The following is a 423,348-nucleotide window of genomic DNA, read 5'->3' as shown; positions in this document are numbered from 1 at the left end:
TTTTAATTAACCATCCCTTTTAAGTGTAAAATAATGGCATGTGCTAATGTGGCGAAAATGTGCTTTTGGATTTAAAATCATTCGTGGCCGGAGGTCTCAGAGCGGCGGCTTCCTGTGGAGGCAGCTTTCCGCAGGCAGCGCCGTGGGCCTCACGCGGGACGCCTTGGGACGCCCGCCGGTGACGGACAAGGAGACAAGACGACCTACAGGGGCTGCGGGGCCTCCTGGCGTTCCTGCCTGCGGGGACGGGGACGGGGACGCGGTCGGTGCCTTCAGGCCCGGGGCTCCGGTTCCGCCGGCGGAGCTCGCCCGCCCTCCCGGCGCCGCCCCGCCCGCCTGCGCCCCCTCAGCCTCCCGCCCGCTCCGGGTCTGAGGTGTGTCCGAGCCGCGCCTCGCCTCGCGTCGCCTCGCGCCTCGCCTCTCGCCTCTCGCCTCCCCTCGCGTCGCCTTCCCTCTTGTCGCCTCCCCTCGCGTCACCTCGCGTCGCCTCGCGCCTCGCGTCGCCTCTCGCCTCTCGCCTCGCCTCTCGCCTCTCGCCTCCCCTCGCGTCACCTTCCCTCTTGTCGCCTCCCCTCGCGTCACCTCGCGTCGCCTCGCGCCTCGCGTCGCCTCTCGCCTCTCGCCTCGCCTCTCGCCTCCCTCGCGTCGCCTCCCTCGCGTCGCCTCTCGCCTCTCGCCTCCCTCGCGTCACCTCGCGCCTCCCCTCGCCTCGCGTCACCTCGCGTCGCCTCGCGCCTCGCGTCGCCTCTCGCCTCTCGCCTCGCCTCTCGCCTCTCGCCTCCCCTCGCGTCGCCTCGCGCCTCCCCTCGCCTCGCGTCACCTCGCGTCGCCTCTCGCCTCGCGTCGCCTCTCGCCTCGCGTCGCCTCTCGCCTCTCGCCTCCCCTCGCGTCGCCTCCCTCGCGTCGCCTCCCTCGCGCGCCTCTCGCCTCTCGCCTCCCCTCGCGGCGCCCTCCGGCCTGTGCGCGCCTCGTGTTCTCACGCGCACCTGGGCCGCGGAGGCCGTCCCGGTCCCTCCCGCCCCGCGCCGGCCCTTCCTCCTGCCCCAGCCCAGGACTCCAGGAGGCCTCCCTGGCGCAAGGGCTTCGTTTTCGGGTGGTGAAGACACACTGGTCCTGAGTTGGCTCCCTGTCGCGGAAAGTCCGGCAGGTGTCGGTGCGGATCCAGCCTAGCTCACTGGCCAGCTGTGTGGAACCTTTTTTATTTTTTTTTTAAGAGTTTCTGTTCATTTGAGAGACACACACACACAGAGAGCGCGAGCGAGCGAGCGAGCACAAGCAGGGAGGCGGGTCACAGGGAGGGGGAGAAGCAGACCCCCGGGCTGAGCAGGGGGAGGCAGGATTGCTGGGTTCTTGCCTCACGGAGCGAAGAGGGAGTCTCTCAGACAAAGGAGACTGGGTGAAGCCACGGGGGCTTATTGATCGAGGATGCAGAGAGAGCTCAGGAGTGAGGGGGGTCCCCTCGGGGTTGTCCCTGGGGGCCTGGAGGGCTTGGCCTTTCAAATCCTCTTAACGTCTCCACTGACATCACCACGAGGGCGGACTAGTGAGAACACCTTCAAGGGCTCACTTCCTCTTCAGGGCCCGGTAACTCTTTGTTGGTCACAAGTAGCTCTTATAACAAGGCTCCACCTCGGGCATCTGGACAGGATGGTCTGGTTTGCTTATCTACCGTGGCCTTTCACCTCCACATTTTTGGGATTTCTGGGAGTCTGATTCCAGGCTCCCCTCCCTACCTCTCCCTACCTAGCCCTGCCTGTCCCTTACTTACTGATGCAGGACTTGATCCCGGGACCCTTGGATCATGACTTGAGCCAAAGACAGATGCTTAACTGATTGAGCCACCAAGGTGCCCTATCACTGTGTGGAATCTTAAACGAAAAGAAAAAAAAAATACTAAGCCTATCTGAGCTTCAGCTCTCCAACAGGAGTTACTTAAGAAACCCACTGGGTTCTGGGGCTTAGAAAAGAAGTGGGCAAAGCGTCTGGCATATATAAAGTTCTCCCGAAATAGTAGTTATTCTTTGTGAATCAGAGGTCCAACTAAGGCAGGATTCATGCCCTCCCTGCTCTTCTGTTATGAACTCGGTTTCTATGACCAATGGGCTGTGTATACCAATGGCCCATCTGCTGGAGTTTGTGGGATGAGTTGTCAGGGAGAAAGGGCAGCTTTTAGAGTAAGGGGTATAACGGGGAGTCCCACGACGAATCAGCCAGTTGAAGTAGCATGCAGAGAGATGGCTACCTTTGTCTGAATGACGAACGGTAGGTTTATGGGTGGCATCCTCATAATGGTGGATTTTGACAACCCCCAAGTCTGCAGGGACCAGTCCTTACCCCAAATTGGTCATTGACAAATTGAGTTTGCTCAGGAATTCCTGATCACAAATCCCCTAAGTATTTGCCTGCCTTTTTGACCGAAGCCTTGCAACCGCAAATCCCTTTGGGATTAACTTTGTTTTGTCACCCAAAAAGGCCGGGCAGAGCCTGTGCTAACCCAGACTGCCAGGAAGGGGGCGAGCCCCCACCACCGTCATCAGTCTTAGCTTTTGTGTTCCTTCAGCCAAAAGGATGTTCCTTCACGTCTTCCTGCCAGCTGAGCCCAGCTCTGGTGACCCTCCACCGCACTGCACTTCAACAGCCGGACCACATGGCTCCGAGCGACCCTAGCCCCCTGCCGTGCTCTCAGTGGTGGTGGCGGTGGCGGTGGGGGAACTCGGAAGGTGCTTCCCAAACACAGCTCCCACTGCCCCTCCTGACAGCCCCACACCCTACAGGTGGGATGTTTGAGGCTAACGACCAGAGAAGGAACCAGTAGTTAATACGTTTTTCCTTCAGCCTCTCTGAATGTAATGTGAGGGTTTTGCTGTTTGTTCTCCCCTTGTATTTATTTTTCCTGTTTCTTTTTTTTTGAATATTTATTTATTTTTTTATTGGTGTTTAATTTGCCAACATATAGCATAACACCCAGTGCTCATCCCATCAAGTGCCCCCCTCAGTGCCTGTCACCCAGTCACCCCCACCCCCGCCCACCTCCCTTTCTACCACCCCTTGTTCGTTTCCCAGAGTTAGGAGTCTCTCATGTTCTGTCTCCCTTTCTGATATTTCCCACTTATTTTTTCTCCTTTCACTATTTTTTATATTCCCCAAATGAATGCGATCATATAATGTTTGTCCTTCTCCGATTGACTTATTTCACTCAGCTGTTTCAAAAGGGGTTTCACATCCTAGCAGGCTGGGTGATGATTATTGTCGTTCTTCAGACACTGGCGGGGGGTGGGGGGGAGTCAGAAATGGGGAGTTAACAGCCAAGCAGGAGGGAACAGCGAGCTGAAGTCCTGCCCCCCAGGTTGATGAAGAGGAAATCCAGTTCACCGGGTATAGCCTGTAGCTGGAGGCCGTCTGTACAGTCGACCACCAGACATTTGGGGAGTTTTGGGCAGAGGTTGCTGAAGGGGCCTGGCCCTGCCTGAGCCTCTGGGTGATGGGGTGACAGGCAGAGAGCGCCCAGGGGCTGTGCCTGCTTCTCTCCCCAGGTCATGATCTGTGCTCTCCCCTGGAAGAGCAGACAAGGTCGAAAAGGCCGAGACCCTGGGGAGGAACCTCCAAAGGGCGAGCTCAAAGGATCAGTGTCACAGAGACATTGAGAAAGGCACCTCTGCTGAGAGAACATGTTCTGTGTGTAGAAGGAACCACCGCCCAGCGTCCCCACCCTGGGCTGGCAGGCTCCCCACAGCTTTTGGCAGCAAGAGCAAAGCCCTGGTGGGGTCATGCCAGGAGAAACAGCTTTGAATTGAAATATAAAGCCAATCAGAATATGGATCACACAAAGCTGCCAGTTATTTGATGGGTGTTGGGAGTAAAACACACCCACCCTTGAAGGGATCCCCCTGAGGACAGGACCCCTGATGAGCAAGTCTCAGATCCAGGTCAGGCCTTTTTTCAGAAGGCAAGGATTTAACCTGTGCTCCCCTCCCATTCACGGAAGCCTTTATGTCCACAGAGTGGACATGTTGGGGGCATGCAGGGGGCAAAAAGGGCATACAGAGGGCATGTGGGGGCATGCAGGGTGGTATATGGAGGGCATACAGAGGGCATATGGGGGGCATATGGCGGGTATGGGAGGAATACAGGGGTATACAGAGGGCATGCGGGGGGCATACGGGGGACATATGGAGGGCATATGAGGGGCATATGGAAGGCATACAGAAGGCATATGGGGGCATGAGGGGGGCATACAGGGTCATACAGGGGCATGTGGGGGGCAATGCTGGGGGGCATATGGGGTCATACAGAAGGCTACTTCCAAGGCTTCAGAGCCCCCACCCTCACAGAAGGACTGCAGCCAGGACGGGGAAGCTCTGTGAATTCCGTGTGTTCCTGGGCCTCTGTGTTGTTCTCACTCATTGTCAGGGGATTCTGAGGTGTGCTGAAGAGCAGAACATGGTGGGAAACTGAGGCAGCAGAGAACAGACTCTGGACTTGCTGGAGGCCGAAGCTCCCTCCTCCCCCCACCCCCACCCTGACCTTGTAGCCCTCTGCAGCTGGAGGCAGGATGTGGTGTGAAGGTGTGAGCCCGAGCAAGCTCCTCACGGTTCCCGCACCTGGAAAATGGTACTGCCTGCTTTAGGAGGTGGTCTTCTGTGAGGGAGGTGCCTGGCTCTACAACCAACCTCAAAAACCTCTAATGCTCTTCGACTGCCTGGGGCTCATCGATGCAGTCGTGATGACCAGTTGCAATGGGGAGGGGGTGGTGGGGCAGGAGTGCAGGGGAGTCCTGCTAGGTAGCCTCGGCCAACTGTTTCCACAGTGTAAATACTCCCACCTTGGTCCACTTCAAGCTACTGACCTGCCATTACTGAGTGAGATGGGGGAAGAGGTGGGTCAGCTCACCACGGCTCAGAGGGGACCCAGGTCTGCATGGAGGCCCCCGCACCAGGGAGATGGCTGGGCTAGTTCTTGGGTGACCCAGATACCACGAGAACAGAGGGAAGATGCGGACAGCACATCACACAGGCCCAAGACTCAGCGCTTCCTTCCTCTAGAAGTTCTCATGGGACTGGGTCCTCTAAGCCAGAGGTCCTCACTCCTTTCCTTTGCTGTCTGGGGTTAAATTCCTAGCCCCCTAACTGTAATGTCGCAGCAGGGCCTTCACCAACCCTTCTGTATACAGGACAGGGTAGGTCCTGCTAAGGCCTGGATGTTTGCAACCCCCCCCACCCCAAATTCAGATGTTGAAGCCCTACTGTGATGATATTTGGAAGTGAGGCCCTTAGGAGGTACTTAGCCCTCTGCCGGGTCTCTGTCCTGCGCGGATCCAGTGAGATGGGTCCTCACCAGACAACGGATCTGCCCGCCCCTCGATCCCGGAATTCTCGGCGTTTTTGACCTGAATCATCCCCTTGCTGGTTAGGCCACCTCATCCAGGGACGTTTGTACAGCAGCCCAAACTAAAACAGACCCCCTCTTATAGGTGCTTTAAGAGGACTCCTACTTGTTAATAAAACTGCTATACCTAAGTTCTAAAAAGAGAGAAATAGGTCAATATTATGCTGTTTCCTTTCTTCTTCATCTACCTCAGCAATTCTTAACCAACTGTTGAAACTCAATTCCTAATCACTGCCTCAGGCATCAGTGATATGCAACTGACAGCAGCACAAAAATGGCTGGTTGGCCCCCAGAGTGCAGCCTGGGATTACACAGTCCGCAGGACACCCAGACCTGCCTAATCACAAGGTCGCAGCATTGCTGCCGGCCTGCTGGAAGTGCATCCTCCTGACACCTGGAGAATATGGGCAGGACTGTGCAGGGCAGTCCCGTGGAGCCCCCAGAACTGCTAGAGAGAGGCCAGAGATGCCCTGAATCTCCAGTATCCCAACTGTATGTGAAAATATGAAACCCAGTCAGAAAAGGACCTTAGAAATCATTTCTCAATTTCTTCTAAAAAAAGACAAGTGAAATAATATTAACAGCCAGGTTTTCCCTTGTGGTTCTCTCCTTCTAGACCAGTGGTCCTCAAAGGGGGCGGGTAGGGGGGTGCTTTTGTGCCCTCCAGGAGACATGTGGCAATGACTGCAGACATAATGATTGTCAATGTAGGTGAGAGATGCTCCTTGGATCTAGCAGGTGGAGGCCAGGGATGCTGCTAAATACCCTACGGTACACAGGGCAGCCCTGGCAACTATGAGGGATCTAGCCCATGGGGTCTGTTGCACCAGGGTTCAGAAACCCTGGTCTCTCCACATTAAAAAAGTTTTCCCAAAACTAAAGACATGGCATTCTTATTCCAAGAAGAAATTATATCCACAAATCATATTTTATTAGCTGTCCAATGTTACCTTCCATTCATGTCCTGTGTTTTAATTAAATCTTATGAACTACCAGTACAAATCAATACAATGCATTTTTTTTTTTTTTTTACACACCAACAGCTTGAATGTTCTGGAAGCTTTTAAACAATGAGTTGACTGTGGGCAAACAGAAGGCAAGGAATCACAGATAATTAGCTCATGCATCTGGTGCTGGCTAATAAATAAATAATTTTCACATGAATGTAGAAATCACTCAATGTTAACTGTATTTTTAAAAAATAGTTGGAAACTGTAATAAAATGCCATTTTCAGAAGCATCTTGGCGGCTAAGTATAACTGTTTAATTTAAAAAATATTTACTTTCCCCTAGATTGGGGTGGGTGAACATGTAGCAAAATCTTCCATCCCACTTGACTCTGGCAGATGGAGTGATCTTTCACAAAATACATTTTTCTGCATTTCTTTTCATAAAAGCCAGCAGCCAGGAAGAGCACCCTGCTTTGAAAAAAGATAGTTTGGTTCACACAGTATACTTTGGTTTATTTAAACAGGTAAGAACGTGGTCCCCAGTTCTCCTGAGGAGAAAATGTGTTTTCTGACTTTTGAATAAATCAAGATATTACCAGTCTGAATGAGGCTTTCTGTTAAAGGAAAACGTATATCTTTCTTTCCCTCCAATGTTCAGTTGCTCCTCTTGGGAAATACTCTTCAGATAAAGTATCTCTAAGTCTCGATGTATCAGTAGTCCCATGCCACGACTTCCACCTGACATTCAGGGTCTGACGGGATTAGCATTTGGCATGTCCTTGGATATGGGGCTCAATCTGAACAAAAGTTTCTCACAATACAAGTATTTTCTTAAAATGTATAAAAATGTATGCTAACTTGTGCTATCTTAGTAAGGCTTGCAAATTGGTAATTAAATAAGCAGAATATAACTCATAAGCAAAAAAAAAGCATTTTTAAATAAAATTAAGAAACGGGGATGGTTAAAACTATAATAAAAAAAAGATGAGCAGATTATTTTTGGTTAATCTTGGATGGAAATGACACAAGTTTCTTTTTTTCTCTTTTTGAGTCCATTTGGTTTTGCTTAATATACTCACAAGGATCACCATGAGTGTATCTCCGAAGCTCACAAGGTCTCCTGATATGTTAGCATTTCCAGGCACGACAGCCCTACCCACGCAGTCATCACTCATAGGGGAGACATGTGCTTGCCTTTCATTTGAAAGAACTCCTTATAAAACAAACTTTTTATAATTTGTGAATATTTCAACGGGCACAAAAGATAATAGCTCTCACTCTGCTGTAAACACAAACCCTCCACGCAGTTAGGCTTGTAACCTCACAATCATCCTGCCTTTGTCAGACTCTGCACGGGATGCATTTGGGCTGCTCCTGCAGGCCAAGTGAGAGATTTTAATTCCTGTTGCGTTGAGCCAAATAGGCAGAGAGAAATCAGAGGCTCTCTCCCATCTCTTTTACTAATCAGTTGAGCTTTTTTTTTTTTTTCTTGCCCTTGAGGAAAGTCTTTTCTTTGTCACAGCCACATGTTCAGTGATCACAAAGGGAAAAAAGTACAAAACCTCCCTGGATCTATCCCTGGGAGTTCAGGTTTTTTTGCTACTCGTCTTCTGTTTGCGAAGGTGGGCCTCTATCTCATGCCTGAAGACCAGCATCCCCAGCTGCCCGTGGGACGCCTCGTTCATGGCCTTGGACTGCATGCACATCTTGTACTGCTCGGGGGCCAGCTCGTCCACGCAGTGCTTCTCGTGCCACAGGTGGAAGAGCCCCCGCACAGGTGTACGCACCACAATCAGATTGCTGTGGAGATACTTGCGGTACAGGTGCACGTCCTCCCCGCCCCAGCCTCTGATGTCCAAGTCAAAGCCACCTGTGGGAGAGAGGACATCGCTGAGTCATGCTGCTCGGCCGCCTCTGACCTCTGTGCCCTTCCTGCCCCACACAGGCATGGCCCTCAGTGCGTGGTGCGGCAGTGTTTTAGGGGGCGTGTGTCACTGCCCCTCTGAAATCTGTGGGTGTCCCTCTGCAAGGGAGAATTCAGACACCCCAAAGGGAAGGTTTTGCGGCGGCGGCCAGCACCCGCTTCCGGAGGCCACAAGGTCACAGACAGGCCTCCTGGCGCCGCCTACCTCCTAGGGCTGCCGGAACTGCCATGCAGTGGCCCTGAGCCCCACAGTGGGCCCTGCTGCCGCCTTGCCAGCTTGAACCCTCCAAGACGTAAATGTAACTTTGACGAAAAGTGGTGAAGTCCCCCCAAATGCCTGTCATCACTGGTCCCACATGGCCCCCAGGCCACTCTCCTCTGCTCCAGGCCGCCCATCACCACCAGGCCGGGAGGGGGACCCATGCACAGGCCACCTGCGCCTGCCCATGGTTGGGCTCTGCACACAAGTGGCTGGTGGCCCCCGATGGCTGACGGGCAGACATACAGAGTCAGGGGTCAGGAACGTGAGTCTCAGTTCACCCAGGTCACCTCTCTTGAGCCACGGTTCCTTATCCTGGTGTGAACTAGACGTCATGCCCGAGCGAGCAGTCACGGAAGGGGAAGTGCTTGCTTCATTGTAATGGGTTTCTTATCGGTATCATTACAGCTTATTAAAGAGACGGTGCAAAAGTTAGATGCTTACAGATAAATACAAGATGCTAAGGGATGACTGGGGTCCAGAAGTGACCCAGAGACTTTGAGGTGACGGCAATGGCTCATGGAGGGAGCCCACCGTTCCCACATGTGTCAGCTGCCGTGATGCCCCATCCTTAGGAAAATCCAGTTTATTCTAAATTCAAGTCTGATAAACATACATCATCACAAATGGATCTGTCTGTGTACACAGAGCACGGGAACACAGGGTTTCTCGAAACGGAAACCTGCTTTAGAAAGGAAGATAAGGCGGGGTGGTGGCAGTGTCCATGATCTGGGAGCTGGAGCTTCTTGACCCCATGCCAGCAGCCACCCTGAGCCTGAGCCCAAGACCAAAGCCTCTGGTGTGCAGAGTCACAATGTCACTCTGTCTCAAGGCACATGAGCAGGTGCCACTCTGAGGGACAGGAAGTGCTCTCGTCCCACAGCCCCCACCTGCTGTGCTGTCCCTGTGCCCTTTGGCCTCAACTGTGACCTAAGGGCCTTTCCTCTGGGCATTCTGGGAACGTGTGTGCACGGACAGTGACTATACGCTCAGCTGGAGCCTGAAGTAGCATCTGGAATTTTCGAAGGTTCAGCAGAGAGAAATTTGGATCTTTTCTGGTATGTGATTTTCCCAAATCTCCCACGTTGCCCTTATGTTTCTCAGTGGATCCTGCTACTGTGGAGGCCCAGAATGTTCTGCCTGGGAGGGACCAGAGCCAGAACTAGGTCAGAAGGAGGCTTGGGAGTGGGGTGGTGGCGGCCGGGGGAGCGGTTTGAAGTCATCTGTCTGTAGCAACTGCCTTGCCCTCAGTCTGTGTGCCACATTTGGGGTGACTGGAAGGGTCTAGGGGAGATTAGAGGGGCTCAAGGTCACACACACCCCAGCCTCCTCCTGGTCCAGCCCCCAAGTCCACGACAAGAGCAACAGCCCTCTCTTGGGAAGTGGGTACACGCAGCATCCCAGGAACCCGCCCAGGCCCTCCCGCCTGCTCTGGGCCTCGGGCCTTGGCCTCCAGGTGGCAGCAGAGGCGCAGACGTGCTGCTCGTCTTACCTATATTGATGAAGTCTGAACGGTACTGACAGGTCATCCCAAAGCCAAAGTCTCGCCAAAATCCAGTTTCCTTCTTTATGACCTGCGGGGAGAACATGGTCATTCGGTCATTCAGGAGGGGTGGACAGAGGGGACCGTGATGGAGAGACGTCACAGAGCAGTGCCAGCGGTGCGAAGTGGGGAGCTCAGCGACAGCCCTGCGCGGGAAACGCTGGGCCCCAGGCCTTTCCGACAGCCAGGAACACCCTGAATGCAGCAGCTCCGAGATGGGCCCTGTGGTCCTTGGCTCCTCTGCTTGGAAGGTTCCTAGGGTGTCGGCATGAACACACACACACTCATGCTCACACTCACACTCAAAAACAAACCAGGAGAGCAAGCTTTTGAGCAGCACCATGGAAAAGCCACCTACGTGTCTGGCACAGCAGCAGTACCAGAGAGAACAGGAGGCCTCGGCCCCTCACACAGGCCGGGTGGGGAGCCAGCCAGGGCTTGGGAGGGAGGAAAGGCAAAGAGAACAGCCGGGGAGTCAGCTGCCCTGGCACAGGGGCACACATAGGACTCCCTCGGGAAATGCAAAGAAAACCTGAGAAGGCAGTGTGTTACTTGGGCTCTGCAACCTCTTGCTCACTGAGGTAAAGGGCATCAGGAGTCCAGGTTCTGAAGAAAGGCTCTGTCCATTCATCTCTAAACTATTTTAAAACCAAACTGCTCCCAAGAGCATCTGTGGTGGTGCCAAGCTGCAGGGCTGCCAGGAGGCCATCCAAGCAGGGACGGTCTTCAGAGAGCAAGGCCGGGGCCTGCACAGCCTGTTACTCTGCAAAGAAATTTCCAATGCATTTGCTAAAGCAGCAAGACCTTTCCAAACTTTCCTTTAGTTTTTTGGCGGAGCTAATTCTGGGACTCATTCTGAGAGTGTAATAGTTCTTTTTCACGATTCATTCTTGGGGTTAACATCGGTGCTTAGTGCAGAAAATCACTCTCCTGAGGGACGGGGAAGTGGGAGGGGGCCACAGCAGGTCCCCACCCACCAGGACTTCTCCATTTTCTGTGAGGTTTGGCTCCCTTTGCTCACTGCTCATCACAGACTGTGTAGCAGGGGAGGAGCACCAGCGTCTCCTCCCAGCTTGCCCATGGGCTGACTTTTCTGCTTCCGTCAGATCCCGCAATTCTTTGAGCCTCTACTTCCTTTCCTTTAAATGAGGTGGTTGAGGGGCACCTGGGTGCCTCAGTCTGTTAAGCATTTGACTCCTGATTTTGGCTCAGGTCACGATCTTGGGGTTGTGGGATTGAGCCCCCTGCGTGGGGCTCTGTGCTGGGCATAGAGCCTGCTTGAGATTCTTCTCCTTCTCCCCCTGCCCCTCCCCCCAAATAAAAATAAAAAATTAAGGGGTGCCTTGATGGCCCAGTTGGTTAAGCATTTGCCTCAGTTCAGGTCATGATCCCAGGGGCCAGGGATGGAGCCCAACAAGCAATCAGCTCCCTGCTCAGGAGGGAGTCTGCTTCTCCCTCTCCCTCTGCCCTTCCCCCACTCATGCTCTCTGTCACTCTCTTTCTCAAATAAAAGCAATCAGTCAATCAACCAATCAATCAGGAGGTTGAACTAACCCTCCGCTAAGGTCTCTCCCAGCTCCCAAACATCTTCCACCTTCCCGAAGCTTCTTGTCTCTACCACAGCCTCAACTGTCTTCCATAAATGGCTCGTGGCAGAGCTGTGAAATTAAAAATTCTTTTGCTTTGTAATCCATGAAACCATCTCCTCTTCACGACCACCCGCACCGAGTGAATACATACGCGTCAGGGTTTGGGGAAGGAAAATGAGGACCAAGAGAGATTTTGTCAGTGAGTCCCAGCAGATGTGTTCCAATTCCTCCTCAGAACAAAGGCCTGTTATACAATATCTCCCAAGTGACAAGGTAATTTCATTAGTATCAACTGGAAAAATTTTGCAGGGAAGGAAAGTTTGGGAAAATCTCCATTGAGTCATTTTTTAAAAAGAGTTTCTGTTTCATAGCAGGTACACACGGTTTCTGTTGCAGCTAATGGCTTAATATCCTTTCTGCTGGTCAGGATGAAGACCAGTCCTCTAAGCTTCTGGATAAACATGGAGTTAAGAGAAGTGCCAGTATCCCAACTTCAAGCATCTGGCTGAGGTCTGTATGGAATCTAAAAGAGGAAGGCCAGGGCTTGGGAAGAAGGACAAGGGGGGTGGCAAGAGGTGGTCGCCCCACACCCAGGCTGTGGATGCAGCACCCAGCAAGGCTGGACAAGGTCAAGAGTGACCCTCACCTGGGACCAGTGGGACAGACACAAACTGATTTACCAGCTGGGGAATGCACTATATAAAAACTTCCTAACTGGTTGGCAAGCCTAAGAAAACCACTATCTTGAAATGCTCCTTGAAATTTAGCCATTGGTGGAAACCAATCTGATGGCACCCACAGCATATAACATCAGGGCAAGCCCGAGTTCACTCCTGACAGGTTTTACCCCCCACAGCTGTGCCACGTCACTGACATCGTGCCCTCAACGAGTAGCCGAGCTGGGAGTGAGCGCTCTCAAATGTTTATCAGATCACAGCATGTTCCAATTTAAAACCCTGAAGGGGCTTTTATCGCATTCTCACTAATACAATTAGAATAAAACCCAGAGAAAACCTCTGTCCTGTGAAGGTCCTACGTGACCAAAGCCCCGCCTGCCTCGTCCAGCTCACATCCCCTCACACAGTCTCCTTCTGTCCTGCCCCTTGGACACACCAGGCTGGCAGGTCTCTGAGGCTAGACACTTGCAGACCCGTTTCCTGGGTCACCTTTTCTTTGCTCACCAGTGGGCTCTGGTCCAACATCACTTGTTTAGAGCAGTCATCCCGGCCTCGTCAGCCAGGGTCGGCAGCCTGTACCTCTGTCACCACCGTGTCACTCTCTATACTGTCACCTGCTTTATTCTCTCCATAACACAGCTTTCTGAAATTATCTGTTTGATGCATTTGTTTCCTCTCTTTTCTGTGTTCACCAACCACCACTGGTGAACATAAGCCTAGGGCCTTGGTCTGGTTGATTGCCTCCAGATCACTGTCAAGTACACATCAGGTACTCAATAAATGCTTCTCCAAGAGAGGATGAGGAGCAGTCTTAGGGCAGAGAGGGCTTCATGCCAGTGGAAACAGACATGGATCACATAAGGAGTTCTTGGGTGAGTCATGAGGGCCCAGGGATTCTGGTGGGAAAATTCAGAATCATGTGGCTTTGGACAAACGGACAAAAATGTTTTCGCCTTCCTGGGCTCTAAGCAGAGGGCTCTGCTGCTTAGAGCCTCCGCCCCAGGCACGAGAAGCTCCACTGCTCTATTCAAGCTTTGAAAAGATAGATATACACCAACAATGTTTACTACCACAGAGGAGGAAGAAACTCTCAGATAAAGATCATAAGTCAAAAGAAAAACATCTCCTTCTGTCCTGAATTTTGCCGATCTGTTTTCAAGTGCTATCCTGACTCAACACAAGGTCTTTTGAGGACTAGCCTCCTCTCAAGTCTCCGCAGCCCCCTTCCCTCTCCACCTTAGATCTCAGCAGAGCACTGCAGGGCAGGAGCATAGCACAGCACAGAAGGACGGCTGTCAAGCCTGCTCTCCCACAGGAAGTTTCCAGACCCACACCTCTGTGGGTGATGCATGTGACAGGGCTGATTATTTTCTATTGGGACCAAAACACAAAGCACAGACCAGAATCTCTCCCCAGAGATGTGGGAAGACGGCCACCCTGCAGCTGCAGGGGGACCCAGGAAGGCGGTCAGTGCCTGTCAGTTTAATGGTGCCGATGGTTTAATGGTGCAATCTGGGCCCTGAAATAAAATAAATAACAAATACACAAGCAGAGTATTACCTCTCTTTGATTTAGAGGAGTGGCTCTCTCCCAAGAGCCAAGGCTGTGTTTGCCCAGGCTCACACTCACGAGAAACACCTGTGGTATGTGGCCCTGCAGTCGGCAGGCCCCACGCTCAGAGGCTTTCCTCCTGGATTTGATGCTCTTAAAATGCTTAATAATTCCTGCACTGGGGCCCTGCACTTCCACTCTGTACTGGGCCACACGAATTACGCAGCCAGTCCTGCCTGCAAGCAGCAGCAACCCCGAGCTTCAGGCCTTCAGTGGCTGGGGTGGGTGCCCCCGACCCTGCATGATACTTCCCTTACCTGGGCACTGGGGGAGTCTGGATGGGGGTGCAGAGGTGGAATGACTGAGCCCGGACCAACACCAGGATTGCTGTAACCGTTTCTATGTCTTGAGAAATAAAATACTGTGGAGGCACAGCTTTCATAGAATTGGTCTAAGAATGGACTTGAATGCCACCTCCTCCAAGATCCCTGTTAACCCACATTTTCCCACAAGGCTTCTTTTACTGGTATCTGCTTAAAAGAATAAGGTATCTTCTGGAGGGTATCATGCTGGGGGAGAACTGTCCAGGCTCCCTCATCTAGGACTCTATACCCACGGCTGGATTCCACTCTCCTGGAAGCACTCCAAGGCCTAAGAACACGTGGCTGCCACGCAGCATTGACCTTGGCCCTGTCTTCATCACACAGGGCCACCTTCGCTTCCCAGTGTCTCACTCAGCAATCCCAGCAAGTGACCTATGCCTCAGTGCAGCAAGTTTTGTCTGCGGAACGAGCAGTCGTGCCCCTGCATGTCACTGGTGGGTCCACACAATAAGGCGGGCGCAGTGCTGGCTTCTGACAGGCTGCGGATGGCAGGCATGACCACTTGTGGTACCCAGTGCTATCTGTGTAAGAGCAGACCAAAGGATGGACTCTGCTCAGTCAGCAAGTTTTAGAAATGTAAACCGAAATGCAGATTAGTGGTAACATACTTCCTGGAAGGGGCAGACAGGGAAGGTACCTAGGCTCAAAGAGGGTGAGGACAGGACTCAGTGTGCCGTGTGCACCCTGGACAGACAGGCACAAAGTCGCTGCACAGAAATGCTGGGTGGGGTGCACAGCAGGCTGAGAGGTCACACCCCCCAAGCCTCGGAGGGGGGGTGGTGGCGACAGGGCCTCGCAGGGCAAGGCCAGGGCACAGACACAGGCCGGGCACGCACCAGGCAGAGAGGCCAGGGGTCTACTGAGCTGGCGCCATGCACCAGGTGCTGGGGTTTGCAGACACATGCTCTGTCACCGGTCCATGTGGGGGGGCACTTAATACCAAAGAGCCATCAAGGCTGGCAGTGCTATGCTGGGGCTGGCAAGGCCAGCTCCCAGACCTCACCCCACCTTGGTGTGCAGTGACATCGTTCTGGGCCTCCACCAGGCCACGGGGGGATGGGGGGTTGGAATCACTGGCAGCATGGAAACTGGCGAACACCGTGCATCAGGGCTTTGCCTTCCCTCTTTCCAGAGGGTGGGTGGTTAAACATTTACTAGCTGGCTTTAAGCCAGACAAGATGATTTAAAATGGGATTAATCTATGTTTTGGAAATGTATCTCTGGCAGAGGGGGAAGGAAAGGCCGGGTGTCCGGGGAGGGAGAGGCTCTGCAGACAGAAGAGCTGGGTGGGTACCAGCACGAACCAGGTTGGAACCAGGAAAGTGGAATGTCTAAAGTTAATAATCATTTAAGCCAGAGTCAGTCCTATCTCTCTGAGTCTTTCTACATAAAAATATCAGCAAGTTTTATCTCAGGTTTACAACTCAAAAAATTAAATGTTAGCATAAAATCCCATGATTTCACATACTTATTATTAATGGTCTATACTCAAAAGTAAAGAAACAACTAGTCTGAATGCCCTCCCCCCCCCCCCCCCCCCGGCCCCCGAATGTGACTTCTGGCTTTAGTCTGAAGACAAAGTGTCACAGCAGAGCCATTGACAGGCAGTGACCAGCACAGGGACTACTAAGGTCACACTCGCTGGGCTGCGCACACTTGTCTCGTGTTTGCATCAGTGAGTGCTCTTCGTTATGGCTCCATTCTGGATCTGTGTTCTCCCTCCACCTCGACACTGATATTCTAGGGTGGCTCTCAAGAATATCTATAGATCTGGGCGCCTGGGTGGCTCTGTTGGTGAAGTGTCTGCCTTTGGCTCAGATCATGTTCCCAAGGTCCTGGGATCAAGTCCTGCTTCAGGCTCCCTGCTCCACGGAGGGCCTGCTTCTCCCTCTCCCTCTGCCTGCTGCTCCTCCTGCTTATGCTCTCTGTCAGATAAAATAAAATCTTAAAAAAAAAAAAAAGAATATCTGTAGATCTCAGATCTTTCATGACTGAGTCAAAATGAACCCTTGGTAGGAAGTCTTTCCTAACTTACCATGTCTAACCATCTTGTTTCAATGTATACCTTCTTAGCACATACACATTGTTTCCATTAAATTAATTTCTGTAGCTTGATGTTCTCCTTTGGAATTTTTGTCAGATCATTTCCTTTATATTTCAGCCCTCATCTCGATCCTAAGCAAATCTGCTTCCACTGCAGTAGAGTAAGGAAATCTTGCTTTCAACCTGAGTTCTGCTACTAGCTGGTTGTATGATCTTGGGCGAGTCCATAAAAACAAGACAGTAAAGTGACCTCCCCAATCACTTCATACAAAACTGTTTCAGTTCCTCTGATTCGTCCAGAACTTCCAATCTAGATCTCTGCAGGCAGCAAGTGCTCAAGAAATGGCTCGTCCAATAAGGAACATAATCAACACTTTCCTTGTAGATGGAGAACCCCCTGTGTCTCAGAGACAGCTACTGTGTTTCTCTGGACTAAGCCATCATGAACACTGAACCCTAACATACCAGATTTATGTGCTCTAGGAAAGCTCTAAGGTGTATTTGGAAGTAACTGTCAAAGGCTGCAGGATAATTCAGAGGCTCTAGCTGTGGACATAGAGACCTCAGTTCTGTTTTGTTTTTAAAACTTATTTATTCATGAGAGAGGCAGAGACACAGGCAGAGGGAGAAGCAGGCTCCCTGCAGGAGCCCGATGTGGGACTCGATCCTAGGACCCTGGGATCACTCCCTAAGCCAAAGGCAGATGCTCTCAATCGCTGAGACATCCAGGCGTTCCTCAGTTGTTTCTGCTTGACTACTAATTCTAGGGATCTCAGAAACTGGCTTAACCACATCACACGTCTAGCTTCCCTTTGCACCTAATTCTCTGCAGGAATGGTAATAAAAGGATAAAACTTTTAAAGTGTGAAATGAAAAGAATTCCTTGCAAGCAAATAAGATCTTTATGAGTTTGAAGTCGAAACATTAATCATATTTGATGTCAAATGTAAAGAAGTACTTTATTTAAAACCAAAGGAACTTACATTCTGATTGGCTGAAAGAAAATAAATCCTGTATTCTTTTTCCCCCTCCAGCCCTAATAGAAACTTAGAACTCATGGAAAGGAAACAAGGTGGTCTGTGTCTTAACAGAAGTGATATCATCCTAAGGTAGACAAAAACTGATTCTTGGGGAATGAAAAACTCTGATGGTGCTGAGATATCCAGCACACATATACATATGGTTACGTGAACAGGTCCTCGGTCTATCTGTGGTAGTGGAGTTTCACTGGAGGACGAGAGAGCTATATGATCACGGTACTGGGCAGCACAGGCCAAAGGGAAACCACGCTGGGATGGGCGAGGACTCAACCTCATTCAACCTCAGGGAACCCAAGCTAAACCTTCTAGAAAAGATCCCTATATCAGACAGAGGTTAACTGGAAGACGGGGCTACAGAGAACAGGTTTTGCTACTTCTGGAACCTTAAGGACCGAATCAGTCTGCCAAAAGAGTCTCAAAGAACACATGTTTTCAATGAAGTCAATTTACTCTCCCGTTGCACAGAAGCCTGAGAGACGGGGTTCCCTCACAGCTTCACGTTCGCACAGCGGATTTCCCTTCTGTACCCGAAGAGGTACTCAGTGGGAAGAAACATGGCTTTGCCTCAAGAGGAGACACAGACACTCAAGGTGATGAAGAGCAGACAACCCAAGGTCAGATGCCTCCTGACAGTCATCCTGAGCTGGAACGCAGCTTTAGACAAACCTAGTTGATACCTCTGCCGGGAAAGGTCAGAGTTCAAGTTGGGGATGACAACAATAATGGGGAATTTTGTCTCAGAAGGGCATTGCCTACCTGTGTTACAGAGACCTTCTTCTGGCTTTACCACACCTTCCCGTGGCCCACACTGCTTTCTCTGGACTCAGGGCCACCACCACCGCCACCACCAAGACCACTCAGCATACAGAGATCCTGGGGGGCTGTGTGGTCCCACTATCCACCACCTGTGCAGCCAAGATCTTTTTTTTTTTTTAAGATTTTATTTATTACAGACAGGCAGAGACATAGGCAGAGGGAGAAGCAGGCTCCCTGAAGGAGCCCAATGTGGAACTTGATCCCAGAACCCTAGGATCATGATCTGAGCCGAAGGCAGATGCTCAACCACTGGGCCATGCAGGCGCCCCCCAAGATTTCAGCACAGAAGCCCCTCCAACGTTCCTCTAGGGCCCACCTTGCTGGTGACCGTGCTCCAGAGTGGCTGCCATGTGTGGGGATGATGGGAAGGGTCCTGGGTCTGGTCCTCACTCCCCCATTGATGTGCTCACTGGGTGACCTGCAGTGAGCCACCCCCTTCTGACTTCTGCTTCCTAGCTGTCACCTTTCTTACCTGGGAGGGTCTGTAATAACAAAGAAAAAATGTGCTGCATCCATAATGTGATAATACTAGTTTCTAAAAGCCATAGAAGAAAACTATGAAGGTGTGAAATTACCTTTCTGTAAGGTACTGTTCCTACTTATTTTCCACTTTTAAATATTACAAGCACTTTTAATCAACAAGACCCTGGGACCAAAGGCCAGAACGTCTGCCAAATTTAAAAATTACTGTGGGAATCAATCCACAGATTTCCACTCACCTTTACTCGTGGTCAGGTGCCCCTGGTAATGAAAGACAGGGAAGAGAGCTGCACAAAGGCACCTGCGGGATAATTACTCACCAGCTGCTGCTCCAGGGGAGGCACTGCATCGTGATGGCCGTATATTATGCCAGGATTGTACTGACTGAAAAGGACCGGATAAAATACCTTCTTCCCTGCAAACCAGAAAACAAACATTCACTTAAAGCAAAGCTAGTAGGCTTGTTCACTCATATTCAGCCCTCTGATAATCCCAGATATTCACATCCACTTTTTCTTTTCTTTTCACTCAGCCATAAAACAGATCTCAGCAGTCCTACACACCTCGACCACATGGGCAGACTCTCCTCTATCTGTAGCACAGAAGTGGCATGCAAAGTCCTGACAGATGGGGGCTCTGGGGAGCAACTGAGCTGCCCTGCCAGATATTAACCCATTAACTGCTGCCTTGTGGAATTCTGAAGGGTGGCCAGAAGGGCCAGGGTGACTTCAGGCAGCAGTAGATTTAGGGACCCCAGGGCATTTGCTCTTTACCAGTTTACACCCAAGAGCATCAATGATTTAACAGTGGTTATCAGCTGAATACTAGCCTGCTTACAAGTTAAACTCCAGGAGAATGGTTTTCTCCATGTGGATTCTTTCTGCTCAGATCCCTGCCTCCCTTAGTGTCTGCCCATGGCCACTCCTTTCCCTTCAATCTCAGACAGCTTTCCAGCCCTCATCATCCCCACCACGCCCTGTCCTGTGGATGTTCACTAGAGCCCACCTCCCAGCTGAACACGGAACAGGGGTCCTAGACTTAGGACAAAGCATCTCAGGATTATGGGGGCCAACAGTCCCACCCTGACATCAAAGGAGAAATCAAACCAGATGATTTTCCTTTTCTTGGGGTAAATTAGGCCTGTTCAGAAGCAGGATGTCAGAGGGAACCATGAAGGAGTGAGAGGAAGGGAAGCGTCGAGGCCAGAGACCCATACCTGGCTGCGTGTTCAGCCTGCACGTGTTGAGGAATTCAGAGGTGAAGTAGATATCGACATCACAGAAAAAGAGAAGGACGTTGCTTCCTTTCCAGAAGCGGGCTCCGACATCAAGTCCCTTTCCCCGAGAAAACTCTCCATTCAGTTGGATGAATGTGAAGTTCCTGAAGTTGGCAGCTCTATGAGGGAAGAACATTGTCATCATGTGCTCACGCACCCAGGCGGACAGAATGCCTTAGAAAACACACGGCCAGGGCCCATCCACATTGTCAGATATCTTGTAACTGTGAGGGTACAGAGACTAACAGAGAAGATATAGAATGAGCCAGACTCACTGGAAACTCACTGAAATTAAAGGTACCAAGAACACTTAGTGAAGCTTGCTTTATTTATTTATTTATTTATTTATTTATTTATTTATTTATTTATTATTTCTTAGTGAAGCTTTAATACCAGTTAACTTCTTTCTCTAGCAATTTCCCCACAGTGAAAACTGTATCATTACAGCTAATGGATATTTTGTGTGATAGAGAAATTTGAACCAGTGGAGGCGAGGTCAATAGGACCCAGGACAACCTCCGTGCCTCCTGAGCCACCTGAATGATACCACTGGGCCAAAGACATAAAATCACACTGGAATAGCCCCTCCTAGTATCTTCTCATCTGTATGCAACTCAAGATCAGGCATGGTAGTCTTGATGAATGTCTATCTCCAAAGAGATTCAAGCCTGGACTCCTTCCCCACCTTCAGAAAAAGCAAGAGAGCTTGGTGGGAAAAATGACAGACTTGGATATAGATTGATAGGGCCATCCCAGACCTGGCTCTCCTATAGATCAACTCTGTTATCTATGCAATTCCATGAATCTCCTGGAAGCTCAGTTGCCTCATCTGCAAAATGGGAATAATGACACCTTCCTTAACTACCTCACAGAGTTATTGGATAAACGCTGCCAAGAGCACACGTAAGCATCAGCTCTCGCTATCATCAGCACAGGAGAGGATTCCCAGGCCTCTGGTGGTAAAGCCAAGCAAGACATTTCTTCATTTGGCTCTTCTTTTCCTGAGACACCAGAACCTTCTGAAATGGGTGAGCAGAAATTCCAGGAATTCGCGTAGTACCTAGAGGGACAGGAACTGTCTTCGGCCAGACACAATCAGAGAACTCCTTTGAGTCCTATTCCAGCTCCTACCCCTGCTCATGAGCAGGGGGCCTGGCCTGTGGCAAATTCCTTCACCTCTCACTTATGCCATTCTTCTCTTCATAATGGCTCCCCTGCTCATCTTTTTCTAATGGCTAGTAGTAGGCTCCCTTCTGGATGTATCTCAAGGCTCATACTCTCTGCCCCCCCCCCCCCCCCCCGTCCCCAGTCTGCAGGGATATCTGTTAGCTAATTGGCAGGCGAACAGGACGGGCATGCCCATGAGCAAGGACCTCCTCACTCAGGTTGTGACTCCTAATTCAGGTGCCTCCTCCAAGATGCTTTCCAGGATCTACCATCAGAGAGTTCAGAAATACAAATGCTTTACACGTGAACAACAGCAAGCAAGTTTCACCAAAGGAAGAGGAGTGCAGTTCCTTAACAGGCTGTGTGAAAGGAACTGCCCAGTTTCCTTCCTTGAACGGTGTATGGTTCTTTGTGTCTACATATCAAGTTTTTACCAAAGTTCAGTCACGTTGAATCCCAAGAACACAAGGCAGAATTAGAAACTGAGGTAATGGTGTCATAGATATAACAAGGCTGTCAGGGACTGACTACTGAGTGATGGTTAGACTCACTGAGAACTACAAATTTAGAGGGCAGAGTGGTAATTTCATGTATACATTCACCCATTGTGCAAATTAATCTGGGTGATTCCATCCCCAGATTCCCAATTCCTGGCTCAAGCTGCTGTGCTGGTGGAGGGCGGGGAGGGAGAGGATGGGGGCTGGGCCTGTCTGCCCTTTAGGGCCACCAGAAAGAAGGGCGGGGGGAACACCGTGCCTAGGACTTGAGATGGCCTTCATCTGGAAGAACTTTTTGGAAAAGTCTTCTAATAACCATCTCTAGGATGTTTCCTAGGCTTCAGTGTGTTACTTCTAGAGAAAGAGAATTCGGGACACTAAGGGACCCTCTGTGTGGCCCCAACGTAAAGGCAGTCGGCCTCCTTTCTCTTCATTCAGCCTCTCCACAAGGATGAGGCCATCCACGTCACCTCACATCCACTGCACTACTGTCAGCGTGGCCCAGCCTGCACGGGGCACTGTGGGTGCATGGCACCCGGCTCTGCCCCTTGGGGCCAACACAACCCCCACCCCCCACAAAAAACCTGCCCCACCAGCTCTGCAGGCCTCCCCTTCCTCCAGGAGAGGGCGGGCTCGCGGCCGCCAGGAGAGAGTGTGCCCACGGCCCGCCTCTGCGCTGAAGGACTTGCTGACATGAGTGCACAGAGGCCGGGTGGGGACAGAGGCACCGCTGGCCCGGGAGGCACCATGCGCCAGTTGTAGGTGTTGGAGAGGGCCGACTCTTTTATCTGTCTGTTGTTCCCAGGGTGGCAGCCAGGTCGCTGTGCTCAGCTAGGATCTATAGATGGACCACAGCACTGTCCTCCCCTGAGCAGCCCACCCAAGGCACTTCCTATAACTGCGCAGCATCTGGAGGCGGCCCGTGCTCTCCTCGTTGCTGTCAGGAAGGTCCTCTGATAGTTACCAAGCATTCTCTAGCAAGAAAGGGGGCAGAGCTGGAAACACCAGAAAAAGAATCGGAACCACTTTACTTCCTCTCTTTTCCAGAACAGAGAGACTAATCCACTGGTGAACATCTGGGCCTGGCCTTGTATACCTCCCTCTCATCTCAAACTCATCAGCACCAGCTCCTGAGCACAGGACGCCAACAAGATGAAGAGAAAGCGGCTTCTGCATGAGAGCCAGGTCCCTCCCTCACCACGTCCCATAGCCATTCAGAAAGGTGGCTCACTGGGCAGGGGGATTGGCTCTCTAGGCCAGAGCACCCCTGCTCCACAGCATCGTCGGAAATGTGTCTGAAGAGGCTGTGAGGCCGATGTAAGAGCAAGGACACATTTCAACACAAAACCCTGATTCACCCCAATGGGGTCTGGTGGTGGGTCTGGGAATGTGCCCAACATGGCCACGAGGCTGTACATCCCACAGACGCAGGCCACCAAAGTGCACAGGCAAGGACCCTGTTCTGTCCTTTGCCAGAAGATGATCACTGATGGTGTGCCATGGCTGGGGCCTCCTGCCTCTGCTCAGGGTCCCTTCCTGCTATGTACTTTCTGAATCCACTCCAGTGAAGATCCAGCTTGGTCTTGACAACCCAAGTCAAGTGTCACACCTCCCCCACCATGCTGCAAACTGAAGTGCTCTCTCTGCCCTCCTAGGCACGGTGCCTCATTCTCCCTCGTCTCCTCTGTGCCCGTGCCTTCCTTGCCTTTGTCTTACAGACATGTACCTGGTGACCTAGCGGGCTGTAAAACCTTGGTGGGCAGGATCTTCAGAGATTCTCAGGCACTCTGCAGTAACTGGCCCACATGGGGACGCCATGGATGATCAATAAGCCTCAGATGAATCACGGGGTAAATCCTTGGGGAAGGCTGGGGTGTATCTCAGGCCTTCGCTATTTGGGGGGGCACTGCTCAGGGCTCCTCCTTCCCTCAGGTACAAGCAGGGGAGGCCCCCATATATCAGCAAAAAGTCGCTAGCCAATAGATTGCAAAGACAGAAACCCATGCTTTTAGAAGGATGGCAAATATGTAAATCACAGAAAAAAAGAGAGCTGAGAAAAATGAGATACAATTTGGTTTGAGACACTTAATGTATCCATACAAAGAAATGGGACACTTGGTGGCACACCTAAAGTAACAGCCTGGGGAGGGGAAACTGGCCTTTTTCATTACAGAGTGAGGACACCACGTCCTATACTATGTCATTTCCCACTGACTCAGAATACATAGCTCTAAAAAAGGCCCCCATGATTACTCACTGTTCTTCTTCTTCTCTTCTTGAATTGTATTCTTGACTGATGACACTCTCAAGTTTCTCATTCAATTACCCTCCTTTCTATAGTAAGTCTGGCGCACAGGGACTCCTCCAAGTTATATACAATCATGCTGCTAGCAGTTATAATGACCTCAGAAAGCCAATGTTTCTCCTGGAGATTTAATTTCTCTAATTGACTTGCATTTCCCAGAATTGCTGAATTGAAAATGATAAAAGATCTTGTTGTCTAATATGATCTATTCTCCTACAGACTTCTTCCCCACCATTATAAGGAAATTCCCTGGATGTGGCACTTCCCACAATAACCCTTCACTTAAAAAAAAAAAAAAAAACTTTAAAAATTTACATAAAAACCTATATTACATTCAATGTATAATTTAAGATTTTAAATCTAACAGCTTTAAAAATCGAAATCACTTGAGTTCTTACTGAAAACACTTGAATACTATCAAGAATTTAAAAATAAACAGATTCTCAGGCAGCTTGTCTTAGTAGGCACTTTAAACAATTTAGAACTTTCTAGATTCTGACCTTATACAAGCCAGCTTATACAACTCCATTTAAGCAAGTTTCTTTCAAAAAGATAAACAAAATGGATAAACCTTTGACTGGACTATATAAAAGAGATTTGAGGGCTATTACTCAAATTAATAAAATTATAAACAAAAGAGGAGACATTACAATTAATGCCACAGAAGTACAAAATATCATCAAACTACTATGAACAGTTATATGCCAGCAAATTAGGTGACTTAGAAGAAATGGATAAATTCCTAGAAACATACAACTTACGAAGACTGGATCATAAAGTAATAGAAAATCTGAATAGACCAATAAGGAGCAAAGAGATTGAATCGATAATCAAACATTTCCCACAAATAAAAGCCCCAGGACCAGATGGCTTCATGGCTAAATTCTACTAAACATCTGAAGATGAATTAATGCCAATCCTTCTCAAACTCCTCCAAACCATTCAAGAGGAAGGAACAGTTCCAAACTCATTTTACAAGGCCAGCATTACTCTGATACTGAAGCCAGATAAGGACATGACAAGAAAATTATAGGCCAATCTCCCTGATGAACACAGATGCAAAAACCCTCAACAAAATACTAGCAAACCAAATCAATACATTAAAAGGAGCAGACACCATGAGCAAGTGGGTTTCATCCCTGGGATGCAAGGATGGTTCAATACCAGCAAATTAATAAACCTGATACACCACATTCACAGAATGAAGGATAAAAATCATACAATTTTTCAATAAAAATCATCTGATATTTCAAAAGATGCAGAAAAATCTTTTGACAAAATTCAACATCCTTTCATGATAAAGACTGAACAAATTAGGTATAGAAGGAATGTCCCTCAACCTAATGAAGGCCATATATGATTAACCCACAGCTAACACTGTACTCAACAGTGAAAAGTCAAAAGCCTTTCCTCGAAGATAAGGACCAAGACAAAGAGCCCCACTCTCACCACTCTTATTCAACACAGCACTGGAAGTGCGAGCCAGTGCAACTTGGCAAGAGAAAGAAACTAAAGGCATCCACATCAGAAGAAGGAAGCAAAATGATCTCTGTCTGTAGATGGCATGATCTCATATATAGAAAACCCTAAAGACCAAAAATCTGTTAAAACTGATAAAGTTCTAGTTTCAGATTTCAGAATACAAAATTACATATAAAATCAGTTGTCTCCATACACAATGAAAGAAAACCTAAGAAAGTAATACCATTTACATCAAGAACTATACAATAAAAAGTAGTGAATTATGGATACATGCTACAGTGTGAACGAATCTTGAAATCATCCCTGGAAGTTAAGAAGCCAAACACAAGAGGTCATGTAGGATATGATTCCATCTATCTGAAATATCCAAAATAAAGTGAATCCCTGTTTTTTCAAATGCCTTTTATGTGTCGATAGAGATGGTCACAGTTTTGTGTATTATACTGAAGGAGTCTTGTATGTTGAGTCAATCCTGCATTCATTCCTAGGTTAAGTTTCACTTCATTATGATGTACAATCCTTTTGTATGTTGCTGGATACAGTTTGCCAGGATTTTCTTGAGGATTTTGGCATCTATATTTATAAGAGACACTGGTCTGTAGTTTTCTTAGTATTTATCTGGTTATAGTATCAGGGTAATATGCTCTCATAGAATGAATTGGGAAATTCAAATTTTGAAAGTTTGTGAAGCATTGGTATTAATTTGTCTTTAATGACTGGAAGAAATCAGCAGTGAGGCCATTTGTGCCTGGCCTTATTCTTTAGGGGAAGTTTTCTTATTACTATTTCAATCCATTTACCTATTATAGGTCTACTGAGAGTTTCTATATCTTTTTGAAGAAATACTTAATTTCTACCATGTACAAAATTGTACATGTACAGGATCACCTCCATTCCCTCTCCTCTCCTTTGTATTGTTATCGTATTAAAATGATATCCTTATGCACTGTCTGTCAATACAGTGTTGATTTATGATCCTTGTTTTATGCAGTTATCTTTAAAATAAGAGAAAAAAAGAGTTATAAACAAAAAACACATTTATACAGTATTTTATATTTCCCTACAAATAGGGAAATGCTTACTTTTACTGCAACTGTTGATTGCTTTGCAAGGATTTGCATTTGTCTAGTGTCCTTTCATTTCAGTCTTCAAGGATCCTTTTCATATTTCTTATAGGGCAGGTTTGCTAGTGATGGAGTCTCTCAGTTCTTTTTTATCTGGGGATGTCTTAATTTCCTCTTCATTTCTGATAGATGGTTTTGCTGAATATAGAATTCTTGGTTAAGTGTTTTTCCTCCAGCACTCTGAATACACCATCCCACTTTCTGGCCTCTGTTGTTTCTGTTGAGAAATCAGCTGTCAATCTTATTAAGAATTCTTGGTCCCAATGAGTGCTTTGCTCTTACCACATACAAGATTCTTTCTTGTCTTCTCTCTTTGTGTTTTAACTATTTAATTATGATATGTTTACTGTGGATTTCTATGGATTTTTCTATTTGGAGTTTGTTGGGCTTTTTAGATGTGTAGATTCAGATTTTTCATTAAGTTTGGGAATCTGGGGCCATTATTTCTTCAAATATTGTTTTCTGCCCCTTTCTCTTGTCTCCTCTGGAACTCCTACTATGCCTATACTGGCATGTTTGACAGTATACTACATGTCTCTGAAGTTTCTTCATCTTCTTCATTCTTTTTTTTTAAGATTTATTTATTTATTTATTTATTTATTTATTTATTTATTTATTTATTTATGATAGACATAGATGGAGAGAGAGAGAGAGAGGCAGAGACACAGGCAGAGGGAGAAGCAGGCTTCATGCCAGGAGCCCGACTTGGGACTCGATCCCGGGACTCCAGGATCGCGCCCTGGGCCAAAGGCAGGCGCTAAACTGCTGAGCCACCCAGGGATCCCCTTCTTTTTTGTTTCTTAAACCTCATCATATCAATTGACCTATTTTAAAGTTCACAGATTCCCTCCTCTGCCTGTTCAAACCAGATGTTCAGCACCCCCCTAGTGAATTTTTAACTTTAGTTACTGTACTTTTCAACCCTAGAATTTCTATTTGGTTCTTTTCTTATAACTTCTGTCTCTATTTGGTAAGACAAGGTTCTATTTGGCAAGACTTGATTCTCATGCTTTTCATTAGTTCTTTAATATGTTTTCTTTTAATTCTTTAAACATATTTAATATAGCTGACTTAAAGTTTTTGCCTAGTAAGTCCAACACCTGGGCTTCTTCAGGGACAATTTCTTTTCTTTTTTTTTTTTAAGATTTTATTTATATGAGAGAGAGAGAGAGAAAGAGAGAGCATGAGCAGGGGGAGGAACAGAGGGAGAGGGAGAAGCAGACTCCCCTCAGAGCAGGGAGCTTGATGTGGTGTTCAATCAAGTGACTCCAGGATCATGGCCCAAGCCAAAGGCAGACACTTAACTGACTGAGCCACCCAGATGCCCCGTTAGGGACAATTTCTAATGATTGTTTCTTTCCTGTGCATGAGCCATACTTTTTCTTTGCATATCTCATAACTTTTTGTTTAAAACTTAACCTTTTCAGCAATGTAATGTGGCAATCCTGGAAATGAGAATCAACTCATTGTTTATTGTTGTTGTTCTTTGTTGTTGTTATTTGTTTAGTGTCTTTCTTGAACTAAATCTGTAAAGTCTGTATTCTCTGTTGTGTGTGACAAAATGACATTCTTGAAATGTCTAGAACAAGTAAGTTTCCAAATCTTTGCCAAGGGATTTTGTGTATCTTTCCCAAGGCCCCTCAAGGGCCTGCCATAAACATTCAACCAGGCAGCTGACCACTTTCCTTAGCCTTTACTTCCTTCTTGCATAAAGCCTCAAGGTCAGCCAGAGGTGAAAAGCTAAGGCCTGCTCGTGTCTCTCCCAAGTTTGAGCACAGCCCTAGCCCTGAACATGGCCTTCTAGATCCCCAGGAATGTATTCGAGCTTTTGAAAGGCCCAGAGGAGATCTTGCTCCTCAGCCTCCCCCTTTAATTTAAGCTTTTTGGTTAGTCTTTTGTTTGGTCCAACTCTTATCTATCATCTCAGGCAGCCACAAAGTGACAAACTTCCTATAATTGTTTTTTTTGGAGGAAAGGCTATTTCCACTGAGAGAGCTCTGAGTTAGGTCAAATAAAGACAACCTTGTGAGAGGAGTCTTCCAGAAAACCCCACACAGGTCAAATCATGCCATTTTTCTGGGAATGACACTTTATAAGAGCTCCGGCCTCTCGGTGGCCCCTGGTGGCTGCCAGGCCATGGCTCTTGCTGTGCTTGTGCACTACGAGATTCCAAAGCTACTGAAGGAAGAGCTAAGGAGAAGGTGGGAATAAGGCAGGTGAAAGCTGCACAAAAACTCAGTCATTTTTCTTGGATAAATACTTCCCAGATTACTGCAAGCTTTGTTTAATTTTCAGGGTTCTTAAACAGTTGATTTGGACCGTGTTTAGCAATTTTCTCATTGCTTTATTATAGAGTATTTGCAGAGGTCTTTATTTTACCATTTTTGCTGGTATCACCCTTCTTTAACCGTTGAATTATATTCCAATATATAAACAATATCAGTTAATTTTTCTCATAATCTATTTTCCCAATATTTTCATCTGGAAACATTTCAAACCTTCAGAAATGTAAGACACAATAAATATCCACATTATCTTTCACCTAAATTTACCAAGTGTCAACATTCTGCCTGACTGCCTGCCTGGAACCATTTCAAAGTTAGTTGCAGACAGCATGACAGCTCTACCCTTGAAGAGAAGTATCTCCCAAGAATCAGGGCACTCTCCCTTATAACATTAAATAATATAATCATCACACTCCGGAAAGTTAACATTATTATAATACTATATATGCTATGTTCAAATTGCCCAAGGCACAATTTAGAATACCTAATACAGGTATATCTCCACAAAGAGCAGAATCTCCACCAAGCAGAACCATACTTGACCCCTCTGGCAAATGCCAGGTGGCAGGGCCTTAAGCCTGAGATGCTGCCTTAATCCACAAGATGCCTCCCAGGGTCCAAGATTCCTTATCTTCTTGGGAGGGATTTGCTGTACTGCTTTTTTTATTTTAGCGAATGAAAGAGTATCTAAAAATTACGTAAGAAAAAAATTAAAACAAAACAAGAATACTGCTCAAGTTTAAGAAACAAATTGAAGGAAAACAAACTAGAATAAAACCTTTCCCCCAAATATTCTTCTGGAGGTCCTGATAAAATCTTCCTGAGGGTACATGTCAAACAAATCCTTTCAAAGAGGCAATGAAATGATGACACACACCAGAGCAAAACAGGTCCCCAACAATACATCTAGAAAAAAGCCCTCTTATGTCACATACTTGCAAAGACAGGGCAGTGTCTCATCTCTGGATCTCAGAGATAATACCTCTGAAAGATGCCCTGTGTCCTTATGATTCGGCAAAGATGAAGTTGCAATGTGGTAAATGCTAACTCATGCCGATCTGCCTACCTGTTATAATTTTTTAAAATTTCCTGATACATAGCTCCAAGCAAATGTCCTACCTAGGCCAGTGTTTCTCTGTGTAGGCCATGGGCCATCTCCAACAGCATCACTCAGGGAACTCATACAAAGCTTCTCCATCTCAGGGCTACTGACTCAGAATTTCTGGAGCTGGATCCCAGGAATCTGCATTTTAAAAAGCACCCTGGCTATTCCAAGGCACATTTATATTTGAGAATCATTAAGCTAGGCTTTAATCTGAGATTAACTGCAGCTTAATACAGAAAACTTTATGGAATAAGAATCAGATGCTGAAAACTGATTTGTACTGTTATCCATGGCAGTGGTTTTTAAATATTTTTACTGCAACCCTTACAAAGGAATATATTATACATCATGACACAGTAGATACACACACACACACACACACTCACTCTCTCTCTCTCTCTCTAAAGTCTTACCAAACAATATTTAATCCTTACTACTTCTGATGCATGCACCCTGATATCTTCTATCCTATTTTATTTCAATCTTTTGAAAACACTGGACATAACCCACTAAAGCTATTACACAACCCCCTAATGAATCACAAATTGCAGTTTCCAAAACACTAATCTACAGCCATCAATTGAAATGTAAAGCTCAACTGAGTAAACATAAATTTAGAGACAGAATGAAACATTGCACATAAGCCAAACTAGATTTTTAGAAGATATTCTTAACATATATACATTTGTCTAGATTTAGAACAGTTTAATCACAATGCTGGTATCCTGATGAAATAAATTATCATTGAGGCTGATTTTAAATCTTATGACTTTCAACTGACAATTATGAGTTTCAGGAGGGATTACACTGGAGTGAAAATGTGGTGTCATGTTAAGACCTGGAGTATTGGCAGTTAACAGCTGAGGCTCAGATCCTGGCTCTCTGATGTGGTAGGGATGGCAGCCTGAGTAACCACTTCTCCAGCCTCAGTTTCTTTCTTTTTTTTTTTTTTTTTAATTTATGATAGTCACAGAGAGAGAGAGAGAGAGAGAGAGAGAGAGAGAGAGAGAGAGAGAGAGGCAGAGACATAGGCAGAGGGAGAAGCAGGCTCCATGCACCGGGAGCCCGACGTGGGACTCAATCCTGGGTCTCCAAGATTGCGCCCTGGGCCAAAGGCAGGCGCCAAACCGCTGCACCACCCAGGGATCCCCAGCCTCAGTTTCTTTGTCTATGAAATGGGATTAATAACAACACCTATCTCATGAGGCTGCTGTATTAACCAAGATAATTCATGTAAATAATGGTTATTATTATTGTTCAAAGATAAGATGCATTTGCACAAAAGTTTAGCTACCCTAAAAGAATGATAAAAATGACATTTAAATAGGGCTTATAAGTTTTCATATAGATTACTATGAGTATAAATATACTGTGTATGTGGCATTATCTTTCTCTTTTTTTAAAGATTTTATTTATTTTAGGGAGAAAGAGAGACAGCAAGAGCAGAAGGGGCAGAGGGAGAGGGAGAAAGAGAATCTCAAGCAGACTCCACGCTGAGCACAGAGCCCAATTCGCAGCTTAATCTCGGGACCCTGAGGTCATGACCTAAGCTGAAACCAAGAGTCAGATGCATAACTGGCTCTGCCACCCAGGTGCCCCTATCCTTCTCTTGATGAACAAACACTGGATGTGTTCTGAGTAAGGCACTAAACTAGATTTACAAAGAGCCATGTAATTTGGTAGTACTTACTACGCAGTTTATAACCTAGTTAGGAATAGACAAATTATATGCCAAGTGACAAACAGAAGAGATGCTGACAGCAAGTACCGTCTGAGTCCAGAGAGAAGCCTGAAGGTTAGGAAGAGCTCCAGAGTGGGCAATCGGGTGGGCACGGAAGGGTGATGGTCTGAGTATGTAGAAAGGAGGATGGAGAGAACACCAAGTGGAAGACCATGATGGGAGTGAGGATGAAGGGGCAAATACCACACACTCCGACCCCCCGGCCCAGTTTGGCTGTGAACTGGAAGCCATCAATATGAGGTTACAAAAAAAAAAAAAAAAGATGAGGTTACAAGTTAAAGCAAGTCTTGCTAGGAGGTGAGGGCAGTAAGTGATTAGGAAGACTGATGTGGAAGGTGGAATGGTAGGGCTGCAGGGTTAAGTCAGGCCTGGCTGCAGAGGGTGGGCCATCCCTGCTCTGGTCAGAGCAACACCATGGAGGGGGTAGGACACCCCCAAGGCATCAGAGATATCCTGCACGTATCCCCAGTTACCAAATGAGAACATGGACACAGAAGAATGGGGTTCCAGTTCATTTTGCCAGAGTTAAAGCACTGACTGGCCCACCGCAGCACAAAGTTCTCAGTTATGGGTAGATTAATCTCTGGAAATTTTCCAAAACTAAGTAAACGATCCCTACCACTGAAATGATTTCTACTTTTTTTGTTCAGATTCTCTTCATTCTTTGCTCAGCAAGCAACCTTCTGATCGAGAATTGACACAGAGAAGAATGCCTTAATAATAAGAGTCCTAAGTCTTCCAGTCACTAAAAAGGATATTTCTCATAACCACACTAAACTGGCCTTCCACTTGGCCTTCAGACTCATGTCAAGCTGGTTATATATATCAGCAAATATCTTTTAAAGTGCTCAGACTCAGGAGGACTGAATTTCTCAGTTCTGATTGCAGTTTAGAATCACCTGGATAACTGCCTCGGGATGGGGCAGCCCCCAGGGTGGACCACTACTTTCTCAGACAATGACTCTTAATCCTGGTTGCATGTTAGAATCATCTAGGAAACTTATGAAAAAAAAGATCCATGTCCAGGAATGGATACTTTGAGAGATGCTGGAACCTATCCACTGGGCAGAGGACATGAATTCTAATAATTCCTCATTCCTAAGCAGAGATGAAAAGGATATTTGCAATGTGCTGGATTTGAGAGTCTCTATTTCACTTACATTTAGGATTTTCAATTATTCTATTCTCTTTGATCTCCCTTTGATAGGGGTCTAGATTTTAAGCAGTTGCTAGTTTTAAGTTCTGAATTCCATATTGCTTTAGCACAGAGAGGTCAACCTTTTCCAAAGGACTGGACAGTAGAGTTGAGGCTTTACAAGTCATATAGTTTCTGTCACAACTACTCAATTCTGTTGCAGCACAAAAGCAGACATAAATAATATATTAACAAATGAGCATGCCTACACTCCAAAAAAACTTTGGGTTTTGTTTTGTTTTGTTTTAGAGAAATAAGACCAGCAGACTGCTTTAGAACATTTAGGTAATTCTAATAAGCATTCTGATCTCGTGCCCATAGATACCAAATTAGTAACAAAGTATGAAAACAAATACAAAAGTGCACTCAATCTTATATTCTTAACCTTTGACTATCATCCTATTTCCATTTATCAGAAACTCAGAACAGGAGGCCCTGTTTATATTCAGGCCATATGGATCTCTTCAGGCTTTTTCTGCCACTGAGTACTACTGACACCCCTCCAGGTTTCACTTACAGAGAAACTACCCACCTAATTGCTCAAGTGAAGCCCTGCAAAGCTCCCTTGCAGAGTGGTGGTACCATTCGGGCTTCCTCACTAGCAGAAAATGCCACAGATATTTATCAAATAAATACTTTTTAATTTATTTGGATAGCGAAGAAAATCCATCTGTGCTTTCATTTACTCCCCCATGCAACTGATCAATGGCATATAAATATACAATCCTGAGTCTAATGTTTTTGGTTAAATAATTTCTATTCAACTGAGTAGGTTTAATCAAGGATTCCATTCCAGCCATCACTTCTGGCTTCCCCCTAATCTTTCAAAATGCATCATGAATGCAAGTCAAAAGAGTGAGACTATTTGCTAAGTGGAGGAAACCCAAGCATGGATATCACTCAGCCGAGCTCATTGCACAGATACACTGTCCCTAATTCCCATTCTGTGACATAAAGTCTCCAGATCAGCAGCACTGAGACAACACCCAGTCACACAGAAGCCCAAAGCAGCCTGTGCCCCAACCCTTGCACCTCAGGGCAGTTCATCTCAACTGTCAAAGTCAACACGGCAAGGACCAGTGTCAGGTGGGTGATCCCCAAGGAATGGGGGACACACAATTCCTCCTAGCACAGCAAGTGACCAGCTGACCGCCCATCTGACCCACAGAAGCAGAAGTGTCAGCCTTGGACATGTACTCCTGAGGTCGGTTACTATGACTCCTCATTATAGCTCCACATTGTACTTACTTGGAAGTGTTTTCAAGTATTCCTTTGACCTCATTCATTTCTTCCTTCCCAAAGTAAACAACGGTGAGATGAATTCTCCCATCCTGTTGGATGCACATCTCCCTAGAAAACAAAACACACATGTGTCTGGTCCTGTTTTCACAACAACATAAAAGGTCTAATAATACCTATTTTGTAAAGTGCAGAAGGTTCTTGAAGCAAACTGAGTGAACTGCCAGAAAAGCAGAGATGGACACCAAGATGCTTCTGGCTGGTCATCACAACCGCCTGCATTTGTATTGGTCTTACCAAGAAGACAATGAAATGGAAATGTGCCAGCCTAGGACATTAAAACACAGGTGCAAGAGGACATGGGTCCAATCTGCCACAGGTTTAGCCCATGGGGCCACCTAGTGTCATGGAAAGGGCACTGGGTCCTTACCTTTCTTTGCCAGAAGTCTGTTTAGGACAGAAATTCCATTTTCCAGATAAGAAAGCTAAAGTCCAGATAGGGTGAGGCTAGCATCTCTATCTATGACCTTTCTTGTATCTGCCCAACATAAACTGTCTTAAAAGCTGAATGAACAAAGGTAAGAAGACATTGTTTCACGTAGGACTCCAAGAGCCCTTCCTTACACCTGAGGGGATGGTGAGGCAGGAGCCAGGTTAGGGCAGCTCGCCTTTCCCAAGCAGACACAATCACCTTCACTGCCCCCCATTCCTCCTCTGTGACTCAGTATCCAGGTGCCTGGCACTCATGCTGTGGGGCCCTGAAGGCCCTTCAGGGGTCCGACCTCTGGCTCTGGACTGGTCCAGACCTACTTTCTCCACCACAGCTGATTTATGTATCCACGTCCTGTTCTCTGAACAGTTAACACATACACTAATCTGGTAAAATACTCTGCTGAGGGTTTACCACATAGACATATGTAATATGTGCAAAAATCATGTATAGATATGCCTATATGAATGTATATGTGAATATACACATGTGTTTATGTGAACATGTGTGTGCACATATGTGTGTGTGCATAGTTTAAACAGGAGTTTTCTGAAAGCAAGTTAATGAGAGAGTCTACTGGTGGAATAATATTTTGTGATATTTTGACAGTTTACACATTTTTCCTTTTTCATTCCTTTTGTCTCTATATATTCACTACTTTCCTTAACCTCCCAAACCACAGTCCACATCACAGCTTTCCAGAAGTCCCTGAGTTCTCACTGTAGACCAATTTATTTAGTGCTTTTTATAACAGCATCAGAGAGGAGTGACTGCCTACCTGGGTTGCTGGGGAAAATCCAAAGATGTAGGAGATATGGTTCCTGTGCTCCAAAAACTTGGGAAATAAAATGAGCTCAAATAAAATAATGACACCTTGTGGCACAGTTAGCAAATACACGAACTCCGAAAGCACGGTAAATCCTATCAGCTGGAATGGCCAGGGCCTGAAGGATGGATAGGGTAGAGGAAGAGAGGAGGAAGAAGAGAAGTCCAGAGGGAAGAGCTTTCAGGGAAGATGATACTGACCCAAGGCTGGAGTTAGCAGGGCTCATCCTCGTCACAAGCTTGGTTCTGAGAATCTATTTGTTTCCCGTGGAAGAAAGGTAACAGCTGCCTCTGAAACCTGATGGCAAAGCTCTTAGACACAGACAAGGGATCAGGAACAGAGGCCCAGCGTGTGACAGCGTGCTTCAAACTGAGAGCTCCCTCACGGACCCTGTCCCTGCAGATCGATTCATCACCTACTGACAACAAAATCTTCTGTCCATAAAGGATCTCTTTTGCAAACCTGCCAGATGATGCTTTAATTTTTTGCCAGGGGAGAATGAAAGCACACACACAGCACCAAGCACCCCCAAAACAGTGTTTAAAATGGCATGTGTAGTTGGAAAAAAAAATGTATCCCAGAATCAGCAGAGGGTTACCTGCTGAGCCTGAAAAAAAGGCATTCTTGTTTTTCTAGTAACATCTTTGCTGGCATTTTAAAATCATTTGAAACAGTTTCTGTTTTTGCTCTTTCTTCAGCTGAGGCTTCCCAGAAAGGCAAAGCAGACTTGGTTCTGGGGTGCTCCTCCACAGTTCCATTTCTTGTACTCATTTCTTCCTTCCTTCCTTCAACGGACAATAACCAAGCAAGCAACACACTGTGTGCCAGATGGTCTACCAGGGGTCTTAAACAATGGATAAGACATTTCTGCCCTTGGTAAGTTCTCTATCCACCATACACAGTTAAAACTACCTATAATACAACAACAACAAAAAAAATGCTCTACTAGAGAACAAGCACAAGTATTATGGAAACACCATCACCAACCTGTCTGAATGATATTGTCATATTTATATTTTTCAAAGAAGCTTTACTAGAACCCATTCCCTGGAATGAAGTGTGCGAGGAAAGAGTGTGTATGTGGGTGACTATGCACATGAAGATGTGTGTGTTTTGGTGTGATTATTTGTGCCTGGTTCCTTCGAGCCAACTTAGGTGCCCTTGGTAGCATGTCTCTGTAACAACCATGGTAGGGCTGTAACAAAGAGTATGGAGTGAATCTCAGGGAAACCCAACTTCCTAAGAACTCTTCAGGAAAGCTCTTCATTTCACATGGATGCTTTGTATTAGCTCCACAATCCTTCGTGGTCATTCTACCATCTCAATCTAGAAGCCTAAAAATTCTGTTTCTTCTTCACAAAGACCTTCTTTTTTCTTCTTCTTCTTTTTCAATTGAAGTTAATTAACATAGTTATATAGTTTCAAATGATCCAGCAATTCTGTACATTATTCAGTACCCATCATGATGAGTGTTTTCCTAATCTCCTTCACCTACTTCATCCTCTTCCTCGACCTCCCCTCTGGCAACCACCAGTTTGTTTTCTATATTTAAGAGTCTGCTGGGGCTTTTTTGCTTGTCTCGATTTTCTTTGTTCATTTGTTTTGTTACTTCCACATACGAGTGAAGCCATGTGGTATTTATTTTTCTCTGACTTATTTCACTCAGCATACCATTCTCTAGGTCCATCCATGTTGCTCCAAATGGCAAGATCTCATTCTTTTTTAATGGCTGAGTGATAGTCCATATACACACACACACACACACACACACATATATACAGATATATATCACATCTTTATCCACTCATCTATGGATGGACATTTGGTCGTTTCCATAATTTGGCTATAAATAATGCTGCAATAACCATACGGGTGCACATATCTTTTTGAATTACTATCTTTGTTTCCTTTGGGTAAATATCCAGAAGTAGAATTACTGTGCCATATGGTAATTCTATTTTTAAGTTTTGGAGGAACCTCCATATTGTTTTCCAAAGTGGCTGCACCAATTTGCATTCCCACCAACAGTGCACGAGGGTTCCTTTTTCTCCACACCCTTACCAATACTTGTTGTTTCTTATGTATTTTATTTTAGCCATTCTAAAGGTGTAAGGTGATATCTCATTGTGCTGATTTCCATTTCCTTGATGATTAGCGATGCTGAGCATCTTTTCATGTGTCTATTGGCCATCTGTATGTTTTCTTTAGAAAAATGTCTATGCAGGTCCTCTGCCCATTTTTGGGTCAAATTATTTGTTTTTCTGGAGTTGAGTTGTATAATTTCCATATGTCTTTTGGGTATTAACCCCTTATGAAATATGTCTTTGGCAAATATCTTTTTTTTAATTTTTATTTATTTATGATTGGTACACAGTGAGAGAGAGAGGCAGAAACACAGGCAGAGGGAGAAGCAGGCTCCATGCACCGGGAGCCCGACGTGGGACTCGATCCCGGGTCTCCGGGATCGCGCCCTGGGCCAAAGGCAGGCGCTAAACTGCTGCGCCACCCAGGGATCCCTGGCAAATATCTTCTAATAAATGAATTCAGTAAAATCACAGGATATAAAGCTAATATAAAGCAATCTGTCATGTTTCTATACACTATAATGAAGTAGCAGAAAGAGAAATTAACAAACCCATTCACAATTGTGCCAAAAATACATATCTAGGAATAAACTTAACCAAGATGGTGAAAAAACTATACTTCCAAAACTATAAAACATTAAAGAAAGAAATCAAAGATGACACAAACAAATGGAAAGATAGTCTATGCTCACAGATAGGAAGAAAACTAGTATTCTTAAAATGTCCATACTACCCAAAGCAATCTATATATTTAATGCAATCCCTATCAAAATACCAAGAGCATTTTTCATAAAACTAGAACAGATAATATTAAAATATGTGTGGAACCACAAATAGCCAAAGTAATCTTGAGAAAGAACAACAAAGCTGGAGGTACAATTCCAGACTTCAAGCTGTACTACAAAGCTGTGATCATCAAAGCAGTATGGTCCTGGCACAAAAGCAAACCCATAGATCAATGAAACAGAATAGAGGCCAGAAATAAACCCATGATTATATGGTCAATTCATCTTTGACAAAGCAAGAAAGAATATCTAATGGAAAAAAGACAGTCTTTTCAACAAATGGTATTGAGAAAACTGGACCAGCCACATGCAGAAGAATTAAACTGGACCACTTTTTTACACCACACACAAAAGTACACTCAAAATGGATGAAAGACCTAAACGTGACATCTGAAACCATAAAATTCCTAGAAGAAAACACAGGTGGCAATTTCTTTGGTACTGCCCATAGAAACATTTTTCTAGATATGTCTCCTGAGACCACAGAAACAAAAGCAAAATTAAACCATTGGGACTTCAACAAAATAAAAAGCTTTTGCACAGCAAAAGGAACCATCAACAAAACAAAATGGCAACCCACAAGGACTTTGTCTTTTTAAGATTTTTTTTTTTTTCTGGGAAAACAAACAGTTCCTTCCCCCTGAGGATACTGTGCCACAGAATACAGGGACTAATTAAGATATATTTCCAGTCAGAAAACATGTATAGCAGTCACTTTTACAGTTGTATTTTTATTTCTCAAGAGACAGAAAGCATATCATGGTCTTTGAGTTCTGTTGCTAGGCCGGACAAATGCACTGTGGAAAGAGCTACTTGACCATTGTTCACACACTCCGTCCAGAGATACAGAAAGAAGCTCCCGTGATCTGCCCGAGCTGTGGAGGCAGCCAGGCACGTGATCCAGGCTTCCAAAGGACCAGCCTAGTACTTGTATACCTCAGGTTACCTTAGCAGGGTGAAGGACGTACTTATGAAATCTCACAGCTTTGGGTCTTGCCTGTCTAGGACTCTAGAGCTGGATGGGTTTGTGTGACCTGGAGGAGGATGGAAGAAACCTCAACAACACTCCAAATGTAAACGGGCCATGAGGAAGGACTGCTTAACTTGCATTCTTGATGGGACCAGTCAGATGAGACTGAGCCATCTGGTGGACTTGGGGCTGGGGGAACCCAAGGCCTATTTGGAGGAAGCGCTGGATTCCCAGGGAGAAAACACATCCTAAAGTAGGGTTTCTCAACCTCATACCACTGACATTTTGGACCAGAGAATTCCCTACTGTGGGAGGAGCTGTCCTGCGCATTGCAGGATGTCTTGCAGTATCTCTGGCCTCTACCTGCTGGATGTCAGTAACACTCCCAAGGCCCCACTCAGTTGTGACAAGCAAAAAGGTCTCCAGACCTTACCAAATGTGCCAGGGCAGAGGGTACAAAATACCCACCCTGGCCAGAACTACTATCTTACGAAGAATCAGGTTCAGTAAAACACCAGAGTTGTCAGAGGGGAGCTAGACTCTGAAAACACACATCCCCAGGATTTGTCCTGCTCTATAGTTGGCTCCTATGGACTCACGGGGAAGTTCTAGAGAGAAATGGGGCTGCAGAAAACACAGAAAGGCTCTCTTTACAGAAAACATGATTATAAGGGGGTATTAGGAGCTCCAGCCAGGACCTCTGGGGAGTTAATGTGGTGGTGTTGGCACCGTGCAGGCGGCACTGGCAGCCTCTGTGGCATTAGCAAGTGCCAGTGACTTTGGCTGTTGTCAGAAGCAGTGTGTGGGCATCAGGCAGCTGATGCCTGGGCTAGTCAGTGGAAGCTGAACTTGTATTTGAGCATATGTGAAACATCCTTGAGGATTCCTAGAAAGACCAGGAGGGCACAAAAGGCTGGACGTCTTGCCACAGAAGGTGACAGAGAAAGAAAATTGTGTTTTAAGATTTTATTTATTTGTTCATGAGAGACACAGAGAGAGGCAGAGACAGGCAGAGGGAGAAGCAGGCTCCGTGCAGGGAGCCCGATGCAGGACTTGATCCCAGGACCCTGGGACCATGACCTGAACGGAAGGCAGACACTCAACCACTGAGCCACCCAGGTGCCCTGGAAAATTGTATTTTTATATAATTAGCAGTAGCTGTTTTTATACCTCGGGCTAAGTGGCCTATGGAAACACAGATTCAAATATATTTACTGAGCAACTTTGTGGTACAATGCAGTACTCTTATTGGAATAAGATTTTGGGGATCCCTGGGTGGCTCAGCGGTTTGGCATCTGCCTTTGGCCCAGGGTGTGATCCTGGAGACCCAGGATCAAGTCCCACATCAGGCTCCCAGCATGGAGCCTACTTCTCCCTCTGCCTGTGTCTCTGCCTCTCTCTCTCCTCTCTCTCTCTGTATGTCTTTCATGAATAAATAAATAAAATCTTAAAAAAAAGACTTTAAAATATAATTATTTATGGTCCCTGTGAGGGGGACCAACCACCTAGGTCGGCCTGGGATTCTCCAAGTTTTAGCACTGGTATCCCAGGAAACTTTTCAGTCCCAAGCAAACTGGTACAACTGGTCACCCTACCTGCCTCAGGGACCAGTGTACTGGAAGGAATGGACAGCTAAAGAAAGTAAGGACAGATAGATTATCTGCAGCAAAGATCCAGAGGTGTATCAAGCCCAGAGACTGGGAAGATTTGAGAGGAGGGAGAGGGGTCTCAACAAAGAGGGAGTATCCAAGCTGAGCCCTAACAGGTGAGTAGGCTCCACGCAGGTGAGAGAAGCAGAGAAAGGGTTTTCTTGGCTAAAGAAGCACAGATGCCAGGAAATTATATCACCATTCTTTCCCAAGTCAACTTTCTACTCAAATATATCAGGGATGAGAAGATCTATTATTTACTTTTAATTATGTCCTGTGCAAACGAGATAATATATACAGAATGACCCATCAGCTTCCAAATGTTACCTACAGTTTACAATGACAACAGAAGGAAACTGCTTATAGCCAAAAGGCACTAGACAGGAGGAACAGGTACCAACTGAAGAGGGAAGGGAGAGCGACTGGGGCCTCCTGTCATTTGGTTTTAAAAAATAATATTCTTTTTTTGGTTTGGTGGTTCCTTTCCCCCTCCCCTAGCCCCAAGCAGAATTCCTGGACTCCATTGCTTGACTAGCCCAATCGGTGTTAAGCAATGAGACTGATTTTTGACTCTCAACCAAGCAATCAGGACTCACTTTCCTGGTTGCCCGTTTCAGAAGAGCAAACGGATTCATTTCCAATTCACCATTTCCTACTCTTGGGTATATGTTTTCACATAATCTGTGGCTCAAACAAAAGAAGAAACACCTTCTACAAGGTCCCCAAATAGAAACTTTTCTCTGAATAAGGTGAATGATGGAAATTAGTGTTTCTTAGATATATGAATCATAAAACTTTCCTGGGTGCCACATGGGTATAGAGAAAGGGCCCGCGGGAGAGGGAGAGGGGCCTGAGTGGGAGGGAGAAAGATACTGTGGAAACTACATTAGTTTTCCTTTTGAAAAACTGACAACCAGGGCCCTATCTCAACCACAATGCTCTATGTGATGATGACCTGAGGCCTTCCTGTTATGCCAGTTTAGCCCTATCCTTAGGGCTCAATTCAGTCTCTGCAATCCATAGTCATTGTTTTTAAAAAAATTCAGAAATCTTCAGAAACATCTCAACAGTTCTAGGCAGAAAAGGGATTAAAATATCACTAAAGAAACTTTAAGTAAAAGATGTCCCTGATCCTGTCTGAAAATATAAATGCGTTGGGAGGGATGAGAGAAAAGTCAGAAGAAGGAAAGAAAGAACATTAAAACAAAATTAACTACCAAAGTCTGAGGAGAATCCTAGCAACATGAGAAAGGGTTCACAGACCAGCTGGAAGTAGTCAAAATAAAAATCAAGCAAACTTGAACTGGGAAAGACTCTAGAAATCATAAAAACATCATTTGCATAAAAATCTTTTTTTTTTTTTTTCTGAGAGAGGCTCAGAGATAAGGACACAGAGGCAATCTATAGTTTTGTTATTACGGGTTTCTTCCTGCTATCACAAACTACACCAGGAAACAAATGACTAGCTTGAGACCTACAACACCGAAACCAAGGGAAACCAGACAGCCAGAAAAGCAAACGTGAGAATAGTTTCAAAGGCAAATTAGGTGATTAAAAAAAAAAAAAAGAAGAAGAAGAAGAAGAAGTAGAGCAGGAGAGGAGGGGGTAGATTTAAGTTAATATGCTGTTGGGCAAAGGGGGAGCATCAAAACAAGGCTCGATTTTAAGCAAGCTCACCCGGATGCACTCCTATTTCTGGCCACAGGTAAAGGGGTCTGAATGATGGTCCTCCAGACCCACCAGAGGTCCATGGGGCATTCACGGGAGATGACACAGCTCCTGGGGACTGAGGGTGCCCCACGGGCCAGGACCACACACAGCACAGAGATCTGGCCTGCCAGAGTTTTGAAAAAGCCATATCTTGTCCATAAACAACGACGGCACCACAAAGTACCCCCCACAGTAGTCAGACCAGAGCTCCAGGCTGCTCCTGCCAGCTGCCTTCCTGCTCCTGGAGAGGGCAATATGGAAGCTTTAGCTTTGTTATTTCCTGTAAATCTTAGGATTACATCTTATTTAATGCCCTCTACCTCTCCAATAAAGGTCTTTCAGGTCTAGTGCTGGGAGAAAGCTTTTCGCCTTCTTTTCCTTACTGAAGGCTGAAATAAACCAGCCGGAGTCTTCCCCTTGTCCCTTTGTCTGCCAGAAAGTTCAGAGCTGGCATTTTTGACAATCTGCAATGGTTACCCCTTAGTCCTGGCTTCCAGGTTTACCTGTCCTCCATTCTGCATTGTTGGTAAGTGTCTTTGTTAGTGACCTTTATAAAAATGGTTTTGTTAAATTGGTATTTTTCTATAGACACAAATAATTTTTTTAAAGAGTTTATTTATTTATTCATGAGAGACAGAGAGATAGAGAGAGAGGCAGAGACACAGGCAGAGGGAGAAGCAGGCTCCATGCAGGGAGCCCGATGTGGGACTTGATCCCAGGACCCCGGGATCACGCCCTGAGCCAAAGGCAGACGCTCAACCACTAAGCCACCCAGGCGTCCTGACACAAATAATTTTTAGGATTAGTTAAGATGACTCAAATAATAATGAGAATAAATATCTTAGTCCATATACTCCATGTACCCAGGAATCAATTCCGTCCCCAGGGCCTGGCCCTGACAGAGTTCTGGAATATAAAAATTTGGTCTTTGGTTCTCTGCAGATTGTACCCATGCCTGGCCATCACCTAAGTAAGCTGATTTCTCTGACCTAGTCTTCCCTCGGGGGCCATTCTCTCTGGGGAATTCCAGGTTCTACATCTATTTCTATTGTCTAAGAAGGCATATTTGTTATAATTCCTAGCCATTTGGCTTCTGTGTAGGTGAATAGTTAGCAAACTGATGCTGAAGTGAAAAATAAAACAAAACCCTAAATCTATCTGTAATAACCAGTGTCAGAGCTGCAAGAGGACCCATCTGGAAGGTACTTTGAATTTACAGGAAATACTAAAGCCAGCTATATAAAGCAACTTGTAAAAAATCCCTCATTCAAATGCCATCAGGACAAAGAGTGTCTACATTTTAAAGGACATGCACTGGAAGGATAATGTTTTAAATACATTAATCTCAAACTGATCATTCAAACCCTGTACCAAAAATAGTGGCAAATGGCAAATCTTGCTACTAATAAATGACCAACAAAGAGCACATAAAATCTTCACATGGAAGACAAGAAGACAGTGGAAGACACAGAAGATTGTATTTTTGCCTCATGTGGCTCCCACCTCCAGTCACTCCCTCGAGGAGACTGGGAGAAGCCACCTAGGCAGAGAGAACGTGGCCCAGGGGAACGGCTGATCTGGGGGAGACAGGGCCCAAATCCCAATTCAGGATCCTGGTGAAGGAAGAACCACAGTGGAGCATGTGGTCTCTTCACCTTATGTGGGAAGTAGAGAGGGACAGTAGGACTATCCTCATTATAGTTTATGAACGAACCCCTGCAAATAATAGGGGGTGGGCAGAAGCAAAGGAAAAAGATGATCATAATCAAGATCCTTCTTTTTTTATTTTTATTTTATTTTTTATCAAGATCCTTCTTAAGATCAGAAAGAGGAGAAGGGATGGGCGATGCTGACAATCAGTTGAAGCATCTTCTATGTACCCTTTGCAACACACACACACACACACACACACACACACACACAGAGCCAATCATTAAACAGAAGGCCAAAACCTTATCTTCTTTCCTCTTTTTGATTTGTGGGGGTGGAATGAGCTGCTGAAGACAACAGGTACAGGTAAGAGAAGTAAATTCACGAGGCTGATTGATGTTTCAGGCCTCAGTCCTTCACTGAGGGCCAGTTGTGAAAGCCAAATCATCCTCTCCTCAGGACAAAGACTCATCCACCACTAGACAGAGCGAGCCTAGCACAGCGCACATCCATGCCAGGGTGCAGAGAAGCCACGGGAATTAGGAACCTCCAATGAAGGTCACACAAAGCCTCCACTGAGTTCCTGCTCTCCTCCCTCTGTTCCTGGAGACTATAAATAAAGTGAATAGAACAATAAATCCCTTGCCCTCAGAATACAGCCAGGAGTGGGACACAGACAGTTCTCCATCAAGACAGGAAGGCAGCCAGGGAGAATCCATCCCCTACAAGGTCAGAGGGAACAGTCTGAGTAGCCCTCTGTGTGCCAGGCAGAAGGAAGATACAGAGCTACCTCACAGCAACCATGTCTCAAGAACAGTATCAAAACTAAAGGAAGAAAGAAGTAAGAAAGCAATAGCATTCAACAGTTAATGAAAAACCCAGTCTGAAAGAAAATACAATTCAAACGGAAGAAAATATCTTATACATTTTATACTTCCTTAATAAAAATGTGAATTCAATAAAAAAAAATCCAAGAAGAAATGACAAAAAAAAAAAAAGATTAAAAGGCACACTCTGTGCTGAGAAAATAAGGTGGCAGCCCAAACACACACAGAAGTACTAAACTAAACACAGCCATGGGACAGAATAGATGCATCTGAAAATCAAATTGCTCATCTCAAGGAAAGCCTTATGTGAGAGCAGCTAAAAGAGTAGGCATTAAGAAATAGAAGCTAATGCATAATTAAAACACCAAAAAATTTTCCTGACATGAAAGAATCCACAAAGCAAAATAGAAAACTCAATTAAGTATAGGAAAAATATGAGCGAGAACAACAGAAACGGTGATGAGACATATCCTGATGAAGCTACTATGATTCAACACTCGGAGGAATTCTTCAGGCACTCAGGCAAAAGCCAGTCATTCTCGAGAGAGACCAAGTAAACTTGTCCTCACATTTCTCTATGGCATCATCAGATGCCAGAAGAATGTCTCCAAACTCCCAGGAAAGAAAGTGTGCCCAAGAATGGTAAGCCCACCAAGTTATCCTTAAATCAAAATGACTGTGAGTAGACGCTCCACTCTCAAGCACTCACGACCCTTCTTGAAAAAAATTTCTCATTCATTTGGGGAATATAAATAATAGTGAAAGGGAATAGAGGGGAAAGGAGAAGAAATGGGTAGGAAATATCAGAAAGGGAGACAGAACATGGAAGACCCCTAACTCTGGGAAATGAACTAGGGGTGGTGGAAGGGGAGGAGGGCTGGGGGTGGGAGTGACTGGTTGGTGGGCACTAAGGGGGGCACTTGACGGGATGAGCACTGGGTGTTATTCTGTATGTTGGCAAATTGAACACCAATAAAAAATAAATTTATTATTAAAAAAAAATTTCTCTCCATGGACTCTAACCATGCAAGACCTCTGGGCTGCAGCCACTGTTGTCTGAGGGCTGCTGATGGAGCCATGCAATGTACATACAGACTCTGAAGCCACAGAGCAGAACACAAAGGCTGCAACCCTGACAGGGTAAAAGTAGTAGACAGCCAACACCCTGGAGGATGGTAGGCAGGAGAGGGAGAAAGAATGACCGTGCTGACTTCCTCTTCTTGGGGTGACTTTTCTCTCAATCCAGTCTAAAGTGAGAATAGGCAGCAAAAAATACACAATAATTCCAATATTTCCTGTTATGCAAAATCTTTTTTTTTTTTTTTTAATTTTAGAAGGATCTCAGAGGCACCTGGGTGGCTCATCTGGGGAAGCATCCAACTCTTGGTTTAGGCTCAGGTCATGATCTCAGGGTTGTAAGACTGAGCCCCATGCACTGGGCTCCACACTGGGCACAGAGCTGCTTAGGAGTCTCCCTCCCTCTGCATCTCCTCCTCATGCACTTTGTGCGTGCTTTCTCTCTCAAAAAAGGTAATCTTAGAGGGATCTCTTCAGAACTTATACTGTCTCTCACAGTAGAGAAATGTTTTCTTAAAGATCAGCAATTTCTTCAGATTATACTTCAGATTCACTTCTATAAATTGAGTCAGGTAAAAATGTAGTTCTTTAATTAAAAACAGTATCTAGTATAACTCATGTTGTATTAAAGAATTTCTAGCTAGCAAGTTATTCTTCTATCTGCATATATTCAAAGAAAAGTACCTATGATACAGTTCAATTAATGTTAAAAATGAGGGTATTATGCTGAGTGAAGTAAGTCAATCGGAGAAGGACAAACAGTGTATGTTCTCACTTATTTGGGGAATATGAATAATAGTGAAGGGGAATATAAGGGAAGGGAGAAGAAATGTGTGGGAGATATCAGAAAGGGACACAGAACATAAAGACTTCTAACTCTGGGAAATGAACTAGGGGTGGTGGAAGGGGAGGAGGGCGGGGGGTGGGGGTGAATGGGTGACGGGCACGGAGGGGGACACTTGACGGGATGAGCACTGGGTGTTATTCTGTATGTTGGTAAATTGAACACCAATAAAAATTAATTTATAAAAAAAAAAAAAATGTTAAAAATGGCTAATTTGGGGAGGCAGGGCAAGGAGTGGATTTTTAAATAATTCATTCCTTGTGTTCTGTATTATTTAAATATTGTATAAAGCTATACATCTCTTTCACAAATTAAAAATCCACATTTAAATTATAGTGGCCAAAAATATCTTCTGTTGAATTTTTAAACAAAACATAAAACATATGGCAACTACATAAAAATTTACAAAACAGAATTCAAAAGAAGAAAACAAAAGTCATTCATCATGCCATTTGCGGTCCCAGCCACAGTTAATATCTGCTAATCTTGTAAAAGAAGGGATTTCATAAAGACAAGGTCAAATATTTAATAATAGCCCCTTGTATTTTTTCCAATACTTTTAGGTTTGTATTAATTCTATTTAATTATTTAATGGACCAGCGTTTACTCTGAGTTTTGGTATGCAGTAAGAATTTAATATTTTCTGCTGTTTGATGAGTTGCCATACACTGAACAGTCCGTTCTCTGCTGGCTGATGTGAAATGCCACAGAATTAAATCCTCTCAGGTTTGCATACCCTTTCTTATTCCATTTTTGCAGAGACCCAACACACTCAGAAACCCCTAGCATACAGACTCCCCACCAGCTTCTGCTCCAGTGTCCTCTGTCCTGAGTAGCTTTCTTTGTGACCCATTGTCCCTTACTTTTACTTCTGCTGCAGCTCCCAGCTCTGTTCCAGGAGCTTTAAGTCCACACGAATACAGACACCACCTCTAGAACTCATCTTCTTGCCCCTATGCCTGGTCGAGTGTCGGGCACACATAGGCCTTCCAAATATCCTACCTAAGTAGTAAACCTTCCCACCCACCTTCTCCTGCCTCTGTGCCACAGCAGACATTTTACTGGTTTTTAAAACATTAACTAACATTACATTTCATTTCACCATCTGAATTTTGGAGACTGGCAAGCTAGTCATTTTACCTTTTTCTTTTCTTTCTTTCTTTTTTTTAAGATTTTATTTATTCATGAGACAGAGAGATCAGAGACATAGGCAGAGGGAGAACAGGCTCCTCACAAGGATCCCCAGGTAGGACTCAATCCCAGGACCCCAGGATCACGACCTGAGCCAAAGGCAGACACTCAACCACTGAGCCACCCAGGTACCCCCATTTTACCTTTCTCAACAATATTTCCCCTCTAGTTTTAGTCCTATTGTTAAATACATGCAATCCTCATGACACTAAGGCAATAGCCAATCATATATAACCTAGAGAATCCTGCTACCCCGGGGCCGCGGAGCCCTACAAAGGACCAGGCAGACACTGCTTCAGTGTCAGCACGACCTTGCCAAGCCCAGCAGGCTCAGTGACTGGTCTTCATGACCAGCTGATGCAAATCTCCTGGCCCTTAATCTGGGAAGCTCTAGGCAGCTTCCTAGCCAAAGAAACTTACTACAAACTAGAAATGGGCCTACCCACCGCTGGAAGCAATGCTTTGACTTAACGCCTAGTGCCGACCACAGGTTTAGTCCTTCTTGGGAAATCATGCTTGATCAACCAGCAGCACCCTGCCATCCCAAAGAGAAGGCAGGGGACACAGAGACACCAAAGGAAGGCTGCAAGAAGCCAAAGTTCCACAGACACACTTCACTACTGGAGCTAAAGGACACTGTTGACACTGGAGTGATGGTGCCCAACAGAGCATCTACAAACTGGGAACAGATGACAAGATCAGCCTGCCCTACTTTGCATGATGTCACAATATAAGGCCCAACTCCTGAACCTGGGGAAGGAAAGACAATGGGCATTGTGATGGCTGTCTTTATAGGTCTGGGACTATCATGTCCAAGAGGCAATGGATTTGTTCAGTCATTTCCTTAGAGGCTAGAACTAGACCCACTGGGTATGAATTACAGGGAGGTGGACGACAGATCCAAAGAACAGCAAGTTTTCTATCTGGAGTTGCTCAACAACAGAGCAGCCTGCCCAGTGAAGGAGGCAGTTACCTGGCACACATGCACACGTGTTGTACAGAGTACTGAACGTCAAGGATGCTCTGGAGGGATCCTGAACTAAGGGAGGAGCAGACCAGGTGACTGCCAAAGGTTTCTTCTAAGACTATTGGATTCTGGGCCTAAAATTTATTTATTTATTTTTAAAAATATTTTATTTTTTATTTTTTTAATTTTTATTTATTTATGATAGTCACAGAGAGAGAGAGAGAGAGAGAGAGGCAGAGACACAGGCAGAGGGAGAAGCAGGCTCCACGCACCGGGAGCCCGACGTGGGATTCGATCCCGGGTCTCCAGGATCGCGCCCTGGGCCAAAGGCAGGTGCCAAACCGCTGCGCCACCCAGGGATCCCCTAAAGTTTATTTAGATAAGAGTTCCCCTTCAAATGTAAAAATCTTAAAAAGACTGCATTCATCACCTAAAATTTTGAGAAGTATCAACCCACACCCTTACACAGCATTACTGGCTTTTTACAATGTGAATTTAATGATAAAAGATTAAAAGCAAATGTGAAGGGTGCCTGGGTGCCTCAGTCCATTAAGCATCCAACTTTTGATTTCAGCTCAGGTCATGATTTCAGGGCCATGATTTACAGGTCAGCGAGGAGTCTGCTTCTCTCTCTCCCACCATCTCTCCCCTCATTCATGTGCACTCACTCTAATAAATAAATAAAATCTTTAAAAAACATAAAAAACATAAAAATAAGTTATCGTTCAAGATTTATAATTAGACATATATAACTTTTATCTTTATAATAAGCTAGCTAGGTAAGTTAGCTTACCTAGCTACACCAGTGACTGGTGATATGAATGTTAGCCATGATAGCTTATAAAAGCTGATACCGCACATAAAGGGATTCAAGATACACATGTAAAAACTACATTACTGCATCTGAAAACAAACCCTCACAGGGTGCCTGGGTGGCTCAGTCAGTTAAGCGTCTGCCTTCAGTTGAGGTCATGATTCCAGGGCCCTGGGATGGAGCTCCGTGTTGGGTTCCCCGGCTCAGCAGACGGTCTGGTTCTCCCTCTCCCCATTCTCGTGCTCTCTCTTTCTCAAATGAATAAATTAAAAAATCATAAAAAAAGAAACCCCTCTTCTTGAGCAGTATAAAAGCGTGTACTTGGAAACTTCTTGGTATAATTCGAAATTTAATCTCTGAGATGTAGGTTTGAATAAAAAATGGATGCTGATTCAATCAATCCTAGCAGCTGCAGGAGCAGGACAGCCCATGCAGACCTTGGGCAGCTGAGGGCACACATCCTCCAGCCAAGTCCACGGGCGATGGGGGGCGCTGGCCTTCCAGAGTCAGGGAGAGGCCTCCCTCCACTGATGAGGCAGCGTGGCCTGTGCCGTATCTCAAACCCGACCCTAAACCCAAGCTAGCCCTGGACACAGTAGGCATCAGGCCATTTCTGCAGGTCCTGGTGAGAAGCCACTCTTCAGAATTTTTGCTTCGGAAGATAAATCTGTCTGGCAGTTTTCTAGTTGCTTTAGGGAAAGGCAAAGGATAATTTCACATGAAGGAAACAGTTGAACAAGAAGAGAAAGGGGCCTTTGTACTTGGCTGGGGAAACGAGCGCGATGACAGGAAATGATACCAGCATTTTAACACATGCCACACTGAGGAGGGTAAACATGTACCAACCGACCTGAAGTTGTGCATGAACTGCCGGAACTTGTCTACCCGCTTTGCCAGTGGCACGATAACGTTGATGAGTGTGTTGCCCATGTTGAGCTTTTCTTGTTTTACTTTCATGATAGGGCCAAAGGGTCGAAACAAGACAAGTCGCCTGAATTCATGCTTCTGCTCCCCTTTGAACGTAAGCTCATACAGAGTGCCTTTATCCTTCTCTGTGCGGTAGATCCCTGTTGATGAAAACACAAAGGTAGTTTTTAAAATTAACCTTGGCTGCTGAGTATTTTTTTTTTTTACAGCCGAGGTCTAGCCCAAAAGGCCTTTTAAAACATTAAATTAAATCTCTACGTGTAATAAGTATTTGAGAACCCAAAATGCTCCCGCATTAAAAATCCCCAAGAAATCAAAATACCATCAATTCAAAATCATAGTTATGAAGACTTTAGATAAACACTAAAGTTTGTGATGTTGAATACAAAACTATATTTATACCATACAGAGGCAGTCAGAAAATGGACAGTAGAGAAACATGCCAAAGTAACATCGGCTGTGATGTGGAGTTGGGTTGTACAGTTTTTTCTTTTCTGCTATCATCCACACTTCCTGCAATATAATTAAATACTGTAATTATTACATTTATTTAATTGTAAAAGAATGTTAAAGTTATCTGTTAGGAATTATAGCCATTTCAGATAAACTGACCAAAGCAATCTATTTAGAGCACTTCAGAGTGGACCTTTGGAAGCTTCTGGTAGCACTAAAGCTCATGATACATAAAATACCCAGCACAGTGGCAGGTGCACATCTTATTTAATTCCATATTACCCTTCCCACCTCTGAGAAGCAGCACAGCCAGTGCTCCAGAGCCAGACTACTTGGAATGCCTATTTAAGGCCCCCCCAAACTGTGTTCTATGCCACATTACTGGTACTGAAATGTCACAGTTTCACTTGTGAAGTTGAAATTGTGACCCGTCAGCTCTCAGGATGAGCCTCCCAAGGGCCTGATGTGACAGACTTTTTCCAAAGAGGCAAACGATTCCCCACCACCTAGATTCCACTGCCTTCCTGACATCGCTGGTATTGTGGGTGTCAGAAAAGACTCCCATACAAATCCAACCAATCACCAGCTAGGCTCCTTCACCTTTGACCTCTGATTCCCCATGTTTCCTAGTGCAGGTCTCTTCCCTCCTCTTTGCCCAACTCCCAGCTTTAGCTGGAACACCCCTCCTTGGTCTTGGAGGAGCTGCAAAAGTGCATCGCCAGGGCAATAACTGGCTGCACAAGGGTAGTGACAGTTCTCCAGGCCTCTGGCAAGGCACCCCTCCGTTTTCCCTCACTCCCTCTACGTTTGTGGGCACTATAGGTCTTCCTCACAAACGCTGCCAGGTTCTCTGCTCCACTCACTGCTGTGTCAGAGCTTTTCGTCCTTAAGCCTCTCTGATCCTGTTCAAAGTCTGGATCTCCTTCAGGTGCCACAGAGAAGAGTCTGGTACTGCGGGGTTTCAAGGTAGCCTCATCTCTCACGACCATCTGGAGGGCCTGCCTCTGGATTCAAAATCCGCTGGCAGCCAGCACAGTGACCTGAGGGCCCAAGCGCGGTCACCAGCGGGAGCTCTTGACTGAAGACCCCCCTTCAACTCCTTGGGTAACAGGGCATACTGCTCACAGGCCCTCAGAGGCAGGGAAGGTGAGAGAGGTTTTGCAGGGCTCATGCTGGAACAGAATTCAGAGTCCCTGCAGGGCCATTCATGGCAGAAAAGAGGGGGTTCATTTCTCAGGAAGCTCAAAGGACTTCTTTGAAAATGTGAAGTGGTTCCCTTCAAAGTCTGTTCATTCTCTCAGGCAATTAGTACTCACTGAGGAAACAGGCTCTTCCCCACCTCCAACGCTGTCTGCAGCAGCTGGGGAAACCACCAGCTTCCAGGGGTAAAAGGAGGCAGGGAGGGAGGAAGGAGCTGCTCTTGGGAACAGTGTCCACACAGCTCACACGGGCCTACCAGGGGTTGGCAGCAGGGCCTCAAGCTCCTGTTCCCGTGTCAGCCGGTGTACCTTCTCTATAAATGTGGGCAAGGCTGCTGACAGTTTAATGTGCAGATAAAAATGTACGTGGGCTGAAGAGGGTTTTTTAACTAAGTCATTTTCTTTTTCGGCACCAGGATAAGAATCACTAACTTTTAAAAATCAGAATCCACAGATTTGAAAGTGCAGGAAGAGATACATGAAACCATCTGAAGAGATTGGCATCTACTTATAAAGACCCAGAGAATATACTAATTCTTATTACAGGGCTTCTCATGAGCACGTCAGAAGAACCGCAGTGGCGGCGCCCGTGTCCTCAGCCCAGTGTGCCAGGCAGCAGCAGGATCGGTGGCCTCAGGCACAGCCCTGCAAACTGGGAAGGCCAGGGCGCATGGGCTAAGCCCACACGCCACCAGTTCAGCTGCTTTCTCACTGTCTTCCAAGTCCCATGTTTGGAAAAAGTTATTACATCAACTTTTTAACATATTTCCCCATACTCTACCTAATTAAATTAATTATGCCTTATAAATCTCATTTAGATCTCTTAATTCCATTTTAAATAAGTCATATAGAAAAATCTCTTGCAGCCTGTGTCCACTAAAGCCCACACCCAGCCTCCACCCACCACACCCCCAGGCACACCCTCCCACACCTGCACACTCTCAGTCTGCTTGTAACACAAAGGACACCTCAATGGATCGCTGTGCCTCCTGGAGATCTTCAGAGGTGGAAACACTAGGAGGTTGAGAAGGGCAGAAGCATTCTGAGGCAGAAGAAATGGCCTATCAGCTAGCCAATGAGCCGCATGCACCAGCAGGTCAAATGCAAAGCAAACTGGTTTTGCATAGGATAACATCATTTTATGCATTATGCAAATTAAAGATCAAAATAAAAACTTTGGAGCTAGTTGAGATTTGGGGCTAGATACCCTAATTGGCACCCTCTTTTCCCCTCTTTCTCCCCATAGACACTATGTTTACTTTGAGTTTGGTGTTTCCACTTCCTGAGCAAGCATCCTAGTGCTCATCTTCTGCTATTCTAGGGGACCAGGCTGTTCGTGGGATGACCCACTAGGGGGGGACCCCTCCAGGCATCCAAGACATAGCTCCACGGTCTGCTGCTGATGTCTGCTCCTTCAGCAGGTGAGGAACTAAGCAGACATAGGCCCTTCTCGGCATCTTATCATCAACATAGGATCTCAGAAATCAAGAAGCTGGAGGTTAAGGGGGTACCACTCCTTACCCTCACACTCTTACTTACCCTCACTCAGTGAGTGTACACAGGTATGGCCAATGCTGCCTGCTGATCGCAGAAGGGTCTCCACCATCACTGCCTTTCCCACCTTCTCACATGGAGCCTAGGTCAGGTCTCTCAGCAGGATAACTACAATCCTCTGCCAACCCATGTCCCACTCCCAGGGCCCAATCCATCCTGCACATATGGACCTCAGCTTTCCTACAGTACTGTTCTAACCCTGCTTTTCCCTCACTGGCTTCTTGTAGCCTAGAGAATAAAGTATCAAGACCATGGCCAGGCCTTCAAGACCCTCCATACTATGGCCTCAATCTACTGTCCTAATTATAGGTCTTGCCAGAGGCCTCATGAGAAAGATGGGCTCTAGTCGTGCATATACAACTGCTCTTCCTCCTTTGAGAAAGTGGAACCCTCCTGCAATGCTGGTGGGAATGTAAAATGGTACATCCACTATGGAAAAGAGCTTAGCAGTTCTTCAAAAAGTTAAACATAGAGTTAATCACATGATCTAGCAATGCCATTTCTGGATATGTACCCAAAAGAAATAAAAACAGAGACTCGAACAGATCCTTGTACACACGTTCATACCCCCATTGTTTACAATATCAAAAGATGGCAACAACCCAAACCTCCATCAACCGATGACTAGATAAAACATGGTAGATACACACAATGGACTATTACTCAGCCTTAAAAAGGAAGCAGATTCTGACACATGCTACAACATGAATGAATCTCAAAGACGTGCTATGTGAAATAAGCCAGACACAAAAGGACAAATACTCTATGGTTGCATTTATATGAGGTGTCTATACTGTCAAACTCCTAGAGACAGCAAGTAGACTGGTGATGCCAGAATTGGGGTTGGGGGGCAGGGGATGGGGAGTTAGTAATTAATGGGCCCCAAGTTTCAGTCTGACATGATGAAAAAGTTCTAGAAATGTGGGCTGTAATGGTTACACAACAGTGTAAATATGCTTAACGTCATTGAACTGTACACTTAAAAATAGTTAAAATGGCAAATTTTACATTATGTATACTTTACGATAATAGTGGGTCTCCCCTGAAGAGGCCTTGAATTTTCTTAAGACACACTTCCCCACCAGTCTACCTTTTGTCTCTTAAGCTGAACTCCTCCTCTGGGACCCAAAGTGGCCATTAAATCCTCCAGACACCCTGGTCTTCAGAGGCTTTTATTTAAGATTTATTTATTTATTCATGACAGACACAGAGAGAGAGGCAAAGACACAGGCAGAGGGAGAAGCGGGCTCTCTGAAGGGACTCAGTCCCAGGACCCCAGGATCATGGCCTGAGCCAAAGGCAAATGCTCAACCACTGAGCCACCCAGGTGCCCTGGTCTTCAGAGATTTTAAACTTTTCTTTGCTGACCTATTTTTTTCAGTTTCTCAGGACTCTGTAGATCATCTAGTCCAGCCTTGTCATTTGACAAGTGAACAAACAGAGTCTCAGGGCAGTTGTGATCTATCTGCCTGTGCCCACCAGACTTTTTAGTGACTGCCTGGAACATACCCCGCTCTGAGAGGTTACTCCCTAGAAGTCACTTTTCATATGCAACATTAGCAGCTCAAAGCAGGGCAAAGATGCAGAAGCATGAAAAACAGAAGTCAGAATTAACAATATAAAGTTCATTGTAAAAACCACCATTTGGCCACACAGATAATTTTCACATCCACCCTTGGGACTTTTCTTTTATGCTGACTCAACAATTTTAACAGTTATTAAATAACAATCACCTAAATTCATAGTCTACAAGACGTTCAAAGTAGTAAATCTTAAGAGGGAATCTTCATAAAATATATTTTAAACAACAAAAAAAGAGTATATGAGGAAAGAAAATCTAGAACAGGCTGAAATGCTGACAGTAGTGCACAGTGGCGTCCTGACAGGGAGGGAGAGGGAGAGGCCCAACATTATTTGTTTTGAATTTAAATCTCTGAGACACCGAATACAAAAACACTCTACCCATGTAAATTGCCTTTGAAAACGTCACTTCACTATAAGAGTGTATCCTCCTTACTCTGTACAAGGAGAAATAGAGAAATACCTGAGAAAGAGTTCGCTCCTAATAGTAATTTTTAACTATTTTGGTGCATCAATGATTTTCAGTTAGAAAATCCTGCTAAAAAAAAAGAGAGAGAGAGAGAGAGAGAGAGAGAATCCTGCTCAGAAGGAATTTCTCATTCCCAGACCATGTGAGATAAATGAGACATTATTACAGTGCCATCTGTTATCAGCTCTGTTTTCCAAGGAAAAATAGTAGACATTTGCCATTTGTGAGAGAGGTGCTCCTGAGGCTGCCATAATCTTCAAATGCTGAGGTACCACATGTAAGTAATTTTCCCCATAAAAAACAATAAAAAGTAACCACTTCAGGCTTTTCCTCAGCTGCCAGCATTGGGAAATGTCTGTACACACTCTACTCTCTGCTCATCACGGTGTGTCAGTCCATAGCAGCTTCTGGACATGGCCTGACACAAGTTTATTGTTGTTTTCAACCCTCATGCAACATTTCTTTTATTTGATGAGAAATGGTTGTACTGACTGGTGTCCTTGCTGCAACAATTCATGAATTGCCTTTTCTTAGTTCTATATACTGCACTGGGTGTGTAATTGTTCGTGTTACAGACCAATGTGGACAACCCCAGCACCTTAATCTACCAGAAATTTCTAAGAACCTCACTTTATTCAGAGCTCATCCTTGGTTCATCACTACTACTAACAGCTGACTTCCTTTTCAGAGGCATTTTCTCCCCCCACAAAACTACAACCTACCTATCACGAAGGCTCTTGGGTATTTGACAGTACGCAGGGAGCCAAGGCATGCTGTGGTTCCAGGGTAGCAGTGGGCTGGAGTCCTCCCCAGGGACCCCCAGACTGACACCTTCACATTCACATGGCATGGTGATTCTCATTCCCACTGATCTTTCTTATGTGTGTTATTTCCTGTGGACTGTGTTTTATACTAGAAATATAAAATAAACATAATAAAATCACTGTGCTCTCAAAGAGAAAGATAGATAGGGAAGCAACACAGGCATGAAGACAGGACAAGCACCTGAGTGAATCTGCCTCAAGTGGGAGGGGACAAAAAGGAGGGGAAACTCTGCCTACTGAGGGGAGGAACAGTTTGATAGAAGGCATTTCACCAGAACCGAAGACCAAGGGGGTGTTTGCCAAGATGGCAAAATCAGAGAGGGCATTCTATGCAAACATAGCAGCCTAAGCTACGACACTGAACACACTAAAAGCCATCATGTTGAGTTTGGCAATTCAGCAAAGCTGAGGTGCAGAGCGAGGCCTGGACCAGGCAGGAGGGGTAGGTGGGCGGTCATGCAGGGTGCACCAGGCTGGCCCACCAGCTCCCTCTCACCGCAGCACAGGCCAGCCTGGAGCCCAGCCTAGTGGCTGCCACCAGAGGAGCCGGGGCACCACGTAGGGACCGTCAGCCCGCGGCAGTGGAGCGTGGGGCCAAGGAGTGAGGTCATATGGCAACAGGGGAGAACCACAACAGTTCAGCGACAATGAACAAAGGCCTGAGCTATGGCAATGCCAGCAGAGAGGATGAGAAGCCAAAAAGAACTCGAGACAACGTAGTTAAGAAATGGGACAGCGGGGAGGGGAGGGGAGGAGAGGGGAGGAGAGGCATAGTGTGATTCCAGTTACAGGGGAGATAGGATTTGGGGTGTGGATTTGCAGAGCTGTGTGAGGGCAGGAGCTCAGTGGATGGGCCTCCCTGCATGGAGGCAGCTATGAGTGCGAGTGGTGTGGCTGGGGGTTCCCATTCTGAGGAACCGCAGGGGGGCTGAGGCTGGGGCGCCCCCATCCCAAGGAGCTGCAGGAAGCAGCCTTAAAAAGGAAGCAGGAGGGTCGAGGCTGGTGTGCCCCCACTCTGAGGAGCCACAGGGAGGCCGAAGCCGGGGTGCCCCCACCTCGAGGAGCCGCAGGAGGGCCAAGGCTGGGGCACCCCCACCCCAAAGAGTCTGTGTGTCAGCAGGGAGGCCGAGGCAGGAGCAGCAGGAGAGGGAGCCAGGGACTGCACCACACCCACGTTCCAGCAAGCTCCAGTATAGCAGGGACCAACCCGGCCCCTAGACGGTCACTGGTGACCTTATCATCACTTATCACCATCCTCCTTCAGAGGAGTGACAGGGCTGCAAGCCAGGTGTGAAGGGGGATGGCAGCTGAAGTGGCCACAGTGAGTGGAGGGAGTTGCGTTTTCCTTTCATTTCCTTGCAGTTGGGGAGTTACTGCTGCTGCCTCAGGACCTTTGCCTTTTCTCTCCCCTCTGCTTGAGGTGCAGTGAGGTCTCAGCCCAAAGCCAAGTCCTCAAAGAGGCCTTCTCTGGTCTCACCCCTACGAGCCCCCACCACTCTGTCCACCGCTAACCCGTTTGTCTGCCTCCCACATTATGTGAACATGTTTACTTACCCACCTACTTGTTACCGCTCCCCCGCACTAGAAGGTGAGCTCTGTGAACACCAGAAGTGTTCCCACAGCCCTAATGGACACCCCATGCCCAAAGGAAGGGCAGGAGGGTGGGAAGGAAGGTGCTTGATTAGAAGGGAATTAATGCAACAAAGCAGCAGCTAGAGGAACTCAGAGTTGATGGCATTTTCTTAAAAAAAAAAAAAAATAGGAAAGGGACACCTGGGTGGTGCAGTCAGTTAAGTGTCTGACTCTTGATTTTGGCTCAGGTCATGATCTCAGGGTCACAGGATTGGGCCTGGGTCAGGCTCAGCACTCAGCAGGGAGTCTACTTGAGATTCTCTCTTCCTCCTGCTCACGAGCACGCTCTCTCTCAAATAAATAAGTCTTTAAAAAACAGAATAAAGAAACAACCATGCATACATTGGGGAGAAAGGAACAAACAGTACGAGGCATGAGGATCCACAGATGGAATGAGAACCTGAGAGGTGGGTGGGAGCCACGACCCAGAAAGGACATGGTCTTGGACAGAGCAGCATTGTCTGTTCTCCCCAACAGGGCAGGAGTAGGAGAGCATGGGTGCAGGTCCCGCAGGCTCGGGGCAAGAGGCCAAAGGAAGGCCCAAGAACTAATGTCGGCCATTTCTCTGTAAAGTGGAAGGAAGGTCAGGCCGAGGCTGAGGGGATTCCAAGGGGAGAGGGGTGGAGGGCTGGGATGGTGGCCAGGGAATGGGAGCTGGCACAAGGCACAGCCAGGCCAGAGGTGACAAACCCACACTGACAGCAGCGTCCGAACCTCCAGCGGCTCTCCTATGGCAGCATGAAGAACTGCCCAAGGATGGGGAAGCCTGATCCGGGACCGGACTCTGCAGGACAGGTGTGCAGGGCAGGGAGGTCAAGGCGCTGGGGTTCAGGCTGGAGAGGGAGGGGTAAAGCCTAAGAAAAGGCAGGTCAAGGCCGCAGGATGGGTCAGAGTGCAAATAAACAGCCAAGACATTGGAGTCCGAAGTAATAGCAGAAGTTCTGGGGAAAATGGACTTTGATGAAGTCCAGGTTTAATGACACAGCAGGGCTCCTGCAGGAGCTGACAAGGCCTGGGTGTGGCTGCCTGGGACATGGGCCTCTGCGTGCTACGTCCCTCTGTGCCCTAGAGTTGGCCAGAGCATATGGAAGGCCGCTGAGACCTTCAGCTCGCAGCCTCCGTGTCTCCCCAAGCTGGCACTCTTCAAGGACTGCGGGCTTCTTCTCACAAGACACTGCAGATCCATCTCCCTCCCTAACTTTAAGAAACCAATGATGAAAAAACACAGTCTAGATGCCCAGCTGGAGTAAAGGGAGTGTAAGGGGCTCAACACGGCAGCAGGTGAACCAAGAGAGTGGGGAGTCCTGTGAGGACTCCAGAACAAGCATCCGGGGCAGGGAAGTCAGAGCAGCCGCTGTCGGGCACGTTTCCCAATGGCTGCAAGACTTCCTCTCAACACATGGCGGAACAGGACATCCAGGATGCTCTGGGGGAGCTGATAACCACAGATGCAGACAGCAGCAAGGAGCAGGAGTTTAAAAGGTTGAAGAGCAGGAGCACCTGGGTGGCTCAGTGGTTGAGTGTCTGCCGCCTTTGCCTCAGATCGTGATCCTGGGGTGGTGGGATCCAGTCCCACATTAGGCTCCCCACAGGGAGCCTGCTTCTCTCTCTGCCTGTGTCTCTTTGTCTCTCATGAAAAAATAAATAGGATCTTAAAAAAAATTGAATCATAATGTACGTTCAAAGCATCAACATTAACTACTTTGTGCTTCAAGGAAAATCATTAGCTGCACCTTATATAAGCATTTCTTTTATTTGACTAACTTATCTAATTAGTGATAAAAATTAATTTTAGTTTTATAAATAGGCTAGCAGAGCAAATAACTGGACATCTGGGGGAAAATATGAGTATTTCTGTGGAACTTCTGAATTACATATAAGCCACACCAAGCTGAAGAGCAAGAAAAGAATCCAAGGCCTAGAATATAGGTCACAATTTTCTCCCATAACAGACATTAGTGGACACATATTCATCTATGCCAGTAGGAACTGGTAAGCTTCAGAAAAGGCAGATTCGGGGATCCCTGGGTGGCTCAGTGGTTTGGCGCCTGCCTTCGGCTCAGGGCATGATCCTGGAGTCCTGGGATCGAATCCCGCATCGGGCTCCCTGCGTGGGGCCTGCTTCTCCTCTGCCTGTGTCTCTGCCTCTCTCTCTCTCTCAGTCTGTGTCTCTCATGAATAAATAAATAAAATATATTTAAAAAAAGAAAAGAAAGAAAAGGCAGATTCTTGAGTCCTATACCAGATCTGTTAAATTGGGTCAGAGGACTAATTTTGAGGAATACTGATTTAACCCCAAACCAGTACAAAAGATAGAGAGTAAAAATGAAGAATTAGGCAATGGAGTTTCTTATGGGAGAAGAACTACGACCAGATGCTCAGTGAACATATACTATACCAAGGCTAGATCCACCATCCCTGCTGCTTCTAGGGGGTCACAGGAGGGGAGAGGAGCCAATCCCCACAACTACCTGGTGAATCAGCATGAAAAGCACACTTTAAAACCCCAATCCTTTTTTCTTTTTGGACTTTGAACATCCACTTTGTAGCATAAAGTTTGCAGCTACGGCCCAACCTTGTCAATACTTTAAATGAAATCTGAATAATGTATCATTTCTTGCAAACATTCCAGGGCCACAAGGACAGTAAGTAAAGGTAAGGTGATAGTGAATAATGGGATATGCTTCTGTAAACCGATTAATCCAGTCACTCATTCACTCAATGATCCTTCAAAAAGCACCTTCTGTCATTGGTGACAGACATAAAGATGAATAAAACATGGATCTGCCCTGGAGAGCACAGAAATGAGCAGCTACACACAGAAATGAGCAGCTACAGCAGAAATGGTTAGGGTCAGGGGTGCCAGTGAGAGATCTCAATTTCTGCTTGGGAGACACAGGGACAGGTGCCCAGAGAGGCAAGCATCTGAATGACATTAAGGAGGCGACCTGTATAGCAAACAGACTTAGTGCAGGGAGCGTGAGGACCCTCCAGGCAGCCTGACCTGTATATACAACAGTATACAAGAGTATGGGGTGAAAGTGTGGGGCTTTCAGAAAGGCACATAACATACATTCTGTAAGGCTGAGATAGGGGCCAGGTGAAGAACAGGACAAGACATGAAGCAGGTTCCAAATCATGATGGCCTCATGAGTCATGCTAAGAAGGGCTTCCTGTGTGCCACCATATAGATTTTTGGGTTTTGTTTGGATATGGGTTTGTGGATTTTCTTATATTTTCTGGACAACCACTATAGCAAAAATATAACAATTTGAATCTTAAACAGTTAAAAAAAAAAGTATTTTCTAACCAGTATGAGGTTGGAAGAATGAATCCCATACCACACTTTTGTTCACATCCTTACAAACACAGACTCAGACACGGACACACATCTCAACTTGATCACCAAGGGAAAACACAACACTCAATGAAAGAAAAAAGGTGTTTTCCCTTTGGGGTTAAAAGTACACTAAGAAACTACTTTAATATTGACCATCGGGAGCTATGAGGTATGTCAACCCAAAAGAAACATCCTTTTTAATATAATAATCTGCTCAGAATGCCAAGCTACATTTTGGTCACGCTAGATCCCTGGGAGGCAGCAAGTCATAAAGTGACACCTGATAACAAAGCCAGGGAAAGTTCTCACAGAGAAAATCTGGCCCAGGAGAGAGACAGACCTGAATTTTAATTCCATTCAACCATTAACTTGCTCTATGACTTTGGATAAGGTCAATTCTCAAAGCTTCAGTGTCTCCAACGCTATAACACGGGCACTAAATGATACACGATTCACTGTGCCCATGAAATAATAAACTAAAAGAATCATAAATGTAATTTTAGGATTAGGAAAGTCACTGCCTCTACAAAATTCCTAGAGCAAATTTAGTAACATCATAAGACTAATGTACAATGGAATGTACATTAATGTACAATTCCATCTTGGAGGCACCTGGGTGGCTCAGTCAGTTAAGTGTCTGCCTTTGCCTCAGGTCAGGACCTCAGGGTCCTGGGATCAGGTCCTGTGTCAGGCTCCCTGCTCAGTGGGGAGTCTGCTTCTCCCTCTCCCTCTGCCCCTTCTCACCCTTACTCCCACTCACTCTCTCTCTCTCTCTCTCTAAAAAAACCAATTCCATAGGAAAGTGAAACAATATGATCTATTAGATGCAGTTTTCGGATGATAGTTAAATATTATCTATTTTTATAGATTCTCCAAGTTTAAAAAATTCCTTAAACTATCACTTGTAAGGTAGTGCTCCCCAATTTTTTTCTCAAGTCAGTCATGACCCCCCACATGATTTGGTCTCTGCTCCCCTGCCTTGACGCCCTGGACCTGAGTGCGTCTGCAACCGCTGGGCCTGAGAAGGTGTGCACTCTGCTTGCTGGAGCACCTCCTATGGGAGCCCCAACTGCTGGGTAAGAAGTGAAACTACACTGAGGCTGCCCTGCTGTGAAGAAGCCATGCAGCAGAGCCAGGCCTTGCCATCCTATGAGCCATCCTGGCCCCTGTGTGACTACAGCCCTGCTGCCAGATCAGGAGTGAAGGAGCTTTCAGATGGTGTGAACCGCTCGCTGTCGGCCCCACCTTCCAGCCTGCCCAGATGGGGCCCGGTCATGCTGGAACACAAGCCAGCCCACCAGGTCCTTTCTGAACCTCCGACTCTGTCAACATATGAATATGATGAACTTAAGCCACTAAATCTGGGACAATGCGTCCTGCAGCAATAGTAAGTGGAAGGTGAGTAACTGATTTCCGTGGGCGTGGAAATCCCTCCACGTGCTACACTGCTTATTAAGAGCTCGTGCAAACATTATCAGCGACTGTGCCTGTGGTTTTAGCAATGTCAATAATTTGATACAGCTGGATTTCTTCCTTTTTCTTCCATTGTTATTGTATTATAAAATCTGGAGACTCCCCTCTTCTCACTTTTCTCATTAATTCTCTTACTCTTCTTCACATGCTTATGATGTCTTGACTGCCTTACAAAGAAACCTGGTGTCACACAAAAGGAATACAGTTCACAGGTATAAAAAGTGCTATTATTACCATGTAAACATCCGAAATCAAAGGACGTTCACACAGACACAAATACAGGAACATGTGTGCAGCAATAACTGGATGGTGTACCACCGGTGAGGGTGTGTAAATCTGTCAATGTGCTACGCTGCTCATTAAGAGCGCGTGCAAACGTTATCAGCTGCTGAGGTCCTGGTATCAGTGACATCCGCTTATGGCTCCCGAGCCAGGTACCAGAGCAAAAGGCCACCCAACCTCGGTGTGGAGCTGGGCAGGACTTCCCCAGACAGGCTGAAAATGTTCCTCAGAAAAAAGTTCTGGGTCCGTGAAACACATGAACAAATGGGCAGCTGAGACCCCGAGACCTCACACAATTGAGCTATGATAAATCTAGTCTAGAAAACTTCTCAAGTGGATATCAATTCTTACTTTGGCTATAAAATCACGTGAATAAACAAAGACCCCCTTGGTTAAGTTCCTGCTGATAGCTATTTTGAATTTAATCTCTTTGCAGAATTCTTTACAATAAAAATGTACCTGGTTATGTAAACTGTGAACTTGAGACACATAAACTCTAACCATTAAGTTATCTAAATACACTAGTTAAAAGAAGAGACTGGCAGAGCGGTTAAGAAACGAACACAGCACAACTATAGGCTGTTTACAAAAAAACTCACTTCAAATTCAATGACTTTGGTAACTTGAGGGATGGAGAAAGATATATCATACAAACATTAATTTTAAGAAAGGAGTGGCTGGGGCAGCCCTGGGGTGGCTCAGTGGTTTAGCGCTGCCTTCAGTCCAGGGCGTGATCCTGGAGACCTGGGATAGAGTTCCATATCGGGCTCTGTGAATAGAGCCTGCTCCTCCCTTTGCCTGTGTCTCCTCTCTTTCTCCCTCTCTGTGTCTCTCATGAATAAATAAAAAATCTTAAAAAAAAAAAAGGAGTGGCTGTATAAGGTAAAGTAGACTTTAGAAAGAAAATTACCAGGGACAAAGAAGGACATCACAAAATGATAAAAAGACAGTACTTAAGACCAAGAAGACATCATGATCCTAATGTGTGTGCCCTGAACAAAGGAGCTTGAAAAGACAGAAAAGAAAAACCTGATAAAGCTGATGGGAGAAACTGATAGTTCTACAGTTACAGTTGGGAACTTCAACCCTCTTGTCAGCAAGGAACCAGCCAGCTCTACATCTGGAGGCTCTTTTAAAGCAATGGCTCCTAACTATGGAGGCACCCTGGAGTCACTCAAGTCTCATCAAAATATTGATGCCCAAGCCCCCCTCAAGAGACTCTGATTTAATTTGTATGTAGTACAGCCTGCACACCCCAGAGATCGTAATGTGCAGCCAATGTTAACAAGGCCTGCTTCAGAGACCATCACTCAGATCTTCCATAATCTAGCGATTCCCCGATGGAGGTGAAGTCACTCACAGGCAGTCATTCACAGTGACTCTAGGACCTCAGTAACGACAGCAATAACGCTTCCCCTTCCTCCTCCACTGAACGGCTTTATTCCAAACTGCATCAGTAAAGGAGCCTTAATGTTGCAGAGGTGGAATGTGACAGAGGTTTTTTTTTTTTTTAACATTTTAATCATTTTTTTTTCTTATTTATGGTAGTCACAGAGAGAGAGAGAGAGAGAGAGAGAGAGAGAGAGAGAGGCAGAGACACAGACAGAGGGAGAAGCAGGCTCCATGCACCGGGAGCCCGACGTGGGATTCGATCCCGGATCTCCAGGATCGCGCCCTGGGCCAAAGGCAGGCGCTAAACCGCTGCACCACCCAGGGATCCCCTGTGACAGAGGTTTTTATCCCTCAAAGGCTTAACAGTCAAATGACCTGGGAGCAAACAGCACTGACATGAGGGAGAGCTTCCCGCCCTCTGCATCTGTTCATTCCCCTTAAAAGGCCCTATAAGTACGGGGTGCATCTGTGCCATGCAAGTACTGCTAAGGATCCTGGTAAGCCCTGGTTTTCCCTGTTCTGTAAAGTCCATGTTAGGATGGTGGTCCTCTCTATGAGAAGAATGTGGAGAGGAAATACTGCTAGCATGAGGACCTCCCGGAGAACGGCTCACATGACAGTGTCACGGAACGGGATGCAAAGTGGAGACCAAAGGGTAACTGGTCTCAGGAATAACTGCTCTTGTAAGACGGGGGTTGTTACAATGTGGAGATAAAACTGGGAAGACATATGTGAAGATACAATTCAGGAACAGGGTCCCATCTGTAAAACTTGTGTAAAAATTGTTTTCCAGGGCCTCACCCATTCCAATAAACATGGCAGTTGTCACAGCTGTCACCAACACAGAATAAGGCACCTCCAGAGCCACAGCTATGAAAGACTCCAGGCTGTCTTCCTTTGTATGAGAATTTACTCCATGAGTGGACCGTGAGGGACAATCCAATCCATAGTGAGAACCAGGGTTCTCGAAGTGTTACCCGGGGCCACTAGTCCAGAGGCCCTGCAAACTGGCCTGTGGTTTTGTCCATGTCAATAATGTGATACATGGCTTTCTTCTTCGTTATTACTACTGTTGCAAAATCTGGGCACTTCTTCCCTCTAGTTTTTCTCATTAATTTTGTCTTAGTCTCCTTCATATGCTTACAAAATCCTGACTATAGTAAGTGAGGCTTATAAAGAGATCCAGTGCCACCCAAAAGAAATACGGCTCAAAGGTGTAAGAACTGCTGGTAAAACAAAGAAAATATCCAGAATTAAGGGACAGTCATGCACATACAGGTAAAAAAAACCTGGATAGTTACTTTTCCTCATTATGTACCCTCAGAAACTGTGAAGTTTAACAAGAACCTGAAGAGAGGCCAAAAATATTGTGAATCACACTAATGCCTGTCTTCAAGATCCTCCTTGCGCACCAGGACTCATAAAGAACAGGTGTGACATAAACAACAGGATGCGATACCTCTTTGTGACAGAGCCCTAAATGAATAATTTTCAATATAGTAGGCTTATTTTCCTAAGTTTGAATCATAAATAACTGCAGCGATGCCTATTTCAGTTGCCTCCTTAAATTCCGATCAGTAAACAAGTAGTATATTTTACACACACATGGCAAAGAGCACAGATGCCGAGGCACCATCTTTGATGCTCTGAGTCAGTGAGACATCTGGCGTCCAGCACCGAGGAGAAAAATAAGTAGAAACGAGGGCTCGTCTCTCTTCTTGTTTCATGTCCCCACCACAGGTACCCAGCACTGGGTCAGCTGGCTGATGAGGCACCCTGACCATGCTGGCAGGAGAAGGAGGAATCTTCATTCCTCCTAAATGGCTGCACCGAAATTTTCACGCAGCATTGAGTCCAGGCAAGAGCCACGCATCCCACCCTTGGTCTCGCTGGCTGGTGAGGCGTGCCAGGTCCGTGCACCTGGCAGGTCCCACCTGAGTCTGGTCACTTCCCTGCACAAGGCCCTAAAATGTTTCCCACTGCTGGGAACAACAAGGTCAACGCCCGTTTCCAAATCTTAAAGGCTGCCACTCATCAGACACGAGCCTTACAATGGGACGGATTCTCACGTGTGGCTGATAAACTCCCAGTGGCGCTCATAATCACCTCTCACTCGCATGCAGCCGTGCAGACTGCCGCTCCAGCCGCGGGGCCCCTCCATGCTCACAATCTGCCCCACACTCCCAGTCGCCACCTTACCAATCACACTGTTCTGTTTTTAGCTTCCTGTGTTTATGACGCCTCATCTTCCCACCCACAACAGGGATTTTATCTTATTTTAAAACTCATAAAGAACAGGTGTGACATAAACAACAGAATGCGATACCTAGGGTCACCTGGGTGGCTCAATCAGTGGAGTGTCTGCTTTCAGCTCAGGTCCTGGGATATAGCCCCACATCGGGCTCTCAGGAAGCCTGCTTCTCCCTCTCCCTCTGCCTGCTGCTCCCTTGGCTTGTGCCCTCTCCCTCTGTTAAACAAACAAATAAATAAAATCTTAAAAAAACAACAACATTCATTTCTATATCCTCAATACCCAGCACAGTAGGTGCAGCTTAGTAAGCACTCAGTTCACATGTGCTGTGTGATTATGGAATGCATGACATCACTAGAACATTGGTACTCCAACAGCAACTCAGAATTTGTCAGCAAACATTTATCAGCTCCATTTTATGTGCAAAGCTAAAAATTATGGCGATACAGGGACAACGCAATATTTTCTCTTCCTAAGTAAAATTTTAACACACCTAAAGTTATTCAAAATAATTCTATAAGGGTAAAAAATGCTAGTGTGTGTAGAGGGGATCATTTTTCTATATACTACAGCTACTTGATAGGACAGAGGCAAACACGCATTACATGAGCTCTTTCCACCAATTCTAAATATCTCACGTCTATCTCATTAAATAGAGATGCACGCAATGTGCACACACACACACACACCCTAACCCGCACACACACACAATGCTCAGAATAGCTACTGCTCTATTTCTTTCTCTCCTTCATGGCTCAGCGTTTAGATTAGCGCTGTCAAACAGAATTTTCTGTGACAGAAATGTTCTTAATCTGTGCTGTGCAATTGCTACTGGGCATTTGAAATATGGCTAGTGAAAATGAGGAACTGAATTTTAATTTTTATATCATTTTGATTTTAAATAGCCAAATATGGTGAGTGGCCACCCTGATGCACAGAGCAGTTCCAGATCACATTGTCTATGTCCAAGGATTCCACTTCCTCTCCTTCCTTTTCCTCAACCCACTTCCTTTCCTCTCTGATTCTGCTCTGTCAAGTCAATAACAATGGTCTCACCAGCCAAGGTCATTGACTCCATGTGGGTAATTCCAGCGGAGACTATAAGTCCTCACGTTGCTCTACCTCTGGCTGGCATTCGATGTGAACGCTCACTCTCTCCATCTAAAACTGCTTTCTTTCCTTGGCATTCAAGGTACCATATTCTTCTGGTTTCCTACCTACTTCCCTACTTCCTCTTTAGTCCTGCAGGTGTCCTTTCTCTGCCTACCACCACACAGTTGTGGGTGGGCCCCCAGAGTTCTGATTTCAGGTCTCTCTGCTCTCAAACCCCAGCACCAGAGAATCTCAACTATTTCTACAGTTTAAATTTGCATCGACCCTCTAACAAGTCCCAGCTCCAACTCTACACTTGATTTCTGTCTTGAACTCCAAACTCATATTCCAACTGTCTCAACCTTCTCCCTTTCTATGTCCCAGACTCACCTCACAATCACCTACCAAAACCCCCCAGCTTTCCAGCTCTTTCCCTCCTCAGGAGCAGTGATGGCACCAGCATTAAATGAGCCGCCAAATATGAGATTCATCCTTCACTCCTTCTCCACGCCACACCTGGGACACACTGAACTTTATGTAAATGCCAGCTAGTATTACTGTCTAACCAATCGTCTTCTCTGCATAAGTTCTCTTAACCCTACTTCTGCTACTACCAATCAGGCTAGCATCCTCTCAGCCCCAGATCACTACAATGGATCTCTGTCCCCCGGGGTGGAGGCCCTACAATTCCTTCACACAGAGCAGCCAAAGCAGTATTTCTACATCCTGATAGTATCACCCTTCTGTTCAGCCCCCTTCAGTAGCTCCCTGGTGCCATCCAGGGCAGGCAAAGCTAACACAGTTTGTCATCCGGTTTTCAGTGACATCGCCAGCCTCATATAAACACACTCAGACCCTGAACTCAAAGCCTGGCTTTGAAAGTAAACTCCAGCAGCCTGGCTTTTTGTCCGGGTGTTCACTTCCAAATCTCCAGTGCCTCAGTCCATTCTTTCAAAATGGGTTCCAGTCCCAATCTACCAGGCTCTGCTCTATCCTAGGGCTCTGTACATTGCCAATATGGGCCCCAACCTTACCTCCAGCTCCCTTTCTTCCTCAGGGACTTCAGCACAGAATACTGTCCCCTGGGAACCAATCTCCCACAATCTACAAGAGTGGGCTTGATGTCTTTCCTTCCCATGTGCCTCCTCCCATGTCATATGTGCACAATCTCTGTGATCCAAAATATCACCTTATCACTGTCACCAAACACCTGCTAACTTGGTGCCTACCTAGAGGAGGGGACTCTTTTATTCTTGTTTCAGTGCCTAACTCTTCATATGTACTTATCAATTACTGAGTGAATGAAGGGAATGTATACATATTTCAATGTATCATGTACATATTTTTTAGGAAATATATTATCAAAGTACATTTTTTATACATTTTTCTCAAAAAAAGGAAGTTTCATGCAGTTTAGACATCTGAAAGACATGTATAACTTGCAAGACAGACCCGTGTTCCCTCAGTACACACACACACACACACACACACACACACACACACACACACACGTACACACTACCCAAAGTCTTCCCATCTCCATTAGGAGCAATGCACTCTTCTAGTTGCTCAGGCTAAATTCCCAGTCATCTCTGACTCCTCTCTCTCTCACACACATCCACCCATCAGCAAACAAAACTGGTTCTACCTTCAAAATATGCCCAGAATCTGACCACTGCTAACCGCTTCTGGTCTAAGCCACAACCATCCTGGTTACTGCCACCTAAGGGCCCCCTGCTTCCACCCTGCCACCCCACAGCTTACTCTCAACACAGCATCCAAAATAACCACTTTAAAACTTAAGTCAGATCATGTTATCTTTGTGATTAAAACTAGCCAAGGTCCTCTCCTTTCATTGAGGGTAAATGGCTCACAGGCTATGCTTTCCTCGACCCTGCCTGCACCTGCCCCTGTACCCCTTCTCCACTCTGCCCTGGCACCCATGCCTCTTGTTGTGTTCCTCTGGCACATGAGCAGGCTGCTGCCCAGAGCCAGGGCACCAGCTCTCCTTCTTTCTGGAATCCTCTTCCTCCAGATGCATGAATGACTGGATGCCTCACCTTCCATATCACCATCTCAACAAGGTCAGTCTATCTTATTTAAGATGGTAGTATTCTCCCCAGACCCATGATCTCCTTAACCTCCTTTATTTTTCCCATATAGAGGGAATTATTTTTTCTTACTATATAATTTGTTTAGATTTATGTTTAGTCCCTTTCCTGGCTGGAAAGTAAACTCCAGCAGCCTGGCTTTTTGTCCGGGTGTTCACTTCCAAATCTCCAGTGCCTGGGGCATACCTGACACATGGTAGGTGCTCCGTGGTGGTGTTGAATGAATAGGAATGAAAAAGGCTACTGGTTCATGCCTGTGTGTGTGGGTATCAGGATCCAGATACGTTATCTTAGGAAGCCAAAGCAAAGAGTATATCTTTAACTATTATATCTGGGGAAGAAAGTTCACCTCATACAGATATCAACTCATACTTTCATGAGATGCTTCTCTTCTGAAGAATTACCCCAATTCTTTCTCAAGTTGACAACTCTAAAGAGCTTAAATTTTATTCCTGAAAGCTTATGTTTTAACATTTACTCATGTTCTGCCCTAGGCACTCATCTATCATGTTAATATTTGAAAAGCACTATGAAAGAACTATATCCTTAAGGCACAGTATTGCTTTAAGAAGACAAATGATTTCACTCCAACCAATACCCAAAAGAGATCGCCATTTCACCTCCCAACAGTAATCTACGGTATCTGGAAATAGAAGGATGACTTTCTTTTACTACTGCTTTTGCTTAGTCAAGCTGGTTCCAGATCCAAGAAGCAGAGCCCACAGTCAGGGAAGGAGCCATCATGTGTCAAGATCACGGTGGAGTCCCAGCACTGTGTGCAAAGGGCAAAACAAATGAATCCTGGGCCAGAGAAACTGGAATCTAATGACAATTAACACAATAAATTAAAAGTCAATAAGAATAATGGGTAAAAATCAGACAAGAAAAATGGTCAGGCTTTGAAAGACTCAGCTGCTCATGAACCCCAACAGTCAGGAAGCCACCATCCTAACACGTATGTCTGCAGCTTCGGCTCAAGGGGCTTAGTACGCACCTGCGATCACAGTTCTCAGCACAGAAGTGCCTCTTTCCACACCAACTGTGATACCCTTCCCCTGCCATCTATCTCCTAATAGGATTCTAATTAGGAAAACGTGGAGGGGGGGACCACGAAATCACTGAGCTTTCTAGCCAAAGCAGGCTTCAGGTTTTAGACTGGAACACAGCAGCTCAGAGAAAGAAAAGAGAAAGAAGGAAACTCACATTTCAAGATATGCTGAAATAAATGTGAACAAATACTGATATTCATTCTAGATCCAAAATTCTCCATATCATATACTTCCCAAGAGAACTCTCTCAATTCAACAGATTCTGTATGCACAAAAACAATGATTAACATTCTACAGAATCCTCAAATATGACCAATGATACCCAAAACAGTAACACTGGGTTAGATCAGAATTCTAATTTTGTGAGAACTTCTCAAAATGTTCTTCACTGAAAAACTTTTAATTTTGTTTAGATTAAATGATATTTCTGGGACACCTGGGTGGCTCAGCGGCTGGGTGCCTGCCTTTGGCTCAGGACAGGATCCTGGAGTCCTGGGATCGAATCCCACATCAGGCTCCCTGCATGGAGCCTGCTTCTCCCTCTGCCTATGTCTCTTCCTCTGTGTGTGTGTGTGGTGTCTCATGGATAAATAAATAAAATCTTAAAAAAAAGATTAAATGATATTTCAGAGATGAGTCAAGAAAGGGAAATGAACCCACAACTGTCTCAATGGTGTCCTAGAGAAAATCAAGTACAATTCAAAAGGGTATGAGGAGCCAGGGAAAGAATAAAAAATTTCTGGGGCTATAAAAATGTTTCCCCAGGCCTACCAAGAAATAACAAAAACAGCAGTCACAGTTATAAACATTTACTGTGCTGGGCACTGCTATAAAAGCAGTATGCTATATATGTTAATCCAAATATTCCTTGCAAAAATCCCAGGAGGTATTAATAATGTCCATTTACAGATGTGTCAACATGCCACAATTAAATCAGGCAGCCTGTCTCCAAAGACAAACTTACAAGACAAGGCAGTGTAAGGATGGGACTGTCTGATAAATGTTCCCCACTGTTAGACAGCAGAAAATACATGTATTGGTCTCTGTCCCCGGTTCCTGGCACAGAGTTCCCAAAGTCCTTATAATTCCCTAAGTAAGAACTACACTAGGAGTATCTTTTGTTTTACTAATTAGTCTTGGTCTTCGGGACACCTGCACCCCAATGTTCACAGCAGCAATATCCACAACAGCCACACTGTGGAAAGAGCCTTGATGTCCTTTGACAGATGAATGGTTAAAGAAGATGTGGTCTATATATACAATGGAATATTACTCAACTATCAGAAAGGATGAATACCCACCGTTTGCTTTGACATGGATGGAACTGGAGGGTATTATGCTGAGTGAAGTAAGTCAATTGGAGAAGGACAATCATCATATATATGGTTTCACTCATATGGGGAATACAAGAAATAGTGAAAGGGACTAGAGGGAAAGAAGGGGAACTGAGTGGGAAAAATTAGAGAGGGAGACAAAACCTGAGAGACTCCTAACTCTGGGAAACGAACAAAGGGTAATGGAAGGAGAGGTGGGCGGGGGGATGGGGTAACTGGGTGATGGGCACTGAGGAGGGCACTTGAGGGGATGAGCACTGGGTGTTATATGTTGGCAAATTGAATTTAAATAAAATATTTTTTAAAATAAAAATAATAAAAGAAAAAAGAGTGTGTGGGGTCTCTGCCATCAAGTGTCCTATCTTGTATTTTCACCGGCTCCCTTGACAACAACATCTTTCCCTAACACTATTAAACACAGTTGAGTAGCTCCAACTTCAAGTTAAAAGCAAAACATAAGAAAAACTCCTTCCATCTTTTTGTGAGGAACCTTCTACTTGGGAGGCCAAGCTGAGCTGCTATCCATCCACTTGTGGGAACTGATTTATATACACCTCTGAGTTCTAACTGAAGCCTTTGTCCACCACCTGAATGGCACAAACGGCAGTGAAATTCTGTGCCACGCTCAGAAAATGACCAGTTGCCTCCACAGACTAATCAGGACACAGCCAGCTGCCTTCACAGACCATCTGTTCCCTCGATGTCCCCAAAATATTTCTAACTTCTGGGAGTCGAGGAGAGGAGCCAACCCTGCTCAGAAGCCACGCCTGATCAATAGCCCTGCTCTTCCATCTGACTTTCCAGCTCTTCTTTAAATAGGACAGGGAGCGCTCCTGATTTAGGCATTCTAAATATACAGCCCGTGTGCAGACTGAGCCACAGATGGAAGGCCGCGAACGAGAGGGTGTAGCAGCTCACGCTGGTTTTCACAAACTGACTGCGAAACGTATTTTTGGGAAAGAAGGGAAAAGGGAGAGACAGGCATTAAAAAAAAAAAAAAAGACACCATTGATAGTAGGGTCTTTTTGGAGCAGGAGCAAGAAGAGGTATTTTGTTCTCTTTCCTCTTGCCATTTAAAACTCTCCTTCCTCTTACGGGGAACACTAAGAGAGTTTTAAGAAAATAAGTTAGAGGGACGCCTGGGTGGCTCAATGGTTGAGCCTCTGCCTTCGGCTCAGGGCATGATCCCGGGATCCGGGATCGAGTCCCACATTGGGCTCCCTGCAGGGAGCCTGCTTCTCCCTCTGCTTGTGTCTCTGCCTCTGTGTCTCTCATGAATAAAAATAAATAAATAAATAAATAATAAATAAATAAATAAATAAATAAATAAATAAAGCAGTTAGAGAGCAATGTAAGATGCCACATGGAAAGAGGCTGGGGAACAGCACCAGAGCAGCTGGCCATGGGCAGTGGGAAGCAGGGTCTGCCAAACCTGTTGGGGGCCGCTAGGACCCAGGGCCACCATCCTTTAGAGGTGAGATGACGCAGATCTCACCCACTGGGAACTTTAGGCAGAGCTGTTCTCTCCAGCGTGGATATCTAAGATCATGATGAAGGCCATACCATTTTCTTTCTTAATAATGCCAACATGATTCAATAATTGCTTTATCTTTTTGCAAAGTAAAAGACTAACAGATTTTCCAAGGAGAATGTGTGGAAAACACAGCATCACTAATGATTGTACTACTTAGGTGCAATAAATGCTTTGATATAGTATTTTTATCCTCTCAATCATTTTTATTTACATAGATATATAGATGTAACTTCGTAATTATTTTCTCAATTAAAACTAGTTTTTTTCTCAAGGCATAGGCTTTGCCCCATTTAATGGAATAAACGGTTTTTAGCTGCTGTGTGACATTCTGCTACATAGATACTGCATGATTTTACTAGTCCCTGTTGTCAGACGTTTGGCGTATTTTTAACTGTTATAAACACTTCTTTGATAAACATTCTTTTTTTAAAATTTTTATTTATTTATGATAGTCACAGAGAGAGAGAGAGAAAGAGGCAGAGGGAGAAGCAGGCTCCATGCACCGGGAGCCCAATGTGGGATTCGATCCCGGGTCTCCAGGATCGCGCCCTGGGCCAAAGACAGGCGCCAAACCGCTGCGCCACCCAGGGACCCCTTTGATAAACATTCTTAATGTAAATATCCAAGGGCATTTCTGAAAATCAGTTTTTAGAACTGATTTCTAAAATGCAAATACTAGGGAAAGGTATGAACATTTACAGGATCTGGTACAAATCACCTTACAGAACGGTTGTACCAATTTATACTTTCATTACTCAGTGTAATGTTCATTTTACCCAACCCTCCCCACTGCCGTGTACGATCATTTCTTAAATTACAGTAATTTGATATGCTACTTTTGTTTTCATTTTTATTCATATCTCACTTTTTCATGGGTATATTGGACTGTTCCTTTGTGGTCTGTTCATATCTTTTGCCCTTTTTTCTTTCATACTGCTAGTCTGGACTTAAGTTTAAGCAAGAACCTATGTCATGCTCATGTATATCTTTAATGAAATAAAGTGAGGTCTTTTTAGACTTTACTCTTAAGCATTTCATGTGTGCCTCTCTGTTGCCCAATAATCTGCAAAGGGCAGAACTGATTCTGCATAATGTACCACATCACTGAAGACATACTCTTATATCCATACACTTTAAAGAGGTCATATAGTGCTGTTTTTCATGAATTCCAGTGCAATTTAGTTTGTGGGTAGAGGTTATAGAGATTAATGATTTCATTAAACATGGAAAGAAGGCCAAAGAACACTCTGTACTATTAATAAATTCTATTTACTTATTGACCATAAACATATTCATAATTCAAAGAGGTTCAGCCATGAACTTGAAAATGAATAATGTGTTTAAACTACAGTCTTATAGGAACATTGTTAAATAGTGAGAACCCTTTAGAAGATGTCTAGAAATTTGTAGGATTTAAGTAACAAAATATTATCTACACGAGAACTATGAAGGCTCCTTTTCAGAGAAGCACAGAGCCTTCATCCTGAGATCAACCAACATACCCTTGGGCTATGTCTGACGTGCAGTAAACGTTCAATAAATGTTTGTTGAGTAGTCATCCCAGGGTGGTCAATGCACTAGCCTCTTCAGGTTCCAATACACTGCTCCTGATTTCCTGCTTCAGCCTGCATCTCCGGCCGGTTTCCTGGGGTATAGCTGGACCCCAAACTTCTATCTGCATCCAGCCTCCTGAATGCTGTGCCATGTACCCTGCTTAGGCCTGCCCACCAACTAGTGCCAAGCCTTCTCTGTGTCGGGCCCAATGCCCCATCTGACTTGGTTTTGCCCTAAAGGCTTGCACGATAATGGCATATTCCACTTCCACACCAGCTGGAGGCCCAGGCCCAGGCTGTTCCATCCTGCCAATTCGGCTCCTGGGCTCTGTGCTGACAGCCACCCACCCCACATGGCATACATCTTTTCCCTTTAGTATGCTTGAATGTTTAGCCCCAAACTAATGATAACATGTTTGGAAGGTTATTTACAAATTGGAAGTTCATTGTTAAGGCAATCCATTGACAAAGGTTTTTAATTTTTCTGTCTGCTGAATGAATATTACAGTAAAAATAAGACGTGGGCCCTCCCTCTGTTGGCCTCTGCCCCGCCTCTCCTGCCCAGTGTCTGCCCATATTTGTGTCTTATAGAAGAAGAATGTAATTTAGCATTTACCTAAGTAGGAAAGAGATTTGACATCAATAAATATTATAGTTGCCTTAAATCGTTTTTTGAAAAAGCCATGGTATAAATATGTTCATAGTGGCTTATTCATCAAACATTCTTGAGAAATGTCTGTGGAAAAGCCTAGGATTGTACAGTGAGGCCTAAAGAACTGCCTTCTCCTGGACACACTGAACACTGCTCACACCCTCTGATCCCTCTGCAGCAGCCTCAGTCCAAGAACCCTGTCCCCTTAGTTAATTTTAGAGCCTCCTCATTAGTCAACCAGCTTTCATTTTTTTTTTTTTTTGGAGCACACAGAAAGCATTATATTTATTTTTATTTACTTATAAGTGGCTTTACTGAAATATAGTTCACAGGTCAAACAATTCACCATTCACAGAGTTGTACAACCACCACCACAATCTAATCTTAGACCATTTCATCTCCCTAAAAAAGAAATCCTGTACCTCTTAGCAGCAACTTCTCATCCCCACCCACTCAGAGTCCTAGGCAACCAATAATCTACTTTCTGTCTCTACAGATTTACCTGCTCTGGACATTTCACATAAATAGAATTATACAATATAATTTTGCATCTGGATTCTTCTGCATCTGGATTATTTCACTTAACATGTTTTCAAGGAACATCGCTGTTGTAGCATGTATTGGGACTTCATTTCATTCTACGGAGAATAATTTTCTGTTGTTATGGATCGTCACATTTTGTTTATCAATCCATCCGCTGATGGACATCTGGGTTGTTTCTACCATTTGGCTACTATAAACATTCATGTACAACCTTTTGTATGAATGTAAGTTCTCATTTCTCTTGGGCCTGTGACTGGGAGTAGAATTGCTGCATTCATAGTAACTCTATGTTTAACATACCAAACTACTGAACTATTTTCCAAACCTGCCTCCATTCTTCACCCACTCAAATACATGCTCCATCCTGCTATCCCAGCCAGAAAACAAATGTACACATGATTTAAAAGTCAACATGCCATATAGCTTGTAGGGTAAACTATAAACCCTCAGTGTGTAGAAGCCTTGATAACTGTGGCTAATTCTTCAGGGTTGTCTCCTTGCCACGACTTCTCTTACCACCCAGACCCATCATGCTTCTACTTAACACTCCAGCATTATCTCATTCCCTGAATCCACCAAGCTTTACTACTTTCAAGTTTTGCCCACATCACTTGTGCTGCCTAAAATTCTTTCCTCCCTACACCCTGGCCTGAACCAATTCTTATTCATTTTTCAAAACCCTGCTTAAGGGTAGCCTTCCCCTTGATGCCTTCTGACCATGTCCACCTATGGCTAATTCCTCTCCTCTGTATCACTTGTTTTTTTTTTTTTCTTTTTTTTTAATTTTTATTTATTTATGATAGAGAGAGAGAGAGAGAGAGGCAGAGACACAGGCAGAGGGAGAAGCAGGCTCCATGCACCGGGAGCCCGACGTGGGATTCGATCCGGGGTCTCCAGGATCACGCCGTGGGCCAAAGGCAGGAGCTAAACCGCTGCGCCACCCAGGGATCCCTGTATCACTTGTTTAAAGTGTGACTCTGCTGTCATCACCTGTGTACATGGGTGTCCCTCACACCGGGCCCTGGGGCTTTGGAGGGGGCACGGACTATGTGTATCACTGTGTCTATCCACAGCGCTATGTCTGGTGCGTAGGGCATATCCAGTGAAGGAAAAGACCATTGATTAGCCAAGTCTTTAAAAACCTTCAAGCATAAATCCACTGTGTCCCATTACCCATCTGTTCCCATTTAACAAGCTATCAAGTTTTAAGTAGCGCTTAACCTAATTGCCTCCTCTTGCAACTTAATTTCCTCCTGGCTCTGTTCTCTAGTGTCAGAATCGTCCCTACAAAAAACCTTCAGATGAAGTCATCTCTCAGAACTACATTTTCCATACCAACTGATAACCCCAATGGAATCCTCCAAGGTGGGAAAGGTCTATTCCTTCCCTGGATCTGGGTCTTCAGCACAAACAGGAGGTTGAGGGCAAAAAGAGGGCCAGGTGGGACTTGGGCGAGTATTTCCAGGATAGAGCCATTTGGCTTGGTTTTCCCTCTCCCACCTCAGCTCCTGCAGGTCCTAGAGTGAAAGTCATCTTAGGCAGGAGGCTCAGCAGACCTTTCACTCCAAAGAAGAAGCCCGTATCTCTCTGCAGATACTAACTTTTTATCAGCAACCTCAATGGAAACAGATGGAGAAGACACTTCACAGACCCCATCTCTTGCTTACAGTCAAAATAGTCTCCTCACTGCCATCCATCTGCCCCCTTTCCTGGCTGAATCAGATTGAGTCTGACTTGCAGTGCAGGAAAAACACTGGCTGTCCTGACAGCAACACTCACAGTGCAAAGGCAATATGGGAGTAGTCCTCTATTTATTAATAGGTCATGTTCAAAAGTGTACTTATAACCCACCCACAAGGCACAGAAACAATATGATCTGCTGTGGTGAAGTTCTCACACCAGCCCACAAAAACCTCTTTAACCCATTATGTGCCTGTGGTAGAGTATATACCGTGCTATATATAAATCAACCCAAGCACACAACTGTGAAATCCATTCACATTTATAACCTCAAGTTGGAACAACATTTTGAATAGGACAGGTGGGGAACTGGAGATGAGGGAAATCTAAGTCACTGGTGATGGTGGGTCAGGGCACAAGCTCCAGATGAGGCGGACAGGTGCAGGGAAGATGGAAGCAGAGGTAAATGCCTGGGATTATGCCTCCAGAGAAGGATCAGGACAGGATTCAGAGGTAATGCATAGTTTCCTGGGGTCTTAAAGTCTTGGCTTTCTTTTTTTTTAAATCATTTTTTAAAGATTTTATTTGAGAGAGAGATCGAGAGCATGAGAGAGAGAGAGAGAGACAGACAGACAGCAAGCATGAGCTGTGGGGGAAGGGCAAAGGGGAGGGAGAAGCAGACTCTCCACTGAGCAGGGAGCCTGATAAGGCACTGGATCTCAGGACTCCGGGACCATGACCCCAGCAGAAGGCAGATGATCAACTGACTGAGCCACCTAGGCACCTCTTCGCTTATTTCCTAATAAGGGTTTGTGTGGGATGGTGATAAAGAGATGGGGCAGGTGGTGTCAATACCTGAGCTACCAATGTGTCACCAGGCCTGCAGGGGGAGGGGAAAAGAAGGAAAAAGGTGTGTATATTTGAGGTGGGAATAAGATATTACCTTTTCCCTTCCCTTTGCCACCCTTTTCATTCTCCCAATCCAGTTGGTAGAGGACTATAACAGAAATTCTAGGAAGGGAAAGGAAGACATAGATGGAAAATAATAACCCCAAATTCTGGCAATGGGGAAGACAGGAATGGCTCAATGCCACCAGTTTGGGAAAGTGTATTTGTAAATGATAAATTATCACAATAAGAATAATTTTACTTGTGATAATATAATATTTAAGGAAAAAATCCAAGTGTTCAACCCTTAAACATTAGGATTCAAATAAAGAATAGAGTTATGGTACAAGCTCGGTTTTTAACTAACAATGCCATTCCTTTGATTGTTGGTCACAGAAAAGAGATCATGGAATTTGAGGTTTTTACTCAAAGTAAATCTTCTAATAATGGACTTCCAGATTTTCAACATGACAACATCCTCGCTCAGTAAAATCAATATAACTAAGTTCTTTTAAACTGTTGGATTGTGTATGTTGGTTGAAACTAGATTTGAGAAAAGATTATTGATTAGTAGAGAAACAGAAGTAGAAAAAATAATCATAGGTTTTAAATTATTATTTTAAGACGTGGCTTCACATTTCTGCTTCCATTTCAGAATATAATGAGCTTGAAGGAGCATCACTTACAGGGAAAACGGGGCTGACTGATTTCAAATGCAACACTGTTTTGACTTAGTGGAGAGCAAAGTTCACAGAACAAACAGTAGCCTAAAATCTAAGGATAGACAGTAGCCCATAGACAGGGAAGAGACCTGAGCACTCATTTATTGGGGTAGATGCAACTGGACACACTGGTAAGAAGTACTTAACAAAATGATGGAGACTAAGAGGAAGCTGGCAAAAAAGGGAACCCCCTGGGATTCAAAAAAGTAGAGAACTCTGTACTCTCTTGCAGGCTCTTTCTCTAGAAACTTCATTGAATACTTTAAGAAAAATCACTTGCCAACAGGGAAATACAAATTAAAACCACAATGAGATACCACCTCACACCAGTGAGAATGGGGAAAATTAACAAGACAGGAAACCACAAATGTTGGAGAGGATGCAGAGAAAAGGGAACCCTCTTACACTGTTGGTGGGAATGTGAAATGGTGCAACCACTCTGGAAAACTGTGTGGAGGTTCCTCAAAGAGTTAAAAATAGACCTGCCCTACGACCCAGCAACTGCACTGTTGGGGATTTACCCCAAAGATACAGATGCAATGAAACGCCGGGACACCTGCACCCCGATGTTTATAGCAGCCATGGCCACAATAGCCAAACTGTGGAAGGAGCCTCGGTGTCCATCGAAAGATGAATGGATAAAGAAGATGTGGTTTATGTATACAATGGAATATTACTCAGCCATTAGAAATGACAAATACCCACCATTTGCTTCAATGTGGATGGAACTGGAGGGTATTATGCTGACTGAAATGAGTCAATTGGAGAAGGACAAACATTATATGTTCTCATTCATTTGGGCAATATAAATAATAGTGAAAGGGAATAGAAGGGAAGGGAGAAGAAATGGGTAGGAAATACCAGAAAGGTAGACAGAATATAAAGACTCCTAACTCTGGGAAACGAACTAGGGGTGGTGGAAGGGGAGGAGAGTGGGGGGTGGGGGTGAATGGGTGACGGGCACTGAGGGGGGCACTTGACGGGACGAGCACTGGGTGTTATTCTGTATGTTGGTAAATTGAACACCAATAAAAAATAAATTTATTATTTAAAAAAATCAGAGTCTTAAAGTGTTCATATGAAGAATAAACAAAGCCCAAAGTCAGTACAAGTAAGAATATAATAAATATCAGAGTGGAAAAAAGTGATATACAGGCCAAAAAGCAATAGAAAAGATCAATAAACTAAAAGCTGATTATTAGTAATGGTAAAATTAATAAACATCTAGCCAGACTCATCAAGACAAAAACATACGGGCCCAAATAAGGAAAACCAGAAATGAAAGAGGAGGTCACCACTGACAGCACAGAAATACAAAGGATCATGAGAGACTACTACCAGCAAATTGAATTATGCCAACAAATTGAAAAACCTAGAAAAAAAAAGACAAATTCCTAGAAGCACATAACCTTTCAAGACTGAATCACAAAGAAATAGAAAATCTGAACAGACACATTACAAGTAACAAAACTGAATCAGTAATTTAAAAATGGAATCCAGGACCAGTGGCTTCACAAATGAATTCCACCAAACATTTACAGAAGAATTAGTACTTATCCCCTTCTCAAATAATTCCAAAAAACTGATAAAGAAGGAATGCTTCCAAACTCATTTTGTGAAGCCAGCAATACTCTGATTCTAAAACCAGACAAGATCATAAAAAAAAAAAAGAAAGAAAAGAAAGCCATTATCCCTGAGGAACATAAATGCAAAAATCTTCAACAAAAAATGAGTAAATTCAATAATACATGAAAAGGATCATACACCATGATTAAATGGGATTTAGTTCATGGAAGATTCAATATCTGCAAATCAATCAACATGATATACTACATTGAGAAAATGAAGAATAAAAGTCATATGATCATCTCAACAGATGCAGAAAAAGCATGTAACATAATTCAACAGCCACTTAATGAAAACTAACTCTCAACAAAATGGGTATAAAAGAAACACACCTCAACATAATAAAGACCATATATGTCAAATCCAGAACTAACATCATACTCAATGGTAAAAAATGGAAAGCTTTTCCTCTAAGATCAGGAATAAGACAAGGAAACCCACTCTCGCCACTTTTCAATATCATATTGGTAGTCCTAGCCACACCAGTTAGGCAAGAAAAATAAATAAAAGGCAAAAGAAAAAAAAAACAGAAAGGAAGAAAAAAGAAATAAAAATAAAATGCATTCAAACTGGAAAGGAAGAAATAAAATTGTCACTATTGCAGACGACATGACTCTTTATATAGAAAATCATAAGGACTCCACCAAAAAACTATTAGAGCTAATAAATTAATTCAGTAAATTTGCAGGTTATAAAACTAACATACATAAACCAATTACATTTCTTTCTATACATTAATAAGGAGTTATCAGAAAGAGAAATTCAGAAGACAATCTCATTTACAATGGCATCAAAAAGAATAAAATATTTAACCAATTTAACCAAGGAGGTGAAAAACCTGTACTCTGAAAACTATAAGATATTGATGAAAGATATTAAAGATGATACAAATAAATGGAAATATAGTTCATGTTCATAGATTGGAAGAATTAATTAATATTAAGATGTCCATACCACCTATAGAAGTCCGCAGATTCAATGCAATCTCCATCAATAAATCACTGACATTTTTCACAGAACCAGAACAAATAATCCTAGTATTTGTATGGAATCATGAAAAAACCCAAATAATAGCCAAAGCGATCTTAAGAAAGAAGAACAAAAGCTGGAAGTGTCACACTTCCTGCTTATAAACCATAATACAAATCTATGGTAATCAAAACAGTGTGGTACTGGCACAAAAACAGACACATAGATCAATGGAACAGAAGAGAGAACCCAGAAATAAGCCTACACATATATGGTTAATTAATCAATGATTAAGGAGGCAAGAACATACAATGTGTAAAAGGCAGTCTCCTCGATAAATGGTGTTGGGAAAACTGAACATCTATGTGCAAAAGAATGAAACTAGACCGTTATCTTACACCTTGTACAAAAATAAATTCAAAACAGATTAAAGACTTGAATATAAAACCTGAAACCATGAAACTCCTAGAAGAAAACAAAGGCAGTAAACTCTCTGACATTAGTCTTAAACAATACCAGTATTCTCAGGTAAGGACAACAAAAGCTAAAATAAACAAACGTGATGTAATGAGCGCTGTGTGTTATATGCAACTGATGAATTACTGAACACTACATCTGAAACTGATGATGTACCATATGTTGGCTAATTGAGTTTAAAAAATAAATAAAAAACAAATGAGATGATATCAAACTAAAAAGGTTTTTCACAGTGAAGAAAAACATCAACAAAATGAAAAGGCAACCTACTATATGGGAGAGGATATTTGCAAATCATATGTCCAATAAGAAGTAATATCCAAAATATATAAAGAACTTACACAACTTAATATCAAAAAACAAAAAAGATTAAACAATAGGCAGAGAACCTGATGGATATTTTTCCAAAGGAGACATACAGATGGCCAACAAACACATGAAAGGATTTTCAGTAGCACTCATCATCAGGGAAATGAAAATCAAAACAACAATGAGATATCGCCTCACATCTGTCAGACTAACGATTATCAAAAAGACAAAAATAACAAGTGTTAGCAAGGATGAGGAAAAAAAGCAAACCCTTGTACTCTGCTGGCAGGAACATAAATGGGTACAGCCACTATGGAAAACAGTATGGAGACTCCTCAAAAAATTAAAAACAGAACTACCATACAATCTAGCAATTCTACTTCAGCAGAAAATAAAACCACCAAAGAGCTGTTCTACACCCCCACGTAAATAATGTCAGCAGCATTATTTACGAGATATGGAAGATACCTAAGTGTCTATCAATAGATGAATGGATAAAGAAATTGTGGCATACAAATATACAGATCCATAAGAAAAAAGAAATCTTACTATTCTTGACAACATGGATGGACCAAGAGGGTATTATGTTAAATGAAATGTCAGACAGAGAAAGAAAGATAAATACCATGTAATTTCACTTATATGTGGAATCTAAAAAATAAAACAAACAAAACAAAACAAATATTCATAAACATAGGAAACAACTGTTGGCTCCCAGAGTGGAGAGGGGGGTAAAACAGATGAAGGGGATTAAGAGATATAAACTTCCCTTTTTTTTTTAAGATTTTATTTACTTATTCATGAAAGACACACACACACACAGAGAGAGAGAGAGAGAGAGAGGCAGACCACAGGCAGAGGGAGAAGCAGGTTCCATGCAGGGAGCCTGACACGGGACTTGATCCTGGGATGCAGGATCACGCCCTGGGCTGAACGCAGGTGCTAAAAACTGCTGAGCCACACAGGTGTCCCTAAACTTCCTGTTATAAAATAAATCATGGGGATGTGTTAACATCCGTGTGTTAACACAGCAGAGGGAAACTGGTCAATAATACTGTGATAATTTGTATGGTGACAGATGGGGATCATTTTGTAATATATGTGCACCTGAAACTAATAAGTTATACATCAGTTTTAAAAAAGAAAAACAAAAGACAGAAAACATATATGTGGTTCAGGCCAGGAGAGGACAGTAGCCATATGGGAAGAGACAAGAAACTCCTCCTGTCCCATTCTCTCCTGCCTCCTCTTCATGGAACAAAAAGTTTATTGGTGGTGAAAGGGCAATCAACATTCTCGCCATCAGGGAGCTGTGGAACTCACTGCAGCTAGCGGAAGGGAGAAGTCAAAAAAGCCTTATTCCCGGAGGTGGATCAGGAGAGCATCCCGAGACCTAGCAACATGGTGCCTGTGTAGGATCTCGATTTAGTCAGAACACCAGGGACTGCCCCACAGTCCTGCAGGGCTAAGCCAACATGCCTGAATTAACAAGTAACAGAACTTCTGGGATGGGACAGGGGAGAAGCACCAGAAGACCTTCTCTGAGATGCGAAGGGAAGACCTAAATTGCAGGGTTGAGCAGAGGATGCTCAGGCAAAACCACCTCTGCCCCAAGCACAAGGCATCATGACAGGAATCTGAAGGCTATGGAGCTGAGGGTAACCACAGCAACAACAAATCTCAAACCCAGCCCCACTGCTGACTAGATGAACTCTATCCCCCCTACATACATACATACATACACACACACACACACACACACACACACACACACTAAAGGCCCAGGAGAAGGAGAAGTGTGCCATCTCCAGGGACAAACACCCCTGGAGCGTTGATCAGTCTCTACTAGGTACATAAAATGTCTGGCTTTCAACAAAAATTACGAGGCAGGAAAAAATCCAAGACACAAAATGAGCATCAGAACCAGAATCAGCTATGACACAGATGCTGGAATCATCTGACAAGGAATTTAAAATAGCTCTGATCAATATGTCAAAGGCTCCAGTGGGAAAAGTGGACAGCATGTGCAATCAGGGAATTTCAGCAGGGAAATGGAAGAATCAAATGGAAATGTAGAAATTAAAAAATACAGTAACAGAGATAAAGAATGCCCTGGATGGGCTCAGGAGTAACCCTCTTTCTGCTGAGGGACAGATCAGTTAACTGGAGGTGGGGCACTAAAGTTACCCAAACTGAAACACAAAGAGTAAAAATGTGCAAACAAACAAATAGAGCATCAAGAGCCAGGAGACAATGTCAAGCAGCCTGCCATACACATAACTGAAATTCCAGAAGAAGAGAGAAGGAATGCAGCAAAGGAATAAGTGAAGAAACAGCAGCTCAGAATTCCCCAAAATGAATGGCAGACACCAAACCACAGATAGAAGAAGCTCAGAGACCCCCCGCAGAGGAGAAATACTAAAAACAAAACAAAACCTAGAAATAATTTAGCTGATAGCTCTGTACCAGTGTTATCATCCTCGTTTTGATCATTGCACCATGGTCACATAAAACATTGACATCAGGGAACCAAGGTAAAGGATATACAGGAACTCTGTGCCATTCCTGCAACTCTTCATTAACTGTAAAATATTTCAAAATAAGGTCTTGGAAATGGCTTTACTATTAGGAACTACATTTAGAAGGTACTGGTGGTAACGTGTAGAACCGAAGATGAAAATAACTTTCTCAAGTACTCTCCACACTCACTTCTCTCTCATCTCTAGCATTTGTGTTCTTGAGTTTGGAGTTTAGTTGGCTTTTATTCTGCTTTTACTTATTTATTTAAAAAATCTGGGAACATGACTTCCCTTTCTTAATTGAAGTATAACAGACACACAATGTCACTTTAGTTCCAGGCATACAAGAGAGATTCAACAAGTCCACACAATCATGCTATGCTCACAAGTGTAGCCACCACTGGTCACCATACAATGCTACTAAATACCCTTGACTGTATTCCCTCTACTGCACCTTCCATCCTTGTGACCCATCCATTCCAAATGAATGAATGACAGGAAGCCTGTACCTGCCATTCCCCTTCCCCTTTTCTGCCACACCTCCAGCCTCCTCTCTGGCCAGCACCAGTCTGTTTGAATTTGGAGTTTAAATCGGATTTCTGGTCTATCCAAGGAACCCAAGTACTATTTTACAGTATTACTTCTATGGAAAATATCCTCTAATCCAAACATCTAATTTACAATGGAACTTTAAGGGCAGGGCAGATTTGTAAAGTGAGTATCATGCCGACCTTGGATTATAAACATGCTTTTATTCCCAAAGGTGTAGAGCAATTTCTTTGCTACATACTAATTGTGCCTTGTCCACAACCAGACTGGAGCTGCGAGCTGAGCAGGGTGTGACTTGGGTCGACGAGGAGTACACTGCACTCCAGGGGTGAGAAGGGTCAAGGACCTGGTTCCCCATCCCGCAGGGAGGTGGACCCTGGTGCAGTGGGACGTTTAGGCTCCTGCCACTGGCTCCCTAACAGTAAAGACTGCTGTACAGGCTGCAACTGTCACTAGAGGTCATCCCTAAAGTTGGGCCAAGTCTAGGGGAGAGCTCTAAAACCAGGTGGAGAAAGCACCACACAGTCCACCACTTTGGAAAGAGTGAGAACAGATTTCAGAGAACATCTTACAGATCGGAAGACATGGGGCAGAGAGGCTGGGAGCCCAGGTTTCCCTGGTTAAGGAGGGCTCTTGGGGAGGGAGTGTTGGGGTATGGCAGGCCCCAGGATAGGGACAAGGTGGGACGGGCAGGGCAGGCCGGAGGATGGGGCGGGACGGGTAGGGCAGGCCCGAGGACAGGGCATCAGGATGGGCAGGCCAGGCCCAAGGACAGGGATGGGGTGGGACGAGCAGAGCAGGCAGGGCAGGCCCGAGAAATGGGGATGGGGCTGGAGGGAGTGGCAGGAAGGGCAGTGGAGAACAGCAGGGGGGATGGCCGTGGCATCTGTCAGGAGCACCCAAGGAAGGTAAGTGTGTCTGGGAGACTAGGATCAAAAAGTAATTGGTGCCTGGGTGCCTGGGTCAGTGAGGGTGTCCGACTCTGACGTCAGCCCAGGTCAGGATGTTGGGGGCCTGGGAGCCTGCTGGGGTTCTCTCACCCTCCATGCACTCTCTCTCTCAAATAAATACATTTTCAAAGGAAAAGTAATCCCTGTCTTTCACACAACAGATACACGCGCCAAATGGCTCCTCAGCAGCTTTCAAGGAGCTGTTCTGGAGTCAGTATTCACTCCTCTTTTCAACCCCCTCCCACAAAGCTGTAATGGTTCTGAGAAGACTCGCACATATGGGCAGTTTAAATACCTCTGTTTGCGCTAATGGCTCCTAGACGCTGTCAGTCTGCCCTCAGCTGGGTGCACGCTTGGTCGTGTGTTTGCTGGTCGCCCCGGGAACTCATGTTTCCCCTTCTCTTCCTATTAGAACTTCTCCCCAGTCTTGTACTACTCACTAGGTGGAGGGCCCCCAAGGTTGTCTGAGCACCTTGGATGCGTCTTTAAAAGATTCCCCATCTCATCCCAGGGCCAGAGGAGCGTGTGCATTGGGTCAGAGGCCACCAGAGGGGAGACACGGTGTGCTGAGGTACCAAGGTTGAGACGTCTGGATTCTTGGCCCCAACACTCACCAAAGGAGGGACCTTGATGTGGGACAGAGATCATGAGCAGGTCTACCTGTCTGGTGGAAGAGGGGATTAAGTAAACTGGTGTGTGGGAACCGTTGGAAGTAGTATCCAGTGCACAGACATAAGAGCAGTGGGATAGACCCCACCCCTGACCACAAGGACCTCCAAGATGCTGAACTGCCTAAGCACTTGAGGACCACTGCAAGCAGGACAAGGAGGGCTACTTGGGGCCCAAAAGCTGGCCTCACTGCCTCCTGGGAAGGATCCTCCAGATCCAGATGATCCCAGTTGTGCTAAACCCCTATGCCCACAGCTCAGGGCTCTCGTGAACCCCACCCCTGGTGACCACGCTGGTCTCCATACTAACCCTAGACACCAATCCTATTCTGGAGCCTGCTTGCTTTCTGGTACTCCTCCCCTGGTCTCCTCTTCCCTTTCAGGGAATCCCTTGTCGGCTTTAGGGATGGGTTCCCATCCAGCCTCCGCTGGCATCTCCCCTGAACGTCTAGCCTGTGCTCAGCACCAATCCCGAAGAGTACCCCCTACTGACCTTCGACCCCTCAGTGCTGGGCCTCCCCGTGTACATAACCAGGTCCCTCAAGCCTGAGACCCACCGTTACCCTCCTTCTCCGGACCCCAAACGCTGAGGACATTCCGCCCCAACAGTAGGCATCCTATGCATGAATGTAGGTTCCCCTGCTGTGAGGCCCCACCATGCCCCCATGGGATAAACCAGGGGTCTGGCTAAAAAGCTACAATCCTTTCTGCAGACCCCACCCCGCCTCCTTCCTAAAGGGGCTGAGCGGGTGAAGTGTCAGCAGCAGCCCTGGCCACACATCCCAGGAAGGTGCTCCTGGCCTGTGTTCCTCCCAACCCCCCCACCCCGCCTAGGCTCACATCCTTCCTTCACATGAGGCCCCAGCTCAGGCCCTCTCTCTGCTAAGCCTTTGTTCCCTGGTCCCCCTAAAGCCACATTTGTCCATCCTGGACATCTCCCCATTTTCACAAGTGCTCTCGTTGCCTCTTAACAGGAAACACAAGGCAGGAGAGCAGTGACAACCCCAACTTCTGAAAACTCCCCTGGGAACAAAGCTGCCTGGCATGAGCACAATGACAAGACTGCACAGAGTCATACTTGCAGTTCCTGCAGTTCTGTGACAGAAAACACAGTTCCATGTGTCTCTGCACAGTGAGGGTCCATGGAGCTGACCCCTAGCAAAGGCCTGCTGCACAGCTTGCCCCTAATTCTGTCTCCCCTTTACGCCTCCCTCCTATCTTCTCAGCCTTGGAGGTGGGACTTGCTACCCAATGTGCAGGGCTCTGACAAAATGAGAACCAAAGACCCCTTGTGTTGAAATTATTAAGAATTTCTAACTATTCTACAACAGCAGAGCATTTACTGTAGCTTGGGGCTCTGGCACCTGCCCTGACAGGGGATGGACTCCTGTTTCCAGCAGAACCCAAGGATGGGCCACTTCCTCTCCCACCAGGCCTACTCAGAACTCAGAAGTGAGCCCCAGGCGGGGCGTGGTGAGGTGAGAGCCAGTCAGAAGGGCTGGCCTGACTTCTAACGGCCTCACTCCCTGGATATGCTGGAGATGCTGGCTGAGAACTGAGGCCCACCCCAGGACCTGAAGTCTTTCTGCCATCCCGCTTGCCAGCACATCTCCCCACATTCCAAACAGGTCAGACCCTCCCCACTGTGCAGACTCTCCCGCCCATCCCCACCCCAGTTCTCCCCTATTTCTGCACCAAGATCCTCAGGCGCTCTCCCAAGACGGCCAGAAATGCATCTGCATGCCTGCCTTCCCTCTCCTACCCCAAGTCCCAAAGTCGCTGACAGAGAGGCCTACAGCTGAAATGCACACGGAGCAAAGAGCCCACTTCCTCTCCTCACTGAGCACCTGCTCTCTAAGTGCCCAGGACCTGGAAATGGACTTGATTCACCCAAGTGGTCACAGGGTATCCCTTAGAGGTTACAGTGAGACACAAACAACGGAAGTCAAACACTCTAGCTTCACTCCTTGCCTTAGCTTTCTTTCCCAGGAAGCACAAGTTGCAGGTTGTGGAGCACAGGAGGTCGGGATTTACTGTACAGGAGCTACTAAGGTTTTATAGTGACTTCTGTGCCCCTCGCTTTAAATCCATGGTGCTCTCAAAACCTTCATTATCTTGTGGATCACTCGCTTGGCTCCACCTCACCCCCAAACTCTGTCAGTGTCTCAGCCACTTGAGTCACCACTAATCCACAAAAGCTGGTGGGGGTAACAGAGCGCAATCCCATGGGGACAGACAAAACAAACGTCTCATACAGACTCATGTTCTCAGCCACTTGGATTGTAAAAGAATAACTTGGAAGGCTGAATTGTTTTACAGAACCACGTCAGATTTTTGTCCAAGAGTTCGACTGAAAGTATGAAGTCAAAGCCAGAAGTTATGCCGCTCAGATTTAGAAAGGAGTCTGTACATCCCAGACTGAAGGAGTAGCTGAACCACAAACATGAAGATTTTCTGTTCACTTGAGGAGATAAATATGTAGGCATCCTAAGGCACAGAATTGGATCACACTTTTCTACTTTAATTTCTTTTACCAGATACTTGTAAAAAAAAAATGTCATGTTCTTATGTAAGAAACCAACACAAAAGTCAATGCCAACATCACATCTAGGAAAGGGAAGAGGGAGGCACATGCTGTTCCCTCTGTTTCAGAGCTAGAAAATAATTACATTAATACAGATAACAGATAGTCATTAATGTGGTTGGTGCTCTCCCTCTGCAAGCTCCATGGCACCTAGGAAGTGGCCACGATCAGTCCACACCTGATAATCTGCCCGAATTCCTCCTTTTGTACAGGAGAATCCCAAAGGGTTGGTGGCATGTCCTGGTCACCCAGCACAGTGGGTGGCAGAGGACCCTTCAGGGATGGTTGCCTGGCAAAGTTAAGAAAAAAAGTTGAAGCAGTGCTCTGCATTTTGCAGAAGGCTGGGGTGGGTAGTGCCTTGGAGGATGTTAAGTCCAGTCTCTAAGGAAAGAGGAGGAAACCAAGTGTCAATGGGGCTTAAGGGTCTTGGTCAAAGCCACACAGCTCCCCATGCTCATGTCATCATGCCACCTGCCTCACAGTCAGCTTGAAGCTTTGCAAAACCATTATCACCCTGAAGCATTCCATGCGCTTTTATAATCGTTCCTTTAAACACCAAGAATTCCCATACTTGTTCCAGCTTCAGCACATCAGTTGTCATCATAGGAAAGCAGCTGACCAGACTTTCACCAAATCTGGAAGATACGTGTGGGTTGATCTGCCTTAAAACAGAGGCTGTGTGCCACACATGAAAGCAACACTCAGTATCTAGGATCACAGCGTCTCTGACAGAAAGCAGTTGTATCTCTGAGCAAAGAAATTCTGGGACGAGATGCCTGCATCGCTGCTAAGAACAATGGGCCTTGCATATGAAGATATTGCACACAAAAAGCAGAGGTTTCAAATATGAATGCAGATGAAAAATCACAAGGGCAAACATCCCAAATTGCAGACATTGATTTGTAATCAAGTTCTTTTGAAATTGCTTTGTGAGTGGGCAGTTCCTGGGCAAGTGGCAACCAGGATTGTTTTTTAACGAATAACAATTGTTCTTTTTTTTTTTTTTAAATGGCTCTCCCTGGGTGTCAGCTAGTAAGATACTGTGTGTGGAAATGTTTCATAAACTCCAAGGCACTATAAAATGTGATGCTGCAACATCATGATATTTTGAACTCTTACCCAGTGCTAACCATGTGCTTATACTTGCTAGCTGCCAAATGTGCTAGGCATTTTTAATACCTCATATAAATGATGAACAACAGCAACAAAAATCCCAACAACCAATAGCTTGATCTTGTAAAAGATTTCTTTACCTGGCTCTACGTATAGTAAAAATAATTCTATATCAAAGTTGCACGTATTTACGGTTCATATAAAAAGTGAAAAAAATCATAAGATGGGGACGTGTCCAAAGAGAACAGGCGTAAATGGCAGTGATATGACTGATATGAACTAAAGGGAGTCTTGCCTGATGAAAGGGTGGCGATATAACCAAAGTTGGGAGTGGGGTGACATGGACACAGCTACACGTCTGGGAAGTTAAAGTTGATTCTCTCCAGAAACAAGGGGAAGAGCTGGATGCCCTCGAAAGTTATTTCTTCTCCCAAATTATTAGTAGATTTTGTCCCCGTAACAAGGGAAACGCCAATAAGAAGTCACTAATGAATTTTCCAAGAAACTAAACTTAAGGCTACTTTCTTCCAAAATTAGACACAAACAAAAACTAACAGTAGGCTGTTCTTCTGTGCCCATCATCTCATTAGTTTTCAAGTGCTGTAAGAGTCTTTTACAATATAACCTAGCGGTTATGGGTGCGGACTCTGGAACCAGATTGCCCAGGTTCAAACCCTGGCTCTATCACTTGCTAACTGAGCAATCTTAGGTAATTTATTCAATTAATCTGAACCTCAATTTCCTCATCCTCCTAATAGGGTCATTAGGCAGAAAAAGGGAATTAGTTTGTATAAAACAGCATCTGGCAAACGTCAAGCGCTACAGACTACGAGTTTGCAGTTACTGTCCTGCTTATGGGCTGGTAACAAGGCCCCTCCAGGAGAAGGGCCCAAGGGAAGAGAAAAATTAAAAGTGCCCCTCATCCTCTATTTGAGTTTCAATGTGTTTTGTTTATATCTTGCTTTATTTTATTTTTTTAATGAAAGCAGAAACGTCTCCCTTCTTCTACGAGGGAACAACGAGCCTGTCCACTCACTCCATGTGCTTTTCATGAGAAAGGAAGTCGATCAGATATGTCCAAGAAATAAAAACCCAGGCGATGTACCTTCGCTGTCACTCACCTAACGCTTCCCACCCGCCACTCCCACAGCCAGCTGCCAGCCTGTCGCAGCTGCGACCTGCCTGGGGACCCGGCCCCAGTCGCCTTTTCCTCCACCTTCCACCCAACTCACGAACTTGCCAACCTTCTATGAAATCTGTGGCCGAGAAAGGGCGCTGATTGGGGCTGCCCTCCACGGGGCTGTTCAGGGCCTCCAAGGCGGACTCGACGGCTTCCACCAACTCATCCCGCTTGTCCTTCCTCACAGGTTTCTCCTCGGGGTGGCGTGTCAGGCCCGTCTCCAGCTGGTACACCTTCTGCAGCGTGAAACTGTCAAAGGGCACTGCGGCATACTCCGTGGCCAGCTTGACGCCTGTGTGCACCTCGGCCTTGTCCACCTGGGAGCGCAGGAAGGCCAGCAGGTCCGCTGGGGGCTTCTCTGGGGGCCCCGGTTCGGAGCCCAGGCCGGCAGCGTCGCTGGGGCGATGCTGGGCACTCCGGAGCCGCTCGCTGCGCTCCTGCAGCTCCTCCTTGAGCTGTGCAATCTGCCGCTTGAGGCTGCTGATGTAGTCACGATGCTGCTCCTCCCACTCCTGCAGTGCGGCCTGATAGCCCTCCTTCCCCGTGGGGCCATTGGCCCTGGGCAGCCCCCACTGCTCCTCGTCCCCTCGCGGGGTGCAGGCCAACATGTAGAGGACAGACACAGCACAGCAGAGCAGCACGAGCAAAACTGCCACCCGCGAGATCCACGCAAGCAGCCCCCGGCGAACCATCGTCACTCAGGAATCAGCCATGCGTCCAGACCTGGTGACATTCCAGAATGCCAGGGCCCCTCGGGAGGGCTTCCCTGGACTAGACCACAGGCAGCATGTGTTCAGGGCCCCCAAAGCCACTTTCATTCATTTCTTTCTACAGTGTGTCTGGTCCCTGGAAGTCTACCACCACGTGGAGCAGTTTGCCTACTTCTAAAGGATGATCTTCCAGGCAGCAGCAAGTGCAGTGAAAACTCCAAGCTTTCCCATTCATTCCCATCATCACCTTCCAGATGCGCAGCTGACCACAACAAGGGACCTGGGGGGAGACCAAATGGCAGGAACACTTAATCAAGAGAGTAACAGCATCTGTATGTTCACCGTGGTGATCAATATTCAATAGCTGTCCCATGAGGCTTACAGAAAATGATTAGACAGGGGATTGACTACTGTTAAATGTTTCTAAATCAGAACACAAATATGCAAGTGCCAAGCAGTGCACATAAAAAAGAGAGGATGCAGTTAAAAAATTATAAGGTGGGACACCTAGGTAGTACAGTGGTTGAGCGTCTGCCTTCGACCCAGGGCGTGATCCTGGAGTCCCAGATGGAGTCCCGCATGGGGCTCCCTCTATGGAGCCTGCTTCTCCCTCTGCCTGTCTCTCTCTCTCTCTCTCTCTCTCTCTCTCTCTCTCTCTGTCTCTCATGAATAAATAAAATCTTTAAAAAAAAGATTAGAAGGAAATATAGCAAAATGTGAATTCCCTCTGGGTGGACATGTTAACAGTGATTCTCCTACTTCTCTACATTTTTCTCTATTTTATACATTTTCCACAATGGCACATGTTATTTTGATGGTTAAGAGGGAAAAAGCAAAACTTCAATGAAGTGAAATCATAAGCAGGTATTTCTCCAGCCCAGGCCTGCCCAGCACTGATGGACGGAGAAGGTGAGACCTACACGTGCTACCTGTGTGCACTCACTCAGGCCAGGACTGAAAGCAGACTCAATATGGTCTTTGAGCTTTCTGATGAAGACATGGGGAAGCACCTGATGCTTCAAATATGCAAATAAATGTGGATGATCACATATTAAGATGGAGTCCAGGGACAGTTGTTCCAGCTCACTCTCCAATTCTGCTTGCATACTGGGGATGATAATAAGTTTACCATAGAAAGGGATGGGGTTGGGAGAACAGAGACCAGAAATACTTGTCAGGACTCAAATCCCAGGCATGTCTCTGCTCCAGCCTCCAGAAGGAATTCTGTGTCCTGACTGATAATCAGGAATCCCCAGGCAGATCACAGAGCCTTTCATTCATTTTATTTGATTTTATTTTTTTTTATTTATGATAGTCACACAGAGAGAGAGAGAGAGAGGCAGAGACATAGGCAGAGGGAGAAGCAGGCTCCATGCACCAGCAGACGGAGAAGCAGGCTCCATGCACCAGGAGCCCGACGTAGGATTTGATCCCGGGTCTCCAGTATCGTGCCCTGGGCCAAAGGCAGGTGCTAAACCGCTGCGCCACCCAGGGATCCCCCAGAGCCTTTCATTCAAATACATGCTCTGCACCTCAACTCTAGACCCCTGGTAACAAGTGAGAAGCCAACCTCACTTGCCCTCTGCTGTCGCCCCAGGAACCCTGCATCCCTCCTCCGCCCCTGAGGGACACCTCAGACCATGCTTCTTCAATGTTCTCTCTTCTTCCATGATTCCCTGTCCTTGTCTCCCTTGATCCTTCTGAGCTGGAAAACAGATCAAATAAAACGTCTTTCTTAGGGAGATTTTTTAAATAAAATCTTCCTAGGTGCATCTTTTTATATAACTTCTCTTAAAAGCAAGCTCCCTGAGGGTATTATGTCCTGGCCATTTTATAGAAATTTGACATTTTAAGTAATTCCCACAATAACCAAATAATTCTATACAGAGTCTCCATCCAAACCAGAAAACCCCAGATTTGGGATCAATAATCATGTCATTTACAGAAAGTCTGTCCTGTTTATTGACTGGAAGAAAGACTCTTGGCGATTGGCAACTTCAGGACTCTGGGAGAAGAGAGAGGTGTTCATTCTAGCATTCTCTCTAATGCTGAAAAGAGAGTAAACAATAAGAGACTCACTGACTTTATCCGATACGCACCTGCTATGTCTTATGCACCAGAGAGGGCTCCTCTTCCATTACCCTGGTGATGGGCCTCTTACCAAATAGTTTATTTCTCAATTTTCCTTAAAAATCCAATTCCAATATTCCCCTTGGCTCAAGGAGTCTCTCTGCTATAATTTAGAACAATATACAGTTATTAGTGCTAAGTTTAAAGTGCATGTTTAGCCCTGGAAGCCTGTTCTGTCTGATGAAAATCTTGGGATTTGTATAATTACTATAATTCTGTGATTAAAAACATCTCAGCTTTGGTATTCAGGCACCTTGCTGTTTTTAATGAAATCTCTCAGATGAACTCATTATATCCAAGTATTAAATTACCAGTGAAAACGTGTTATCACATTATTCTAGCATTTTAAAGACTTTTACTTTAAATGGGTTGTCATTAAAGACAAAATAAGCAAATCAAAAAACAAAAATGGAACATTCAGCATTACTTATTGTGCCACAGAAACAAAGCATACGATCTTTCTAACAGATTTTTTAATGGAATAATTATTACATTTGCATAATAAATTGAAATCATGTTGCTTAACAAAGCAATATGTTAAAGCTATGGATGGCTAAAGAAATTTAAAACTGTACAGTAATTACTTTGTTCCGTGGGTAAGTCTCTTTAAAGTCTAGTCCAGCTTTTCAGTATACGTGCTGCCGAAGTGAGAACACTAGTCCAGCTTTTCAATTCACTAGTATAAATTTAAAAGTTATTTGGTGTTCCATTCTTCAGGATGTAAAAGGAGAAAAAAAACAGATCTTAGGAAGAAATGACTCTACAAGAAATAACAAAAAGCCATAAAAATCACTGCCAAAGAAGCAGTGATAGATTTCCGCTTTTAAATGTCAGGAACAAATAATAATGCATTGGAAACAAAGTTTTACATTCTTTAACTGACAAAATGTTTTCAGAGTAGTCTAGCAATCTAATCTGCAACCAAAACAGGAACAGCTGGCAGAACTGTAGAGGCTGGGGGTATCCTCTTCCTAAAGTCAGGTGGCTGTCCTTCGGCTTCTTGCTTCTATGGAGACTTTAGGGTTTCCACGTGGCAGCACAGGATGTCCTTAAGAAGACACGTTACTTGACCAGCTCTGCCACATACAAGACAGAACCCCTCAATGAGATGCAACCAGACCACATGTGGAGTTAACCCTGTAGGTAAACCAGACTTAACCCAGGGCAATCTCTTCCTATATCTACAGCAGTGTGGTGAGAATAAAGAGTTAACATTTATCATGTGTTTACAGGCGTACAGACAGAAAGCATCATGTAATTACCAAGGACTACTACAAGTTAGAGGTGACAGTGAAAATACAGCTTTATGGGATCACAGCCACATAGTGCTAGCATTTTAAGAACTCAGAAAAGGCACCCAGTTTTTAGACTAATTCAGTCTTTGGGGGTGGCTGAGAACAGGGAAGGAGTGGAGAACAAGCTGGAGCCCTGTCAATAACCAATTTTAGAACCTTTGGGAGAAGAGAGATGCATATTCCTATTTTTTAATTATAGAAAATCCTTGTGCTCATCAGATTTCTTGCCACTTAATTTTTACTTCATCTTTTTTCAAGATTTTATTTTTGTAAGTAATCTCTACACCCAACATGGTGCTTGAACTCATATCCCTAACATCAAGAATCATGTGCTCTACAAACTGAACCAGCCAGATGCCCCTCTTGCAACAGAAAGTTTTAAATGTCCATCCTTACTAACTGTTCTCCTCAATACTTTCTGTCCCTGGCCAATTCCCCCAAGGATGGTTCTGTGACACATCGTGTCTTAAACACTGGATTTATTGATTAGAATGAAGGGAATATCCAAGTGCAATGGTTCTGCTGCCATTCTTGCAATTTCTGGGCAACAAACCACACAGTAAAGACTTCTTCAGAGTCTACATTAAAGGCAAAATAATGTTGAAGAACAATGCTTTCTGGTATCCACGCAGGTCTAAGCCCACCAAAAGCAAGCTTATTCTCCAAACCCTCAGAATGGAAAAGCATTCTCAGTGCAGATTGGTGCTCCGTCATCCATGGGCCAGGATAACCCTGAGAACTTTTTCTCTGGGGTATCTAGATAGGGGGTTGTTTAAGGAATCTACAGCACTTTCTGAACATTTAAGGCAGAGAGGCTGAGCACACAGTGGGCCTATGCCAAGGGGTCCAGCGATGGATGGGTTTCTCAGACTCCCATTATTTCACCTTAGAGTGGAAGATCGTAGAGGGTAAAACCCAGATGAGCCTAAGTGTGGTTCAGAGTCCAAAGTTCACCCCAAATGGGGACAGTGGAAGTCAGAAATTCTAGGACTAGACCAAAGTACCTATTCTAAGAAGTAGAAGGATGGGTGTATGCACTTGACTCAACAGATCCTGTTGAACATTTTGGTCATGGGAGCTGTTTACTATGACAGAGAGCCTGCCAAGATGTGTCTATTAATGGCCACAAGATGCTCAAATCACCAAGGATTCCTGGACAAGCCCCACTGATGGCATTTCGTCAGGGTCAGTAGCAAGCAGAAAGGACAGTGGCTTCACGGGGAGACCAGGTCAGGCAGTACTGCACGCTACAATGACAGGCATTGTGAGTGATAAAGGAAACCATTCAAAGAGTGGCAATAAATTTTATAAGACACCTCCACCCTGTGTGCAGGGACAGCCAAGAGGGTTGATGGGGGAAAGAAACAAGCAGTGTCTACTGGGCCAGGAAGTGGTAGACCAAAGCCCCAAGGCTGCTGTACGAGTCTATTCCACTCTGGCTCATACAATCAGCTCTTTGATGGCAATAGCACAAGTTAACCTCAGTCAAAGGATTAGCTGTACTAATAAAACATAAACTGAGGTTATATCTCTTGAATAAATATATCATCATTGGACGTGTGTGGAAAAGGCATCATGCAAGGACTCTTGTTCAAGGAGCTTCCAAATGCTCTCGAGAATGTATATGTAATATAAATGTATGTAACACCATAAACTTTACTCAAACACATGGCTGGCTTCATTTATAATTCTTTCAATCTTGGACTAACTCATCTATGCGGGGTATGGTAACCAGCTTCCAATGTGACACATAACGTGGTCTCCCTCAGGGTTGTTGTTGGTTTTTTTTTTTTAAGATTTTATTCATTTATTTGAGAGAGAGAGAGAGCGTGAGAGAAAGAGAGAGAGACATTAGCAGTGGAGAAGGAGAAGCAAACTCCCATCAAGCAGGAAGCACTATGTGGGGCTCAATCCCGGGACCCTGGGATCATGACCTGAGCTGAAGGCAGACACAAGGGACTAAGCCACCCAGCTGCCCCTCCCTCTGGGTTTATTCTGCTGTGTGCTTGCCTCCCATTTTGTACTGAGAATTTGATATGAATGACCAATAACATACAGCATAAGTGGAGCACCATTCTGTAAAATTCAATAGAGAATAGATAAAAGCCATTATAAGAGCTGAAAAACCATAGAGCTCGTAGTGCCTGCTCCCAGTACATGCTATTTACAGACTTTCCTAAGTTTTTTCCATCTGCCTTCTTTTAAAGGAAATGAGTATACACAACCAAGTCCTGCAACTGCTTTGTTGAGTCCAATCATCTGCCTGTTATGCACAACTAGTTTAGGGCTGAGGTACTTGCAATGAAGTTAAAATGGCCTGAAAATTAGCCTAAGAGCGCATAATCTCTCTAAACCACATCCACTTGGAAGCATTAGAGCTGGGCTTCCCAGGTGTCACACAGCTTTCTGGAACTCAGGTTTCTTTTTCCTGCGAGTATTTAGTCAGCATCTATTCTAGTGCCAAATGCTTTATCCCCAGGTATGTTCTTGAGAGCAAATGAATAGTGGAAGCCAGGAGGGAAGCAGATCAGTATTGCTGCCTGACAATGAATGAAGAGGCACTGCAGCCGAATCTGAGATTCTCAGATGGGGATGGGGCTTCCAAGGGAAGTCAACAACTAGACACCCAGAGTGCCAGCCGAGCTGGCCATGATGAGTCTGAGGCATCCTTCCCTGACCTTGTCCAGCCCTGATATCAGCCTCCTGGACTGGGCCTTAGGCTCTGTCCCCACAGAGAGGGGTCCACGCAGGCTGCGACTTCCGTCATGCCAGCAGTCTTGCTGCTTACTTCCTCTGACTTTGGCACTCATGATCAGCCATCTCCAAACCCATCAGACATGACAACACATTCCAGGTGATAAGCAACTTTTGACATATAACATATAGAAGTATGTCGATTTACTTGTTTGTAAGTCACATATGAGTTTGGCAGTATTGTTATGTGTTCACAAAAAGGTACTCTTAAAATAATGAAATATAACATATTTTTGTTTTCTCACCCTGCTGAACCTTCCTGACACCCCTAGAGACCTTGCTTCGGGGGGTTACTTACCTCCTGACTGCACTTGTTTTCATGACCCCCAGTCAACATTGAATTTCATAGCCCATGGTGCCTGCCTCGCTGGGCCCTCCTCAGAGTGACTTTTCTGTGTCTGGACCCCACTGACACCTGTTGCCAGGCCACGTGCCCAGGCCACTACCAGGAGCACAGCCCCTCTCTTCCTAAAGGACTTCGACTCAGCCTTGACAATGGTCCTTGAGGGTCTGTTCGGTGAGGTCCTCCCTAGAGACGGGTTCTGACAGCATGTTTCCCAGGGATCAGCACAGAGTGTCCCAAAGGAGTGGGGCTGATTACCCATCAGTGGAGAATGTCTTCATTGAGAGTACCCTGCCATCTCCTCAACTCCACACTGGTCTCCTGAAAGAATCATTCTGATTCCTTTTTCCCTACTTTGACACGGGAAAAAAGAAATGTGGTAAAAGCAATTGGGGTCTGCTAGTCAGAAAATGAAGGAACACCTGCACATGCCAAAATGTCAGCAAACAGGTCTGAACTCTTTTTGCTATTCTCTCATTTTGATTTTGTTTTTAATTTGCTGGCAAAACTTCAAAGAGAAGCGTTGATAGAGACAGGCTCCCTGAATATGCACAGATTTACTCTTCTGCCCCCATCCTCACCCCACCTTGCCACCTCCAGCCTTTTTTCAAGAAGGGTCCTAGGGGTCTGCTGGCACAGGTGGCAGCTGTGGAGCCACAGGGTGAGAGGAGAGAAGGTCCTGGCACAAGAAGGCATTACTCAAGGGATTCAGAATAAGCCCAAGAAAGAAGCTTTCCCCAACAGGAAGGTGTCTCCAGCATAGATGCAGGGCGGAGTAAGCTGCCAAAACCCTGCAGACAGACCTGCCTTGCCTCTGTCTCCCACTCACTCCCACAGGGCTCTCTGTGGCTGCCAGAGCCGCCCTGCACCCAAAGATGAGAACCCTGTGAAACCAGGCTTCCAACACCCCTCATTGCTCGTAATTACAACCACTTACTGAGCATTTACTTTGGGCCAGACATCACACCAAGCACTTTATAAACATTATCTCATTTAATCCTTCTAACAATCTTATGAGCTAACTTTTATGATCCCCCATGAAAGATAAGGAAACTGAGGCTTACAGCAATGAAGTAATTTGCCCAAGGTGCAGAGCTGGCAAGTGGCCAAGCCCACTTTCACATCCAGCTTGGTTTGATGCTAAATCTCTGCTCTTACCCACTGGGCTATCCTGCTCATCACCCTTAATAATCCTGGACTGCTTGCTGAGACCTGTTCCTCATTTTGCACCCATCATGTCCAATTTTTCTTGCTTCTGAACTCTTAATGAACCTTCCTATTTATGAGCTTGTCCAGCCTCTCAGATGTGGCATGAAGCACCATTTCTCTATATATAAATTTTTGTCTCCCCATTTAGCTGTGGTTTGCATTTCCATATCCCTCACCAGCTACATAAACTCATACTATCCCTAGAAATAATGCCGGTTTGGCTATGCCCAGTGTGGGCCTTGCCCTGGCCCCACAGCTGGGGCTGGAAAAGAATATGTCTGCAACACTCCAGTGCTTCTAAGCAGATGCCAGGAACTTAGAGCCACATATCAGGTTGAAGACAGCTCAACTAAAAAGCACTCTAGCAAGTAGAATTTTTAATCAACTGAGAGATGTTCTTCCTTGAAAGGAGAAAAAGAGAACATCTCTCAGATGGTTAAGATGCTGGCTGGCATCACTATGGGATTCTTTCCTGCCAAACACTGATTTCTCACTTTTTTCCTCTAAAGCATGGTGAAAGGAGATGCCCATGCCGTGGCCATGTACCATGTGTCATGTGGAGGCCAAAGTTAGCTCTGGCATTGGCAGAGACTCAGAGAAGGGCACCTCTTGGGGGAACTACATTCCCAAGGCCACCCAGCACAGCTTCCAGAGAAATTAACGAGGAGGGCACAGATTAAAAGTGAGCAATGCTCACAGCCAAGCACCTTCTACCTAAATGATAAGCACAGGGACCTGCACAGGTGCCAGGCAGGGCTGCTGAGCAGTCCCCACCAGCTCCAAGGTGAGGTCAGCAGCATGACTCGCATCACATTCTGCCATGAAGGCTCATGTGGTTCTGGGGTGAGATGGATCCCCGTTTAGTTATAGTGAGGGCAGCACAGAGAGGGAAATTGGTTCTTTCCTTCCTGATGACATGATGCACACACCGTATACACAGACAGGAGGAAGAGGAGGACAAGAAATAAGGCTTACTGGGGCACCTGGGTGGTGTAGTCGGTTAAATGCCCAAGCCTTGGACTGGGCTCAGGTCACGGGTCATGGTATCGAGCCCTGTGTGAAGCTCCACACTGAGGGTGGAGCCTACTTAAGACTCCCTCCCTCCCTCTTCTGCTCCTCCCCTCGCTCACTTGCTTTCTCTCTCAAATAAATAAGTACATAAATAAATAAAATATTTAAAAAATGTTTACCAAATGCCTCTACCATATATCACCCAATGGCTTTAAAGCATTTCTAGGCACAGAGCTCTCAGAGCAAGATAAAAGTGCTGCCAGAGAGCTGATGTCTGCTCCGACAGCCTAGGAGGGCAGGGGTGCCACTGAGCACCCCTAGAGACTCCCTAGGCCTCATGCATCATCTGCTGTCTCACCTAAAGCCCAGGCAAGTCATCAATCCCTCCTCCGAGACAAGGAACCTGGGATTCAGGGAGGCTAGTGACTCTCCCATGCAGTGAGCATGCCTCCACGCCCCCGAACAGCACCATAGGCACCTTCTTCCATCAGGCACAGACAAGCTATAAGATGTGCAGAATGAGACAGAAGCAGTGAGAGGAGGCAATGCCCACCAGCAGGGCCACAGAGAATGAGTGGGAAGCTGAGAACACACACAGCACAGAAAGCCCCGGAACCGGGACGGAACAGGCCTCCGAAGAGAAGCAGTCCATAGGTACCTACCTGTCTCTCAAAATGCAAAATGGCCCTGGGTCCTGAAGGGAAGAGCTGGGGGCACACACATAGCATCGTCTCCCCTCTGCATCTTGGGCTCTGCCTTGGTAAGGCTCCCCGCTCAGGTGTACGGGGTGATGACCCAGGCACTGGCCAAAGCATGCCCTGTCTGCCATCTGCAGTCTTCTCTTGACCGTGTGTGCTGCCTGCCCCCGGGTGTCAGCCAGTCCCCTGCTCCCTGACCCTGGGCCCCAGGCGGCACCACACGATGCAGGAGTCTGGTCTGCTACCCGCCTACTGGGAGGAGGGCACGGGTGCCACCAGGCTCCGGCCCATCACACGCTGGGAGAAGCAACCGCTGGACTCCCCTGCACTGAGAGGGTGCCCATGGCCACTCTCAGCTGTCATCTCACACTCCACTGGCAATCTGGAGTAAGAAGACAACTGCAGGTGAAATAAATGGCCTACCAGCCCTCAGTTCTCTTACTTCCCCACCTACAAGGAAGACAGTGGCACACAAATGAGGGGCTTTCTTTTAGAAAGTGGTTATTATGTAACGGGACTGGAGAAAGCACGGATTGTGCAGAATTATTTTAGAAACTTCACGAGGCTGGATCAGCAAAGCCTTCTCTCTTTGTGCCATCTATCTCCATCTGGAAGTAGAACCAATAATATAGAAAACATTAACAGAAGGATGTCCGATATTACATAAATGCAAGATGCATTATTTTTTCAGGAAAATAAAACCTTGTGCTGATTGCAGGTAGTTTCTTAAGACTTCTCCCCATGGCGCCTATGAGCACCTGTTCTAGCCATTCCCTATGCCTTCTTCAGCACCCACTCCCCATACCTGGTGCCAAGCCTATCTTGTCGTCACACTGTCTGTGCCGGGAGATTAACTGATTATTTAGGTATTACCTAAAAATATTTCAGGACATTGCTCCTATTACGAAATTTACCCACAACAGACATGTCCTGTTTATGCATAAGATAGACGGCACAGAGTACTTCATCCTAATGCTTCTTATCGGCTAATACTATGTAACTATCCACTAACATGTTTTCTGTATCACTCTAAAATATTCCATGCTCTTTCCGTAAACTTTGGCCTTTCTATCTACAACCCCGTTCTATCTACATCTTCCCCCAACTTCTCTGATATCTCCTATGATGCAGGTTCTATTAATATCATACCCATTTGCTTCTACGTGGATGGAACTGGAGGGTATTATGCTGAGTGAAGTAAGTCAATCGGAGAAGGACAAACAGTGTATGTTCTCATTCATTTGGGGAATATGAATAATAGTGAAAGGGAATATAAGGGAAGGGAGAAGAAATGTGTGGGAGATATCAGAAAGGGAGACAGAACATGAAGACTCCTAACTCTGGGAAACGAACTAGGGGTGGTGGAGGGGGAGGAGGGCGGGGGGTGGGGGTGAATGGGTGACGGGCACTGAGGGGGGCACTTGACGGGATGAGCACTGGGTGTTATTCTGTATGTTGGTAAATTGAACACCAATAAAAATTAATTTAATAAAAAATATCATACCCATTTTGCAGATAAAGATGCTGAGGCAGAGATTAGTCACCTGCTCAAGTCATCTAGCAAGGAAAGAGCAGAACTGGGCTCCTACTCCCGGTGGTATGCCTCTGATTGTCTGTGTTCTTCATCACTGTGCTATAGGGCTTCTCTATAGCTCACCACACAGACAAGTGTTCATGGTAACGGGGAAGAGCAGAAAGGCTGAGGAATTCATGATGCACAGGGCTGGGCTGTAAGGAGGCAAGAGAGGAGCAGGCACAGGTTTTATAGCAGCAAAGAGCCCTGTGTGGAAGAGAGCCCCCCTAGAACCTGACCATGCTAACACCCTGATCTCGCACTTCTGGCTTTCAGAATGGTGTGAATCAACATTTGTTAGTTAATCCACCAGCCTACAGTATTTCATAATCACAGCCTGCACAAATGACAACCAGCACTCACATCATGATGGGAATTTAAACTTCATTCTATAGGTGATAGTTAGCCAGCTATTTAAGTTTTTAGTTATAAGAGTCACATGATCAGAACTGAATTCTAGCAAATGGGCAGTGCTGAGACGGGCTGGAGAGACAAAGAGCAGCACTGGAGGGGCCAGGCAAGAAGCCACCCCACTACCAGGGTGTTCCAACCAAGGGACGTGGAAGCAGCACCACTAAATACAAGGGGGAGGGTGGATTCAAGAAACTTTTCTTGGGTACCACCTCCAGGACTTGGACACCAATCAGATGAGGGGGAGAAAGAAAGTTCCATCAAGAATGAGGCCTAGGGTTTAGCTGGTGTGACTCACAGGCTGTGGCCACCATTGAAAAAAACCAACACATATAACAGAAGAGCAGAAAGACAAGTTCAGTTTTGGATGTGCGGACATGGCTCAGCCTGCGCAATGACAGGGAGAGGGGAGGCCTTCTCCGAACTGTCTGCACAGACAGGCGCCTGCTCTGCCCAGTACTGTGCCTTGATAAGACTTTACATTTATATTTGTTTTGACTCTCCGAAGCACTATCTCCTAGCCCTTTCCATCCTATCAGTACAGCTCAGTGGTTGAGAGGACAGGTTCTAGGGTGAGGACTATCTGAATCTTGCAGTTCTTCGGCTTCTCTCAGCCTTTGTTTCCCAAATACAGGAGCACAGAGAGGGCCTCGGGTCCTTCCGAGAGCAAACGAGATCATGCACGTCTAGTGCTCAGCATCGTGCCTGGCACAAAGTTCACATGCAAGCAGTGTGAGCCAAAATAAGGCCAGACCCCCCTAGATACAAGCCTGACACTGACATCGTCTCCCTGACCACAAAAATGAACCAGGAGAAGTAGCTGATGTTCATGCAAAGTTACAGCATTGCTGGAAAGCAGTTAGAACTAGGACCTCCAGACTCCATGTTTCTTGCCTCGGAACGACACTCCCAAAATTTCAAAGTAACTCTCTCACATTCCTATCATCCTCCAAAAGCCCAGTTTAAAAAAAAAGAAAAAAGAAAAAGAAATTTGTGATGAATCTGAAGAGTTCTCCCCAAACTGCCATTTACACCAAGCGGTACAGTTCTCAGCAAGTTGCTGGAGGAGTTCCAAACGGCAATCGTAGTGAAAGGCTTAGCTCAATTCCAGGCACAGTGGATGGGAACATGGCTGGTTTTCTTGAGCTTCTTCAACAATGTTTGAGCTTTAGGACAATATTTTAGGGCTGTGCACGTGAGACCACAAACCATAAGCAAATTTTTCTGACCAAAAGCCTGATCATATGGACCCTGGGCACAACCTAGCTGTCACACCTGCCAAGTCACTATTAAAAGGATGGCAGGTACTGCTTTGGAGAAATCTCAAAAATTCCTAGGATACTTCCAAAATGCAATTTTCCAGGTGCTCCAAATGGTATGAGTCATTATACTAGTGTTCTGATTTCACTTGCTGGTACTAGAGATATTCCTTGGGTTCAAAGGAAAACTTCAAACAACAAAAAAAGCTGCTTCCCAAAATAGGGCTTCAAGTCTCTCCTGTGAGAAGAGTTCCCAGATTCCTTCTTTTGACTATACATCATTATTCTGATACATAACAGCTCTCAGTTCAAAGCTGCCCAAGACAAGCAGAAAATGCCTCTTCCTGAAAGATAAATTGGAATATTATCCTTTTGATTACTTATGTGAATCTGGACCAATTGCTACAATTTCTACAATGGCACCACATAATGTCAAAGGAACAAAACACACACAGAGTTTCACTCCCGGCTACAGCCACCTGCAATGCAGTGGGCAACTGCACAAGATGAGCCCGGGCTCATCGTAAGAAGCTTACACTCCATAATGACATGAACACAGAAAATATTTTTTCTGAAATTCTGCAGTGATGTTCCAGTTAACGTGAATTTTATCCACCCACTCATCAAGTATGCGCAGAATATTTACTGTGTGAAAGAGACCGTGTCGACTACAGTAGGGGATAAAGAGCGTGGTCAACTGTCCTCACAAGGGTAAAGGTCCTCTGGGAGGGGCAGGTATAAAAAAAATAACTGAGATATGAGGGACTGTGATCAATCATTAAGATAGAAACAAAATGCTGCCGTAGTTCAGAGCAGGGAAAGACTGCTCCAGTTGAAGGACCAGAGAACTCTCAGATGAACTTTTCAAGGTATATTTATTGTGTAGAAATGGGGACACTGGAGAGAATCCCTAAATGATTGTGGATATAAAATAGAAAGCAGATATAATTAAGGTTGTTCTTTTCTTTTTAAATAGGCTGGGCACGGAGCCTAATATGGGGCTTGAACTCATGAGACAGATGCTTGACCAACTGAGCAACCTACTGCCTCTGATTGCGGTTTTTCCACTCCCACTCCAAGTCCACTACTAAGGATGCATACTGTCTTAATTTAAAAAAGGGAAAAATTTTTTAAAAAAAGGAAAAATTGAGAACTCAAAATATTCACCATTTTATTGTCTAATACTTTGCTAAAATTATTTTGGTATGATTGTGTTCCTTAGTGTTCAAACCTTTTTCATATGCCCAAGGGCAAGGTGAAAAGAAATGCAATGGGCTCTGTCACTGGCATTGTTTATTAATTTATTTTTTATATAGATTCTTCTATCTAGAAAGAAGAGTTGGAATTTTTTCCTGGCACAAAGCTAATGGGTCTCAAGATTGATATAAATGCAATTATTCTGTGGAATAGACAGTCTACAGAAGGGTTCAGCTTTTAATGAATCTTGCTTTCTTGCCATTAAAAGCCTATAATGAGATAAGATCTTTAAGGACTTTCTGCAACTACCGTGGGCGAACCCTGCTGCGGGCCAGTGCCTGGCTGAGGCTGGTTTCCCACTTGCAGGCCTAGTCATACAACCGGCGTAAGCACAAACACAACAAAATGAAGGCCACCTCTGTTACACATTCTACAGCCTTGGTCTAAGAATAGAACCAAAGAAGCTGAAGAGAAAACAAGGAGACCGTCTCCATGGGGGACACCCGCCCAGGCCACGCCAGCTCTGAGAAGTGACCAAGGAAACTGACAGAGTGCAGAACACACACTGCCTTCAGTGTCACACCCAAAGCCAAAAAGCAAGCATGCCCCTCAGTATGGAAACTTTGCGTTCTTTGCCCAAAGTATTTGGGAAGGCCAAACTCTTCCTCCAGGGCGCACGATCCTCCCATTGCAAAGGTGATGAAAAGTAATGTCAATTTTCGTTAAACAGATGTGAAACTGCTTTGTGGAATACAAAGGAAAATCCTCACAGTGGGTGGTATCCTGACTGCTTTCATCTTCATTTTGACTGGTGCGAAGAACTTGCAGATGTTTCAAAGGAAGACTGCTTGAGAAAACCAAATTAGGAGGTGATAATCAGAAAACCAGATCCTGGCTTACATAGGAATTGGAATTCAATCAAGTCTGTTCTCAGGTCACTGGCACCTGTCTCTCCCTTGCAGCCCCATCTTCCCCCTCAGCACTGCCCCCTCCACACAGTGCCCATCTCTCCCCGGCACCAGGTGTGTTCCAGGGCCTCCCCTGCAGAGCACTGCCTGTGACCACATTCAGCCTCCCATTCCCCCAGAGAGAGGAGGGGCAGCCAGCAGAGGCCACTCAGCATGCGGGGCCCTAGGGAAAGGACACGGGACTGTGGGGCAGGGGCCCTGGTTTCCATGCCAGACACCTGCATTCCCTTCATAGGAGGGTAGGAGAGCCATTTTGCAAAGGCCTTTAACTTCAAAATTATAGATAAATTTATCATTTACAGATAAAAATTATAAATAAAATGAAAAATGCTTTCTTGACCGATAATGATGTTACTTAACATCATTACCTATTAGGAGTTCTAACCTATGACAGCCAATCGGAAATTAAAGTAAACCACTGCTGAAAATATCATGTAATTTATAGGAAAATGTTGTGTACTTTACAAACTTCAATCTAAATACTACTTTTCTGAAATATATCCCGAGTAAAGTAAAATATAACCAGATTAAAAAATACTTGGCTTACTATTTTTATTTTTTTTCCTTTTTATTTTTTTAATTATTTATTTATGATAGTCACAGAGAGAGAGAGAGGGACAGAGACACAGGCAGAGGGAGAAGCAGGCTCCATGCACCAGGAGCCCGACGTGGGATTCGATCCCGGGTTGCCAGGATCACGCCCTGGGCCAAAGGCAGGCGCCAAACCGCTATGCCACCCAGGGATCCCGGCTTACTATTTTTAATACTACAATTACCAAAGCTCTGATCATTCTAGGACTAGATAAAATGTTAACAAAGTCTTTAGATGGCACAATTAGCTTAACAAACATTTACCGAACACTCATTAAGTGCTAAGTCTAGTTCAAGGTATTAGACATCTAGCTCTATCAATACAGATAGATAGCTATCTTACCCACTCATCTATAGATGCATAGACATAAGATCAAAGCACAGATACACAAATATAGATGTATCTCAAGATATAAAGATGAACACGGTAGAGCTCCTGGCCTCAAGGAGTTTAAGGTATAGTGAAGGAGACAGACACGTGAACAGATAAGTCAATGAGCTAATTGCTATAATAGAGGAGCTAAAGGTAAGAAGAGATGGACATAGAGCAGGAGCACTTAACCCAACCTAGAGGGTTCCAAAAAGGCCTTCTGTAGGTGATGACACCCGAGGTAGGCCTTGAAGGAAGAGGGTAGCAAGGCAGACAAAGAATGAAAGAGCATTTCTGGCAGAAATAACCAAATGGCAGAGCTCAGAGGCGTAAGGCAATATGGTGGATACAGACCATGCAGGCAGATCAGGGTGGCTGGAGTGTGGGGTGAAGCTGTAGGGTCAGGCTGTGGGGATCGGGACATAGAATCTAGGGAAGAGATTATGAATTTGGGTCATGTTAAGTTGCAGTGCTCTAAAACATCCACCTAGAGATGGGGTATAAGCTTATTAGAGAGGAAGTCTAGCCTGGAGATACTAGACTGGTGTCATCAACAAAATATGATCACTGAACCCTAAGAGTGAATGAGACAACTTAGGGAAAGTACAGAGCAAGAGGCACATCTGGTGCTGAGTCTGCAGAACCTCCAACGGCCTCCAACTCTATACCGTCATGACCTCGAGACAAAGGCCCGGGGCGGTAGGCTTGAGCATCGCCAGTGCTACTCGTGACTGAGTGGGGGAGTCCGCTATCCTTGGTCCAACATCAGGAAAGCCATTTTCACCACATGTTCTCTAAACTAACCTTATCACCAAGCTGATACTTTGGTTTCCATCTGCCTGATTACAGTTTCTCAACTTGTTCAGAAATGAGAAAGAAAAAAAAGGATGGCAATCCTCTGATGTTCAGAAGCTGCCCCAACACTCCTGGCAAGGCCATGGATTCTCCTACTAAACATAAACCATCTCAAGGAACAGCAGACTCAGACAAGGTTACTGTGAGACCATGATAAAAGAAACGAAATAAGTCCACTTCATCATTTAGTCCAATTGCAGACAAAAAACAAAGCCAAGAATATCTAACATCCCTTTCTTGGGCAAAATGACTGACAGCTACTTCTTTGCCAGTCACGTTATCTTTAGTGTCTCCACAGAGAAGATTTATTGAGATACCTAATCAGAGAATAACCTCTGCTCTTTGACAGCATCTATTTAGAGAAAATCTCTACTTCCTCAGACACTCTTGCAAATCATTCAACTAAAACCCAAATTCATAGAACAGGTTCTCTCTACCACTCTTTTACTGAGAACCGCTCCCCACACCAACAATTCTCCACAGTGTGTGTTCCCACTTGCTGCAACAAGTAATAGACCCAGCACAGCCAAATACTGCATTTCTGATGGTCATTGGCTGGAGGATACTGACAGAACTCAGATGAGGAAGATACATATATTGAGACCCTAAGACCCTACAAACACCAGAGTTAGAAGAGTAGTTACCTTGTAGGAGCAGAGAAGCCGAATGTGACTGAAGAGGAGTAGAGAACTTTCAGAAGCTCAAAATAAGTGTTAACGTTGCTTAGATTTCCTTTCTTAAACTTGGTGGGGGGTGCATGGGGTGGCCCTACTCTTAACAAAATGTGTCTGTAAAAATTTTAATGACATACTTTCAAGAAGAAAGACACAAAATCAACAATGTCAGATGTTGCTGAGAAATCAGGTAAACTGAGTACTAAAAAAAAATGCTGAATCACGCGGAGTCCACTGCAGAGAACCTATTCAGTGGACTCATGGGTATAAATGACAAAGGAGGAGGGTACCAGTGACAGAGGAGGAGGAAGGAAATTGAGATCCTGAATACAGAGAACTTTTTCAAGAAGCTCAGTAGTGGTAGGGGAGAAGAGTGAGAAGGCAAGAGATAGCTGGAAAGGTGTGGGACAGGGGAGAGCCCACGCCATCTTCACGAGTGAGGAGACTGAGTCTCAGCTCAAGACAGGCAGGAAGTGGGTGGGAGCTGAATCTCAAAAGGGGACCTTGTTTCCCTCTGCTTTATTTGACTTTAGGATTTGGGCTCTGATGAAAAGTGACCATCACCGCAAACCCCCTTCCCCATTATAGACTCTAAGTATCAAGAATAGGAGTGAATAAAAGGTGGTAAGGGAAAGTGGTGCCTTATTCACTGAACCCCCTAATATATATGTATCATTTCATGACATCTGCAGCTCTTTCATTAACATAGACTTTGCATTTTAAAAAAGATTTTATTTATTTGAGAGAAAGAGAGAGAACACAAGCCGGAGGAGGAGCAGAGAGAAAGGAAGAAGCTCTTCACTGAGGAGGGAGCCCAACACGGGACTCTATCCCAGGACCCGGGATCATGACCTGAGCCAAAGGCAGATGTTTCACCGACTGAGCTACCCAGGCACCCTAGACTTTGCATTTATTTGTTTAGTCTCTATACTTATAATGGAAATATATAAAATTTACTATAATTCAGATGCTAAATTCCTTCCAGAAAATTGTGGAACCAAGAATGACACAGGAAAATGCAACTGTCCACAAAGTTTCCAAGACTTTACATGTCACCTCAAAGATATTTTGAGAAAGGGGTCAGGGAAAGTAAGAGCCATACAAAATGAGGGTGAGGAGCAGTTTTGTTCAACACAAACACCACCCCGCAGTGCAGCCTCCTCCGTGAAGCCGCCGTGTCCAGTCTGGCCCTGGGAGGCCTCAGCCCTGATCCCCACCACCCTTCACAGCCACGCACTTCAAGCACCGAGGCCAGCGGGGCTTAAGCTCCAGCCTAGAACTTTAGCTGTGCTCTGGGTTCAAAGACCCCAAACCAGTGGTTACTCGAGTGAGCTGCCACAGCTCCTAAACAAGATGAAAACCCTTAGGCTAATTCCATGAAGCTGGAAACATATGACCAACAAGGGTATTTTTCTAAATCCACATGCCATGTGACTAAGGGATCAGAGATCTATCGTCCCTATTTTAAAGATGAAAAAACTTCCATCCCCAAAGCACAAGCTTTCTACACGAATGTAAGATAATTACTTAATCAGCCTGCCAGAAAGTTCACTCAGGTCTACACACAATTAATAAAGGGAATGGATGTCAAATGGAATAGGTATTAATTTTTCCAGGCTGATTAGGCATAGATGGGGCTAGGAATAAACTCCAGAAAGCATGGCTCAGCCCTCCCCAGTATGCAGCTGTGAGTGGATCACCCTCTGTTTAAGACCTCTCCTCTGGGGAAATTCTAGGGGGGCCTAGATGATTTCTGATGTCCCCCGGTTCTCAATCAGAAGTTAGGATTCTGCGGCACCTCCATGCTCCCATCCTCCCACCGTGCACCAACTAAACAACCCTGTCAAGTCAGTGACCATTCTCTCAATTTCTGAAGTGTGAAGTGGTGGTAAAGCCTCATCCACCCCTTGGCAGTTGGCCTGAACACCTCACCTCTTCCAAGTGTTGCCAAGGTAAAAATTTGTGTCGACTATGACTTCTTTGGAAGAAAAGAACTTTATTTTTGACAAGTGAATTTAACTTTGCTTTTGTGCCCCAAGTCTGCTGGAGCAGGCCGCCTGTCCTCTCCTGTCCTGGTGTGCTCACTGCAACCCAGCGATTCTTTTCAGTCAGATTCAAGTGTTTGTGCGCCAGGCACTGTCTGACCCTCCCAGAAGGTAGTGCCCCAATGTCTCTCTCGCCTGTGCCTCCCCTTCCCCCCGGATACACATGCTCCTGGACAGGAGAGAAAGGGCCTAACCTCCCAGAATTCCTCTACTTCCTGCCTGCTGCCTGAGTTTTTCTTCTCCATTCTCAAGAATACAGTCCTGATGCCACATCCTGCATCAACGCTATGGTTGACTGTGAATTCTTTGACTGTCAGCTTTGGCTTGTAGGAGAGCCCAGACCCTTTCTTGTTACTGTGTTGTTTCCTTCCTTCCTTCTGTCAACAAACCTCTGCTTTTGGAAATGTAAAACACTTGCTTTCAGATGGTCTCACTATGGATCTTTTTTTTTATAAATTTATTTTTTATTGGTGTCCAATTTGCCAACATACAGAATAACACCCAGTGCTCATCCCGTCAAGTGCCCCCCTCAGTGCCCGTCACCCAGTCACCCCCACCCCCGGCCCACCTCCCCTTCCACCACCCCTAGTTCGTTTCTCAGAGTTAGGAGTCTCTCATGTTCTGTCTCCCTTTCTGGTATTTCCCACTCATTTTTTCTCCTTTCTCCTTTATTCCCTTTCACTATTCTTTATATTCCCCAAATGAATGAGACCATATAATGCTTGTCCTCCGACTGACTTATATCACTCAGCATAATACCCTCCAGTTCCATCCACGTCGAAGCAAATGGTGGGTATTTGTCGTTTCTAATGGCTGAATAATATTCCATTATATACATAAACCACATCATCTTAAATTCTCGTTTTGATCCCAGAAACCCAGCCATGCCTGCTTCATCCAGGCAGTCTCTACCCCTCTCCAGAAATAATAAAGATCTCAGTCGCAATGGACAGAAAGCTGCAGGGCAATGAGGAACAATTAGGGGTTTCTGGGAACAAGAACAGGTTAGTTTAGTATTTTCAAAAACATTGTCCATGCTATAAAAGCCTTTTGTGTGTGTCCTCTCTGTTCTATTCCTTTAAAGATCCCTCTATTTTAGGTTCTTATCACTGTGAAAGAGCTTCCCACTCCCACCGCCCTGCACAGCTGCCATTACAGCTTTACTAAACTCACAACTTCAATCACGATTTTAAAAAGTAAATACCTGGACACTCTTCATCTGGACCTCCTAAGTCCCTCTCATTCAGACCCCTTTCCACCTGCCAGTCTTCCTACCAGGCCCCAATGGTAGGAATGCTCAGATGACAGGTGGGACCTCAACAGGTGATGAGCCTTCCACCTCCACGGATGCACATATTCAGCTGGTTAACCACCCAACAGAGGTGTCATAGAGGGTTGGGGATCAGCTCACACCTCACCTGGGGGAGTGTGCACACATCCCCCGCCTTCTCTCTACTGCCATGGAAGTAGGAAACAAGCTGTTTGTCAACTGGACTCGGTAGTTTCCCAGCGCCACACCTTTGCTCATGCAGGAATTTATCTAAAATGGCAGTTTTTTCTTTTTCATTCCTTACTTGTAATAAACCCCTTTCCAAATCCTACTCCTTCTTTGAAACCTACCTCAAGCACCAGATTCTTCATGAAGCTCTTCTTTACTGCTATATATTCTATCCTGCTTATTAGTCTTTGAGCACTTTGATCTCATCTTTCTCCTGGTTGCTATCATGTCTCAGGTCATATATTTTTATGTACTTCACATCTTCCTAACAGACAGTAAGCCCTTTGAGATCAAGGACTGGATCCTGCCTATTTTGTACATCAGGAGCATAGAGGCTACAGGAAAACATTTAGTTCCCATTTGTTGAGCAACTACAATATATGCGTAATGCTCCTTGCTGTGAGAATACAGAATAAATGTTTAAAGATCTTGTCTTCAAGGAATATGCAATCTAATTGGGGAGGAAAAAATTAGATATACGAAAAGCAAAGCTTAAATGGAACTTCTTAAAAAGAACAAAGATATTCAAAACCATAAAGGGGAAGAGAGAGAGAGAATCTTCAGTATTAACCAAAATACAGCCTCCAAAATTTTGAGGCAAGTCTCCCCTCCCTCTCCCCCTCCCCCTAGATCAAACTACTGGTTCTGAGCTGCTCAGATCCAGTATTTGGTTGGTCTCCTTTCCTTTTAAAGTCCTAAACTTGGAATAAGTATAATAATGAAAATGTATCCTTTTCAGTGATGTGTGAAAAACAGAAAAAATTTGGGGGGGAAAAAGTCACACTGGATATTAGTGAGTTCATGGTTGTATATAATATTCAGCTGCATGAGAGTAGTTATATAATAAAGAAGCAAATTGCAGAGGAATCAAATGCTGATCCCTCACGCTGCTGTAGATGGTGGTGTGTAAATGGAAAACACACCAATTGAGACCCTGCAGAAGCCATTAAGCCAGGGCCAAAGAGTAAATGAAATCCACCAAGAACTATTTCTTGGCAGAACTAAAGGCAGAGGAATAGAAAATTGAATCACGAATGGAAAAGCCTCAACTGACCTAAACTCACTCACACAGGTCTAAAATGCACAGAAAATGACAGTTTATAGAGGTATAAAAAATACCTGGAAGAAATCGAATAATAATAATAGGCAGTTTATTAGAACTCATCTTGACTGTGGAATAATTTTTCCTCTTCAGGTAGAGAGTTTGTAATCCAAATAGCTGTGATGATGATAACAATAGATTTTGTATGTCCACTGCACTTCACAATATTTTCCCAGAAAAGAAACTTTAAGTCCCAGAAAGCTGCCAAAATACATGTGGTGGCTGACATGGCTAACAGATGTTGCCAGGTTTAAGTAAGTGAGGGACAGAGTTCTTCAGTGAGGAGTGTTGAGAAAGAAGAATAGCAAATGTATCAAGCCATCTGTGGTAAGGAGAGGAATATGTAGAGACTGGTTTCTAATATATTTAACATTTTAAAAACTATTTTCAAGTCATCATCCCTGTACCTATTACCTACAAGTAGACTCCATCATACAATCAATAATAAAGGAAATAGTCCAGGATGCCTGGGTGGCTCAGCAGTTGAGCACCTGCCCCTAGCTCAGGGCGTGATCCGTGGTCTCAGGATCGAGTCCTACATCATGTTCCCTGCCTGGAGCCTGCTTCTCCCTCTGCCTACAACTCTGCCTTTCTCTCTGTGTGTCTTTCATGAATAAATAAAATATTTTTTTTAAATAAAGCAGATAGTCCTTCCCATGTTTAATTTCATGAAATACTTAAGTGAAGCTTTCCAGTTCTCTAAAAGCCCACAAAAAAAAATTGAGGTTATTCTCCTAGCACCTCAAAGAAGGCTGCCTCACCAAAGTTGCTCCTATTTCCAGAACCAATGGTCTGAGATAACTCAGTAATTTACAACTTTGTTCCAATGAAAGCAGCAAAAATGGGATAAAGGTTGATTACTCTTTAAAGCAGACCTCCTTTTAATGGATAATTTATCAACTGAATCTCCTGATTAGAAGGTTTAGAAAGGATATATACTCATTCTCAAAATCACTAGTTCAATTAAATGTCCATTAATAACAACAATAGCATTTTAAACATTTGTAGTCATTTAAATAAGAAGCCAACATTAACAGCTAAAAATTAAGATTTTGTATCTTATGACTGAGGTAAACGTAATGTTCCAATTCAATTTCTGAAAATTTAAAAACTAACAGGATTCCAATCGTAGGATGGCAAGTTGAATTCATGTATTTAATCTAATGTAATATACCATATTAACAGGCTATAGAAGGAAAATCACAAGATCTTATCAACTGATGAGAAAAAAACACTTGACAAAATTCAATACCCATTTATGATAAAAAAAAAAAAAAGAACAAACAACTCTCAGGAAATAAACTCAAAAAAACCTTTCAGGAAACTAAGAACACAGGGAACTTTGGGGCACCTGAGTGGCTCAGTCATCAAGTCTGGCTCCCCACTCAGCAAGGAGTCTGCTTCTCCCTCCCCCTGCTCTTGCACTCTCGCTTGCTCTTTCTCTCAAATAAATAAATACAATCTTAAAAAGTAAAAAGAATACAGTGAACTTCCTCAACTTGATAAAGAGCATCTACAAAAAACCTACAGCTAAAATTATACTGAATGATAAAACACTGAACTGGCAATAAAGCAAGAATATCCATTTTCACAACTTTTATTAGATCTAGTAATGAAACTTCTAGCTAGTTTAATAGTCAAGAAATGAAACAAAAGGCATATAGATTGGAAATGAAGAAATAAAACTGCCCATATTTGCAGATGCCAAGATTATCTATGTAGAAAATACAAAACCTAATTGTACTATCATACAAAAAGCCATACTACCAATGAACATGTGGACACTGAAATTAAAAACACAACATTTACAATCACTCAAAAAACACTTGGGCATAAATCTAACAAAACATGACCTGCATGCTGAAAACTACAAAATGCTGGTAAAAGAATTCAAAGATCTAAATACAGCTGATCCTTGAACAACACAGGTTTGAGCTGTGCACAGGTCAACTTACACACAGATTTTTTCCAATAATTATAGTACAGTATTGTAAATGTATTTTCTCTTCCTTATGATTTTTCTTAATTACCTTTTCTTTTCTCTAGCTTCCTTTATTGTAAGAACACAGAATATATACATATAATATACAAAATCTGTGTGAACTGACTATTTACATTATTAAGACTTCCAGTCAACAGTAGCCTATTAGTAAAGTTTTGAGGGGAGCCAAAAGTTACACTCAAATTTTTGACTGTGCAGGGGATCGGTGCCCCCTGACTCCTGCAGTGTGCAAGGATCAACTGTAAATGGATTCATACACTGGAAAACAAATTCATGGATTGAAAGACTCAACACACAAATTCTCCTCCAACTGATATACAGATTTAATGCAATGCCTACAAAAATGTCAATAAAATTGTTTTATACATATAGACTATTCTAAGATTTATATGAGGAGGTAAAGGAACTAGAATAGCTAAAACAATTTGAAAAAGAATAAAATGGGGGGATCAGTTTACCTATTTCAAGAATTATTATACAACTAGAGTAATCAAGACTGTGTGTTACTAGCAGAGGCACAGACACACAGAATAGTGAACCTCAAAGAGACCCAACTGATATTCCCAAATGGCTTTTCATTAAAGTACAAAAATAATTCAATGAAGAATAAGTAGCTTTTTCAACAAATTCTGCTGCAGCAATTGAACATCAGTAGCCCCTTCCCGTCCCACAAAGAATCTCAACCTAAGTCTGACACTTTATACAAAAAAATTTACTCAAAATGGATCACAGACTTAAACGTAAGATGTTAAACTAGAAAGCTTTTAGGAAAAAAATATAGGAGAAAATCTTTGGGATCTAAAACTGGGTAGAGTTCTCTGACATGACACCAAAAGTATAAAAGGAAAAATTGACAAATTGGACTTCCATCAAAATTAAAACATTTTACTCTGCAAAAGACATTGTTAAGAGAACAGAAAGATATGCTACAGACTGGGGGAAATATTTACAATCTACATTTCCAACAAAGAACTAGTATTTAGAATGTATAAAGAACTCTAAAAACTCAACAGTAAAAAACAATCTAATTAGAAAATGGGACAAATGTTGTACCGTGGTGGAGAATCAGCCAGGAAGCCAAGGCATTGATCTAGGCAAAAGATCATAGTAATTTAATGAGGATGAGGGTAATGGACATGAGCAGAAGTGAACGAACTTGAGCTTCTGTTGCATGTAGGATTGCAAGATGAGGCAATTTAGATGGGAAAGTGAGAAGGTGTTAGGGTAACATGAACCATTGGTGGTTTAATTTCCTGAGCTGAAGGAGACTTGGAAGAAGTATAGGCTAAGAGGAAAACCAACAAGTTATGCTTTGGGCAGGCAAGTTGGAGGGAACTGTGAGAAGATCAGTGGAAATGGCAGAGTCTATCTAATACTCTCTGCAGACCCTGGGGCAGGGGTTATAAAGTAGGTCTCTACCTGTCCCTTGGCTCCCATGATGCACCCACACTGACTTGAGATCTCTTCTATGGACCCACCAAGTTCATTCTTGCCCCCAGGCTTATACACATCTATCTTCTCTGCCTGGAATGCTCTTCCTGAGACCTCCTGGCTCCTTTGCACCTGTCAGGTCTCAGTGGAGACATTTTCTCTGTAAAGACCTTGTGCTGGATATACATCAGAAAGCAGTATTTGACTCCCAGGCAGTCTCTCAGACACTTGCTTCATTTTCTTCCTAGAAGAAACATCTGAAATTATCTCATTGTTAATTTTTTCTATACTCTCTGCCTTCTCCTGCAAGAAAGTTAGGTCCATTAGAATAGGGATATTCAGTATCTTATTCTCTGTGGTAATCTTAGTGCTTAAAACAGGGTCTGGCATTTAGAAGGCACTGAATAAGTACTTTTTTTAAAAATATTTTATTTATTATAAGAGACACAGAGAGAGAGAGAGGCAGAGACACAGGCAGAGGGAGAAGCAGGCTCCATGCAGGGAGCCCGATGTGGGACTCGATCCTAGGACCTCGGGATCATGACCTGAGCTGAAGGCAGATGCTCAACCACTGAGCCACCAGGCATCCCTGAATAAGTACTTTTTGACTGGAAGGGAGAGAGAAAACTTAAATCAAGGCTTCTATAAATCATGAAAATCAGGAGGGCTATCAACTAGAAAAACGTCCACTTACAAATGTCAAGGGATGTAACGGAACCAAGACTGTCCTGAGAACTATATGCTTTCCAGATTAAAGAAGGTGGTAGTCCTCCTACATACTGCACAAGCCATGCCCAAAACATGCATAGTGATGTGTAACACAGCAGTATTTTTCCTTAAGAAAAAAACTGAAACAACTGATACTGGAAATGCTATGATTCCCCCTGCCCCATTCTATGATGTGATGTCCCTCCCACATCCCCATTGAGGGCACGGTCTTGGGCTGTTGAACACGATGGCCAGTGATGGCCTTGGAGGGCAGGAGAAGAGACACTTATGACATAGCCTAGAAAGAAAGTGTGTCAAGAGTGGTGGTGAGTAGCTGGGCACATCAGCCTCCTCCCTCCTGAATGAAGAAATAGTGAATTAGTCAATAGTCTGGAATTGACACAGACATCAAGAGATACAGAAGGAGTAGCAGAGCTACAAAATACTAGATTACAGATCACAAATTCCTGATGCTAGACAATTGTCATAGATCCTGAGAAATGGACATTTCTGGCTCCCATGAGATTTGTGCTTCCCTCATGTGTTTCTTTAAACTATCCCAGCCTGGGGGCATGGGGAAGCATTCAGTCAGTTAGTGTTGGACTCTTGATCTCAGCTCTCAGATCTTGACCTCAAGGTCATGAGTTCAAGTCCCAGCCTCACATGATATTTGGGGGTTTGTTACTTGCTACCAAATAGTCTAACAACCTAAATATGCAACAAAAAAGTGTTCTATCAGTTAATTATGGTTCTTCCACCTGTTGGATTACTGTATAGATGCTTAAAATGGTTGTTGGAAGGACTGGGTGGTAAGAAGGATATTATGTCACCTGGGTGGGGATGATGATAAGGTAGTCTTCTACCCCTGCCTCTTGCTCCCCAGGTTCCCCCACACTGGCCCACTATGCAGATACAAAAATAACGAAACTTGAGTTCAAAGCTTCCGGCCTGTAGTAAATCCTTACAAATCCATAAACCCATTAGTGAATAAATATTTTGCATGGTGATTACAACTAAGGAGAGACCACTACATATAAGAGACCAAAAGGGAAAAAAACACCAAAATGAACATGTCCAAACTTTTTTATCACGGTGGGCCCAGGTTCTGTGATCTCATCTCCCTCCACTAACCTGTCCTGCCTCCACCCTCAGCCCTTACTTCTTGGATTCCGTGCCTCAGCCATACTGATTGATGTCCTAGGTTTCTCATCGTGTCACACTTTCCCCTCTCCTGTACAGCTTTGTTTGTCCTGTTCCCTTTGCCTGGGAAGTCTTTCCTCACCTCCCACCCCCTCTGCCAGAATAACCCCTCTGCATTCTTCATTGGCTTTGATGCCACATTCCAGGAAGCAATTGTGCAACCCCCCCTCACACTGTGCTGCAGGAACCCGCTCACTGAACCCCCCACCTCCCCTTTGGGGACCAGACTGTAAGTCACTAAAGAAATAATTAGGTCTCATTCATTGTTGCCCCCACCGTAAGCCATGTACATCAGCCATGCTACACGGATTTTCTCTGAGTTGTAGAATAATAAAGAATTTTTGCTGTTGTTATTGTGGCTCATCTAGAGTTTCAATATTTATTTTAATAAAAATGTGTTTTGTAATAGAAAATTAATATAATTCTTGAATGTTTTTGTATTCCTATTCCCGGATGAAAGAGTGGAGGGCCACTTTTAAATGAAGTCCCTATAGGCTCCTGTCAAATAATGCTTTTGGCAGTTCTCACTTGAATCTCATAGCATTTGACAGAAAAGGTCTTTGGTTATCAGCAAATACTGGAAGAGACACAAGATGTGCTTATACAAAAGAAGAGGAAACTGGCACAGGCAGATTTTTATTATGGAAAATATTTCCTATCCAAAGAGATTGTCTAGCTTTTGATAGGAGGAAAAGCAGTATTTACATGACAAGGAAGTGCTTTCTGAATGTTCTCTTCTGTGAGCCACTTGGTTTTGACAAGAATTTTATTCCAAGCACCCAAGAAAGAAGAAAGAGAACACAAGGATACATACACTGTCCGTGTGAATGTGCACACACACACACACACACATGTGTTAGCATTCACTGAAGCCTATTAGATAAACTCAAAGGAAAACCATTTAAATTCCCTATAAAGAAAATACCATCAAAAAGAGTGCTGTGTCACTTAAGCCAAACCAAGAAGAGAAGAATGTTCATTTCACAGAAGATTAAAATTGTATTCGTGGCAAAGGGATCACTGAATATTTCCAACAGCAGGCTCAACGGCATGGCCCTGTGACAGTCTCCCTGGCCCAGGTCTCCCAGCCTGTTGTCTCCCTTCCTTCACAAACTTGCTGCTCTCCCTCTTTTCAACCTCCCTGGCCTTGTGAAATCCTGATGGAGTTACAGAGACAAGGGATGATGAGTAATCTCTATGGGGGAGTTTTAAGAATCTGTGGAGGAGCCAAATGCACTCACGTCTCTTAGTATGGATGTAAATCGGCAGCCACTTGTGCTAGCTGCTTCTCCATCATTCTGTGATTTTTATTTATTCACCTAAAACCTCTGAATTCATTTGATTTTTAAGAATAGTTGTTATTCAATAAAACAAAACAAGAGAACCTCATTTCTAAATTGTTCTAGTTGCCTAAATGGCTCCAAACATTTGGGTTAATTTTATAAAAGTAACAACTGTAAGGACTTTATGAAGCCCCTTCCCTAGATTCCAATTCTGTTTCCTGATAAATCCAATTTCATTTTCATACTTCAACAGTGAAATACCAGACAGGTGAGAGCTACTCTAAGGTGGGACACTTCAGCAATAAGCTGACAGCAAGGTCCAGGCTTAGCTACTGGAAGGAAAACCAATTTCAACTGCATGACACCCAAATCCAAGAAATTCGGAAACAGTCACTGGAGTATGCAAAATGTAACCCAGATTATGACTGAATTGTAATTTCAAAAATACTAGGCTCTCAGGAGTTTCTAAAACTAGAAGTATATCACATAGAGAATCATCATTTCCTCATCTGTGGCTCAGATACCTTTATTAAATGCAAAGTCTGATCCTGATGACAGTTCAGAGAAACAATCTGCACTGCATTCCCTCCAAATTTAAAATTCGGGGTATTTCTGCAAACTGTTTACAAACTGAAATGCAGGTCTGGGTGGGAAAACATTAATACAGCAGGCCCAAGGCTCCAGTTTTTTGAAAGGCTACCTAATTTGCAAGGCTGACCCCTTGGCTGGTGTCTGGGAATTTGGCTCACACAAAGCTCCTGATACTGACATGCAGAGTTCCCTAACTGATAAGGTCGTTCTGCTGGGCCTAGGCTGTTTGTATGCAGCATGTGATTTATGGTGGAAGTCTGATTTCTTCTTGACAGTCTGGAGTTTTAGTAGGTGTTTCGAGGCAGAGAATGCCAACATAACCATCACCCCAATAAAAACCCTAAACTCTGAGACTCAAATGGGCATCTTTGGGCAGAAGCAGGTAATCTGCATTTTGCAATATTAGGAAAGGTGCACTCCATGTGACCCTTCAGAGAGAGAACACACAAAGACTGCACATGGATTCCTCCAGACTCCACCCTTTTACATTTGGCTGTGTTGCGGGGATCCATCTTAGCCATAGTGGGGCTCTATACTGATCCTGTGAGTCCTTCTAGTGAATCTCCACATCTGTGGATGGTTTTGGGAACAAGGTTTAAAACGAAATATTAGTTTTTACTGAGTAAATATTTTGTGTTTGTTAATTCTTTTAATGGAGAAGGTAGATTTCCATCATTAAATGCAGACTACATTATAACCTGATGTTTCCAATGTAATGGATTTTCTATTATGGAAATATGTCTATATCTTTTTACAGGTTGTTTGTGATTATTTAGTTTATAAAAAGGATATTTTGGTGACCACAAGGACATGGCTGTCAAACTATAGATTTAGAGAGAGCCCGAATAATAAATCTGCTCCTTGCCAGAGGCAACAAAATAAAGCAGACAGCTTAGATATGTGTGTGTTACCACAAGGGAGACTAAGATTTCACTTCTCTAATTCAATCTTATGAAAAGCATAATTTAATAGGATTCATCTCCACTACTTTAAAAAAATAGTTTAAAAGATATTGGGAACAATTCTCACCAAGTAACTTTTATTACTGAAATACCGAACATGATAAACACAAGAACTCAGATGTTTCAAATAATAATACAAAATTTCAAATTCTCTCCAATAGTGAAGGGAAAAAAAACCCTATAAAACCTCCTGACAACTCTGAGAGAAGAAAACTGTTTCTTTCCTATTTTTTTGAAATACATAAAACTACACCAAAGTTGACCCCAAGCAAACATGCACCTGCTTCAATGAGTTTCTTTTTCTAACCACTCTGATGTTACAGCTTCTAGATGAAACTGGCTTATCCAAATATTTCAACACATTTCTAGAGAAATATGCAATATGGCCCCAGAGCTACACTAGGAGAATACCAGGAGTAGACTGACCAAAGTTAAAAGCAACTAAAAGTTCAAACACTTCTGGCACAGAATTTTGACTGAATATATGGTGGGTCTGATCTATCCTGCTGGAACATTACTGACACATGACCTTATCACCCGAATGGAGGCTGTATATCTAAGAAATAAGAAAAGCCCACTCAAAAGACAGCAAAGAAATAGATTGTAATTTGTAGAATGGACTTCAGGTCTCTTTCAAAAAGAAGCTTTCAAAGACAAGCAGGGGGAACCATGGGAGAAACCAGCTCATTCTTCCAGATGCTTGCTATTTTCAATAACTCAGTTCCTGGGATGAGAATAGAGCCACACCTGTGTTGGGATTCCCTGGTGGTAGGAATGAAGCACAGCAAGGCCCCTCTCATATCAGTCCTGAAGCTAAAAATACATTTCTTTCTAATGAAACAGTTAAGGTCATATTTCTGGACTTGACTGACCAAAGGCCAAGTCTCCCCTGTTCAGTCATTAAATGGCCACCTATTTGCTATATCTTCTACTTTAGCAGGGATGAAACGAAATCTCAAAAAATTTTTTTCTATAGAACAATTAACATTTAACTGAAGATTTAAATTCATAGATGAGAGTTTCATAGAAAATGAGATAGTGGGGCACCTGGGTGGCTCAGTGGTTGAGCATCTGCCTTTCGTTCAGGTCGTGATCCCGGGGTCCCCTGATCGAGTCCCACATTGGGCTCCCTGCAGAGAGTCTGCTTCTGCCTCTCCCTCTCTGTGTCTCTCATGAATAAATAAATAAAATCGTTAAAAAAAAAAGAAAGAAATGAGATTGTGAGACTGTGTCACACACTTAACCTGGAAAAGCAGTGTTCTGCCTCCGACTTCTTTTCTTTGATAACAATGCGTGCTGAGAAAGTACAAAATGGCACCATTGATGGTGGGTGGCAAGTGTGCTGATAGCAAAGATTCTGCCTGTTTCTCCTCGCCAATGCCCAGTACAGGGCTTCCAACAAAACAGACATTCAATAAATGTTTCCAGATGGACGAAATGAGTCTATTAAATAGGTAAGGTAGTAAAACAATAGATAAAATATTTTGAAGAAGTGAATAAGTCAAATTATCAGACTAAACTACAATACTATACTTTTCCTCCCCAATGTCTCCAGGCAGCCAAGAATGGAAGATTCTGAGATGAGCTAGTGAGGAATAAATATAGCAACCCCATTTTTCTATAATAACATAACAAAACACAAAAAAAAACAAATAAGCAAGACATATAGTATACAAACTGAAAGTATAATTATGGAGGTGATAGTTTGAAATTTGAGTATCCCAGAAAAATTCAGGCTATATCATTGCCATAGTATTGGATCAAATCACTAGAGTACTTTTCTCTTCATTTAACACACACACACTCAAAAATGTACAAGGAAACAAAGGCTCAATAGGTTTTAAATATTCAACTCAACCACACAAATATGTGTATGTGGATAAATTCAGCAGAGTATAGTACTTACTTTTTAGTATTTTACCCAATTTCTCTATTCACTGATAACAAAATATTAAATATATTTTTAAACATATTAAAAATATTTAAGTATATTTTGATAAATGAGTTAAACCTAGCCTTAACATATGCCTGTGGGTTATGTTTCAGTATTAGGGTTTTCTTTCCCCCCTCCCCAAAATGGAAGCAAAATGCTCACATGTCCATCTTACTCCTGCTACAACAATCAATTTTTGTTGACTACACACAAATTATGATATGTTATCACGTCTAACAATAGCTCTGCCCTGACCTCTGTGGAATGTTAGAAATTTGTGAACATGAACCTCAACAGAACTGTTATAACCACAATACGACATCACTCTCCACCAAAATAGGAGAGTATCGTTAAGAATTAGGAGTTAGGGGGATGCCTGGGTGGCTCAGTGGTTGAGCGTCTGCCTTTAGCTCAGGGCATGATCCTGGGGTCCTGGGATCAAGTCCCGCATCAGGTTCCCTGTGAGGAGCCTGCTTCTCCCTCTGCCTCTGTCTCTGCCTCTCTTTCTGTGTCTCTCATGAATAAATAAATAAAATCTTAAAAAAAAAAAGAATTAGGAGTTAGTCATAAAGCCAACTAGAATTTTTTTAACCAAACGTGCCACCAAATCACCTAGAAATAAATACTGGGAATATCCTCTAGTGGTGCACAGCAACATAAATTCTCCTAGATCAGTACTTTTACAAACATTGTTCTTTCACCCTACCCAATCACTCTTCAGAACATCTGGAACAAAGAATAAGTATTCTTGTTATGGAGTTACTGGAAAGGAATGTAATAAATAAAAACTAGCCTATAGGAAACCCCTAGTCCTCTACACTTCCAAAACTGCAAGCAGTGAGTCTTCTACTGGTCCCTAAATATGTTTGTGTGATGTTCATGGGGTGTGGTTATGGGCATCAACTGTGAGCCATCCTGAAACTATGGGTCAGGGTGACATTTGTCTAAGCCTGGTTTCCTGCCCACACTTTATCCTTTTAGCACAAGAGAAAAATATGTAGTAGGTCCATTTCTCTACATGATGCTCCCTTTTCTCTGCCTGTCACTTCTTCCTACTGCATGAAATCACTTTTTCCTTTCAGGACAGTTATTTCCTCTCCATGTTCTCTCTTCTCAGTATATTCTCTAAGTATCTCTCACCATGGAGTCCTTATGCACCATTTACGTTCCTGAACAGTCTGACAAGGTACAGCAACATAAATTATTCCAGAATATAAGCGAAAAAATTTTTTAGTTTATATAATATAGTCGCCTTAAAGAATGTGTCAGAAATTGGCCTTTCAGGACATTAACAGGTAGTTACACACCAATATTAACAGCAGCATCATTCCCAAGAGCCAGAAGAGAGAAACAACCCAAATGCCTATCAACAGTTAAGTGGATAAACAAACCATGGTACATATATAGAATGGACTATTATTCAGTCTTAACAAGTCAGGAAATTCTGACATATGCTTTAGCACAGGTGACCTCTGAAGACATACTAAATGAAATAAGCCAAAAAGACAAATAGACTCTATGCTTCCACTCATCTAAGCCACCTAGAATCAAATCCACAAAAACTGAAAGCAATATGGGGTTGCCAGGGGCTGGAAGGAGGTAAGAAGGTGGATTGCTGTTTTACAGGTTATGCAAGATAAAGAGAGTTCTGCAGAGGGATGTTGTAGTGATTCCACAACAATGTGAAGGCACTCAATTACACTGAACTTAAGCGAACAACTGTATACTTTAAAATGGTTAAGATGATAAATTTTACGTTATGTATACTGATTTTTTAACTTTCAATTAAAAATTTTTAATTAAAAATTTTTCAAAAAGTTTCAATGATAGTTTGGTGTATATATTTTAGTTTGTTATATATATTTTACCACAATTTTAAAAAAATTAATACTGTTGGAGCTCCTGAGTGGTTTAGTCAGTTAAGCATCTGCCTTTGGCTCAGGTCATGATCCTAGGTTCCTGGGATGGAGCCCAGAACGAGCTCCTGCTCAGCCGGGAATTTGCTTCTCCCTCTCACTATGTCCCTCCCACGGCTCATGCATGCTCGCTTGCTCTCTCTCGCTCTCTCTCTCTCAAATAAAATCTTAAAAAAAAATTAATACCGTAATATACCAAAACCATTCAACTGTATACTTTAGACAGTTGCTTCATATGGTATGTTAACTTGTATCTTGAGAAAGCTGTTTTTTTAAAAAAGGGGGGAAAATAGCCCTTCCAATATGACAAATTCCCAATTTCATTCAATCTACAGTGAGTAGGGCCCCCCAGAGACAATGTCATACTTAATAAATTGATCCCAACTGGCTGATGCAGATAATTACACATGACCAGACACAGGCTACAGAGAGGAACTGGCCAAAAAGCTTCCACGTTTCTCTCTGCTCTCTTCTCCTTCAAAACAAAAATAATTGTTTACCACACAATTATTTATATAGTCCTATTAAACTGCTAATGAAATATTATCTTCTAAGTTGTCTCGATCTCTATCCAAATTCAGAAGAAAACTAAGATCAAACCTAGAACTGTTCCTCACAAAGAACTCGGATACAACCAAGCTGAGTTCTTGCCACCGTACCTGAGACCCCTGAATCAGTGTCATGCTAAGGTCCAACGGGCAGGGTGCTCTTGTGGTGCCATCAAGCCAATGAACTGGCAAGATGCTCTTCCCTGACAGAGCAGACAGGAGCTGAATCATCAGAGGCCTCTTCCCTAGAAATACCTGACAGTGATTTTCTAAAAACATCTTCTGAAGATGCACTAGTGAGTCTCAGAAAGTAGACTCTCCCGGTATTTTTACACCCAAGAATATAACAGATACAATAAAACATCCTGAGTCTGGCTGGCTAAAAAAAAAAATTACGTTAGCCAAAGAGGTGAAGGTTCTATGATGCCAAAGGATAAATCACAAAAATAAAAAGCACCATTTTGCTGAAAGTCTGCTTATCACTTGCTGAGGTTTTTGAGGTTTAACATAACTTGTACCCAAATGAGGGGCAGAAGTAAGATGTCTTACTCCTATTTATGGCCTAAGCCTAGTCATTTGGAATCAGAATTGCAGCTAGGTATTTAGTAGAATACAGTACAATATACTTGAGGGACTTTCACTTATATCAAGAATAACAATTCTGAAAAAAAAAGAAAAAGAAAAAGAATTTTAAAACTCCTGAGGAAGACAGATCTCTGATATACTTAACCACTAAGTAATACTGCGAAATGAAGAAAAGAGCAAGACTTACATAAAGAGGAAGCAGGATAAGATAGCAGCTGCCTGACCCCAAAGGACTGGAATGCATTCCCAGGGTGGCATGGGATGGAGGGGGAAGGAGGGAGACCAGGCACCACATTCCAAGCACTATGTTAAAGAAATTCGTATGTATGATATAACACATCCCTCACACTAACTCTGAGGCTCAGAGTTTGGAAGTGTCCACAGCTGGAAGTAGATCCTCATGGGGACTGAGTATTAAATGTTTCAAGTAAATAATCATCTGGAGTATATTTCAATCAAACCATAGTCAACAACTAATCATTTAAAATTAGAAGAGCCAACCTGCCCATTTCATTATGACTGGATTTTTTCCTCTAGGAAGGCAAATCCAAATTCCAATGATTCTGGCACTTTTTTTTTCTAATGCTTAATAAATATTAAAGAATAAATTAGACACTACATGGGTAATAAATCTATGTTTTCACAAATTCCAATGTTGAATATCAAATCTATCATGATTTTGAACTCGTGATTCATGACAAACTAAAATATATGTTACCTTTTCAATATATTCCAAAAACTTGTTATACTTTTTCTTAAATATTAATTTTTAATATTTTGTGAGATACATTAAAAATTCATACATGTGCACATAATTTTATGAACATTTATTTATTTTACTTAGATCAAAATAATACATGCACACAATTTAAAAATCAAATGGTACTACAATGCTGGCACTTAAAAATAGCAGTAATTTGGTGCATCTGAGTGGCTCAGCAGTTGAGCATCTGCCTTTGGCTCAGGGCGTGATCCCAGCATCCTGGGATCGAGTCCCACATTGGGCTCCCTGCATGGAGCCTGCTTCTCCCTGCATGGAGCCTGCTTCTCCCTCTGCCTATGTCTCTGCCTCTCTCTGTGTGTCTCTCATGAATAAATAAATAAATAAAATCTTTTTAAAAATTAAAATAAAAATAGCAGTACTTTGCTCTTACCATCCTTCCACATTTGAGTCCCAGTGATCAAAGGCAATCATTTTCAACTCTTCTGGCTTTTTTTTCTGAATTTACCTTCATATTTTAACTAATATTCTTCAGCTGCTATTTTCTTACGCATTTTTAATGTCTACTGGTTTCCTGCTGGTGTCTGCTGGTTCCTGCTGAAGATTTAGCTCTCACCTACACATAACTTCCTCTGTCCCCTCAAAATCCTCTCCATTTAACTATATCACAATTTTTGGTGACAAAAAATACTCAGTATTTGCACTACATTAGTAGAGCTGTTTAAATATTGTTCATAACTGAGCCCAATAGTATACTACATTATATTTCATTTCTTCTACAACCTTTTGTTTTTCCTGGTGTTAATAATTACCTCAATTTTTCAACTGCTTGTTTGTTTTTTAAAAAAATTTTTATCTAACTCTAGGATAAAACTAGAAAACTCATCTCATCATAGATAAACATGTTAGGTGGTCTTTCCTACTTGTTTGTTCCCATCTCTCCCGACCCCATCTTCCTGTCCAATCTAGAAAGGTTATCCTCCAGGTCTAACTAGTGATATCCAGGTGTTGCTCTTGAATTTCTCTTTACCTCCCATCAGGGAACTTCCTTCACTTTCCCCTACTTCCTGCATAATTTTTGGCATCTCCTCTCATCTCAGTAGAGCACTGCCCCTAAGAACCATCCATGAAAATATACATGAGAAACTAATTTTTGAGACTTTGCATATCTGTCTGAAAACCATCTTATTCTACCCTTGCATTTGCTTGACAATTTGGCCAGGTACAAGATTCCAGATTGGAGATTATTTTCCTTCAGATTTGGAAAGTACAGCTCTATTTATTCTAGGTTCCACTATTGCAGCGGAGAAGTTAAATACTAGCCTGCTTCCTGAGCCTCTGTATGTGACCTACTTTTTGTTCTCTGTGAAACCTGTTAGAAAAAAAACTTTTTTTAATTCACAGACTTTATCAGATGTGTCTTGGAATTGGTCTTTTCTTTGCTCATTGTGCTGGGCTTCATGTAGCCTTTCCATATGGCTATTTATGTCCTTAGATTTGGTAAAGTATTCCATAATATTCTTCTATAAATTTTTCCTTGCATTTTCTCTATTTTTTTTCTAAAATTCTTATTAGTCAGATTTTGGATTTCCTAAAAGAAACGTCTTTTTCCTCCTCTTTTCTCTCATGCTTTCCATCTCAGTCTTTTCATTCTGTTTTCTGGTCAGTGTGATCAACATTCTAACTTTTCACTGAATTTTAATTTCTACTATCATATTTTAATTTCCAAGCTCTCTTTCATGAATCTTCTCTAGTTTCTCTGAGAATATCAATTTTAATTATTTGAGGGTTCTTTCTCCCTCTCTGATTTTCTTTCTGTTCCCTCTGAGCCTCTCTTTCTGATTGTTTATTTGTTTTGGTTCCATTTGTCCATGTTACAGATGGTCCTCAAATATGTGGCAATCCTTGAATGTCCACTGTGAGACCACAAAAGCGAAACTTATGTGACATGATTAAAGGGGGACTGAGTCATCTTATGGGAGGCCTCCAAAAGTCTTTTCTCTTCAGTTAGTCAGGTTTCCAGCAAAGAATCCTCTAATCCTCTAATCCACGAATGGAGAACTATGAGCCTGGTTGTCTGTTATGGGTGCCCAGAAAGGAGATAATTCTATATGCAGAAGTTTATATTATATCCTGTGTTCTCTAAGAAGTCTTATTCATATTCTCATCTACAGCTGCCATTTCCAAGTCCAATGCTTCTCTGGTTTAAGTTCTCTAGAAAATATATCCACTGGGGTAATTTCCCAGGTGGCTGGGATAAAAGGGGTCTAACTACTCCTTATTTGGGCTTTCCACCCAACACCAGTTTTTGGCCTCACCCTTCATACCTGTCTTCTGGTATAGTTTGTGATTCCAAGTATGGCTCCAAGTTTCTGGTCCTGACCACAAATCAACCTCTTTAGGCTGGCTTCCAGCTCTGTGGGCACTTGGCTTTCAGTTTTCTCTCCTCTGTTAATTCCATTCCCATTTATCCATTTTCATCTTCCAAAAATGCATTGATATCCTTCATCCACCATGCCTCACCTCCCATTTTCTTTGTCCATAAGGATTTATACCTGTTTCATTTGTTACTGTTACCATTTTGCGTAGTCTTAGGAAACAGAGATAAACAACTATGTTCAAACTGCCATGTATAGATAAAAACACAAACACAAAAATTCAGGTTAGAAGTCTTGTTTAAGAGACCAGCATTTCTTTGGTCATATCTTGGCAAAAGTATTAGGTTCAATTTTTGAGTCTATAAATCATAACTTATAGATGACATAGAGAAAATTCAGATGGGATAAAAAGTAGTAATGAGAGGACTTGGAAACTGACTTAAAAGAAAGAGCTAAACAAACATATTTGAATATCAAGTAGATTAAGGATCATTATAGACACAAGATGGTTGGCCCAATTTCTTTCTTCCCATTTGAAACAGAGTAAGAAAATGGACTTAAGACATAACATAAGGAAAACTCACTGACAGTGAGGTATATTAAATATTACCAGGAAAAAAAAATATTACCAGGAGAGGGTGTGGAATTTTCTTTTCTGGAATTATATTAAAAGTGAGAACAGTCCACTTTTTAGATGTAAAAATCCTGCACTAGATGACATCTTAAATTCCTTCCAGCTGTATGCTTCTTTTCCTTCCAATAGACCTGTATGTAGAAAATAATCACTCCTATGCCAAGCTTCTTTCTCCCCCCCCCCATAGAAACATTCTTCTGAGACTGAGAGTGATTATTTCTAAAGCAAGTTCAGTCCAACTTCAAGCAAGCTCCAACAGATTTTAGTGAAACTAACATTGACTTTCTATACATTAAAAGTATGACTACATTCAAAATGTGTGTAGGACTTCAATATTGAGACAAACATTTAGTATTACTGAAGTTTTAGATTTTGTTTTGCAGTAAGCTGCACTTTTAAAAACCATTAGTTTCATTTTATAAAAAGACTTATGAAAATAAAGTAAAACTATAGCTAGACAGAATGCTTCTAAAATCAGAAGGCAAAGTCCTCTTCCTTCCTTATTCACCTTTGAGAATGCACTGACCAAACACAGGATGGTGGCTAGGAAGGGATCACTGGAGGAACAGAGCGGAAGAGGATGTACTTAGGATGGCTGAAAGACATATCATGAGAACACAGTGGAGGCTCCACCATATGAGGCCCTGCCTCCACTATGTGCTTCATTATGTTGCTGTTGTTGTTGTTGTTGTTGTTGTTAAAGAAACATAGGTTGGTGTCTATTTGTTTTTAGGACAGAAATATGAGCCTGACCTCACACCATATACAAGAATCAATTCCAGGTAGGTGGAAGATCTAAATATGTGAGGCAAAACAAACCATTTAGGAAAAAAGAGCAAGGTAATACCTTTTGACCACTGATTAGGAAAAGATTTCCTAAGCAAAACAGAAAAAGCACCAACCACAAATACTGATCAATTGAACTACAATAAATTTTTTTAAAACCCTGTATTAAAAGATACCCTAAAAGAAGTAAAAAGGCAAGTCACAGAGTAGTAGAAGATGTTTGTAATACATATAAATGACAGATAATTTGAATCTAAAGCACACTTTAAAGAAAAAAGATTTTATTTATTTGAGAGAGAGAGAGAGAGAGAAGGTGGGGAGAGGCAGAGGGAAAGAGAAAATCCCAAAACAGACTCCCCACAATCAGGGAGCCTGATGTGGGGCTCAATTCCCAGCACCCTGAGATCATGACCTGAGCAAAAATCAAGTGTTGGCCGCTCAACCAACAGAGCTACGCATGTACCATGAATCCAAAAAACACTTTTAAAAAACTGGTACAAATTTAAAAAAAAAAAAAAAAACAACAGCAAAAAATCCCAAGGGCCAATTAACATGTAAAAATGAGTCTGACATTCTTAGGCATTAGCAAAATATAAATAAAAACTTTAATAAGATGCCACTCTATACACACCAAAATAATGATTTTTTAATCTGACAACATGTTACATAAATTGGTGTAACTCCTTTAGAAAACTGTTTGACAGTATCTAAAGTTGGAAGATCTATGTCTCTATGACCATCAATTCCAGTCCTCGATATATATTAAGTAGAAATATAAGTACATATTTATCAGGATACCTGTATAAGAATGTTTCTAGTAGCATTCTTTATAATACTGTAAAACTGGAAACTCAAATGTCCATGAATAGTAGACTGGCCAAATAAGTTATCATATATTCATATAATGGAATATGTTGCAGCAATGAAAATGATGTACTACACTACATGTAGTCTCACAAAAATGAAGTTAAACAATAGAAGCCAGCCACAAAGGAATAACTCTATTTAAATGTGATTCTGTATTATGATTCCATTTACATTAAGTTTTAAAAAGTCACTAGGAACCCACACTTAGGAGATGAAACTATAAATAGATCCAAGTAAGTAATAACCTTACATGCAGGACAGTGGTCACTCTGGGGTGAGTGGGAGCACTGGGATCAGGAAGGGATGAAGCAGAGTTTCCGCAGGACTGGCAGTATCCTGTTTCTTGATCTGGACAGTGGTTACAATAGACATTTGCTTTAAATAATTCTTTCATCTGTACATTTACATTGTTATGTACTTCTTTTTACTAGGTTTTATTTCAAAAATTTAATAGTTTAGGAAAACAGAGAATACATAAAGCAGATACTCTGGCTTCTTATCCCACACAGATGAAGTAAATAATGTTAAACAATTTGGTGTGTATCCTTCCAGATGAGCCTGCATGCTTTTAATAACTTTAAAAAATTACAAAAAAATAGCTACTGAGAAGGAATCCAAAATGGAATAATGCAATACCAAATCCACTGCAGAAGTGTTACAGTGAGATGTCAATGTATCTCCTTCTCACCTGAGTGAAACCAAATTTCAGCAACACTCCTTGAACTCATAAGCAATTATAGCAAGATCACAGGATACATGATTAATATACAAAAGTCAATCACTTTCCTGTATACAAGCAACAAACAAGTGGAATTTGATATTAAAAACACAATACCACTTCCATTAGCATTCCAACACATGAAATACTTAGGTATAAATCTAACAAACTATGTAAAAGATCAGTGTGAGGAAACCTACAAAACTCTGATGAATGAATCAGAGAATTAAATAAATGGAGACATGTCACGTTCATGGATAGGAAGACTCAATATTGTCAAGACATCAATTCTTCCCAAGTTAACCTCTAGACTTACTGCAATTCCAATAAAATCCCTAGCAAATTATTTTGTGGATATTGACAAACTGATTCTAAAGTTTATAGAGAGAAGCAAAAGACTCGAAATAGCCATAATGATGTTGAAGGAAAAAAACAAAATTCAAGACTTAGTATAAAGCTCAAGGAATTAAGACAGTGTGGTATTGGTGAAAGAATAAACAACTAGATCAATGAAACAGAATGGAAAGCCCAGGAACAGGCTCACATAAATATAGTGAATTGATCTTTAGCAAAGGAGCAGAGGCAACACAATGAAGTAGAGTTTTTTCAACATATGGTGCCAGAATGACTGGTCATTCACGTGCATAAGATGAACCTAGACACACCCTTCACAAAAATTAACTCAAAATGGATCACGAACCTAAATGTAAAACACAAAACTATAAAATTCTTAAAAGATAACATCGGAAAAAAACTTGATGGCCTTGGGGTTGGCTATGAGTTTTTATAGATAACACCAAGGGCACAGTCCATAAAAGAAATAATTGATGAGCTGGACTTCCTTAAACTTCTGCTCTGCTAAAGACAATGTCAAGAAACAGAAGAGAAGCCATCGACTGGGGAAAACATATTTGCAAAAGACACATCTGAAAAACGACTGTGTCCAAATACAAAGAACTTTTAAAATTCAACAAGAAAAGAAAAAACCTGATTAAAAAATGGGCCAAAGACCTTAACAGACGCGTTGCCAAAAAAGATACACAGATGGCAAATAAGCATATGAAAAGATTTTCTACATATGTCATCAGAGAAATGCAAATTAAAACAAGATACTACTACACATGTGGAAGAATGGCCATAATCCCAAAGACTGACAACACCAAATGCTGGTGAGGAACAAGAACTCCCATTGAATGCTGCAGAGAAGGCAAAAGGATACAGCCACTTTGGAAGGCAGTTTGACAAGGTTTCTTACAAAACTAAACATACTCTTTCCATAGTAACTGTGCGCCTTGGTATTAACAAAAAGAGTTGAAAACTTATGTCCCCATAAAAGCCTGCCTACGCATGGATAGATACAAATGTTATATTCATAACTGCCAAAACCAGGAAGCAACCAAGATGTCCTTCAGTACGGGAATGGATAACAAAGATCCACACAAGTCTGGGAGCAAGGCTCTTGTAGGTGGACCTCTCTTGGATCTGATGGTTTGTCCCTTGGTCGTCAGGCTCTGCCTCTTCAGCTTGCATGCCACCGACCACTCCCAGCTCTCCTCCCTTAGCCGTCATAGTTGGGTCACAGTTTTTATTTCCTCTAAGTAATTTAAGAAATATAGTTAGAATTTTATATCGTGCTTCATCACCTTTCAGGAAGGGCCAGAGCGTCGCCTTGGGCCAGCACCCCTTCCTCCACCATTCCTCCCAGGGCAGGTGCTTGAAAGCCAGGTGGGGTGATCCTGTAGTCCTAAGGTGTCTGCTGGTAGCCTCTCAGAGGTCATGCCTCCTGGAATCAGGAGGACCATCTGGGATCCACTCCAAGGAGCTCCATGGCAGGGGCTCCCAGAAGCGCCGGTGGCTGAAGGTGTGAAGGCCCTCTGATAAGATAAGCTCTCCCCACCCAGGTTCCCTGGATGTGGCCCTGCTGCTGCCTGTCTTCCTGGCATACCCACTGCCAGCTGGATATGCGGGGCTGGTGCAGAACTGAGCAGCCAGCTTGAGGCAGAGGCTGAGGCTCTGCCTGGTGGGGTCCTGATTCTCCAGACACCCTGCCTCTCCCTCTGTGTGGCCCACACGAGTGGATGAAAACTGGACAGCTTGCCTTTGGATTGAGTTCCCAAATCAATCATCTCACCAGGGTGAAATTTTAATTTAAAAACTTAAAAGAGACTTTTCTAACTTCCTTTAAAAAAAAAAAAAGGAACGAATAAAGAAAAAAATACAGTCCCAATTCTAATAATAAACGCCTTTCTGATCTTTGGCAAATCAGTGGTCTCATCTCCGGGACAAGAAAATTATATTCCATAGTTGCTAATGTCTCCTCATATTCTAAAACTCTTAGCTTATCACCACCACCAGATGAAAAGCTACTATTTGATTAGCACACATCATGTTTGCTATAAGTGATATTAATAGCTGAGGTATATAACTATTAAAACATGCATACATATAATGCTTAACTATACAGAGCACTCCTGTGAGGTAGGGACCCTGTTCTTAGGCTGACTACTTGGCTCTTTCTCCCTTCTCACCACTCTCTCGGAAATTGGGGGTTTTATTTTTTTTTAAAGATTTTATTTATTTATTCATGAGAGACACAGAGAGAGAGAGCAGAGACAGGCAGAGGGAGAAGCAGGGCTCCATGCAGGGGGCCTGATGTGGGACTCGATCCTGGGACCCCAGGATCATGCCCTGGGCTGAAGGCAGGTGCTAAACTGCTAAGCCACTCAGGCGTCCCTTGTTTTGTTTTGAATAAGATTTTGTTTGAGAGAGAGAGAGCACATACATGCATGTGCAAGCATGAGTAGGGGGAGGGACACTGGCAGAGGGAGAAGCAGACTCCCCACCCAGCAGTGAGTCCAGCATGGGGCTCAATCCCAAGATCCTGGTATCATAATCTGAGCTAAAGGCAGACACCTAACTGACTGAGCCACCAAGGTGCCCCAGAAATTTGTTTGTTTGTTTGTTTTTTATAATTAGGGATCCAAAGGTCCCTATAGCTAAGCAAGTTATATCATCAGGACTTCCAGGTGGTTTCTGAACACCCTTGAGAAAAAGAAATATTAATGCAGAAAAAGGAATACATATGATTTAGAAAGTTATTACTGTCAATCAAAATTATATCTTTTATATCATGTGACTTTTATATAGATTTTATTTTTTAACTTGCAACTCTTGTCTTTAGCTTCCAAAAATAAAAACTATTTTTAGCAAATTCACTACTCAATTATTGATTCAATTCTCAAATTATTAGTGTCATACTTATCCAAGACAAGAAAAATTCTTTCCACACTGACATTTCATTTAGAGACTGAAATGGAATAATGAACAAATTTTAAATCTAATTATCTAAAAATTGTTTTATCAAGGATGAGGACATTGCATACATGTCACCAACATTCTTGTCAAGATATTTTGAAAACAACTCTTTTTTCCATGAGACAATTTACATAAAGGAATTTTCTCGTTATTCACCAAACTGGAACATTCTGAACATGATTTGAAATTTTCCAGAGGAAATCAATTTCCAAAGATTTGACAATCCTTGAACTATATGCACAGGTAAAGAGCTCTGTTTCGATGCAACTGTGCCTTTCACATCAAAAAAACTTAATTTTTATTCCTCAAGGAGCTTCAGAATGAAATTAAATATTTCAATGCCATATTTTAACAATAAAGATAGTATGAAAAAGGAAAATCACAAACTAACCTTTTTCATAAGCACAGGTATAAAAACTCCCACTCAAAACTTTAGCAAACTGAATCCAGTAATACATAAAACATCAAGTTGATTTAATAGGGACAAAGTTGGTTTAACATGCTGAAGTTAGGAACTTAATTTCTCATATTAACAGTCTAAACAGAAAAATCATATAATCATCTCAATAAATATTATAGAAAATATGTTTAATAATATTCAATCTTCAAAAAAATAATAATAATATTCAATCTTCATGATTTCAAACCCTGAGGAAAAACCAGGAATAGAAGGTGATTTCTTTCCCTTTATAAGATTATCTACTGCCCTCCCCCCATTCTATGGGAAACATCAGAGTAAATGCAGAGAATTTCCCTTTGAAATTAGAAGACAAGGGTGCTCATCTTCAGCATGTCTATTCAACAGGAAACTGGAGACCTAGCCAGCATGATAGGCATAAATAAATAAATGGTATAAGGATTGGAAAGGAAGAAACAAAGCTATCATTATTCACAAATGATGTGATTATGTTTGTAAACTATCCAAAGGTATTCACAGACAAGCTGTTAGAAGAGTTCTCTGACACAGAAAATCAATTAGCTATGTAGAAAAACCAACTGCATTTCTATATAACAGCTAAAAAGGTAATATTTGCAATAGTATAAAAAAATGAAGTGCCTAGCAATAAATCTAACAAAAGATATATAAGACTTCTGAGGATCTGAGGAAAAAATTATAAGACTTTATTAAAACATTTAAAAAGACTCAGAGAAAGACTCAGTAGTGTAAGGGTATCTGTTGTTTTCACATTAATTCATAGACTCAATGCAATCCCAAATAAAATCCCAAAACTTTATTTGGGGATATGAAACCTGACTAACTTGATTCTAAAACTTTACATGGAAACATAAGGGGCTCAGACAAGTTAATACTCTCAAAGAAGATGAATGCCCTGTCAGATATCAGAACTTAAAAAAAAAAATTAAACCAGTGTGGTATAGGCATAGAATAGATCAACAGAATAGTCAGAATGCTCAGAAACAGACTCACACTCAGAAAGATGTGTGATGCCTCACAGAGGCAGAAACAATAGTCTTTTCAATAAATAAAGCTGGTATGATTGTATATCCATACAGAAGAAATTAGTTTTGATCTTTACCTACTACCACACACATAAGTTAATTTCAGATGAATTTCAGACCTAAACATGAGACACTAGGTTTAAGGCAGAAAATTATTTCATACAGAAAATATATTAAATTGATTTATTAAATTTAACATAGAAAATACATTAAATATAGACTTTAATATAAAGAATATCCTTATCCCTTGATTTCAAACTACATTACAAAGTGCAGTCAAAACAGTATGGTATTGGCATAAAAAAACAGACACAAAGATCAATGTTACAGAATAGAGAGCTCAGAAATAAACCCACACACATACGGTCAATTAATTTATGAAAAGAAGCCAAGAACACACAATGGGGAAAAGACAGTCTATTCAGCAAACAGTGCTGGGAAAATGGACAGCCACATGTGAAAGAATGAAATTGGACCACTGCCTTACACCACACACAAACATTAACTCAAAATGGATTAAAAACTTGAATGTAAGACCTAAAGCCATAAAACTCCTAGAAGAGAACACAGGTGGTAAGCTCCCTGACATAGTTCTTGGCAATGATTTTTTAAATCCAACACTAAAATCAGTAAAAGCAAAAATAAATTAAAACTATATCATACTAAAAAGCTTCTGCATAGCAAAGAAAACCACAGATGAAATGAAAAGGCAACCTACTGCATGGCAGAAAATACCTGCAAATCATATGTCTGATATGGGGCTAATATTCAAATTACATATATGACTCTTACAACTCAGGAGCAAAAAACAAAAACAAAACCCCCAAACAATCCAATTCTACAAAGGTCAAAAGACCTGAATAGACATTTCCCAAAAAGAAGACAAAGATAGTTAACAGCACGTGAAAAAGCTCAGGATCGTTAAATATCAGGGAAGTGCAAATCAAAACCACAATAAGATATCACCTCACACCTGTCAGAATAGCTAAAATTTATAAAAAAAAAAAGAAAAAAGAAATAAAGAAGGAAAGAAAAGAAAGAAAGAAAGAAAGAAAAGAAAGAAAAGGAAAAGAAAGAAAAGAAAAGAAAAGAAAAGAAAAGAAAAGAAAAGAAAAGAAAAAAAAGAAAGAACAAGTGTTAGCATGTGGAGAAAAGAGAACTCTTGTACACTGTTGGTGGTAATGTAAATTGGTGCAGTCATTATGGAAAACAGTACTGAGGTTCCTCAAAATATTAAAAATAGAACTACCACATGATTCAGCAATTTTATTTGTGGGTATTTATCTGGGAAAAAAAAAAACAACCAAAAACACTAACTCTAAAAGATATATGGATCCTCATGTTCATGACAGCAATGTTTATAATAACCAAGATATGGAAACAACCTAAGTATTCATAAATAGATGAATGGATGAAGAAACTGTGATATAGAAACATAAAAAAAAAAAAACCAAGCTTACAGTGACAGAGAACAGAATGGTGGCTGCCAGAGGTGGGGCGGGGGGGGGGGTGGGGGGGAGGCTGAGAGTAGTGGATTAAAGGGATCAAAAGGCAAAAAGGAAAAAGAAAGAAAATATCTTCATGACCTTGGAATAGCGAAGGATACCTTACACGAGGTACAAAAAGCACAAGCCATAAAGGAAATGATTTAAAAATTTGACCATATCAACATTTAAAACTTCTGTTTATGAGGAAATACCATAGGAGAGTTAGACGAGCCACACAGTGAGAGAAGTTAGCCACATGTACAACTACCAGAAGCCTAGGATCCAGAATGTACAAGGATCTCAGCAAACAGTTCAAAGGAGGTAGACAACAGAAAACAAACACGGTCCGCTTCACAAAAGAGGAAATCCATATGGCCATGAATATATGAAAAAGTGACCAACCTCTGTTTCTAGTAAACAAAGAAAAAAGCAAAGTAAAACCACAAAGAAATAAGAACACACACCCTTGTTTAGGGGGGAAAAAGTACGACAATACTAAGTGCTGACAAGGACATGGAAAAATTCTGGAACACAGGAGAGGTAAAGAGAAGCGTATCCCATGAGCCCACGGTGCCCCTCTTAGGCTGACAGAGCAAGTCATGCCAGCAGCACCGGGAGGCAGCCGTGAGGACGGCAGGCGGGGCCCCGGTTTCCCAAACTACTACCGGGGGACACTGATCAGCAGGGGTCCCAGAAGCCGCCATGCACCACACCCTAATGTGGGGCAGAAGAGGCGACGCACAAAGGAAGATGTGCAGTGTGACTCCATTTACCCAGGATTCCAAATCAAGCAGAACCAAAGGATAATATTCAGGGAGTGCTCAGATTCCTTTTTAAGGCAAGAAAATTATCATAAAAAACGAAGAGCTGTTACCAGGTTACCTGTGGGAGGAGGAAGAGACGCAATCCCGAAGCGACCGCGGGAGGCTTCAGGTGGGCTGGCGAGGCGCCCGGTTCCACAGGTGTCTCTTTTTGAATTCTTCATTAACCTATGCATTTGTGGTCTACGAACCTTTTTTTTTTTTTTGCACACCTGTTGTATTTTATGATAAAAATGACAAAATAAATATGTAAATTTTAGAGCCTGCTTTGGGGACACAGGGGGCAAGTGTTGTGTTATGGTAAGCAAGCACAGGAAGACTGGAGAACGGTGGCAATCAGACTGCGAACGAGAGCGGGGGCTACCTGCCACAGGCCCTCCTCCAGGCCGCACAGAACCGGCCCGCGGCAAGCCTGCGCTCCCCCACAGCGGCAACAGGGCAGTGGGCATGCTCGGGGAGCACGGAACAGGCCTAGACCCCAACCGCCTTGTTAGCAGAAACCATCACAAGGTCGTGAGCAAAAAGAACCCAGCGTGAAGCTCCTTCTGCTTTCAGGGAGCCCATGGTGGAGAAAGGCGCCGCAAGCCGACAGGGCCTCAGGGAGACAGAAACCAGCAGGGGCCGCGGGGGCACGGAAGGGAAGGAGGGCCGAGCCTGGGGGCTGCTCCCCCAGCCCTGGGCCCCCTCATTCACATCTCTCACTCCGACCTCGACAGCATCTTTACCCTCCCTCCATCCTCCACCCAAGGCCTCTGCCCCCCAGTCCCTCCCGCTGCAGCAGGCCATCCTGAGCGCTAGGAGGAGCAAGGCTGTGGCCTCCCCTGAACACTGCTCCTCCCTCAGCCCAGCCAGGGCCCCCTGGAGCCTGGCCTCTAACAGGGCTCACTCCACCTGCAACTCTGAAAAGGTCACTTGCGGTCATCTAATTAGGTTGCCTTGCTCATTTCATACAAATTATTTAAGCTCACACACACACACACACACACACACACAAAATATTTTGAATTTCCCTTTTCTATAGAATAGTAATGACTTAGAAGCACAAGAAACACAATCACTGGCAGCATGCAGACGACCAGCACATCACAGACAACCTAGAGTCCCCTGTGCCCCAACTCTGTGAGAGCCCAGCCTCCACATGGCAGCACCTGGAGTGCCCAGGCCAGTCATCACCAGCCTCTCCCTTAAATCTATCTGCTCTCTGCTGCTCTTACAGACACTGCCTGACTGCAGGTCCTCATTCATGGGCTCTTCCGTGACCCAGCAGGGACGGTGCTCTTTCCACCCCCCAACTGCTCCCCTTAATCCATGCTTCAGGGTCCCTAGACCAAGCCTCCCAACACTGCTCAGACCCCTCCACACCTCACACATATTCGCTGACTCCTAGTGGCTCACAGAGACCTAAGCCATCCTGCCCAACACTCTAAGGTCTCCAGTCTGCCTTCTCAGCCTCTTCCCTGGCCACACTGCTCCCCACACCCAGGACTCCTACCCCACGATCCTCCATACCCTCCGGCCCAGCTGCACACCATGGCCACTTCTGAAGTCTGGAAGGTGTGTCTCCACAGCTCTGCTTACCAAATACCTGCTCCTTCCAATAATACTGCATCTGTTAAGAACTTCCTGTCCTGCTGTGACCCTTCTGTGCTCTGTGCACCTACAAGGCTACACTTGAACTTAACTTGAAGCATTTAATTCACTTAGCACTTCTGCCAAGCTCTAAATTTTCCTCCCCAAGCTTAGGCCTCCCCATTTCAGCATATGGAGCTGCCTACCACCCACCTGGTTGCTCAGACCCAAATGCTAGGAGTCCTGTGTGATGCTTGCCTCCTCTCCTGGACTTAGGAAGCCCTCCAGAGCCCCATTAGCACCATTTTCAGAATGCGGCCTCACTCCAGGCTTCTCCCCAGCCCCACTTTGGGGTCAGGCCACCATCTCCTGAGAACCCCCTTCCTTGGTGCCCTTCTCTTCTAATCTCTTTTCCACAAAGGAAGCAGCAAGACCCTTTCAAAACAAAGCCAATCATATTATTCCCTTTGTTAAAGGACTCCCTTGATATTCCATTGATCTGAAGATAAAAGTTCTTACCTTTTCAAAAGCCTGAATTACCATGCTGGCTGCAGAGCAGATTAGAATTCCCTTGGGAACAAAATAAAACAAAATAGCAGCAACAAAAGAGACTCCAATTTAATTTGTCTTGGGTGAGATCCAGGTAAATTTTTAAGTTCCTGCAGACACTGCTAACATGAAGCCTGGAGCTAAGAACCACAGAACCAGGGGCTGTCCCTAACTCCTCCCAATCTCATTTCTCTTCCACCCCTTCCCTACTGTGCTTTGCTTTTTTTGTTTCTCAAAGATTTCAAACTCAACTCTTCTCTTCTCTTCTCTTCTCTTCTCTTCTCTTCTCTTCTCTTCTCTTCTCTTTTCTCTTCTCCTTTCCTTTCTTTCTTTCTTTCTTTCTTTCTTTCTTTCTTTCTTTCTTTCTTTCTTTTTCTTTCCTGGAGGCTTTTGCAAAAAAATTTTCTACCCCTTGTATTTCTGCACTCTATCTAGCCCACCTCATAATGCTCACTCCTTCATCACCTATCCGAATTCATCTTAAATATCAATTTCTTAAAGAAGCCTCCTTGGATCACCCAATCATAAGAAGTCTTTATGTAGCATATCTCACTTTAATTCTCTGCTTGGCACTCACATTCTCCTACATCTCTCTTGTTTATTGTCTATTCTCCTCCCTGGAACATAAATTCCATGAAAGTAAAATCCTTATCTGTGTTGTTCATCCCACATTCCCAAGCTCCTAGAGCAGTGCCTGGCACACAACAGTCATCCAGTAAATATTTTTGGAATAAATGAGTGATAAGCAAGGGGACATATCCAGGTCACCTCCATCTATCATGCTGAGCGGCGCTTTGCATGCAGAAGGACCTCAGTGAGTCCATCCCATTTCAGAAACTGAAAACAATCATTATATCACAAATTTGGCTAAACGTGTAAGGTTATGGTCATCCTTACTGAAAAATATCCTTTCCCTATCCTATACATAGAGAATAAACCTAAAGTCACTCTAAAGACTAAAACCCAACTTTCAGAAGTTTTAAACTGATAAACATCATACAACAAGATTACCAGTCTATCTGACTCTCAGAATGACTAAATTTTAAATAAAGCATCCCTTCAATCTCCTTTGACATAAACTGTCACTCCTCTAGGTAATGGAGCATGACTGCTTACTTGCCAGAGTAGGACTATGACATTCTTCGACATTATGTAAAATTTTCAAATTCAATCTTTTAACCTATATTTATGACATTCATTCATATGATCAGGCTGTCAGAGATATTTCTTTTAAATTAAAGGTTCCCTAATAATCAGTTTCAGTGAAAATAAACAGGAAGGCCAAAGGATAAACGAGAGATACGCAAATATTATTTTCTCTAGCTGCACTTTTTGGATCCTAAAGGTAGAGGCACTTGTAGTCACACATTAGAGAAACACAGGCTGGTCTAGTCTTTAAGTGCCCATTTCTAGTTATGGGAGAAAATCATCATGAAAAAAGAACTTCCACTTTTTAATGAACTGACTGATGATCTCCAAAAAGATGCATCTACATCCTGATCCCCAGGACCTGTGAACATTATCTCACATGCCCAAAGAGTGAGTATTGCCTTCTGTGGCAAAAAATGTGGTGAAGTTAACCATCTCCAGAGGAAGAGCTTATCATGGATTATCTGGGTGGGCCCTAAATGCCATCCCATGAAGAGAGAGGCAGAGCAGATGCTGACACAGAAGAGAAGACGACAATGTGATCAGAAGAGGAGGAGGCAGAGACTAACTAGAGTGATATGGGCAAAAGCCAACCAATGCCTGGAACTTCCAGTTGCTACAGGAGGCAAGAAATGGATTCTGCTTGGAGCTTTCTCTAGGATTCTCCTTCAGAGAGAACACAGCCCTGCTGACACCTTGATTTTAAACTTCTGGCCTCCAGAACTGTGAGAGAATACTTTTCTACAGTTTGAAGTCTCCTAGTCTGTGGTCATTTGTTACAAAGCCACAGGAACCTAATATACACTTAACTGATCATTAATATGTGCTAGACATTATGAGAGAGCATGGCATGAGACATTTGACCTCTATGGAAAACAAGTTTTTGTTTCAAGGAAATACATTTCTTTAACATTTACATTTTAAACAAATATAATTAAAATATACTCAATTTCCATTTTGCAAGACATATCTACATCACAGTGTTCTATTCTCCTTAGGATTTAAAGCTATTCAACTTGATGTTTCTGTAAGGTAGTTTCCCATCTGAAAATGCAAGACGAAAATTCTTACAAGGATTCTTGTAGGAATAATGTGGAAAAGGATGATAAAAGACTACCACTCAAAGATCTATAGAGCAAAAATAGCCCTTTGGAGAATAGTTACTGCCAACCTTCCTTCTAAGAAAGGGAACACAAAGGCTTGCAAGGGTAAGGCCCTTGGCATGAGAACCAGTCAGACTTCAGGTCCATTCTGGCTCAAAGCCTTTTGCACAGCAATGCTGCCCACAAAAGGGTGAGAATGATATTTTCAATTCACCCATACTCTGTTCTTCTTGGTACAGGGGTGAGTTTTCTCTAATGACATGCAAACATTCGGTCACCTTTACGGCTATTGTGAAATATGAGGTTGGACTACAGATTGTTTCAACTGAAAAGACTCAAGCCAAGGCTTGATACAGGCAGAAAATCACAAACAAAAACCCAAAATGTGATGATAAGGAGCCAGTACTCCCTTCCTCAGAACCAGACTTCCACCAAGACACAGAGTAAAAGGATCTGCCTGGAACCCATTCCAGGTAATATCAAACAATCTAAAAGATCATGCCTTAATGAGCATGGGTCAGTACTGCCATCTTCCATTAAAGAGACTGTGTGACGAAGAGAAAAGCTGTGATAAAATTCATCATCAGCCAGATACAAGCTTTTAACAATCGGAATAGAAGGCAACTAACTTCCTTAAACTGGTATTTATCAAATTCCTACCACAGGCATCATATTTCCCTGTGAAATGTTAAAAGTGTTCCTTTTGGGATCAGGAATAAGAAAAGGATGCCCACAACCATTCCCTTCAACACTGTACTCAAGATCCAAGCTTTACAGCAGGACCAAAAAAAAAAAAAAAGGAAAATATAAGGAACAGCAAAGAAGAAATAAAATTGTCATCATTTACTGATGTGTGATTATATCTGTAAAAAGGCCAGAAGAAAACACAGATAAAATATTACAATAAACAGAGTTTAACAAGGTTACTAGATACAAAATTCAATATGGAAAAATCAATTGTATTTCAATATACCAGCACAAAGAGTTAGAAAATTAAATATTAAAAAAATGCCATTGACAATATCATCTAAAATACAAAAGTATCTCAAAATGGATTTAACAAAAGACCAAAACCAGTAACTAGAAAATTATACAACATGACTGAGTTTTCTAAAAAGTACTTAGGTATAAGGATAGTCTCGACAAATGAAAGAAAAACTGAATACATTTATCACTATATTTTCTTGTCCAAACAATGCTCTTTGGGTTTGGGGGGTTTGGTTTTTGGTTTTTTGAGAGAGAGGGAGAGCATGCACATGAGCAACGGGTGGGGTGAGGAGGACAGTGGGAGACCGAGAATCTTATGCAGGCTCTGCAGGGCTCAATCTCACAAACATGAGATCACAACCTGAGCTGAAATCAAGAGTGGGATGCTTAACTAACTGAGCCACCCAGAAACCCCCAAACAATATTTTTTGAAACCTAGAGCTATTTTGATATGTCATATAAGAATTCTGATCAGGGAGGTACAATGTAGGTTCTGGTGATAGACTAGATTCCTGTCATTATCCCATGTCTTAACCAAACATTGAAGAAACATTTGAGTTCCCACACTAAGTATTATAGTAACTGTGAAAAACAAAAAGACATTAAGTCCTATAATGTTATAATGAATATAAAGAAAAGTTGTTAGAATATAAGATCTAAAGTGGCATTTTATGGATATTTATAAAACTTCAACACATCTGAGATTTTACTTGCCCAACCGTTTAGAATAAGTGGTCGAAACCAATGGATATAAACTGGGGTCAATTCATCCTTGCATGGGAATTATTTAGAATATTTGCCTTATTTTTCAGTCATTCCCCTGTTCGAACTACCTTTAAATGTAGATGGAATGGACAGCTTCCCTTAATGTGAAATTTATAAAGTATACTTCTCAAAATTTTCCATTAGCCTCAAAACATCAAAAGTCCAAGTATCAATGGTTAGTTAGCTCCTTTGAGCTAAGACACTATGTCACCTGGAATCCATTTTCAAAAGGAAAACACTTCTTAGAGGAGGTAACAGAAATGAACACCAATCTTAATTTACCTGACTCATAAGCAAGATTTTGGTGAATCAATTCTGACAATATAGAGGAGAAAGGCAGTGCTTTTAGAGACAGATTCAGAGGACATAGCACTACCATTAGCCAGCTGGGTTGGCACAGGGAGGTATCCGGGAAAATACAAAGCTAATGACACTGCAGTGCTACAGGAAAAGTGAAAAGACACTAGAAAAAGCAAATGCATCTGAAAATCTGGCTGAGGACACCGTTCTGCTATCAAGACGTTTTGAGGAGACTATTGATTATGGCACTTTATCATAGTCTGACTTGCACTGCTGATGGCCTGTTCTCTATAGTACCCTAGTGGTATATAGTAAACCCAGAAAAACAGAGGTTGTATTTAATTCTGTTACAGACCCCATAGCACAATAAATTGGCACTTTGAACACAGTGGGCACTCAATAATATCACTTGAATTAAAAATTAATTGAAAAACAAGTAACTGAGTTCTGGAGGATATAAAAATTATATTTTTAAATTAGAGCTAGCATTTTTTTTAATGTTAAGTTGGTTGCTGACAATGCCAAGCATTGGCAAAGATGTGAAGCAACTGGGTAACTTCCATACACTGCTGGTGGGAGTCTAAATTGACACAGTCCATTTGGAAAACTGTTGATTAGTGTATTCTAAAGACAAATACAGGCCTACTCTATGACCCAGTAATCCAAAAACAGATATCCACTACATAACATATACAAAGATATTTACTCATAGAGAAGCTTTATGCGTGATAGCCCCAAATTGGAAAAAACAGTAAAATTGATAAATAAACTGTAGTACAGTCATACAATAGAATACTATACAATAACAAAAAAAGAACCAATCATCCAGCAACATATAATTGACCTCACAGACACATCTTATAATGCCATTTATGTGAAGTTCAAAAATAGGCAAAACTAATCCAAGAGGTTGGAGTAGACTAGATGTCAGAATACTGGTTATTTGGGGGGGGGGAGAGGTATTAACTGTGAAAGACAGGGTAGACAGGGAGCCTTCTGGGGGGCCAGATGTGTTCTAAATCTTGATCTGGGTAGTGATTACATGGATATATTCACATGTAAAACTTCACTGAGCTGTACACTTAAGAGACCTGTGTACTTTATATAATGTGTTTATATAAATTATACCTTATTTAAAAGGTAAACAAGAAAGAAAATGTTGGCTGTTTTCCAATACTTAATATTCGTTTTAATCATTTTAATTAAGGGAAGCCAATTTTCTTTAAACATATTATTGCTGTTGGCTATAATTTGAATGTCTGAATACTTGAAAAAACACTGGCCAATCATATAAGGAACAGTACTCTCTCCTCTATACAGATATATGAGCTGTTCTAACTGTCTCAACAGTTTGATCCTCATTAACATCTAAAGGGAGCCCTAATCAAAATCTAGACATAAACAGAAAGCAAGAGGTAATGAGGACAGGCACAGAAATGAGTAGTACTTCCAACTTCATGACTGAAGGACCTCCACAGGGTTTAAGGCAGTAACCCACACTACCCCTGAGGGCTCCAATGATTTAATAAGACATGTACAGAGATGTCTCTGATTCTTGAAGCCCTGCATTGATGTGCATAAGACACCCTCCATCTTATATGAGCCAGTCCCTAACTAAAAGTCTGTTATTCAGGGAGTCACAGAAGTCTAAAGTGAGAAGCACTTGAGAATTATTAGTGACATAAGTCAGGTGTCTGTGTACACAGGGGAAATACAAAAGGCTACTGAGAGCAGTCAGAAATCACAACCAGGGGAAGTCACTGTCAGCTGCCATCTTTCTTCACTGACTCATATGGCTAATGTGGCACTACTACGAGGACTGAACACTAGGAATGTTCTCATTTTGTAGAAGTATTGGGCTTCTTACCAAACTGTGCTTCCAACTGTTGTTTAACCCTTCTCTTTCCCAGATATAAAATATATCCAATATTCCAGTAAATTTTAATACTGGCCCTGGAAGTATAATTCAATATATATGCAAAAATATAATAAACATATTTTAAGTTAATTATTAAAACAGGAAGGTTTTTTTAAGTAACTCCAGATGAAAATTACCACTATTTGAAAAAAAATCTACTGAAAAGCCACAGAGAAAGGCATTACCTTCAGCTTTCACAGCCAAAGTCCATGGAAAATGGCTTCAGCTATTTCAGCCACTGACTTTTTATAGAGTGCTTTAAAGCAAACCTACAGTCCATCAGCAAAACAGGAATAAAAATCTTTGCTCTTTTTGCTACCAGATAACTAATAGCTGAAAAGCTAATTTATGATATATCTGAATATCTTGGATGAAAATATTCTAAGTTTTCTGTGGGGCCTGGATACATTGGATTCATTTCAAAATATTTAGATTAAAACTGCATGCCTCGGGATCCCTGGGTGGCGCAGCGGTTTGGCGCCTGCCTTTGGCCCGGGGCACGATCCTGGAGACCTGGGATCGAGTCCCGCGTCGGGCTCCCGGTGCATGGAGCCTGCTTCTCCCTCTGCCTGTTTCTCTGCCTCTCTCTGTCTCTCTCTGATGACTATCATAAATAAATAAATTTAAAAAAAAAAACTGCATGCCTCATTTTCACCAACAAACAAGCCATTACATTATTTTTTCCTTTTAGTCAACTTCCCACATGAATAGGAACACAGTTATGTCACATTGTAATTTGTATTTTAAATGGCAGATAAAATCATCCACCATCAAGTGTTTTCTTCATATTGAAATAGTAAAATCTTCCTGTCAACTGGAAAACAACAGCAACAAAAATATAAATGCTTCCCCTTAAAATAATAATCATATTTTCACATGCTTTTTTTAATTTTAGGACTCCATCACCCACCCTCATTGAATTGTAGAGTCACTTCCTAGAAGACCTAAATGTTTATCAATCTATAAAATTTCATCTTTCCTGATGAAAGAGATAAAAACTTTAAAATTCATGCCACTAATTTTCTCCTTTCTTGTTATTCTTCATAGATATGATACAGTGAAAGAAGAGTAGCATTTTAGAACTTACCACTAATTCTAAAAGAAAAATCACAGTAATCTTCAGAACAGGTTAACACAGGAAGTCAAGAAAGAAAAAAAAAAAAAGCAAAAAGGTTCAAGAGTCCCCTCTGGTAAATGGCTTTACTGATAATTAAGGCTCAAACATCATATGGACAAGGGCTTCTTTGGCCACCAAAAGAATCACTTTATTTTTTTTAAGATTTTATTTATTTATTCATGAAAGACACACACAGAGAGAGAGAGAGAGAGACAGAGAAGAGAAGCAGAGACACAGGCAGAGGCAGAGGCAGAAGCAGGCTCCATGCCCAGAGCCCAATGCGGGATTTGATCCCGGGTCTCCAGGATCAGGCCCTGGCCTGAAGGCGGCACTAAACCACTGAGCCACTTGGGCTGCCCCAAGAATCACTTTATGTGTACATATTACAAAGAACAAGTTTTAATTCAGCAAATACAGCAAATTATTTCAAGAGGTGACATTAATTGTATTTATCCAGCTACAAATAAATAATTTTATCCTTTGGATGAATAATCTCAAGTTGCAAAAGTTGAAAGGCACACTTCCTAAGCAAAGGAAGGAAACTGGGTAGCAAATGCTAAAAATGGCATTTCATAAGGACTCTTAAATGTTTACACAACTTAATGTTTTATTACTTGAGGTCACTTATGATAATTCCACACTAGAGTTTTTCATGGACATCCATAAATGACATTATTTTTCATTCTGTCCAGGTTAAGCTAAGCAACTTGAAATGAGATACAGTTGAGTACTTTCTTTAGAAAACTGCCGCAGTCCTAAAAATCATATTTAGAAAGTCAGAAGACAATTCAAGGATTTAAAGTCAAAACTGTACGTGTTACTGCCTGTGGAAATGATACTAAATGAGGGCAGAGGATGAAATGAACAAAAAGCAGGTTTGCACCCTGCACCTCCCACCAGCAGACCATTTACCAGGCTACACTCCTACGGGGGGCAGGGTTCCGAGGCTTCACTTTGATTTTAAGACATGAAAAAGATGAAGTCAGCTAGGTCCATCCTCTGCTCACCGAGTGGGCCTCAGCAAATTAGCTTTTACCCACTCCTTCATTCAAACGCTGACTCCCTGAGCCACCTGTACATTGAACAACCACAACTACAGAATGGGATCAAAGCACACTCCCTCTGTCCTTTTAAAAATCTGTCAGTGGCAGGTGTCTTTCCCTTGCTCCAGATGAAAACGTGGGCAAGCACCAGATCCTCTCTGTTCACTCTTAGGTCACTGAGAGTAGCTTCAAGGCATAAAACAATCTTAACTCAGAGATTAGACTTCCCAATTCCTCCTTAAAATAAACAAACAAACAAACAAACCGGGTAGGGGCACAGGGAGAGAGAGAATCTCCATCAGGCTCTGTGCTGGGTGTAAATGGGGCTCATTCTCAGGACCCTGAGATTGTGACCTGAGCTGAAATCAAGAGTCAGACACTCAACTGAGGCCCCCATGTGCCTGTTTCCTGATCCCTTTTAACCACCAATACTCCAAATCTTATTTAGATTCGATCCCCATTTCCAGGGTTAGGCTGGTTTCAGACCTGTAGTCTTGGGGAGCGTGCATGGATCAGGCTTTCCTCTTTACAGCTGCTGATCCCCTCAGATGCTGGAAGGAAGAAGAAAAAGGAACAAGAAAGTTCTTACTAAACTGGTTCCATGAGGAGTTGGCCTCCGTTCCAGAGCCTGGCAGATGTCTAAAGCTCGTTTTTCCTGTGTGAGCTGCTTTAGTGGGTTCTTGGGAGAGTCTCATTGCTGGAAACCTCTATCCCTTGACCTGGCCGCACTTGTGTCAGTGCCATGAGCCTCTGAAACCCCTTAGAATCGTGCGCCTGTTTCCAACCTCTTGCTCCTAGGGGCCCTCTACATGGCCCAATTTATCAGAGAGAATCCAAGAAGACATGCTGTTCTCTCGTGTGTGGCTTACCTCTGGTGCACAAATAATAAGCATTCCACCTCTCTTGGCTCAACAAATGAAGGCAGAGTGCACAGCCAAAGCCCAAAACCACCAGCCAGCCCTTCTCAGGCCACATGAGCTTCAACGGCCCCACCACCTGCCCTCCAGCTGCCCCGCCACAGAATCATTGCCCTTGGAAGCCTGGCCCCATCCCAGTGCTGGGTAAGAGAGCCGGCTGGGTCCGAAATCCCCTCCCCTCTCCTTCGTTCGATCAGTTTGGAGTTGTGGGGCCCGTTCTCAATACTGCCTTGTCTGCCAACTCCTATGTCTGCTGAAGTTGGAGCCCTAGTGGAAAAGGCAATTTTAAACTTCCATCACAATCAGAGTGGCCAACGATGCTCAGCTGACCAAGTAATAAACACAGTGGTTTTATTTTTTCCAATAACTGCTACCACCAGCTGCACCCTGTGTACCCCATTCCCCCCTGGGAAGTGAGTGACTTTTATTTCCAGTCCATCCCAAAGCACTTTATCACTGTGGGTTATTAAAGTTGTACAGCATATATAGCACCACCTAGGAAGTATTCCTGTCTAAAAATAATTAATCTGAATCTAATCAAGTTTCTAAATCTACCTACTGGCTTATAGATAATACTAGGGATAGAGAAGGAGTTACTTGTCACCAGTCAAGAGGGTGAAACTTCCTACAGGACAAATGAACCTGTTTCTCCATCAAATCAATGTCATGAGGGGGAAAAAATGAGTGAAATAGGGGGCACATAATAAAAGAGATTCACTCACAAAGCACCAAATGCCCAAATGCAAAATGCAGGCCTTGATTATATACAAATTTGAAAAACTACTGTGAAAAGACACCTAAGATACCTTTGAAACAACTGGGGAAAGTTGAATGTGGACCGGATGCAGCATGATAGTAAGGAATTAATAATATTAATTTTGTTAGAAACCAATACTGGCATAATGGTTTTGCAGGAGGAAAAAAGTCTTTATCTGTCAAAAATACACACAAAAGTATTGTCAAATGATATAATGGCTAGCATTTGCTTTAAAACTGTCTAATGAAAAAAATGTGTTTAATAAAAGTCAGGGAAGGATGGGTGAAACAAGACTGGCAAAATGTTCGTACTTGAGGTTTGGTGAATTTGTGGGAGTTTATTACATTCTACTTTTGTGTATATTTGAGTATTTTCAAAGTAAAAAGGTTTAAGTCCGTGCAACATTTCAGTCCCGTCCACTCTGGGGCCCCTTCCTCCCCGCAGAGCAGGCCAAGCTGCTGGCTCCCATTGCTCCCAAGGAAAGAGGTGAAAGGAGTGCTGTCTGGTCCTCATTTCCCCTCCCTCTTGCATGCCCTCACTCCTCTGAGGACAGAGCAGATAAGGGCAGAAAAGCTCTGCCGTCACTGTTGTTTTCTTTGCTGCTGGTAGCCTACTCTTGTAATGACTGACCCCTTTTGCAATGATACTGATGGGCAGGCGGAGACCCAACCAAGCCTTGCCAGCAGGGGTCTCCATCCGCAGCAGGAAACCAGGGGTTCAGGCCTGCTGTTAGATCTCATTGTATCTTCCAGCTGATCCCCAGCTGGCAGCATCAAGCCACCTTGCATTGCTATGAGAGCCTTTTTACCCCATCTGGTGACCCAAGCTAGTCTTCCCTATATGAGCCAGGCCTACACTTGGCCTGCTCACAAATGAGGTCCTGTTTGCGTATTTCTCAGAAACCATGAATTTGAGGAAACTGTCTTGTTTCCTCTGCGACTACTGGCTATACCACCATACCTTCTCTTGCCAAGGTTCTTCTCTGTGTTCCATTAGCACCGGGGAGGTCAGCACGTCCTACAACTCAGCAGGGATACAATAAGGGAACACACACATAGTCCTTGCTTCTCATGACCTCAAGGGTTATATGAGCAATCCTCCTGTCCCCCTCTTTCCCCTCAGCTCAGAAGCATGGTAACCTTCAACCCCCCCCTCCAGCCTCTTGGACCTCCTTTGGGAAAGAGAGAGAAGGAACATCTTTTATTCACAAAGACTGTATGCAGAAGCCCACCTCCTTCTCAATCCCGGGTTTCCTCTTAGTGGCCACTGGTGAAAGTTGGCCAAACTAGGGCCCCTTCTCACACCAGGAAATAGAATAGAGATTGTATGTACTGGAGAATTTAGACATTTTTTTTTCAAAGATTTTATTTATTTATTCATGAGAGACAGAGAGAGAGGCAAAAACACAGGCAGAAGGAGAAGCAGGCTCCCTGCAGGGAGTCCAATGTGGGACTCGTTCCCAGGACCCCGGGATCACAACCTGGGCCAAAGGCAGACGCTCAACCACTGAGCCACCCAGGTGCCCTTAGATTTTTGTTCTCAATAGGATACTAGCTCTACTGTGAGGGCAGGGGAGAAGGTCTCAATGGGCACCTTCCACCACTCTGATGCATCTGCTAGGTATCAGGTCACCACGCCAGGCAATGAAAATATAGGGCAAGTGAGACATACTTGCACTGGCTTGGGAATCACAAGGAATGACTCTGGGTACAGGCTGTGCCACCCTCCAGCTGTGTGATCTGAGTAAGAAACCGAAGCTGATGCTGATGTGAATACTCTGAGTCTATAGCTAGAAAATGAGAGAGGTGGCTCAGGTGATGCCCAACTCCTGAGGCATTCTCAGCCTATAACTGAACAAAACTACTGGCATCACAGGAGTCCAGCCCTCTGCCAGTTAACTCAAAAGTAAAATAAAGAGCTAGCTAGCATGCACAGATCCTGCAGGTGCAGCTGTGCCAAACGGAGCTGTGGAAAAAATTATGCCACAGCCCTCTTCTGCTTTCACTCAGCCATCTGGCTGGAGCAGTTCCAGAGCAGCCACAGTCCTTCCTGGTCAGGTGGGTGTTGTGCCCAGGCCATCCCTGAGGCAGGAGGCAGCATGCAGGTTGCAGACGCCGCCGTAAGATTCTAGTACCCTAGCTAGCCACCTTGCCCCTGGCATTCAGAATAGTGATACACCATAATTTCTAACACTAACTCTCTCAAAAGCCCAGTCCTATTTTGTGAGCCAGGCCAGCATGTTCCCAGCTGAGAGGACTTTAGGATAACCCAGTGCAGTGAACATCTGTCATGCTTTGGGAACTTGTGTACACCCTCCCCACGCTTAGGAATCCACCACCTCTGATCCTGCTGCCCAAACTCAGAAGATATTTATTTTGCCTTGCCTCTTTTGAATTTAAGGTAAACGATCAACATCTGCATTTTAAGTGAAAAAAATTTACTTTAAGTCACTATATTTGGGGGTAGCATTGCCTGTACTCTAATACACAAGCGAAATGAAGAGTACAGGATGCAGACCCTAATGTCTCTATGTTACCTATGGAGTCACATTTGTCTCTGGGTGTGTGTCTGTGAGGTACTAACTCAGAACTGTCAGACATCTACCCTTAGCCCTGCCAGCCAGGCTTCCCAACAGCCTCAGCCCTGACTGTGTCCACTTTCTCAGCTCTGGAACCCTCCATCTGACTCTCATCCACCTCCACCTCTGACAACTCCCAATCCATATGTGCGTTCTCTATCTATGAACTCAATTTTCCCTTTGTTGAGGGTTTTCTTAGATTTCACAAATAAGAGATACCACACAGTATTTGTCTTTCTGTCTAACCTATTCCACTTAGCCTAATACCCTCAAGGGCTATCTATTTCGCACATGGCAAGATCTCATTCTTTTCTATGGCTGAATGATATTCCACTGAGAGAGAGAATGGTAGCATGTTTCATATTTTATCTATCCATCCATCAGTGAAAACAAGTGAAGGGGTCAGAAGGTACAAACTTCCAGTTATAAAAAATAAGTCATGAGAATGGAATGTACAGTATGGTGAGTACAGTTGATAAACCTGTACTGCATATTTCAAAGTTGCTGAGAGTCCGGGCGCCTGGGTGGCTCAGTCAGTGAAGCATCTGCCTTTAGCTCAGATCATGATTCTGGGGCCCTGGGATTGAGCCCCACATCCGAGCAGGGAGCCTGCTTCTCCCCCTCCCGCTCCTTCTCCCCATGCTTGTGCTTGCTCTCTCTTTCTCTGTCAGTCAAATAAACAATAAACTCTTTTTTTCTAAAGTTGTTGAGAGTAAATCTTAAAAGTTCTCATCACGAGAAAAAAACTTTGTAAATATGTGTGCTGATGGGTGTTCACTAGACTCACTGTGGTGATCAGTTCACAATACATACAAATTCCGAATCATGATGTTGTACACTTGAAACTAATAGTGTTGTATGTCAATTACACCTCAATAAAATACAATAAACTCTTCTTCCTGAGGTTACCTCTGATTTCCTTTCCAAAGCCCTGATTGCCAAATCCCAAGGAGAGTTTTGAGCGTTCACCTTTCTTGACTCATTACAGTGTCTACGCTGCCAATCACTCCCTCCTTCCTTACACAATACTTCCCCTGGAACCTTACGGTTCCATGAGGAATTTCCTAAGACTGACTCCTCTTTTGTTTTTCTGATCCTAGGCAAGCCTATCTCCCCTCAGGGCTTTTCATATCTTCCACCTAACTCTCTTGGTTTCAGGCACATTTATCCAACTTCCTACTTAACCTCTGCACTGAGATGGATGTGTCATTGGTTTAACACAACCAAATGCCCCTGCCGAATCCCTCTTCCTGCTATGCCCTCCATATCAGTAAATGGTGCCAATGGCTATTCACAAGTTCATGTCAGAAAACGGGGTATTATCTTTAAAGCCAATTCTTGCTCACTCCCTTCTGCTCATTCTTTTTTTGAGAGTGCGCACACGTGCACATGGGCAGAAGGAGAGAGAGAACGTGAAGCAGGCTCCACACCCCGGGCAGCGCCCAACCCAGGGTTCCATCTCACCACCCTGAGGATCACGATCGGAGTGGAGATCAAGAGTCAGACACTTAACTGACGGAGCCACCCAGGTGCCTCCCTTCTGTTCATTCTAATCCCAAAATATGACTGAAGTCTGTCTGTCCACTTGCTCCACCTCTGTCCTCATCATCGCCCAACCCAATAGGGTCCTTTCCTGGACCACTGCAACAGCTTCCTGACTGGTCCCCCTGCCTTCACCCTTGCTGCTCCTAATCCACTATCCACACAGCAGCCAGCGCTATCATTTTAAACAATGAAACCCCACCTCCTCAAAACGCTGGCATGGCTTCCAACTGCATTCAGGAAAAATTCCAATTTCCTTAGCATGGTCTAAAAGACTCACTTCCAAATTCACCTCCTGTCACTGTCCTTGGCCCCCACTCCTCAAACACCCTCTACACTCTGGAAAGCCACGCTTTCTCGGTTCTCCAGTTCAGCGATTTCTTGGGTTTTCCAATGAACCATATTCTTGGTTCTCACGATATTTCCTCTAGAAAGCCCTTCCTCCTCTCTTTGGTTAATTCCTTTTCAGTAGGCAGATTCCCATATGCAGGACCCTGTCGACACTTCCAAAGGGGAACTTTCTCTAAAACCTTTCCCCTAGTCTAAATTAAGTTACTCTTTAATTCTTTTTAATGATTATGTGTTCTTTTCCTCTGTAAGACTTACAATTTATAATTATATATATAGCTGCAGGTAGAGGTAAAGAGACATAAATACCCATCTCTGCCACTAGACTATGACATCCCCGAGAGCAGGAATCATGCTCACTTAGTCCATACAATATATTCAGTTTCTAGCATATTCAATAGCAAATAAAGAAAAAGCAAATAAGTGAGCACAAATGGTGTGTATATCATGACTTTAACCTAAAAATAATTATAATATTTTTCCAGCTTTATTGAGATATAATTGGTTATAACATATAAGTTTAAGGTGTACAACATAATGGTCTGATAAATGTATATATTGTAAAATGATTAACATATTAGGTTTAGTTAACATACTCATCACCTACACAGCTACAGTTTTTGTGTGTGATGAGAATTTTTAGATCTACTTTCTCAGTAGTTTCCACGTACCCAATATAGCACTGTCACCATGCTGTACATTCTATCCCCAGAACTCATTCATCTGGTAATGGGAAGTCTGTACCTTTTGACCACATTCACCCATTTCACCCAGCCCCCACCTCTGGCAACCACCAGTCTGATCTCTGTTTCTGTGAGTTTTTTTATATTCGACATGTATGTGAGACCATACAGTGTTTGTCTTTCCCTGTGTGACTTATTTCATTTAACATAATGCCCTCCAGATTACCGAAGTTGTCACAAATGGCAACATTTCCTTCTTGCTTATGGTTGAATGATATTCCAACACACACACACACACATACAAACATTTCTTTATCCACTCATTCATGGATGCACACTTAGGTTATTTCTATGTCTTGGCCATTATAAATAATACTGCAATAAATATGAAGGTGTGCAGATATCACTTCAAGATAGTGATTTCATTTCCTTTGAATATATATCCAGAAGTGGAATTACTGGATATGGTAGTTTTATTTTTAAGTTTTCAAGAAAGCTCTATACTATTTTCCATAATGGCCGTACTGATTTACATTCTCACCAGTGGTCTACTAAGGCTTCCTTTTCTCCACATGCTCGCGCCAGCACCTCTTGTCCTTTCGATAACAGTCATTCTAATGAGTGTGGGGTGATTTTTATTTCTGTTTTGAGTTTGCATTTCCCTGATGATTAGTGATGTTGAGCATCTTTTTAAATACCTATTGGCCATTTGAATATCTTCTTCAGAAAAATATCCAAGTTCTTTGCCCATTTTTAAATTGGATTATTTAGGTTTTTTGCTGTGGAGTTATAGAAGTTCCTTATATATTTTGGATATTAACATTTTATCAGATATTTAGTTTGCAACATGTTCTCCCATTCCATAGGTTTTCATTTTGTTGATCATTTATTTTGCTGTGCAAAAGTTTTTTAGGTTGATATAATCCTACTTGTTTATTTTTGCTTTTATTATTCTTTAGGTGTCACATCTGAAAAATCACTTCCAAGACTAATATCAAGGAGATTTTCCCCTATATTTTCTTCTAGGAGCTTTAAGGTTTCAGATCCTACATTTAAGTCTTTAATCCATTTTGAGTTAATTTTTGTGAGTGGTGTAATATAGGACTCTAGTTTCATTATTTTGCATGTTAATATCCAACTTTCCTAGCACAATTTATTGAAGAGAATATCTTTTCTCCACTGAATGTTCTCGACTTCCTTGACAAATATTAGTTGCCTGTATATGTGAGGGTTTATTTTTGGGTTCTCAGTTCTGTTCCGTTCGTTTATGTGTTTTACACCAATGTGATAGTGTTTTGTTTATTCTAACTTTGTTATATAGTTTGATTTCAGGCAGTAGGATGCCTCCAGCTTTGTTTTTCTTTCTCAAGATTGCTTTGTCTATTTGATATCTTTTGTGGTTCCATTAAAATTTTTATTTCTGTAAAAAATGCCATTGGAATCTTAACAGGGATTACACTGAATCTATATATAGTTTTGGATAATACGGACATTTTAACAATATTAATTCTTTCATCAATGAGCATGAAATATCTTTCCATTTATTTGTGTATTCTTTAACTCTTCTCATCAAAGTCTTATAGTTTTTGGTATATAGATCTTTTACCTCCTTGGTTAAATTTATTCCTAAGTATTTTATTGTTTTGATACTATTATAAATGGGATTGTTTTATTTCTTATTTTTAGGTAATTAATTGTTTTGAATTTAATGAAAATTTAGCCTAAGTTTCACAGATAATACGATATTTACTGAAAATTTTTGTTAGCTACACCTTATCAGATTAGAAATGCTCCATTATTGTTAAGAAGCTTTTCATGAATGAAAGCTGAACACCTGAATTTTATCACATACTTTTCTGTGTTTGTTCCTGTATTTGTCCTTTATGTGGTTCTCAGATTTAAATTGTGAATATAAGTAAATTACAAAAAAGATTTTTTTATCCTAAACCATCCTTAAATTCCAGGAATAAGAAATTCCAGCTAAATTGTGATTTTTTTTTAAACCTTTAAAGGATTCATTTTGCTACTATTTTGTCTAGGATTTTTGTATCTATCTTCATAAGTGATTTCTTCCACTTTGTATCTACAGTTGAACTTGAACAATGTGGGGGAGGTCAGGGATGCCAACCCTTCCCCTAATACATACAATTAAAAATCCGCCTATAACTTTTGACTCTGCCTGCAGAACACAATTATCAATACCCTAAAGGTGACCAGAAACCTTACCAATAATACAGTCACTTAATACACATTTTGTATTTATTGGTATTATATACTATATTCTTTCAATAATACCTAACTTTTTCTTAATTTTTTTGGTAATTCCAGACTCCACAGTTTGTCTGCAAGTTTTTTCAAATTATTACCAATCTACAAAAAAAAAAATTCCAATGCATTTATTAACAAAAATCCACAATAAATGGACCTCCACAGTTCAAACCCATGTTTCTCAAGGGTCAATTGTACCTATTTTACTAGCAATCTGATCTCAATGACTTTGATTCAATAAATAATATGTTCTTCAGCAGATAACTTTTTGAATGCTTCTTAAAAGAAAAATATAGTAAGAAATTTGGTCTCTGAACTCTGAGAACACATTTTTAAAGGTATATTCACCAACATGTTATATATATTTTCCTCTTTTTTTTTTAAATCCTAAAGCTAGGGGATCCCTGGGTGGCGCAGCGGTTTGGCACCTGCCTTTGGCCCAGGGCGCGATCCTGGAGACCCGGGATCGAATCCCACGTCGGGCTCCCGGTGCATGGAGCCTGCTTCTCCCTCTGCCTATGTCTCTGCCCCTCTCTCTCTCTGTGACTATCATAAATAAATAAATAAATAAATAAAAATTAAAAAAAAATAATAAATCCTAAAGCTATTTTCCTTCCCACATTTTTATTGAAATATAACTGATATAATACTATATTAGTTTCAGGTGTGTAATAAAATGATTCAATATTTATATATATTATGAAATGATAACCACACTAAGTCCAGTTAACATCTGTCACCATACATAGCTACAAATTTTCCCTTGTGATGAGAACTTTTAACGTCTATTCTCCTAGTGGCTTTCAAATATTTAATATGGCATTATTATTCATAGTTACCATTCTGTAGATGATATCCCCATGACTTGTTTTATAACTGAAAATTACTCCCTTCACCCATTTCATTTTCCCCCTAGTCCCCACTTCTGGCAACCACCAGAATTTTTCTACCTCAAAACAGTTATAATATTTGCAAACTCTCTTTTCTTGAAGTAAAACTTTGTTCTGAATAAATAATGCTTTCATATATATTGCATTCATGAGATCACTGGGATTGTAAAATAACTTCAAAATGTGAGGGCAATATCACAGTAAGTCTCCCACTGAGAACAACTACAAAAACTGCACTAAAAATGAAGTAGGGGAGGGAGAGGAAAAGAAGGAGGGAAAAAAGGAGGAAGAGGAGGAGAGGAAAAGGGTGGGGGAAGGGGAGGAGAAGAAGAAGAGGCAAGCAGACAGCTGAAACCCAGAGCTTGGAGCAGTCTCCCTGGGTTGAAGAGACACTACATGGACTTCAGAGCACTGCTGCAGCCAGGACCTGAGCAACCAAAGTCCCAGAGAAAAGGGAACCTCAGGAACATGAACCAAATATGCTGCTCAGACTTTGTACTTGAGACACTTGCTGAATCCAAATACATGAGTTGTAATAGGAAAAAGCAGAAACAAGCTGCCAAGAGGGTAAAAAGCTAAGAAGTTTTTGTCAATCCCACCCTGCTTGAGACTTGAAGTTTAGGGTCTGATATGAACAAGGAGCCCTGGCTTTCAGGTAAGACCCCTAATGGGCTATACTGTAACAGTCAGATACACAGGAACAGAACAGCCTGAAACTCCACTTCATCATCACTGTTGACTATATCTAGATGAATAGCTGTATTCTGTCTACCAGAAAAAAATTAAATTTTCTCTGGAGGAAGATAACAGCATCCAGAAAGACCACAGTTTTTCACATATGCCAGCTACTTAATAAACAATTACAAAGCATGACAAGAAACAAGAACAAATGACCAAAAACTAAGAGAAAACTGGATAATATATGGATCCACAGATGATCTAGATAATACAATTATTAAAGAGGAATTTTAATAGAATTAAATTAATTAAAAACATACTATGTTTAAGAAAATAGACTGAAGATAAAGAATTTTATCAGATACCTAGAATCTAGATATAATCTATATAATAATAATTGAAATTAATAATTTAATACATGGGTTTAGCAGCAGGTTAGATACAGCACAAAGAGGGGTTTTCTAGAGTGAAAGAGAGGTCAGTAGAATATATCCAAAGAGTAGCAGAGAGGAGGAACAAATAGCTGAAAACATGGGAAAGAGCTTACATGGCACATGAAACACAGATGAAACATTCACATATGTGTGACTAGAATCCCAAGAGGAGAAAAGGAAAGAGAGAAATAGCAGCCATGAAGACAGTCACTAGGAGGCCAAAACAAATTCAAGATATAGAGCTACAGATCCAAGAAGCTGCATGAACCACAATGAGGGGACACAGCAAGCAAACATGCCAAAGCCCATCACCGTAAACCTGCTAAGAAGCAAATATAAAGAGAAAGTCTTAGAAGTATCCAGGTTTGGGGTGCAGCGGGGGTGAGGCTAGGGTACAGGTAGGCCTGACTCAGAGCTCCTATTACCATATGGAAGTGTGATTGCTGCGCTCACCCACTTTGCTATCAGGTGAAACTAAAGACAAATGTTCAGGTAATGCCTTGCTTAAGTCCCAAAGTTAAATTCGTTTTTATTAATTTGGGGTAGAATTTTGCAAGGTATCGATTGTGGCATACAAATTCTTTTATAACTTTTTTTGTTTTCAGTTTTAAAAAACTGTCAGTATATAAAGAGAAAAGCTTGTTATTGAAATCTGATGCTTTTCTAACTGATAAAGAAAGAAAATACACCAGCTACTGAGTATCAACAGTATGGTAATATATATACTCGTAATTTCACTTTCCAGGAACCCAAGGTAGAGAATAAAAATGAGTTATTGTCATGGCATGACGAGACTGATTTCTTAATAGACAGAATGCTGTTATGGTACATACTTAAGGATGGTGAGCTCATCATCATTTCAAAGGATTCAGAAATTCAGTCAGATTTTTTCACCATCTAAGAAAATTATTTGTCTTAGTTACTAACAGGAAAAGAAATCAAATGCCAAAGCTTAAAAATAATGTTATAATAATAATCTACGACCCTAGGCTCTGTGTGAGCTATCTTACCCAAATGAGTCCTGAAAATGATGGGACAGAAAAACAGACTCAAACACAAAAGTGTCCTGTTACCTAGCCCTTCCCCAAGAAGGTCATGGCTGTGACCAGGAATCACAGCTCACTATCCATCCCCATTTATTGCAGTTTTAGATATTGTCCTGGTGAATGATAGCATAACAAGAAAATAATTAAAATTTTCACAGATGGTTTAGAGAAACCAAAAGAAGAAATGTTGGGGGGAAAAATCAATACTTTTACTGAAAGACTAACTCTTAGACCTATCAAAATCTGTAATGCACAGCAGCAACACTATAGTGTGCAAGCTGAGGAAAAGAGCCCCCATTGCTCATTTCCCCTCAAAGTCCTGACATTTTCATTTAAAAAGCCTGAGAGTGTCTGCTAAAAGCAACATCTTCTCTAGTTCATGTATCAAAGAAACCATCTGTCCTCGAGAGTGATACCCATGACCAAGAACTGGCCAGCTGAGTAAATCAATACCCTGGCTACAGTGACTGATTCAGAGATAGACATGTGACTCAATCAAAGCTAATGAAAGTCAGTCTTGGGATATGCTGGAAAGATTGAGAGAGAAGGAAAAGGAGCCCTCTGTACTCCTGATGGGATTACAAACTGGTACAGCACTCTGGAAAATAGGATGGAGGTTCCTCAATAAATTAAAAATAGAAATACCATAGAACCCAGTAATTCCACTTCTGGCTATTTACCCAAAGAAAATAAAAACACTAATTCAAAAAGATATATATAATCCTATCTTTATTGCAGCATTATTTACAATAGCCAAGAAAACAGAAGCAAGCTGTCCAGCAACAGATGAATGCATAAAGAGGATGTCTCACACACACACACACACACACACACACACACACACACACACGGAATATTATTCAGCCATAAAAAAGAACGAGACCTCACCATTTACAACACTGATGCACCTAGGGGGTATAATGTCAAGTGAATTAACTCAGACAAAGACATATACCATATGATTTCAGTCATATGTAGAATCTAAAAAAACAAATGAACAAAAAAAACCAACAAAATAGAAAAAGACTCATAAATACAGAGAACAAATTGGTGATTTACAAAGGGCAGTGAAGGGACAGGTGAAATCAGTGAAGGGGATTAAGAGGCCCAAACTTCCAGTCACAAAATAAGTAAGTCACAGGGATGCAAGTACAGCATGGGAAATATCGTCCATAAGATTGTAATAATGTATGGTGACAGAGGGTAACTACAATAATCATGGTGAGCATTTTATTATGTATATAATTGTTAAATCACTGCGTTGTACCCTTGCAACTTACATCAACTGTATTTCAATTAAAAATTAGCTGTCATATTATTATAATGAGATATATATACAACAAAACATGAGTTACAACGAGAAAGAAAAAAAATTGAGAAGCACACTTATTCTTCAGCTAGACTTAAATCTAGAGATGCTGTAGCCTTTCTTCCCTACCTAAAAATAAAGCCAACACAAAGAACAGAGCCAAAAGATCTAAGTTGCTGAATCAAAGAATCCCAGAAGCCTGCTGTCCCTGTACCCTTTTTTGCTTGAGCCAATATGAGCTCAGTATTCTATCTTTCGTGGTAGGAAGAGTCTAAACCAAAAAATTCACTCTGGAGAAAGGCAGCCATTCAAACAGGCACTGTTGTGAGATGGAGATGCCTCAAAAGATTTCTCAGCTGCAAGTCCTAGTGACCAAGGTGGATCAACAGCCAGCTTAGACCACGGGGCGCTAACAAAAATGCATATACTCCAGAGAAAAAATTCTGAGCTGCACTGAACCCAGTGCAACACCATGGAGTATATATATTATCAGAGTTGCCTCTGACATTAACATAAAAGTAAGATGATTTTGTTCCATTCTAAGTGACCTTTTCCCAAAACTAATCGGGGCTACGAAATGTCTGTCCTTTCTGCTCAATAATAAGCAAGTATAATCCAGCACAATGTAACAGCAGATAATGACACTCAACTTTCACTAATGTTATCAATCACTACCAATCCAGTTACTTTGATTAAAGGCCTTGCTTGGGATTAGGCTCACTTGCAGGTGTTTAGTTTCAGTTTATTTAAACTCTCTAGTCACCTTCCTGCTACCTTGGACTCAAGGAGCCACAACAGCCTCAACATTTGGTTTGAAACTGCCAACAAAGAACCAATGATTGCTCTGCGGTAACTGAGCAACTGGAATAAAATTTCAAAGGCTTCCAAATTCTGTTGGCTACCTGCTCTGACTCTGGATTTGAGGAAGCTCAGACCAATGAGGCCGAACACTGACAACTGTCACTCTACTCAGCCCACAGCTTCTGGGGTATGTTTATGTTGCTTAGTTATGATTAAATGACGCATGAGAAGTACTAACTGGGCCAAGTCTAATAGTCTGCTACATTAACAGGCCTGGCTAAAGTGTTTCTTTAAAATATTCCAGTTAAAGGCAACACTATCTATGGTAACAAAACAAGAAGCCCTGTCTGCCACCCACCAGTGTTATGATTTTTGAAAAGATCACTCAGCTCTATACTTTTTTCATCAGTAGAATGGAAGAGTCACATTAAGTGATCACCATCCAGAACCAACATTTGAGAAATGTGTGATATCTAAACCTGGAAGCTTATGGTCATGTACCCCTCAGCAATGGTATCTGGTATTCTATTAAGTTATGGAGACAGTTAATATTATTCATGCTGTGATTTTGCAAGTCTATGGTGATTTTCACATTAGAATTTCAAACCAAGCTGAAATAAAGTATTTTTTTTTTTTACAAAGTAAGGCTTAGCTTGGATTTTGAATTAAGAAAAAGTTTAGACTAACAGTTAACCTTGGATTAATATTTATTTTACTAACATTAGCTATATATCCCATGGTGATATTCTATTTCCTCCAGGAAATTTTTATGCCGTTATAAAATTCTAGCAAATGCCACTAAATTTTAGACATAAAACACACTGTTAGTGAACACTATTAACTGCTTATTTGAAAACCAACTATTTATAAAACCAAAAGAAGTATAATCTCAATATACTCAAAAAATGAATCAATCTCTGCCACCACATTCTTTCCTGTCATCTTTTCCTATCCCAGAATGACTGCTGACAGGGAGCATGCTCGGTTCCATGGCTGTATTAATATAGAACAAGCAATGAAGTGTTAGAAGGCATCTCTTCATCTTCTTTTTCAAGAGCTTGTCATCGAGTTCATTGCAAAGAAGATATCCTAGAGCAAGTGTGATGGCCCCATTGCCACGAGTACCGGCAGTAGACAGCAGCAGAGGTTGGGGTGGGCATCAAGGTGGACTTTAGAATCCAATAGATCTGATGTCTAGCCTCCTCATTCCCTAGCCGTGAACCCTGGCACAACTCATTTAATCTCTCAGAGCCTCTGCATCTCATCTCTATTTAAAGAACTAGAAGTACTTCCAAGGGCTGGTGTGGGGATTAACTGAGGGAATTATACATGTAAAACTGACTGTATCGTGCCTGTAACACTATGCAGAAACTGGTTCCCTTTTCTCCTGGTCTATCCTCAGGCAAGTTATTCAGATCATCATAGAGAGAATGCAGACTGTTAAGAGCTCTCTCCCCAACCATAAATTAACAGGAAGGGGGCTGCTTTCCATGTGAGGATACACTACACATGGCTGAAGCAGGTAAAACACAAATGGACCTCATCAATGCACCTCATCCACCACGTGAAGAGCTTGATTCTGATGCTTATTAAACATTCATTTATGGGGCTTTCCCCACACCACCTATGCAGTTTAAGTAGATCCTGTAGACTCTGACTTGGTTTCAGTGTCCTATGTTCTCACCTGGGCCCTTTCTTCATCTTTAGTGGGAAAATCCACTAGAGACACCTGTGGCTGCACCATACCACTTGGCCATCCCTGTATTAATTCCCTGACTGGTTGCCACAAAACCCCACTAATCTCAGTGAGCTCTTTCCTGCCTTGCTTCTCATGGTATCATGGGGAGGAACAGAGAGATTCTAGAGAACGTTAGGCCTTGAGATATGAGAAGATCCATAACACAGAGAATGTTTCTCCAAGAGAACATGAGGTCAATCTCCCCATGACCCATTGATCGGCTTATTGACAAAGCAGAGTTGCAGGTCTGAGTGACACCCTCCTCAGGAGTTCCTGGAGCTCAGGAGCAGGACCCTTAAAGTGCTGATCCTCTTGATCACTTCCTCCAACTCCACCCACTGCCCTCCAGGAGCACACCTGCTCTAGAGCAGTCCCTGCAGCAGCAGGGAGATGTCCACAGGCCCAGAAACTCCATGCCACAGAATCACAGTTTTTTTTCCACAAGAAATCAATTCCCTTCAGGAAACATGCCCAACATCAGAGAGCCTCATGGAGACACCTACTGCAGCCTTAGAGAAAAGAAACAGAACTTTGAAAGCTCTTCCATGTAAAGTGACTCTCAACCTCTAGAACATCTAAGGCCACCTGCAGAGCTTCTCAACCTTCTCTAGGGGTGGTAACTGGCACCACCCCTAGAGCACGGAATCAGAAATTCTGGGGATGGGCTGGGGCATCTGTTTTTTTTTTTTTTTTTTTAACTGCAAGTCAAATGTTGAGAAATGCTGGCTTAGTTTATGACAACTAATGAGATGCAAATCCAATTTGGAATCAGATTTCCATTAAAGGCAGCACCTCTCAAAGGCTGGCTGGTGGGACAGTGTTCTTAAAAAGGTTAGAGTGGAAGGTTCTGGAAAGGGAAAAGGCTGGAAAAGGGTTCTGTGGAGAAGAAAGCTGGGAACCAGGAAGTTAAATTAAACATTTGTCAGGAACTCAGGAACTCCTAGAACCTTGAATAGGCCAATGCACATTGTTCCCTACAAGAAAGGAGTACATTTTCCAAACTTGTCTGATTGCAAAAAAAAGTAAAATTTAAAAATCTCCATTTGAAAAGCATCCTGTAGCACTAGTAAATCTGGAAAACACTTTGGGAACTGCCGGCCTAATGGAACTGTCTTCCATTGACTATTTCTAGAGCTCCTCTAAAAGGACGGTCTGACAAAAATATTCATTTCAGAAGTTGTTTGCGTTGCTACCCTCCTGCCTCAGGGCTGAAGCACAAAGAGGAGCAACCCCTGAAAAGTGACTCCACCTGGAGATGACTTCAGAACCAGGTAATAAAGGTCCTATTTCCTGCTTCTCCCCACCTAGGATGCTACTCTAAACAACTCAACACTTAGTCCTAACTTTGATCCCTTGAGTTTTGACACCTATCAGTCAATTATTTTCCCAATAATAAAAGTAACATTCCTAGATTTTTTTTTAATTATCAAGATGTTTGGCTCATGCTGAGGCTTCCATCTGATCCTTATTTTATGACGAGCCTCAGTTGGATGAAGATTGGCAGATTTAAGGCCTGAAAGGAACTGTAGTAACTGTGATGGATTTTTTAGAGAATGCTTCTATTCTGTAGCATGGTGAATTATTCCAAAGAGCCCACACTCCTAAGTTCCTCATAAAAAATGCAGACAAGGGGGATCCCTGGGTGGCAGCGGTTTGGTGCCTGCCTTTGGCCCAGGGCGCGATCCTGGAGTCCCGGGATCCAGTCCCACGTCAGGCTCCCGGCATGGAGCCTGCTTCTCCCTCCTCCTTTGTCTCTGCCTCTCTCTCTCTGTGTGTCTATCATAAATAAATAAATAAATCTTTTTTAAAAATGCAGACAATATGAAAATATATCTTTAGCTCTAGGCCATGTTCACAATACATATCCAGTCATTCTTCCTGTGTATCTGAACCCTCCAGAGACAAAGGTGGCAGTGGTCACACCCTGGTGGGGTGTAAACCATCTGCTAGTCCTGACCATCCTCCAGCTGCCACTGCAGCAATCACTGCCCCTGTGAGTGCTTGAGGAGACAGCCCAGGAGCTGACCTCTTTTTCTAAATACCTGCTCTTTGAAAATGAAACTTTCCTCTTCTCTGCCCAATTTGGAGACAGACTAAGATGTTTTAGGCCCAAGGTTTCATTTTCTCATTCAGGGTGCCACCATTTGTGTCTCATTAATTTTTCTTTTTTTTAATATTTTTTTTAATTTTTATTTATTTATGATAGTCAGAGAGAGAGAGAGAGAGAGAGAGGCAGAGACACAGGCAGAGGGAGAAGCAGGCTCCATGCACCGGGAGCCCGACGTGGGATTCGATCCCGGGTCTCCAGGATCGCGCCTTGGGCCAAAGGCAGGCGCCAAACCGCTGCGCCACCCAGGGATCCCCTCATTAATTTTTCTAACACTCCTTGACTAAAAGAAATGGCTAATGGTTTTTTCATTAATCAGTTAGGTTTGGGGATCCCTGGGTGGCGCAGCGGTTTGGCGCCTGCCTTTGGCCCAGGGCGCGATCCTGGAGACCCGGGATCGAATCCCACGTCGGGCTCCCGGTGCATGGAGCCTGCTTCTCCCTCTGCCTGTGTCTCTGCCTCTCCCTCTCTCTCTCTGTGACTATCATAAATAAATAAAAATTAAAAAAAATCAGTTAGGTTTTCTAGCTTATGAGTATTTATGTTCTAACGACTTAGTAGCTGTTTGAGAAAAAGAATATAATAAACTAAAAGATACATAATAGCTTTATCTCATTCTTAACCACAATTACTTAATAATGGGATGTGTTCATTTCTTGGGCACTGCAGAGCTGCTCAAATCTTGGAATTAGATTAGACACCACCAACAACTCATTTTGTGTAGCAGTTGCTTTTTTATCACAGTAACTGCTCAAAATGTGGTTTCCCAAAGATGTGATATCAATCTAAAGTTGAAAGTATGAGCTACCTTGAGTCAGCAGTTTGCATGATGGCCAACAGATATCTAGCACACTCTACTTGAAAATTTTTAAATAGTCCAAACCACAACTGTGTATTCCCTTTGGTGTCCTGGATTACCTTAGTACAGTTTGGATACCATTGATTTAGGTAAAAGACTCCTTCTGGAATGTTCTGGATTCCTTCTCTAGCTTTCCAGTCACCCAAATACGTGCTATAGGGGCAGGTCAAGGGTTAAATAACCATAAGGAGAAAGATTATAATTTCACCATACACAGGAGGCAGAGATGACATTTCAACCTAATTGGCAAAAGATGAACATTGCTTCTTTCATTTATGATGCCTCTCATGTAGAGAGGTCTGATTTTTACCTCTTGGACAGTATTGCATTATACCCTGCTTACCAATGAATAAACGAAGAACTATTTAATATACCATTTATTTGATAAAATTTCCTTATGTAATCTTTTTGGTTTGGTTCATATTATTTTCCCCATAAGCTGCTTATTTTCTATAGATTAACGATTTGCTTGTAAAATATTTTGGCATTATTCACTTTGGGCTTTGGATGCTATAAATCTCCTCAAAACCAATGTTGTTATAAGATTTCTATCTTTGAACAATAAGATACAATAGCTATGCAAATTAACTGTATCCTAGTAGAAATCAGATCTAGTTGACATAATAATTTTATGTATTTGAGCTTCAGTTATGAAAAGACTTTCCCAATAAAAATCAAGGGATATTTTGAAAATCAAGGTAGCTATAGAATAACTAGAAGCTCCCTGCTCCACCACCCCCCCCCCCCACTTTGGGGATTTCAGAGTAGAGGATCTTGATGGACAGCTTTCCCATCAAATGCACTTACCCACTTGCCTTACTCAGCCTATGAACAAAATCAGAGAGCATGTCACCCTACGCAATCCTGAAAAGAATGGAATGGCATAGGGTCCCCAGAAGGCCCCAAATTGAATATAGCAGATCTCTGTTCCTGTTCCCAGCTCAGTTCTCATAAGCTCTGCAGCCTAAGCTAGGCTTGTCCCATGACACAGAAGTTACTCAGCATTCCTTCGCCCATGCAGTCATTGTGTCAACTAAAATGTCCACTCAAACATTTCCAAACACCCTTCCACTACCATGCTTGGATCAGATTTGAATCCAGTCCTAATGAAACAGGTGAGAAAACAAAGGCTCAGGAATGTGAAGGGACCATCGCAGGTCATCGGGTCAAATGCAGCTAGGACCCAGGTCCCCTGGCCACCTGCCCAGAATTCACACCACGCACAAAGTGGTTGAAGCCACGTCTTTCAGCTCTACCAACCGAAGATTTTTGTGATCAAAAGGAGATAGGATTTTTAATAGTGAATAAACCTGGGGAAAAAATGGAAATGTCAAAAATCTAGTTATCTTGCTACATATTTAGACTCCTAGATCCAGAATAAAAGCTTCATCAGGGCAAGGATATTCATCTCTTGTTCATTTCTGTATTTCCAACTCTAGAATACTGCCTAATGCATAGGAAACACTCAACAAATTTGTTGGCCAAGTGCATTTCAGTAAATGGAAATGTTTGTGGGTAGAATTTATACTTAGGTAGTCAACATCTTGGAAAGAAAAAAAAAAAAAAAACATCTTGGAAAGAAGAGTTACTGGATTTTTTTTTTTTTTTTTTGCTTAGATGATCTTTATTTCATGTTACTCAAAATCAAATAATTATCTATAGAAATAATAGTAATGTTCGTGGTAAGTTCTTACTGGCCAGGATATATTGAGGGTGGTATTATGATATTAATATCTTTCTTACCACCAATGGAATTATCCAGCCTATGGCTTTTAGCTGTTGTTGCCTATTTGTACTATGCTAGTCCCATAGGAAGTACAAGTATGAAACAAATCATAGCTGGAAGTCTACTGGTTGTGGTGAGAGTTTGAAATTTTGACTCCCAAGAGGGGAGACACAGAGAAGAAAGCCATGCCCCTGGATAACTGTGGTATGATCTGACCCAAGGTTGGACAGTACCTCCCTTAGGAGGATCTCTCCTGCAATGCAGGAATATTAATGCCCTTGCCACTGGCGCCTAGGACAACAGCATACAGGCCTTCTACAGTGCCATCTTTTTGGAAGGAGGTACATGACAGTTTGCACCATTGCTGAGAACATGAATCCACCTGGCAACTGTATTCTAAGAAATTCAATGACATGTGCACTCATTTTCATCCACAATGTGGTAGTCACTTATTACTTATGCTTGTTTATTCTGGGTCCAGGACAGAAAAGTGTTGAGGTGTTTGGAATAGCATGCTAGCTGGGGAGAAGCAGGAAACAGGATCCTCATCACCTGGTTCTAACCTACAGCTCAGCTGGGACAATGAGCAGAGGGCACTGGTAGGGGATGCTGTAGACATGGCCAGGAGTCGGTGGCACAGATTAGTAGTGTGAGGTGGGGGAGCAAAGTTAGAAATAAGCAGTAAACGGATGAAAGTTTGCCTTTTAGATCAAAAGAAACCACAAAGAGGTATAGACTGAGAGACAGAGTACAGAATGCTTGGGCACATCAGTATATACATGATGGGTAAGGGACTATGCAGGAGCAGCCAGAGAAGCAGGGGGAAAGCTACAAGAGTTCACTGTCAGGTTATATAAGCCAAGGGAAATGAGAATTTAAAGGACAGTGGTCAAAGCATCAAATGATGGAGGGAAGTCAGGTCACAGTGATATCCGTAATCTGGCTTTCCAAGTACTAAAAATAATAATGAAGATGCCATGTATCAAACTGAAGTAAGATGAACAAGACTGAGGCCAAAACCCACAACAATGACTTCAGGGGAAGAAAAGTTAGGTGATTACATAACAAGAGGATAACACAACTGACCCTCATGCAGTCAGCTAATCCACACCCAGGGACTGCCCTCCTTCCAACTTTAGGGCAGGATTCCAATTAGAACAACTGTCCGAGATGACAGATTAGTGCTTTAATTCACTTGGCTGCAAAAAATTATCATAAAAGTCAAATGTCATTAATTTAATCCTTTTCTCCCCCTCTATCAAGACCTCTATTCCTTGGCAGGTATCCCACATGCTCGGGACTAAGTTGGTTATTCACATGTTTTATAAACTTAGAAAAACACATTTACTGATATAGTTAGCCCTGGCTCCAAGTTTTTATTATATATAAGATCTTGGTTCTTCTATCAATTCTGGAACATTCTTCCAATATATGACTTTCCTATTTCTTGCAACCAAGAATCTAAATAATACCTAACATTTTAATTCATCAAGAAATAGAATTTTAAATATTAATTATCATTATATTCTAAAAGAATAGATATTTTAAATATTAATACATAAGAAAAAAGACCAGAGCCTCAGAGTAAAGATTATTCCTTCAGAGTATTAGGTCTTTGAAAACATCACCTTACTGTTCTCATTTTTCTGCAGATGACAGACACCTTCACCAGACTGGATTCCAATCCAAGAATTGACACTTCATAACCAAAAAGTGTATTTAAAGTCTAAATTGTAGTAAGTCTCATGTTTCTGTTGCGTTGAAAATATGCAACTCTTTATTAAAAGATTTAAGTTAAAATATTAATATTTCTAATTACCACATATTTTTAAAGAGCTTTAGAAAAAAATTTAAAGTACTAACCTGGATTAAATGGTTTCCTAATAGTAGAGATGAATTTAGTGTTTTCTGGTAGCCCTGACCATAGAATGTCTGTCATATGAAAAACCTAACTAATGGGAGACTGGGTGGCTCAGCTGGTTAAGTGTCTGACTCTTGCTCAGCTCAGGTCATGATCCCAGGGTCATGAGATCAAGCCCCTAGTCGGGCTCTGTGCTGGGCATGGAGCCTGCTGGAGATTCTTCTCTCTCTCCCTCTGACCCTCCCCTCCCCTTCCCCCTACCTCCCCAAACTCCTGCTCCTGTGGGGTCTCTCAAAAAAACAAAAAAAGAAAGAAAGAAAAATATAAGTAACAATTGAGCTAGAAGTTTCCAGGTTATAATTCTTTCCTGTGCCCACTTCCACCTCTAATTTTCACATCTCATTTTCCCTCAAACCTTTGCACATCGCTCCATCAGACCCCTGCCTTCCCTGCTCCACAAACATGTCTTGAGGCTGATAGTATTCGAGTCTCGTTTGAGATTCTTCAGGAAAGATGTTACATACTGGATCAGAACCTTTGAGTAAAAAGGGAGCTGCTTCCTTGGTGTCAGCTGAACATTTGAAATTGTACTCTTTCAAGCACCAGAATGTTATTTACACTTTTAGAGTTATGATTTTCCACATAAAAGGTCCATTAGTGTGATGGGGTAGGGGGTAGCCAGAGGTAGCTGGCTCCTTACAAGCAATCCAGTCAAAGCCTGGAGTCTGTCATGCCCTTTGCTCATGACAGAACAAACATTTCTGGGCAGCCTCGGTGGCCCATCGGTTTGGCACTGCCCTCAGCCTGGGGTGTGATCCTGGAGACCCAGGATCAAGTCGAGTCCCGCATCGGGCTCCCTGCATGGAGAATGCTTCTCCCTCCGCCTGTGTCTCTGCCTCTCTCTCTCTCTCTCTCTCTCTCTCTCTGTGTGTGTGTGTGTGTGTCATGAATAAATAAATAAAATCTTAAAAAAAAAAGAATAAACATTTCTGCCCTTAATCATACAAGTAATTTTTTAAGTGTAATACAAATATTTCTGGATGAGCAATAAGATCCTATGACCTTTATTGAAGAAAAACAGGTGAGAAAGTGGGTTGTTTTGAATCATATTTTAACTGCAAATGTAGGCAAAAATAAGAAAAGGAGTAATATGGTTTGAAAGTAAATCCCAAAGATCTTATGAATGTAAATCCAGTTGCTTTTTATTACCTAATACATTTTTAAATAAAAAGTGATTTAAAGATCTGAACAAATGAAGAATAAAGCTGAAGTTAGGAAAAGTCCCCAAATCAAAGAAATTCACTTTTTTTTTAACCTTTAAAGGATTAATTATCTTTTTTAAAAGCAAGGTCTTTGACTTACTTTTTGTTATTTTTAAGTTATTTTTAATTTTGGTAAAATACATATAAAATACACCATCTTGATTTTTTAAAAGATTTTTTTAAGTTACCTATTTAAGAGACAAAACGAGCACAGGGAGTTACAGAGGGAGAAGAAGCAGGTTCTGCACAGAGCACAGATCCTACCATAGGGCCTGATCCCAGGACCCTGAGATCAGGACCTGAGCTGAAATGAGGAGTCTGACACTTTACCACCTGAGCCACCCAGGTGCCTCTGCCATCTCAGTGATTTTTAAGTATACAGTTCAGTAGTGTTCAATACACTCATGGTGCTGTTCAACAATCCCCAGAAGCTTCCATCTTCCAAAACAGAAAGTCTGCTGATTAGATAACACTGCATTCTCCCCTCCCCATCTCTGGCAAGCACCATGCCGCTTGCTATCTTAACAACGTGAAGACTCCAGGTAACCTCGTGTGAGTTGAGTTATACAACATTTTGTCTTATTTCGGAGCTGACTCATTTCACTTCACATCCTGTCCTCAAGGCTCACCCATGTCATCACAGATGTCAGAACCAAGTTCCTTTTTAAGGCTGTTCCACTGTCCGTATACTCCACGTTTTGTTTATCCACTTACCTGTGCACGGACGCAGGGGTTGCAGACACCCTTCTCTAACTGGCTTTCTAAACAAGTGAAACCAAGTGGGTACTGGTGCTGCAGTCAGAACACCAGAGTTCAAATCCCTCCCTTCCAACCTCCACGGCAGCCCCGAAAATACAAACATTGAAACGAAAGGAGATAAAGGAGAGACCGGTAGACCAAGAAGCGCTCGGCAAATTAAAATACTGATGGAGGTTGTGGATCCCGGAAATTCATCCAAACATTGGTTTGTGACTCCGAATAAGGACAAATATATGCTAGATGCTCCAAATGCAGAGACAGCACCTCCCGTGAGGTCAACGCTGGCTGTGGGACACCATCTCACTGACACCCAGCTGCCAGCAGTGGAGAATGAGGTGGTAGAGACGCCCAAGGGCCAGTCTCTCCCTCCCTGGGACTCAGGAAAGGCTTTCCAGGGCCCAGTCTGAAGAAGGGAGGGGGCGGGGAGAGCACTGCCCAAGAGGGCACTGCAGAGAGGGCACCACAGACCCCGATGTGGATGTGAGTCACTCACATGCAAGCTGGGGAGAGAGAAACCAACTCAATGAGAGGGGAATGTCAATAAGCAGAGCCCCAAAAGAGAACAGAAAAGACAAAACACAAAGCTAATTAAATGTCAATCACCAAAAAGAAATGAAAATCCACTAGGAGGCATGCATCGCTGGCTACGTCCTGGTGCCAGCGTGAATCTCCTGGCCCTCGCCTGCCTGGAGTCTCTTCATCTGCTGAAAATGAATTGCAGCTCAGGAGTATAAATTAAAATTGCAGCAGCAAAAGCTGACACTCATTAAAAGCTTACTGACTTTGTGTCACACTTCATTCCATTAAACAGAAATATTTTAAAAGTTGAAGATATACCCCAAAATTCATAAACTACAAGCTGCTCTACTTCTCTGGTTTTTTCAAATATGAACAATGTGCCAACTACCATATCATAGCTTTCTATTCGTATTTACCTACAATGCCCACTTCAGTCCTAAAACGATGGAATCAGCTACCATTTTATGTTACCTGAAAGTCACATTTCAAGAGCTCCCAGGACTGCGAAAGGCCAACAAGATGATACGTCTTCAAGGAGAGTTTCTATTCCCCAGGCACTCCCCCAAGGAACTACCTGGACAGACAAAATGAGGACAGAAAAGCCTGTGCCCTGCTCAGAGAAGAGTCCAAGGGACCCTGTTAGAGAGAGCAGTGACAGTACAGTGACATGTGCTGGGGCAGGGGCTGGGGAGTAAGAGGATGCATGTTCAGGTCAGGGACACCCTTTCTTCACTTTTCCATGTACCGACTGGCCCTCCCACTCCTGTCTTCAGAGCCTCACGGGGCTGTTTTCTGAGCGCTGGCAATGCCTGTATGGGGGTATTTATCCTAGGAACTGCTGCTGGAGGGTAAGAAAAGTCCTCTGGGAGAGTGTAAGGAAGAAAGCATGGCAAGTGGATAGAAGAGTGTATAGACCAGAACGGCTTCCAGCAGCAAAAGCCTGAGAGGGAACAGAGGTGCAACAGACTCTGTGAAGCGTGTGTCTGTGACACAGGACATCCAAGTGCAAACCTTTTATGGCCTGATGCTATGAAATATTTGAATCAAACAGTGAGCTGCTTGGACTCCACAGTCACCCGGTATCGGTGTGGTAGGTCTGCCCACCAGAGGGAGAGCATAGCCCAGTCACTCTTTTCCCAAATCATATGTTTGTTTCTTGCAAGTCTGAGGAAGGTCTACTGCTGAAGGATGTTCAAGTTCCTGAGCCTACATTGGGAAGTTTCTGGAAGGCTGGCTTTCCCAAGCTAGGACTGCCCAGGTGCAGCTCCCCAGCAACTGCCCACGTCTCTGCCCAGGGAGCCATGGCACTGCAACCACCACTACAACCAAGCTCAGGCTACCTCGCTGCCCTTTTGGTCACCCAAGCATTCCCCGTCTTGCTACTGAGACTAGAGCACAAATGTCCTATAACTTTGCATTTGCCCAAGACCTGAATCAGCTTTCCACTGTTTCTCTATTTTGTAAAGTATACTTCGGCTCTTTTCTACCATTTTCTCTAGGTTTTCATCCTTGGGGTCTACATGGCACTCTACTGACGCTGTTCTCTTCTACATCATCCAAGTCACCCTCAAAAACACGAAACATCACAAGACCAAAGATCAGAATAATTTCATATATCCCTCAAGTTGGCCCTGAATCACTGAGGTCTTGTAGCCACTTGACTTTCTACTCAGAAAAGAATTTGTAAAGAATTATTCTTTTATTTATTTTGTATTATTAACTTTCAGCCAATGTTATTTTCAGTTTTCTATTTAGAGTAACTCAGCAACAATCCCCTGAATACTCCATATGCTCTATTGTTTTAGTGCAAAGCAGTTCAGTAATATAAAATCAAATCAGATGCTTTGACTTCCATTCTTTCATTTTAATCAGTGTGACAAGAGTTAAAACAAATCCTAAACAAAACCTCCACAGAAATTTGTTAAATGAAGAGAAAAGGTGAGAGGCGCTTCTTGAAGATACACATATGCTGAGCACAGATTACCTATTTATACTTTCATGTCTATTGAGCCATTTCTAAGGAAAACTTTTTAAAAAGGTCTGCTCTGCTGAAGACAGAAACCACTTACACAACTTCAGATTTCATACTGTTACATTTCAACATTAATGATGTCCCTAAGGTTCTTGCTTTTTTAAAAGTTTAGTCTTCCCAAGTGTAATAAAATATCTTATTACAGAGAAACTCAAAATTGCTGGTTATCAGAGCAGAACTGAAACAATGTTCCAGAGCTTTATATCTGTCACCAGACTAAGACCAACCATATAATCCACTGGGGTACTATTATTCTTCAAGATTCTAGAAAGTATACTCCTAAGGTGTTACAAGTGGGAAAGGAGGATCCTCCTTCTTCCATTTCCTAAACCGTTTTACTTAAATAAATACTTTGTAGCATGGTCAAAATTATGGTGGCCATTTGATGATGAGCGAAATATCTGAGAAAGCTTACAATTCTGTCACAACTTCCAAAAGAATAACAAATGTTCCTATTCCAGTGAATATTTTTTTAAGAAGAATCATGCAGTTCTAACTGCATTATTGGCTTAAGTCATGTCCACTGTGAGAAGAGATAAAATCTAAAGAAGTTGGTAACATTAAAAGTAGATCACAGGCTTTCCAAAGTGAGTAAGAGACTTGAGGCAGCCAAATCATTAAATTACTCTGAGAAAGTAATAACAACTTGCTAGTACTCAAACTACTGAAGGTAAAATGAAATAGAACACATCTCAAACATAGCCACTAAACTGAATACAGGTCAGACCATAGCAAAGTTCATTTCCTAAGGAATTTATGGGGAACAGACTCACTTACCTGTAAGTATAAGAAAAGAAGGTTAGGATGTAACTACATCATTCCTCCTCTGGGTAAAAACAGCTTGGCTTCTTTCCTTGAAAGGGAAATGAACCTAAAACGTAAAAAATAAATAAATAAATAAATAAATAAATAAAATAAAATAAAATAAAATAAAATAAAATAAAATAAAATAAAATAAAATAAAATAAAATAAAAAAGTGGTAGGCCCTGTGAATTTCCACGTCTCATCTCTAGGTGATACTACAAAATGGTAGACATTTAGATCGTTTAAGATATGAGGTACAACTCATCCGCACGATGCTGGCTGCCATCCCCACTCCCTGTGTTACTGGGTAAAAGACCAAACGTGTTCCCAGGCGCACATGCACGCAGGGCTCGGGACCCCGGGTGAGCGCCGCAGACGCGCGAGCGCACGGCCTCGGAAAGGTCCCCGGACCGAGCCGCTCGCGGAGCCAGCCTCGCGGGCCCCACGCTGCGCGCCCCCGGGCTCCGACCTGCGGCTCCGCGCGCTCCCGCACCACCGCGGTCGCTCGGGCTCGCAGGGGCACGGGGCGACGGCCGCCCTCCCCTCGCAGGGACCGCGTGCTGCGCCAGCACTTTCTCTCTCTCTCTCTCTCTTTTTTTTTTTTGTAGTGTTTCTGTGTACCGAAATGTTAGAAAAGACCAAATCCTCCTGGAAGTTTTGCCCGAGAGACAGAAGGGGTCCCGGGCCGCCGGGAAAGCCCTGCTCCCCGGGCGCGCGTCCCCGGCCCGGCCCCTCGGGGGCCCGCGCGCTCGGCCAGCGCTGGGGGGGGGGTACGCGGGGGGGGGGGAGGCACCGCGGGGAGGGGGGGCACGGCGGGGAGGAGAGAGGGAAGGGGAAGGAAGGTGGAGGGGAGGGGGGTGCACAGCAGGGAGGGGAGGAGGAGGAGGAGGGAGCAGGCGGAAGGGGGGCGCGCTCGGCCAGACTGGGGGGGGAGGGGAAGGAGGGGAGGGGATGGGCGAGTGGGGGCGCGCGTCAGCCCCGCGGGTCCCTGCTCCCCCTCCGCCTCCGCGCTCACCGCGGTCCCAGCCCAGTGCTGCGGGAGCCTGGGTGCAGAGACCGCCCCACGTCACCCCTGCCTGTAAGGGGTTCCCCTGGAGGCCACAGTGTGTCAACAGGCATGAAAGCTGGTACCAAAGAGGTACAGGCACAGAGGCTGGGAGCAAAGGAGGCCAAAGACTCTGGAAAGGGCCCACGCCCGCCTGTTGAGCAAGTGCCCTAGTGCTCCATCTCCAGCTCGGGAACAGCCGGCTTTCCCAAGACTTTCCTGATCCCATCCCAGGTGTCTCTATCATCGAAGCCACAGCAAGAAGGGGAACACACCACTGTTCCCCGTTTCACATGCAGGGATGAAAAAGGTCCAGAATGGTGCTCCCGGCCAAGAACGAGCTGAGAAGCCCCGGGGACCTGCCCGCGCCCTCGGGACCGGTCACAGTCCTGCCGCTTCCCTCACCGAAGTCCAAGGTCTCCTCCGAGGCCCTGCCAGTAACTCAGCCCCAGGGCCCGCGGGCCCCCAGCTCCCGCGCACGGGGCCGCACCCCCTCCAGCTTCCGGCGTGTGGGGGTCGCGCGGCGGGCGAGCCGGGGCGGATCCCTGGGGCGGGGGCGGGGGCGCGGCCCTCCGCGGACGCCCGGACACCCGGACACCCGGGGCTGCAGCTCTGCCCCTTCTGGCTCCGCTCTCAAGACCAACACTTCGGTCCCTGCCCGCCTCATTAATCCGCGTCCGAATGGAATTGCTGCCGGCAGAAAGGCAGCAGTGCCAAAGCGGAATATCATTCGGACCTGAATCCGACTTGTTTTCCATCTTTGACAACAAATAATGTTATTCCGGAGCCTGCAGGCCAAGAGTTGAAATGAGTTTATAATTTGGCTTCCAATCTCATATTCTCATTCTAAACCACTTAAATTTTCTCTTCTGTCTTTTAGCATGCAGGGGCAGCTTTGCAAGCTAAATCACTGACATGGTCTTTACTGATACCCTTCATGAATATTCTTTGTCATCAAATAAAAAGGGGGGGGGGAATCCACATCGTCCAAAACTATACTTGTTTTAATAATGCAACTAAATAGACTGTCAGCTCATACCTCCATATGATCATTAATAATCTAATTTGTACTTCTCTCTCCAGCAACTTGAAGAGAAACATTCACAGTTTTTTTTCATCCACACACAGTAGTCCACATTCATCCAGCTTCTAAGTGCCTGCCCCAGCGATGCCAAACTGCAGGGTAAGAGCCACAGGATGGCCCGGCGCCTCCCTCTTTTCCTAGTGAAAGAACTCATTAAAACTCTGATCCTTGGCTCTGGGAAGTATGCTGTCTCCTTAGTAGTACCAAACATCATGTTCCCCCAGAAAGCAGTCGTCTCAAGCTAGTGCTGGAAAAGGAGAGACAGGAAGGCAGAACCACTGTCAAGTCTCCCTTTGTGATCCGGGTGGAAGGAGAATTAGCATCATGGAAAATGACTGAAGGTAAACTAAAGTTACCTAGGGAGAAGTGAATGTGTTCACCTGGACAACATCAACTAGAGGCAAGACACATCAACTAGAATGTGCCATATGCTCTGCTGGCCACATGCAATCCTCACAGCAATGCTATGGATATGTGTGTGTTAACATTTCCATTTTACATCTGGGGACAATGAGGCTCACAAGTGTTAAAAAACCTACTAGTACATGCTAAAGCCAGGATTTTTCTGACTTTAAAACCAAGGCTCTAGAGAGAAAAAGGAAAGCAAGTCTTTACTTTTTCTATTAGGCAACACTGCCTTACCTGCAAGTACTAGCCCTAAGAGAGGATGGGACTTATAGGGGCTTATACTGCATTAAACTGGTGGCCAACAGATATGCCAAAGATTGCCATAGATGCCTCGAGAACACAGCCCCTCCTGCTCTCTTGAATCCCTCATCCTTTAAAAGCAAACACAACAGCAAAAGCACACTCTTTGACAAGGCTTCCCATCAAAGAAGCAAACAATAAGAATGTGCTCAAAATAAATGCTAAATCCAGGAAAGCGACAAGTACATAGATATAGTGCAGTGCTGTATTCAGTTCACAAAATAGTTCTCAACAACATCCCTCAGTCTAAAGATTTGTATCCAGATCTGAGGTCCCCTCCCCTGTCACCTGATGCCAAGTGTGTTCTCAATAGTTTGGCATAAAGAGTGAGGACTGTGGAGACACATATGTGACTTCACAAATTTTAGTTATGGTGAAAAGCAGGCAAGAGAAGGCAAATGTGCAGAGAGTGGCTGGCAGAATGTCCACGGAAAAATCACATGCTTGGATTTGGAAGTTGCCCAGCAGGATTCTAAAGGTTAGGAAGTCTGCCCCATGCCACCCCCACAGTCAGAGTTTGACATACACTAATTAATGGCACTTTGTAAATAAGTCAGCTTTTAATCATATTCAGAGAAGACTACCCAAAATCAAATATTGAAAACAGCAATCAAAAATATTGAAAACGAGTACACTGAGATCAATATTTTAACAATCTAGCAATCCATTCTATTCAATGTACAATTCCTAAGTGAAAGTTCCCAGCATTTTAATTTCTAAAGAGCTTCAAAAGCACAATTGATTAATGGTGCAATAATACCCACCCAATGGTGCAATAATACCCACACACTTAAGGCGTGTGCCTTAAGCTCACCTTCACAAATGTCCATCTTTAAATCTTTAGTCCATCTAAGACACATATGTATCAGACACATTGATCCTGGAAATGTGAGAAATAAGAAAGGGAGGCTGACAAAGCCTTTCATCATCAATGTGCCTAAAACAACAAAAGAAAAGCACTAAGACAGGCAGAGACTAGATATGCGTCTGCCAACTTAAGCTACCTGTGAGGTTTTTCTTTCTGTATATGTGGATGACAATATATACATTTTAAAATCTGGATGGTAATGTCTTTTATTTGTATAAATCAGTGGAGTCCTCTGTTATGGTACTAGAACACAGAGCAGGAATAGAGTGCAGACAACTTCTAAAATTATCTTTCTCAAAAATATGTTTCAGAGGGGCATCTGGGTGGCTCAGTCAGTTGAGCTTCCAGCTCTTGGTTTCAGCTCAAGTCATGATCTCAGGGTTGTGGGATCGAGTCCCATCTTGGGTTGAGCGTAGAGTCTTCTTGTCCCTCTCCCTCACCCTTTACTTCTCCCCTCTCCATCCCGCCTCACATGTCCTCTCTTTCTCTCTAAACAAAATCTTCTTTAAAAAAAAGAATATATTTCAGAAAAGAAAGTGCCCTTGGATGCTACACATTATAAATCACATGTAACTATATTCTTGACCGCATTCCTTCCGAATTAAATAATTCTGCTGAAAATAGTATGTTTTAGAGCACAACTGACTTTAAAAGTCACGAGTTTCCCCAAAAACGTTTCTCTTCTGTTATCCTGTGAAATGAAAAACAAGATCACTGTGTCCTGGTCTAGCTTGTACAAAAGCAGACTAAATGAGAAGGTATCTCTTTATCTCTTTCTTATTCTTAATCCTTCCAGTGAAGTAAGTCACTCTTATTTTCTTCAATTTTTCATTCTGATAAGTGGGGATAATCTTAGATACAATTAGCAGAACTATCAAGACTATGAACAAAATTATATTCTAAATTATTTGAAGTCTCTTTTAAAATGTATGGTTTCAATGGCAATTGCCCTACTTGGTATTTACCCCAAAGATACAGATGTATGAACTGAAGGGGAACCTGCACCCCAATGTTCATAGCAACAATGTCCACAATAGCCAAACTGTGGAAGGAGCCTTGATGTCCTTTGACAGATGAATGGATAAAGACGATGTGTTCTATATACACAATGGAATATTAGCCATCAGAAAGGATGAAATCTTACCATTTAGATCAACATGGATGGAACTGGAGAGTATCATGCTGAGCAAAATAAGTCAATCAGGGAAAAACAATTATTTCACTCATATATGGAATATAAGAAACAGTGTAGAGGATCATAGAAGGGAAGGAAAAGGGAATGGGAAGAAATCAGAGAGGGAGACAAACCAAAAGACTCTAACTCTAGGAAACAAACTTAGGGTCGTTGGAGGGGTGGTGGGTGAGGGGATGGGGTCACTGGGTGATGGGCATTCAGGAGGGCACATGATATAATGAGCACTGGGTGTTATATGCAACTGATGAATTACTGACTCTACCTCTAAAACTAATGATATACTCCATGTTGGCTAATTGAATTTAAATTTTAAAAATAAACAAAATAAAATGTATAGGTCCCTTAACATCTTAAAGGGTATAAAATAATATTTTCTTTATAAAGATTTAGCAAGTGCCTCCCAAGCTAGGCAGCAGGGTCCCTGTGGGGTTCCCCATTTGAGCTATCCTCATATTATCAACACTTGACCCTAACAAGGTCAAGAATGAAATGACTCTCATGCTACACAGAAATCCAAGTAATGTACTGTTAGAGCAGAAAAGAGGACAGACTAATCTGAACTGGAAAGGACAAAGTTCCATTAAGTCTCTTGGAAAGAAACTACATTTGCCATTAGTTGTGAGACCAATAACATCATCTTTGCCCTAACTCAGTGAAGATACAGACAGTTGATGTATGTCCACAAAAGAGAGCTACTTTCCAGCACACGGTCTGTAGTGCAGGAGTCACACTCACGTGCAACTATTCACTTTATTCGACATCTTCTCCTAATACATTCTTCCGGGCCAGCTCCACCCCGTTAGGTCCTGCAGCTGCTCAGCGTGTGCTAAATGCGGTCACAGAGGCTAATGAGGCATGAACAGGGTCTCAGGGAGATCTGGTGTGCTTCATGCAGAACAACAGATTTGGATTTTCACCAGTTAGGCACTAACTGGTTGTATCCCTCCCAAAATTCTCATGTTGAAATTTTAATCCCAGTGTGATGGTATCTGGAGGCAGGGCCTTTGGGAGGTCATGAGGGCACAGCCAGCCATCACGAGTGGGAGTAGCACCCCGAGAAGAAGAGGCCAGACCACCAGCTAGCTCTTCTCTCGCCCTGTGAGGACACAGCGAGAAGTCAGCTGTCTGCAACCCAGAGGAGATTACTGACCAGAACGCACCCAGGCTGATGCCGTGATCTGGGACTTCCAGCTTCCAGAGCTGTGAGAAAGAAATGCTGTGAGAAAGAGAAGAGGCCTAGTTTACCGTATTTCGTTATAGAGGCCCAAGTGGACCAAAACATCATCTTAAACACATTACTGTCAGACTGTGATAAGCCCGTAACTTCTTCGCCTGTGTTTCCAGGTCTATAAAATAATGGGTTGGGCCTGTGTCAGGGATTCTCATTGAAGGAGAATGACCTTTATCTGTTGCCTCCCACCCACATGAAGAATCCCTGCGTATAAGAAGATATGTTACAGATGGCAACAAGCTGGGCAAATGATGAAGATGATACAGTGCTCAAGAAGTATAGCTCATCAAGGATGCCATGTCCCAGACAATTGACCCCTATGTCAAGCAGCTCAGAGGGAACAAATCATAGAGTCTAACACCTTACATGCCCCCACACCAGTCCCAATACAACAGCAACACAAAGTTTGTGGTTCAGAAATCACAGGTCTGGTCCCAGTCCTGCTATTAAGTTATTATGACCTTGGGCTGGTCACCAGCAAAATGAAAGTTAGGACCAGATAATCAAGTTACCTTCGAGTATGGAAGGTCTTCCACACGTTCTTTTCATTGTTCCATATAAACCTCTATCTGCCACTACAATGCCTACAGCATCTTGAAGGTCAGTATATACATCTCCACTACAGGCTCGGTTTTTAAATTACTGCATTCCCGGGCTTCTCAGGCCAAGAGAGCACTCAGGACACCTGCCTAGAACATACGTCTAAGATGCAGGATGGGTGAAGTTTGTTTTCTCTGGCATTATGATTCCCTCTGGCTAACTTCTACCCTCCACACTGTCAAGTCTCCAAACTTCTGGCACTGAGGCTTAATCTATAGTATTCACAGGACTCATGACACTGTGATAGATGAAGAAATTAAATCTTTCACCAAATTTGAATGGGCATTCTGAATGGTAATTTTTATTTCTTCCTTCCTAGATGCAAGTTCTATTAATAGTTGAGAGATACTATGGTGTTAGTAAAAAGTCATTATAAAAATGGACTTGCTAAAAAAAAAAATGGACTTGCCTCCTAAATGATCTGTCATTATTTTGCAAATGTATTACTTCTGCTATATCAGTGTATCAATTTTTTAGCTTATTTCATGTTATGCTCCAGCTGCAAGGGAATTGAGAACATACATAGTGTCCATATTTAAAAAAAAAAGGCTGTAACAGTAACAGAATACATATTTCACTGTAAAAAATAAAAACTGTGTATTTATATAATTTAATTTATTAAATCAATTTATTGGGTTAGGCCAATGAAAGTATGCTTTTTTTTTAATATTGAGAGCCAAAGAGAGAGGGGAAAATTTTAATCTCAACCTTCAAATAAATAAATAATAATATTGTTTATGGATACTGTTTTTTAAAATGTGCATACAGAATGCAATTGAGTGTTACTCTCAGGGAACCTAAATTGCTGTATACTATTTACTATGTATACTGGGCAGCAATGAAATAGAAAATAAGAAAAGGAAACATAGGTACTCAATAAATATTTTTAAATCATCAGAATCTGTTTTCATCCCATATCATGGCCAGTTAAGCAAGATAGGGGTAAAGAGTGAACAAAGAAAAAATTGAGGACTCACCAATAAAAACAAAGGAGCAACTGATACATGAATCAGCATGGATGACAATTATGCTAAAAGACGCCAGACAAATAAAAAACATACCATATGATTCCATGTACATAAAATTCTAGCAGATCAGTGTTTGGCTGAGGAGGTGGGTGGGGGGTTGGCAGAGACCAGGAAGGACCAGGATGGTGGGAGCTGTGTACTGAGGAGCACACAGAAATTCTGCTGGTGATAAATATGTTCATTGTCTTGATTTTGGTGATGTGCATATCAAACTAATAAAATTGCGTACTTTAAATATGTGGGTTTACTGCATATCAATTATACCTCAATAAAGCTATAAAAATTACCAAGAAAAAAATTTAAGATAAGGAGTAGTTAAATCTGGAGTAATCAAGATAGCTGTTGGATGAAAAGCTACAGAAAACATAAGCTACACTAGATTCATAAAAGATTACCAGAGAAAGATTTCAGATTGTTGAAAGTTCAGAAGCTTTACAATCCCAGAAAAGTCTTTCTGAACATCTAGGGACCATGCCTAGATAATACTCATTGCTCTCTCAAAAAATAAAAAAGTTCTTATTTCCTTAAGACTTCTGACAGAAATAGTTCTAACTACCCCCAGAACAACAATAATAGCTAGCATTTATTGAGCACTTACTATAAAGCAGGCCCCCACCCAATGGGTATGCCATTTAATCTTCACCTAAGGGACCTAAAAGATTGGTACTATTATAATCTTCCATTTTACAAATGATACCGAAATTCAGAGAGATTAAATACTTTGCTTCATGGCAGCCACCATCCCAGTGGTGGACCTGGAATATGAACTCTGATTCCAGAATCAAGCTCTTGTAATTAAACTTCTCTCCCTGCTAGATAAGCAGGATCCTGGAACAATGCTACAGATCATGATTTGCTGACTCACACCTCTGATGGCTTAAAGGAAATCTTTGTGAATTAAAGGGCTACATTTCTAAGTCTGGAGGCTAATCTTTTGCATGATAGTTGCAGAAAACGTCAGTAATGAAGTGATGGTGGAAGGTAAGGGCAATTTCAGCAAGGTAGAGCAGGAAAAATAATGGCCAGAAACCAACAGACTTGGTTTTGACCATGTCCTCACTAGTGACTGTAACCTTGGGCAAGCCATTTCTCCCCTTTGGGTCTGTTTTCTCTCTGGCAAAATTAAGAGTTTGGAGTAATCAATTTCTAAGACTCCTTCCAGCTCTGTAATTCTTGACAGTTCTCTTTTGGGGAATATTCCTTGCATTATGTAACTTGAGTCAAAAATTTTCCATGCCACCAAACACATTTCAGATACAAACTTTCCTCCATCCCCTAAAATATCCAGACCCCTCCCACGCCTAGATAAATTCCTTCATTATTTCCCAAAGATATTCTTTTCCCAGGGAAAAGAGGAGAGTCTGTCAACCAGGGCCAGCCATGTTCTCCTGTGTACTCCAACAGTCTCTCACTTCAAAACCACTAACATGTTGATTTAGGCCTTCCAGTATGAAAAGGTAGTACCCCACCACCCAGCACCTCATTCCATTTTCCCTGTGAAGCTTCTGACATCTGATATGATCCAAAGTACTTAGTATGTTACAGATACACATGCCCGACTCCATTTATTCCCATTCCTGTTGGTTCTCTAAAGCTATTCTCTCTTTGCACTAAAAACACATCATTTTCTCTTTTTAAATGATGGATTCTGTGACCCTTTGGGGAGACATAAAAAAATAAGAGCAACTAAATAAGCCAATTGTAAACCATTTCAGCATCTATAAAACCTTCTCCTTTATCACCAAAGAAAAAAGAAGAAAAAGCTGTAAAAAAAAAAAAATGCAGCTGATAGGTAACTTGATATCTTTAAGAACAACTTATCTCATGAATTTTCATCTCCATATTTTGGCATTTTAGCTGACTTGGAAATTATTTCTAGGAAAAGCATTTCTTGAGACTAATAACTCCTTTCACAATGCATTGGCAAGGCAACCTCTTCAATATTATGAGGAATACAACTTCTATTTTTTCTATAACTCTACCTATATACCGGCTGTACATTTTTACTCTGTATTTTACACACTATTTTCAGAGACCTTGTTCTATTTCAGGACATATGTTTTTACTTTATTTTTATTGACTTACTAAGCAATCATTGTAATAAACCAAGAATTAAAATATAGATCTCCCTTTTTCCACATAGAACCAGAAATTTAGGGATCCCTGGGTGGCGCAGCGGTTTTGCGCCTGCCTTTGGCCCAGGGCGCGATCCTGGAGACCCGGGATCGAATCCCACGTCGGGCTCCCGGTGCATGGAGCCTGCTTCTCCCTCTGCCTGTGTCTCTGCCTCTCTCCCTCCCTCTCTCTCTCTCTCTCTCTCTCTCTCTCTCTCTCTCTCTGTGACTATCATAAATATAAAAATTAAAATTAAAAAAAAAAAAAAAGAACCAGAAATTTACAAAATTCACTTCTAACCTTTATCGTTGCACAGACATAGGTTTTATGTGGTTGTATTCACTGAATGTACACTATTTTCTAATTTTTTGCTTGAAATCTTCGTATATCTATTTAGTCCATGTATCTGCCATTTTAAATGGGACAATATTCCACTGCATTGCTAAAATGGTTTAATTAGCCATCTTTAAGCTAGTTGTTTCCACACGTTATTATAACCCAGTCAAGCACTTTAAAATAAACACATTTTGTTTTGCCTTCAGGAGTTATTTGCTCAGGCTATAATCTGAAAAGTGGGATTAACAATTTAAAGATCATCATTATAAACTGGGTGAGTTTTATTATAAATTGCCAAGTGGCTCTCCAAAAGAGATATTTTCAAGTTTGCACGTCGCTAGAAAAATATGAGCCTAGCTTTTTCTTCATAGTCTCTTTAACACTGGGCTTCCTGGGATTTATTAATTTTAGGGTGATTTCAAAAGAATGATGTAAAATCTTTTAGTTCTTTGAACCGGTCATATACATTTGTTTAATACTCTTACTGCCTCTTTTTAAAAACATTTATCAACCGGGCAGCCCCGGTGGCGCAGCGATTTAGCGCCGCCTGCAGCCCAGGGCGTGGTCCTGGAGACCCTGGATCGAGTCCCCACGTCGGGCTCTCTGTATGATGCCTGCTTCTCCCTCTGCCTGTGTCTCTGCCTCTCTCTCTGTCTCTCTGAATAAATAAATAAAATCTTAAAAAAAATATGTATTAATCACCTGCTACATACCGGGTGCTTTATGTGCCTTTTAACTCATTCAGTACTAAGAAAACTGAGTCTCGAACGGTTCAATAATGTGTACAAGATTCCAAGACTAATATTTGAAGGTGTCAGGATTTAAACTCACTATTTTCTGTGAATTCTCTATTATGCCATCCTGCCTCATAATTACAACCTTTAAACATCTGGCCAGTTTTTCTTTTCTCTTCCATCCTTTCTTTTTTTCTTTTTTTTTTTCTTTTTTGGTTTATTTTCCTATTTATTGAGGTATAAAATACATAAGTAAAGTGATTAAAGTGCTCTCATCCTAAAGGTATATAGCCCAGTGAACTTTTTACATACTACACACAACATAACCAGCATACAGACCAACATACAGAATCTCATCAGCTTAGGAACTTTTCTTTTTCTTCTTAAATATAGATTGTTTTTGAGTTTGCCATTCTATATAGGGCCTGGTACTGAAGCTATGCAAATAGGCGCTTAATAAACTTTGTTTAATTATTTAAGAATGAAGGTACAAGTAACCTCAGAGATTATGTACTCCAACCTCTGAAACTTCCAGATATGGAAACTGAAGCCCAGAAGGAAAATGACTTACCCAAGATCTAGCAATTCAGAGCTATTCCTGCCACACATGCTTCCCTCACCTAACACTGACTGGTTGCTCTCCACTTCTTACATTAAAGACATACTGAGGGGAACCCTGGGTGGCGCAGTGGTTTAGCGCCTGCCTTTGACCCTGGGCGCGATCCTGGAGACGCGGGATGGAACCCCACGACGGGCTCCCGGTGCATGGAGCCTGCTTCTCCCTCTGCCTGTGTCTCTGCCTCTCTCTCTCTCTGTATGACTATCATAAAAAAAAAAAAATTAAAGACATACTGAGGGGTAACAAAGAAGACGGACAGGCTACATAACATAGAAAGAGTAAAGTTTTTTTTCTTGTTTATCTTTATTTTAAATTAATCCTGAAGCAACCAAAGGGTAAAATTGGTGGAGAAATGTTCATGATTTTTTTTAAGATTTTATTTATTTATTCATAGAGACACACAGAGAGGCAGAGAGAGACACAGGCAGAGGGAGAAGCAGGCTCCATGCAGGGAGCCCAACGTGGGACTCGATTCAGGGTCTCCAGGATCACGCCCTGGGCTGCAGGCGGCGCTAAACCACTGCACCACCGGGGCTGTCCTCATGATTTTTTTTTAAACACGATTCTTTTTTACATGAAAGTATCAACACTTTAAATCAAATAATTTGTCCCTCAGAACAGTCTACTTGAAAGGATAAACATTGATTCCAATAATGCTCTCTTGCTCATGATTTCTTTTGAATACCTTTTTTAGATGAGATTTCAGAACTAATTTGAGTCAAATAAATAAATAAATAAATTTTATGTTTAAAACTACAAAATTAGCAGCAAAGGAATAAAAACTATATGTGTGCCTTTTAAGTCACCAGAAAGAAAACAAAAATAGAATCCATATAACATATTCTCTCTAGAATAACAAGAAGCATGTAAAGTAGAAATGGTTTCTTAGGAGTGCCTGAGTGGCTCAGTCAATTAAGTATCTGCCTTCGGCTCAGGTCATTATCCCAGGACTCCTGGGATCAAGTCCTGCATTGGGCTCCCTGCAGAGCCTGCTTCTCCCTCTCTGGCTCCCCCTGCTCATGTGCACATTCTCTCTCTCTCTCTCTCTCTCTCTCTCTCTCTGTCAAATAAATAAAATCTTAAAAAAAAAGAAATCTTTAACTGAAAAAAAATCAAACTTATCAAATATGACAATAAATGTAAATGGGTTAAACATCCCCAACAAAAACAAAGATGCTCAACATCCAATTATATGCTGTTTATAAGACAAGTCTAAAACCAAATGACTCAGAAATATAAAATAAAAGGAAGAGCTAAGTGTAGCTAGAAAACACAATTGAAAGTTTGGATGGCAATATTTATATCAGAGCAGAATTTAAGAGAAAAGAAGATTCAACAAGACAGAGAATATGTGACATATTTCGGCCACATTAATAAAAATTCCACTTTTCAGAAACAGTTTAATTCATCAAACTGACATATTTTAATTTATAATATTTTTAATCATTGTGGGTACAAATAGACATCCATATACTACTATTATGAAGACATGTAATGGAGAGTACAATATGAATATATATGATAGAATAAAATACACCCACTAAAAATGTTTTAAAAATTTTAATGAATGACAATCATATAATATTAAGTAGAAGAGGCAAGATACAAGACATAAACAGCAGGATCTCAGTTTGTCTTAAATAAAACATACATGACATATTGTCAAAATTAGAAAAAATTTACCAAAATAAGACTCTGGTTAAATTAAGGGAGATCTACAGTTACATTTTGGATTTTTTTGTTTGTTTGTTTGTTTGTTTTGTTTTGTTTTCCCTATGGGAAAAAAAAAGAGGATCTGAAGTCCAAGATAAATGAAAAGATAGCATGGGGGGATTTTGCTTCCTTTAATGAATCAAGCATCCAAAATTTCAAAAGCAGACAAATTCCACCCTAGGGCTCTGACAAGGCAGACAGAAAAAAATGTGTTGTGTTGGATGAGAATTCTGAACCTCGATCACCTTCAGGCTCTAAACCCCATAATTTCTGGTGTTTTCTTCCAAGGGCTGATTAATGTTTAAGTGGAATATAGACTTAGTTAATTTTTCTTCTTATTCTGTGCTCTCCAAACGAGCATATATTACTTTCCTAAGTAGAGCAAGTAAAGTAATAAACAAAACAATAATACAGTTCAATCACTTACTTGTTCACAAATCTGTCCTACAAAGACAGATTTGCCAACTAGAAAAAAGAGTGCAAGTGCTCAAAGATAATATTCTGAACAAGAAGTTCCAAAAATATTTTAAGCAAACACAGTCTTATGCGAATAGCTTCTCAAAGTGTCTTCATTGAATTACTTTGCATTCATTTTGACATATATATTTTGACATGTTAGGATATCTTAAAATAAAATTGTACTGATTTATGTTAACATGTCATTTATTTAACAACTTGAAGGAAGAACAGGTAAGCATTTAAAATAGAAATTCAATAAAAGTCATTATATTCCTATATGCTTACAATGAGATTAGTACTCATTATTATGATTAAGAAATAATCAGATTCCAGACCTTTTGGGAAATTCTAAATACCAAAAAAATTATAATGTAAATGGCTGTCAAGTGTGACTGTGGAAATTGGTATTCATGAACCTAAAACCTTAGGAATCATGGCATCCAACCTCCATTCCCTAGAAATCACAGTCCAGAGAGGTAAAATGACTCCCTCAAGTTCTTAGCTAGCACTTTTTCTTAGAACAGCAGCATCTGTAATCTCTTCTTCTTTTTTTTTTTAAGATTTTATTTATTTATTTATTCATGAGAGACACACAGAGAGGCAGAGACACAGGCAGGGAGAGAAGCAGGCACTAGGAGCCTGATGAGGGACTTGATCCCAGAACCCCAGAATCACTGCCTGAGCTGAAGGCAGATGCTCAACCCCTGAGCCATCCAGGTGCCCCATTCCTTGAAATTTAAATCTGAGGATAGAACATTCTGTTATTGAGACATGAACACATAAGCTATTCAAAAATGTTTTTTGAAAGGAGAGAATTAAAATTTTGAATAGTCTCCCCCTTTTCCATCACTCCACATGATAATGATCACCACATCCCAACAGCATGTCTTTTAAACCTGTCCTTTGTTGGGCACCAGCCCTCCTCAATGTGGGCCCCCAGTCCTTCCCAGTTGAGTAACTGCTGGAGCCTCTAATTGGTTTCCACACCTTGGGTCCTCACCTCTCCAGCCCAGCCTCCTCATGGCCCTACAAAGAGTATTTTAAAACACAAGTATGACAATTTCAATTTCTTGCTTAAATTCCTTTAGTGACTCCATTGCCTTTAAGACATGATTCCTAGGGGATCCCTGGGTGGCTCAGCAGTTTAGCGCCTGCCTTTGGCCCAGGGCGCGATCCTGAAGTCTCAGGATGGAGTTTCACATCGGGCTCCGGCATGGAGCCTGCTTCTCCCTCCTCCTGTGTCTCTGCTTCTCTCTCTCTCTTTCTCTAGGTCTATCATCAATCAATCAATCAATCAATCAATCTTAAAAAAAAAAATAAGACATGATTCCTTCACTTAGTGGAGGTTTCTAGCCTTCTCTATCACCTCACCTGCTTCCACTTTCCCATGAATATCTGAAATTTCAGCCACGTTCAACTTCTTGCAGGTTCCAAACTCTGGCATACTTTTCCACGTCTGGTTTTTCTTTGGGTCCCCCTGCCTAGACGGGGAGGACCATTTTCCTGTCTCCCATTTCTTTCATAATCTGCACTCCCACCTGCCTTTCATGACTCAGATATAAGTATGATGTGTCTCTCATGAATAAATAAAATATTTTTTAAAAATAATAAATAAAATAAGTTTCAATGAATAGTCATAAATTCAGAAAAGAAAATGGGAAACAGAGGCCAGTGATGTTACTTATGAGAAGCAAAGGAGAAAGAGGACAGACATTGTTGACAAGTCACAGAATAACATAGTGATTATAGCACCAGAAGAACTGGGTTCAAATCCTGGTCTGGCCACTTGAAATGTTGGACAAGTTGTCCTTTTTAAATCTCAGTTTTCATATTTATAAAGTGAGGATAATGATGAAACTTACCTGAGGAGGTTTATCAGGAGGGTGATATAAGGAGAAAGTACAAAATGCAGTAACTCATCCACAGTGAGCAATCTTAAATGATCACTATAATTATATGGTATAGACGGTTTCCCAGAACTGGAAAATAAAAATTTTTTATACAAAATATTATCTTTTATTGTTAAGATATCTGAGTTCTGGGTACTGGGCAAGAAAAGGGGCATCAACACCCCATTGGTAGCACCTGACTGGAAGCTTTGGTCAGATGTTCCTTCTCAGTTGCAAGCAGGGCCATCAGAAAGAGCAAAGGTGTTCACATGGAGCTTGTGAGTTGCAAAATCTGTCAGACAAACTCTGGGAAGTAAAAGCTTAAGAGGTGATGACATAGTAGCAGAAAAATATTTTAGGTAAAATGGGAGGAATTATCCACTTTGTATTCTAAATACAGAGCAGAGAAACTCAAAGCTTAAAAAAAAAAACTGTAAAAATATTGTGAAGACCTTGAGAACTCAGGAGTTTTCACAGAGGTGATAAGAAGACAACTAGTCTAAGTTCTAGGAAAACTCCAGGGGAGTAAAGAAATGTAGAAAGAAGCAACTGCTGCATTTAAGTCAGTAATGAAAAAAATAAAAATAAAAATAAAAAAATAAAAAGTCAGTAATGACTGTTGACTTTTCACCTTAGGAGTCTTCAGAAGGTCAGTAGATTCAATAACATGCTTTTAAGTGCAGTTTTGGAGGAGTGAGGTCAGTGTGGTGTGCTGGCAAATGTTTTAGAACCAGAACTCCAGGGAAAAAATTGCATGTAGATCTATACCTAACATAAATTAGTTATAAATTTTATTGATATAGAGTGTTCGTACACAATTTACAAATAATAATAAAACATCCAATGTTCTTTATCATAAATTCCATATACCCAATTCATTCATTAACTTTTGCCAAATTCTTGTGTCTGTAGAAACACCTATGGTTACAATGGACAAACAAGTACAGTTCCAATGTGAATGCTTGTTGATATTTTATTTTATATTAAGTGTAAGATATCATTTGTTTAGCAATAGTAAAAGTGTTGTTTTGTTGTTTTTTTTTGCTAAGTCAGATATTTTTTTTAATATTTGAAGAATATTTCCACAATTTTTTTGTGCTGTTCATGCTGTAATGCTACAGACAGGAGACCATATCAGTTGAAACTGCAATTTTCTTAAGTCTAGAACACAAAACAATAAATCACACCCTAAGGTATATGTCAATAACCCTGTGAAGTAAATAGTCCAATGTGGCCAATTTCAAGCTATCACATGACCACTACTGAATACCAAATTTGGAAGAAATGCCCAGTAGTGCACTATTATATTGCATTTCCATGACACAGGTACTTCATTGTTGCACATTTAGAAACTCTTTTTCATTTCCTTCATCCAGGTCATCAGCAAAATGTGCCCCTATTTGTTGAACTTGACAAAACATAATTGTACTTTTATTGTGTAGGGATCATAAATACCAATGTTTGGATACTAAGATGCTTTTAATTCCAAAGATAATCCTTATTAAACTTGGCTCCCATTCTAAGAAATGACCTCAGTCAATGGTGTAACTGAGCCAGCTCATATTGGCTCACAAGAGATAATTACTACGTTTTCAAGTATTTTACAAGCTCGTTGTTAAACAATCATTAATAAAAATAAATTACATGAACTTATAATTACATAGATTATATTTAAATTTTTAAAAGATATTAAATATTCAAGATTCATCACTTCCCATTAATTTTATTATCTTTTACTACTATCTTATGCTCTTGGAGTTATTCAAATTACATGAAAATAACAGCACATAAATCTAGGAGGAATATAAATAGAATTAAGGCATTCTAAGGTCCTTGTATTGTCCAAGAAGTGGTAAAAGTATTAATTTGTATTAGCCTAGATGAGTCAAATATGAATGCTGTACCTTCTCCAAAAGAACATAAAAGGATAATTAACAAGCCAATAGAAAAGATGGGGGACAATGGAAAAGTAAAAAATATTTCATTAAAACTCGAGGCAAGAAAGGAGTGAAAAATGAATATATGGGGAAAACAGAAACCAAATAGTAAGATGGTAGAATTAAAACCTGAGTAGAGTTCGTTAAAGGCAAACAGACTAAATCCTCAAATTAAAATACAAAGATTAACAAACCAGATACACAATGAAATTTAACTATGCTGCTTTTAAGAGACATATTTTAAACATAAAGAGTATTTGACAGTTATAGGATTAAAAAGTCAGCATGCAAACACTAACTCAAAAAATAAGACCTGGAAGAGCTATATTAATCAAAGTAGACTTTAAGGGACCAACCATTGTCATCAGACTAATAACAATTCTGTAGTTTGTATGCATGTGATAATATGGCCTCAAAACCAGAAAGTACAAAGTGAAGGAACTGAAGGGAGAAATAATCATAAACAGTATTTCATAATCAGAGTGAGACATTTTAACACATCTCTCTCTCTCAAGAGCTAATACAGTAGAGGGAGAAAATTTTTCTTTCTTTTTTTTTTTAGAAAATTTTTCAATCAACTTTTTCATATCCTTAATTTAAGACGTGTCTATTATATGCAGCACAAAGTTGGTCTGAAACATTTTTTAAATTAAACCATACTATTAACACTCTTGAACACTACATTTAACATCTGCAGAATATGCATCATTTCCAGGAGTAAATAGAATGTTTACAATTGACTACATGCTGGGAGAGAAAGCATGTCTCAACAAATGGCTCTAAAGCCTGAAATGGCATAGAGTGGGTTCACTGATTATAATAAAATTGAACCAGAAATCAATAACAAAAAGAACTGAAAACTCCCCAGGTATTTGGATACTAGCCAATAAACTTTTAAATAATTCATGAAGGAAAATTCCTTAGAACTGAAAGATAATAAAAATATAAATCCTTCTAGAGAGAAAACCTCTAAGTCAAGAAGGGTCTTTTGATCCATTCAAAAGTGGTAAAAGTGGTAAAGTATCTGTTTCCCTCAATGATGTCATTTTTATTAGAAACCATATATTGAGCCTGTGCCTAAAACATGATCCTAGGTCTAGGAGGTCCTTGGATGCAAATGGCTAAATACTTCAGATCTGGGCCTTGGACAGCCATCCCACAGAACACAAGAATCTTCTATTTTACAGTGAGAGATGGTGTGGGGTCAATTATGTGCTAAAGACCCTTTGTCTTTCCTTCCAGTCAGTGCCCAGCATTAGTCTCCCAGTGGTAAAATGCCCACCCCTCACCTAGACTACTTGGACCACCTCCTCAGTGGTGTACACACACTGACATTCTATAACTTCTGCTGCTCTGGCTCCTGATGGCCCTTATAGTAAAAGGACTATTATCTCAACTTTCACCTGGATAAGGACCTGCATTTTGATGCTTGAGAATTACATCTATACATAAAATTTACATAAGACCACAAATACAAAAAACCTACAAAAATATTCTGGTTTGAAAAAAAATTTTTATTCACTACAAATGAAGATCTCCTTATGCCAGAGCCTCCTACTAAATTGCTTTCATGCTTTACAATATATTTCCTATAGCTTACATAAATCATAAAGTATTTAGAATATTATAACAAACATAATATTCAAAAGATAATTTTAAGTTGTTAAAAACCCAACAGTATATTAATCACACAAAGGTTGAGGTCTCTTTTGAGTCATCATCTATTGTAGTTAATGAAAGTACATTCTCCGAAACAGTAACTCAGGGAATCAGGCTGCTACCATTTTTCTGCCTCAGTGTCATTCAAGTATCTTGCAGCCAGCAGAAGCAGAGCACATAGGGAGGTCAAGTCAAACCCTTACCATCACAGCCTGCAAGTGACACACAAGTTGTGTGTGAAATTTCCATTGGCCAGAACTAGTCACATGACTCTACCTCACAGACAAGGATGGTCCTCTGAGCAATCAGGAGGAAAGTGAAATGGTTTATTGAACACATAACACAGTCTCTGCCTCAAATATATAACAAGCCTCACAACCTATTAAAGAGGAAAGAAATAAAGGAAGTAGCATCCACTGATTTGGGTGCCAAGTTTAGTGCTTAAGAACTTTGCACGTAATGTGCTTAAACAAAATCACTGGGAGCCAGACATAATTATCTCCACTTCATAACTAAAGAAACTGAAGCATACATTTAAATATTTAGTGAGGAGTTAAAAACCCTGATCAATGACTCCAAGGCCCATGCTTCCCAATGGGCTCTAGTTGCTCTTACTGTGGGCCACAGCCCACTTGCATCACAGTTACTAGAGATGCCTTTTCAGAGCCCCCACCACACTCACTAATAAGAATCTCCAGCATACAGGAACCGCATTTTTTTAAAGTTTCCAAAGGGATAGTATACTATTGATCTTTTTATATCTGAAATACAAAGCGACATTCTAAAATAATCCTTTCAAGAAAGTAGAAAATGTATGGAAAAGAGATAAGATTCAGTAGGTAGAAGAGAGGAGCCCTGTGGCAAGTTGAAAATCCTACAGACCCAGGAGTCAGAGGCATGGACACTAGTCCTAGACCAATTAACCTCCTGAGTGACTTAGGAAGTCACTTACCTCACTGAATCTGTTCCAAAGATTACATTTTCTCCACTGAAAAATGTTGGAATTAGGCTAAATAATCTCTTAAAGACCCCTTTGGCTCTACAATAACATGAAAACTGAAAGTGAGACAATAAAACAAATGCATAATAAGAAAGTAATAATAAGTAATTTAAAATAATATCTAATTCCAGCAAGGCTTTTGTAGATACAGATACACTTCCTCTAAAATTTACAAGGAAAGACAACAAAACTAAAATAGCTGAAAACAAAACAAAATAATTTTGAAAGAGATGAATAAAGTTAGAAGAATTACAATACCCAATTTTAAGACTTACTAGATAACCACAATAATCAAGACAGTGTGATACTGGCAGAGAAACAGACACATAGATCAACAGAACAGATTTGAGTAGTCAGAAAGAGCTCTACATAAGTATGGCCAACACAAAAGCAACTGAATGGAGAAAGGAGAGTGTTTTCAACAATGGTATTGGGACAATTGGCTGTTCATATGCCAAAAAAAAAAATGAGGAAGAATTGCAATCTAAGCTGAACACCTTAAACAAAAGTCAAATAAAAATGGATCCCAGGTCTAAATGTAAAAATATAGTAAACTTTTAGGAAAAAACACAGGGGAAAATCTTCATGATTTAGAGTTAGGCAAAGAAATCTTAGACATAACACCAAAAGCATGAAAAATAAAAGAAAAAAATCAATAAATTAAAACACTTTCCTCTGTAAAGGATCCTATGAAGATGGAAAGACAGACTACAAAAAGGAAGAAAATATCTACAAATTGCATATCTGACAAATGACTTATATTCTAAATATAATATGGATGAAAAGACTTTTTAAACTCAATAGTAAAAAAAAAAAGAATTTTAAAAATGGGCAGAGACTTGAACAGACCTTCAAAATAGAATATATGGAAGGCAGTTGAGTTCATGAGATGTTCAATATCATTACCATTAGAGAAAATCAAATTAAAGCCCCAGTGAGAAACCATTTCACATCTATTAGAATGGCAAACATAAAAAAAAAAGTGATAATTGCAACTTCTGGCAAGGATGCTGAAGAAACTAAACCTCTTACATATTGCCGGTAGGAATGTAAAACAGTTTGACAGTTTTATAAAAGTTAAACATATACTTAATAATGACTCAGCAGTCACACTTTCAGGTATTTATCCTTTGAGAAATGAAAATATGCCCACCCAAAAATGCATGATTTTTTATAGCAGCTTTATTTGTAATAGCCAAAAGTTTGACAACACCCCAAATGTCCTTTAAGGAGTAAACAGGAAAACAAACTGTGGCACCCCCAAGCAATGGAATACTAATTGGTGATAAAAAGGAACAACAGCCGATACAGGAACATCTTGGATGGATCTCAAGGTCATTCATTATATTGAGTGAAAAAGACCAGTCTCAAAAGGTATGATTCCACCTGTATGACATTTTCAAAAAGGTGATGGAGAACAAATCAGTGGTTGCCAGGACTAGAGGTGTGACTCTAAAGAGATAGCCTTTGTGGAAATGGACCAATGCTGTATCCTGACGTAGAGGTTCCATGAATATAGACATGCAATAAAGTTTCATAGAATGATACACAGTACACATGAACATATTTTAAAAAAGCAAAACAAAACTGGTGAATCTGAATAAGGTCTATCATTCAGTTTATAGTGTTACATCAATGGCAATTTTCCACTTGTGATAAAGTATCTTAATTATGGAAGATATCATTGTATGAATCTGGGGGAAGGGTACATGGAAACTCTCTGTACCAGTTTTTCAACATCTTGTAAGCCTAACTGCTTTCAAACTAGGTTTAAAAATAGTTGATATTCACTGAGTACTCTGGGTAGCCATACTGTCCTGAGAACTTTATATATTTATATGAATATTTTATACTTAAATCTTTGCAGTGGATACTTCATTCATCCCATTTTACAGAGGAGAAAACTGAGTTTCAGAAAAGTGAAGTAATCTGGGCAAGGACACAGTGGGTGAGTAACAGAGGTGGGACTCAAACTCAGGAATTCCACTTTCAGTGATGTCAATGTTAGCCAATAGGCAATGCTTTTTAAGAAAAAGGAAAGCAGGACAAAGAAAAAGTCAGAATGGGAAGCAATGATATAGAGGAAAAGAAAAAGAACGCCAAAAGACAAAATGAAATGAACAAGACATCCAAGGCTTCAGAGAAGGGGTATTCCTGGCACCTCCCTGGACATCAGTCCCCTAGGAAAACACAGCTGTTTTGATAGTGTATTTTTTTTTTCAAGACTACATTTATTTATTCTTGAGAGACACAGAGAGAGAAGCAGAGACACAGGCAGAGGGCGAAGCAGGCTTTCTGTAGGGTGCACGATGCAGGACTCTATCCCGGAGCACAGGATCATTGCCCTGAGCCAAAGGCAAGACGCTCAACCACTGAGTCACCCAGGTGCCCCCTGATAGTGTATTTCTAAAAGACTGAGGAGAACCTGGAGCAAGGGAAGAAACATTTTCAAAGAAATAGTAAACAGCTCCTATTAGAATAGGTCAGAGTAATTGAAGTTACTTAATCTAGAGGAAGTCAGGAAGGTAGTTTAATCACCAGCTTTATAAAGGCTTGGGAGAGAATGTCCGGAGGATATAAGACAAAGGAAAGGAGACTTAAACTGAAAAACAAGAAGATTTAATTTGATATTAAAAAACGTTTTCCTGACCATTTGAAGAGGGATAAAAGTAGGACAGATTAGAGGGCAGCTGACTGTTTCTTCTGAGACCTTCAAGAAGGATAGGATGAAACTGGCAGTTCATTCCACTAAATATTAAATCTGGCAGACAGAGCAGCCTACCCAGTGCCAGGCCCCATGAAGGGCACTTTGCACATTTTAGCTGTTTTCATTTATTAAATGAACTAATTATTAAAGCAGGTGTGGTCATTCCCATTTCATAGAAGCACAAACTGAGGGTCAGAGAGGCTGAGTCCCACAGAAGACTCATCAGCTGCCCAGAGAGGGACAAACCTGGGTGTCTCCAGCTTCGCCAGCCAGATCTTTCCACTATATTACACACAATGCTAATCAAGCTTTGAGAGTTCCCTGACTGCTGCCCTAAACTGGATCAAGTAATTGAGTATAGCACCTTCCAGCTGTAAAAATATCTATCCCTCAAAATGCTACTAACTTGATTCTACATCAGCTCCATCCCACTCATCTCTATTATTATCTTCTTTTAAGGAACTCAGTTTTCTGGGATGCCTTGGTGGCTCAGTGGTTGAGCATCTGCCTTTAGCTCAGGTAGTGATCCTAGGGTCCTGGGATCAAGTGCCACGTTGGGCTCCACGCAGGGAGCCTGCTTCTCCCTCTGCCTCTGTCTCTGCCTCTATGTGAGTGTGTCTCTCATGAATAAATAAGTAAAATCTTTTCTAAAAAAGTAACTCAGTTTTCTCTAGGAAGTTAAGCTATATTTCTCACCATCATTCTCCTTACAACATCCCTGTGGGGTATGGTACATTAAATTAGAAGAAACTAAAGAAAGAGTGTGTGATGACTCCCATTTTATAGATGAGAAGTTGAGCTGCCCAAGAAGTCAGGCATGGAAAGAGGCTTGGGAAGCTGATAAGTGCAACCTCCTGGAGATTTCAAAAAGGAACCGGAACAGCCCAATGCAAGCCACACAGAGCAACGCCCCTGGAGGGCTCTTCCCATCCAGCCAGTAGCGGCCTGATGGCGGTCACTGGCTTTCCAACCAGATTACTTATCCTTTCACTACTGAAAGACATTTTTGGTTCCTTCCAATTTTGGCAGTTATGAATAAAAGTGCCACAAATATTTATGTGCAGGTTTTCGTGTGGACATTGTTCTCAACTCATTTAGGAACATGATTGCTGGATCATATGGTGAGAATTCAATGTTTAGCTTTGCAAGACACTGCAAATTGCCTTCTGAAGTGGCTGCACCATTTTGCATTTCCAGCAGTAATGAATGGCAGTTCTTATTGCTCGTGTCCTCACCAGCATTTGGTATTGTCACAGTTTTAGATTTCACCCATTTTAATATGTATGCAGTGATGTCTCACCATTGTTATAACCCAACATGTATATTTTTTAAAGCATACTGATCAGCTCTCTAAAGTAAAAAGCAAGTCCTAATAGAATACATAATAATCAGCCATTATTCAGCCCACAACTGTCATTCTCAGAAATTCCAATCAAACAAGAAGTATCTTTAGGAGAAAAAAAAAATTCTTTAAAACAATTAATCCCTATTGCTAAAAGCAGGGTTCATATTCCTTGGAACTTGAGCTTGAAAAAGCCAAAGCAAAATTTGTCCCTTCTTCAAAGGCAAAAGGGAAACATAGGGAAAATAATTGTCTTTAATTGATGACTAACCACATAAAAGCATTTGTTTTGACATAGCTGAATTTGGCTTTGTTTCACAAAGTTCTTCTCATATTTAAATAAACATTATACACTCTTAAATTGTTTTGTTCCATTTCTAAGCCACTAAAAGTATGGATAGGGGAGGGAAGGAGGTCTGGGTTTCTTCTTCTTCTATAGCTTATCCAGATGTTCCAACACTTTTATGGAAACTGGAGCAACAGAATAATGAGCAGAAAGTCTCTACTGTCTACTATTACACCTGCTATGGCTTGAACTTCCAAAAAGTGATACTTTCTTACTATATTTATTTCAAAGCAGCATTTCACACCTGTATGTTTATATAATGGTTTTGGTGTTCATTAACTTTATAAAGATTCAGGCAATAAAGTGCAAAACAAAATTCTTGAAGAAAAATAAGTCAGTTTCATAATTTTTGCAAACATGTGAATTTTATTTATGCACTTCTGTTGAGGAAACATAACATAATCAAATGTCACATAACACAACTACCTTGAAAAATATTAGCAAGTATCTAAAAATTTTAAATGGCCCATTTTATGTTCCCATTCTTAACAAACAAGATATAACCACATGAAACAAGTGCTTTCTCCTCAATCCTGGACCTGTTGTTTATAGCAGCTCCTCAAAGCCTTGGAAAAAGTCCATAATTAGCTGGCAAGGATGTCTGAAAACTTTTCCAAACCGAATGGCAAAGCATTTAAGAAAAGTATCAAAAAAGCATCTGTCAGGAATAAGCATAACATTTAGACTACATTTTTGTGTTTTTATCCCTGCATTTTGGGAGTATACAATCAAATATTTCTGTTACTTACAACTGGCTATGTACCAGAATTCACACTGGGTATCCTCATATTTTATATGGAAACATCCTCTAGTGTAAATTCAAGCATAAGCTGAAACACGCATACCCCAGTATTATTAAGAAAATTCTCCCCGTTGTTTTGCTATCAACCTAATAAGCAAAGTAACTATGCATTCTACTGAGTCTTTAAAGGGGACTTGGGGAGCTAGTAAAAGTGAAATATAGCATAACTTCTTAAAATTTTCCAGGAGGGACATCTGGCTCAGATGATATACTTGATTATCATTACTATAGTGAAGGTGTCTTCTCCAGCTGAGCCAAATACCCTTACTAATCGTGTTGTGGAGTCTCCTGGACAAGCAAATTGCAGATGTTTAAATATACAAGTAACTGGACGATTTTTTTTGTAATCCATTCCTTTCCTTTTTCACCCTACAACTTGATAAACGTACTACTCCCATCCACATCAAAACTGGAAAATTTTCTAGCACTCTGTTATGGGTTGAATTGTGTTCCCCCCAAAAAATATGTTGAAATCTTAAGCTGAAAGCCTCAGAATGTGACCTTATTTAGAAATAGGGTCTTTGCAGATTCAATAAGGTCATATTGGAGTAGGGTGGGCCCCTAATCCAATACAGCTGGAGTCCTTATAAGAAGATGATATGAACACACAGTGGAAAAAAATTTGATGACAGAGATTACAGAGATGAAGCTACAAAATCAACAGCTACCACTAGTAGCTGGGTAGCGGGAAAGAACAGCATTCATTTACAGGTTGTGGAGGAAGTATGGTAGTGTTAATACCTCTCAAACTTCTAATCTGCAGATTTGTAAGACAATATATTTCTGCTGTTTTAAGCCACTCAGTCTGTGGTAATTTGTTGTGGTAGCCTTAGAAAACTAATATACACCATGATCATATCTCTGGGATGCCAGGGTGGTTCAATACACACAAATCAATGTGATACATGACAGAAATAGAACAAAAGATAAAAACCATATGATCATCTCAATAGATGCAGAAAAAGCATTTGACAGAATACAACACCCTTTTATGATAAAAAAAAAAACCTTGAAAAATTGGGTATAGAAAGAACACACATTAATACAATAAAAGGCCATATATAACAAGCCCATAGCCAGCATCATACTCAATGGTAAAAGGCTGAAAGCTTTTCCTCTGAGATCAGGAATAAGAAAAAGGTGCCCACTCTCAGTACTCCTATTTAACACAGTCCTGGAAGTCATAGCCAGAGCATTCAGGCAAGGAAAAGAAATAAAAGTCACCCAAATAGGAAATGAAGAAGTAAAAGTGTCTTTGTTTACAGATGACATGATCTTATAGAAATCCTAAAGACTCCATCAAAATATTGCTAAAACTACCAAGTGAATTCAGTAAAGTGAAGGATACAAAATCAACATATAGAAAATAGTTGCATTTTTTTTTAATTTTTATTTATCCATGACAGTCACACAGATATAGAGAGAGGGGCAGAGACACAGGCAGAGGGAGAAGCAGGCTCCATGCACCGGGAGCCCGACGTGGGATTCGATCCCGGGTCTCCAGGATCACGCCCTGGGCCAAAGGCAGGCGCCAAACCGCTGCACCACCCAGGGATCCCAAAATAGTTGCATTTTTATATACTAACCACAAAATATCTGAAAAAGAAAGAAAGAAAAACAATCCCATTGACAATAGTGTCAAAAACAATAAAATACTTAGGAATAAATTTAACCAAGGAAGTGAATGATCTGTAACACAGAACTATAAGACTTTGCTGAAAGAAACTGAAGAAGGCACAAATTGAAAGATATCCCATGTTCATGGATAGAAAGAATTAGTACTGTTAATGTGTCCCCTATTACCAAAGCCATCTAAAGGTTCAATGCAATCCTTATCAAAAGTCCAAAGGCATTTTTCAAAGAAATCCAAAAAATAGCCTAAAATTTGTATGTAGCAAAAAACTCCAAATAATCAAAGAAATCCTGAGAAAGAACTAAGCTGGAACCATCACACTTCTTGATTTCAAATTATATTTTTATGGCTATAGTCATCAAACAGTATGGTACTGACATAAAAATAGACCAACAGAACAGAATAGAGAGCTCAGAAATAAATCAACACATAAACAATCAATTAATATTTACCAAGGGAAACATAAATACTCATTGGAAGAAAGGATGGTCTCTTCATAGATGGTACTGGGAAAACTGAATAACCACATGCAGAAGAATGAAATTAGATCCCTATCTTACACTTTTCATAAAAAGAATCTGAAATAGACTAAAGACTTAAATTTAAGACCCAAACCATAAAACTCCTAAATTAAAACAGAGAAGAAAAAGCTCCTTGATATTTGTCATGGCAGCAATTTCCTGGATATGACACCAAAAGCACCAGTGACAAAAGCAAAAATAAATAAGTGGGATTACATCAAACTAAAAAGCTTCTGCGTATCAAAGGAATCATCAATGAAATGAAAAGGCAACCTACCACATGGGAGAAAATATTCACAAATCATACACCTGATAAGGACTTAATATACAGAACTTATACAACTCAATAACAAAAAAAAAAACAATCCATTTTTTTAAGTGGGCAGAGGAGCTCAACAGACAGCTTTCCAAAGAAGACATCCAATTGGCCAACAGAAAATGTGGGAGTATTATATACAGACTCTTAAATAAAGAGAACTAACTGATGATTGCCAGATGAGTGAAATAGATAAAGGGAATTAATATGTACAAACTTCCAGTTATAAAATAAACAAATCATGGAGACAAAAAGTACAGCATAGGGAATATGGTCAATAATATTATAATAACATTGTAGGATGACTACACTTTTCATGGTGAGCAATCAGTAATGTATAGAATTGTTGAATCAATATATTGTACACCTGAACCTAATATAACACTGTATTTTAATTATACTTCAGTTAAAAAATAAAATTTTAAAAGTTGGAAAAGATGACCAACAGATATATGAAAAGGTGCTCAACATGGATAATCATCAGGGAAATGCACATCAAACTATAATGAGATATCACATCACACTTGTTAACATGACTATCATCAAAAAGACAAGAAATAACAAGAGTTGGTGGGCTTGTGGACAAAAAGGAACCCTAGTGCAAGTTAAAATGCAAGAGGTATAGCAACCATACAAAAACAGTATAGAAGTTTCTCAAAAAAAATAAAAATAGAACTACCATATATGATCCAGCAATCCCACTTCTGGGCATATATCCAAAGGAATTGAAATCAGGATCTTGTAGAGATATCTGCACTCACATTTTCACTGCAGCCTTACTCTCAATAGCCAAGAGGAAACAACCTAAGTGTCAGTCAACAGATGAACGGATAAAGAAGATTTGGTATACTCTCAATGTGGAATTTAAGAAACAAAACAGAGGAACATAGAGGAAGGGAAAGAAAAAATAAGATAAAAACAGAGAGGGAGGCACACCATGAGAAACTTTTAACTCTAGAGAACTGAGGGTTGATGGAGGGAGATGGGTGGAAGGATGGGCTAGATGGGTGATGGGCATTAAGGAGGGCAAATGATATGACGAGCACTGGGTGTTATATAAAAGTAATGAGTCACTAAATTCTACTCCAAAACCAATACTACATTATATGTTAGGTAACTTGATTTTAAATAAAATCTTGGAAGAAAAAAAAGACATGGTGTACATACATAGTGGAATATTACTCAGCCATGAGAAAGAGAGAAATCCTGCCATTTGCAACACCTTGGCTAGACCTTGAGGACGTTGTGCTCAGTGACATAAGTCAGATAGAGAAAAACAAATACTGAATGATATCACATAAAAAATCTGTACTCAGAGAAAACAAAGAGTAGAGTGGTGGTTACCAGGAGTTGAGGTGGGGGAAGTGGAGAATCATTAGTCAAAGGGTACAAACTTCTAGTTATAAAAGATTAACAAGTTCTGGGGATCAAATGCACAGCATAGTGATTATAGCCATTAATACTGTACCATATACTTGAATGTTGCAAAGAGATTTTTTTTTAAGATTTAATTTATTTATTCATGAGAGACACAGAGAGAGGCAGAGACACAGGCAGAGGGAGAAGCAGGCTTCCCAAGGGGAGCCTGATGTGGGACTCGATCCCAGGACCCCAGGATCATGACCTGAGCTGAATGCAGATGCTCAACGACTGAGCCACCCAGGTGCTGAAAAGTAGGTCTTAGATAACCTCATATATATGTATACACACATAATACACACATACACTATTATTCAGCCATAAAAAAATAAGGAAATCCTACCATTTGTGACAATGTGAATGGATCTTGAAGGCACTATGCTAAGTGACGAAAGTCAGATAGAAAAAGACAAACCCTCTATGATCTCATCTACATGTGGAATCTAAAATAACTAACAAAAACCAAGCTTGCAGAAAGAGATGAGATATACGGTCGCCAGAGGCAGAGGGTTGGGGAGGAGGGCTGGAGGTCCAGCCATTAGCACCACTGTATGACATACAGGAAAGTTGTTAAGATTGTACATCCCAAGAGTTCTCATCACAAGGAGAAGTTTTTTTTTTTTCTTTTCTCTTTGCTTTTTATTGTGTCTACATGAGACGATAGACATTAGCTGAACCTAGTGTGGTAATTATTTCACAATACGTTAGGTAAAGCCACCATGCGGTACACCATAAACTTACACAATAATATATGTCAATTATTTCTCATTAAGACTGGATTTAAAAGAGAACATTAAAATATCCTCAACACCAAAAAGGAATGATAATTATGTGATGAGAAGGAAGTGGTTGCTAATGCTATGGCTGAAATGGTTTCAAAATACAGAAGATGTATCAAATCAACATGTTGTTTACCTTAAACGTACACAATGTTATATTTCAATTAGATCTCAATAAAGCTGGGGGGAAAGAAGAGTAAAATTAACTATGGGAAAAAGAAAACTAACACATATACTGTTTGAAAAATGGGTTCTGGAGCTAGATAGGAGTTTCAACCCTGTGGTCTGGACAAAGTGTCACGGCATTCAGAGCTTCTCTAGGACTGGGGCCCAGCCTTGATGCACTACCCGCCCCAGGAGCCAGAATCCTGCTCAGACCCAGAGTTGGTGCTCTGCTACATGTCCCCACAATCCCTTTAGCAGGGGCACAGGCTCCAGACATACTGCCTAGTGGTCTATGGGCAGAGCCAAGGGAGGACCTCCAAGGACTTGTGAGTTTGTTTTTTGTGTGTTTGATACTTAATAAACACAAAATAAGCTGGGAAATTAATAATTTCCCCTTAAAATTAAAATGTACCAGGGATATATCATATTTATTAATCCTAAAAATATATTTTGTTATTTTTATACATATAAAATAGCTTTGGTTGAAAAGTTGTTGGTATGGATTGAATTGCATTCACTCAAAATTCCTATCTTGAAGCTCTAACTCCTGAAGTAATGTATTTGGAGACAGGGGCTTTGGAAGGTAATTAGGATTAGATGAGGTCACGAAGGTGGGGCCCTCATGATGAAATTAGTGCACTTATGTGAAGAGACTCCAGAGCACTCATCCCCCACTCTCTTTCTCTCCACCACGTGAGGACAGAGCAAGAAGGTGGCAGTGGACATAACAGGAAGAAAGCCCTCACCAGAAACCCATCACGCTGGCACTTGGATTTCCAGCCTCCAAAACTGTGAGAAATAAATTGTTGAATAAGCCTCCCAGTCTGTGATATTTTGCTATAGTAGCCAGAGTTAACTAAGACAGGCGTCATATATAAATGAGAATGCCTCACACTCAGTAGTGGTCATCAGGTATCAATGGGGTCAGAACTCCCTCACTGGAAGTTTTAGGTGTTTTAAGTACCAAAAATATCTAAATAATTGTGTTTAAATTAAGTTGCTGTGCTCCTTTGCTTTTGATAATATATAGTACATGTTTGTTTCCTGGTTCCCCACACAGCCTGTGCCTGGAGGTGGCTGTCAGGGCAGGACAGGAGGAACAGGACAGGGAGGGAGGAAACATCTGTCCTGTCTTCTCCAAGGACACACTCACTGAACTCAAAGAAAACAGAGTAGAGTGGTGGTTACCAGGAGCTGAGGTGGGGGACGCGGAGATTCGTTGGAGCAACATGTGTGGAGGCCACGGCACGTTCGAGACCCGGGCCTGGGGCTTCCCTGGTGCACGTTCCTTGTCTGGAGTGGCACCCAGCACCTGGGACAGCATTGCCTCCACGGCCACGGTGGTCCCTTCATGAAGGGACAGGCCGCGGGGAACAGCTGTGAGGCCGCCTTCCTTTTCATCTTTTTAGAACACTATTCCTCTCTAGCTTTTTAGAAGACTTCTCACACAATTTCTCAAGTTTCCTTAGGATTCCCAGAAATGATAATATAAGAGATGCCAGAACGCCAGAGAAAATAATACTCCTGAATCAGCACCACTCTGGCAAAGCTGAGTTCACTTTAAAAGAAGGGCTTATCTTTTTTTTTTTTTCTACACGTCTTCGTCTCTGAAAAGTATTGACAGGTCCCACAATTGGTTTATTATATTTTTTGCATCTAAACACCACCATCCGGCCAAAATTAGCCTTCACAGTAGTGGAGGTTCACTGGTGCCACATACGCATAGACAATAGTGCCTTCTCCAACCCTGGAGAGAGCTTTATAACATCCTTCTAGAAGTTTCTACTCAACATGAATAGCCCGAGAGGCATCTCAGAGATTTTGTGATGTTTTTTACCTTGATTATGTAATGCATCATTTCCTACCATTTGCATATGGATGCTCTCCTAGGCTAATCAGAACCTTTGAGACAATGGTTTCAGATGTATCGCTCATTACATAAAGCAATGACTTACTTGTGTCATCTATTCTCATTACAATGTCTTAAGGAAATTGCTCTGCCTTAAAGGCTCTTTTCTAGTTGATATGCAACCAATCCCCCTCCTTTCTTTTCCATGAAAAACCTTAATTTTCTCAAGTTAGAGTTGTTGATTTTAGTATTTAGTAATAACTGCCATCATTCTTTTTTATTCACCCTCTGCAGTTGGTAAGATTTTTATTTTACTGTTTTCTTTTCACTTTATGATAATGTTCTCTTTTTTTTTTTTTGTATGATAATGTCATAAGCCTAATTTTCCCTTCTGTTAGGTCTTGATTATTCCCCCCAAAGGCTGATATTTAAAATGAAAGCATTTAAAACTTAATGTTAGCACAATGGTTATGTGGTCACATGCATACATGGGAAACTAAGCCTACAGGTACTGTTAATATTATTCTCTGCAAATTAAGTCTAATGTAGCATATGTAGTAAGCAACTTCCTTTCAGGGCCAATCCAATTGTAAAACTGAACCTAAAGTTTTTAAAAGGTAATAAGGAGGGAGGGCAAATGACTAGGAATCAGTTTGTCACTGCTGTTGCAAGACTTCTGAGTATCATTTACATCTGAGGCAGAAAATTGCCCCTTAAGAATTATACCCACTGAAGAAGGGGGGAATCTTTTCTCTTCTTCCCTTCTAGGTTCTTTGGCTGCTTGAATAATTCCGTTGATATAACAGGATTAACAGGAGAAAACCAAATTTAATTTTGTACGTATAAGAACCCCAAAGATATCATGCTCAAAGAAGTGACCAAACCAGGCAGTTTTCACACCTTTTTGACAAGGAAGCAATAAATCTGACCAGACAAAGGGGCTTGAGCCTGGGGTGGTAAGTTAGTGAAGAAGTAACAAGTTCTCTTAATACAACCTTCCCAGCCTGAAATTCCCTGTTTCTGGTGATGAGGATGCTCTCCTGGTAGAGGGAGGGTACCTTTCACGTGAGAGATTTCTTTTCTGCCTGCAGAGGTACAAAGAAGGGTTAGGGTGTCCTTCCTACAATGGCTGTTTCTCAAGTCACTTTAATTCAAAATAATAAAAATTCCAAAAAGGCACAGTCTGGCATGGCATATTCTGCTACCCATCACTATTTAAGAGTCTACTCTAAATTAACCTGACCAGTTTTCTGTTATTTTTTAACTTCTATATCAGAACTTGTGCCTCTTGCAGGCATTAAATTGATGTTGGCTGGAGGAACCAGTCAAACAGCTTCCTTCAAGGTTATCTGAGCCAAATCTCAGGTTGAAAGAGATAATGGCTTCGCTAAAGCCAAAAGACAAAGGGAAGTGTCAGCTTCAGGGAGGCCAAAAGAGGCAGTGGATGGAGCTTAGTGGTGAGTGGTACAACCAGCCTCAACTGTCAGGCACTAAGTGGGATTTATAGCTTCCCAGCTCCTAGCATGTGCCAAACACCCTCACTGCCTGAAAGTCCTTCCTGTCATTCCTCATCCTCCAGGTCTCAACTCAGACATCAGCTCCTGATAGGCCTACTCTGACCAGCTTCTATCCCACCTGTGTCCCCTACTACAGAAGGCAGAGCCCAGAATGAGAGACAAGGAAAACCTGAAGGGAAGATATGGTCATGAGGCTGCCAGGAGTGGCAGCCACAGCCAGCAATGCCTACTCAGCTCTGAGCTCAACCTAATCCTGGACTCATCCTTTTTCTTTCTGCCCTATAAAATCTTTAATCTCACTTGGCTCATTGTTCTAATTAATTATGGCTCTCAGAAGCCTTAAAAATGTATTCCAAAGTAAGGTTAAAGAAACTGGAAGAACTGAAAAGGGAACAATAAAAAAAAAAAAAAAAAAGAATAAAGGAGGGACCGGGCACTTGAAAAGCATTACAATTGAATGGAATCTAAATGCACAGAAGGGGGACGCCTGGGTGGCTCAGCGGTTGAGTGCCTGCCTTTGGCTCAATGTGTGATCCTGGATTCCCAGGTTCAAGTCCCACATCAAGCTCCTTGCATGCAGCCTGCTTCTCTTCTGCCTGTGTCTCTGCCTCTCTCTCTCTCTCTCTCTCTCTCTCTCTCTCATGAATAAATAAATAAAATCTTTTTAATAAATGCACAGAAGACTGACCCACCTGGGGATTTGAACAGTTTTAGGAGATCTCTGCAAGAAGCGTTTACGTAAGTGAACTGAAAAGAGCAGGAATAGAAAGGAGGTACCACCAAATGGTTCCTTCCTCAAAATGAGACACAGTGTCAATTCACTGCTCACCACTATGAAAGAGCTGAACCAGGAGTCTGGGAAGCTATTTTGTAAATTCAATAGATTACCACTGTTTTTATAGACTGTATCCTGATACAAAAGCTTTTACAAAGACTTATGTAACTTCCAAGGTCAGTTAAAACTACCACATACATAATTTGCTGAAGGCTTTTAATACTATAAGTACCTACTTTCTGTGTTCTTTCTCTGAACTTTTATGGCTCACCAATAAAGAGATGTGTCATCATGATCTAGTCTTAATGAATCCTCCCTGTCTGTCCAGGAATCTGAAAAGAGAAAATTGGGAGTAAGTGTAAATGTTTTCCTATCCATTCTAAAAGTACAAAATTAAAGAGGCCTGTTATCCTATAATGAAAATGTTCTACTTAAAGAAAATTTTGTTTTCAAGAGAACCAACTACAAGACAATCAACAATAACAGGCTTTATGTCTAAATGGGAGAGGAGGGGAAAGGCATACCATGCTTGCCCTGGGTTAAGGAGGGTTATCTTTAAACAATGAGGGATAAACATGTCTATGAGATGGGGTCTGAGAAAAATATGCTGGGTATTTTTTTTAATTAATGGAAATTGGGCTCCCAAATTTCCACAGAAAACTTTTTCTTTTCTAGTCTGACTACTCATTGCACTATTAACCACTGCCAAGAAGTCAAAGGATTGTAAAAGTCCATTATATCATATCTAAAGCAATGCAAGGTTCCAAGTACCCCCAATGGGGCCACACATTCCGGGGATCTGCCAGGAGCAGCTGGGGAGGAGACAGGCTTTATAGAACATCAAGTTTGGGAGATACTCAAAATAGAAGACGAATATTGAGAACAACATCATCACACCAAGTTTTTGGGGACAGGGAGCTGGTGCCAATGATTTAACACATTTGACAAAAAAGTTTCCCACTTCTCCCACAGCTACAAAGGAAGAGGGTTACTTTTCTTACTCGGGCCACAAACAGCATGCACCTGTTCTGACTTGAGCCACCCATGTTCACCATAAATGGATGGCAAAATACAGAAGAGTTTCCTGAATTTACAGTGACATACATACCCATCTACAGATGCTCTTTGGGATACTCACTTTTAAAAGAACAGTTTTTGAAAACTTATATAATAAAAAGATGAGGGAAGGGTGGTTAGAAGGTGAGAGCTAATAAGTTTAGTTGAAACCTAGCATCATTTCAGTGTAATGAAATGTCTGAAAAGATTATCCCAATGAAGTTTAATTTTATATTGTAGATACAGTATATTCACCTAAATGTACTGAGATTATTTAAGGGGTTTACTGGTTTTCTTATAAGAATCTCGAGGCTCCTTACATGTGAAAAACCTGCTAAGACCAATGTATAAAGTGGGTGTCAGTAGTAATATCATCATGTCTTTACACAGTACCTTATGTCTCTGCAGGTGCTATTATATACATTACTTTATAACACCAGCCTAATAATTATTATTCCCACGTGGGGAAATCAACCCAGAGAAGTGGCTTAGCTACACATAAAAGAAAGTCAGTGATGGACTCAGTTCTATAAACCAGGTACCCAAACCCCAAATCCAATACTTTTATTATGCTCCTCACTAAGGTCAAGTTTCCTTTAGAAGAAAATTTCTTTAAGAAAGGTAGTATTGCATGGTGGTTAAGGGCATGGCTTTGAAAGATGCTCAACACCACTCTTAGGGAAATGCAAATCAAAACTATAATGAGCTATCACTTCAAACCTGTCAGAATGGCTAAAATCAAAAACACAAGAAACAACAATGTTGTCAAGAATGTAGAGAAAAAGGAACTCTTGTGCACTGTTGGTGGGAATGCAAACTGCTGCAGCCACTGTGGAAAACAGCATGGAGGTTCCTCAAAAAGACAAAAACAGAACTACCCTACAATCCAGTAATTGCACTACTGGGTATTTACCCCCAAAATACAAAGACACTAATTCAAAAGGATACATGCACCCCTACATTTATTGCAAGCATTATATACAATAGCAAAATTATGGAAGCAATCGAAGTATCCATCAATAGATGAGTGGATAATGAAGATGTAAGATACACACACACACACACACACACATAATAGACTATTATTGAGCTATCAAAAAGGATGAAATCTTCCCATTTACAACAACATAGATGGATCTATAGGATATAATGCTAAGCAAAATAAGTCAGAGAAAGATAATACCATATGACATCATATGATTTCACTCATATGTGGAATTTAAGAAACAAAACAAATGAGTAAAGGAAAAGAAAGAGAGAGAGACAAACCAAGAAATAGACTCTGAACTCTAGAGAACACACTGATAGTTACCAGGGGGGAGGGGGGATTGGGGGATGGGGGAAAGAGATGATGGGATTAAAGAATACATCTACCATGATGAGCAATGAGTAATGTGTAGAATTGCTGAATCAATATATCATATACCTGAAACTAATATAACACTGTAAACTATACTGAAATTAAAATTTAAAACTTAATTTAAAAAAGGGATATGGGCTTTGAAAACAAATACACCTAAATACCTTGCTCTGCCATATTCCAGCTGTGTAACTTTAGACAAGTAACCTATCTTCTCGGCCTCAGTGTTATCATCTGTAAAATGGGGATATTTGTATAATAGACTGATGATAGCTATTATCACTGTATATCAACTTCTGGTTTTCCTCTCCTTCCCTGCATGCAGAAGATGGTACTTCTCAGTACCCCTGCACAGTTGGACGGTGTCATGTGACCAGTTCTGACCAGTGAAATGTGAACAAATGTATGGCATAGGGCTTCCAGATCTGGACAATGAAAAGCCCATGCATGATAATGCAGCCCCACTCTTATCCAGCCTTGGCTTAAGATAAGAGAGTCATGCTGATATGGAAGCAGCCTGGATCACCACTACAGTGGACTTGGCTCCACTGAGTGAAAGGACTGGAACTGCGGGATTGTGACCAAAGCATAATCTGGTATACCCTGATTAACACACTCTTTGTGCTTCTTGCTGTGATGACCACATAAAATAATAGAGGAAGCTCTCAATACAACGTCTTGTACAATCACCAATCAATAAAGTTGGCTCCCATTACTATCACTGTAGAGTGGTTAAACATGAGAACTAGGATTGCAATCTCAAAACATTTAATTTATAGTCAATTTATTCCCTCAACAAATATTTACTGAGTATCTACAATGTGCAAGGCCCATGCTGGGAGCTGAATGTAAAGTGATGAACGGGATAGACACTAGGCTCTACAGCCCCAAGAAATAAATACACCTTTACAAATCTCCTAGAAACTCCTCTCTGAGGGAGTTTAGATACAATTCTTCAGGAATATGTATGGAGGGATCCCTGGGTGGCGCAGCGGTTTGGCGCCTGCCTTTGGCCCAGGGCGCGATCCTGGAGACCCGGGATCGAGTCCCATGTCGGGCTCCCGGTGCATGGAGTCTGCTTCTCCCTCTGCCTGTGTCTTTGCCTCTCTCTCTCTCTCTCTCTCTCTCTGTCTGTGACTATCATAAATTTAAAAAAAAAAAAAAGGAGTATGTATGGATATATTCTAGTGACTTGGAAAGGAATGAAGTCCTGCCCTGGGAAGGATCCAAACTATTATAGCACACAGCTAGGAGACTCCCAAGACCCCAACTCAGCCCACACACAGGACTCACTGAACCATCCTGCCTGTTCATAAGAAGTCCAAGTGTTCAAGTCACCTGCTGGAAAGGACAGAGACACACACATGAAAGATCTCTGATGTCCATCAAGGATATTCTAATGAACAAATTGCTTATTAGCATTAAAATCTTACATTGCACCCTACAGCAATTGTCAGGTATCCAGCTCACTTCATGGAATATGTGAGTGAGTGAGTGAGTGAGTGAGTGAGTGAGTGATATTGATCTAATGTTTTCAATTTTATTGTTTTCTCCTTTAAATCATACTTTTCATGAGCAGGAAATTTTCCCAAGACTCCTCAGAGTTCAATTTAGAATATTCTTGACTGGTCACTAAACTGCTGCTAAAGACATTCTCAATGTAATCGTTTTGAGTCCCTGATACAGTCATATTTCCATTTACTTCGGTAAAATGATTACATCTGGAAAATGTATAAACTTGGATTCAAAACTCAAAATCAGTACCCGCTCCATCAGAAAAACAACACTATTAATTCAAGGCAGATTCCTGTAGAATTTAACAGTGAGGCACTATACCATTTCTCAGTAGTCGATCTGTCACACTCAAATCTAATTTAAATTTCCAACAACTTCGCTTTAGAAGCTTTTCCATGAAATCTGGTCTTTGCCTGACTTGCCTGCTGTAAATTCTATTAACCAAACTCTGCAGGGCCTTACACTTGGAAAAAAAAACAAAAAGAGATTATGAAACCGCCAGCAAACACCTTCTATATTTCAGAAGGTAAACGTAGGAGCAGAAGATTTAAACTTTGGTTGTTTTCCTTTCAGAATAGCCAAAAGGCTAAATTCAAACTCTGAACAATCATATTTTCCAAGACACAGGAGAGAAGCTCTACTGAAACCTTTGAGTTGGATCCATGGGTGAGACTCAGGCTGTCTGAACTTGAAACAAGGCCTCCCTTGGTCCTCCCTGCCCTTCTTACAGCAACAACAAAAGCATCTGGCACAGAGGCAGATTCATTTTTCTGGCTCATCTCTCCTAAGTCCCTTGGTCCTCGGCGTTTTCAGGTCTCCCAGGATATAAAACCTACCCTTCTTACCAGTAACAGTAAACTGTAGACCCTGTCTGTCTCTTCCAATCATCTCTCTTCCCCATGTCTCCTCCCTAGATCTTAGAATATCCAAGCCTCTGCTGGGTCCCTCCTCACCTGAGCTCACCTGAGCCTGCCAGACCCACACTCTGTGTCCAGTCCTGGAGGAGCCAGCTCTTTCCAGTCATAACAGATGGGAGTTAATGGGATTATAAAATAGATCACATCAAATTAACAAGAGGCCTTTCTCTGGATAAGATGTCTATGAAACAGCACCACTGGTGGGGTTAGAGCCTGGGGCAGATCCAGGGACACTGCTGGACACCCTCCTGTTTGTGCATGGGCAGCTGCTGACCTTGCCAGCCCTACTGTGGGGACAGGTCATTAAAACAAGATGTTGTCTCATGATTACATGATCCTTCAAAAAGAAATTTTTTTTTTTTTTAAGTTTCACAACACACACTCAAGGTACTTTTTAAAAAACATTTTGAAATGTTGGAAGAAACAGAACCTGTCGACATTCACTGACATCCGCACATCAGATTACCTTAAATACATTAAACAAACATAAACCCTTCCAACAGTGTGCTGAAGAAGGAGCAAGTAAAGGGAAGCCATGACTCTCATAATTAACATGTGAACTCCAAATGCCTTCAGCTTGCTTGCCAGTGTTTTGCTGTGTGATGCCCCCAGCCAACCTTATCTATAAAGAGCCAGACAGTAAATATTTTCAGCTTTCTGTCTCATATTCTTCTTTGGTTCATTTTACAAGCCTTTCAAAGTGTAAAAAACCATTCTCGCTTGAGGGCATTCGCTGGCAGCCTTTTGCCACATTTAGCCATTTGCAGGCTATAGGTCACACGCTTCTGCCTTGGAACATTTTGGGGGCTCAAACAGGGACACCTCATGACCAACTCTAATCCAACAAAAACTAAGAAGCTTTTGTTTAAAAGGGAAGTACCTTTCTAGATAGGCACTAAAAGAGTTCAGTTCTGCCTAAATCATTTTGTTAGTTTTACACAATTCCAACAAAAACCCCAGAGCTATTTACATTTCCTTTTAGTTATTATTTTATTCATTTTTGCTTTAGGGTTGGAAGGGAGAGGTTAAGGGGAATAGAGGTCAAATAAAGAATTTGGCAAGATGATGCTACAATTTATATAAAAAAATAAAAAGGTTAAAATAAATTCTATATAATTATAAGAAGGAGAATCACAACTTTTCAAATAATAAAACCTATTACAAAGCTACGGTAATTAAGAGTATAATTCTAAGATAAATAAAAAACAGATTAATAAAACAAAAGAGCATAGAAACAGACTCTTAGGTTATATAAAACATAAGCACATGATGAAGTTAATGACAAAACTCTGCAGTGATATAATGGCTTATTTAACAAAAATACTGCTGGGTCAACTGATCATCTATTGGGGGGAAATCAAGTTAGTTTTTCTATCTCAAAATATTATCCAAGCTAAATGCCAAATAAATTACAGAGTTGAAGTTGTAAAATTCCATTAGAAGAACTAGAAAAAAACATACAGTTAAATATATTTAACTTCCTTCTGTGTGAGAGAAGACCTTCTTCTTTTTTAATCGAAGGGGAAAAGACTTTTTAAAATGGTGGCAGAAATCACATTCACACACAGAAGATATAACTGACAATTAAAAAATCAAAAATAGTAAATTAGTATAGCTTTACATCATAAATGATGTATTGTAAATTACATAGTAAATTAAAATGCTAAATAAATATTAGTGAATTCAACACATGTAAACATCAAAAAAATTATAAAGATATAAGCACCAACAACTAATTAGGAAACTGTTTTCAACAAATAAAATGGAAAAAGGTTCAGTATCCTTAGTATATAAAGATCTCTTTTAAGTTGTAAAGAATATACCAGACTTCAATAGGAAAAGGGTAGAGAGTTTTTTTTAAAGGAATAAAGAAGTTAATATGTAGATTAAAAAAATGTTTAACTTTACTGATAATCAAAGAAATGTACATTGAAACAGCATCTTTAGCTTTTGCTTATCAAATTAGCTGTGCCAGCACTCAGTGCCTCCTGCGGGCAATGAGTCCTAGGCTCCCACCCACTGTTGGCGTGAGTGGAAATGCACTCTGGTAAATAACTTGGCAAGTGTTATTTATCAAGCAACCTTAAAGTGGTCATATTTTTTGACCTATTAATTTCACTTCAAGGAATCAATCTAAATGAAATGATCATAAATCTGGACAAATATAGATGCTAAAGCATAGCAGGGAACATTATTCATAAAACAGGAAAGGATTTAAATGCCTAACACTAGGGAATGGTTAGTAACTTATGGCATATACATACTATGAAATATTATATAGCCATTAAAATTATGCTCATGGAGAGTTTTTAATGATGGGGAATTTATTATCTGCATTAATTGGGAAAGAATGCAAAATTGTGTATGTATGTATTAGGAGCTCAGCTGTGATAAAATGCACACACATGCACACACATGCACAGATTAAAAAAGAAATATGCTCAAATGTTCAATAGTGGTTATCATTAGAAAGTAGGATTATAGTGGGATTTTCCACAATTAATATATATTATTTCCTAATCAGAAAAAAACACACTTTAAAGATTGACCTTGACCTCAAAAAAGAAACCAAAAAAAAAAAAGAGAGACGACAATAAGAAAGGAAATGTTGATGCTCATCAAGCCAAAACCTACTTTAAACCAGAATTACAGGATTGATCATGACCCCATGCATCTAAACTAAGAGTTGGTATTGCAGATTAAAAATCATTAAAAGTACTTCACGAAACTGAGACATGTCCTACCTGTATCAAGTCTTATTCCCAAGTGCAATCAGGCCAATGTCAATCATGCTTCTTTATGAAAATCAGCAGGGTGCTCTGTTCCGGCAAGACACAGGTCTAACAGTAAAAGAACCAGCATCAATAAAAGTTAAGGGGAAAATCCCTGTAAGCAGCAAAGTTTAATTCACTAAATTAAAAATGATCAATAACCTTGATTTTTACATTATTAGATTGTCAGAGCAACACATTATAATTAATGTAGGCCTGCTCTCACGGCAGCAGGAAGCAGGAAAACAGTATTCACCAGCTACTGGATTCTAATACAATGAACAAAGGAAACAATGTACTGGGAGTATTCATGAATTAAACAGGGAGAAATGAAGAACTCTCAGGAGCATGATGCAACAGTATTAAGATACAACAGTAGGGAATCCCCGAAACACCCTCTAATGCGGATAAGAAGGATCTCATCCCAGTGCAGATAACAAAAGGTGTAGAAAGTACTCAGGTAACAAGTTTGTTCTGGCAGAGAATGAGACGCTGTGGTGGAGACAAGGTGTACTGTGGAGTCCCACAGACAGGCCGGGATCCTAGGTGCATCCTTTTATAGACTGTGCTCTCCTGCAAGAGTCTCAACCTCTCAAAGCACCAGCTTCCTTAACTGTCAGACACAGATAGTTATTAATCTTGCAGGGTGGTGGAAGGTTCAAGACACCTGATTCGAAGCCCAGGCTGCTGAACAATGAATGGAACCCACTATTCTCCGGCGAAGGACCAGGGGCACAGGGGCCAGCCACATGGCCCCGATGCTGTGGACAACTTGCAGGCAGTGGGGGAAGCCCTGCTCGATGTTGGCAGGGGGCCAGAGCCAGGGAGGAAAGGAATGACTGACAGTAGTTCCCAGTGATTGTAGGAGCCCAGACCCTGACAGCCCCTGAAAGTTCTCCTGGGCAGTCCTAGCCTGGGCTCCGCCCCACTAAACCCCAACCCAGATTCCTTCAAGAACCTGGAACAGAACTGGGGCAAAAGGGTGGAAATACAGCAACAAAATAAGCCCCTGAGAGGAAACAAAATAACCACAGAAGAGGACAAAATGCATGTTATAGAAAATACAGTAAGCCTTATAACTAAAAGAAAAATAACAAGAAATAAAAATAAGAGCAAAAAATCAACAAATCTAGAATAAGCCTATTGAGTAGCACTTTAAAAGAGACATCAAACAGGAAAAGGGAAGAAAACTGGCAATGATAGGAAGAATTAAGACAAAAATCAGTATTCCTCAGAAGAAAGACAAGAGAAAAATACTAGAAATACAAGGTAAGTATGTGTAAAAGAAGAACACTGCCTGGTGTGCCTCAGGATCCCTAGAAAATTAAGACAGTGACCTTGCTGATTGAGAGAAAGTGAGATAGAGAATGTGCCCGCAAAGCTCCCGTCTTCACCAGAGGCCGAGGAAGGATCCTGGTCACTACTGCTGATCGCTGAATGACTAAGGGGCAAGTCTGACAACCTGTCAGTATATTAAGCCTTAGTTTTCAGGGAAGTAATAAAGGCAATTTGAAGAAATAATTCAAAGTCATTAGCAACATCAAAATCGATCATAATTACATTACAGGTAGTTGAATGAGGAGTAATAATGAGACCTTATTTAGAAAAAAACAACTGTGTCCAGACAAATGTGATGGCTCCTTGCAGTGGAACAGGCACTTGTATTTTTAGCTGGCAGGACAGCATTGCTGACCGGGCGAGAAAGCCCCATCTTCAGTGTGAGAACGACTTGGGTGTCACTCTCAGGGCTGTTCCCTTAGCAGTTGGCACATGATAGTTAATCCCTCTAAGCCTTCATTTTCATCTCCCTCATTGATGTTTGGGACAATTAACAATTAACTAACAAAAAGACCCAGCATGAAGTAATAGCCACATAACTGGTACCTATTTTGAAGCTTAAGGGTATCCATTGTGTTGAGCTGGGTTTTAAAGAGGGGTGGTGGTGGTGGTGGTTATGATTCCTTGGTGTCAAGATCCTGTCAAGTGGCTAACAAAGAATGACAGCCATGTTGATAAATTGCTCAGAGAATATAGGCCCATAGCCTTCATCCTAGCAACTAGGTTAGGTGTCTAAGTGATTCAGTTTACCTCCGAGCATCTGTGAGCCCCGCCTGTCTACTGGTCCCTGAAAAAAGAGCAAGTCTCCTGTGGTCCCCATGCTGCCCCCGACGGGCACCTCACAAACCACCAGCCAAACTCAGGCATCACAGGCGGCCCTGAGAAGCATCTCCTAGGGTCTGTCAGCTGCGAGGGTGTTCCTTCCAGTTTGGAAAAGGTCAGCTGAGAGCCTGCTGCTTGTCACTGTGACCTGGTGCCACATTCAACACCCCTGACATCCAACAAGTATTTCCTGATTGATGCCCATGGCTAAAAACAGCCATGTATTTACATGCCTCTTGGAATGTAAAGTTATCTTGATTTCCCTTTCAGTTCCTCAGCTCATCTGAATATTCAAAATGAGCCAAGCAATCATCTGCTAAATGTATTAAAAATGTATATTTCGGTGCTAATCTTAATTCTCACCACAGACTAGAGTTGTGTTTCAGAGGAGCAGTGTATTATAAATTCCATAAAACTCAATGGCTGAATCATTTACAAAATGTAAAATAAATAAGAAGGGGTCCACAAATACCTTGGTTCACTCAAAAATTAAGCTAAGGTCACACGTTCCAAGATACTATATTCTGGTCTTATTTACTTCAGAGATTACATTAATTTTTTTACATACTTAAAAGAAACTGTTTCGCCTACATTCTAAGGAAAAGCTGTAGGTTTAGATAGGTTGGCAGCAAGAATTTGTATGATGATATGCGTGAGTAGAAGAAAGAAGTGCTCTACATTGTGCAGATCTCAGGACAATGCAGCGAACTAAGATCCTTAAAGGAGCATCTAGAGGCCAGGTCCTGCTGCTCAGGGGAGTTTTCCAAACTCTTTGTTTCAGTATCTCAAGAATACTTTAGAAGTTAGATATAATGACAGTTTGTGGCATATCATACAGTTCCTCTTTAAAAATAGCTCACTATCCTATTTTGTTGCTCCCTAAAACCATTAAGTGCAAAGCTTTATCTTCCTATTCCTACCCACCAAACTATTCCAAAGAATCCAGCAATCTTAATCAAATTTCCAAATATGTATGGACATTTTTATTAGGTATTCATGAGAAAAATTGTATTTTTAAAAATCACAGTTAAAATCTGTCATAATAAGTTTGAGAGTGCCTTTGTTGGCACATGTATATCATTCTATGGAGGGCAATAAGTCAACATCTAACAAAACTAAAGCCTATACTTTGACCATTTCTAGATTCCATTTCTAAAATTTACCCTACAGACACACTATAAGATGTACACATGCCATTTCGCCAATGCTTTTCATAACATCATAAGAATGGAAACAATTTAGGGGCACCTGGGTGGTGCAGTTGGTTAAACTTCCAATTCTTGATTTCTGCTCAGGTCATGATCTCAGGGTTGTGGAATTGACCCCATGTGGGGCTCTGTGCTGGGCATGAAGTCTACTTAAGATTCTCTCTCTACCCCTCTATTCCCCTCACACCCACACATGTGCACACTCTCTCTTTCTCTTTCTAAAAAAAAAAAAATAATAATACTAAAAAGAATGAGACAGTTCTATACATAATAAAATGAACCAATCTCCACACAGTTAAATGAAAATCCCACATTGTTGGGTTAAAAAAAAGAAAAAGCACAGGGTGCCTGGGTGACTCAGCTGGTTAAGTGTCTAACTCTTGATCTCAGCTTAGGTCTTGATCTCAGGGTTGTAGAAGAAAAAGAAAATAGTCACACACACACAAAAGAAATAGCAAGGTGTGGAAATATTTAGGGTATGTAACTACTGTGTGTAGAAATGATAAAACCATAATGAAATGCTCACATATATTAATAGTTAATATTTGTTGAATGTATTCTGCACTCCATTTACATGAATTATCTCTTTAGTTCTTTTCAGTAATTCTAAAAGGTAATTATTATACCCTTTCACAGATAAGAAAACTGAGGCACAGCAAGATTAAGAAACTTGTCCAAGATGACAAAGCTAGTAGCCAAGGTTCAAACTCTGTCTGGCCTCATTGTTCACCAACTTCCCAGTCCATATACTGTGGAAGTTTTCATAAGGACCTGGGATGACGAGCTGCTCCCACAGAGAGAATCGCCTGGCTAGGGCAGTGAGGATAGAAAGGAGATTCACTTTTTACTGAATCTTTTAAATTCTATACATGTGTATGACCTGTCCAAAAAAAAAAAAATGATTGTATTATTTTTTGACTCTGCCCGCTTGGATTAATTGGCACAAAGGATGATATGAATTAGTGTTTTGAATGAATTATGTATTTTTTTTTTTATTATTTATTTATGATAGTCACAGAGAGAGAGAGAGAGAGAGGGGCACAGAGACATAGGCAGAGGGAGAAGCAGGCTCCATGCACCGGGAGCCCGATGTGGGATTCGATCCCGGGTCTCCAGGATCGCGCCCTGGGCCAAAGGCAGGCACCAAACTGCTGCGCCACCCAGGGATCCCCGAATTATGTATTTTTAAAGAAATGTGGGTGTTTTTTCTTTAAGATTTTTTTTTTCTTAATTCACGAGAGACACACAGAGAGAGAAGCAGAGACACAGGCAGAGGGAGAAGCAGGCTCCATGCAGGGAGCCCGATGTGAGACTCAATCCTGGAACTCCAGGACCATGCCCTGGGCCGAAGGCAGGCACCAAACCGCTGAGCCATCCAGGGATCCCCAAGAAATGTGGTTTTATTATTTACTTGTTCCTATATTTAGTTAGTCCCTTACTTTTCTCAAGGACTTAAAAATATGAGAACTACAACTTCATCCAGTACAGAATTCAAATTGTGTAGAAGCAATTTCCAAGGTAACCAAAGGGGGACGATAAAATATACAAATCAGAAAGAATAGCATTAAGCCCAATGCTACAGATGAGGGAGAGGTAAGTTGTTCACTTACTACAGAGTAGCCCAGAAGACTCCTGTCAAGGATAGAGAAGTTTTAGATTTTGTTATTTCTAAAAAAACAGAGAAAATAAGTACATGCCAGATAGCAGAAAGAACAAAAGCATACCTTATCTGTCTCTTAATCATGATCTTCTCCAACAATAACAGAGAAAAACAGCAAAATTTTTCTGATAGGGAAAAGTTCCATCATAAAATATAAAACACACCATCATAACATATGAAAGTTATAAAAAGGGATCCCTGGGTGGTTCAGCGGTTCAGCGCCTGCCTTCAGCCCAAGGTGTGATCCTGGAGACCCAGGATTGAGTCCCACATGGGGCTCCCTGCATGGAGCCTGCTTCTCCCTCTGCCTGTGTCTCTGCCTCTTTCTCTGTGTCTCTCATGAATAAATAAATAAAATCCTTAAAAAAAAAAAAGTTATAAAAGGTCTGTGAGATAGGGCCCTGTGTTTCATGTGTTTACCAGTTCAACAGTCCAAAGCAGTGCTTCTCAAATTTTAAAGTGTAAGTGCATCTCAGCAATCTTATTAAAATGCAGATTCTGATTTAGGAAGTCTGAGTGGGACCCAAGACTATGCATTTCTAAGGAGCTCCTAAGTGATGCCTAAGCAGCTGGTGGGCAGACCACATTTTAAGTAGCAAACTGCTAAACAGTATGTGTAAGTAAATACAACTATAATCTGATACACTGTAGAAGTAAATTGCAACTATTAAAATCTTAGCCCCTACAGAAACATTTGAAAATTCAGCAAGAAATTAATTTGAGTGGATTTTGTATATTCTCTTGAAAATTGAACAGTATGACAAAAAGGGGAAAACGTAACTATAAATGCACTGCTTTCAAATTTGGTCAATAATTCAAAGTGGATTTCAAAAGATTCAGGAAGGGATTTGGTTTCAAGAGAGTTGAGAAGGGCTAGTAATTAGCACACCATTTTATGTATAAGTGAGCAATTTTGAAGCACCTAAATTTTTTTCAACCTAATCAGAATTCATCTGATAAGCACCAATAGAACTCTCAGCAACTGTAGAACTCAGGGTGCTGATAACATGGTCAGTACAGACCCTGTCCTCCGGGAGGTTAGAGACAGAGACACTACTTGAACCCCTGGCACCAGAGTAGGGGCATCCCCTCTGACAGGACACAGACTATACTCAAAGATGGGTGAGCACAGGAGGGAAATAATGAAACAAAACCACAGGGATAAGGAATACATGGGGTTTGGGGAATGATGTCAGAGAAGATGATGATCTTGGCCTCTCAGAAAAGGTGAAGAAAAGCAATCCAAGTAATGCAGAATAAACCAACACGTCCAAGGTCAGGGAAAGATCAGGGCTGTCTCTAGCACCTACCTCCTTAGGAAGCACTGAGACACAGTTGAATTTCTAGGGCGGAGCCAGGATAGGTCTAAATTTGATCTAATTTACAATCGCAACTGTTGAAAGTTCCTGAAAAAGAGAAGTTACCAGATAATTCTAAGAGTGTGCAGTGAGCATCAGGAGAATGTCAAGTAACACAAAGAAAAAGTGGCCTCAGACATGGATGGGGGAGAGAGGGATCCTCTAAAGTCAATATTCTCTCTAGGCCTCAGTTTTATCAGTGTATAGAGGTCAGCAAACTGTCTGAAAAGGGCCAATGACATTTTAGGGTTGGCTATTATTGTGGAAAAGTATAGGCAATATGCAAATGAATGAACTGGAGCATGGCCATGTTTCAATAAAACTTTGTTTTACAGAACAGGCAGCAGGCAGGCTGGTTTGCCAATGCCCCCAGATTGTAAAACGGAAGTGGTGATAATTTTCTTAATGTTAAATATTTTTGGATCAAGATGAAGAAGTGGGCATTGATATAACTTAGGTGTGGCACTGCATATTCATTGTTCGTTGATTATATTCATTGACTATATGGGCATCTAGAAACATCTGCATCCCACTCATACCACCATCCCTCCTGATTCACCAGTTGACATATCTCCTCCCATCCATCTGCTCTGGGACCTCAGTCCTTAATTATCCTTCTCTCTAGTTTCTTCAACCTCCCTCTCCCCATTGTTTTGCTCCATTAGCATACAAACAGCACAAATCTATCCTTGTGTTTTTACCCCTCTATTCAAAGTCAACTTCAGGGGCAGCCCCGGTGGCGCAGCGGTTTGGCGCCGCCTGCAGCCTGGGGTGTGATCCTGGAGACCTGGATCGAGTCCCATATCAGGCTCCCTGTGTGGAGCCTGCTTCTCCCTCTGCCTGTGTCTCTGCCTCTCTCTCTCTGTGTCTATGACTAAATAAATAAAATCTTTAAGAAAAAAAAAAAAAGTCAACTTCAGGAAATAGCGATCTGTTCCAGCTTTCCCCACTTCTCATCTCTTCTACTTAAAATCCCTCTGCCAACTGGATTTTGACCCCACTACTCTTCTATAATAGTCTTTGTCAAAACCAATCGGTACTTCTTGTTAACTTACTCGACCCCTCTTTAGTAATGGAAACTGCTGACAGTCATCCCTGCCTTCAAACTCTCTCCACACTTGGCCTACCAGATGACACCAGCTTCAATTGCCTGCAACCTCTCTGCCTTCCAGACTTCTTCACAGGCTACTCTTCTTCTCTCAAATGTTTTCATTCATTGAGTTTCTGATTTGAACCTCCTCTTTGTATATGAAATAATTTATGAAATATCAAAAGCCAAAAAAATCTGATTTTAATTAAAGCCATGGAAGCACATCACAAAGTAATGAAAATGGAACCCATTCCCTTCTCTTCAGACCTACCCTACCTTCCCAGACTTACTGTCCCTCTCAGTGGATCGAGCATCCACTTCATGACCCAAACCAGATACTTCTGTTCTCTACTTCTCTTCACCTTCAACACACATCTCCAGTTGATAGTCATCTCCTGTCAGTTCCAATTTTCTCAGAGTTCTCACATCTTGCCTAATGAGTCAATGAATACTTCTCGGTGTTACTATAGCCTGCACTCTCAGCAGTGCTGACACTGTTGACTATACCTCAGATAGCAACTCTGTCTTCTCTGATCTTAGAGGTCCCACTCCTGCCTCTTTGAGCACCTGCTCCCACTCCCTGGAAACTCCTTCTTTATGACTTATGTGCCTCACAGACTTGCCCTTGCTTCTGGTCCAACCCCATGACTTTAAATATCACCTATCTATATGCCTTCAGGACCATATTAGAATCTTGAGCCCTACATTTGTCTGGAGCATCAGAACCTTCTATCCAACTACCCATTCACAACTCTATTTGGTTATCAGGAAGTACACAATAGTGGCTATAGCTTTTGACTACTTGGCATGCCTACACACCCCCTTCCCCTGTAATGGCACTCCTCTTTCTTGTGAAGAAGCCATGCCAGGTGGCTGAAACCTCCATATCCTACCATAGTCAGGGGCCTCAAGCCCAGCTGATCAGAGCCCTGCACCTCTCCCAGAGTGCCAGTGCAAGGGAAGTGCCTTGTTCAATAATCACTGCAAAAACATCTACTGACTACTTTAGAGTGCTTTAGGACCTCCACGCTAGGGCATAAACATTAGTCATTAAGTCAATAATAGTCACGGAACATAATATTTTCCAGATGTTTCTCCAAATACCAAATAAACAACAGGAATTAGAAGGCTCAATCATTTTCCTATAAGGTCATATCCTGTTAATATCATAATGAGCTTTAAATTTTAAAGGGGAGGGAAAAGAGTTTACACATGCTTAGTGCTTAACATTTAAAATCTGACCAAATCATACTATGAAGCTAAATCTGTGAATATTTGATACACTGGAAAGAAAGGTGAACCCATATTCAAATCACAGCAGTCTCAACCCTCAATGGTTGAGTGACCAGGATAAGCTATTTTGTCCCAGTTCCTCCAATCTTGTGAGATCTTAAAGATTTAGATCAGATCATTTATAAAAAGTCCCAAGTACAAATTAAATTTTTCAGAAGTATCAGATAAAGAAAACTTGAGATTTTTAAAGAAAGCATTTTTTCCTGTTCTACTAAAAAATAATTTTTAAAAGCTCCTAAAATCACCTGATAATGGAAAAGAATTGGGAAGGAAGAAAATCTGTAACATGCACTCACTGACTTAACAAAATGAGTAATAGCCAAATAAACATTAGAGCAACAATTTCCGTAGAACAATATAGCCTAATCTCCTTTTGAAAAAAGCAAAGATTGGTAGAAATCATTTTCTTGGAATGATACAAAGACTTTCTTACTTAACAGACATCTCTGACTCTAATATGAGCAGACACAAGTTTTGCCAAACCACTCTAAACTTAGACACTGAAGCAATTCAAAAAACTCTAAGCTCTTTATAACATAGTTCACCATCACCCAGAGAAGACTTTTACCCACTTTGACAGCCCTTCTGAGCTATACACTTGGGATTTAGCAAATCTTTATGAACATCCAACTTGCTAACCTTTTGTAATTCTTTATTTAGTAGGTTCACATCCTGTTATTCAATTAAATTCTTTCCTTTAATTAATTATTTAACAAAAATATTCCACCTACCTGCTCAAGACCTTCTGCAGAGTGCTACAGAAGACAGAAATTTGAATAAAACATGCAACTCTCATTCTTGTAATGGAGATAAGATTTAAGAAAAATAACAAAAAGTAGTAAATTTGTGATAAATGCACCACCACTACTATGGTAATTCAGAAGAGGGGCTGCCACTTTGCATTAGAATGTGGAAATTAGGGATGTGTTCTCAGAGAAGGGATTATTTGAGTGAGGCACTGAGGCTTGGGCAGGATTTGATTGGTCAGAATGGGACAGAAGGTACATTTCATGAAGTGAGAGCAACTTGTGTTTCACATAATCCCTGGGATACCACTCACTTCACAGTTATGTTTTATTTTAAAGTTATTATTAAAATGTTCTGACTGACAGCAATAAAGTGTCTTGAGAAAAGAATGCTTTTTTTTCCCCTAATTTCCACAGATAACTCCCAGGGACTTCAAGAAAAGATGACTGTCTCAAATAACATGTCCCTTATGGATGTGGAAAGGAGGGGGAAAATCTCCCCTAAAATTCTGCCATCAAAATCTAGCCTTCACACAAGATGTCCAGTCCAAACTCACAGTGCTTGGGTGGCCTGGAAAACCTCAAGCCAAAAATATGTTTTAAGGTGGTTGGTAGTATCACCAAGAAATCTGGCAGCACCAAACATAAATTTTCTAGAGGAAATCACCTTCCACCTAGGCCTCCAAAAAGCCCCATGGTTAAATATTCAAAAAACTGAATTAACACTTTAAAGTCACAAATATGCAGGAGCAAGAACCAGCAGAAACCACAAAAAGCTGAATCAGCCAAGATTTCAGGTATTAAATTGTCAAACACAAAATATTAAACAATCACATTTAACGAAATAAAAATAGCAATTGAAAAAATTCATATGAAACAAGAAATGATTACAATGAGCAGATTTCTGGGGCACCTGGGTGGCTCAGTGGTTGAGCATCTGTCTTTGGCTCAGGGCATGATCCAGGGTCATGGGATCAAGTCCCACATCGGGCTCCCTGCATGGAGCCTGCTTTTCCCTCTCCCTTTGTTTCTGCCTCTTTCTCTGTGATTATGATTAAATAAATCATGATTAAATAAATAAAATATTTTTTAAAAATAAGTGCATTTTTAATTGATTAAGCATAACTTATAAATAAATGTGTATAAGATACATGATATTTAAAACACAAAGGATATATTTGTTAGCCAGCTAGAAACTGATGAACATTTGTGAACTTGAAGATAAAGCTGAAGAAATTATTGAAATAAAGAATAGAAAGACAGACATGGAATATTTAATAAGAGGTTTAAAAGACATGAGGCTGTTAAATATGTTTAACAGATCCAGTTGCATTTCCATGAGAAAAGAAAGAGAATCGATCAGACAGCATATAAAGAGATAATGTCTGGGAATTTTCTAGAATTGATGAAAGACACTAATCCAAAAACACAGAAGATCCAACAAATCCAGATTCATTAAAAGACCTCCACACTTAATACATCCTAGAGATGCTACAGAACACCAAAGACAAGGAGATCATAAAAGCAGCCAGAATGAAGAGGCAGATTATCTTCAAAGGAACAATAAGCAACCAATTTCTCAAGAGCTACAATGCATGCCAAAAATCAGGGGAATGATACTTTCAGTGTGATAAGAGAAAATAAATGTCAATCTAGCACCAGCATAGGCCAAAGAAACATTTTAAGAATGAGGATGAAATAAATACATTGTGGAAGAACATTCTAGGAAACAGCTAGTATGAGGTACAAAGGTCTGGGGATGGGCACATGCTAGCGATGTTTGTGACAAGGAAAGAGTAAATGAAGAGTGCCAGGAGGTGAGGACAGAAGGGTGCCCTGGGGCAGACTGTATGCACTTTAAAGGTAACTTTAATGACTTGAATCTCTCCATTGGAAATTTTCCAGTGGTGGATCCAATAAGCCACACTGGCTGAGCCCAACATTGTGGAGCATCCAGATACTGGTGAGATGTCCAGACACACAGAAGAGTCAGGAATCAGTTTTATGATCTAATTAGCTGATCTTTAAGACTCCTTTCAATTTTGAAATCTTATCCAGGCAGAATAATGACAGAAGAATTATGGTTAATTATTATTCAACCAATCCATTCTTTATTAATATAGGTTTTAGAACCATAACTAACAAAAAAAGAGTCAAGGAAGGAATCCCAAACCCAGGCAGGATCCATGCTCCACTGGATTTTCATCAGTGGTGGCATTTAGTAAGTTTTAACTCCTTTAAGGGAATTTGAAGGATGAAAAGTAATACCTAGTATTTACTTTCTAATCTGAAAACTTTGTGTTGAATAGGTCCTTGGAGTACGATATTCAAAAGCCAGTTACTTGATGGCCAATTACATTTGTTGAAGTTGTGAATACCTAGCTTCATAAATGGTTTTTCTATTAACCTAAGTAGTGAAATCACTTGCTCAAGTCTCACTGAAAAAGCAAAGGTATTTTTAAAAATCAACCTACACGTCTTTGTCATGTACACGTCCTGCAGGATGGCTTTTGCATTTTAATGTCCAGTGTACTTTTGGGGAAATGTATGTATTCTGGGCAAATTTAACAAAGTATCTCCCAGAAGAAGAGTGTATTTCTTTGCCCATTGTCTTAAATTCATACAGAACTCTATAACCCAGTCCCACTTTGCCCCTATCTCCCATTGTTTTCCATCTGTAACTCTCAACCCTAAGCAACTCCTTCTTTATCTCAACTATATCACAATCCTTTACTAGGGCTCTGCCCCCATCCTAGATGTTTTTCACAACTTCTTTGCATCAACTCACAGCATTAATTCTCATTGCCAATTCAAATCATCCACAGAACCTTTTGCAAGTAATTGTCTGTTTCTAACAAAACTGAATGTTCCTTGGGAGTTGACAATTAGGCATGTGAATCCCCCAGAACTTGTACTTGTATACTGGCTCTAAAAATATTTTAGTTGAATTTTCTCAGACCTTATAAATTATCATGAAAGTTTTTCATCAAAATCAGATACCAGGTTAAATTCTCATTTTCTTTTTTACATAGGAGTACAGAATGCACACCCTGTTAATCTCTGCCTAGATAGTTGGCTCAAGACTGGCTGATCACCGAACCTTGCTTAGCATGTTGCCTAGACCATTATCTACCCAGACCCTCCAGCAAGGCCCCAGCATAGGGGACAAAGCCATGCTTACCGCCAACCACCAAGTGGCCTGAAGAGACAGCAGTAAATAATGGCAGAAACAATAATGGCTCACATGTATTGAGTGCTTATCATATGTTGTACTCTGCTCTAGGTGCTTCCCAGGTAGGAATTCATGTCATACTCTCACAACTATAAGGCAGGTGCTATTATTGTCTCTGGCTTACAGATGGAGAAGGTGGGGTGCAGAGAAATTAACTGATTTTCTCAGTTTCAAGCTGAGATGTGGCCAGGTCTTGATTTAAACTTGGTCAATCTGTTGGGCTCTGGAGTTTACACTCTTAGCCACAATTTCACATACACACCTATAAAGGGCATACCATACTATCCATACATTCTATCAAGGGATCAGAGGAAATAAAAATGTCTTCTCAAAAAGAGAAGGAAGAGGGGAGAGACAAGAGGGGGAGACATGAGAGCATGCAATAGGTTCAAACATGCAGTCTTGGAGCCAGACTCCTTTAGCTACATGACCTCAGGCAAATTACTTAATCTCTCTAAGCCTCAATTTCCTCATCTGTAAATTGGGGATAATTATACGTTCTATCACTGCTAATGAGTGGCAGAAGTAAGAATCAACCCCATAATCTTTTCATAACACTATGGTGCCACATCCTCCCGAGGATTATAATCTTTTGAAATTGTGGGGTTTACCAGTGCTTCCATGCTGCCAGCTGGTTTGGAGGCAACTGTGCCTCTACCTAAAATCTCCTGGTGACATTACATCTAAAAAGTCTGGGGTTCCTAGTCAATCAGTGTGCCATCACACAAGACACACCAGATAGCAAAGGAAGGCCATCCTCTTCCTCACAAATAGCTCCATTTAGCTCAAGGCGGGTGCTCGGAGTCTACCTATAGGTAACCCCCTCTATCAAAGGTAAGCATCACCAGCATCTGAAAGCACCAGAGTCTCCTGACCAGAACACCCACTCCTTTCTCCACACAAAATAAGATTCTTAAATAGGGTGAGCATCCACAAAATCTCAGAGTGAATTCATTCTATTGGCTTAGGAGCTTTTTGCTCCTTCCACCCAGGAGCTGCAGTGCTCAGAGCTTCATTCCATCAGCCCTGCAAAGGGCCTGGAAACCGGGCACAGGCTCTGCTCAGAGCATGTGAAGATGAGTCACCGACTGGGAAGTGGCTCATGCTATCATCACCCAGCACAGTTCCTTGGTGGAATGCTGCAAAGTCTTGCATACTCACTGTACAGCACCAAGCAAAGCGGATTATAAAATGAAGGTAAATAATAAAAATGAAAGACCGTCTAGAATCTAAGGAATGCACCAAACCAGCAGTGTCTGTGTGGGGGTTCTGGTAACATGGCTCACACCTTCTGTTGAGACTTTTCAAATGCCCTGGAATACAGTACTATTATTAGTATATAGATTTTTTTTTTTTTAGGTTACACAGGAAACATGTAGCCTGGATTAGAAGAGATCTTCATCCCTGATCTATTCCATGATCATCTGCATCATGCTTCTATAAAAATAATTGAACAGATAGCTAGAATATTATTATTATGGAAGGATATGGTCCTCTTTTTTCATGAACCCTAGAGGTCATGTGTATTTCAACTTCTAATAGGAGTCCTGTGGAGTCATGGATATGTCCTGCCTTTCCACCTCCTCAGTATGAAATTTCATGTGTGAATAGTGTCTCTTCTAATGAAACTTAAACTTACTTTGACTAAAGAGTGTCCTTTTACCCTAAAATTTCAAGATTTGGTGAATAAGCCCATATTCCTTATCAACCATTCCCAGTCTTCACTATTCTAGGATTAAGAGGTTAGATATTTTTAGCATCTCCCTTCCAGTAGCAACTCCTTTGTTTTTGTTTTTGTTTTTAATTTTTAAAAAATCTTTTATTTATTCATTGGAGACAGATACTGAGAGAGAGAACATGAGCATGGGGAGAGTGGCAGGGGGAAAGGGAGAAGCAGACTCCCCACTGAGCAGGGAGCCCAATGTGGGGCTCAATTCCAGGACCCTGGGATCATGACTTGAGCAGAAGGCAGACACTAAACCATCTGGGCCACCCAGGTGCCCCAGCAACTCCTTTTCTACTATAATTTAAAGTTGTCTCTCTGAATTTCCACCAGCTCCTGCTTTTCTTTTTAAAAAAAGATTTTATTTATTTATTCATGAGAGACACAAACACACAGAGAAAGAGAAAGGCAGAGACATAAGTAGAGAGAGAAGCAGGCTCCTCGCAGGTAGCCCAACGTGGGACTCGATCCTAGGACTCCAGGATCATATCCTGAACCGAAGGCAGACACTCAACCACTGAGCCACCCAGGTGCCCCACTCCTGCTCTTTATTGAAATTCAGTAAGTAAAACAACTGCAACATAAACTTATGTTCCCAACACTGTCATTAATTTTTTTAAAGATTTTATTTATTTATTCATGAGAGACACAGAGAAAGAGGCAGAGACACAGGCAGAGGGAGAAGCAGACTCCATGCAGGGAGCCTGATGTGGGACTTGATCCCAGGTCTCCAGGATCACAGCCTGGGCGGAAGGCGGCACTAACCCGCTGAGCCACCTGGGCTGCCCAACACTGTCATTAATTTAAAAAATCAAAGTCAAATAGTAAGGTGATGTTTTAGTTAAAAAGGTTTGCATCATCCAATAATTGTATGCAATCGGAACAGTTAACAACTGTGCATTACTTGTAAACAGCATTTCCTCTTCATGGGAAAGCCTCTATTATTCTATCATTTCCTCTTTCCTGATAGGAAATCTTTAAGTCCTGAGGAGAAACATAGCAGCGGGCCTACACACAGAAAATACTCTGCTAGCTGGATGCTGAGGCATCTGCAGTAAACATCAGAAGGAGATGATATTTGTTCTTTTTCACTCCTTTGGTCACAGTGGCCAACACTGGTTAATACTCTCATTTGGCTCTGTCATTGCCAGCCACCGTGAGTCATGGGGAGAAGGCAGGACCATCTGAGGTGGCATTAACAGAGCGGCCACCCTCTCCCACACCCAGCCTCCTGGAGCCTTCAGCCACTCTGCCTCCAGCTCTCCACCCACAGACGCCCCTGAAGGCAGAAACCCAGGCCCGCATCTGTAAGGACAAAAGGGGAGGGTGACTTAGTGCAACACATGCCTGGAATAGGACACAGTGTAGGACATGCTCTCTCTGTGTATCTATTATGTATCTCATCCATTGTGGTCACTCTGCCTCGGCAATGCCACCAATCTCCCAAACAGCTGGGAAAATATTTCCCTGGAACGACATCAACGTATTGAAAGACAACCACAGTCCTGAAGATGGATTTGTCCATCTTCCATGGTTTAGGGTCAGGCCTGCACTTCTATTTGTTGTTTTTTTTAATCTCCTACCATCGTTTACAGCTAAATACTACGAAAACCCTATGTTTTCTTAGGATCATTATTTTTCTTTTTTCTTTCTTTCTTTTTTTCTTTTCTTTTCTTTTTTCTTTTCTTCTTTCTTTCTTTTTATTTTTTGTGAGCAAAGCAATAGAAGTTTATTAAACCAAGATACAGAGAAAGCTCTCAGAAGTGAGAGGGGTCCTCACAGGGTTGCCCTGTTTTTCTTTTAAACCTCTCCCCCAGCCCCAGAAAATCTAAATGCAAAACATAGTGGGAATCACTCACTGGAATGAAATATTTCCAGGGAAAATCCACAGTTTAAAACAACCAGTGACCTCACACAGAATGTGCCTTTCCCCCTAGGATGGGGGGTTCTGACAACGGGCTCCCTTCCAAACTGCACGGCATTCATGCACTCGGGAGCTGGAAACACACAATCCTGAGGCTACAAGGACAGCCTTATTGACATGCCAGGCATGTGTGGTCAGGGATGGCAACCTCCCTGTAAGCTTCAACAGCTCAAACCTTGGACGACGTTATGAAGAATGATTACCAATCGGAGAGGGGAGGGGCACTATGAGAAAGTGCGTATGTGATACTGAAAGACACAGATTTATGACCCGAAACAACTTCGACAAAACGTGATACTACATTTCTATTGTGTAAAAATTTCAATTCATCAAGATGGAATCTTAAGTATGAGAACAGAAAAGAGCCAAGGAGATGACCCAGCCCTCCTCCCCACAACTACAATTCTGTCCTCTTAGTTTGACACGACCCCCAAATTGCCTTCAGATCTGGGTTTGGGCAGACACTGGCATTTTTAAAACAATAGACAAATGTCACTTACTATACAAGATTAAGAATAGCACTCTTCTCACAGCAAAGACTTTTCTGATATCCAGCAGAGGGACTCCCAGCTGGAGAGGACACAGCGATGGCTGAGACACTCTTCTATGTCCTTAGAGGGACCCATGCCATGGCTCCAGCCAGGCCCTGAGAAATAGAGCAGCTTGTTCCCATTACCTCTTGGGATGGATATCCTTTCCCCAAATGTCCTCAGATTCACATTTTATGCTGAAAACATTTTTCAAAGCTGTAAACCTAGGAGTGAAATGAAGCCATTACTGGTTTTACAGGGTTGCTGAATAAAGAATTGCATTTTTACTCCTCTTCAAAATAAAAGACAAATTTGTTTGTAGAAGTGCTCACTACTGAATTGTGTTAAATAACCTGTGGCTCCTTTAGGCATTTAACATAGTGTTTTAAATAGCCACAAAATGTCTATTTACTTCCAGCTAGCCTCCTAAGATAATAGGTAGGAGCCAGAACTCAGAAGGAAAAATCTAGAAAAGGCAAGTGTCTCAAAGGTACTCAGGCTATGAGTGGACTTTTAATGGAATATAAAAGCTCTTATTCACAGCCTGTGTTGAAATCTCCCTGCACAGTGATAACTCACCACGCCTCTTTCAAACATCCAGCCTGAGATCCCATGGCCCTCACCACCATCTTGGTTGACATGCAACCCCAGGTCAGAACCACAGTCCACCTAACACAGAATTTGGTCCTGTCGTCAGAACCAAAGTAGACTTGTTGCCTAATTAGGCATCATCCTCTTCCCTGTAAAAGGACAAAGACCATGCATGTTCCCTGTACTTAACACATTACATAAGGGTGTGGGGTACATTTGGGATAATGGATACCTAGAAATGTATTATCTCCAAGGCAAGAGAGCATGCACTCTATTCTTTTAAACTTGACATTTCAACTTCCAAGAGGTAACCTCCTGGTTGCACCTCCCAGGATGAGGTCGAGGGCTAGTGTTCACCTACCCACATTCTGGATGCTTTTTCCAGACTTTTTATCTGCAGCTTCCACTTTTTCCAGTCAGTTTCCTTCTCTTCTCAAACTCTATTCATTACAGCTTTCACACAGCAGTCCAGATGTGGGTTATTTTAACTCCTGGAGTCACTTTCAATTGTTTGTCTAGCAGCTTGACTCTGGGCCACCTTCCTGATACTTCCCTTGATTTGTGTGAAACGTTAAGGAGGAGGAGGGTGTTCTATGCTCTCCTAAAGCTAACGGAACCCAGGTCAACATGCTGGAAAAGGAGGAACAGGATATTCCATCAGTGTTCTTCCCACAGCTCCACAGCCCAAGTTACTAGCCCTTTGCAGTCAGAGCGTGAAGGAATGAAAGCATTCCAATCTGTGGCCCTCACTTTACAACTAGGAAATGGAGACCCAGACAAACGCAGGCCCTGTGAAGAGAACCCATCACTTTTCCTTCTATTCTTTTTAGCTACTTCACCCAAGTTACGTACTTCAGCATTTTCTCCCCAAAAGACATTATTTGTTTTCTACCCTGTTATCTAAGTGTGAAATGATCTGAGTGTTACTTCACACAATGGTCAGAAAAACAGTTGTACTGTAACACTCCCTTGGAACAAAGCAGGACTGGAATAAAGATAGGTCAAGACCCTAAATCCAACATGACCACAAGATGACATTAAGGAAAAGGTATCTGTGACTTAAAACATAGCACCTCTCCCTCGAATGAGGCACACTTCAAAAAGCTGAGAAGACCCTTCACCACTTTGTGAGGGAGAATGTGAAAATCATAGGCCATGAAGTTACGCAACAGAGAATGGAATGTGAAACTATACTATACACATATTTGCTTTGTAAGAGTATTAAATATTGGTAAGAATTCAAAAATTTGATAAAACAAATGAAAAAAGCATTAAACTCCATAAATGATCATGGAATTTCCTTTAACTAAATATTTTAGAAGGCAATATAATTAGAGTACAGATGATAGCTTCTATGAAAATGAAGATATTAAAGTTGAAAGGAAGGAACTGCAAAAATTCAAATATTAGAAGAAGCTAGAAATACATTAAGAAAGTAAAAACCTGAGCATCCTTTAATGTCCAGTGGGAGGGGAATATCTAGCTCTGAAAGGTTTGACATAGTAATCTACACAATGAGAGAGTATTGACAATTTTTTTTGTTTTTTATTCAAAAATGCAAAAAAAAGGAAAGGCAAAAATCATAAGTAATGTCACCATTTGTTTTAAAAGTATGTCAAGTGAGAAAAGACTTCATTTCTTCTTCCATTCATTCCATCTCTCCCCCCTACATCAAGCCACCTCAATGATACAGTTTGAGGACCAATGCCTGTTTCCCCATGCACAAAGCCTCAGCTCAGATACACACACACACACACACACACACACACACACACATTCACTTTTTTTTTTTAAAGATTTTATTTATTTATGCATGAGAGATACCGAGAGAGAGAGAGAGAGAGAGAGAGAGAGAGAGAGAGAGAGAGGCAGAGACACAGGCAGAGGGAGAAGCAGGCTCCATGCAGGGAGCCCGGTTGTGGGACTTGATCCTGGGACTCCAGGATCATGCCCTGGGCCGAAGACAGGCGCTAAACCGCTGAGCCACCCAGGGATCCCCCCCATATACAACTTTTACAAAAATTGACAAATATTCTACATTTGAGTCAACTTGCCTCCTCTCTGAATAAATTTTAAAATTTAAAAACTAAAAAAGTAACAAGTTGAATCTTTTTTAAGAAATGGGAAAAAAAGAATTCTATTTTTTTTATTAGCTTCAGAGGTAGAATTTAGTGATTCATCAGTTGCATGTAACACCCAGTGCTCATCACATCCGGTGCCTTCCTTCATGCCCATCACCTGGTTACCCCATCCCCCCACACACCACCTCTCTAGCAACCCTCAGTTAAAAAAAAATAATTCTTAAGTAATTAATCAAATACTTTGTGAATAACTCAAACCCACAGATTCCTAGCTGTATATTTCTAAACTGTTTATCTATTTCAAGTAAGAAAATGCTATAAATCACACAGAGTTAGGAATATGTGCTTTGCTAAACTTTTGAAATAGTATGAAAAATAATTTATGGGTTTCCAGTGGTTGTGGTTTGGATTCTTCCCCCTCAATATTTTTTTATATATTTTTAAAGATTTTATTTATTTATTTGACAGAAATGGAGAGAGAGCACAAGCAGGAGAAGCAGCAGGCGGAGGGAGAGGGAGAAGCAGGCTCCACGCAGGGAGCCTGATGTGGGACTCGATCCTGGGATCCCGGGATCATGACCTGAGCCGAAGGCAGATGTTCAACCGCTGAGCCACCCCGGCATCCCTAGCTTTTCAATTATTAATAACAAAATCTCATTAAATATATATGTGCACACATATATCATGCCCTCAGTGCTCGAATCACTGCCCCTATATCACTCTCGTGCCATCTCTGAAGGGTCACAAACATTTATTTTATATGTGGGACACCCAGGACCAGCCAGCTTGGAAGTCTGTGATGTCAGGTTGGAGACCAGAACTGTTTATGCGCTAGGGAAGAGAAGTAGAAAATAGAAGCCTTTTTCTCAAGAAGCTTGTCATTTACTTGCAGAAAAAAAGATAACGCATGAGACGAGGGGAGCATATGTGTGTTTAAAGTATTTCTGTGGTTCTTGTCTTAAAATAGATTCCACCTGGCTCCCAGCAGCGGTGGCTCTGGCCTCGCTGGTGACCGTCCATGGTGAACATGGCTCCTCCACAGGCCAGAGCTGCGAAAGAAAGCGGGCGAGGCCTGTCAGGCTGGCCTCCCTGAGCACCAGGCTTGGCACACTCTGTCAGCGCCCTGGGGATGCAGCGGACTAAGGCCAGAGTCATCACAGAAGGTCATAAAAAGACAGCAGGCATCTGAAGAAAACGGTGACCCGGGGAAGATACAGACCAGGAAGGAGAAAGGAGCAAGGCATGAAGGAGGCCGCTACAAGCGTAGGCGGAGACTGGGGAAGGTTCCAAATCCAGCACAAAACCACCCCGGAGCCCACAAGCACTTTAACGTTTCATATGGATTGTGTTCTCTACATACAACCAGAGGCCTGATTCTGCCCTGTTCCTTCAGCCATTCAACCCTCTGCCCCAGGTCAACGAGCAAGGTCTGCATGAGGAATTCAGACTCCATTCTGTCTGTTTTTTTTAAACTTTCCCCCCCTCCTACTATAGAGGGAATCCATGTTTATTAGGATTAATAGGAATTAATTCCTATTAAAATAGGAAAAATTGAGAAAAGAAAAAAGAAAAAAAGGAATAGCCATCATAACTCTTCCACATTTCCTTCAACATTTATTCAATAGTTTTTTGTTTTGTTTTGTTTTGTTTTTTAGGGTCTATCATGTGCCAGACACTGGGCTAGGCTTATTTGGGCACATCAGTGAACAAAATAGAAAAAAGAATTCCTGCAGCCCTACAACTTATATTCTAGCAGGACAGTAAAACAACAGCAATAAGAGGCACAAGTAAACTGTAGAGTATGTTAGCAAGTGTAAGGAAAGGGGAATAGCAGGGGAAGGGCATGGTGAGTGCGCGTGGGGGCAGGGTGGCCGCAATCTCAACATCATAACCCAGGTGGGCCAGATTGAGGACACAGCAGTACCAAATTGAGATTGTACTGTTTTACAGGCTTTTCTCTCCACTTATTAAACGGTATTTCCCCATGCCATTAAATATTCTTTTGCAATATGAGTTTTAATGACTGCAGAAAACTCCATCTCATGAATGCACCATAATTAATTTCATCAGTCTGCACTATGGGGCAATTAGATTTTCTTCCTCTTTTTTTTTTAATTATAAATAACACTTCTATTTCCTCAAGAGAAATGTAAAGAAATGGAATTACATAGCATAGAGCACAAACAGTGTTAAGGCTCGTGGTATACTTTAATTGCACAGAGCAGAAATATCTTGGAAGCCATGTGCTCAGACTCCTCCCTCCGTTTCTGGCAAGGTTCCTGCCACCCACACCTGACAATCTTTTCATCAGATTCACAGAAGTGCTCTAGCTTCCCCATCCCTCCACTATCAGCTATTCTGTTCATCAGAGAGGGACTCTTCCCTAGACACCTACCTAGCACAGTGACTGGTATAGAGAACATGCAATAAATATCCACTGGATTAATAAATGAACAAAAAAAAATGAATGAGTACTGTAAAAACACTCAGGCTTTCATACAGCCAAAAAGATGCTAGAAATTCTTCCTCCCACTAAAGCTCTCTTCACCAAAAGGAATGAGTCATATCTCAGACATATTCAGCAACCTCCTAACAGGGCTGCAAAGTATTTCCCTTCATGCCTTTAAGATGCTGGAAACTGCCATATGCCCTGGACAACTAGAGAATATGATTAAATACCCAAATTAAATGCTAAATAGCATACAGAGACTGCAGAACACATTTCCATTATTTTCCCTCCTTCTAGTTAAAGATGACAATTATGTAACAGCTTACCCTTGAAACAGAAGTGAGAAGTATATCATTTAATAGATCATAAGCCAGTATTCACCCTAAATTCCAACCATAGCATTAAAGCAGCAACTCCCATCAAAACAAAGCACTTATACTATCACATACAGAAGGAGGAAAAAAGCCTTAAAACAATGTACATAAAATTTGACAAACAAGAAAATACTGCACTTGAAAAAGCAAAAACAGAACAGGACACATCGGTTATTTACCACCCAAGCTGGTTCATTATGGGACCATCTACTGAGCAATAATAGCTCCATTGTTAAGGCAATGGAAAAGTGAGTTGTAAGCACTACATGACTGTTAGAATTACATCCTCAAAATCCTCCTTCCTAACACCCACTTTCAGAAGTCAGAAGTAAATCCAGAAAGCCATCTCAAAACACGTCCTAATTTATAATGTAGCCTTAGAAAAAACAAGAGGCAGATGTCCTCATACTCACCAGCAGTGAGAACACACCTTAGGGTGACAACTGTCCTCTCTTTGAACCCACAAGGCCACTGCACTAAAAAATGGACTCTGATGCAAAGAACAAAAATGATACGAATTTCTGAGTGTTCACTGGGTTTCTAGGTTCAATATCTGAGCTACATAACTACTGCAACTTCACAACCAACCTGCCTGTGCCTCGGAGGTGCTGAAAGTAGAGGAGATAAGGATTCTAGCCACAGAAGATGACTTTAAAGTTTGCTCACATCCAGGGCTAAACATCTGCATAATAGCTCTTCATCTGTCATTCATGATCATGGGACCTGTTCACAGCAGAACAAGATTGCAGAGATAATGCAGCCAAAGTGGCTACATACAATGTTGGCCGTGCTGGTTTACTTTACACACTGTTATGTCCCACCTTGTTGGTCTTTAAGATGCACTATGTGATACTAGAATGAAAGCTCAATATTTCCATCTTTTTTTTAAAGATTTTATCTATTTATTCATGAAAGACCCACACACAGAGAGAGACAGAGACAGAGAGGTAGAGACACAGGCAGAGGGAAAAGCAGGCTCTATGCAGGAAGCCTGATGTGGGACTCGTTTCCGGGTCTCCATGATCACGCCCCAGGCTGAAGGTGGCGCTAAACCACTGAGCCACCCAGGCTGCCCCATATATTTCCATTTTTGATTACAATAGCTATCCTTAGAATAAAATAGCCCAGTGAGGACCAAGAACTGAATCCAAGTAGGTAAGAGTTAGAAATTAATTCAGCTGTTTCTACCAAGGCACTAATATTCTGTACTCCAAATGTGGGCTTGTGGATGCCAATATCTTCAAACATATCATAACAATTCTTCATCCTTCTTTTAATGCAGAACATTTGAAAAAATATTGGAGGACAACTGTACTGAATTCCTTTTTGTGAAGAAATACTTTAATTATATCGTTTACCTTTTAATTTGTTCATTCAATAAATATTTATTGAGTGCCTATTGTGTGCTAGGCACTGTCCTAGGCATCTCAGATACAATACTGGAAAAATAAATACAAAGGACTTGTCATCAAAGAGCTTATGCTAACATGTCAGGTTTGATGAGTGCTATGGCTAATGCAGGCTAAGAGGGGACAGAGAGTCATGGGGGCAAGGCTCTCTGAGGAAGTGATAGCTAACAGAGATTAAAAGGTGAGTGAACCAGAGAGCCCTGCAGATATTGGGAGAGAGAAGGATTCCAGGTGAGGAATAGCAAGTACAAAGGCCCTGATGTGGGAGTATAGTAAAAGGGTTGAAGAACAGCTATAAGCTGTGTAACTGAAGCCAGATGAGTAAGGAGAGCAATGGGAAAAAGCAGGAATGAAGGATGGTTAGAGGTTACCTTAAGTCACTGGGAGGACTTGAGCTTTTATGCACAGTGAGATAGTCATCTATAGGGATGAGGGGGCTGAGCAAAAGCTTAACATACCCTCTGACTCACTAGGGTGAAGAACAGCCTGGGGCTAAAGTATGGAAGCAAAGAGAGCAGTTATGAGATTCCTACAGTTCTATAGGTAAGCAATGATGACGACATGGAAATGGTAAGAAGCTGTCTGATTTTAGCTATACTTTGAACAATGCTGTCAAGATTAGCAAAGACTTAGATGTGCAGTACGAGCAACGGAGAGGGGCCATGGACATCTCCAGGTATCTGGCCTGAGCAACTGAAGGCTGTAGTCCTTGTTGGAGTGGGGAAGGCTGTGGGAAGAGAGGTAGGTAGGAAGATGGAGAATTCAGCCTTAGACTCATGAGGTTGAGATGCCTGTTTGATATCCAGAAGAAGTACAGTTCAGGCAAGACTTTCAGGCACGAGGTTTACCTTGATGTTGCAAATACAGCATTTAAAATCATGGCACTGTCATGGGGGTGAATGCCCACAATTGTCACCCTTCCTCTGATCACAACCAGAAACTCTGGACAAAATACAAAAAGCAGGTACCCAGAACTATGAAAAGGAAAAAAAGCAGGCAGACTGTGGCTTTATTAATGGAAACATACTAGCATAAAGACAGACATACAGAACAAAGGAATAGAATGAATTTCGACAAGAGTGCCAACACTAATTCAATGGGGAAATGATAGTCTTTTCAACAAATTATGTAGGGAAAACTGGATAGCCACATGCAAAAGAATAAAGGTGGACCCTTACCTTTCACCCTATACAAAAATTAGTACAAAAATGGATCCAAGACCTAAAACTATAAAACCCTTAGAAGAAAACATAAAGCAAATGCTTTATAACATTGGATTTGGCAATTATTTCATGAATATGACACCAAAGGCACAAGCAAAAAAAAAGAAAAAATGTCAAACTGGACTTCATGAAAATTTAAAAATTTTGTGCTTCAAAAGATAATATAGAGTTAAAAGGCAAACCACAAAATTGGAGAAAAGATTTTCAAATTATATATCTGATAAAGAATATCCAGAATGTACCCAGAAAACATCTAAAACTCAACAACAAAAAAGCCAAACCAATTCAAAAATGGGCAAAGGATCTGAATAGATATTTCTCCAAAGAAGATGTACAAATGGAAAATGGAATTGAAAAGATGCTCAACACCACTATGGTACCATGGGGAGGCACTGAGCAAGCTATCCATGTGAGTGAACCTCCGAGGAATGATGCCAAGTAAAAAACACCAACCCCAATAGGTTGCATACAGTTTCATCTCATTTCTATCACATTCTTAAAATGATAAAATTACAAAAATGGAGAGCAGATTAGTAGTCGCCAATGGAAGAGGAAGAAGGACGGGAATGGAGTGTCCCTCCATGAGGGCACCATGAACTATTTTGGGCTGTGTCTTGACTGTATCAAAGTCAATGATCACTAGGGAAATGCAAACCAAAACTACAACGAGGTACCATGTCACACTCATTAGGATGGCCACTATCAAAAAACAAAAATAAAACAAAAAATGGAAAGTGTTGGTGAGGATACAGAGAAATTGGAGCCCTGGTACACTGTTGACAGGAATGTAGAATGTTTTCAGCTACGGAAAACAGTATGTCACCTCCTCAAAAAATTAAAAATAGAATTACCATCTGACCCAGCAATTCTGCTTCTCAGTATATACACAAAAGAATTACAATCCCCAACCTCACCTTTCCCCTCACCTTCTCCCCCAACCCTCTTTCTCAGTCTCTCTTCTTTTCTCTTGAGGCCTTGCTCAGAGGATGGGCTCCAGTCATACAAATCTCAAACAGAAACCCCATCTGGCTGGCTCCTATGTGCCAAGAAGTGTGAGTGGAACTACAGAGAGGAGACAATTAAGAAGGGGATCCCCCAGTTCTGAGTGAGCCCACTCCAGTCTCAGAGTCACCCCTGAGTTGCATAGGGGTGCAGGGAAGACCCAAAACAGAGCACAGAAGCTTTGGAAAACTGAACCATATGGAACTAGTACTCAAAGAGGGTGACGTAGGACTAGCGGCCTAAACCTAATCATCTTGACTGCCTGCTTAAAAAAATATATAGATAAACTCCTCCAAGATTACAAAAGGACCCAGGGGTTATACAACATAACATTCACAGTGTTCAGGACAAAGCAAAGTGACTCGATGCACAAAGAGCCAGGGAAATGTGACCAATGCCCAAGGGAATAAACAATCAATAGATGCTGACCCCCACATGACCCAGATGTTAGAAATATCAAGTAAAGACTTTACAGTAGCTGATATAGTGATATTCCATGAGGCAAACTATCTTCAAATCAGTGGAGAGCTGGGTGTTCCCAGCAGAGGGACAGAAACTATAAAAAAAAAAAAAAAGAACTAAATGGGATAGAATTGAAAACCAGAAGTGGGTTCCACAGTGCATTTTTTAAGATGAAAGAGATCTCTGTAGGCTGATAGGGCTAATCAAGGAGAGACGGAAAATTAAGGATGCAGGGAGCACAGATCAACTTCAGAGTCCTTTGAGTAAGTGGAAAGGGATAGAATGCAGTCCACGAGGCAGGCAGGTCTTGGGTAGGTACAGACAAGAGTATGGAGATGTAAACAGGAGGGAAATTAAGAGTCTGTAAGCACTGATGTGGTGGGCATGTGTCTTCAAAGTGTTTTCACTTTATCAGTGAAATAAGAAGCAAGGTCACCAGCCAATATTAAGGAAGGGTAAGGAGATGCAGGAGGTTTAAGGAGAAAAGAAAGGGTGTGGAAAAGTCATTTTGAAAAGTGAGTATCTAGACAGGGGAGAAGTGTACATTCAGCAAGGCTATAGGATTCCTTTGTAGACAAGGTTAAAGGTCACAACAACTGGAATTTTCAAATTGTCCAAAAAACATTATATCCTACTAAATGCTACTCAGCCACATTGCAACCAATCCATTCCCTCAGGAACTAATCCAAATGTTAGACATTAATTAAGCCTGAGCCCCCAGCACTGGGGGCAAAGGGCTGGATAGGAAGTGGAAAGAGGTCTCTGGATGTTTGCTTTGTGACTAATATACCACATCAGATCAGATGGTGGGAATTAGTGTAGAAGACTGAAATCTAGCAAGCAGACAAAAGTCAGGAGAGGGGGAGGGAAGCTCCAGACCCATCAAATAACAAATGGCAGAACATAAGAATTATTGGGAGAAGCCACAAAGAAAGATCGCTCCACTTTAGAAAGTTTCGTCTCATTTTTGTCCTCATAGCTGAGCAGTTACTGATGGTGTTTGACATAAACCCAAAGCAGGCACCCAAGTGAAAAGGTAAATAGGTTTAAGGAATATCCCTACTAGCTTATTAAGAAAAGAAAGTCCAGGGCAGCCCTGATGGCTCAGCGGTTTAGCGCCACCTTCAGCCCAGGGCCTGATCCTGGAGACCTGGGATGGAGTCCCACATTGGGCTCCCCGCATGGAGCCTGCTTCTCCCTCTGCCTGGGTCTCTGCCTCTCTCTTTGTGTCTCTCATGAATAAATAAATAAAATATTTAAAAAAAAAAAGGAAAGGAAGGGAAAGAAAAGAGAGAAGAGAAGAGAAGAGAAGAGAAGAGAAGAGAAGAGAAGAGAAGAGAAGAGAAAAGAAAATCCAGACAAATAGTGCACAGAAGTCAAGAGAAAAGCCATAACTGAAAGAACTTAGAGACAGCAGAAAGGAATCAAAAGGAGTTCCTGGAATGGAACAAATCAAAAATCTTAAACACAGAAAAAGAAAGAAATTCTGTACCTCTTACTCATGAAGGAGGACTCTTCAGAATATGAAATACCTCTTTCTGAATAGGCAATATCTTCAAACTAAGGAGGAGGTGCCAGAAAGCACCATTAAGGAATAGATAGGAAACACCTCCCAGCAGTGACAGGGAATCCCTGGTGACAGTGACAAAGATGACAAGAAGAACAGAAACCACAACACCAATGAGCAACCAATGACTCTGGCTGTCCAGGTTCTTGTGAAGGTATATTTATCAAGAGAGGAGGACAGAACCTGATTTATAGATAGACATGTAACTTTGAAATATTTATTTAGACACATGGTACATGAGCCTCCAGGGACACTCCTGCCCTAGGCCTGACAAGTGTTAGGGGTGGGGCTGTCCCTCCTGCCCCTGCTTCCAGCCACCAGGCAATGTGCCATGAAGGTCTAATCAGAATTTCTGCTAATGATATGGCAAACTAACTTATTTCCCTTCCTAGGGGCTCTTCTGAATTAGAAGTAAAATGGTTCCCAGCATTCCCCAAACAGGTTCCCTAAATTTCACTCCCACTGGGTGTACTTCCCTCTGCCACACACCCACACACACGAGATCACAAAGATGACCCATGTCATCACCACCCCTGGGACTTGTGGTTTTTCCCCTTCTGGTTCTCACACCCTAGGGTAGAAGCCCACAAATTATGTTGCTTCAATGTGAAACAAGGTTCAAGTAAAATTGGTCTAAACCACAGGTAAGTCATCGATACAAGTCTCCGGTTACTCACCTCCCGAGCCACGCCATGGCACAGCCTGGAATGAGCCTGTCTGCCCACATTTGAAGTCTGGTTCTAAGCAGTCTCTCCAGTAAGCACAGATGAGGGATAACATAGTCCCATTCTGCCTTGAGAAGCAGGGTGCTGCAGCCACGGGCCCCCACAAATCCAACAGCACATCACCATCAGCAAATGCCCAAACTTTAGGAAATTCCTATTAGCTGTGTTTATCTATGGTAGTCAGTTTGGTGTCCTTTATACAGTGAGGAGCAGGTAAAACAAGTTACCCTGAACACAGATCCCTTTGAACAACCCTGGGGAAACTGATTTGCCATTATCAGATAGCACAGACAGGGTGTGTACTCTCACAGGGCCACTGTTGAGTTAAATGTCTGATCAGGATCTGTGATTTGATGTGTGCTGTAGCTGAATCTGTGCTATGTGATTTGCACATTGTCAGACTTTCAATGATTTATAATAAATTCTACAAGTTCTGTGTGTCCTAACCTTTTCCCTAATTTGCTCAATCGCAATTATTATCATAGTAATCCTGCCTTATCAGGTCACCATGCCCTGAATCCCTTCCACAGCCGAAGGGCCAGTCATGACAGCATTTGATGCATCAGACACCACTCCAAATATGGTTTTCAAAAAGTGGAAACAAGATCAAAAGACCTGACAATGCAAATATTATTAAAATTACTAAGTTTGGTAAGGGGCCACATTTCTTTCTGAAAAGTCTTTCTATATACCAAAAATGTCCAGTTAGAAAAGTTATGGGAGATGGATATAATATCCCTTTCATAACAAAAATTAACTACGTAGACCTGAACATTAAAGACTTGCCGAAAAGACCAAAAAAAGCACTAATGACATAAAGGGAAAACAGAATAGATATACCACATTCTGGAAAACATAATTTAATGGTATGTAGATTTCAAATCTTTAAAAATTAATCAAAAATTAATACTAATCCAATCAAATCCCAACACATTTATTTTCTGGAGCATGGCAAAATGGTTCTAACTATATCACCTAGAGTAACAACTAGATAAGAAGATACAAGAAAAAATTTTTAAAGGAAAAGCTATCGAGGGGATAGGGCAAGACCCCACTCTCTCAAATATGAAAACATATTCTAAAGTCCAGTGATTGAGTAATGGCCCAGCAATAAACAAGCCTATCAAAAAATTAAAATAATTAAAAAACAAGCCTATCATTGCAACACAATAGAAAATCCAGACACAGATCCAAGTATAAACAATAACTTAATATATCATAAAGGTGGCATTTCAAATCAAGGCTGTTAGGTGAATTAGTTAACAAGTGCTATTGAAGCCACTGGTTAAAATCTGAGGAAAAAATTATTAGACTCCTACTCCATAATATTCACCAAATGAAACTGTAGATCTAAAAATGACAAATCATGACACCATAAAAAAATTATGAGAATGCCAGCAAATATTTATATTCTCCTAGAGTGGGACAGGAGTCCTGCCTCATACTCGCTGGGAGTATATACTCCGGCCCACCCTGGCATTCAGCTCCCCTCCCCTCGCCCTTAGATCCAGGGTCTTCCCTTGCACATGGTCTGTGTTCTACCAGGGGAAGCCCAGGCAGCGGAAGCTGAAGCAGCAGGGCCCCACAGGGTGGAGTGTGCAGGGTGGCAGGAAACACCAGGCTCCGATGAGGAAGCCTTTCATGTGTGCTTTTCTGAACCACGCCTCAAAAGAGCTCAGGAGGACGAAAGGAGCTTTTTTTTTTTTTTTTTTATGATAGTCACACAGAGGAGCTGACTTTCTAAAGCTTCAGTGATTTGTTGCTATTCCTCTTCTCATTCTAAGTAAATATCTAGTCCTGTATTCAAAATTTTATACTCTTTCTTTTTAAAAGATTTTTATTGGGGCAGCCTAGGTGGCTCAGCGGTTTAGTGCCCTCTTCGGCCCAGTGTGATCCTGGAGATCAGGGATCGAGTCCCACATTGGGCTCCTACATGGAGCCTGCTTCTCTCTCTGCCTGTGTCTCTGCCTCTCTCTCTGTGTGTCTCTCATGAATAAATAAATAAAATCTTAAAAAATAATAAAAAATAAAAGATTTTTATTTATTTGACACAGAAAGAGAGAGAGAGAGCATGCGCACAAGCAGGGATGGCAGAGGGTGAGGGAGAAGCAGGTTCCCCACTAAGCAGGGAGCTGGATGCTGACTCTAGGCTCGATCCCAGCACCCTGGGATCATGACCTGAACCCAAGGCAGATGCTTAACCCACAGAGCCACCCAAGTGCCGCTTATATTCTTCTTCTCAAAGACAAACCCAAACGGCCTAACTGTGGGGCCCCCCAAAACCTGACTCCGCGTGTGCCACACCTTGTGCTGCGGCACTAGCGCTGACACGTTCCAGCCGGCCCACTGCACTGCAGCGCAGACCGCTTTGGAGGAGACGCTCCACACGTATTCACTAAGTACGCACGCACATGTGCATTTATGGGTCCTGCTGAGACCCCTTAGAGGCTACAGTTCCCTTTTCTCTAAAATGGGGTTTATAAGGCCTCACATGTCAGGAAACCTATTGAGATCAGGTTTATAAAAAAGCTAAGAACAGAGTACCTAATACATGGTGATAAAAATTTAACAGAAAGAAGTTCTGGAAGAATGTATGTTAAGATGGTTATTTCTGGGGGGCAAGAACGTGAGAGTTTTTTATGTCTTTTTTGTTTTATTTCCAATGTTTTCTTTACTTTTTATTTGTGATTTCTAAACTGTCAGCAATAAGCACATACAACTTGAGAAAAAAACAAAGGGAAAAAGCAAAGCTATTCAGAAATGGTCCTAATTAATGAGTATTAACTAGTTCTTAAATCTGTGTGATGTGGCCCTGTAAAAGGAGCGGTTCCAAAATAATCCACACAGTCCTGGGAGCTGGCCTGTCATGCTGTCACATGAGCGAGCCACTGCAGGGTTCAAAGCAGGGAGAAGGACCCTCACGGGGATCCTGCTCCTTGGCCATCCCCACCGCAGGGCTTGCTGCTGTCGCACACAGAGAAGTGACTGAGTGGCTGCTCAGCCTCCAGCCCTGGACACTCCCAGGTAGGAGACAGAGCGTGGGCCACAGGTCCAGGGGAACTGCAAACAGGACTGCCTGTGCACCCCATGCCAGCTGGGCACTGCTCTTGCTCAAATGCTCCTCTGCGATTATCAGCTGCTGCGCTCTCCTGAATCTGGGACGCACAGCTGGTCCTTGGAGGACGTCTGATGGCCAGGCTGACCCTGAAGTATCTGAATGGCCAAAAATAGGAGGCTCAGGGGTCAGGAGGCCCCAGGCGAGAGTTCGGTTCCTGTTAGGTTACCGGCCAGACAACCTGCCTTGGGCAGATCACTTAATCTCACTGAGGCCATCTGATCCCCTGTAGTACTTGGTAGCAGGAGGTACCTACACATGCACATCACAGTAATCAAGTGCATAGACACTTCACTAAAGCAGGACGTGTCCCACAGAGGGAGAAGGCACAGGGACGCTAGCGTTCACCACACACTGCGACGGCAAGCAGATGAGCTCCCTTCCTCCAGAAGGCCAACCTCGCTACTGGGGGAAGGGACACATGGGTGCTGTGCGTCACACCCCGCCCAGCTGCAGGGAGGCCAGGACCACAGGGCCCCAGGGTAAGTGGGAAACGAATGGCCACCCAGGGGCTGCCCCAGGCTCTCCTTGTCAGCCGAGCCTCTTGCAAACAGGGATGAAACCAACACCCTACAGGTTAGGAAGGGATCAGAAAACTCAAGAAAGCTTAGTCTCACTTTTCCCACAGGAGGCATGCTCAGGAGGGCGGAGGTGGCCCACAGGAGTGCTGTGCCTCTGCCACACGCAGATCCAACCATCTCTCCTCCTCCCACGCCTCACTCGGGATGCAAAGCTCCAGGGAGGAGCATCCAGGCTGTTCGAGGAGGTGCCCCTGTGCCCAGCCAGCGCCGACACTGGCTACACACAGAAGCGGAGTCCCCAAAGTGGAAGTGATGGCAAAAACCCAAACAAATGAGGAATTTCCTCAATGTGCAAATATGGGCCACATGAAACTCAGGCTCCTCCCCGCACCCCCAGTGACGACAAAAGAAGACAGCGGGCCAGGGCAGGAGCACTGAGGAAGGCAGCAACCCCGGCAACACCCTGGGGAAATAACAGGGACTGGAGTCACCGCGGTTGTGGGACTGGAGACAGGGCCAGTGGCCTGTCCCCTGCTCTGACTCCATGTCCAACTTGGTCCCATATGTCTACCTCTCACACATGAAGTTTCCCACAGAAATTTCTGTCAGGGACAACATGAAACAGAACACAGAAGCATGTGCCCTAAAAAAATGCAAACACCAAAGATAGGTCTTTCAAAAGTCATCTTGATTATTTAAATGTTTATTATTGCAGTTGGCATATATTCATGGTCTCAGGGCCTCTGCTTTCATTAAGAACTACACAATGTGCACAGTGTGACAATATTTGTGACTTTTGCTCTACCAGAATGAAGCTTCAAAAACCACCAGTGAGTTTTTGTCCAGTTGGCATCCCCAACAACAAATTCCTCAGCAAAACATTCAAGCATCCACTAAAACCCACTCGCTTCTCCTACTTAGAAAACCTTGGGAAACAAACACTCATGTCCCATTCCCTGTCCTCATTAGAAATTTTAGTTTAAAAAAAGAGTGTAGTGATTCTGCAAGAGATGCTGTCCTAAAGAAATGTTACATATGTGCATGTCACAACAATTATCAAATGTATGGTGCTACACAGATGTGCCAATTATTAAAAAATGAAGTTAAAGCTGAAGTTCTTTTCATAATAGCTGTTAATTAGCATGAATTATAAATTGAATTATACTATTCTCTCCATGTTGTATGCCTTGGATCATTAGCACACTAATATGACTAATTCTTGAAGTGTCTTCAACTATTTCTCATGTGTCAGAGAAAATGCAGCCTCTAAAGACACGCAGGGCCAGAGGCAAAATGCCACTTTCCCATTATTTACAGTAGTCAGTGGTTTGTACTCCTTAGAAAGGCAGAAAAAAAAAAACTACAGACAGAGAGTACTCTTATTACTGTGTCTACTGCAATTGTAGATTGTGAGGCAAAAAATCATTGCAATTCTTCAATTGGTGACACTTCCAGGCCAATTTCTTACCTAAGTCAAAAAAAAATGGAGAAGTGGCTGAAGCAGATACTATATAACCCTTATAGGAAAAAAGTCAGGTTTCTAATAAAATATAAACACCCGTACTGGCCTACAGGACTGCAAATAATCAGTTTCTTAGATTTATATAGTGCTCTGCAGTTAATTTTTACAGTTTAGGAAGCACTTCTACAAACGTAATCAATCTTGAGATATTACTCACAACATCCCTCTGAAGTAGGTGTTCATACCCTGTAACACAGGGGACCAGGGGATGCTCTGAGAGAAAATGAGTCTGTGACTAGGTCTGTACTGGCCCCTAGGATCATCAGTGTGGCCTTCCTGAAGCTTAGGTCTTCCTATAGGCTCTTTTGCTTCAATGGGTGATTCCAGAAAATAGGCAAAGTTTGTTAGTGAGGTCTTTTAGGCAGGAGTGAGGAGAAGACATAGTTATGAATTCTCGTGGAGGCCCCTGGGATGGCCACAGCACTCAGCAAGGTGGGGGACTGACTTCTATTTCAAATCTCCATGGCCTATTGTAAAACAAAATATCAGGCAAAGGGCCACATCTTGAAGGGGAAGGAAAGAGGTCACTGCAGGGGCTGAGCCACTCCATAAACAATGTTTCTCTACAACTGAAATTCCTTTGTTCGATGGCAAATGTTTACCAAGTGTCTGTTGTATACGGTCATAGACCAGGATCCCTGCACTTAAGAAAAACTGGAAGACAAATTAAGTCACGTTGGTGAATGGAGACAATACCACCTTATATTTTATATTGGCTCCTTCCCTTCACCCTACAAATTCTCCCATCCTGGAAAAAAGAAAAAGAGAAAAGAAAAGCTCTCTCAGACCTCTATCACCTTCACGTTATTGGGCCCCTTCTCTTCTTTTTGTCTCGGCTAAGCATCTTTGAAATCACCATACACACCTCTGTGTCCACTCTGTCATCTCCCCCAATTGTTCCAGGGGTGCCGCACTCTGACTTCCATCCCTACTACTCCAACCAAACCTGGGTCTGCCACCAACAAAACCTCCGTGCAAACCTGAGAGCACTGTTTGGCATGTGCCTAACAGACCCAGACGTGTAAGGTCATGTAATTATGGGTAGCAGTGCATCCTCGCCCTATCAACAAGTGATCAAGATCTTTCATTGACAAGTCACAGTTAAATGTCTATCAGAGTTTCCTAACAGAGTTTGACAGTTTTGAAACACATAGTCAAACCTCTGGCATTCTACCCTCCAACAGGCAGAGCCAGGAGTCCCCTGCCCTTCAACTTGGGATGACTAGTAGTGCATAGCAGAAGTAATGCCATGAGCCTTCCAAGGCTGCCAAAAAGATGACATCATAGCTTCCTACCTGGTTCTCTTGGGATGATCGTGTTTAGAACCTAGCTACTATGGTTCCACTGTGATTCCATGAAGAGGAACCAAGGTCCCAGGCCCTCAGCCCCAGCTCAGCTCCTAGGCTACAGCTAGCACCAACTCACCAGCCAGGTGAGTGGCCATCTTGGAAGAGGATTTGTGACCCCTCCCCACTCCACCCCACATATCCCAACTGCCCCCTGCCCTTGAACTGCCCCAGCTGATGGGAAAGCTTTCCGTGCCAAGCTCTGCCCAAAGTGCCTATTTGTGGACTCAATAAATGATTGTTGTTGTGTTGAGCCACCATGTTTGGGGGAAGGTTTGCTATGCAGCAATAAATAATGGATGATACAGAATACAGAAGACTCTGGCTTCTACTTAAAAATTCTACAAGAAAGATGTTAAGAATTTTCTATGTATTGAGCCCACTATAAAAAACACAATACTATACTTTAGAGACAACCAGAGAACTGCAGGTACAAATTTAAATCTGAATTTGTGAATTCAGAATTCTGAATAAAACCATGTTTCAAAAAAAAAGGTCATAAGCAGTCATTGTCTAATAGATGGCTTAATATTCATAGGCAATTAATACATGAATACTTTCAGAATCTATTTCTAAAGTAACTGAAAACATCATTGTACATCCTTTCTTTCCAGAAGGCAACATTAACTGCATATATAGCTAACTGAAGCTGTTTTTGAATCTTTTTTTATCCAGATTAGTTATCTATATTGTTATAAATTCATCAATTCCTCTATTTTAGTCCAGGTCCCAGGGCATAGATTTCTCTACTGTGGGTCTTAACTCACTATTTCTACAAAGGAAACATGATGGAAGCTACTGCAAGTATGATATATAGAACTCTTAAATAGTAAACAGCTCACATTTCTCCTAACTCAGACTTTGGCTACAGTTTACCGAAATGAAAAAATAGAAACCATATATAAAACAGCTTCTTCCTTATAAGCAAAGCCCACTTGTAATAAAGTGCCTGAGATATTCTAATTTGTTTGATCATAATAGAGCTGTTTAAAAATACATGGCTGGAATTCACATTTGCAGTTTGCAGATGGAACAATAAAGATACTCTGAATTAATAATTAATATGTTATTCAAATCCAGTAGGAAAGGAGGTGGTGTGTTATGCTCACCATCTCACCCTTTTTATCCTTCAAACCTCAGGCTTTCCTGTGGCCTACTTTGTTCAATGGCGACTCAAGAAGTTAGGCAGAGTTTGCTAGTGAAGTATCTGAGCTAACCACTCTGTGAAAGTCACTGGGGACAACCACAGTACTCATCAACACGGAAGACTGAGTTTATTAAAAAGATGCTTGGTTTAACTGTGAAACAAAGTGCCAGGCAATAGGCCATACTCTGAGATAAGGGTAAGAGGTCTGAGCATGGTAGCAAATGCCCCCTACTGCAGGTGGTGAGTCCAGGTGTCCCACTGGTGGCTGGACATTCTGGCAGAGAGGGCAGCTGGTCCTGCACGGGGATTCCTCCCTGAATGCCACCGCCTGGGGCTTCCAGGTCTCACGGCCTCAGACAACCCTGCCAGTCTCAGTGAGGAGGGGCATTTTGTACCAAAAGGTAAAAGTCCACCAACCAACCCAAACTGGGCCCATTTTTTTTTTAAAAAAGGTGTAACCCACTTTCAGCATGGAATAAAATTTAAGAAAGAAATCCACTAGGGCTTTCTTTCTTACCAAATTACAAATTTCACAGGTTGTCAATGGCCTGGTCCACTGAGGGTGGCAGCCATCTGGGCTTGCTGCTCCAAACCCCTATTGGAACCACCCCCCTGCCCCCCCCCACCCACCCTGTTGCACCAGCCTCAGGGAAAGCCCTAATGATGGGCCAGGCCTGCATCATCAGGCCTAGTGGGAACACCAAGAGCTGACCCAGCCACATGAGCCCCAGCTAATGATGTGACCTCATGAGCGTTTCCTCGGCTGTGGGATGGAGAATACAAGGACTGCCCATAACTCTGTGAAGAGCCAAGGCCTTGATGCAGTGATTCCCAAAGTGCGTTCCAGGATGAGCAGCATTGGCAGCATCTGGAAACCAGTGGGACACGCAAATCCTCAGGACCCCATGAGGCCCACTATACCAGGAACAGATGGGAAGCCATAAGGAGGACGAACTATTTATTTTATTTTATTTTATTTTAACAAGCCCTATTGGTGATTCTGAGTCACAATGAAGTTTGAGCACCACCACGCAACTGTTCTTGCAGCACTCTGCACGGTGCCTGGTGTATGTCCATAGTTCGCGGACGATAATTAGTGATAATTAACCCTGGTTACAAATAGATGAACTCACCGCTTCTCTACAGTGTGGACAGCACAATGGGAATTCGAAGTCTGTGATGAAAACACTGGAGATGGTGACAATGATGATAAGAATGATTGAATGGAAGGGGGACAGAGACCAGAAGATGCCCAAAGTCATGGCTGAGGATTTATATGACTACCTCAGAAAAGTGGTGCCTCTGAGGCCATCTGGGACAGAGACCTGAACGGACCTTTTCATACAGAACTGTTTGTTCTTTTAGTACTCACTGTCATGATTCCTCACCACTCATCCAGAGAGCTTCAGCCACTTAAAGAGAGGTTTGGGGATCACTGGTCAAAGGCCAGCCACTGAGCACATGGCCACCAGAATCCAGCAAAGAAAGCCTGCATCCTGAAAAGTGGCCACCTGCCCCACATCTGGCCAAGCTTGCCATGGGCCAGAGAGGGAGCACGGTCACCTCATGCAAGAAGCATTCACAGGCTCAAACCTGGAAAAATCAGACAAGTCTGACACTGGACCCTCTGAGCCTTCGTGGAAGACTTGATCTGCTGCTCCAACAGCATCTATCAGGCTACAGTCTCTTGTCAGCTCAAAACTTGCCAGCAGTGAGTCTCCCTCCAACTCTGACCCAGGCTGCTCACGTGCCTGTTTGTAATTCGATCCATTCCCTGCCCTTCCTCTGCAAACTATCTTTTCCACACTCACTTGCCAGCTGGCTCCAGCAAGGTTTAAATAGCAGATTGGAGGATGGGAGAGGGGAAGAAGCCAGAGTGTTTCTTCCCTTTCCTCTCTCTGCTTTGGATGGCATCTCTGGCAGTGGCTTCGTCTTCACACTCCAGCTCCCACCAGATAGGCCCTTCCTCCACAGTCCCTGCTGCTTCTGGGAGCCTCCATGTAGATCCAGCTCTTGGCCTCTGATAACAACCACCAGCCTCAGGGATGACAGTGGTTTCCTCCTATTGCTAATCTCTGGGTAACTCCATCATCCCCTACTTGGCTTTCAGGTCTTCCAAAGACTTTTGTAAGTAAGTCCTGGCATTAAAGGGCTTCTGCTTGACTGAGTGGGCTGTGACGAATGCAGCCTGCTCTCACAGTTTCAGCCTGGATTATGCCTTACCTGATGTTTCCCCAAATGACTCAGGTCCCTACCTGAGACTTTCTTTGGGACTACCTTTTCCTATGGGAGTCCCTGTTCACTTACGTCTAGGTCTTTAGTCTTACCTATGTGTAATTAACCAGTGTTAAAAAAAATAAATAAACAACCAGTGTTGACACCAGCCAATGCAACTGCCCAGATGCCAGCCCCAGTCCTGATCACCCAGACTTCACCCTCATCTGACCCCAGGTCTCATAGGGGCCAGGCAGTCTCTACTGGCATTTGCCACCTGTCCTTCCTTGTACTCAGTAACAAAGTTAACACACACAATGAGGTTCTCAATAAATATTTACATTTTAATTTTTTTCCAGGAGCAACTGTATACCATTAAGGGAGTAGGTTAATCAGGTGAAAGCAAACTTGTGACTTGAAATAACTATCTAACTGGCCCCAAACTCCTCTGATATTTTCACAACTCTCTACTTCCTTTTGGCTAGAAAGATACAACAGATGTACAAACTAGAGTCAGAACACAGTGTTCCAGAAAATGATTATGCTTTTGGCAACTACCCACATATGTGGAGTAAGTACAGTATTAATGCCTATACTCGCTCAATACTTCTTGTTTTGTAGAGAGATCTGCCCCCACTTCAGGTCTTACATTCCAAATGAAATCAACTGAATTATCCTTAATAATAGCAAATCTTAGAAAGCACAACTCTCATAATTAATTTTTCAGAAAATTAAAAAGTTAAAAAAACAAAACAAAACAGAGATAACCATATATAACAAAGATCATGGTGGCGTGGACCTGGGATTACAGCCAGAACTGGCAAACACGATGGCTTTCCCGGGGGGACAGGCACTGGATTCATACGTATGGCATACTACACCAGGGCTTTTGGGAATAATCAGTTAGTGTCCTTGACATCTTCTAGAAAGAGAAAAGGTAGGGCTTTCCTTAAATGTTAAGTAACCGGCTGGAAGTGATGACAGCCCTCATGTGTATTCTGAGTTCTGCAGTCACTCAACTCCTTTCTACTTTGCCCTTAGGCAAATGCAGGCAGCTGTCTTAAGAAAAAACCCATTAATAAAACAGAAGACACAGGCACAGAATTACAGGTTAGTTTCTAAAATAATCCACTGCAAAAATGCAAAAAGTCCCAGAGAATTTGTCCAGCCAAGCTGACACACAGAGGCATCTGCCAAACAGCCACGGGCCCTCCCATCTGACGAGCCTGGGAGGCCAAGGCGGAGGAGCGCTGGCATACTCAGATTCCCCATCACACTCAGAATTTAGATGCCAAGGGTCTAGTCCTCCAACATCACCTACCACTGCAAACAGTGATGTCAAATCCCAAGAAAATCTGTCTTTAGTCACATTGATGTGAAATTCAGTACATTTGCAAAGTACCTTGTTATTATTTTCCTGAAACCAGTGACTCAATTTTTAAGTGTCTACAGAATTGGAAATAATTTAACTCATAATAGCTTAATTTAAAAAATAAGAACTTGGGGGATCCCTGGGTGGCTCAGCGGTTTGGCGCCTGCCTTTGGTCCAGGGCGCGATCCTGGAGTCCCGGGATCAAGTCCCGCGTCGGGCTCCCGGCATGGAGCCTGCTTCTCCCTCCTCCTGTGTCTCTGCCTCTGTCTCTCTCTCTTTCTATGTCTGTCATAAATAAATAAATAAACCTTTAAAAAAAATAAGAACTTGAACTTTTACAGCAAATATCATTCTTAATGGGGAAACACTGGGAGCCTTCCCCCTAAGATCAGGAACAAGATAGGGATGTCCACTCTCACCACTGCTATTCAACATAGTACTAAAAGTCCTAGCCTCAGCAATCAGGCAACAAAAAGAAATAAAAGGCATTCAAATTGGCAAAGAAGTCGAACTCTCCCTCTTCGCAAACGACATGATACTGTACCTAGAAAACCCAAAAGACTCCATCCCAAGATTGCTAGAACTCATACAGCAATACGGCAGTATGGCAGGATACAAAATCAATGCCCAGAAATCAGTGGCATTTCTATACACTAACAATGAGACTGAAGAAAGAGAAATTAAGGAGTTGGTCCCATTTACAATTGCACCCAAAAGCATAAGATACCTAGGAATAAACCTAACCAAAGAGGTAAAGGATCTATACCCTGAAAACTACAGAACACTTCTAAAAGAAATTGTGGAAGACACAGAGATGGAAAAATATTTCATGTTCATGGATTGGCAGAATTAATATTGTATGTCCATGTTACCCAGGGCGATTTACACATTTTATGCAATCCCTATCTAAATACCATGGACTTTCTTCAGAGAGTTAGAACAAATTATTTTAAGATTTGTGTGGAATCAGAAAAGACCCCGAATAGCCAGGGGAATTTTACAAAAGAAAACCAGAGCTGGGGGCATCACAATGCCAGATTTCAGGTTGTACTACAAAGCTGTGGTCATCAAGACAGTGTGGTACTGGCACAAAACCAGACACATAGATCAATGGAACAGAATAGAGAACCCAGAAGTGGACCCTCAACTTTATGGTCAACTAATATTCGATAAAGGAGGAAAGACTATCCATTGGAAGAAAGACAGTCTCTTCAGTAAATGGTGCTGGGAAAATTGGACATCCACATGCAGAAGAATGGAACAAGACCACTCTCTTGCACCATACACAAAGATAAACTCAAAATGGATGAAAGATCTAAACGTGAGACAAGATTCCATCAAAATCCTAGAGAAGAACACAGGCAACACCCTTTTTGAACTCAGCCACAGTAACTTCTTGCAAGATACATCCACGAAGGCAAAAGAAGCAAAAGCAAAAATGAACTATTGGGACTTCATCAAGATAAGAAGCTTTTGCACAGCAAAGGATACAGTCAACAAAACTCAAAGACAACCTACAGGATGGGAGAAGATGTTTGCAAATGACGTATCAGATAAAGGGCTAGTTTCCAAGATCTATAAAGAACTTATTAAACTCAACACCAAAGAAACAAACAATCCAATCATGAAATGGGCAAAAGACATGAAGAGAAATCTCACAGAGGAAGACATAGACATGGCCAACAAGCACATGAGAAATGCTCTGCATCACTTGCCATCAGGGAAATACAAATCAAAACCACAATGAGATACCACCTCACACCAGTGAGAATGGGGAAAATTAACAAGGCAGGAAACCACAAATGTTGGAGAGGATGCGGAGAAAAGGGAACCCTCTTACACTGTTGGTGGGAATGTGAACTGGTGCAGCCACTCTGGAAAACTGCGTGGAGGTTCCTCAAAGAGTTAAAAATAGACCTGCCCTATGACCCAGCAATTGCACTGTTGGGGATTTACCCCAAAGATTCAGATGCAATGAAACGCCGGGACACCTGCACCCCGATGTTTATAGCAGCCATGTCCACAATAGCCAGACTGTGGAAGGAGCCTCGGTGTCCATCGAAAGATGATGGATAAAGAAGATGTGGTCTCTGTATACAATGGAATATTCCTCAGCCATTAGAAACGACAAATACCCACCATTTGCTTCGACGTGGATGGAATGGAGGGTATTATGCTGAGTGAAGTAAGTCAATCGGAGAAGGACAAACGTTGTATGTTCTCCTTCATTTGGGGAATATAAGTAATAGTGAAAGGGAATATAAGGGAAGGGAGAAGAAATGTGTGGGAAATATCAGAAAGGGAGACAGAACATAAAGACTCCTAACTCTGGGAAACGAACTAGGGGTGGTGGAAGGGGAGGAGGGCGGGGGTGGGGGTGAATGGGTGACGGGCACTGAGGGGGGCACTTGACAGGATGAGCACTGGGTGTTATTCCGTATGTTGGTAAATTGAACACCAAAAAAAAATAAATTTATTAAAAAAAAAAAGAACTTGGAACTTTTGTTATTTCTCCCCACTCAAGTTTCTGGCAGATTTTATCCCTGAAAACTTACAAAAGGGAAAAAAATTCAGGTAGGAAATTTAGCAAGTGGGGCTTGTCCAGGCTCTTGTCTTTGCTCTGCCACTACCTAGTCGTGTGACCATGAGTGTATTTGTTAATCTCTCTCCTGGCCTCACTTTCTTCCTTGTGAACAATGTGGTTGGACCCACAAAGGCTCAAATGTTCCTATTAAAATAACCATACAGGGGGATCCCTGGGTGGCTCAGCGGTTTGGTGCCTGCCTTTGGCCCATGGCGTGATCCTAGAGTCTCGGGATCAAGTCCCGCGTTGGGCTCCTGGCATGGAGCCTGCTTCTCCCTCCTCCTGTGTCTCTGCCTCTCTCTCTCTCTCTCTATGTCTGTCATAAAATAAATAAATAAATCTTTAAAATAAATAAATAAATAAATAAATAAATAAAATAACCGTACAACTGGCTCCAGAATAATAATCTAAGAAATGAAGATTTTAATTCAAGGTAAATTTGAAGCGTGATGAAAGAACACTGGGTCTTAGATTTCTAAAATTATTTTGAAGGCTACATTGCAGCTTGAGGCAGAGACTGTGAATATAAGAGAAACAACAATGGGAAGACAAAGGAATATGTGTGATTTAGAAGAGCTTCCAAAAGCTACAAAGGTTTCAAATGATGTAATGCACATGCCTTGTTTTGTTGTTGTTGTTCTTTTTAATTTGGCGTCAAAAGCTTTCTCCTTCAGTACAGTAGATTTTGTAATATTTCTAAATGATCCAGCCTGACAGCATTTGAGGAAAAAAAAAAATCAAACATTACACTACGTGAGCTTTCATCTTGTCACAAAGCCATTAGAGCTAATGAAAAATGATGGCATTGTTAAGTTTTATTTATAGTTTCTTCTTAATAAAATGAAAAATGAACAGAAAAACACTTTGAATATAAATTTTTAAAGACTTTAAAGATTTAAGACCAGTAGCAAAAATATATATGTAGACATAAGCCTATAAATAGTCTTTTAAAAAAAAAGTGTGGAAAAGATTGCTTATGGCTCCTGCTGAGTTTTACCTTTCTCCAAGGCCTCATAAATAGATGTCCTGCAGTCCAGGTCACTGTCATCAGGAATGTGGGGCCCTAAAATGTAAGAAAGACTCTGTCTCCAACTTAAATGTTATACAGTCTGCCCTGCACACCACTGACTAACCCCCAGGATTACCCAGCAAAGCAAGATATTTTTTTGTGTGTCATGTTTTTTAAGTCATCTACCCTTAAACCAACTAACCATGTGTTCCCTCAGATTAGGTCAGGAATAGAAAAGAGAAAGAGAACATTTGTTCAGCCCTTACTGCCCAAGGGTTCACAAGCTTTAACCCATCTAATCAGACATGTTTGCCCAGATTTTACATTTTTTAATCCCCCTCGTCACAGTATAACAGTAACACTGTTATATAAGTAGCCCTTTGAGCAGGGGGCACATTTTCTTAGTAAGCGAGTAAATATTTTAGGGATTGTGAACCAAGGGGCACAACTGAGATGTTCTGTAAGTACTTACAAAATAAGAGAAGACACATATTTCCTCATATTCATTGACAAAATTCAAAAGACAGTAACAACGGTGGACTACAACATAGATCCAATGAGGAAGAACAGAATTCTTTGGGGAGGGATGTTATCCCTTAACTGAGGTTTAGAATTAGTGTTCCCCATCATCAGATTGATTGCAAATATGCATCTGTAAAAACCATCCTTAGCTTGTGGGCAGTGCAAAAATAGGAAGCAGGCCAGGTTTGCCCATAGTTGCCCAACCCGTTTAACACCTTACAAAGGCTCTCACTAATCATGCATTTGACTAATATTCGTTATACTCCTTCAGTTACTCTTCAAAAGAATTTTGATGAGTATGTACCACTGGGTGATGGGGGTACATAAAGGGGTGAATTGGGGTCCCCACACAAGGAATCTGAGCATGACTCAAAGGCAGGTCTGCCCCCCAGCCCCAGGGGCCCAATGTGTACTTGAAAGACAGTATACTAAATGCCATGCTAGAGATGCATTTGAGTCAGGTGAGGGCAGGCCAGCAGGAGGAGATGGCCACCTCTGCCTCACATAGCCAGGGCTGCTCCAGGGGCTAAGGGCCCTAAGTCCAGAATGAGACTGCCTGCCTTCAGATCCCAGCTTCCCAAATGCTGGTTGAGTCACTCTGCATGACACATCTAATCTCTCTGTGCCTCCATTTCCCAACTATGAAAGGAGGATGATCATAATGGTACCTACTCTGCAAGTGCCACAAGAGGGTTGTTGTGAGCACTCCATAAATTCATGCAGACAATTTAGAGCAGTGACTGGCACACAGCAAGCACATGCACATGTCAGCTGCTCTCATCATGACAGAGAGGGCTATGATGGGGCTGAGTCTCAAATGATGAGTGGGGACTTTCCTAGGAAGACCAAGTAGAGAGAGAGGCCGAGACAGAGTACGCAAATGAATACAAACATGAAAAGCAACCCCACGTGGTTTGGTGTAGCTCAAAAGTGAAGGGGGTCAAGAGGCAGGAGATGAAGATGGTGAGAACAGACTACAGAGGGCTTATGTGCATGATTCATGGAAACTGGTCCTTGATTCCCCAGCAGGGGGATGTGCAAGTTTTAAGCAGCTCAGAGGATCAGCATTGCAGGAACTAGCAGCAGAGTGAAGGGTGGCCAGGAGGAGGCAAGGATGGAAAGAAAGCAACTATATATGAGGTGAAGGCAATAGCAGCCAAGAGAGATGACCACAGCTGAACAAGAAAACTGACAGTGAAGGCATGGAAGAGGGGAGGACTTGGGAGCCATGCAGAAGTAATTTCAGTCTTAGCAGCCCTTAGCTGGGGGTCCCACAGGAGAGGAATGAGGAGCAGTGCAGAATGACACCTAGATCTCTGGCCTTGGTACAAGCTGGGACTGATCACCAGTGCGGAATTCAGTTGGAGGAATAGTAATGGGCGGAGGTGGGGGCGGGGAGGTCCAGACAGAACATGAAACAGATCCTCATGTGGGAGCAGGGGTGGGGGGGCATCTGGCCATATCCTTGCAAGACAACCAAGCATGGAGTACTGGGGCAAGACAGAAGCGAGACAGAAGGAAGAGCAAGAGTGATGGTCAGGACAATCTGGAGACTGAGCCAAGTGCAGCGGTGGGGGGGGGGGGTGCTGCGGATCAGAGAGTGAGGGCCACCGGCAGTCCTGGACAGGGTACCAACAAGCACCACGCTGTGGGCCCAGCCACTTTGAGGAGTATGCTAGGGCTGAGTAGAGTGGGAGGTAAGGAGCTTAAGAGGGGGATGTATCTAGGAGTCTGGAATTCAGGAAAGAAGGTCTGGCAATGCAGATTCAAGGGTCGTCAGTAAATATGTGGAGGGTGCTGCCCCACCCCAGAGGGAGTCAAGAGAATCAGAAGGAGGATACTGAGAGAGAACTATCTAAAGGGAAAGTAAAATCAAAGGGAAGTGGTGTCCCAGGGACCAAAGAGGAAGGTCAAGAATGAAGTGGTCCAGCACAGATCGTCAAACACAGCAGAAGAGTCAAGGAAGCTGGAGGCCCAGCACATCTCCAGACTTTGCAGTTAGTAACCTATGTTGAGAGGATTAGAGCAGCTCTCAGGAAAGCTTGAGCTTCAGTGGGTGAATGGTGAATGGGAAGTTGTAAGTGGCAGCAACACAAAGGCTATCAGAATCCCACGTCTGGGTGAGTCCAAAGGAAAAGAGGACATCGTCTCAAAGACATGTGCACTCTCATGTTCATCGCAGCATTCCTCACCATAGCCAAGACACAGAAATGACCCAAGTGACCATCAACAGATGAATGAGTAAAGAAAACCCGGTGTATAATTACAATGGAATACCACTCAGCCATTAAAAAAGAAGGAAATCTTGCCCTCTGTGACAACTTGGTTGAACCATGAAGTCACTGTGCCAAGTGAGATAAGCCAGACAGAGAAAGAGAGATACCGTATGTTCCCACACATATGTGGAATCTAAAAGAGCTGAACTTCCAGAAATGGTGGTTGCTGGGGCTGGAGGTGGTGTGAAATGGGGAGACACTGCTCAAATGGCACAAACTCCCAGCTACACGATGAATAAATTCTGGGGTTCCAATGTGCAACATGGTGAGTATAATTAACAATACTGTATCATATGCTTGGAGGCTGTTACCAAAGTAGACCTTAAATGTTACCATACACATAAAAAAAAGGTAATTATCTGAGGGGATGGTAGTGTTCACTGACCTTATTGTGGTAATCATCTTGCACACTGTACACCTTAAAATACCATGCATTAGATGTCAGGAAAATCTCAATAAAGCGGCGGGGGGTGGGGAGCTTCTAAGTTGTTGGATGGGGATAGGAAGAGGTAGATGTGAAAGAGCAGGATCACGAGGTGCCCACTATCATGCCATTTTTTTTTCCAGATAAAACCAACTTCCCTCAACTAAAAAGTGGGAAAATGGGAATTCAGTTCCATGCCTTCTGGTTCCAAGACCAGGGCTCTCTCTCCCATAACATTTTGGAAACATCATGTTTTTGATTAGGATGTAAGAGAAAACCAACAGCTAGGAATAATGGGAATATAAACAGTAACATACTCTGCTTTTAGCTTTTCCAGGGCAATTAAAATGCTGGAATGGGCACAGAGGATGGGATATAATCTCAACAACATCCATACCACCCTTCCACACAGACATTGACACTGAGAAGAAAATGAAATTGAGGCACACAGGCTATGGAACTTGCCCAAGGAGAAACACAAATTGATTGAGCAAAGGAGCAGTGATTCCAGAAGGAGTTAATCAGGACACATTGTTCATACTCCTTTAAAACTTAGGTAGCCAGGAGGGGCAAGACGGCGGAAGAGTAGGGTCCCCAAGTCACCTGTGCCCACCAAATTACTTAGATAACCTTCAAATCATCCTGAAAATCTACGAATTCGGAAGACGGGGGGGGGGGGGGGGGGGGGGATAAAGAAACAAAAGGCCTCCAAGGGGGAGGGGCCCCGCGAGGAGCCGGGCTGAGGCCGGGGCGAGTGTCCCCAGGACAGGAGAGCCCCGACCCGGAGGAGCAGGAGCTGCACCAACCTTCCCGGGCGGGGAAAGGGGCTCGCAGGGAGTTAGAGCAGGACCCAGGAGGGCGGGGATGCCCTCAGGCTCCCGGGGACACTAACAGGCACCTGCGCCCCGGAGAGTGCGCCGAGCTCCCTAAGGGCTGCAGTGCGCCGAGCTCGGAGGGGCTCGGGCGGCGGCTCCGCGGAGGGGGCTGCGCGGCCGGGAGCGCGAATCCAACAGCGCAGGCCCCGGAGCACAGGGCGCCCGGACACAGCCCAGGATCCGGCCTCCCACGGGACAGGCAGAGGCCGGGAGGGCCCAGGACAGCGAGGACGCTCCTGCCCCGAGCTGAGCAGATCAGCGGCCCCGCCCCAGAGCCTCCAGGCCCTGCGGACGGAGAGCCCCGTAGTTCCTGTGGAGGCTGAATCCAGGCTTCCAGAGCTTGCCCTAGCAACTGCCGTTGTTCTTCCGGGGCCTCACGGGGTAAACAACCTCCGCTGAGCCCTGCACCAGGCAGGGGCAGAGCAGCTCCCCCAAGTGCTAACACCTGAAAATCAGCACAACAGGCCCCTCCCCCAGAAGACCAGCTAGAAGGACCAGTTCCAGGGGAAGTCAAGGGACTTAAAGTCTACAGAATCAGAAGATACTCCCCCGTGTTTTTTTTTTTTTTTTTTTTTTTTTTTTGCTTTTTGATTTCTGTTTGCTTCCCCCACCCCTTTTTTTCCCTTCTTTTTTTTCTTTCTCTTTTTCTTCTCTTTTTTTCTTTTTCTCTTTTTCTTTTCTCTTCTTTCTCTCCCTCTCTTTTTCTCCTTTTCCCAATACAACGTGTTTTTGGCCACTCTGCACTGAGCAAAATGACTAGAAGGAAAACCTCACCTCAAAAGAAAGAATCAGAAACAGTCCTCTCTCCCACAGAGTTACAAAATCTGGATTACAATTCAATGTCAGAAAGCCAATTCAGAAGCACTATTATACAGCTACTGGTGGCTCTAGAAAAAAGCATTAAGGACTCACGAGACTTCATGACTGCAGAATTTAGATCCAATCAGGCAGAAATTAAAAATCAATTGAATGAGATGCAATCCAAACTAGAAGTCCTAACGACGAGGGTTAACGAGGTGGAAGAACGAGTGAGTGACATAGAAGACAAGTTGATGGCAAAGAGGGAAACTGAGAAAAAAGAGACAAACAATTAAAGACCATGAGGATAGATTAAGGGAAATAAACGACAGCCTGAGGAAGAAAAACCTATGTTTAATTGGGGTTCCTGAGGGCGCCGAAAGGGCCAGAGGGCCAGAATATGTATTTGAACAAATCATAGCTGAAAACTTTCCTAATCTGGGAAGGGAAACAGGCATTCAGATCCAGGAAATAGAGAGATCCCCCCCTAAAATCAATAAAAACCGTTCAACACCTCGACATCTAATAGTGAAGCTTGCAAATTCCAAAGATAAAGAGAAGATCCTTAAAGCAGCAAGAGACAAGAAATCCCTGACTTTCATAGGGAGGAGTATTAGGGTAACAGCAGACCTCTCCACAGAGACCTGGCAGACCAGAAAGTGCTGGCAGGATATATTCAGGGTCCTAAATGAGAAGAACATGCAACCAAGAATACTTTATCCAGCAAGGCTCTCATTCAAAATGGAAGGAGAGATAAAGAGCTTCCAAGACAGGCAGGAACTGAAAGAATATGTGACCTCCAAACCAGCTCTGCAAGAAATTTTAAGGGGGACTCTTAAAATTCCCCTTTAAGACGAAGTTCAGTGGAACAATCCACAAAAACAAGGACTGAATAGATATCATGATGACACTAAATTCATATCTTTCAATAGTAACTCTGAACGTGAACGGGCTTAATGACACCATCAAAAGGCGCAGGGTTTCAGACTGAATAAAAAAGCAGGACCCATCTATTTGCTGTCTACAAGAGACTCATTTTAGACAGAAGGACACCTACAACCTGAAAATAAAAGGTTGGAGAACCATTTACCATTCAAATGGTTCTCAAAAGAAAGCAGGGGTAGCCATCCTTATATCAGATAAACTAAAATTTACCACGAAGACTGTAGTGAGAGATGAAGAGGGACACTATATCATACTTAAAGGATCTATCCAACAAGAGGACTTAACAATCCTCAATATATATGCCCCGAATGTGGGAGCTGCCAAATACTTAAATCGAATTATTAACCAAAGTGAAGAAATACTTAGATAATAATACACTTATACTTGGTGACTTCAATCTAGCTCTTTCTATACCTCGATAGGTCTTCTAAGCACAACATCTCCAAAGAAACGAGAGCTTTAAATGATACACTGGACCAGATGGATTTCACAGATATCTACAGAACTTTACATCCAAACTCAACTGAATACACATTCTTCTCAAGTGCACATGGAACTTTCTCCAGAATAGACCACATACTGGGTCACAAATCGGTCTGAACCGATACCAAAAGATTGGGATCGTCCCCTGCATATTCTCAGACCATAATGCCTTGAAATTAGAACTCAATCACAACAAGAAGTTTGGAAGGACCTCAAACACGTGGAGGTTAAGGACCATCCTGCTAAAAGATAAAAGGGTCAACCAGGAAATTAAGGAAGAATTAAAAAGATTCATGGAAACTAATGAGAATGAAGATACAACTGTTCAAAATCTTTGGGATGCAGCAAAAGCAGTCCTGAGGGGGAAATACATCGCAATACAAGCATCCATTCAAAAACTGGAAAGAACTCAAATACAAAAGCTAACCTTACACATAAAGGAGCTAGAGAAAAAGCAGCAAATCGACCCGACACCCAGCAGAAGAAGAGAGTTAATTAAAATTCGAGCAGAACTCAACGAAATTGAGACCAGAAGAACTGTGGAACAGATCAATAGAACCAGGAGTTGGTTCTTTGAAAGAATTAATAAGATAGATAAACCATTAGCCAACCTTATTAAAAAGAAGAGAGAGAAGACTCAAATTAATAAAATCATGAATGAGAAAGGAGAGATCACTACCAACACCAAGGAAATACAAACGATTTTAAAAACATATTATGAACAGCTCTACGCCAATAAATTAGGCAATCTAGAAGAAATGGACGCATTCCTGGAAAGCCACAAACTACCAAAACTGGAGCAGGAAGAAATAGAAAACCTGAACAGGCCAATAACCAGGGAGGAAATTGAAGCAGTCATCCAAAACCTCCCAAGACACAAGAGTCCAGGGCCAGATGGCTTCCCAGGGGAATTCTATCAAACGTTTAAAGAAGAAATCATACCTATTCTACTAAAGCTGTTTGGAAAGATAGAAAGAGATGGAGTACTTCCAAATTCATTCTATGAGGCCAGCATCACCTTAATTCCAAAACCAACAAAGACCCCACCAAAAAGGAGAATTACAGACCAATATCCCTGATGAACATGGATGCAAAAATTCTCAACAAGATACTAGCCAATAGGATCCAACAACACATTAAGAAAATTATTCACCATGACCAAGTAGGATTTATCCCCGGGACACAAGGCTGGTTCAACACTCGTAAAACAATCAATGTGATTCATCATATCAGCAAGAAAAACCAAGAACCATATGATCCTCTCATTAGATGCAGAGAAAGCATTTGACAAAATACAGCATCCATTCCTGATCAAAACTCTTCAGAGTGTAGGGATAGAGGGAACTTTCCTCGACATCTTAAAAGCCATCTACGAAAAGCCCACAGCAAATATCATTCTCAATGGGGAAGCACTGGGAGCCTTTCCCCTAAGATCAGGAACAAGACAGGGATGTCCACTCTCACCACTGCTATTCAACATAGTATTGGAAGTCCTAGCCTCAGCAATCAGACAACAAAAAGACATTAAAGGCATTCAAATTGGCAAAGAAGAAGTCAAACTCTCCCTCTTCGCCGATGACATGATACTCTACATAGAAAACCCAAAAGCCTCCACCCCAAGATTGCTAGAACTCATACAGCAATTTGGTAGCGTGGCAGGATACAAAATCAATGCCCAGAAATCAATGGCATTTCTATACACTAACAATGAGACTGAAGAAAGAGAAATTAAGGAGTCAATCCCATTTACAATTGCACCCAAAAGCATAAGATACCTAGGAATAAACCTAACCAAAGAGGTAAAGGATCTATACCCTAAAAACTATAGAACACTTCTGAAAGAAATTGAGGAAGACACAAAGAGATGGAAAAATATTCCATGCTCATGGATTGGCAGAATTAATATTGTGAAAATGTCAATGTTACCCAGGGCAATTTACACGTTTAATGCAATCCCTATCAAAATACCATGGACTTTCTTCAGAGAGTTAGAACAAATTATTTTAAGATTTGTGTGGAATCAGAAAAGACCCCGAATAGCCAGGGGAATTTTAAAAAAGAAAACCATAGCTGGGGGCATCACAATGCCAGATTTCAGGTTGTACTACAAAGCTGTGGTCATCAAGACAGTGTGGTACTGGCACAAAAACAGACACATAGATCAATGGAACAGAATAGAGAACCCAGAAGTGGACCCTGAACTTTATGGTCAACTAATATTCGATAAAGGAGGAAAGACGATCCACTGGAAGAAAGACAGTCTCTTCAATAAATGGTGCTGGGAAAATTGGACATCCACATGCAGAAGAATGAAACTAGACCACTCTCTTGCACCATACACAAAGATAAACTCAAAATGGATGAAAGATCTAAATGTGAGACAAGATTCCATCAAAATCCTAGAGGAGAACACAGGCAACACCCTTTTTGAACTTCGGCCACAGTAACTTCTTGCAAGATACATCCACGAAAGCAAAAGAAACAAAAGCAAAAATGAACTATTGGGACTTCATCAAGATAAGAAGCTTTTGCACAGCAAAGGATACAGTCAACAAAACTCAAAGACAACCTACAGAATGGGAGAAGATATTTGCAAATAACATATCAGATAAAGGGCTAGTTTCCAAATCTATAAAGAACTTATTAAACTCAACACCAAAGAAACAAACAATCCAATCATGAAATGGGCAAAAGACATGAAGAGAAATCTCACAGAGGAAGACATAGACATGGCCAACATGCACATGAGAAAATGCTCTGCATCACTTGCCATCAGGGAAATACACATCAAAACCACAATGAGATACCACCTCACACCAGTGAGAATGGGGAAATTAACAAGGCAGGAAACAACAAATGTTGGAGAGGATGCGGAGAAAAGGGAACCCTCTTACACTGTTGGTGGGAATGTGAACTGGTGCAGCCACTCTGGAAAACTGTGTGGAGGTTCCTCAAAGAGTTAAAAATAGACCTGCCCTACGACCCAGCAATTGCACTGTTAGGGATTTACCCCAAAGATTCAGATGCAATGAAACGCCGGGACACCTGCACCCCGATGTTTCTAGCAGCCATGTCCACAATAGCCAAACTGTGGAAGGAGCCTCGGTGTCCATCGAAAGATGAATGGATAAAGAAGATGTGGTTTATGTATACAATGGAATATTACTCAGCCATTAGAAATGACAAATACCCACCATTTGCTTCAACGTGGATGGAACTGGAGGGTATTATGCTGAGTGAAGTAAGTCAATCGGAGAAGGACAAACATGTATATGTTCTCATTCATTTGGGGAATATGAATAATAGTGAAAGGGAATATAAGGGAAGGGAGAAGAAATGTGTGGGAAATATCAGAAAGGGAGACAGAACATAAAGACTCCTAACTCTGGGAAACGAACTAGGGGTGGTGGAAGGGGAGGAGGGCGGGGGTGGGGGTGAATGGGTGACGGGCACTGAGGGGGACACTTGACGGGATGAGCACTGGGTGTTATTCTGTATGTTGGTAAATTGAACACCGATAAAAAATAAATTTATTATTAAAAAATAAAAATTAAAAAAAATAAAACTTAGGTAGGCCTGGCTCGAGCCTGAGCCCTGGCCTCCTGTGTCACCCTCTTACTCTCCAAACAGCACGAGTTTCACCACCCGCTCCACCTTCTCTTCCAACTACTGGTCCCTGGGCTCTGTGCAGTCGCCCAGCCACTGTGTCTGGGTGATCAGCAGCAACATGGCCAGTGTCTATGCAGGCACAGGGGCTCAGGCTCCCGGATCTCTGTATCCTGCTCCACCAGCTTCCGGGGTGGCTGGGGGTCCAGGGGCCCGGCTGCGGGGGTGGCCAGGGGTCTGGCGGGCATAGAGGGCATTCAGGGTGAGGAGACCATGCGAGACCTGAATGACTGCCTGGCCTCCTACCTGGAGAGAGTGAGGAGCCTGCAGGCTGATAATCAGAGAGATTATCTGATTATCCTGATTTGATCAGGAGATGAAAATCCGGGAACATCTAGAGAAGAAGGGACCCCAATTCAGAGACTGAGGACATTACTTCAAGACCATGGAGGACCTGAGAGCTCAAATCTTTGCAAGTGCTGTGGACAATGCCCGCATCATTCTACAGAGTGACAATGCCCGTCTTGCTGCTGACAACTTCTGAATCAAGTATGAGACAGAGCTGGCCATGAGCCAGTCTGTGGAGAGTGACATCCATGGGTTCCGCAAGGTCACTGATACCACCAATGTCACTTGCCTGCAGCTAAAGACAGAGATCGAGGCTCTCAAGGAGGAGCTGCTCTTCATGAAGAAGAACCATGAGGAGGAAGTAAAGGGTCTACAAAACCAAATCTCCAACTCTGGGTCGATGGTGGCGTTGGATGCCCCCAAATCTCAGGACCTTGGCAAGATCATGGCAGATATCCGGGCCCAGTATGACAAACTGGCTCAGAAGAACCGGGAGGACAAGTATTGGTCCCAGAAGATCGACCACAGTGGTCACCACACAGACTGCTGAGATAAGAGAAGCTGAGATGACCCTCACAGAGCTAAGACGTACCGCCCAGTCCTTGGAGATCAACCTGGACTCAAGGAGAAACCTGAAGGCCAGCTTGGAGAACAGCCTGAGGGAGGTCGTAGATGGAGCAGCTCAACGGGGTCCTGCTACACCTGGAGTCAGAGCTGTCCCAGACCTGGGCAGAGGGGCAGCACCAGGCCCAGGAGTATGAGGCCCTGCTGAATGTCAAGGTCAAGCTGGAGGCTGAGATTGCCACCTACCGTTGCCTGTTGGAAGACAGGCAGGACTTCAGTCTTACTGATGCCCTGGACAACAGTAACTCCTTGCAGACAATCCAGAAGACCACCACCCGCAAGACGGTGGACAGCAAGGTGGTGTCTGAGACCAACGACACCAAAATTCTGAGGTGTAGAGGCAGCAGAAACAGGGAGGAGCAGGAGGCCAATAAAAAGTTCAGAGGTTTTAAAAAAAAAAAAACGTAGGTACCTCATACCTATCAGGATGACTACTATACAAAAAAACAAAACAGTAAAGAAACAAAAAACAAAACAAGACAAAACCCCAAGAAACAGCATGTATTGGGGAGGATATGGAGAAACTGGAACCATCAAGCATTGCTGGTGGGAATGTAAGATGATACAGCTGCTCTGGAAAAGTGTGGCTGTTCCTCAAAAAACATTTTTTTAATTACCATATGCTCCAGCAATTCCACTTCTGGACATATACCCAAAAGAACTGAAAGCAAGGACTCAAAGAAATATGTGTATACTCATATTCACAGTAGCATTATTTGTAATAGCTGAAAGGTGAAGCACCCCAACTATCCATCAACAGTGAGTAGATAAACAAAATGTGGTACAGACATTAGAATGGAGTATTACTCAGCCTTTAAAGGAAATTCCTTTAATCCTTAAAAAAAGAGTTAGCATGCTACAGTATGGATGAGCCCTGAAGACATTGCTAACTAAAGTCAGCCAGTTGCAAATGAATAAATACTGGATGATTGTATTTATATAAAGTACCTAAACTAGTCAAATTCAAAGAAATAAAGTAGAATGGTGGTTGCTGGGTATTGCCAGAGAAGGGGGAATGAGAGGCTATTGTTTAATAGGAAAGAGTTTCAATTTTGCAAGGTGAAGGATTCTGGAAATTATGGTGATGGTCTCACAATGTGAATGTACTTTTATTGCCTTTGAGCTATATACTTAAAACTGGTCAAGATGGCAAATTTTATGTTGTGTGTATTTTACCACAATTAAAACAAAAACTTAGGTAGGTATTACTTCTGATTTTAAAATAAGAAATAAGGCACAGAAAGGTTAGGTCATATTTTTTAGTTATATGAATCACTTACTACAAATCTCGACCTAGATCCTAAACCTCTTACTTGTGAGATCTTATTAGATAGTGCTCATGGGTTTGCCTTCAACTTTGACTCTGACCTGAGGTTATGCAAATCATTACCACATGGTGCCCTGGTCCTTCCTTATGTTTATACCTTACCTGACTCTTTTTTTTTTCTATAGAATCAGACTAATTACCTTCCTTCTCTGCATCTCTGGATGATTGCTATCTACGGTGTTTGTATACTACCATCAGCCTGTCTACAGACAACCCTACGCTGGATGTGGATGTATGACAAAGCCTTCCTCACCACCATACCTCCAGGAGAATCTACTATGTGACCCACAGGATGTATCTTTAGATATAATTTAAGACTTCCCTCCTACACCTATACTAATTAATTGACCTAAAACATGGTATGTTCCCCTATCTTTCTGTAATCATATTTTCTTTCTTGAACAAACTTGCTAATGGCAAAAACTGAACACATGCTAAAAACTTAAATGATCAGACTACCAGGAGCTGTCAATCTGAGAGAAGGCAGACCAATTGCTAACTTAGAAACAGACAAAATTCTTTGAAACCCTTGAGGTAGCTTTCCTGCAGTGAGCTCCCCCTGTGGCTGAGACTGCTAGCCACTCACACAATATCCATCCTTCTCTTCTTTTCTTTGTAACAGAACAACTGTATTTTTGAGAGACGCAAAATACATGGACAAAATTACTTTTTCCACATCCCTGGAAGATAGAGATGGCCAATAAGATATTAACAGAAGTCCTTAGGCTGGGTTTCTAGGAAGGAACTTAAAAGACAGCGTATTCAACGGGCAGGTACTCTTTTGACCTTCTATCCTTTATTCGTTTTCCTTCAGCCTGACAGACAGGATGGCTGGAGCTGCAGCAGCCCTCTTGAGCCCATGAAGGAAGGAGGCCAAGAGAATCCCAATTATTCAACCTCCTTAAGACACCAAGGCAATGCCAGCAACTCTTTCAGTCTTCTTGGTAAGAAAAGAAGCCCTTCAGAGTCTAAAATCATGCACTGGTGCCGGAGGGGTCTGTGCTTTCACCCGAATGCAACTCCTAAGGAGGTATACTTAGGATACTGAAAAGATCCTCTGTCTCTGGAAGTAAAACAATTTGTTAAAAATAAATGATGCTAATGACAATGATGACAATACATTAACCCTTATGAAGCACATCATAGGTGGCCAGCACGGGGGCAGAGAGGTTGGTAATTTACCCAAGGTCTCAGGGCTAACAAACAGTGAGATTGGGCTTTAAATCCAGGTGGTCTGGCCCCAGAGAACATGCGTCTAACTACACTATCAAACACAGCAAACTAATAGACAGGGCACAAACCAATCTCCACCAACAATCTTTTTTTTTCTAATCTTTTTTTTTAGATTTATTTATTTATTTATTTATTTATTTATTTATTTATTTATGATAGACATAGAGAGAGAGAGAGAGGCAGAGACACAGGAGGAGGGAGAAGCAGGCTCCATGCCGGGAGCCCGACGCAGGACTGGATCACGGGACCCCAGGATTGCGCCCTGGCCCAAAGGCAGGCACTAAACCGCTGAGCCACCCAGGGATCCCCCCAAACACACTAATCTTAAAGAAGCCTTGTCAATTCATTAATGAAAATTCTTATTGTATGTCATCCCTTAAATTGCTCCTCTATTTGAGAAATTATTTCTTGCAGGAACTGAGATTCTTGTAACTCTGGTCAAACATCTGACTGGTTTCATAGCTGCTTTACGTGTCACCATAAACACTGCTTAGGCCATCACCATGGTGTCCTGACAGAAATTCCTCCTCACCACCATCCACTACTACAAGATTAATCTCTCAAAAGTAGAGCTTTGATCACATCAAACCCTTCACCAAAGTCTTCAGTGGATTTATGTTACCCAAATAAAGTCCAAACTCTTTAGCCTGGATCTGTTTCCGGCTCCTTTCCCACCTTCCCACCTCTCTCCTTCACACTCCAAACCGTCCAGCCAAACTAGCCCTTGGTTGTGCCCTGAATTCACCTGGGATTTCCTATCTTACACCTTGGCATATACTACTCAGGCCACTTGGATGCACATCCATCTCATCCCTCCCCCAACCCCATGTGTCCCCACCAGATTGGATCCTCAAGACCCAAGTCAAAGCCTTGTGTGCCACATTAATAGCTCCTTCTGGACAAGGATTGATCTGTCACAGATCTAGCCTAGGAGGAAAAGCACTGGGTTTCAGGGTCTCCTGTAAAGAGAGTAAATGAAGCCCAGTCCTGCAACAGTCCCCACTGAGACCAGAGCCAAGGGATGGCATCCGTCTCCTGCAACGCTCATCCTCCTACTTCTCCTAAGACCCTCAGGTAACTGGAGGATTGATTACTATTGTCTGCCTAGCATCTTGCATAGGAAACCAAAGTTTAACCAAATACAAGGAATCCTCTTACAGCTTGCAAGGCTCACCAGTTGATACAAAGTCACCAGATTCATTTATTCAAAAACATATTCTAAACCAAGTCATGCACAATACCCAAACCTAAAGCTACTCAGTAGGGCTAATTTCAGTTCTCCTCAAAGGAAGCTATACATGGCAATGTTCTCTAGGCGACTGCTCCTTCCCAGGATGATTCTGGCTCTTCTTCCCTCACCTCATGCACAGCACGTGGATGCATGGGGCGGGGGGGGGGGGGGGGGGGAGGGCGGGGTGAACGGGGGGGGGGGCAGCGTGTGGCGGCAGACTGTTCCATCCTCCCCAACACTCATCCACTCCCACGAGCACCCCCAATGTCAGACTTGTTTTTCCAGCCTCCAGAACAGTGGAGGCTCCTCTATGGCTCCACCACACCCCAAGTGGGAGATTTTTCTTTAAGCTTTGGAGGAACGAAAGACTAAGAATTCCCCAAATCAGCCACATTTAGTGGTTAATCAGGCAAATCATTTGGGCCCTCTCACACTCTCGTGCCCCTCCACTCCTCTGCCCCTGCCTCCCTCAGCCCTGGAAAAACAGGGCAGTATATGAATGTGTTGCCAAAGAGGAGACAAGAAAAGGAATGGGGCGTCTGAGTCACACACCCTTCTGGACTCCCATTACACTGAGGGTTAGATGAATTTTTCCAAAGCACCACTAATACTCTCTTTTTAATTTAAAAATAGATTTCTAATCTCTTCCCCCATCACACATGGCCCTTACAAAGGAAGCCACAGCATCGAAGAGAGTTGTTTATACCCTCTTCTTTGTCAGTGAACCCACCAGCTCCTCCCCAATTTAACATTTAATTCATTGAAATTAGGGAAAATTCCATTTACAGCTTTAAAAGGATTTCATAAAAGGGCAGAGTCATTGTCTGTATGGTGTGTACACTGAAGTCCAGTTCAATCCCTATCTATGTTGTGGGCAACACAGCTTCCTCAACATCCTCAAAGGAAGCATTACTTCCTCAAAGGAAAACTGCAGCAGAGACTGATGGTCACCTCCGGGAGCAACAGGGCACTGTCATGTGGGCAATCAAGAATGTGAAACATGCTAGCTGTAAAATGAGACACTGGAAGACAGTGAATCAGGTTTAAAGGAGTACCTGTCCCCAGCCTGAAGTCCACAAAGCATCTAGAAGAATCTCTTTTCCGTCTGTAACCACAAGGAAAGAAGAGGAATCATTTTAACGGGGAAAGTATAAATCCCAGTAATAAATGTCTGTGGTGGCCTATCCCAGGTGACTCTAGAGGTCAGGGTCCCCCAGGACGTGACTCCAAGCACAGACCTTGTGCAGCCGGCCTTCACTTCCCTTATCAGAGCAAAATCAACATAACAGACCGCCCTCAAGCTAAAAATATTTCACAAAGGGGGATGTGTAGAAAGGGACAGGAGGGGGCCCTGGGGAAGCTCCACCCACTACCCAGCCATCCAGCCAGCAGGAGGCCTGCCCTTCTGATCCACTGACCAGATTCACACAGGTCAGAGAGAGCCAGAAGGTAGCTCGAGAAAAAAGTAGCACAAGGTTAAACAGGATTTGGGAACCCCAGCAGTATGGATGGAAATGCCAGGAAACACTTGGTTGGTTGACAAATCAAGCAGTTCTGTGTCCAAAAGCACTTACAATGAAGCATAACCAATTAAAACATTTAAATCCCCATTAATCGCTCTGTGAACTAAGGGACTCAATCATACCTCCGTCACCAGCCTGTTTACCAATTATTTCCTTTACGGCTGCAGGATTTAAGATAAGGACCTTCACGTGGGCTAGGTCAGCAGCAGGAAGAATACTACCTCCCCCAGCACGGCAAATAAGTAACACGGTATCAGAGATGGAGACGATTTTTATTTAGAGTCATTAAAGTGAGGTGACACCAAGCAAAGTGGTTTAGTTTGGCTCTGAGGTCAAGTAACTGATCCCATTGCCATGTTTTATTTCTTATGTTTTAATGGCAGAACAATGCAATGTTTCCTACATGCAAAGGAACATGTATAGCACATGCATCTAAATTATAGAGCATACCGGTAATTCAGCACCCATCATCACAGGGTGCAGGGTACAGCTATCACAAGGGAGTCCTGTTTAATTTCTATTAGGCAGGCTCTTTGAATCTGATCCACAGATGGATGACTACTCCAGATTTTAGGATCTTTTCCTAAAACTCTTGGTATACCATGCTTAAGGCATTCCCAGGAATACACTGAGGAAGACAGGTTTCCTTTACAAGCCAATTGAGTGAAATACAGCCGAGCCCCTCCAAGTCCTCACCTAACCATGCTACACAGTATTAACAGTGAGTTAGGAAGTTCACCTCCACAAGACGTGCACAAACCACTATATGAAAGGTACTCGGCTACATTGGAGCCCAAGACTTGGCTCTGCACCCCAAGACAGGGAGCCATATGAAAGGCAAAAGATGAGAAAGACTTCCTCTTCCTCACCTCTCCATTTTTTTCTCTAATTCTATCCACTGTTCACTCCCTATGAATTCTTAAAACAAGAAAGCCCAGAATTTCAGAGGGAAAGGGCATGGCCCTCAGTATCGCATGGAGGGTTGGCAAATGCCTGCTAATCCTGGAGAAGTCTCATACCCACACATCCCTTTCATGATGTCCCAAAATAGGACACCCAAAAAACATCCCAGTTCTGTTTCTTAGACATATGTGGACTTCGACATGGCATTTTACTACTCTATGCCTGTTTCATCATCTGTGCATAATCACACCCACCCCACAGAAAAGGATCACGTCAGATAAGGTATGTGAAGCCTCCTTTAAGCTGATTATTACTGTATACATGTTCATGTATTGTTGGTTGTATTATTAGTATTATCATTATTATTATTCATTAGGAGATATTGAGGGCAAGACCAGAAAACAAGGCCAGGGCTAGATTAAAGGGTATGTCGCCCTACATTCTGATTAAATGTTTACAATGAGACAGGTACATCTTTTCAGGAAAGAGGTTAACCCTTCTTGAGATCTTAGAGAACCTCAAAGTTTTTCAGTGATCTGTTGATACCTCTTGATATTAGAATTCATTCTCATTTAACAAACATTGTATAGGTATGTATTACACCAAGCACCATGCTAGACACCAGGAATACAGTGATAAACAAGAAAGCAAGGTCCTGCCCATAAGGGGTTCATACTCTAGCTGGGGGAGGGGAGACAATAAGCAAGCAAACAAATCAGACACTTCCGATGACTGTAATACTAAAAAGGAAATAAATAGGGTACAATGCTTCCATCTAACTGGTGATGGGCAGGGGGAACAATTCCAGACAGGCTGGCCAAAGAAAGCCTACCTAAGAGGTACAATCTAAACTAAGAATAAAGTGGTTCCAGTAGAGGTAATAGTGAGTGCTCCTGAGGCTAGGAAGCCCTGGGTAAGTTCAAGAGTCCAGGAGAAGGCCAGGATGGCTGAATGCTCTAACTCAATGCTTCTCAACTTGGCAAGCAGTGGGATCCCTGGCAGAGCCTGAGAAGTCACTGAGGCTCAAGTCCGCTCCCAGGTTCACATGTGACTGTCCCAGCACAGCCCGGGCACATGGAGCTTGCCAGGCTCCCCAGATGTTTCTGACCACAGCCCAGCCTGAGAGACCCACAGCAGGTAAGACTACAGATAGGTCTAAGACAGAGTCCTGGGGCACCTGGTGATTGCAGCCTTCCTCCTCTAAAGCCTCTAAAGGCCCCCTCAGAACCTTTGTCCCCATTAGACACCAACACCAAATATGGATTTAGGCCAGGTTGGAGGGTATGTCCACAGTGGGTGCAAATGACTCATTACTTTTTATTTTCCCTTCACAGCATGGAAGGAGGCAAGACAAAGTGTGTGAACTATTATTCCCTGGAGGCCTGACTTTTCCTCCTGAAAGAATACTTCTAGGAAAACATTTGCAACTGAATCAGCTTAATCCACATCCTTGCAAATGTATGCGATTTCTGAAGTAAAGTGTTAAAAAATACCAAAAACAAAGGCATAAATTAATTATCTCTGCCATCCCATAAAATAAGTAATTAAAAATTAACATGGCGTGACTATGTATGAGGAGAGAACAGGGTCTGTAGCCCATATGTGGAGAAACAATGACCAGCCAAGGGTCAGCTGGGCAAGGCTGCTGCTGTCATCTGCCTGATTTTATGGCACGTATCATAAGGCAGTAAAATCATCTACTAAAGGATGGTTCCTGTAAAAGAGATCATTGTAATGATTGGATTCTTGGTGACAGGAAGCACACCAGAGTCACCATAGTGGTTTCCTCCATGGAGCGAAGGAAGAGAAGTGTTTTATTTCTTTCATTTCAAAAGATCTGAGGCAAACATAGCTCAATGTTATATTCATTAATTCTAGGGAGTGGTCCATGAGTGCTTGTGGTATTGCTGTCCATACTTTTCTGTGTGAAAAATAAGAGAGCATGTTTAAACAGTAAAAGTTCTTCATGTAACACTTCTTGTATAATGTGTTAAATTGGGCTGAAACCCTGTAATTATGTCTTACTTACTGTTTGCCAGTTTCAGAGACAATGCTCCTGAATTCATCACCAGCATTTGTGCTCCTCTTAACACTTGAGAGCCGTGAAATACTTCATAGATTGTCTACTTCACATTCTCTGCTTTTATTCAACTGAATCACCCCTTAAGCTCCTCTCTGACATTTATCCAAAAGAACTGCAGAAAGGATTAATTAGATAGCCCCTGTATTCTCCAAGGAGGACTGACTCTGGTCCATCACGTCACCAGAACCCTGCTGCCACCTTAGAGGGTTTTGGTCAATCTTTATACATCCTTTTTTTTCTTTCTTAATTTATACTTCCAATATAAATATATTTTGGGGGGCAATTTAACTTTAGGTTCTTACGTGTCTTTAAAGGATAATTCATAGTCCTTGTGCCAAGACAGGCCCAATAAAAAGTAAGTAATCATTAAAAGTGATAGTTGAGCAGGCTGAGGGGAGAAAAGACAAAAGCTGAAAGTTTTAAAACTGCTATTTTCATCCTGAAATGTTTATCAATCAATTTTACAGCAGCAGAAAACATCTCCCTCCTGCAGGACGGTGGGCAGGAAGCAGAAAAAGACACAAAGGAAGAGAGTCTAACAAGTTCAACAATAAATATTAAGAGGACTTTGGTGATAAAATATAATAGATCTCATCTTGTGTGCTGAATGGCAGGAAGTAACGTGTTCCAACCTTGTATGTCTTTAAAGGGACCGCACAAATAAAACTTACATGGAAACTTTTATAGCACAAACTCCTAAATCAACATTACTACACTTAAAAATTAGTATTTTTCAGAAGCTTGAGTACATACAGCCCAATGTATCTCAGGCAATTTAAAAAAGAACACTGAGCATCCCCTAATCTACTTCCTTCCAGCTGACAAGTGCCTTGTTTCACAGGCAGCCACTTCCCGCCTCTCTGCTGTGATGTCCCACACTCTTCAAAACTATGAAAGGATAGGGATGCCTGGGTGGCTCAGCGGTTTGGCACCTGTCTTTGGCCCAGGGCGTGATTCTAAAGTCCTGGGATCCTCTGCCTGTGTCTCTGCCTATCTCTCTTTCTGCATCTCTCATGAATGAATGAATGAATGATGAATGAATGAATAAATAAATAAATAAATAAATAAATAAATAAATAAATAAATATTTTTTAAAACTATGAAAGGATAAACTGACAGCATGTGGCACCTTTGATGTGCCTGGCACCAGTGGGCCAGCCACTTTCAATTCTTAACTCATTGACTCTTCCCAAGAACCCCAAATAATGATATCATCTCCATTTTATCACCAAGGAAGCTACATTCCCCAAGTCACAGAAGTAATAAAGTGGTAAAGCCAGATTAGAATTCAGAGCTATTCAACTTCAAGACTCAAACTCCTTCCTTTATACACCAGCCAACTTCATGGGAACTGTAAGATGGATGTGCTGAGGAAGACTTTAGCTGCCTGTATTAGGGGACCATGGAAAGCTTGTAATGGCACTTTGTCAGTTCACATTGCCTCCCTCTATCACTGAACACTCTGTTCCTGAAAATTCATTCATCTTGTTCTCTAAGGGCCCAAATGGCCTTGGAGTGCTTCTACCAAACTACCAAACTGAGCACATCCTAAAGATGTGCCCACAGAGCTCTTCCTTAGCTCCAACAAGTCTCTGCACTCCAACTACCACCATCAAAAAACAGAAGTGCCAACCACTGCATTTTTTTAAATTGCCTCCCTGGCCAAAATAGTACCAAGCAAGAAAAAAAATTGCATGGATGCACAATCTCTGTTACCTTACTAAAGATGGGTGACCATCTCACTGAGGTCCCTAAATACACAGATAGCAGCACAGGTAGGATATTCAGTACTGTGCAGAGGGCAGAGTTTGACAGGGAGCATCCCAGCTGCGGCTGTGAACAATGAACCCAGTAACCATAACTGACTGCCATATGAGCCACTAGGTGGACCCTGTGCAGAATATTCAAACATGTCATCATAAGGAAGCACCATCATGATCTTCCCTCACAACAAAAAATACATTGGAGAAACAGCCTAGAATGTTCTTCCCATCTCCCAACGAGCTACACCATCACTTCCAGTAAAGCTCACCTGATCCATCCCCATCTACTCTAATAGCTAGCTCCCTGATCCTGAATGCCCAGATTCTCCCTTCATCGCCGAATTCTCAATGTGTGCTGGTTTGTGAGATCCCAAGCCATTTCACAAGGAAGTGCCTCTGGACTCTGTCAAGGGCACACAGAGCCACTGGATGATTTCCACTCTCAGGAAGGGGAGCTGGGGTGAATAGAGAGGGATGATGAGCCACATCATGAGCCCATAAGAGATTTGGGGAGCACAGAAAAGAGAGTGGCAGGGAGGGAAGTTCATGAAAGGCTTTGGGCAGGAGGTAGTAACATTTTGGTGGGCTTTAGATACTGAGCTGGACTTCCCTCAAAGAAAATTTTGTAAAGAGGGATGAAGATTTAGTAGATACATGAATTGAACTGTGGACCCCAAAAAAGATATGTTGAAGCCCTAATCCCCTTGATTTCAGCTCAGGTCATGATCTCAGGGCTATGGGATGCAGTCCCACATTGGGCTCTACGCTCAGCAGGAAGTCTGCCTGATATTCTCTATCTCACGATGTGACCTTATTGGGAAACAGGGTCGTTGCAGATAATAATTAGATAAGATGAGATCATACGCAGGTTGGCCCTTAGTTCAATGTAACTGGTGCCCTTCAGACAACCACGTGAAGACAAGAACACATGCGAGAAAGCCCAGGACAACAGTCAGACATTGGAGAGCCAAAGCTGCAAACCAAGAACACCAAGGAGGGCTGGTGAAATGTCAGTCCCCAGGAAGAGGCAAGGAAGGGTTCTCCCCTATAGCTTTCAGAGGAGCGTGGCCCTGCCCACACCTTGATTTTGACTTTCAGCCTTCAGAAAAGAGACAATACATTTCTGCTTTTTAAGTCACCCAGTGTGTGGTACTCAGTTATGGCAGCCCTAAGAAACTAATAAAGTAGACGACTGGAAGCAAGAGAAAAAAACAAGATGATGTAGTAAAAGACCACAGAAGATGTAGTAAAAGACCACAGAAGATGTAGTAAAAGACCACAGAAGATATTTTTTAAAATATTTAAACTTGTAGAAGACCTATGCCCTACTTTACTTTGCTTAGAATGAGTCTACCTTAACATCCTTCCCTCTGCATCCAAAGGGCTCTCTGCCTTCACCTCCCTTATTTTTAGCTTGTCTTTAAATAAAGGAGCTGTTTCTCCATTCAAAGACTAGGTCTGCCACCTGTTTTAATTACTTTAATCCAAGGACTTCTCCTTCATCATGTCTATATTTTACTCCAATTATTTCACACTTCTATCGTCTACTGGGTAAACCACAGATACTTCCTGCAATTCCACTTCCCCCCTTCTGCTCCCCACCTGCTGACCTCCCATCTGTAGGGGGCACCTGGGTGCCTTGGTCAATTGGGCATCTGTCTGACTCTTGATTCCAGCTCAGGTCAGGATCTTAGGGTCCCAAGATCAAGCCCTGCCTTGGGCTTTATGCTCAGTAAGGAATCTTCTTCTCTCTCCCTATCCCTCTGCCACTCCCCCTACTTGAGCATGCATGTGCTCACGCTCTCTCTCTCAAATAAATAAATAAATCTTAAAAAAATAAATAAATAAAAGAAGCCTAGGATAGATTTCTCTACTTCCTCATCACCCATTCACAACTCAACTCTATGATGACCTCTCCGGACCTGCCTATGGAAACTATTATGGAAGCATGGTAATTAGCCTGCCTGATCACTGATGCTTACAGACACTATCATATTCATGCTCCACAGATTCTTTGTATTGCTTCACACAAGCGCCCAGCTTCTCCTTGCATGAAATGTTCTTTTCTTCTGGCTCCTGGAAGAACTCACTCCACTAGTTCTCCACTCACCTCCCTGACCACTCCTCTTCTATTTTCTTCCTTGGTCAACATCCTCTCGGTGCTCCTTTCCTACATAGGAAAGTACCATTGTGCGTTGGACTGATCTGTTATAGCAATTCTTAGTATTTGCCCTTGGGTTACCTTCAATGAATCAGAGCTTACATTTGAATACCATTACTCTGTTCCACATGCAGGGTAGGGGCCTTACCATGGTATATTCCTAATTCCTCACTCCCATTACTTGTGCTATTATCATTATGCACATTAAAAAATAGGTAATGGGCACCAGGGCAGCTCAGTTGGTTAAGAATCCGACCCTTGATTTCAGCTCAGGTCATGATCTCAGGGCTGTGGAATGGAGTCCCATGCTGGGCTCTGCACTCAGCAGGAGTCAGCTTGATATTCTCTATTTCCCTCTCCCTCTGCCCCTTCCTCTCCCCATGCATTTGCACACACACACACTCTCTCTCTCTCTCTCTCTCTCTCTCAAATAAATAAATAGATCTAAAAATTTTTTATTTTAGAAATATACAACACAGTGCAACTATTTTGCTTTGGACAATGTTCCTTTAGAGTTAGAAATAAGAAAATTTGAATTTTATTTTACCTTAATCTATTTCATATACAGTGTTCTTCATTTCTCTGTATAGATCCAAAATTTTGTCTGGTATCATAAACCTATAGCTTAAAGACCTTTACTTAATATTTCTTATGGAGTTAGTATGCTGGCAATGAATTTCCAGTTTTTGTCTGAGGAAATTTTTCATTCTTTCATTTTTGAAATAAATTTTCACTAGGCATAGAATTCTGGTTGACAGCTCTTTGCTTTTAGCACTTTAAAAACGTCACTTCATTATATTCTAACTTGCATAGTTTCTGAACAGGGGCCTGCTATAATTTTTATTTTTGTTCCTCTGTCATGTGTCCTTTTTTTTTCCCTGGCTGTCTTTAAGATCTTTTTGTTGTTGTTGTTGTTGTTGTTGTTGTTGTTTATAACTTGACAAATATTATTTGCCTCAGTGTGTTTTGTTTTGGTGTATTTATCCTGCCTGGTATAATCTGAGCTTCTTGGGTCTGTGATTTCATGTCACTGACTTTGCAAACTTCTCAGCCATTATTTTTTCAAACATTTTTTGCCTTTCCCATTCTTGCTCTCACATCTCCTGGCATCCCAATAAAGTATTTGTTAGACTGTCTGACACCATCCCACAGCCCTCAGATGGTTCATTCTTCATTTTCTTCTGTTGTTGGTTTTACTTTTTTTTCTTTGTGTTTCAGTTTGGTTAATTTTTATTGCCCCATCTGATATTGCCCATTTTTCACCTCTTCTGTTAGAGCATTTAGCCTTCTTAATCATAGTTATTTTAAACTCCCTCCCAGGGGTGCCTGGGTGGCTCAGCGGCTTGAGTGTCCAATTCTTGGTTTTAGCTCCAGTCATGATCTAATCAGTCATGAGATCGAGCCCCGCATCAGGTTTGGGGTGGGGAGAGTGGGGGGACAGGCAAGTCTCTTTGAAGATTCTTCTTTCTGAACCTCCCCACACTCACACATGCATGCACTCTATCTCTCTCACAAATAAATAAATCTTTAGATAAAAAATAAAATAAAAACTCCCTGTCACTTCCAACACCTAGAACATTATTCAATCTAATTCTAATTATTGCTTTGTCTCCTAGTTTTTGTTTCTTTGGGGGAGTTTTCTTGCCGTTTTTTTCATATGCCTGGTCATTTTTTTTTTTGAAAGTTGGACATCTTAGATAAGAGAGTAGAGACTTAGGTAAATATTTTTTAATGCCTGGAAATGGATACGCCTTTCCTTCTGCCAAGCCTTTAGTGTAAGTGTTTGAACTCATCTAATCAGGAGCTGGGCTAGCTTTGAAGTTTGTTGTTGCTATGGTAATCCTCAATGACCCACAGACTAGTGACGATCTATGTTCAGGGTGAGGGTGAATGCCAGAGTCTATTTGTTTTCCTATGATTCCTGTACACTCGGCCTTCAATCTTTGGTTTTCATCTTGCCCCAGATAGTCTCTTGCAAATTAGTCTCGTGGTGGAGTGGGTATAGAGGACCTCCTGTATAGTTCTGATTAACTCTCAGTGTTAGGCAGGTACTATATCCCTGGATCTTGGGGAGGATCTACCTGGTGATCCTGTCCAGCCTTCAGTAATCCTGCCCTCTCCCAAATTCATTGTCCTGAACCCAGCTTGTAATTTTACCCCCACCTCAACCCAGGGTTGAGGGTTTTTTTTCCTGTTTTCTTCCTCAGCTACAGAAGGATTTCAGTAGTGTTCAAAAGATGATGGTGTTTGTTGCCTCTCTTCCAAAGCAAAGCTTCTGTTCTGTAGGAGAGATACAAAAGAAATTCTGGCAGTTTCTTGCCCTTCCCAGAGCAGCTGCTATTTCCTCCCTGGTTCTACCCCACAGAGAACACTTTGCCAATCTTTCCTGTGAGTGACCAAGATAGCTCAGTTCATGGTGAAAAAACTTCCAAGCAGGTACAGACACCACCTCATATTTGCAACCCCAAGGGCTTCACTCACTTTCACCAGGGCACACAGCCAGCCTTCATCATTCTCCAGGTGCTCTGACAGAATTTTTTTCTTTCATTTTCTTTTATTTTATTTTTTATTTAAACTCAATTTGCCAACGTATAGTATAACACCCAGTGCTCATCCTGTCAAGTGCCCCCCTCAGTGCCCATCACCCAGTCACCCCCTGCCCCCGCCCACCTCCCTTCCACTACCCCTTGTTTGTTTTCCAGAGTTAGGAGTCTCTCATTTTTGTCTCCCTCTCTAATTTTTCCCACTTATTTTCTTTCCTTTCCCCAATAGTCTCCTTCACTATTTCTTATATTCCTCATATGAGTGAAACCATATGATGATTTTTCTTCTCCAATTGACTTACTCCACTCAGCATAATACCCTCCAGTTCCATCCACATCGAAGCAAATGGTGGGTATTCGTCCTTTCTGATGGCTGAGTAATATTCCATTGTATATATAGATCACATCTGCTTTATCCATTCATCTGCTAATGGACACTGAGGCTCCTTCTGCAGTTTGGCTATTGTGGACATTGCTGCTGTGAACATTGGGGTGCCCGTGTCCTGGTGTTTCAATACATCTGTATAGTTGGGGTAAATCCCCAGCAGTGCAATTGCTGGGTCGCAGGGTAGCTCTATTTTCAACTTCTTGAGGAGCCTCTTCTTACCAGTATCCGGCAGCTGCTCACACAGTACTTAGTGCTAGTGTCTCATCTCTCCCTGCAGAGGCCTGCTTCTCACTATGTTCTGGATCTTACACCTTTGACCCTCTCTTTGGTTCAAGAACAGTTGTTAACTTGCTCTTTGTCCAGCTTTTTTTCACTGTAAAGTTGAGAACAAAGTGCTTTCCAGATCTTTCCATCCTTCTTCATCTTCAATTGGAAAACAAAATCCCTGTTTGCATTTTCAATCTATTTCTCCCCAAGAATGACCTTCCTACTCACCGATATATGTATCTGCACTATGCAGATGTTGGGATTTTTGTATAATTAACCTCTTAAGAAATAAATGCTTTTGGCAAAGAAGAGGAACGGAAGGAGCTTTTACTGAGTCCCAAACACAGGGCTCAGTGCCTTTGTATTTCCTCATTTAAGCCTCATAACTTACAAGGTATATATGCTGGGAACTGAGTTTGTGATGTGGGGTAACTGAGTCTCTCAGTTCCTAACCTGCTGAAGGTCACATACCTGCTGAGCGGCAAAGTCACGATGCAAGTCCAGCCTCCAAAGCTGTTCCCATCACCCAGCACTGGCCCTGCAGCTCTACGGGGCCTGGCAGCTCCTGCAGTGGCTACAGGGCAGATCCCTTCACAGCCAACATAAAGCCTCACAGAACCAAATGGCACTGGCCACTTGACACTAACTTCCATGACCATAACGACAGAGTCTCCTAGGCCCTGGGTGGGGTTGGGAGCTGCCTGCTGGAAGTCCCAGACTCCTTTAGGAAAGGCCACTACAGAAATACAGCATGCAGTCCCATCCCCTGGGATGCATGGTGGCTGCCAGGCCCCTGCGGGCAGTGCGCAGAGAGAGGATGCCTGCCCCTGGCCCTGAACACAACCACAGAGGAGTCTGTGTGGCATCGAGCTGCCCCTTACCCCTCCTCATATTGCCTGTAGCTAACGAGCAATTCCGATTTCCTTGGAGGAAGCCACTACCATTGTATCTCATTCAATACAGGTTCAAGGGCAAGTTACCTCATGTGACAGAAGCAAGGGCCAAGTTTACTATGTCCCTGCTGCCATGGCCTATGTAAAATGGATTGTTACTTTTCTTCTTACGACAGAAAACCTCTCCTAGGGAGTCACAGAGACATCAAACAATATAAGAGGAGGTTGTGGACAATGTGGCAGCACAGTGACCTTTCAAGCCCCGAGGCTCTGAGTTCACTGCCAAGTCCCCAGACTCTGTATACAGTACATGGATTCTGACAAATGTAGTCAATTGTATAATCATCACAGTAAAAAACAGTTCCACTACTCCAAAAAGCCTCTCGTGCCTCCTCTTTGTGTCATTTGGGAATTAGGGTAACACCAAGGGCCACACCAGCTAGTGTGCCCTGGTTCCCAGGACCCAATTCCCTGAGTTCCTGGGGAACAGTTAGCAACACCCCAGCTTGGTCATCCAGGAAGCAGGAACCCATACCACGTTCCTGAAGGCTATTTTCTTTAAGACAAAAGAACATTTCTAGTTTCTCATCCTTTGCCCCCAAAGTGTTGCCTAATCTAGCCTTGGGCACTGCTCCATGGCAGGCACCAAATATCCCGATGGCCAGGAAGCTCCCGACAGGTCCTGCCTGTCTAGCCAGTCACAGGCTGGAGCATGATGGGGCAGGGGCCTCAGCAAACTCTCTCCCCAGAAATCTAGAACTCCGTGCCGACAATCCCCTCTTTGGATGCCTGAAAGGTTCAAAACATAAAAGGCTTTCATTTCTTATCCATTTTCCTGTTTACACAGTGGAAACCAAAGATTGAAGCTACAACAAATTTGCACAATTCCTATGCTCTGTGCATAATTCCTATCCTTCAGAAATGCATGATCACTGGAAATGCATCTGTGTTTTTAAAACGATCTAATTGAATATGTTTTCTTTTTTCTTGCCATCAGAGTATTGTTTTTATTTTACATGAACTGATAATTAGTATATGCAATGTTTTCCCATCATGAGCACTTAGTAATTTTCAAAAATACTACTTTGATCATGTCACTTCCCTGCCCCCAAACACTTAACAGTTTGCCACTGTTTACCTGGTAAAGTCCAAACCATTTAGCCATCCCTAAATTTGCCCACATTGCCCCTCAAATGCCTCCACACAAAGCTCCACTCTGATTAAATAGGACTTACTTTTTCCAAACTCCCCTTGCCTCTTTTGCAAGGGTCACCACCCCCAAAACCCTCTCAGGCCAAGAATAGGAACAAACTTCCTCCCTCATTGGGATTTCTAGAACCCAAACTCTTCATCAGCCTCAGCCACCTTGAACCGCTATGACTGTTGACAGGTCTCTCTGCCCCACAAGATCTCCCAGGATCAGAAAGAGCTGTACTTCTCCTGAGTCCTTGCCTTAGGGACACTGTGAGGGAGGTAAGGAATTCTTGTCGTCTTACCTGCTGACTGCTAAAAAGGCAAGAGCTAAGTGTGTCTCCTACTTCTAGCACAATACACAGGACATTATGGTGTATATTTTGCAGAGTAACTTAAACTTCTGCCCTGGTTCACACCATAGGTCCTTACCCTTGTTTTTTTCTTTGACTCATTTGTCTTTCTGACTTGTATTTATTTTCCCTTGCTATGTGCATGTATGTTTTTGGAGGAAGGATGAGAATGTGTGAGACAAGGTGAAATTCATTCCTGACCATGCCTGGGACAGACATCCTGCAATCCCCATGACACAAAGTTGGCAAGAGGCAGTTATGCTGATATTTATCAGTATATGAAGGTACATCTGGAAGTGAGCACAACTTCTTCTGGCTGCTGCTGTTATGACTGACCAGGATTCATAAAGTATTTAACCCTGTTGCATTAGACAACACCAAAGCCCTGATCTGGCCAGAAGTCAGAAATTTCCCATTCCCTTACAGTATTTTCAGAAAAACTGCAAGAATATCCATACTTGCTAAAAACAGAACTAGCCCATGACCCAGCAATTACACTACAGGGTATTTACCCCAAAGGATACAAAAATAGTTATTCAAAGAGGCACCTTCAAGGGGCAGCCCAAGTGACTCAGCAGTTTAGCACCGCCTTTAGCCCAGGGTGTGATCCTAGAGTCCCCAGATCAAGTCCCACGTTGGGTTCCCTGCATGAAGCCTGTTTTTCCCTCCGCCTGTGTCTCTGCCTCTTTCTCTCTGTATGTCTCTCATGAATAAATAAATAAAATCTTTAAAAAACAAAAGAGGCATCTGCACAATGTTTATAGCAGCAATGTCCAGTGACAGATGAGTGGAAAAAGAAGATGTGTCATATATATATATGGGTAATACATATGGAATATATATTAAAAATAATATACATACATATATATATAATGTATGAAACTCAGCCTTCAAAAAGAATGAAATCTTGCCATTTGCAACCACATGGTTGGAACTAAAGGGTATCATGCTAAGTGAAATAAGTCTGAGAAAGACAAATGCCATATGATTTATATGTGGAATTTAAGAAACAAAACAGATGAACATAGAAGAAGAGAAGGAAAAATAAAATAAGATGAAATTAGAGAGGGAGACAAACCATAAGACACTCTTAACTCTAGGAAACAAACTGAGGGTTGCTGGAGGCAAGGTGGCTGGGGGGTAACTGGGTGATAGACATTCAGGAGGGCATGGGATGGAATGAGCACCAAGTGTTATATGCAATGGAATCACTAAATTCTATCCCTGAAACTAATAATACAATATATGTTAACTAAATTTAATTTAAATTAAAAATTTTAAATAACATAAAATAAATATCCACACTTGCCAAAGCTATCTACAGATTCAAGGCAACCCCTATTAAAACTCTGATGGCATTTTTCACTTAAGCAGAAAAAATAATTCTAAAATTCATGTAGGGATCCCTGGGTGGCGCAGCGGTTTAGCGCCTGCCTTTGGCCCAGGGCACGATCCTGGGGACCCGGGATCGAATCCCACGTCGGGCTCCCGGTGCATGGAGCCTGCTTCTCCCTCTGCCTGTGTCTCTGCCTCTCTCTCTCACTGTGTGCCTATCATAAATAAATTTTTAAAAAATATATAAATAAATAAAATAAAATTCATGCAGAACCTGAAAAACTCCAAATAGCTAAAGAAATCTTGAGCAAGAAAAACAAAGGCATGACACTTTCTGATTTCAAACTATATCATGAAGTTACTGTGATCAAAACAGTGCAATACTGACATAAAATGGACCAACGGAACAGTATAGAGAGCCTAGAAATAAAGCCACATATATACACTCAATTAATATCAAATGAGAGGGGATCCCTGGGTGGCGCAGCGGTTTGGCGCCTGCCTTTGGCCCAGGGCGCGATCCTGGAGACCCGGGATCGAATCCCACGTCGGGCTCCCGGTGCATGGAGCCTGCTTCTCCCTTTGCCTGTGTCTCTGCCTCTCTCTCTCTCTCTGTGACTATCATAAATAAATAAATAAATAAATAATTTAAAAAAATCAAATGAGAGATAAAATTCATGGAGAAAGGGTAGTCTGATAAATGGTACTAGGAAAACTGGATAGCCACAGGAATTAGATTGGATCCCTATCTTACACCATTTACAAAAACCAACTTGAAATGGATTAAAGACTTAAATCTAAGACCTGAAACCATAAAACTCCTAGAAGAAAACACAGAATAAAAAGCTTCTTGACATTGGTCTTGGCAGCAATTCCCAAAGGCACAAAAAGAAAAGGCAAAAAAAGCAAAAATGAACAAGTGGAATTATATCAAACTAAAAAGTTTCTGTACAGCAAAGAAAACAATCAACAAAATGAAAAGGGAATGTGCAGAATGGGAGAAAATACTCACAGACCATGTATCTGATAAAGAGTTAGTATCCAAAATATATAAGGAACTCTTAAAACACAATAGCAAAAATATAAGTAACCTGATTTAAAAATGAGGCTTATACAGGTTTACTCAGAATAAACATTTTTCCAAAGAACATACAAATGGCCAACAGGTATATGAAAAGATGCTCAGTATCACTCATCATCAGAGAGATGTAAATAGAAACTAACAAGATATCTGTTTCATCTGTTAAGATGTCCATTATGAAAAAAAAAAAAAACAAGAGATAACAAATTTTGGCGAGGATGTTACAGAAAAGAGAACTCTTGTACGCTGTTGTTGGTGAGAATGTAAACTGGTATAGCCATTATGAAAAACAGAATGGAGGTTTCTCAAAAAAGTTAAAAAGACATGTGATTCAGCAATCCCACATGTTGGTATATAACCAGAGAAAATGAGATCACTATCTCAAAAAGATATCTGCATTGCAGTTTTATTCACAATAGTCAAGTTATGGGAATGATCTAATGTCCACTGATAGATGAATAGACAAATAAAATGTGGTGTGTATTTTATATATTTACATATATACACAATTTTATATATAAAAATATATTTATATATACAAGAACATATGTAAATATGTGAAATACACAGAGAAAGGAATATTATTCAGCCATAAAAAAGAAATCCTACCATTTCAGCAACATGGATGAAACTGGAGGCCATTATACTAAGTGAAATAAGCCAAACAGAGAAAGACAAATACTATCTGGTACCACTTACATGCAAAACCATTAAAAAATAAATAAATAAATAAAACAAAATAAAACAAAACAAAAAATCATTGGAAACTTCAATCACAGAAACAGAGTAGAATAGTGATTTCTGGGAGCTGGGAGGGGTAGAAACGGGGAAGGGTTGGCCAAACAGAACAAACTTCCAGTTACCAAAGGAGTAAGTTCTGAGGCTACAGCATGATGACTACAGTTAATAATACTGTAGCATATACCTGAAACCTGCCAGAGGAATAGATCTTAGGCATTCTCACACATACAGAAAGGTAATCATGTGAGGTAATAAGTGTGAATTCATCTGACTGTAGTAATCCTTTCATAATGTATATAGATATCAAATTATCACGCTATACACTTCAAATGTATTACAATTTCACATGTCAACTATACCTCAGTAAAGGTGAGGTCAATAAGAGAAAAACTATAGGACAATGAATGTCAAAGTTAAATTCTCAAAATCCCCACTGATACTGGTAGGGGCAGGCTTCAGCAGAAATCCTCATGTTGTTACCAGGTCTCAACCTTGATCCTCCCTCTGGCTTCATAGCTTCTGGTCTACAGTCAAAGCTGCTCATTCCACACATGTTTATTTGAGTCATTTCTCTCTGGGAGTATGCCTGGCAAAGCTAGCTGCCTACATTCTCCTCCTGAACAACAGAACCCCAACTCAGCTCCAGGCAGCAATGGATCCTTCTAAACAAACAACTTCATTTCACACTCACTCTTGCAGCTAAAGACGGCCTAGTTCTGGCCAGTGAGATATGCATAGAAGCGTACTGGTTGAGGCCTTCCAGGAAAGCTGCCCCTTTCCTAGTACTAAGAGGAACACACTCAGCTGGCTTATACCTTTGGAGCTCATTCCCGTTCCTACTACCCTGTGGGGATGCAGATATAATGGCAGGAGGACCAGAGCTATTTTGTAAACCTGCAAATGATGGACTAGGAGAGCAGAAAGCTCAAGGATCCTGGGACTTTGAGGAGTTATACCATCATGGACCACTGCCTCTGCAATTCTTTTTTTTTTTTTTTAATATTGATATTTATTTATTCACGAGAGACACAGAGAGAGAGGCAGAGACACAGGCAGAGGGAGAAGCAGGCTCCCTGCAGGGAGCCCAATGTGGGACTCAATCCCAGGACCCCAGGATCACGACCCGAGCCAAAAGGGAGATGCTCAACCACTGAGCCACCTAATGCCCCTGCCTCTGCACTTGTTGCTGCATGAGGGAAATGAACCCCCACATTTCAAGCCAGCGTTTTAGGTCTTCTGTTACACAGAGCCAATCTCAATCCCTAAGTGATGCAGGGAAGTGGTATGCTTGATAATAGATAAATAAGACTGGATCTCAGCCCTCAGATGGTTTTTTTTTAATAAATTAATTTTTTTATTGGTGTTCAATTTATTAACATACAGAATAACACCCAGTGCTCATCCCATCAAGTGTCCCCCTCAGTGCCCGTCACCCATTCACCCCCACCCCCCGCCCTCCTCCCCTTCCACCACCCCTAGTTCATTTCCCAGAGTTAGGAGTCTTTATGTTCTGTCTCCCTTTCTGATATTTCCCACACATTATAATCTATCAAGGAGGGATAAGAAACAAGAGGGATCATCCTAATACCAGACATATTGTGACAAGCACATGAGCCATCACTGGGTGCTAATGAGAGTTCAGAGTGGAGAGAAATGGCTTCCAGCTAAAAGCACTGAAATTGGGCCGCTCCACACTAAAATATCACATTTATCTCATCTGCAGAGACATTGTTCAGTCCAAGAGAATAAATCTCTACTGATGGAACTGTATGTATCTGAGCTTCTTAGGAGTATTTTCAAGTGGTGGCTCCCTTTCCACAGGCAGGGTTGAGGACAGCATGGGAATGTGTCACTCTGATCCTCTCTCCACTCCCTCCCCTTCTCCCGTCCATCCACCCACTTTTTCTGAGAGTCCTAAAGATGTGTTTTCAGAGCCTAAAGGAGAAAAACTTTCCTCCATCCCTCTCTGGCTGACCCTGGTGCCAGAGTCTCGTGCCCAAGAATGCCCTAGCATTGGTCTCGTGCCCAAGAATGCCCTAGCAGAGCAGCTCCTTAGGGAAGGATTTGGATTGCATGTTTTAAACCATTACAACAAAAGTCTTGATGAGCAATCTGAGCCTAATGCCTGTACTGTGCAGAGGCCTGAGGCTATCTGAACTCATCTCCTGTAGGAGCTAGACAGCCAGGACATCCACAAAAAATGCCAAGGGGTCTGCAGCACTGTTTTTCAGATACCGTATGACCTGGGCAGTAAAATTAGGGATCGGGAGAAATAGTAACCAAAATCTGCAGCTGGCCCTCTCTTTCCCTGCTGGAACTCGGCCACACTGACATGCTCCCCACTGGGTTCTAGATAAGGCTGGTGGCCATGAACCACAAGAGAGATACCTGCCATGTCTCCTTTTCAGGATCACCAATGAGTCCTCTGTCACTGCCGAGGACTGTCACTGTCACTCCACACCTGCACCCCCCACCAGAGCATGCTGGTCTGTCTGTCTGTCTCTCTCTCTCTCTCTTCCACATCAAGTCTCTTTTTAATAATTCCAAATGGGTGAGCTACCTTTCCTTCCCACACTGTGCTCCATGCAGGCCATAAGCAGGGCTGCTCTCTACTTTCTACATACCACCCCCACCCCACACACTATATACCATTTAGTGTTCACACACTATTTGAAAAAGCATCACTGGGGGACGCCTGGGTGGTTCAGTGGTTGAGCATCTGCCTTCAGCTCAGGTCATGATCCCGGGGTCCTAGATGAATCCCGTATCGGGCTTCCTGCAGGGAGCCTGCCTCTCTCTCTGCCTCTCTCTCTGCCTCTCTCTGTGTCTCTCATGAATAAATAAATAAAATCTTATGAGATAGATAGATGATTGATATAGATAGATAATAAAATAAAATAAAATAACAAAATAAAATAAAATAAAATAAAATAAAACAAAATAAAATATAAAAAGCGTTACTGCCCTCTGGGACCGGGCCACAAGTTTACCAGGTCAGGCCTAACAGGCGTCAATATGCTAGGCATAAATCCCACTTTCCCCTCAAAGCTGGGGACAGTTGCTGACTCTTGGGGCCATCTTCCTTGGTCTGTACCCTTTCTCGGGAGGCCCTTTGGTCTTCCTTATAAACAACACCCTGGAGACCACAAAACTGGTCCTCCAGATGCTCTGAACAAGGGTGAGTTTCCCAGCCAAGACCTCAAGCCCTCTGCTCCTGCCTACTCCACCCACACACATAAAAGGATTCTAATCCAAAAACTATGAAAAGCACTGTTTTCACTATGAAATCAGTAACTACAAAAATATCTTACCTTAAATGCATAGGCTGTAACAAGTCAACAGAACTCTGTTTATCACTCAAAAGGTTAAATTTGAAAAGAGCAATGTCTTCTTACTATATCACATAGTCAAAAAACATCATGCATTACATTGAAAACACATTTATATCTAATGAGCTGGACTACATATGCAAATTAAGATACGCTAATTGGCTTTAGCTGCTTCTTTTAAATAAAGTCAATATTTTTATGGATTATTAAATGTATCCTTAGTATATCAATTTCAAAAGAAAAATTAATAGCTAAAAAATTAATTCCCTGGCACGACCAATATAAAGATTTGAAACTAAAAATGTTGGCTATAATAGTGTCTTTACATGTTGGCTCCCAACACATAGTAAGTCTCCAGGAAAAGATAGTTTGTATCATATTTTTCTCTGGGTATGATTTAAAGCTGGGTGACTATCAAAAAGCGCAGGGTTTCAGATTGGATAAAAAAGCAGGACCCATCTATTTGCTGTCTACAAGAGACTCATTTTAGACAGAAGGACACCTAAAACCTGAAAATAAAAGGTTGGAGAACCATTTACCATTCAAATGGTCCTCAAAAGAAAGCAGGGGTAGCCATCCTTATATCAGATAAAGTAAAATTTACCCCGAAGACTGTCGTGAGAGATGAAGAGGGACACTATATCATACTTAAAGGATCTATCCAACAAGAGGACTTAACAATCCTCAATATATATGCCCCGAATGTGGGAGCTGCCAAATACTTAAACCAATTAATAACCAAAGTGAAGAAATACTTAGATAATAATACACTTATACTTGGTGACTTCAATCTAGCTCTTTCTATACTCGATAGGTCTTCTAAGCACAACATCTCCAAAGAAACAAGAGCTTTAAGGGATACACTGGACTAGATGGATTTCACAGATATCTACAGAACTTTACATCCAAACTCAACTGAATACACATTCTTCTCAAGTGCACATGGAACTTACTCCAGAATAGACCACATACTGGGTCACAAATCGGGTCTGAACCGATACCAAAAGACTGGGATTGTCCCCTGCATATTCTCAGACCATAATGCCTTGAAATTAGAACTAAATCACAACAAGAAGTTTGGAAGGACCTCAAACACGTGGAGGTTAAGGACCATCCTGCTAAAAGATGAAAGGGTCAACCAGGAAATTAAGGAAGAATTAAAAAGATTCATGGAAACTAATGAGAATGAAGATACAACTGTTCAAAATCTTTGGGATGCAGCAGAAGCAGTCCTAAGGGGAAAATACATCGCAATACAAGCATCCATTCAAAAACTGGAAAGAACTCAAATACAAAAGCTAACCTTCCACATAAAGGAGCTAGAGAAAAAACAGCAAATAGATCCTACACCCAGCAGAAGAAGAGAGTTAATAAATATTCGAGCAGAACTCAACGAAATCAAGACCAGAAGAACTGTGGAACAGATCAACAGAACCAGGAGTTGGTTCTTTGAAAGAATTAAGAAGATAGATAAACCATTAACCAGTCTTAGTAAAAAGAAGAGAGAGAAGACTCAAATTAATAAAATCATGAATGAGAAAGGAGAGATCACTACCAACACCAAGGAAATACAAACGATTTTAAAAACATATTATGAACAGCTCTACGCCAATAAATTAGGCAATCTAGAAGAAATGGACGCATTCCTGGAAAGCCACAAACTACCAAAACTGGAACAGGAAGAAATAGAAAACCTGAACAGGCCAATAACCAGGGAGGAAATTGAAGCAGTCATCCAAAACCTCCCAAGACACAAGAGTCCAGGGCCAGATGGCTTCCCAGGGGAATTCTATCAAACGTTTAAAGAAGAAACCATACCTATTCTACTAAAGCTGTTTGGAAAGATAGAAAGAGATGGAGTACTTCCAAATTCGTTCTATGAGGCCAGCATCACCTTAATTCCAAAACCACACAAAGACCCCACCAAAAAGGAGAATTACAGACCAATATCCCTGATGAACACGGATGCAAAAATTCTCAACAAGATACTAGCCAATAGGATCCAACAACACATTAAGAAAATTATTCACCATGACCAAGTAGGATTTATCCCCGGGACACAAGGCTGGTTCAACACTCGTAAATCAATCAATGTGATTCATCATATCAGCAAGAGAAAAACCAAGAACCATATGATCCTCTCATTAGATGCAGAGAAAGCATTTGACAAAATACAGCATCCATTCCTGACCAAAACTCTTCAGAGTGTAGGGATAAAGGGAACATTCCTCGACATCTTAAAAGCCATCTACGAAAAGCCCACAGCAAATATCATTCTCAATGGGGAAGCACTGGGAGCCTTTCCCCTAAGATCAGGAACAAGACAGGGATGTCCACTCTCACCACTGCTATTCAACATAGTACTGGAAGTCCTAGCCTCAGCAATCAGACAACAAAAAGACATTAAAGGCATTCAAATTGGCAAAGAAGTCAAACTCTCCCTCTTCGCCGATGACATGATACTCTACATAGAAAACCCAAAAGCCTCCACCCCAAGATTGCTAGAACTCATACAGCAATTTGGTAGCGTGGCAGGATACAAAATCAATGCCCAGAAATCAGTGGCATTTCTATACACTAACAATGAGCCTGAAGAAAGAGAAATTAAGGAGTCAATCCCATTTACAATTGCACCCAAAAGCAGATACCTAGGAATAAACCTAACCAAAGAGGTAAAGGATCTATACCCTAAAAACTATAGAACTGAAAGAAATTGAGGAAGACACAAAGAGATGGAAAAATATTCCATGTTCATGGATTGGCAGAATTAATATTGTGAAAATGTCAATGTTACCCAGGGCAATTTACACGTTTAATGCAATCCCTATCAAAATACCATGGACTTTCTTCAGAGAGTTAGAACAAATTATTTTAAGATTTGTGTGGAATCAGAAAAGACCCCGAATAGCCAGGGGAATTTTACAAAAGAAAACCAGAGCTGGGGGCATCACAATGCCAGATTTCAGGTTGTACTACAAAGCTGTGGTCATCAAGACAGTGTGGTACTGGCACAAAAACAAACACATAGATCAATGGAACAGAATAGAGAACCCAGAAGTGGACCCTCAACTTTATGGTCAACTAATATTCGATAAAGGAGGAAAGACTATCCACTGGAAGAAAGACAGTCTCTTCAATAAATGGTGCGGGGAACATTGGACATCCACATGCAGAAGAATGAAACTAGACCATTCTCTTACACCATACACAAAGATAAACTCAAAATGGATGAAAGATCTAAATGTGAGACAAGATTCCATCAAAATCCTAGAGGAGAACACAGGCAACGCCCTTTTTGAACTCGGCCACAGTAACTTCTTGCAAGATACATCCACGAAGGCAAAAGAAGCAAAAGCAAAAATGAACTATTGGGACTTCATCAAGATAAGAAGCTTTTGCACAGCAAAGGATACAGTCAACAAAACTAAAAGACAACCTACAGAATGGGAGAAGATATTTGCAAATGACATATCAGATAAAGGGCTGGTTTCCAAGATCTATAAAGAACTTATTAAACTCAATACCAAAGAAACAAACAATCCAATCATGACATGGGCAAAAGACACAAAGAGAAATCTCACAGAGGAAGACATAGACATGGCCAACAAGCACATGAGAAAATGCTCTGCATCACTTGCCATCAGGGAAATACAAATCAAAACCACAATGAGATCCCACCTCACACCAGTGAGAATGGGGAAAATTAACAAGGCAGGAAACCACAAATGTTGGAGAGGATGCGGAGAAAAGGGAACCCTCTTACACTGTTGGTGGGAATGTGAACTGGTGCAGCCCCTCTGGAAAACTGTGTGGAGGTTCCTCAAAGAGTTAAAAATAGGCCTGCCCTGCGAACCAGCAACTGCACTGCTGGGGATTTACCCCAAAGATACAGATGCAATGAAACGCCGGGACACCTGCACCCCGATGTTTATAGCAGCCGTGGCCACAATAGCCAAACTGTGGAAGGAGCCTAGGTGTCCATCGAAGGATGAATGGATAAAGAAGATGTGGTTTATGTATACAACAGAATATTACTCAGCCATTAGAAACGACAAATACCCACCATTTGCTTCAACGTGGATGGAACTGGAGGGTATTATGCTGAGTGAAGTAAGTCAATCGGAGAAGGACAAACATTATATGTTCTCATTCATTTGGGGAATATAAATAATAGTGAAAGGGAATATAAGGGAAGGGAGAAGAAATGTGTGGGAAATATCAGAAAGGGAGACAGAACATAAAGACTCCTAACTCTGGGAAACGAACTAGGGGTGGTGAAAGGGGAGGAGGGCGGGGGGTGGGGGTGAATGGGTGACGGGCACAGGGGGGGGCACTTGACGGGATGAGCACTGGGTGTTATTCTGTATGTTGGTAAATTGAACACCAATAGAAAATAAATTTATTAAAAAAATAAATAAATAAAGCTGGGTGACTGAGTCTGGTTTAAGTGCTTCCTTTGTTATCTCTACATTTCAAATGGTTTAAAATAAATATCTATTTATCTCTCTTTTTACAATCAGATGAAAAAAAGAACATAAAAGCCAAGAAGGCAGCAAAATGAATCCGACCTTGAGGCCAGGTGGCTGCTCTCTCCCAGGAACTGACAGCACTGTGATGGCAGAGAGAGGGGCTCAGTATTCTTATATAAGTGAATGAATGAATGAATGAATGAGCTGTTTGCAGTGACTCAGGATGCCTTTAGCTAATTAACATAACACTAAGAGCTAAAATTCCTTAAACACTCTACACCAAATACCCTAAAACGGAGGTGGTCTCCTTAATTCACAGAAAAGAAAAATTGAGGCCCAGCAAGCTTGAGTAATATGCTTAAGGTCAAGTAGCTGTTAGGTGACAGAGTCAAATGCAGGCCACAAAACTCTCACCACCACCTGCACATTGCTTCCCTATCCTAGTGCGCAGGGGCAGGTACTGGGGAAGTGTGCCAATCTGAGCATGTGGCCACCAGGTACAACCTGGCCAGCCTTCCCACAGGAAGCTGCTCTGCTCCTGGGATTCAGCACAGTCCAGAGGCATGGTGGGACACCACTTTGCCTACCCATAAATCTGATGAAACCAGCAAGGGCAGAACCGTCCAGACCACAGTGTTGGGCATGACTAGAGTACCAATTCTTCTGCAAGGGGAAACATCATCACAGGGACTGGCATATTTTCCTGAACAGCAAGATCTGTGACAGGGGGAGCTAAGTAATGTTCAGCATGCTGCGGGGGAAACCAGGAGAAGATGCAGTACAGTCACTTAACCTGTCTTTCCAGAGCAATTGGACTATATATTTCATTGGCTATCATTACCTGCCACAAACCTGTGCTCTGGGGACAGACCATGGAGAGGCAATTCCAATGTCTGTCTCAACAGTCTCCCTTCTCAAGCTCTCCACTTAAGAGCAAGCCTCTTCTATTCACATGGGCTAATTCACCTAGGCTACACTTTAGCCAAAGTCCCAGGGACTCTTCACCTCTTTAAAGAGACACAGCATTCTGGGTTCCATCCAGAAGGCCCAACAAATTGATATCAAAATTTAAGACCAATTCTTATTTCCCGTATTTTCATGTTCTTCTATTTGGGAGGACTTTGGCATAAGCCTATAAAATTGGAAACAATAGCATAAGTGTATGTGTTTAGTATTTTTAACATGCTACCAAGAGATAAATTTGCCAATAACAAAAAAAAAAAAAAAACCCTGACCGTTAGCACCGTGTGTTTACAATATGGTATGATTATAACAGTGAAAACATCACAGTATTTTCATGCTACCCAAATAACAGCTAAAATTCTAAAAAATAAATGTTTACCTCAAACCTCAAGGGTAGCTGACTTCATTGGTTCTCAAGTTAGCAAGAGTGAAAAAGAAGGAAACGGGATTTATAAAAACTACCCATTAACAAATAGATGCTGCTGGGATACAAGAGAAAGTGAACACAGGGACAGGAAGTAAGTCAGCCCAGTGATTTTCTGCTTCAAAGGTACAAAAGTCACGATTAGCTCCTCCCACAGTATGTGACTCTCTTTTTAGAAAAAGTGCCTCTTGAGAAGCTTATAATTAAGCTTAATGATGCCCCTTGACCATGTAATGGTACTCAACATAAAAAAAATTGTTTAATATTTTGGAAAATTCAAGTGGCTATATTATGATCTGTAAACAGTCCTCAAATGAAATGAAAATAAAGTTCTCAAACGCTAATGAAAATAAAGACAGTTGGTTTAAAATAGAGCTCTGACCTATATAATTGCACTCTTAACCAAAGAGTCTATCTTTAATAGAGGCTTTTTTCTATCGATAGAAGTAGTAATATACTAACATTTCTTTTGAGGAGAGGGCTTCAGATCTCCCATTTGTAAAACTTAGGAGGTTCTGGCTTTGGAGTGAGTGTGTTTGTGCCTAATTTCCCCCCAGGAGGTGGACTTTCTGCATAAAACCTCCCTGCTGGCTTCCCAGTTTCCAGTAACCTGAGCCAGGCTCACTCAAGGAACCAAGAACCAAGATGGATCCAGCAGCACACTTGTTTTCATCTCCTGGGGCTGCTGTGACAAATCACCACCAGCTTGGTGGCTTGAAACAACACAGATTTACTCTCTTACAGTTCTGTGGGTCAGAAGTCCAAAACAGGTCTCACTGGGCTAAATCAATGTATCCGCAGAGCCACATTCCTTCTGGAACACAGGGGACAATCTTCTAGGGGCAATTCACTGCTTTCTCTTTCCATTTCCAGAAGCCACCTTCATTCTTTGGCTAGTGGTTCCCTCCTCCATCGTCAAAGTCAACAAGAGCTGGCTGAGTTTTTCTCACATTGTGCCAATCCAGTTCTGTTGTCTTCACATCTTCTTTTCTGACTCTTTTAAGACTAGTGATTACATTAGCCTCACCCAGATAATACAGAGTAAAGTCACCATCTCAAGGTCCTTAATCCTAATCACATCTGCAAAACTCTTTTTGCAGGTAACATACTCACAGTTCCCATAATGTGGCCATCTTTGGGAAGCCATTGTTCTGCCCACCACAACGCTCTCAACTAATAAACAAGAATGGATACCACGCAATGAAGTGCAGGGAGTTCAAAACAAGGCACCAATATGAATTATTCTGCTTAGATGTCACAGGTTCCACCGTGAGCTGGATATGTGGACACATTATATGCTCTGTGTGTGGTATCTAAGTGTCATGACCTCTCAGGGGGGTTAGAGGGCTGGCTTGGGGGAGGTCAAGTGGGTGGAAGGTGCCCCATGTTCCCTTTTTCAGATCTCCAGGCCCACCCTATATAAGCAGGGAGCGTTACCCATAGCCCCTCTCTGGTCCCAGCTGCCACTGATGATCAACTTTATCATGCTCCTCTGACATATAAACTCCAACCTTGCTTTTGCCTATCCCTCCATCTACTCACCACCGTTCATGTTTAATTTGACACTGATTTCATTTTTACCCCATAAGCTACATCAGATTCAGATCAAGCAGAGTTTTCACAATATGAGTAACTGTCCATTTTCAAAAGGGTGGAGAATTCCAAGGCACTAATGCTTTGGGTAAGCATGTCACCAGTGCAGCACACCCTTAATTAGAGAGCTGGGTGAGTTCTTGAAAGCACAGCCATCAGAATCATTGCCTATCGGCTACAAGAGTCCCCAGCATGGCTCCAGATGGCAGGTCAATAAATAAGGTAGAGCCCAAGGCAAGCCACCAATAAACTTGAATATTTGCAAAGACTCTGTGGCCAATGGGGAAAAGACATAGGGGCACAAAATATTGGCAATCCTGCCTGAATTGCCTTTAGGTTAGAAAGCATATGGGGGCACCTGAGTGGCTCAGTCAGTTAAGCATCCAACTCTCAATTTCAGCTCAAGACATGATCCCAAGTGGTGAGGTCATGCCCCTTCATGCTGGGCATAGAGCCTGCTTAAGACTCTCTCCCTCCCTCCCCTACTCCCACCCCCCAAAAATAAAAAGCATATGAACTCAACATATTTGGATTTTAAAAAGTATTATAAATGGTTACAAATTGTCAGATAAGTAAAATGAAAATTTCAATGCAACAATATTCAGGACATTTAATAAATGAAAATACATCTAATGGTCATAAAATGATGCACAATAAAAAAGAAAGGTATTTAAAGACTCAAAAAACTGTTAGCTGCCTTAATAAATATGGAACATCCATGCAATCTAATATCCAGCTTCTTTTGTAAAATGGAAAAAGTACTTATTTTATAATGGGTATAAAATCATATAAACAATATGTAAAATATAAGACGATTGAAGACCAAACATCCATAAAGAACATAATTATGTTCTTTTTTTTACACACATGGTGGAGACTGCTGCATGCCCATCAAACTCTGCTCTCCTCTTTTTCCTAAAACCGTGGCTAGATTGTATTTCCCATATTTCCCTGAAGGGGGGTGTGACCTCATGACCAAGGTAGGTATGACTAAGTTCTCTTTGAGAGGAAGTACTGCCTGTCACACTTGGACCTAGGGGGCCCTTAGGGCAGAAGGTATGCCAGCCACCTCCACACTTTCCTCCTCTTCCCAGTGGGTAGAATCTGGGCATGGCCACCACCCAGTTCCCATCCTACACATGACCAGGTCCCTCAGATGATGGAGCAATGATGAGGAAAAATCTTGGTTGTTGAAAGACTCCATGCAGCAAAACTGCCCTGCCCACCTGGAATGCTCCCCTCAGACCATATTGAGAGGGAAATAAAGACTTATATTCCCTTAAGCCACCAAAATTATTGTTGAGTCTCTTTGTTGTAACCTCCTGGCCTCCTCCTAACTAATACAGTGGAAGCAAGATGTCACTACAAGGGTGACAGCAATTCCACCAGCTATGCTCTGAGAGGCTGCAGCAATAGTGATTAAAGTCTACACTCAGAGGGCACCTGGGGAGCTCAGCAGTTGAGCATCTGCCTTCGGCTCAGGGCATGATCCCGAGTCCTGGGAGCGAGTCCTGCATCAAGTTCCCTGCATGGAGCCTGCTTCTCACTCTGCCTGTGTCTCTGCCTCTCTCTGTCTCTCATGAATAAATAAATAAAATCTTTTAAAAAAGAAGAAGAAGTCTATGCTCAGGACAGGCTGCCAGAGCTCAAACCTGGGCCCCACTATGAACTAGAGACACTGCTGGGGCAAATTATTCAGCCATTCGGTGCCTCCACCTCCTCCTCCATAAAACGGAGCGAACATGATGCTGACCTCAGAGGATGGCATGACCATTCTGGGACTGGTCTGTGTAAAACATGACAGTGACTGGCACCAAGGAATGACTAGGACTATGAACAATTTCAACATCATCTCCCCCCCCCAAAAAAAAAAGTAGTTTCATTTTTTGCAGGTGTACCACAGGTATCTTAGAAAAAATGAACCTATCTACAAGTCGGCTCCAAAAATAAAAAGTGAACAAGGACAAAGGCTTATAAAATACCAAGTGTTCTTTCCCTGTATAGCAAGAATTATCAGTGCTATAGTGAGAATGATCTCTTTAACTCAAAGAAAGGCCTGAACACATCGGTGTGGGCTGAAGATAGAGACTTATTCGAAATTCTGCTGCTTCGGGGTTCTGGGAGTTTAGGTCGAATTTGTCATCTTATTTGCACAGGCTCACTCTGATCTGAGCACACACACGCACACACCCTCATTGATTTCGAGGCCACATGCTTGCTCCGCATTTCAGCCCACGATTATGCAGTCATAGAATAAAGTGCTATTCATGCAACGAAGGGCCACACTGCCGCCGCATAAAAAGCTGGCTTGTTAATTCATTTCTCAAGTTTTAATACTTTCTTACAATTTCTACCAAAAATCCTGGAATGTTTTTAGGTGTGTATTACGGCACTGTGGAAAAAATTAACCCTCTCCTTGATCCCAGGAGACATGACTGACCTGTAGCCTGGGCCTTTCAAGAAGGTGAAATAAAAGATTAATATAAAATTGTCCTTTAAACAAGTTGCCAGTCTTCGAAGGACTGATGGGTTACAAATGTCGTGTTACTACATGAGTTTACCAAGGAAACATTTTTAACTGCTCCTTTGCTTTTTTAAATGGAGTATATTTCCCCAAGGCAATTAACACAAGTTTCCTCTATTCCTTTTCACAAAATATCCCAGTGTCTGTTTCCATCACCGTACAAGCCAGTTAAATTTGACCTATGGGACTCAACTAAGTGTGAGCTGAAATGTACCACTGGCACAATGAAGAAAAGTTATATATTTTGAAAATTAATGCACACACCCAGAAGCCTTTGGGCATGTTAAACCCATAACAACACAAAATAACACATGGAGGTGAGCAGGAGTCTCCGCTCAATGATTCATGTGTGTCAACAGCTTGCTGGCTTGTCACATGTCATTGGGTGCATATTTCCAGACCATGCTTACGTGCAAACTGGCACCCATTCCTATCCATTGTTCTTCATGCCTCTAAGGGGCAGAATTTAGGACCAAGGGTAGAAACTGTAGAAAACACATGGAAAACTTTCTAGTTGTGCCACCCACATTCAGAATGGACTGCTCTGCAGAGCAGGGGCTTGCTGTTCCCAGAAGTATTCAAACAGACCAGACAACCCAGGGTGGCTGAGGGTGGTGGTCCCAGAGGGCCAGCTAGCTGCATGAGATACAGGTTCCTTTCACCTTGGAGAGCATAGGGCCTTACCCCAGCCAAACTGATGGGTTCTCGTTTCCTTTCTCTTCAAGCTAGCACTGTTTCTTCACAGCCACCTAGCCCGGAACAGCCTGCTGCAGGAGGCCGGGGCACACACCCAAGAATGTGACAGGAACACCTTCCCCCTTCCTTGCCTCATGCCTTGACCACAAAGAGAAGGGTGATCCCACAGTGCCCAGGGCCTGGAGGGTCTCCTGGGCTGCCTTCTGAGAGGCACGCCATAGCAGTGAAGAGAAAGAGCTGCCTACGTCCCACAAAAAAGTCCCCAATGTTCTATACCAAAAAAGCACCCCCATTCTGGGAGGAAGTGTCATTTCCACCCCCCTGACACCCTTCAGCTCTCTGGGGGGAGCTCAGATGACACGAGCAGAGTGGGGTGCTGACGTCACTGCCATCCCCTCTGTGTAGAGGGGGGATCCTTGTGTGGGGGTGCCAGTGAAGCCTACCAGCCTGGACACCATCTAGGTGCACCCTTCTAAACCCTCCTGAGGGAGACCACGGAATATGCAGAGACCTCCCCCCCACCCCCGGCCTGTAATCATGCCTCTCATGTGCATCAGCCACAGAAGAGCAGAAAGCCCCTTCCTTGAGGAATGCAAAGTCAAGATCACACTGAAGCTCACCACACTCCCCTCTTTAGACCTACACTGTCACCATTCCCAGAGCTGAATGCTCCAAACCAAGCAAAGGATTATGAGGAAGCCCGGACAGAGCTACCAGACCATGTGGCCCCCCAGCACAGCCCCGCCAGGCTGCACAGTGGTCTGAAAACACGGACACGAGGAGAATTTGCAAAGCAGAGGACTTCAATCAAATCGCTAATAGAGAAACTGCTTATGTCAGATGACTGGAAACGTCCTGCATTGTTAACCTCATATTATATCCATACTGAGACTAGAATCACAATGTTGAAGTGGGTTGCTATTCTGAATGGATGTTACCCAATAAAAAACGAGGGGGATGGGGATGAGCAAAAAGTAAAATGCACAAGGACCCACAGGAGGGAATAACTAGGTCAGTGCTCTAAGCCGACTGCCTGTCTGTCCTTGTGTGCAGAGCCCTGGACATGCGTCCACCTGGCAGCTGTCCTCCCTGACCCATCCAGTGACTCCTGAGGGTCAGTTCACATGGTTGCGGAGCACTCAGTCTCTGATCACCCTGTGACTGTATTCCTACAGCAGTGTGTCCTTTGAATTGCTGGTATGTATTTATAAGCGGAAATTCTTATGTTCCATCATTCTGTAATCAACCTGCAAATCAGACCCAACTGCCACTTGCCAGAATTTCCTTGCTAACCAGGAACGTCAGTCCTCAAGCCAGATGAAAGCAGCCCTCATGCATCACACGCAGACCAGAGCCTGACCTCCTGCATATTCATGACACCACCACATGCTCTGGAGCGTGGGGGAAACTTTGAACAGATACCCCTGGGAGGAGGAGCAGAGAGCACGTGGAAACATCAGGGAACTAGCCTTGCCACAGGTTCACTCTGGGACTGGAATGTGTGGGGAAAGAGAAGACCTCCCTTAAAGAAAGGGAACCATCAGCTCTCTAAAGATGACGGTTTGTGGGATCCCTGGGTGGCGCAGCGGTTTGGCGCCTGCCTTTGGCCCAGGGCACGATCCTGAAGACCTGGGATCGAATCCCACGTCGGGCTCCCAGTGCATGGAGCCTGCTTCTCCCTCTGCCTGTGTCTCTGCCTCTCTCTCTTTCTCTCTCTGTGACTATCATAAATAAATAAAAAATAAATAAATAAATAAAAATAAAGATGACGGTTTGTGACACACCATTTTACAACGTAAGGCCAGGGAATTTGTGATGCCACCTTTCCGTCAGAAATTCCATCAGGCGGGGGATCCCTGGGTGGCTGAGCGGTTTAGCGCCTACCTTTGGCCCAGGGCGCAATCCTGGAGTCCTGGGATCGAGTCCCGCGTTGGGCTCTTGGCATGGAGCCTGCTTCTCCCTCCTCCTGTGTGTCTCTGCCTCTCCCTCTATGTCTATCATAAATAAATAAATAAATAAATAAATAAATAAATAAATAAATAAATAAATAAATAAATCTATCTTAAAAAAAAAAAAAAAGAAAAGAAATTCCATCAGGCTAGCTAGAACACAGGGCCTCAAAATAACCTGCAATGAAAATAAGCTTAATGGTTAAGATGGTAAATTTTTATGTATATTTTACCAGTTTAAAAAAGAAAAGCTCTTGCTTAGGCTTTAATTCTTGATCAACACACAACAGATATTTACTTGTCAGCATCCTCTGCAATTTCATATTAATAATCTCTTTTTTGGGCAGCCCGGGTGGCTCAGTGGTTTAGCACCACCTTCCACCCAGGGCGTGATCCTGGAGTCCCAGGATGGAGTCCCACGTTGGGCTCCCTGCATGGAGCCTGCTTCTCCCTCTGCCTGTGTCTCTGCCTCTCTCTCTTTCTGTTTCTCTCATGAATAAATAAATAAAATCTTTAAAAAAAAAGAATCTCTTTTAAATTGTTGCCATGGTGAATAGTTTAGAAAATAAATTAAAAGGCTGAATCAAATAATAACCAAGTTGTCAAGACATGCTGCAGCTCTACCTTTGGCATTTCAGTTCTGTATGGCATTAGAGTTTTGATCTCCAAAAGGCATTCATTGAACGCAGAAAACAAGGTGGTTTCTTCTAAAAAGTGTCATTTGCCAAACTCTTTCTTACAATCAATTCTAAATCTCCCAAGTTAAGAGAATCAGGTAATGTAAGCTAACATTGCAATCTGGACCAATCTAGCTTTAATGAGATCTCCCTTTTTTCCAAAAATGTGCTAAAAATGGCATGTTTTCAAATAAACTAATACAATGGCTAATTGTATTCCTCCTGCTGTCTCTGAGGGATATGAGCTAACAAGAAAAATCTACACTTAAAAACACTATTTTTAATTTCCTGAAATAAAATGTAGAAAGTTTTTAAGAGTTTTTACAGGATACACCAGTTTAATATCAATTATTGTCTATTATGGTTAACTCTATTTATCAGCTGCCATAAAACACCTACCAGAATTAGTTGCTGTGTTCAAGTACCATCTCTTGAAAACCAGAGCATGAATACAAATTCTGACTTGCTAGTAATTGACCTTTCATTTAGATATTAAATTTCCCCAACCCTGAAATTATAATAAAAAGCAGCTGTGTCTTCCTGTGGCTTTCCCCCCGGGTGAGTACCATGCAAGGCACAAAGCAAAGGCCCAATGAGCATGTGTTAAAAGAATAAACAACACAAATAATGTCAAGGTTCAAGAGCTTACAATAGATACCAAATAACAAGTATTCACAGACACTTTACTTTTGGCAATAGGTCAAGTGGCATAAAAGTTACATATGTGGCTCTTTATAAATTATGTCACTTCCAAATACACTACCTCACTGTATGGAATGCTACTACACAACCCCTGCATTACTGCATCCTACAAAGAAAAGTTTGGTGATGTAACTTTGATGATACTGGATTTGTTGTTGTTGTTAACATGCTCTTTCCAAAAGTAGATCATGTAAACATCTCAAATTCATTTTGGAAGTATTAACAGGATAAATATAAATAACTAAAAAGTGAAGTACCTGTATTTTATTTTATTTATTTTTTTAAATTTATTTATTTATGATAGTCACAGAGAGAGAGAGAGATAGAGAGAGGCAGAGACACAGGCAGAGGGAGAAGCAGGCTCCATGCACCGGGAGCCCGATGCAGGACTCGATCCCAGGTCTCCAGGATCATGCCCTGGGCCAAAGGCAGGCACTAAACCGCTGCGCCACCCAGGGATCCCAAAGTACCTGTATTTTAAAATGATTATACTTCTTAACCACCTTTATATTGACATATTGGGAAATGGGATAGCAGTGAAAGAGATTCTGAGGATTAACCACAGAATTCAACAAAAAGTAGAACATCTGGACAGAATTGGGAAGAACAGGCAGTACGATCCTATCAAACCCATCATTTTCTGTTTCTTTTGTTTTATGGGGCAGTGCTTTATGTGGAAGGTGTCCAGTATATTTGACTTAAATTAAAACAAATCCCACCCATGTATTCTAAATACACAATTTATAAAGCACTCATCAACTTGGAACACGCTCCTTATGGTACATTACCATTATAAGATCACATCGGAAGCCCACAAATGATCAATGTGAAATTCTATTTAAGCATAAAATAGATTCTATTATTTCTCACTTCAAAGACCTGTACTTTTCATTATTAAGAACAAATCAGTTCCCTGGCTGGGATAACGACCAAGTCAAACTCTACTGTCTCAAACTTTCTGATTTAGGACTCAGCAGCTGGGTGACACATGAAGTTTTATATCAATATGGATTATCACTAGCCTCCTTTCTCCACAATTCCTAAAAAATAATTTTCATCTAACAGTAAAAGAAACAATGCCCAAACAACTGTGTGTGCTGAGAGGTTTAGGTCCTTCTGCTGATAGATGGACACCTCACACCAATCTGTGTGTGCTTTCCCACATACCTGAAATACACCTACACACACGCTCAGCTTTTGCAACTGAGATTCAAACAAACAAAAAGATATTTTTTGAGATAAGGAAAATTCATTTTTTTCAGTCATCAATATACTTTAATCATGTTTTCACATCACTAACCATCTAAATCATCATTTTTAAAGGCTTATAATAATTCCTTTATCTGGAGGTCAATGTTTTTTTTTAAAGATTTATTTATTTATTTACTTATGATATACAGAGAGAGAGGCAGAGACACAGGAGGAGGGAGAAGCAGGCTCCATGCCGGGAGCCCGACACAGGACTCGATCCCAGGACTCCAGGATTGCGCCCTGGGCCAAAGGCAGGCGCTAAACCGCTGAGCCACCCAGGGATCCCCTGGAGGTCCATGTTTTAACCATGGTACCATATCATGGTACTATGATATTTAGAATTTTTTCCTATGGATACAGTTTCAATGAACATGATTTGCCTATATATATATTTTTTGACTTATTTAAATTCCAGTTAGTGACCATGCAGTGTAATATTAGCTTCAGGTGCACAATATAGTGATTCAACACTTCCATACCACACCTTGTGCTCATCACAAGTGCCCTCCTTAATCCCCATCACCTCCCCTCCTTCACCTATATCTTTAGATACTAGTCTGATGCTTTCCTTAGAGTAAATCCTTACAAAAAGACTTACTAGGTTAGAGTACACATTTTAAGATATAATTGACATATAACATTATATTAGTTTCAGGTGTATAACGTAATTAATTCTATATTTGTATATATTGCAAAATGATCACCACAAAAGCCCGGTTAACATCTATCACCACACACAGTTACAAAATAAGAAAAATTTAAACATGGCCTGGTATTAAGTGATTTTAAAAGGCTGATTCTTAACTTTTTAGGAAATGGCATAGTGGTTATGTATAATAAAGACATCACCTGGGACACCTGGATGGTTCAACGGTTGAGTGTCTGCCTTCGGCTCAGGGCGTGATCCCAAGGTTCTGGGATCGAGTCCCATATCGGGCTCCCTGCACGGAGCCTGCTTCTCCCTCTGCCTATGTCTCTGCCTCTCTCTGTGTGTCTCTCATGAATAAATAAAATATTTAAAAATAAATAAATAAATAAAACCTCTTTAAAAAATGAAGACCTCGGGATCCCTGGGTGGCGCAGCGGTTTGGCGCCTGCCTTTGGCCCAGGGCGTGATCCTGGAGACCCAGGATCGAGTCCCATGTCGGGCTCCCGGTGCATGGAGCCTGCTTCTCCCTCTGCCTGTGTCTCTGCCTCTCTCTCTCTCTCTCTCTCTCTGACTATCATAAATAAAAAAAAAAAAAAATGAAGACCTCACCAAGTTGAAATACATAGTATTTGAAGGTATATTTTCCCTTTGCTACTCAAGGAAAATTCTAGAAGTCCCCATAATCCTCTGCCACTTACAGGTAACAAAGTCCTAAAAAAAAAAAAAAAAGACTTTTTGCTCCACCCCATACACTCAGAATCTATCGGCAGCTGCCAGCCTCTATCTTTTCTACCCACTTCCTGCCCCACTTGCTAGCTGCTGTAACTCTCCCCTCCAGGCCTGGAATATGAGGAGGAAGATCACTTGACTGGATGAAATGGAGTAAAAGAGGCTGTTGGCTGCCTCCCAGCATCCAGTAGCCCTTTCCTCTTTACAACAAGAATCCCAGCCTCAAGCTGCCCCACCGCTGCCCCACAACAAACGTGGATTCCCTGGCTTCACTCAGAATTCAGGCTAATGAGACAAGCAAAAATGGTGGTGGTGTACTCTTGAAAGAATCCTTAAAAGAGATGAGGCAGACCTTTCCTCTGTCCTTCCTTTCCTCCACCTGCCTGGAACATGACGTGATGGCTGGAGCTTGAGCAGCTCTCCCTGACCGTGAGCATGAGGACCACATTCAGGGCCATAGGCAGCTTGTTCCTGATAACTGTGTGGAGCCACCATCCCATCCGTGAAATGCCTATTTCCTGACTTATTCTATGTAAGAGAGAAATAAACTTCTATTTTGTGTTAACATTGTTCTTTCACTTATATGCAGGGAAAGGTACTCCTCACCAGGACAGAGGACTTCACGTTCTCTGAACCAGTAGGTACTTAAACCCAACTCCCTGTCCCTTGTGGGTATTTTGTGAGTTCTCCAGGGGCTCCCCTCAAAATCCGTGTGAGTGGTGCATTCAAGTCCGTTTGCCACCTCCACACAGCCACTGAAATTCACTTTATAATCTTTCTGCTGACTGTGCCACTTGGGCAGAGGTGGGACTGTTCCAGGCTGGCTCTCCATCCCTGCAGGGGCCACATCTGGTCCATGGGAAGCCATACACAATTGCTCCAACAAACTTGGCAGTGGGAGCAGCCCTGTCGCAGCTGCTCCCCACTCAGCCACAACAGGAAAACATCTCACCAGAGTCAGAGCCAGTCCACTGTGCTCCTGGAGCCCCAGGTGACCTCTCTCCAGGCAGCACCCCCACCTTATGCTTCTTCCAGGAAAAGGAATGAGGCAAACTCACAGCAGCAGCTTCTCCAAATAAATCCCCTTACGAATCCTATATCGATGCTTTTTATACCCTCAGAGTGAAGAAGATTTTCAAGAGCTGTGAACCTGGTGTTCAGATATTTCCTTTGAATATGCCTACTTTGCTCTTTCTCACAACTTATTTTAGTAACTTCTATCTAGTATACCTTGAGGCCTTAGTCAAACTTTCCAACTCAACTGCCTATGACAAAACTGATACATTACATGGGGATGCACATTTGTGGTAAAACTGTAAAGAAAAGCAAGGAAACAATACAACATTTGGAAGAGCAGTTACCCCTGGAGTGGGTGTGGGGGAGCAGGATGAAGGAAGGAAATATGACCAGCAAGCACATGTCAGGGGCTTCAAAGGAAATGTTCTAGATGCTTATCCAGGTAGTTATTCACTTTACTATTGTAAGTTAAAATGTACACACATATCACATATACATATATTTATTTATAACTAGTGAATGTAAAAGTAAACAAAAGAACATAAACAAAATAATATCTAAAATCCATAGCAAAGTAATTTGGAAATAAGACTGCACTCTGAGAGGCAGGCTGTAATCTCAACACAAAAGAGAGGAAGCTGGTCAAAAAATGACTTCTACAAGTGGGTGAAGGATTTCCTCCGAGGATCAGGGTGCTGTTCTTAGTGACTTCTATGAGGGTGGTTAGTTCTGCAGCATAGACAAGGCCCTTAGGGTATCTAATCTACTTCATTGTCTCGATGACAGGAAGGGAGCAATATTACAGAGTTGCTCACCGGCACCTCAGAGCTATATGTGGCAGAAGTCTGCAAGCCCTCGAAGCTGAGACAGAGTACTGGCCAGAAATTCAAGCAAGTTAACCCCACTGGCAGACTCCACCTCGGCTACACTGACATTGAGCAGTGACATTTTATAAAGTCTTCTGGATTCTCCATCCACATCACCTTCATAATAGCCAAAGCAACTTTCCTGATTATGATCTGGCTTCTCTGGAGCTGGTCTATGGGAAAAGAAGGTGCTGATCATGCACCTTCAGATTTTATTGTTGTTGTTATTAATACAATATTAGCTTTATTATAACTAACGATATTTCTTGTATGCTTACTCCACTTGATCCTCATAATAACCTTCACCCCAGAGGGGCAGCATAAGAAAGTGATAAAAAGCAACAGACACCAGGATTCAAACCCCAGCTCTAACCCTTAAGAGTTGTGTAACGTTGAGCAATACACTGAACTTCTTTAGACCTCAGTCTCCTCATCTGTAAAGTGGGAGTAAGGGTAGTTCCCACCTTGTGGCATTGTTCTGAGGATTACAAGAGTTAATATTCCCAAAGCCCTGAGACAGCAGCTGTCACATAGTGAGTACAATATAAACGTTTGCTATCACTCCTCTGTTACAGACAAAACAAGTGAGGCCCAGGGTGGTAAAATAACTTTCTAATCACCACTAGTGTGTGGCAGCTAGTCTAACCCAAACATGCATAGGCTTAACCTCCATGCTTGTCATTAACCATCACCATAATTATTTGTCAAGGTAAATTAACCCCTGTGCCTGCTGGGTCCACCTCTGCTTTGGGGCACAGTGGTTAGATGACCTACTCAGGGCCTGACAGTGGCCAATGCAGGCCCTGGGCTTTGGAAGCAGAGGATATGACTCTCTGGCTGAGCCCCAGTCTGCCCAGTGGCAGCCAACCTTCCCCTGGCTATCCCGGGACTGCTGTGACAGCTGTCTGCCATCCTGCCTGATTCCCTGCTGAGGCTGGGAATTCTCAAAGGCAGGCATTGGCCCTGAGTTCTCAGTTTCTAGCAATATGCCAATTAACAAACGTACAATGTAAGTTCTTCTGTACCCCAGAGAGATTCAGATTACAGCCTCCCTGTCTTCAGCTGGTTGTAAAGCAGCAATCTCTCCTTCAGACCTTCTCTAACCTATCCAGGCAAGGGCACCTACACCTGCAAAGGGCCTGGCAAATAGGAAATGGTCCACGGGCCATCATCTGCCAAGGGTCTCCAGCCCTCCCAAAGAGAAAGCCTAGTGGAACACCAGAGCTCCAGGTCTTGCTGCTAACACCCGTGTGAACTTGGCTGAGCCACTTCGCCTCTTGGAGCTCCAGCTTCCCCAATCAGGGAGCAGAGAAATTAGACCAGAAAATCTCTAAGTTCTTTCCATTCTTTGATCTTTATATCCATATTCTAATCCAGAGCCAAATGTCACTTTGATTGGACTATATTCAAAAACCACTCAAAATGAATTGAGGTATTCAGACTGCTTTCCACAATGCATCAATAGAAAGCAATGCCCCTGCTATTTGTGATTGTAAAGGGATAAAGGTACTTTCAAAATCCCCAACATGAGCTTCTGGGACTACTGAAAGGGAAAAACCTATTAGCCTGATAACATACATCACATTAAACTTATGGTTTGAAAGCTTTTTTCCCTAAGAAAAACAAGCAATAAACTGGTGGATCCATCCTAACTGGTGGATGCCCATCAGCCCCAGATCACACATGTGAATATGTGTGTGCCTGTGTATTTGTGCATACTCATAGTAGACTGCAGATTTTTTTAGAAATATAAATAAATGAGAAAGTACTATGAATACCTTGGGGGAAAAAAAAAGACAGCATCCATTACAGTTGTTGCCTCAAAATGATATGAGATAACTTATTAAAGATATCAGAGTGATTAATAATCTTATTTTGGGACCCAAACTAATTAAATGCTTGCTATTAAATCAACGATACAAATAAATTTTTGAAATAGGCTGTACAGAAGAAACAAGTTGAAAAAGATGATAATGGATCACAACATGGACCTTCAGGTGATAGTGGCTTGATATCTAAAATTCTTTTTATCAGTGTGTATAAAATGCAACTACTTACTAACTGGCTTTCCCTTCTTCCAAACTTTGTTGTAACTTGCATGTTTATTCTTTAGAGCTATTTTAAGATTCTTTAATCTAGTAAAATTAATTTCATCAGATATATGTGTTCAGAAGCCTGATTCATGCAAAATGCAAACTACAGATAATAAATTTTTCCAATCATTTTTAAAAGGTTTCATGATCTTTGTCTCATGACTCTTCTTAAGACCCCAATAGTGCTGAAGCCCTCATCAAACTTTTAGGCACTGTATTTGGTACACTGGACTCTGATAGAACGGGGGGAAAAAGATCAGGAATCTGAGATATGTCATAGGTAATGACCAGGCTGTGATTCTGAATGATAATGCCAGGCTTGCACTGAACATTTTACCTAATTAGACTTCACACAAGGGGGAAAATGCTTTAATATTTAACAAGTATAATGGTGTAATCAATGTACACAAATCAGGCCTGATAAGGAATATTGCTTATTAAAGAGAGACAGATGGCTCCAGGAAAGGTATAATCATTAAATGTAAAATCTCACAGGCTCCAACTGTGAACACCAGCCACGTACTTTCAAATTACCACTCTAACCCCAGACACTCTATGCATTATTTAGTCCTATCCTCTTGCTCATAGGTACACCCACACCATAGATTTAATAAAATAACTCGGTTCAAAAACTCATATCTTTGCTGTTTCTCAAAGCTGTCTTTTCCTAACCACTCCTGCTGCCATCAAAAATCCCACTGAGTCAAGATGTCCAACATCTCTGTTATAATCTTTTCAGTTAGATAATTAGTCCTCCTTTTTATTACGTTCAAGAACACTTAATGTGTTGGAAGCTTTCCTGACTATTAAATCCACCCAGCCTGCTGCAAGATTATGAATACATAATTTGTTAGTAGGTGGTTTTTAAGAAAACAGTAAGCAAACAGTATGCAGGAATACAGTTAAAAACAGGCATACTTATGAACTGCAGATTATATTTATTTTTTTAATTTTATTTATTTATTCATGAGAGACACAGAGAGAGGGGCAGAGACATAGGCAGAGAGAGAAGCAGGCTCCCTGCAGGATGCCTAATGCAGTTCTTGATCCCAGGACCCCAGGATCACAACCTAAGCCAAAGGTAGACGCTCAACCACCGAGCCACCCAGGTGCCTCAAACTGCAAATTATAGTAAGAGATTTCCAAGGGTGGGTTATCTATTGGTTTCTCCAAGGTCAGCTTTGCATGCAAATATAAAGATCCTAGAAGGCAACTTGCCCATTTGTGAAACCATTACTTACTAACCCTGTTAACTTCTAAATTGCTGCATCTGTTCATTTCATGTATAGTCACAGAGAACCTACTGTGCCTACACACTAAGCTACATACTCCTTGGAATATATTGAAAAACTGTAAACTACTATCCCTATGTTGCAGGAGTCTACAGACTCATCCAAGGAGGGCACAGAAGCAACTACCATGCTAACCACTATGTAATGCCTGGTCCCTGTAGTCTAAATGATCTCCAACATGCTATTATTTCTGCAAAATACTGATGTTAGACCAAATGATCTCAGAGATGGCATTGTTTCTGTTGATGTATTTTTGTCAACCAATGACTTCTAACTCCAGCAAGTCATGAACAAGACTATTAAATAAAATCTACAAATCCTCCAGGGCGCACATGTCCCTTTCAGGTATGCCATATTGCCATTTGAAATATTTCTAGTTCATTTGGATAAATTAAATGAACATGGCCAGCTTTATTCAAAGCTTCTCCATTCATTCTCTGAGCCTCATTCCTAAATGATTAGGAGCAGCAGGAATACTGTCCATTTCCCACTGGCATGACTTTTGCCCCAAGAAAAATCAAACAGTCACTTATGAAGACCAGGGAAAGGAATCTAGAGAAGCAAAGTGCCTCCCATGCATCTTCACCCTAAGCCAAATCATCTTCACAAGCCAAAAAACATTTCCTCATGCTTTCCAGGAAACAGAAAGTTCCATAAAGGAGCAACAACCACTTTCTACCTGCCTCATCCCAGTGAAAAGTAGAAGTACTCACTGGTCACCCTTTGGCCATCAATAAAATTCACCATCTTGAAAGAATGGAAAAGAAAGCACAGTCCAGGTAGTCAGTGAGCAAATCATTTCTACAGTCAGTCCCTGAGGCCACTGTCTTGAATGGGAGAGAATCCAAAAAGCTTATAGTTCCTACAACTACTCCTACTTTATTTCCCCCAGAACATGAACCTGAAGACACCTGCCTTGCATAAAGGGTCAAAAGAAGTATTCTCAGGGCCTGTTATCCACACTAATAATGACTCAGGTATTAGCCCAGACTCATTCTCAGAGGAAGACAAAAAGATAATTCCAGTGAAGCTGAATAAATTTTCCTGTATTCCCAAGGATACTCACAGAAAACATCCTCAAGATTTTTAATTACTTAAGTGGACAATATACTCTACAAAGAAAAACCACTTTTGAGACAACTCAAGACCCAAGATATTGAATCAGCTTACTTGATCCAACAGAGTTACTGGTTTTATGCTCAGATTTTCACTTTGACCACCATTTGGATTGATGAATCCATTTACAGTCCATAAATTTCATTGCTTTGCATTCAAATGGCCCCTGAGACTCAATGATTAAATTCTTACTTTAAGGATTAAGATGTGTTCTTGCCAAGATGAATCAGCTCTGGAATCCTTTCTCCACCAATCTAGTCTCCTTCTGTAGCAACTTGTCAACACCTCCATTTGGAGGACAGATACATAAACATGCACACACACTCTTCAAACTGACCTCACTCTTGTTATTCAGGCCCAGGAATCTATGCCATGAGTTTAGTGAAAAAACAAAGGAACCCCCACCAAAGAACATGCTTTATATGGAAGCCACAGCTTGCAGGTCATAGGTAAATCCAAAGAAATTCCCCCCACCCAAAAAAACCCAAAACAAAACAAAAAAACACAAGTCTCCTCCCTAGGTTATTTATTATGTAGCCACAAGTGTATTTAAATAAGTCTTACTTCTATGCAAATAAGATATCCACAATATCCTGGGTATTTTGTGTTACTTTCATCTTTGGTGGCTCAAGAAGTAGTACTCATTTCCTATCCGTGTGTATATAGAATAGATGGAAAATAAGAAAAGGACAGCTACTCTCCTTTGGACAGCTAATCAAAGTAGCCAAGGGATAGTAGGAATTCATTATTTAATAGAAAGTCTCAATCACCACCTTGCTCCTGTTGGTCTAAAACCTTTAGTTATGGGACACCTGGGGGGCTCAGTGGTTGAGCGTCTGCCTTCAGCTCAGGGCATGATCCCAGGGTCCTGGAATCAAGTCCCACATCAGGCTCCCCGCAGGGAACCTGCTCCTCTTTCTGCCTGTGTCTCTGCCTCTCTCTGTGTGTCTCTTATGAATAAATAAATAGAATCTAAAAAAAAAAAAAAAAAAAAAAAACTGTGAGTTACATAAGCATACCAAAGGAGGTTTTCTGGGATTAGTGTCCATACCCAAGATTCGTATCATAGTGACATATACACAGTGGGTGTTCAAGACATATATGGTTATAATCATCTAGAACTTAAGACATTAAAACTATCCAAGAATAGAATTAGAAAATTCAAGGTCCAGGGTGAATACTGAATGCTCCTCCTAGTCTTCCAAATGCCCATTGGTCCTTGTTTTCTCTTCCATACTTCCTTCCTGTGTGCCTTTGTAGTAATAACAGCTGATACACATTATTTACCATGCACTAAGCAGTGTACTTAGGTTATCTGAATCAATCACCAGATGTCCGATACTACAAGAACTATTACCCTCATTTTATAAATGAGAAGATAGGCATCTAAGGAATTAAGGAACTTGCCCAAGATCACACAGTGAAGAAAGAGTGGGGCTGTGAATCTGGGTAAAGGACTCCAACTGCCAACTCCATTCACCCAGGTGCTGCTTCTTCATTCAGTTCGCTGTTCCCTGTACTTTCTCATTTACAGTGCTCAGTGCACACCTTCATTCCCCTAATCTTCCCAAGAACCATTGGAACTAACTTGGACTTCATTTCAAGGACTCTTCTTCCCACTAAGCTCTTGTTTTTCTAGTCGGCTTGATCGTTTCAATACACTCTGCTAATTCTATAAAATGGGCTTTTGAAAATTGCAGTAACTTGCTTTGAGCAAACTGTTCCCCAATTCGATACTGTTTTTAAATGCTTTGCATTTTTTAAAAACCCTGAATCAAGCTTCTCTTGCACCTGGTCAGGTTCTGTTTGCTTATTCACAGAAGGGCTGGCTTATGCCTGTGTGCCAATGCATAATAAATAATGAGTCCAGGCCTCCTGCTCCCTGGCTGAAGTAGACCATCCCAAACTGTAATGATTTTGTAAAATCTGCATTCCCTCCCTACCACACACAGCACCTACCCTGGACACCAAACAAGGTGGCTCATTATCATAAAAACTAGGAACGCTCTCCAAAACCATTCCTTGATCTGACAACACAGCCCCCTGACAAAAATGCCAGCAGGACTTTATACTGGGCCCTGACGACCTGGCTCCCCGCCTCCCTGGAAAACAGATCTGGGTGTGTAGAACCATACCTCCAACTGAACCAAAAAAAAAAAAAAGGTTTATTATCCTGTGATTCCAGCTACCCTTTGAAGACCTACAGGGAACTGGCAACAACTACTAATTTTGACTTAGCTCCTTGCTAAAAGACGATACACTGCTTTTGGAAAAACCCTGCAGTAGGAGACCAAGATACTAGAAGCACATAACAGGGAATGTGCCGACCTGGGGATGCAGCAGGGCTGTAGACCTCCTCCTAGCTCTTCAGCAGAGCCCACCCACCACGCCAGCCTAGAGCAGCACACCTGGGCCACGTGACTCAACCTTGTGCCCCTCAGGAACAAGTTGTTCACGTTCTTGCCTTGCTCTCAATCTAGATCCCAGACCCTTTCTACTCAGCCCACCTCCAATTTCATTTCTGGCTTGTTCCAATTTTCGGGAGACCTGAGTTCTCAGCTACTCCCCAACAGAGCCTCATGTTCATCCCTTGGACCTCTACAGTACAGGCACCAATCCTGGGCACCAAGCCACCTTTGTCTCCTGGAATCCATTCTCTTCTGGCCAGCCCGGGTAGCAACCCAATGTGATAGGAACCCTACACTGGCACCAGCTCATATATCACCCAACCCCAGGTCTGTTCCTGGCCCCAAGAGGGAAAACCAGAAAGTAACATTTTAAATGAGTTCAGCACAGTCTGCCTTAATTTTAGATATTTTTTTCTTTTTAGATATTTTTATGTCTACCATGGCCCCCTCTAAGGGGGGGGGTGGGATGGACAAGAGGAGAGGGAAGGAAAAGAATGAGAAGACACAGATAAGAAGGAAAGAGGAGAATGGGGCGCCTGGGTGGCTCAGTCAGTTAAGTGTCTGACTCTTGATTTCAGGTCATGATCTCAGGGTTGTGAGATGATCTCTATATCGGGCTCCACACTCAGCAGGGGAGTAGGCTTGAAGAATCTCTTCCTCTCCCTCTGCCTGTCCTCCTGCTCATGAGCTCAGAGTTATCCTTTCTCTCTCTCTCTCTCTCTCTTTTTCTCTCTCTCCCCCCACCCCCTTCAAATAAATAAATCTTTAAAGAAGGAAAAAGGAGAAAAGCACCGCTATCCATAGCACCTACTACCTCTGGTAGCTTGGTTCTTTCCCTTTACGGCTCCTTTAATTCTTGCAACGGTCTATAAGGTATTATTACCCCCACTATGCACACAAAGAAACTAAGCCCTCACAGATGTTCAATGATGGGACCAGGAGCCCAGCCAGCCAGTGGTGGAGCTGGGATTCAAGCCCCAGGACTGCCCAGCTCCAATGCTTTCCTCTCCACTTTGAAGTTGTCTTCCACAACTTGCCATTCTTGTAGTGTCCAGCAGAGTGCCTTTATCTAAGGGGTGAATAATAAATGTGTTGAATGAATGCATGAATGGTTGATTTCAGCCTTCACACCTAAGTATTCTGCAACCCACACATTTGATTTTATTCATATATTCTGCTTATAACATGCCTGCAAAGTGCCTTGATAAGAAGTCAAATGTTGTACAGAAATAAGTTGTACTATGCTGTATTGTATTTTGAGCTACTAGAAAAAGCTACACATAAAAATCTATAAATAAAAAATGCTGAAGCAGACTTACTGATAAAAATTCATTTGTCATCTTGCTCCATCGTGTCCAGAAATGGATATAAATACAACAATCTAAGGAAAATCAAAGTTTTCATATTTTGTTAACCCTTGGAACACTTAAGATTTTTCCAGACTGCCAAGGCAGTGAGTACTCATGCCAGAAAAGACAGCACAGAGGGTTTTTTTTTTTTTTTTAGTTTTTCTTTAAATTCCAGATAACATACAGAATAATATTACTTTCAGGTGTACAACATAGTGACTCAACACTCTGATACAACACTCAGTGCTCATCATAACAAGTGCCCTCCTTAATCCCCATCACCTATTTTCCCCATCCCTCCACTCACCTCCCCTCTGGTGACCATCATTGTGTTCTCTAGAGTTCAGAGTCCAGTTCTTGGTTTGCCTCTTTTGTTTCCTTTGCTCATTTATTTTGTTTCTTAAATTCCACATGAGTGAAATCATATAACATTTGTCTCTCTCACTTATTTCACTTAGCATAATACCCTTTAGATCCATCCATTCTATATCGTAGCAAATGCAAATGGTAAGATTTCATTCTTTTTTTGGTTGAGTGATATTCCATTTTTTATACACACACACACACACACACACACACACAATCTTCTTTATCCGTTTATCAATCAATGGGACACTTGGGCTGTTTCCATAATTTGGCTGTTGTGAATAATGCTGCTATAAACATTGGGTTGCCTGTATCCCTTTGAATTAGTATTTTTGTAACCTTTGGATAAATACCTATAGCATGATTGCCGGGTCAAAGGGTAGCTCTATTTTTAACTGTCTGAGAAACTTCCACACTGTTTTCCAGAGTGGCTGCACTAGTTCGCATTCCCACCAATAGTGCAAGAGGGCTCCCCTTTCTCCGCATCCTTGAAGATGGCACAGAGATTAAGAGCTGAAGTCCTAGAGCCAGACATGGCCAATGTGAACTCAAGGCCGAGGCACAGAACTTACAAACCGACCTGGGACAAGTAACACCCCTCTAAACCTGAGTTTTCTCTTCTGTAAACTGCAGATACCAATAGTGTGTGCTTCCTTCCAAACTTCCTAGGTTGCGCTGATTAAATGAATGACTCATGGCCCACACTTAGCAGAGCAGCTGCTATGTGGATAAGTGCCCCTAAGTGTTAGCCATTTTTATCACCTGAGAACTACAATGGAAGTGCGACAAGAAACCTGAAATGAATCACTTACCTTTGCAAATGTTTTTTTTATTTTTATTTATTTATGATAGTCATACAGAGAGAGAGAGGCAGAGACATAGGCAGAGGGAGAAGCAGGCTCCATGCACCGGGAGCCTGATGTGGGATTTGATCCCGGGTCTCGAGGATCGCGCCCTGGGCCAAAGGCAGGCGCCAAACCGCTGCACCACCCAGGGATCCCAACCTTTGCAAATGCTATTACAAGCACTAAATTCACTGGATCATCATTTCCAGATTATTGTGGTACTAAAATGATCTACCCTGAAAGCAATACCATCAATCATACCAAAATAATAACAATAACCCCCAACAGTGATATTTACTATGTGCCAGGGACTGTTCTAACCACTTCTCCAGAAAAGAGCATCACACACAGTTGCATAGATTGTGCCACACAAGAGTGCCCAGCAGGAGGTGAGTGGGGCTGAAGTCCAATCCTCTCTGTTTACCAGGGCATGTGCCCTGGCAGGGGTGGTCCACCACAAAGGGGCACCTTGTGGGCCGGCAGCAACTCTGTTTACATCTATTAACTGATGCATTAACTTTAACAAGTCTCTCACAAATGGGAGACAGAAGTCAGTTTGGAGGGTACCCAGAACGTAAGTCAAAGACCATCATTTCAATAATTGCATCAACAGAGTAGATGAGTAAACCCCAAAGTCACCAGTGAACAACACTTACTATTAAGCTGCACAGCCATGTACCTCGTGGGAACATGAAAATAAGGCAAGCCCTCCTGTTGGGTATAACTAGACAGTTCCCATCTACCCCCTCCCTGCTTCTTGCTTCCCTCTTCTTCCATCAGCTCAGATGTCCCTGAGTATGATAATGAAACAAAGTATCATATTCGACCACCAGAAAACCAAATGCTATGTTTTGCATTGTCTAAAAACAACAACAAAAATTATCTGCGTGGCAAGGTAATATTCCACTAAGTGATAGGTTCCAAACACTCCACTGCGCACTCTAGAACACAATTATCATTTCTGTCTCTCCAGGAGGCACCACCCCAGTGTAGGCTCCTAAAAATAACTCCCAGGTATAAAGACGTTCATTTCCTGCCTCCTCAAGCATCTATAATTTTGGTCAACTCAGAAGTCTTGCCCAAACTAAAACCCCTCGTCCTGGATATAGCTCTATACCTATCATTGTGGCTTAGACTCAGCATCTGCCTGGGAAGGACAGACAGGGGGATGCCACACCTTCACAGGGTAGATGTGTGAGGATGAAAACAATACTCTTCCAGTTCTGAGAAGCATCAATTTATGTAGACAGATCTGTGTAACTGTTTGATATGCTCAGAATCCTAAGAATACTCTAAACATCTTTCACTTAATCAAAGAAAAATGATAATAAAAATTATCTATGACCTTTACACAAAACTTATTCCTCTCACATGGTTCCCTAAAGAGTCCAAATCTAGACCTTAGAAGAAAAACAGTGAAAAACAAATTGTCTTGTTTTAAAATCTCACTATGTGAAAATCAGAATTGGATGTCTGATCATTTTTTGGACTCAGAAGTGTTCTGCTGAGAGAAGACACCCCTTGATAAGAGTTCGGACCTACAATGCAATGCTTTGAACTCTTCTCTTACTGTTGTTAATTTTACTTTAAAGACTGATGGTACTTAGTTTGCCACCATGATCAAATTCCACAGAAAACCTGGAATATAATATTCCCTTATTCATTTGCAAACAATATGGCAATATTTTCATAATAATGTGTACTTACAGAACTGTCAGTATTTTTCCTACCAAATAGCAAATTACATTTGACAAAAACACCAACACACCTTTGGGTTGTTCAATAGTCTCAATGACTAACTTCATTCAAATTAGAATTCTGAAATAAGAGGCCCTTTCAAAAACTCACAGAAGAAAAATGCCTTTCAATGATGCATCTTGGAATGTAATGAAACATATTTCTTAAAGCTGGAATTTAACGTGGCCCTCTTTGAAAGAAAGACAGAAAAATAGACACCAGAAGCTTCTACTAACATGATAACATTCCTTGAGAAACAACTTGTATTATAGTTAGTGTTACTAGTACCTATTTAGGAAATAAAGCAATTCTAAACACATTAAAAGATAAAAAGTTTCCCAAAAGACATACCTAAAAAAACTTTAAAATACTATAACCAAGTCATATATTTGCTTTATTGAGAAAGTTTCTTAAAAATCATATATTTGAGGGCAGCCTAGGTGGCTCAGCGGTTTAGCGCCGCCTTCAGCTCAGGGCGTGATCCTGCGGTCCGGGGATCAAGTCCCACACTGGGCTCCCTGCATGGAGCCTGCTTCTCCCTCTGCCTATGTCTCTGCCTGTGTGTGTGTGTGTGTGTGTGTGTGTGTGTGTGTGTCTCATGAATAAATAAATAAAATCTAATAAAACACACAAAAAAAAACCATATATTTGAATATGAGGATATGCAGAGTAAAAAGCACATACTTAAATCTCCTTTAAATCTTTAAAGTTATTCTAAAATGGTACCGAATCCATCATTTAAGATGGCTTTCATTTATTTTTAGGCCTTTGGTAATGCTTTCACACAGGGTTGCCCTGTAATAAAGTATTCCATGTCAAGAACCGAAGAAGTTTAATTCCTTTGCTACCTTAAAGGATAGAATAATGGCAATAACTGCCAGCCCAGAATGATACACTATGCAGAGGAGGCCCCTAGTGGTGAAGCTGCTGCTTGGACTTGGCTTTATACATTTTCTAAGACTGCTTTATCTTGAGGGCAAAATCAATAGGTAATAAAGTGTACCTGAGCTTTGCTTTTTTAATAACCTCTATTAGTCCTAATATGTAGTAGGGCCATCATTTAGAATCTCAAGGTTCTTTCATCAGGAATATATATAAAGGATGTGACCTGAAGAATAACTTCATTACATTCTATATTTAAATCAACAAATATCTATTAAGCCCTTACACTTTGTTAGGCACTAGCTGGCCATGGACACAGGGAAAACAGGGGAGATAAGCACCCTCACAGAGCTTCCTGTTATTTCTTTCCAATGTAATCATGTTACGTTAAGGACAGAGCTAGAATGATATGACGACTGGGAAGTACAATTCACCATCATATGACCTTGTGATGGGTTCTTGCCAACAGGAAAAACCTGAAAATCTAAAGTATTGCCCACCCCTACCCTCAAAGTGTCAGCTCCTCACTTTCAGTATATATAGGGCAGCATCTGAGGTTCTTCAACAAAATGAGTTTGGATAAATGAATGAATGGAAAATAAAATGGCACAGAAGGAATTTTAAATAGAAAAAAAAAAAGTTGAGATATACCAGAGTTGAGGATTACTGAAAAGGAAGACAAAGACAAGAGACAACATTTGCAAAGTCCTTACTGTGCTCCAAGCACTGGTATAAGTTCATTATGCCTAACACTTCCATAAGGTGAGTAATATCATTGAAAAAATGATATTGAAAATTGAAATACGAAACCATAGCTGGGAAAGGGCAAGGGACTTGCCCAAGGTTATACATTTAGTGAACAAGAAAGGCTGCTTGGAACCCAGGTCCCTGGGTTGGCAAAGCAAAAGTTCACTTCATTGAAAACTGGTGAATCCCAAAGTTTGAGATTTTCCTTTGCATTAATACAGCTCAAAGACATATGAGATTTGGAACACAAAGATGAACAAAGTTAAAGCATTTCAATGCTGTATAATTTACAGAACGTTTAGTATGGCCATTCAATGCAGAGGAATCACCAAATATTTATGGCCCATCTCTTCCTTTGCAGGAACTGACATCCTCTGGGAAGGCTACACAGGATCCCATATCCCATTATGCACAACTGCACGTGTCGGAGTCACTGTTTATGACTAAGGCTTTTTCCTTTCCTTTATGCTTCTATTTCCAAGTTTGAAAGACTTTTCTCCTTCCAATTAGCAACTTGACAGCATTGCACACGGCTTATTAAGGCTCATCGTGCTAAACGATACTACAACAGTTATGACTTTCCTGTATAAACAGTGTTAGCAAACCCCAAGAAATCCAGTAGAATCAAGTTTAAATCTGTAGTAAAAAGATGTGAGAGAGCTGTCTTTACCAGCTGGATCTCTCTAACGACATCTGAGTAAAAACTACTCCACGGCTTGGAAATCAGACCAACAGGGGCGTTTGCGAATAAGCTTTCTCGTCGTCACCGGTGTCCCCCAGCCTCACTGTGGCAGCAGGCACAAGGCTGTGCGAGTCTCCTCCTCTGCCACGGCTCCCTGCACATCGGTGGGAAGGCAACTTCAGCATCCCTGACGGCAGCGCAGGTGCAGGAAGTGCCCCGGAAACAACTTCGCCTGCTGCTCGCACCGCCGTGCCCCTGCTCCCGCCCTTCACACCCTCAGCCCCAGACCTTGCCCTCCGAGGGCTTCTCCCCGCGGACCGCGCAGGGCGCACGCTCGTGGCTCCGTGCGGGTCGCAGCGACCCTCGGACTCACGCCCGCGGCCGGGCTCCACGGCGGGCACCTGCCCCCGCGCCCCGGCACGCCCCCTCCAGCCTCTCGGTTCTCTCCGTGGCCGCGGGAATCCTGCCCCGGGGCCGGCAGCGCGGTCACGCGCGCACGTGGGAGGACACTTGTTCAGCGGGTGCCGGGAGAGCGGGGCAACAGCCGAAGGCCCCCGGCCACGCCGCGGTGACCCCCCCCCCCCGCGACCGCCCGCCCGCCCCGCGTCCCCGCGCGTCCACCCGCAGGCGCCTCGCCGCCGCCGCCGCCGCCGCCCTCGCCCGGCCCTGCCGCCCCCCGCGGCCCCCTCCCCGCAGCCCCCGCGGTCCGCACGGCCGGAGGCCCGCGCCGCACGGTCTCCCCGCGCACGGGCCACCCGCGGGCAGCGCGAGGAGGCGGCGCGGGGCTGCGCGCACCCGGGAGCCCCCCGACGCCTCCGCGCGGCGCCCCGCACCCGGCGGCCCCGGGAGGGGGCCTGACTCACCCCGAGGCGCCCAGGGGCCGCCCGCCGCGCCCGCCGCCGCCGAACTTTCCCTCCTGCGCGGCCGCCGCGGCCCCGGCTCCACCTCCCGCTCGGCAGCCGCGGAGCCTCCAGGGACCCGGGGGGCGGGGAGCGGCGGCGGCGGCGGGCGGGCGGGCGGGCTGAACCTCCGCCCGGCCCCCGCGCCCAGCCGCCGCCCCGCCGCCCCGCAGCCCCTCCCAGGGGGGCACGTCCGGAGCCCGGGGTCCCCCGACAGGTGACCGACACCGCGGTCGCGAGAAGTCGGGGGAGGGGCTGGGCCCCCGTGGCGCGGCCGGCACCGGGAGGGGTGGTGGGTGTCCTGGACACGCGGGTCCTCCCTCCTTCCGGACACAGTTCCCCAGACGGCCCCCCCCGCCCCCCCCCGCACTGCCCCCTGATTCCCTCGCCCTCACTGCGTGGCCCTCTCCGCCTCGGGCCAGCTGAGTTACAAAACTCTGTAGACGGGACTTCGGGACTTCGGAGAGTCAATCCTGTAGTTGGCCTGTGTGTGCGGCCTGGGTCAGTCATGACGTCTTCCCTGGAGAACCTTTACTTACAGCGAAGGTCACAAACTGTGGCCCTGCGCCCCCACCGCGTGGAGAAGTGACGTCTGCAGGGACCCCCTGTGGCCACTGAGTGGCCTGGGGCGGGGGGACAAGGATGGAAGAAGGCAGGTGGGCTGTTGAGTAATAAAAGCCCCCCACCCACGGCGCACCCTCTGCTCTGAGGGGAGACAGTTTGGGGGCATTGCTTTCCCCCAATTATCAGGACAATGAAGGAGACTCAGGAGGAATCAGTTGGAAGAGGTCGTCTCTCCCCTTACGGGTACAACGTGCAGCGTCCCCGTGGCTGAGCCATAGAAGAGACAGAGCCGGAAACCAGTGGTGGGATTCCTGGTGCAGTGCTCCTTCTACTACCACCTGACCAGCAGAATGCTCAAAGCCCCCATGTGGAGGTTTCCAGGCACCAGACTTTGTGGGCACAGGGTAGTAGTCCTGGAGGCAATAGGCAGTCCTCATGCAGCCAGCGAGCACTTACTTACCTGCAGGAAGCATCCATGAAGCAAGCCTTGCTTCCTACCAGGACTCCCTAACACACTGGGTTCAACCTTCTTTCATCCCATGCTGCCCTGGGACTCAGGTGGCTCTCTACCCACCCCATACCTGTGATTGAATTCATCCACCTTAGGACATAAGGCCCCCACAGTAATTCAACTGGGATTTCAGAAAGAGGGAAGAAGCAGGTGTTTATCAAATAAATGAAAAAGACAGTGCCTGTTCTGTTACTGCCCCCCAAATGCTGCAAGGTTATGGGATTCATAAATAAATAGTGAACTTAGCATCTATACATAGGTACAAGTCACTGACCAAGCCTCCTCCATACATTATCTCACAGCGACTGAGTGAGGCAAATCATAAGCCAATCCCCATTGTGTAGATGCAGTTGCCACATGGAGGTTTCAGTTAGTGGTGAGTTGTGTAAAGATCAGACCCTGCTGAATCAAGCACTCTGGGTAATCAAGTAACCCCTTCAGAGCCTTTCCAGATGTTACAAAAACATTCCCACACCTTCATGGATTGATAGGTGGATTATTAAAGCATCGATTTTCTTTCCTCCTTTTCTTCCATATCTCTGCTCAGTGACGTCCCCAGAATTTCTATGTAATCGGGCTTAAGGGGGGAATCTGGTTTGGAAAATGGACCAAGGACTTGAGTAAGGGCTGCTATGCTGGACGCTCAAGGATTCAGATTCTAAGTTCGCATGAACTGGCTTGGGGAGGGTGGAAGAGGCAACCCCATGGCTGCAACCATCTCTATTCTTGTCATCTAGAAAAAAAAGGCAAATCACTTCAGGATTAATTACATCTCCTTTAGGTTTCCCAAATATATCAGCACAACAGTGTACATATTAATATGTATCAGTATATGTCTATATATCAAAAGTCATAAAGCCAAGGCTAGCTAAGTTTTGGTGCTTGTAGGTACATTTTGACAATAATGAGTACATAAAAAAATAAAGTAGTTGAAAAAGCAATAAAATATGAGAAAGATACATTTTTTCTGGGGGCACCTGGGTGGCTCAGTCAGTTGGGTGTCCAGCTCTTGACTTTGGCCAAGGTGGTGGTCTCAGGATCATGGGGTGGAGCCCTGAATCAGGCTCTGTACTCAGAGGGGAGTCTGCTTGGGATTCTCCTTCTCCATCTGCCCTTCCCCCCCTCCTTGCATGCTCTCTCTCTGTCAAATAAATATATAAATCTTTAAAAAATAAAAGAATACATTTTTCTGGAGGTACTAGAAAAATAAGCATTATTTTAATTATTATGTAATATCCTTTTGGATATTGGATTTGTATTATCTTTTTGGAGGCCACTGCTATGAAGCAGGGTCAGTCATCCTTAGTCCTCATCATTAGCAGAAACAGTGATGAATGAGGGAAAGGCCGGAACTTTGGGCCTACCAACTTGCCTCCACAGCTTCCGTTCTGAAATGACACCTCGCAGAACCTACAGTGTTACTAGTAGAAAGATGGGTTCTTTTCTTATACTTCAAAGAATGAAAGACCAGAATAAATAGGTTGGATGCCAGACCTAGATATTAAAAAACAATTTTTAAGACTAAATTAAAAGAAGTTTCCTAGGGATGCCTGGGTGGCTCAGTGAGTTAAGCATCTGTCTTTGGTTCGGGTCATGATCCCAGGGTCCTGAGATTGATCACTGCATCCGGCTCCCTGCTCAGTGGGGAACCTGCCTCTCCCTCTCCTTCTGCCTGCCTCTCTCCCTGCTTGTGCTTTCTCTCGCTCATTCGCTCTCTCTCTCTGTAAAATGGATAAATAAAATCTTTTTTTAAAAAGTTTTCTATATGGATTTTAACTTTTAGTTGCTGTGTTCTTATGTAAACATATTCATAGTATAACGATTTAGGACTCAGAATATATTATTGGAATTTCCAAGCATACAAAAGCAGTCCCACCTTCATATCATGCCAGTAATGTGGTAGCAATACAGAAATGTGTAAAAAGTTCTGTAAATAAGTAAGATTGTGATGCTGGGCTGATTTATCCCCTTGAGGGAAAAACTAGTCCATATAAAAATATATTCTAAAATAATATATAAGATGTCAAACTTTTACATTTATAAAATGCAAAATATATATATAATAATATGTCATCTGTTTAAAATATATGCTGCATAAATACTAAATTTTAAGTACAAAAATATTTCACAGTTCAAAGTCAGACTTAACCTCACCAGGATCCTTGAGAATCTTGACCCAGAGCCAACCAGCAGCTGAAAGAGCAGTTGTAAAGCTTATTCATTAAAACTCAACTACTAGGGGCAGCCTGGGTGGCTCAGCGGTTTAGTGCTGCCTTCAGCCTAGGGCCTGATCCTGGAGACCTGGGATCAAGTCCCGCATTGGGCTCCCTGCATGGAGCCTGCTTCTCCCTCTGCCTGTGTCTCTGCCTCTGTGTGTGTGTGTGTCTCTCATGAATAAATAAATAAAATATTTTAAATAAATAAAAATTAAAAAAAAATAAAACTCAACTACTTTGCTTTCTAAGAGAAGCTCTCAGGCCATCCCTGAAGCCATGTTGACTCTTATTTTAAATAGCTCTAATAGTCAGGGTTATCTGATTTCTTAGATCACAGCAAATGTGCTGTAGTCAGAGGTAGCTCATTAGATGGGAGAGGTGTGTTGTACTCAAAGCATAAAGACTGGCCAGATGGCACTACTGTGAGTGGTGAGTCATTGAGACAGGATCTAATTATATTCTAGAGTCTACTTCAGAAACCTTGAAAATATGCAATATATTTCCAAATACATTTTCATTTAAAATGAGTAAAATAAACAATGTGTGACCCCAAAAGGCAAATTTTGTTTTTCCAGGAAAAACAAACATAACATACGTGTTGAAGACCTCATTCCAGAAACCCAGTTACTCAAACAGTAGAATTCAATTAAAATCTGTTGACTGAATAAGAGATGGTTTTCATTTCTTTTGCATGTTTAACACTCACATCTTAGATACACATCAAAATCAATGAGTTGGTTGATAATATTTTCAATCTCACATGCTCCATTATCCTCCGGGTCTATGCAGGAGCAGAGCTGGAAAAAGACCAGCTCTCCTCAAGGCACCCCTACCAAGCTGCCTCCTCCAAATGGCAGACAAGCAGGGCAGTTCTCAGGGTGATGCTGTCCACAGTGTAACAGATCTCCCAGGAAAGCTGGCTAATGCACCAGGTGCTTCCCAGGTTGGCTTTTCCATGCTCCTTCTGTGCACCCAGCATTGACACTCCCCTATCTCTAGAAGAAAACCAAAGAGTTACAAGGGGAACTGCAGAGAAACACAAACAGGGAAGCACCAGAAAATCAACCATATCTGGTCTACATCCACCTGACAAAATCCAGATATCTAAACATGGAGCAGCTCAAAATCAAGTCCTTTATTCCTACAGTAGTTGCACTATCACCCATGTGCAGATCAAGCTCATGCAGGCCCTTCTTTTTGAAAACCAGGAATACCCAAACATGTTCCTTGGATGACTCAGATCTCTGTGGCTTTCACTATAGCTTCTTTTTTCAACCCTGATGGATAGATCACTTCCAATTATTATTGTGTTTCTTTCCAAGCATTATTAGCACCTTTAAATTAAAAAAAAAAAAGATTATTTATGGGGCACCCAGCTGGCTCATTCAGTGGAATATGCAACTCTTGACCTCAGGGTAGTAAGTTCGAGCCTCACACTTGGGTGTACATATTACTTAAAAAAATAAAATATTTTTTAAAAAATAGACCATTTATCATTTAAGTCAGTATCTGCACAGTCCTGTCCTACTTCCAGGCCTCACTATGTGCCCTTTCACTGCTTCAAACACACATGGGGACAATACATCCCATTAATAAGAGCACATGTTTCAACAATACACACTGTTGTAAGAATCTCTATTGCAGACAGTAGAAATAGGATGTATAAAGATGTACTCAAGGATATTAGCGCAGCAGAGTTACTGTGTGAAATATTAATTCTGAACAGGAATATGGCCTGGCCACAGGAAGGGCAAAGTATAGTTAAATCAATAGGTCCAGACATAAGAAATGCCTAAAGGAGAATCAACAAGTAGAATACCCATCAAAAGTGAAAAAGACATAGAAAAGTGGCAATGATGATGTGGAAGACAAGCTGTACCAACTTCAGAAACAAGAATATTTCCTTTTCTTTTTTTTCTCACATGTATCTAAAACCTGGGCACATGGGACTCATTTTCTATGACCACATACATGTGCATCTAAGGTCACACTTTGTCTTCAAACCAGATGATACCAGTGTCACTTCCCTTGCTATATGAGACATGTGTGGCTTTATTGTAAACACAGTCAGAAAATGTTTTTATCAAGTCATTATTCCTCCAATAACAGTAAGTTAGGCAGTTAGTGTGTGCCAGGATCCATGGAAACTACAAAAGTGATTAAGCATAGTCCTTAACCTCAAAGAACCCAATATCTAGTAGGAAAGACCAAACACAATATTATAGGAATTTGAAGGAGGGAAAACGAGAGAGACCCCTGAGGTACCCACAGATGGCTTTATGTTAGAAGTAGCTTTTCAAATAGATCTTTAAAGATAAGTGGGATTTTGATGGGCAGAGAAAATAAGAGAGTACCCAAGAAGTAATGCCTGACCAGTGAAGCAGAGATGGGAAAGCACTGCATGTGTCCTGAAATTGGTGGCCCACAATGGTCAGAGCATAAGGGACATTTAGGGAGAAACATAAAAGTCTAAAAGTGGCCTGAGTCTAGATTATGGGGGACTTTCAATGCCAGATAAGACATTTATCATATAAATTTTAGTGAGATGGGAATGTGTATATGTGAGCAGATACTGTTAGTTACCTAATCAACAGGCTCTCCTGCCTCCTGAAAGAACTCTAATTATTCAAAGCCCACGTCTGAGAAGTCCTGAGCGAGGCCCTAAAGGGAGGTCAACATACCCGCTGCTCTGGGGTGTGGGGATGAATTATGGTTGGTTTAAGCCAACGGGAAAATCAGTGTGAAAAACAGCCAAGCTTATGGCATCTGTGGATATCCCAGAAGAGAGGTCTGGCTATCAATCAGTAACAGCGATCTAGAATTCAGGAGAGGCTAAGACCAGAGATAATAGAATAGGGAATCCTCCACACACAAAATATAATCATCTACATGAAAATGAAAAGAACAACTAGTGAAAGTACATAAAATGAAGGAAGATGTCCAGAGCACAATTTAGGGAAACATTAGAATTAATGGGCCAAGACAGGATGTTCTATAAAGAAAACTGGGAAGGAAGGGTGACAAGGACAGGAGAACCAGCAGGTGTCTTAGGAGCCAAAGAGCTTCAAGAGGCTGCTGATGGTCACGAGCATAAGTCCTATAGCACTACTAGGTTTGTTAAGAAGTCACTATAGCTGTATATAAGCCATGGTAATGATTTCAAAAACCGAACAGAAAAGACCTATTTACCCATAATGGGATGGCATCAACTAACTAAATCTGTTTTCTGCTAGAATCATATAAACTCTGTGCAGTTGCACCAACATTTTACAATGGACCCAAGTCACTTTGCAGTCGATGACCTTCTAGAACTTTCTGGGATGTGAATGGTGACCCTGTCACTGTGCACAGAGTATCCAGTATATTGTCAATCTTGACCTAGAAAACAATAGCCAGAAACTATGAGCAGTGCATAAGTGCCTACATGTTCACTTGTCCTGATTGGTTTTAGCATTACAACCATATCAGTAATTCAAGCAATAAGGAAAATTTATTATATTCCTTCAATAATGGTGAATGTTTGGTTCAAACAGGGATGGATCAGAGATGAAATTTTAAAAAATGATGTGACTAAAATAGAAAAATCTTTTTTTTTTTATAGGATCTCAAAACCTTTGGTCCGCAGAGCCAGCCATGTTTAATACCAAGTCTGTCCCCAATAAACACGGCCTCATCGTATTTAGGGTCCGCAGCCCCAGTGTGCAGCAGGGGGTACCATTGGTCTTGCTGCCCTCAGCCTGTGTCTGCTGCAGGCATCTGCCTACCATCAACTGCACCCTGTCCCCTTAGCAATTCCCTCTTACAGTCAGTATTAAGGGTTGGTCTTGGTTTTCTGGAGACAGAAGTCCTTCTCTGTGAACAACCTCTGCTCTGAAGCCCGTCTATCCAAGCTGATCTCTTCTTGCTTTGGTTATATGTGGGTTTCTTTTCTCGGTTTCACTTACTCCATTTGCAATACCATTCCCTAACTGAATCCTATTCCAACCTTGACAACTCCAGCAAAATTTAGCTTAGATCTCTACCCCTGAAAAATTGTACCATCTCTGTGCCCAAATTTCTGTTGTCCACTCTGACACCCTCTTGAAGGTGCAGCAACATCACTCAGACCAACGTCTGCTGGATGCCTTTGGATACTGCATGCAGGATCGTTAGTCAATTCAGGAGGACCAGCTCTTCTGTCTGGTTAGTTCAAGTAATGACAACAGTTAACAACAACTTACTACTATTAAGATATTGGTTTTTATCAATCTCCAGGCACTGCTCTGGGCTATAAATATATGCTGGCCACACCCTATGAAGAACCTGAAAGGTTATATGGTTTTCCCAAGGTCATATCGCTCGTAAGCCAAGGTCCAGGATTCACACCCAGACCAGCTTCTTTTCCCCATGACACACCCCTGGCTCATGTCTAGGAAACTAACAGAATCTCTCAAAATGTCATAGACAGGGCAAAAATAATAAAATAGATTCTATGTGGTGGAAAAGTAGGGAACCACTTCTCTCCTCAGTACTCCCCTCTGAGAACATGGCAAGTCCAGAATTGGGATCTAGCCCACCTGACTCTGAGTCCAGTGCTCCTCTGCTATGCTCCATGTGTTCTCCTAATGTCCTAAATAATAACTGATTAGAGTTATCAGCAAGTGTGACAAAGTGCTGCAGTGGAAAGTTAAACAAGATTTGAACTCATGGACCTGCTTCTTCAATCATTTGCTTTATTCTTTAGTCACGTGATACCACGTTTTGTATTCTGAGGTGATAATCAACATCATTGACGTATTCACACCTCATTGAGCCAACAAATGGAGTCAGCCTGAAAATGTTTACCTAACAAAATAAGGAGCCTTTTTGTTCCTTCTCCTTGTCACAGAACAGATACTTCTCGTTCCTAATTTTTTTACTAGCATCTTAGAAGACTACCAGTCCCAGGATTTATAAACAGTGCTTCCCTCCAGATAGAGCTTTTATCTTGATTGGGCAGAGAGAGATAAACCACTCCCTCACTGATAAAGAGCTTTTTGAAGACATTTACTGTATATAAGTTCTGCTATGTGCTGGAGAATGATGCCCAGGAATGAGGGGGAATATTGCTTATTGTTGTATGTACAGTTCTATTCTTTTTTTTTCATACAGTGATCCCTGGTAAATTAAGAAAACAAGTAATTTGACAATAGCACATTGCAGTTGAATTTCATCAAAAGAGCAGTGGACATTTGTCCGTTAACTCTTGGATGATTTGTACATGTCTCCTCTTTCTCTGGGGAAGGAAGAGGCTGCTAGAGCCAATTTCCTGAGTCTCTCTATGGCTGGAGCTAGCATCATCACGGGCAAGGCTCATCCTCTTCCAAGTCTACCACCAACCAACCCACTCTGGGAAAAAATGGGAAATAACACCTCATTTTGAGGTGATTAAGAAGCTGCCACACTTAAAAGGCAAGTGCTTCCTAGTCAGGGCTCTCTGTGGTCACTGCCTCGCAGAAGCCTGATGCAATTCTGAATTTCTAGTTATGCTGCACTGGACATCAACTATGACCCTGCCATTTTAGATGTGGGGGTTTGTAAAGTCTACTGGTATAATAATAACGTACCTAGTCTTAGTTTTTAGATTGTCTTTCTCCAAAGGGACCACTCAGAGACAGATAAATCAAGGAGCCAGCCAGGCAGTAACAATCCATAAGAGGAGACAAACTTATCACCAGAATAAATCAGAACCATAGCCCAGTTAGCCTGAGTAAAATGTAATTGTTCTCACTAGTTTTGAAATAGACAACATTCTGGAATGGGAAAATGAACACCATGCACACCTGTGCACACACAGACACACACGCATTTATCTCTGTTGAATATTTTATTAATGTATACATGTTAAATAGTAACTACTTGCCTTCAGCAGATTTTCTGAAATCAAATAATATATGGCATAACGTATACTGAAGTGAATAAGTTCTTTATATAAAATGTTAAACCTTTTAATACACCTCCTAAGATATTCTCTGGCTCAGAAAAATCACAAAAGGAAACAGAAGTGCAAAAAAGAACTATACAAAAATGGAAAATAAATTCAAAAAAATTTATCAACAACCAATGACATAAATCAAATCAATACAAAGTTCATTACTATACACTAGTTTTTTCCCATTCCCACTTACTAAAGGCTAAGTAATTATTTAAAGAATGTAATCTGAGCTGTGTTGCATTACTGGCTCACTTGGAGTGCTCGCATAAAAATCTTGACCCAATGTCAGAACCACTCATATTTTTTCACCATCAAACAACAAGGAAAAAAAAAATGGCCTCTGACACTTCAGAAAACAAAGAAAATAGGCAATTTCTTTAAAAGTTACACACGTAATACCCACACAATACAACCATTGCATTCTTAGGTACTTACCCAGAAGAAAGGGAAGTGTGGAGCACCTGGATGGCTCAGTCAGTTAAACATCTGACTTTTGATTTCAGCTCAGGTCATGATCTCAGGGTTGTGAGACTGAGCCCCAAAGTTGGCTCTGCAGTCAGTGGAGAGTCTGCTTGAACTTTTCTACCCCTCTCCCCACTCATGCATGCTCTCTCTCTTCCTCTCTTAAAAAATAAAAATAAATAAAATGTCAAATCCACTTGTTTATTAGAAAAGGAAAAAGAAAAAAAAAAAGAAAAGGAAGTGCCTGCCCAAACAAAGATTAATACACAAATATTCATAGCAGCATTATTTGTAATGGGCAAAAAGCCAGAAACGACCCAAATGTCTACCAAGAGTTGAATGAATAAAAATTATGATTTTTCCCTACTCTCAGTTTATAAAGAAATTCATTCCTATTTCTTAAAAAAAAAGGGAAAGAAAGAGAAAAGATGTGGTATATCTATACAACAGAATACTACTCAGAATAAAGATGAATGAACGATTCACTCAACAACACAGATAAATCTCAAAACAGTTATGCCAAGTGAAAAAAGCCAGAACAAAGAAAAGTACATATTGTACAATTTAATTTATAATTCTAGAAAATGCAAACTAATCTGCAGTGCCAGGAAGAAGACTGGTGGTTGCTTGAGTATGGGGAGGGCAGAAAGGTGTAGAGAGGAGAATTATAAGGACATGAGAAAATGGGGGTGATATGTTCACAATTTTGATTATAGTAATAGTTTTGTCAAAACTTAGTAATGTCAAAACTTAGCAAATTGCACATTCCATATGTGTTGTTCATTGGATGTTAATTATACTTCTATAAAACGATTTTTAATTAATTTTTAAAAATTTTAAATGGGCCTTTGTATTTGAAAGAACACATTTTGTATCTTGCATTCAGTTAAGAATCAGGAAGAACTTTTGGAAATGAATTAAATGATCCTGACCTTTTATGTTCAATGGCTAAAATGTTGGTTCTCCAAGTTTAGTAGACATAGAATACATGAGCTATTCCTTTAAATGCAGATTCTTGTGTTTCAGAGATGTGCTAAACGTGTTTAACAACCAGCTCTCCAAAACACCAAAAAACAAAACAGTGTAGTCATTTTACGCATACATCATGATATATTTTGCCAATAAAGTAGATGCGTAGTACATAATTTACAGATAATAATACATTCAATGTATTTAAACTTTGTTTTTGCTAATTTCATAATCTAATTCATTCTTCAAGAGTGCTTTGATTTTTGCCAAACTCTATCTATGGCCTGCCCATGGTTGCAGTTGATGAACAAGTGACATGAATGTTAATATTTCCATTTATGTGAATGAATAAAACAGAAGTGAAATGTCATTTATTAATAATGTGAAAGATGTCTTTGCTGAATTTTATAACAGTTTTTAAATATTTCCTCATAGTTTGTACCATCAATGATGGCTATAGACACGACACACTTAAATTTAATCTGCATTAACATTTTCTCCAGCACTTTCTATTTTTTTTAAAAGATTTTATTTATTTATTCATGAGAGACACAGAGAGAGAGGGAGACACAGGCAGAGGGAGAAGCAGGCTCCCTACAAGGAGCCTGACACAGGACTCAGTCCCAAGACCCCAGGATCACGACCTGAACCAAAAGCAGATGCTCAACCACTGAGCCACCCAGGGACCCCACTCCAGTACTTTCTAAAGTCTAGACACTAAATAAAACAACTCTGGTTGCTGAGTGAAATTTGCCAATTTCCTTGGTAGAAATGTCCTACATGGCGAATTTCAAGCTACTGCTGAATGTGCAGTTGAGGAGAGATGTCTGTGGCACACCATTACACAGTATTTGCACCAGACAGATACACAATGGACATAACCTCAAAAGCATAGATAATGGGAAAGTGTAGCAAAGTCTATAGAAAACAATGAGTTTTGAGGATTTATTACCTGTGTTTTTAATATAATTCACTTGATTGCAAGCTTATATAATTTAATTTTTAATGATCTTTAGTAACTGGTTTATAAAACCCCTTAAAATGTAATAGTTGGTTCTAAAGATCCAGTATAAATTGGCTCCAGCAAACCACTGGCTGCATTTCAGTCCTAAGGAACTATATCTTCTGGGACTGGGGGGTCAGGAATTCGCATTTTTAATATGTCCCACGTGATTCTGATACGAGGTGGATAGATAATCTAATTGCATTTTTTTTCTTTTTAACTAGTAAGTAGATAATCTTCAGAGGCAATATGTTATGGGGAAAGAACACAGGATTTAGTACTGGGAGCACTGAAGTTCTAGCTCTAGTTCTATCACCAATTATATGGCCTTGGGCAAATCACTAACACTGTAAAGTTTCCTAATCTAATAAGGAGGGAGTGGGACCAAAAAAGGATTGGTAGATGTAATTTTAAAAAGTTTTACTTGCGGGCAGCCCTGGTGGCGCACCGGTTTGGCGCCGCCTGCAGCCCAGGATGTGATCCTGGGGATCTGGGGTCGAGTCCCACCTCCGGCTCCCTGCGTGGAGTCTGCTTCTCCCTCTGCCTGTGTCTCTGCCCCTCTCTGTGTGTCTCTAGGGACAAGTAAATAAAGGCTTTAAAAAAAAAAAAGGTTTACTTGCATACTGTAGTATTTATGGGCTATATAATCTGATATTTATGATTTGTTTTGAAATGCTTCTGGAAACAAAGAAAAAAGGTTGAGCTGGGAGGTAGGTAAAATAAGACTGGTAAACTGGGTGAAGAGAACATGAGGATTTATTATACAGTTCTGCTTTTGAATCTGCTTGAAATTTTCCACAATAAAAATTTCTTGGATAGTCACTAGTAACTTCCTAAGATCATTTTTGTCTTTAAAAATGTTTCACATCATCCTAGGGGTTCTAAATTATTTAATATGACAAGGGTCACAGACTAGCATCTATTACATATTTGATGCTTAGGAATTTGAATCTAGTCAGGAGTCTCAGAGCAGATCAATGACTGAGTCAGGACTCTAACACCAGCCATCCAGGCTCCAAAGCTCACGTGCCTAATTCAGTTAGAACAAACACCTAAGGGTTTGTGGCTGTGTGGCTCCACAGCATCAAATGGGAACATGGAGATGAGAAGGAGGCTGAGATGGGTAAGCTGACTCAGACCTTCCAGGTTAGGCTTCAATCTGGTATTCAAAATACACCCTGCTGGGGACGCCTGGGTGGCTCAGAGGTTGAGCATCTGCCTTTTGCTTAGGACATGATCCTGGGGTCCTAGGATGGAGTCCCACACAGGCTCCCCGCAGGGAACCTGCTTCTCCCTCTGCCTGTGTGTCTGCCTCTCTCTGTGCATCTCTCATGAATAAATAAATACAATCTTTTTAAAAATAAAAATAGAAGAGGGACCAAAATGAGCAAGGAGAAACCAACAAAACATAGAGCCAATAAGGAGCCAAGAATTTTTTTTTTAAGAACCAAATAGATTTTTTTAAATGTAATTGTTGATGCTAAAGGCTTGGTGGGTGAATAAAATGGCAGATTAGAAGTAGGTGGAAGTGAATTTGAGGATAGATTAGGAGGTAAGAGATAAGGCAAAAAGAGATAAGTAAAGAAGGTGTCATGTACCAAGTGGCATGAATGAAAATGATAACCCCATTAGTTATTGTCTAAACTGGGACATACATCTAGAGTCGAAAAGGGCATTCTTCATCATTATCTTCAAACAACAGACGTAAGCAGGGCCTTACTGGACAAACTGGATGCAAGGTCACCACGTTAGAGCAGCTGGTGAAACAAGATCATCTCCGCAGCATGGTGATGAGACCACACACTGCTCACCCTCCACAACAGAGCCAGAGGACTGCCAAACACTGTCCGAGAATTACCGAGAACAAAGTCGGGACCTCGACGTATGAACTCAGAACAACTAGGTTTCTAGAATAAAGCTGAAATAAAGACCTTTTTTAGATAAACAAAAATTGCAAGTTTATTTCCAGTTTGTCTTCACTGAAGGAACTTCTACAAGAACTTTAGGGGGGAAAGAAAAACAAAAATGAAAATCTACTGCAGGAGGCAAAGTATGAGATGTAGGAAGAAATAAAGAAATGATGAAGTGTGAAGGTATGTATGTACCTAAAGCAGGTATTATCCGATAAAATAAAAATGTCTAATTTGATGGGTTAAAAAAAAAGAGAGAGAGAATGAAATGCTGGACAGCAGTAGCACACAAATTGGGAAAGAATCTGAGGTGCCTGAGTGACTCAGTCTGTGAAGATCCACCTGCAGCTCGGGTCACAATCTCAGGGCCCTGGGATGAAGCCCAGCATCAGGCTCCCTGCTCAGCAGTGAGTCTGCTTCTCCCTTTCCCTCTCTCACTCTCACTCTTTCTCAAGTAAATAAATAAAATCTTTAAATAAAATAAAATAGGGACTCCTGGGTGGCTCAGCGGTTGAGTGTCTGCCTTCGGCTCAGGTTGTGATCCTGGAGTCCTGGGATCGAGCCCCACACCGGACTCCCTGCATGGAGCCTGCTTCTCCCTCTGCCTATGTCTCTGCCTCTCTCTGTGTGTCTCTCATGAGTAAATAAATAAAATCTTTAAAAAAGAAAAATAAATTAATTAAATTGGGAAAGTCATCACAAGCAAATTGTCCTAAAGCTCTTATATGACCCTAGGAGAGAAAGATGCTGATTGACTTTAGATAAATTTGTATGAAAAAACAAACAAAAAAGATAAATTTGTATGGTAAAATTCTAAGGATGACCACTAAAATAAAAGATACAAAGTATATAATTTCCAAACTAGTGGAAGAGGTAACATGGAGTGAAAAAAATGAAAAAATTCAATTAAAAAAAACAAGAGCAACAATTAAGAAGTCTAATAATTTGACATCATTTTAACCCACATGAGATATGTGTATGGCACAACCCAGCAGTTCCACTCCAATGTGTATAGTAGAAAAACTCACGTACATGTGTATAGAAATGGCCATATTTTTAGAGATACATTTATAATATTAAAAACTAGAAAAGAGGGCTAGGGCTGTCATAACAAAATACTAACGGAAACCTTAAACATCAGAAATTTATTTTTTCACAGTTTTAGAGTCTAGACATCAGAAATCAAGGTGTCAGTGGGTTAGGTTTCTATTGAGGCCTCTCTTCTTGATTTGCAGATAGCTGCCTCTTGCTGTGTCCTCAAATGTTCCTTCCTCTGTACATGTACCTTCCTGAAATCCTCTTATTAGGACACCAGTCAGATTGGACCAGAGCCCATCCTACAGTCTCATTTTAACTTAATCATCTCTTCAAAGATCCCATCTCCAAATACAGTCACATTCTGAGGCACTGGGGGTTAGAGCTTCAAAATATGAGTTTGGGAGAACACAGTTCAACCCATAACATACCAAAATGTATATCAACAGGAGGATAGATATATTCTATAATAATTACTCAAAGTAGTATCATACTACAGTAATGTAACAAGTAACAACTGTATGTGAGAAGATGGGTAATGTTGAATGGAGAAGGAAGTCACAAAAGACTACCTCCATTATGATACCTTTTTGTATAAAAAAGAAAAGCAAAACTAAAAGGTGTATAATTTAAGGATTTATATATATGATTCACTATTTGAAAAAGCCAAGGAATGATAAAGATAAAAGCCAGTACAGTGGTTAATGTCTTGGGGAGAAGGAGGAGGATGGAACTCTGGAGGAGCTCACAGTATCAATAATGTTCTAACTCATAAGCTGAATGGTAGGCTTAGGAATATTTATTTAATACATTTTATATACATGTAAACAGGCATAAAATATATACATGTATATAGTTACTTATACACATTGTTTTGTATGCATCAACTATTGCTCAATAACGTTAGATATTAAAAATACCTCTTATGATAACATATTTTCACATAGACCTATTTGGGAATGGATGCCTGCCTTAATTTCTTATATCTTTAGAATAACTTAGCAGAGGGTGTAAAATTATAATGTCTTTGTAGAGAATAGAACATGACTGTAGCATGATTGTCCATATATTACACTCTCTTCCCTTCTGTGGTTCAAATACAGCACAGTGGTAATCACAGCAATAGCACAGTCAAAATCTACCTATTTATTTTCATCTCTTGTCCTTGAAAATTAATTATTGTAATAATATAATCATACTGACAACTTTCTTTAGAGCTGTTTTTCAACCTCAGCACTATTGACAATTTGGACTAAATAATTTTGTATTGTGGAAAATCATCCTCCAGTGTAAATGTTCAGCAGCATCCCTGGCCTTTACCACTAGATGTCAGTAGCACATCCCTGCCCCTAACCCCCAGTCATGACAATCAAAAAATGTGTCCAGCAATTGCCAAATGTCCCTTGGAATAAAATTACCAGTTTCAGAACCAATGTTCTAGACCATTCCTGATACAAATGAAACTAGAATGCCACACGCTGGAATTACATTTTTCCCCATCTTACTCTACTTTCTTATCTTGCTAAGTAAATCCCTAAATCCCTATTTTGTTTCTTAATGTAAGATCTTAGCCACCAAAACAGCCACATTGTGACATCAAAACACTAATGATAAATAACGCGATTTTTAAAAAATATTTCATTTCACAAAATAGTTGTGCATGTAGAGTGAAGGCACCTGAACAACTGTGTTGTCCTGGCCAAAAAACCTTAAATTTCAATCTTCGACAGCTGTGAATAAATCCATGCTTTTACTTAACCTTTCCCAATTATGTAATGGAACTATAAAATACCATACAGAAATTTTTCTTTCTACTTTTTCATATAAGCCTCCTTATGTATGTAAGAATATTTAATAGAGTGAATTTACCAGAAACAAAATTATTGCTTCAAAGTTATGAACAGTTTTGGAGCTCTTAAGTGTGTTGCCAAACTGCTATACCAAAGAGTTGCACCATCTACCGTCTCTGATTTGAAATAATACTGCTTATTAAAGAACACAACTAAAACAATAAGACTTTTTCTACTCACCTTGAAGATACTGGCTTTCTCAGTTCTTTGAAATGCTTTCCAATTTCTAAAAACTCAATTCTAGAAATCCAATTTCTAAAAGGAAATCTCTAAACATGATAAAGGCAATATACAAGAACAAAACAAAACAAACAACCTAGGGCTAACATTGCACTCAATAGTGAAAGCTCTTCTCCCATTCAGGAACAAGATATATCCACTTTTGCCATTTCTACTCCACATAGTACTAGCAGTTCTCACCAAAGCAATTAGGCAAGAAAAAGAAATAAAGGCATCTAAATTGGAAAGGAAGAAATCATCTGTTTTCAGATGACATGGTTTTTATATGTTAAAAAAAAATCTAAAGTTTCAACACAAAAAAACCTGTTAGGACTAATAAATGAGGGATGCCTGGGTGGCTCAGTAGTTGAGTGTCTGTCTGCCTTTGGCTCAGGGCATGATCCCAGGATCCTGGGATCCAGTCCCACATCAGGCTCCCTGCATGGAGGCTGCTTCTTCTGCCTATGTCTCTGCCCCCCCCCTCTCTGTATCTCTCATGAATAAATAAATAAAATCTTAAAAAAAAAGAACTTAAAAATGAATTCAATGAAGTTACAGGATACAAAATAGATATACAAAAGTCAGTTCAATTTCTGTATACAAACAATGAACATTCCAAAAACAAAATTAAGAAAACAATTCCACAGGCACCTGGGTGGCTCAGTTGGTTAAGCATCTGCCTTCATCTCAGGTCATGATCCCAGCGTCCTGGGATTGAATCTTGCATTGTTCTCCCTACTCAGTAGGGAGTCTGTTTCTCCCTCTGGCACTCCTCCTGCTCAAGCTTGTACTCTCTCTGTCTCTGTCTCTCTCTCTCTTTGAAATAAATAAAATCTTTAAAAGATAAAAGAAAACAATTCCATTTACAATAGCATGTAAATAAACATTTATGTGTTTAAGAATAAGAATAAACAAAGAATAAACATTTATGAATAAATTTGGAATTCTTTATTCCAAAGAATAAACATTTATGAATAAATTTAACTAAGGAGGCAAAAGAGATCCTGTGGTCATGGCATGGAAAATTTAATATTGATAAGATGGCAATACCATCCAAAGTGGTCTACAGATTCTGTGTAATCTCTATCAAAATCCCAATGATTTTTTTTTGCAAAAATAGAAAAATCCAATTTAAAATTCAAATGACATTTTAAGGGACCTCAAATAGCCAAAACAATCTGTAAGATAAGAACAAAGTTGGAAGTTCTCACATTTCCTAATGTCAAAACTTACTATAAAGCTTCAGCAATCAAAACAATGTGATTCTGACATAAGGACAGACGTAAACCAATGGAATATGACATAGAGCCCCAAAATAAATCTTCATATATATGGTCAATTGATTTAAAAAAAATTTTTTTTAAAGGGAGACTGTGCATGCATGTGTGGGGGAAGGGGGAGAGAGAGAATCTCCAGCAGACTCCATGCTGAGCCCAACACAGGGCTCAATCTCACAACCCTGAAATCATGACCTGAGCCAATCAAGAGTTGACTGCTTAACCAACTGAGCCAGCCAGACACCCCTGATCAAATGATTTTTGACAAGGATGGTCAAAGACCACTCAACAAATTTGTTGAGGAATCTTCAACAAATCATGCTGGAAAAACTGGATATCCTCATACTATATACAAAAAGTAACTCAAAAATTAACAAAAATTTAATCAAAGACCTAAACTTTTTTTTTTAAAGATTTATTTATTCATTCAGAGAGAGAGAGGGGTAGGCAGAGGCACAGGCAGAGGGAGAAGCAGGCCCCATGCAGGGAGCCCGATGTGGGACTCGATCCTGGGTCTCCAGAATCACGCCCTGGGCTGCAGGCGGCGCTAAACCGCTGCGCCACTGGGGCTGCCCTCAAAGACCTAAACTTAAAGGCAAAAACTATAAAACTGTTAGAAGAAAACATAGGGGAAAAAAAGAAGAAAACATAGAAGATAAATCTTTATGACTTTGGGTCTAGGGATAATTTCTTAGATATGACACCAAAAGCACAGGCACCAAAAGAAAAAATAAATTAGATATTATCTACATGTAAAACTTTTGTCCATAAAAGGACACTTGGAAAGGTAAAAAGACAAAGACAGTGTATTTGCAAATCATATATCTGATATTAATATCCAGATTATGTAAAGAACTCCTACAACTCAACAACAACAACAAAAACAAACAATTTGATTCACAAATGGGCAATGACTTGAATAGATACTTCACTAAGGAAGATATACAATGGCCAATAAACACATGAAAGGATGCTCAACATCATTAGTCATTAGGGAAACACAGATCAAAATCTGTAATCAATGAGATTACCACTTCATACCCATTACAGTGGCTATTATAAAAAAGAAAAGAAAAGAACACATATCTGCCAGAATATGAAGAGACTAGAACCTTTGTGCATTGCTGGTGGGAATTTTAAATGGTGCAGTTGCTATGGAAAACATTTTAGCAGTTTCTCAAAAATTGAAACAAAATAATCATATGATTTAGGAATCCCACTCTCAGATATATACCCCAAAGAATTGAAGCCAAAGATTCAAACAGATACAGACACCTGTACATCAATGCTCATTGCAGCACTCCTCACAACAGCCAAAAGGTAGAAACACCTTTTGTCTGTCAATTGAAAGGTAAATGAAATGTATTCTATACATACGATGGTATATTATTCAGCTATAAAAATAATGAAATTGTAATGCATGCGAATACATGGATGAACCTTGAAAATAATGCTATGCCAGACACTACAGAGCAAATATTATGATTCTACTTATATGAAATTTGTAGAATAGAGGGATTCACAGAGACATAGAGTAGAACAGAAGTAGTATGGGCTAGGGTTAAGGGGGAGAGGAACTACTGTTTAATGGGTCCAGAGCATCTGTTTGGAATGATATTCTGGAACTGGCTGTAGTAATGGTTGTACAGCATTGTAAATGTACTTAATGCCACTGAATTGCACACTTAAAATGGTTAAAATTATAGATGTTATGTATATTTACACATACACAAAAATAAACAGATATTTTGAGATATCAATTGCACAAGTAGGTAAAATTGGAATCAAGGTGAAATCAAATTTTTAATTGATAAACCATGATTTGACAATCTACTCACCCATAGTTCAGTTGACTATAGTTAAACCCTAGTCATACATGCTTTAGCTAGATACTCCATCATGCTACATTCTTTTTTTTTTTTTTGAGATTTATTTATTTACTCATGAGAGACACAGAGAGAGAGAGGCAGAGACATAGGCAGAGGGAGAAGCAGGCTCTTCACAGGAGCCCGATGTGGGACTCAATCCTGGATCCCAGGATCTGCCGAAGGCAGCTGCCCAACCGCTGAGCCACCCAGGCTCAGCCATCATCCTACATTCTTTTAATATCTTTACGTGGCAAAATTTAGGCACTTACCAATTTTTGAAACAAAAAATGTGGTTCTTAAATTAGAAAATAAGAGGACCTAATTCTAATACTTAAAAAGAGGCATTTACAAAAATCAGGTAAAAAAAACAAAACAAGATACAACTTTTTTCATAGTAGTATTCAGCCATGTATAGGAAACAGCAGGCAAGTCCTTACTTTGTTCATCTGTAAAATGGGGTTAGCATTACTTGTTATGCACCACTTTATCTGCCCTGCTCTTCCCTTCAACCAACACCGAAAGGTAAACATCTGAGCAAAATTTAGGCTCTAAATGGAATGCAAGAAAATGGGTAATCTTATTTTTTTTTAATTTTACTTCATGTTTAAAATACATCTTAAAATATATATAGTACTTTCGGGGCACCCAGGTGTCTCAGTCAGGGCCATCTGGCCCTTTCTTTTTTTTAAAAAAAGATTTATTTATTTATTTATTTATTTATTTATTTATCTATCTATCTATCTATCTAAGGGAGAAAGAGTGAGAGTGCAAGTGCGCAAGTGGGGGGAGGGGTAGCAGGAGAATCTTAAGCAGGTTCTGCACTCAGAGCAGAACCTGACTCAAGCACACTATCCCACAATCCTGAGATCATGTCCTCAGTCGGAATCAAGAGTTGGATTCTTAACCAACTGAGCCATCCAGGCACCAAACCATCAGACTCTTGATTTCACCTTAGGCATTGATCTCAGGGTCATGAGTTCAAGTCTCCCATTGGCTCCATGCTGGGCATGGAGTCTACTCAAAAAAAAAAAAAAAGAAAAGAAAAAACAAACAGCAGCACCTGAGTGCCCCAGTTGGTTAGGCTTCTGACTCAGGTCATGGTCTTGGGGGTCTCGGTATTGAGTCCCATTGGGGCTCTGTGCTCAGCAGGGAGTCAATGCTTGAGATTTTCTCCCTCTACCCCTTCCCCTGCGTGTGTTCTCTCTCTCCCTCTCAAATAAATAAATGAATAAATGAATAAATAAATAATCTGTTTAAAAAACAACAAAAAGATATATAGTACTTTTCTGTTTTCATTAAGCAAATTCTGGGGGGGAATCTTTTCACAGGGATGCACACATAAACTTTTTTGTGTTTTGTATGAAGAGAAATCTAGTCTTACCAAAGTTTAAAACCTATTTTTATGTAACACTCTTTTAAAATGGCATTAAATTACACACAAATCAATAAACCAAGAACACCAAACGGAGGTCCTCTTATACTTCAGGATTTAAGACATGATAACAGAGGCACTGTAAATCATTGGGGGAAGACTGGGATGATGCAGCCTATGGTTTGAGGGGCACTGGGCTCACCATGTGGGGAAAAAATTGCATTTAGATCATCATCTCACAATATACAGACCAAAATTAATTTCTTGAAAAATTAAATTACATTTAGATCATCACCTTATAATATATGCCAAAATAAAAACTATAGTAAAAACTAGCAAGATAAAGAACTTAGTATTTATTGCCTTTAAATGAAAAGGCCTTTTTAAACTGTAAAGAATTTTTTTAAAATCACAAAGGAAAATATCAGCAAATTTGACTGCAAACACAACAAAGGCAAAATTAAAGCCTTACAACAAGCAGAAAAAAAAATATACATTTCTAGCAAGCATAAAAGACAGAGGTAAATACCTTTTCTTCATAAAGGACTAATAACAAACTCATTCCTCCCTCACTACCACTACTACCACCACCAAAAACATAAAAAATAAAAAAAATTTAAAAAGCCTAACTCTTAAATCTTAGAGAATAGTCTGGAGATGTACATATCAAACAAGCCCTGGGGAGTGAGATTAAGGAGATGCTTTATATTGTTGTAATTTCATGATAAGTATGCATTCCTCTTGTAATTTAAAAAGACATACATTTTTGAGGAAAAAATGCAACATCACAACGGATAAAAAATTCATTATAAAAGGAAATAATAGTAGTAAACATTGGTAAATGATTAAACTGAGTCATAATCAAAAAGAAACCAATGAAATACACACACAGTGATTTTGCTTCTATCAAATTAGGAAAAATGGGCAGGGGGTGGGGGTGACTGGGCACTGAGGGGGGCACTTGATGGGATGAGCACTGGGTGTTATGCTATATGTTGGCAAATTGAACTCCAATAATAAATAAACAAACAAACAAATTAGGAAAGAGTATGAAACATAATTTCCAGTACTGTCATGCACCTATGTCAGCAGTATGAATTGCCACAACCCTTTGGTAAGGCAATTTGAAAATACATTCAAGTGCTCTAACACTATTCATTACCTTGAGCAAATAATTTCCTTTCTGACAAATCTAGTCTAAGAAATAATCCATTCAGAATAAATCCACTCTAAGAAATAATATATTAAGAGCTTTATATTAAAAACTAGAAATAATAAATATCCAACAATATGGAAATAATTAAATGGATTCTGTATACATGCAGTGAAATAGTAAACAATCAGTAAAATTGAATGCAGTATAATATTAAACAATCAGTAAAAGGACAAAGACTTCAAAAAGATGTCTAGTGGACTATAAAAATACACCCAAAAATATATAGCATCACAGAAAAATTTTTACAAAAAATCAGAATTCAAAACTGTTTATACACTATAATTATAGTTACATGCTTTTAAAAAATACTGCTGATTTCAAGCTGTACTACAAAGCTGTGATCAAGGTAGTGTGGTATGGGCACAAAAACAGACACATAGATCAATGGAACAGAATAGAGAACCCAGAAATGGACCCTCAACTCTATGGTCAACTAATATTCGACAAAGGAGGAACGACTATCCACTGGAAAAAGGACAGTCTCTTCAATAGATGGTGCTGGGAAAATTGGACAGCCACGTGCAGAATGAAACTGGACCATTCTCTTACACCAGACATAAAGATAAATACAAAATGGATGAAAGATGTAAATGTGAAACAAGAATCCTTCAAAATCCTAGAGAAGAACACAGGCAACACCCTTTTTGAACTTGGCCACAGCAACTTCTTGCAAGACACATCTATGAAGGCAAAGGAAACAAAAGCAAAAATGAACTATTAGGGCTTAAGCAAGATAAAAAGCTTCTGCACAGCAAAGGAAACAGTCAACAAACTAAAAGACAACCTACAGAATGGGAAAAGATATTTACAAATGACCTATCAGATAAAGAGCTAGTATCCAAGATCTATAAAGAACTTATTAAACTCAACACTCAAGAAACAAAAAACCCAATCATGAAATGGGAAAAAGACATGAACAGACATTTCACCAAAGAAGACCTACACATGGCCAACAAGCACATGAGAAAATGCTCTTCATCACTTGCCATCAGGGAAATACAAATCAAAACCACAATGACATACCACCTCACACCAGTGAGAATGGTGAAAATTAACAAGACAGGAAACAACAAATGTTGGAGAGGATGTGGAGAAAGGGGAACACTCTTGCACTGTTGGTGGGAACGTGAACTGGTGCAGCAACTCCGGAATACTGTGTGGAGGTTTCTCAAAGAGTTAAAAATAGTTACCCTCCAACCCAGCAATTGCACTACTGGGGATTTACCCGAAAGATAGAGATGCAGTGAAAAGCTGAGACACCTGCACCCCAATGTTTATGAGTAGTAATGTCCACAATAGCCAAACTGTGGAAGGAGCCTCGATGTCCTTCGACAGATGAATGGATAAAGAAGATGTGGTCTATATATACAATGGAATATTACTCAGCCATCAAAAACACCGAATATCCACCACTTGCTTCAACGTGGATGGAACTGGAGGGTATTATGGAGAGTGAAGTAAGTCAATCGGAGAAGAATGATCATTATATGGTTTCACTCATATGGGGAATATAAAAAATAGTGAAAAGGATTATAGGGGAAAGGAGAGAAAATGAGTGGGATAAATTAGAGAGGGAATCAAAAATGAGAGACTCCTAACTCTGGCAAGTGAACAAAGGGTAGTGGAAGGAGAGGTGGGCAGGGGGATAGGGTGCCTGGGTGACGGGCATGAAGGGGGCTTCATACACTTGATGGGATGAGCACTGGGTGTTATATGTTGGCAAATCAAACTTCAATACTACATATATTTTATATATATATATATATATATATATATATATATATATATATATACACACATGTGGAAGGGAACAGAAATAAATATGAATGTCACCCAAAGAAGATTGTGTCTTCATGTAAGTAAGCTCTTAACCACAGGGCAAGCATGTAGGCAGTATTCAATAGAATAGCCATTAGTACTGTTCTGATTATCATTGTTGATGGGACTAGAGTTTGTTTTTATTTTTGTTACTTTAAAATAAAAACTAATCATTTCAAAAAGCATCAAAAACTAGATACTGGGGAGGGGGGTACCTGGGTGGCTCAGTCAGTTAAGCATCTGTCTCTGGCTCAGATCATGATCTCAGGGTCTTGGGATCGAGCCCCACTTGGGCTCCCTGCTCAGTGGGTAGTCTGCTTCTCTCTCCCTCTGTCCCTCCCCAATGCTCATTTTCTTTCTCTATCTCAGATAAATTAATAGAATATTTTTAAAGAAACACAACTAAATATTAGTGGTGGTGACTTCTGGGTAGTAGAATTGTGGGTGATTCATACACTTTTTTTTCTTTTTTGCTTGTCTGTTTTTTCTGAATTTCATACAAGAAACTTGTATTGCTCCTATAAGCTTTAAAGGATTTTAAAGTTTTAAAATTTTTAACACATATATTTAACATGTGGTTTTTACTGATCTGAAAACATTGCTGTTCTTAAAATCACCCTGAGCCAATTTACTAAACTATATTCACTACAGTAGGTTAATATTGCTCAAGGTAAGTGTCCTGGAAATCAAGACATACAGTTTTTATCCTACACACCCTGTCAAGTTTTACATTTGTACACTGAATGTGTGTAAATATATTACCTGTGTAATTTTTTAAATAATTTAAAAGAAAACCTGAAGGAAAAAAAACCTGCTTTTTTCTCAGACTATAATCGGGGTACACAATATTCTTGCTAAAAAAGTAATTCAGGGGATCCCTGGGTGGCGCAGTGGTTTGGCGCCTGCCTTTGGCCCAGGGCGCGATCCTGGAGACCCGGGATCGAATCCCACGTCGGGCTCCCGGTGCATGGAGCCTGCTTCTCCCTCTGCCTGTGTCTCTGCCTCTCTCTCTCTCACTGTGTGCCTATCATAAACAAATAAAAATTTAAAAAATAAAAATAAAAAAAAAATAAAAAAGTAATTCAGTAACTAAACTAGTCAACTCAAACTAGTAGTCTTAAACAGCTTTAGGATAGAGATTACTGTGTTTGGAAGGTAGCTCAGAAAAAGAAAAAAGCCAAGTAGCCAGCTATTTCTTCATTTTGTTGTCTTGGTAACTGAGGCAGCTGTATGAACTGTTTTCTATTATTTTCCAATTCTGTCACAGAAAGAAAATCTTCAAATGGGAAAGCAGATGTGCCAAGGGTATAATTAATCTCCCTGCAAATGGCCCATTAAAATAATGTCAGTGGACATAGGATGAAAATGAATCCAAACTAAGGAACTGGGAAAATACAAGGCCGAAGCTATTGAGTGTTACACATTCGGTTCCCTTTATACAGTAATAAGGAAGATTTTGCAACAGTCCCAAAATCTCTAAGGCTGGAATCTAGGAAGGCCCAGGCAAGCTTACCCAGAAAACAGAGTGGGAAAAAGCTTCCTGGGGCCAAAATCAGTAATACAAAGAAATAAAACTCCCACTGGTGAAAAGCTCCGGAGAGGAAAAAGTATGACTTCATGGGATAAGTCCTTCTAAACGGAGCCTGTTTTCAACAGCCGTGTGTAAAAGGAGAAAATAATTCTACCAGAAGTTACTCCATCAAGAAAACAAACTGTTGTATGCAACGGCCATACAGGGTTGTGTTAGTGTGAGGATGTGTCACCTGCATTTCCATACACAGAGCTCTCTCCAGAAGGTCAGTTAGAAGCAGCAGGGTCTGTGAGGGAGAACCATAAACAGAGACAGATTGCTCTTACATTGCTCCTTGGTTAGTTTCAAGTCAGCCAAACTTGATGCAATTGGAAATGTTAACAACTTTACTAGGCTTTGAAAGAGTAGGATAGATCAGGGATCTTGTTTTCTACCTTCTTTTTTTCCCCTCTGTGCATTGCCTAGCAAGGATAAAGCAGCCGAAAAAATGTCAAAGATATTGGTTAGCAATTCAAAAAGAGATATCCTCAGATTCAAGCAATTGATACATAAAATAAGCAGCATTATTATCTGGATAGGCTAGCTTCAAAAAAAATTTTTAAGTTAAAAAAAAAAAACATCGGGGCATCCCAAGAACCCTACATGTTGAGTTACCCTTTACCACGGAAGAAAAACCTTTGAGTGAGTTGAATTATAGACCTTTTTTTTTAATTTTTATTTATTTATGATAGTCACACAGAAAGAGAGAGAGAGAGAGAGGCAGAGACATAGGCAGAGGGAGAAGCAGGCTCCATGCACCGGGAGCCCGACGTGGGATTCGATCCCAGGTCTCCAGGATCGCGCCCTGGGCCAAAGGCAGGCGCTAAACCGCTGCGTCACCCAGGGATCCCCTAGACCTTTTTTTACTATTTAAAAATAACGTTTCTCGTTATTTTTCTTATTACAAAAATAAATCATGCTCATTGGTCTTCCCCCATAAAGAGGGAGGAGGAAGACTTGGAGGAAGAGGAGGAGGGGAAAAAATAGAGATAAGTAAAAGGAGAAAAGAAAATGAACATAGTGAAAGCCGGTCTCCCAGAGACAGCTACTGTGGACCATCCTGACATATGCATTTCCAGATCCTCTTCCTTGCCTATACAAATTTCCACCCCCCCCCAATATATTATTTTATGATCTTTTTTTTTTTTAACTTAAAAATGAATATCGTATTTTCCTCTTCATTCCCTTGTCAAGCAGTTTGGTCCATGAGTCATGAGATCATTATGTGAGGCCCAGCCGACAGGCATGGGTATGGGTGTGGTGGAATGTGAGGGGTGTGGCAGGCGAGGGCCACCCAAATGGCAGGATGTGAGAATCCTGGGGGAGCAGCCAGACAATAGGGACATAGGAGGTGACTACAGTCCGGTGGGAAGTGTCAGCAGCCAAGCAGGTGAACAGGACATTGGCATGAGGGACAGCCTGACTCACAGTGAGGACAGTGTCTGTGACCACTATGGGAAGCAGTGGTGGAGGTTGTCCACATACATACAGGGGATTAGACTGAGGATGAAGGAAACCAGTTTTCTCACAGTTAGAGAAGACAGGTACTAATCCAGACAGCAAGAAGAGTAGGATGAAGCTTGCAGTTGTAAATTGAAATTGGAGAGATCAGCGTGAATTCATGGTTTTTAATATATATGCTTCTTTATGAGTGTGTGTGTGTGTGTGTGTGTGTGTGAATTGATCCATGTATACTCCCTAGCTCTGGGAACAGGGGTTCCCAAAAATAATGAGCATTCCTACCACTTGGATCTTGATTTCCAAATACCATTCTATATGCTAAAAGAAACAGGGCTCCTTGAGAAATGGTTCATTCTGGGACTAGAGCAAGGGAAAAGCGCTCTGTTCATGTCTGAGACTGCTGTGACATATGACCATGCCCTTTGTGGTTTGAAACAGAAATCTATCCTCTCATAGTTCTGGTGTTCAGAAGCCCAAAATCAAAGAGTTGGTAGGGCTGTTCTCCCCCTAGAGGCTTAAGGAAAGAATCCTTCCTTGCCTCTTCCAACTCTGGTGACTTCAGGTATTCCTTGTGGCACATCCCTCCAGTCTCTGCCTCCGTCTTCACATAGCCTCCTGTGTCTCTGTTTTCTCCCCTTCCATCTCATACAAGGATACCTGTCATTAGACTGAGGGCCCAGGATAATCTCCTTATCTCAAGATCTTTAACTTGATTTCATCTGCAAAGACTCTTTTTCCAAATAAGTTAACATTCACCAGTTCTGGGGATTTGGACACAGGCATATCTTTCAGGGGGTTACCACTCGACTTGCTCTAGGCACAATGATTCTAAAATACTTTGTTGGGCCAGAAGTAAGGAAGAGCTCAAAAAATGATGGGGACATGTCAAAAGAACATAGAAGACATCTTGAAAGGGTTCCTACTGGCCAAATATAGAACAATTTGAGCATAAAATTGTTGGGCCAGTGGGATCAAGGGGGATCAGGAGGCACCAATAAAACGGCGATGGCCCCTCCATCTTGCTACACTCGCCTGGGAACTCTCCCATCACCAGCAGACTGCCCAAGGACATGTCATCAGGGGGAGAAAGGAAGCATGCAGGAAACCTGAGCCGCACCTTACCCAAACCCCATATATGGGCATAAGCAGTTATCACCCCACACAGACACAATCCCTTACCCCTCCTCCCTTGCATATACTCCCTTTGGGCACAACGTCCCTGTCTGTGACTTCCCGCTCTCTCCCTCCCATGCGGGGCGTGGAACCTCTCACTCGAGAACCCGTCCCATTAAAAGCTTGCCTCCACCAACTTTTGTCTGGCCTCTCTATTTCATTTCACTACCCATCGGATTAAACCTGACACAAATGATAACAGTGACAAATTATAACCCAAAGAATAAAATGTGTCCATGTAAACAAATAAACAAATAAGCAAATGGAGACTTTGATGAAGAATGAAAATTTAGAGAGAGGGAGGGGCAAGACGGCGGAAGAGTAGGGTCCCCAAGTCACCTGTCCCCACCAAGTTACCTAGATAACCTTCAAATCATCCTGAAAATCTACGAATTCGGCCTGAGATTTAAAGAGAGACCAGCTGGAAGGCTACAGTGAGAAGAGTTCGCGCTTCTATCAAGGTAGGAAGACGCGGAAAAAGAAATAAAGAAACAAAAGGCCTCCAGGGGGAGGGGCCCCGCGAGGAGCCGCGCTAAGGCCAGAGCGAGTGTCCCCAGGACAGGAAAGCCCCGTCCCGGAGAAGCAGGAGCTGCACCAACCTTCCCGGGCGGAAAGGGGCTCGCAGGGAGTTAGAGCAGCACCCAGGAGGGCGGGGATGCCCTCGGGCTCCCGGGGACACTAACACACACCTGCGCCCCGGGAGAGTGCGCCGAGCTCCCTAAGGGCTGCAGCGCGCACGGCGGGACCCGGAGCAGCTCGGAGGGGCTCGGGTGGCGGCTCCGCGGAGGGAGCTGCGGGGCGGGAGCGCGAATCCAACAGCGCAGGCCCCGGAGCACAGGGCGCCGGGACACAGCCCAGGATCCGGCCTCCCCCCGGGACAGGCAGAGGCCGGGAGGGCCCAGGACAGCGAGGACGCTCCTGCCCGAGCTGAGCAGATCAGCGGCCCCGCCCCGGAGCCTCCAGGCCCTGCAGACTGAGAGCTCTGGAGTTACTGTGGGGGCTGACTCCAGGCTTCCAGAGCTGGCCACGCCACTGCGGCTGTTCCTCCTGGGGCCTCACGGGGTAAACAACCCCCACTGAGCCCTGCAGCAGGCAGGGGCAGAGCAGCTCCCCCAAGTACTAACACCTGAAAATCAGCACAGCAGGCCCCTCCCCCAGAAGACCAGCTAGACAAACAAGTTCCAGGGGAAGTCAAGGGACTTCAAGTATACAGAATCAGAAGATACATCCCCGTGTTTTTTTGTTTGTTTTTTTTTTTTTTTTTTGTTTTTGCTTTTTGATTTCTGTTTGCTTCCCCCACCCTTTTTTCCTTTCTCTCTTTTCTTTCTCTTTTTCTTCTCTTTTTTCTTTTTTTCTTCCTTTTTTCTTTTTTCTTTTTCTCTTTTCTTTCCTTCTTTCTCTCCTCTCTTTTTCTCCTTTTCCCAATACAACTTGTTTTTGACCACTCAACACTGAGTAAAATGACTAGAAGGAAAACCTCACCTCAAAAGAAAGAATCAGAAACAGTCCTCTCTCCCACAGAGTTACAAAATCTGGATTACAATTCAATGTCAGAAAGCCAATTCAGAAGCACTATTATACAGCTACTGGTGGCTCTAGAAAAAAGCATAAAGGACTCAAGAGACTTCATGACTGCAGAATTTAGATCTAATCAGCAGAAATTAAAAATCAATTGAATGAGATGCAATCCAAACTAGAAGTCCTAACGATGAGGGTTAACGAGGTGGAAGAACGAGTGAGTGACATAGAAGACAAGTTGATGGCAAAGAGGGAAACTGAGGAAAAAAGAGACAAACAATTAAAAGACAATGAGGATAGATTAAGGGAAATAAATGATAGCCTGAGGAAGAAAAACCTACGTTTAATTGGGGTTCCCGAGGGCGCCGAAAGGGACAGAGGGCCAGAATATGTATTTGAACAAATCATAGCTGAAAACTTTCCTAATCTGGGAAGGGAAACAGGCATTCAGATCCAGGAAATAGAGAGATTCCCCCCATAAAATCAATAAAAACCGTTCAACAACTCGACATCTAATAGTGAAGCTTGCAAATTCCAAAGATAAAGAGAAGATCCTTAAAGCAGCAAGAGACAAGAAATCCCTGACCTTTATGGGGAGGAGTATTATGGTAACAGCAGACCTCTCCACAGAGACCTGGCAGGCCACAAAGGGCTGGCAGGATATATTCAGGGTCCTAAATGAGAAGAACATGCAACCAAGAATACTTTATCCAGCAAGGCTCTCATTCAGAATGGAAGGAGAGATAAAGAGCTTCCAAGACAGGCAGGAACTGAAAGAATATGTGACCTCCAAACCAGCTCTGCAAGAAATTTTAAGGGGGACTCTTAAAATTCCCCTTTAAGAAGAAGTTCAGTGGAACAATCCACAAAAACAAGAACTGAATAGATATCATGATGACACTAAACTCATCTCTTTCAATAGTAACTCTGAACGTGAACGGGCTTAATGACCCCTTCAAAAGGCGCAGGGTTTCAGACTGGATAAAAAAGCAGGACCCATCTATTTGCTGTCTACAAGAGACTCATTTTAGACAGAAGGACACCTACAGCCTGAAAATAAAAGGTTGGAGAACCATTAACCATTCAAATGGTCCTCAAAAGAAAGCAGGGATAGCCATCCTTGTATCAGATAAACTAAAAGTTACCCGAAAGACTGTCGTGAGAGATGAAGAGGGACACTATATCATACTTAAAGGATCTATCCAACAAGAGGACTTAACAATCCTCAATATATATGCCCCGAATGTGGGAGCTCCCAAATATTTAAATCAATTAATAACCAAAGTGAAGAAGTACTTAGATAATAATACACTTATACTTGGTGACTTCAATCTAGCTCTTTCTATACTCGATAGGTCTTCTAAGCACGGCATATCCAAAGAAATGAGAGCTTTAAATGATACACTGGACCAGATGGATTTCACAGATATACAGAACTTTACATCCAAACTCAACTGAATACACATTCTTCTCAAGTGCACATGGAACTTTCTCCAGAATAGACCACATACTGGGTCACAAATCGGGTCAAACTCTCCCCCTTCGCCAATGACATGATACTCTACATAGAAAACCCAAAAGCCTCCACCCCAAGATTGCTAGAACTCATACAGCAATTTGGTAGCGTGGCAGGATACAAAATCAATGCCCAGAAATCAGTGGCATTTCTATACACTAACAATGAGCCTGAAGAAAGAGAAGTTAAGGAGTCAATCCCATTTACAATTGCACCCAAAAGCATAAGATACCTAGGAATAAACCTAACCAAAGAGGTAAAGGATCTATACCCTAAAAACTATAGAACACTTCTGAAAGAAATTGAGGAAGACACAAAGAGATGGAAAAATATCCCATGCTCATGGATTGGCAGAATTAATATTGTGAAAATGTCAATGTTACCCAGGGCAATTTACACGTTTAATGCAATCCCTATCAAAATACCATGGACTTTTTTCAGAGAGTTAGAACAAATTATTTTAAGATTTGTGTGGAATCAGAAAAGACCCCGAATAGCCAGGGGAATTTTACAAAAGAAAACCAGAGCTGGGGGCATCACAATGCCAGATTACAGGTTGTACTACAAAGCTGTGGTCATCAAGACAGTGTGGTACTGGCACAAAAACAGAAACATAGATCAATGGAACAGAATAGAGAACCCAGAAGTGGACCCTCAACTTTATGGTCAACTAATATTCGATAAAGGAGGAAAGACTAGCCATTGGAAGAAAGACAGTCTCTTCAATAGATGGTGCTGGGAAAATTGGACATCCACATGCAGAAGAATGAAACTAGACCACTCTCTTGCACCATACACAAAGATAAACTCAAAATGGATGAAAGATCTAAATGTGAGACAAGATTCCATCAAAATCCTAGAGGAGAACACAGGCAACGCCCTTTTTGAACTCAGCCACAGTAATTTCTTGCAAGATACATCGACGAAGGTAAAAGAAACAAAAGCAAAAATGAACTATTGGGACTTCATCAAGATAAGAAGCTTTTGCACAGCAAAGGATACAGTCAACAAAACTAAAAGACAACCTACAGAATGGGAGAAGATATTTGCAAATGATGTATCAGATAAAGGGTTAGTTTCCAAGATCTATAAAGAACTTCTTAAACTCAACAGCAGGGATCCCTGGGTGGCGCAGCAGTTTAGCGCCTGCCTTTGGCCCAGGGCACGATCCTGGAGACCCGGGATCGAATCCCACGTCGGGCTCCCAGTGCATGGAGCCTGCTTCTCCCTCTGCCTATGTCTCTGCCCCCCTCTCTCTCTCTCTCTCTCTCTCTGTGTGTGTGTGTGTGTGACTATCATAAATAAATAAAAATTAAAAATAAATAAATAAATAAATAAATCATTTAAGATAAAAAAAAAATAAACTCAACAGCAAAGAAACAAACAATCCAATCATGAAATGGGCAAAAGACATGAAGAGAAATCTCACAGAGGAAGACATAGACATGGCCAACGCGCACATGAAAAAATGCTCTGCATCACTTGCCATCAGGGAAATACAAATCAAAACCATAATGAGATACCACCTCACACCAGTGAGAATGGGGAAAATTAACAAGGCAGGAAACCACAAATGTTGGAGAGGATGCGGAGAAAAGGGAACCCTCTTACACTGGTTGGTGGGAATGTGAACTGGTGCAGCCACTCTGGAAAACTGTGTGGAGGTTCCTCAAAGAGTTAAAAATAGACCTGCCCTATGACCCAGCAATTGCACTGCTGGGGATTTACCCCAAAGATTCAGATGCAATGAAATGCCGGGACACCTGCACCCCGATGTTTCTAGCAGCAATGTCCACAATAGCCAAACTGTGGAAGGAGCCTCAGTGTCCATCGAAGGATGAATGGATAAAGAAGATGTGGTTTATGTATACAATGGAATATTCCTCAGCCATTAGAAACGACAAATACCCACCATTTGCTTCAACGTGGATGGAACTGGAGGGTATTATGCTGAGTGAAGTAAGTCAATCGGAGAAGGACAAACATTATATGTTCTCATTCGTTTGGGGAATATAAATAATAGTGAAAGGGAATATAAGGGAAGAGAGCAGAAATGTGTGGGAAATATCAGAAAGGGAGACAGAACATAAAGACTCCTAACTCTGGGAAACGAACTAGGGGTGGTGGAAGGGGAGGAGGGCGGGGGTGGGGGTGAATGGTGACGGGCACTGAGGGGGCACTTGACAGGAGAGCACTGGGTGTTATTCTGTATGTTGGCTAATTGAACACCAATAAAAAATAAATTTATTATAAAAAAAGAAAAAGAAAGAATGAAAATTTACATAGTGTCAATGTATCTTCCTACAAAGTATTTACTAATTACAAAGTGAAAAAAAAAAAAAAGCCTTACAGTGAAGAAAGCTGGCAGACTCTACCTTAAGGAAACATCCCAGTAATGAGGCAAATTGAAGCTGTGTGTCATACCACTTGATACACAATACAATGAGAAGCATCACTTTCTGAGATCTTCATGACAAAGACATATTACTTTAATCAAACAAATCCCAAATAAGGAAGATTCTATAAAACATCAGCAAAGGCATCACGAGGTCAAAGATAGATTGAGGGATTTTTTTTTTTCTGAGGGACTACTCTTGATTGAAGGAGGTTCAAAAGACATGACAAGTACATGCAACACATTGTTCTGAATTGGATCCTTTTGCCAGAAAAGGACCATTACTAGGATAATCTTAAAAACCTTATTGGGGTCTCAGTGGTTGAGCAGCTGCCTTCTGTTCAGGGTGTGATCCTGGGGTTCTGGGATGGAGTCCCACATCGGGCTCCCCGTAGGGCACCTGCTTCTCCCTCTGCCTATGCCTCTCTCTCTGCATCTCTCATGAATAAATAAATAAAATCTTTTTTTAAAAAATCTAATATCAAAATAATTTTAAAATATGAGATTGCAAAGCCCTATGTGTTAGTCCAGGTCCTCTGAGAAGTAAATACCAAAATATTAATATGTGAAGAAAACACCTGTGGGGAAGATGGGGAGGGAGCCAGAAATGCTGAAAGATCCATCAGACTGGGATGCAAGGAGGAGGACACAAGAGAAGGAAAAAGGAAGGAGAGTGGAATGCAAATATCTTAGAGCATTGTCGGTGGCTGTGCAGCAAGGTCTTTGAGGGATCTCCAGTCTAAAGTCAGTTGGCAGGGGCACCACTGTTTCCTCAGAATAGGATATCTCAGTGTCCCAATGAAATATTGTGATTTCTAGGAAATGTATATTTGGTCTTCATCTATGGATGCTGGCTCACAGCTCCCAAAACCCTTGGATCTTTCCTGAATGATACTAGCAATGGAAGCGTTTGTGTAATAGTATTTGGTCTCTTGTCCTTAGTTCCTGAAAAATGCTTCAGAATCATAAAAGTAAGATGGGTGTCTTGTTATTCAAAACAAGGCCCTTTCCAACACTACCATGTTTATGTTAAAGAAGTGACTTTCTTTCGGACATCCCCAAAAGCTGGGGACTGGTTGCCAGGGGATCCAACCACAAAGAGGGGGTTGGAACTTTTCATCCCATCTTCTGATTTTTGGGGAGAGGAGAGAGGCTGCAGGCTGCAGGTTGAGTCAATCACCAATAGCCAATGATTTAATCAAATATGCCTTTGTAATGAAGATTCCGTAAAAACCCAAAAGGAGAGGGTTTGGAGAGCTTCCAGGTTGGTGAGCCAGAAGGCTTCCACACACCACCATACTGGGACCCAATGTCCAGAAAGATAGATGCTCTTTGTTCAGGACCTCACCCTATGTATCTCTTCATCTGACTGTTGATTCACATCCTTTAATACCCTTTGTCACAAACTGGTAATTTAGTCAGTAAATGAGTTTCCTGAGTTCCGTCAGCTGCCCTAGAAAATTAACTGTACCCAGTTAGAGGGTTCTAGAAACCTCTGATTTATAGCCAGTTAGTCAGAAGCACAAGTAACAACCTGGGCTTGCAATCGGCATCTGAAGCGAAAGGTAGTCTTGTGGGACTGGGTGCTTAACCTATAGAATACGATGTTATCCTGGCTAAATAGTGTCAGAATTGATTGAATTATAGGAGACCCAGCTGGTGTTGGAGACTTGCTTTTGTGGCTCCAGAGGACACATGCCTTGATAACCTGGCTTTGGTGACCAGGAGGACTTGTGTCCAGTGGCTCAATGGGGCTGTAGCAACAAAGAAACAGTTCTTAACTGGCTATGCCTACAGAGTTAGAGCAGAAGGAGCAGAGAGAAATGTTCATCTCCCAATCTTTCCCTGAAAGATATCTATTTGCATTCTTCAAGAGCTGCCACCTGAGGGCTTCCATTTAGCCGGCTTTTAGGGATTGACCAGGATCCTCCCCATGGGACACTGACAGTTCTAGGCTCACCCTCAACTACTGGGAGCCCTAAAACAAAGAAAGTGGTTTAGACAATTACAAAACTTTAAGAGATGACCAAAAGGTAGGGCCAGGCTGAATGATAAGGTTCATCTCCTACACAAGATAACTCATTCAAGACTGTTGGGGCTGCCTGTCTAATGCATAGAAACCAATACACAGAATCAAGGAAAATGAAGAAACTGAGGAATATGTTCCAAAGGAAAGAACAGGATAAACCTCAGGGAAATAAAACTTAATGAAATGGAAATAAGTGACTTACCTAATGAAGAGTTCAAAATAATGGTCATAAAGATGCTCATCAAAGTCAGGAGAACAATGCATGAACAAAAAGAAGTTCAACAAAGAGAAAATATAAGAAAGTATCAAAAAGAAGTCACTGGGCTGAAGAATACCATAACTGAACTGACAGATTCCACAGTGGGGTTCAGCTGCAGATTAGATGAAGTGAAAGAAAGGATCAGCAAGCTGGAAAACAGAGTAGGAGAACTCATCCAATTAGAAGAACAAAAAGAAAAGAATAATGAAAAAGACAGGGCAAAATAGATGAGGGGGAATGGGAGATACAGGCTGACAAAATGGAATGAATAAGTAATGGGAATAAAAGGCACAGCATAAGGAATATAATCAATGGTATTATAATAGCATTGTATGGTGACAAATGGTAGCTACATTTGTAGTAAGCATAGCAGAACATGCAGAGATGTTGGATCACTAGGATGTTCACCTGAAATTAGCGTAATGTGTGTCAACTACACCCCAATTTTTTAAAAAGTTAAAAAAAAGAATGAAAAAAATAGCTTAAGGGACTCATAGGACACCATCAAGTAGACCAACTTTGCACTATAGGGGCCCCAGAAAAAGGGGAGAAAGAAAAGGGCAGCGGAAGAAATATTCATTCAAAGAAATAATGGCTAAAAGCTTCTCTGACCTCAGAGGAAAAACAGACACCCAGATCCAAGAAGCACAAAGAATTCCAATTAAGATAAGAGAAGAGTGATGGATGTATTAACTAGTTATGAGGATTCCTTTTACAATGTACAGTTGACCCTTGAACAACATAGGTTTGAACTGTGAAGGTCTGCTTACATGCAAATATTTTTGATAAATACTGTACAGTACTGTATATATATTTTCTCTTCCTTATGATTTCTTAATATTTTTAGTTTATTTTATTATGATAACACAGTATATAATACGTACAAAATAGGTGTTAATCAACTATTTATGTTATTAGTAAGGCTTCCATTCAACAGTAGGCTAGTAGTAAAGTTCAGAGAGAGCCAAAAGTTATGTTGGATTTTCAACTGTGAAGGATGTTAGCACCCTAACTTCCATATTGTTCAAGAGTCAACTGCATATGTACACTTTTTTTATTAGTTTCAGAGGTAGAATTTAGTAGCATAGCTCTCAGTGCTCATTATATGAAGTGTCCTCATTAATGCCCATCACCCAATTACCCCACCCCCTCCACTTACCTCCCCTCCAGCAACCTTCAGTTCATTTTCTAGAGTTCACTGTCTCTTGTGGTTTGCCTTCCTCCCTATTTTCATCTTATGTTTCCTTCCTTTCCTCTATGTTCATCTGTTTTGTTTCTTAAATTCCACATAAGTGAAATCCTATGGTATTTGTCTTTCTCTGACTTATTTCACTTAGCATAATACCCACTAGTTCCATCCATGTTATTGCAAATGGCAAGATTTCATTCTTTTGAAGGTTGAGTGATTTTATATATATATATATATATATATATATATATATATATACCACTTCTTTATCCATTCATCTATTTTTTTAAAGATTTTATTTATTTATTCATTTATTCATGAGAGACACACAGAGAGAGGCAGAGACACAGGCAGAGGGAGAAGCAGGCTCCATGCACCAGGATCCCGACGTGGGATTCGATCCCGGGTCTCCAGGATCGCGCCCTGGGCCAAAAGCAGGCGCCAAACCGCTGCGCCACCCAGGGATCCCTATCCATTCATCTATTGATAGACATCTGGGCTCTTTCCATAGTTTGGAAATATTGTGGACATTGCTGCTATAAACATTGGGTGCAGGTGTCCCTTCAAATCACTGTGTTTGTATCCTTTGGATAAATATCTAGTAGTGCAATTGCTGGGCCATAAGGTAGCTCTATTTTTACATTTTTTGAGGAACCTCTATATTATTTTCCAGAGTGGCTGCACCACTTTGCATTCCCACCCACAGTATAAGAGGGTTCCTGTTTCTCCACATCTTTGCCAACATCTATTGTTTCCTGACTCATTAATTTTAGCCATTCTGACAGGTGTGAGGTAATACCTCATTGTGGTTTTGATTTGTATTTCCCTGATGCTGAGTGATGTGGAGCATTTTTTCATGTGTCTGTTGGCCATGTGTAGGTCTTCTTTGGAGGAATGTCTGTTCACATCTGCCCATTTCTTGACTTTTGTTTTGTTTTGTTTTACAGGTGTGAAGTTTGATGAGTTCTTTATAGATTTTGGATACTAGCCCTTTATCTGATGAGACATTGGCAAATATCATCTCCCATTCTGTAGGGTACCTTTTAGTTTTGTTGACTGTTTCCTCTGCTGTGCAGAAGCCTTTTATCCTGATAAAGTCCCAATAGTTCATATTTGCTTTTGTTTCCCTTGCCTTTGGAGATGTGTCCAGCAAGAAGCTGCTGTGCCTTCTCTATCTGTGTTCTTCTCTAGGATTTTGATGGATTCCTGTCTCATATTTAGGTCTTTCATTCATTTTGAATTTTTTTAAATGTATGGCATAAGAAAATGGTGCAGTTCCATTCTTCTGCATGCTACTGTCCAGTTTTCCCAACACCATTTGTTTAAGAGACTTTTTTCCATTGGATATTCTTTCCTGCTTTTTCAAAGATACTTTGCCCATATACTTGTGGGTGTATTTACAGATTTTCTATTCTGTTCCCTTGATCTATATGTCTGGTTTTGTTATATTTGGCCTCTTCCACTCCCTCTTGTTGCACATAGCAGTCATTCTTCCTTGTTAAATATCAAAGTGGGGAAAGCCTTTCTAAATGGTTGCATGTATATACCGTGACTTATTTATTTATTCTGCCCTTGAAGGACACTTGGAGCTATTATGCATAATGCTACTATGAACATTCTTCTATATGTCTTTATTGCACAGGAGAACATATTGTGTTGAGTAAATATTTAGGAGTGGAATTGCTAGATAAAATGATACATGGATCTTCAGTTTTAGTAGATATGTCAGTTTTCCAAATTGCCTATAACCAAATGATACTCTCATGAGCAGAGTACCCACATCCTTCATAATACTGGTTATTGTTAGTCTTTCATAATTTTAATAGTCATATGTTTATGTAGCAGTATCTTATGATTATAATTTGTATCTTCCTTATTTCTGATGGATTTATTGGTCATTTAGACATAATCTTTTTTTAAATTTTTATTTATTTATGATAGTCACAGAGAGAGAGAGAGAGAGAGGCAGAGACACAGGCAGAGGGAGAAGCAGGCTCCATACACCGGGAGCCTGACGTGGGATTCGATCCCGGGTCTCCAGGATCGCGCCCTGGGCCAAAGACAGACGCCAAACCTCTGTGCCACCCAGGGATCCCTAGACATAATCTTTTATTGGTCATTTAGACATAGGCCTATTCTAATCTCTTGCCTATTTTTTTTTCTGTTGGATTGCTTCTCTTTTTCTTTAAAAGTATAGAATACAAGAGGGTAAAATATTTTTAAAAAAAAACGACTGCATAGGTATTCAATCATGGTAATAATAGTTATTTCTGAGTTATGGCATTTTGAGTGATTTATATTTTCTTCCTTGTGCTTTTCTGCACTTTCCTAATTTCCTATACTGATTATGTATTATTTTCAGAACATTAAGTGTTGTACCATTTTAATGAATAAAAACAATGGGATTTTGCAAAACTTACCATCTAGGGAATAAAGATTGAATGCTGAACTGGTAAATTGATGAGATATTTGGATGATTTATGGTAGTGATTTTCAAATGATTCCAAAGTGTTCTATAGCTAAAATTGAATAATAGTGCCCTTTTCCAGTTTTCAGTGGTTTCTTTTATGTTGTTTAATGCCTTAGAACCAAATTTAATACATTAAGTTTCCAAACTATACATACATCAGTGAGTTATTAATATGTCAAATAGGATTCAGCAGAGACAAAAAATTATGGGAGTATGAACCATAGTTAGGACAATCATATTCCTATATCAAGAAGAATTTCTGCTTTCACTCCCATCAAAACTCCTATTAATGCAGCAGCTTCTAAAATAAAAATATTTTCGGGGATCCCTGGGTGGCTCAGTGGTTTGGAGCCTGCCTTTGCCCCGGGGCGCGATCCTGGAGTCCCAGGATCGAGTCCCGCGTCGGGCTCCTGGCATGGAGCCTGCTTCTCCTTCTGCCTGTGTCTCTGCCTCTCTCTCTCTCTATGTCTATCATGAATAAATAAAAAAATAATAAAATTTAAAATAAAATAAAAATATTTTCATCCTGACAAATCACAAATTAAAAGGTTTTAGGTTTCTCATACTTTGTAAAATTAAGTAGCAAATATTGATTGAATAAAACTATTCCCTGAGCAACTGGCTCGCTAATTTGGTGGAGACTCTTAGTCTTGGGGTTGTGAGTTCAAGCCCCACATTGGGTATAGAGAGCACTTAAAAATAAAATCTTTAAAAGAATACTGTTCCCAATAATGTGAAATATAAAAAAGAATTAAAACATGATTCATAGCCTCAAAAAGCTTGCCATTTCATTGGAGAAATAAATCAAGCCCTTATGAAAGTAACAAAATGCATGATAATATATGAATGATATAGGGAGTCAAGAAAAACAGATTTAAAGGTAGGACAAAGCCTTAAGAGAATGCCTAATACAAGAGGAATATCAGCTTTGAGTAAGTATTCTTTCCTTATTATTAGGACTCTATCTGAGCACTTTGTCTCACAATAGATACTACCACGCAACAACGTAAGAATTTTTATTTAAATTTATGCTACCTTCTTACTGTTATTATTGTGGCAAATCCATGCTTTTATGATGGTCTCTAAGCTACAACTCCCCAGGATCCCAATCCTATCTCTGTTGATTTGTTATGGTCTACATCTTATTTATATAAGCAAATGTGCTTTCTTTTAGCCAAGGTATCAAGTGTGCCCTTGCATAACCTGGAATATAATTTGATACAATCCTTAAAATGTTATTAAAAATTAATTTCCAGGGGCACTGAGTGGCTCAGTTGGTTAAGCATATAACTTTGGCTCAGATTATGATCTCGGGTTCCAGAGACTGAGCTCCATGTCGGGCTCCTTGCTTAGAGGGGAGTCTGCTTCTCCTTCTCCCTCTTCCCTCCCACTTGCACATGCTCACTCTCTCTCTAAAAGGAAATAAAATTGTTTTAAAAATTAATTTCTAGCTATTATTTTCAATAATTCTAAGTTCCACACAGAAATTTGCAGTTTTCATAACTGTTAAAGTGGAATTTTGACCCTGAGAATTTAAAATGAACTGTTCCAGAATGTAAGACTACATAAGCCTGGGCTGGCAAGGAAGATGGTAATGGAAGAAGTTCCAGAAATTTGTCTCTTGAGCTGGACAACATTGTTTTGACAAAATCTGGCTTGTGTAATCATTTTAGAATTCTATAGTCTATGGGATGCCTGAGTGACTCAGCAGTTTGGCTTAGGATGTGATCCTGGAGTGCCAGGATGAATTCCACATCCAGCTCCCTGTGGGGAGCCTGTGTCTCACTCTGCCTGTGTCTCTGCCCCCCCCCCCTCTCTCATAAATAAATAAATAAAGTCTTAAAAAAAAAGAATTCTATAGTCTATTTAAAGACTTGCAGCTTCTAGGGGACAACAGGCAGGGTAAATTGTGGTTAGTTCTGATCAATTTCACCCACTACAGCAATAGCTGCACATCCTCCCACTTCCATCCAACCGGGAGTAGCTTGCAGGAGCCACAGTGAGCAAAAAGACTTTGTCCACCAAAAAAACAGAGATCTATGTTCTGACCACCAGTTGCTGCACCTGATCATGAAAACATAGATACAGACGTATGCAGCCACTGTTGGCAACTCCCCCCACCATCATTTCATGTTCCTCCAACTGAAGCAGCTTCCAGGAAATTTAAAGGGACAATGGTTATCTTATTTTCTTCCTTTTCCCCTTTTGCCCCTTTTGGAAGCCAGACATTTAAAGATTAGTTACATACACAGGAAAAGGTAGAAAGTCACCATAAAAGACCAAGAAGCAGGCTCAGAAGAGATCTGGTAAGACCTTAAGTTACACCTCAGGCAGGTCTTGACATAGACACCTAAGAAAGAAAGAAAGAAAGAAAGAAAGAAAGAAAGAAAGAAAGAAAGAAAGAAAGAAAGAAAGAAAGAAAGAAAACAAAACAGCAAACCCTGGGGAAAGAGGAAAATCTGACTTCCAGAAGTACCATATGATAAGTTTTAAATGTCCATTTTCAATTAAAAATCACAAGGAGGGCAGCCCGGGTAAGCGGTTAAGCTCTGCTTTTGTCTCAGGGAGTGACCCTGGGGTTCACGGATTCAGTCACACATCAAGCTCCCTGAGGGGAGCCTACGTCTCCCTCTGCCTATGTCTCTGCCTCTCTCTGTGTGTCTCTCATGAATAAATAAATAAATAATAAATAATCTTAAAAAAAAGATCACAAGGAATACAAAGAAACAGGAAAGTGTGGCACATTAAAAAATAATAAGAAGAAACAGAAACTATCCCTGAAGAAAACCTGATATAAGAGGTGGGAATTTATTTCAAACCGAAAAAAAAGTTATAATGACAAAAGAGTCATAGCAATTTTCTAGAGTAAGTTCTGGTTCTGGCCTTGAAGGATTAGTTCAAAGTGCACTTATATTCCTTCTATAAACAACTAAAAAAACTAGAAAATGTATAACAACTGTGTTCAGGGATCCCTGGGTGGCGCAGCGGTTTGGCGCCTGCCTTTGGCCCAGGGCGCGATCCTGGAGACCTGGGATCGAGTCCCACATCGGGCTCCCGGTGCATGGAGCTTGCTTCTCCCTCTGCCTGTGTCTCTGCCTCTCTCTCTCTGTGTGTGACTATCATAAATAAATTTAAAAAAATTAAAAAAAAAAAAAAACAACTGTGTTCAACCATGAGGCAATATTCAGCATAGGGCTACAATCCTGCAAGAAAGGAGGCACAGTGGGTGAGCTTCAAATCCACCTGGACTTAGTGAAGGCCTTTTCCAAAAATAGTATAGGAAAATGGAATCCAAGCGGAGAACCATCTCTGAGCAAAGAAACAGAAGTTGGAATTCAGAGTTGCTAAGGCACGTGAAATTTGAGGGCCAGGTTATCAGAAAGGAAGGAGCTGCAGAGAAAGAATCTCCAAAATCTGCCTAGGATTTCCCCTGGAAGTTTTTGTTTTGTTTTGTTTTTACAGATCCTAAGATATGTATGTGAAGGATGAGGTTCTGAAAAGCCTACCAGAGAAAAGCTGTTAAGGGATTGAAAGCTGCAGAGAAATATCAGGAATTTCACAGTGTCAGGGAGACACTGACCCAGAAAGAAAGGAGATGCATTGGTCAATATCTTTGCAATTCAGTTTTGACATCAGAATGCTCATTTCTTAGAAGAAAAGATCATGCCCTAGACTTGAGGGCAAAATTCAAATAACCAACATTTAAAAGCCTAAAACTAAGCCTTAATAAGATCAAGGTGGTCCACATTAGGTTAGCTACCTATAAAAATAAAATTCAACACTCTTTTATAGAAAACAAAATAGTCCAGAGCCTCTAAAATAAGTCATCCACTGTCTAGAATAGTCAAAAATTACTAGAAATTCAAAGAAAGAAAGTGTGATCAAGAGTAAAAGGAAAATCAGTCACAGAAATAGACATACAGGGCAGCCCCGGTAGCCCAGGGGTTTAGTGCTGCCTTCAGCCTAGGGTGTGATCCTGGAGATCCAGGATCAAGTCCCATGTCAGACTCCCTGCATGGAGCTTGTTTCTCTCTGCCTGTGTCTCTGCCTCTCTCTCCCTCTGTGTCTGTCATGAATAAATAAATTAAATCTTAAAAGAAAAAGGAAATAGACATACAGATAACCTCAGATGTTGAAAATTGCAGGAATGAAGACATCAAAAGAACTATAGGGGTGCCTGGGTGGCTCAATCATTTAAGCCTCCAACTCTCAATTTCAGCTCAGTTCACAATCTTGGGGTTGTGAGATTGAGCCCACATTGGGCCCCACATTCAGCAGGAAGTTTGCTTGAGATTCTCTCTCCCCACTCTGTCTGCCCTTTCCTCTCTCCAAAATAAAGAAATAAATAAATCTCTTGAAAAAAAAAACTATAAAAATATGTAAAAGAATCCAGGGGCAAAGTTAAATATAATGGGTAAAGAGATAAGGAATTTTAGGATCAGTCTAAAAAATCTGGATATGAAAAAAGAACTAAATGGAAACACCAAAACTGAAAGAGAAAAAACAATATTTGGAATCAAATTCATTGGATGGGATTAACTAAAAATTAGACACAGAAAAGAAAGGATTAGTGAATTTGAAGATAGCTCAAATCATTTAAACTGAAACACAAAGAGTACAATATTAGATCAGAACAAAGAATAAAGCCTCAATAACCTGTGGAAAATATCGTATGATCTAACTTAAGTGTAAATGAGACAGAAATAAAGCAATAATAATATTCAAAGGAATTTTTGTCAAAATTCCAAATTTGATCAAAAAAGAAACCCACAGACAGGAAAAAGCATTGAACCCCAGCCAGAAAAGAAATTACACTAGAAAGAAATACACCTAGAAAGAAAAATTACATCTAAGCCCATCATAGTCAAATTGCTGTAAACCAAAGATAAAGATAAAATCTTAAAAGCAAGTAGATGCAGAATCTTGAGGAGGTATTTGCACACCCATGTTCATAGCAGCATTATTTACAATAACCAAAGGTGGAAACAACACAAGTGTCCATCATTTGTAAGTATGTATATTTACACAATGGAATATACTATTCAGGAAGAACATTATGACATATGCTACAACAAGGATGAACCTTGAGGACATTACACTAAGTGAAATAATCCAGTCATGAAAAAATAAATACTATATGACTCCACTTATAAAAGTTATCTAGAGTAGTCAAATTCATAACAACAAAAAGTAGCATGCTGGTTGTCAGAGGCTGGGGGATGAGAGATGGGGAGTTGTTTAATGGGTGTAATTTTGCAAGATTAAAGTTTTGGAGTCTATTTATACACAATGTGAATATACTTAACACTAATGAACTGTCCACTTAAAAGTTGTTAAAATGGTAAATGCTATGTTATGGATATTTTACAACAAATTTTTTTTGAAAAATTCAGAAAAGAGAACAAAAATGTGATACTAAATACAAAGGAAAAGTGATTAAAAAATGAAGCTAACTTCTCATTAGAACAAGCAAAGGGCAGAAGACAAAGAAAGAAAGGGCATCTTCAAGTGTCAAACAGAATCAAAACTGTCCACTGTCAATCTAAAATTCTACATTGAGTGAAAATATCCTTCAAAAATAAATGAAAAATAGAGACATATTCATGTAAATGAACATTTAAATAATTTGTTGCCTACAAATCTATACTACAAGAAATATGAAGGAAACTTCTTTAGGCTGCAGGAATATGATAGATATTCAGATTTATAAGAAGGAAAAAGGAGCACTGGAAATGTTAAAGATATTGGTAAAGACAAAAGCAGTTTCTTAGTTCCTTAAATTTTTTAAAGGTCCAACAGTTATAGAAAAATCATTTAAACAGAATGACTTGTGGGAGAGTATCATATAGTCTACAATTAATTAACAATTGTTTACATTTTACCATTTATAATATGCACAGAAGTATAATATATGTGACAATAACAGCACAAAGGGTAGGAGAGGGGTAAATGGATCTTGCTGTTTTGTTCTTCTTCAAGAACTGGTAAAACAAAGAAGGAAATGCAGTGACAAGAGAAGCATTATGAGAATGGATTTGCATGAAGCAGGAGCAAAACAAAGGATTGTCAGTTCTGCACAGCATATAGTGAAGGGCTGAGGGCTGCTTTTTTCCTATTCTATACTCTCTTCTGCCCTCTAGTCTCCAAATGGCGGAAACCTAGAAACTGTTAGCTGAGTTCCCTCTAGCTTCTTGTTAGGTTCATCCACTGGGAAGTAGCATGGGATCTTGGAGGGCAGAAAGAAAGAGAAGTAGAGTATTGCTTGTCCACTCTCTCTTCCTGTATGAGCACAAGGAGTTTGGCAGTGGCTATATCCCTCTATAATAGCAGCTTCTGCTAGGATGCCCCTCCTCCATGACCTCAGCATTCATCCTTCAGATAGGAAGGTTGCAATCCTGTTATCACTAGTTCCTGGTCACACAACATCCCCCGTTGTTTCTCTTAACTCCATGCACGCTGCCGTAAATGACTCCTTCATTAAGTGCACACAGGGATATGGAATACTGGAAAAACAATGGCACGTTGTGGCATTAGACTTAAGCAAATTATGGTGCTGTGGGCACGGGATGGCATGCAGGGAGGAGACTTGGCATGCAAGTCTTTACTTGGAACATCGCTGGATTGCTGTGGTGATGATAAGCAGGTTGGCAGCTTTGGAAAAGGGAAGCTTGGTATCTTGAACTTTCAATTCAAGGCATGGGTTGAAATGAGATGGCTTGTAATGACCTCCAAGGAGTTTGTTATCTCTTTACTGCTGGGCTGCAATGACTGGGTATGGGTGCCTATTCTGCAAGAGTCGCCCCATTATGTCTCATTGTCTCCAGGGACAGAAAGAGTTAAATTTCAAAATGACAGAGTATTTGCATGGCCTTGAAGTGTCTCTCTATAGTTTACTCATTGCTGCCAGGGGTTAAAACAGTAACAATGGAGAAATCAGACAACACCTTGAATGTGTCATCACCAGTGAGGGGCAGACCTGCATTGTATGCTTCCAGATGTGATCCTTGAGAAGGATAAAAACCACGTATGTAGTATTCATTAACCTGGGAATGCATACCTGAATCTAAAGAAGGATCAGATGAGCACAGAATGAGGAACTTTCCATTTAAAAGAAAATAGAGGGGAGATATATTCTTCAAAAATATCAAAGCCATAAAAAACAAAGACAGACTGTGGAAATATTTTAGACTGAAGAACACTAAGTGAAAAGTAAATGCAATATCTGAGCCATGACTGGATTCTTCACTCAAGGGGGGAAATGCTATGAAAATTGGCATAGAGATGGTAGTTTGGATAAAACAAATTTACTGTGGCTAATGTAAGAGAATATCCATATTCTTAGAAAACACATACTGAAATATTTAGGAATAAAGGACCATGACAATGCAATCTAGTCTCAAATTGTTTGGTAAAAATATATATTATGTATACATACATATATATGCAGAGAGTGAGCAAAGAAAGGGAATATAATGCATATGACACAGCAAATGAAGTAAAATATGAACAGTAAGTGAAACTGGATGGTACGTATTAGTTTGCTAGATCTGCCATACAGGGGTGCCTGGGTGGCTCAGTTGGTTAAGCGTCTGCCTTCAGCACAGGTCATGATCTCAGAATCCTGGGATCGAGCCCCGTGTTGAGTTTCCTAAGCAGGGGGTCTGCTTCTCCCTCTCCCTTTGCCCCTCTTCCTGCTTGTGTTCTCTCTCAAAGAAACAAAATCTTTAAAAACCTTGTTTCTTTTCTTAACTCTGCTTTATTCATTTTTTTTTAAGATTTTATCCATTTATTCGTGAGAGACACAGAGAGAGAGAGAGGCAGAGACACAGGCAGAGGGAGAAGCAGGCTCCATGCAGGGAGCCCGACGTGGGACTCGATCCGAGGTCTCCAGGATCACACCCTGGGCTGAAGGCGGCGCTAAACAGCTGAGCCACCGGGGCGACCCAAGACCTTGTTTCTAAAGAAGATTACCTTCTACAGTACTAGGGGCTTGGACTTCCACATATCCATTTTGGGGGGACACAATTCAACCTGTAACAGATATACAAATAATTTTTATAGTATTTTTATTTTGTAACTTTTCTGTAGGTTTGAAATTATTTCCAAGTTAAAAAAAAATTTTTTTAAGGGAAAAGAAATTCCTGGGGTGCCTGAGTGGCTCAGGCAGTTAAGCAGCAGCTTTCAACTCAAGTGATGATCTTGGAGTCCTGGGACCAAGCCCCACGTCAGGCTCCCTGCTGCGCAGGGAGTCTGCTTCTCCTTCTTCCTCTGCCTCTCCCCCACTCATGCTCACTCTCTCAAATAAATAAATAAAATCTTAAAGAAAGAAGAAAAAAGGAAGAGATATTCCTGTTTGACCCAGAGAGTGAATTACAAAACCTATTCCAGGAATAAATAAAGGACTATGTCCCAAAGGAATCATTATTCAACCAGTGTGCATTCATAATACCTTTGGAATGGGTAATAAGGGCATTGTCCAGAAAGGACAAGTTGTAAAATTAGGTAGGGCCAAATGTATCCATATGCATGTGCACGCCAAGAACTCTAGATTCCATATGACCAACAACAAAAATCTAGGAGCTGCTACTCAAATGTGCATGTTTTTGCTCTGCCTCCTTGCCAGAGGATCCATACAGCATCGCCATCCATCACATTTTTAATCCTATTGGATTTGTTCCAGTAGTTTCAGATCTGTCTTCCACTTTGGTCCTGAAGTGGTTGTGAGAGTACCAATGGTTCTAAGAGTTTGCTTGTTCAGTCTGGTTCAGAGATGGCCTCGATTAAGATGCTGCAATTTTCCTAGCATACTTTAGAGAAAGGAGTCTGATGATTTAATGAAATGGGAATATTGGAGTTAATTCATAATGTGCAGCCTGCTTAGCCAACCCCTACCATACAACTCAGGTTGGTCCAGAAATGCATTAATGAAGAGAGTACCAGCAGCCATAAAAATCTTTAGGTTAACTGTTCTCTGTAGGCCAGAGATGCTGGTGGGAGATAGTTGTCATAGAATTGTGTTTCCTGCACAGCAAAGGAAATTATCAACAAAATGAAAGGGCACCTTACTGAATGGAAGAAAATATTTGCAATCATATATCTGACAAGGGCTAATATCCAAAATATACAAAGAACACATATCTTATTAGCAAACAAACAATTTTATTTAAAAAGGGGCAGATGATCTGAATAGAATTTTTCCAAAGAAAACATACAAATGACCCTGAACTTTATGGTCAACTAATATTCGACAAAGGAGGAAAGACGATCCACTGGAAGAAAGACAGTCTCTTCAATAAATGGTGCTGGGAAAATTGGTCATCCACATGCAGAAGAATGAAACTAGACCACTCTCTTGCACCATACACAAAGATAAACTCAAAATGGATGAAAGATCTAAATGTGAGACAAGAATCCATCAAAATCCTAGAGGAGAACACAGGCAACACCCTTTTTGAACTTGGCCACAGTAACTTCTTGCAAGATACATCCACGAAAACAAAAGAAACAAAAGCAAAAATGAACTATTGGGACTTCATCAAGATAAGAAGCTTTTGCACAGCAAAGGATACAGTCAACAAAACTCAAAGACAACCTACAGAATGGGAGAAGATATTTGCAAATAACATATCAGATAAAGGGCTAGTTTCCAAAATCTATAAAGAACTTCTTAAACTCAACACCAAAGAAACAAACAATCCAATCATGAAATGGGCAAAAGACATGAAGAGAAATCTCACAGAGGAAGACATAGACATGGCCAACATGCACATGAGAAAATGCTCTGCATCACTTGCCATCAGGGAAATACAAATCAAAACCACAATGAGATACCACCTCACACCAGTGAGAATGGGGAAAATTAATAAGGCAGGAAACAACAAATGTTGGAGAGGATGCGGAGAAAAGGGAACCCTCTTACACTGTTGGTGGGAATGTGAACTGGTGCAGCCACTCTGGAAAACTGTGTGGAGGTTCCTCAAAGAGTTAAAAATAGACCTGCCCTACGACCCAGCAATTGCACTGTTAGGGATTTACCCCGAAGATTCAGATGCAATGAAACGCCGGGGCACCTGCACCCCGATGTTTCTAGCAGCCATGTCCACAATAGCCAAACTGTGGAAGGAGCCTCGGTGTCCATCGAAAGATGAATGGATAAAGAAGATGTGGTTTATGTATACAATGGAATATTACTCAGCCATTAGAAACGACAAATACCCACCATTTGCTTCAACGTGGATGGAACTGGAGGGTATTATGCTGAGTGAAGTAAGTCAATCGGAGAAGGACAAACAGTGTATGTTCTCACTCATTTGGGGAATATGAATAATAGTGAAGGGGAATATAAGGGAAGGGAGAAGAAATGTGTGGGAGATATCAGAAAGGGACACAGAACATAAAGACTTCTAACTCTGGGAAATGAACTAGGGGTGGTGGAAGGGGAGGAGGGCGGGGGTGAGGGTGAATGGGTGACGGGCACGGAGGGGGACACTTGACGGGATGAGCACTGGGTGTTATTCTGTATGTTGGTAAATTGAACACCAATAAAAATTAATTTATTAAAAAAAAAAAGAAAACATACAAATGACCAACAGGCACATAAAAAGATACTTAACATCATTAATCATCAGATAAATGCAAATCAAAACCACAATGAGATACCACCTTATCCCTGTTTAAAATGGCTAACACCAAAAAGGCAAGAAATAACATGTGTTGGTGAATATGTGGAAAAAAGGGGACCCTTGTGCACTGTCAGTGGGAATGCAAATTGGTGCAGCCACTATAGGAAACAGTATGGAGATTCCTCAAAAAATAATTTGTAGGACTACCATATGATCCAGCAATTCCACTTCTGGGTATTTATCTAAAGAAAACGAAAGCACTATTTCTAAAAATATATATGCACCCCCATGTTCACAGCGAACATTATTCACAGAGGCATTATTTACAATAGCAAAGATGTGGAAACCATCTAATCATTGATAGATGAATGGGTAAAAAAGATGTAGTATGAATATACAATGGAATACTACTCAGCCATAAAAAAGAATGGAATTTTGACATTTGTGACAACATGGATGGACCTTGAGAGCATTATGCTAAGTGAAATATGTCAGAAAAAGACAAATACCATATGATCTCACTTATGTGTGGAATCTAAAAACCAAAACAAACAAAAAACTAAAACCAAAAAAGTCAAGCTTGTAGATACAGAGAACAGACTGGTGGTTGCCAGAGGGGAGGATGGTGAGGGGGATGCAAAATGGGGGAGAGGGTCAAAAGGTACAAAATTTTAGTTACTGAATAAGTAAACCATGGGGATATAATATACAGCGTGGTGACCATAGTTAATAATACTGTTTTGAATATCTGAAAGTTGCCAAGACAGTAATTTTAAAAGGCTTTACCACAAGAAAAAATGTTTTTTGTTAACAGTGAATGGTAACTATATGGATGGATGTTAACTAGACTTATTGTGGTGATTATTTCACAATACATACAAATGTTCAAACACTATGTTGTATACCTAAAACTAACATAATGTTATATGTCAATTATACCTCAGGGAAAAAAATAATGCAAGAATCGGGTTTCCTGATTCCAATAGGAATAATGGGATCCCTGTGTAGTAGGGATCAGGTGGCAACACTTGACCATTAGAGACAAAGTGGAGACAATGACCATAATAAGCTTCAGTGACACAGTGGCAATCAGAGCATTTTGGCCCTCAGAGGTGTGTGGCAGTGGTTAATTGATCATGAAGTTCCTCAGAATAAGATAGATGGGCAGCCTACTGATTCATAAAATCAGAGAAACTCTAAACCAAGTGAGCAGCAATTTGACTTTAGTGACTGTTATGTAAAGTACCCAATTCCTAGACTCAAGTCAGTTCAGATTCAGGGTTCTGTACCCGAGGTAGAGGCTACATCCCTTTGAAAAAGCACTTTGTGGGCACCTGAGTAGCTCAGTTGGTTGAGCGTCTGCTTTTGGCTCAGGGCATGATCCCAGAGTCCTGGGATTGAGTCTCACACCAGGCTCCCCACAGGGAGCCTGCTTCTCCCTCTTCCTGTGTCTCTGCCTCTCCCTGTGTGTCTCTCATGAATAAATAAATAAAATCTTAAAAAAAAAAAGAAGGAATGAAGGAAGGAACAAAGGAAGGAACGAAGGAAAGAACGAAGGAAGGGCAAGCACTTTGCAAAAGACAGCTGGATGGTGCAGTCAATTAAGCATCCAATTCTTGGATTTTGGCTCAGGGTCATGGGATTTAACCGTGAGTCAGGCTCCACGTCCAGCATGGAATCTGCTTAGGACTCTCCCTGTGCTCCTCCCCTGCCACATGTGCATGCACACAAATGCACAATCTCTCTCTCTCTCTCTCTCTCTCTCTCTCAAATAAATAAATAAATCTTTAAAAACAAAGAGAAAGAAAAAAAGACTTTGCAACTTTGCCAGAATTACATATCATGAATCTTCCTTAAAGCCTTCCACAGAGGTCGTGCAACCATTAATTGGGGTGATAGGCACTGAGGAAGAGAAAACCTGGGTTCCTAAGGTAATTAGATAATGAATTAATGTGGATTAATTAATTCTGAGTTAGTTAACTAAGTCTGAATATCATTCAGAGGCTGCCAAGGGCCCACAGCACCATCTTGGCCTACCAGTCAGGTCATAAGTGGTGTCTTGGTCCATGGCTATCTCACAGTATGTCCAACAAATCTCACAGAAAATGATCCTATAATTATTTCTCCACAAACATACTTAGCAACTAAAGAAAGAATCCTCTGATTGTTTTCCTAACAGAGTAAGACCCATTGTGTAGGGAGGGTAGAATAAAAAAGTCTCTGTTATTGGGCAGCCCGGGTGGCTCAGAGGTTTAGCGCCGCCTTTGGCCGGGGTATGATCCTGGAGATCTGGGATCGAGTCCCATATCGGGCTCCCTGCATGGGGCCTGCTTCTCCCTCTGCCTGTGTCTGTGCTTCTCTCTCTCTGTGTATGTCTCTCATTAATAAATAAATAAAATCTTTTAAAAAAAAAGTCTCTGTTATTGAAAGATGCATGGTAGGTGATTCCCATTACATCCCACTTAATTCAACTGCTGGTTCTTCCTTGAAAAAGCAGATGGATCTTGGAGAATGACTATGAGTTATCATGAACTTAACAAGGTATTAGTGTTAACTGCCAGGTACTGTTCCAGATGTATATCTTTACTTTGTAGTAAAGCAAATTAGCACACTCCTGATATGTGGTAAGCAAATGATAAGTTGTATGGGGTCCATAGAATCCTATGCCTATGACATAGGTATATTGTGTGGAGCTTCTGACAGGGGCCAAAAGGAGAACTACAGTGCAAGCCCAAAGGAAGCCCATTTGAAAAGCAGCTCCTTGGGCAGCCCGGGTGGTTTAGCGCTGCCTTCGGCCCAGGGTGTGATCCTGGAGACCCGGGATCAAGTCCCACATCGGGCTCCCTGCATGGAGCCTGCTTCTCCCTCTGCCTGTGTCTCTGCCTCTCTCTCTCTCTTTCTCTCTCTCTCTTATGAATAAATAAATAAAATCTAAAAAAAGAAAAGAAAAGAAAAGAAAGAAAAGAAAAGAAAAGAAAAGAAAAGAAAAGAAAAGAAAAGAAAGAAAAGAAAAGAAAAGCAGCTCCTAGATTGCTACTGGAGCCTGGTCAACATTGACCCCTGACCTAAGGGATATCAACTGACCTGTGATCTGAGGTGCCCATCATGAACTTGCTATTATCTAAAATATTATTTATGGTCCCATAATAAAGATGGGAGTGTATAGTATCATTCTACTATTTAGTGGAAATACAGTAAATAAGAGAGAGCCTGAGCAGGTCTGAAAATCACAAGAAATGTTCATAAGCATGGCTCAGAGTTCCATGTAGATATGTCTATTGCCTTACCACCTCTCCCCTCTCACATTGTGGCCTCATGAGAGTACCTGGTATACACAAGGGTGTGTACAGTGTGCTTGCATCTGGAAGTGGGTGACCACCAAATGGCAGCCACACTCAGAGTTAGCCCTAAAAACACAATAAAAGAAAATATCTCGGGCAACCCAGGTGGCTCAGCAGTTTAGCGCACCTTCAGCCCAGGGCGTGATCCTGGAGACCCGGGATCGAGTCCCACGTCGGGCTCCCTGCATGGAGCCTGTTTCTCCCTCTGCCTATGTCTCTGCCTCTGTGTCTCTCATGAATAAGTAAAAAATTTTTTTAAAAAAAGAAATATCTCCAGCAGGTAGAACTTTGGGTAGCTCATCCAATAATCCACTCTGGAAAGACAGTCTGAGGTATAAATCTCTACTGACATGAGAAGTCACTGGCAGATTGTCTGACAGATCAAGGACTTAGAGCAAAATTGGAAGATTGGTGAAAAAGAGACTTGGGACTAATATGGACTCTCAGAATGGGTACAAAATGTAAAAGGCGGTTGTATTTTACATAATTGCTTCCCAGAGGACATCCACAGCAAAGAAGATGCTCACTAATCAGGTGGTAATAAGATGACTAATCCCATGGATGTCAGTCTACTCTTTCCTCAGCCATTCAGTGTTTGCTCAGTGGATCTATGGAAAAAGTGGCATGACAGCATAAATGCTATGTGTACAGCAGGGATGCTATGTGTCAGCTCAACATGAACTTTCCCTCACCAAGGATGGTATGACTGGAGTTACCACTGAGTGTCCAAAAGGCCAAAGGCAGGAGCCAAAACCAGACCCCCAAAATGGCACCATTTCCTCAGTAGGGAGCGGTCAGCTAGGCAGTGAAAAGCTGATTACTTTACACTGGACCTGTTCTTCAGGGAGAAGGGAGTGATTTGTCTTTACGGGAATTCATACTACTCAGATTTGCTCCCATAACATTCTGCGTGTTCCACCATTCATGCACTTGCAGACACCTTATTCATCACCATCGTATCCCATACAATATCACTTCAAGGCCCAAGAACTCATTTTTATGGCAAAAGAAATGTGGCAGAGGGAACAGGCACAACACATTCACTGGTCTTACTCTGTTCCCAACACCCAGAAGCAGGTGGCCTGATAAAATGGTAGAGTATGGTCTACTAGAAGCTTAATAAAGGTGTCAACTAAATCACATCCCATGAGGTCGGGGAACTGTTCTCTCCGACACAGGATATGCTTTAAACCAAGCAGGGGTGGGAGGAGACAGTGGCTCCTCAAAATATGCCCAATAACCCACTAATGGAATTTTTTCTAACTGTCTCCATTAAATCTTGTGCCCTGCAAATTTGGAAGTCCTAATTCTGAAGGGAAGAGGGTAACCACCAGGGAATGTGTTCAGGATTCCACTGAATTGGAAGCAAGATTGTCACCTGACCATTTTGAGTAAAGGAGAAGATATTTAAAAGTGCTGTTTTTACAATGGTATCGTAAGCAAAATAGCAAAATAAAAGAGCTGTGACTTTAATAAATTTGATAGCACTTTTTTTTTTTATATACTGCTGCTTTGTGCCTGCCCTTTCTGGTACTTCTCTCTGAAATTAGCATACTAACTCACCACTAACTTTAAGATTGTTTATTTATTTATTTTTAAGATTTTATTTACTTATTCATGAGAGACACGAAAGAGAGAGGCAGAGACACAGACAGAGGGAGAAGCAGGGTCCTTGAGAGGAGCCAGATGCAGGATTCCATCCCTAGTTTTCCAGATCACAACCTGAGCAGAAGGCAGACACTCAACCACTGAGCCACCCAGGCGTCCCTAAGATCGTTTTTTTTATAAATTATCACAATTTAAAAGATTGTATTAGACCTTATATATACCCATGAATAATAATGTATATATTCATAATTTATTTAAAATATAATTTGTCATGTATATAAGGACCCAGTAATTCCTATCTTTAAAACATACCAGCTTTGAATCCTTAATCTCTTGGCTTTAAATCAAATAAATCAAAGATATCAGTCGTAAATAGAACTTGCTAAAACTTTTTTTTTAATATTTTTTTTTGAATTTTTATTTATTTACGATAGGCACACAGTGAGAGAGAGAGGCAGAGACACAGGCAGAGGGAGAATCAGGCTCCACGCACCGGGAGCCCGACGTGGGATTCGATTCCGGGTCTCCAGGATCGCGCCCTGGGCCAAAAGCAGGCGCCAAACCGCTGCGCCACCCAGGGATCCCAAACTTTTTGCATATAGAACTTGGATTGAAAACAAATGAATCCGCATCGTGGTACATTTTTCCTAGTAGACAGGTAAGTATTGCTTCTCTAGCTCTTAAATGCGGCCTCTCCTTCACCAGAGCAGGGAGACGATTTTGTTTTCCTCCTCTGAGATGGAAAACAAATCTGGAATTTGGGTGAAAATGACACTGATCTGATGGGAAAGAGATCATTAAAATGGCCTGTTTTTCCTTAGGCCACATCATCGTCAAGCCTCTGCTGGGACAGGAATCATCTTTGCAGCTCCCACTGCATGCAGCAGAGCACTTCCCAAGTGCTCATTACTGCAACAGCTCAGTGTCTGTGGCAAAAGTCAGCGAATAAAGGCGCGAGGACAGATTGTGGACATATTCAGGAAAGACAAAATGTGCCAGAACAAGCGCTGAGAACGACCCTGCCCTCTGTGCCTTGCACCCTCAGCCGGCCTCAGACTGTTGGCTCGTAAACCTAATCCCGGGCAAGGACCCGGGCCAGGTTAGGTTCCTCCACTCCGCCCGGGCCGAGGGAGCTCCGCGCCCCGCCCCCGCCGCTCCCTAGGCCGCCCCGGACCCTCGGGGACCCCCGGGACCGCCCCTAGGCTACGAGAACCTGCCTAGGGAGCTCGGCGACTACAGGCTCGCGCGCATGCTCCCTGGCTGGAACAGTCGCGCTGGAGCCCGCGAGGGTGCGATTCCCTTCTCCACATTTTGGAGGTGACCGGGAAAAGACCGCACAGAAATCCTGGTCTCCGGAGGCGGAAGGGGGTGGGCGGTTCCTCGCAAAACCCGGAGAGCGGTTCCGGATCGGCCAGCCCGACATGCGCAGAAGGTACCCCCGCGGCGGCGGCGGCGGCGGCGGCGGCTCTAGAGCCGGAAGGTAAACGGCCTCTGCTGCCGGCGGCCGGACGCCTCCGGGGTCATGTCGGCCCAGGGTGACTGCGAGTTCCTGGTGCAGCGAGCCCGGGAGCTGGTGCAGCAGGACCTGTGGGCCGCCAAAGCGTGGCTCATCACGGCCCGCAGCCTCTACCCCGCCGACTTCAACATCCAGGTGAGGTGCGGGCGGCCGCGCGGTGGAGGGGCGGGCGCTTCGCAGGCCCCCAGCCTCGGGGCCCTCTCCTCTCACCCCTGCCCCGCTCCGCGACACCCCGCGCCCGCCCTCCCCCCGCGAGACCCGCACCGTGACCCCGCTGGAGGCCGGCCGGGCGGGGGACTGCAGGCAGGGGGGCCCTGCTGCCGGCTCGGTGGCCGGATGGCACCGCGGCGCCCCGGGACCGGCGCTCGCTCCTCGTTTGTCAGCGCGGCGGCCATTTGTGCGGCGCTTGCTGCTTTGGGCACGTCGTCCCGCCGGCCTTGGGGACCGAAGGGTGGAAAGGGAGCCCGAGGGTCGCATGCTAGGCCCCGGGGCCCTGCGTAACCAGGTGATGCTCAGGGGTCAGGCCCCCGGGCTGGGGGTGCTGGGTGCGGGTTGGGACCGCGGAGCCAGGCAGGACCAGCCCCGGGCGGAGTCGCGACCCCGGGGTCCGCCGTCTCCGTGTGACCCCCACCCCCCCGTGTCGGCCGTCTCTCTGTGACCCGTGGGTCTGATGTCTGTCTATTGCAGTACGAGATGTACACCATCGAGCGGAACGCCGAGAGGACTGCCACCGCCGGGAGATTGCTCTACGACATGTGAGTGTCTGTGGTGACCTCAGCCGGCCCTGCCCTTCACCTCTCGGGAGGCTGTGTGTGTGAGTGAGAGGAGATCTTTAAGATCACCTCCCTGCTCTGAACCCTAGTCTTGAGGCCAGGCCTTCAGTTAACTGCCGGCATTCCTACTCTGCAAGAAGTCTTCCTCTGTTTTATTCTGGTTAAAATTTTTCTTTCCAATAATCCGTTTTATTTTGGAAATAATACAAGCTCTTTGCAGTTCAAACACTACTGAAGTATAGAGAGTGACACATGAAGGTCCCTCTGACTCAACCAAAGTTCTGTGTGTCTGTATACACATGTAGACACAGGACCATACATACAGGTGGGGTTTTGTGGGGAAGGGTCACAACAAAACTACTCATAATCTGCTGCAGCGTACTCTCTTCACCCACTGGAATGGAGGGACGCCTTTATTTTTCAGTATGCATACTGTATTTGATATATGGATTATATCTTTTTCATATTTGCATGTCAATAAGCAATTTTGTACACATATTTTGGTGTTTTTCTATAGAGTACATTCTTTTTTTTTTTTAAACATTTTTTTAATTTTTATTTATTTATGATAGTCACACACACAGAGAGAGAGAGGCAGAGACACAGGCAGAGGGAGAAGCAGGCTCCATGCACCGGGAGCCTGAAGTGGGATTCGATCCGGGGTCTCCAGGATCGCGCCCTGGGCCAAAGGCAGGCGCCAAACCGCTGCGCCACCCAGGGATCCCTATAGAGTACATTCTTAAACAACGATTTTCACAGTCAAGTATGTACACGTTTTATATGTTGACACACTAGCAAATTACTCTCCAAAAAAACGCTATTCCAGTTTACCTTTCTACTAACAATGTATAAGAGTGCCCATTTTCCCACACATTTGCAGACATTGGATATTATCAGTCTTTCTATCAAATTTTAATTTTTGCCAATGTGATAGAAAGTGGTATCTTGTTTTATTTATTTATTTACTTATTTACTTATTTTTATATCTTGTTATTTTTAAAAATTTCAGCTCATTGTATTACTAATAAGACTGACTATCTTCTCAGGTGTTCTCTCTTGGCTGTCTGTATTCTTTCTGTGATTTGTCTTTGCCCACTTTTTGGTTTTTTTTTTTTTTTTTTTAAATGTCTTTTTTTAAATTTTTTATTATTTATTTATTTATGACAGTCACACACACACACACAGAGAGAGAGAGAGAGAGAGAGAGAGAGGCAGAGACACAGGCAGAGGGAGAAGCAGGCTCCATGCACCGGGAGCCCGACGTGGGATTCGATCCCGGGTCTCCAGGATCGCGCCCTGGGCCAAAGGCAGGCGCTAAACTGCCGCGCCACCCAGGGATCCCCACTTTTTGGTTTTTTTTTCTTTGGGTTCTTTTCTCTTGTTGATATTGAGAAGTGCTTTATGTATTATGGACATTTGTCTTTTTTCACTTCTAAGAACCTCCAAAGACTTTTGGATTAACTTCATTTTCCTTAATTAGTTTCTATTTTTAAATGCTTTTTGATTTGATTTGGTATATCCACATATTTACTTGGAATAAAGAAAAATGTGTATCTCTTCTAGTGCTAATGTTCTTTTCTTTTTCTGATACTATGTAGATTCTGACGTTTTAATTTAACACATTCATTTTAAAATAGGTTTGTGAATTTCCCTGACCAGCCAGTGGTATGGAGAGAAATCAGCATTATTACATCAGCACTGAGGAACGATTCACAGGATAAACAAACCCAATTTTTAAGAAGTAAGAGCAGAGTGACACTTGATGTAAAATTTCTGTTTCTAGAATAATAAGTTATATACCATAATTGCAAAAAAAACTCACATCTGTGGTATTGGTACACAAATGTGTGTTTTGTTCTTGACAACTCAGGTCTACAAATGGTGTCATTTAGTCCCTTGAGCATTTGCTTCGAAACCTCCAAGCTTCCTTAAAGTGTGTAGTTGTGTCAGCCCAGGGAATTGAAGATGTTTTTAACAGGTTTTGCAATGATCAGAAAGCATCTGTAGATGAGGCAGATGTCCACAAAACAGGAGGAGACTTTTAGTGATTTATGACCTTTCTTGTTAACCTTCACTCTGTGTTGGTTGCTTTAGCCAATCAAAGATTTCCTCTTTGAGGAATCAAAGCACATCCTCTTTGTCTCAGGCAACAGCAAGCATTGTTGTGACCCTTCACAAGCACCATTCTTGTCTTCTGGATCCAATAAGGCTTCCAGATGTTTTAGGGTCTTGCAGCAAACCTGTGTCCAATACCACCTGACCCAAAAGCCTTCTAGGTTGTAGATAAAACCAAACAATGATCCTAAATGTAGTATTTACTGTTTTGTACATGAAAATACCTTATTTCCTCTTTAGCTTCAGGATCTTCTTTCTTAAAGAAATTTTTTAAAGTTAAATGTGTTATGTACAGGTTTATTTGAAACTCTCCCTGGTCGAGTCCAGTGCGAAATGTTACTAAAGGTTACGGAACAATGCTTCAACACATTGGAACGATCAGAAATGTTGCTTCTACTTTTGAGACGCTTCCCTGAAACAGTGGTGCAGCATGGGGTATGATTTTGATCCTTTCCTCTTTCTTAAGAGAAAATGAAATCGATCAATACATTCATCAGTTGGGTTAAAAGCTATAGTGTATATTATTCTAAAGCAGAGATTCTAAAGAGCACTAAGTAAGATTGAACTTAAATCAAGGAATCTGTCAGTAAAGCTAAAAGGATTTCACTGTTTTCAAACTTTATAAATTTCCAGTAGAAGTGTAAGGAACACTTACTTACACTGATTGATTTGCCTTACAATCAGTGTAAGGAAAAAGTCACCAAGCTTTGACACTCCTGTTTATTTGCAATCTGTGTAGTAAAGTTTTTTTAAAAATCCTATTCCAGGGATGCCTGGTGGCATAGTCAGTTGAGCATATAGCTCTTGGTTTCAGCTCAGGTCCTGATCTTAGGGTTGTGAGGTTGAGCCCTAAGTCAGCTCCAGCTCAGCATGGAGTCTGCTTAAGAGTCTCTCTCCCTCCCTCTGCCCCACCCCCACCCCGTGTTCACTTGCTGTTGCATGTTCTCTCTCTCTAAAATAAATATTTTTTAAAAAATCCTATTCCACGGTGCCTGGGTGGCTCAGCGGTTAAGCGTCTGCCTTCAGCTCAGGGTGTGATCCTGGAGTCCCAGGATCAAGTCCCATATCGGGCTCCCTGCATGGAGCCTGCTTCTCCATCTGCCTCTCTCTGTGTGTCTCTCATGTCTGCCTCTCTCTCTGTGTCTCCCATGAATAAATAAAATCTTAAAAAAAAAAATCCTCTTCCATTGTAGTCAACAGTGTGTTTGAATTTAACTGAGAGCCATAGTCTGTTGTCTTAATAGGCATGTTTTTCATGTGCTTTTCCCTCTGTTCCTTATATCTGTAATAATAATTGAGTGCTAGTGGCAGGCATTGGTGTTAGGTATCTCCTTCCATACTCTCTGAACCCCTTGAGGTAGGCAGTATCCCACTTTACTGATGAGGAAACTAAATCTTAAATATGTTAGTTCCCATAGCTAGTTAGTGGAAGATACAGGGTTCAAGTAATGAACTCTATAAATTCAAACTCTATTGTTTATTCTTTCCCACACTATCTTTCAAGTTTCTGGCCCTAGTTAACCTTTTCTATATTTCCCTATATTAGCTTCCTAGGGCTGCTATAACAAAGTCCCAGAAAAACGAGTGGCTTAAAACAACTGAAATTTATTCTCCCTCAATTCTGGAAGTTAAAAGTCCAAAAAGCAAGGTGTGGGCAGAGCCATGCTCCCTCTAAAGGCTCTAGGGAGAAATCCTTCCTGCCTCTCCCTAGCTTCTGGTGGTCACCAGCAATCTTTATCATTTTTTGTTTTGCACCTATATCATTCTGATTTCTGCCTCTGTTATCATATGGCTTTCTTCCCTGTGAGTCTGTGTTCCTGTGTCTTTACATGACTGTAAGGATTGTAATCATTGGATTTAGGGCCTGCCCCAACCCAGTATGCCCTCTTCTTAAGTAATTGCATCTACAAAGACCTTCCTTTTTTTTATAAGATAAAATATATGTAAGCTTACATTCTGAGACTTTGAGTGGACATGAATTTTGAGAGGATGCTATTCAACCCAATATGTTCCTTGATCATTACTCAACTTTTAGCTTTTTGTGTTATATTATCTTTTCCATTGTTTTACCCCTACCCGTGTATTGCCAAGTGATCCCAAGGAAGATAGTGCAGATGTCTGGGTGGATTTTGATAAGCCTATCTACTCTGCTAGGGAATGCATAGTAGAAAGTAATGGAAAGGTGGCCTTAAAAGTCAAAAAGTATGTCCAGCCTAACCCAGGCTGAATGACTACTCCTGACAACTCTTGAAAGTGATAAGGTTTGTTGACATAATACATCTTGATCTAGAGAGCAGTTTCTATATTCTGTAGAAAATCTCTATATCTCTTTTATCATTCTAACTAGTTCTAGTGCTTCCTTTAAGTTTCTGTAAACATTTTGTTAGCATTTTAATATTGCTAGTTCAGAGGATAATAAGCAAGATAAAGTAGTCAGTGGTCAGATGAATTTGGGGTTTCCTTCTGGGCCTTGTGGCTGATGTATTCCTTTGTTTCCTAATCTTTAAAATGAGAGTATTTGTTTCTTGGGGAAGTTGGCATACACAAACTGGTAAATTTAAAAAGCCATTTCTGTATGTAATTCCGACATCTTAAACTGTAACACGTTTAACTGATTATATTTTGAAACAGGTCGGCCTTGGGGAAGCATTATTAGAGGCTGAAACTATTGAAGAACAAGAATCTCCTGTTAACTGCTTTAGAAAATTATTTGGTAAGAAAATTTTTATTTTGTTTTAGTTCCTTGTGGTGAGTAGAATACGCTGGAGTAAATATCATTTAAGGGATGAGGTCTTTTGTGGAAAGGAAAGGAACTTTTTATATTAGGAAATTTAAGTCCTTGTTTATTTTAGTCCGAAAAACATTTAAACAACTTCTGGATTTTTATTATGTAATATTTGGTATCCGAAAGAATATGTATAATCATAGATGTAAGTATGAAAAATAATAATAAACATCTGAATTGTCGCCCAGTGTAAGAACTAGGCCCTTTTCCATAATGTAAAATCTGCCTATGGATTTCCATGCTAACTCCATCTACTGGTATCCCTGTGCACTGCAGTTTTTAAATAAATGTGCCATAAAGGGTTTTTTTTCTATATATTTTAGATACCACAATAAGTGAACTCTAAAATAAATTTTGTTTCTATCAGAATTGTAGGGCAGACAACTTAAATTTTTTTTTTCCTTATCTTTCCTCTTCAACAGTTTGTGATGTCCTTCCTCTAATATACAGACAACTTAAATTTTTTTTTCCTTATCTTTCCTCTTCAACAGTTTGTGATGTCCTTCCTCTAATAATTAACAACCATGATGTTCGATTGCCTGCCAATTTATTATATAAGTACTTAAACAAAGCAGCTGAATTTTATATCAATTATGTCACTAGATCTACTCAAATAGAGAGTCAGCATCAAGGTAAGTGAGAATATCCTGTGATTTTATTTTTACAGAGTCTAGTAAATTACAAACTCAGAAATCCCTCCTCGTTCTGGTTTTTCTCATACTAGTTTGATAGTGTTCTAAAGGTGATTTCCTAGAAAAAATACTACAAGTAAGAAATGAGACTTTTGGAGCCAGTTTTACCCTTTGGAACAGTCAACTTGCTGAACCATAATGTTAGTGTACTGAGCTTCCTCCACATACCACAGCTCAAAATGCATTTCTTGCTATACTCATGGCCAATTGTGGGTCTTTAAAACACATAATGTGATTCTGTGCTCTTGCCTTGGGAATAGGGATTCAGACTTTGTCATTTTCTGTCAAGTACCACATACATAGTAAGTGGTAAGAATAATTGTAGGCTACTTTGTTCTCATTTCCCAGGTACCCAGGAAGCATCTGATTTAATGTCACCTAGCAAACGGAGCTCTCAGAAGTATATAATAGAAGGGCTGACTGAAAAATCGTCCCAGATTGTGGACCCTTGGGAGAGGTTGTTTAAGATTTTAAATGTTGTTGGAATGCGATGTGAATGGCAGATGGACAAAGGAAGACGGTAAGAAAATTGTTCATTTCCAGAATTGCTTAGCTAGCCTTCTGATATCGTAGTCCCAGGATCTTTAAAGGCAAAAACGCTCTCTTAAAAAGCATATAATAAGTAGATACACTTTTCTTGGTTATTTTCAAGGTTACTTCTGTAACCTTGGTATTTATGCAAAGAGGGTGGTTTTTCACTTTATTAAAATATTTCCCAACGGAAGTATGAATCTTAAGAGCTGGAAGCACTCCTTGGCATTCAGAGCAAAGAGTAGCTACTTTATCATGTCTGTGTCCTGAAACAGTGGTCTGATCACTGCTCTAATTTGGAAGGGGAATTACACATACCTCCAGCTACATTTGCTAAATGTCATGCTTCTATTGGGGCTTTTCTCTAGACCTTTTGCCAAAAAGCCCAGGGTAATTAAATAATCTTTCTCATCCTTCATCTTTCAGAAGCTATGGTGATATTTTACACAGAATGAAAGATCTCTGCAGATACATGAACAATTTTGATAACGAAGCTCATGCAAAGTATAAAAACCAAGTGGTTTATTCCACTATGTTGGTCTTCTTTAAGAATGCATTCCAGTATGTCAACAGCATACAACCATCTCTATTCCAAGGTTGGTCGAAGAACTTTAGAGTCTCCCAAAATACTGGCTTCAGCTGGAATGATGAAGATAAAAATGTTTACCTTAACATTGTTCTTGAATCCAAATAATTGTGGGCGACACTAGTGCTTTTTTTAACTTGTTGGTAGTTTTTATGTATTTTCATTTAAAATTTCTGTAATTGGAGTATTTGGGTGACTCGGTTAAGTGTCTAAGTCTTGATCTCGGCTCAGGTCTTGATTTCATGGTTTGTGAGTTCGAGCCTCACATGCTCAATGCCAGGCATGGAGCCCACTTGATTAAGTAACTAAGTAATAAAATTATTTATTTATTCATTTATTCATTTATTAATTTATTATTTATTTATTTATTTATTTATTTATTTATTTATTTATTTTATGATAGTCACACAGAGAGAGAGAGAGAGAGAGGCAGAGACATAGGCAGAGGGAGAAGCAGGCTCCATGCACCGGGAGCCCGATGTGGGATTTGATCCCGGGTCTCCAGGATCGTGCCCTGAGCCAGAGGCAGGCGCCAAACCACTGCGCCACCCAGGGATCCCAGTAATAAAATTTCTATATCAGAGGATGTAGTGGTACTATGAAACTAAATACAGATATTTAGTGCCTCTATTTTGAAAAAGCAACAGATATAGCAGAGTACTGAAGTAGATTTTACAAAGATTTTGCAATAGACGAAAATTTTTTTAAATAATATTTTTGCATATAAATTCTTAAAAATGTGAAAATAGAAAGGTAAGAGTAAAATCACCTACCCATCCAGTATAACACAGCTCTCATTTTTGTGTATGACCTTAGTCTTTCACATATTTAGGTTTTGTTTGGAGTTTGTAGCTATAACATATTAACATATAACTTCACGGTCTTAAGTGTCTCACTAATTTTCTGATTCGTGATCACTCTAAAAAATTTGTATATACATAAGAACAAATACAGAGAGGGAACTTTGACCTGTAGTCTGTCATTGAGAGAGAACCTTTATTAATAATTTGGTGTATATCCGTACAGTCTTTTTTCTTATTCATGTTTGTCTACCTGAGATCAAACTGAACATACTTTTTCATGACCTTTATTTTAAATGACTGCTGAGTAAACTTCCACTTAATACTAAGTTTTCCTTTCTTCGCTGCATTTTTAAGTATTGGTGTTTTCCCCCTATCCATAGGTCCTAATGCCCCAAGCCAAGTGCCACTGGTTCTTCTTGAGGATGTGTCAAATGTGTATGGTGATGTAGAAATTGATCGTAACAAACATATACATAAAAAGAGGAAACTAGCTGAGGGAAGAGAGAAAACCATGGTAATCCTTTCAGATATGATTAACAGATTATATGTTTATGGTTTGTTGAAAATGAATGTAAAATACAGCTTTGGAGCTAAATTGATAAAGCTTGGGTCGTTTAATTATAATTACTATGTAAATCAGTGGTTCTTAACTGGTGGTGAGACATTTGGCAGTATCTGAGGACATTTGATTTCCATGGCTTGGTGGGACGGAGTTGCTATTAGTATCTACTTTGTAGAGGCCTCCCTGGCATCCCTTGCTGCTAACTGTGCCACAGTGCACAGGACAGCCCCACAGCAAAGATTTGTCCAGCCCAAAAGGCCGATGTAAAGAAACCCTGGTATAAGTTAGTTCTACCTCTCATGACTGTATGGCATCAATTAAAGGTAAAAAGCAAAGCCAAATGAACTGCTTTGAACACGTAGACAGAGTGCTGTGCTGAGTCCTGGCCTCAGAATGGAAAGGGCCAAGGTGTTCTGGCTAGAAAGTCATTACAACCTAAGGAGATGTGTTGGAAAGGTTTCATGAAGGAGGTCAGCATTTGAAATCAGCCTTGAAGGATATAGAGGGTTTTGTCATTTGGAATTGGGGAGGTGGGTTTTGTGAAGATAAGACAGTTTGCACAGACATGTGGGACGCCAGAGAATGTGAGGAGCCATTAATCTTATGATGGGGCCAGGCAGCAGGCTGGGCAGAACAGTGATCTTTCAGCTTATTTTACAGCAGAGTGATGCTTTCAATGAAAGCTTAGTGGAGGTGCAGTGTGTAACAGGATAGTGGAGGTCAGGAGTCCGCAGACGACTTCTGCGAAGGGCCAGGTAACAAACAGTTTAGGGTTTACAGGCCCCACCGTCTCTGTTGCAGCTGCTCAGCTCTGCTGTGACAGTACGAAAAATAGCCATAGACAATAGGAAACAGATGAGGTGGCTATGTTCTAGGAAAACTTTATTGCTAAAAACACCATCTGGCCTGTAGGTCCTAGTTGGCTGTGTAGTACAGAATGGAGCAGGGAAGGTGAAGCCTTTCTGAAGCCTTGTGAGGTTATTAAACCTGATAAACTCATTTGTTTCCTCCCACAGAAAATGCACACATGCACAATTTCACCAGTAATTTCAGAAGTTCAGAGATGCTTTGAATTCCAGCCAGTAGCCCCAGGTTGAGAACTCTGCTTAACTAGGCTTTCCCAGATGCCGTCAGCTCTCCCTCTGGTTTCCGTGAATGTGTAGTCTGTCCAGGCACCTCATGTTAAGACCATAGACACCCTTCCTGCCATGTGGATGATAGGTTGTCTAGTACTAGTTTTGTCTGAAAGCAATGACATGCCCTATACAAATCAGTATAAGTAACACAGCTCCATCAGTTTGTTTCTCTCCATTACCACCTCTTGCTCCCTGTCTAAACCATCCATATGTCACAAGAGCTGTCATCTTGTCTCCCTGCTTGCACTCTAGCTCCTTACAGTCTCTTCTTCTCCCAACAGCTCTAGTGATGTTTTTTTAAAGACAAGTCAGACATCATTCCCCTGCTTTACCACCTCTAGTGGCTTCCCATCATGCTCAGAATAAACTCAAACTCTCCACTTTGGCTCCAGAGCAGTTATTGAGCAGGCCTTTGCATGCTGCAGACACACTGGCCTCTCTGAGCAGCTGTAGTGCTCTGAGCCCCTTCCTGCCCCTGGATGTCTGCCTCCGAGCTGTGCTCTCTACCAGCCTGTGTCCTTGTCACTGAGTTGTCAGCCCAGGCATTTCTCCCTCTGAGGCCTAGAGATGCCCAACCAGTTTTCTCTATTACTCTTATTTCAATTCCGCATACCCCCTATTGCTGCCTACTTTCTGGTTTAGTCATTTGCTGGTTTACTCTCTGTGTCTCCTCATAAGCTCTGTACAGGTTCTGTGGGGCCAAGGACGTTGTCCGTCTTCTATTCTGGACATCAGGATAGTGCTTGAGCTGCGGCTAGTGAATGAGAGATTCCTAGTCTTTCTTCTCAGACTCAGCGTCCAGCCATGGAATAGCTGTTTAAACCCTCTGGCCCTCTGGTTCCTTCTGTTTTTACCTCTCCTGTGTCATCTAGGAGGCCCTGCTCTCATACTCTACCCCTCCAACCAACTTGGGTTTCCATCTGTTTTTGTTTTTACTCTTTTAACTGATCTTTCCTGGTTTTCACTCTATCCTACGACTGTGGGACCTATCCTGACCTGCCACAAGTCCAGTCGTGTCTATGTGTGCCATCACAGCAGAGGACATAAAGCTCAGCCTATAGACTTGTCTTACTCATAGTGTTTTGTTTCTTTCCATTATGTAGCATGTAAGAATTGGGAGATTTCTCACAACAGTTGAGACGTCTGACTTCTCTTTAGTAATTGGAATGTCTGATATACTGGGCCAGATGGAGGCTGCCCTCTTCAGACAGGCATACGCTCTCCACCCAGCCTAAGTCCCTGGCTTGTGTGACATGTCAGGTGGCTGGGAGGGTGGGGGCGCTGGCCTCTCCTGTGGACTGTGTTCTCTACCCATACATACTTATGTATGTTCCCTATAGTCAGGGTTCTTGCTTACAGCATCTGGCCAAAACTTCAGAGTGTATGTTTGCACTTCAGAATCAATTTCAGAAACTGTTTGGAAACAATTCCCACCATATCTGAGGTCCCTTCCATAAACTTCCAATCTTGTTTTGAGGCAGGAATATTTTCTGTAAGTTGGAACAATGAATTGCACATCCATATTAGTATATTCTCTCAGTTTGGCAACATGTGGCAAGGAACTGGGCCCTGATGAAGCAGGATACCTAACAGGTTTTGAGTATGTGTCATTACTGAGGGAGGATAAGAATATGGCAGCTAAATAGAGTGGGTAGGGAGGGTTCCCAAGCATCAAGGATAAGCAGAATACCAGGCTCTGAAAGTGGGGGAGAAAGGTGGGTAGTGGGAAGGAGGTGCTTATTTTTTCTGAGATTAGCTTGAGGAATGGAGCTTTCAGCTGAAATATTTGTACATAGACTTAAATGAGCATAGTGGTGTAAAAATATGATGGAGAATTTGATTTGGGTCATTAAGTTAGTAAAATAATCTAGATGGAATAAGAGAGTCAAGAATTTCTCAGCAAAATAAAATTAAGTGGAGCTGTTTTACCTTTACTATTTTTTGGCAAACTGTCTGACCATGCTTACTGGTGCTTATAATAGGTGCAATTCTCTGAGAGCTCTCTTTTCTTTGATTTTATATTTCTTGAGATGAAGAGCAAGGAAAGTAGGACTCTTTATTGTAAAATACAGAAAGCATTAATAGATGAGTACTGGCAAACCTACTTCCCGGCCGACACTTTGCATTGGGAGAGCAGAGCTAGAGAGGACTGGCCGTGAGAGAAGCTATGTATAGGGAACAAAATACAAGTAAAAGTCATTTCTCTGATTCTTAGGGCATTTGGGCATTAATTTTATTCCTCTACGTGATAAACTTCTTTCGAAGCAAATTAAATGATTTCACGCATGAAAAAATAAACTATAAAACATATGCTACTTTACCTGTATCTCTGAATGTAAAACTCTTATTTGGGGCTTTAATAACATCAATATGTTCTTAAACTATTGCAAATTTTAACGCCATAGCTTTACTTAGAAGTCAACATCAGCTTAGAATTTATCAGAAAAATATAAGCTTAGTTTTAAGGTAAAAAATTAAATGTGTGAGAGTGAAAAGATGAAAAATTTATATTAATTTTAAAGCCAAATTGTTAAGTTCAAAAAATGATACTCATGATAGTATCCTTTGATATAAAATCCATATAGTAATCAGAATTGGAGGTAATAAACATAACAGTGTCTGAGGATGGTTGACCCTTAAATAACATGGGGGTGAGGGGTGCCAACCGGCCCCTGTCTGCACAGTCATGTATCTGTATAACTTCTGACTCCCCCAGAACTTAACTACTAGTAGCCTATAGCTGACCAGAAGCCTTATCTATAACATTAATAGTTGATCATCATATATTTTGTATGTTCTATGTATTATATACTATATTCTTATAATCAAGCTGGAAAAAGAAAATGTTATTAAGAAAATTATAAAGAAGAGAAAATACATTTAAGTGCTGGACTGTAAAAAATCCATGTGCAAACAGATCTGTGTAGTTCAAACCTGTGTTGTTGAAGGGTCATCCGTGTATGACTTTAATTCCGCTTCTTTCACCCTCTCTAAGCAGAGTTCAGACGACGAAGACTGTTCGGCAAAAGGCAGGAATCGTCACATCATAGTCAATAAAGCTGAGCTTGCTAACTCCATCGAAGTGCTGGATAGCTTTAAGCTAGCCAGGGAGAGCTGGGAGTTGCTCTACTCCCTGGAATTCCTTGACAAGGGTAAGAACATGCCTGTCATATTGGTGCTGTTTAATTTGTTATCAGTGTTACCAGTGTGTATTATATAATTATTAATATTCAAATAATCATTTACATCTTAGCTTCTACTCTGAACGTTTATTATAATTAGGATTAGGGTGGAGTTTGAGGGAGAGATTTTGGTCTTTTAACATTTGTATTGCTGGCCTCTTCTTTTTCTTGCTGGGCTTATTCTGTGTTTTTAGTTGTTCGACTTTGTATCTTCCTTAGTCACATGTAGCTAAGCATACAAAAGGTAATGCTGTTTTTATCTGCCTGAAAAACTCACCATACAGAAAGCCCATTTTCCTTTGAGAATAGACTTAAAACTATGGGGAGTTTTATAACTATTGACTATTTCAACTGACTAAGGAAACTAGTGGATTTTTGCCATACTTTAGAATTCAGCAGTGTATTTTTCCTTTCCTTCTGGCCAGTGGCCCTTCATCCCTTGGCCTGCTGTCATATACCTCTACAGAACCCTTGGTCAAATGTGTTGTGTCATTTTTTCTAGGTAAATACAGCACCCCTCCATCTCTCCCAGTCACATCTAGAATTGCAAACATGTATGTGACCTTTGGGGGATTTTTCCTTTACTTATAACTTGACTTTTTAAAAAATGAGTAAAACTCTTAGCGTTGTATCTTTATTATCTAAGCTGGGTGAAAGGAAAATGATACTTTTGTTCTGAGGAAAACAAAGTAATTTACAAGATAATGAGGTAATATGTGAAAAACATTTTGAACAGCCATTGGGACAATGGTGTGTGCTTAGTAAATATTGAGGCCTGATAACAATAGTGCCTGGGCATTACTGGTGGGTATTACATTCTAACTTTACTAATTGAGATTCTAGACCATTGTTTTAGAAATCAGAGTTGATAGTTACAATCCATGTTTTGGAATTTTGTGGTTGTGGTGCGTTTGTTTTGTTTTCGGCTTCTGTGTTAACATGCTTTTGGTAAATTTGCTCTTAATTCTCAGAATTTACAAGAATTTGTTTGGCATGGAAGACAGATACTTGGCTTTGGTTAAGAATCTTCCTCACCGATATGATCATCTATCAGGTAGAGTCATGTATTTTAAGTTCCTGTGTCTATACAGGATGATTATTATTGGGACGCAACTGTAACATGTAAGGTGCGAATGTTCCTTCTGTAGATTAGTCATGCTCTGAGCGATTATGGTCCACTTTCATCTCAAAATAACTCCAAAATGACAAGCCCATATCTTCTGTGTTATTTTTGCTATGTCCAGCTATACCTATACCTCTCTGTAAAAGTAAGGTTTTTACTTTTCAATAAAAGATGAATACTTCTCACGCCTCCTCCTCTCTACTCTGATGGAGTCCTTCTGCCTTGCTGTCCTGTTCTTGGGCTACATATGCCTGGAATGGAGAGAGCTAATAATTCCCCAAGAAAATGCAGAGCTTCCAACCTGTGTTGTTGAAATTATCTTCATTCTACATAAAGAGAAATGGCATTAGTAGTAAAATATTTCTAAGAAATGGCATATCCAAGACATATTTTATCTAAAAGTTTGTGTGATTTTTATTTAGTCTTAAGGATTAAGACCAAGGGAGCCTGGCTGGCTCAGTCGGTAGAGCATGTGACTCTTCATCTTGGGGTCGTGAGTTCAAGCCCCATGTTGGAAATAGAGATTATTAAAAAATAAATAAATAGGGATCCCTGGGTGGCTCAGTGGTTTAGCGCCTGCCTTCGGCCCAGGGCGTGATCCTGGAGTCCCAGGATTGAGTCCCACGTCAGGCTCCCTGCATGGAGCCTGCTTCTCTTTCTGGCTGTGTCTCTGCCTCTCTCTCTGTGTGTCTCTCATGAATAAATAAATAATAAATAAATAAGTAAACAAACAAACTTAAAAAAAAAAATTAAGACCAGAGAGAAAAAAATCTTTGTCCATATCAAGTACCTCCATAGAGAACCCTCCATCTAGCTTTAAGTAAGTTGGTTTAATTATTGCTAAATCTTTTTCCTCCTCAGATGATCAAACAGAGCTACCTTATTTGTAGTTGCTTGCTAGTTACATAATTAACTGGAGATTTTTAAAAATATATTTGGGAGAGAATAAGCCCAGAGAGGAGGCAGAGGGAAAAAGAGAGAGAGAGTCTTAAATAGACTCTATGCTGAGTGCAGAGCCCTACTCGGCTTGATCTCACAAACCTGAGATCACAACCTGAGTCGAAACCAAGAGTCAGACACTTAACTTATTACGGAGCCACCCAGGAACCCCAAATCTGGAGATTTTTTTAGATGGTGGTGGTTTTCACCTCTTTGCTGGTATGTCTTTCTTAGGGTCAATATAAAAAAGCAATAGCCAGCCTGCATCATTTAGCAGCTCTCCAGGGATCACTTCCTCAGCCACAGATCACAGGACAGGGAACACTGGAGCATCAGAGGGCACTCATCCAGCTAGCAACTTGCCACTTTGCTCTAGGGGAGTACAGAGTGAGTAATGTGTGCCTTGCGAGTGGGGAGGGCCCTCAGATGTGCTCAGCTACCTTGGGGCCTCCTCTTTACCCTGGAAGGACCTTTTAATTCTGTATGTTTATTTGAAAGAGGATTTTGCTGCTTGGATTTTATCACTTAATCTGTTGGTAAAAATGTTGATGATTTTGTTTTACTTTGTTTTCTCTTTACTTATGTCTTCCCTGAAATTAGGCTTCAGTACTTTTCAGGTTTTCTGTCCTCATTCCATTTTGTTGGAGGAGGGTTTCTTTTTTCTTTACTTTCTTATCTGGAACCATTTAGAGAGAAATCAGTCCTCTTGTATACTTGGACAGAAAAGACATTTACTAGGTGGGAATGGAGGATTTCCATTAGTTTATCTGAGCCTCAGATTCTCTTTTTACATGATGAGTACACCTGCTACTGGGTATTGCTAGAGCAGACATGTAAACAAGTCTATTTCCGGTAGTCATGAGCCCCTCCTACCACAGGGTGGGGACCATGTGCTCTACCTTTGAATCTCTCTTAGCACCTACCACAAACCACAAAGTTTGCACAGCTTTGATACTTAATATTAAGGTTTGAATTCAATTAAAATGTACATTAAATTAATTAAAAAGCACATTCATACAGCATAAATTCAAGGCCACAACTTAACACACAAACTCTGATTTCTTCATCTTTCTATATGTTAAGTTGATTATTTTGTGATTAGTCACCCTGAATTAAGTTTTTAAACTTGAATTTTGAAATATGATTTATAATTTGCCATGATGATATTTAGGAGGAAACAGTATGTAAAGTATGTGCATTGAAAATACTTTTCTGCCATTCTTTATGTAATTATCAGGTACCTAAATCTTCATTCCAGTGAATTCCTCCTGAGAACTTGAAGGAGAACACATATTTACCTACCCAGATATCCATATATCACGTAGAATTAAAGACTACACAAGGCACTGCTGTTCAGCGTCATATTGGGGAATATAAAATAAATAGATTTAAATAAGCTGGATGAACTTATTCTCTTTGGGGTTAAAGCTGATCGGTGTTAGGCCTGCATCCTTAGTGTTAAAGCTGATCTGTGTTAGGCCTGCATCCTTAGTGTCTACCTTAACCTGCTTCCTGACTCTCAGCTTCTGCAGCTGTCTCCAGCTCCGACCCAGCATGTCCAGATGAGAATTTCCTTCGTTCTCTGGCCCTTGGATATAAAACTGTAGAGTCGTGGGTTGACTCTTAACTCTTACTCTGGCTAATCTTTTTGAGTCTTCCAGCATGAAACTTAGTATCTTTGGTGTAGTGCCTTTTATTTCCTCTGCCAGGACCCTAATCCCTGGCTCTAAATGGAGTTGCTCTGTGTATAATCTTTTTCCATCTCTAAGTTACAGTCATTGCTTTCTATGAGATTGCTATCATTATTCCACTTAATCGAAATACTGACTACCTAGGTGCCTAGAGTTGAACTGTGTGCTGGGAGTGGAGGTATAAGCAGGGTTTGGGGCATGTGGGATCCCTGCATCAGGACATATAATGTGAGTTACAGAGAAAAGTACAAGTATTTATAGGAGAACGTTAAAAATTACATACTTAAGCAGTATGTCCGTGATACAGGCATAGTAGGCATTCAGGGAAGAGCATTTTCACCAGAGTCCGTGTAGTCAAGGAAGGATCTAAGGAAAGGATTGGCTGGAGGTGTACATTGAAGGATGGTGGTGTGTGACTCTGGGGGACACATTGTGTCCCTACCACTTCCTAGCTCTGTGACCTAGGGCAAGTTATCACACCGAGCTGTCAAACTCCAGTGTTCAAGTCCTGAACTACCAAACCTTCAGGTTTTTAAAGCTAGAGCCTCACCACCCTGTGGCCTTAGCTGGGTTCTAGATGTACCAAGATACCGATGCTCTCAGCTGGCTGTGGCTTGGGGCAGCTAGAGCCCCCAGGTCAGTCCTACTGGCTCTGAGCAGCCTTACAAACATTTTCTGGGTGTGTTAAGACTGGGAAGCATGAGTTTAAGACTGCACTTTCTCATCTATAAAATGAGGATAATAAGAAGGTTGTGTGACTCATAGAACATGCTTCCCAAATGAAATCTAGCTCTAGTAGAATATGAACAGGTGGACTCATAGGTGATCCACTCTGTGGATCGAAAGCAACCTTTGTGTTGTGTGGCACTTGAGGCCTTCCTCAGCCTCCACCACTGCTATGGACCACTTTATCTGTTTATTTCCTAAACCATGCATTCCTTCCCCTCACGTAATCACCTAACAAATACCCAGCCCTTTTTCACATCGTCCTTTCCTCCAAAAACCCTTTTTTCTCTTTTCTACATTCCAAATCTTTTCCCTTAAGGCTTAGATAAGGGTAACCTTCCAACCTGAACTGTTTCCAGCTAGTTTAGCCTGCGTATATTTCTCCTTCATTTTAAATTACATTCTATATCATTCCATTTAGTTCTACTTTATGTCCCATTTTGTTGATTTTTCTTTTCAATGAGTTAGTAAATGTCTTTAAGATGGATATACTTCCTTTGGATGCCACTCTATTGTTAAACATGTTGGTAGTTTAGTTAATATTTCATTAATTTTTAATTTCTGTTCTTTTGTTTTAACAGGAAAGAATGAGTTGTTATTCCCTCAAAGGTCTAGTACCTAAATTCGATCTCAGTTTCTTTTTCTGTTTGCTGTTGAGCAAACAGTAATGATCTTACAAAGAGTCTTGAGGCAGTGCTACGAACCTCCATGTGCACAGGTTGCCCAGTTGTATGCTACATGTATGTTAGTGTTATGTTGATTAGCTTTCAATCAGAAAATTTAAAATTGGTACCTTCTCATCTGATCTTCTTTAGATGACATGTGAAAAAGTCCTTGATTTGATGTGCTACATGGTACTCCCCATTCAAGATGGAAGCAAATCACAAGAAGAACCCTCAAAAATAAAGCCCAAATTTAGAAAAGGTACCATGACAAGTTTTATTCTTACTTTGTAAATACGGCTTTAGGACCCAAGACTGGGAAATTTTTTGATTCCTGATGAAATAATACTATATGATCTGCAGGGCTTGACAAATTATATAAAAAGTTAATCCCTGCCAAGCTTGTCCTTGGCACTGATTTCATAAGCAGCTGTAAATTTGTCTTTCTTCCAAGATTCTCTTCACTTCCCAAGTTTGTTATCTCTGAAGAATATCCGTGAATTCCTTATCCTATCTTTACCAATTTTCGGAAGACTTGCAGACGATTAGTTAAGAAGTGTCTCCTGACATTTCTCTCCCAGGCTATTTTGAGCTTCACCTCAAGTAGCACATTGCTTAATAAACTATATACAGTAAGTTGTAATGCTTATATAAGAAAGGAAGAGAGATTCACTATCAGAGTTCTAAGTTTCCACATTAGAAGTTAGAAAAAGATAAGCAAGTGAAACCCAAGAAAAGTAGAAGACAAGAAATAATAAGAGCAGAAATCTGTGCAATAGAAAATGAAATAGAGGAAATTAACAAAGCTAAAAGTTGCTTTTTTGAGAAAAATAAATTGATAAGCTCTTAACAGGATTAACCAGGAAGCAAGTGAATATGAGTTACTGAGAGCAGAAATGAAAGGGTGAATGTCACAACAGATCCTATCGAAACCAAAAGGCCATTAAGAGAATACATTATTAATAACTTTATGCCAGTAAATTCACAATTTAGATGAAATGGAAAAAATTCCTTGAGAAACACAACTTGTACAAATTGACACAAAATGCAATAGAAAATATGAATGTTTCATATAGATACAGATCTCTCAAAGATACTAAATTTGTTTTTAAAAATTTTCCCACAGAACTCCAGATCTAAATGGCTTCACTGGTGAATTCTGTCAAGCACTTAGGAAGAAATAACACCAATCCTACACACCTTTCACCTTTCTCCTTTCACCTAACACCTTTCTCCTTGAAAAAGAGGGAACACTTCCCAATTCAGTTTTTAAGGCCCGCATCACCCTAATAGCAAAATGAAATAAGAGCATTACCAGAAAAGAACGTTAAAAGGCCAGTATCCATCATAAACATAGATTCCAAAATCCTCAAAAAATCTTAAAGCAAACTGAATATATAAGGATAACACATATGACCAAATATACTGGGAATGCAAAGGTGGTTTAACATAGGAAAATCAATCACTGTAATATCACCACTTTAACACAGTAAAGGAGAAGATTCATATGATTCTTTTAATGCAGATAAGATTCGGTTATGTTTGCATTTATCATTCATGATTTTTAAAAAAAATCTTAGCAAACTAGACATAGTTGTTCCTCAGCATCATCCTTAACTATGAAATAGCAAAAGCTTTCCCCAAGATCAGCCACAGTACAAGAGTGTCTGTTCTTACCACTTCAATTTAGCATTCTGGAAACTGTAGCAAACACAATAGGCAAGAAAAAGGAAGGCATGAAGGTTGAAAATAGTTGTCTTCATTCACAGATATGACTGCCTTTGTTTGCAGCTACGTGTGTGGCTCCATTAGAAAAGCCTTAGGAATCTCCAAATAGGATAACATAAACATAAAATACTTCAGGATAAATTTATTGAAAAGTGCAAAATCATTTTCATAGATCATGTTTGTTAGGGTTCTACTTCTCCCCAAATATATCTGTAGCTCCAGTGAAAATCCCAGCAGCTTTGGTAGAAATTGACAGATTTGATTCTAAAATCTATAGGGAAGTGCAATCCAGACTAGCTGAAACAGTTTTGAAAAAGATAACAAAACTGGGCAACTTACCTTACCTAATGACAAGAGTTTAAATATAAAGCTACAGTTATCCAGACAATATTGGCATAAGAGTGGAAAATCCAGGACCCACGCAAATAAGGTCAGATGTTTTCAGTGAAGGCACCAGAGTAATTCTTTGGAAAAAGGAAGGTATCCTCGACCAGCTGGTACTGGAACAAAGGGCCTAAGGTGTAGAAATAAAAAAAATGTATGTCGTATTATTCACAAAAACTAATTTGAAATGGAGCCAAGACTAAATGGAAAAACTAAAGCGATAACACATTTTAGAAGAAAAGGTCTTTGTGACTAGTAGGTAGATTCATAAGGACATAAAATTTCCTAGAAGATGAAAACATGACTGTCTTTTTTCTTTTTTTTTTTTTAAGATTTTATTTATTTATTCATGAGAGACAGAGAGATAGAAGCAGAGACGAAGGTAGAGGGAGAAGCAAGCTCCCTGTGGGGAGCCTGATGTGGGACTTGATCCCAGGACCCCAGGATCACACCCTGGGCCGAAGACAGATGCTCAACCGCTGAGCCACCCAGGTGCCCAAAAGCATGAGTCTTGATCACTATTGACGTTCTTTAAGGTTATATGGAAGGTTAAAAAAAAAAAAAAAAAGGATAGCCCTGACCCCTTCAAAAATATGTGTCTCTGTGAAACAGAAACAGATCAGCTGGGTTAAGACTGGGCCTAGCTGACCTCAAAGCTGATTTTAAAGCTATAGTAATAAAGATAGCATAGTGTTGGCATAGAGACTGGCAGATGAGACAACAGAGAACCAAGAAACAGAGAAACAGGTGATAGTTCAGTTCAGTGGGTGAAGAATGATTTAACCAATAGGTGGTGCTAGGACAATTGATCCAAATGTAAAAATAACAAAAATGTGGTCCCTCCTTCACACTACACAAAAATTATTTAAATTTCAAGATTTAAAAATTAAAAGTAGGGCAGCCCCGGTGGCTTAGCAGTTTAGAGCCACCTTCAGCCCGTGCTATGATCCTGGAGTCCCAGGATCGAGTCCTGCGTCAGGCTCCCTGCATGGAGCCTGCTTCTCCCTCTGCCTGTGTTTCTGCCTCTCTGTCTCTAATAAAATAAAATAAAAGTCTTAAATAAAAGTGAAAAGTAAAACTTTCAAGCTTTCTGAGGAAAATACAGAAAAATTTATTTGTGCCTTTAGGTAGAAAAGGATTTAGGCCACAAAAAGCACATAGCAGAAAGGAAAAGGTGAATAAATTTAAGTCACATTAAAGTTAAAATACCAACAAAAGTTACTGTGATCAAAATGGATCTCTTGTAAAAAGGGTAAATTTAAATTGTATTTCATGAACCTTTTGTTTTAGGTACATAAACATTTGTAAATACGTATATATATACAGGATCTCCATTACTTTTTGCTCCTTTTGTGCTCAGGGTAGCAAAGGATTTAGGATATAAAGAGCACATGCCATAAAGGAAAGGATTAAGGTTTTGGTTTGAAAACTATTGCCTAGGGGATCCCTGGGTGGCGCAGCGGTTTAGCGCCTGCCTTTGGCCCAGGGCGCGATCCTGGAGACCCGAGATCGAATCCCACGTCAGGCTCCCGGTGCATGGAGCCTGCTTCTCCCTCTGCCTGTGTCTCTGCCTCTCTCTCTCTCTCTGTGTGACTATCATAAATAAATAAAAAAATTTTAAAAAAAAAACTTAAAAAAAAAACTATTGCCTAAAGTTTTTTTCCCTGTAAGTGCTCAAGAAAATATGTGAGAACGTTTATTTCAGCATTGTTCATAATAGTGAAAAGTTGGAAATCCCACTGTCCACCGTAAAAGAATGATTGAATGAATTGCAGCACATGTAAATAGCAGAATACTGAATAAACATTGAAAGCCAATGAACTAAATCAAATAGGTATCTATAGGTATTAGTATGGAAAACAGTTTGCAGGAGGATGTGTACAATATGACACCAGGTATGTAGTAGACTGAAAACGTGCAAAACTTCCCTCGGTGGTGTTGCAAAGGAATATGAAACCCCGCATTCAGAAAAATAGGTACTCTAGGGAGAAGGGAAGATTCTGTGATCTGAAAAGGGGCTCAAGAGGTTTCCACTAAATTTGTGAGACCTTAGGTTAAAATCTTTAAAACAAAACATTTAACATTTTAGACCAAGTGTGGAGCACAGTGGTGTTTCTAACACTCTATATAATTTTCTCTACATTTGAAATGTCTTTCCATAAAAAGTATTTAAGAAAGGTTAGAAAAGAGGATTGATAAATGAAATCCAGAGATCACTCTAAAACCAGTTTCGCCATCACTAAATATAACCATGGTTTAACTGTATTTGCAATCAGGTGACTGTCGCTTACCTTTTTTTCTGGAAAGCCTCTTAAACATACGCTTCACAAAGCTGTTTTATTTGATAACAGATGTATTGTGGACTTTTGTCCCCAGGTTCAGATCTGAAGCTGCTGCCTTGTACCAGCAAGGCTATCATGCCGTACTGCCTGCACTTAATGCTGGCTTGTTTTAAGGTAAGCTGAAAGTTGATTGACATGCTCAAAATGCCATCTGAAACCCTGTTCTGACGAATTGGAGTGTCTTGGTGTTGTGGGGAGAGCACATGGGCTAGGAGTGAACAAATACTAACTGTGGATGGCACTGGGCACAAATGAGTAGGAAATGATCCCCATTCTCGGGCAGTTTACAGGTAGTTGTGGGACAGTTATGCAAATGACCTGGCCCATCGTGATGGTCAGTAAATATTTTATGAATTAATGTATGTTGGGATCTATTAGCTAGGAGAAGAGAATACACATGCTGTTGGGTTCCTAGAAGGATGATGAGTTTATGATTATAAAGATGGGGTTAGGTGAAAGGTTCCAGGCATTTGGACAAACACCAGCAAAGGCGCAGCATTGCTGGGAAGGTTTCCAGGCTGTTGGAAGAATACCAGGCCCCTGGCTGCCAGTGGACCTGAGCACCGGGTTTGTGAGCCAGAGAACAGCAGTATTGGGTTTCTGCTTTAGGGCCAGAACTCCCAGCCTTTATGCATCCTCAGAATCCCTGGAGGCAACAAACAATTCAAAGTGTGGTTTGAGACCTAGCAGCTCATGTAGAGCTTGAGGGCCTTGGGCCACCTCTGTTCTCTGTGGGCAGCTTGCTTCCCTCCTTGTGGCTTGCTGCCTTCTCCCCAGGCCATGTTCTCTCCCTTCCCAGCCTTCTTGCCCACCCTCTCCCCACAACTGCCCCCTTCACAGAAATCCCTGACTTCCTCTCTCTGGCGTGCAGAGCCCCTCAGCTTCTCTCGCCCTTGCCCCAAAGTCAGAGCTTCAGGCACAGCGTGCACGCCCCACTCCCATCAGGGCACTCACTGAACCCGCTGCCAGGGCCCGTGTCTGTAGCACGGAGGGAACTCCAGCCTCTTTGGATAGGACCCACCCTTCAGAAGGCAGTGTGATGTTTGCCTAGCAGGTGTATGTTCTACTTTGTTCCCTGTGTCTCACAGTTTCTTAGAGCAGCATTTGTTTTAGGAAATAACATTTGGTATGTTTAAGAGCAACCTGTATTTCCTCTTCCTTTCTTGTCTGTGCCAATCCTTATCTTGCAGCTCCGAGCTTTCACAGACAGCAGGGACGACATGGCCCTGGGGCATGTGATTGTCTTGCTTCAGCAAGAGTGGCCGCGGGGAGAGAATCTTTTCTTGAAAGCCGTCAATAAGATTTGCCAACAAGGAAATTTTCAATATGAGAATTTTTTCAATTATGTTACAAGTATCCTTTTTCCTGTTTAAGCATAAGAAATCCTGACTTTTTTTTTCTTTTCTTTTTCTTTTTTTAGAATAAATGCATGGTACAAAAGTGAAACAATCATTCCAGGTAGAAATAATGGTTTTCACTATTTGGGGGAAAGAGAGAAAGAATGACCATTAAAAATGGGCCTGTGGCAGTTGGTCTATGAGAGTCGTAAAAGGCCTCATAGCAGTGACAAAAGCAATCAGAAATGCCAGTAACTCAGTTCCACTTTCCACCTCTAGCAACTTCTAGGAAGATACTGAGATGCCTACATTAAAGGCTTCCGGTTCCTAAGAGGCCCAGAGTGGCCTCCCCGGGAGCACTGACTGTCCCCTGGGGTCAGCTGGTAGAGCACCATGTCCAGCTGTTAACAGCTGCCACTGAGAACCCACCACGCATGCTGCCCAGCCCAGCCATTGCTTTGGACAACTGGGAGCATTGTGTTTCATACCCTTGTAGGGAAAGACCACATTTGAACAGTGAGGAGCATGCTATCCTTTCCATGTGCTTTAGGGCGGTAGTTCTTAAACTGTTTCTGGGGATACAGCACCCCCACTTCCTTTTTCATTTTGCATTCAGAAATCAAAAGATTTTGCTGTTAGGACCATATAGAATCTGTTTATTTAGAATCTGTATGGAAACCTATTTTTCTTTATGAGGCGTTATAGTTGGTATAAGAATCTTTAGTTTGGGGCTTAGACCGACCTGGGTTCTGGTAAGGACCCAGTTGGTGGGGTGGCCATGGGCAAGTCAGTCACTGCCAGCCTGCCAGCCTGGCCCTCCAAGAGAGGGGGCACCTTGTCTCTGCACGTGGTTAACCTGAATCTGACCTGCAGATATCGATATGCTGGAGGAATTCGCCTACTTAAGAACTCAGGAAGGTGGGAAAATTCATCTGGAATTGCTACCCAATCAAGGAATGCTGATCAAGTAAGCATGTTGTCTTGCTCTTCCAGTGCTCACCTTTCATGTGCTTGTCAGAAATATCTGTAAGTTTTGTAGCTTTGAGAAGTTTCCTAGAAAGGAATCCAAACCTGGTGTCTGTTTTTGAGAGTAGATTGGAGTCTAGGTCCTTCTGAAACCTGATGGTTCCTTAACTACATTTCTGATAAAACATTTTTTAAATTGGGGTACTTCTGTCACTTTTAAAACCCTTTCACTAAACAGAAGTCTCATTCAGAGTATCTTTTCCTTTCCAAAATTTACAGGCTAATCCTATAAATTTCCGGTTAGACAATGTTTTTAATTAAGAAGAGCCATGCTTAGAGTTGTAGTAGATTAGGAAAAACTGCAGACTTTATTTATTTATAAACTGTACTTGGATTTCAGTATTTATATGAAGCCTTCCCAAGCAGTCGTCACTGCTTGCATAGCGCCAGGGAAACTGGCAGGGTCTAGTGCCTCTTAAGAAAAACACGCCTGCCCCAAGAAATAGTGGTGGGGTGCCTGGTCTCAGGCAGGCCCTCCCACACCCTAGACAAAGTTAGTGACCATTTATGATTTTTAAATAGCTCATAAATCTTGCTTCTATCCTTCAATACTCATTGTAGTTTGGGCAATAGATCCTTTGTGCTGTAAATGCCACGCGTAGCTTTATTTTCATACTTTCTCCTTTGCGTCCTGCAGACTCAGCATGGCTATGAGTCAGTGTTAGTCACTGCAAGAGACTGAGCCCCAAGTGAGAAGGGAGTGTTGTGGAAGCTGAAAACCTTGTCCTTTTTCTCTCAATTGTGAAATGAACGAGTTTTCAATTGTGGAGAGCAAAAATCCACATCTTTTTCTGTCTTTGTAAAGCCTTAGAAATGTTGAGAAGGAAGTATGAGATGTGCGTTCTCGATATTTATAATCATAGTAATTTGGGGCAAAGTGAACATTACTGCTATTGAGAAGAGGGTCTTATGGAATCTATTCTAAGGAATGAGGAGATTAAGTGGGCTTTTAGTTCTTCATCTTGTAAATATTATAAATATTCTAAACATCTAAAATAAAAGAGCAAATGCTCTTTTTTGGAAACATGAGAGACTTTTATGCATTAGGCTGCTTAGGCAAGATGGGGTGGCTATGCTCATCCTCCCATCTCCATTCCCTTCCCTAAGACTGCAAGTGAACTCTGGGGAGAAGAATTGCATGGTTAAAATATTCCTGACAGTGTTCGAGAACAATGATGACTTGTTGATATGGGAGCTTAGATATCCCCTTTTGTGGGCTTAAAAATAAGATTTCTAGGTTTTGAGGCTGGATATATAAAACACACCTAATATTAATAGCTTTTCAGTTAATTCACATTAACACTCACTTTACAAATTATCATAACATAGGAACAGCCTTAAAATCAACCACATTTTAAACTTATAGATGATAACTTCACTTCAGATAGTGCTTAACTGTGAAAATGTGAGTGGACTGTTAGAAAATCAACAGTTGCATCTCAGGCTTCATCACATGGAACCTTTCCTCTAGAGGTGTAGCCAGTTTGTACTGAGCTGAAAAACGGACCTGGTTACATGCAGACAACCCCGAGGATAAGGAATGAAAGCAGGCACTGTCCTGGACACGCAGATAGTGTCACTCTGAAGGGTTGTTTAGGGCAAGGTGAGGATGCGTAGCATGCATTTCTGGGCTTCGAAAGAGAATTCCATGCTCTCCCGCCCTGGGCAAAATAAACTTTAATTGCTTCTGACTGCCTGTAGAAGACCAGTAGGCACCTTGGGAAACCTGCTAACCCATCCATTTGGAAGCAATAATAGGGATAGTTAGTGAGTGAGCTAGCCTTGTAGACATTTGCCCATTCTTCCCTATGCAAGTCTCAAAAGTTCCTTTGACACCTGCATTTCAAATTACTTAGGCCTAACCCACCAGGAGAAGCAAATTGCATAAGCCACAGAGCTTTTCCTGAGGGGGCTAGAATCCAAATCTTGAGTAAAACTGTATTCCTTTTCCCTTTGGGCTCGAAACAAATTCTTTGAAGCCATTGAAGCCCTTGTGGGTGGTGCCTCCAGCTGAGAGGCCAGGGTGTTGTGAGCAGTGTACAGCCCTCCCCTTGGGTCAGCTTGTGAGTGCGTCCTGGTCATACATTTTAAAATAGAGAACTATTTCTCTGCTGGTATTTGCGGTACCTGAGTTGCATTAGGCTGGATGAAAATGGAAAAAACGTGTCCTGTGCACTAAATCTTTGTTACAAATTCTGCAAAGCTATGGGCCCCAGACTCTTTTTTTTCCCCCATCTGCTCCTTTTCTCAATACTTTTTGAACTTCCAACTCAACCATTCTTTATCAAAAATATTGCCAAGCCCCTGAGTCCTCTCAGAAGGGCCTCTTCAATTTGGGGCTTCCATCATGGCAGAGATGGATCCCAGAAGTCCCCAGGTTTATCTCTGGGACTGGCAGGGGCACAGCTGATTGTTTTCACACCAGATCTCAAGTGGGCTGAGCTCAGGGCCCAGGATCAAGATGCTCTGGATGTTCCCCAGTGGCAGGTGCAGGGAGAGGGCCGCTGGCTTCTCCCTCAGCCACCCACCCTCAACCCCCACCCCCCACCCCGCAAAGACTCTGCCGTGGCCTGGGAGGCAGGGGGGCGGGGGCGTGGAGGTTCGAGGGACTCTCTGTATAGTCTGTTTGGTCTTGTGCATTTTCTCTGGCGTGTTGTTTTTGCAGTGCAGGGTGAGTCGGTGTGGGTGTTTGAATGCTGCTGTTTGCTGTTTTTTAAAGGCCTTCTAGCCCTCCCATGGGGTTACTGCAGCAGGAATTCTTACCTGTGCTTCAGCCCAGCATACAGACTGCTGACAGGTACCAAGTGGAAACACACCTGCTCATAGTGTGCCGTTTTGTCAACATGTTGTGCCGCCCATGGTCTTCAGCTCTTCGTTCCTCAGCGCTCTTTTTCATGCTTTTTTTATTTCTTTAATTTGTTCTGCATTCCTTGGCAAAACCATCTGGTTGTAATATTGTCACATTTCTTATTTTTCTTCCATAAGTTGCCAGTGTTTTTTGTGTTCAATTTAAAAATCATTATGGATCTGGAAAACAAAGATCTAAAACTGTGCTAGGTGAAGTGCCCATTAGGGTCAGGCCCCTAGACTTCGATTTATTTGATAAAACACAAGGCATTCAGTCTTACAGACTGAAGAATGCCGAAGCCCATCTGAAGTAAATTTTCATCATGGATTTTTTAATTAGGGACCAGTGTTGATGTTGTGGTCTAACCAGGCCTTAGCACAACATTTTCCTACCACTGACACTGAGTTTTCTGAAACTGAAAATATTTGGTATCCTGCATGTGCCAGCCAATGTCTCCTGCCTGTGAACCACAGAATAACTAATAGTCTTCTTCATCCAGACTCCCCAGAGGGATAGAGACCGGATAGGAATGAGACAAGTACAGTGGACTTGTACTGCCTTATGTATAGAAGCATTACCATTGAACCATGATCAATAGGACAGACATTGTATTCTAGGTTTACTAGCACGAAGGGGAGAGTTTGCTTTGACCTTTCAAAGCCTGTTAGCTCACTGCCTGCAAATAGCAGTAACTTTCGGTTGCTTGAGGGTTGGCTCCCATGGGGGGTTGCCCTCCAGGACCCAGAAGAACAGAGTCTCAGGACAGCTTAAATAGGTCTGTGCCTATTGCCAGTGGGACAGAGTCATGGCCTCAGCCTCACTGGCACCGGAATGTTGACAAGGAACTGTGTTTCTGCGCAGGTCTGCTGCTGTTTGGTCGCGCAGTTCTTTCAAATGCCCGTGGGCATCATTAGGCTGTCCCGTAATCTCTACTAGCCTCACACAGCCTACTTTTGTTTTTCCTTCTGTTGCATTGCAACTTTTTTACTTCTGTTGTACTTGTTTTATATGACGATACACAAGTTTAAAACAACAACACCAGGAACATTTTAGAGTGGTTTCAACAGTTTTGTTTTGGCTAACATGTAAATATCTAATTTTAAATCTCTGTTACCGCGTCTGAGGGAAGTTAGGCAATCAAAATGGGGAATGGAGGTGTCTACTACTGATCTAAAGTACTGACCTGGTAGTTAGAGCTTCTTTCCTTTTAACGACCCATTGAGTTTCGCTGTATTTTTCTTTTCTTCATTTTGATGTCTTTGGTTTTCTGGGATTTCTTTTGTGGTCTCCTCTTCACAGCTTTCAGGTGTAGCTAGAGCCTCTTCTTGGGCTCCCATTGACCCTCCCACAGACGTGCACGTCTCCTGACCACGTGGACCAGATCTGGTCTCTAGCAGGCTCTTGCAGGGCACTGGCTGCTTTTCAGCGAGTCTGCTTCTCTCTCCCCACCCCTGCCAGGCTCTTGTCTTGGGACGGCCAACTCCTCCTGCTGCTTCCCCAACAGACGTTGAGTCTGGATGGGCTCAGCACTTGGCAGAGCTGTCCTGTTCTTGGTATTGCCAGGAGACAGATGCACTTGCAACCCCAGAGGCTGCACACAGGCCCCAGGCCCCAGCTCAGTGTGGTGGCTCCTGGTTCCCCTCCCTGCTCCCACCTCTGCACTCGGCTGGCCTGTCTGGACATGACCTGTGTGGCCCTGTGGCCTGGACCCCGCTGGCCCACAGTGAACAGAGCTGTGCACAGGTCAGCACAGGGCTGCCTGGTGTCAGGGCTGCAGGAGTTCAGAAGCAGAGTGGCTGGCATTTACCGGATGTTTAGATGTTTGGCCTTTTATTGAGTGGGGGAAATGTTGCTCTAGTTCTATGTCTTTCTGAGAAGGAATGAGCAGGGGGATTGTTTGGCTAGGGCTTTTCTTCCTTTTTGAATTTTTTTACTTGTGCTTAATGCTCAGACACATGTTACTTCTGCCCCAGAAACACCGAACGGTGATGCTGGCACTCAGTGTGGTGTGCGTCTCTTTCCCTGTCGCTGCCCTCAGGCACCACACAGTCACTCGGGGCATCACCAAAGGCGTGAAGGAGGACTTCCGCCTGGCCATGGAGCGCCAGGTGTCCCGCTGTGGGGAGAACTTGATGGTGGTCCTGCACAGATTCTGCATCAACGAGAAGATCCTGCTCCTGCAGACGCTGGCCTGACCGGAGCCCTTGCCGCCAGAGGAAAGGCCCAGGGCCATGGCACCTCTTTGTGAAGACATACAGCATCCATAGATGCCCTTATGATGCTTAGAAGAAAACCTCTGAGTTCTAATTCCTTAGTGGCTTCAGAGTAGTTCCCAAGAGTCTGAGAAGCTAGTTCTATTTTTAAGAGTTGTTTTTTGTAATTTTTGTAAAACAAAACAATCTCTTTTGTAAATAAAAATCATCCTAAGTTTGGGGCTTTTAAAAATGTATTTCAGTTCTTGTGAGTTTCTGAACAAGAGTGTGCTTTCACTTAACAGGAGTCTTATTCATGATTTCAAGGTGTTATTTTCCATACTTAGGCTTTGCTAGGTATCACATATCAACATACTTACAGACCTTTTCATTCAGGAAATTTTAATAGCACAGACCTTTACGCAAATGAACTGAAGTGAGCCTGCAGGGAAGGAGCTGTGGGTGGGAGGCTGTAGAAAGGGCGGGATGCCGGTACCCGCTCCCTCCTGCCCAGCCCTGTGGCCTGGCTCCAGCCGCAGCCTGCCCGGCCCCTCAGTGCCCTGGCCTGGGACAGGTTAGCTCCCAGTACCTCAGGTTTGGCCTTGAAACACAGAGACGTCAGCACTCCCCTTGCAGGCTGTGAAGACTTAAGTGTTCCCTCACCTGAGGTCTGTGGAAAAACGCCTCGCGGGTCCAGCTGGGTCAGTGTTAGCTGGTTTGTTTTCTCAGGTTTATTTTCTTCTTTTCTTGTCCCAAAATACATCAGGTAAACATCAAATATTTGTTTCTAGGGGCTACTTAAGAATAAGACGGCTGGGGTGCCTGGGTGGCTCAGTGGGTGAAGTCGTCTGCCTTCAGCTCAGATCCTGACCCAAGGGTCCTGGGATCGAACTCCATGGACTCCCTGCTCATTGGAGGGCTTGCTTCTCCCTCTGCCTCCTCATCCCCCGGCTTGTGCTCTTTCTCTCTCATTCTCTCCCTCTCAAATAAAAAAAAAATTTAAATGAGGCTAAGAAGTTAGTCATTTTGCATGAAAGTTTCAGATCTAGTCAACCCTTGGACAACGTGGGGGTTCCTGGGGGGCACCAGCATGCCCCCCACCAGTCTACCAAATGCACAGTTGAAAATCCATATAACTTGATTCCCCAAAATCTTACCTAATATAGCCTACTGTTAAATGGAAGCCTTAACACGTATTTTGTATATTATAGGATTTATATACAATATTCTTTTTTTTTAAAAGATGATTTGTTTATCTATGAGACACACAGGCAGAGACACAGGCAGAGGGAGAAGCAGCTCCACGCAGGGAGCCCAATGTGGGACTCGATCCCAGGGCTCCAGGATCACGACCTGAGCTGAAGGCAGACACTCAACCACTGAGTCACCCAGGTGCCCCTATATAAAGTAAGCTAGAGAAAAGAAATTATGTTAAAATCTTAAGAAAAATGCATATATAGTACCATACTGTGAAAAATCTGTATAAATGGACCCGTTCCTTTCAAATCTGTTCAAGGGTGTTCAAGGGTATTAAAATCAATAAAGTGGTTTAAGTAATAGACATCTGATGTCAGAAAAT

At 42.0% G+C, this 423,348-nt stretch overlaps 2 protein-coding genes across 21 annotated transcripts; one reads left to right on the top strand and one right to left on the bottom strand.

Annotated features, from left to right (window-relative positions):
- Positions 1–6,294: 6,294 nt before the first annotated feature.
- On the bottom strand, positions 6,295–334,747 carry CSGALNACT1 (chondroitin sulfate N-acetylgalactosaminyltransferase 1). 14 transcript variants are annotated; one of them, XM_055335069.1, is made up of 14 exons: positions 334,661–334,747; positions 314,325–314,434; positions 229,227–229,322; positions 222,862–222,957; positions 180,851–180,944; positions 105,074–105,297; positions 96,229–96,362; positions 93,484–94,409; positions 50,791–51,007; positions 34,066–34,167; positions 19,857–20,035; positions 18,961–19,055; positions 10,011–10,092; positions 6,295–8,205 (listed from the first exon to the last, which is right to left on the bottom strand). In XM_055335069.1, exons 8-14 carry the CDS (start codon positions 94,109–94,111, stop codon positions 7,922–7,924), a joined length of 1,587 nt encoding a protein of 528 aa, XP_055191044.1. In that variant the 5' UTR covers positions 94,112–94,409; positions 96,229–96,362; positions 105,074–105,297; positions 180,851–180,944; positions 222,862–222,957; positions 229,227–229,322; positions 314,325–314,434; positions 334,661–334,747; the 3' UTR covers positions 6,295–7,921. The 14 variants fall into 14 exon arrangements, with proteins under 14 accessions (XP_055191044.1, XP_055191033.1, XP_055191035.1 ...); XM_055335058.1 differs by lacking the exons at positions 105,074–105,297; positions 229,227–229,322; XM_055335060.1 differs by lacking the exons at positions 105,074–105,297; positions 222,862–222,957; positions 229,227–229,322.
- A 56,789-nt stretch (positions 334,748–391,536) lies between these two features.
- Positions 391,537–422,026, top strand: INTS10 (integrator complex subunit 10). Of its 7 annotated transcripts, none has more exons than XM_055334920.1 (18): positions 391,537–391,741; positions 392,294–392,361; positions 394,017–394,120; positions 394,790–394,929; positions 397,126–397,207; positions 397,771–397,911; positions 398,320–398,491; positions 398,929–399,098; positions 400,272–400,405; positions 404,588–404,741; positions 405,743–405,825; positions 407,068–407,220; positions 410,066–410,174; positions 414,401–414,480; positions 415,557–415,719; positions 416,577–416,670; positions 419,449–419,526; positions 421,616–422,026. In XM_055334920.1, exons 1-18 carry the CDS (start codon positions 391,613–391,615, stop codon positions 421,770–421,772), a joined length of 2,211 nt encoding a protein of 736 aa, XP_055190895.1. In that variant the 5' UTR covers positions 391,537–391,612; the 3' UTR covers positions 421,773–422,026. The 7 variants fall into 7 exon arrangements, with proteins under 7 accessions (XP_055190895.1, XP_055190894.1, XP_055190890.1 ...); XM_055334919.1 differs by having other exon boundaries at positions 404,585–404,741; XM_055334915.1 differs by lacking the exon at positions 419,449–419,526.
- Positions 422,027–423,348: the final 1,322 nt, after the last annotated feature.

This window comes from Nyctereutes procyonoides, unplaced genomic scaffold (assembly GCF_905146905.1).
Source record: "Nyctereutes procyonoides isolate TBG_1078 unplaced genomic scaffold, NYPRO_anot_genome, whole genome shotgun sequence".
NCBI classification, from domain to species: Eukaryota; Metazoa; Chordata; class Mammalia; order Carnivora; family Canidae; genus Nyctereutes; species Nyctereutes procyonoides.
This window is presented reverse-complemented; position numbering and strand designations above follow the sequence as displayed.

Bases quoted from the DNA above. Each gene is read 5' to 3' on its own strand.
- CSGALNACT1 (XM_055335069.1), bottom strand. From the start codon at position 94,111: ATGGTTCGCCGGGGGCTGCTTGCGTGGATCTCGCGGGTGGCAGTTTTG. The intron at 34,168-50,790 runs GTCGGTTGGTAC...TTTGTTTTCTAG, and splicing joins CAGTTCATGCACAACTTCAG to GGAGATGTGCATCCAACAGG. The intron at 19,056-19,856 runs GTATGGGTCTCT...TCTGGTTTGCAG, and splicing joins CAGGCTGAACACGCAGCCAG to GGAAGAAGGTATTTTATCCG.
- INTS10 (XM_055334919.1), top strand. From the start codon at position 391,613: ATGTCGGCCCAGGGTGACTGCGAGTTCCTGGTGCAGCGAGCCCGGGAG. The intron at 399,099-400,271 runs GTTGGTCGAAGA...CCCTATCCATAG, and splicing joins ACAACCATCTCTATTCCAAG to GTCCTAATGCCCCAAGCCAA. The intron at 415,720-416,576 runs GTATCCTTTTTC...TCTGACCTGCAG, and splicing joins TTTTTTCAATTATGTTACAA to ATATCGATATGCTGGAGGAA.